The sequence below is a fragment of the Myotis yumanensis genome, unplaced genomic scaffold, assembly GCF_028538775.1.
Source record: "Myotis yumanensis isolate MYYU_CA2020_CCGP unplaced genomic scaffold, mMyoYum1.0.hap1 SCAF_23, whole genome shotgun sequence".
Lineage (NCBI taxonomy): Eukaryota > Metazoa > Chordata > Mammalia > Chiroptera > Vespertilionidae > Myotis > Myotis yumanensis.
The window spans coordinates 4,577,615-5,122,412 of NW_027223774.1; the positions used below are offsets into that span (position 1 = coordinate 4,577,615).

Consider the following 544,798-nt stretch of genomic DNA (forward strand, 5'->3'; position numbering starts at 1 on the left):
GACTTTAGGTCTCTGAGTCCGCCATGCAGGCCTCCCCTGAGTTTGTCAGGTCAGCATGTGGCCCCTTCCGTCCACAGTACCCTGACTGAAGGGTCCCAGGTTCGACTCAGGTCAAGGGCACATGCCCGGGTTACGGCCTCAATCCACAGTAGGGGTCGTGCAGGAGGCAGCCGATCAACGATTCTCTCTCATCATAGATGTTTCTCTCTCCCTCTCCCTCTCCCTTCCTCTCTGAAATAAATAAAAGTACATATTTTTAAAAAACTATTTTAAAACATAAAAATAAAAATAATATAGTAATAACTATGGATGGTGTCAGATGGGTGTTAGATTTATGGGGGGGTGATCACTTCTATAAGTGATATAAATAGCTAATTGCTTTGCAGTGCACCTGAACCGAATATACTTTGAATGGCGACTGTAATTGAAAAATTTAAAACAAGAAAAGCAAAGCAAAAAAAAAAGAAAAGTAGGATGGTGGTGCCAGGGGCTGGGAAGGGGGGAGGGAGAGTCATTGCTCCATGGCCACCATGGCATTTGTTTTGTAAGATGAGGAAACGTTCTAGAGATGGGTCGAACCATGATGCAAATATACTGAATACTACTGAGCTGTACACTTCAAAATAGTGAAGGCGGGCCCTAGCTGGTTTGGCTCAGTGGATAGAGCGTCGGCCTGCGGACTCAAGGGTCACAGGTTCGATTCCGGCCAAGGGCACCTGCCCGGGTTGTGGGCTCGATCCCCAAGTGGGGGGCGTGCAGGAGGCAGCCCATCAGTGATTCTCTCTCATCATTGATGTTTCTATCCTCCCTTCCTCTCTGAAAGCAATACAAATATATATATTTTTTATTTATTTTTATTTTTTATTTTTATTTTTTTAAATATATTTTATCAATTTTTTACAGAGAGGAAGGGAGAGAGATAGATAGTTAGAAACATCGATGAGAGAGAAACATCGATCAGCTGCCTCCTGCACACCTCCTACTGGGGATGTGCCCGAAACCCAGGTACATGCCCTTGACCGGAATCGAACCCGGGACCCTTCAGTCCGCAGGCTGACGCTCTATCCACTGAGCCAAACCGGTTTCGGCAATATATATATTTTTTAAAATAGTGAAGGTGGGAGCCCTTGCCGGGGAGTACAGTTGGTTAGGGCATCCTTCAATCCCCAGTCAGGGTCCGTACAAGAAGCAGCCAGTGCATGCGTGAATGAGTGGAACCACAAATCTCTCAAATAATGCTGGGGTCCAACCCCAGCGGGTCCAGGGGTTCCCAAAGGTGTGGACGGAGTCGGCGAATAAGAATGACACGGAGACAGGGTTCAGCTGATCAGGAGCCTAGCCAGGTTCTCTAACCAGGTTCTACAGCCAGGTTAGGTCTTTCTTTTTTTTTTTTTTTAGAACCCAACTGGATTTTATTTGACACAGATCACAATAGGACTGCAGGAATAGCAAACTGAAAAGACAAAGCAGAAAAGACCCCGTTCTAACTTACAATGAAGTAACAGGAGGGCAAGTCATTTAATGAATAACAAAACAGTTGAGCCTGATGGAGAATATTCTTTTTCTATTTCCCGTACTTTTGGAAATCCCAGTCTCTGCTGTCCAGCGGACACACAGGCCGTGTTTTGATCCAGCGAGAGATGCAGTGGAAGTGAAAAGCATGATTACAGACTCCCCACGCAACGGTGCACTCTTCAGCGGCGGCAGATCCCGGGTTCGCCTGACATTCTATGCAAAGATCCATAACGTGGTTCCTGCAGATGGCACAGTTATCAACCTCAAGGTCCCAGGACCAGAGGGCTACTGCTTTCCAGCTTTTCACTTCAAAGCGCTTCTTGCCCTTGCCGCTGTTGGTGCCGCTCGGGGTATCCACATCCTTCGATGTCGCCATTTTGGAAACACACCGTCTCAGGTTACGTCTTTTTTTTTAAAATATATTTTATTGATTTTTTTACAGAGAGAAAGGGAGAGGGATAGAGAGTTAGAAACATCGATGAGAGAGAAACATCCACCAGTCGCCTCCTGCACACCTCCTACTGGGGATGTGCCCGCAACCAAGGTACATGCCCTTGACCGGAATCGAACCTGGGACCTTTCAGTCCGCAGGCTGAGGCTCTATTCATTGAGCCAAACCGGTTTGGCGTCTGGTTACGTCTTTATTGTCTTGTTACATCTGTATTTATACCAGTAGATTTTAATCCTATCCATTCTATTCCAAAGGTTAGGGTGTTTGTTAATTGAGTTCTGTGGAGTTTAAACCCCTCTAGGTTAATCTCTACCAGGTAGTGACTGAAGATTATTTTACCAGGTAAAGGTTATGTCCCTCCAGCCTGTCTGCTGGCCTTCCCTGGACTGCCCTGTGTCGGTGGGTCTCCCGGGGTATAGGCTTTGGTGCTTTCCCTGGTGGGCAGACCCCTGGGGATGTGGGCCCAACAAGTCCCAAATTTATGTGGGCCAACAGTCTTAGTCCAAGTTCTTCATAAGAAGTACATGGTATTTCTGTAACACTAGGGTGCTTCACTGATTTATTCTCTTCCTTAGTCCTGTTAATCCTTAACTCCAGGGAAAAAATCCTCACCTGGGGAAACAACCTTATTCGGGATAGGTGGTCTTGTTTAAAACACATAGTGCTAAGAGGGGGAGCAGCAAACATATTAAGCACAGTATGCCATATACGCCAGGTCCCTTGAAACATATGCTGTGCCCATGTTTCTTCGCTGCAGCAACTGTGTCAAGCAGCAAGGATGGACAGGCTTCCGGCAAGGAAAGTTGGCTGCACTCGGTCCCATGTGGCATGGACAGCTTCCCGGTTCCCTTCCCCTGAGGCGTCCCTGATGCCATTCATTCCTTGGCCGGCAGTCAACCTGACCAGCCCAGATCCGGGCGGGGGCGGCCGGGTTACCTGGTGTGTCCTCTGGTGACACTCAAATGTTGCATCACTATCTGCCTGGGCATTGGAGGGTGCCTGCTCATTTGAGTGCCACAGGCTGAGCCGTGGTGTCCCCGGGGCCCTGACCAGGCAACCTGGGCCTCGCACGCCTCCTGGGGTCCACAGCGTGCAGGGTCCTCCCGGCCCATCAGCAGAAGCTCCGTCTCGGCCGGTGGAACTCAAACAGTGGCAGCACTTTGCTCTCAGCACAGAAAGTGCCCCCGCAGTTTGAGTCCCACAGGCCGAGGATTCTGGTCGCCGGCACCGATCGATCCAGGGTCAGACCCACAATGACCCGCCAGGAACCCAAACACCAAGTCCCAGGAGGTGGAACGCAGAGGCCAAAATGACACCAACAGAGTCGTGGGCACTGGAACTCCTCCACTGTCTGTGGATTTTAAGGTGATTTCCCCAAACCCGAGGCTTTCAAAACCTTAGGGGGTGACTACAGCTTTGGCTCGGTGGCCCAGGGTTTAGCCTAAGTGGGCCCATGTGGAGTCCGTTTCACACACCCCCCCCTTCTTTTTCATTTCCACCCCCTTCAAAGGCACTGGAAAATGTCAGGGCTTCAGAAATTCCTGGCATCCCAGCTCCACTCCAAGGAGCCTGTTGGATGAGGCACCCACCCCACCCACAGGGGTGCTGGGTCCCAGGGCCCAGGCAGGAGGGCGGGCAGACACGTGGTGCCTGGGGCCGGTGCCCGAGGTCCAGGAGGAAGGACACTTGGGGTGAAAGCAGGAGCCTGGGACCAGGGTGTTGGATGAAGGGAGCCCAGTGGGTTTCCAAAGCCCTTCAGCCCCATGGGACGGAAGCCTTGAGAAAGGGAAGAAAAAGTGCTGGTGTGGCAGCCGATCCTGGATTGCCATCCTGGCTTTTTCTTCCTCTATGTCCACCTGAAGGCTGCCTGGGGCGGGAGGGAGGGGAAAGGTTGAGGTTGTGGGGAATTCCAGGCGATACTCACAGATCAGGAGCGCACAGTGTGGCTGCTTCTCTTCTCAAGACTTGGGATGTAGGTGCTTGGCCCTTAAATAAGGTGACAAATCCAATCAACGCCCCCACCCAACTCCGGGGGCAAGACCACTCCCCTCCACCTCCCGTCTCCGCCCAGGCCCTCCCACCCCTGGACTGGAGCTCTTCTTGATCAGATAAAGTCTCGCGGAATCTTTAATCTCTGTCACTTAAAAAGTTTAACTCTTTTAAAGATTATAATGTTAAAAAGAAATCAGAAGTATGTAGGGTGGTCCCAGCTGAAGAGACAGAAGGAGAGGGGTGGGTGGCAGAAGCTGGCAGGACAGGGACCGGGGAGTTTGTGTTTCGTGGAGACAGAGTCTGGGTTGTGCAAGGCGAGAAGAATTCCCGAGCGTGAGGGCACCACCTCGGGCAGGCACGTAACACCACCCAACAGGACCTTTTCCCAAAGTTCAGGTGGAAACTGTCATGTCATGTGTATTTTACTCCGATTAAAGAAGCATCTCGGAGCGGTGCCTTGAGGGCAAACACAGCAGCCTCCTTCCCATAGTGTTAACGCAAAAAACCCGTTGAAACCTGTAAAGAATTTCTGTGAGTTTATTTGAGCCAAACTATCGACATATGCCGGGAAGCAGAACCTCAAGGAATTGAGATGATGCTCCGGAGACTGGCAGGTTACATCTGTATTTATACCCTGCAATCAAAGGAAAGGGACGCAGGTGGGTTACATGAAATCCATTGGTGAGAGACTAGAGCAGTGGTTCTCAACCCTGGCTGCACATGAGAATCACCTGGGCATCTTTTTAAAATCCTGATTTCTGGGCCTCATCCTCCGGAAATTCTGTTTCTTTGTGATGGGGTGGGGCCACGGCATTAGGAACAAAGACACAGAATTTCCGGAGGATGAGGCCCAGAAATCAGGATTTTAAAAAGATTCCCAGGTGATTCTAACGTGCAGCCAAGGTTGAGAACCACTGGACTAGGGAGGTGGGAGAAAGCAAAGGGGGAGGGGGGGGAACCGCCTGGGATTGGATAAAAAGTAAAATGATGGACACTTACTTAGGTGGGTGCAGGAACAATTAACAGGATAATGAAGGAATTTGTGGTATCTGTCCTGGCGCCCAGCACGTTAGGTTGTGCCCCAAGGGCTCCAAAAAAGGGGAAGTCACAAGCTACCCAGACATGTCACAGGGATTATCAGAGATGCAAAAAGACAGATAGGCTCAGTTAAGGTAAAGGTTGACCTTGTCAGTGAGGATACAGGCCTAGGAGGGGACTACCCAGCATCACTGCTTTTAGTTAAGGTTTAATTTCAGACCATCCTTTGTGGTGACTTTAGGTCTCTGAGTTTGCAAGACCGCCATGCAGGCCTCCCTTGAGCTTGTCAGGGTAGCATGTGGTCCACAATAGCATCGCAGTAGATTCCACCTCAAGTGGCCTGCCTGCTGGCCCGCCCTGCCCAGCCAGGGGCGGGGCAGGAAAGGGTGTGGGGGGGTTTTAGGCTTTTCCAGCTCCGAGGTAGACAGTTTATCTTTATTGGCTCCAGCTCCGCGGCTTCACTCAAACTCACTGACCCAATCAGGAGCAGGGTCTGCCCCAGCCGTCCGCAGTCTGTCTGTCCGGTAAGTCCGGGTACCTGACCCTCCTCAGTAGGAGATAGGACGCGTGGGTTCAGACATCCTAGAGGCCTGGGGGACCCGAGTGGGCAGCTGGTTGCTCTGGCCGGCTCCATTTCCAGGCTGGAAAAGACTCATTTTCCAGATGAAAGCAGGAGCTGGGAGCTGTGTGAGTGAGAAAGTAGGGGTGGATTGGAGGTCTTTCCACAGGCTCTGAGGTGGGTGTTTTTTGGTTTTTAATTTAATTTTATTTTTAAAAATATATATGTTAGGCCCAGATTTCAGGATCCCCAAGAAACCACACCAGGGAGCCAGCCGAGTCCGATGCAAAAGCATTAGAGTCTTTATTCGAGCTAGCTCGGGCTCCCCGTCTACCACACTCGCCAACGCAGCAGCAAGAGGCAGAGTGCGAGCCAGCTCTGTGGGGAAAGGGGTTTTATAGTAAGGGGAGGAGAGAGGACTGTGGGCCCTGCCGATTGGCCAGGGGCAAGTTGGCGTCTTGTTACACAGGATGTGATCGTATCTATGGCACGCACTTCCCTTGATTATCATTGGTTAGTTTAAAGAAATCCTAGGTGTGGCTAGCAGAGTCTTGGGCTTCCGGGAAGAAGCTCCTTGCTGAGCACATGGCTGCTGCCCAAAAAATGGAGGATTCGGGGCAAGATGGAGGGCGTAGCCCTCACCCTTTCTGCTGGGGTCCAATCCCAGCGGGTCCAGGGGTCCCCAGAGGTGTGGACGGAGTCGGCGAAGAAGGAATGACACGAAGACAGCCTTCAGTTGATCAGCAGCCTAGTCAGGACCTCTAGCCAGGATCTCCAGCCAAAGTTCTGGTCGGAGTTCTGGTTAGGAGCTGATGAGGATCTGATGTTTATTGTCTTGTTACATCTATATTTATACCAGCCGATTTTAATCCTGTCAGTTTCTATTACAAAGGTTAGGGCGTTTCTTATCTCCATTCCAGGGAGGAAAGATTATGTAGCTTAACTACCCGCCTGGCACTTAATTAAGGGGTTGTATGCCCTCCCTAACCTCAGGGAAAGATCCCTACCTGGGGAAACAACCTTTCTCGGAGAGGTGACCTTGGTTAAAACACATAGCACCAAGAAGGTGAGCAAACATATTAAGAACAGTATGCCATATATGCCAGGTCCCTTGAAACAGCAAGGATGGATCGGCTCCCGGCACCTTTCAATATATTTTATTGATTTTTTACATAGAGGAAGGGAGAGGGATAGAGAGTTAGAAACATTGATGAGAGAGAAACATTGATCAGCTGCCTCCTGCACACCCCCCACTGGGGATGTGCCCGCAACCAAGGTACATGCCCTTGACTGGAATCAAACCTGGGACTCTTCAGTCCACAGGCCGACGCTCTATCCACTGAGCCAAACCGGTTAGGGCTGGTTTTTAATTTTAATTATTTATCTTATGAATCCTCATACAAGGATATTTTTTCCCCATAGATTTTTTTTTCTCTTTCCTTTTAATCAGATTTGGTCAGTAAACAGGTAGAATTTGATCCCCATAGATTTAAAAATATATATATATATTGATTTCAGAGAGGGAGAGGAAGAGATAGGAACAGCAATGATGAGAGAGAATCATTGACCTGCTGTCTCCTGCATGCCCCACACTGGGGATCGAAACCACAACCTGGGCACATGCCCTGACCGGGAATTGAACCTGGTTCATAGGTCAACACTCAACCCCTGAGCCATGCCAGCTGTTCCCCATAGATTTTTTTAGAGAGAGTGGGAGGGTGAGGGAGAGACAGAGAGAAAAATAATGATGTGAGAGAGAATCGAACCCGGGACCCTTCGGTCCATGTGCTGATGCTGTAACCACTGAGCAACTGGCGAGGGCTATTTATTTTGTTATTTGAGAGAGATTTCTGGTTCCACTCATTCATGCATGCACTGGCTGCTTCTTGTACGGACCCTGACTGGGGATTGAAGGATGCTCTAACCAACTGTACTACCCGACAAGGGCTCCCACCTTCACTATTTAAAAAAATATATATATTTTTATTGCTTTCAGAGAGGAAGGGAGGCTAGAGAGATAGAAACATCAATGATGAGAGAGAATCACTGATGGGCTGCCTCCAGCACGCCCCCTACTTGGGGATCAAGCCCACAAGCTCAACCTGTGCCCTTGGCCGGAATCGAACCTGGGACCCTTGAGTCCACAGGCTGATGCTCTATCCACTGAACCAAAATGGCTAGGACTCTCCATGGGTTCCTATGAGTTTGACAACTCTGGGTACTTGTTAGAAGTGGAGTCATACAGGGCCTGTCTTTTGTGTTGTTGTTGTTTTTTAATATATTTTTATTGATATCAGAGAGGAAGGGGGAGGGAGAGATAGAAACATCCAGGATGAGATAGAATCTTGGATTAACCGCCTCCTGCACGCCCCCTACTGGGGATGGAGCCCACAACCCGGGCATGTGCCCTTGACCGGAATCAAACCTGGGACCTTTCAGTTCGCACACTCTATCCACCTAGCCAAACCGGCTAGGCCTAGGACCTGTCTTCTGGTGACGGGCCTATTTCACTCAGCATTAGATCCCCAGGCTCATGACTGTGGTGGCCTGGGTCAGAATCCCCTTCCTTTTCAAGGCTTTTATTGTTGTTGTTCCTTCAGGGAGGTGTAGACTGGACACGTTCCAGGCCCCAGGGCCCTGGAAACAGCCCTGTCTTTTCTGGCCTGGAATGAAGAGTGGCCTTCCCTCCCTCCCTCCCTCCCTTCAGGCCACTGGGGGGCTATTCCAGCTCGATGCTTCCTGTGATCTGGGCTGGAATCTCTCCCTGCAAATCCCATCTTTTTTCTATCCCGGCCCCCAGCTCCAAATTCCAAGTTCATTTCACTTTGAAAACAAAAGCAAAACCAAGCAGGAAGCATTCTGGTTTCAGGGTCCTCAGCAGAGAAAGCCGCGGCCTGTGACAGGGAGGACACCATGATAATAGGAAGATTTCCCTTGCTGGGAGTGGGTTCATCCTTGCTGCTTGACACAGTTGCTGCAGAGAAGAAACGTCTGCACAGCATATGTTTCAAGGGGCCTGGCGTATATGACATACTGTTCTTAATGTGTTTGCTCCCCTTCTTGGCGCTATGTGTTTTTTAAAAAATATATTTTATTGGTTTTTTACAGAGAAGAAGGGAGAGAGATAGAGAGTTAGAAACATCGATGAGAGAGAAACATCGATCAGCCGCCTCCTGCACATCTCCCACTGGGGATGTGCCCGAAACCCAGGTACACGCCCTTGACCGGAATCGAACCTGGGACCCTTCAGTCCGCAGGCCGACGCTCTATCCACTGAGCCAAACCAGTTTTGGCAAGGCGCTATGTGTTTTAACCAAGGTCACCTCTCCGAGAAAGGTTGTTTCCCCAGGTAGGAATTTTTCCCTGAAGTTAGGGAGGGAATAAAACCCCTTAACTAAGTGCCAGGTGGGTAATTAATCACTTTAACTAAGACTAAGCTACATAATCTTTACTCCCTGGAATGGAGATAAGAAACGCCCTAACCTTTGGAATAGAAATTGACAGGATTAAAATCAACTGGTATAAATACAGATGTAACAAGACAACAGGAGAAAACAGAACCTAGAGACAGAACCTAGCGAGAGAACATGGCAAAAGATCCTGGACAGAACCTGGCTACAGATCTTGGCTGGAGAACCTAGACAGAACATGGCAGGAGAACCTGGCTGGAGAACCTAGCAAGAGAACCTGTACACAGAACTTGGCTGGGGATCCTGGAGGGAGAACCTCGCTATGCTGATGAACTGAACCCAGTCTCCATGTCATTCCTTCTTTGCCGACTCCGTCCACACCTTTGGGGACCCCTGGACCTGCTGGGGTTGGACCCCAGCATTCCCTGTTTTGTAAAGGAAGGGAGGACAGAGCGAGGTCTGTGCAGCATCAGGCAGCTGAGGCGCTCTAGCCAACAGAGCCACACTGGCCGGGTTAGGGGGACATTCCTTTTGTTATTCTTTTAATTCTCACCGAAAGATTATTTTTTTCCATTGACTTTTAGGAAGAAAGTGCAAGGTTGAGAGGGGAGGGAAGGAGACAGAAAGATCTGCATGAAAAAGACACATCCATTGGTTGCCTCCTGCACACACCTTGACCGGGGCCACGGATTGAACCTGCAATTGAGGTACATGCCCTTGACCAGGAACCCGACCTGTGACCCTTCAGGCCCCAGGCTCTAACCACTGAGAAAAACTGGCCAGGGCTGAGTGGACATTCTTTTTTTTTACATTTTAAAAATTACTATTTTTAAGTATATTTTTATTGATTTCAGAGAGGAAGGAGGTGGGAGAGAGATAGAAACATCAATGATGAGAGAGAATCATTGATGGGCTACACCAGTGATGGCGAACCTATGACGTGCGTGTCAGAGGTGACACACGAACTCATTTTTTTGGTTGATTTTTCTTTGTTCAATGGCATTTAAATATATAAAATAAATATCAAAAATATAAGTCTTTGTTTTACTATGGTTGCAAATATCAAAAAAAAAAATTTCTATATGTGACACGGCACCAGAGTTAAGTCAGGGTTTTTCAAAATGCTGACACGCCGAGCTCAAAAGGTTCGGCATGTGTCGACAGTTTGGCTCAGATAAACTCACAGAAATTCTTTACAGGTCTCAACGGTTTTTTACGTTAACACTATGGGAAGGAGGCTGCTGTGTTTGCCCTCAAGGCACCGCTCCAAGATGTTTCTTTAATTGGAGTAAAATACACGTGACATGACAGTTTCCACCTGAACCTTATGAAAAGGTCCTGCTGGGTGGTGTTACGTGCCTGCCCGCTGTGGTGCCCTCACGCTCGGGAATTCTTCTCGCCTTGCACAACCCAGACTCTGTCTCCATGAAACACAAACTCCCCAGTCCCTGTCCTGCCAGCCTCTGCCCCCCACCCCTCTCCTTCTGTCTCTTCAGATGGGACCACTCTAGATACTTCAGGATGTGGGAGCAGAGCCCGGCCAGCATGGCTCAGGGGTTGAGCGTCCACCTATGAACCAAGAGGTCGCGTTCGATGCCCTGTCGGGGCACCTGCCCGGGTTGTGGGCTCCATCCCCAGTGTGGAGCCTGCGGGAGGCAACCGATCCATGATTCTCTCTCATCATTGATGTCTCTCTCTCTCCCCCTTCATCTCTGAAATGAATAAAAATATATTAAAAAATGAAAGTAATGTTGTAGCAGAATGCATGGGAGAACAATCAGCCAGCACGCTCAGGGAGGAAAATTTAACCTTTGTTTCTCAGATCAGCTAGTCCAGGGGAATTCCGGATCCAAAGCCTGAAGTGAACAGGGGAGAGGCTCTGACCTATATATCTCCTCCTGTGGCGGGCGGCCCCTGAGGGTCCCCGCAGCTCCCCCCAAGTCAGCAGTGGCGGGGCCCTTGGGGTTAGGCTCTGAGGGTCCGGCCAAGGCAGTCAGAGTGGGGAAGGAAGACTACAGTTTTTTTTAAAAAATATATTTTATTGATTTTTTACAGAGAGGAAGGGAGAGAAAGAGAGAGTTAGAAACATCGATCAGCTGCCTCCTGCACATCTCCCACTGGGGATGTGCCCACAACCCAGGCACATGCCCTTGACCGGAATCGAACCTGGGACCTTTCAGTCCGCAGGCTGATGCTTTATCCACTGAGCCAAACCGGTTAGGGCTATTTTTAACAATTCTTTATTGATGAAAGTATTACACATGTCCCGCTTTCCCCCTCATTGACCTCCTCCTGGCCACCTCCGTTCTCCGATTTCTTTTTAACATTATAATCTTTAAAAGAGTTAAACTTTTTAAGTGATAGAGGTTAAAGATTCTGAGAAACTGTATCTAATCAAGAGGAGCTCCAGTCCAGGGGTAGGGTGGGTCTGGGCGGGGACAGGAGGTGGAGGGGAGTGGTCTTGCCCCCGGAGTTGGGTGGGGGCCTTGATTGGATTTGTCACCTTATTTAAGGGCCAAGCCCACACCTCCCAAGTCTTGAGAAGAGAAGCTGCCACACTGCGCGCTCCTGATCTGTGAGTATTGCCCTGAATTCCCCACATCCTGAACCTTTCCCCTCCCTCCCCCGTCAGCTTTCAGGTGGAAATAGAGGAAGAAAAAGCCAGGATGAGAATCTGGGATCGGCTGCCACAGCAGCACTTTTTCTGCCCTTTCCCAAGGCTTCGGTCCCATGGGGCTGAAGGGCTTTGGAATCCCACTGGGCTCCCTTCATCCAACCCCCTGGTCCTGGTCTCCCTGGCTTCACCCCAAGTGTCCTTCCTCCTGGACCTCGGGCACCGGCCCCAGGCACCACGTGTCTGCCCGCCCTCCTGCCTGGGCCCTGGGACCCAGCACCCCTGTGGGTGGGGTGGGTGCCTCAGCCCACGGGCTCCTTGGAGTGGAGCTGGGATGCAAGGAATTTGTGAAGCCCTGACTTTTTCCAGTGCCTTTAAACGTGGTAGAAGTAAAAAAAAAAAAAAGGGGGGGGGGGCCGGGAATAGAACAGACTCCACATGGGCCCACTTAGGCTAAACCCTGGGCCACCGAGCCAAAGCTGTAATCAGCCCATTAATAAGCTCTGAAAGCCTCAGGTTTGGGGAAATCACCTTAAAATCCACAGACAGTGGAGGAGCTCCAGTCCCCACGATTCTATTGGTGTCATTTTGGCCTCTGCGTTCCACCTCCTGGGACTTGGTGTTTGGGTTTCCAGCGGGTTATCGTGAGCCAGGCCCTCGTCCGTTGGTCAGTCGGTCGGTCTGTGCTGGCGTCCAGAGTCCTCGGCCTGTGGGACTCAAACTGTGGGGGCACTTTCTGTGCTGAGAGCAAAGTGCCGCCACTGGTTGAGTTCCACCAGCCGAGATGGAGCTTCTGCTGATGGGCCGGGAGGACCCTGCACGCTGTGGCCTCCGGGAGGTGTGCGAGGCCCCGGTCCCGGGGGACACCACGGCTCAGCCTGTGGCACTCAAATGAGCAGGCACTCTCCCATGCCCGGGAGGAAAGTGCTGCAACATTTGAGTGTCACGGGGGGCACATCCAGGGGACCCCCCTTCGGCCCCTGATCTGGGCTGGCCAGGTTGACTGCAGGCCAAGGAATGAATGGCTTCAGGGACGCCTCAGGGTAAGGGAACCAGGAAGCTGTCAATGCCACATGTGACCGCGTGCAGCCAACTTTCCTTGCCGGAAGCCAGTCCATCCTTGCTGCTTGACACAGTTGCTGCAGCGAAGAAACATCTGTACAGCATATGTTTCAAGGGACCTGGCGTATATGGCATACTGTTCTTAATATGTTTGCTCCTCCCCCTCTCAGCGCTGTGTGTTTTAAACAAAACCACCTCCCCGTATAAGGTTGTTTCCCCAGGTGACGATTTTTTCCCAGGAGTTAGGGATTAACAGGACTAAGGAAGAGAATAAATCAGTAAATCCCCCCCCCCCCCCCCCCCAGTGTTACAGAAATACCATGTACTACTTATGAAGAACTTGGACTAAGACTGTTGGCAATAAATTTGGGACTTGTTGGGCCCACATCCCCAGGGGTCTGCCTACCAGGGAAAGCACCAAAGCCTATACCCCAGGAGACCCATCAACACAGGGCAATCCCAGGGAAGGCAAGCAGCCAGGCTGGGAGGACATAACCTTTACTGGGTAGGATAATCTCCTTAGTCACTTCCTTGTAGCTTATCAGTAGAGCAGTGACCTTGGAATAGCCTTTATAATGGAACACAGAGATTAACCTAGAGAGGATTAAACTCAACAGAACTAGATTAACAAACACCCTAACCTTTGGAATGGAATGGATAGGATTAAAATCAACTGGTATAAATACAGATGTAACAGGGCAAGAAAGACCTAACCTGAGACGGTGTGTTTCCAGAATGGCGGCACCGATGGATGTGGATACCCCGAGCGGCACCAACAGCGGCAAGGGCAAGAAGCGCTTTGAAGTGAAAAGCTGGAAAGCAGTAGCCCTCTGGTCCTGGGACCTTGAGGTTGATAACTGTGCCATCTGCAGGAACCACGTTATGGATCTTTGCATAGAATGTCAGGCGAACCAGGGATCTGCCACTTCTCAAGAGTGCACCGTTGCGTGGGGAGTCTGTAATCATGCTTTTCACTTGCACTGCATCTCTCGCTGGCTCAAAACACGGCCCGTGTGTCCGCTGGACAGCAGAGAGTGGGAATTCCAAAAGTACGGGAACTAGAAAAAGAATATTCTCCATCAGGCTCAACTGTTTTGTTATTCATTGAATTGCTTGCCCTCCTGTTACTTCATTGTAAGTTAGATAGAAGGGGGCCTTTTCTGCTTTGTCTTTTCAGTTTGCTATTCCTGCAGTCCTATTGTGATCCGTGTCAAATAAAAAGACCTAACCTGGCTGGAGAACCTGGTTAGAGAACCTGGCTAGGCTGCTGATCAACTGAACCCTGTCTCCGTGTCATTCCTTCTTCGCCGACTCCGTCCACACCTTTGGGAACCCCTGGACCTGCTGGGGGTGGACCCCAACAGCCCCCAATGGGGGCATTTGCCCCAAAACCAACATAGTAGGGCGACTCAGGGTTGAGGCAGAGCCAGCTGTCTGCTGTTAGGTTCGGGGAGGTCTTGTTGAGGAACTGGAACATTGCGTTCAGGGTCCCTAAGAGTCCTTGGTGTGCCGTTGGGGCCTGGTATGGGGTGGTTGCTGGAGGTGGGGACTGGCTTGGATCCTTAGTGGACAGCTTGCTGGAGCCGGTGGAATTTCCCCCTCCCGACTGGCTTCCTGGGATGGGGTCAGGCTGGGGACCTTTATTCGGGGCCAGCGGTGCTGGGAGTTTGGGTCGAGGGAGGGGTCTTGGAGGACCGATGGGATTGCGTTTTCTCTGGACCTCGCGACATTGGATGGTGAACAGTGCTCCCGGATCTTGCCCCGAGACATATAGCTGCCGGCCCCAAGTCTTTAGCCACCGGGGTTTTCGGTCAGGATGTCAACCCAGACCTGGGATATATGGAATTTGGTCAGGGTGGCCAGGCCGGCCATATATAACATGATGGACCCGGTAGGCAGTCATGAGGTCAACAGACCCCACGTCTGGCCAGCCAACCTGGAATTCGGGCCACTGCCTCTCACAGAATCGCTGTAAATCAAAAGCATTGACATCATATCCATATTCTCCTGCACGCCGCTGGAAGTCCTGGAAATTTTTCAAAAAACGTTGTATGGGGGTTCACACAGACGACCATCCCTGACCCGTTCTTACAAACAGGAGGACAACAAAGACAAGAAGACAGACACGACCAATACAGCTAAGACTTAACAAAAACCAGGGACCCCGGGCGCCGTGGCGACCGGGAGTCCGGACTAGGAGGTTCTGCTGCGTCCAGCCCTCCAACGGTCCCAGAGGGGAACGTTCCACAACCAGAAACCAGATTCTTACCTCCCCACTGGAGGTCCAGGTGGCTCGCTCTTTTCAGACCGCAATTTAGAGGAAAACAATCTGCTTCCCTGGAACCCGGGCCGGAGACTGGAGGTTCCTTTACTGGGGCGTCCACCGGCAACAAAGGCCAGATTTTTATCTCACTGGAGCCTCCAGATGTTATGGGGCAACCCGTAAGAGACGACCACCAGAGCCAAAGGGTAGAATTTAGGAGCCTTTTTTTAAAAAATTTATTTTTATTGATTTTTTACAGAGAGGAAGGGAGAGAGATACACCTATGGATGAGGACAGTGGCAGGGGGTAAGGGCATGGGGTGGGATGGGAACCAGGTGGAGGGGAGATATGGGGGAAAAAGAGGAACATCTGTAATAATAAAGATTTATTAATAAAAAAAAAAGAAGTCGAATTAAAGAGTCACATTTATTGCAATCCGGGACTCCGAGGGGGCATTTCGATCTCCCAAATCTCAAAGTGATAAGATGGCCACAACACCAGATTTCTATAGGCAAAATCACAAAGGTATTGATTACATCCCAGGGTTTGGAATGAGGACCCTGATTTGCACAAAGCAGTTACAGGAGCGAGATTGAGCCGATCAGTTATCTACAAAGATTAATTGTAGTTTGGGGTCTTTGGACCACTGCGTTGACAGAAACACATTATCTAGAGCCCTGGGGGTCTTGGGACCACTGAGTTGACAGGGACACATTATCTGGAACCCTCGGGTCTTGGGATAATTGTGCTGTCCTGGTTCCCAGGTACAGAGGAATGTGCTTTCTAAAACCAGTAAGATCACAATCAATGGGATAGTCACGTTACCATCAATGAGGCATTCAATCGAATGGGGTGATTTATATAATTCAGAAAATCAAAATAACTTTTCTATTGTTAAGACAAACAGCAGGGCTAGAGTTAAACTACAGTTTCTACCTGAGATGGTTGCTACCATACTTCAGTTTCTGGAACCCGTCACCCCTGGCTAAACCCTGACCTGCTCTTTTTTTGGCTGTAAAAAATGTTAAGAGGGAGCTGTGGTCTTGCAACAGAGCCAGAGACTTGATGACCTAATTTAACTGTAATTTACTATTGTTCTTAAGCCCTGGGGCGTTCATTACACCTTGAGGGCAAACACAGCAGCCTCCTTCCCTGGAGGCTCCCGCCTGCCCCCGGCCCCACCTGACGCCCTGTCCAGCCAGGGGGAGGTGGGCTTCTAGGCGTTTCCAGCTCAGAGTTGAGAGATTTCATCAGCCCTTGCTCCCAGGGTTTCACTCAAACTCCACAGGCTGAGTGTGTGACCCAGGAGCAGCCTCTGCTCTCACCATCTGCAGTCAGGACGGTAAGTCTGGGTACCTGACCCTCCTGGGCAGGAGAGAGGGCACGTGGGTTCAGACATCCCCCGAGGCCTGGGCGATCCGGCCTGCAGCTGGGTGCTCAGCCCGGCTCCATTTCCAGGCTGGAAAAGACCCATTTTCCTGATGAAAGCCGGAGCGGGAGCTGTGGTGTGTGAGAGAGAAGGGGTGGGGGTGGAGGTGGGGGAGGTTCTGGATGCGTGTCCTTGGGCTCTGAGGCTGGTGTTTTTTTGGTTTTTAATTTTTATTTCTGTTAGGAGTCCCCACCTGAGGATATCTTCCCCCCGCCCCCCCCCCCCCCCCCACTTCCCACAGATTTTTTTAGAGAGAGGGGAAGACAGAGGTAGAGTGAGAAAAAAAATATCGATCTTAGATACATTGGTTGCCTCCCGCATGTGCACGTGCCTGGACTGGGGCTTGGGATGGGCCTGCAACCGAGGAACGTGCTCCGGGTCCGAACCAAACCCGGGACCCTTCAGTCCATGTGCCGATGGGATGCTCTAACCACTGAGCAACCAGCTAGTGCTATTTATTTTTTTAAATAGTTTTTTTTTTTAATATATTTTATTGATTTTTTACAGAGAGGAAGGGAGAGAGATAGAGAGTTAGAAACATCGATGAGAGAGAAACATCGACCAGCTGCCTCCTGCACATCTCCCACTGGGGATGTGCCCGCAACCCAGGTACATGCCCCTGACCGGTATCGAACCCGGGACCCCCCAGTCCGCAGGCCGACGCTCCATCCACTGAGCCAAACCGGTTTCGGCTAAATAGTTTTTTTAAAAAAAAATCCTACTCTGCCGAAACCGGTTTGGCTCAGTGGATAGAGCATCGGCGTGCGGACTGAAGGGTCCCAGGTTCGATTCCGGTCAAGGGCATGTACCTGGGTTGCGGGCACATCCCCGGTGGGAGGTATGCAGGAGGCGGCTGATCGATGTTTCTAACTCTCTATCTCTCCCCCTTCCTCTCTGTAAAAAAATCAATAAAATATATTTAAATAAATAAATAAAAATAAAAAAATCCTACTCTGAGGATATGTTTATTTTATTTATTTATATATCAAATATGCGTTTTTAATTATTTTTTACTTTTTCTTTCGTTTACTTTTTAAAAAAATATGTGTTTTTATTGATTCCAAAAAGGAAGGGAGAGGGAGAGAGAGGTAGAAACATCCATGGTGAGAGAGAATCATTGATTCGCTGCCTCTCCTGCAGGCCCCACACTGGGGATCCAGCCCTCAACCTGGGCATGTGCCCTGACCGGGAATCAAACCGTGACCTCCTGGTTCACAGGTCGACTCTCAACCACTGTGCCACGCTGGCCGGCCAGGCGATATGTTTGTTTTATTTTTTTAAAAATATATTTTACTGATTTTTTACAGAGAGGAAGGGAGAGGGATAGAGAGTTAGAAACATGGATGAAAGAAAAGCATTGCCGAAACCGGTTTGGCTCAGTGGATAGAGCGTCGGCCTGAGGACTGAAAGGTCCCAGGTTCGATTCCGGTCAAGGGCATGTACCTGGGTTGCGGGCACATCCCCAGTGGGAGATGTGCAGGAGGCAGCTGATCGATGTTTCTAACTCTCTATCTTTCTCCCTTCCTCTCTGTAAAAAATCAATAAAATATATTTAAAAAAGAAAAAGAAAGAGAAGCATCGATCAGCTGCCTCCTGCACATCTCCCACTGGGGATGTGCCCGCAACCCAGGTACATGCCCTTGACCGGAATCGAACCCGGGACTCTTCAGTCCCCAGGCTGATATTTTAGAGAGCGAGGATGGGACAGGGAGAGAGAGGAGTGAGACATCCACTGGTTGCCTCTAGTAAGTGGCCCCACCAGGGTTCACATCAATGTTTTTCTGTCTCTCCCCCTCCCTTCCGCTCTCTCTAAAAATCAACAGGAAAAAGTATCCTTGGGTGAGGATTAACAAAATAAATAGATCAATAAAAATAAAGATCACCCTTAACAAGTTTGGCTCAGTGGACAGAGCGTCAGCCTGCGGACTCAAGGTCCCCAGGTTCGATTCCGGTCAAGGGCATGTACCTAGGTTGTGGGCACATCCCCAATAGGGAGTGTGCAGGAGGCAGCTGATCGATGTTTATTTAAAATAAATAAATAAAAATAATAAAGATCAGATATGAAAAAAAAAAAAACACAGAAAAAAAAAAAACGCAACCCAAAACCCCCCCAGAAAGTTTCCGGGTCCTCGGCAGACAAACCTTCGCCTGTGAGCTCTCTTATCGCCGAGGCGAGCACAGGGAGGACACCATGATAATAGGAAGATTTCCCTGTTTTGTAAAGGAAGGGAGGACAGAGCGAGGTCTGTGCAGCACGGGGCCATGGAGGCGCTCTAGCCAGTGGAGCCACACCAGCCAGGCCAGGGGGACATTCTCATTTTATTTTATTTTATATTACATTTTTATTTTTTATTTTTTTAAATTCTCACAGAAGGATATTTTCTTCCATTGATTTGTAGGGAAAAGGTGGAAGGGAGAGAAGGGAGGGAAAGAGAGAGAGAGAGAGAAACATCCGTGTCAGAGAGATACATGGATTGGTCGCCTTCTGGGCCAGGGGTTGACCCTGTAAGCAAGGTAGGTGCCCTTGACCGGGAATTGAACCCGAGACCCATCGGTCCCCAGGCTGAGGCTCTAACCACTGAGCCACAAGGCCGGCCAGGCCGGGCGGACATTCCCGATGGCTTCCTGTCTTGCTTCCCCTGCAGATCTGTGCCTCCGGCTCAGCTCCACCCATGATGCTGTGTGGACACCTGGGCCGGTTTTGTGAGAAGCTGGCGCGCAGGCGGCCCCTGGAGTGGAGGGAGGGGTCTGGCGGCGGCCTGGCCCGGTGCCTGAGCACCCTGGACCTGGTGGCCCTCGGCGTGGGCAGCACCCTGGGGGCGGGGGTGTACGTCCTGGCCGGGGAGGTGGCCAGGGACAAGGCGGGGCCAGCCATCGTCCTCTGCTTCTTGGTGGCCGCCGTGACGTCCGTGCTGTCGGGGCTGTGCTACGCGGAGTTCGGGGCGCGGGTGCCCTGCTCCGGGTCTGCCTATCTGTACAGCTACGTCACCGTGGGACAGCTGTGCGCCTTCGTCACCGGGTGGAACCTCATACTCTCCTATGTCATCGGTGAGATGGCAGGGCCGCTGGGGGGACAACAAACTTCCATCAGGGCAACAGGAGGGGGTGGGGGTCTTCATCCTCCTTCATGAACACTTGGGGGTCCAGCTTCGAGGGGAAGTGGGTAAGTGTGAGGAAAAGCCCCACACTGTTGCCCTAGGCCTAGCCATCGGCCTGCGGGCTGAAGGGTCCCGGGTTGGATTCTGGCCGAGGGCATGCATCTCGGTGGCAGGCTCCATCCCCAGTAGGGGGCGGGCAGGAGGCAGCTGATGGATGCTTCTCTCTCATCAATGTTTCTCACTCTCTACCCCTCTCCCTTCCTCTCTGTAAAATCAACAAAATATATTCTAGAACAGCGGTTCTCAACCTATGGGTCGCGACCCCTTTGGGGGTCGAACGACCCTTTCACAGGGGTCACCTAAGACCATCGGAAAACACACATATAACTACATATTGTTTTTGTGATTAATCACTATGCTTGCTTTAATTATGTTGAATTTGTAACAATGAAATTGGGGGTCATCACAACATGAGGAACTGTATTAAAGGGTCATGGCATTAGGAAGGTTGAGAACCACTGTTCTAGAACGACAACAACCAGGAATCAATGGGAAGGGTAGGAACCGGGGAAGGGTCCCCGTGGGTGAGGGAAGTGTCCCAAGGCTCCTGCCTCACCATGGTGAGGTCTCTGCTCGGCCGCTGCTGGCTTCAGGAGACCCACCCCTGACCACCCGATTTAACATTTTTTTAAAATAAAACATTTTTATTGATTTCAGAGAGAAAGGGAGAGGGAGAGACAGAAACATCAATGATGAGAGAGAATCATGGATCGGCTGCCTCTTGCACGCCCCGCAACCCGGGCCTGTGCCCTAACCGGGAATTGAACTATGACATCCTGGTTCGTAGGTCGACACTCAACCACTGAGCCACACCGGCCGGGCCCAATTTAAAATGTCACCCCTCACCTCCCAGCTCTCCAGGGCCTTCTCCTGTGTTTTCCTTTTTTTTGCATAACGCGGACTCCTTCTGACAAATTAAATAGTTCACCTGTTCTGTGAAACATGGGTCTCCTCTCCCCACCTCATGAGAAGGAGGCGTCCTTGGCCTGGTCGCTCAGTTGATTAGAGAGTTGTTCCCATCCTCCAAGGTTGCTGGTTTGAGGTTTCTCTCTCTTTCTCTCCTCTCTTCCTCGCTCTAAAATAACAAATTAAAAAAATGTTTTTTTAAAAAATATATATTTTATTGATTTTTTACAGAGAGGAAGGGAGAGGGATAGAGAGTTAGAAACATCAATGAGAGAGAAACATCGATCAGCTGCCTCCTGCACACCCCCTACTGGGGATGTGCCCGCAACCAACGTACATGCCCTCGACCGGAATCGAACCTGGGACCCTTGAGTCCACAGGCCGACGCTCTATCCATTGAGCCAAACTGATCAGGGCTAAAAAATATTTTTAAAAAAGGGGCGGGGGAAGGAGAAAGGAAACGCTTTGAGGTGACTCTTTTGCATGTTTGTTTCCCCCCCAAACCTGAGCCCTGGTGCCCAGCAGGGGTGCCGGTCGTTCTGTGAATGAATGAATGAATGAATGTGCCTCCTTCTGGCTGCAGGCAGCGCCAGTGTGGCCAGGGCCTGGAGCTCCGCCATCGACAGCCTGACCGGGCACCACATGTCTCGGGCGCTGCAGGAGAGCGTGCCTCTGCGTGTGCCCTTCCTGGCCAGCTACCTGGACTTCTTCTCGCTGGGCCTGGTGCTGCTGCTCACAGGTGAGGTGGGGCCAGAGACGGGATGGGATGAGCGGGGCATGGAGGGGGAGCAAAGGGGTGGGGAGATGTGAGGCCAGAAAAGGGGATTTTTCCGTGGGAGAAACAGGAAGGCAAGAGGTAGACATTGTTCCCACCCTCGGAACTCATTTTGAGCTGGACCTTTTATTTTTAAATATATTTTTATTGATTTCAGAGAGGAAGGGAGAGAAACATCAATGATGAGAGGGAATCACTGATTGGCTGCCTCCCACAGGCCTCCTACTGGGAATCAAGGCCACAACCCAGGCAGGTGCCCCTGACTGGAATCGAACCCGGGATCCCTCAGTCCACAGGCGGATGCTCTATCCACTGAGCCAAACTGGCCAGGGCTGTAGGATTTCACTTAAAAAAAAAAATTAACAGACTAGAATCTCAGAGGGAAAGTGAGTGTGCATGGGAAGAGATCAACCCAAGACTTTGTATGCATATATGTGTAACCCATGGACACAGACAATAGGGTGATGAAAGTGGGGGGGGGGGCAGCTATAAGGGATTAATGGGGGGTAAAGGTGGCATAGGTAATACTTTCAACAATAAATATGAAAAAAAAGATCAGCCTAAGATATTGAGCGATCCTCCAATGATCTACTCACTGGATGCCAGGGCCCCCCCCTACCCCCCTCAAATGGAGCAATTGGAATGTCTAGGACATCGCCAAATGTCCCTGTGGGACAAAGTCACCTCCAGCTGAGAACCAGTAACTTCCTCTGTACTAAGACCAAAGCTTTAAAAAAAATTATTTTGTATCATTAAAACAGAAATGGAGGTGACATTCCCATAATGGAAAATGAACCATTTTATTTTATTACTAGAGGCATAGTGCACGGGTAGGTCCCCTAAACCTGGCCAGCAATCAGGGTCGATTGGGGCCTTCCACCTGCCGGCCAGGGCCTTCCTTCCCTTGCTACTCGCTGGGGCCTTTCTTCTTTCCACGCTGCCCCCTGATGGTCAGCTCATGTCATAGCGAGCAGTCGGTCTGCCAGTCGAACACCCGTGAAGACAATTTGCATATTGGGCTTTTATATATATATATATGGATTTCCCCACAGCTTTATTGAGATAAAATTGACTTATAACATTGTGTAAGTTTAAGGTGGTGATTTCATACCTGTTTATACTCTGAGTTGGTTACCATGATAAAAAATTAGCCCTATGCCCTAGCCCAGTGGTCAGCAAACTCATTAGTCAACAGAGCCAAATACCAACAGTACAACGATTGAAATTTCTTTTGAGAGCCAAATTTTTTAAACTTAAACTATATAGGTAGGTACATTGTTATTAACTTCATTAGGGTCCTCCTAAGGCTTAGGAAGAGCCACACTCAAGGGGCCCAAGAGCCGCATGTGGCTCACGAGCCGCAGTTTGCCGACCACGGCCCTAGCCGGTTTGGCTCAGTGGATAGTGCATTGGCCTACAGACCAAATCGGCCTCTGGGTTTGATTCTGGTCAAGGGCGTGTACCTTAGTTACAGGTCCCTTGGGTCCAGGCCCTGGTCGGAGGCAACCAATCGATGTGTTTCTATCACATGGATGTTTCTGTCTTTCCCTCTCTCTTCCAATCTCCCTAAAATCAATGGGAAAATATCCTCGGGTGAGAATTGGAAAAAAAAGAAAATCAGCCATTTCAGCCCTGGTGTGTGACTCCCTTGGGTGTCATTCCGTGCACCACAAGGTGGCGGGTGGATTCCAGTTCAGGGCACATACCTAGGTGGCTGATTTGATCCCAACATTCAATTCAGGTTGGGGCACATACAGGAGGCAGCCTATCAGTGTGTCTTCTCCTCTCTCTCTCTCTCTCTCTCTCTCTCTCTCTCTCTTCCCCTCCCTCTTTCTAAAACCAATAAAGTTCTTACAAGAAATCAACCATTCCCGTAACCGGTTTGGCTCAGTAGACAGAGCATCAGCCTGCGGACTGAAGGGTCCCGGGTTCGATTCCAGCCAAGGGCATGTACGTGGGTTGCGGGCACATCCCCAGTAGGAGATGTGCAGGAGGCAGCTGATCGATGTTTTTCTCTCATCGATGTTTCTGACTATCTCTCTCCCTTCCTCTCTGTAAAAAATCAATCAAATATATTTTTAAAAAATCAACCATCAATTTTTTCATTTTTATTTTTTGTTAATCCTCATCCAAGGATATTTTTCCATTGATTTTTAAAAAATATTGATTATTTTTTTACAGAGAGGAAGGGAGAGGGATAGAGAGCTAGAAACATCAATGAGAGAGAAACATCGATCAGTTGCCTCCTGCACACTCCCTATTGGGGATGTGTCTGCAACCAAGGTACATGCCCTTGACCGGAATCGAACCTGGGACCCTGCACTCCACAGGCCGACGCTCTATCCACTGAGCCAAACCGGTGAGGGCTTTCCATTGATTTTTAGAGAGAGTGGGAGGGGGAGAGACTTGAGTAAAAGAAACACCAATGATGTGAGAGAGACACAAAGATGGGTTGCCTCACACTCCTGCCCTGACTGGGGCCAGGGGTCCAGCCTGCAACCGAGGTACATGCCCTTGACTGCAATGGGATCTGGGACCCCTCAGTCCAAGGGCCCACACTCTATCCACTGAGCCCAACCGGCTGGGGCGAAACCCACCATTTTAACGTGTACGGCCCCTACGTACATTCCAAATATTGTGCAGCCACCTTCTTCTAGTTCCAGCACCTTTTCATCGTCTCCAGAGGAAAGCCTGCACCCATTCAGCAGTCCCCGCCCCGCCCCACCCCGCCCCCGGTCACCACTCTTTGGCTTTCTGTCTAGTTTTCTGTTCCATCCTCCCACAGGTGTCCTGGTCCTGGGAGTTCGCGAGTCGGCCCTGGTTACCAAGATATTCACGGGCGTGAACCTCTTGGTTCTCGGCTTCATCGTCCTCTCTGGCTTCATTAATGGACGTCTGCACCGCTGGCAGCTCACGGAGCAGGACTACGAGTTGACCAAATCTGAGTCCAATGGCACCTTGAGGTCAGGAGGGCAATTTTTGTTTGTTTTTTTTTTTTTTTAATATATTTTATTGATTTTTTTACAGAGAGGAAGGGAGAGGGATAGAGAGTCAGAAACATCGATGCGAGAGAAACATCGGTCAGCTGCCTCCTGCACACCCCCTACTGGGGATGTGCCCGCAACCAAGGTACATGCCCTTGACCGGGAATCGAACCTGGGACCCTTGAGTCTGCAGGCCGACGCTCTATCCAGTGAGCCAAACCGGCGAGGGCAGCAATTTTTGTTCTTAAATATATTTTTTATTGATGATTGTAGAAAGGAAGGGAGAGGGAGAGAGAAACATCAATGATGAGAGAGAATCAATAATCGGCTGCCTCCCGCACGCCCCACACTGGGGATCGAGCCCACAACCCGGGCATGTGCCCTGACTTGGAACTGAACGTTGACCTCCTGGTTCATAGGTCGATGCTCAACCACTGAGCCACACCGGCCTGGTGTGAGGGCACTCTTGGCCACAGACGTGTGTGGAGTGCAGAGCTGGGAATGTGGTGGGAAGCAGATCTGGGCGGTGGGGCCGGTGGTGGGGGAATGGACCGGGGCTGTGGTATAATAGAGATGGCTGACCTGCTCACCCTTCTTCTTCCTCGTCCCTTCTCTCACCACAGCCTGGGCCCTCTGGGCTCCGGGGGGTTTGTGCCTTTTGGCTTTGAGGGCGTTCTCCGCGGAGCAGCCACGTGCTTCTATGCGTTTGTTGGTTTTGACTGCATCGCCACTGCAGGTAACGGTCAGGATGCCCCATGGGGGCTGCGGGCCGCCCTTGGGCACAGGGTTGGTGGAAGGTTGGCCCGGCTCCGGGGGAGTTTCAGAAGGAAGAGGGTTTTGTGCCTTCCCCTTGGTGTGTGTCCCTGACCAGACACCCCCTCCCACCGCGCAGGGGAAGAAGCCCGCAACCCTCAGTGGGCCATCCCCCTGGGCACCGTGATCTCGCTCTTCATCTGCTTCTTGGCGTACTTTGGGGTCTCGGCGGCGCTCACCCTCATGGTGCCCTACTACCAGATCAACTCTGACAGCCCCCTGCCAGAGGCCTTCCTCCACGCGGGCTGGCCCTGGGCCAGATACGTGGTGGCTGTGGGGACCCTGTGTGCCCTTTCGTCCAGGTCAGTACCGTCGGCTGCCTCCCCGTCAGCTCCCATCCCCAGCAGCCCCAGCCTTGGGTGGAGAGACGAGGGGAGACACACCTTGAGCTGTGTAGACGCCCTAGCCGGCTTGGCTCAGTGGCTAGGACGTCGGCCTGTGGACTGAAGGCTCTCGGGTTCAATTCCGGTCAAGGGCATGTACTTCGGTTGCAGGTTGGATCCCCAGTTTTGTTCGGGGCGGGTGCGGGAGGCAATTAATCAATGTGTCTCTCTCACATTGATGTTTCTGTGTCTCTCCCCCTCCCTACAACTCTCTCTAAAAATCAATGGAAAAATCCCACTACTAGGAATATATCCCAAGAAACCAGAAACACCAATCAGAAAGGATATATGTAACCAGATGTTCATAGCAGCACAATTCACCATAGCTAAGATCTGGAAACAGCCTAAGTGCCCATCAGTAGATGAATGGATTAGAAAACTGTGGTACATCTACACGATGGAATACTATGCTGCTGTTAAAAAGAAGGAACTCCTACCATTTGCAACATCATGGATGGAACTGGAGAGCATTATGCTAAGTGAAACAACCCAGTCAATGAAGGAAAAATACCACATGATCTCACTCATTCATGGATAATAAAGACCATTACAAACTTTTGAACAATAATAGATACAGAGGCAGAGCTGCCTCAAACTGATTGTCAAACTGCAGTGGGAAGGCCAGAGAGAGTTGGGGGGCAGGAGGGAGGGGAGTAAGAGTTCAACCGAAGGACTTGTATGCATGCATATAAGCATAACTAATGGACATAAGACACTGGGGGGTAAGGGAGGGTAGGGGTTTGTCAAGGGCGGGGGGGAAAAAAGGACACTTATGTAATACCCTTTGTAATACTGTAAGCGAAAAATAAAAAAAAAAAAAAAAAAAAAAAAAAAATCAATGGAAAAATATCCCCAGGTGAGGATGAACAACGAAGTGTGGGCCAGGCCTGGGAAGCCCAGCCTGCCCGCTGACGATCACCACACATACGTTTCCCTTCCCTCCGCCAGCCTCCTGGGCTCCATGTTCCCCATGCCGCGGGTGATCTTGGCCATGGCAGAGGACGGACTCCTGTTCCGGGCACTTGCCCAGGTCCACCCCCGAACACACACCCCCATCGCAGCCACTGTAGTATCTGGAACTCTTGCAGGTGAATAAGCCAAACCCACCCCATTGCCATCCAATCCCCTCCGCTGGGATGTCCCCAGTGGGTCCTCACCCGCTCCCCACGGTGTCTGCGCCCTCCTTGCAGCGCTCATGGCCTTCCTCTTCGAGATCAACAACCTCGTGGACCTCATGTCCATCGGAACCCTGCTGGCGTACTCCCTGGTGGCCTTTTCCGTGCTGGTTCTCAGGTGAGGCCCCACTAAGTTTATTTTAAAATTGATTTCAGAGAGGAAGGGAGGGGAGGGAGAGTCAGAAACATCAACGATGAGAGAGAATCTCTCATCAGTTGCCTCCTGCACAGCCCCTCACTGGGGATCAAGCCCACAACCCGGGCATGTGCCCTGACTGAGAATGAAACTGGGACCTCCTGGTTCTTAGGTCATCAACGCTCAACCATGAGTGACCGCGGCTTGGGCTCATGAGGGAAGAGAGAGACAGAGACAGAGAGGCATCATGGTAGCCTTCCATATACTCTCCAAATGGGGACGAACCCTCAGCTGGGCATGTGCCCTGACCACGCATGGAACCTGGGACCTTAGATGCACTGGAGGATGCCCCCCCAGCTGAGCCCCCCGGGCCAGGGCTTGAACCCAAGGTTCCTGATGGGGGGGCGGCTCCTCTATTGCCTTCATGCGGCCTCCTCAGGGTGCCGCTCCACTCGGCTGGGGGAGGGGCCGTGTGATGTTGGGCGGGGAGAGGCGGTGTGAAGGTTGCAGGCATGTCTCTCATCCAGGTACCAGCCAGACCAGCATTTAAGCCAGAACGAGAAGACGGAGGTGGAAATAACGGAGATAAAGCCTGGGCTTGACGCCGGTTCCCAGGAACCTGTACCTGAAGCAGGATTGGCGGGCGCCCTAAGCAGCCTGTGGAGCCCCGAGAGCGCCGTCCCCACCCCGCAATCTGGCCACATCGTCTATGAATGTGCCTTGCTGCTGGGTGAGCAGTGGGCTGGCTCTTTGGTGGTGCCTGAGGGTGACGGGATGAGGCGGGAGTGGGTGCCTGTGGAGGACTGGTGGACAGGTGACGGCCCATATTTTTGTTCCTGATGTCACTCCATTGATTTTTAGAGAGAGTGGAACTGGGGGTGGGGTTGCGGGGAGAAGCATCGATGTGGGAGAGACACATAGATCGGATGCCTCCCGCACTAGGGATCGAACCTGCCACCCAGGCACATGTCCATGAACCAAACCTGTGACCAAACCTGAGGTGCTCGGGCTGGCGCTCTAACAGTGAGTGACCCCAGCCAGGGCGTGATGGCCCATGTTGGGGTGGGCAGTCTGAGGGTGGGATGTGACCCAAGCCCTCAACACCTTTGGCTTCTGGCCTTGACCTGTTCTCCTCCACTCGCCCCTGGCAGCTCTCCTGCTGACCGTCCTGAGCCTGGTCCTGGCCCGGTGGCCCGGCCGCCTGGTCTCCGGGGACCCGGTGGCCACAGCGGTGACTGCTCTGCTGCTGCTGCTCATTGTGGGGCTCACTTTCATCCTCTGGAGGCAGCCCCAGAGCCCAGCTCCTCTTAGCTTCAAGGTGGGTGACCTGGGGACCCCAGTCTACCTGCCTGGAGGGAATGAACTCTGCCCACCTCTCTGGACCAGGGATGGCAGGGGGAGGGGTACAACGAATGGACCGCTCCCCGACCCACACTCTGCTCAGGAGCATGCGGTGGGGTTCCCCCTCTGAGTGGGCGTGGAGGGCGTGGCCTGAGCAGGACTGAGCTCTCCCTTCCCACCCGTGGGTGGGGGCGGGGTGTCCCTCTGGAGCGTCTGGTGTGTTCAGCGATGACCTGGCTTTGCCCACAGGTCCCCGCCCTGCCTGTCCTGCCCCTGGTCAGCATCTTTGTGAACATGTACTTGATGATGCAGATGACCTCTATGACCTGGGCCCAGTTTGGCATCTGGATGGCGATTGGTAAGTGGCCTCTTGGGGGACCGAACCCAACCTCCTTCCCACCACCGTCCCCACCCAGCCGTCTCAGGTGCCCTAACAGGAGGCCCAGGGGGCACTGTCCCGTCTCATGGTCTCGTGTCCGTCCCAGGCTTCGCCATATACTTTGGATACGGGATCCGGCACAGCTTGGAGACCAGTGAGCCACAGCCAGCCGCCTCCAGCTCTCACACACGCCTCTAGTGGGATTAGCGTGACCACAGGCGCCGGATGCTGCCTGGCATCTCCTCACGCTGCAGCCCCTTCCGGTTCCACGGAGCCTCTGAGCCTGTGTGGAGTGTGAAGGTGGGACGCACCCGGAGCCCTGCTCACTGCCCACTTGCCAAGGCAGACACACACGGGGACAGTGCACACTGCTGGGGCGGAGAGATGCGCTCTCGCAACGCCAGTCGGACAGGGACCCGCCGGCCACCGGAGGAGGAAATGGAATATTCCCCGCACGGAGGGGACCCCCCTGTGCCCACTTCCAGAGAGAACAGATTGCCCCGTGGGTGAAAAGACCTGTTTCAACTCCGTGGTGTCAACAGTGCACTTTTTCGGGGTAATTTTTAATTAAAAAAGGTTTTTTCTCAATTACAGTTGACATTCAGTATTATGTTCGTTTCAGGTATACAGCATCGTGGTGAGATGCTTATGTAATTTATGAAGGGGTCCCCCTGACCCTGTAATATTCATTATAATATTATGGACTATGTGCCCGTGTTGTACTTCTTATCCCTTCACCCTTTTGCACCCAGCACTGCCCTGTCACACTCCCATCTGGCAATTATCAGTCTGTTCTCTGTATCTCAGTGTCTGTTTTGCTCATTTGGTTATTTTGGTTTTTCAGGTTCCACATATAAGCGAGATCATGTGGTGTTTGTCTTTCTCTGTCTGGCTTATTTTACTTAGCATAATACCCTCCAGGTCCATCCATGTAGTCGGAACATTCTTCGTGTCAAGAGTTGCACTTGAGCCCTAACCGGTTTGGCTCAGTGGATAGAGCATCGGCCTGCAGACTCAAGGGTCCCGCGTTCGATTCCAGTCAGGAGCATGTACCTGGGTTTCGGGCACATCCCCAGTGGGGGATGTGCAGGAGGCGGCTGATCGATGTTTCTCTCTCATGGATGTTTCTGACTCTATCTCTCTCCCTTCCTCTCTGTAAAAAATCAATAAAATATATTAAAAAAAAAAAAGATTTGCACTTGAAATATTAGGACACAAATAGGTTGGAAGTAAACGAAAAAAAAAAAAAAAGGATCATACACACAGTAACACAATGCCCCGGCCGGTGTGGCTCAGTTGGTTGGAGTGTTGGTCTAGTAGACTAAAAGGTGGCGGGTGTGGGAGGCAACTGATGTTTTTCTGTCCCTGTTCATCATCTCTAAAAATCAGTTAAAAATATACATAGATCTGGCGTAGCTGTATTAATATCGGACAAGGCAGGCTTTAATTTCATGATAGATATAAATGGTCATCTTTGCTTCCCTCCAACTTTATTGAGATATAATTGACAGATAACATTGTGTCAATGACCATTTCCCTTTATGTTTCTGCCCAGACTCCTCTTTTTTTTTTTTGTTAGTTCGTATTATTTTGTTAATCCTCATTGAGGATATTTTTCCCATTGGTTTCTAGAGGGGGAGGGAGGGGGGAAGAGAAACCATAGATGTGAGAAATAATTGATTGCCTCCTGCACTTGCCCCGACCTGGGCCAGGGATCCAACCTGAAATATAGGTATGCCCTTGACCAGGAATAGACCCATGGGCAGCTAGATGCTCGGGCCACTGACCACAGCAGCTACTTTTTTTGTTGATTAGAGAGGGAGAGGGAGAGAGAAACATTGATGTGAGAGGTTAACATCGATCATTTGCTTCTTGTATGCGCCCTGACCAGTGGTCAAATCCCTGACCTTTCCATAGACGACAGTCCAGCCAACTGAGTCGCACTGGCCAGGGCTGTTGCAGACTCATTCTGAGTTACAACCCAGTGGAGAGTTCTTCTCTGGGAAATAGTGCTGCTAGAGGCAGGGGGAGGGGCGTGAGAAATGGGGTGCTTGTTACTGGTGTCAGTTGGGTGGAACTAGAAGTTAAACTGGAAAGACGAGAGAGGGTGATGTCACTGCAGAACAGAAACTTGAAATTAAGGTTTATGGGTGTTGAAGGTGGTGAGAAAGCAGAGGATTATCTGTGGGAACAAAACGTTGCCACGGAATGAAGGATAGACCCATTGGAGGGATGAGGTCAAGAGAGGGAGTAGCAGAGTCGTTAGGTGGATTTAAAGGAGTAGGACTGAGCCAAAACCGGTTTGGCTCAGTGGATGGAGCGTCGGCCTGCGGACTGAAGGGTCCCGGGTTCGATTCTGGTCAAGGGCATGTACTTGGGTTGCGAGCACATCCCCAGTGGGAGATGTGCAGGAGGCAGCTGATCGATGTTTCTCTCTCATCGATGTTTCTGACTCTCTATTTCTCTCCCTTCCTCTCTGTAAAAAATCAATAAAAAAATATATTAAAAAAAAGGAGTAGGACTGACAGACTTCGGAGCCCCGATGAAATGACAGGGTTAGAAAACAGTAATTAAAGGGGAGTAAGACTTAAGGTGGTGGTTTGATGGGAAAGGTGGCCATCACCCGATTTGAATTCTTAGCAGGTGATGTGGGAACAGCGTGGCGGAGCTATAATAGGCCACGCAGAACACTGCCCATAAAACACGCTTCAAACGTTGAATCAGGATATAATCCAGTCTCTAGATCAGTGGTTCTCAACCTTCCTAATGCTGCGACCCTTTAATACAGTTCCTCATGTTGTGGTGACCCCCAATTTCATTGTTACAAATTCAACATAATTAAAGCATAGTGATTAATCACAAAAACAATATGTAATTATATGTTTTCCGATGGTCTTAGGCGACCCCTGTGAAAGGGTCGTTAGACCTCAAAGGGGTCGCGACCCACAGGTTGAGAACCGCTGCTCTAGATCAACTATCAGCTCACACAAGGGACAGAGTCGCTTGCCCACAAAATACAATCAGTCAAACTTACAATGTGGGCAATTCAGGAAAAAGAGTGGCGTGCTTCCCGTAACAAATGATCAGGCTCAGACCAGTGTGAATAGCTGCAGCCTAAATATTTACTAAAAAAGGGGGAAAAGACCTACTATGTGCAGTCTCTACATAAAAACAAAGCAGAGCCCGGCCAGGTGGGCTCTGTGACTCGGTGGTTGAGCGTCAACCTATGAACCAGGAGGTTGTGGCTCAGTTCCCTGCCAGGGCAAATGCCTGGGTCGCTGCCTCAATCCTCAGTAGAGGCTGTGCAGGAGGGAGTGGGTCCAGGATACTCGATGTTTCTATCCCTCTCCCTCTCCGAAATGAATAAAAATATAAATATTTAGAAGAAACTATGGCCCTAGCTGGTTTGGCTCAATGGATAGAGCGTCAGCCTGCAGACTGAAGGGTCCTGGGTTCGATTCCGGTCAAGGGCATGTACTTCCCTTGCAGGCTCCATCCCCGGCCCTGGTCCAGGCGCGCATAGGAGGCAACCAATGGATGTATCTCTCTGATCGATGTTTCTGTCTCCCTGTCCCTTCCACTCTTTCTAAAAATCAATGGAAACATATCCTCAAGGAGAGGATCAGCAAGAATAAGAAAAAAAACACAGCCAAACAGGAAGTTTCATATGAGACCTGGGTCCCCCGAGGCCACGCCTGTGGTACCTCTGCCGGCCCATCCTCTCTTATTCTCCCACCCAACCATCCGTCTCAGGCTCCTTTGACTTGGGTGTTTGCTCCTTAGCCTGAGTCCTGAGTGATGGCCACTTCCCCGTTTCTTTGTGTCACCTGTCCACTCAGGCAGTGTCCCTGCTGCTGGGCTGTGTCCAGAGGCCTGCCCGGCACTGCCTGTGTCTGCACAGCTTCATCTTATCTCTGTGCCCGCCCCCTCATCCCACCTCCCTCCGCACACTCCGTCCTCTGCGGCCCTCCTCCCTCTCCCGACAGGAACTTGCCAATTCCTTCTCCTCATCCCCCCTACCTGTACGGAGCAGTTTGGAAGGACAGCACCACCCCCTTGTTCTCAGGTTCCCACCAGGGGCTCTAGTTCTTTCCTCAACACCACCCCTCGCTGTAGGGCTGACCGGCCTCAGACGGCTCAGGTCCCCCCAAGTCTGACTGCTCCCAGCACTCTCCTGGGTCTCTACCCCAGGCCCTGGCCCCTTCGGGACAGGCCTGCTCCCTGCCCGCAGCATGGCCTCCGGTCCCTGTGGCGGGACCGCCAGGATGTGGCGGGTACAGTGTGCGGCTCAGTTCCTTCCTGAACAGGCCATGTCTGCATATCCAACAAAGACAGCGGCTCATGCGATTTCTATTTTAGCCATTCTGCTGAGCGTCTAGCGACGTGGCGGTTTGCTTTGCATTTCCTGGATGGGAAAGGAAGTTGAACACAATTTCACATACTTACTGGTGACCTGGTGGTCTTCTCTTGATCCATAGTCATTTAAGTCCTCCCCGCCTCTTAATTTATTACTTTTTTATTAAAAATAAAAAAAATTTGATGAGAGAGAGAGAGAGAGGAACATTGATCTGTTGGTCTGTAACAGGCAGTTAGGCAGACATGAGCACAGCAAGGAAGATGGGCCAGGAACAGGTCACCAGGGCGGGAAGCCCCAGGGCCTAGCAAAGGACATTGTGGGGTGGGACCTCGCCCCCAGCCTGTCATTGCTGGTCACGCTGTTTGGACCCCGGACCTTTCCTCCCTAGAGATGACGTCTAGGCCTCAGTTGTATTTCAGCTCCAGGCCCAGATAAGCAACAAAGGCAGCCAAGGCCGAGGTCAGGACCAGCTGCACGGAATAATGACCCATGGCCACAACCCTGAATGGACACACCTGGAAAACTGAATAGTCTTGCGATCTTCTGGGACCGCCCCCAAATCTCCACGGAACACCCTGCAGCTGGAGGACTCGGTGTGGGTGTGCTCTCCCACCCAGGAGCCCGCGCCTTCCCCTTCTCTTTCCCCGCCCCTCCCCCCTCCCAAGCTCCAAGGGCCCTTCCTTTACCCCCATAATGCGTTTCCTCAGCCCATTTCTTCTAGGAATTACTTTCCTGCCTCTGTGATTGACCAAATAAATTCTCCCCTACAGTTTGGGTCTTGGCTCTGAATTCCTGTTAGGGGGGACATTTTTGGCCAAGGAAAGCAAATATTCCTCCGCCCTATAAACAACCATAACCCCCTGGTTCATAGGTCGATGCTCAACCACTGAGCCATGCACACCAGGCAAGGAAGTGCAACTTATTAACCTTATTTTATGTTTAGCACCTTCTATGTGCTAAGAAACACCATGGGCCCAGGACTGTGAAAACTATTTTTTTGTAGAAGTTTAATAGTTTTTTCTAAACTTGTTATCCCCACAGGGGGCCTTCTTGCAATAATTCACTAACAGCAACACCGAGGGTAATGACGACAGAAACGCAGCCAATGTTTATTGAGTTTGCACAATATTCCAGATACACTTGCAGGGAGTTCCACATACCAGACTTGTCTAATGGCCCACGGGCAGTATCAGGTGGCTGTCCTGATTTCAGATACGCACAGGGGTTAAAGGTCATTTCCCCCGAGGCACAGTGAGTGAGGGGGGGCTGAGGATGACAGCCGTGGCGAGGAAAGGCTATTGCACGTATGTTACATCAGCAGTTATCCCCCAGAATGAATCTGAAATGAAATCAAAAGGTCCTGGGAACCTTCTATGCGTCCATTAACCCATCCAGTGAACAAACTGTCTACACTGCATATGTTGTAATCAGGGAGGAAAAGTGACTTCTTGTCTCCAAACCTGCCTCTCACAGGACTATCCTGAGATTCTGGAAGGAGAAGAGTGACCGGTTACGACTTCCTTATGTTAAATCGTATCATGAATTTGCCTCATGTTGTGGAAGAAATGAGTGCTGTCTAGAGGCCTCTGAACATTCTTTGTCTTCGAAAGGTTTTGTCTCCACGCCCACCGCGTGGAGCCCCTGGTGTCCTCTGTAATGGTGTGCGTGGCCACACGCCTTTCCACAGTCCTGACACTCGTGGGGCTTCGCACTGCTGTGCACTCTCTGATGCTGTGTGAGTTGGTGGCCATGGCTAAAGGCTTTCCCACAGTCTTTGCACTCGTATGGCTTCTCTCCGGTATGAATCCGCTCATGTTTCACCAGGCTGGACCCATAAATAAAGGCCTTCCCACACTCCTTACATTTGTAAGGCGTCTCGCCAGTGTGGATTCTCTCGTGCTGGGTCAGGTGATAGCCACAGTTGAAGGCCTTCCCACATTCCGTGCACTTGTATGGCTTCTCCCCCGTATGGATTCTCTGGTGTTTCACGAGGCTGGAACCCCAGCGGAAGGCCTTCCCACACTCCTTGCATTCGTGAGGCTTCTCACCAGTGTGAATTTTCTGATGCTGAGTAAGGTAATTGACACGGGTAAAGGCCTTCCCGCATTCTTGACATTCGTAGGGCTTCTCGCCCGTGTGAATCCGTTTGTGCTGAGCCAGGCTCGAGCCACAGATGAAGGCCTTCCCGCAGTCCTTACACTCGTAGGGCTTCTCGCCGCTGTGAATCCGCTTGTGCTGAATGAGCTTGTACACGCGGCTGAAGGTCTTGCCACAGTCCTCGCATTCATAGTCCTTCTCGCCCGTGTGGAACCTCTGGTGCTGCGTGAGCTCGTCGCCGCGGCGGAAGGCCTTCCCGCAGTCTTTACACTCGTAGGGCTTCTCGCCCGTGTGAATCCTCTTGTGAATGACGAGGCTCGAGCCCCAGCGGAAGGCCTTCCCGCAGTCCTTACACTCATAAGGCTTCTCGCCGGTGTGAATTTTCCGATGCTGAGTCAGCTGGTTACCCCAGCGAAAGGCCTTCTTACACTCTTTACACTGGTAGGGCTTCTCGCCCGTGTGGATTTTCTGATGCTGAGTCAGCTGGTAGCCACGGCTGAAGGCCTTCCCGCACTCCTGGCACTCATAGGCGTTCTCCCTGCGAGGAGGTCTCTGGGGTGGCCTGACCGAGGCCTCCTCCCCGGCGGGCGCTTTCGCACGGCTGGTTTTCCTTCGGTTGAGATACCCCCCTGGAGGGCCCCGCGCCCCTACTAACTCACCTTCACACACCCAGTCAAGGCCGAGGGACTTGCTTTTCCCGTCCGAGTTCCACTTGGAGAGACGCAGCTCACAGATGCCCTTTTCTGTAGGTAAGTTCTTGGTCTCATGGGGTGACTCCAAATCTAGAGGAAAAAACACCACATTTTGTTTCCTTTTAAGAAAAACAAAATAAACAAACCAAGCAAACGACAAACCAAAAACTTCTCTAGTAGAAATAAAACTTCTGCCCGGCCGGCGTGGCTCAGTAGTTGAGTGTCGACCTAGGAACCAGGAGGTCACAGTTCAATTCCTGGTCAGGGCACAGGCCTGGGTTATGGGCTGGATCCCCAGTGTGGGGCGTGCAGGAGGCAGCCAATCAGTGATTCTCTCTCATCATCCATGTTTCTCTCCCTTCCTCTCTGAAATCAATTAAAAAAAATATATATATATATATACACACACACACACACACACACACACACTGTATATGTATATATTTTAAAAAAGCTTCTCTAGTAGAATAAATATGAACCAACTAGACCAGGGGTGGGCAAACTTTTTGACTCGAGGGCCACAATGGGTTCTTAAACTGGACCGGAGGGCCGGAACAAAAGCATGGATGGAGTGTTTGTGTGAACTAATATAAATTCAAAGTAAACATCATTACATAAAAGGGTACGGTCTTTTTTTTTTTTTAGTTTTATTCATTTCAAACGGGCCGGATCCGGCCCACGGGCCGTAATTTGCCCACGGCTGAACTAGACCCTTGGTAACATGTGCGTGTATGGTACCATAATATTAATGAATAAACCTGAAGACTATCAGCTACTACTTCCTATCAGCAGACATGAGTAAGCACCAGACACTAGAGGGGAAATCTGGGAACTAAAGACAAAAAGCAGCATACTTTGTACATGTGGTGGTGACACACCTGGGCAACCCAGGAAAACCAAGTTTATAACCACCTAGACGTCAAGGTCACAGAGACTTCAAGAAGAGAGAAAGGGTTAGAGAACCAACATGTGGACCGCCAGGTAGGGACAGGCCTCATTTTAAACTTCTGAAGGCCTTCTCCCTGGTGGCAGGTAGAACGTGGTAGCTGGCAGCATGGATTTGGGCCAGAATTCTCCCGTTCAGTTCTTGTCCTGCCTCCTCTGTCTGACCATGTCCTCTGGGCCCCAGCATACTCATCCGCAAATCAGACTTAATCACTGTGTCTATCTCCTAAACTTGTGGGAATGAAATGAAGGGTATTTATACAACACATACACACAATGCCTAGTTCAATACCTCGTATACAGTGAGCACAATATTAGCCTTAAGGCCCTAGCTGGTTTGGCTCAGTGGATAGCTTGTCGGCCTGCGGACTGAAGGGTCCTGGGTTCGATTCTAGTCAAGGGCACATGCCCAGATTGTGGGCTCGATCCCCAGTGGGGGGTGTGCAGGAGGCAGCCGATCAATGATTCTCTCTCATCATTGATGTTTCTCTCTCTCTCTCTCCCTCTTCCTTCCCTTCTGAAATCAACAAAAATATATTTTTAAAAAATTAGCCATAAATATTATGGTTGTTACTTTTCTAACAGAAAAATAAGAAATTTCCTGAGATAATGACAAGATATTATCATCTAATGTTTAACTCAAAGGTCACAGATTTGTAACTTTCAACCTCACTTTGGGCACAATGTGTCGGAAATGGAATGTGCTGTTTGCTTTTATGTGAATTCTGCTTGTCAATCTACCTCTATAGAGAAATCAAGTCACCCCAAAGAACCACGGGCCATTTGGGTATAAACACAACAACACAGTAGGAAGCTTGGTTTTCTTGAAGATGGTTGTGAAATAAATATTCCAGAATTCTAACTAATCCTTTGCTCATGAAGAGAGTGGGAACTACAGGAAGGGCCAGACGAAGGTGGGAAGATCACTGGTGGATGACGAGAGGAAGGTGTGTGATGGTCACTTCCAACCCGACAAGGCTCAAAGCTCTCCCTGGGAACAGGAAGAAGATTCAACATACCTTAAAAAATTTTTTTTTTTTTTTACTGATTTCAGAAAGGAAGGGAGAGGAAGAGAAAGAGAGAAAGATCAATGATGAGAGAGAATCATTGCCCCGTTGCCTCTGCATATTGGGGATCGAGCCCGCAACCCAGGCATGTGCCCTGACCGGGAATTGAACCGTGACCTCCTGGTTCATGGGTCAACACTCAACCACTGAGCCACACCTGCTGGGCTGAACTCTGTCTCTTGAAAGACAGCCCTAAAATTCACCAGGGAAGGGGCTGACATTCCAGGGAGCAGTGTGAGTGAGATGACTCAGGCAGCTTACCCAGTGAGACCAAGTTACTGTAGTTCTCCAACATCACGTCCCAGTACAGGTCCCTCTGCGTGGAGTCCAGGCAGGCCCACTCCTCCTGCGAGAAGTCGATGGCCACGTCTGAGAACGTCACGGGACCCTGAGAACACAAACCACATGTCCCTGAGGAAATGGAAGGGCAGTTTCAAGACGAAGGGAAGGAGAGGCCGGCCTACGCTCTGGGTAGAGTGGACACAGTGCCTCCTGGAAAGCCGGAGAGATGGGAGGGGACAGTGAAGGCGTGGCCGTGACAGGCAGAATCCCTCCGTGTGACTGCAGAGAAAAGCCAGCTGCACCTGTGCAATCCGGCACCGCAGCCTGCGGAGCAAGGACAGAGCGATCCTGGCTTCCTCCCATTCCCACACACACAGCCTGCCATGTGCCTGCCTCACAGCATTCCTCCGGCTTTGTAATGACAGAAAACATTTTTAAAATTCCAACACATGGACAGATTAGACTGAATGATAGTGATTGCGCAAAACGACTCCGGTTGTCCGCAGTTCTGGGAGCATGTGGTCACCTATTCGCCTGTACTGGGTGCTCTGACCCATGACCACCCCCCCACGCCCCATCCCGTTCCTGACTGAAAGGATGCTGGTGGCAAGCGACACAGACACACACAGAGGTCTGTTCAACAAGAGAAGTGGCCTCTCGGGGCCCCTGGCCTCAGCCCCTGCCCTGTCGGAAGCTCACAGCCTCAGAGCCTGGGCTGTCCTCACACACTAACCCCGAGGCCAACTAATATGCACATCCCCTCTTTTCTGCCTGGAACAGAGGATTCCTGTGTTCTCCTGAGCTCAAAAGCATCCAACATCTCCAACTAATCAGACCATGGACCCGAAGCAAATCTTTCTCCCCAGGGACTTTCTTCCTCCATTCCCCCAACATTCCCGCTGACCAAACACTGAGCATAAGGGAGGTGCTGAATCATCAGCGCCACGTTCTATGAACGTGGGCCCCGAGGTGGGCGAGGGGATATGCGGAGTCACCACTGACGGAATGGAGAGGACTGGAAGCAGGTCATTGGATGGGGCTCCCTGGGGCAGGAGGCTTGGGGATAATTCATAAAAACCACCACGGGATCCAAATAGCACACTGCGGGGAGGGAGGAGACATACACACTTACGTGGGCCATAGTTTCAGAATCAGGACCCGATGAGTCGTCTAAGGGCTTCCTTCACCGTAGACCAACTCTGGAGAAGGCGGAGCTGGGCCAGGAGAAAGAGGCATTGAAGTCAGTGCTCCTGGGTCCCCAGAGTGACTTCACACAACCTTCCTGCTCCTCCATCTTTGCTTCGCAAGGACGCCAGCTCCTTCCCAGCACCCGCACACAGACACCACAGGTCAGGAAAAGATCGGAGGGAAAACAGGCTCTCCCTCCAACTCCAGGACACCCAGCAGCACAGGGCAGAAAAGAGGGGCTTTTAGTTATTTTTTTGTTTTGAAGTCAGACCCAAACATTTTAGCAGGAGGATCTTCAGCCAGCTCCCTGTTAGGGGTAAGTATTAAGGATCTGCTCTTGACCAAAGAGAGACCTGGCCTTTGTCCTCAGTTTCTGAGAGGTAATCTGCATCAGACTTGATAGGAAGGTCTTCTGTTTTAGGTACTAGCTGCCATGCTGCATCTTAGGGTGGGGCTGGCCATACCCAACAATCTTAGGCTGGGGCTGGCCATACCCAACAATCTTAGGGTGGGGCTGGCCATACCCAACAATCCTAGGGTGGGGCTGGCCATACCCAACAATCCTAGGCTGGGGCTGGCCATACCCAACAATCCTAGGCTGGGGCTGGCCATACCCAACAATCCTAGGCTGGGGCTGGCCATACCCAACAATCCTAGGGTGGGGCTGGCCATACCCAACAATCTTAGGGTGGGGCTGGGCATACCCAACAATCCTAGGGTGGGGCTGGCCATACCCAACAATCTTAGGGTGGGCCTCACCATATCCAACAATCCTAGGGTGGGGCTGGCCATACCCAACAATCTTAGGGTGGGCCTCACCATATCCAACAATCTTAGGGTGGGGCTGGCCATACCCAACAATCTTAGGGTGGGGCTGGCCATACCCAACAATCCTAGGGTGGGGCTGGCCATACCCAACAATCCTAGGGTGGGGCTGGCCATACCCAACAATCCTAGGGTGGGGCTGGCCATACCCAACAATCTTAGGGTGGGGCTGGGCATACCCAACAATCCTAGGGTGGGGCTGGCCATACCCAACAGTCTTAGGGTGGGGCTGCTCATACCCAACAGTCTTAGGGTGGGGCTGGCCATACCCAACAGTCTTAGGGTGGGGCTGGCCATACCCAACAGTCTTAGGGTAGGAGCTCCTCATCCTAGAAGGACCAAGTAATTTGGGTAGGGGTTTTGGGTCATGGGGTATCAGTTGACCTAATCAATCAGGTCTATATTTCTCTATAGTCAAGTCAATTAGTGGTGCCTATGTGATGAAGCCCTGGTGAACCAGGTGAGTCCCTGGTAGGCAGTGCACTTGGGGCGAGGACACCGGAGCTCAGGTTGTGAACACCCCCCACACCTGGACTTACACACCTACTTCCTTGGCTGATGCTACTCTGTGCTCTTTCCCTGTAATAAACCGCACCCCTGAGAGAAGAGCTTCCAGTGAGTGCTGGGAGTCCTAGTCCTGAATTACTGACCCTGAGGCTGGTTTCAGGAAACTCTCAAACCTGCAGTTGGCCTCAAAACTGAGAGTGGCCCTCAAACCCCCAATGTGGCTAACTCTGGGGAGGGGACTGGGGTCTGGACCCGAGTGGGTGTGTGGAGGGTACCTAGCCTCACTTGGAGTCCATCCTGCTCCCTCCGGCCACACTGTCCAGGGTTAGGAGAGGCTGCATCACCCAAACTCAAATCTCTTCTGGCCTCCAGAGAGGGTGACATGAGTCAGGACGTGGCAGGCGGACAGGAAAAGCTGACCCCATAAACATATGCACACTATCAATGCAGAACACCGAGGTCAGTGGTTACTTACTGCTAAGTTGGAATATTTAGAATATGAAAAGTATTTCAGATATACCATCAGTGGGAAAATAATGTTACCAAAACAAGATGGTACAATACCTTGTCAACTTCTCTATATAAGCCCAGCCATGGTGGCTCAATGGTTAAGCTTCAACCTATGACCCAGGAGGTCACAGTTCAATTCCCGGTCAGGGCACATGCCTGGGTTTTGAGCTCGATCCCCATTGTGGGGTGTGCAGGAGGCAGCCGATATAATGATTCCGATTTAATGATTCTCTCTCATCATTGATGTTTTCATTTCTCTCCCTCTCTCTTCCTCTCTGAAATCAATAAAATATATTTTTTAAATTCTATATATGAATATATACACATAATATAGTGTGTATATATTCATATATGTGCTATATGAATAATTATACACACATATGGAGACAAACACACAGATACTGACAGACCATAAGACATCAACAGAGAGAGAGAGAGAGAGAGAGAGAGAGAGAGAGATCGAGAGATCAAAGTAGAGAGGAATAGAAGAAAGCATCCTGAAAAGTGTATATCCCTTGCACAGCGGGCCTGAAACTGCTAACCTTAAGCCTGCTTGCAAGACTGGTCCTTGGCTGGACTTGCAGGGTTGCCGCCATTCCCTCACTGAGGACAGTGGCTCATGCTCCTGGAATGCTTGTTTGTGCTATGCAGAGGGTGCCTACGTGACTGACACCTGATAGAAACCTTGGCTCCCAGGCTGTGAGCTCCCCCGCAGACAACACTGCATGTGGTTGGACTCTGATGGAGGGAGGATTAGTCCTGTGTGCCTTTCCCTAGGCTGACTGCCCTGGACCCTTTCCCTGTAATACCTCTTGGCCACGGGTAGGACAATGGGTTGGACCCTGAGTCCATCCAGAGTAGGGGTGGGGAACCTTTTTCTGCCAAGAGCCATTTGGATATTTATAACATCATTCCTGGGCCACACAAAATTATCCACTTAAACATTAGCCTGCTATATTTGGTCAGACATTTAATTAACTTAGAAAATAAACTTTCTATCTCTCCATCTAGAGCCTGTGCGATCAGGACTCTTTGGTCATGACCTGACCTCAGTGCCCACAGTGAGAGGGATGATGCCCTGCTCCCAGCACCTGTTAGGGCACAGCACTTACCCCAGGGTCCGGCTCATTGCAGGCACTGAACAGAAGTATGATTTTGGCTCAACATTCTACTTTTTGGCATGTATCCCAAGGAAGAAAATATGTATATATCTTGTATGTATGTGTGTGTGTATATATATATATATATGTGTGTGTGTGTGTATAATATATAAGATATATTTTAAAGAATACATATACACACACATATATAATATTTTATTATATTACAAATATATATAATATATTTTTTAAAAGGCCAATATGCAAAGTGTCCCCTTGGGGAGTTCGATCAATCACTATGACATGTGCTGACCACCAGGGGGCAGCACAGAACAAAGGAAGGCACCAATCATATATTTATGTGTGTGTGTATATATATATATATATATATATATATATATATACACACACACACACATATACATTCACACACACACATATATATATTTTTTGGAGAATTATTCCCCCAAAATGAATACAGACTTTGAATAATGAATTCCAATAGGTTAAATCTAAAAAGAAAGAAAAATCAACTTAGCTATCAGCTTTTAAGTGTATTTGGGGCGGGGGGGCACCCAGTATATGCACCATGAATTCCTGGTGCATAGGTTTCATGAGTCGATGCTCAACCACTGAGCCACACTGGCCGGGCTCAAGTTTCTTCTTCTTTTTTCTTTAAAGGAAGGGCCCTAGGAGCTTGGAAGTGAGGAAGGTAATGGTAATAGGCCTGGGAGGAGGAGGAGGGGGACAGAGGTAGGAGGGAGAGGGGGGAGAGAGAAGAGGAAGGGGAAAGGAGGGGAAAGGAAGGGAGGGGAGGGGAGGGAAGGGTGCTGGCGTGCCTGGGAGGGAGAACACACTCTCAAGTTTCTCCTTTATGAGCTCCTTAGGAAATTGAAATTGTTGGCAGTAGGCCTGCATTAATCCCATTATAAGAAATAAACTTAAGACAGTCCCAAAGTTAAAGAAAAAATAATAAAGAGAAAACCCCACAGTTGGAGTGCGGTATATTGCAGTCAGTAAGAGAAAGCTGAACGAATAGGCCTGTGGTAGACTGAACAGCATATGTCCTAATTCTGGAAACTGGGAATATGTTATATAACATGGAAAGGGTTGCAGCTGGACTTAAAGTCACTAATCAGCTGACCTGAAAATAGGGAGAGCACCCAGAATTATCTGGGTGGGTCCAATGTAATCGCAAAAGTAGATGAGGGGTGTCAGGAGGAGAGAAAGATGCGAGGAGGAAAGCAGGGACAGCGTGTTACGACATGAGAGGACTTGTCTCTGTTGGCTCTGAAGATGGAGGAATGGGCTGTAATTCCAGGAATGCAGGCAGCCTCTGGAGCCGGGAAAGGCAGGGGAAGGGTGCCCCCTAGAGCCTCTGAAAAGGAACGCAGCCTTACCAACACCTTGGGTTTAGCCCAAGCATGTCAAACCCGAGGGCCGCATGCGGCCCACAATGAATATTTTTGCGGCCCAGCCAATATAACGGCATGTAAAAACGTTTTAATAAAAATTTCATAACTTAATTTTTACAAATCCTGTTATACATATTAATAACGAACTACAACGTTCGCTAATGACTGATGACTATAATCCTGTTGCATTCATTTCCCTTACTCGTCCGCACCCCATTTCCCTCCACTAATACCAGCAGTGAATATTTTAGCAGCCGACGGCCACATCATTAGTCTTGTACTGGCTTGCTTGGTGTGCACAACAGGAAATATTTTGCTTTCGGAGAACAAGAAAAATAGGTTTATTTGTGTGACGCTTATGAAGTTGTGCGGTTATTCAGTGTCTGGTAAGTTCATGTTCAAGAAAAAATACTAATTTTTATTAAAATGTTCTATTATTTTATGTTAACAATGACTCATTTATTTCAGCCCTTTGTATTCAGCACGTCTCTATTGAAATAAACCCACGTTTCTATGAAAATGGGAGCTTTTTTTGGTTTTTTTTTTGGCCCACATACACTTACACCTTGTGTATTCAGCCTTTGAGTTTGACATGCTTGGTTTAGCCCAGGGCATTTTGGACTCCTAACCTCCAGGACTGCACCATAACGAATCTGTGCTGTTTTAAGCCACTAAATCTGTGACAATTGTTACAGCAGCAACAGGAAACTGCCACAAGGCCCAGTATTGGAAAAGCGGGTGACAAACCGATATGACCTCCCTGCCCTTGCACATCCTTCCCCTGTGTCTCTAACACCATCAGACTCGGCGCAACAACAGCTAAGCTGCTCCGTGGCCTGATTAGGGACAGTGTGCAAAGCAGATAGAAGAGTGTTTGGTACAGGGAAGGTGCTCAATACAAGTGGCCCCTCTCCCTTCCGCCTTCATTGAGTAAGCAATTAAAATGTCATATTGAATAGGATACTTAAAAAGTGTTTTATTGCCGAACCGGTTTGGCTCAGTGGATAGAGCGTCGGCCTGGGGACTGAAGAGGCCCGGGTTCGATTCCGGTCAAGGGCATGTACCTTGGTTGCGGGCACATCCCCAGCGGGGGGCATGCAGGAGGCAGCTGATCGATCTCTCTCATCTTCTCTATAAAAAAAAATCAATAAAATATTTTTTAAAGTGTTTTATTAAGTAAAATTTCAACTAAGTAAAAATGTTCATGCATAGTATTGTTTATAACTGTGAGTACTGTTTAATATTACATCACATGCATTTTTCCTTCTTATGACTATTTCTAAACATCCCTCTTCATAGCTGCATAATACTTCATAACATGAATTGGGTGTGATTTACTTTAACCATGTCCATCATTCTGAATACTGGCTGTGGTCTGAACACAGCCTTTGGTTCCAGAACAAGGGTCTAATTTGGGGGGTGGGGGGGGGCACGTCCACACTTGTGAATGCCATGAAGTTATAGATTTTTTCCAAGGAAGAAAGCCATATGCAATAAGTCTGTATACAATTTCCCTTGGAAAATGGCAAATGCAATTAAAGGAAGGACCTCAGGCTAAGGATTCCTGTTCTATGCTCTAGTTCATTTAAAATACATATATTTTTATTGATTTCAGAGAGGAAAGGAGAGGGAGAGAGAGAGAGACAGAAATATCAATGATGAGAGAGAATCACTGATCGGCTGCCTCCTGCATGCCCCACACTGGGGATCTAGCCCACAACCTGGGCATGTACCTTGACCGGGAATCAAACCGTGACCTCCTGATTCATAGGTTGAGACGCTCAACCAATCACCGAGCAACACCAGCCAGGAGCTCTGGTTCATTCTGAGAACTTGTAAGTATCCATCATAATGACCTTCATGTGTATGTTGCTTCTGACCTACAGGGCATCCAGACATACCACACAGTGAAAACAGAATGTGCTGAACACTAATGCTCTGGGGGCTATTCTAAGGGGCTTTATCTATATTATCTCATCCTCATCACAACCTTGTCTTTATAGAGCCCCAAATGCTAAGAGGCAGAGACAGGACTGAAACCCCAATACTCTAGGTCAGCCTGTTTTTGTAGGGCTAAAGGGTTTTACATTTTTATTTTGTTATTATTTTTATTTATTTATTTATTTTAAATATTTTTTATTGATTTCAGAGAGGAAGGGTGGGGGAGAGATAGAAACATCGATGATGAGAGAGAATCATTGATAGGCTGCCTCCTGCGTGTACCACACTGGGGATGGAGCCCACAACGGGGGCATGTGCCCTTGACCGGAATCAAAACTGGGACCCTTCAGTATGTAGGCCGACGCTCTATCCCAAAGGTTCTCAACCTGTGGGTCGCGACCCCTTTGGCGGTCGAACAACCCTTCCACAGGGGTCGCCTAAGACCATCCTGCATATCAGATATGTACATTACGATTCATAACAGTAGCAACATTACAGTTATGAAGGAGCAACGAAAATAATGTTATGGTTGGGTCACAACATGAGGAACTGTATTTAAAGGGCCAGAAGGTTGAGAACCACGACTCTATCCACTGAGCCAAACCAGCTAGGGTGGTTTTACATTTTTAAAGGGTTGTGAAAACAAAAAGAAATGATCAAGAAACAAAGGAGGAGGAGGAGGGGGCATAATTCTGCACACTTTAACCATGAGCTGCACATACGACTTCCTTCCAAAGAGTCTAAGTATGAAAAGGAGGGAAAAGGAGTAACTTTCCAGTGGAGAAAACGAACAAACACTACCCTTGCCAACACTAACAAGGGCAACCTCAACAACCATACATCGTGTTGACAGTTTGTACCCTCTGTGATCTTTCACCCTCAAACCCATGCACCTCGTCTAAACGTGAGACAAACATCAGATTCCAGTGCAGGAACATCCCGCCAAATGCCTGATCAGCACCTCTTACGTCTTCAAGGTCATCAGAAACAGGGGGAGTCTGAGAAACTGTCAGAGCCAAGAGGAGTCTAAGGAGACATGACAACGAACTGTATCATGGTCTCCTGGATGGGATCCTGAAACAGATGGAGAAGATTCTGTAAAAACTACGGGAAAGGAATAAAGCATGGACTTGAGTTAACAATAACGTATCAAAATCGGCCCATTCAGTATAAGGAATGTGCCATGCTAACTTGGTCATAATGGGGAAACAGGGGCAGGGTACCTGGGAATTCTCTGCAATAAAAATTCTTTGGGCCGGAACTGGTTTGGCTCAGTGGATGGAGCGTCGGCCTGCGGACTGAGGGGTCCCGGGTTCGATTCCGGTCAAGGGCATGTGCCTGGGTTGTGGGCACGTCCCCAGTGGGAGGTGTGCAGGAGGCAGCTGATCGCTGTTTCTAGCTCTCTATCTCTCTCCCTTCCTCTCTGTAAAAAATCAATAAAATATATTTAAAAAAATTCTTTGGAATTCTTCTGTGAATCTAAAACCATTCTAAACAAATAAATCCATTGAAAAAGAACAGCATGTAGCCACATGCAACCCACAAAACATAAAATACTTAGCACAGGATCCTCTACGGAAAAAGCTGACCAACCCGGGCTCTACATCCAGAACTCATACCCAGTATCAACTGCTTCTCACAGTTCATACAAGATGCAACTAAGCTACAACTGTCAGACCTCAAACAAGGCCTGGCTCATGCAACACATTTCTATTTACTGATTACTGAAAAAAACAAAACAAAACAAAAAATCCCTGCCTTTTTGGCAAAGACCTTCGCTCGAACCCCACTCTCAAACGCCTCCCAAAGCTGTTTGCTTTGTCATTTACTACAATGATCACACCCTCTCCTTTCTTTTTCTAAAAAAAATCATTTTCTTTCTTTCTTTCTTTCTTTCTTTTTAACATGTCTTTATTGATTTCAGAGAGGAAGAGGGAAGGGAAAGAGAGCTAGAAACATCAATGATGAGAGAGAATCATTGATTGGCTGCCTCCTGCACGTCCCCTACTGGGGATCAAGTCCACAACCTGGGCATGTGCCCTTGGCTGGAATGGAACCTGGGACCCTTCAGTCCGCAAGCTGACGCTCTATCCACTGAGCCAAACCAGTTAGGGCACCCTCTCCTTTCTTGTTGTGATCTGAAAGGCAGGCCTGTGAAAGGACCGAAGATGTCTAGTGTTCGGTTCCCCCTAAACACGAGCTTCCTCCTCACCAAGTCACACTGAACTAAAGCGCAAACACTAACCTCCCACCGGCATTCCATTCCATCAGCCACGGGGATGTGAGCAATCGGCCAAGTGAATGCTCACCAGGGAGGACACGGGGGAATACACCTGCACAGGCTGGGCGGGAGGATTCAGTGGGATAGGTCCCTGTTAGGGGGGACATTTTTGGCCAAGGAAAGCAAACATTCCTCCGCCCTATAAACAAATCATTTGCTGAACAACAAAACTCACCAGAACCTTGATTTTAAGACGCTTGACGACGCAGGATGGCTGGCCTGGGGGAAAGAGGAGAGAATGAGACACCAGGTCCTTTCTGGAGCACAGACGACATCAGAACATACCCTCCTGTCCCCATGTCATATCTAAAACCAACCAGAAAGAGGGGGAACTTGGGTCTGAGTATTTCAGAGATTCCTGGGGACTAGGCTCCAGTGCCGGGGGTGGGGGTGGGGAGGTGGGGGGGGATCTTGTCACTCTGCAGCTGCCCCCTCCCCCCACCGGTCAGGTCTGGGACCTCTCCCGTGCAAAACAGAATCTCATTCCTGAGGCCCTTCTGTCCTGTCATTCAGGTTGCCCGTGGGAAGAGCACTTGAGCGCTGAAATAGCCATCTCAGGACGATGCACCCTTCTTTCTTTTTATTTTTTAAAGAATGCTACTTGCGCCCTAGCTGGCTTGGCTCAGTGAATAGCGCATCGGCCTGCAGGACTGAAGGATCCCAGGTTCCATTCTGGTGCCCCAGTTGCAGGCTTCACCCTCAGTAGGGGGCCTGCAGGAGGTGGCCAATCGATGATTCTCTCTCATCACTGATGTTTCAATCTCCCCCTCCCTTCCTCTCTGAAATCAATAAAAAGTTTTTTGTTGTTTTTTTTTAAATGCTACTGCCCTAGCTGGTTTGGCTCGGTGGACAGAGCATCCGCCTGTGGACTGAAGGGTCCTGGGTTCGATTCCCATCAAGGGCACATGCCCGGGTTGTGGGCTCGATCCCCAGTAGGGGGCGTGCAGGAGGCAGCCGATCAATGATCCTCTCATCATTGACATTTCTCTCTTCCTCTCCCTTCCTCTCTAAAATCAATTAAAAAAAATATATATTTAAATATACTTTATTTTATTTTATTTTTTTAAATATATTTTATTGATTTTTTTTTTACAGAGAGGAAAGGAGAGGGATAGAGCGTTAGAAACATTGATGAGAGAGAAACATCGATCAGCTGCCTCCTGCACACTCCCTGCTGGGGATGTGCCCGCAACCCAGGTACATGCCCTTGACCGGAATCGAACCTGGGACCCTTGAGTCCGCAGGCCGACGCTCTATCCACTGAGCCAAACCGGTTAGGGCTAAAATATATATTTTTAAAAAGAACGCTATTTGTGCAAGTCAGAGTCTGCTACCAATTAAACGGGGACAGCTTTGCCGACAAACAAGAAGACGCCCCTCCACGGCCAGGAAGAGGTTTCCCGCCTCCAGCTGTCACTCTCCTCGCGGGGTCGGGCTCTGACTTCCCCCTGGGGCCCCTGCGTCCAGGCAGGCACCTCCGGGCGGGAAGGTGACGGCAGGGGAGCCGCAGAGACAGCACAGCCACGGGGCGCGCTGCCGCGCACACCCCGGTCCTCGCTCCGCGGTGGCCACGCACCCAATCCTCCCAACGCGCCCCGCACCGGCCGCGGCCGCACAAGCGCACACCCACCGACACCCACGTCACAGTCACCTGCCCGGCCCCGGAGCCCACGCGCAGGTCACCCCCACGGAGCAGAGCCGCCCCCAGCACCACCACGCGCCGGTGCGTCACAGCGTGGGGACCCGGCCTGCGGCCTGAGTCCCGGGGGCGTGGCCCGGTCCCTGACACTGACACGCGCACTCACACACACACACACACACACACACACACACACTTACTCACACGCGCGCGCGCACTCACTTCTCCCCGCAGCCGCAGGCCGAGGCTGCGCTTCGGGCCTCCTCGCCCGGGGCGTCTGGCGCCCCGACAACCGCCTGTCCCCCCGCCCCCCGCCGCATCCCGCGCGGGTTTCCTCCTGCGATGCTAACAGCTTACCGCGTGGGACCCAACGGCCCACAGGGCGTCGGGAGGGGGCGCAAGGGCTGAGGTGAACGCTGGATGGCATCCAGGGAAGCCGGAGCCTAAAAAAAACCCTGTGCGCTGGAGACGCGTCTCCCAGAATGCAACGCGGAGCGCTCCTAATAAAGCCGCGCCTCGGGGGCCTCTGGGAAATGTAGTCCAGAACCCGGGAATCCGCGAAGATGGAAGCGGCGGCTCACCTCGCCGGCGTGCCACTCTCCAAGGCCCTAAGGAGCGTTGTCGCAGAGGCTTCTGGGAAACGCAGTTCACGGGGCGATGCCCTGGGGCTGGAAGCGGGGCCTTCGGAAGGCGCCTTGCCCCGTCCCCTAGAGGACGAGTGCCTCCGGAATCTACCAATGCTGGGAGCACTGCCCACCCTTCAGATTTCTCCTGGCAAAAATTCAGGCCCCCTGCTAAGGACAATGTGCCACCAACTCCTGGGAGCATGTCCAGGAAGGAATCGCCAAAAGAAAAGATGGGAGTCCTGAGGCGTGGATTGTTCCTCAACGTGCATTTCGGACCCTTCCATTGGGGTAGCTAGATAGCAATGTGTATAATGTTACTTTGGGATTATAGTTGATTCTTGAACGACATAGGTTTGAACTGCCAGGGAGGGCTTATACTGGGATTCTCTCCCCGACCCCAACCACGAAAAAAAAACGAAAAAAAAAAAATACAGTCAGCTTTTCCTGTCCATGGGTTTTGCATCCAGGTAGTCAACCAACCAATTAGGAACAGTATTTTGATCCGGTTGGGAATTCCTGATGCAGAGGGCTGACTGTATGCATTATTCTAGCCACTTTTATATAAGGGCCTTAGGGACTTGAGCATCCATGGATTTTGGTATCCGCAGGGGTCCTGCAACTCATTCCCCATGGTATCCAGAGCCGGGTGTAGTTTTAAAGTTTGGAGGGGGGGGGGGGGGGTGTTTGTTTGTTTTTGTGGAGGAAGGGGTGTCAAAAGTTATGCAGGTTTGCCCTAGCTGATTTGGCACAGTGGTTGGACGGTGGGCCAGAGCACTGAAGGGTCCCAGGTTCAATTCCGGTCAAGGGCACATGCTGGGGTTGCGGGCTTGATCCCCAGTAGGGGGTGTGCAGGAGGCAGCCCATTAATGATTCTCACTCATCATTGATGTTTTTATCCCCTCTCTCCCTTCCTTTCTGAAATCAATATATATTTTAAAAAAAGAATTCCTAATTCCCATCTACTATTAAGTAGTTGATTTTAAGATTGAGAATTTCCCCTTAAATCATTGTTATTTTTTTAAATTTTCGATTTCTAATTCTGAGATTCTTTTACATCCATTAACTGGTAAGTTTTTGGCTTCCCTTTATAAAGTGGGACTATGTGGTTACATCTGATATTGATCTCATTGGAAAGGCAGGATGTTTGTGTTTGCCTCTTTTTTTTTTATAGAGTTAGATTAGGAAGAATGAGCTTCTTTTTTTTTTTTTTAAATATATTTTATTGATTTTTTTACAGAGAGGAAGAGAGAGAGATAGAGAGTTAGAAACATTGATGAGAGAAAAACATCGATCAGCTGCCTCCTGCACCTCCTACTGGGGATGTGCCTACAAACAAGGTTTATGCTACTGACCAGAATTGAACCTGGGACCCTACAGTGTCCAGGCTGACACTCTATCCACTGAGCCAAGCCGGTTAGGGCTAGAAATGGTAATAACACACCAGCATATCTATTTCAGCAAGCAAGAGTAGGGAGGGCGGGATATTTATGTCTCTGGGTGGGTCGGATGGAGGTGCAGGCGGTTGCAGGAAGCTGGGTCCAGAGCTGCTTTTCTCAGCTGCTTAGTTATCTCCTGTGACACCTGAAATGAGAATAACAGGAAAACAGCAGAGAGGACAGGAGCCTCCAGTGGGGACAATAGAAAGTACTGAGTGAAGGGCAGAAACTGAGGGCAAGGGAAAAGTACAGAATCTGCCTAACTGTTAGGTCCTAATAGGGTTTGGCTGGCCTGTGACCCAATGTGCTGCTGGATCTGCTGCTGCTGCATGGCTGCGGGTGGCATCAGCGTCCCTGAGGCTGCTGGAACTGGGCGTGTCCTGCCAGGCCTGCAGCCATGCCAGCGCTGCCTTCCTGCTGCTGCTGCTGCTGCTCCTCCGCGGCATCTCTCTGTGCTGTGGTTCATTCTCGCCACGCTGGGGTTGCGCCCCGGGTTCATGATGTTCAAGGCCTGGCCCTGGGGGTTCAGGTCTCCCATTGTTGCTGCTGCGGAGGGACAGCAGGTCGTGGCCCGCTGGCTTGCATGACGTTCAGGTTCTGCAGGCTGGGCTGGAGCTGAAGGTTAGTGGGCTTCTCCGTGGACACTGATGGGGGCAAAGTTCTGGCCGAGCTGAAGAAGCCAGCTAGTGACATGCTTACAGGCCAGGGCTGGGACTGAGTCGGAGGCTGTCGTGTCTGGGGTGTGTTGGGCTGCTGTGGGGGTGTCCAGGGTGGTGCTCAAGGAGGGGATGGAGGACTGCTGAGGCACGTTACGGGTGTTCATGGTGGCATCCGCTGGCGCATGAGCTACCCCTGCAGCAGGCGGTTCCCAATCCGCTGCTGGCGGAGCCGGAGGCGCTCCTGGCGGAGCCGGAGGCGTTGCTCGCGGAGCTGCTGTTTGATGTCGAGGCAGAAGGGAACGGGGCATGGGTTTCCTTGGCATTGTTTGGCATGGTAGCAGCAAAGGGCGATTAGCTGCTTGCACACTGGGCAGCCTCCACTGGCCTTACGCTGGCAGCGCGTGGCGTGCCGCACAACATGCTTCATCTTCTGGCAGTTGGCCCGAGAGCAGCTGGCGTCGCGGCACTGGCGGGTATGCCTCAGGGTCTGGATGCAGCGCAGGAGGCTCAGGCGCCGAGCCTCCTGGATGCTCCTGAACTGCATCGCCCCCTGGTTGCCGCCCTCACCGCCCTCCTCGGCCTCTTCATCCGGGCCCAGCCCCACCTTCACCATCTCGTGGGTGTGGCCCTTGGTGTTGTAGCAGCTGATGCAAAGGTCGTAGTCCTCGCACCCGGGGCAGTGCCAGCCTGTCTCCGCCCGCTGCTTGCACTCAGTGCAGGTGAGGACACAGCGGTCCTGGCCCTGGTTCTGCGACTCCACCAGCATCGCTAGGCAGCTCTCTTTGTCCTCGTGCAGTTCTTCCTTCGCTCCTTTGGCGACCTTCACAAATTCCTGAAAGCTTTAAGAAGAAAAGAAAAGCTGGAGCCATGTATTTTAATTGAATCAAGTTACAGAAATGAATATTCCTTATATTGGCCCAAATGCTCACAATAATAGCAATGATAATCCTCTTTACAGCACCTTCTGCTTTCTTTTAAAAAATTTTATCCTCACCCCGGCCGGTGTGCTCAGTGGTTAGAGAGCCAGCCTGCGCACAGAAAGGTGGAGGGTTCGATTTCTGGTCAAGAGTACCTATCTCAGCCGAAACCGGTTTGGCTCAGTGGATAGAGCGTAGGCCTGCGGACTGAAAGGTCCCGGGTTCGATTCCGGTCAGGGGCGTGTGCCTTGGTTGCGGGCACATTCCCAGTAGAAGATGTGCAGGAGGCAGCTGATCGATGTTTCTCTCTCATCGATGTTTCTAGCTCTCTATCTCTCTCCCTTCCTCTCTGTAAAAAATCAATAAAATATATTTTAAAAAAAAAAGAATTTAAAAAAAAAAGAGTACCTATCTCAGTTGCAGTTCACTCTCCACCCCCCATCAGGGCACCTGTGGGAGGCAACAATTCGGTATGTCTCTTTCACACCAATATTTCTCTTTCTCTCTCCTTCCTTCTTTTCCTTCCTCTCTCCCTCCCTCCTACTCTCTCTCTGTAGAGCAATGGGAAAAATGTCCTCAGGTGAAGATTAACAACAAAAAAGGACGGCAAAATGAAGACATTTCCAGATGAATAATATGCAAACTTTTAAGATTCATTAAGAAACCAACCCGGTTAAAAAAAGACATGGGAAAAAGAACTTGAATAGACATTTCACCAAAGAGACAGGAATGAGAATATGATCAACATTATTAGGCATTGGGAAAATACAAATCAAAACAATAATGAAATGTTATGCCCTAACCGGTTTGGCTCAGTGGATAGAGCGTTGGCCTGCGGACCAAGGGGTCCCAGGTTCGATTCTGGTCAAGGGCATGTACCTGGGTTGCGGGCACAACCCCAGTGGGAGATGTGCAGGGGGCGGCTGATTGATGTTTCTCTCTCATCGATGTTTCTAACTCTCTATCCCTCTCCCTTCCACTCTGTGAAAAAAATCAATAAAATATATATTTTAAAAAAAATGAAATGTTACACCCACTACAATACAAAGAGTGAGAATATTTTTACGTGGGCTGTGGGGACACGGAAAGCCTTCTCTATTTTTGCTCAGAATGTAAAACAGGGGCGGCGGCGCCCGGGTGGCGGGTGCGGCGGCTGCGGCGGCTGCGGGTCGCACACCCTGAGCTGGGGGAGGGGGGGACGCGCGCCCGCCCTCGGGCCGCCCCGACTGTCGGGAAGGTGCGCGGCGAAGACGGGCGCGGGGCCGGGCGGCGAGGCACCGGGTCGGCGTCCGGACCCGCCGGTGACGGGGAGCCGCCCTCGGTCCGGCCGGGGGGCTGGGGGCGCAGAGCGCGGCTCGGGGCCGGCGGGCGGGACGCGGGACCACGGGCCTCGGGAGGCGGCGCAGTCGGTGCGGCGCGGCGCGGCGCTGTCGGAGGGGGCGCCGTGGGCACCCGCCGGGCACCCCGCACGCCCGTCCCGTGAACGCGGTGGCGGGGACCGGACTTCGGGGTCCAGGAGGGGCCGGGGGCCGGCGGGTGGGGGCGCGCCCTGGACGGTGCCCGGCGGAAGGGGGATGGCGGCGGTGGGCGCGGGGCAGAGCCCGCTGAGTCCCGGCGCGGCCCCGCTTCCCTTCCACTCCCCTGACTGCGATGGGGGTCCCCCCTCCCCAGCGCCCATGCCGCGTCCACCCGAGTCCTGAGCTCCCCTGGCCCCTGCTGTGCAGCCCACGCTGCACCCCAGTCTATCACCTCTGCGCCCCCAGACTGTCACCTCTGACCCCAGACTGTCACCTCCGCGCCCCCAGAGCTGTCCCGTGGGCTCCAGGGCGGACAGGAGCTCCGGGCACAGGGGCCGGGAGGGTGCGGGGTCAGGGGCTGCCGGCCTGGTGACCCCTGGGGACTGGTGTGCGACCTCCCTGGTGCTGGCCCCTGAAGGGCAGGTCCCAACCCTGGTCCCGCAGCCCGGGAGCCCCTCAAGGACAATGGCTGCTCCAAGGACAACCAGTGGACCCGAGAGCTCGCCGCCCGCACCTGGGTTTGGGCCTGTCGGGGTCACTGCCCCCACATCCCGTCTTCTCAGGAGCAGCGCTCGCCACGACGGGGCAGGGGTGGCGGGCAGACCAGGGGCAGGGGCTGTGCTTGCGCTGGGCCCGTGGAGGGGCTGTGAGCCTCGTGGGGTCAGGGGACGCCACAAGGGTCGCTGCCAGAGGGACCTGTGGCTTCAGGGCCTGGCACCCCGCAAAGTTCAGGGTTCCTGGTGGCCCGGACAGTGCCCGCTGTGTAGACCAGCGATGGCGAACCTATGACACGCGTGTCAGAGGTGACACTCGAACTCATTTTTTTGGTTGATTTTTCTTTGTTAAATGGTGTTTAAATATATAAAATAAATATCAAAAACATAAAAAAGAAAAGAAAAAAAAGAATGTAAAACAGTACAGCACTTTCCATTAAAACAATCTAAAATATTTAAGGGAAATGTATTATTTTCTAGGAGATTATGTTACAAATGCTGATTGAAAAATAACTGAAAAATCTGAATAACCAATTTTTTTTTCCCTTTCGCCGTCTATAGTTTTATTCTCTGTAAGAAAATAGTCTCCCCCACCCTAACTGGTTTGGCTCAGTGGATAAAGCGTTGGCCTTCAGATTGAAGGGTCCAAGGTTCGATTCCGGTCAAGAGCACATGTCCTGGGTTGCGGGCTCAATCCCCATTGGGGGGGGGTGCAGGAGGCACCCAGTCAATGATTCTCTCTCATCATTGATGTTTCTATCTCTCTCTCTCTCTTCCTCTCTGAAATCAATAAAATATATATATATATATATATATATATATATATATATATATAAAAACAGGTAGTGTTACAAAAAAAAGATACCTGGAACAGGGCCTTCAATCCCGCATGCCCATCAGCCGTTGTCTTCTTACCAATCCTTCCTTGCTCTCATTCAAGAAATAGGACTCAGTCTGCCTTAAAGAAGATTCAGTCAAGGACTAAGTTTGTTTTTTCTGGAGATCACTTTAGTAGAATTGCTGGTCTGTAGGGACCCATGGGACATCCCTCTGCCTGGAACCATATACGAGTACTAGAGGCCCAATGCATGACATTCATTCGTGCACTGGGGGCGGGGGGAGGTCCCTCAACCCTGCGCCTTCTTGCAGTCTTGGACCCCTCAGGAGATGTCCTCCCGCCGGCTTAGACCTGCTCCGGGCAGTCGGACATTTCCCCAGGGGACTTTTTTTTTTTTAAATATACTTTGTTGATTTTTCACAGAGAGGGAGAGAGATAGAGAGTTAGAAACATCGATGAGAGAGAAACATCGATCAGCTGCCTCCTGCACATCTCCCACCGGGGATGGGCCCGCAACCCAGGTACATGCCCTTGACCGGAATCGAACCTGGGGCCTTTCAGTCCGCAGGCCAACGCTCTATCCACTGAGCCACACCGGTTTCGGCCCCAGGGGTCTTTAATGCTGCTGCAGAGGCAGGAGAGGCTCCCACCACCGCTGCTGCGCTTGCCAGTCCCGAGCACGGCTTCTGGCTGAGCAGCGCTCCCCCTGTGGGAGCGCAATGACCACCAGGGTGCAGCTCCCGTGTTGAGTGTCTGCCCCCTGGTGGTCATTGCAAGTCATAGCAACCAGTCATTCCACTGTTTGGCCAATTTGCATATTAGGGTTTCAGTATATAGGATCTCTCAAACTTTGCTTTCGCTTTTGCTGACCTGTTTTTCCGTTAACGCCTTTTTTTTTTTTTCGATTTTGCGAGACAGCGAACTCGGGTCCGAACACAGCACTTTGGTTTCACTAGTGCGGGAGGAATCCCACCTCCTTCCCACTTTCTACAGTCATCTCCACAGCCTTCAGTTATCACGTGTCCAGAGACACCCGTGGGCCTCTCTCTCCACAGCCCTGCCCTCCCCTTCGGTTCCTCCACGACAACCCGTTTCCCGACCGAGGTCGCCAGACCGGCTCCCCTCAAAAATCCCAGACGTCACCCGCGCTCAAACATCTCCCGGGTTTTGTCCCTAGTCTGACCACATCTCTGACAACTCGGGTCCTACCAGCCTCGTTGCTCGTCCCCAGGCTCCTCCAAACCTCGGCTCCTGGGTGCTCGCGCCTGTGGGAACTGCACTTCCGGTAAGATGGCCGCTCCCATGGTGCTCCGCGGCAAGGCCCATGGGCACCGCCATCTTTCCAGTCACGGGGAGTGGGGGAGGGGCGGACGGAGGGACTAAATAAAACACAACCAGCTCCGCGTTGGCTTTCGATAGGCTCCGGCCTCTGAAAACTTACCCAGCACAGGGTTGCTCATCAACGGGGAGGCTATGACGTGTCCAAAAGGTGATTTCAAAATTCTCTTGAAAGGCGAACGCCGTCCACGTTGACCGCTTGCGACGGGATCCGAGGGGAGATGGGCGTGGCCACGTTACGTCACAGAGCCACGTCTACGGCTCGTGGCCACGCCCACGGCTGCAGCCGGAACGTCCGGCAGCGTCCCTAGCGACAGTCGGAGGGAGGACTCGGGTGCCCCAGCGCCCAATAGAAATCGTTCCGGAAGTGAGTTGAGCCTTTGGCCCCTGCCGCGGAGTCTTTCGAAGCGCAGCATCAGGTGGGTCTGCGCCGGGTGCCGACGGGAGTGGGGGGCGGTGGGGGCGCCTGTGAGGCGAGAGAAGGGCTCTTTGGGGACTTTGGGTTCGGTCACTAGGGAATCTTGGCTTTAGGGGTCCCCCCTTTGGCGGCCAAGGTCATCAAGTGTATGAAGGCATTAATGATGGACCATGAGAACTGCGGGCTTGGTTGTCGGCCTGGGTGAGGCTGTGGTGCTCAGGGATTAAGAACTGGAGGGAGCTCTGGCCGGTGTGGCTCAGTGGATAGAGCGTCGGCCTGCGGACTGAAGGGTCCCGGGTTCGATTCCGGTCAAGGTAGTTACCTCGGTTACAGGCTCCTCCCCTTCCGGGACCCTGGTCAGGGGCGCATGCAGGAGGCAACCAATCAATGAGTTTCTCTCACATCAGTATTTCCCTCTGTCTTTCCCTATCTCTTCCACTCTCTACAGTGGTTCTCAACCTTCCTAATGCCGCGACCCTTTAAAACAGTTCCTCATGTTGTGGTGACCCCCAACCATAAAATTATTTTCGTTGCTACTTCTTCACTGTAATTTTGCTACTGTTATGAATCGTCATGTGAATATCTGCTATGCAGGATGTCTTTTCATTGTTACAAATTGAACGTAATTAAAGCATAGTGATTAATCACAAAAACAATATGTAATTATATATGTGTTTTCCGATGGTCTTAGGCGACCCCTGTGAAAGGGTGGTTTGAACCTCAAAGGGGTCACGACCCACAGGTTGAGAACCGCTGTTCTAAAAGATCAATGGGCCCTGGCTGGTTTGGCTCAGCGGACAGAGCGTTGGCCTGCAGACTGGAGGGCGGGGGTGTGTGTGTGTGTGTGTGTGTGTGTGTGTGTACGCGTTCGATTCCAGTCAAGGGCATATGCTGGGGTTGTGGGCTCGATCCCCAGTAGGGGGCATGCAGTACAGCCGATCAGTGACTCTGTCTCATCATTGATGTTTCTATCTCTCTCTCCTTCCTACTTCCTCTCTGAAATCAATAAAAATATTTATTTTTATTTTTTTTTAAAAAATATATTTTATTGGGTTTTTACAGAGAGGAAGGGGAGGGATAGAGAGTTAGAACCATGGATGAGAGAGAAACATCCATCAGCTGCCTCCTGCACACTCCCCACTGGGGATGTGCCCGCAACCAAGGTACATGCCCTTGACCGGAATCGAACCTGGGACCCTTGAGTCTGCAGGCCGACGCTCTATCCACTGAGCCAAACCGGTTAGGGCAAAATATTTTTTAAAAAAAGATCAATGGGAAAAATATCCTCGGATTAAAAAACAAAAACAAAAAAAGAATGGAGTGGTTGGGGGTGGGATCTGAACATGGCGGCGATGGTAGCTGCTATGGCGCTGAAGGACTGGCGGGGGGAGGGGGGAGACCTGCCCGCATTCTCCGGGGGGATTCTCTCTGGAGCCACGGCTAACACAACGCTCCCCAGAACAGGACCCGGGCACGGCAAGGCACAGTTCCCCAGAGTTCAAGGAAGAGCCTGAGCCCCCATCTCCTGAGCTGGAAAACATTCCCAGAAAGAGGGGCGGGGAACCCCATGAAAGACGTGGGAGTAGCCTGCGCCCTGGGCTTCCCCTGTGGTATCCTCTTCATCCTCACCAAGCGGGAAGTGGACAGGCACCGTTTGAAGCAGAACCTGCGGGCACCCAGCACGGCCCAGTATGAGAGCCAGAGTTTCCGGGCCTCCTCGCCACGTGCGGGGTCTCCTGAAGCTGGGCCCGGGGTGCAGGCCTGGGGAACACTGCAGCCCTCCCCTGGATTGGTTGGACTGACTGTGGCCTCCAGACTGCGAAGTCTTTTGGGTTTGGCTACAATTCTGGCCATGGCCTCTGAGGTCCACCAGAGGGCGCATGAAGCCCAGGCTGCTGCCAGCCCTCCTCCTTCCCCTTGCTTTCCCTCCCTCCCCCGGCTCTCCCTCCCCTCCCCTTCCTGAGAAACCAAATGCAAATACAGTTATTGAGTGTTTTGAAAAAGAAAAAGAATTGGAGTGGTAGGTGAGTATCAGGGAACGCGGTGTCTTCGACGGAATCGCGATTTAGTGGGGTTCAGATAACAGAGGCCTGGGCCGTGGGGGTGATAATGAATGGGAGTTTCAGGTTCAGATTTCAGATTTTACTTGAAGTCAGGTTCTTTGTTTTTTATGTTTGTTTTGGGAAAGGCCAGTGTAATGCCTGTGGAGACCCACGGGACTGGAGCTTTGCAGACCCTGGACAGTAGGTGGGCTGAGGCTCAGATGTTCACTGCTGGGAACAGACTTCAGTGGTTCTCAACCTTGGCTGCACATTAGAATCACCTGGGAATCTTCTTAAAATCCTGATTTCTGGGCCTCATCCTCCGGAAATTCTGTTTCTTTGTTACTAATGTTGTGGCCCCACCCCATAAAAAGAAACATTTTGAAAAACCCTAACTTAACTCTGGTGCCCTGTCACATATAGACATTTTTTGGTACTTGCAGCCATAGTAAAACAAAGACTTATACTTTTGATATTTATTTTATATATTTAAATGCCATTTAACAAAGAAAAATCAACCCAAAAAATTGAGTCAGCGTGTCACCTCTGAGATGCGTGTCATAGGTTCGCCATCACTGGTTTATGCTTCTGTGTCTCTGGCTCTATTTTTGTTCATCACTTTATTTGGCTCGTTAGATTCCATATATGAGTGAGATCCTGTGATATTTCTGTATTTTGGTTGTTGATTTTTGTTCATCACTTTATTTGGCTCATTAGATTCCACATATGAGTGAGATCCTGTGATATTTATCTTTCTCTGACTGGCTTATTTCACTTAGCATAATACTCTCCAGGTCCATCCATGCTGTTACAAATGGTAAGAGTTCTTTTTTATTGCTGCATAGTATTCCATGGTGTAAATGCACCACAGTTCTTTTATCTACTCATCTGCTGATGGGCACTTAGGCTGTTTCCAAATCTTAGCTGTTGTACATTGTGCTGCTGTGAACATAGGGGTGTATCTATTCTTTCTGATGAATGTTTTGGGTTCCTTAGGATATATTCCTAGAAGTGGGATCACTGGCTCAAATGGGAGTTACATTTTTAATTTTTTGAGGAAACTCACTCCATACTGTTTTCCATAATGGCTGCACCAGTCTGCATTCCCACCAGCAATGTACTAGGATTCCCTTTTCTCCACAACCTTGCCAACATTTGCCAAATATATTCTCCCATACAGTGGGCTTCTTTTTATTTTATTGAAGCCTTTTATTTTGATGTAGTCCCATTTGTTTATTTTCTCCTTAGTTTCCTTTGCCTTAGGAGATGTATCCATAAACATATTGCTATGAGAGATGTCTGAGATTTTGTTGCCTATGGTTTCTTTTAAGGTTTTTATGATTTCACGGCTTACATTTAAGTCTTTTATCCATTTTGAATTTATTCCTGTATATGGTGTAAGTAGGAGGACCTGAGTATATAAAGCAAATATTGGGGGACATGGAGACAGAGATTGATTTTTCCTCCTGGGATTTCTGTATTTTGGTTGTTGATTTGTAGGAGGACTTGGGGAAACAGGGATACAGATGCTTCAAGATCTGTGACTTACATTCTTTTCCCCATCCTATAGACTGTATTTTCCGTGATGTCATAGAGTCCTTGAATTCACAGAGCATACATTTTTATGATGACTAATTTATTTAACCTCTTTTTTTGTCTTGGTATCAAATCTCAAACTTTACTGTAAAATCCGAGGTCATGAACATTTAACCCTATGTTTTTATCTAAGTCAGTGGTTCTCAACCTTCCTAATGCCGAGACCCTTTAATACAGTTCCTCATGTTGTGGTGACCCCCAATTTCATTGTTACAAATTGAACATAATTAAAGCATAGTGATTAATCACAAAAACAATATGTAATTATATATGTGTTTCCTGATGGTCTTAGGCGACCCCTGTGAAAGGGTTGTTCGACCCCCAAAGGGGTCGAGACCCACAGGTTGAGAACCGCTGTTCTAAATGTTCTTACATTTAGCTCACATATGGCTTCTATGTTTTCACTAAATTATAATCATTTTTATTTCAATCACCTGTCCATGAGAGTCCCCAGCTCAACACCAAGGTTTTTTGTGAGAAGGGTGTGTAGTGAATAACAAATACTTACTGTTCAAAAATCACATTCATGATACATTTTAATACTAATTGTGTCATTTAAAACCCTCATTTAACCTCAGTTCTATCTCTGAACTTCCCATTTTGTTACCAGTTAGTAATACTTTTGAGTCAGAAACACCCTAATTCTATTCTGTAATCTCAAATGCACTTATGAAATGAGGCAAAGACTGTTTCTCCTATCAGTGTTGTTTTTCCCCCATAGCTTCCTGCGCATTTGTGTCCATTAATACATCGCTTCATACGTAGTCTCTTATTTCCTGGTTTGTATAGAGCTGCCAGAGCATCCAGATGGGGCCCCTAAACAGTCCTTACTGACCAACCTGGCTGATAGTTCAGAGCCTACTTGCAGGCTCTAGTCCATGTGTGAATAGATACCCCTTCTCAAAGTGATCACCTCACCAAAGCTTGTGGCTGAGTTCTATGTTACTGCCTCATGCAGAGACGTGTAGTAAAGATGGTAATTCATTATGTGAACATAAAAGCAAACAGTAAAGCCCTGTTTAAATATAGGAAAGTTGGAAGACTCACTTTTTTAAACTGAAAAACATTTTACAATGCAAGAGTAATCAAGTGGGTGTGATACTGGATTAACACAGACACAGCATCTTCAGAAATTCCACAGTAAACAGTACAATGAATATTAACTTGTATATTTCAACTTTAAAATTATTTGGGATATAAATGATGCTAGTAAACATTTGAAAGCTAGTTTTACTGTTTGCTTTTTAAAAAAATATATATTTTATTGATTTTTTTACAGAGGGGAAGGGAGAGGAATAGAGAGTTAGAAACATTGATGAGAAACATTGATCAGCTGCCTCCTGCACGCCCCCTACTGGGGATGTGCCAGCAACCAAGGTACATGCCCTTGACTGGAATCGAACCTGGGACCCTTCAGTCTGCAGTCTGATGCTCTATCCACTGAGCCAAACCAGTTAGGGCTACTCTTGATTTTTAAATTGTTTTGTTTCCCAAATATAAAGAAACTAGAAAAAGACATTCTACATTATTTTTTTTTAGGATCATGTTTGATTTTTACTTTTTTTTTTTTACTTTATTTTTTTATTTTTTAAAATCTTTATTGTTCAGATTACATTTGTTCCTCTTTTTTTCCCCCCCATAACTCCCCTCCTCCCAGTTCCCACCCCACCCTCCGCCCTCACTCCCCACCCACTGTCCTCATCCATAGGTGCACGATTTTTGTCCAGTCTCTTCCCGAATCTCCCATTCCCCTTCCCCCCCCAAGAATAGTCAGTCCATTCCCTTTCTATGTCCCTGATTCATTATAATCACCAGTTCATTCTGTACATCAGATTATTTATTCACTTGATTCTTAGATTCACTTGTTGATAGATGCATGTTTGTTGTTCACAATTTGTATCTTTACCTTTTTCTTCTTCCTCTTCTTAAAGGATACCTTTCGGCATTTCGTATAATACTGGTTTAGTGGTGATGAACTCCTTTAGCTTTTCCTTGTCTGTGAAGCTCTTTATCTGACCTTCAATTCTGAATGATAGCTTTGCTGGATAAAGTAGTCTTGGTTGTAGGTTCTTGGTATTCAGCACTTTGAATATTTCTTGCCATTCCCTTCTGGCCTGCAAAGTTTCTGTTGAGAAATCAGCTGACAGTCGTATGGGTATTCCCTTGTAGGTAATTGAGTCTCTTTCTCTTGCTGCTTTTAAGATTCTCTCTTTGTCTTTTGCTCTTGGCATTTTAATTATGATGTGTCTTGGTGTGGTCCTCTTTGGATTCCTTTTGTTTGGGGTTCTCTGTGCTTCTTGGACCTGTAAGTCCATTTCTTTCACCAGGTAGGGGAAGTTCTCTGCCATTATTTCTTCAAATAGGTTTTCAATATCTTGCTGTCTCTCATCTTCTGGCACTCCTATTATTCTGATGTTGGTACGCTTGTAGCTGTCCCAGAGGCTCCTTACACTATCTTCACACTTTCGGATTCTTTTTTCATTTTGCTTTTCCAGTTGGGTGTTTTTTGCTTCTTTGGTTTTTTGCTTCTTTGTGCTCCTCTGGTCTGCTATTGGGTATAATATTCTTTATTTCAGTCCGTGTATGCTTACTTTCTAATTTCTTTATCGTAGCATCGAGGGTCTCATTAGTTTTCGTGAGGCTCTGCTCAAGTTTATAGCAAGCCCTCAAAATTGCGATTCTTAGCTCCATATCCTCCATTTCTGTCATGTTTTTTTGTCTCCGCATCTTTTATGCTTTCTTGGTGCACCCCCTTGTGGTCTTTGTGCACAGTCTTGTTCTAGCCAAGCCTTAATTGTTGTAGTTAACACTAGAGGGATTTGACCACCAGGCCGACTGGCTGTTGGAATCAGCTGTGTGGAAAACTTCAGTCCTCTGGGGAGGCGCTAGTCCAGCCTTTGCCTGAGGCTCGGCAAATGGCTCTGCGCAGGGTTTGGGCGGGGCGGGCTCAACAGGGCGGGGGGAGGGAGCAGCTATGGCTGCTCTCAGTCCGTCTCCAGGGGCTCTGCCTCTCTGTCCCCGCAACCGCTGCAAACCTCGGAGGGACCGTAGCCAGACAGTCCCGCTTCTCCTGTTTGAGTCTGGGTCCCTAGAGACTCGCCCGGATCTGTAGCCCAGAGTCTGAGACTCACTCCTGATTGAAAACGACAACCGCGCCCTCAGCCACCAGCCCGCTTTGCGCGCGCACCGCCGCACCACCGTACCTTTAAATTTTCCACACTGCGCCTCCTCTAAGCCTCGTAATGCTGTTGTTTTTCCTTCTAGTTGAAGAGTCTCTCCTCAGCCAGCCTTCCTGTGGTTCTGGGTGATGTCCGTTCCGTCTTTTAGTTGTATTTTTGAAGTGGTTGTTCGAGGCAGCAAACTCCGGTGTTTACCTATGCCGCCATCTTGGTTTCTCTCGACATTCTACATTATTATCAATGGCCCATTAACTAGTTATAGGGACTCCTAAATTAATAACATTCATTTCAAAATGCACTCACAAAACACAAAGGCTTCAAAGACCACAACTTACAACCAGAACATTTTTATCCCTTGAAAAATACATAAATTAATATCTGTTTCCACTGTTGTTTGGAACCTTATTTCATCAGGTGCCCAACCATGAATGGATATCTGGGTCTGTCTCTAACACCCCCACCCTCCTGCTTCCCTAACTCAAGCTGCCTCTCCCTTCAGTTGGGGAGACAGGGAGGGGCTGAGAGAGCAGGCTGCCCTTCCCCTCCTCACTGAGGGTTTAAGGATCCAGGTGAATCGCAGGCAGAAAGTTTCTGGTTTCAAACCCAATCTGCCCACCTTTTGAATTCCCTGTAACTTCACTGTAAGAATGTGCTCCCGGCTTGTGAAGATCCTGGGAAAGACCCCTCCCTGGGACACCTGCAGCTGAAGGGCAGACCAGCCATAGCTCTAAGCACAGCCTCTGGGATCTGGGAAACTTCTGTGTGAATTCCAGGTTCCTCCTCCCTCTTTATGCTTTTGCCACAGCTGCCATTTACTCGCTAGCACCCTAATAAAGGAACAGCCCCTCTATCTGGGGGGCCTTGTGCCATCAGAGGGCACCTGGCCCTTTCCTCCCTTTAAAGAAGTAAAATAAACGCCCTCCCTCTGCTCCTGTCTCTTCGCTCCCTTGTGAATCCTTTCGCAGCCGCGTCACCAGCCAAAACCCTGACAGTGACGTGGGAAACTCCCCCAGGAAGGGCTGTCCCTGTGGGAGGAGGTGCGGGGACCCCGGGCTGCCCCCTCGCTCCTGCCCCGCCCTCCCTCCCGCTGTCCCTGCACAGGCCTGGCCGCCGGGCTCGGCCCCGCCCCCATCGCGGAGTCGCTCAGCTCGGGTTCTGGCCCCGCCCACCCCGCAGGGAGGCGCATGCGCAGTTCCTTGCAGACGCGGAAGCGGCTGTGGAGGGGAAGGTGGCGGTTCCCCCTGAGGAGGGTGTTTGTCTTTAAAGCTGACGCTCCCCGCCCCCCTCCCCGCAGGGAAGGCTGAGGGCGCTGCCGGCGCTGAAGTCCTTGTTGGGGTCCCCGCCCCGGAGCCTCTCTCAGCGGTGAGTCCGCGTCCCGGGAGGCTGCGCGGTGCGGCCGCCACGTTCCTTTGGGAGGAAACAGAGGCCCCGGCCCGGGGTCTCTCCGCCTGTGGCTGTGGCCACCGCCTGCCGCGCGGTTTTCCCGCTGAAACCCGTTCCCGGGGCCGCCGGTCCTCCCCGCGGGGCTGAGAGTCTGGGTCGAGGGGTTCCCGCCCTTGGCGCCCCTCCCCCGCCGGGCGCTTCCCGCCCAAAGAGCCCGGATGGCTCCCGGCCTGGGGGTCCGCACCCCCCTCCTAGGCCCACCCCCATTTAATAAGGGGTCTGCCTGCCCGGGGAGCACAGTGTCCATGGGGGGGCTCAGGGGGAGGACGCGGTGTCCCCTGAAGAGGCGACCTGCCCGCAGGGAGGGGCTTTGTGGGCGCGGTGACTGCGGGGGGCGGGGCCCAGGCTGGGGGGTCAGGAGAGGGAGTGAGAGACAGACACGTGGGCGGGAGACAGGGCAGAGAGGGGTTCACAGAAAGGGGGGCTCAGGGATGAGGGAGCAGAGGGAGCAGCCCTGAGTCAGCAGCTGTGGGAGCGGGACAGACGGGAACAGGCAGCAGAGGGGCCGCGGGCGTGGGGAGGGGAAGACGCAGACGTGTGTGGAGATGGAGCCTCAGAGACCGGGAGAAAGAGCCCCTGAAGGAATGGAGGTTTCAGGAGTTTCATGGTCCAGGTGTAGGACAGACAGAGAGAAAAGGGGACAATGAGCAGGGAGAGGGGGACACAGGAAAGGACCACAGTGGAGAGAAAGGGAGCAGGAGACAGAGACAGAGCCACAGACAGAAATACATGTAGTGGGAGGAGGGGAACCCTGATCTGGGTGAGGGGTGAGCAGATGGGTGGTGGATGGTTAAGTTGTGATATATTGGCTTGTGTGTTGATAATGGTTAATTTAATAACTGAATTATTGAAACAGATTTGACTGAAGATTATAAATCTCCAGTTTACAAGGTTTGCCAAATGTATACTTATTTGCTTCCATTTGCAAACCTTATTCACACAGAGGGAGAGACTGGTATGTTCCTGAGGGGCCCCTTGTCATTTGCTGGGATGGCAGAAAGGAGGTGACCTGGGACAAGGAATGACTGAGTCTGCCCCCACAGGATGGTTTATCAAGGAATATTAGAAGAATCAATCTTTTCTTCTCCTATGGATTTGCATTTTCCATATATGACATTTCATTCATATAAATAGTCGTTAACTGCTGAAATAAGCATTGGTGACATCTCACAAGCAGCTCTTATCATTCTTTTCTTAATGTTAGGTAGTCTCTACCTTTTTACATCTTTAAACCTAAATATCATTACATTAAAAAAATAATCACCCTAATTGTTTTTGTGGGGTTTTTTGTTTCTTTGTTTTTCTTCTTGTATTATTCCAGAGGTACTGCAATACCAACTTGATGTGTGGAGTGGACAATGCGTGGAGCGGATGGAGCAAGCTCCTGTTCCATTTTCCTGCTACAAAAATACATTTAATATAATGTCCTTTGATACAGGACGTATCACATATTAAACTGATAAGAACAGATACTGTGCTTGCTCTTAGCCAAAAGGCTGAGTAGTGATGTTTTTAGTTTTAAATATATTGTGTGTAGCTCACATTCTAACCCAGGGGTGGGCAAACTTTTTGACTCGAGGGCCACAATGGGTTCTTAAACTGGACCGGAGGGGCCGGAACAAAAGCATGGATGGAGTGTTTGTGTGAACTAATATAAATTCAAAGTAAACATCATTACATAAAAGGGTACGGTCTTTTTTTTTTTTAGTTTTATTCATTTCAAACGGGCCGGACCCGGCCCGCGGGCCGTAGTTTGCCCACGGCTGTTCTAACCCCTGTATCGTTTCTACTGTTTATCATGTCTCGAAACATTCATCGGCACTTAGTAATATGAGGCGATCTCAGTGGGCACTGGTAAGGATGTCAGTGATCTTAACAGAGCCAAGTTCTTTGAGCAGCTGCTTCCTTCCCTTTATGTGATTTGTTGATTTAGTGGCTGTGAGCCCCAAAGGAGCTGCTCCCCTCAAGTCGCTCTTTTCCATTCTCAGAAATTGTTGAAGGACGGACTGGATTGACCTGAAACTTGGTTCCCACAGAGCCCTTCTGTTCATGGTGAATTCACTTGATCAGCATATTTGAATATCTAACCTTTCCCAAAGATTTTAGCATGATCTATTCTCTAATTTCCTGGGAAAAGAGGAAGGAAATCTACCTAGGAAACCTGCACTGGTAAAACTTCTTGCTTCCAGCCATCTGTGGGAACCATGTCAGTGATACCAGATAGTCAAGGGTAACTACAGTGTGAAGGATTCATCTATAATACGCCAGACAGCCGAGGACACTCTGAGCATGGGAATCTTAATCAGGGTGAGCAGGGACTGTACACAGATAAAAGGCCACTGCAATATACACTGTGTCCTTCTATAACCCAAAGGATTGATGTCACTGTTGGCAGGAAGCCTCTTATGTCTAATTATTAAAGTATATTAGTGAGGTTAGAGACCTCAGATGAAGCTGAGAGCTGGTACGGCTATGATGTGAGGCTAAGAGCTTATGGAGAGCTCAGATATAGCTACCTTGTGAAGCCAGTGTGCTAAAGAGCCCGGGGAGATATAGGGAGCTCAGGTGCCTCTACTATCTGAGGCTGTGAGTACAGAGTCAGCATGCGGCTGCTCAGATGATAGATGTAGGCACAGAGGATACTGCTGCTGCTTAAGGCTGTAGGTACAGAGGCTACTGCTACTTTGTGGGAAAGATGTATTTGTTTATCAGCCAGTGTGCGGCTGCCTGTATAGGACTATTGTGAAGAGCTGTTTTGTCTGATGGCTCATTGTTAGCAGTGCCTATAGGGCCACTAGCTTCTATAATAAGGACTCTCTTATATACCCACAACTTCTCATGGCATCTCCTTCTACTGTTTCGTGTACAAGAAGGTACAGGCGCTGGCAGAGAAGCAAGGACTCCACAGTTGGTGTAGTTAAGCTGAGGGTAAAGGAGGAATGTAGACTAAATTACCAACAGTTGGTACAGTGAGCAGGGTTCAAGGAGGAACTTCTCACAATTAGCACTATGAGCAGGATTGAGGAGTAAGCTCTCCCGAAGAAATGGATCCTACTCTGACACATGGTGTGGTCGAGCAGAATTCAGAAGAATATAGGGACTCCGAGTAGGTGTGCTGTGACACCATCACACTACCCAGAGGTCTCAGGTGTGCTGGGACTTATGTCTGTTACCCAGGGCTACTGAAATCAGCTCTAAGGGAGTCTTACAGGCCTCAGGAGTGAACTGGAGAAAGATGGCATAGGATGGGCCTCAGTGCAGGTTTTTTTGGGTGGAGGTAAGGGGTGCTCTGTTGCTTTTGGTGTTTCAGGAAATGAGCACGTGCTCTCATTGCTGTAGGAGTTTGTGGAAGTCTTTGGAAGGACAGACACATGAAGACAGAATAAAACACCTCACATGTAGGAGCTCATTGTTCCTAAGACTCTCCTGTGACAAATACAGGATGGGGTGGCGTTTTCCTCATTTCCAGGTTCTTCTCACTGTGGATGGGAGGTGAGCTCATTAACAGGCTGTGCAGATGCCTTTGAAGGTACATTCTGTGACTCCTCAACATATTGTCACCGGAGAAAACATCCCAGGACCAGGATCAGTAGCCGGGACCAGATGGCTGCTTCTCAGGTAAAAGATGTGTCCTGGGTCAGAGACTATATTTGCTTTTCCACTAATATATTTGGATTTATTTCTCTACTGTTGATGTTTTGCCTTGCTAGGTTCTTTTCCTTTCCTTATTTCTTTCCTATTTTCTGGTGATAGTCAATGTCAGCAGTTTCTATATTTCCCTCTCTCATTCTGGAAGTATATTTTTATTGATTGCAAAAAGGAAGAGAGAGAGAGAGAGAGATAGTAACAGGAATGATGAAAGAGAATCATTGACTGTCTGCTTCCTGCACGCCCCACATTGGAATCAATCTGGCAACCTGGGCATGTGTCCTGACCAGACCTTTTGGTTAATGAGTCAATGCTCAACCACTGAGGCACACCCTCTGGACCAGGCAGATGATCTTGTTCTAAGATTACCCATAGTAAATTTTCAAATAGGATTGTGGCTTTTGTATATCCTATTCCATGAGAACTATAAATTCCATTAAAAAGTCCTTGAGATCAAAGTTATATATGAATTTTCCAGTGTTTTCATTTTCTGTGTATTCAGACATATGGCACGTGATCCGGTAACGTTGGTATCACAAGTAAAAAGTGAGCTTATTACACAAGTGGAAACAGAGGCCCCATCTCAGAACATGAATCAGCATGTGTATTTTCCGAAAAGTGCAGTCGTTTTCTGAATTACACTTGAAGAAGTGCTTATATTTAGGACATACCTTGACATTTCCCGCTGAGAAATATACACCACTGAACCTTAATAATGCAAACACAGCAGTCAGAAATCCATACGCCTGTGTCCACATCCTAATTTTAAAGTTTATTTTCCTGAAATGCGAAATCCATACCATGGATTGTTGGACATGTGTCACCCTCATGTGTCAGTGTTCGAAAACATATCAGCGAATTTTATTGGGGCAAAGTGATCTTATTGGGTGATTCAAGATACTCCCCTAGCGCTGTGTTCATGTTGGGTGACATGAACTCTGCCGGAGGTCTCTTGGTGTGTCTTCTCTTTTCATTCAGGGACAGCTGACCTTCACGGATGTGGCCATAGATTTCTCTCAGGAGGAATGGGAATGCCTGGACCTAGCTCAGCGGAAATTATACATGGATGTGATGTTGGAGAACTATGGCAACCTGGCCTCCCTGGGTGAGGATGACTTCTCTCCTGAATTCCTATGCAGGGGTTTTATTCCATTTATTATCAGGGTTTTGTTCCTTTTATTATTTAACTAGAGGCCCTGTGCATGAATGCATGCACTAGTGGGGTCCCTCGGCCTTGCCCCTCGTGATCTGACTGAAACTGGCTCACCGATATCCCACGAGAGGTCCCGGATGGCAAGAGGGCACAGGCCCGTCAAGGGACCCCACCAGTGAACGATCACGGTGGGGTAAGACAAGGCAGGTTGGCCAGCTGGGAAGGTACCACGAGAGTGCTCCAGGGTGTGTCTACCCATCTCGCTCAATCCGGTTCTGCTGGACCCCAGTAGCAATGTACTGTACTGGTTGGAGTGTCTGCCCTCTGGTGGTCAGTGCATGTCATAGCGAGCAGTTGAGCTCCCTTAGCACATCATTAGCATAGTACGCTTTGATTGGTTGAATGGCCAACCGGTCAACCAGACACTTATCCTATACGATAAAAGCCTAAAATGCTAAGTGTCCAGCCTAGAAAGCAGAAGCCCCCTAAAGATATCCTATCCTATACAATAAAAGCCTAAAATGCTACCTTTAGGGGGCTTCTGCTTTCTAGGGTAGATTCTTACTCTCTGTGTTGTGTATCTGATCTTAAAACTTCCATCTTGCAGACATGTCTCATTATGTATTAAACCACTACTTCCTCATTTGCCTTAAAAGGAAGGCTTGCTTGTAACTACCTTTTTTTTTTTTTTTTTTAAATAATGTGGACTATGTTAGATTACTCACCTGAGGGACATCCTGTAGTATCTCTCTCTTTGTAACTTGTGTGCTTCAGTGACAAAGTGTCATCAGTGTTTCTCTTTGTGGTATCAGGTGATAATACCTCTTTTTATTTTTTGAAGGATAGTATTGCATTACACGTATACAGTAAATTTTATTCATTCATTCAACTATCTATGAACATTTGAGTTGGTTCCAACTAATGCAGGCTCTTCTGAATAACATTGTAGTGGACGCAGGTGTGTAAATGTCTCTTGCAGATCCTCCGTGAATATTTTTCAATATATACCTAGAAGTAGGATGGCGGCCAGCAGTATTTTATACTTTACAGCATACAAATTATGCACCTTCTACATGACGTAAACTATTAGTTATTTCATTTCACTTTTTGCTGCTATTCATGTAATTCCACACTTAATTTGTTATCTTGTACTAATTTCTATTACGGTACAGAAACACCGCTAACTTTGAGGGTTGGCTTTAAATACCATGTTTTGAGAAATTCATTGGATTTATATATATTTTTAGAAATATGTAGTCTAAGACTCTAACAATATACTTTAAACTCAGTATGTCAGTTGCACACAAAACTGTGCTACTTGCCATCTCTACCCCTGTACCCACTGAAGTTATTGATATCACATTATCTTTTATGTTGTGTGTCTTCTAGCAGAGATTTAAGATTTTATTCCTTTTATTTATTCTTTTTAAAAATATATTTTTTGAGAAGTCATTTTTTCATATGCTTTTAGGGATTATATTCTGGGATTCATGATATTTTCAATTTCTCCAATTGTCATGACCTTCAACTGTTAATTTTTTATATAAGGTGTTTAATTCAGGTATTATGTTTTTCAATTTCCCATTTTCCTGTGGTGTTTGTAAAATATTTTCTTTCTCGTAGTATTTTTATTTTGATTATATAATATGGTGACATATAGTTCTCTTTTTTTCTACTTTTTAGTTTTAAGATATTTATTTTTCATTTTTCTTCAGGTAATTAATAAATTTCCATTAATATATTGCCCATTTGATTACATATATTTTTTCTGATGGGACACTTTTTTTGTTTCTTTGCATGACTCGATGTCTTTTGTTAAGATTCACGAATTGTAAACAAGCAGGCTTTTGAATATGCTTTTTATAGGAGGAAACAACTAATAACCATCTGTAGCATACATTCTATTTTCGGTCAACACTGTTTTCAGGATCTGTAGTCTTGGTTCAGTTGTCTGTTTAATTTCCCAGTTTAAATGTTGTATGTTTCTTTCTCAGACCCATGTATCTTTTCTTTTTAAAAAATATATTTTAGCCGAAACCGGTTTGGCTCAGTGGATAGAGCGTAGGCCTGAGGACTGAGGGGTCCCAGGTTCGATTCCGGTCGGGGGCATGTACCTGGGTTGCGGGCACATCCCCAGTGGGAGATGTGCAGGAGCCGGCTGATCGATGTTTCTCTCTCGTCGATGTTTCTAGCTCTCTGCCTCTCTCCCTTCCTCTCTGTAAAAAATCAATGGAGTATATTTTAAAAATAAATAAATAAATAAATAAAAATAAAACATATATTTTATTGATTTTTTACAGAGAGGAAGAGAGAAGGGTAGAGCATTAGAAACATCGATGGGAGAGAAACGTCGATCAGCTGCCTCCTGCACATCTCCTATTGGGGTTGTGCCTGCAACCAAGGTACATGCCTTTGACCGGAATCGAACCTGGGACCCTTCAGTCCACAGGCCGACGCTCTATCCACTGAGCCATACCGGTCAGGGCCCCATGGTATCTTTTCAAGCTTCATATACATCTTCAGTGCCGCAGTCTTTGTTGTGCTCAAACAATTTCTCATTGTTCCTTTGTAGCAACCACTACAGGGCACTCACCGTGTATCGCCATTCTGTTCTCACTCTGTGTCATGCACAACAGACACTTGTTGTTCAAGATGCTTCAAAACAAGGTGATCACTGAGCACCCACTTCCCTCTTCTCTCTCTCCACTGAAGAAACTGGGAGGTGGAAGTTGTGTGTGTTTCCCCGTCCCGCCTGATTCAGGGTTCAGGATCTGGAAGGGGGCTGCATGCAAATGAAAGAGATGAGACAAGAGATAAGTTGGAAAATGGGGGGCCAGGCGAGAGCTCATTTCAAGAGGATGGACTCCACTTGTGCTCAGGCCTTTCCATCCTTTTATTCGGTTTGAGATACACCTGTAGCCCTTAGGCAGACAAGTTCTAGTAACAGACGGACTATCTTATCAGTAAGGATTTACATGACTATCTGGTGGGGAAGTTGGTTCCGCTACTGGACTAAATAGTGGATACAAATCCCTGATCTTTGCCAGGGCTTCAAGGGTCACCAGCATTCCGGGCTCCTTGTCCACACCTCTCTGCTAGATCAGACAATAGGCGGCTGCCCACAGAAGTGTTTTGATAATATTGCCATTGTGTGCCAGGGGGTTTGAGCAGGTATCATTGGCAAATGTAAGCAACTCTTTGTTCATCTTTGATAGGACTTTTCCTCATTGTACCTGTCTTGAGCTTTCTTGGAATTCTGCACTTGCATTCGGAGTACTCAAAACTGTCATTTGGTCAGTACTCGCTGGTAATTTCAAAGCACACTCATTTGATTGTCAAAACTAAAAATTTGTTTTCTTTCAGCTATGTCATCTGAAGATGCCCAGGCCTTTTTCCTAAAGCGCAGAATTCAAGATTTATTCTCTGAAATTATACTGGTAAGATATAAAAAGTGGTTTTGATAATGTACACTTAATGAAAGCCTTGGAATTTGAGGACGAATGTGATGAGAAGAGAGGATGTTAATATAAACCGAAGTAACCTGGAACGGTTATTCATAATACAATTCTTGTGAACTAAAGAGGTCAAGTGTGCTATGCATTTGGGAAACCTCCCACTTTAAAGTCAGTTACATTGGCAGATCATTGTGTTTCTGCACATGATGATTGAAAACTGTTTACTGTTATGTATTCTTAGAAAGGGAATCTTTGGTGTGAATAATGATTAGAATTGTTTAAAATGTAGGGTGGGATTAATCTTTCAGTCATTAATTTCTAAAATTTAGATATTTATAATGTTTCTATAAAATTAAAATCTGCTCAATTTGGCAATTTATGATTTTTTAAAAATATATTTTTATTGATTTTAGAGAGGAAGGGAGAGAAAGTGAGAGAAACATCAATAATGAGAGACAGTCATTGATTGACTGCCTCCTGCATGCCCCCTCGTGGGACCTAGCTTGAAACCCGGGCATATGCCCTAACGGGGAATCAAACCATGATCTCCTGTTTCATACATCAATGCTCAACCACTGAGCGCCGCCAGCTGAGCATTTTGGCAATCTTTTAAATGAGGACTCCTTATTCTTCCCCAAACAATTTTATTTTTATGTTTTGTCTATAATTTCAATAAATTGGGAACGTTTTTTTACACAGCTATCATGGTTTAATGTGTATCACAAAATAGTTTTTATGCAACAAGTGTACATGTTTCTTGAACTTATAACTGTCCCTAAAGGCCTTTCTGTCTCCCATTACCAGCAGAGTAAATATAATGAAGATGCAAGTTACCAATGGAACGAACATTTGAAAAACTTTAAGCAAGAGTCATATCTTAAAAATCAACGGAGAATTGAGCTTGCAGAGGATCATTATAAAAATGGAAAACTCTCTGACCAAATGTCCACACACCATATAGGTCAGGTTTTTCCTATTGTGGAGAAGACACAAAAACGAAGTAGATGTGTCAGATCCTTTCAGGAATCTTCAAATTATCCTGAACAAAAGAATATTCATGCTGGGGAGCAGGATTACACAGGTAATTCATGTGGTAGAATCTTCAGTCACATATTCAATCTAAATAGACTGAAAGAATTCCATAGTGAAGAAAAACATTATAAATGGGAAAATTCTAGTAAAGCATCCAATTGGCCTTCAGGTTGTACTCTAAATGAAAGAATTCAAACTGGAGACAAGCCTTACAAATGTAAAGCATGTGGCAAAGCCTTTAAATGTCATTTAACTCTTAATGTTCATGAGGGAAGAATTCATACTAGGGCAAAACTTGACAAACTCAGGGAAAATGGAAAAGACTTTAGTCAGTCCTCAAAACATACTCAACATCATAGATACCATACAGAAGAAAAGTCTTATAAATGTTCAGAATGTGGCAAAGCCTTTGGCTGGTCATCAGTGCTTATTCTTCATCAGAGAATTCACACTGGAGAGAAACCTTACAAATGTAGAGAATGTGACAAAGCCTTTAGCCAACACTCAACCCTTATTCTTCATCAGAGAATTCACACTGGAGAGAAACCTTACAAATGTAGAGAATGTGACAAAGTCTTTAGCACATCCTCCTCCCTTTGTCGTCATCGGAGTATTCATACTGGAGAGAAGCCTTATAAATGTACAGAATGTGGCAAAGCATTCAGGCAGTCTGCAACCCTTAATCGACATTACAGAGTTCATAGTGGAGAGAAGCCATATAAATGCAGAGAATGTGACAAATATTTTAGCCGACACTCAAAACTTACTCTTCATCAGAGAATTCACACTGGAGAGAAACCTTACAAATGTAGAGAATGTGGCAAAGCTTTTAGCCAACACTCAAAACTTACTCTTCATCAGAGAATTCACACTGGAGAGAAACCTTACAAATGTAGAGAATGTGGCAAAGTCTTTAGCATGTCCTCCTCCCTTAGTCATCATCGGAGTATTCATACTGGAGGGAAGCCTTATAAATGTACAGAATGTGGCAAAGCATTCAGGGAGTCTGCAACCCTTAATCGACATCACAGAGTTCATAGTGAAGATAAGCCGTATAAATGTAGAGAATGTGACAAAGCTTTTAGCCGACACGCAAACCTTAGTAATCATCAGAGAATTCACACTGGAGAGAAACCTTACAAATGTAGAGAATGTGGCAAAACCTTTAGCAACTCCTCAAACCTTACAGCACATCAGAGACTTCACACTGGAGAGAAGCCCTATAAATGTAGAGACTGTGGCAAAGCCTTTAGCCACTCTTCATCCCTTACTTATCATCAGAGGGTTCACACTGGAGAGAAACCTTATAAATGTAGAGAGTGTGGCAAAGCCTTCCGTGTTCTATCATTACTTACTTGTCATCAGAGAGTTCACACTGGAGAGAAGCCTTATAAATGTACAGAATGTGGCAAAACATTTACCAGCTCCTCAGACTTTACAAAGCACCAGAGAGTTCACACAAGAGAAGCCTTACAAATGTAGAGAATGTGGCAAAGCCTTTAGCCAGTCCTCATCCCTTATTAATCATCAGAGAGTTCACACTGGAGAGAATCCTTACAAATGTAGAGAATGTGGCAAAGCCTTTAGCAAGTCCTCATCCCTTATTAAGCATCAGAGTGTTCACACTGCAGAGAAACCTTGTACCAGGTAAATGTGGAAAATGTGGCAAGTCCTTTGGCAGCTCCTCAGGCCTTGCTAAGCATCAGAGAGTTCATTCTGGAGAGAAGCCTTGTAAATGTAGAAAATATAACAGCCTTTCATCAGTGTTCCTGCCTTACTGCACAGCAGAGTTCATACCTGGGAGAAGAATTACAGATGTGAGGAGTGTTGTAAGTCCTTTACTACCTGTGAGAACTTACTGAACATCACAGAACTGATACTGGCAAGAAGCCTTATTAATGTGAAAAATGTAGAGAAGCCTTTACCTGTACCTGAGAGAGTTTATACCAAAGAGAGTCCTTACAAATGTGGAGAATGTGCATGTACTGTACCCACAGCTCAAAATTTACTGAATAACAGACGATTATATTGGAGAAAGCCTTACACTGTAAACAATGTGAGAAAGCCTTTAATCTGAGGTCTACCCTATTCAACATTTTAGGAATCATTCTAAAGAGAAAGAGCAATAATATAAAGTTTTCATCCAAAGATTCACCATGATTTATAATTGAGAATGATAAAATAAGGTTTTACAAATTATGAGCCATATGTCAAAGTGTATATCTTAATTTATATGTCATACAACATCTAATAATTATTGCTGAATACAAGCCCAGCAGATACAAAGAATGTGAGAAAGCTTACTCAGTATGCAAACCTTACCCGACATCAGAATTCACACCGGAGAGAATCAATACAAATGTAAACAGTGTCCTAAATGTTTAATCAGGATTCGTAGTTTATTCCTCACATTTGAATTCATTCTAGCAGGAAACCTTAAATCTGAAGAATATGCGAAATCGTATAGTTGGACCTACAGCCTCAGTCAATATTAGGGATTGTAATTGGTTAGAAATTCTACATTCATGATATAGGAGGGAGGATTTTTGTTCAAAATATACAGTTTACAAATCTGACTTTAAATGTAAAAACTTGCCCTAACAGGTTTGGCTCAGTGACGGGAGCGTCGGCCTGTGGACTGAAGGGTCCCAGGTTCGATTCCGGTCAAGGGCATGTACCTTGGTTGTGGGCACATCCCCAGTAGCGGGTGTGCAGGAGGCAGCTGAATAGATGTTTCTCATTGATGTTTCTCACTATCACTCTCCTCCCTTCCTCTCTGTAAAAAATTAATAAAAAGATGTTTCTGACTCTCTATTCCTCTCCCTTCCTCATTGTAAATAATCAAAATATTTTTTTAAATGTAAAGACTTGACCCAAGTATGTAATTGATTATGAATTTTAAAGTATTACTGAATTCACACTAGATAGGTAGTTAAAATGCCTTTCAGGTATTGCTCTAAATCAATGTTTTCTACACAGTGTACTCCAAACTTTAAATGTAGTTAGTTAATATTTTCTATGCTTGAATATATCAAAATAATTGATGTTTCCAAATGTACAATTTCTCAGAGTGTTATCTCATTTATTTTGAAATCACTTTAAGTATTTTGAGAAGGAAATATTCATGTGATTCTACTCCCATATCACTTGATGCTGTTATGTGTTCTTCTTGGTGTATGTGTGAAATCTTGTGGTTGACTCTTTCTGCCTTAAAGATCTGTGAGCTCTTGTATATTATATGGACTTCACTTATGCACTTTTTCCCATGGAATATTAGATATATTGTAAGGCACACATTTTTTTCTATTAGAGAATTACACTATTGAAAGAATCTCTTAAAATAATTCTTGAGTTTTATAAATGATGTCATCAAGGTTACTTCCTTTTCTGTGCCAATGTGTTCAGATGAAAACTTTCCGAGGGCATGTCCATTCGTGGTTTTGATGTACTTAGTCCACGTGTGTCATGGAAAAAAAAAAGTTGAAATCTCTGATTTAAAGTTTTTGTGATGGAAGTACAATCAGGACAGTGCTGTCTGTATTAGGTTTTCCATAATTAAGAGGAATATTGCAATAGCAGTGACATTGTTGTACCCAGGATTCAGAATTGGCATGAACTCTGCATGTGGAAAGACGACACCTTTCCCAGGCTGCACTGCTGGCTGAACTCAGTAAATTTAATTCTATTTCTTTTGTTTCCTATTTCCTGTTTCTCTCTGGTTTTTCCCTTTGTCTTCTAAGCTGCCATTCTTTTTGCAGTGCTATGACCACAGCATATCAAGCTTTTCTTGTCCCACATTAGCCCCTCAAGCCTGTGTAGCTTCTGCTCAGTTGTTTGGAATTCACTAATGCAATGACATTAGGATTTGGTGAATATTTTGCTTTATTTTCGCGAAGTAGGAAGCTCACCATTCAGGTTCTCATGCTGACACCTATCGTTTTTAATATGAATACGAACTTTTGGGATACCACAAATTAGCATCTGTGTACTTTTAATTAGAATGATTTTTCTTGTCCTGATACTCATTGGAAACTTTAACAATTTCTCAGTGTTGCATCAGTAACTTCTTTATTGGGGTGGGATTAGCCCATGTTAAACAGGTTTTATTCTCACTTTCTTGAATGTAGCCTAATGTTGGTCATTATTTCTAGAAAAACTCCAGAAATTATGGCAGCTTTGCAGTTGAAATCTTTTATTATTTTGGATGCAAAGTTATTTTGTATATTCACAGCCTGACCAGAGGTATGTCCATTGGCATTAGCTGTCCCTGGGTGTTTTCCACGACATCACTCTAAGTTCCAGAGACGGCAGGATAGCACAGATTGAAATGAAAGCCCCACATTTATTACTTCTCCAGTAGTGTCCAGTGCTGAATGTGTACAAGGTGGTGAACATCAGTTCCTATGCACATGCCACCCACAGGACTGACAAAATCATTGCAGAGACAAGATGTTCAATATTCTTTTACTTTCTGAAATATGTATGTATGCTGATATTTTGTGATTGGGACTCATTTGGACCAGGGGCTTTATGAATTTGTTCTGTTACAGGACATACTATGGGATCCAGATCATTCATAGAATTCAGTCCCATCTGGACAATAGTTTCATATTCTGATACTGTAGTGTGCAATGTTGTGGAGGTGTATTGATAGAAAATACACAAATTTTTTTTTCACGTGGCCATTAGGAAAATAGATGCAGCAGACACTGTCCCTTAGGTTAGAGGGCATTCTGTCTTCATTTTGTCCAGAATGCATATTCTTCCACTTTGGGGTGAAAAACTTTAAATCAGAGATTTCAACTTTTATTTTTTTTCATGACACACGTGGACTAAGTACTGAAACTCAGTGGTCCACCAAAATACATAACTTGACAGTCTGCTAAAAAAAAAGTCTGATTTTGATCCATGCCACCACACAGCTATTGCTGTGTTGGCTGTTGTAACCTATTTTATTCGACTATCTATGGGTAATGCAGTCTTTGCTATTGACTAAAAAGTCACTGTTGCTTGTTTTAAAAATTCTTGCAGCACATGAGTTTACCTGTGTGACACCCCGGTTGAAAAATCACAGCTGTAAACATATAAAATCCATCTTGTCTAATGTCATTTAAGATCACTTTTTTTCTTATTATTTCTCTGGGAGATCTACTCATTGATGTCAATGGGAAGTTAAAGTCCTATGATTGTATTAACTTGAAAATGCCAATAACTAAATACCTATCAATAATCATAATATAGCCCTGGCTGGTTTGGCTCAGCGGATAGAGCATCGGCCTATGGACTGAAGGGTCCTGGGTTCGATTCCGGTCGAGGGCATGTACCTGGGTTTTGGGCACATCCCCAGTAGGGGGTGTGCAAGAGGCAGCTGACTCGATGTTTCTCTCTCATCGATGTTTTTAACTCTCTATCCCTCTCCCTCTCCCTTCCTCTCTGTAAAAAAATCAATAAAATATATATTTTATTTATTTTTTAAAAATATATTTTATTGATTTTTTACAGAGAGGAAGAGAGAGGGATAGAGAGTTAGAAACATCGATGAGAGAGAAACATCGACCAGCTGCCTCCTGCACATTCCCCACTGGGGGTGTGCCCGCAACCAACGCACATGCCCTTGACTGGAATCGAACCTGGGACCTTTCAGTCCGCAGGCCGACGCTCTATCCACTGAGCCAAACCGGTTTCGGCAATATTTTAAAAAAATAACAATAATCACAATATAAATGGTTTCACTGCTTCAACCAGAAGACACAGGGTATCTGAATTGATAGGGAAAGAAGATCTTTACATATGCTGTCTACATGGCACCCACTTCAGATGAAAAACACAGCATGAAAGTAAAGGGATGGAAAAAAAGTTATTTCATCTCTACCTTTGGACCCCAAAGAAACTACTCTGCAGAGAATGTTGCTCTAGTGAGAGCTCTAATCCTGGACGGTGTACATTTGACAGGCATGAGAACAACCGTGCTGAGAGTTAGCTGACCCATGTGGAAGCGCTGCCTTTTAGTGAAGTCAGCACATAAACTTTCAATGTCCAGAAAGTTGTGGAAGGAGCTGAGCAGGTCAGAGCAGGCCTGCTGTGAGGCTCAGGCAAAGATGCCTCTCTTTTATGTGAACCACTTAATTGATGGCTTTACAGTCTCTTTATAAAATTTGGAAATCCAATACAGGACAAAACTCTGCCTTTGGAGGTTAAAACAAGTGATTTCATGGAAATGAAATTTTTAAAATGCTGTGGTTGCAATCCTAATGTCAGATAAAACATACTTTGAAAGAGAGGCCGTAATAATGGAGGGATAATTCCTAATGCTAAAGGGGTCAACTTATCAAGAGGGTAAAACCCTTGTAAACATTTGTGGATGCAAAGGAGGAGGACCTGAGTATATAAAGCAAATATTGGTGGACATGAAGGCAGAAATTTGTCTTTCCCCCTGGGATCTTTGTATTTTGGTTGTTGACTTGGGGAAATAGGGATACAGATGCTTCAAGACCTGTGACTTAAAATCACATTTTCTCATCCAATAGACTGTATTTTCCCTGTGGTGCTAGAGTCTTTGAATGCACAGAGCATATTTTTAAAAATATATATATATTTTATTGATTTTTTACAGAGAGGAAGGGAGAGGGATAGAGAGAAACATCGAACAGCCGCCTCCTGCACACCCCTTACTGGGGATGTGCCTGCTACCAAGGTACATGCCCTTGACTGGAATCGAACTTGGGACCCTTCAGTCTGCAGCCCGACCCTCTACCCGCTGAGCCAAATAGAGCCAAACCAGTCAGAGCCAGAGCATACATTTTGATGATGAGGTATTTAACCTTTCTCTGTTTTTGTGTTGTTGTCATATCTCACACTATTGTAAAATCCTAGATCATGAAGAATTAACCCTATGTTTTTATGTCAGAGTTCTTACATTTAGCTAGCATATGGCTTCTATATTTTGGATAAATCATAATCATTTTGATTGCAGTCACCTGCTCAATGAGAGTCCCCAGCTGAACACCAAGGTTTTTTGTGAGAAGGACATGCAGAGAATAACAAATGGTTACTGTTCAAAAATCACATTCATGATGCATTTTAACACTAATTATGTCAGTTAAGACACCTCTTTGAACCTTAGTTCTACATGTGAACTTTCCATTTTGTTACCAGTTATTAATCCTTCTGAGTCCGAAACATCCTAATTCTATTCTGTAACCTCAGATGCATTCATAAAATCAGGCAAAGGTGTTTCTTCTATCAGTGTTGTTTTTTCCCATAGATTCCTGGGGATTTGTGCACATTAATATATCACTTCATATGTAGTCTCTTTGTTCCTAGTTTGTATTGAGCTGTCAGGGCATCATCCAGATGAGGCCCCTGAGCAATCCTTACTGACCGACCTGGCCGATAGTCCAGAGCCTACTTGCAGGTTCTACTCCATGTGTGAATAGACACCTCTTCTCAACGTGAGCACCTCACCAAAGCCTGTGGCTGAGTTCCACGTTACTGCCTCATATAGAGACGTGTGGTAAGGATGTTCATTTCCTTATGTGAACATAAAAGGAAACAGGAAACCTAGCTTTGGCATCATTTAAACCCGAAATAATTTTAAACTTGAAATAACCTAATATTATTCTGTTTCCTGTGGAAGTTCTGGAGATGGTGCTGGTGGAGTTTGCATCAAGCTGGTCACATCTGTATGTTCCACAGACATTTCTAAAAGCTTATTTCCAATACAGGGCCTCCGGGTTTTCTCAAATAATAGGAGTTTTGAAAAATTTAAATTATTTTTATCCTAATATTTTAATAAGATTTTATTATACTTTTGTTAATTAAAAAAATTTTTTTTAGTCATTACAGAGAGGAATGGAGAGGGAGAGATGGAAACATCAGTGGTGAGAGAGAATCATGGATCCCCTGCCTCCTGCATACCCCACACTGGCATGTAGCCCTCAACCGGAGCACGTGCCCTGAGCAGGAATGGAACCCCAACTTCTGGTTCATAGTCCTATGCTCTACCACTGAGCAATGCTGTCTGGGCAGGTTTTATTATTTTTAATAATTAAATGCTTATGCTGAGATAGATTGAAAGTTTGGAAAAATACATTGCTTTTGGACAACAACAAAAAAATGAAGCTCCCAGGACTCAGCTTACTCCCAGACATTTCTACTCACTATGCAGAGAATGTCCTGCTGTTTGTCTATAGATGGAATCTTTTTCAATGAAACATACTTCACACTAGATGTTCCCTAACATATTGTGGTAAAAATTATTGTGGGTATAAAGGGAGATGTAATTATTAGGTATTTGATAAATGGTCTTACTTTGTTTTAGGCTTACATTACAGAGAATGTGCCACCACACAAAATGTGGTAGAATTAATGATTCCTTTGTTGCTTATTTTTGATCCCTGGATGTGCCCCAGTCTGGGCTAAAACCCTCAATCCTGGCACATTGTGATGATGCTCCAACCAGCAAAGTTACTTCTTGGCCAGGACAAAAGTAATGAATCTTTTTGTTGTGAATCCTCACCTGAATATTTTTCCATTGATTTTTAGAGAGACTGAAAGGAAGGGGGACAGACAGAAAGAAACATCTTTGTGGGAGAGACTCATAGATTGGTAGCCTCCTGCAAGGGCCAGGGATGCACCCTGCAAGGTGGGTACGTCCCCTTTACCGGAATCATAGCCGGGACTCTCAGTCCATGAGCCAGTGCTGTATCCACTGAGCCACACTGGCTGGGGCCAGAATTAATGATTCTTGAGCTAAAACTATGTCTTAGTGTCTCCAGTGTTTATGTTTGGCAGGTTTGTTATCCATACCTAACAGATCATTCAGAAATAGAAAACAAAACAATAAATGGAGAATTCAGGAGTCAGGGGACAGTCAAATAGGTTATAATCCTATATATGCTAAGTGTCCAACCATTCGTTTAACCATTTGACTGATAGCTATGATGTGCACTGACCATCAAGGGGCAGACACTCTGACTAGTAAGGTTAGCTTGGTGCTGCGGTCCAGCTGCTCGGGACTGGGCAAGATGGGCCAGACACGCCCTTTAGCCCTCCCCCACATCTCCCAGGCCCTGATTGTGCACCAGTGGGGTCCCTCTATCTGGCCTGCACCCTCTCACAATTCGGGACCCCTTGGGGGATACAGGAGAGCCGGTCCCGGCTTGATTCCCACAGGCCAGGCGGAGGGACCCCACCAGTGCACCAGGCCTCTAGTAATAATAAGTAAACGTGTGGCCTGGCCTGTGTAACTTAATGGATGTGCATTGACCTGTGAACCAGGAGGTCGGGTTAGATTCCTGGTCAGGACACATGCCTGGGTTTCCCCTTCAGTTCCAACAGGGGGCATGCAGGAGTCTGTGGAACATTGATTCTCTCTCATCATTGATGTTTCCCCTTACCTCTCTGAAATCAATAAAATATTCAAAAAATAAATGTAGTCTCTCTTTCTTTAAAATCCTTATCTAAGGATATTTTTCCCATTGATCTTAGAGAGAGTGGGAGGGATAGTGCGTAGAGAGAAAGAAACATTGATATGAGAGAGACACATCAATTGGTTGCCTCCCTCAGGCACACAGGGCAGGCTGGAGACCAAACCTTCCACCCAGGTACCAGACCTGACTGGGAATCAAATCTGTGACCTTCTGGTGGGAAGGACAACACTCTAACCCACTGAGCCACACCTGCTGAGGTGCAGATTCTCTTTGAAGGAACATATAATAAATTTGAAGTTACATTATATGAGATATGACTGACAAACATCACGATGTAAGGAAGTTTATCTGAAAGGTCTTTCTAACCCTGTCCCGTTTGGCTCATTTGTTTGCCTGTAGTGCCCTCCACCAAAAGGTTGCAGGTTTGATTCCTGTTCCCACAAGTGCCTGAATTGAGGGTGTGATTCCAAATATCAGGACATGTTAGGGAGGCAACCAGTGGATGTTTGTCTTGCACCTGGATGTTTCTCTCCATCTCTGCCTTCCTCTCTAAGGAATTCAGTTTTAAAAAGTCTTAAAAAATATCTTCAAAGCAAGGTATTTTCCAGCTTCCTGAGGCCTCAGACAGCTGCCCTGCCAGCTGGAGGCACCTGCATCTATTAGCCTAAGTCAGGGGTCCTCAAACTTTTTAAACAGGGGGCCAGTTCACTGTCCCTCAGACTATTGGAGGGCCGGACTATAGTTAAAAAAAAAAAACTATGCCGAAACCGGTTTGGCTCAGTGGCTAGAGCGTCGGCCTGCGGACTGAAAGGTCCCGGGTTTGATTCCGGTCAGGGGCGTGTGCCTGGGTTGTGGGCACATCCCCAGTAGGGGGTGTGCAGGAGGCAGCTGATCGATGCTTCTCTCTCATTGATGTTTCTAACTCTCTATCCCTCTCCCTTCCTCTCTGTAAAAAATCAATAAAATATATTAAAAAAAAACAAAAACAAAACTATGAACAAATTCCTATGCACACTGCACATATCTTATTTTGAAGTAAAAAAACAAAACTTCAAAAAAAAAAGGGCTCTCCTGACTTAAAAAAAAAAAAAAGGCCCTACTAACTGCAAAAAAAAAAAAAAAAAAAATAGACCTAACTTGAAAAAAAAAAAATCCTAACTTGTTCTTACCTCAGTCCTCAGGCAGCAGCAGGCTCTCCACAGGCAAGCTCCTGACTCCTCTGATCACACCTGAGACTGAGAGGCGGAGTTGAGAGACAGACAAAAGGAGGGGCATCAGAGAGTGCAGCGTGCATTCCACACATGCGCGCTCTGGGCCCAGAACGAGTCAGCTGCTAAACAACAGGCAGCGGCAGCAAAAACCTGGCGGGCCAGATAAATGTTTTCGGCGGGCTGCAGGTGGCCCGCAGGCCGTAGTTTGAGGACCCCTGGCCTAAGTGAAAGCACCAAAGAAAGGCTCAGCCACCCCGGAATTACGTGCAATGAAGAATTTTGCTTAATTTAAGCCACTGAACTTGGGGTGTTTTATTTCACGACAAAGACTAGTTGTAAGAGGAAAGAGTTCCTGAGATTGAGGTGCTCAGTAATAAAAACCTAATGCGTGTGACATGGTCCTGGGACTGGCTAGTGCAGTGGTCGGCAAACTCATTAGTCAACAGAGCCAAATATCAACAGTACGACGATTGAAATTTCTTTTGAGAGCCAAATTTTTTAAACTTAAACTATATAGGTAGGTACATTGTTAATAACTAAATGAGGGTACTCCTAAGGCTTAGGAAGAGCCACACTCAAGGGGCTAAAAAACTTCATGTGGCTCGTGAGCCACAGTTTGCCGACCACGGGGCTAGTGGATAGAGGCTGAAAGGAGACTCTTAGTGGATGCTGCAAGTGAAGGAATTAGGATGGAAGTCTGGAAGGACGGGAAATGGTGTTTTTTTTTTGTTTTGGGAAATCATGTTTTGATCTAGTGAAAAAGTTGATAAAACTTTTGCCAGTAGCACATGAAGCAGAACAACCACCTGGCCAACCCATAGATTCTTTTTTTTTTTTTAAATCACATTCTTTTCTTTTTTTTTTAAATATATTTTTTATTGATTTTTTACAGAGAGGAAGGGAGAGGGATAGAGAGTCAGAAACATCGATGAGAGAGAAACATTGATCAGCTGCCTCCTGCACACTCCCTATTGGGGATGTGCCCGCAACCAAGGTACATGCCCCCGACGGGAATCGAACCTGGGACCCTTGAGTCCGCAGGCCGATGCTCTATCCACTGAGCCAAACTGGTCAGGGCAACCCATAGATTCTTAAGCAATACTGAAGTATTGTTGCATTTAGAGAATCCGTTTTGGGGTGGTTTTATATAACACATAATGAACTTGAATCGCTCTTAAGGACTGAATTTTGTCCCCTCACAATGGATATTTTGAAGGCCTAACTCTCAATATGTCTGTATTTGGAGATAGGGGGTTTAGGGAGGTCATTAAGGTTATATGAGGTCACAAGAGTGGGGTCCTATTCTGATAGAAGTGGAGTCCTTATAAAAGGAGATAGAATAACCTTTCTGTACATATTCTTTTAAAAAAATTGTTTTATTGCTTAAAGTATTACAAAGAGTATTATATATGTCTCCTCTTTTTTTTCTCCCCTTCTCCTTCTGTACATATTCTTTTTTTTTTTTTTTTTTTTAATATATTCTATTGATTTTCCACAGAGAGGAAGGGAGAGAGATAGAAAGCCAGAAACATCGATGAGAGAGAAACATCGATCAGCCGCCTCCTGCACATCTCCTACTGGGGATGTGCCCGCAACCCAGGTACATGCCCTCAACCGGAATCGAACCTGGGACCTTTCAGTCCGCAGGCCGACGCTCTATCCACTGAGCCAAACCGGTCTCGGCTCTGTACATATTCTTTAAAATTTTACTTGGATGACATTATCAAGGAAGGATAGTTCAATGTCTTTTTAAAAAATATATTTTATTGATTTTTTATAGAGAGGAAGGGAGAAGGGCTAGAGAGTTAGAAATATCTATGAGAGAGAAACATCGATCAGCTGCCTCTTGCACACCTCCTACTGGGGATGTGCCCACAACCAAGGTACATGCCCTTGGCCGGAATTGAACCTGGGGCCTTTCAGTCCACAGGCTGACGTTCTATCTGCTGAGCCAAACCGGTTAGGGCTCAATGTCTTTTTCTGAAGTAAATCAGCAATGTTTATTTTTCATGTGTTTATTTTGGAGTAAGTGTTCTATTCAAACGCTTGATGAAATAATAACAGGTGTGTAGTGAAAAAACAGTATTCAAGGTAATTTAATACAAGAATGCCTTCCCAAACACAAAGACTTCAAAGACCAAAACTTACAACTAAAAAAGTTTATCCCTTGAAAAATACAGGAATGAAAATCTGTTTCCCCGCTGTGTTGGATGGGACTATCTCATCAGGTGCCTAACCATGAATGAATATCTGGGTCTGTCTCTGACACCCCCATCCACCTGCTTCCCTAACTCAAGCTGCCTCTCCCTTCAGATGGGGAGACAGGGAGGGGCTGAGAGAGCAGGCTGCCCCGCCCCCCCCCCCCCCCCCCCCCCCATCACTGAGGGTTTAAGGACTCCAGGAAAATTAGAGGCAGAAAGTTTCTGATTTCAATCCCTGGGTGACACCATGTCCCGCATGGTTCAGGGTTTGGGATCTGGAGAAGGGCCACGCGCAAATGGCAGAGATGAGACACGAAATAATAATTCGGAAATATTGGGGGCCAGGCGAAAGTTCAACTCAAGGGGAAGGACTCCCACTGGTGCCCAAGCCTTGCCAAACTTTTATTCAATTTTGGATAAAACTATAGTCCTTAGGCAGGCAATTCCGTTAACTTTAAGACAGACTATCTTAAAGGTCAGTAATATAAGTAGAGATTTACTCTCAGACTAATTGGTCAGGAAATTGCTTGAGCTACCGTTGTCTCAACTAACCCATGAGTGCATAGCTCTGGCCCTTGCCAGGGCTCAATGTTCACCAGCATTTAGGGCTCCTTCTTTACACTTCTCTGATAGTGAAGACAATGGGTAGCTTCCAACAAAACCCAATCTGCCCGCCTTTCAAATTCCCTGTAACTTCACTGTAAGAATGTGCTCCCGGCTTGTGAAGATCCTGGGAAAGACACCTCCCTGGGACACCTGCAGCTGAAGGGCAGACCAGCCATAGCTCTAAGCACAGCCTCTGGGAGCTGGGAAACTTCTGTGTGAATTCCAGGTTCCTCCTCCCTCTTTATGCTTTTGCCACTGAAAGGGCCGGCGGGGCACGAGGCCCCGCAGGCGTCCGGCAGGGAGGATGACTGGCCAAGGGCCCCTCTCAGGCCCGTGAGATGCCCTGGCGCTGGGGGGCCGCATCGTGGCGCCTCCTGGCGCGAAGGGCGCCCCGGAGCCCCGGGTTACCGCGGAGACCGCGCGCTGACCGCCGATGCCTCGGGGTCAGGCGCGCGTCTTCCCGCCCCGCGGCGCCGGGCAGAGCAGGAACACGGGCGGAAGGCGGCTGTGGACAGGCCGCGCTTCGCGGGAAGCGCGGCCTCCTGGAGCGGCATGGAGGCCGGCGAGGACGCCCACCGGCGGGGCGCATGGCTCGGATGCAGCTCCCGGCCGCCGGGCTGGGGCTCCGAGGCTGGGCGGCTCCACTCCGCCTCCACCGCCTCCAGCGCGCCGCGCCGGCCCGACGGGCCGCTGAGAGGAGCTGCGAGGGAGGGACGGGCATCCATGGCTGAGGCAGCGCCTGACCAGATAGGCGCAGGCCCGCGGACGCCCAGACGGCCCCGGGCCGCCCTCCTCGGCCTCCGAGTCACTTTCGGGCCGAGCAGCGGGGCGACCCAAGGGCCAGGCGGGGTGGTCGGCGGCCCGCTTCCCGGTGACGCCCACGGCGGCAGGCCTTGCATGGGAGCCGAGTGGCCGGCTTCCCACCAATTAAGGGACCTCCATTTTGTATGGAACCATGTGCTCAGCGAAGGCTCCTTTCCCCCCCCCTCCCCCCCCAGGAGCCTCTGCTAGCTACACCCACCATTTCTCTGGACTAACCAATGGTAATCAAGGGAAGTGCACGCCATCGCTGTGACCACATCCTGTGTAATGGGAAACCAGCTCGCACCTGGCCAATGCTGCTGCGTCAGTAAGGAAGGTAGAAGAGCTAAGCCCCGGCTTAAAATAAAAGACTCTTTGCTTTTGCATCGGACTGGCTGGCTCGCTGGTGGTTTCGTGGGAATCTTGAAATCTGGGCATAACAGCCACAGCTGCCATTGACTCGCTGGCACCCTAATAAAGGAACAGCCCCTCTATCTGGGGTGCCTTGTGCCATCAGCGGGCACCTGGCCCTTTCCTCCCTTGAAAGAAGTAAAATAAACGCCCTCCCTCTGCTCCTGTCTCTTCTCTCCCTTGTGAATCCTTTCCAGCCCGTCACCAGCCAAAACCCTGACAATGACGTGGGAAACTCCCCCAGGAAGGGCTGTCCCTGTGGGAGGAGGAGCGGGGACCCGGGGCTGCCCCCTCGCTCCTGCCCCGCCCCCCCTCCCTCTGTCCCTGCACAGGCCTGGCCGCCGGGCTGGGCCCCGCCCCCATCGCGGAGCCGCTCAGCTCAGGCTCTGGCCCCGCCCACCCCGCAGGGAGGCGCATGCGCAGTTCCTGGCAGACGCGGAAGCGGCCGTGGAGGGGAAGGTGGCGGTTGCCCCTGAGGAGGGTGTTTGTCTTTAAAGCTGACGCTCCCCGCCCCCCTCCCCGCAGGGAAGGCTGAGGGCGCTGCCGGCGCTGAAGTCCTTGTTGGGGTCCCCGCCCCGGAGCCTCTCTCAGCGGTGAGTCCGCGTCCCGGGAGGCTGCGCGGTGCGGGCGCCACGTTCCTTTGGGAGGAAACGGAGGCCCCGGCCCGGGGTCTCTCCGCCTGTGGCTGTGGCCACCGCCTGCCGCGCGGTTTTCCCGCTGAAAACCGTTCCCGGGGCCGCCGGTCCTCCCCGCGGGGCTGAGAGTCTGGGTCAGGGGGTTCCCGCCCTCTGCGGCCCTCCCCCCGCCGGGCGCTTTCCGCCCAAAGAGCCCGGATGGCTCCCGGCCTGGGGGTCTGCACCCCACCTCCTAGGCCCACCCCCATTTAATAAGGGGTCTGCCTGCCCGGGGAGCACAGTGTCCATGGGGAGCTCAGGGGGGAGGACGCGGTGTCCCCTGAAGAGGCGACCTGCCCGCAGGGAGGGGCTTTGTGGGCGCGGTGACTGCGGGGGGCGGGGGCCCAGGCTGGGGGGTCAGGAGAGGGAGTGAGAGACTGACACGTGGGCGGGAGGAAGGGCAGCGAGGGGTCCACAGAGAGGGGCCCATAGGGTTGTGGGGGCGAGACAGAGAGATCCATAGACAGAAATACATAGTAGTGGGAGGAGGGGAACCCTAATTTGAATGAGATGATGGGATATGGATGACTAAGTTATGATATATTGGCTGGTGTGTTGATATGGTTAATTTAACAACTGAGTTATTGAAGCAGATTTGACTGAGAATTATAAATCTCCAGTTTACAAGGTTTGCCAAATGTATACTTATTTGCTTCCATTTGCAAACCTTATTCACACAGAGGGAGAGACTGGTATGTTCCTGAGGGGCCCCTTGTCATTTGCTGGGATGGCAAGAAGGAGGTGACCTGGGACAAGGAATGACTGAGTCTGCCCCCACAGGATGCTTCATAAGGAATGTCAGAAGGATCAATCTTTTCTTCTCTCCCATGGATTTCTGACATTTTATTCATGTTAATAGTCATTAACTGCTGAAATAAGCATTGGTGACATCTCACCAGCAGCTCTTATCATTCTTTTCTTAATATAAGGTAGTCTCCACATTTTCACATCTTTACATTAAAAAAAAATCACCACCCTAATTGTTTTTGTGGGGTTTTTTGTTTGTTTGTTTCTTTGTTTTTCTTCTTGCACTGTTCCAGAGGTACTGCAATACCACCTTGATGCGTGGATAGAGCGTCAGCCTGCAGACCGAAGTGTCCCAGGTTTGATTCTGGTCAAGGGCATGTACCTTGGTTGCGCGCACATCCCCAGATTAGCTCCATAATAAAGACCCTCTTATATACCCACAACTTCTCATGGCTTCTCCTTCTGCTGGTTGGTGTTCAAGAAGTTCCAGCCCCCGGCAGAGGGGCTCAAACCCCACAGTTGGGGTAGTTGAGCTGAGAGTAAAGGAGGAACTTAGACTAAGTTCCCAGCAGTTGGTACAGTGAGCAGGGTTCAAGGTGGAACTTGCTCTCACAATTAGCACTATGAGCAGGATTGAGGAGTAAGCTCTCCCGAAGAAATGGATCCTCCCCTGACACATGGTGTAGTCAAGCAGAATTCGGAATAACATATGGACTCAGAGCAGCTGTGCTGTGACACCATCACACTACCCAGAGGTCTCAGGCGTGCTGGGGCTGATGTCTGTTACCCAGCACTACTGAAATCAGCTCTGGGGGAGCCTCGCAGGCCTCAGGCGTGAACTGGTTAAAGATGGCATAGCATGGGCCTCCGTGTAGGCTTTTTTGGGGGGGATGTAAGGGGTGCTCTGTTGCGCTTGGTGTTTCAGGAAATCAGCACATGCTCTGGTTGCTATAGGCGCTTGTGGAAGTCTTTGGAAGGACAGACACATGAAGACAAATTAAAACACCTCACATGTAGGAGCTCAATGTTTCTGAGTCTCTCCTGTGACAAATGCAGGATGGGGTGGCCTTTTCCTCATTTCCAGGTTCTTCTCACTGTGGGTGTGAGGTGAGCTGATTAACAGGCTGTGCAGATGCCTTTGAAGGTACATTCTGTGACTCCTCAACATATTGTCACCAGAGAAAACATCCCAGGACCAGGATCAGTAGCCGGGACCAGATGGCTGCTTCTCAGGTAAAAGATGTGTCCTGGGTCAGAGACTATATTTGCTTTTCCACTGATATCTTTGGATTTATTTCTCTACTGTTGATATTTTGCCTTGCTAGGTTGTTTTCCTTTCCTTATTTCTTTCCTATTTTCTTGTGATAGTCAATGTCAGCAGTTGCTATATTTCCCTCTCTTGTTCTTCTTTTTTTTTTTTTTTAAATATATTTTATTGATTTTTACAGAGAGGAAGGGAGAAGGATAGAGAGTTAGAAACATCTATGAGAGAGAAACATCCATCAGCTGCCTCCTGCACGCCCCCTACTGGGAATGTGCCCGCAACCAAGGTACATGCCCTTGTCTGGAATTGAACCCGGGACCCTTCAGTCTGCAGGCCGACGCTCTAGCCACTGAGCCATACCGGTCAGGGCATCCCTCTCTTGTTCTTGAAGTATATTTTTATTGATTGCTAAAAGGAAGAGAGTGAGAGTGGAGGATAGTAACATGAATGATGAGAGAATCATTTACTGGCTGCATTCTGCACACCCCACATTGGGATCAATCTGGCAACCTGGGCATGTGTCCTGACCAGTGACCTCTTGGTTAATGGGTCAATGCTCAACCACTGAGGCACACCTGCTGGACCAGGCAGATGATCTTGTTCTAAGAATACCCATAGTAAATTTTCAAATAGGATTGTGGCTTCTATATGTTCTATTCCATGAGAACTATAAATTCCTTTAACAGACCCCTTGAGATCAAAGTTATATATATATTAATTTTTCCTGTGTTTTCATTTTTCGTGTATTCAGACATATGGCACGTGATCCGGTCACATTGGTATCACAAGTAAAAAGTGAGCTTGTAACACAAGTGGAAACAGAGGCCCCATCTCAAAATGTGGATCAGCATCTGTATTTTCAGAAAACTGCAGTCGTTTTTTGTGTTACACTTGAAGTGCTTATATTTCAGACTCATCTTGACATTTCCTGCTGAGAAATATATACTACTGACCCTTAATGATGCAAACACAGCACTCAGAAATCCACATACCTGTGTCCATGCCTTAATTTTAACTTTATTTTCCTGAAAAGCGAAATCTGTACCATGGATTGTTGGACAGGTGTCATCCTCATGTGTCAGTGTTCGAAAACACAGCAGACAATGTTACGAGGGCAAAGTGATCTTATTGGATGATTCAAGATACACCCCTAGGTCCAAACCTCTTCTGCTAACACTGTTTTCATATTGAATGACATTAAGGACTCTTCTGGTGGCCTCTTGGTAAATGAATCTTTTCTTTCAGGGACTGCTGACCTTCAGGGATGTGGCCATAGATTTCTCTCAGGAGGAGTGGGAATGCATGGACCCAGCTCAGCGGAAATTGTACCTGGATGTGATGTTGGAGAACTACAGCAACCTGGCCTCTGTGGGTGAGGATGAGTTCTTTCCTTGTTCCTTTTATTATTTTAACTAGAGGCCCGGTACACGAATTTGTGCAACAGTTGGGTCCCTTGGCCTGTCTTGTGTGATCAGGACGAAACCGGCTCTCTGACATCCTCCCAGAGATCCCGTATTGCAAGATGGCACAGGCCCACCTAGGGACCCAACTGGTGCATGAACGAGGCCAGTGAAAGACGTGGGAGGTTGACTAGCCGGGAGGGACTGCAGGAGTGCTCCAGGGTGTGTCTGCCCCTCTTGCTCAGTCCTGTTCAGCTGGACAGCAGCAGCAAGGTAACCTACTGGTCAGAGTGTCTGCCCCCTGGTGGTCGATGCATGTCATAGCAAGCAGTTGAACTGCCTTAGCATTATCATTAACATAGTATGCTTTGGGGTTTTTTTGTTTTTTATTTAATGTATTTTATTGATTTTTTTACAGAGAGGAAGGAAGAGGGATAGAGAGTTAGAAACATCGATGAGAGAGAAACATCGATCAGCTGTCTCCTGCACACTCCCCACTGGGGATGTGCCCGCAACCAAGGTACATGCCCTTGACCGGAATCGAACCCGAGACCCTTGAGTCCGCAGGCCAACGCTCTATCCACCGAGCCAAACCAGTTACGGCTAGTACGCTTTGATTGGTTGAACGGCCAACTGGTCGACCAGACACTTAGCATATTAGGCTTTTTATTGTATAGGATATCTTTAGGGGGCTTCTGCTTTCTAGGGTAGATTCTTACTCTCTGTGTTGTATATCTGATCTCTCAAAACTTCCATCTTGCAGAAATCTCTCCTTATGTATTAAACCACTACTTTCTCATTTGCTTTAAAAGGAAGGCTTACTTATAACTACCTTTAATTTTAATAACGTGGACTACAGTAGATTACTCACCTGAGGGAAATCCTGTAGTATCTGGCTCGTTGTGACTTGTGTGCCTCAGTGAAAAAGTGTCATCAATGTTTCTCTTTGTGGTATCAGGTAATAATACCTCTTTTTATTTTTTAGCAAGATTATGTTGCATCACATATACAGTAACTTTTATTCATTCATTCAACTATCCATGGATATTTGAGTTGCTTCTATCAAATGTAGGCTCTTCCGAATAACATTGTAATGGATGCAGGTGTGTAAATGTCTCTTGCAGATCCTCCGTGAATATTTTTCAATATATACCTAGAAGTAGGATGGCCGCCAGCAGTATTTTATACTTTATAGTATACAAATCATGCACCTTCTACATGAAATAAACTATGAATTATTTCATTTCTCTTTATGCTGTTATTCATGTAATTACACACTTAATTTGTTATTTTGTACTAATTTCCGGTACGGTACAGGAACACAGTTAACTTTGAGGGTTGGCTTTATATACCATGTTTTGAGAAATTCATTGGATTTACATATATATCTATATTTTTAATATGTTTTATTAATTTTTTTACAGAGAGGAAGGGAGAGGGATAGAGAGTTAGAAACACCGATGAGAGAGAAGCATCGATCAGCTGCCTCCAGCACACCTCCTACTGGGGATGTGCCCGCAACCAAGGTACATGCCCTTGACTGGGATCGAACCTGGGACCTTTGAGTCCGAAGGCCAACGCACTATCCATTGAGCCAAACCGATTAGGGCTACATACATTTTTAGAAATGTGATGTGCAATACACAATTCTGTCACCCCTTGACAGAGATCATTTTATTACAGTATTTTCTACTTTTGTTGTGACCATGGGAGCTACTTAAAATATTTTTAAAAATATATTTCTTTATTGATTTAAGAGAGGAGGGGAGAGGGAGGAAGAGATAGAAACATCAATGATGAGAGTGTCATTGATTGGCTGCCTTCTGCATGGCCCCTACTGGGGACCAAGCCCACAGCCCGGGCATGTGTCCTTGGCTGGAATCGAACCTGGGACCTTTCAGTCTGTAGGCCGATGCTCTATCCACTGAGCCAAACTGGCTAAGACTACTTAAAATATTTTAAGGCTATAACAATGTACTTTAAACTCAGTATGCCAGTTGCATACAAAACTGTGCTACTTGCCATCTCTTCCCCTGTACCCACTAAAGTTATTGATATCACATATTCTTTTAGTTGTATGTCTTATAGCAGAGATTTAAGATTTCATTCCTTTTATTTATTTTTAAAATGTTTTTCTAGAAGTTATTTTTTCATATGCTTTTACAATTGTATTCTGGGATTCATGATATTTTTATTGTTTTGTTTTTTTTTATCTGTTCTCATATTTATATTGTATTCTACTTAGTATTCAGTGAGCTGCTTGTATTTCAATGTCTCTTTCTCCAGTTGTCCTGATCTTCAAGTGTTAATTTTTTTGTATAAGCTGCCCAATCCTTTTCACTATTCTGTCTTTATGGAGTCCCCTTGTAGGTTGATTTGTTAGTGTCTTAGCAGTCCCTTGGGTTCCCTTCATATTTTCACATATTTGCTAGCTTCCCTGAATCAAAATTTTTAATGAATTATGTACAAATTCTTTAATTTATTTTTATTTTTATTTTTTAAATAGTCTTTATTGATTTCAGAGAGGAAAGGACGGGGGGGAGATAGAAACATCAATGAAGAGAGAGAATCCTCGATCAGCTGCATCCTGGACGATTGGGGATTGAGCTTTTAACCAGGCCTGGGCCCAGACCTGGAACCAAACCGTGACCTCTTGGTTCATAGGTCAAAGCTCAATCACTGAGCTACTCCTGCCAGTCCGATTCTTTGATTTTTCAAAATGATATTGTCTTTCATTGATGATTCCACTGTACTTTTTATTTAAATTTCTTTTATTTTATTGGTTTTTTATAGAGAGGAAGGTAGAGGGATAGAGAGTTAGAAACATCGATCAGCTGCCTCCTGCACACCTCCTAATGGGGATGTGCCCACAATCAAGGTACATGCTCTTGACTGGAATCGAACCTGCGACCTTTCAGTCCACAGCCGATGCTCTATCCACTGAGCCAAACTGGTTAGGGCTCTACAGTACTTTTTAATTTGGGTATTATGTTTTTCAATTTCCCATTTCCATGTGGTGTTTGTAAAATACTTTCTTTCTCATTGTATTGTTTTTAAAAAATATATTTTATTGATTTTTTACAGAGAGGAAGGAAGAGAGATAGAGAGTTAGAAACATCGATGAGAGAGAAACATCGACCAGCTGCCTCTTGCACATCTCCTACTGGGGATGTGCCCGCAACCCAGGCACATGCCCTTGATCGGAATCGAACCTGGGACCCTTCAGTCCGCAGACCGATGCTCTATCCACTGAGCCAAACCGGTTTCGGCTCATTGTATTTTTATTTTGGTTATAATATTTTGGTGATTTTATATAGTTGTCTTTTTTTTCTAGGTTTTGGTTTTAAGATACATATTTTGCATTTTTCTTCAGGGAATTAGTATATTTCCATTAATGTATTGCCCGTTTGATTACATTTATTTTGTGTTTCTGATGGGCCCCTTTTCTGTTTCTTAGCATGACTTGATATCTTTTGTTGAGATTCAGGAATTGTAAATAAGCAGGCTTTTGAGTATGCTTTCTATAGGAGGAAACAAATAATAACTGTCTGTGGAACAAAGTGTACTTTGGGTCTGTGAATGATCCACGTCCTGCGTGGTTCAGGGTTCAGGCTCTGGAGAAGGGCAGCGTGAAAATGACAGAGACGAGACAGGAAATAATAATTTGGAAATTGGGGAGCCAGGCTGGACCCCAACTCTAGTGGGAGGACTCCACTTGTGCTCAGGACTTGCCATCCTTCTATTCAGTTTGGGATACTCCTATAGCCCTTAGGCAGGCGATTTCCAGCAACAGATAGACTATCTTATCAGTAAGGATTTACATGACTATCTGGTCTGGAAGTTACTTCAGCTACCATTGTCTCAACAAAACAGTTGGTGCATAGCTCTACCTTAGCCAGGGCTTAAGGGTCACCAGCATTTCAGGCTCCTTGTGCACACCTCTCTGCTAGTGAAGACAATAGGCGGCTTCCCACAGGGTCAACACTCTTTTCAGGATCTGTATTCTTGGTTCAGTTGTTTGTTTCATTTCCCAGTTAGAAATGTTCTCTGTTTCTTTCTCAGGCCCACGGTATCTTTCCAGGCTTTATATACATCTTCAGTACCACAGTCTTTGTGGTGCTCGAACAATTTCTCATTTTTTATTTGTAGCAGCCGCTACAGGGCACTCACCGTGTACCGCCATTCTGTTCGCACTCTGTATCATTCACAACAGACACTTGTTATGCAAGATGCTTCTAAACAAGGAGATCCTTGAACATGTACTTCCCTCATCTCTCTCTCTCTCTCTCTCTCTCTCTCTCTCTCTCTCTCTCAGAAACTGGGAGGTGGGAGTGTTTTGATAATGTTGCCATTGTGCGGCAGGCTGTTTGAGCAGGTATCATTGGCAAATGTAAGCAGTTCTTTGTTCCTGTTTGATGAGACTTTTCCTCATTGTACCTATCTTGAGCTTTCTTTGAATCCTTCGCTGGCTCTTGGAGTACTCAAAAATGTCATTTGGTCTATACTTGCTGGTAATTTCAAAGTGCACTCATCTGATTGTCAAAACTAAAAATTTGCCCTGACCGGTTTGGCTCAGTGGATAGAGCGTCGGCCTGCAGACTGAGGGGTCCCAGGTTCAATTCCGGTCAAGGGCATGTACCTTGGTTGCGGGCACATCCCCAGTAGGGGGTGTGCAGGAGGCAGCTGATCGATGTTTCTCTCTCATCCATGTTTCTAACTCTCTATCCCTCTCCCATCCTCTCTGTAAAAAATCAATAAAATACATTTTTTAAAAAACCACAAAACTAAAAATTTGTTTTCTTTCAGCTATGTCATCTGAAGATGACCAGGCCTTTTTCCTAAAGCCCGGAATTCAAGATTTATTCTCTGAAATTATTCTGGTAAGATATAAAAGGTGTGGTTTTGACAATGTACACTTAATGAAAGCCTAGGAATTTGACAAAGAATGTGATAAGAGAATGTTAGTATAAACTGAACTTACCTGGAACGGTTATTCATAATACAGTTCTTGTTAACTAAGGTCAAGTGTACTATGCATTTGGGAAACCTCCCACTTTAAGCTCAGTTACATTGACAGATCAGTGTGTTTCTGCACCTGATGGTTGAAAACAGCTTTTTGCTGTTATGTATCCTTAGAAAGGAAATCTGGAAAACTAGGAGCTAACACAGTCTGTGGTGTGAATAATGATTAGAATTGTTTAAAATGTAGGGTGGGATTAAACTTTCATTCATTTATAAAATTTAGATATTTATAATGTTCCTATAAAATTAAAAACTGCTCAATTTGACAATCTTACTACTTTGAAATATATATATTTTTATTGATTTCAGAAAGGAAAGGAGAGGGAGAGAGAGAAATATCAATTATGAGAGACAGCCCTAGCTGGTTTGGTTCAGTGGGTAGAGTGTTGGCCTGTGGACTGAAAGGTCTCAAGTTCGATTCAAGTCAAGCACATATGCCTGGGTTACGGGCTCAATCCTCAGTAGGGGACATGCAGGAGGCAGCAAATCAATGTTTCTCTCTCCTTGTTGATGTTTCTGTATCTCTTCCTCTTCCTTCCTCTCTGAAATCAATAAAAACTTATTTAAAAAAAAAATAATGAGAGAAAATCACTGATTGGTGCCTCCTACATGCCTCTTTTTGGACCTAACCTGAAACCCGGGCATGTGTCCTCATGGGAAATTGAACCATGATCTGTTTCATATGTCAATGCTCAACTACTGAGCCCTGCTGGCTGAACAATTTGGCAATTTTTTTAAAAAAATATTTTTTATTGATTTTTTAAGGAGAGGAAGGGAGAGTGATAGAGAGTTAAAAACATCAATGAGAGAGAAACATTGATCAGCTGCCTCCTGCACACCCCCAACTGGGTATGCACCCCTAACCAAAGCACATGCCCTTGACCGGAATCGAACCTGGGACCCCTCAGTCCACAGGCCGATGCTGTATCCACTGAGCCAAACCAGATAGGGCAATTTGGCAGTGTTTTAAACAAGGATTCATTATTCTTCCTCAAACAATTTTATTTTATTTTATTTTATTTTTTTACACAGAGGACAAGAAGGAAAGGGAAGGGGGGGTTACACCGGGGGAATGGGAGGGTTTGGAAAGGCGGATAGGCTGACACCAGGAGCGAACAGAACAAGGGGGGAGAGCGAATGAGAAGGCAGACAGGTAAACGGCCAAACCGTCCGCCTTTCCTGCTTTTCGGTCTCTCTCTCCCGCCCCTTGCTGCAGGAGCGACTCAGTGAGTCTGTGAGGCGGCAGCTCCTCCCCCCTTCTCTCCCTCTAGGAGGGAGGGGAGCTGCCCTGGTTCTCAAACAATTTTATTTTTATGTTTTGTCTATAATTTCAGTAAATTTACAATGCTGTTTTAAACAACTTTCATAGTTTAATGAGTATCACAAAATGGTTCTTAGGCAACAAGTGTACATGTCTCTTGAACTTAGAACTGTCCCTAAAGGCCTTTCTATCTCCCATTACCAGCAGAGTCAATATAATGAAGGTGCAAGTTACCAATGGAACGAACATTTGAAAAACTTTAAGCAAGAGTCATATCTTAATAATCAACGGAGAATTGATTTTGCAGAGGACCATTATAAAAGTGGAAAAGTCTTTGACCAAATGTCCAATCACCATATGGGTCAATTATTTGATATTGTGGAAAAGACACACAAAGGAAGTAGATGTGTCAAATCTTTTCAGGAATCTTCAAATTACACTGAACAAGTGAATATTCAGGCTGGGGAGCAGGCTTACACAGGTAATTCATGTGGTAGAATCATCAGTCAAATAGTCGGCCTATATAGACTGAAAGAAATCCATAGTGGAGAAAAACATTATGAATGTAAAAATTCTATTCAAACATCCAGTTGGCCTTCAGGCTGTACTCTAAATGAAAGAATTCAGACTGGAGACAAGCCTTACAAATGTAAAGCATGTGGCAAAGCCTTTAGATGTCATTTAACTCTTACTGTACATGAGGGAAGAATTCATACTAGGGCAAAACTTGACAAACTCTGGGAAAATGGAAAAGGCTTTAGTCAGTCCTCAAAACATACTCAACATCATAGAAATCTTATAGAACAAAAGCCTTACAAATGTTCAGAATGTGGCAAAGCCTTTAGCCAACCCTCAAAACTTATTGTTCATCAGAGAGTTCACACTGGAGAGAAACCTTACAAATGCAGAGAATGTGGCAAAGCCTTTAACCAGTCCTCCTCCCGTAATCATCATCAGAGTATTCATACTGGACAGAAGCCTTACAAATGTACAGAATGTGGCAAAGCCTTTACCCAGTCCTCAACTCTTCTGCTTCATCAGAGAATTCACACTGGAGAGAAACCTTACAAATGTAGAGAATGTGGCAAATTCTTTAGCAGGTCCTCATACCTTACTACCCATCAGAGAATTCACACTGAAAAGAAGCCTCATAAATGTAGAGAATGTGGCAAAGCCTTTATCAGCCGTACATATCTTATTAAACATAACCGTATTCATACTGGAGAGAAGCCTTATAAATGTACAGAATGTGGCAAAGCATTCAGGGAGTCCGCAAACCTTAATAAACATCAGAGAGTTCATACTGGAGAGAAGCCTTATAAGTGTACAGAATGTGGCAAAGCCTTTAACCAGACCTCAGCCCTTACAATTCATCAGAGAATTCACACTGGAGAGAAACCTTACAAATGTAGAGAATGTGGTAAACCCTTTAGGAGCTCCTCAAACCTTACTGCACATCAGAGAATTCATACTGGAGTAAAGCCTTACACATGTAGAGAATGTGGCAAAGCCTTTAGCCATCCCTCAAACCTTGGATATCATCAGAGAGTTCACACTGGAGAGAATCCTTACAAATGTAGAGAATGTGGCAAAGCCTTTAGCAAGTCCTCATCCCTTATTAATCATCAGAGAGTTCACACTGGAGAGAAACCTTATACCAGGTAATTGTAGAGAATGTGGCAAATCCTTTGGCAGCTCCTCAAGCCTTGCTGAGCATCAGTTCATTCTGGAGAGAAGCCTTATAAATATAGAAAATATAACACAGTCTCTCATCAGTATTCCTGCCTTACTGCACAGCAGAGTTCATACTTGGGAGAAGATGTGAGGATTGTTGTAAGTCCTTTACCAGCTCTGAGAAGTTGCTGAACATCACGGAACTCATACTGGAAAGAAGCTTCATGAATGTGAAAAATGTAGAAAAGCCTTTAAAAGCCATTCATGTCTTACTGTACCTGAGAGACTTCATACTAAAGAGAGTCCTTAAAAACGTAGAGCAGCCCTGACCAGTTTGGCTCAGTGGATAGAGTGTCGGCCTGCGGACTCTAGAGTCCCAGGTTCGATTCAGGTCAAGGGCATGTACTTTGGTTGCGGGCACGTCCCCAGTGTGATTTAGAGCAATACCTGAAAGGCATTTTGGCTACCTATCTAGTGTGCAGTGATACTTTAAAATTCATAACCAATTACATATTTGGGTGTTTTTACATTTTTTAAAAAAATATATTTTATTGATTTTTTACAGGGAGGAAGGGAGAGAGATAGAGAGTTAGAAACATCGATGAGAGAGAAACATCGATCAGCTGCCTCCTGCACACTCCCCACTGGGGATGTGCCCGCAACCCAGGTACATGCCCTTATGCACAATTTCATGGAGTATTGGATACATTGTGAGGTGCACATTTTATTCTATTAGAGATGTACACTATTGAATGAATCTTTTAAGATAGTTCTTGAGTTTTATAAATGATGTCATCAAAGTTACTTCCTTTTCTGTGCCAATGTGTTCAGATGAAAACTTTATGAGGGCATGTCCATTTGTGGTTTTGATGTTTAGGTGAATGGTAGTACACTCAAGACAGTGCTGTCTGTGTAATAGGTTTTCCATAATGAAGAGGAATATTGCAATAGCAGTGACATTGTTGTACCCAGGATTCAGAATTGGCATGAACTCTACATGTAGAAAGAGGACGCCTTTCCCAGGCTGCACTGCTAGCTGGACTCACAAAAATTAATTCCATTACTTTCATTTCCCATTTCCTGTTCCTCTCTGCTTTTTGACTCTGTCTTCTAGGATGCCATTCTTTTTTTTAAAAAAAACAAAACATTTTTATTGATCTCAGAGAGGAAGGAATGGGGAGATAGAAACATCCATGATGTGAGAGAATCATGGATCAGCTGCCTCCTACAAGCCCCCTACTGGGGATGGGGCCCAAAACCTGGGCATGTGCCCTTGACCAGAATCGAACCTGGGACCTTTCAGTTCGCAGGCTGATGCTCTATTCACTGAGCCAAACTGGCTAGGGCACTGCCATTCTTTTTGTACTGCTATGACCATAGCATATCAAGCTCTTCCTTGTCCCACATCACCCCCTCAAGCTCCTGTAGCTTCTGCTCAGTTGTTTGGTATTCACTAATGCAATGATTGACATCAGAATTTGGTGAATATTTTGCTTTATTTTTATGAAGTAGATAGCCTATCATTCAAGTTCTCATGCTGACATTTATACTTTCCAATATGAATATGAATTTTCGGAATACCACAGATTGGCATCTGTGTACTTTGTAATTGGAATGATTTTTCTTGTCCTGATTTTCATTGGAAACCTTAAGCATTTCTCAGTGTTATCCCCTTAACTTCTTTATTGGAGTGGGATTAGCCCATGTTAAACAGGTTTTATTCTCACTTTCCTGAATGTAGCCTTATGTTGGTCATTCTTTCTAGAGGAACCCGAGACCATGGCAGGGCCCTAGCTGAACACCAAGGTTTTTTTGTGAGAAGGAGGTACAGAGAATAATAAATGCTTACTGTTCAAAAATCACATTCATGATACATTGTAACACTAATTATGCATTTAAAACCCCTCTTTTAACCTTAGTTCTATCTCTGAACTTTGCATTTTGTTAACAGTTATTAATACTTTTGAGTCAGAAACGCCCTAATTCTATTCTGTAACCTCAGATGCATTTATAAAATCAGGCTAAGGTGTTTCTTCTATCTGTTTTGGGGTGTGTGTGTGTGTGTGTGTGTGTGTGTGTGTGTTTGGTTGTTTTTTCCATAGGTTCCTGCACATTTGTGTACATTAATACATCACTGCACTTGTCTCTTATTTCCTGGTTCGTGTAGAGCTCTCAGGGCATCCAGATGGGGCCCCTAAGCTGTCCTTACTGACCAACCTGGCTGATAGTCCAGAGCCTACTTGCAGGTTCTAGTCCATGTGTGAATAGACACCCCTTCTCAACATGATCACCTCACCAAAACCTGTGGCCAAGTTGCATGTTACTGCTTCATGAAGAGACATGTGGTAAGGAGGTTCATTTCCTTATTTGAACATAAAAGGAAACAGGAAATCTAGCTTTCAAGTTTTTAGTGGCATCATTTAAACCCAAAATAATTTTAAACTTGAAATAACCTAATATTCATTATTCTGTTTTCTGTGGAAATTCTGAAGATTGTGGTGGTTGAGTTTTTATCAAGCTGATCACATCTGTATGTATGTTCCACAGATATTTCTAAAAGCTTATTTCCAATGGAGGGACTCCTGGTTTTCTGAGAAATAATATGAGTTTTAAAAAAATTTAAAGTATTTTATCCTAGTATTTTATAAGATTTTATTATTTTATCTTTTTTTAAAATTTAAACAAAATTTTATTGAACGCAGAGAGGAAGGGAGATGGTGAGCGAGGTTGAAACATCAATGGTGAGAATCATATATCCCCTGTCTCCTTCATACCCCACACTGGGATGGAGCCCTCAACCGGGGCATGTGCCCTGACCAGGAAGGGAACCCCGTCTTCTGGTTCATAGTCCTATGCTCAACCACTGAGCCATGTCATCTGGGCAGGTTTTATTATTATTTTTTATTATTCTTTTGAAAAATATATTTTATTGATTTTTTTACAGAGAAGAAGGGAGAGGGATAGAGAGTTAGAAATATCGGAGAGAGAGAAACATCGACCAGCTGCCTCCTGCACACTTCCTACTGGGGATGTGCCGGCAACCAAGGTACATGCCCTTGACTGGATTCGAACCTGGGACCTTTCAATCCACAAGCCGACGCTCTATCCACTGAGCCAAACCGGTTTGACTATTTTTAATAATTAAATGCTTATGCTGAGATAGATTGAAAGTCTGGAAGATACATTGCTTTTGGACAACAACAAAAAAAAAGCTCCCAGGACTCAGCTTACTCCCACTCATGTCTACTCACTACGCAGAGAATGTCCTCCTGTTTACCTATAGATGGAATCTTTTTCAATGATACATACTTCACATTAGATGCTCACTAACACATTTTGTGGTAAAAATTGTGGTTATAAAGGGATATCTAATTATTGGATATTTGATCAATGGTTTTACTTCTTTTTATGCTTACATTACAGAGAATGTGCCACCATATAAACTGTTGCAGAATTAATGACATTCCTTTCTTGTTATTTATTTGTGACCCCTGGATGTGCCCCAATCTGGCCTTGAACCCGCAATCCTGGCATATTAGGATGATGTTCCACCAGCTAAGTTACTCCTTGGCCAGGACAAAATTAATGAATCTTTTTGTTGTTGTGAATCCTCACCTGAGGCTATTTTTCATTGATTTTTAGAAAGAGTGAAAGGAAGGGGGACAGACACAGAGAGAGAAATGTCTTTGTTGGAGAGACACATCGATTGGTAGCCTCCTGCAGGGGCCTGTAAGGTAGGTATGTCCCTTTAACGGAATCAAAGCCAGGACTCTCAGTCCACGAGCCAATGCTGTATCCAGTGAGCGACACCTGCTAGCGCCAGAATTAATGATTCTTGAGCTAAAAATATGTCCCAGTGTCTTCCTCAGTGTATATATTTGGCAGGTTTGTTACCCATACATGACAGGTCGTTCAGAAATAGATAACAAAAGAGGAAATGGATTCGTGAGTCAGGGAGTGGTCAAATGGGTTATGTTCTTATATATGCTAAGTGTCCGACCGTTCTTTCGCCCGGTCGCTATGATGTACATTGACCACCAAGGGGCAGACGCTCTGACCGGTAGATTAGCTTGGTGCTGGGGTCTGGCCGATCGGGCCTGGACAAGATGGGCCAGACACGCCCTTTAGCCCTCCCGAGGTCTCTCTCAGGCCCTGATTGTGCACCGGTGGGTTCCTTCGATCTGGCCTGCACCCTCTCACAATTCGAGACCCCTCAGGGGGTGTAGAAGAGCTGGTTTCAGCCTGATCCCCCCAGGCCAGGCCTGCCTTGCTTGATGGATGAGCATTGACGTATCAACCAGGAGGTCAGGTTAGATTCCTGGTCAGGGCACATGCCCTGGCTTTCCCCTTCAATCCCCAATAGAGGGCATGTAGGAGTCAGTGGAACATTGATTCTCTCTCATCATTGATGTTTCTTTCCCCCTCTCTTAAATCAATAAAATATTAAAAAAAAAAAAACAGCCGAAACCGGTTTGGCTCAGTGGATAGAGAGTCGGCTTGCGGACTGAAGGGTCCCGGGTTCGATTCCGGTCAGGGGCATGTACCTGGGTTGCGGGCACATCCCCAGTGGGAGATGTGCAGGAGACAGCTGATTGATGTTTATCTCTCATTGATGTTTCTGGCTCTCTATCTCTCTCCCTTCCTCTCTTTAAAAAGTCAATAAAATATATTTTTAAAATAAATAAATAAATAAACAAAGTTTCTCTTTAAAATCCTTATCCAAGGATATTTCCATTGATCTTAGAGAGAATGGGAGGGGTAGTGGGTAGAGAGAAAGAAACTGATATGAGAGAGACACCAATTGGTTGCCTCCCTCAGGCACACAGGGCAAGCTGGAGATCAAACCTTCCACCCAGGTACCAGACCTGACTGGGAATGAAATCTGTGACCTTCTGGTGGGAGGAATGACACTCTAACCCACTGAGCCACACCTGCTGAGCTGTACTAGTAGATTCTCTTGAAGGGACATACAATAAATTTGATGTTACATTATATTACATATGACTGACAAACATCACGATGTAAGGAAGTTTATCTCAAAGGTCTTTCTAACCCTGTCCAATTTAGCTCATTTGTTTGCATGTAGTGCCCTCCACCAAAAGGTTGCAGGTTTGATTCCTGGTTCCACAAATGCCAGATCGGGGGTGTGATTCCAAATATCAGGGCACGTTAAGGAGGCAACCAATTTATGTTTGTCTTGCACATGGATGTTTTTCTCCATCTCTGCCTTCCTCTCTAAATTCAGTTTTTAAAATAACTTAAAATATCTTCAAAGAAGGTATTTTCCAGCTCCCTGCAACCCTAGACAGCTGCCCTGCCAGATGGGTAGCAGAGAACGGCTCAGCCACCCCGAAATTACTTGCAATGATGAATTTTGGTTGATTTAAGCCATTAAACTTTGGGTGTTTTATTTCACAACAAAGACTAGTTGTAAGAGAAAAGAGTTCCTGAGATTGAGGTGCTCCCTATTAAAAACGTAATGCATGTGACATTTCCTTGGGACTGGCTAGTGGATAGAGGCTGGAAGGAGACTTGTTAGTGGACGCTGCAAGCGAAGGAATAACATGGAAGTCTGGAAGGTCAGAAAATGGTGTTTTTTTGTTTTGTTTTTTGGGGAAATCATGTTTTGATCTAGGGAAAAACCTTTTGCCAATAGCACATGAAGCAGGAGAACCACCTGGCCAACCCATAGACTCATAAGAAATACTGAAGTATTGTTGCATTAAGAGAATCCGTTTTGGGGTGGTTTTATATAACACATAGTGAACTTGAATCGCTTTCAAGGACTGAATTGTGTCCCCTCACAATGGATATTTTGAAAGCCTAACCCCCAATATGTCTGTATTTGGAGATAGGGGGTTCAGAGAGGTCATTAAGGTTATATGAGGTAACAAGAGTGGGGTCCTATTCTGATAGAAGTGGGGTCCTCATAAAAGAAGATAGAATACCCTGTCTGTATGTATTCTTGAAATTTTATTTGGATAATATTATCAAGGAAGGATAGTCAATTACTTTTTCTGAGGTAAATCAGCAATGTTTATTTTTGATGTGTTTATTTTGGAATAAGTGTTATATTCAAATTCTTGATGAAATAATAACGTGTGTAGTGAAAAAACAGTATTCCAGGTAATTTAATTCAAGTGTTGGACACAACATTTATTTTAGTAATGCAGTGTATAACAATTTTCTTTAAAAGGTTTATATTTATTTATTTAAAATATATTTTATTGATTTTTTACAGAGAGGAAGGGAGAGAGACAGAGAGTTAGAAACATTAATGAGAGAGAAACATCGATCAGCTGCCTCCTGCACATCTCCTACTGGGGATGTGCCCGCAACCCAGGTACATGCCCTTGCCCAGGATCAAACCTGGGACCCTTCAGTCCGCAGGTCGACGCTCTATCCACGGAGCAAACCGTTTTCGGCAAAGGTTTATTTTTAAGCAATGCTATTGTCCTAAATGATCATATATCTTAGTCATCCAAGTCTCATATCCCAGGTCGTGTCCCTCTGAAACACTCTGGAACTCAGCCATGTTGAGTCTTGGTCTCCGTAGAGAATGAGGAAGTCAGCAAGAAAGGCTGCTGGTGTGAGTATGAAATTGCCCATCTACTCAGGGAGAGTTGTGGTTTCACCTTCTAGTTCTTCATCCTCACACAGACCATTGCAACTCTTTGTTTAATGAAAGTGCTTACATGAATTCCAATCGCAGTCATGTTCTTGGTTCAAGCCCCTCCCCTCCTCCAGCCTCTCACTGAGATCTCAGTTCCTACAGAGTTACTTCAGCCTCATAACCAATATCTGCCTGCATGGCCTAGGGGGGAGGGCGGGGGAGGGGAATTAGGTCCTGACATAACCATTTTGAACTGTTAGTTTCCAACACACGAGTGCTTTCATAATATATTTGAAGCTAACTGTGAGTCACTGGTCACTGACTTCCAAACTTCACCATTGGGAATGGAGAAGAATGTTCACAAGCAGACATCACTACCAGGGGGCGTTTCATTCCATTATCAATTTTAAGGAGGAAATCCACAGGAATGTCTGAAAGTTGGAGATATATATATATATATATATATATATTTTTTTTTTTTATTGTTTTCAGAGAGGAAGGAAGAGGGAGAGAGAGAGAAACATCCATGATGAGAGAGAATCATGGATTGGCTGCCTCCAGCAAGTCCCCCACTGGGGATCAAGCCCACAAACCAGGCATGTGCCCTTGACTGGAATCGAACCTGGGACCTTTCAGTTCGCAGGCTGATGCTCTATCCACTGAGCCAAACCAGCTAGGGTGGAGATCACTTTTAACATATCATTTCTGGTGGTTGCATTTGCCTCTGTGGATTGTATCCTCTGGCACAGAGAAGGCTCGGGTTGATGCAGGTAAGGCTTTATCAGGTTTTATGTCAGGGTATTCCCCTCCGTTCCATTGGTGTATGTACATGTGGTAATCCAGGATCATCACATCCACTTGCTTACTTGTGTGAGCCACTTCCTGTGTGGTTCAGGGTTCGGGATCTGGAGGAGGGCCACATGCAAATGACAGAGACAAGATAAGAAATAATAATTTGGAAATAATGGGGGCCAGGTGGAAAGTCCAACTCAAGGGGAAGGACTTCCACTGGTATCCAGGCCTTGCCAACCTTTTATTCAATTTTGGATACACATAACCCTTAGTCAGGCAGGCAATTCCGGTAACAGACAGACTATCTTAAAGGTCAGTAAATATTAATTAAGATTTACTCAGACTATTTGGTCAGGAAATTGCTTGAGCTACTATTGTCTCCACTAAACAATCTGTGCATAGCCCTGGCCCTTGCCAGGCCTCAAGGTTCACCAGCATTCTGCACTCCTTGTTTACACTTCTCTGATAGTAAAGACAATGGGTAGCTTCCAACACTTGGTCTTGCTTTGTAAAATGTTTTTCACTGTCAAAAAATGAATCTTCCAACTTTCCTATATTTGAAATATTTTGCCTCTCCTGAATATCTTTTGCTTAAATTACAGTCAAAATTTCATTGACTGGGTAATCAATTTATTGTGTAGAACATTTGGACATATTAAGGAATATCTTTCAGTTTATTTGTATCTGTTTACTTAAGCATTGCTGTGTCATTTTCAATGTGCAAGTCTTTTACCATCTTTATAGAATAGATTGTCTGTACGTGTTTATCTGTTTATTATATGTGGTGTGTTTTTTGGCCTCGGGTGGCAATACTAAGGGGTGATATTTTATTGATCTAAAGCAATTAAATACACAGTTTAAACATAATCCTTTTGTCTGGTTTACTCTAAATTATAGGTTTCTAAACAGGTCATATCTTTAAAGTAAATAAGGATTTATAACACTGAAAGGAATACCTATATTTATGAAAATACTGGAAAAATAATAAAAATAAACAAAAATAGTGAGGAAAAATAATAAAAATAAACAAAAATGGTGATGGGTTTAAGTAAACATAATAGTTATTATTCTTTTTTTTAAAAATATATTTTATTGATTTTTTACAGAGAGGAAGGGAGAGGGATAGAGAGTTAGAAACATTGATGAGAGAGAAACATCGACCAGCTGCCTCCTGCACATCTCCTACTGGGGATGTGCCCGCAACCAAGGTACATGCCCTTGACCAGAATCGAACCCGGGACCTTTCAGTCCGCAGGCTGACGCTCTATCCACTGAGCCAAACCGGTTTCGGCAATAGTTATTATTCTTATAACTGTTTTAAATATTGTTGATACTAAATTGTTTTGTTTCCCAAATATAAGGAAAACTAACAGGCAACATTCTATATTAATATCAATGTCCATTTAACTAGGTTATAGGGACTACTAAAGTCAAATATTCATTTAAAAATGCATTTCCAGAACGCAGACTTCACAGACCACAACTTACAACTAGAAAATTGTAGCCCTTAAAAAATACGTAAATTAAGCCCTAACCGGTTTGGCTCAGTGGATAGAGCGTCGGCATGCAGACTGAAGAGTACCAGGTTCAATTCCGGCAAGGGCATGTACCTTGGCTGGGGCACATTCCCACTAGGGGGCGTGCAGAAGGCAGCTGGTCGATGTTTCTCCCTCATCGATGTTTCTAACTGTCTGTCCCTCTCCTTTCCTCTCTGTAAAAAATCAATAAAATTTATTTTAAAAAAATACGTAAATTAAAATGTTTCCCACTTGATGGATGGTACCTTATCTCATTAAGAGCCTAACCATGAATATATATCTAGGTCTCTCTCTGACACCTCCATCCACCTGCTTCCCTAACTCAAGCTGCCTCTCCCTTCAGATGGGCAGACGGGGAGGGTTGAGAGAGCAGGCTGCCCCCCCTCCCCCCTCCTCACTGAAGGTTTAAGGAACCAGGCAAATCGCAGGCAGAAAGTTTCTGGTTTCAAACCCAATCTGCCCGCCTTCTGAATTCCCTGTAACTTCACTGTAAGAATGTGCTCCCGGCTTGTGAAGATCCTGGGAAAGACCCCTCCCTGGGACACCTGCAGCTGAAGGGCAGACCAGCCATAGCTCTAAGCACAGCCTCTGGGAGCTGGGAAACTTCTGTGTGAATTCCAGGTTCCTCCTCCCTCCTTATGCTTTTGCCACAGCTGCCATTTACTCGCTAGCACCCTAATAAAGGAACAGCCCCTCTATCTGGGGTGCCTTGTGCCATCAGAGGGCACCTGGCCCTTTCCTCCCTTTAAAGAAGTAAAATAAACGCCTTCTCTCTGCTCCTGTCTCTTCTCTCCCTTGTGAATCCTTTCGCAGCCGCGTCACCAGCCAAAACCTGACAATGACGTGGGAAACTCCCCCAGGAAGGGCTGTCCCTGTGGGAGGAGGTGCGGGGACCGGGGCTGCGCCCTCGCTCCTGCCCCGCCCCCCCTCCCTCTGTCCCTGCACAGGCCTGGCCGCCGGGCTCGGCCCCGCCCCCATCGCGGAGTCGCTCAGCTCCGGCTCTGGCCCCGCCCACCCCGCAGGGAGGCGCATGCGCAGTTCCTTGCAGACGCGGAAGCGGCCGTGGAGGGGACGGAGGCGGTTCCCCCTGAGGAGGGGGTTTGTCTTTAAAGCTGACGCTCCCCGTCCCCCTCCCCGCAGGGAAGGCTGAGGGCGCTGCCGGCGCTGAAGTCCTTGTTGGGGTCCCCGCCCCGGAGCCTCTCTCAGCGGTGAGTCCGCGTCCCGGGAGGCTGCGCGGTGCGGGCGCCACGTGCCTTTGGGAGGAAACGGAGGCCCCGGCCCGGGGTCTCTCCGCCTGTGGCTGTGGCCACCGCCTGCCGCGCGGTTTTCCCGCTGAAAACCGTTCCCGGGGCCGCCGGTCCTCCCCGCGGGGCTGAGACTCTGGGTCAGGGGGTTCCCGCCCTTTGCGCCCCTCCCCCCGCCCAGCGCTTTCCGCCCAAAGAGCCCGGATGGCTCCCGGCCTGGGGGTCTGCACCCCCCTCCTAGGCCCCACCGCAAAGGCTTTAGCATGAAGATCTATTCTCTGTAATTTCCTGGGAAAGAGAACCGAAAACCACCTGGGAAACCTGCACGAGTACAAGTTCCTGCTTCTCCCCCTCCCGCTCCCCACAGGTCTCAGGGCTGCTGGGTCTGGTGTCTGGTACCCAGCGCCCCTGAAAACAGCTCTGGGGCAGCGTGGGAGGCCGAGGAGGGAACTAGTTAAAGATGCCGGTCAGGGCCCCCCAGGGCAGGCTTTTTTCAGGGCAGGTAAGGGGTGCTCTGTTGGGTTTGGGGTTCAGCAGAGCAGCACATGTGCTCATTCCTGTAGGAGTTTGTGGAAGTGTTTATTAGGTTTTACGCCGCCGCAAGGAAAAACCCGTGAGTCCAAACAGAGACCCGATTAAACGGGCTTTATTGGGAGCACACGGGCGGGGTTCACCAGCTCGGAGAGGGGAGCAGGGGCAAGTTTTTACGCTGGCAGAAACTGGTGGCGGTGGGGGTTGTCCGGGGTCAGGTGAAACCTGCGGTCTGTCCTGCGGTTTTGGCCATTTCCTGGAGCCCTTTGTCCGGCAGGGACTTTCCACCGGGGTGGGGCGGTTTCTGGACGTCAGTGTGGGGAGGTCAGTTTCTCACCGGCCCAAGAGAGGGGAGGGGGTCATTTCGCCCCCGGGGCAGGGTGCCAGCGGATACCGGACAGTGTTTGACACATGAAGACAGAAAAAAAACACCTCAGTGCGGTCTCCCTGTAGGAGCTCATTGTTCCTGACTCTCTCCTGTGACACAGGACAGGAGGGGGTGTCCTTTTCCTCATTTCCAGGTCCTTCTGACTGAGTGTGAGGGGAGCTGATTGACAGGCTATGGGGACGTCTCTGAAGGCACATTCTGTGACTCCTCAACATATTGTCTCCTGAGGAAACAACCCAGACCCCATCAGGACCAGGACCAAATGGCTGCTTCTCAGGTAAAAGATGTGTCCGGGGTCAGAGGCTCTGTTTGCTTTTCCTCTAACATTTGTTGATATATTTGTCTTTCCCTCAGGCCTGTGTCCCCTGTCCCCTCTGCTCCCCTGTTGCACTGTGTCCTGTGACCTACAGCTAGCTCATTCTCAGTGCTGCTTTTCCCTCTACTTTGTCATCCCTAAACCCCCTTTCCTGTCCCCGCTCTCGCTTACCCAATTCTTTCTGGGTGAAGATCTTTAGACCTTTCCAGGAGAATGTCTATGTAGGCCTTTTATTCTACCTTCATTATTTCTCGTAATGTCTGTATCACAGGTTTTTCATTTCTTTGTTTATAATTTTTTGGTTTTTTTTTTTAAATTGATTTCAGAGAGGAAGGGAGAGGAAGAGATAGTTAGAAACATCAATGAGGAGAGAGATTCATTGATAGGCTGCCTCTTACATGTCCCCAACTGGGGATCAAGTCCGCAACCCGCCCATGTGCCCTTGACAGGAATCAAACCTGGGACTTTTCAGCTCACAGCCTGGCACTCTATCCACTGAGCCATACCAGCTAGGGCTGCATTATAGTTTTTTGATAACAGAAGCTTTTAAGTATGTTTTAAAATCAGGAAGCCTGAAGCCTTTAATTTCATACATTCTTTTCTTTCTTTTTTTACTTGTTTTTATTTTATTTTATTTTTTTTTTAAATATATTTTATTGATTTTTTACAGAGAGGAAGGGAGAGGGATAGAAAGTTAGAAACATCAATGAGAGAGAAACATCGATCAGTTGCCTCCTGCACACTCCCCACTGGGGATGTGCCCGCAACCAAGGTACATGCCCTTGACCGGAATTGAACCCGGGACCCTTGAGTCCGCAGGCCAATGCTCTATCCACTGAGCCAAACCGGTTAGGGCCTTGTTTTTATTTTTTATTTTATTCTTTTTTTGGTGGCAGCGGTGGGATACGAACCCCATACATTCTTTTCTTGATTGACTTGGTTACATGGAGTCCTGTGACATTCACATTAAGAGCTTTTCTACTTCCACCAATAGTGTCAGCAGTTTCTATATTTCCCTCACTTTTTTAGTATATATTTTTGTTGATTTCAGAATGGCAAAGAGAGGGAGAGAGAGGTAGAAACATCAATGAGCAGAATCATTGATCAGCTGCCTCTTCCACACCCCTCACTGGGGATCAATTCTGAAACCTGGAGTGTGCCCTGACCAGGAATGGAACCCTGCCCTCCTGGTTCAGAGGTCAACAATCTACCTCTGAGCCTCATTGGCCCGGCTATATTTCTCTCCTTTTTCCCAGAGCCTTCTCTGCCTTCATTTTATGCAGCCTCCCCAAGGTCAGGAAGCATTCCCACCTTTAATTAATGACTCTCAACTATTCAGAACATCCCTTTTATGACAGATCCACCTGGAAAGGCAGGCATGTCTAACATCCCTTTTGGGATGGGGTCAGAGGCTCTTGTGTCTTGAAGAAGGGAAAAGCAGGTTTTAGGTTCAAGTGGCTGCAGCATCAGCTCATGATCGGGAGTAAGAAAATGCACATTTTATTGCTCAGAATAGCTCAGCAAGTTCTTAATGAAGAGTAAATAATAAATGGAAGAGACTTGCTCACTAGATTAGGGCGAAAGTTTTGGTCCTTAAATGTACTGTTAGCTTACAGAACATGAGAGGTACCTGTGGGTTGACACTTGCAAGAATTAATGTTTATTTGTGATCATTTCCACATATTTACTTATTGAGGTATTTTGGCAGTAATGTCACAGCAGTGATGACCTGACCTTCCATGTGCCTCAGTCACCTGATGATCACGTGGCAGAGATGCTCCTTTCACTGTAGAGTTAATAGTCTCCCTTTCTCAGGAACAAGGGTATAGTAGGGGTTTAATGAAAGTTGTGGAAAGACCATCACTTCACATCTGGAAATGTCCTTCTTCTTAGTTTGTGTTTGCTTTGGAAAATGAAGGACTTACTTTTATTTCCTACAGATCATCGGCTTTTTCATGGGACTTTTAAACAATCAGACCTTGATTCTTTAACTTTTCATTATATTCTATACTCACATGAGAGACATACCCTACATGATCACTTTTTGTATTTTCTAGAAAGTTTCCAAGAATGATATTATTAATGTATGTTCAGTTTCATTAAATTTCTGCAACATAACTTTCCACTAATGATGCATAAAAATTTTGAAAGAAATGTACTAGTAAGAAAAATGAGTTCCCTCAGTCTGGCGTGGATCAGTGGTGGAGGGTTTGATTCCTGGTTTAGGGCAAGTAGGTCCTGGGTACATGTGGTAGGCAGGCAACCCATGCGTCTCTGTCTCTTTCACATTGATGTCTCTCTCTCTCTCTCTCTCTCTCTCTCTCTCTCTCTCTCTCTCTCTCTTTCTTTCTTTCTCCCTTCCCCTTTCCCTTTCCCTTTTGTGCTTTTACCTTCCTGCCTCCCACTCTGCAAAACTCAATGGAAAATATCTCCGGAGGTGAGGATTTACAACCACACAAAGGAAACAGTAGGTCTAACTTGTTTTGTATCCTTATGTTTCTGTCCTTATTGGGCTTATAAAACAAAAAGGGGATCATACACAAATACATTCATGAGATTTATGAAATCACCTAACCATCTTGATTTCATACTTATGTTTGTCTCTGTGCCTAAACTGTTAACATTATTTCAGTTATTTTTTCTTTTTTTTTTTCAAGTATATTTATGGATTTCAGAAAGGAAGGGAGAGGTAGAGAAAGATAGAAACATCATTGATGAGGGAGAATCATTGAAGGGATGCCTCCTACAACGCCCCTCACTGGGGATCGAGCTAGCAATTTTGTGTGTCCTGATCGGATATCAAACCAGTGACGTCTTGGTAAATGGGTCCGGCTAAACCACTGGGTCACACCAGTTGGAACAGGCAGAATAATCTTGTTCTAAGATTACTCATAGTAAATTTCCAACTAGGATTGTGGTTCTTATCTGTCCTATTCCATGAGAACTGAATTCCATTAACAAAACCTTTTAGTTCAAAGTTCTCTATGAATTATTTACTGTTTTTTCTTGTTCTGTGTATACAGAAGTATGGCACATGATTAGGGAACATTGGCATCACAAGTAAAAAGTAAGCTTGGGACATGTGTGGAAACACAGGCCCCATCTCAGAACCTGGATCAGAATCTGTGTCTTTACAGAAGATCATTTTGCTGTGGTTTGCTTCAGCTTGAGAAGAAGTCCGTAAACTCCAACCCATCATTGCATTTCCATCTGAGAAATATATCCCACTGGCCCTGAACTATGCAAATGCAGCACTCAGAAATCCATATGCTTGTATCCATGCTTTAATTTAATTAATTTATTTTTTAATATATCTTTATTGATTTCAGAGAGGAAAGGGGGGAAGAGAGAGAGAGACCAATGGCGAGAAAGAATTTGTGGTCGGCTGCCTCCAATACACCCCCTACTTGGCATTGATCCTGCAACCTTGGCTTTTGCCCTTGACAGGAATTGAACCTTCGACTCTTGATTCTGCAGGCTCACCCTCTATCCACTGAGCCCACTGAGCCAAACTGATTACAGCCATGACTTAATTTTAAAGTTTATTTTCTTACGTAGGAAAATCTGAACCCTGATCAATGGACATGTGTCATCCTAATTTGTCAGTGTTAGAACACATATCAGAGAATGTTACTGGGGCAGAGTTATCTTATTGGATGATTCAGGATACTCCCCGAGGCCCAAACCTCTTCTCCTTATACTGTTTTCATGTTGGGTAACGTTGTGAACACTTCTAGTGACCTGTTGGTACATGTTTCTTATCTTTCAGGGACCATTGACCTTCAGGGATGTGGCCATAGATTTCTCTCAGGAGGAATGGGAATGCCTGGACCCAGCTCAGCGGAAATTGTACCTGGATGTGATGTTGGAGAACTACAGCAACCTGGCCTCCCTGGGTGAGGATGACTTCCTTTCCGAATTCCTACTCCACCTGCAGGGTTTTGTTTTCTTTATTATTTTAACATCTCTATGGCCTTCTGCTTTCTATGGTAGATTCTTGCTCTCAAGGAACAAGTTGGTCTGTAGCTGGTTTGGCCCAGTGGATAGAACAACAGCCTGCAGACTGAAAGGTTCCAGTTATGATTCTGTTCAAGGGCAAATGCCAGAGTTGTGGGCTTGCTCCCTAGAATGGGGTGTGCAGGAGGCAACTGATCAATGATTCTCTCTCATCATTAATGTTTCTCTCTCTCCTCCTGTCTTCCTCTCTAAAAAAATATATATATAAATTTTTTAAAAGGAACAAATGAGGAATTCTTTGGTTTAGAAAAACACTTTTTGATGTATGTGAATTAGGAACTCAGTGCTTGCACACATTACATTTTTTCTACACTAATGAAGGTAATATCAGAAAGTAATATTTTAGAAAATAATTTTCTAGAATATTCTAGTAGTCCACCACTGGAGGCCTGGTGCACGAAATACGTGCATGGGAAGGGTCTCTAGTCCTGCCCTCCCCACCTCCTCCTTCCCTCCCTCCACTAGTGCCCCACCACCACCTCTGCTCTCCAGCTTTGTTCTGGACCGGCCCCTGGTGGTCAGCACACATCATAGGGAGCGATGGAACTCTTGCTCTTCCAGTCGTACTCCCAAGTGGACAATTTTTATATTAGCCTTTTTTACACACACACACACACACACACACACACACACACACACTAGTGGCCCGATGCACTAAATTCGTGCACGGGTTGTGTGTCCCTCAGACTGGCCTGCAACCTCTCCAATCTGGGATCCCTCGGACATCCTCTCGCAGTCTGGGACTACTGGCTCCTAACTGCTCACCTGCCTGCCTGCCTGATCACCCCTAACCACTCTGCTGCTCTCCTGCTTGCCCCCAACTGACCCCCTCCCCCAGCCCCTGGCCTACTTGCCCCCAACTGCCCCACCCCCCGCCGGCCTGGTCGCCCCCAACTGCCTCCCCTGCTTGCCCCCAACTGCTCCCTTGCTGACCTTATCATCTCCAACTTAACCCTGCCAACCTGTTCTCCCCCATCTGCCCCCCCTTCTGGCCTGATCATCCCCAACTGCCCCTCACTTCTGGCTTGCTTGCCCTCAACTGCCCCCCCCCCCCCCCCCCCCCGTCAGCCTGCTCGTCCCCAACTATCCCCTCTGCTGGCCTGATCACCCCCAACTGCCCTCCCCACCTGGCCTGGTCGCCCCTAACTGCTTCTGCCTCAACCCCGTCACCATGAATTTGTCCGGAAGGTCTCCCGGTCTAATGAGCATATTACCCTTTTATTGGTATAGACTAGTGGCCCGTTGTACGAAATTCGTGCACGGGGCGGGGTTTCCCTCAGCCCGGCCTGCACCTTCTCCAATCTGGGACTCCTCGGGGGATGCCTGACTGCTCGCCCCCAATTGGCCCCCCTATGGTTGTTTTTTAATATATTTTATTAATTTTTTACAGAGAGGAAGGGAGAGGGATAGAGAGTTAGAAACATGGATGAGAGGGAAACATTGATCAGCTGCCTCATGCACACCCCCTAATGGGTATGTGCCTGCAACCAAGGTACATACCCTTGACCATAATCGAACCTGGGACCCTTGAGTCTGCAGGCCGACACTCTATCCACTGAGCCAAACCGGTTAGGGAAAGATCATGTTTATTTCAGGGAGTAAGGGAGAGTTAGAGAGAGATAGAAACTTCAGCTGGGCATTAATTGATTTTTTTGTATGTTCCCTGACCAGAGATCAAACCTACAACGTTGGCATACCAGTACTATGATCTAAGCAACTGGGCTACCTGGGCAGGCAGATTGGATTCTTTCATTTAGTTCTATGTTTCTAGGCTTCTATCATGTCTTTTCATGGCTTGATGTATTATATCTTTATACAAGTGAGTAAGACTTCATTGTATGTCCTTCAGTGTATTTATCCATTCACGTGTTGAGAGACCTCTTCATTACCTCCAGTTTTTGTAGACTATGAATAAGCAGCCCCTTGTAGGCTTTTGAGTAGATAAAAAGGTTAACTCTTTGGTTCAATAGTAAGGAGCCGAATTACTGGATCCCATGGCAAGTGTATATTTAGTTTTATAAAAACCTCCCACCGTTTCCCCAAGGCGCTGTAGCATTTGGCATTTTCAGCAGCAGTGATTGGAGTTCCAGTTGCTCCACCATCACAAAGGCAGTTGGTGGGGTCACTGTTCTGGATTCTGACCTGTACAATGGTGGTTTAGTGTTGCTTGCCTGTGCTGTGCTGTTTGTTCTCATTGTTTTAATGTGCATTTCCTTAGTGACGTAAGATGTGCAGGATCTTGTTATACTGATTTTCTATGTGTATATATCTTGTAGTGCTGTGCCTTAAAGGTATTTGACCCTTTTCAGACATGTTGGTTCTTTTGTCAATGTTGAGTTGAAAGGTTTCTTTGTCTGTTTTGCATAATTATCCTGTACGTGTTTACTTTTTTATTAATGTACTAATGGCCTGGCACAGATTCATGCACATTGAAAGGAAATCAATTAGAAGGGATATTTTAATATCGCCCTTTCTCTATAATAGAAGTGTCTGAGATGAAAAAATGAGTAAAATGTATATGAAAATAATATATAAATTGATTAATAAACAGTAACAACATGATATAAGAACCACAAAGACCTAATATAAAAACAACAAAACATGATGTAAAAGCAACAAAAACATGATATTAAAACAACATTGATACAAACATTGAATGAAAAAGTGATTAACCTCATTCTAATATCTCCCTGTATACCACATTAAAGAGTGAATTACCACCAAACACCTAACAGGATGGCAGTCACTTAAGAGTAAAAACACTCATTTAAGAATAAAAACACTTTGAGAGTGATTGACTAATTATCTTTGTGATGAAGTATTTACAACTTTAACTTTAACATCACATGCTCTTTGAACTCCACAGAAAGCAACATATAACTGACCATGTCCGGAAACGAATTCAGGTAGGAATATTCCTACTTCGTCTAGAGTTTGTCCTTGTGATTTATTAATAGTCATCACAAATGCTGGCATCATGGGAAACTGTCTTCGAATTAATTTAAATGGGAGGCCAGTGTCAGATGGGGACAAATATCACGCATGCACGGGTGAACATTTATTTTACAATTGCCAGTGTACCTCTTATGTACTGGATGGTCAGACGGATGTATGGTTTGTCACTTGGCCTTTTATATATATAATAGAGGCCTGGTGGACGAAATTCATGTATGGGTAGGGTCCCAAGGCCTGGCTGGCAATCAGGGCCGATCAGGCCTTCCGGGTACAGGCCGGGGCCTTCCTTTCCTGACTGCTAGGTGCCGGCTAGGGTGTTCCTTCCCTGGCTACTGGCTGAGGCCTTCCTTCCCCAGATGCCAGCTTCCAGCGGGGCCTTCCTTCATTCTGCTTCGCTTCATGGTGGTCAGCGCATGTCATAGTGAGTGATCGAACTCCCGGTCTCCCAGTAGAATTCCTGAGGGGACGCTTTTTATCCTAACCTTATATATATATAGATAGATAGATATTTTTATTGATTTCATGGATAAAGGGAGAGGGAGAGAGACATAGAAACATCAGTGCTCAGAGAGAATCATTGATCACCTGACATATGCCCTGCCCAGGAATCGAACCGTGACCTCCTGTTTCATAGGTCGACGCTCAACTGCTGAGCCATACCAGCCAGGCCATGTTTACTTTTACAAATATATTTTCTCAGCCTGTTGCTTCTTGGTTTATTTTTTTTCTCTTGAGAATGCTGTATTGTTGTTTTTTCTTTAATATTTGAGTTGGTACATAGGGAGTTTCCATTTTAATGCAATGGATTGAAATACAAATTTGGTTACATATTCGCCTTTCAAATATTTGAAGTGTATAAAATTAATGTAGCTTTATAATCAATAAAATGGAAATTATATATGCAGCCAGCTATTGTGTCTTTTCTGGAATAAACACATAGTGAGTCACGTCTTGAAGGAGATGAGCTGAGATAGAAATTTTGTCTCCTTACATGTCAAGTCAAATGAAGTCTTTTAATTTATTTTAAATGGTAGAGCATCATTATGAAAATAGTCCTTTTTTCCAGTTCGATATCTTCACTATTGCAAATAGTGCTACAATGGATATATGGGTGGGTATATCTTTGTGAATTCGAGTTCTCTGTATAAATCCCCAGAAATAGAATCGCTGTGTTACCTGGTACTTGTTTGTAAATGTTGGAAAACCCTCTGTGTTTGTTAGTGGCTACACCAAGCTATAATAGTAAAAGCATAATATGCTAATTAGGCTGGAGTCCTTCCAGACAAAGCCAGGGCTGAGAGGGAAGTCCAGGTCCCAGGTGCCAGAGGGAAGCCAGTACCGGCAGCCAGGGAAAGGAAAGCCAATTCTCGCATGAATTTTGTGCCTTGGGCCTCTAGTGTTTATAATCTTGCTGACAGTGCAAGAATGTTCTCATTTCTCCCCTGCATTAGTAATACTTGTTGTTTTTTGACTTATGGATGATTGGTATTTCATGGTGGTGTCCACTTGCATTTCTTGATGATGAATGAGTTAAACTTAAACATCGTTTAATATGTCTATTGCACATCTTTACGTCCTATTTGGGAAATGTGTACTCAGGTCCTCCACCCATTTTCAATCATATTGTTTGTCTTTTTGGTGTAAAGTTGTGTGAGTTCCTTATATATTTTGGATCTTTAGCTTTTGAGGATGTAGCTTTGCTGGGTTTTTGTTGTTGTTTTGTGGTTTCTTTTGGTATGTCAAAATTATTCTTTTGTAGTTTCATTTCTTTATTTTTGGGGTTACTATGCCTAGGAAGATATATGCAAACCCATTTTTTAAAGAGTGATAGTCAAGTTCATTGACTATACTTTTTTTCAGTGTTTTCATGCTTTCAGGTGTCATATTTTAGTTGTTAATCCATGCTGAGTTCAGTTTGGTTCCCGGCCTATGAACGAGGTCTAGTTTTAGTATTTTTGCATGTATCTGTTTCGTTTTTGTTTAACTACTTGAACAACTGAAGAATCGGTATTTACCTATTGTGTGTTCTTGCCTTCTATCTTACAGATTAGTTAACCATATAGCTTTGGACATTTTTATTTTTATTTTTTTATTTTTTTTAGCAGATTTTTTTTTATTAAGTCTTTATTGTTCAGATTATTACATTAGTTACTCTTTTTTTCCCACCATAACTCCCCTCCACCCACTTCCCACCCCACCCTCCGCCCTCACTCCCCACCCACTGTCCCCATCCATAGGTGCACGATTATTGTCTAATCTTTTCACTCACCCCCACACCCCTTTCCCCCGCCCCAAGAATAGTCAGTCCATTCCCATTCTATGTCCCTGATTCTATTACAATCACCAGTTCATACTGTTCATCAGATTATTTATTCACTTGATTTTTAGATTCACTTGTTGATAGATGTGTATTTGTTGTTCATAATTTGTATCTTTACCTTTTTCTTCTTCTTCCTCTTCTTAAAGGATACCTTTCAGCATTTCATATAATACTGGTTTGGTGGTGATGAACTCCTTTAGCTTTTTCTTATCTGTGAAGCTCTTTATCTGGCCTTCACTTCTGAATGATAGCTTTGCTGGATAAAGTAGTCTTGGTTGTAGGTTCTTGGTATTCATCACTTTGAATATTTCTTGCCACTCCCTTCTGGCCTGCATAGTTTCTGTTGAGAAATCAGCTGACAGTCGTATGGGTACTCCCTTGTAGGTAACTGATTTTCTTTCTCTTGCTGCTTTTAGGATTCTCTCTTTGTCTTTTGCTCTTGGCATTTTAATTATGATGTGTCTTGGTGTGGTCCTCTTTGGGTTCCTTTTGATTGGGGTTCTCTGCGCTTCCTGGACTTGGAAGTCTATTCCTTTCACCAGGTAGGGGAAGTTTTCTGTCATTATTTCTTCAAATAGGTTTTCAATATCTTGCTCTCTCTCATCTTCTGGCACCCCTATAATTCGGATGTTGGTACGCTTGAAGCTGTCTCAGAGGCTCCTTACACTATCTTCGTATTTTTGGATTCTTTTTTCATTTTGCTTTTCCAGTTGGGTGTTTTTTGCTTCTTCGTATTTCAAATCTTTGACTTGATTCTTGCGATCCTCTGGTCTGCTGTTGGGAGTCTGTATAATGTTCTTTATTTCAGTCAGTGTATGCTTAATTTCTAGTTGGTCCTTTATCACAACATCGGGGTCTCATTAGATTTCTTGAGGATCTCACTACATTTATCGGCAGTCTCACCAGTCTTTTCGAGGGCCTTATTAAATTTATCAGCGGCTTCTAGACAGTTCTTGAAAGACCTTAAAAGTGTGATTTTGAACTCTATATCCAACAGTTTGCTTTCCTCCAATTCTGTTGTTTGTGTCCTGTTTCTTTGTCTCGGCATTTTTTATGCTTCACTGTGTCAATAGAGTGCCTTTCTGTACTGAGTGTCCCAATTACCTGAGGTAGACACTCTTGATGCACCCCCTTGTGGGCTTTGTGCACAGTCTTGTTGTAGTTAAGCCTTGATTGTTGTAGTTATCACTGTGAGGAATTGACCACCAGGCCAATTGGCTGTGAGAATCAGCTGTGTCTGTGGTGGGAGAACTTCTGTGCTGGAGACACCCCTCTGGGGCTAGACTTGCTTCCGATGGGGCTTTGGTGCTCACTGAGTCTGCCCCCTGAGTGTGTCTTTTATGGTTCCACAGAGCTGCAAACTGGATGGTCCCACCCTGACCTCTGGGCTTCCTGGCTCCTGGATCTCTAGGGAGGTGCTAATCTAGCCTTTGCCTGAGGCTATCCAGCAAAAGTCTCCCCGCAGGGCTTGGGCGGGGCGGGTCCCACAGGATCAACAGGGCGGGGTTAGCAATTATGGCTGCTCTCAGTCTTGCCGTCAGAGGCTCTGCTTCTCAGTGTCCCAGTAATCGCTGCAAGCCCCATGGAGAGAAAGCTGCCCTAGGGTTCTGAGCGATACCCGACAGTCCCGCTTCTCCCGTATGAGTCTGGGTCCCTAGAGACTCGCCCGGAACTGGAGCTCAGAGCCTGAGACTCCCTCCCGATTGAAAACGACAACCGCCCTCAGCAGCCAGCCCGCTCCGCATGCACTCTGCACCTTAGTATTTTACTTCAGCCCTGCGCCTCCTCTGAGCCTCGGTATGCTTTTCTCTTTCCTCCTAGTTGTAGAACTTCCACTCAGCCAGTCTTCCTGTGGTTCTGGATGCTGTCCGTTCTGTCTTTTAGTTGTATTTTTGAAGTGGTTGTTTGAAGCAGCAAACTCCGGTGTTTACCTATGCCGCCATCTTGGTTTCTCCTTGGACATTTTTAAAGTTGTGTTACTTTTTTTTTTCATGTTGATTTTTAAAAGGTGTTTATATATTCTGGATATTAACTACTTATCTGATAATATGCTTTCGAGACATTTTTTCCCATTTCACAGCTTGTATTTTTAACACACTGACCATTTGCTTTAATGTGAATAATACTTTTATACAGGGTATAATGCATTTTGACTGTTTTGTTTTGCTTAGCTTTCCTTTTGGTGTTAAAATAAAAAATCAAATGTCATAAAAACTTTTCTATACGCCTAGACAGATTGGCTCAGTGGATAGACCAGGGGTCCTCAAACTACGGCCCGCTGGCCACATGCAAATACAAATATTGTATTTGTTCCCGTTTTGTTTTTTTACTTCAAAATAAGATATGTGCAGTGTGCATAGGAATTTGTTCATAGTTATTTTTTAAACTATAGTCCAGCCCTCCAACGGTGTGAGGGACAGTGAACTGGCTCCCTGTTTAAAAAGTTTGAGGACCCATAGGATAGACTGTCGACCTGCATACTGAATGTTCCTGGGTTCGATTCTGATCAAGGGCACATGAGCAGGTTGCAGGCTCCCATCCCCAGTAGGGGCCATGCAGGAGGCAGCCAACCAATGAATCTCTCCTAATGTTTCTATCTCTCTCTCCGTCTCTCTTCCTCTCTGAAATCAATAAAAATATATTAAAAATAAAACAAAAATTTGTCTATAACTTTTAATAGATTGAGTTATTATTAGCTTTATGTTTCATTCTTTTATCCATTTTGGTTTAGTCCAACTTCACTTTTTCTTTTACACGTAGACATCTTGGTATCTCAACCCTATTCGTATATGTGAGAGTATCCTTTATTTCTTTTGTGCTATAAGCACCCTGTAGAAGATTATTTTACCTCATGCATGGGAAGTTGTAAGTGGGCTCTTTATCCTACAGTGCTGCTTTTTTGTAGTTGTTGTTAATCCTCACATGGGGACATTCTTTCCATTGCTTTTCAGAGAGAGTGGAAGGTGGGGAGCAAGGAGCGGAGGAAGAGAGGAAACATTGATGTGAGAGACACATCGACTGCCCCCTTTTGCATGTGCCTCAACCCAGGTGGGGTGGGAATTTGCAAGTGAGCTATGTGCCCTTTAAGGGGAATTGAACCTGCAACCCTTAAGTGCACATGATGATGCTCATGTCGTGACAGGTTATACTGTTAGCATTCCAATTTAACGTCGTTGCATGTGTAGTTCATTTATTGAGTTCTTCTTTAATTACAGCCAGCTCTGTATATTCTATTTCTATTGATTTTAGAGGAAGAGAGTAGCAGAGAGAGAGAGAGAGAGAGAAAGAGATATTTATTTCCCCACTTATTTATGCATTCATTGGTGACTTTTTAAATGTGCCCTGAGCAAGGATCAAAGCTGCAATGTTTTGGTATCAAGATCACACTCTAAAGAACTGACCTACTTGGGCAAGGTGAGAATATTTTTTTCTTGTGATATTGGCACTTTTGTTGAATGTTTAGGTCACTTTGGGTACTAATGACTGCTGATACTCTTAGCATTTCAAAGTAGGATCCCAGCACTGTTTTATACTGACAGCATACAAATCGTGCACCTTCTTAGGAAGTAAACTGTTAATATTTCATTTATAATTATGCTGTTATTCATATAAATATATACTTAATTTGCTATTTTGTATTAATTTATGTTACCTTACAGGAACACAGCTAACTTCGTTGGGTGGTTTTATATACCATGTTTTGAGCAATTAATTATATATATCTACATTTTTAGAAATGTGGAGTCTGTGATTTGCAATATAGAATTCTGTCATCTATTAGCAGAGGTCATTTTATTTACTTTGTATTTTTACCATGACCATGGGAACTACTTAAAATATCTTAAGCTGCCGAAACCGGTTTGGCTCAGTGGATAGAGCGTCGGCCTGCGGACTGAAAGGTCCCAGTTTCGAATCCGGTCAAGGGCATGTACCTTGGTTGCGGGCACATCCCTAGTAGGAGATGTGCAGGAGGCAGCTGATCGATGTTTCTCTCTCATCGATGTTTCTAACTCTCTCTCTCCCTTCCTCTCTGTAAAAAATCAATAAAATATATTTTTAAAAAATATCTTAAGCTTATAAAAATGTAACTTAAACTCCTAGTTCCAGTTGCATACAAAAGCTCTTCTAATTGCCATTTCTTTTTTTTTTTTTAATATATTTTATTGATTTTTTACAGAGAGGAAAGGAGAGGGATAGAGAGTTAGAAACATCGATGAGAGAGAAGCATTGATCAGCTGCCTCCTGCACATCCCCTACTGGGGATGTGCCCACAACCAAGGTACATGCCATTGATTGGAATCGAACCTGGGACCCTTTAGTCCCCAGGCCAATGCTCTATCCAGTGAGCCAAACCAGCCAGGGCATAATTGCCATTTCTATCCATGTACCCATATAAGTTGATATCACATCATCTTTAACTAGAGGCCAAGTGCACAAAATTCATGGACTGGTTGGGTCCCTAGCAGCTGCTGGCCACCAGCTGGGTCCTCCCTTCCCCGGCTTTCATTTCGCACCAACCCTGGTAATCAGCACATGTCATAGCAAGCAAAGGAACTCCTGGTTGGTAGAACTCCCAAGGGGAAACTGCAAATTAGGCTTTTATATATATATACGAGAGGTCTGGTGCATGAGATTTGTTCATGGTGAGGGTTCCCTTCAGCCCAGCCTGCACCCTTTCCAATCCAGGACCCCTCGGGGGATGTCCAACTCACAATCCTAGACCACTGGCTCCTAATTGCTCACCTGCCTGCCTACCTGGTCACCCCTAACTGCCCCCCTCCCTGCCAACCTGATCACCCCTCACTGCCTCTGCGTGCCAACCTGATCGCCCCGAACTGCCCCCCCCTGCCGACCTGGTTGCTCCTAACTGCCCCCCGCTGCTGGCCAGGTTGCCCCCCGCTGCTGGCCAGGTTGCCCCCCCCGCTGCTGGCCAGGTTGCCCCCAACTGTCCCTTCCTGCCGGCCTGGTTGCTTGTCACTGATCCCCCTTCCGGCATTGTCACCCTTTACTGCCCTCCCCCCTGCCAGCCTGGTCACCCCCAACTGCCCCCCCTCTGCCAGCTTGGTTGCCACTAACTGCCCCTCGCCCCTCACAGTCCCCCCACCAGCCTGGTCGTCCCACACAGCCTACCTGTTCAGTCGTTGGGTCGTCCCTCACTAACCCCCTGCCAGCCTGGTTGTAGGCAGCTATCTTATGAGGGTGTGAGGGTCATATTTGCATATGACTTCTTTGTCATATACGGTATATAGATGTTGTGTGTCTTATTGCAGAGACTTAAGATTTTATTCCTTTTATATATTTTTTATTTTTAAAAAATATATATTTTATTGCTTTTTTACAGAGAGGAAGGGAGAGGGATAGAGAGAAACATCGATGAGAGAGAAGCATCGATTAGCTGCCTCCCGCACACCCACTACTGGGGATGTGCCTGCAACTAAGGTACATGCCCTTGACCGGAATCGAACCTGGGACCCTTCAGTCTCCAGGCCAACGCTCTAGCCAGTGAGTCAAACCGGCTAGGGCTAAAAAATACATTTTTATTTCAGAGAAGGATATGGAGAGGGAGAGAGAATCATCCAAGATGAGAATCATTGATCATCCACCCCTCCCTGGGAAATGAGCCCACAACACTGGCATGTGCCCTGACCGGGAATCAAACTGTGACCTCCTGGTTCATAGGTAGACCCTTAACCACTGAGCCATGCCACTCAGACTATTCCTTTTATTTTCTAAAGTTCAACATAAGAAAACAAAGTGATAATCTGTTTCTTTATTAGAACACCACAAATTTTGATATTTCTGTATAGTTTTCCATAGACAAGGCATCTTGATATATTCACTAGAGGCCCAGCGCGTGAAATCGTGTGAGACGCAGAGTCCCACCACCGCTGCTGGGTACCCAGAGTCCCTCCCGGCACCGCTGCAGGTCCCATCAATGGACCTCCTGGTGACTGGTCATTTGGTCGTTCTGGCGTTACAGCCACTGGCCTTTTATAATATTGATATGTTAGTGTTGTGTAGAATATTTAAATTACCTCCAGAGGTATATATATTTAGGATTATTTATAGGTCAGATCTAATATTGAGAAGGTCTAATAATTAGAGAGTTTTGGAGCTGGAAAAGTTTTTTCCTCTCCATTGTTAATTTGTTTTGTCAGTATTCTTGTTGGATGGTTTCTGTTCATTTATCAGTTCATTGTTTTATTTCATGCCCTTTTTTCCCTCCGATAGTATTATTCTTAGAAACCCTTCAGTGATCTTAGAAGGCTGTCCTTTCCATGAAAAGCTGTTTTTTTATGTGCTTTTAGAATAATATTCTGGAATTCTTGATATTTTCATTGTATTTTTTTCTTATCTGTTCTCATGTTTATATTCACTCTACTTAGAATTCAGTAAGCTTCTTGCATTTGTATGTCTCTTTCTCCAGTTGTCAGGATCTTAAACGATTAATTTTTTATATAAGCTACTTTATCCTTTTCACTATCCTGTCCTTATGGGGTCCTCCTGGAGTTTGATTTGTTAGTGTCTTAGGAGTTTCTTATATTCTCCATATTTCCACATATTTACCGGCTTCTCGGAATCAAAATTTTAATGATTTATGTACAAATTCTTTGATTATTTAATTATTATTTTTTAAATGAATTGATTACAGAGAGGAAGGGAAAGGGAGAGAGAGAGATAGAAACATCAATGAAGAAAGAATCATTGATTGGCTGCCTCCAGCATGATTGGATATGGAGCCTTCAACCCAGGCTTGTGCCCTGACGTGGAACCAAACTGACCACCTCGTTCATAGATTGAAGCTCAATAACGAGCCACAGCTTCCAGGCAAATTCTTTCTTTTCTCTCTCTTCTTTAAAAAAAAATTTTTTTTCTTTATTGTTGAGATTATTACAGATGTCCATTTTTTTTCCCTCCCCCATAGCTCCCCTCCACCCGTTTCCGACCCCACCCCTGGCCCTTGCAACCCTATTGTACATGTCCATAGATACTGCATACATGCATATAAAATATTTGTCTAAATTCATCCTGCACCCCCCACACCCCCTTCCCTCTGAGAATCCTCAGTTTATGCCATTTCCATGCCCCTGATTCTATTACATTCACCAGTTTATTCTGTTTATCAGATTTTTTATTCATTTCATTTTTAGATTCACTTGTTGATAGATATGTATTCACTTTTTTCATAATTTTTTATCTTTACCTTTTTCTTCTCCTTCCTCTTCTTAAAGAATACCCTTCGGTATTTCATATAAGATGGTGTGGTGGTAATGCACTCCTTTAGCTTTTTCTTGTCTATGAAGCTCTTTATCTGACCTTCAATTCTGAATGATAGCTTTGCTGGATAAAGGAATCTTGGTTGTAGGTTCTTGTTATTCATCACTTTGAATATTTCTTGCTACTCCCTTCTGGCCTGCATAGTTTCTGTTAAAAATCAGCTAACAGTCATACGGGTATACCCTTGTAGGGAACTAACTGTTTTCCTCTTGCTGCTTTTAAGATTCTCTCTTTGTCTCTTGCCCCTGGCATTTTACTTATGATGTGTCTTGGTGTGTCCTCTTTGGATTCCTTTTGTTTGGGGTTCTCTGCGCTTCCAGGCCTTTCATATGCAAAAGACACTGAGCAAAGTGTGGGTGTGGTAGTAAATTGGGTAGGGTGGGGTCTCAGGGAATCTCCAGGGCGGAGCAAACAGCAATGGCTGCTAATCAGCCCTGTACCAGGGAGATCCCAGTAAAGGAACCATGACCACTGCGAGCACCTCTGTCTGAAAGAAAGCTGCCTCTGTGTTCATGCCCCAATGCCAGACCATCCAGTTTCTTCCGGTATATATGTATATGTGTCCCCCCGAGTCTCACACGGCACTGGAGCTCAGAGCAAGCAGAAATTTGTATCTCCCTCCCAATTAAAATAGTGACACACCTGGGTGCCAGCCCATGCCACGCCTCCGCACCTCCTACCAGTCTCAATGTGCTGTCTTCTTTACCTCTCTAGCCAGCTTTCTGGCCATTCTGGACGATAATTGTTCTGTATTTTAGTTGTAATTTTGATGTGGCCGTGGGAGGCAGCAGGTTACAGGTGTTTACCTATTCCGCCATCTTGGTGCCTCTCTCCCAGGCAAATTCTTTGATGTTTAAGTTGAAGATGTCTTTCATTAATGATTCTACTTTATTTTTTAATTTGTGTATTCTGTTTTTCAATTTCCCCTTTCACGGTGGTGTTTTTAAAATACTTTCTCATTGTATTTTCATTTTGGTTCTATAATATTTTGGTGATATTATGTAGTTGCCTTTTTTATTCTCCTTTTCGGCTTTAAGATATTTAGTTCCATTTCTTTTTTTACAATATATTTTTTATTGATTTCTGAAACAAAGCGAGCGGGAGAGAGATGGAAACATGAGATGGAAACATGAATGATGAGAGAGAATCATTGATCAGCTGCATCCTGCGTATCCCTCCTGTGGGTATCAAGCCTTTAACCCAGGCATGTATGTACCCTTGACTGGATTTGAACCAGGGACCCTTCAGCCCACAGGCCGACACTCTATCCACTGCGCCAAACTTATTCAAGTAATTAATATCTTTCTATTGATGTAGTTCCAATTTGTTTATCTGATGGTACACTTTTTCTGATTCTAAGCATGACTTGGTATGTTTTGTTGAGATTCCGGAATTGTAAACAACCAGGCTTTTGAACATCCTTTCTATAGGAGGAAAGAAATAATAACCATCTGTGGCACACATTCTACTTTCATTGAACACTGTTTTGAGTTCCTGTATTCTTCGTTCTGTTGTCTGTTTAATTTCACAGTTGAAATGTTCTCTGTGTCTTTCTGAGACCCATGGTATCTTTTCAGGCTTGATACACATCTTCAATACTGCAGTCTTTGTGGTGCTCGAACAATTTATCATTGTTTCTTTGTAGCAGCCACTACAGGGCATTCACTGTGTACTGCCATTCCATTCGCACTCTGTGTCATGCACAACAGACACGTGTTCTTGAAGATGCTTCAAAACAGTGAGATCATTGAACACGCACTTCCCTCATTTCTATCTCCAGCAAAGAAACTGGGAATTGGAAGTGTTGTTATAATATTGCCATTGTGTGACAGGGGGTTTGAGCAGGTATCATTGGCAGATGTTAGCAACTGTTTGCCCCTATTTGATGTGAGTTTTCTTCCTTGTACCTATCTTGGGCTTTCTTTGAATTCTTCACTGGCTCTTAGAGTACTCCAAAATGTCATTTGGTCAATACTTGCTGTGCACTTACCTGATTGTCAAAACTGAAAATTTGTTTTCTTTCAGCTATTCCATGTAAAGATAACCAAGCCTTTATGCCAAAGCCCGGAATACAGGATTTATTCCCTGAAATAATACTGGTAAGATATAAAAGGTGTCGCTTTGAAAATGTACATTTAATGAAAGCCTTGGAATTTGAGGAAGAGTGTGATGAGAAGAGAGGATATTAATATAAACAGAACAAATCTGGAACAGTTATAATAAATTTCTTGTTACTTGAGCATGTCAGGTGTACTTTGGATTTGGAAAACCTCCCTTACTAAAGTCAGTTATATTGGCAGATAAGTGTGTTTCTGCACGTGAAGGTTGAAAACAACTTTTTGCTGTTACCCAATCTTGGAAAGGAAATCTAGAAAAACTAGTAACTCATGTAGTCTCTAGAGTAAATAATCATTTGAATTGTTAAAAAGGTAGGATGGGATTAAACTTTCACTCAATCATTTCTAAAATGTATAAATTTATAATGTATCTATTTTATAAAATGTGCTCAATTTGGCAATCTTCTATGATTTTTTTTATGAAAAATGTATTTTTATTGATTTCAGAGAGTAAGGAACAGGAAGAGAGAGAGGAAAACATCAGTGATGAGAGAGAATCATTCATTGGCTGTGTAGCTGGACAAGTGGAATAAGAAGTTAACTAGAAGAGGACGTTCTGCAGAGAAAAGGCGGGGGCCTGCAAGCAGGCCACGTCAGAACAAAGTCTTGCACGCAAGACTTATTGTTCAGAGGCAGAATTTCCTTGAGGTGATAAATAGTCCATGAGGGCATGGAAAGCCAGAGAGGGTACACTGCTGCAGATGGAAAGGGTCTTTGTATAACATAGGAAATTAATAGTGTAATGTATAACTTAGCTCTGATGATCTCCAAAGCATGCCTGTTAGTCATTGTCACTTGCTGTACTCCATTTTTATTTGCTGTACTCCCTAAATAAAAGCCATGAGAGCTTTGGGGGCTTCGCTATTCGCCTGAGCGAGCGGTAGCCCTCTGCGTCTCTAAACTTAATTCTGCACGCTAAGGTCATCTCAGCTTCACCGTTCACAAAGAACATCAACAGGCTGCCTCCTGTATGCCTCCCACTGGGGATCGATCCCCCAGCTGGGCCATGTGCCCATCCTGGGAATGGAGCTGTGATCTTCTTGTTTATATTTTGAAGCTCAACCACTAAGCCATGCTGGCTGGGCATTTGGCAATCTTTGAAATAAGGAGTCATTCTTCTTTCTCTAATAATTAAGGTGTTGTATTTATATTTTATCTATCATCCTATATAATAAAAGCCTAACATGCAAAGTGTTTGGTTGTCTGGTTATCTGTTTAACCAATCAAAACATAATATGCTAATGATATGTTAAGCCCACTCAACTCGCTATGATATCCACTGACCACCAGGGGACAGATGCTCCAACCGGTAGGTTAGCTTGCTGCTGGGGTCTGGCTGATCGGGACTGAGCAAGATGGGCTGAAAAGGCCCTGGCGCCTTCCCGCAGTCCCTCCCTGGCTGGCCAAACTCTCGAATCCCTTCACGCCCCCAATCATGCCCCAGTGGTACATGATGCACCATTGGGGTCCCTCTACCTGGCCTGCACCATCTCACAATCCAGGACCTCTGAGGGGATTTCAGAGAGTTGGTTTCAGCCCGATGCTGCAAAACATGGGAGGTGCCCCCTGGTGGTCAGTGTACTCCCACAGGATTTGCATTGCTCAGCCAGAAGCTGAGCTCACAGCTGGTGAGTGCAGCTCCGGTGGCAGGAGCTTCTCGCACCTCTGTGGTTGCACTAAGGATGTCCAACTGTGGGCTTAGGCCTGCTCCCTGGGAGGAGCGGGCCTATGTCGACAGTAGGACATCTCCCAAGGGCTCCCGGACAGCAAGAGGGTGCAAGCTGGGCTCAGGGATCCCCCCTGAGCGCACGATGTTTATGCACCATGCCTTCAGTTTTAATATATTAGGAAAACTTTAATGAGTATCACAAAATGGTTCTTATGGATCTAGTGTACATGTTTAATGTGATTCTAACTCACTAAAGGTCTTTCTGTCTCCCATTATCACCAGAATACACAAAATGGAGATAGCAGTTATCAGTGGATTGAACATTGGAACAAATTTAAGCAAGAGTCATGTCTTAATCATCGGACAAGTGAGCTTACAGTGCACCATCGTAAAAGTGGAAATGTCTTTGACCAAATGTCCTCTCACAATATATGTCAGGTTATTCCTATTGTGGAGAAGACACACCAAGTAAGTCAATGTGTCCACACTTTTCAGCAGTCTTCAAATTACAGTGGACAAGAGAATATTCATCCTGGGGAGGAGGCTAACAAATGGAATCCTTGTGATAGAATCTCCAGTCAAATATACAATATAAATGGACAGGAAATCCATAGTGGAGAAAAATCTTATAAATGTAAAGATTCTGGAAAAACATCTAATTGGCCTTCAGGTTGTACTCTAAATCAGAGAATTCGTACTGGAGAGAAGCCTTACAAATGTAAAGCATGTGGCAAAGCCTTTAAATGTCATTCATCTCTTATTGTACATAAGGGGAGAATTCATGCTACTGCAAAATTTTACAAACTCAGGGAAAATGGAAAAGGCTTTAGTCAGTCCTCAAGACATACTCAACATCAAAGAAATCATAGGGAAAAAAAGACTTATAACTGTTCAGAATGTGACAAAGCCTTTAGTCTACCCTCAACCCTTATTCTTCATCAGAGAATTCACACTGGAGAGAAACCTTATAAATGTAGAGAATGTGGTAAAGTATTCCCCTATGCCTCAAACATGATTCGACATTGGAAAGTTCATACTGGAGAGAAACCTTACAAATGTAGTGAATGTTTCAAAGCCTTTAGTGAGTCCTCCTCCCTTAATCGTCATCAGCATATTCATACTGGAGAGAAGCCTTATAAATGTACAGAATGTGGCAAAGCGTTCATTGAGTCTGCGAAACTTAAACGACATCAGACAGTTCATACTGGAGAGAAGCCATATCAATGTAGAGAATGTGACAAAGCCTTTTGCCGTCCCTCAACCCTTACTATTCATCAGAGAATTCACACTGGAGACAAACCTTATGAATGTAGAGAATGTGGCAAATCCTTTATGAGCCATGCAGGTCTTACTAATCATCAAGGTGTTCATACTGAAGATAAGCTTTATAAATGTAAAGAATGTGGTAGAGCATTCCTCCTTGCCTCAAACATGATTCGACATCAGAAAGTTCATACTGGAGAGAAACCTTACAAATGTAGAGAATGTGGCAAAGCCTTTAGCGAGTCCTCCTCTCTTCATAGACATCAGACAGTTCATACTGGTGAGAAGCTTTACAAATGCAGAGAATGTGGCAAAGCCTTTGGGCACTCCTCATCACTTCGTTATCATCAGAGAGTTCATACTGGAGAGAGGCCTTACAAATGTAGAGAATGCGGCAAAGCTTTTAAGAAATCCCAAACTCTTACTGACCATCAGAAAACTCATACTGGAGAGAAGCTTCATGAATGTAGAGAATGTGGCAAAGGCTTTAGACAGACCTCAACCCTTACTGAACATCAGAGAATTCATACTGGAGAGAAACCTTATAAATGTACAGAATGTGGCAAAGCCTTTACCCGGTCCTCACATCTTACTTTGCATCAGAGAGTTCATACTGGAGAGAAGCCGTATAAATGTAGAGAATGTGGCAAAGGATTCAGTGCAGCACAATCTCTTAATTGTCATCAGAGTGTTCATACCGGGGAGAAGCCTTATAAATGTAGAGAATGTGGCAAAGGATACAGTACGGCAAAAACTCTTAATTACCATCAGAGATTTCATACCGGGGAGATGTCTTATAATTGTAATGAATGTGGCAAAGCGTTTAGGCATTCCTCAAACTTGTCTAGGCATAAGAGATTTCATACTAGAGAGAAGCCTTTTAAATGTAATGAATGTGGCAAAGCCTATGCCTATTCCTCATCCCTTTATCGTCATCATAGTGTTCATAGTGGAGAGAAACCTTATATGTGTAATGAATGCGGCAAAGGCTTCAGTGAGTCCTCTAATTTTACACGCCATCAAAGAGTTCATAGTGGTGAGAAGCCTTACAAATGCAATCAATGTGGCAAAGCCTTTAGCCGTTCCTCAAACCTTACTAATCATCAGAGAGTTCATGCTAGAGAGTAACTGTGCTAGGGTGAGGGACTGCGGCATGGAAGGGTTACAGAGTGTTACAGAATGTGCTAAGGGGAGGAAATGAGACATGAGAAATTGAATGTGCTCGGAGGGAGGGGGATGTAGGAGGAAGAATTGTGTTGCCAGGACATGAAGAAGGATTGTGTATGTGCTGGGAGGAGGGACTGACGTATGGAGGGGGGTTGCAGGGTTAGGAACCATGGAAGAAAAATTGCTAGATTGTCTTAGACCAGTCAGGTGTGACTCTGTTTACCACCACCCCCTTTTGTGCTTATGAACTTTCTGTGAACTTCTAAGGTAACACTGTTTTGCTATAAAGGATCATACTGCACCCTTGGTCTCTGCCACATGCTGCGAGGCTTCCCAGAGGTCGAAGTTACGGGCTGTGGTCAGCTGGCCAGCTTAATAAAAGGCTTTCAAATTTAAATTCTGAGTCGGTGGTCTATCTCGTTGAGCCAACCCATAACAGTAACTTTACAAATGTAGATAATGTAGTAAAGTGTTCAGTGCATTATCAACCCTAAGTTATCATCAGAGGTCATACTGGAGAAAAGTCCTATGAAAGAAGACAATGTGGCAAAGCTGCAGGCATTCCTCAGGCCTTCCTGACTATCAAATAACCCATACTGGAGAGAATCTTCATGAATGTAGAGACTGTGGCCACGCCTTTTGCCAGTCCTCACACTTTACTAAGCATCAGAGAATTCACACTAGAGAGAAGGCTTATAAATGTAGAGAATGTGGCAAAGTCTACAGGCATTCCTCAGCCTTTATTTACCATCACAGAGTTCATACTGGAGAGAAGCCTAATATGTGCGGGAAATGTGGCAAATCCTTTGGCAACACCTCATACCTCTCAGCACATTAGAGAGTCCATAGTGGAGAGAAGTATTAAAGATGCAAGGAGTGTCATAAATCCTGTACCAGCAGTTAGTACTTACTGAGCTCACAGAATTCTAAATGGGAAGAAGCCTCCTGAATGTGAAAAATGGGTTTTCTAACCCATTAAAAGGCACACTTTTATTATTGTACATGAGACACTTCATACTGAAGAGAGAACTTGGAAATGTAGAGCATGTGCAAGAACCTGTACCCACAGCTCAAAATTTAGTGAATAACATGTTTATAGTGGAGGAAAGCTTTACACTATAGAAAATGTGAGAAATTACTAACTGGCATTCCTCAGTGGTTTAGCTTCGACGTATGAAACACAAGGTCAGTGCAATTCCCTGTCTGGCATAAGCCCTGGTTGGAGACTCAATCTTCACTGTGGGGCATGCAGGAGCTAGCTGATCCATAATTCCTTCTGATCGTTAATATTTCTATTGCTCCCTCTCTTTTCCTCTCTGAAATCAATAAAAATATATTTTGAAAAAAGAAAAGAATGTGAGGAAACCTTTAGACAGTGTTATTTCGTTCTGTACATCAGAAAGTTTATTCTAGAGAGAAACCTTACAAATGTGATCTGTGAGATTAATCCTTGTCAATGAAGTCTTATTTAACATCAGAGAATTCATTGTGAAGGAAAGCCTTACAAATATGTAGAATGAGGCACAACTTTTAATTATCCTTGTTGTCTTGCTCAACATAAGAGTATTCATACTGGAGAGAACGCCTGTAAATGTACTGTGTGTGACTTGGATAAGCAGTGGGGATGTCTGCACTGTGTTGCTCCTTGGTAGAGCGTGGACACATGAACCAGGAAGTCAGCATTCATTTCCCGATCAAAGCTCATGCCCTGTTTGTGGGCTAGATACCCAGTAGAGTTCACGCAAGCTCGGCTGATCGATAATTCTGCATTATCATTGCTGTTTCTATCCCTCTTCCTTCTCTCTCAAATCCAATACCAGTGAGTTGTAGTACAAGGCAGGAGATGTTTCTTACCCAGAATGCAGAATTGCCGTGAACTTTGCATTGGAGAGAGGGCACCTGTTTCTGAGGTGCACTACTAGCTGAATTCAGAAAAGTAAGTTTATTTTTTTCATTTCATATTTCATATTCTTTGTTATTTTTTTTCCTCATTTTTCTACTCAGCTGATACTCTTTCCTGCAGTGCTATAACAATGGCATCTTAATGTCTTCCTCTCTCACATCAGCCCTTCTGGCCCCTGTAGCTTCTGTCCTGTAGTTTGAAGTTTTACTAATGCAATAACTGACTTCAGAATTTGGCAAAATTTTGCTTTATATTTATGAAGTAGGTAGACCACTATTCATGTTTTCATGCTGGATCCTATAGTTTTGAATATGAATATATATATATTTTAATATATTTTATTGATTTTTTACAGAGAGGAAGGGAGAGAGATAGAGAGTTAGAAACATCGAAGAGAGTGAAACATTGACCAGCTTCCTCCTGCACACCCCCTACTGGGGATGTACCCGCAACCAAGGTACATGCCCTTGACCGGAATCGAACCTGTGGCCTTTCAGTCCGCAGGCTGACACTCTATCCACTGAGCCAAACCAGTTAGGGCTGAATATGAATATTTATGGGCAATTACAAATTGGATTCTGTGTCCTTTATAACTGGAATGATGTTTCTTGATTTTTATTTGTATGCTTAAGAATTTCACAGTGTTACCTCATTAACTTCTTTCTTAGGATGGACTCAGCCTGTATTAAACAGATTTTATTCTCAGTGACTTGAATGTAACTGGATGTTTGTCATTTTTTCTAGAGGAACCCCAGTGACCGTGGCAGATTTGCAGTTAAAATTTTTTATTATTTTGCATCAGAAGTTATTTTCTATCTTCACAGAATGACCACAGGTATGTTCATAGGCATTACCTGTCCCTGGAGTGTTATCCAAGCTGTCACTGTAAGTTCCATGAACAGCAGGATAGCAGAGATTAAAATGAAAGCTCCACATTCATTCTCCAGTGTCTTGTGCTGAACTTGTACAAGGTGGTAAACATCAGTTCCTATGCATGTGGCACCCAAAAGGACTGACAAAATCATTACAGAAACAAGATGTTCAATATCCTTCCACTTTACTTTCTGACATACCCATGGAGCATTCGTATGTATATGTATGTGCTGATACTGTGTGGACTGTGGTTCATCTGGACCAGGGGCTTTATGAATTTGTTCTGTACAAGGACATAATATGAGGCCCTGATCATTCAAAGAATAGAATTCCGTCTAGACAATAGTTCCATTTTCTGGTATTGTGAGGAATATTGAGGAGGTGTATCGATGGGAAATATACATAAGATCTTTTTCCCCTCCCAATGGTCATTACAAAAATAGATGAAGCGGACATTGTTTCTAGGTTTAGAGGATCTTCTGTTTACATTTTGTCCAGATAGCATTTTCTTGTGATTTGGAGTGAAATGCTCTAAAACAGAGGTCTCAACATTTTTTTATCTCATGGCACACATGGAGTAATTACTGAAATTCTGAGGGCCACCAAAATATATATTTTTGTCAATCTTCCAAAAAAAAGGAGTCTGATTTGGATCCATGCACATCACACAGCTGTTACTGTGCTGGCCTTTGTCACATTTTATTCGACTGTCTATGAGTAATGTAGTCCATGCTATTGACTAAACAGCCAGGTGTTGCTTCATCTAAAAAAGTTTGCAGCACACCAGTTTGCCTGTGTGACACTCCGGTTGATAATCTCTGCTATAAACATATCCAATCCGTCTTGTCTCATTACTCATTTAAGACCACATTTTCCATATTGACTTTTTTGTCTGCTAGATGTATCCATTGATATCTATGGGAAACTAAAGTCCCCTACTATGACGGTATTTTTATGTGGTGTGTTTTCTGGCTTTGGGTGGCAGGCAATACTAGCGGGTGATATTTTATTGGCCTAAAGCAATTAAATACTTATATAGGTTAAATATAATCCTCTAGCCTGACTACTCTAAATTACAGGTTTCTAAACAGGTCAGACCTTTAAATAAAGACTTCTCTAACTCCTAAATGAATACCTATATTCATGAAAATAATGGGAAATAATTAAAATTTTTAAAATGGTGATGGGACTAAGTAAACTGATAATAGGTATTATTTGTATAACTGTTTTAAATATTGTTGATTTTAAAGTTGTTTTGTTGCCCTAGCTGATTTGGCTCGGTGGATAGAGCGTCGGCCTGCGGACTGAAGGGTCCCAGGTTCAATTCCGGCCAAGGGCACATGCCTGGTTGCAGGCCCGATCCCCAGTGGGGGGCATGCAGGAGGCAGCCAATCAATGATTCTCATCATTGATGTTTCTATCTCTCTATCCCTCTCCCTTCCTCTCTAAAATCAATAAAATTGTTTTTTTTTACCAAATATAAGGAAAAGTAACAGGAGACATTCTACATTAATATCAATGTCCCATTAACTAGATTATTGGGACTACTAAAGTCAAAATATTCATTTAAAACTCCATTCCCAGAATACAAAGATTTCAAAGACCACAACTTACCACTAAAAATTTTATCCCTTGAAAAATACATGAATTGAAATCTGTTTCCCACTATGATGGATGGGACTATCTCATCAGGGGCCTAACCATGAATGGATATCTGGATCTGTCTCTGACACCCCCACCCTCCTGCTTCCCTAAATCAAGCTGCCTCTCCCTTCAGTTGGGGAACAGGGAGGGGCTGAGACAGCAGGCTGCCCTTCCCCTCCCCCTGCCTCACAGGCAAATCGCAGGTAAAAAGTTTCCGGTTTCAAACCCAAACTGCCCGCCTTTTGAGTTCCCTGTAACTTCACTGTAAGAATGTGCTCCCGGCTTGTGAAGATCCCGGGAAAGACCCCGCCCTGGGACACCTGCAGCTGAAGGGCAGACCAGCCATAGCTCTAAGCACAGCCTCTGGGAGCTGGGAAACTTGTGTGTGAATTCCAGGATCCTGCTCCCTCTTTATGCTTTTGCCACAGCTGCCATTCACTCGCTAGCACCCTAATAAAGGAACAGCCCCTCTATCTGGGGTGCCTTGTGCCATCAGAGGGCACCTGGCTCTTTCCTCCCTTTAAAGAAGTAAAATAAACACCCTCCCTCTGCTCCTGTCTCTTTTCTCCCTTGTGAATCCTTTCGCAGCCACAACACCAGCCAAAACCCTGACAATGACATGGGAAACTCCCCCAGGAAGGGCTGTCCCTGTGGGAGGAGGAGCGGGGACCCGGGGCTGCCCCCTCGCTCCTGCCCCGCCCCCCCACCCCCCCACCCCCCTACCCCCCTACCCCCCTCTGTCCCTGCACAGGCCTGGCCGCCGGGCTCGGCCCCGCCCCCATCGCGGAGTCGCTCAGCTCAGGCTCTGGCCCCGCCCACCCCGCAGGGAGGCGCATGCGCAGTTCCTTGCAGACGCGGAAGCGGCCGTGGAGGGGAAGGTGGCGGTTCCCCTGAGGAGGGTGTTTGTCTTTAAAGCTGACGCTCCCCGTCCCCCTCCCCGCAGGGAAGGCTGAGGGCGCTGCCGGCGCTGAAGTCCTTGTTGGGGTCCCCGCCCCGGAGCCTCTCTCAGCGGTGAGTCCGCGTCCCGGGAGGCTGCGCGGTGCGGGCGCCACGTTCCTTTGGGAGGAAACGGAGGCCCCGGCCCGGGGTCTCTCCGCCTGTGGCTGTGGCCACCGCCTGCCGCGCGGTTTTCCTGCTGAAAACCGTTCCCGGGGCCGCCGGTGCTCCCCGCGGGGCTGAGAGTCTGGGTCAGGGGGTTCCCGCCCTTTGCGCCCCTCCCCCCGCCCGGCGCTTTCCGCCCAAAGAGCCCGGATGGCTCCCGGCCTGGGGGTCCGCACCCCCCTCCTAGGCCCACCCCCATTTAATAAGGGGTCTGCCTGCCCGGGGAGCACAGTGTCCATGGGGGGCTCAGGGGGAGGACGCGGTGTCCCCTGAAGAGGCGACCTGCCCGCAGGAAGGGGCTTTGTGGGCGCGGTGACTGCGGGGGGCGGGGGCCCAGGCTGGGGGGTCAGGAGGGAGTGAGAGACAGACACGTGGGCGGGAGGAAGGCCAGCGAGGGGTCCACAGAGGGGCCCATAGGGGTGTGGGGGGGACTGGACGGCGACGGTAGGAGTGAGGGGGTCACTCGGGAAAGTGGCCTGAGGAGGAAGGAAGTGGAGACACAGGGAGGAGGGGGAGCCCAGAGAGAGGAAGGGGGGCTGAGAGGGAGCGGGTCCTGGGGAGCAGAAGTGGGGGCCGCACTGGAGCAGGCACTTGAGACAGAGACACGGGTTCAGAGGAGGAGAGTTGGGGGAGCGAGTGCAGGACAGAAAGGGGGGCTCAGGGATGAGGGAGCAGAGGGAGCAGCCCTGAGTCAGCAGCTGTGGGAGCGGGACAGACGGGAACAGGCAGCAGAGGGGCCGCGGGCGTGGGGAGGGGAAGACGCAGACGTGTGTGGAGATGGAGCCTCAGAGACCGGGAGAAAGAGCCCCTGAAGGGAAGGAGGTTTCAGGAGGTTCATGGTCCAGGTGTAGGACAGACAGAGAGAAAAGGGGGGCGGGGGGAGCAGAGGAGAGGGGGACACAGGAAAGGACCACAGTGGAGAGAAAGGGAGCAGGAGACAGAGACAGAAATACAGTGGGGCCTTGACTTACGAGTTTAATTCGTTCCGAGACCGAGCTGGTGAAGCAGCTCGTTAACTCAAATTACTGTATCAACTCAATGCAAAAAATTGGCCGAGAGACAGCTGGTACCTCAAAAAACTCTTTAGTCGGGACACTGGGAAGTCAAGGCCCCAATGTACATAGTCGTGGGAGGAGGGGAACCCTGATCTGAGTGAGCTGATGGGGTATGGATGGTTAAGTTGTGATATATCGGCTCGTGGCTGTGTGTGTGTGTGTGTGTGTGTGTATATATATATATAGATAGATAGATATTACTATTGATTACCAAGAAGCAAGGAGGGGGAGAGAGAATTAAAAACATCAATGAGCCCTGGCCAGTTTGACTCAGTGGATAGAGCATCAGCCTATGAGCTGAAGGGTCCCCGGTTTGATTCTGGTCAGGGGCACATGCCCAGGTTGTGTGCTCGATCCCCAGTGGGGGACTTGCAGGAGGCACCCGATCCATGATTCTCTCTCATCATGGATGTTTCTCTCTCTCTCTCCCTCTTCCTTCCTCTCTACAAATCAATTTAAAAGAAAAAAAACACATCAATGAGTAAAGACAATCATTGATCAGCTGCCTCTTGTCTCCCCCCCACCTCCCCCTCGCGCACCCCCTCACCATTAGGGATCAAACCTGCACTCTGGCCACATGCTCAGCCAGTAAATCATGCCGCCTAACCATGGCTTTATATATTTGACAGCTGAATTGTCTTAGTTATACAGACTTGAATGAGAATGACAAATCTCCAGTTTATAAAGCTTCGGAATTTTACCATGATTTGCTTCCAATTGCAACCCTTATTCGCTCAGATGGGAGAGACTTGTCTGTTGGTCCTGGGTCCCCATTTCCTGGGTTGGCAACGAGGAGGTGACCTGTGTTTATCACCACCTGGTTCTTTTTCAAGGAACATTAGAAACCTTAGGTTTTTTGTTGTGGTGTTTTGTGTGTGTGTTTCTTCAATGGATTTACTTTTCCTGTGTCTGACAATTTATTATTTAAGAACATCCTGAGATAAATCCTCTGGGTCTTCTCAGATCCCCGGAGGAGCTTAAAGAAATGCCCTCAGGGGCACTCTCCCCCATAGAGTTGGACAGCTTTTCTGGGTGGGACATCCTTGGTGACTGAGGGCCTCCAGGTGATGGAAGGTGAGGACGGGGGATTAGTAGGAGGGGTGCAGGATGCCTTTGTGAGAGTGGGGAGCAGGCTTTGTTCAGCGGAGGTAAGGGTGTGCTCTGTTCGATCTTGAAGGTCAGGACAGAAGCTCACGTTCTCATTTCTGTAGGCGTTTGTGGATGTCTTGGGAGGAGAGACACATGAAGATACACACTCAAAAATTCACAGTGTGGTCTCCATGTAGGAGCTCATTGTTTCTCACTCTCTCCTGTGACGAAGGACAGGCAGGCATGGCCTTTTCTTCATTTCCAGGTCCTTTTGACTGAGGGTGAGGTAATTGAGACGCCGTGCTGACGTCTTTGAAGGCACATTCTGTGACTCCTCAACATATCCTCGCCTGAGACAACAACCCAGACCCTGATCAGGACCAGGACCAGGACCAGGACCAAATGGCTGCTTCTCAGGTAAAAGATGTGTCCTGGGTCACAGGCTATGTTTCCTTTTCCTCTGACATCTGTGGATTTAGAACCTGCCACTTCTGATGTTGGTGCTATTCATGCTCTTTTCCTTTACTTACTTAATTACAGGTTTTCTTATGATATAGTTTTGTCCTTTGGCCCAGAGCCTTCTCTGCATTCATGTTATGCAGGTTCCACCAGGTCAAGAAGATTTCCCACCTTTAATTGATGACTTTCCCTTACTGAAAACATCCCCCTCTGATGAATCAACCTTGGAAGGCAGCCATGTCTAACATCTAGAGACTTGCTCACTAGATTAGTAAGAAAGACTTGCTATTTAAATCTTTTTTTTTTTTTTTAAATATATTTTATTGATTTTTTACAGAGAGGAAGGGAGAGAGATAGAGAGTTAGAAACATCGGTGGGAGAGAAACATCGATCAGCTGCCTCCTGCACATCTCGCACTGGGGATGTGCCCGCAACCCAGGTACATGCCCTTGACCGGAATCGAACCCGGGACCCTTCAGTCCGCAGGCCGACGCTCTGTCCACTGAGCCAAACCAGTTTCGGCGCTATTTAAATCTTTACAGAACATGAGAGGTACACATGGATTGACACTTGCAAAAAATAATGTTCATTTATGACCATTTTCACATAATGACTTGCTTATTTATGTATTTTTGCTATGACATGTCCTTTCCTGTGCCTCAGTCACTTGATATCCATTGTTCCAGTTCACCTGATATTCCCTTGGCTGAGATGCTCCCCTAATCATAGAATTTATTGAGAGATGTGCACAGACCATCCAGAAGCCCCCCTCTTCGTCTTAGCTTCTACTTGCTTAGAAAAATAAAAGCCCTACTTTTATTTCCTACAGATCACTGTCTTTTGACATGGGAGCTTCAACCAATGAGGCCTTCTTGCTGTAAATTTTTATAATATTCTACACTCATTCATGGACATACTCGACATAATCACTTTTTATATTTTCCAGAAAGTTTACAAGAATCATATTATTAATGTATCTCCAATTCAGTTAAATTTCTATGATTGTAGCTCTCCACTAATGACACATAAAAATTTCCAAATACATTAGCGACTCAGAAACAGTAGGTCTAATATTTTCTATCATTATGTGAGTTCATCTCCTTATTGTGTTTATAATACACAAAGGGTATCATTCACAAAGAGGTTCATGAAATTTATGGAATCACAAAATAACCTTGATTTCATTGACATGACAATTCTTTTTTCTATCCATTTTATATTGTAGGTAAGTTCTCTTAAGTGTGTGTCTCTACATAAAATGTTAACATCGTTGGAGCTATATTTTCTTACTTGCTTAACCTGTCTTTATTCTTCTTCTCAGTTACAGAAACAGCTGTGAATATTCATGAGGTTTTTATTATGGGTATTGACCTGTGTTTGTTTTTTAATTGTAGATTGAGTTTGAAATAAAATTGAAGGTTTACTAGTAACTTTAATTATGTGTTTCACAAATTCTTAGAAATTCTTGTTCTAAGAATACTCATAGTAAAATTTCAAATAGGATTGTGGTTCCTATGTGTCCTGTTCCATGAGAACTATAAAATCCATTGAAAACTACTTTCACTTAAAAGTTATGTATGAATTTTTTCCTGTGTATTCAGATGTATGACAAATGGAACACAAACATTGGCTTCACAAGTGAAAAGTGAGCTTGTTACACATGTGGAAACACAGGCCCCATCTGAGAACCTGGCTCAGAATCTGTATTTTTAGAAAAGTGCAGTCGTGGTTGACTGTGTTACACTTCAGGCCGTAATTATGCTTCCAACTGAGCGTGACATCTCCAGCTGAGGAATACACACCACGGACCCTGAACGATGCAATCACAGCCCTCAGAAACCCATATGCCCATGTCGATGCCCTAATTTTACAGTTTATTTTCCTGAAAAGTAAAGTCTGTACCATGGATTTTGGGACAGTTGTCATCCTCATTTGTTAGTGTTCGAAAACATACCAGAGAATGTTACTGGGAAAGTGATCTTACTGGGTGATTCAGGATATTCCCCTTGGTCAAAACCTCTTCTCCTCACACGGTTTTCTTTTTTGTTTGTTTCTTTTTTTTCCCTTCATTTTTTTCTTTATCTCCTAACACTGTTTTCATGTTGGGTGACATTATGCACTGTTCTGGTGACCTCTTGGTAAACCTCTTTTCTTTCAGGGGCCGTTGACCTTCAGGGATGTGGCCATAGATTTCTCTCAGGTGGAGTGGGAATGCCTGGACCCAGCTCAGCATAAATTGTACCTGGATGTCATGTCGGAGAACTACAGCAACCTGATCTCTGTGGGTAAGGATGACTTCCTTCCCGAGTTGTTAATTCACCTTCAGGGTTTTTTTCCCTTTATTTTAACATCTTTAGGAGGCTTCTGCTTTCTAGGGTAGACTTTCTGATTCTTGCTCTTAGGGAACATATAGGGGTTTTCTGGTTTAGAAAAGAAAGACTGTTATGTGAATCAGGAACTCAGTGTTTGAAAATTTTACTTGTTGTCTAGACTAAGGTTCTGTCACAAAACAGTATTTTGGAAAACAGTTTTCTAGAATATTCAAATTTTCAGTGGACAAACTGGATTGGAAATAGGAGAATCTCTATCAAAACTCATGTTCCATCTACACATATAAAAACCTAAACTACCTTTAGGATGGAACAACCGAACAGCCAGTTGCTATGACGCACGCTGACTACCAGGGGACAGGCACTCTGTTTGTATATGGTCACACCCCCTTTAGGGTGGAGGTCCCCACTGGGGTGCCTGGCCAGCCTGAGGGCCGTTTTCAGGCTGGCGGGTGACTGAAGCTCCCAACCTGTCATTTTTTTCTTTTTTTTTTTTATTCTGGGCCAGCTTTAGCTCTGAGGCTCGGCTCCAGCTATGAGACTTCCGCTGCTGAAAGCAGGTTTCTGGCCTTTGTTTACCTTCTGTATTTGAAACAATGTTGCGGTCCTGCTGGCTGAAGCCAGGGTTTTGTTTAGCTTCTATATTTGTAACAGTATTGTTTAGAGTGCAGCTGAGAGGCCGGCAAGGCAGGCGGGGAAGCTTGGCTTCCTCTGTCACTGAAGCAAGCAAGCCTCCCTGTTCGCGTCAGCTGCCTGGCTGCCGGCCGCCATCTTGGTTGACAGTTAATTTGCATATCTCACTGATTAGCCAATGGGAAGGGTAGTGGCCGTACAGCTAATTACCATGTTTCTCTTTTATTAGATAGGATTCTTTTCCACTACTACATGTATTATTCACAATTTTGGGGAGAAATATTCTATTCTTATCTTGCACATTTAACATTTTTTTTTACTTAAGAGAGAAAGGGAGACAGGGAGAGATGGAAACATCAGTGATGAGAGAGAATTATTGATCAGTTGCCTCTTGCACAGCCCACTCTGTGGATTGAGCCTGCAACCCAGGTATGTGTTCTGACCAGGAATCGAACCGTGACCTCTTGGTTCATAGGTAGATGCTCTTGCCTCATTTAAAAAAAAAATTATTTTATCTTTTTGATGCTGTGGTTGGATTTTAATATGCTTCCTTATATACCAAATCTTGATTTCATTCTCTATTTCATCTATTCTACTTTATTTTTTTATTTATTTTTGTTAATCCTTACCCAAGGATATTGTTCCATTGATTTTTAGAGAGAGAGTGCCAGGATATTGGAGAGACAGAAAGAGATACACTGTTGTGAGAGAGACACATCGACTGGTTGCCTCCCGTATAAGCTGACCAGGGCCGGGGTTCAAGCCTGCAACCGAGGTACATGCCCTTGACTGGAATCGGACCCAAGATCCTTCATTCCTCGGGTGGATGCTCTATCCATTGAGCCAAACGGAATTGGGCATTCATCTACTCTACTTTAGAATCCTTGCAATATTTAAATTTATTTCATTAGTGGATCCTTCATTTCTGACTCATATGTTTAATGGTTTCCTTGTTCTTTTTTATGCTATTGAAGTTTTCATGATGTTTCTTGAGTATCATTATAACCATTGCTTTGAACTATGTATCTGGTATGCTTGCCTCCATTTCTTCTTCTGGAAATTTCCCCGTTTTTTGCATTTGGGGGCCGTCTTTTGTCTTCTCACTTGGCCGGGTCTCTGTGTTTGTCTCTGTGTACGTATTAGGTAGAGTTGCGCCATCTGCTGGACTTGGTAGTGTGATTCAAGTAGGCGTTCTGTAGGGCCCAGTGGCACGCCCTCCCGAGTGACTCCAGCAAGGTGCTCCAGGCCTGTGCTGTGTGTGGGTTGTGTTTTCTGTCCTGCTGTCCTGGAGCCTTGATTGTTGTTGGCACATTACTGAAGGGATCAACCCCCAGGCAGATTCACTGTGAGGACCAACTGCAACTTCAGAAGAGAAGCAGCAGTGCTGGGGCCAAAGCCTCTGTAACTGAACTTGCTGATGTAGTACTTGAGTGTCCACCAAGTCTGCCCCGTGAGTGTGTCTCCCCTGGAGGTTGTCGGGTTGTAATCCGACGGGGCGGGGGGGGCGGGGGGCGCGTTATGAAGCTATGGAACGAATGGACTGGCTCTGGGGCCTTCCAGGAGTTGTGGGCCAAGGTCAGTCACCACCTGTGTCTTCCTGGGGCCACTTGATATGAGCTATATAGGGACCTGCAAATGAATATTTCTTTTATTCTTGTTAAGTATGTTTTTATTGATTTTAGGGAGAGAGGAAAGGAGATAGATAGAAACATCATTGATTAGCTGCCTCCTGCACGCCCCCTACTGTGTACGGAGCCTGCAGTCCAGGCATGTGCCCTGAGTGGGAATTGGACCAGCATCCTCTTGGTCCATGGGTCAGTGGTCAACCACTGAGCTGCACCAGCTGGGCAATGGCTGCTGCTTGTGTTTAGCTTGGAGTTGCCCAGGAGAGGTCCAGCTGCCACCCAAAACCAGTTGCCACCAAACCCAAGCCTCAAGACACTTAAGTGTGACGTACGGGGCACATGAAAGCCAAGTGCTGCTTGTTTTAGGGATTTGGGGAACGTCTGAAGCATGAGGAAAAAGAGGCCATTTTTATGGAAAAGCCACTAAACACAGCAAAGCAGCTTGGCCGGGCCCCCAAGTTGGGTGGGACAAGTTCTCCAGCAGTCATTAGGTCAAAGCTACAGTGTTAACCAGGTTGATGGAGACCCATATGGTGCGCGCTTGCTGGCTTTGTGGGAAGGTCTCAGAAATGAGCAATGGACTGATCGATGTTTCTCTCTCATCGATGTTTCTAACTCTCTACCCCTCTCCATTCCTCATTGATAAAATATATCAATAAAATATATTTTTAAGAAAATAAAAATAATAAAATAAACATTCAAAAATAAGGAGGAAATCCTGCGACTCCAGCATTCCTCAGTCTCACTCAGCCCCAGTGCACAGAGGTTGAGTGTTTCCTTTGTTGTGATAGGTTCCCCAAGTTTAGTTCATTGCATTTGTAGTATTTGTTTATATATGAGGGAAGTGAATGATAGTTCAACCTTAAGTCTATTTCCATTAAAGTCATGTGCATGTTTGTTTGTAACCCTTACCCCTACTTTGCTTGTGACTCGCCTTGTTTCTTCCTCTGCTCAGGTGATGGAGAATGGTTGCTTTGTCCTGTGTAGTTATGGACATACACTTAATATTTGTTTTTGTTTTTGTTTTCTGCGTTTTGCTTCCTCTTTAATATTTGTTTTTATGGATGAATTTATATTCTCTTCATGTGAGATAAAATCTTACCATCGAAGGTAGTTTTTGAAAAGTTTTATAATTCTGTGTATTTTAGATGTTATTTTTCAGTTTCAATTTTTGTAAAAAACATGTGACTTGAGCTAGCCTGTGTGGTTCATTTGGTTAAATTGTCTCGTACACTGAAAGGTCACGGTTCAATTCCCGTTCAAGGTACATTCCTAGGTTGCGGGCTCAGTCTCTGGTTGCTGTGGATGTAGGAGGCGGAGGGTCAATGCTTCTCTTTTACATTGATGTTTCTTGCTCTCCCTTCCTCTCTAAAAATTAATAAAGGTTTTTAAAAACACAACAACATGAATAAAAATCTACCATCTTTACCATCTGTAACTGTACAGTCCAGTGGTATTCATTATATCACCTTGTTGTGCATTTCATTTCTCAAAACGTCCATCTTGCAGAAATGTCTCAATATGCATTAAAAAACTACTTCCTCATTTGTTTGAAAAGCAAGGCCCGTAACTCCCTTTTTTTTTTTTCCTGAGGTGAACGACATTAGATTACTCACCTAAGGGAAACCATAGTTTCTGTCCCTTTGTCACTTTTGTGCTTCACTTAAAAAAATGTCCTCAAGGTTTCTCTCTGTATTGATCTACTTCTGTTTCATGGCAGAATCGTCTCCCATTGTACGTATATAGTAAACTTTCTTCATTCAACTATGCATGAACCTTTGGGTTGTTTCCACCTTTCACAGGCTTTTGTGAATAACGTCATAATGGACACAGATGTGCAAATGTCTCTTGTGGTTTCTCCTGTAAATGTTCTTTTTTTTATAAATACCTAGAAACAGGATAGCTGCATTATGGGATTATTCTGTTTGTAATTTTTTGACAAATGCTACTGTGTTTTTTATACTGTTGGTACCAATTAATATTTCATTCAGCCACGTATAGGGTCCATTTTCTCAACAGTTTATAAAACACTTGATATACTTTGTTTCTTTTTTTAAATTTTTTATGGTTTAAAGTATTACATACAGTATTCCATATGTCTCCATCTCCCCCCATTGACCTCTCTCCTGCCACTCCTACCCCTCTATACTTTGTTTCTTTGATCCTGGTCATCCTTATTCTTCTGAAGTGACATCTTGTGTAGTTGGTTTTTTTATGTAGTTTATAAATGTTTATTATCCATATGTGCATGAAAAAGTTAATAGGAAAACGCTGGCTGGTGTGTTTCAGTGGTTAGGACATCCGCCCGAGCACCAAAGCATCATGGGTTCAATCCCAGCCCCATTGGGGCATGTGTGGGGGGCTAGTAATCAATGTTTCTTTCTCTCTTACTCTCCCCCCTCTTTCTCTCTTACTCTCCCCCCTCCCTCCCTCCATTCCACTCTCTTTAAAAATTAATGAATCCCAGTTGGCTCAGTGGATAGAACATTATCCAGGTGACTGAAGGGTCCCGGTTCGATTCCGATTAAGGGTACATACCTGGGTTTCAGGCTTGATCCCTGGCTCTGGTCAGGGTGCAAACCAGAGGCAAACAATCGATGTATCTTTCTCACATCGATGTTTCTCTCTCTGTCTCCCCCTCCCTTCCACTTTCTTTAAAAATCAGTGGAGCCTAGCTGGCATGGCTCAGTGGTTGAGTGTCAGCCCAGGAACCAGGAGGTCATGGTTCGATTCCCTGTCGGGGCACATGGCCAGGTTGTGGGATCGATCCCCAGAGTGGGGAGTATAGGAGGCAGCTAATCAATGACCACTGTAATCATTGATGTTTCTATCCCTCTGCCTTTCTCTCTGAAATCAATAAAACTATATTTCAAAATATGTTTTTTACTTTTAGTAAAAATCAGTGGAAAAATATCCTCAGTGATTATTAACCAACAAAATAAAAGAAAATCAATGCAAAAACATCCTTGGGTAAGGATTACTACAACAACAGCAGCAAAAAACAATAAGAAAGCTTCCTGAACTTGAGATCAGATACTTCAAAGAAAAAGTCTGTGATGGAGTTTTTCAAAGAGCACTTTTTGCCAGGCCCGTGTGACTCAGTGGTTGACTGTCGACCCTATGAATCAGGAGGTTATAGTGCGATTTCTAGTCGGGGCACATGCAGTGTTGTGGGCTTGATCCTTAGTGTGGGCATACAGGAGGCAGCCGATCAATGATTCTCTCTCATCACTGATGTTTCTATCCTTTCATCTGTGGAATCAATAAAAATATATTTTTAAAATGAAATAAAAATCACTTTTAGATGCATAGCAAAATGGTATAGAGTTAATGACAATTCCCACATGCTCCCTGCATAACCTGCCCCTTCTCTATGTTTCTATCAGTGGTACATTGATTATATATAGGAAGCTACATTGGCACATTATTATCACTCAAAGTTGTAGTTTTCCTTAGGGTTCACTGCTGGTTTGCACACTCTAAGGATGAGGAAAAATTTATGATGGCACATTTCCAAAATGATAGTCTACAGATTAACTTCTAGGATCTAACGATTCTCTCTCTCTTCTCTGACTATTCTTCCCTATTTCCCCCACACTCCAGGAACCATTGATTTGTTTGCTGATTTCTTCATTTCTTTTTCTGAAATGTCATATAGTTATTACATAATATGTCGCCTTTTCAAATTGGATTCTTTTTTTATTTTATGTATTGGGGTTTTTTTGAGAGACTTATGTATGCATTTATTTATGGTTGATTCTTGTAAGCGCCCTGATCCAGGATCAAATCCCATCCATGACGTATCTGGGCGGTGCTGTAACCAATTCAGCTACCTGGCCAGGCAGATTGGATTCTTTCACTTAATTCTAAGTTTCTATCGTCTCTCTTCATGTTTTGATATATTACAGTGGTGCCTTGACTTATGAGTTTAATTCATTCCGTGACGGAGCTCGTAACTCAAATTACTCATATGTCAAATCAATTTTCACCATTACAATGAATTGAAATGCCATTAATCCATTCCGGACACCCAAAAAACACCGCAATTGTTTTGTTAAATTTTTTAAATAAGAAAAATGTATTTAAAAATAACGAATATTGTATAAAAACACAATACTGAACAATAGAATGTAGTGCAATAAACTTGTTTTATTAAGTTTAATGTACACCATTTACCTTGGAGATCAAATGACTTAAAGATGCTGATGGAGTTGGAGGAGAAAGGCTGAACTGAATAACTGAATCTTATTTGCTGATTTTTGCCCTTTTCGCCACGCTTTCATCACTTTCATCTACAGGAGTTTTCGATAAAAACCTGTCCAATGAGATCTGTTTCATCCTCCCTTTCAGAATATTTCTGAAATGAGTTGGGCAAGTGTCATTAAATAGCTCCATTGCACGCCCAGTTGCAATTTTTTCTGGGTGTTTCTTTTGAATAAAGTCTGAAAGTTTCTCCCACATTCCCAACATTTCCTTTATCTCACCATGTCTGACAACGGAGTGAATGCCAGTCCTCTTTTTAAAATTTTTGAACCAGCCCCGACTGGCTTCAAACAGCTCGCCCGATGCCTCGTCCATTGAAGTGCCTGGGGTCTGCTGCAGCAAATCAATGTAAATAGCTCGTGCCTTCTCACAGATTCTAGCCTTCGTCACGGTATCTCCTGCGAGCTGCTTCTCTGTTAACCACACCATTAGCAGCTTCTCCATATTTTCATGAATAGATGTCCGCTGTTTAGAAATTATTTTAACGCCCTTGGCTGGAGTTGTATCCTGTATCGACTCCTCCTGCTTCAGTACGGTGCAGATCATAGAAGTGCTACGCTCGTACTGCTTCGCCAAGTTGATTACACGCACACCTTGGTCATGTTTTTTGATAATTTCTTTCTTTAATTCAATGCACATCATTCGCTTCTTCTTCTCAGCACTGTCCTTCGCACTTACTTTCTTCAGATCCATGGCTGAAAAAACCAAGTTTTGCAAAATAACTGCAAGCACAAATGCGAGCACAACGCTGATGCTTCAACTAAGTGCTAACCGCTTAAAGTGAATGAGTGAGACACGTGATGCTGGGCTGATGTTGTGGCGTTCACTGTGACATTCATTGCGCCAACTAGCGGTGGGGTATCTGAAGCGGGCTCGTAACCCGAATTTTAGCTCGCAACTCAAAGCAAAAAATCGGCCGAGAGACGGCTGTATCTCAAAAAGCTCGTTAGTCGGGACACTCCTAAGTCAAGGCATCACTGTATTTATTTATAGTGGTGAATAATTTCCTATTGTATATACCTCAGTTTAATTATTCATTCACTTGTTGACACATACCTTTGTTGCTTCTGTTGTTTGTTTTTTTAAAAATTATGAACAAAGATGCTATAAAGAGCACCTTGTAGGCTTTTGTGTAGATAATATGTTTACCATTGTGGATAAGTACTAAGGAGCACAATTAATGCTTCATATGGTATGTGTATGTTTTAATTTTTTAAAAAACTCCAAACTATCTTCCCTAGTGACTATAGAATTTGGCATTTTCACCTGCAATAAATGAACATTCTAGTTGCTCCACATTTACAAAAGCATTTGGTGGGGTCACTGTTCTGGATTCTAACCTGTTCAGTGGTGGTTTAGTGTTGCTTGACTGTGCTGATTGTTACTTCTCATTGTGTTGATGTACATTTCCTTAGTGACATAAGATGCAGAGGATCTTTTTAATATGTTTTTTATTGATTTCAGAGACAGGAAGTTAGAGGGAAAGAGAAACATTCATGAGGGAGACACATCAACTGTAGTTTTTCTTAGGGTTCACTCCAGCACACACCCTAAGGCAGTGGTTCTCAACCTTCCTAATGCCGCGACCCTTTAATACAGTTCCTCATGTTGTGGTGACCCCCAATTTCATTTTTACAAATTGAACATAATTAAAGCGTAGTGATTAATCACAAAACAATATGTAATTATATATGTGTTTTCCAATGGTCTTAGGCGACCCCTGTGAAGGGGTCGTTCGACCCCCAAAGCGTTCGCGACAGAAAGGTTGAGAACTGCTGCCCTAAGGGGATCAACCTCACAACCCAGACACATGCCCTGACTGGCAATCAAATCAGTAACGTTTGGTGAATAACAGATGCTCAACCAAGTGAACCACACTTGGCCAGGGTGAGTTGGAAGACTTCTTTTTTTCTTTAAATTTTATTTTATTTCTTAAAGTATTACAAAGAGTATTACACAGTCTCCTTCCCCAGCCCTCGGACGTCCCCCCGTCCTCCCCTACCACCCAGTGTCTTGTGTCCATTGGTTATTCTTATATGCATGCATACAAGTCCTTCGGTTGATCTCTTAGCCCCCCAACCCTCTCCAGGCTTCCCACTGTAGTTTGACAGTCTGTTCAATGCTGCTCTGCCTTTGTATCTATTATTGTTCATCAGTTTATAATGGTCTTTATTATCCATAAATGAGATCATACGGTATTTTACTCGGCTTCCTAGGGGCCGTTGCAGCCTCACAGGTGCCGTCCCACCCTCACCGGGGCCATTCCAACCTCACAGGGGCCGTTTCAGCCTCATCGGTGCCGTCTCAGCATCACAGGGGCCGTCCCAACCTCACAGGGGCTGTCTCAGCCTCACCGAGGCCATCCCAGTGGAAAACTTCTTTATATGTTTTGCATAATAGTTTTGTACGTGTTCTCTTTTACAAAAATTTTTTCTCCACCTGTGGCTTCTGTTTTTTTTCTCACGTTCAACATAACTTTTTTTCTCGTTAATGTTTCAGTTGAGAGATTGGGAGTTTCAGTTTTAATAGAATCAATTAAAAAACAAACTTAAGAATTTGGCTTTCAAAAATTAGACGTGTATAACATTAAGTTCCTTTTATACTTATTTATTTGAAATATATTTTATTGATTTTTTTATAGAGAGGAAGGGAGAGGGATAGAGGGTTAGAAACATCAATGAGAGAGAAACAGCGATCAGCTGCCTCCGGCACACCTCCTGTTGGGGATGTGCCCGCAGCCAAGGTACTTGTCCTTGATCAGAATCGAACCTGGGACCTTTCAGTCTGCAGGCTGACACCCTATCCACTGAGCCAAACCGGTTAAGGCTCCTTTTATATTTCATAATATAGATGTGATATTTGTAGCTATGTGTCATCCCTGAAATAAACACATAATGAGTTATGCCTGGAGCTGATGAGATATAAATTTTGTAATGTTATATGTTACAAAATTTCATAACCAAATGAAAGTTTATTAATGTAGTTTAAATTGTACAGCACCATTAGTTCTTACTAGTGTTGTTGTGACCTCATACTGTTTGTCTTGGGTAGAATAACTCCCTTGAGTATATTTTTCAATGGAGGTTTTCTGGTGATAAAATCCCGTAGCTTGTGTATGCATGGGAAAGTCTTTCTCTGTCATATTTAAATAAAATTACTGCTGGGTATTTTATTCTTGCCTGGTAATTTCTCTTTTTTAGTCATTTGAATACTTGGTTCCACTCTCTTCTGGCTTGCAGAGTTTCTGCTGAGAAGTCAGATGATATTCTGATGGGTTTTCCATTGTAGGTTACTTTCTTCTTCCTGGCTACTTTGAGAATTCTTTTTTTTTTTTTTTTTTTTTTTGCCATTAATTTTTGACAGTTTTAATACAGTGTACCTTGGAGAGGGCCTCTTTGGATTGAATTGAGTAGGTGTTCTACTTCCTTCTTGAATTTGAAGATCTAGTTTTAACATTGGTTTGCGAAGTTCTCATCCACTATTTGTTTGAATAGCCTTTTAGTTTCCTTCTTCCTCTCTTCTTTTTCTTAGTATGCCTGTAATTCTTATGTATGAGCCTTTTCTGATGGAGTCCAATTGTGCTCATAGAGCCCTTTCTTCCTTTTCATGCTCAGGTCTCTTCTTTCTTTGCTCCATCTGTTCAGCTCTGTTTCCTACTCTAGTAATTCACCCCTAATCTCCTAAATTGCATACTTTATTTCTAAGAGTTCTGATTGGTTCTTTTTGAAAGTTTCAATCGATTTGGTAAAGTACTTGTTTTGTTCATTAATTTGTGTTCTAAGTGCATTGATCAAATTGCAGGAATTTTATCGCATCTTATGAGTATTTTCAGAACTGTAATCTTGAATTCTGTGTTATTTTTAGCACATATTTCCATGCGCTGCAGCTTGCTCTCTGGAGATTTTTCATTTTCTTTCTGAGCCTTCTCATCACCATCGTTACTAATTTGTTAGTCTCCACTGTTTAGGCATTTATTCTTGACCTTTCTGTAGCAGCTTTCTCTGAAGAGGATTTCTACCAATTTACAGCAGGTGGCCCTGAATAATAAGATTATTAACTCTGTGAACTCCCAGAGCTGACTGCAGCCGTGCTGCTTGGGTGGCTGTTTATTTTGCTCTTATTGTAATGGTCACCCCAGACCTCTGTGGGTCCCCCCACAAACCTCACCTGGTTATCCATCACAGAAGTCAACAGCGATTCCATTGCACTAGGTCTCTGTGTGCTGATACTGTGCTCTTTGACCAAGGGCAACTGGGAGCGAGTTTTGGGAATCTGAGGGAAGGTAGCGTTCTGAGGCTATATTTATTTGTCTGAAATACCATCACCCAACAGCAGACAGTCATGGCAGAACCCCTATGCTGTGTCCTTGCCCAGAAATCTCTGCTGGCTCAGCTGCTATTCTCACTGCTCACTCTGCTGGAGAACCCACTGAGACTCTCTGTTCTACCCCATGGAAACAACGAATACCACCAGCTTCCCCCCCTCTCTGGATGGAGCTGGTCACCAGCTCCTCCTACAGGGCCATGTCCATGGCCATCTGGCCTCTCCTCCCTTCTTCCCCTTTTATTCCTGGTTGCCCACCTCTAGATGTTTCAATGCGCTGGTCTCTCAGTCAGGCTTCTATGTTAAGCAGGGAATTCCTTTTTGAGATATAGTTGATAACTTGTTCAAGATGCAGGAGGAGAGGCCTGGGTGATCTCTCTAGTCTCCATTTTTCTGACGTTGCTCTCCATGTCTTCAGCTCTTAATTTCTTATCTGTTATCTCGCCTTTTCACTATTCTGTATTTATGTCACTCACTTAGTGTGCAAAGTTCTCGATTTGTTAGTGTCCCATGTGAACTTCCCTCTATCAAAACTTTCAATGTACTATGCAAGTTTTTTTATTCTTCAGCTTGGTCATATCTTTCATTGATAATTCTGTCATATTTTTATATTGGTGCATTTTTTTTTTAGCTTCCCTATTATGTTTGGTTTATTTCATAGATATTTTTATGTTTGGGCCATGTTTTTTAGTTTTTCTCAATATCTTAATATCTCTTGATGGGGTTCAGGAATTTAAACAACCAGGCCTTATAAACTTCAAATTTCTGTCAAAATTGTTTGGCAGCAGAGTATGTGTAAGTTCCAAGTTTAAATAATTTTCTATTTCTTCCCCAGAACCCTAAATATCTTTTGGTTCTTGATAACTGTCTTCAGTATTGCAGTCTCTGTAGGGTTTGAACAATGTCCCACCTTTTCTTTTTTTCTTTCTTAAATATTTTTTAATTTATTTCAGAGATGAAGGGAGAGGGAGAGATAGAAACATCAATGACGAGAGAGAATTACTATTTATTTTTAATAATTCTTTATTGTTGAAATCATTACAGTGTCCCCCAGAGAGAGAATTATTGATCGGCTGCCTCCTCCACGCCCCACACTGGGGATCAAGATTACAACACGGGCATGTGCCCTGACCAGGAATCGAACTGTGATGACCTGGTTCATAGGTTGATGCACAACCACTGAGCCATGTGGGCCAGGCACCCACTTTTTCTCTTTAGCAGCCATTACAATGCATTCACCATGTACCAGTAATGCCATTATTTTTAGCAACCTGTATCATGCAAAACAGAAACACATTTTTCAAGATGTTGCAAAAATACAAGGTCATTGAACACACACAGTACCCTCATCTCTATCTCCTCAGAGAAAAAACTGGGAATTGGGAGTTTTATCATACTGCCACTGTTTGCTAGGGTGTTTTGAAGTATTGGTGACAAATGTAAGTAACTTTTTAACCCTCTTTTATCTTACTTTTTCTCATTGTACCTTTCTTGGTTTGTTGTGAACATTTAAGTTAATTTTGGAGTACTCAAAAATGTCATTTGGTCAGTAATTGCTGGTAAGGTCAGTGTGCATTCCCCTGAGTGCCATAACTGTCAAACTTTATTTCATATCTTTCAGCTATCTTATCTGAAGACAACCAGGCCATTCTGCAAAAGCCAAAAATAAGAGATTTATTCCCTAAAATAATACTGGTAAGATATGGAAGGTATGGCTTTGATAATGTACATTTAGTGAAAGCCTTGGAATTTGAGGAGGAATGTAAGATCAGAAAAAATTATTTTATTTTTTTAAAAATATATTTTATTGATTTTTCACAGAGAGGAAGGGAGAGGGATAGAGAGTTAGAAACATTGATGAGAGAGAAACATCGATCAGCTGCCTCCTGCACACTCCCCACTGGTGATGTGCCTGCAACCAAGGTACATGCCCTTGACCGGAATCAAACCTGGGACCCTTGAGTCTGCAGGCTGACGCTCTATCCACTGAGCCAAACCGGTCAGGGCAGAAAAAATTATTTTAACATGGACAGAAGTAACCTGGTACAATTATTTATAATAAAATCATTGTCACTTAATGAGGTCGATGATATTACACATTTGGTGTAATACTCCCGATTTAAATTTGTCATATTTGTAAATTAATGTGTTTCTAAATATGAAGACCAAATATAATTTTTTTAATATTATACATTTTTGAAATGAAAATCTATGAATTTACATAATCTATGCTGTATATATAAGAATTATTACACTGTAGTGTGGCATTAAATTTTCAGTCATTTCTAGAATATAGTGATTTATAATGCACATAAAATTTAAATGCAATTAGTTTGTTGACTTTTTGTTGTTGACTTCTGTATTAAGGTATCATTATACTTATATTGAGAAATAATATTTTTGATACAAATGTCTATCATTTTTATAACTTAGGAATCTTTTTTAAATATGTCTTTATTGATTTAAGAGAGAGAACTGGAGAAGGAGAGAGAGAGAGAAATATACATGATGAGAGAGAATCATTGATTGGCTGGTTGCCTGTTGCACACCCCGCACTGGGGATCAAGGCCACAGCTCAGGCATGTGCGCTGCTGACCAGGAATCAAACTGTGACCTCCTGGTTCAAGGTTTGTTGCTCAACCGCTGAGTCACAGCATCCTGGAAAGAGTGTTGTTGTTTTGTTTTTTTTTTATTATTTTTTTTATTTTTTATTTTTTATTTTTTGTTGTTGTTGTTTTTATACACTTCATGGTTTAATAGTTATCACAGAATAGTTACTTGAAAAAAAGAGTACATGTTTAATGAAATTATAGCTGTCACTTAAAGCCTTTCCATCTTCAATGATTACCAGAATGCATGCAATGAAGACAGAAGTTATCAATGCAAGGAGCATGGGAAAAATTTTACCCAAGGGTCGAATTCTAATATACATCAGAAAATTCAGCTTCTAGAGAACCATTATCAAGTTGGAAAAGTCTTTGACCAATTGTCAAATCAAACTATACTTCAGTTTATTCCTATTGTGGCAAAAACAAACAAACGAAGAAAATGTGACAAACTTTTGAAACAATCTACAACTCATACTGAACGAGATTACATGCACACCGGAGAGAAAGCTTGCAAATTTAATTCCTGTGCGAGAATCTTCAGTCAGATACTCAATATAAATAAACTTAAGAAAATTTGTACTGGAAAAAAACATTACAAATGTAAAGAATGTGGTAAAACATTTAATTTTCTTTCAAATATTCGTAAACATGAGAGAATTCATACTGGAGAGAAGCCTTATAAATGTAGAGAATGTGGCAAAGCCTTCAGTGTTGCCTCAAACCTTAATCAACATCAGAAACTTCATAGTGGAGAGAAGCCTTATAAATGTACAGAATGTGGCAAAGCCTTTATCTATTCCTCCTCCCTTAATAAACATCAGACAGTTCATACTGGAGAGAAGTCCTATAAATGTAGAGAATGTGGCAAAGCCTTTAGCAGATCCTCATACCTTACTTATCATCAGAGAGTTCATACTGGAGAGAAGCCTTATGAATGTGGGGAATGTGGCAAAGCCTTCAGAATCTCCTCAACCCTTAATCAACATCTGAAACTTCATACTGGAGAGAAGCCTTATGAATGTGGGGAATGTGGCAAAGCCTTCAGTATCTCCTCAACCTTTAATCAACATCTGAAACTTCATACTGGAGAGAAGCCCTATAAATGTAGAGAATGTGGCAGAGCCTTTACCAGATCCTCACTCCTTACTTATCATGAGAGATTGCATACTGGGGAGACGCCCTATAAATGTAGAGAATGTGGCAAAGCCTTCGGTGTGGCATCTTCACTTACTTTTCATCAGAGAGTTCACACTGGAGAGAAGCCTTATAAATGTAGAGAATGTGGCAAAGCCTTCAGTGTCCCCTCAAACCTTAATCGACATCAGAAACGTCATACTGGAGAGAAGCCTTATAAATGTAGTGAATGTGGCAAAGCCTTCAGTGAGTCCTCAAACCTTATTCGACATCAGAAACGTCATACTGGAGAGAAGCCTTATAAAAGTCGAAAATTCAGTAGGTCCTCAAGGTGTAGTATTCATCAGAGTAGTCACACTGGAAAGAAGCCTTATAAATGTAGTGAATGTGACAAAGTCTTCTGTGACTCTTCAGACCTTAAGCAACATCAGGAACTTCATACTGGAGAGAAGCCTTTTACATGTAGAGAATGTGGCAAAGCCTTTGCCAGATCCTCAGGCCTTACTTACCATCAGAGACTTCATACTGGAGAGTAGCCTTATGAATGTAGAGAGTGTGGCAAAGCCTTTAGTCAGTTCTCAAACCTTAGTAAGAATCAGAGTTCATACTAGATAGAAGCCTTATACATGTAGAGAATGTGGCAAAGCCTTCAGTGGGGCAACAAATCACTTATCATCAGAGAGTTAGAGAAGCCTTACAAATGTAGAGAATGAGGCAAAGCCTTTAACCAGTGTTCTTGCCCTATTGTACAACAAAGAGTACATACTTGAGACAAGCCTCACAGTTTTAAGCAGTGCCATTAGTTCTTTACCAGCAGTGAGAACTTGCTCAGGGCCAAAGAATTCATACAGGTGTGAGGCCTTATGAAAGGGAAAAATGTGGAAAAGCCTTTAAAGATATTCATGATTTACTATACATGAGAGACTTCATAGTGGAGTGAAACCTTAACAGATGTAAGGAGTGTGGCAAATCCTTTCCTCGACAGTGTGATCTTATTAAACATCAGATAATTCATTATGAAGAGAAGCCTTACAAATGTGAAGACGCAGGCACATTTTTTAATGACCATGGTGTCTTTCTCAACACAATGCAATTCGTACTGGAGAGAAGAACTATATATTGAGTTAGTCAAAGCTTTTAATCAGGAGTGTTGTCTCACTCAACAAAAAAATATAATGGAGTGAAACATTACCAAAGGAGAATGTGGCAAAGCTTTTAACCTGTACTCAAACTTCCTATTAATTGGAGGGAATCATTCTAAATAGAAACAGTAAAAATATAAAGAATCTTCCCAAAGATTTAACCATTGTACTAATTTCATTGAGAATGATCAAATTGAGCTTTATAAATTGTAACACATGTGCCAAAGTGTATATTCTCATTTATATGTTATTCAACATCTGATAATTAGTGCTAGAGTGAAGCCCAGCAAATATAAAGAATGTGGCAAACTTTCACTCGGTACATGAACCGTATTTGACATCCAAATTCATACTAGGGAGAAACAATGAAAATGTAAACAGTGTCCAAAAGCCTTTATTCCACATTCATAATTTATTCCTCACATTGAAATTCCTAGCAGAGGGAAACCCTAAAACCAAAGAATGTGGGAAATCCTGTAGCTGGACCTGCAGTCTCAGTCAATATGAAGGATTGCAATTTGGACTTAATTCTATGTTTATGATATAGGAGGAAAGGCTTTTGTTCAAAAAAAAATATGCTTCTCAAAATCCTAAAAATTTTTCAAAGTATATATTTGAAATTAAATTTTAAAGTATCTGAATTGACACTAAATGAAGAGTCAATACTTCTCAAGTATTACTCTAAATCAGAATACTTATGGAGAATAATCCAATGTTTTAATGGACATAAGTGATTTTTAGTATGCTTGAATATATTAAAAACAATGTTTTCTTAAGTATAATTGCTTACAGTGTTGTCTATTTTTTATTGACATTATTTGAGACATATTGAAAAGGCAATATTAATGTGATTCTGCTCCCATATCACTGATGCTACCATGTTTTATTCCTGGTGTATGTGTTAAATCATGGGGTTGGTACTTCCTTAAAGACCTGTCAGCACTTGTATGTTACAGAGGTTTCACTGACATACTTTTCCATGGAATAGTGCATATATTGTAAGGCACACTGCTTTAAGACCATCTCACTGGAGATTGTGGTTGACTTAGAATTTTGTTTTATGTCATCACGAAACGGCATTATAAATTTCAACTAAATTTGCCAATTACTCTTTCAGGAAAATATGGTGCAGTTCATAAAAATCCTGATGTATCTTCATAGTAGCCATAGGTAGAAGTGATGAACATTGGTTGATGTGGTGAAATAAAGAAGATATGAGGCATATCTGAGAAGGTATATAGACCACTCATCCCTAAGTGCATAAAATTATTGTACGTCCATGTTTTCTAAATGATTAGCCTCCATTCAGAAGAGCAAATGAAGCACAGTTACTACATTATTATATTCCCGGCAAGTTCAGGATGACTTGTAGGAGGGTCGACAACACAATAAATACACTATACAAAAAATATGAATTTATCCACAACCATCAGCCGGTGGGAATGTGCTTCAACAGGGCAACACACCCATTCTTTTTATAGGCCTGACCCAGAAGTGGCACATAACATTTTCACTGACATCCCATTTGCCAGAACTTTGTCATTCCTGGCTTTAATGGAAGCTGGGAAATGTAGTCTTCGGCCAGGAGGTAATGCGTCCAGCCCAAAATCAGGTGTTCTGTTATTAAAGGAAGGAGGGGGAAATGAAAATCTGTCTGTGAATCAGAGTCCTTCATTAAAACACTGATTTCTTGTTTTATTGGAAAAAATTAGTACTTGCTCCTTGTCTTAAGGCAGTTATTGGCCTTCAATATAAAGAAGGAAATTAGGATACTTGCTGCCCATGTAATTATAAACACCTCTGTAAAGTCTGTAACTTAAAGTCCACTCTGTAATTAAATTGACAGTTTGTATGGCATTATTTAACTCTAAAAAAATAATATATGATTTTAGAAGGCATTTGGAGGGCCATGTGGAACCTCTTTCTTGAAGAAGAATACCGGGATCGGGTCCTGCCCGCTTTTAATTCACTTTGAATACACATTTGCCCTTTAGCAATGCATACGGGCAGATCAAAGGTAAAATTTGGTCTACAGTGTAAAGATTATCAGGATAGGAAATTTCCTGGAGCCATTGCAACCACAGCAGGGCAAACTTGTGCTGGTCTGAATATCAAAGTCCATTGGCCTTCCAATGTCTCTTTTGCACTTTTATGCTAAGTGCTATTTGCTTTAGCCTCCAGCTTCAGAAGATTAGTAATACATCTTATATGTTTATAATGTGCATTTTGACAAATAGTTGTACTTACAGTGTTGGTTTTCATATTTTATTCGGATATGGGTGAACTTACTATTTTCTTTTTTGAAAATATATTTTTATTGACTTCGTGGAGAAAGGGAGAGGGACCAAGACATCAAAACATCAATAAGGAGAGAGATTTATTGTTTGACTGCCTCCTGCATGCCCCACACTTGAGATTGAGCCCAAAACCCAAGCATGTGCCCTGTTGGGGAATGGAACCTTGAGGTCAATGCTTAACCACTGAGCCATGCTGGCCGGGCTATTTTAATTAATACAGCTGAGTGAGTGTGGATGTGTTCATGTGTTCAACCTTCAAAGTTGTAGGTAACAGGATTGGAGTTGGTAATGCAGTGTAGTTATGTCAGTAGCAAACCCTTTTCCCAGTGGCCTTGAACTTTAAATAATGTGAACAGATTTCTCCATTGTTGATACATTTTTCTTGTTCTTATATCTACAGGGACATTATGATAGTCACAATAAATATGACGTAAGTGTTTTTGAGAGTTCAGCTAAACTATGTTCTGATGTCGCTGCCATGGCCTTTATGTTCTTTAACAAGGAACTTTGAAGTAACACCTCCCTCTTCCACAATTGTGTGCAGTACCTCAGGTCCTCTCCACCCACAGTGGGGCACCAGAGCAGGTCAGGCAGGAGTTGGCGGCAGATACTGGTCTGGGGATCCCAAAGTGAGGGTAGCTGGGGAGGGTACCCAGACACCACCTTGAGCACTAAGTGGCCTTGGTTCCCCAGTTTAGAGTCGCCAGGGGAGGAGAGTCTGAGCGGAGATATTGGGAAGTCTCCAGAGTTTTCTAAATATCTTTTTTGTTCATAAGTGATCTTAATTTTGGCAGCTACTTATGATGATCATAATACAATGGTCCTGACTTCAAAAATGAGTGGATTGATTTGCTGGTATTACTCAAAGAAGATTTTACCTTTGATCTGCCCGTATGCATTGCTAAAGGGCAAATGTGTATTCAAAGTGAATTAAAAGCGGGCAGGACCCGATCTCGGTGTTATTCTTCTAAATGTGATTCATCCCTGACTCCTACCGCTTACCATTAGGAAATGATGTGAGTATCCATTTGAAGTTAAAACTCACAAGTCTGGCAAAGTCTAAATGCAGGACATATCCCTGATGTTATTTTTAATTTTGTTAAATACCATTATTTATTTTTAGGGACAATGGACTCCTTTCTTCTGATTGGATTCAGAATATTACCCGATGGGGTCTGGGCCCAGGGTAGGTCTGCCTTAGGGCCCCTCCTCTAGCGGTTCTCAACCTGTGGGTCGAGACCCCTTTGGCGGTCGAACAACCCTTTCACCGGGGTCGCCTAAGACCATCCTGCATGTCAGATATTTACATTACGATTCATAACCGTAGCAACATTACAGGTATTAAGTAGCAACGAAAATAATTTTATGGTTTGGTCACAACATGAGGAACTGTATTTAAAGGGCCAGAAGGTTGAGAACTCTAAGGCTTAGAATGTGGGTTCTCAACTGTGTAGGAAAGATTTCACAACACCAGTCCAGGTGGCTTTTGAGAGTATGTTTATTAATGGGGCGAAACAGAGGGTTTAAGGTCGGAGAAGCAGGAGGAAAGAGTCAAGAAAATGGGGTACTCTCTCAGCTCCCCGTCATATCTGTGGGGCTCCTTTCCCCCATATTTCTCTACTTCTGTTGTTCTTGCCTTTGCAGTTTGTTTTCCTTTCCTTATTTCTTTCCTTTTTTCTTATTATAGTCAGTGTCAGCAGTTTCTGTATTTCCCTGTATCTTTTTTAAAAAATATATTTTATTGACTTTTTACAGAGAGGAAGGGAGAGGGATAGAGAGTGAGAAACATCGATCAGCTGCCTCCCGTCCCCCCCACCACCCCCCACTGGGGATGTGCCCGCAACCAAGGTACATGCCCTTGACCGGAATCAAACCTGGGACCCTTCAGTCCGCAGGCTGATGCTCTACTATCCACTGAACCAAATTGGCTAGGGCTCCCTCTCTCTTTTTAAATATATGTTTTACTGATTTCAGAATGGAAAGGACAGGGAGAGAGAGGTAGAAACATCAATGAGCAGAGAGAATCATTGATCAGCTGCCTCCTCCACACCCCTCACTGTGGATGGAGTCTGAAACCTGGAGTGTGCCCTGACCAGGAATGGAACCCTGCCCTCCTGGTTCAGAGGTCAACCCTCTACCTCTGAGCCACTCTGGCCGGGCTATATATTTCCTCTCATTTGTCCCAGAAACTTCTCTGCCTTCATTTTATGCAGCCTCCCCAAGGTCAGGAATTATTCCCACCTTTAATTAATGACTTTCAACTACTCAGAACATCTCTCTCGTGACAGATCCACCTGGGAAGGCAGCCGTGTCTAACATCCCTATTGGGATGGGGCTCTTTTGTCTGGAAGAAGGGAAATAGAATTTTTAGGTTCAAGTGGCTGCAGCATCAGCTCTTGATCAGGGGTAAGAAAATGCACATTATCCTGCTCAGAGTAACTCAGAAAGTTTTGAAAGATGAGTAAATAGTAAATAGGACAGACTTGCTCACTAGATTAGGATGGAAGACTTGGTAGTTAAATGTACTAGTAGCTTACAGAACACGAGAGGTACCCATGGATTGAAACTTGCAAAAATTAAAGTTTATTTGTGTCCATTTCCACATAATGATTTCTTTATTGATGTTTTTTTGGCAGTAATGTCACAGCAGGGGGGAACTGACCATCGGTGTGTCTCAGTCACCTGATGCCCATTGTTCAGTCCACCTGATGTTCACATGGCAGAGGTGCTCCTTTCACTGTAGAGTTAACAGTCTCCCTTTCTCAGGAAGAAGGGTGTAGTAGTGATTTAATGAAAGTTGTGTAAAGACCATCACTTCACAACTGAAAATATCCCTCTTCTTAGTTTGCATTTGCTTCAGAAAACGAAGGACTTACTTTTATTTCTTACAGATCATTGGCTTTTTCATGGGACCTATAAACAATCAGGCCTTGATTATTTAAATTTTCATTATATTCTACTAGAGGCCTGGTGCATGAAATTCTTGCACTGTTGGGGGGGGGGTGTCCCTCACCCCAGCCTGCATCCCCTGCAGGCCTGGTCGCCCCTAACTGCCTTCCCCTGAACACCTGGTCGCCCCCAACTGCCCTTCCCTGCAGGCCTGGTTGCCCCCAACTGCCCTCCTCTACGGGTCTGGTTGCCCCTAACTGCTCTCCCTTGGCAGCTATCCTGTGGTGGCCATCTTGTACAACATGGGGGCAGCCTTGTGTGAGGGCATGATGGTCAATTTGCATATTATCATTTTCTTACATAGTATACTCCCATCATGGACATACCCTAATCAGTTTTTGTATTTTCTAGACGGTTTCCAAGAGTGATATTTCTAATGTATGTTCAGTTTCATTAAATTTATACAACATAGCTTTCCACTAATGATACATAAAAATTTTCAAAGAGATATAATAGTAAGAAAAATTAGTTCCCATCGTTTGCTGTGGATCAGTGGTGTAGGGTTTGATTCCTGATCCAGAGCAAGTAGCTCCTGGGTAACTGCGGTAGGCAGCCAATCCATGTGTTTCTGTCTCTCTTTTACATTGATGTCTCTCTCTTTTCTATTTCTCTCCCTTTCTCTCTCTCTCCCTCCCTCTCCCCATTTCGTGCCTGTTCTTTCCTGACAAAAGTTAATGGAAAAAATCTGCCCAGGTGAGGATTTACAACCACAAAAAGGAAACAATAGGTTTAACTTGTTTTCTGTCCTTACCTTTCTCTCCTTATCTGTACTAATAAAACATGCTAATTAGACCGAATGTCCTCCCTGACAGCCTACCCCTAGCAAAGCCGCCACCTCTCCCTTCAGTTGGGGAGACAGGGAGGGGCTGAGAGAGCAGGCTGCCCCCCCTCCCCCCTCCTCACTGAGGGTTTAAGGATCCAAGCAAATCACAGGCAGAACGTTTCTGGTTTCAAACCCAACCTACCCGACTTTTGAATTCCCTGTAACTTCACTGTAAGAATGTGCTCCCGGCTTGTGAAGATCCTGGGAAAGACCCCTCCCTGGGACACCTGCAGCTGAAGGGCAGACCAGCCATAGCTCTAAGCACAGCCTCTGGGAGCTGGGAAACTTCTGTGTGAATTCCAGGTTCCTCCTCCCTCTTTATGCTTTTGCCACAGCTGCCATTTACTCGCTAGCACCCTAATAAAGGAACAGCCCCTCTATCTGGGGGGCCTTGTGCCATCAGCGGGCACCTGGCCCTTTCCTCCCTTTAAAGAAGTAAAATAAACGCCCTCCCTCTGCCCCTGTCTCTTCTCTCCCTTGTGAATCCTTTCGCAGCCGCGTCACCAGCCAAAACCTCGACAATGACGTGGGAAACTCCCCCAGGAAGGGCTGTCCCTGTGGGAGGAGGTGCGGGGACCCGGGGCTGCCCCCTCGCTCCTGCCCCGCCCGCCCTCCCTCTGTCCCTGCACAGGCCTGGCCGCCGGGCTCGGCCCCGCCCCCATCGCGGAGCCGCTCAGCTCAGGCTCTGGCCCCGCCCACCCCGCAGGGAGGCGCATGCGCAGTTTCTTGCAGACGCGGAAGCGGCCGTGGAGGGGAAGGTGGGGTTCCCCCTGAGGAGGGTGTTTGTCTTTAAAGCTGACGCTCCCCGTCCCCCTCCCCGCAGGGAAGGCTGAGGGCGCTGCCGGCGCTGAAGTCCTTGTTGGGGTCCCCGCCCCGGAGCCTCTCTCAGCGGTGAGTCCGCGTCCGGGAGGCTGCGCGGTGCGGGCGCCACGTTCCTTTGGGAGGAAACGGAGGCCCCGGCCCGGGGTCTCTCCGCCTGTGGCTGTGGCCACCGCCTGCCGCGCGGTTTTCCCGCTGAAACCCGTTCCCGGGGCCGCCGGTGCTCCCCGCGGGGCTGAGAGTCTGGGTCAGGGGGTTCCCGCCCTTTGCGCCCCTCCCCCCGCCCGGCGCTTTCCGCCCAAAGAGCCCGGATGGCTCCCGGCCTGGGGGTCTGCACCCCCTCCTAGGCCCACCCCCATTTAATAAGGGGTCTGCCTGTCCGGGGAGCACAGTGTCCATGGGGGGGCTCAGGGGGAGGACGCGGTGTCCCCTGAAGAGGCGATCTGCCCTCAGGGAGGGGCTTTGTGGGCGCAGAGGGGACTCTGGGTGCCTCTGGGGCACTGACGTGTGGTCGCTAGGGTGCTATTGTTGTGGGCGATCCTGACGGGAGTCAGAGGTGCGGGCTGCACTCTGTCCTGCTCCCACTGCTCCCCCCACCAGCGGTGCCATCGCTGCAGCTGAAGTGTGTTGATGCTCTTTGTGAACGGAGACACTGAGGCAAGCGTGGAGTGTAGGATGAAGTAGAGCAGAGGGCTACCTACCGCTCGCTCAGGCGTGTAGCAAAGCCCCCAAAGCTCTCATGGCTTTTATTCAGGGAGCACAGCAAATAACAATGGAGTACAGCAAGTGACAATGATTAACAAGCATGCTTATGAGATCATCTGAGCTAAGTTATACATTACACTATTAATTTCCTATGTTATACAAAGACCCTTTCCACCTGCAGCAGTGCACCCTCCCTTGAACTTTCCATGCCCTCATGGACTATTTATCACCTCAAGGACAGTTCTGCCTCTGAACAATAAATCTAGTTTGCAAGACTTTGTTCTGACGTGGCCCGCTTGCAGGCTCCCGCCTTTTCCTGGCTGAGCGTCCTCTTCTAGTTAACTTCATTCCGCTTGAGCGCTGCAGAAGTGCGCTGAACCTCCCTGGGTGCGGCTGAACCCGCCCTCCTAGCCCACCGGGCTGGTCCCCACCCTCTTCAGGACATTTGGAACTCTGCCCTGAGCAGGTACAGCTGGGAAACAGCCACTTAAAATTTAAAGAATGGCTCCACGTCCGAAGGTTTGACAGTTACACCCCCTTCGGCCCCCTAGCGCCCCCCTAACTCCCTGCCCGCTGCCGGAACACCTCTACAGGGCTGCTGGCCAGAGCCCGCCCCTCTGAGGCCTGTGGGACCCTCCTCAAAGCTTCCATAACTACAGTCCCAGGAAACAATCATGCCCTCCTCCCCTAATCAGCACCTGCTACCTTCCAGGGTATCCATGGGCAGTTGGGGGCATTCAGGCTGGAAGGGGGGTTGGGAGGGCAGGGGGGCGGGGGGAAGCTGGAGGTGAGCAGGCCAGAAGGGGTGGCACTTTCCAGGCAGGCAGGCAGGTAAGTGGTTAAGAGCCAGCGGTCCTGGATTGCGAGAGGGATGTCCAACTGCCACAGGGATCGAGCCTAAACTGGCAGACGGACATCCCCCAAGGGGTCCCAGATTGGTGAGGGTGCAGGCCAGACTGAGGGACACCCCCCCCCCAAACCCCCCTGCATGAATTTCATGCACCAGATCACTAGTTTTATAATACTTTGCTTCCAATTGCAACCTTTATTCACGCAGAGGTGAGAGACTTGTCTGTTGGTCATGGGTGCCCATTTCCTGGGATGGCAACGAGGAGGTGACCTGTGTCTGCCACCATCTGGTGCTTCTTTCAAGGAATATTAGAGCCTTAGGTTTGTTGCTGTGGTGTTTTGTGTTTGTGTGTGTTTCTTCCATAGATTTACTTTTTCTGTGTCTGACAATGTATTATTTAAAAACATCCTGAGATAAATCCTCTGTGTCTTCTCAGATCCCCTGAGGAGCTTTAAGAAATGCCCTCAGGGGCACTTTCCCCCATGGAGGTGGACAGCTGCTCTGGGTGGGGCATCCTTGGTGACTGAGGGCCTCCAGGTGATGGAAGGTGAGGACAGGGATTAACAGGAGGGGTGCAGGATGCCTTTGTCAGAGTGGGGAGCAGGCTTTGTTCGGGGGAGAAAAAGGGGGTGCTCTGTTTGGTTTGTGGGGTCAGGACAGCAGCTCACCTCATTTCTGTAGGAGTTTGTGGGTGTCTTTGGGAGGAGAGACACATGAAGACTCACAGTGTGGTCTCCATGTAGGGGCTCATTGTTCCTGACTCTCTCCTGTGACTAAGAACAGGAGGGGTGGCCTTTTCCTCATTTCCAGGTCCTTCTGACTGTGAGTGTGAGGGGAGCTGATTAAACGGCTGTGCTGACATCTTTGAAGGCATATCCTGTGACTCCTCAACATAGTGTCACCTGAGAAAACTTCCCCGACCCTGATCAGGACCAGGACCAAATGGCTGCTTCTCAGGTAAAACATGTGTCCTGGGTCACAGGCTATCTAACATCTGGTGATTTATTTGTCTACTTCTGATGAGAAGTAGAGAAATCCTCAAAGGGTATTGTTCTTATCTTTGCAGGTTGTTTTTCCTTATCTCATTACTTTTTTCAAGATATTTTTTTTTATTGCAGAGAAGAAGGAAGAGGGAGAGAGAGATAGAAACATCAATGATGAGAAAGCATCATTGATGGGCTACCTCCTGCTTGCCTCCCACTGAGGATGGAGCCTGCAACCCGGTCATGTGCCCTTGACCGGAATCGAAGCTGGGACCCTTCAATCTGAAGGCAGAAGCTCTATCCACTGAGGCAAACTGGCTAGGGCTCATTACTTTTTTTAAAATGTATTTTATTGGTTTTTCACAGAGAGGAAGGGATAGGGAGAGAGAATTAGAAACATCGATGAGAGAGAAACATCGATCAGCTGCCTCCTGCACACCACCTACTGGAGATGTGCCCGAAACCAAGGTACATGCCCTTGACTGGAATTGAACCCAGAACCCTGCAGTCCACAGGCCAATGCTCTATCCACTGAGCCAAACCGGTCAGGGCTACTTACTTTTGTGTTGTTCTTTTTTTATCATAGTCAATGTCAGCAGTTGTTATAGTTATCTTTCTCTTTTTTCCCCCTCTCTTTTGAAAAATATTTTTTTATTGAATTCAGAATTAGAATGAGAGGGAGAGAGAGGTAGGAATATCAATCAGGAGAGGGAATCATTGATCAGCTGCCTCCTGCAAACCCCCCACTGGGGATCCAGTCCGAAACCTGCAGTGCCATCGCTGCTGGATTCCTCATCAGGAATCCAGCCCTGCCCTTCTGGTTCATAGGTCTCCTCTACATGTCAGCCACACTATAATTCTCTCCTTTGTCCCAGAGCCTTCTCTGCATTCATTTCATGCAGACTCCCCAGGTCAGGAAGCATTCCTACCTTTAATTAGTGACTTTCAACTACTGAAAACATCCCTTTTGCAGCAGATCAAACTTGGAAGGCAGCCATGTCTAACATCCCTACTGGGATGGGTCAGAGGCTCTGGTATTAACAGGAGGGTTGCAGGATGCCTTTGTGAGAGTGGGGAGCAGGCTTTGTTCGGGGGAGGAAAGGGGGTGCTCTGAAGAAGGCAAGTGTAGGTGTTAGATTCAAGGGACTGCAGCATCAGCTCTAGATGAGAGGTAAGAAGATGCACATATGCCCTAGCTGGTTTGGCTCAATGGATAGATAGAGTGTTGGACTGCAAACTGGAAGGTCCCTGGTTCAGTTTTGGTCAAGGTTTGCAGGCTTGATCCCTAGTAAGGGACGTGCAGTAGGCAGCCGATCAATGATGCTCTCCTCATTGGTGTTTCTATGTCTCCCTCTCCCTTCCTCTTTGAAATCAATAAAAAATATACTAAAAAAAAAAAAAAAAAAGATGACGCACATCTTACTGCTCAGAATAGCTCAAAGGTCTGAAAGGAGAGTAAACAGAAGAGACTTGATCACTAGATTAGTATGAAGTACTTGCTATTTATTCTTTTTTTTAAAATATATATTTTATTGATTTTTCACAGAGAGAGGAATGGAGAGAGATAGAGAGCTAGAAACATCGATGAGAGAGAAACATCGATCAGCTGCCCCCTGCACATCTCCCACTGGGGATGTGCTCACAACCCAGGCACATGCACCCGACCAGAATCGAACCTGGGACCCTTCAGTCCGCAGGCCGACGCTCTATCCACTGAGCCAAACCGGTATTGGCTACTTGCTATTTGAATGTTCCATTAGCTTATAGAACATGAGGTACACGTGGATTGACATTTGCAAAAATTAATGTTTAATTGTAATCATTTCCACATAATTATTTCTTTTTTGATATATTTTTGCCAGTCATGTCAGCAGGGGTGACCTGTCCTTCCATGTGCCTCAGTCACCTGATGTTCACGTGGCCAAGGCCCTCCCCTCACTGTAGAGTTGATAGTCTCCCTTTCTCAGTAGGAAGCGTTTAGTAGGGATTTGTTGAGAGATAGGGCAAAGTCGATCACATGGCATCTGGAAGAGCCCCACTTCTTAGCTTCTGTTTGGTTTGGGAGATAGACATCCTACTTTTCTTTCCTACAGATCATTGGCTTTTGACATAGGAGCTTTAACCAATTAGGCCTTCTTCCTGTAAATATTCATTATATTTCCATACTCATGTCAGGGACATACTTTACATGACCACTTTTTGAATTTTCTGAAACGTTTAGAAGAATTATATTATTAACATACCTTCAGTTAAATTTCTATGATTGTAGCTCTCCACTAATGACACACAGATATTTTCCAGTAAATGAGTTTCTAAGAAACAATAGGTTTAATTTATTTTCTATCATTATTTGAATTCCTCGCCTTATTGTGTTTATAATACTCAACGTGTATTGTTCACAAATGGATCCATGAAACTTATGGAATCACAAAATAGTCTTGATTTCATTGACATGACAATTCTGTTTTCTATGGCTTTTATGTTGTACATAGTTCTCATATGTACATCTGTCTCTACATACAATGTTAACATTGTTTGAGCTTTTTTTTTTTTACTTGCTTAACCTGTCTTTATTCTTCTTCTCAGTTACAGAAAATTCTGTGAATATTTATGAGGTTTCTTTCTTTTCTTTCTTTTTTAGTTGTACTAGTAGGGATGACAGAGGAGAGGGAGAAGCAGAACTGAGAGTCAGCCAGCTGTGGGTAACAGGACAGACTATAGCAGGGACTGCAGAGGGGACACAGAAGTGGGAAGAGAAAGAACCAGGTGTGTACATAGATAGGAGCAATCAGAAAGACCATAGAGCAGTGGTTCCCAAACTTATTTGGCCTACCGCCCCCTTTCCAGAAAAAATATTACTCAGCGCCCCCTGGAAATTAATTTTTTTAAAATTTTAATAGCAATTAAACAGAAAGATATATGTATTAATGTTTCTACCTTTTTCGTAAAATATAGTAAAGAAAGGTGTAAATTAGAAACATTGAAGTTTGAAATTATGAAACTATTTATTGAACTCAGAATAGAAAGGTAATACAAAAAAAGTTAAAACAAATGCACCTGTGGCCATCACCGCCCCCCCCCCCCCATCACTGCAGCGCCCACCAGGGGGCGGTAGCGCCCACTTTGGGAATCACTGCCATAGAGAAAGGGCAACTGAAGGTGAAATAGGTTTCGGGAGTTTCATGGTGCAGGAGCAGGGACAGAATAGAGAAAAGGGGAAAAAGAGCAGAGAGATGGAGGGGGACACAGGAAAAGTCCAATCAGCATGGTTCAGTGGTTGAAGGTGGACCTATGGACCAGGAGGTAACAGTTTTATTCCTGGTCTTGTTTTTCGGCTTAGTCCCCACTGGGAGGCTTGCAGGAGACAGCCAATCAATGATTCTCTCTCATCATTGATGTTTCTATCCCTCCCCCCCTCTCCCTCCCATTCTGAAATCAATAAAAATAGATATTGTCACCTGAGAAAACAACCCAGACCCCGATCAGGACCAGGACCAAATGGCTGCTTTCCAGGTAAAGGATGGGTCTTGTGTCAGAGGCTATGTTTGCTTTTTCTTGAACATCTGTGTATATATTTCTCTTGCCCTTATTACACCTGTGTCCGCTCTGCTGCCCCTGTTACAGTCCTGTTCCCCACAGCTGGCTGATTCAGTGTTTCTTCTCCCTCTGTTCCATCATCCCTGAGCCCCCCTTTCTGTCCCTGCACTCGCTCCCCCAGTTCTTCTCCTCTGGACCAGGCTACCTATCTGAAGTGCCTCCCACTTCGTTGCCTGCACTTCTGTTCACCAGGGTGCCTCTCTCTTGTCAGCTCCACTTCCTGTCTCTGGGGCTCCTTCCTCTCCTCCATATTTCTCTACTTCTGATGTTCTTGCCGTTGCAGGTTGTTTTCCTTTCCTTAATTCTTTCCTTTTTTCTTAGGATAGTCAATGTCAACAGTTTGTATATTTCCCTCTCTCATTTTTAATATGTGTTTTTATTGGTTTCAGAATGGTAAGGAGAGGGAGAGACAGATAGAAACATCAATGAGAAAAGAGAATCCTTGATCAGCGGCCTACTGCACCCCCCCAACTGGGGATCCAGTCCGAAACCTGGAGTGTTCAGGAATGGAACCCTGCCCTCCTGGTTCGTAGGTCAACACTCTGCCTCTGAGCCTCACTGGCCAGGCTATACTTGTCTCCTTTGTCCCAGAGCCTTCTCTGCCTTCATTTTATGCAGCCTCCCCAAGGTCAGGAAGCATTCCCACCTTTAAATATATTTTTTTTTATTGATTTTTTACAGAGAGGAAGGGAGAGAGATAGAGAGTTAGAAACATCGATGAGAGAGAAACATCGATCAGCTGCCTCCTGCACATCTCCCACTGGGGATGTGCCCGCAACCCAGGTACATGCCCTTGACCGGAATCGAACCCGGGACCCTTCAGTCCGCAGGCCGACGCTCTATCCACTGAGCCAAACCGGTTTCGGCAGCATTCCCACCTTTAATTAACGACTTTCAACTACTCAGAACATCCCTTTTGTGACAGACCCACCTGGGAAGGCATCCATGTCTAACATCCCTATTGGGATGGGGTCAGAGCCTCTTGTGTCTTGAAGAGGGGAAAGGCAGGTTTTAGGTTCAAGTGGCTGCAGCATCAGCTCTTGATCAGGGGTGAGAAAATGCACATTTGACAGCTCAGAATTGCTCGGCAAGTTCTATAAGAAGAATAAATGGAAGAGACTTGCTCACTAGATTAGTACAAAAGACTTGATAGTTAAATGTACTATTAGCTTACAGAATGTGAGAGGTACCTATGGATTGACACTTGCAAAAATTAATGTTTATTTGTGATCATTTTCACATATTTATCTTGTAAAGCCGTATGCATTTGCGACTGGGGTTCATGATTTGGTAAAGGGGCCACGCACAAACAAATGCACTGACAAGAAATAGGAAGTTAGAAGGCATGGGGGCCAGGCAGAAACCTTTCTAGTGGAGAGGCTCTCTGCAGCTGAGGCGCTGTGGGCTTTTATTCAGTTTTAGAATACACATCTTGCCCTTAGCTGGGCAGGCAATCCAGTGGAAAGACTATCTTAAAGGTTAGTAAATATTTGTAAAGATTTACTTTGAGACTATTAGGTAAGGAAATTGCTTGAGCCATCATTAGCAGGACAGAACAATGGGTGCATAGCTTTAGCCCTTGCTAAAGCTCAAGATTATCAGCCTTCCAAGTTCCCTGTTGCACTTTCATATTTGTGTAGACAATGGATAGCTTCCAGCATATTTATTGATGTATTTTTGGAAGGAATGTCACAGCAGTGGTGACCTTTCCTTCCGTGTGCCTCAGTCACCTGATATCCATTATTGTCGCCGTCCACCTGATGATCACATGGCAGAGGTGCTCCCCTCACTGTGGAGTTAATAGTCTCCCTTTCTTAATAACAAGGGTATAGTAGGGAGTTAACGAAAGTTGTGCAAAGACCATCACTTCACATCTGGACATGTCCCTCTTCTTAGTTTGTGTTTGCTTTGGAAAATGGAGGACTTGCTTTTATTTCCTACAGATCATTGGCTTTTTCATGGGACCTTTAAACAATCAGGCCTTGATTCTTCAACTTTTCATTATATCCTTTGCTCACATCACAGACCCTACCTTATCATTTTTTGTATTTTCTAGAAAGTTTCCAAGAATGACATATTAATGTATGTTCAGTTTCATTAAATTTCTGACATAGCTCTCCACTAATGATATATAAAAATTTTGAAAGTAATGTATGAGTAAGAAAAATTAGTTCCCCCAGCCTGGGGTGGATCATGGGTTGAGGGTTTGATTCCTGGTCCAGGGGAAGTAGGTCCTTGGTACCTATGGTAGGCAATTGATCCATGTGTCACTTTCACATTGCTCACTCTCTCTCTCTCTCATTGCCTTTCGTGCCTCTACCTTCCTGCCTTCTACCCTCCAAAACTCAATGGAAAAAACCTCCCCATGTGAGTATTTACAACCACACAAAGGAAACAATAGGTCTAACTTGTTTTCTATCCTTATGTTTCTCTCCTTATTGTGTTTATAAAACATAAAGGAGATCAAACAAATACATTCATGAGATTTATGGAATCACTAAATCATCTTGGTTTCATAGTTGTAAAATGTGTGTCTCTGTTCCTAAACTGTTAACATTATGTCAGCTACTTTTTCTTTTTTTCCCCTCAAGTACATTTTTATGAATTTCAGATAGGAAGGGAGAGACAGAGAGAGATCGAAACATCAATGATGAGAGAGAATCATTGATTAGCTGCCTCTAGCAAAACCCACACTGGGGATCGAGCCCACAACTTGGTCGTGTGTCTAGACCAGATATCAAACCAGTGACTTCTTGGTGCATGGGTCAGCCCTCAACCACCGGGCCACACCAACTGGAGCAGGCAGGATAATCTTGTTGTAAGATTACTCATAGTAAATTTCCAACTAGGATTGTGATTCCTATGTGTCATATTCTATGAGAACTGTACTCTATGAACAAACCCTTTTAGTTCAAAGTTCTATATGAGTTTTTTCCTTTTTTGACTGTGTATTCAGAATTATGGCACATGATGCAGAAACATTGGCATCACAAGTAAAAATTGAGCTTGTTACCCCTGTGGAAACACAGGCCCCATCTCAGAACCTGGATCAGAATCTGTGTCTTGACAGAAGTTCCTTTCAATGTGTTCTGCTTCACAGTTTCGAAGATGTCCCTATACTTCCAACCCACCAAGTCATTTACAGTTGAGAAATATACACCACTGACACTGAAGGATGCAAACACAGCACTCAGAAATCCGTATGCCTGTGTCCTGGCCTTAATTTTATTTCATTTAAAATTTTTTTAAATATATTTGTATTTATTTCAGAGAGGAAGGGAGAGAGAGAGAGAAACATGAATGATGAGAGAGAATCATTACTTGCCTGCCTCCTGCACACCCCCTACTGGGGATGAAGCCTGCAACCCCGACATGTGTCCTTGACCGGTATCAAACCTGTGACTCTGCAGTCATTTTATCCACTCAGTGCAGTTCCTAGTGAGCAGGCCAAGAGTCTATCCATTGAGCCAGACCGGCTAGGAAGATGCCTTAATTTTAAAGTTTATTTTCCTCTAAGTAAAATCGGTACCGTGGGCTAGTGGACATGTGTCGTCCTCATTTGTCAGTGTTAGCAAACACATCAGAGAAGGTTATTAGGGCAAAGTGATCTTACTGGATGATTCAGGATATTCCCCTAGGACCCAACCACTTCTCCCTAAACACTGTTTTCATGTCGGGTGACATTATGAACTCTTCTGGTGACCTCTTGGTAAATGTGTCTTTTATTTCAGGGACCATTGACCTTCAGGGATGTGGCCATAGATTTCTCTCAGGAGGAGTGGGAATGCCTGGACGCAGCTCAACAGAAATTATACATGGATGTCATGTTGGAGAACTACAGCAACCTGGCTTCTCTGGGTGAGGATGGCTTCCTTCCCGAGTTCCTACTCCATCTCCAGGGTTTTGTTTCCTTTATTATTTTAACACTAGAGGACTGGTGCACGAAATTCTCTCGGGGGTAGGCTCCCTAGGCGTGGCCTCCCTGCCTCCTGTGCTCCTCCTTCTCTTGCTCCCTCGGCGCCTTGCTGCCGCTGGTCACCTGCCATGTTCCCCTGGTGGTCAGCACAGGTCCTAATGAACAACCGAACTCCCACTCTCCCAGTTGAATTCAGAAGTGGGCAATTTGCATATCAGCCTTTTTATATATATAGATAGATGTCTAGGGGCCTTCTGCTTTCTATAGTAGATTTTTGCTCTCAAGGAAAAATTGGGCCCTAGCTGGTTTGGCTTAGTGGATAGAGCACTGGCCTGCAGACTGAAAGGTCCCGAGTTCAATTTTGGTCAAGGGCCAATGCCAGGGTTGTGGGCTTGCTGCCCAATATGAGGTGTGAAGGAGTCAACTAATCAATGATTCTCTCACATCATTAATGTTTCTATCCCTCCCTGCCTCTCCCTTCCTCTCTAAAAGCAATAAACATATGTATATATTTTTAAAAAGGAACAAATTGGGCTTCTTTGGTGTAGAAAAGAAAGGCTTTGTGATGTATGTGAATTAGAAACTTAGTGTTTGCACACTTTACATGTCATCCACAGTGATTAAGATAGTATCAAAAATAATATTTTAGAAAATAATTTTCTAGAATATTCTAAGATTCTACCATGTCTTCTGGCCATTGAGCAACCAGGATTGGAAATGGGAAAGCCTTTATCTATCAAAATTCACACTGCATTTTCTTATATTTTTTAAGGTTTTCTTGATTTCAGGGAGGAAGGGAGAGTTAGAGAGAGAGAGAAACTTCAGCTGGTCGTTAATTGATTTTTTTGGTATGTGCCCGACCAGAGAGAAAACCTCTGACTTTGGTATATCGGTACAGTCATTTAAGCAACTGGCCTACTACCTGTGCAGGCAGATTGTATTCTTTTACGTAGTTCTCTCCATTTAGGTTTTTATTATGTCTTTTCATGGCTTGATGTATTATTTCTTTATAGTAGTGATCAAGACTTCCTTGTATTTCCTTCAGTGTATTTATCCATTCACTTGTTGACGGACCTCTTCATTGCTTTTAGTTTTTGTAAATTATGAATAAACAGCCCCTTGTAGGCTTTTATGTAGATAAAAGTGTTTTTATTTTTTAAATACACTTTACTGACCTTTTACAGAGAGGAAGGGAGAGGGATAGAGAGTTAGAAACATCGATGAGAGAGAAACATCGACCAGCTGCCTCCTGCACACCCCCTACTGGGGTCGTGCCCGCAACCAAGGCACATGCCCTTGACCGGAATCGAACCGGGACCCTTGAGTCCGCAGACCGATGCTCTATCCACTGAGCCAAACTGGCCAGAGCTGTAGATAAAAGTCTTAATTTTTGGTTTAATAGTGAGGAGCCCAATTAGTGGATCCCATGGCAAGTTTATATTTAATTTCATAAAAACCTCCAGACCATCTTCCCAAGGGGCTGTAGCATTTGACATTTTCACCAGCAGTGATTGGAGTTCCAATTGCTCCACATCACCAAGGCATTTGGTGGGGTCAGTGTTCTGGATTCTGACCCTTTCAATGGTGGTTGAGTGTTGCTTGCCTGCTACTTCTCATTGTTATAATGTGCATTTCCTTAGTGACATATGAGGTGCAGGATCTTCTGATTTTCTATGTGTATATATTTTTTAGTACTTATGTTAAGGTGTTTGGCCCCTTTCAGTCATGTTGGTTATTTTGTCAATGTTGAGTTTGAAGACTTCTTTCTCTGTTTTGCATAATTATCCTATACATGTTGACTACATATATATATATTGATTTCAGAGAAAAAGGGAGAGGGAAAGAGAGAAACCTCAATGATCAGAGCGAATCTTTGATCAGCTGCTTCCTGCACACCCACTACTTGAGATTGAGCCGGCAACTTGGGCATGTGCCCTGACCAGGATTCGAACCATGTCCTCCTGATTCTCAGGTTGATGCTCAACTGCTGAGCCATGCCAGTCAGGGTGTGTTAACTTTTACAAATATATTTTCTCAGCCTGTGGATTTTCGTTTTTCTGTTGTGGATACCATATTTATTGTTTTTTTCTTTAATGTTTGAGTTGATACATTGGGAGTTTCTGTTTTAATACAGTGGATTGAAATACAAGTATGGTTATGTATTTAACTCTCAGGAATGTGCAGTGTATAAAATAAATGTAGTTTTATTTTATATTCAACTAGAGGCCCAGTGCACGAATTCTTGTTCCTGTGGGGTCCCTCAGCCTTGCCTGCTATATCGAGCCGAAACCTTCTCTCCGAAACCTGCTCTCCAACATCCCTTGAGAGGTCCTGGGTTACGAAAGGGCGCAGGCCAGGCCGAGGGACCCCACCAGTTCATGATCAGGGCCTAGTAGAGATGCAGGAGTTTGGTCAGCTAGGGAGGGACTACAGGAGGGCTCCAGGGCATGTCTGGCCCGTCTTGCTCAGTCCCAATTGGCCGAACCCCAGCAGCAAGGTAACCTACCCCTCGGAGCGTCTGATCCCTGGTGTTCAGTGCACATCATAGCGAGTGGTTCAGCTGCCTTAGCATATAATTAGCGTAATGCTTTGATTGGTTGAACGGTCAACTGGTCGACTGGACACTTAGCATATTAGGCTTTTATTGTATATGATAACGTGTAAGTTATATTTGCAGCTATTGTGTCATTTCTGGAATAAAGATATAGTGAGTCATGTCTTGAAGATGAGTTGAGATATAAATTTTGTTTCCTTACATGTCATATATCAAATGAAGTCTTTTAATTTATTTTGAATGGTAGAGCATCATTATAAAAATAGTCCTTTTTTTCAGTCCCATATCTTCACTATTGCAAATAGTGCTGCAATGGATATATGGGTGGGTATATCTTTTTAAATTCGTGTTCTCTGTATAAATCCCCAGAAATGGAATTGCTGTGTAACCTGGTACTTGTTTGTAAATATTGGAAAATCCTCCATCATGTTTTGTTAGTGACGGCACCAATGTGTTTACAATCTTGCTGATGGTGCACTAATGTTCTCATTGCTCCATTTCGTTTGTAATACTTGTCGTTTTTTGATTTATGGATGATTGCCATCTTGTTAGGTGTTTGGTGGTATTTCATGGTGGTGTCCATTTACATTTCTTTGATGATGAATGATTTGAACATCATTTAATATGTCTATTGCGCAACTTTATGTCCTGTTTGGGAAATGTCTATTCAAGTCTTCTGCCCACTTCTAATCATATTATCTTTTTGGTGTTAAGTTGTGTGAGTTCCTTATATATTTTGGATCTTTAGCTTTTGAGGATGTAACATTGCTGGGTTTATGTTTTTGTTTATTTTGTGGTTCCTTTTGGTATGCCAAACTTATTCTTTTGTAGTCTCATTTATTTATTTCTTGGCTTCTTTGTTATGCTTCAGAAAAAATATCCAAACCAGTACTTTATTTTTTTAAAATATATTTTATTGATTTTTTACAGAGAGGAAGGGAGAGGGATAGAGAGTTAGAAACATCGATGAGAGAGAAACATTGATCAGCTGCCTCCTGCATACCCCCCACTGGGGATGTGCCCCACAACCAAGGTACATGCCCTTGACCGGAATTGAACGTGGGACCCTTCAGTCCGCAGGCCAACGCTCTATCCACTGAGCCAAACCGGTCAGGGCATGATTAATTTTTTATATACCTAGCTACTCCTTTCCACATTCCTGTCTTTATGGGATCCTCTTGGAGGTCGATTTATTAGTGTCAGGGATTTCTGAAGTTCTCTTCATATTTTTTTTTAAATATATTTTATTGGTTTTTTACAGAGAGGAAGGGAGAGAGATAGAGAGTTAGAAACATCGATGAGAGAAACATCAATCAGCTGCCTCCTGCACATCTCCCACTGGGGATGTGCCCGCAACCCAGGTACATGCCCTTGACCGGAATCGAACCTGGGACCTTTCAGTCCGCAGGCCGATGCTCTGTCCACTGAGCCAAACCGGTTTCGGCAGTTCTCTTCATATTTGCACATGTTTGTTGGCTTTTATTCATCAAAATGTTAATTAATTAACATTTTAATAATTTATGTACAAATTCTTTGATTATTTAATTTTTATTATTTTTTTCTTTTTTTAAAATATATTTTATTGATTTTTTTTACACTAAGCAACCTACAGGATTGTTTTTTTATTATTGATTTTTTTTTACAGAGAGGAAGGGAGAGGGATAGAGAGTTAGAAACATCGATGAGAGAGAAACATCGATCAGCTGCCTCCTGCACACTCCCTACTGGGGATGGTGCCTGCAACCAAGGTACATGCCCTTGACTGGAATCGAACCTGGGACCCTTTGGTCCACAGTCCGACACTCTATCCACTGAGCCAAACCGGTCAGGGCTTAATTTTTATTTTTAAAATATATCCTTATTGATTTCAGAGATATAGGGAGTGGGAGAGAAAGATAGAAACATCAGTAAACAGAGAGAATCATTGATCAGCTGCCTCCTGCATGATCGGTGATCAAGCCTTCAACCTAGGCCTGTGCCCTGATGTGGAACCAAACCGTGACCTCCTGGTTCATAGATCGAACCTCAACCACTGAGCCACCGCTTCCAGGCAAATTCTTTGATGTTTTAAGTTGAAAATGTCTTTCATTAATGACTCTACTGTATTTGTTAATTCTGGTATTATGTTTTGAAATATCCCCTTTCGGTGTGGTGTTTATAAAATATTCTCTCATTGTATTTTTATTTTGGATATATAATGTTTTGGTGATATTATATAGTTGTATTTTTCCCCCCTTATTGGCATTAACGTATTTATTTACCATTCTTTTTGAGATAATTAATATATTTGCATTAATGTAGTGCCAGTTTGATTACATTTATTCTGTTTTCCTGATGGTACACTTTTTCTTTTTCTTTGCAGTACTTGATATCTTTTGTTGAGATTCTGGAATTGTAAACAAGCAGGCTTTGGAACATGCTTTCTATAGGAGGAAACAAATAATAACCATCTGTGGCACAAATTCTACTTTCGGTCAATACTATTTTCAGGATCTGTATTCTTGGTTCGGTTGTCTGTTTAATTTCCCATTTGGAAATGTTTTCTGTGTCTTTTTCAGACCCACAGTATCTTTTCAGGCTTCATATATATCTGCAGAATCACAGTCTTTGTGGCGTTTGAACTATTTTTCATTGTTTCTTTGTAGCAGCTACCACAGGGTATTCACACTTTACTGCAATTCTGTTCAAACTCTGTGTCATGCACAAGAGACACATGTTCTTCAGGAGCCCTCAAAACAGGGAGATCATTGATCATACACTTTCTTCATCTTTCTCTCTCTCTCTCTCTCTCTCTAGTGAATAAACTGGGAGTGTTTTTATAATATTGCTACTGTGTGCCAGGGCGTTTGAGCAGGTATCATTGGCAAATGTAAGCAACTCTTTGATGTGAGTTTTCTTCATTGTACCTATCTTGAGCTTTGTTTAAATTCATCACTTGCTCTTGGAATCATCCAAAATGTCATTTGGTCAATACTTGTTGGTAACTTCAAGGTGCACTCATCTGATTGTCAAAACTAAAAATATGTTTTCTTTCAGCTACATCATCTAAAGATAACCAGGCCTTTATGCTAAAGCCCGGAGTACATGATTTATTCTCTGAAATAATACTGGTAAGATATAAAAGATGTTGCTTTGATAATGCACACTTAATGAAAGCCTTTGAATCTGAGAAAGAGTGTGATGAGAAGAGGTGAAGTGAATATAAATAGAACAAATCTGAAGCAGTTATCATAATAAAACTCTTGTTATAAAAGAAGTCAGGTGTATTATGCCTTTGGGAAATCTTCCAATTTAAAGTCAGTTACATTGGCAAATCAATGTGTTTCTGCACGTGAAAGTCAAAATCAACTTTTTACTGTTACGCATTCTTGGAAAGAGAATTTGGAAAAACTAGGAATTCACATAGTCTCTAGAATAAATAATTATTTGAATTGTTTAAAATGTAGAGTGGGATTAAACTTTCAATCATTTCTAAAATATATAGATTCATAATGTATCCATAAAATTAAAATGTGCTGAATTTGGCAATTTTTTATGATATTTTTTATTAAAAAATATGTCTTTATTGATTTCAGAGCGTAATGGAGAGAAAGAGGGAGAGGAAAACAACAATGATGAGAGAGAATCATTCATTGGCTGCCTCCTGCATGCCTCCCACTAAGGACCATTCTCACAGGCAGGCCCTGTCCCCTTACTGGGAATGGAATCATGATCTTGTTCATATGTCAAAGCTTAACCACTGAGGCATGATGGCTGGGCAGTTTGGCAATCTTTTAAACAAAGATTCATTCTTCCTCTGACAATTAATGTTTTGTATTTATTTTTTATCTATAATTTCAATAAATTAGGAAAGCTTTTCCTATACAACCATCATGGTTTAATGAGTATCACAGAATGGTTCTTATGGAACAAGCATTTTTCATAAAATTATAACTGTCAGTAAAGGTCTTTCTATCTCCCATTATCACCAGAGTACACATAATGGAGATAGCAGTTATCAATGGAATGAACATTGGAACAACTTTAAGCAAGAGTCATATCTTAATCATCGGACAAGTGAGCTTGCAGAGGACCGTTGTAAAAGTGGAAAAGTATTTGACCAAATGTCCAATCACAGTATACGTCAGGTTATTCCTATTGTGGAGAAGACACACAAAGGAAGTAAATGTATCCAGTCTTTTCAGCATTCTTCAAAATACCGTGAACAAGAGAATATACATGCTACGGAGGAGGCTTACAAATGGAATCCGTGTGGGAGAGTCTTCAGTCAAATATTCAATCTAAATAGATGCAAAAAAGTTCATAGTGGAGAAAAACCTTATACATGTAAAGATTCTGTTAAAACGTCTATTTGGCCTTCAGGTTGTACTCTAAATCAGACAATTCATACTGGAGCAAAGCCTTGCAAATGTAAATCATGTGGCAAAGCCTTTAAATATCATTCATCTCTTATTATACATAAGGCAAGATTTCACACTATAGCAACATTTTGCAAACTCAGGGAAAATGGAAAAGACTTTAGTCAGTCCTCAAGACATACCCAACATCGTACAAATAATAATCAAGAAAAGTCTTATAAATGTTCAGAATGTGGCAAAACCTTTAGTCGGCCCTCAAACCTTATTCTTCATCAAGGAATTCACACTAGAGAGAAACCTTATAAATATAGAGAATGTGTCAAAGCCTTTAACAGCCATACAGTTCTTACTAATCATCATAGTGTTCATACTGAAGGTAAGCCTTATAAATGTAGAGAATGTGGTAAAGCATTCCTCCACACCTCAAACATGTTTCGACATCGGAAAGTTCATACTGGAGAGAAGCCTTATAAATGTACAAAATGTGGCAAAGCATTCAGTGAATCCACAAACCTTAATCGACACCAGAGAATACATACTGGAGAGAAGCCTTATAAATGTACAGAATGTGGAAAAGCATTCAGTGAGTCTGCAAACCTTAACCGACATCTGAGAGTTCATACTGGAGAGAAGCCATATCAATGTAGAGAATGTGACAAAGCCTTTAGCCGGCCCTCAACCGTTACTATTCATCAGAGAATTCACACTGGAGAGAAACCTTATGAATGTAGAGAATGTGGCAAATCCTTTACCAGCCATGCAGGACTTACTAAACATCAAGGTGTTCATACTGAGGATAAACCTTATAAATGTAGAGAATGTGGTAAAGCATTCCTTCATGCCTCGAACATGATTCAGCATCAGAAAGTTCATACTGGAGAGAAACCATACAAATGTAGAGAATGTGGCAAAGCATTTAGTGATTCCTCCTCCCTGAATAAACATCACAGAGTTCATACTGGAGAGAAACCTTATAAATGTAGTGAATGTGGCAAAGCCTTTAGCACTTCCTCCTCCCTTAATAAACATCACAGAGTTCATACTGGAGAGAAGCCTTATAAATATAGAGAATCTGGCAAGGCCTTTAGGCAGTCCGAATCCCTTAGTTACCAGAGAGTTCATACTGGAGAAAAGCCTTATAAATGTAGAGAATGTGGCAAAGTATTTAGCCAGTCCTTCTGCCTTAATCGTCATCAGAGAGTTCATACTGGAGAGAAGCCTTATAAATGTAGAGAATGTGGCAAAGCCTTTAGATGTTCATACTCCCTTAATATACATCAGAGAGTTCATACTGGAGAGAAGCCTTATAAGTGTAGAGAATGTGGTAAAGCCTTCAGTGATTCCTCAAAACTTATTCGCCATCATAAAATTCACACTGGAGATAAGGCTTATAAATGTAGAGAATGTGGCAAAGCCTTTATCCGGTCCTCACACCTTACTTATCATCAGAGAGTTCACACTGGAGAGAAGCCTTATAAATGTAGAGAATGTGGCAAAGCCTTCAATGAGTCCAAAAGACTTAATATACATCAGAGAGTTCATACTGGAGAGAAGCCTTATAAATGTAGAGAATGTGGCAAAGCCTTTACATCTTCCTCTTCCCTTAATCTACATCAGAGAGTCCATACTGGAGAGAAGCCTTATAAATGTACAGAGTGTGGCAAAGCCTTTAGATGGTCCTCACAACTTACAAAGCATAAGAAAATTCATACTGGAGAGAAGCCACATAAATGAAGAGAATGTGGCACATCCATTGGCAGTTCCTCAAACCTTACTGCATATCAGAGAAGTCATACTGGAGAGGAGTCTTATAAATGTGAAAATGTAACAAAGCCTTTAATGAGTGTTCCTGCCTTATTGTACAGCAGAGTTCATACTTGAGAGAAGTATTACAGATATGAGGAGTGTCAAAAGCCCTTGACCAGCAGTGAGAAGTTATTGAATGTCAGAGAATTCTGACTACAAACAAGCCTTATGAATATGAAAAATGTAGTGAAGCCTTAAAAGTCATGCATGTATTACTGCACATGAGAGACTTCATACTGCAGAAGAAACCTTTCAAATGTAGAGCATGTGCAAGATCCTGTACTTTTGGAAGCTACCCACTGTCTTCACTATTAGAAAAGTGTAAACAAGGAGCCCGGAACATGGTTCAACCTTGAGCCCTGGCAAGGGACAGAGTTATGCACCGATTGTTTAGTCGAGACAATGGGGGCTCAAGCTATTTCCTGACCAAATAGTCTCAGAGTAAATCTTTACTAATATTTACTGACCTTTAAGATAGTCTGTCTGTTACCAGAATTGCCTGCCTGACCAAGGGATATATGTGTATCCAAAATTGAATAAAAGGTTGGCAAGGCCTGGTCACCAGTTTAAGTCCTTCCCCTTGTGTTGGACTTTCCTCCTGGCTCCCAATATTTCCAAATTATTACTTCTTGTCTCATCTCTGTCATTTTCGCGTGGCCCTTCTCCAGATCACGAACCCTGAAACCACACGGGACGTGGCTTGCACACTGTACCAAGAGGTCAAAATTTACTGGATATCAGAGACTTTTATAGTGCAGGAAATTCTTACACTGTAGAGAATTTGAGAAATCACCGGCTGGCTTCCCTCAGTGGTTTAGCTTGGATATATGAACCAGGAGGCCAGAGTGCAATTCGTGCTCAAGGCACAGGCCCTGATTGGTGGCTCAATTACAGTTGTGGGTCATTCAGGAGCCAGCCGATCAGTGATTCCCTCTCATCATTGATGTTTCTATAGTCCCAACAATTTTCCTTTCTGTGTTATAACAATGGCATCTAAACTTCTTTCTCCACATCAGCTCTTCAGGCCCCTGTAGCTTCTGTTCAGTACTTTGGAATTTTACTAATGATGTAACTAACATCAGAATTTGGCAAATATTTGCTTTACATTCAGGAAGCTCGCCATTGAATTTTTATGCTGGATTCTAAAGTTTTGAATATTATTAATTTTTGGACTATAATAAATTGGCTTCTGTGTACTTTATAACTGGAATGATTTCTCTTGTCTTGATTTTCATTGGAATCCTGAAGAAATTTCCAGTGTTACCTCATTAACTTTTTCCTTCGGGTAGAATCAACCAGTGTAAAACCAATTTTATTTTCAATTACTTGAATGTAGCTGAATGTTGGTCAGTCTAGAGGAACCCCAGAGTCCGTGGCAGATCTGCAGTTGAAGCATTTTATTATTTTGCATCAAAAATTATTTCGTATATTGACAGCATGACCACAGGTATGTTTATAGGCATTAGCTGTCCTTGCAGTGTTTTCCAAACCGTGACTGTAAATTCCAGGGACAGCAGGTAAACAGAGATGGAAATGAAAGCCCCACACTCGTTCCTTCTCCAGTGTACTGTTGTAAATTTGTATAAGCTGGTAATATCAGATGCTTTTCATGGGCCAACCCAAAGGATCACACAATAATTAAAGAAACTAGATACTGGATACTCTTCTGCTCTACTCCCTGACGTTCCCATGGAGCATTCATATGTATAAGAATCTCCCGATGCCAAAACCGCTTTGGCTCAGTAGATAGAGCGTCGGCCTGGGGACTGAAGGGTCCCGGGTTCGGTTCCGGTCAGGGGCGTGTGCCTGGGTTGCAGGCACATCCCCAGTGGGAGATGTGCAGGAGGTGGCTGATCAATGTTTCTCTCTCATCAATGTTTCTGGCTCTCTATCTCTCTCCCTCTCTGTAAAAAATGAATAAAATATATTAAAAAAAAAAAAAAAAGAATCTCCTGATATTTTGTCTCTAGGTCTCTATCTGGACCAGGGGCTTTATGGTTTTGTTCTGTTCGGGACAAACTATTGGATCTGGATCATTCATAGGAATTTGATGTCACCTAGACAATAGTTCCATTTTCTGCTACTGGAGTGAGGAATATCGTGGAGGTGTGTTAATATAAAATAAAAAAGATTTGTTTTTCACATGGTCATTGGGAAAATAGATGAAGCAGACATTGTTTCTAGGTTGAGAGGCCCTTCTGTCTTCATTTTGTCCAGAATGCATATCCTTCTACTTTGGGGTGAAAAGCTCTAAGTCCAAGATTTCAACATTTTTAATCTCATGGCGCAAATGAAGTAATTATTGAAATTTAGAGGTCTATCAAAGTATATATTTGGCAATCTGTCAAAAAAATGTCTTGCCGTAACCGGTTTGGCTCAGTGGATAGAGCATCGGCCTGCAGACCGAAAGGTCCCAGGTTCGATTCCGGTCAAGGGCATGTACCTTGGTTGCGGGCATATCCCCAGTAGGAGGTGTGCAGGAGGCGGCTGATCAATGTTTCTCTCTCAATATTTCTCTCTCATCGATGTTTCTAACTCTCTATCTCCCTCCCTTCCTCTCTGTAAAAAATCAATAAAATATATATTTAAAAAAAGTGTCTGGATTTAACTCATGCTCACCACACCACTATTACTGTGCAGGCCTTTGTCACATTTTATTTGACAATCTATGGGTAATATAGTCTGTGCTAGTGAGTAAATAGCCAGGTGTTCCTTGTTGTAGCACACCAGTTTGGCCAGTGTGACATTCCTTTTGATAATCTCTGCTATAAATTTATCCAATCCATCTTGTCTAATGAGTCATTTAAGACTAATTTTTCATTACTGACTTTTTTTTTTCTCCGGCAGATCTATCCAGTGATGTCAATGGGAAGTTAAAGTCCCCTTCTGGAACTGTATTAATTAATTTTAAAATGCCAGTAACTACATACCTATCAATAATCACTTATAATGTAAACGGGTTAACTGCTTCAACCAGAAAACACAGGGTAGCTGAAAGGATATGAGATCTATACCCATACTTACTTATGCTGTGTAAATGAGACCCATTTCACATCAGAAGACACCACGTGAAAGTAAAGGGTTGTGCCGAAACCGGTTTGGCTCAGTGGATAGAGCGTCGGCCTGTGGACTGAAAGGTCCCAGGTTCGATCCCGGTCAAGGGCATGTATCTGGGTTGCGGGCAAATCTCCAGTAGGAACTGTGCGTGAGGCAGCTGATCGATGTTTCTGTCTCATCGATGTTTCTAACTATCTCCCTTCCTCTCTGTAAAAAATCAATAAAATATCTTGTAAAAAAAAGAAAAAGAAAGTAAAGGGTTGGGAAAAAAGTTATTTCATGTCTAGCTTTGGGCCCCAAAGAAACTATGCAGAGAATGTTGCTGTAGTGAAAGCTCTAATCCTGGACTGTGTACATATAATAAGCATGAGAATAACCGTGCTCAGAGTTACCTGACCCATGTGGAAGCGCTGCCTTTTAGTGAGGTCAGTAGGTAAACAGTTTTTCATTCCCCAGAAATTTGTTTTGGAAGGAAAAGTAAAAGGAGACATTCTACATTACGATCAATGGCCCATTTATGAAATTATAGGCACTACTGAATTAATAACATTCATTTGACAATGTATGCCCAGAACACAAAGACTTCAAAGATCACAACTTACTATCAATATATTTATCTTTTGAAAAATACACTAATTAAAATTTCTCTCCCACAGTGTTGGAAGGTACCTTATGTTATCAGGTGCCTACCCACGAATGGATATCTGTGTCTGTCTCTGAAACTTCCCTCATCTACAATAGAAATCAGTCTTTTCAAAAATGAACAGCCCAAAGATCATAATTAGACAGCCATCCGAAGACACTGGTGCGGCCTGTCAAATCAATGTTACTGTTAATATTGGTAGTAATTAATAATAGGCTTCTTTCAAGCCTACATGTATGTTTCACAGCTATTAATATTACTGAAGGGGTATTATATGGCCTTAAACTATAAGAAAATAGAATACTAAGCACAATATATAACACATAAAACAAAATCCAAATCATAATAACATAAATTTAATCTATTGTGACATACCAGTGTAGCTCAGTTATTAAGCATAGACCTAGGAACTGGGAGGTCAGGGTTCCATTCCAGGTTGGTGTACATGCCAGGAGTTCGGGCTTCATCCCCAGGGAGGGGCATGAAGGAGACAGCTGACCCAGGATTCTCAGTCATCATGTTGCTCTCTCTCCCTCTCCTTTCCTCTCTGAAATCAATAAAAATCTATTTTTTTTTTTTAAAAATTGCTTATTATACTTAATAGAGGCCCATAAAACTTGACTGCCCGCCATTTACAGTATTTTCACTTTAGAAAAAAAAAAAAAAAACTGGCCTTGACTGCCATCCAAGGTTACAGTCTTTCTCCAACCCCAATAGTCCATTATTTATGAAGAAAAACTTAAGACTGAGCCTTCCCAGTACCAGGGCACCTCATTATCCTACAAAAAGTTGGCTCCTCAATACTTCCTTTGGGTTTATTTATGTCCCAAAGGGAATGTGGGCAAGAAAAGGGGACACATGCTAACTTAACAAGCTCATTGAAGGCCCGTATGTCAGCCTTTCAAAGTCAGAGACCTAAAGTAACCAGAAAGGATGGTCTGAAATGAAAATCTTTTGTAAAGCAGTTTATAGCAGGTAGTCAGGCCCTAGCTAGAATCTTCTTTAACAAGAGGGAATTCTTACCTAAGCCTGTCTGTTGTCTTTTGCCACCAGGATAACATTCCTTTGGAATATCAGGGTAACTCCCCCTTTTCCAGAACCCTCAGGACACAACGAGTGCACCAGGGGGAAACTGTATACCCTCTGATTGTTATTATGTTAATTGTTCACTTAGTTAAGCTGTGTACACTTATGTAAAAGACATATCTATCACCTATGGATTTCATATAATCCACTTGTATCTTCTCCTTTAATTATAATAATAAAAGTGATAGGGCACAGGCCGAAGTGAGGGACTCTCCCCCCCCCCCCCCCCAACCCCCCTGTGCAGGAATTTCATGCACTGGGTATCTAGTAATGTATTGCTGGAAACCATTTGCTGTCTTCATTAGCTGAGTATAGACAGAGACCCCCCAAAAGCTAGTAACCTCTGAAAGTCCTAGCAAAGGTCAGGGCTGTGCACCACCCAGTTAATTTAGACACGACCCAGTTAATCTAGATAATGGTAGCCAAAGCATCATCCCCACCTTAGTTCACTGAATTCTTTAGATACTTGTGTAGATCCTTGTTGATTATTGTTGATCAAATATTTTGCCTATTTCTGGAAATTGTCTACCAATGCTAATCCATGTGTCATTCAAACCACCTTACCCTAGGGCTACCCCTAGATCAAATAAAAGATTGGCGCGGCCTGAGCTTAGGTGGAAGTCCTTCGGGACTTGCCCGCCTGGTCCCCCAATATCGCAAAATTTATCTCGTGTCATTTCTCTCTCATTTGTGTGCGGCCCCTCTTTCAGATACTGAACCCTACGCCGCAGAACATGGAGGGAGTCTTACTCACATGTATAAAATAAAATGCACAACTGCTGTTCTCTGGAACATCATCTCAATTTGTTGAAATTTTGCTTCTGACACTTGCAGACAGTTTGGCTCAAATAAACTCCCAAAAATTCTTTATAGTTTTGAATGTTTCTCATGTTGACAGGAAGTTGTTAAGATATCATTGAGCAATGTATTTAACCGAGAGTTAAAACGTCACTAAACATCGGTCAATATACATCTAAGAGAAACCTTCAAGGTATAATGTGTGTGGGAAAGGTCTTATCCAAAATTGCATCCTTGAAGGGTCCCCAAAATATGATTTTGGAAAGCAATGTTACAAATGACAGGAGTGATGATTGTCAGGAGGAAAACGGAAGGCCTTTCTTTTTCTTTCCTGTAACCTTCCATTCGCTGTGAAAAGCACCTGATAATTACCCACAGAGATAGCTGACTTCCTTAATTCCATCTGCCTGTCCTTCAGTGGCAAGACAGAAGGGCTGAGAGAGCAGGCTGCCCTTCCCCCTCCCCCTTCCTCACTGAGGTTTTAATGACTCCGGGGTAATTGGAGGCAGGAAGTTTCTGGTTTCAAACCCAATCTGCCCCAGTTTTGAATTCTCTGTAACTTCACTGTAAGAATGTTCCTGGCTTGTGAAGATCCTGGGAAAGACACCTCCCTGGGACACCTGCAGCTGAAGGGCAGACCAGCCATAGCTCTAAGCACAGCCTCTGGGATCTGGGAAACTTCTGTGTAAATTCCCCAGATTCCCTCCTGTTTGGTGCCACCTCCAGGAGCCAGCACCAGAGACGTGGTGAGACTTTAGGAAATTGCATTGCATTCTCTCACCGCGGCCTGAGACCAGAGTGTTGGTGTCAGCCCTGAGGGGGTGACTAGGCTTCCTTTAGGGTAGAAGTGTGCACTATAGGGTGAGGGTGAGGTGCAGGCGTTGATCAACAGGCGGGGAGGCAGGATTTGGTCAAGGGGAGTCCAGGGAGGAGATTTCACCACTGGGTTAGGGGGAGGGCAGTTTTTATGTTCCCTCTGGGGGCGTCAGCCCTCAGCCCCCAGCTGTGCATGAGCTGTGCGAACAAAGAAAGTCTAGGCTGTCCCCTTGCGCCCGCCCCTCCTTCCCTCTGTGCTTGTGGCCTGCTCTCCTAGCTAGTCCCCCCCCCTCCCCAAAGCAGAATGGATCAGCTCAGGCTCTGGCCCCGCCCACCCCGCAGGGAGGCGCATGCGCAGTTCCTTGCAGGCTCGGAAGCGGCGGTGGAGGGGGAGGTGGCGGTTCCCCCTGAGGAGGGTGTTTGTCTTTAAAGCTGAAGCTCCACGTGCCCCTCCCCGCAGGGAAGGCTGAGGGCGCTGCCGGCGCTGAAGTCCTTGTTGGGGTCCCCGCCCCGGAGCCTCTCTCAGCGGTGAGTCCGCGTCCCGGGAGGCTGCGCGGTGCGGGCGCCACGTGTCTTTGGGAGGAAACGGAGGCCCCGGCCCGGGGTCTCTCTGCCTGTGGCTGTGGCCACCGCCTGCCGCGCGGTTTCCGCCCAAAGAGCCCGGATGGCTCCCGGCCTGGGGGTCTGCACCCCCTCCTAGGCCCACCCCCATTTAATGAGGGGTCTGCCTGCCCGGGGAGCACAGTGTCCATGGGGGGCTCAGGGGGGAGGACGCGGTGTCCCCTGAAGAGGCGACCTGCCCGCAGGGAGGGGCTTTGTGGGCGCGGTGACCGCGGGGGGCGGGGACCCAGGCTGGGGGGTCAGGAGAGGGAGAGAGAGACAGACACGTGGGCGGGAGACAGGGCAGCGAGGGGCCCATAGGCGGTGTGGGGGGGACTGGACGGCGACGGTAGGAGTGAGGGGGTCACTCGGGAAAGTGGCCTGAGGAGGAAGGAAGTGGAGACACAGGGAGGAGGGGGAGCCCAGAGAGAGGAAGGGGGGCTGAGAGGGAGCGGGTCCTGGGGAGCAGAAGTGGGGGCCGCACAGGAGGAGGCACTTGAGACAGAGACACTGGTTCAGGGAAGAGTTGGGGAGCGAGTGCAGGGCCAGAAAGGGGGGCCCAGGGATGAGGGAGCAGAGGGAGCAGCCCTGAGTCAGCAGCTGTGGGAGCGGGACAGACGGGAACAGGCAGCAGAGGGGCCGCGGGCGTGGGGAGGGGAAGACGCAGACGTGTGTGGAGATGGAGCCTCAGAGACCAGGAGAAAGAGCCCCTGAAGGGAAGGAGGTTTCAGGAGTTTCATGGTCCAGGTGTAGGACAGACAGAGAGAAAAGGGGACAATGAGCAGGGGAGAGGGGGGGACACAGGAAAGGACCACAGTGGAGAGAAAGGGAGCAGGAAACAGAGACAGATCCACAGACAGAAATACATGTAGTGGGAGGAGGGAACCCTGATCTGGGTGAGGGGTGAGCTGATGGGATGTGGATGATTTAGTTTTGAAATATATCAACTTGTAGAGTACGTGTCTGTATACAGTGGGGCCCTGACTTACCAGTGTCCCGACTAACGAGTTTTTCAAGGTACGAGCCCTCTCTCAGCTGATTTTTTGCGTTGAGTAGCGAGCTAAAATTCGGGTTACAAGCCAGCTTCAGATACCCCACCGCTAGTTGGCGCAGTTAACGTCACAGTGAACGCCACAACATCAGCCCAACATCCGGTGTCTCACTCGCTCACATTAAGATTTGACATACCACCGAAACCGGTTTGGCTCAGTGGATAGAGCGTCGGCCTGCAGACTGAGGGGTCCTGGGTTCGATTCTGGTCAAGGACATGTACCTGGGTTGTGGGCACATCCCCAGTGGGAGACGTGCAGGAGGCAGCTAATCTATGTTTCTCTCTCATCGATATTTCTAACTCTCTATCTCTCTCCCTTCCTCTTTGTAAAAAATCAATAAAATATATTAAAAAAAAAAAAAAGATTGGACATACGAGTAATTTGAGTTACGAGCTCCGTCACGGAACGAATTAAACTCGTAAGTCAAGGCCCCACTGTATGTATGTGTGTGTCTGTGCCACACACACATATATTTTTTAAAATATATTTTTATTGATTTCCTAGAGGCAAGGAGAGGGAAAGAGAGATTAAAAAGTCAATGACTACTGACAATCATTGGTCATCTGCCTCCTGCACACCCCTAACTGGGGATCTAATATGAACCTGGCTATATGCCCTGACTAGGAATCTAACTATGACCTCCTGGTTCATAGGTCCAAGCTTCACCACTGAGTCATGCTGCCTAGCTGTGCCAATATATTTAATTTTACAATTGAATTGTTTCAGTTATACAGATTTGAATGAGAATGACAAATCTCCAGTTTATAAAGCTTGGGAGTCCTATATAGTAAAGTGGTGATATGCAAATTAACTCTCATGCCCTCACAAGATGGTTGACCCCATGTCATCACAAGATGGCCGGCAGGGGAGGGCAAATGGGGTTTACCGGTCCTGCAGGGGAGGGAAGTTAGGGGCAACTGGGCTGATAGCGGAGGGAAGTTGGGGGCGATTTAGTTGGCAGGGGAGCACTAGGCATCGATCATGCTGGGAGAGGAGTGGTTAGTGGGTGATCAGGCTGGCAGGCAGAAGTGGTTAGGGGAAATCAGGCTGGCAGGTAGGCAAGCTGTTGGAAGGGAGCAGTCCAGATTGTGAGAGGGATGTCCGTCCTAGTGCCGATTTAGGCTCAATCCCAGGGATCTGGCCTAAACTGGCCGTAGGATATCCCCTGAGGGGTCTCAGATTGGAGAGGGTACAGGCTGGGCTGAGGGATACCCCCACTCCAGTGCGCTGGGCTTCTAGTTTTATAATAATTAGCTTCCAATTGCAGTCCTTATTCACTCAAAGGAGAGAGACTTGCCCTTTGGTTATGGGTCCCTTGTCATTTCCTGGGATTGCAAAGACTGGGTGACCTTGCATGTGTTACCATCTGATGCTTTTTCAAGGAATATTAGAAGTCTTAGCTTTGTTGCTCTGGTGTTTTCTCTGTGTGTGTGTTTCTTCAATGGATTTACTTTTCCTATGTCTCTCACTTAATTTATTATTTAAAAACATCCTGAGATAAATCCTCTGGGTCTTCTCAGATCCCCTGAGGTGCTTTAAGAAATGCCCTCAGGAGTACTGTCCCCCATAGAGTTGGTCAGCTGCTCTGGGTGGGGCATCATTGGTTACTGAGGTGCTCCAGGTGATGAAAGGTGAGGACAGGGATTAGCAGGTTTGCAGGATTCCTTCCAGAGATTGAGTAGCAGACTTTGTTCAGGGGAGGGAAGGGGGTGCTCTGTTTGGTTTGGGGGATCAGGACAACAGCTCATGTTTTCATTTCTGTAGGAGTTTGTGGATGTCTTTGGGTGGAGAGACACATGAAGGTGGAAAAACATACCTCACAGTGTGGTCTCCATATAGGAGCTCATTGTTCCTGACTCTCCTGTGACAATGGTCAGGAGGGGGTGGCCTTTTCTGCATTTTAAGGTCCTTCTGACTGTGAGTGAGATGAGCTGATTAAGAGGCCGTGCTTCCTTCTGTGAAGGCACATTCTGTGACTCGTCAACATAGTGTCACCTGAGAAAACAACCCAGTCCCCGATCAGGACCAGGACCAAATGGCTGCTTCTCAGGTAAAAGATTGTCCTCTGCCTGAAGTTATGTTTGCTTTTCTCTAACAGCTGTGATTAATTTCTCTACTTCTGATGTTCTTACCTTTGCAGGTTGTTTATCTTTCCTTATTTCATCACTTTATTCATCACTAGAGGCCTGATGCATGAAATTCATGCAAGGGATAGAGGGTCCCTCAGCCCGTCCTGTGCCCTCACACACTCCGGGACCCCTCGGGCAATGTCCCAAAAACCGGCAGTTGGACATCCGTCTTGTAATCCAGGACGGTGCATGCGCGGTGACCATACTTTTCATAGAGGTGAAGGGCATCTTGCTGTTATATGGGCAGCTACATTTTTTTGCCCTGAGTATAAAAAGTATATAACATGATCTTTCTGAGGCAGTAGTACCATTTTCCTCATCATTATGGGTAGAAAAACTGAAGCAGAGAGAAGTAATTTGCTTTGTCCCACAGTTATAAGTTATGAGAATCAGGGTTGAACACAAAATCTGTAAGCTAGAGTCCAGGCATGTCATCGCTACATCATCCTGTTTTTTCAGTGTTAGAATATCCTTTCCTGGCTTTAATTTTTAAATCTAAGAGACTGTTCCCTAAATATAGGGTAGGATCCCTAAGCCTGGCCGGAAATCAGGGCCGATCTGTGGGGTGACTGATGAGGCAATTGGCAAGTCCCCGCTGGCACCCGCCTTGGCTGGCGGCCTGGGGACGCCTGATGGCCATCCCTGCCCCTGCTGCCAAAGCCACCGGTCACCTCCCTCTCAAGGGGCAGATGCTCTACTCAGGACACTCAGGGGACAGATGCTCCTGTGTTGAGCGTCTGCCCCTGGTTGTCAGTGCATGTCATAGCAGCCTGTTGTTCTCCAGGTTGGTCGATTTGCCTATTAGGGTTTTATATTGGGTAGTCAATGTCAGCAGTTTCTATATTTCTTTCTCCTTTTTTGTTTGTTTTTTTTCTTCTTTTTTAACCTCTCTTTTTAAAAAAATATTTTTATTGATTTCAGAATGGAAAGGAGAGGGAGATAGAGACAGAAACATCAACAGGTTGGGGAATCATTGATCACCTGCCTCTAGCACTCTACCCTGCCCTGGGTATCAAGTCTGAAACCTGGAGGGTACCCTAAACAGGAATGCAACCCTAACCTCCTGGTTCATAAGTCAACCCTCTATCTCTCAGCCACACTGGCTGGGGTATAATTCCCTCCTTTGTCCCAAAGCCTTGTCTGTATTCATTTTGAAAGCAGGAAGCATTCCCACCTTTAATTAGTGAGTTTCAACTAATCAGAACATCCCTTTTGTGACAGGTAAAACTTGGAAGGCAGCCATGTCTGACATCCCTACTGAGATGGGTCACAGGCTCACATATCACTGAAGAAGGCAAATGTAGGTCTTAGGTTCAAGTGGCTACAGCATCAGCTCTAGATCAGGGGTAAGAAGATGCACATCTCAGAATAACTCAGAAAATTCTGAAAAGAAGAGCAAATAGAAGAGACTTGCTCACTAGATTAGTACGAAATACTTGGTAGATAAAACTACTGTTACCTTACAGATCATTAGAGGTACACGTGGGTTGACATTTGCAAAAATGAGTATTTATGATCATTTCCACATAATTATTTCTTTATTGATGTATTTTGGCAGTAATGTCACAGCAGTGATGACCTGACCTTCCATGTGCCTCAGTCACCTGATACTCATTGTTCAGTCCACCTGATGTTCACGTGGCAGAGGTGCTCCCCTCACTATAGAGTTAATAGTCTCCCTTTCTCAGTAATAAGGGTGTAATAGAGATTTAATGAAAGTTGTGCAAAGACCATCACTTTTTTGTATTTTCTACAAACTTTCCAAGAATGATATTAATGTATATTCAGTTTCATTAAATTTCTACAACATAGCTCTCCACTAATGATACATAAAAATTTTGAAAGAAATGTACTAGTAAGAAAAATTAGTTCCCTAAGCTGGTGTGGATCAGTGGTGGAGGATTTGATTCCTAGTCCAGGGCAAGTAGGTCCTAGGTACCTGTGGTAGGCTGCCAATCCATGTGTCTCTGTCTCTCTTTCACATTGATGGCAATCTCTCTCCCTCTCTCTCTGTCCTTTCCCTTTTGTGCCTCTAACTTCTGCCTTCGCCTCCACAAAAGTCCATGGGAAAAAAATCTTTCCAGGTGAAGATTTACAACCACAAAATAGAAACAAAAGATCTAACTTGTTTTATACCCTTATGTTTTCCTCCTTATCCTATCTAATAATAGAGAAACATGGTAATTAACCATAACTTCGCTACCCTTCCCAATGGCTAATCAGGAAGATATGCAAATTAACCCAACCAAGATAGCGGCCGGCATCCAGGCAGCTGAAGCAAACAGGAGGCTTGCTTGCTCCAGTGATGGAGGAGGCCAAGATTCCCCGCCTGCCGCTGCTGGCCTCTGAGCTGCACTCTAAGAGACAATGTTGCAATTATAGAAGCTAAACAAACCCCAGAAACCTGCTTTCAGGCAGCCAGGCCTCAGAGCTGGAGTTGCAACAGTGTATCAATTGTACAAGCCAAACAAACCCAGATACCTGCTTTCAGCAGGCGAGGTCTCAGAGCTGGAGCCGAGCCTCAGAGCTAAAGCCGGCTCTCAGTTCCAATGACAGCTATAGAAGGTAAATAAATCCCAGAATAAAAAAATGACAAAGAAAGGAGAGGTTCGGAGCTTCAGTCACCCACCAGCCTGAAAACGGCCCTCAGCCCCTCACCCAGACTGGCCAGGCACCCCAGTGGGGTCCCCCACTCTGAAGAGGGTGTGACCAGCTGCAAACAGCCATAATCCCCTCATCCAGGCTGGCCAGGTACCCAAGCGGGACCCTACCCAGATCCGGGACACTCTTCAGGGCAAACCAGCCGTCCCCCACCCGTGCACCAAGCCTCTATCCTATATAGTAAAAGGGTAATATGCAAACTGACCCTAACAGCAGAAAGACTGGGAATGACTCGTCACTATGACACACACTGACCACCAGGGGGCAGACACTCAATGCAGGAGCTCCCCTCTGATGGTCAGGGTGCTCCCACATGGGAGGAGCTCTGCTCAGCCACAAGCCAGGCTGATGGCTGCCAGTACAGCGGTGGTGGTTGGAGCCTCTCCTGCCGCCTCAGCAGCACTAAGGATATCCGACTGCAGTTTAGTCCTGCTCCCCGCTGGCAAATGGACATCCCCCGAGGGCTGCAAGGCTGCCACAGGGATATCACATGCCATCTTAGGCCCAGTCCCCTGGGGAGCGGGGCCTAAGCCAGCAGGTGGTCATCCCCTGTGGGGTCCTAGACTGCGAGAGGGCATAGGCGGGGCTGATGGACCCCCCTCCCCCCAGAGTGCACAAATTTTTGTGCACTGAGCCTCTAGTTTTGTTTATAAATCACAAAGTGGATTATACACAATACATTCATGAGATTTACAAAATCATTAAACCATCTTGATTTCATAGTTGTCAAATGTGTGTCTCTGAGCCTTAACTGTTAACCTTATTTCAGCTGTTTTTCCTTTTTTTCCCCCAAATACATTTTTATGGATTTTAGAGAGGGAGAGGTAGAGAGAAATAGAAACATCATTGAGAAGAGGGAATCATTGTTCGGCTGCCTCCTACACACCCCACACTGGGGATTGAGTCCACATCCTGGTCATGTGTCCAGTTCAGGAATCAAACCAGAGACCTTTTGGTGCATGGGTTAGCAGGCAACACTGAGCCACATGAGCTGCACCAGGCAGAATAATCTTGTTCTAAGATTACTCATAGTAAATTTGCTGAAACATTAATCTGTACCATGGATTTGTGGGCATGTGTCATCCTCATGTGTCATTGTTAGAAAACACATCAGAGAATGTTACTGGTCAAAGTGATCTATTAAATAATTCAGGATACTCCCCTAGATCCAAACCTCTTCTTCTGACACTGTTTTCATGTTGGGTGACATTATGAACTTTTCTGGTGACCTGTTGGTAAATGTGTTTTTCTTTCAGGAACCGTTGACCTTTAGGGATGTGGCCATAGATTTCTCTCAGGAGGAGTGGGAATGCCTGGACCCAGCTCAGCGGAAATTGTACCTGGATGTGATGTCAGAGAACTACAGCAACTTGGCTTCTCTGGGTAAGGATGACTCCTTCCTGAGCTCCTACTCCACCCGCAGTGTTTGCTTTCCTTTATTATTTTAACATCTCTAGGGACTTTTGCTTTCTGTGTTAGATTCTAGCTCTCCAGGAGCAAATTGGGCCCTAGCTGGTTTGGCTCAGTGGATACAGCGCCCGCCTGCAGATTGAGAGGTCCCAGGTTCCATTCTGTTCAAGGGCAAATACCAAGGTGCAGGCTTGCTCCCCAGTAGGGGGTGTGCAGGAGGTAGCCGATCAATGATTCTCTCTCATCATTGATGTTTCTATCTGTCCCTCTCCCGTCTTCTCTGAAAGTAATAAAAATACATATTTTTTAAAAAGGGGAACAAATTGGGGGTCCTTGGGATAGAAAAGAAACGCTTTGTGATGTATGTGAATTAGGAACTCAGTGTTTGCACACTTTACATGTTGTGTAAACTAATTAAGGCACTAATTAGAAAATAGTATTTAGCAACGGTTTTCTAGAATATTGTTATACTAGAGGCCCGGTGCACGTGATTCGTGCACTGGAGGGGGGGAGATCCCTCAGCCCAGTCTGTTCCGCGATGCAGTCTGGAACCCCTTGGGGGATGTCTGCCTGCTGACTTAGGCGCAATTCCCCCTCTCCCCCACCCATGAGCCTAGCTTCTGGCTGAGCGGCGCTCCCCCTGTGGGAGCGCACTGACCACCAGGGGGCAGCTCCTGCATTGATAGAAGGCAGGCAAAACTAAAATATTCTCTAACACAGTGATCACTACTACTTTGTGTTTCTGTGTCTCTTTGTTAAATATATATTTTTTTATGTATGTGTTTTTACAATGTGCAAAAAATTGATGCTGTGGCTTTTCATTGATCATAATGGTAGTTTTGATCATAACGGCATTGCCCCCTGGTGGTCACTGCGCGTCATACAAACTTGAAATACAAACTTGGTTACATATTTGCCTTTTAAAAATGTGAAGTGTATAAAATTAACGTGGTTTTACATTCAATAACATGGAAGTTATATTTGCAGCTATTTTATCATCTCTACAATAGAAACATAGTCATATGTTGAAGGAGATGAGTTGTTCTGCCATTCAGTCAATTTGCATATCTGGTTTTTATTATATAGGGTTCTACCATGTCTTCTGGCCAGAGGGCAACCTGGATTGGAAATGGGAAAACCTCTATCAAAATTCACACTCCATTTTCTTTTAGTTATTTTTTCTTTTTTTTAGATTTTGTTGATTTCAGGCCGGAAGGTGCACTTCAACTTGGCCTTAATTGATTTTTTTGTATGTTCCCTGTCCAGAGATCAAACCTACAACTTTGGTATATCAGTACAATCCTCTTAGGAACTGGGCTACCTGGGCAGGCAGATTGGATTTTTTTTTAAATTTTATTTTATTTATTGTCTAAAGTTTTACATATGTCTCCTTTTTTCCCTGATTGACCCTCCCCCCCACCTCCCTGCCACAGATCCGTGGCCACCACTGGCTGAAAGCTGGTATCTGGGGTTTATTTATCTTCTATAATTGAAACTTTGTTGCCTTGAGTGGAGCTCAGAGCCAGCCGTGGCAGGTGGGAAGCTGGGCTTCCTCCATCCCTGGAGCAACCAAACCTCCTGCTTGCTGCAGCTCAGTGGCTGCTGGCTGCCATCTTGATTGGGTTAATTTGCATATATTCCCTCTGATTGGCTGGTGGGCGTGGTTTAAGGCATAGCGAAGGCACAGTCCATTTGCATGTGTCTCTTTTATTACTGTAGATAGTGAAGACATCTGAGTGGAAAAGGACTACTTTCAAAAATGTATATATTTTATTGATTTGTTTTACAGAGAGGAAGGGATAAGGATAGAGAGTTAGAAATATCAATGAGAGGAAAACCTCGATCAGATGCCTAGAGCACACTCTCTACATGTACCACACCCAAGGTACATGCCCTTGACCGGAATCAAACCTGGGACCTCTTGGTCCGCAGGCTGATACTCTATCCACTGAGCCAAACCGGTTCATTTGAGTTGACATGTAAGGAGATAAAATTTTTATCTCAACTCATCTCCTTCAACATATGACTATGTTTTTATTGTAGAGATGATAAAATAGCTGCAAATATAACTTCCATGTTATTGAATGTAAAACCATGTTAATTTTATACACTTCACATTTTTAAAAGGCAAATATGTAACCAAGTTTGTATTTCAATCTGGTGTATTAAAATGGAAACTCCTAATGTATCAACTCAAACTTTAAAGAAAAAAATAAATAAATAAGGCATCCTCAAAAGAAAAAAAACAAAAACGAGAAAACAGGCTGAGAAAATATATTTGTAAAAGTCAACATGACCCGGCTGGCATGGCCCAGCAGTTGATAGTCCACCTATGAACCAGGAGTTCACAGTTCAATTCCTAGTTAGGGCACATGCCAAGGTTTGGGCTCCATCCAAAGTAGGGGATGTACAGGAGGCAGTAGATCAATGATTCTCTCTGATCATTGATGTTGTGTCTCTCTCTCCCTCTTCCTCTCTTAAGTCAATAAAAAAATATATATTAATTTAAAAAGTCAAAATGTATGAAACAATTATGCAAAACAGACAAAGAAATCTTCAAAGTCAACACTGACAAAAGAATCTACATGACTGAAAAGGGCCAAAAACCTTAACGCACAGCACTACAAAATATATACACATAGAAAATCAGTGTAAGAAGATCCTGCATGTCTAATGTCACTAAGGAAATGCACATTAAAACAATGAGAAGTAACAAACAGCACAGGCAAGCAATACTAAACCACCATTGAACAGGTCAGAATACATAACACCGACCCCACCAAATGCCTTTGTAATGTGGAACAACTGGAACTCCAATCACTGCTGCTGAAAATGCCAAATGCTGCAGACCCTTGGGGAGACCGTCTGGAGGTTTTTATAAAACTAAATATACACTCGCCATGGGATCCACTAATTGGGCTCCTTACTATTAAATCAAAGAGTTAAGCCTTTTATCTACACAAAAGCTTACAAAGGCTGTTTTATTCATAATTTACAAAAATTGGTCTTTTGGTTTTTTTTATAATATACTAGAGGCCCGGTGCACAAAAATTTGTGCACCCGGGGTGGGGGGAGGGGGTGGTTACTCAGCCTGGCCTGTGCCCTCTCGCAGTCTGGGACCCCTCGGGAGATAACGACCTGCTGGCTTAGGTCCGCTCCCAGGTGGCAGAAGTCAGGCCCAATCCCTAGGTGCAGCCCCTGGTCGAGCTCAGAGCAGGGCTGATTGGGGAGTTGGGACGCCACCCCCTGTAATGCACAGAGCAGGGCGGATCGGGAGTTGCGATGCCACCCTCAGTCAAGCTCAGGGTAGGGCACCGCCCCCTGTCACACTCAAGGCAGGGTCGACGGGGAGGTTGTGGCGCCATCCCGTCATGCATAGAGCCGGGCCAATGAGGGGGTTGGGGCACTGCCCCCTGTCACTCACAGAGCAGGGTCCATCAGGGGGTTGCGGAGCTCCCCCCTGTCACGCACAGAGCAGGGCCCATCGGGTTGGGGAGCTCCCCCCATCACGCACAGAGCAGCGCCGATCAGGGGGTTGAGGAGCTCACCCTCTCACTCACAGAGTAGGGTCGATAGGGGAGTTGGGGCGCCGCACCCTGTCATACTCAGGGCAGGGCGGATCAGGGGGTTGGGGCGCCGCACCCTGTCACACTCAGGGCAGGGCCGATGGGGAGGTTATGGCTCTACCCCGTCACACACAGAGCAGGGCTGATGGGGAGGTTATGGCTCTACCCCATCACACACAGAGCAGGGCCCATTGGGGCGCCGCGACTGTCACGCTGATCCCGGTGCCGGGAGGCATATTACCCTTTTACTATATAGGATAGAGGCCTGGTGCAGGGGTGGGGGCCGGCTGGTTTGCCCTGAAGGGTGTCCTGGATCAGGGTGGGGATCCCGCTTGGGTGCCTGGACAGCCTGGGTGAGGGGCTGATGGCTGTTTTCAGCTGGTCACACCCCCTTCAGGGTGGGGGTCCCCATTGGGGTGCCTGGCAAGTCTGTGTGAGGGGCTGAGGGCTCTTTTCAGGCTGGTGGGTGACTGAAGCTCCCAACCGCTCCTTTTTTTTCTTTTTTTTTTTTTTTTTTTTTTTTAGTCTGGGCAAGCTTTAGCTCTGAGGCTTGGCTCCAGCTCTGAGATCCCGGCTGGCTGAAAGCAGGTTTTTGGGGTTTTGTTTAGCTTCTATATTTGTAACAATGTTTCAAACTGCAAGGTCAGAGGCCGCCAAGGCAGGCAGAGAACGGTGGCTTCCTCTGTCACTGAAGCAGGCAAGCCTCATTTTCGCTTCAAGCTGCCTGGCTGCCTGCCGCCATCTTGGTTGACAGTTAATTTGCATATCGCCCTGATTAGCTATGGGAAGGGTAGCGGAGTTACGGCTAATTACCATGTTTCTCTTTTATTAGATAGGATTTTTATTGATGTCAGAGAGAAAGGGAAAGGGAGAGAGAGAAAGAACATCAATGATTAGAGAAAATCATCGACTGGCTGCCTCCTGCACGCCCCCCACTGAGAAGCAATCCCGTGACCTGGGCATGTGCACCCAACCAGAAACAAATCCGGATCCCTCAGTCCGCAGGCCAACACTCCATCCATTGAGCCAAACCGGCCAGGGCAATGAACTCTTATTCACTACTGTAAAGAAACAATAGAAATAAAAAGATGACGAAATAGGTAAACACCTATACTTGCTACCTCTCACAACCACATCAAAATTACAACTAAAAGGCAGAACAACTACCAGCCAGAACTACGGGAAAGCTAGCTGAGTGGAAGTTCCACAACTAGAGAGGTGAAGAAAGTGCACTGAAATTGGTAAGATGGCCGAAACCGGTTTGGCTCAGTGGAAAGAGCGTCAGCCTGTGGACTGAAAGGTCCCGGGTTCGATTCTGGTCAAGGGCATGTACCTTGGTTGTGGGCACATCCCCAATGGGAGGTGTGCAGGAGGCAGCTGATCGATGTTTTTCTCTCATCGATGTTTCTAACTCTCTGTCTCTCTCCCTTCCTCTCTGTAAAAAGTCAATAAAATATAATTTTTTAAAAAAAAGAAATTGGTAAGAGGTACTGAGGCATGGCATGTGCTGGCACCTGGATGTGTTGCTCTTTTAATCAGAAATTAAACATACACTAACTAAAAGAATAATATACAAAGATTCAACAGCAGACTAGAGGATCCCAAGAATGAAGTCAAAGATTTGAAATACAAAGAAGCAGAAAAACCCCACCCAAACAGAAAAGCAACAAGAAAAATGAATCCAAAAATATGAAGATAGTGTAAGGAGCCTGTGGGACAATTTCAAGCGTACCAACATCCGAAATATGGGGGTGCCAGAAGAAGAGAGATAGCAAGATATTGAAAACCTATTTGAAGAAATAGTGACAGAAAACTTCCCCTACCTGGTGAAAGAAATAGACTTACAATTCCAGGAAGCGCAGAGAACCCCAAACCAGAAGAATCCAAAGAGGACTACACCAAGACACATCATAATTAAAATGCCAAGAGCAGCCTTATCCTGTTTGACTCAGTGGATAGAGCGTCAGCCTGCAGACTGAAGGGTCCCAGGCTTGATTCTGAGGAAGGGCATGTACCTGGAGCGAGCAGGAGGCTAGGGTTGCCCCTGGCGATGGAGGAAGCCAAGCTTTCCGCTCGCCCTGGCTGGCTCTGAGCTCCACTCAAGGCTACAAAGTTTTAATCATAGAAGGTAAATAAATCCCAGAATAAAAAAAGAAAAGGAGAGCCTGGGAGCTTACGTTGCCAGGGGGTTGGACTACCTGAAAATAGCCCTCAGCCCCTCACCCAGACTGGCCAGGCACCCCAGTGGGGACCCCCCACCCTAAAGGGGGTGTGGCAAGCCTGAAAACGGCCATCAGCCCCTCACCCAGGCTGGCCAGGCACCCCAGTGGGGACCCCCACCCTGAAGGTAGTGTGACCAGCTGCAAACAGCCATCCGCCCCTCACCCAGGCTGGCCAGGCACCCCAGTGGGACCCCTACCCTGATCCGGGACACCCTTCAGGACTAACCAGCCGGCCCCCACCTGTACACCAGGCCTCTATGCTATATATTAAAAGGGTAATATGCAAACTGATCCTAACAGCAGAAAGACTGGGAATGACTGGTCACTATGACACACACTGACCCATCAGGGGGCAGACGCTCAATGCAGGAGCTGCCCTCTGGTGGTCAGGGCGCTCTCACATGGGAGGAGCTCTGCTCAGCCACAAGCCAGGCTGATGGCTGCCAGTACAGCGGTGGTGGTGGAAGCCTTTCCCGCCTCCTCAGCAGCACTAAGGATGTCCGAATGCAGCTTAGGTCCGCTCCCTTCCGGTAAGTGGACATTGCCCGAGGGCTGCCAGGCTGTCAGAGGGATGTCTGATTGCCAGCTTGGACCCAATCCCTCAGGGAGCAGGCCTAAGCCAGCAAGTGGACATCCTCTGAGGGGTCCCAGACTGCAAGAGGGCATAGGTGGGGCTGAGGGATCCCCCCGAGTGCACAGATTTTTGTGCACTGGGCCTCTGGTCCTATCTAATAAAGATGTGATATGTAAATTGACCATGATACCGTCACAAAGGTGGCCATCCCCACAGCCACAAAATAGGGTGCCCAGTTCTTTCAGACCCGCCCCGCCCTCAGGCCCCCAGCCGCCCAGTGCTGGCCCAAGGCACAGGTAAACCTCAGATGGTGGCTGCCCAGCTGATGCCGAAGGTGCAGGCAAGCCTTGGATTGCAGCTGCCCAGCCACCCCGATCCTCCTGAGGCTCAGGTAACCAGGACCCGGTGAAGCTTGTGCTGCCGCCATTGGCAACAGCAGAGTTGTAATGGAGGTTTTGCCTTCCCCTGATGGCCAGGTTGCCTCCCGCACCTCAGGGCTCCCGGACTGTGAGAGGGGGCAGGTCGGGCTGAGGGACCCCCTACCCTACCTCTAGTGCATGAATTTTCATGCATTGAGGCTCTAGTTGTAAATAATCCTTCAACGGATATATGAGTGCGTATATTATTTTGTACTCGTGTTCTTTGTGTAAATTGCCAGAAATGGAATCACTGTGTGGACTGGTACTTTTTGTAAATATTGGAAAATCCTCTGTTGTGTTTTGTTAGTGGCTGCACCAATCCTATATAATAAAGAGGTCATATGCAAATTGACGATTAGCCACCTCACTTGATGGCCACCCCCATGTGGTCACAAGATGGCCCTGAGGGGAGGGCAGTTGGGCGGGGGACCAGGTCTGCCGGGGAGGGCAGTTGAAGGTGACCAGGCGGGCAGGAGAGGGCAGTTGGGGGAGATCTGACCAGCAGGGAACAGCAGTTGCAGTGGACCAGGCATGCAGGGGATGGCAGTTGAGGATGACCAGGCGGGCAGGGGAGGGCAGTTGGGGGTGATCGGGCTGGCAGGGGAGCATTTAGGCATCGATGAGGCTGTCAGGCAGAAGCGGTAAAGGGCAGGCAGGCAGGCAGGCAGGTAAGTGTTTGGGAGCCAGCAGTCCCGGACTGTATGAGAGATGTCTGACTGCTAGTTTCGGGATCGGTCCTAAACCGGCAGTCAGACGTCCCTGATGGGTCCCAGATTGGATACGGTGTAGCCTGGGCTGAGAGACACCCCCCACCCCCCAGTGCATGAATATCTTACACCAGGCCTCTAGTGTTTTTATAATCTTGCTGACAGTGCATGAATGTTCTCATTTCTCCACTTCATTGGTAATACTTTTTTTTTATGTATGATTGGCATCCTGTTAGGTGTTTGGTGGTATTTCATGGTGGTGTCCATTTGCATTTCTCTGGGGATGTATGAGTTCAACATAATAAAATATGTCTATTGTGCATCTTTATGTCCTGTTTGTGAAATGTATATTCAGGTCTGTTGGACTATTGTTATTTTGTGGTTTCTTTTGGTATGCCAATCTTATTTTTTGTAGTCTCATTTCTTTATTTTTTAACTTCTTTCTTATGCCTAGGAAGATATATGAAAACCACTGTTTTTAAGAGTGTTGGTGAAGTTCATTGACAATGTTTTCTTTCATTGTTTTCATGGTTTCAGGTCCTATATTTTAGTTGTTAATCCCTGCTGAGTACATTTTGGTACATGGCCTATGAACGGGATCTAGTTTTATTATTTTTGCATGTATCTATTCCATTTTTGTCTCCCTACTTGGTGAAGAATCCATCTTTACCAATTGTGTGTTCTTGCCTGTTATCTTGTAGATTAGTTAACTATATAGCTTTGGACATTTTAAAAATTGTGTTACCTCTTTTCTCATGTTGATTTTTAAAAGGTCTTTATATATTCTGAATATTAACTACTTATCAGGTAATATGCTTTGTAGGATTTGTTTTTTCCCAATTCACAGCTGGTATTTTTAACGCACTGACAGTTTGCTTTAATGTGAAGTTATTTTTATATGGTGTGTAATGCCTTTTGACTACTCTGTTTTGTTTACCTTTCCATTCAGTGATACAATATAAAATCAAATGTCATAAAAACTTTTCTATATGCCTTAGCCAGATTGCCTTAGTGGATAGGGTTTGTTCTCTGTTTCTTTCTCAGTCCAACGGTATCTTTTCGGGCTTCATATACATTTTTAGTACCCCAGCCTTTGAAATGCTCGAACACTTTCTCATTGTTTCTTTGTAGCAGCCACTACAGGGCACTCATCTTGTACTGCCATTCTGTTCACACTCTGTGTCACACACAACAGACACTTGTTGTTCAAGATGCTTCAAAACAAGGAGGTCATTGAACATTCATTTCCCTCATCTTTCTCTCTCCAGGGAAGAAACTGGGCATTGTGAGTGTTTTGGTAATATTGCCATAGTGTGCCAGGAGGTTTAAGGAACGTTTTGTCCCTATTTGATGTGAGTTTTCCTCACTGAACCTATCTTTAGCTTTGATTGAATTCTTTTCATGCTCTTGGCGTACACCAAAATGTCATTTGGTCAGTACGTGCTGTTAACTTCAAAGTGCTCTCTCCTGGTTGTGGAAACTTAAGAATTTGTGTGCTTTTTTTACAGCTATGTCATCTAAAGATAACCAGGTCCTTATGCCAAAGCCCGTACTACAAGATCTATTCCCTGAAATAATACTGGTGAGATGTAAAAGGTGTCACTTTGATAACGTATACTTTTGGAGAGCCTTGGAATTTGAGGAAGAGTGTCAGGAGAAGGGAGAATATTAATATAAACAGAACTAATCAGGAACACTTATTCTAATAAAATTCTTGTTATCTAAAGAGGTCAGGTGTATTAGGCATTTGGGATATCTTACAATTTAAAGTCAGTTACGCCCTTACCGGTTTGGCTCAGTGGATAGAGTGTTGGCCTGTTGACTGAAAAGTCCCAGGTTCAATTCTGGTCAAGGGCATGTACCTTGGTTGTGGGCACATCCCAGTGGGAGGTGTGCAGGAGGCAGCTGATCAATGTTTCTCTCTCATCGATGTTTCTAACTCTCTATCCTTCTCCCTTCCTCTCTGTAAAAAATCACTAAAATATATTTTAAAAAATAATAAAATAAATAAATAAATAACGTCAGTTACATTGGCAGATCAGTGTGTTTCTTTAAGTGAAGATTCAAAACAACTTTTTATTGTTATGCATTCTTGGAAAGGAAATCTGCAAAGGCTAGGAATTCAGATATACTCTAGTGTAAATATTTATTTGAATTATTTGAAATGTAGGGTGGAAGTAAACGTTCATGCAATCATTTCTAAAATGTATAGCTTTATAACTTACCTATTAAAATGTGCTCAACAGGGCAATCTTTTTATGATTTTTTAAATTAAAAAATTTATTTTTATTGAATTCAGAGAGTAAGAGAGAGAAAGAGGGAGGGAAAAACAGCAATGATGAGAGAGAATCATCCATTGGCTGCCTCCTGCATGCCTCCCACTGTGTACTGATCCTGGAACTGGGCATGTGCCCTTAATGGGAACAGAACCATGACCTACTAGTTCATACATCGAAGCTCAACCACAGAGCCATTCTGGCTGGGCAATTTGGCAGTCTTTTTCCTCTGACAATTAATTCATTCTTCTTCCTCTGACAATTAATGTTTTGTATTTATTTTTTATCTATAATTTCAATAAATTAGGAAAGCTTTTTTAATAAAGCCATCTTGGTTTAATGAATATAACAAAATGGTACTTATGGAATGAGTGTACATGTTTAGTGAAATTATAACTCTCACTAAAGATTTTTCTATCTCCAATTATTACCAGAGTACATATAATGGAGATTTCACTTATCAATGGATTGAACATTGGAAAAATTTTAAGCAAGAGTCTTATCTTAATCATCGGACAAGTGAGCTTGCAGAGGACCATTGTAAAGGTGTAAAAGTCTTTCAGCAAATGTCCAATCACAATATACATCTGGTTATTCCTATTGTGGAGAAGACACACAGAGGAAGTAAATGTGTCCAGTCTTTTCAGCAGTCTTCAAATTACACTGAACAAGAGAATGTTCATACTGTGGTGGAGGCTCACAAATGGAATCCTTGTGGCAGAATCTCCAGTCAAGTATTCAATCTAAATAAAATGAAAAAAATCTATAGTGGAGAAAAACCTTATAAATGTAAAGATTCTGGTAAAACATGTAATTGGCTGTCAGGTTGCACTGTAAATCAGAGAAATTCTACTGGAGAGAAGCCTTACAAATGTACAGAATGTGGCAAAGCCTTTAGGCAGTCCTCACACCTTATTTATCCTCAGAAAGATGACACTGGTGAGAAGCCATATAAATGTGGAAAGTGTGGCAAAGCCTTTAGGAATTCCTCATTCCTTACTTATCAGAGAGTTCACATTGGAGAGAAACCTTATAAATGTAGGGAATGTGGCAAAGCCTTTGGTAGTTCCTCAAACCTTATTACGCATCAGAGAGTTCATACTGGAGAGAAGCCTTATAAATGTACAGAATGTGGCAAAGCCTTTGGTTGTTCCTCAAACCTTATTACGCATCAGAGAGTTCATACTGGAGAGAAGCCTTATAAATGTACAGAATGTGGCAAAGCCTTTGGTTGTTCCTCAAACCTTATTATGCATCAGAGAGTTCATACTGGAGAGAAGCCTTATAAATGTACAGAATGTGGCAAAGCATTCAGTGAGTCCACAAAGCTTAATCGACATCAAAAAGTTCATACTGGAGAGAAGCCTTATAAATGTGGAGAATGTGGCAAAGCCTTTGGTAGTTCCTCAAACCTTATTACGCATCAGAAAGTTCATACTGGAGAGAAGCCTTATAAATGTACAGAATGTGGCAAAGCCTTTGGTTGTTCCTCATACCTTATTATGCATCAGAAAGTTCATACTGGAGAGAAGCCTTATAAATGTACAGAATGTGGCAAAGCCTTTGGTTGTTCCTCAAACCTTATTATGCATCAGAGAGTTCATACTGGAGAGAAGCCTTATAAATGTACAGAATGTGGCAAAGCCTTTGGTTGTTCCTCAAACCTTATTACGCATCAGAGAGTTCATACTGGAGAGAAGCCTTATAAATGTGCAGAATGTGGCAAAGCATTCAGTGAGTCCACAAAGCTTAATCGACATCAAAAAGTTCATACTGGAGAGAAGCCTTATAAATGTGGAGAATGTGGCAAAGCCTTTGGTAGTTCCTCAAACCTTATTACGCATCAGAAAGTTCATACTGGAGAGAAGCCTTATAAATGTACAGAATGTGGCAAAGCCTTTGGTTGTTCCTCATACCTTATTATGCATCAGAAAGTTCATACTGGAGAGAAGCCTTATAAATGTACAGAATGTGGCAAAGCCTTTGGTTGTTCCTCAAACCTTATTATGCATCAGAGAGTTCATACTGGAGAGAAGCCTTATAAATGTACAGAATGTGGCAAAGCCTTTGGTTGTTCCTCAAACCTTATTAAGCATCAGAGAGTTCATACTGGAGAGAAGCCTTATAAATGTGCAGAATGTGGCAAAGCATTCAGTGAGTCCACAAAGCTTAATCGACATCAAAAAGTTCATACTGGAGAGAAGCCTTATAAATGTGGAGAATGTGGCAAAGCCTTTGGCAGCTCTTCACTCCTTACTAAACATCAGAGAGTCCACACTGGAGAGAAGCCTTATAAGTGTAGAGAATGTGGCAAAGGATTCATTTTGGCACCATCCCTTAATTGTCAGAGAGTTCATACTGGAGAGAAGCCTTATAAATGTAGAGAATGTGGCAAAGCCTTTGGTAGATCCTCACACCTTATTACACATCAGAGAGTTCATACTGGAGAGAAGCCTTATAAATGTACAGAATGTGGCAAAGCCTTTGGTTGTTCCTCAAACCTTATTAAGCATCAGAGAGTTCATACTGGAGAGAAGCCTTATAAATGTACAGAATGTGGCAAAGCATTCAGGGTCTCCTCACACCTTAATCAACATCAGAAAGTTCATACTGGAGAGAAGCTTTATAAATGTGCAGAATGTGGCAAAGCCTTTAGCCAGTCCTCAGCCCTTACTGGTCATCAGAGCGTTCACACGGGAGAGAAGCCTTATAAGTGTAGAGACTATGGCAAAACCTTTAGATGGTCCTCAAACCTTACTTCTCATCAGAGAATGCACACTGGAGAGAAGTCTTATAAGTGTAGAAAATGAGGCAAAGGATTCATTTCGGCACCGTCCCTTAATAGTCACCAGAGAGTTCATACTGGAGAGAAGTCTTATAAATGTTGAGAATGTGGCAAAGCCTTTAGCTAGTCCTCACACCTTATTTATCATCAGGGAGATCATACGGGAGAGAAGCCATATAAATGTGGAAAGTGTGGCAAAGCCTTTTGAAATTTTTCATACTTTACTTATCATCAGAGAATACACACCAGAGAGAAGCCTTATAAATGTGGAAAATGTGGCAAAGCTTTTGTCAGCTCTTCAGTCCTTAATGAGCATCAGAGAGTTCACACTGGAGGGAAGCCTTATAAATGTAGAGAATGTGGCAAAGCGTTCAGTGACTCCTCAAAGCTTAATCGCCATCAGAGAGTCCATACTGGAGAGAAGCCTTATATTTGTAGAGAATGTGGCAACATCTTCAGCCGTTCCTCCTTCCCTAGTGAACATCAGACAATTCATTATGGAGAGAAGCCTTATAAATGTAGAGAATGTGGCAAAGCCTTTAGGCATTCTTCATGCCTTACTTATCATTAGAGAGTTCATACTTGAGAGAAGTCTTACAGATGTGAGGAGTGTTGGAAGTGTTTACCAGCAAGAACTTAGTGAATATCACAGAATTCATACTGGGATGAAGGCAAATGAATGTGCAAAATATAAAAAGGCCTTTCTGCTGAAACCGGTTTGGTTTGGTTCGGTTGGCGTTGCAATCACCATCAACAAAGCTCAGGGCCAATCTTTAGTATTGTGCGGTTTAGATCTAGACACGGATTGCTTCTCACATGGACAATTATATGTTGCGTGTTCTAGACTCGGCAAACCAGACAATCTCTATATCTGCACAGACAGTGGAACAACAAAAAATATTGTATACCCACAAGCATTGTGAAATTAAATATATTAGAAACGTGCGCTTTCTGTTTTCTTTCTTTCCCATTTAACCAGACTGAGCCACAGCGATGCATGCCTGGTTACAGCTAGTTTCAAATAAATGCTTATGTTGAGATAGGGCACAGGCCAAGCTGAGTGACCTGCCCACCCCTCCCCGATGCACCAGACCTCTAATCCATATAATAAAAGGTAATATGTAAATCCGAATTGGGGAAAGACCAGTCACCGTCACATGCACTGAATACCAGGGGGCAGATGCTCAAAGCAGGAGCTACTCTTGGTGATCATTGTGCTCCCACAGGCAACGTACCACTCAGCCAGAAGCTGGGCTCATGGCTGAGGAGAACAGTGCAGGTGGCAATAGCCTCTCCCGCCTCCCCGACAGTGCTAAGGATGTCGGTCCCACAAGGGCCCCTCCCTTCCCCCCCCCCACACACAAGTGCAGGAATTTCATGCACTAAGCCTCTAATGTATAAAATTCAAACCACAACTGCTGTTCTCTGGAACATGATCTCAATTTTTTGAAGTTTTGCTTCCTATCACTTGTGGACACTTGGGCTCAAATAAACCAACAAAAATTCTTAATAGTTTTGAATGTTTCTTATGTTGGCAGAAAGATGTTGAGATCGGGCAATGTATTAAACCAAGAGTTAAGCATCACTAAACATCAGTCAATGTACATCTAAGAGAAACCTTCAAGGTATAATGTGTGTGGGAAAGATCTTATCCAAAATTGCATCCTTGAAGGGTCCCTGTATGATTTTGGAAAGCAATGTTACAAATGACAGGAGTGATGATTGTCAGGAGGAAAGCAGAAAAGGCCTTTTTCTTTGCTGTAACCTTCCATTTGCTGTGAAAAGCACCTGATAATTACCCACAGAGATGGCTGACTTCCTTAATCAGCTGCCTGTCCTTCAGTAGCAAGACAGAGGGGCCAAGAGAGCAGGCTGTCCTTCCCCCTACCCCCCTCCTCACTGAGGGTTTAATGACTCAGGGGAAATTGGAGACAGGAAGTTTCTGGTTTCAAACCCAGTCTGCCCCAGTTTTGAATTCTCTGTAACTTCACTGTAAGAATGTGTTCCCGGATTGCAAAGATCCTGGGAAAGACCCCTCCCTGGGACACCTGCAGCTGAAGGGCAGACCAGCCATAGCTCTAAGCCAGCCGTGGGAAACTACGGCCCGCGGGCCGGATCCGGCCCGTTTGAAATGAATAAAACTAAAAAAAGAAAGATCGTACCCTTTTATGTAATGATGTTTACTTTGAATTTATATTAGTTCACACAAACACTCCATCCATGCTTTCGTTCTGGCCCTCCGGTCCAGTTTAAGAACCCATTGTGGCCCTCGAGTCAAAAAGTTTGCCCACCCCTGCTCTAAGCACAGCCTCTGGGATCTGGGAAACTTCTGTGTGCATTCCTGATTCCCTCCTGTGTGGTGCCACCTCCAGGAGCCAGCACCAGAGTCATGATGAGATTTTAGGAAATGGCATTGCATTCTCTCACCGCGGCCTGAGACCAGAGTGTTGGTGTCAGCCCTGAGGGGGTGACTGGGCTTCTTTTAGGGTAGAAGTGTGCACTATAGGGTGAGGGTGCGGTGCAGGCATTGGTCAAGAGGCGGGGAGGCAGGATTTGGTCAGGGGAGTCCAGGGAGGAGATTTCACGACTGGGTTAAGGTGAGGGCAGTTCTTACGTTGCCCCTGGGTGCGTCTGACCTCAGCCCCCAGCGGTGCAAACAGAAAGTCTAGGCTGCCCCCTTGCACCCGCCCCTCCTTCCCTCTGTGCTTGCGGCCTGCTCTCCTAGCTAGTCCCCCCCCCCCCTCCCCAAAGCAGAATGGATCAGCTCAGGCTCTGGCCCCGCCCACCCCGCAGGGAGGCGCATGCGCAGTTCCTTGCAGACGCGGAAGCGGGTGTGGAGGGGAAGGTGGCGGTTCCCCTGAGGAGGGTGTTTGTCTTTAAAGCTGACGCTCCCCGTCCCCCTCCCCGCAGGGAAGGCTGAGGGCGCTGCCGGCGCTGAAGTCCTTGTTGGGGTCCCCGCCCCGGAGCCTCTCTCAGCGGTGAGTCCGCGTCCCGGGAGGCTGCGCGGTGCGGGCGCCACGTTCCTTTGGGAGGAAACGGAGGCCCCGGCCCGGGGTCTCTCCGCCTGTGGCTGTGGCCACCGCCTGCCGCGCGGTTTCCGCCCAAAGAGCCCGGATGGCTCCCGGTCTGGGGGTCCGCACCCCCCTCCTAGGCCCACCCCCATTTAATAAGGGGTCTGCCTGCCCGGGGAGCACAGTGTCCATGGGGGGGCTCAGGGGGAGGACGCGGTGTCCCCTGAAGAGGCGACCTGCCCGCAGGGAGGGGCTTTGTGGGCGCGGTGACTGCGGGGGGCGGGGGCCCAGGCTGGGGGGTCAGGAGAGCGAGTGAGAGACAGACACGTGGGCGGGAGGAAGGGCAGCGAGGGGTCCACAGAGGGGCCCATAGGGGGTGTGGGGGGACTGGACGGCGACGGTAGGAGTGAGGGGGTCACTCGGGAAAGTGGCCTGAGGAGGAAGGAAGTGGATTCACAGGGAGGAGGGGGAGCCCAGAGAGAGGAAGGGGGGCTGAGAGGGAGCGGGTCCTGGTTGTGCTGGGCTGCATATCTGACGCTTTGGCCAGATGGGTCATGCTGTGCTGTCTGTTCCCAAAACACGTAGATCGGAAGGTACTGACATCAGGCCAGGCCTTGAGATATGTTCTCATGGCCCCTTCCCAGCACGCAGGCCTTCTTTCTCAGAAGGCCCGGAACTCTCATTCCAAACTTGGGAGACAAAGGACGGGAAAAATACAAATAAAGAGAGTTTCCTCCATATTGGGGGCCCAGAATTTGAAAGACACATTTTTCTCTGGGCCTCCACAGAACTTAATAATGAAATGTAACTCCTGTAGTCTGCGCTGCAGTTCAGTCTCTGCTTCAGCAGGCAGGGTGCTGTAACTGTAGTTGCTGGCCAGCTCAATAAATCCTGGCTTGCTGTTGAAGACCTAATTGGAGTCGGTGGTCTTATTCTCCAAATGTCACTCCACAACACTGGGGAGCAGAAGTGGGGGCCGCACAGGAGGAGGCACTTGAGACAGAGACACTGGTTCAGAGGAGAAGAGTTGGGGAGCGAGTGCAGGGACATAAAGGGGGCTCAGGGATGAGGGAGCAGAGGGAGCAGCCCTGAGTCAGCAGCTGTGGGAGCGGGACAGACGGGAACAGGCAGCAGAGGGGCCGCGGGCGTGGGGAGGGGAAGACGCAGACGTGTGTGGAGATGGAGCCTCAGAGACCAGGAGAAAGAGCCCCTGAAGGGAAGGAGGTTTCAGGAGTTTCATGGTCCAGGTGTAGGACAGACAGAGAGAAAAGGGGAGAGAGGGGGACACAGGAAAGGACCACAGTGGAGAGAAAGGGAACAGGAGACAGAGACAGATCCACAGACAGAAATACATGTAGTGGGAGGAGGGGACCCTGATCTGGGTGAGGGGTGAGCTGATGAGGTGGTGGATGGTTAAGTTGTGATATATCAGCTGCGGGTATATATATATCTGTTCATCTCCAGGAGGCAGGGAGAGGGAGAGAGAGTTAGAAACATCAATGAGGAAAGACAATCATTTATCAGCTTCCTCCTGCAAGCCCCTCACTGGGGATCAAACCTGCAACCTGACCATACGCCCTGACTAGGAATCTAGGTCACTGAGTTATGCCGTCGAGGTGTGCCTTTTTACGTTTAACAGCTGGATTGTCTTAGTCATACAGATTGAATGAGAATTATAAATCTGCAGCTTATAAGGCTTGGGAATTTTATAATGATTTGTTTCCAGTTGCAACCATTGTTCACTCGGAGGGGAGAGACTTGACTGTTGGTCCTGGGTCCCTTGTCATTTCCTGGGATGCAGAGGAAGTGACCTGTGTCTGTCACCATTTGATCCTTTTCTTTCAGGACTATTTAAATCCTTAGCTTTGTTGCTGTGTGGTGTGTGTGTGTTCTGTGGATTTACTTTTTCTATGTCTGACTATTTATTATTTGAAAACATCCTGAGATAAATCCCCTGGGTCTTCTCAGATCCCCTGAGGAGCTTAAAGAAATGCCCTCAGGTGCACTTTCCCCCATGGAGTTGGACAGCAGCTCTGGGTGGGGCATCCTTGGTTACTGAGTTGCTCCAGGTGATTGGAAGGTGAGGACGTGGATAGCAGGAGGGGTGCAGGATGCCTTTGTGAGAGTGGGGAGCAGGCTTTGTTCGGGGGAGGTAAGAGTGTGCTCTGTTGGGTTTGGGGCGTCAGGACAGCAGCTCACCTCATTTCTGTAGGAGTTTGTGGAAGTCTTTGGGAGGAGAGACACATGAAGATGAAATAAAACACCTCACAGTGTGGTCTCCATGTAGGGGCTCATTGTTCCTCACTCTCTCCTGTGACTAAGAACAGGAGGGGGTGGTCTTTTCCTCCTTTCCAGGTCCTTCTGACTGTGAGTGTGAGCTGAGCTGATTAAGAGGCTGTGCTGACATCTTTGAAGGCACATTCTGTGACTCCTCAACATAGTGTCACCTGAGAAAACACCCCACACCCTGATCAGGACCAGGATCAAATGGCTGCTTCTCAAGTAAAAGATGTGTCCTGGGTCACAGGCTATGTTTCCTTTTCCTCTGACATCTGGTGATTTGTTTCTCTACTATGATGTTCTTGTCTTTGCAGGTTGTTTTTCTTTCCTGATTTTATTACTTTATTCAACACATTCAATGTCAGCAGTTTCTATATTTCTCTTTCTTTTTTTGTATGTTTTCCTGTCTTTTTAAAATATATTTTTAATTGCTTTCAGAATGGAAAGGAGATGGAGAGAGAGATAGAAACATCAATTGGGTTAGGGAATCATGGGGCAGCTGCCTCCTGCATGCACTGGGTATGGAGTTTGAAGCCTGGAGTGTGCCCTGACCAGGAATCTAAGCCTGCCCTCCCGGTTCATAGGTCAGCCGTCTACCTCTCAGCCACACTGTCCGGGTTATACTCCCCTCCATTGTTCCAGAAACTTGTCCGCATGCATTTTGTCACCCTCCCCAGGTCACCCTCCCCAGCATTCCTACCTTTAATCAGAGACTTTCAACTACTCAAAATGTTCCTTTTGTGACAGATCAAACTTGGAAGGCAGCCATGTCTAACATCCCTATTGGGATGGGGTCAGAGGCTGGAAATGTCCCTCTTGTTAGAGGCTGAGGTATCAGTGAAGAAAGCAAATGCAGGTTTTAGTTTCACGTGGCTGCAGCATCAGCTCTAGATCAGGGGTAAGAAGATGCACATCTGACTGCTCAGAATAGCTCAGAAAGTTCTGAAAAAAAGGGCAAATAGAAGAGACTTGCTCATTATTGTAGTACGAGAGACTTGGTCGGTAAATGGACTGTTAGCTTACAGAACATGAGCGGTACAGGTGGATTGGCACTAGGAAAAAATAATGTTTATTCGTAATCATTTCCACATATTTATTTATTGAGGTATTTTTGGCAGTAATGTTACAGCAGTGGTGACCTGACCGTGTGCCTCAGTCACCTGATGCCCATGGTCTCAGTCCACCTGACGGTCGAGTGGCAGAGGTGCTTCCCTCACTGTAGAGTTAATAGTCTCCCTCTCTCAGGAACAAGGGTGTAGTAGCGAATTTTTTTTTCTAGCAGCGATTTAATGAAAGTTGTGCAAAGACCATTACTTCACATCTGGAAATGTCCCTCTTGTTAGTTTGCGTTTGCTTTAGAAAATGAAGGACTTACTTTTATTTCCTACAGATCATTGGCCTTTTCATGGGAGCTTAAAACAATCAGGCCTTGATTTTTTACATTTCCCTTCGATTCTATACTCACATGAGAGACATACCCTATACCAGCGGTTCTCAACCTGTGGGTCGTGACCCCTTTGAGGGTCGAAGGACCCTTTCACAGGGTTCGCATAAGACCATTGGATAACACATATATAATTACATATTGTTTTTGTGATTAATCACTATGCTTAAATTTTTTTCAATTTGTAACAATGAAAATACATCCTGCATATCAGATATTTACATTATGATTCAAAACTGCAAAATTACAGTTATGAAGTAGCAACAAAAATAATTTTATGGTTGGAGGTCACCACAACATGAAGAACTGTATTAAAGGGTCACCCCATTAGGAAGGTTCAGAACCACTGCCCTACACTATCATTTTTTGTATTTTCTAGGAAGTTTCCAAGAATGACATTATTAATGTATTTTCAGTTTCATTTAATTTCTACAGCATTGCTCTCCACTAATAATACATAAAAATTTTTAAAGAGCCCTAACCGGTTTGGCTCAGTGGATAGAGCGTCGGCCTGCGGACTGAAGGGTCCCAGGTTCGATTCCGGTCAAGGGCACGTACCTGGGTTGCGGACACATCCCCAGTGGGAGATGTGCGGGAGGCAGCTGATCGATGTTTCTAACTCTCTATCTCTCTCCCTTTCTCTCTCTGTAAAAAATCAATAAAATATATTTAAACAACAACAACAAAGACAGATAAAATAAGAATTAATAGATAAGTACCCAATAATTTCCCTTTTAATATCTGGACATAAAAGAGGTTCAATCTGCATTGATTGAATCTGGAGGCGGAATGCTCATGCCTTTCCCTGGAGCACCACCTCGTGCACTTCTTGGTTGCCTACATTCTTTTTCTTCCTTTAAATGTCCTGTTCTTCCACAAAGTCTAATTTTGCTCATATGCCTGTTGCACATAATTTAGCTGATTTTGCATGTCATTATACTATTACCAGCCCTGCTAACATTTCATAAATTATTTGAGCATTCCGTCCGTGGTTTGCATGGGCTTGCTCCTGACATTTCTCCAAAAAGTCTCCCTTCCATAGTAAATAATCTCCTCCATCCAGAGTTGCACAAGCTAGAGAATATCAATCATAAGGAGCTAAGAATGCTCCAGAAATATTATTCATAATTTCTCCAGTAATCCTTCTCGGATAGCTCTTTGCACAGGTGATTCCATTAGTGGCGAATTAACTGTTTCAGGATTAGGACGTGGAGATGGAGGGGGCCATGAAGGCCACTCCTCCAATTTTTTTTTTGCTCCTCTTTAGGAATGGAAGGCGCAAGGGGAGGAGGTTTATCCTCCTTAGCCTCTCTAAAAGGCTCTAGCAAATGAAATACAGTGGGGCCTTGGCTTACGAGTGTCCCGACTAATGAGTTTTTCGAGATACGAGCCGTCTCTCGGCCGATTTTTTGCTTTGAGTTGCGAGCTAAAATTCGGGTTACGAGCCAGCTTCAGATACCCCACCAGTAGTTGGCGCAGTGAACGTCACAGTGATTTGACATACGAGTAATTTGAGTTACGAGCTCCGTCACAGAACGAATTAAACTCGTAAGTCAAGGCCCCACTGTACCATGTTCCACAAGGAGAAACAGTGTGGAGGCAAGTTTTTTCCCTGCGCCTGAACTTTTTTTTTTCAACTTTTGACCTACTCTTTCCCAACATTGAAGATCTAATGTACCTTCTTCAAGAAACCAAGGGTATGTTCTACAATAACATGCAAAAACTGTAAGAGAATACCTTCTGACACTTTGATTCCTTTACCCTTAAGCATGCAAACCAAAAGTCTACAATAAAGCTTCTCCCCTTTTGACGAATTCTGCCCCATTAACCTGGCTAAAAAAAGACATTCCCACACTACTTACAGATCACGACTTCTGCAGCTGGCCGTGGGCTTTGCATGTGGTGAATTTTCCCATCTGCTGGTGAAACTTTGTTTTTCTGCTGTAGGCGAAATCTCCAGATATCCCTCATCAAGGTGCCAGATGTGCGAGCTACGTCCCCTGTGGTTCAGGATTTCGGATCTGGAGAATGGACGCATGCAAATGATAGAGTGGAGATAAATAATAATTTGGAAGTATTGAGGGCCAGGCGGGAAGCCCAACACAAGGGGAAGGACTCCCGCTGGTGCCCAGGCCTTTCCAACCTTTTATTCAATTTTGGATACACATATAACCCTTAGTCAGGCAGGCAATTCTGGTAACAAACAGACTATCTTAAAGGTCAATAAATATTAGTAAAGATTTACTCTGAGCCAAAACCGGTTTGGCTCAGTGGATAGAGCGTCGGCCTGTGGACTGAAGGGCCCCAGGTTCGATTCCGGTCAAGGGTATGTACCTGGGTTGCGGGCACATCCCCAGTAGGAGATGTGCAGGAGGCAGCTGGTCGATGTTTCTCTCTCATCCATGTTTCTAACTCTCTATCTCTCTCCCTTCCTCTCTGTAAAAAATCAATAAAATATATTTTTAAAAAAAAAGATTTACTCTGAGACTATTTGGTCAGGAAATTGCTTGAGCCACCATTGTGTCGACTAAACAATCAGTGCATAGCTCTGGCCCTTGCCAGGGCTCAAGGTTCACCAGCATTCCGGGCTCCTTGTTTACCCTTCTCTGATAGTGAAGACAATGGGTACCTTCCAATAACATATAAGATCTTTTTTTTTTTTCACATGGCCATTAGGAAAATACATGAAGTGGATACTCTCCCTTGGGTTAGAGTACATTCTGTCTTCAGTTTGTCCAGAATACATATTCTTACATTTGGGGTGAAAAGCTCTAAATCAGAGATTTCAATTTTTTTTAAAAATCTCATGGCGTATATGAACTACTTACTGAAATTCAGTGGTCTACCAAAATATATATTTTGCCAATCTTCCACAAAAGTCTGGTTTGGGCCGAAACCAGTTTGGCTCAGTGGATAGAGTGTCGGCCTGCGGACTGAAAGGTCCGAGGTTCAGTTCTGGTCAAGGGCGTGTACCTGGCTTGCAGGAACATCCACAGTAGGAGATGTGCAGGAGGCAGCTGGTCGGTGTTTCTCTCTCATCGATGTTTCTAACTCTCTATCTCTCTCCCTTCCTCTCTGTAAAAAATCAATAAAAAAAAAGTCTGGTTTGGATTCATGCACACCACACAGCTATTACTGTGTTTGCTGTTGTCACTTAATTTATTAGACAATCTATGGCTAATGTAATCTGTGTTATTGACTAAAGAGTCAGGTGTTACTTTTTCAAAAAAATCTTGCAGCACACCAATTTGCCTGTGTGACCCTCCGGTTGATAATCACAGCTGTAAACATAAAATTCATCTTTTCTGCTGTTTCATTTAAAACCCGTTTTTCTTTATTGATTTGTCTGGGATACCTATCCATTGATGTGAATGGGAAGTTAAAGTTCCCTACAATGACTCCACTAAATAATTTTTAAAATTCCAATAACTATATACCTATCAAATTTCACTCATAATATAAATGGTTTAACTGCTTCAACCAGAAGACACAGGGTAGCTGAATGGATAGGAGAACAAGACACTTAACATATGCTGTTTACATGAGACCCATTTCAGATCAAAAGACACAGCATGAAAGTAAAAGGTTGGGGAAAAAGTTACTTCAGCTCTACCTTTGGGCCCCAAAGAAACTACTCTGCAGAGAATGTTGCTATAGTGAGAGCTGTAATCCTGGACTGTGCACATTTAATAGATATGAGAATAACTGTGCTCAAATTTAGCTAACCCATGGGGAAGCGCTGACTTTGAGTGAAGTCAGCACATACACAGTTTTTTCAATGCCCAGTTATGGAAGGTACTGCAGCAAGTCAGAGCAGGCCTGCTGGGAATTTCAGGTAAAGATGACTCTCTTTTATGTGAACCACTTAATTGATGGCTTTACAGTCTCTTTATAAAACTTGGAAATCCAATAAAGGACAAAACTCTGCCCTTGGGGGGGTAAAAAGTGATTTCATGGAAATGAAAAATTTAAAATACCAGGGAGGCAATACTAATGTCAGAGAAAACATGGAATTTGAAAGAGAGGCCATAATAAAGGAGGGATAATTCTTAATAATTAAGAGATCAACTTATGAAGAGGATAAAACCCTTGTAAACATTTATGGATGCAAAGTTGGAGGACCTGAGTAAATAAAGCAAATATTGGTGGACATGAAGGCAGAGCTTGATCTTTCCCATCTGGGATCTTTGTATTTTGGTTGGTAATTTGTGGGACTTGGGGAAATAAAGATACTAGATATTTCAAGACCTGTGACTTAAAATCACTTTTTCTCATCTGATAGACGGTATTTTCCCTGATTTGCTAGAGTCTTTGAATGCACAGAGCATTTCATTTTGATGCTCACTAATTTACTTAACCTTTCTCTGTTTTTGTGTTGCTGTCATCTCAAACTATTGTAAAATCTGAGGTCATGAAGATTTAACCCTATGTGTGTTTTTTTAATATAATTTATTGATTTTTTACAGAGAGGAAGGGAGAGGGATAGAGAGTTAGAAACATAAATGAGAGAGAAACATTGGTCAGCTGCCTTCTGCACGCCCCCTACCAAGGATGTGCCAGCAACCAAGGTACATGCCCCTGATTGGAATACAACCCAGGACCCTTCAGTCCACAGGCCTGCGCCCTATCCACTGAGCAAAACCGATCAGGGCTCAGAGTTCTTACATTTAGCTCACATATGGCTTCTATGTCTTCAATAAATTATAACCATTTTTATTGCAGTCACCTGCTCAATGACAGTCCCTAGCTGATCACCAAGGTTTTTTGAGAGAATGAAGTGCAGAAAATAACAAATGATTACCGTTCAAAAATCACATTCATGATACATTTTAACACTAATTATGTCATTTAAAAGCCCTTTCTTAACCTTAGTTTTATCTCTGAACTTTCCATTTGGGTGTCTTGTGCCATCGGCGGGCACCTGGCCCTTTCCTCCCTTTAAAGAAGTAAAATAAACGTCCTCTCTCTGCTCCTGTCCCTTCTCTCCCTTGTGAATCCTTTCGCAGCCACATCACCAGCCAAAACCCTGACAATGACGTCGGAAACTCCCCCAGGAAGGGCTGTCCCTGTGGGAGGAGGTGCGGGACCCGGGGCTGCCCCCTCGCTCCTGCCCCGCCCTCCCTCCCTCTGTCCCTGCACAGGCCTGGCCGCCGGGCTCGGCCCCGCCCCCATCGCGGAGTCGCTCAGCTCAGGCTCTGGCCCCGCCCACCCCGCAGGGAGGCGCATGCGCAGTTCCTTGCAGACGCGGAAGCGGCCGTGGAGGGGAAGGTGGCGGTTCCCCCTGAGGAGGGTGTTTGTCTTTAAAGCTGAAGCTCCACGTCCCCCTCCCCGCAGGGAAGGCTGAGGGCGCTGCCGGCGCTGAAGTCCGTGTTGGGGTCCCCGCCCCGGAGCCTCTCTCAGCGGTGAGTCCGCGTCCCGGGAGGCTGCGCGGTGCGGGCGCCACGTTCCTTTGGGAGGAAACGGCGGCCCCGGCCCGGGGTCTCTCCGCCTGTGGCTGTGGCCACCGCCTGCCGCGCGGTTTTCCCCGCTGAAAACCGTTCCCGGGGCCGCCGGTCCTCCCCGCGGGGCTGAGAGTCTGGGTCAGGGGGTTCCCGCCCTTTGCGCCCCTCCCCCCGCCCGGCGTTTTCCGCCCAAAGAGCCCGGATGGCTCCCGGCCTGGGGGTCTGCACCCCCCTCCTAGGCCCACCCCCATTTAATGAGGGGTCTGCCTGCCCGGGGAGCACAGTGTCCATGGGGGGGCTCAGGGGGAGGACGGGGTGTCCCCTGAAGAGGCGACCTGCCCGCAGGGAGGGGCTTTGTGGGCGCGGTGACTGCGGGGGGCGGGGCCCAGGCTGGGGGGTCAGGAGAGCGAGTGAGAGACAGACACGTGGGCGGGAGACAGGGCAGAGAGGGGTCCACAGAGGGGCCCATAGGGGTGTGGGGGGGACTGGACGGCGACGGTAGGAGTGAGGGGGTCACTCGGGAAAGTGGCCTGAGGAGGAAGGAAGCAGAGACACAGGGAGGAGGGGGAGCCCAGAGAGAGGAAGGGGGGCTGAGAGGGAGCGGGTCCTGGGGAGCAGAAGTGGGGGCCGCACAGGAGGAGGCACTTGAGACAGAGACACTGGTTCAGAGGAGAAGAGTTGGGGAGCGAGTGCAGGACCGAAAGGGGGGCTCAGGGATGAGGGAGCAGAGGGAGCAGCCCTGAGTCAGCAGCTGTGGGAGCGGGACCGACGGGAACAGGCAGCAGAGGGGCCGCGGGCGTGGGGAGGGGAAGACGCAGACGTGTGTGGAGATGGAGCCTCAGAGACCAGGAGAAAGAGCCCCTGAAGGGAAGGAGGTTTCAGGAGTTTCATGGTCCAGGTGTAGGACAGACAGACAGAAAAGGGGACAATGAGCAGGGGAGAGGGAGGACACAGGAAAGGACCACAGTGGAGAGAAAGGGAGCAGGAGACAGAGACAGATCCACAGACAGAAATACATGTAGTGGGAGGAGGGAACCCTGATCTGGGTAAGGGGTGAGCTGATGGGATGTGGATGATTTAGTTTTGAAATATATCAACTTGTGGAGTACGTGTCTATATACAGTGGGTCCCTGACTTACTTGTGTCCCGACTAACAAGTTTTGTTTTTTCTTGTTTTTTTTAAAATATATTTTATTGATTTTTTTACAGAAAGGAAGGGAGAGGGATAGAGAGTTAGAAACACCGATGAGAGAGAAACATCGATCAGCTGCCTCCTGCACACTCCCTACTGGGGATGTGCTTGCAACCAAGGTACATGCCCTTGACCAGAATCAAACCCGGGATCTCTCAGTCCACAGGCCGACACTCTATCCACTGAGCCAAATGGGCTTCGGCACATATATTTTTTAAAGAATATTTTTATATATTTCCTAGAGGCAAGGAGAGGGAAAGAGAGATTAAAAAGTCAATGACTACTGACAATCATTGGTCAGCTGCCTCCTGCACACCCCTAATTGGGGATCTAACATGAACCTGGCTATATGCCCTGACTAGGAATCTAACTATAACCTCCTGGTTCATAGGTCCAAGCTTCACCACTGAGCCATGCTGCCTAGCTGTGCCTATATATTTAATTTAACAACTGAATTGTTTCAGTTATACAGATTTGAATGAGAATGACAAATCTCCAGTTTATAAAGCTTGGGAGTCCTATATAGTAAAGTGGTGATATGCAAATTGACTATCATGCCCTCACAAGATGGTTGCCCCCCATGTCATCACAAGATGGCCGGCAGGGGAGGGAAGTTAGGGGCGACGGGGCTGATAGGGGAGCACTAGGGATCGATCATGCTGGGAGAGGAGTGATTAGTGGGTGATCAGGCTGGCAGGCAGAAATGGTTAGGGGTATCAGGCAGGCAGGTAGGCAAGCTGTTGGAAGGGAGCAGTCCAGATTGTGAGAGGGATGTCCGATTGCCGACTTAGGCCCAATCCCAGGGATCTGGCCTAAACTGGCTGTCGGATATCCCCTGAGGGGTCTCAGATTGGAGAGGGTACAGGCTGGGCTCAGGGATACCCCCACTCCAGTGCGCTGGGCCTCTAGTTTTATAATAATTAGCTTCCAATTGCAGTCCTTAATTCACTCAAAGGGGAGAGACTTTCCTTTTGGTTATGGGTCCCTTGTCATTTCCTGGGATTGCGAAGACTGGGTGACCTTGCATGTGTCACCATCTGATGCTTTTTCAAGGAATATTAGAAGTCTTAGCTTTGTTGCTCTGGTGTCTTCTCTGTGTGTGTGTTTCTTCAATGGATTTACTTTTCCTATGTCTCTCACTTAATTTATTATTTAAAAACATCCTGAGATAAATCCTCTGGGTCTTCTCAGATCCCCTGAGGTGCTTTAAGAAATGCCCTCAGGAGTACTGTCCCCCATAGAGTTGGTCAGCTGCTGTGGGTGGGGCATCATTGGTTACTGAGGTGCACCAGGTGATGAAAGGTGAGGACAGGGATTAGCAGGTTTGCAGGATTCCTTCCAGAGATTGAGGAGCAGAGTTTGTTCAGGGGAGGGAAGGGGGTGCTCTGTTTGGTTTGGGGGGTCAGGACAACAGCTCATGTTTTCATTTCTGTAGGAGTTTGTGGATGTCTTTGGGTGGAGAGACACATGAAGGTGGAAAAACACACCTCACAGTGTGGTCTCCATATAGGAGCTCATTGTTCCTGACTCTCCTGTGACAATGGTCAGGAGGGGTGGCCTTTTCTGCATTTTAAGGTCCTTCTGACTGTGAGTGAGATGAGCTGATTAAGAGGCCGTGCTTCCTTCTTTGAAGGCACATTCTGTGACTGGTCAACATAGTGTCACCTGAGAAAACAACCCAGAACCCGATCAGGACCAGGACCAAATGGCTGCTTCTCAGGTAAAAGATTGTCCTCTGCCTGAAGTTATGTTTGCTTTTCTCTAACAGATGTGATTAATTTCTCTACTTCTGATGTTCTTCCCTTTGCAGGTTGTTTATCTTTCCTTATTTCATTACTTTATTCATCACTAGAGGCCTGATGCATGAAATTCATGCAAGGGATAGAGGGTCCCTCAGCCCGTCCTGTGCCCTCACACACTCCGGGACCCCTCGGGCAATGTCCAAAAACCGGCAGTTGGACATCCGTCTTGTAATCCAGGACGCTGCATGCCCGGTGACCATACTTTTCATAGAGGTGAAGGGCATCTTGCTGTTATATGGGCAGCTACATTTTTTTGCCCTGAGTATAAAAAGTATATAACATGATCTTTCTGAGGCAGTAGTACCATTTTCCTCATCATTATGGGTAGAAAAACTGAAGCAGAGAGAAGTAATTTGCTTTGTCCCACAGTTATAAGTTATGAGAATCAGGGTTGAGCACAAAATCTGTAAGCTAGAGTCCAGGCATGTCATCACTGCATCATCCTGTTTTTTCAGTGTTAGAATATCCTTTCCCGACTTTAATTTTTTATTTTTTTAAATATATTTTATTGATTTTTTACAGAGAGGAAGGGAGAGAGATAGAGAGTTAGAAACATCGATGAGAGAGAAACATCGATCAGCTGCCTCCTGCACATCTCCTACTGGGGATGTGCCCGCAACCCATGTACATGCCCTTGACCGGAATCAAATCTGGGACCTTTCAGTCCGCAGGCCGATGCTCTATCCACTGAGCCAAACCGGTTTCGGCATGGCTTTAATTTTTAAATCTAAGAGACTGTTCCCTAAATATAGGGTAGGATCCCTAAGCCTGGCCGGCAATCAGGGCCTATCTGTGGGGTGACCAATGAGGCAATTGGCAAGTCCCCACTGGCACCCGCTTTGGCTGGCAGCCTGGGGCCGCCGGATGGCCATCCCCGCTCCTGCTGCCAAAGCCGCCGGTCACCTCCCTCTCAAGGGGCAGATGCTCTATTCAGGACACTCAGGGGACAGATGCTCCTGTGTTGAGCATCTGCCCCTGGTTGTCAGTGCATATCATAGCAACCAGTTGTTCTCCAGGTTGGTCGATTTGCCTATTAGGGTTTTCTATTGGATAGTCAATGTCAGCAGTTTCTATATTTCTTTCTCTTTTTTTGTTTGTGTTTTTCTTCTTTTTTTTTTAACCTCTCTTTTTAAAAAAATATTTTTATTGATTTCAGAATGGAAAGAAGAGGGAGATAGAGACAGAAACATCAATCAGGTTGGAGAATCATTGATCACCTGCCTCTAGCACTCCACCCTGCCCTGGGTATCAATTCTGAAACCTGGAGGGTGCCCTAACCAGGAATCCAACCCTAACCTCTTGGTTCATAAGTCAACCCTCTATCTCTCAGCCACACTGGCTGGGGTATAGTTCCCTCCTTTGTCCCAGAGCCTTGTCTGTATTCATTTTGAAAGCAGGAAGCATTCCCACCTTTAATTAGTGACTTTCAACTAATCAGAATATCCCTTTTTGTGATAGATAAAACTTGGAAGGCAGCCATGTCTGACATCCCTACGAAGATGGGTCAGAGGCTCACATATCACTGAAGAAGGCAAATGTAGGTCTTAGGTTCAAGTGGCTGCAGCATCAGCTCTAGATCAGGGGTAAGAAGATGCACATCTTCTCAAAATAACTCAGAAAATTCTGAAAAGAAGAGCAAATAGAAGAGACTTGCTCACTAGATTAGTACGAAATACTTGGTATATAAAACTACTGTTACCTTACAGATCGTGAGAGGTACACGTGGATTGACATTTGCAAAAATGAATATTTATGATCATTTCCACATAATTATTTCTTTATTGATGTATTTTGGCAGTAATGTCACAGCAGTGATGACCTGACCTTCCATGTGCCTCAGTCACCTGATACTCATTGTTCAGTCCACCTGATGATCACGTGGCAGAGGTGCTCCCCTCACTATAGAGTTAATAGTCTCCCTTTCTCAGTAATAAGGGTGTAATAGAGATTTAATGAAAGTTGTGCAAAGACCATCACTTTTTTGTATTTTCTACAAACTTTCCAAGAATGATATTAATGTATATTCAGTTTCATTAAATTTCTACAACATAGCTCTCCACTAATGATACATAAAAATTTTGAAAGAAATGTACTAGTAAGAAAAATTAGTTCCCTAAGCTGGTGTAGATCAGTGATGGAGGGTTTCATTCCTAGTCCAGGGCAAGTAGGTCCTAGGTACCTGTGGTAGGCAGCCAATCCATGTGTCTCTGTCTCTCTTTCACATTGATGTCAGTCTCTCTCTCTCTCTCTCTCTCCCTCTCCCCCACCCCCCCCTTCTCTCTCTCCTTTCCCTTTTGTGCCTCTACCTTCCTGCCTTCGCCTCCCACAAGTCCATGGAAAAAAATCTTTCCAGGTGAGGATTTACAACCACAAAACGAAAACAAAAGATCTAACTTGTTTTATATCCTTATGTTTCTCTCCTTATTGTGTTTATAAAACAAAAAGTTGATCGTACACAAATACATTCATGAGGTTTACAAAATCATTAAACCATCTTTTTTTTTATTAATTAAATCTTTATTGTTCAGATTATTACATTGGTTCCTCTTTTTTCCCACCATAACTCCCCTCCACCCAGTTCCCACCCCACCCTCCGCCCTCACTCCCCACCCACTGTCCTCATCCATAGGTGCACGATTATTGTCCAGTCTCTTCCGGCATCCCCCTCACCCTTCCCCCACCCCCCCCACCCCCAAAAATAGCCCACTCCCTTTCTATGCCCCTGATTCTATTATGATCACCAGTTCATTCTTTCCATCAGATTATTCACTTGATTTTCAGATTCACTTGTTGATAGATGTGTATTTGTTGTTCATAATTTGTATCTTTACCTTTTTCTTCTTCTTCCTCTTCTTAAAGGATACCTTTCAGCATTTCATATAATACTGGTTTGGTGGTGATGAACTCCTTTAGCTTTTTCTTATCTGTGAAGCTCTTTATCTGACCTTCAATTCTGAATGATAGCTTTGCTGGATAAAGTAATGTTGGTTGTAAGTTCTAGCTATTCATCACTTTGAATATTTCTTGCCACTCTCTTCTGGCCTGGAAAGTTTCTGCTGAGAAATCAGCTGACAGTCATGTGGGTACTCCCTTGCAGATAACTGAGTTTCTTTCTCTTGCTACTTTTAGGATACTCTCTTTGTCTTTTGCTCTTGGCATTTTAATTATGATGTGTCTTGGTATGGTCCTCTTTGGATTCCTTTTGTTTTGGGGTTCTCTGTGCTTCCTGAACTTGTAAGTCTATTTCTTTCACCAGGTAGGGGAAGTTTTCTGTCATTATTTCTTCAAATAGGTTTTCAATATCTTGCTGTCTCTATTCTTCTGGCACCCCTATAATTCTGATATTGGTACGCTTGAAGCTGTCCCAGAGGCTCCTTACACTATCTTCTTATTTTTGGACTCTTTTTGCTTTTCCAATTGGGTGTTTTTTGCTTCTTTGTATTTCAAATCTTTGACTTGATTCTTGCGATGCTCTGATCTGCTGTTGGGAATCTGTATAATATTCTTTATTTCAGTCAGTGTATGCTTAATTTCTAGTTTGTCCTTTATCACAACATCGAGGGTCTCATTAGATTTCCTGTAGATCTCATTAAGTTTATCGGCAGTTTCTAGAAAATTCTTGAAAAACTTTAAAAGTGTGGTTTTGAACTCTATATCCAGTAGTTTGCTTTCCTCCATTTCTGTCATTTGTAAACTGTTTCTTTGTCTCGGCATTTTTTATGCTTCCCTGTGTTGATAAAGTGCTTTTCTGTGCTGAGTGTCCTCTAGGGCCCAGTGGTTCAGCCTCCCCAATTACCTGAGGAGGACAGTCTTGGTGCTCCCTTCTGTGGGCTTTGTGCACAGTCTTGTTGTAGTTAAGCCTTGATTGTTGTAGTTATCACTGGGAGGAATTGACCTCCAGGCCAATTGGCTGTGAGAATCAGCTGTGTCTGCAGTGGGAGAACTTCTGTGCTGGAGACACCCCTCTGGGGCTAGACTTGCTTCAATGGGGCTTTGGTGCTCACTGAGTCTGCCCCCTGAGTGTGTCCTTTATGGTTCCACAGAGCTGCAAACTGGATGGTCCCACTCTGACCTCTGGGTACATTGGCTCCTGGATCTCTAGGGAAGTGCTAATCTAGCCTTTGCCTGAGGCTATCCAGCAAAAGCCTCCCTGCAGGGCTTGGGCTGGGCAGGTCCCACGGCATCAACAGGGTGGGGCTAGCAGTTATGGCTGCTCTCAGTCTTGCCCTCAGAGGCTCTGCTTCTCAGTGTCCGGGTAATCGCTGCAAACCCCTCGGAGAGAAAGCTGCCCTGGCGTTCTGACCGATGCCAGACAGTCCCGCTTCTCCGTCTGAGTCTGGGTCCCTAGAGACTCGCCTGGAACTGGAGCTCAGAGCCTGAGACTCCCTCCCGATTGAAAACAACAACTGCGCCCTCAGCCGCCACCCGCTCCGCATGCACCTCCGCACCCTAGTATTTTACTTCCGTACTGGCCTCCTCTGAGTCTCGGTATGCTTTTCTCCTTCCTTCTAGTTGTAGAATTTTTCCATTAAACCATCTTGATTTCATAGTTGTAAAATGTGTGTCTCTGACCCTAAACTGTTAACCTTATTTCAGCTATGTTTTCCTTTTTTCCCCCAGAAATACATTTTTATTAATTTTAGAGCGGGAGAGGTAGAGAGAGATAGAAACCTCAATGATAAAAGTGAATCATTGATTGGCTGCCTCCTACACACCCCACACTAGGGATTAAGTCTCCATCCTGGTCGTGTGTCCAGATCAGGAATCAAACCAGAGACCTTTTGGTGCATGGGTTAGCAGGCAACACTGAGCCACCTGAGCTGAATCAGTCAAAATAATCTTGTTCTAAGATTACTCATAGTAAATTTCCTGAAACATTAATCTGTACTGTGGATTTGTGGGCATGTGTCATCCTCATGTGTCATTGTTAGAAAACACATCAGAGAATGTTACTGGTCAAAGTGATCTATTAAATAATTCAGGATACTCCCCTAGGTCCAAACCTCTTCTCCTGACACTGTTTTCATGTTGGGTGACATTATGAACTCTTCTGGTGACGTCTTGGTAAATGTGTTTTTCTTTTAGGAACCATTAACCTTTCGGGATGTGGCCATAGATTTCTCTCAGGAGGAGTGGGAATGCCTGGACCCAGGTCAGCAGAAATTGTACATGGATGTGATGTCGGAGAACTACAGCAACTTGGCCTCCCTGGGTAAGGATGACTCCTTCCCAAGTTCCTACTCCACCCGCAGTGTTTGCTTTCCTTTATTATTTTAACATCTCTAGGAGCTTTGGCTTTCTGTGTTAGATCCTACCTCTCAAGGAACAAATTGGGCCCTAGCTGCTTTGGTTCAGTGGATAGAGCGCCTGCCTTCAGATTGAGAGGTCCCAGGTTCCATTCTGTTCAAGGGCAAATACCAGGATGTGGGCTTGCTCCCCAGTAGGGGGCGTGCAGGAGGAAGCCGATCAATGATTCTCTGTCATCATTGATGTTTCTATCTGTCCCTCTCCCTTTTTCTCTGAAAGTAATAAAAGTATATATTTCTTTAAAAGGGGAACAAATCGGGGGTCCTTGGGATAGAAAAGAAACGCTTTGTGATGCATGTGAATTAGGAATTCAGTGTTTGCACACTTTATATGTTATATACACTAATTAAGGTACTATCAGAAAATAGGATTCCTCTGGTTTAGGGTTCTCTGTGCTTCCTGGACTTGTATGTCTATTTCTTTCATCAGGTAGGAGAAGTTTTCTGTCATTATTTCTTCAAATTGGTTTTCAATATCTTGCTCTCTCTCTTCTTCTGGCACCCACATAATTTGGATGTTAGTACACTTGAAGTTGTCCCTGAGGCTCCTTACGCTATCTTCATATTTTTGGATTCTTTTTTCTTGTTGCTTTTCCGTTTGGGTGTTTTTTGCTTCTTTGTATTTCAAATCTTTGAGTTGATTCTTGGGATCCTCTAGTGTGCTGTTGAATCTCTGTATATTATTCTTTATTTCAGTCAGTGTATGCTTAATTTCTGATTGTTCCTTTTTCATATCCCCGGGGGTCTCACTAAATTTCTCAGGGGTTTCTACAAGATTCTTGAGTAGCCTTATAACCATGGTTTTGAACTCTATATTCAGTAGTTTGCTTTCTTCCATTTCTTTCATTTGTGACTTGTTTCTTTGTTTCCGCATTTTCGCTACTTCACTGTGTTTGTTTCTATGTACTGGGTAGCTGCTAAGTCTCCTTGAGTTGATAGAGTGGCCTTGTGTGGTGTCTTATAGGGCCCAATGGCTCAGCCTCCCCAGTCACCTGAGGTGGACGCTCTTGGTGCACTCCTTTGTGGGCTGTTTGCACAGTCCTGTTGTAGTTAACCCTTGATTGCTGTTGGTATCACTGGGAGGAGTTGACCTTTAGCCCAACTGGCTGTGATGACCTGCTGTGTCTACACTGGAAGATCTGTTGTGCAGGAGATACCCTTATGGGGCAAGACTTGTTTCACTGTGGCTTTGATGCTCACTGAGTCTGCCCTTTGAATATTTCTCTTATGGATGTGAAGAGTTGTAATCCGGTATGGTCTCATTCTGACCACTGGGTGCACTTGCTCTTCAATGTCCAAGGAGGTGCAAGTTGAGCCACTGTCTGGGGCCGCCCAGCAGGAGCTACAGAGGCATCTGCAGATTCCTCCTCCTTGTATGGGGTTTGGCAATGCCCAGAGGATGCCCAGCTGTGAAGCAAGGCAGGCTGCTGCTGCCAGACCTTGGGCCTTCTTTTGGAAGCTCTGGGGCTCTCTGACCTAGCTGTGGTTTCTTTTGGTATGCCAATCTTATTTTTTTGTAGTCTCATTTCTTTAGTTTTTTAACTTCTTTGTTATGCCTAGGAAGATATATGAAAACCACTGTTTTTAAGAGTGATGGTGAAGTTCATTGACAATGTTTTCTTTCATTGTTTTCATGGTTTCAGGTCTTATATTTTAGTTGTTAATCCCTGCTGAGTACATTTTGGTACATGGCCTATGAATGGGATCTAGTTTTATTATTTTTGCATGTATCTATTCCACTTTTGTCTCCCTAATTGGTGAAGAATCTGTCTTTACCTATTTTGTGTTCTTGCCTGTTATCTTGTAGACTAGTAGCCCAGTGCACAAAAATTTGTGCACTCGGGAGTGAGGGTGAGGAGTGGGGCCAGACCCCTCAGCACGACCTGCACCCTCTGCCATGATCTGGGACCCCGGCCACTCCTGGCCTAGGCAGAGGCCTATAGGCTTGGGGCGGCCTGGCTCCCGAGGCTTCATTTTATCAAGAGAACAAAGTCGGCGTTATTTACAGCCCTCACCGAACCCAGTACACTGCATCTGTGTATACAACTGTCTCGTTCATGTGCCTGCTTTGCCGTACTGAATTACTAACATCTTGAGGACATAGCTCTGTCTTACCCTGCTTCAACTTCAGTGCCTTCCCTGGTGCCAGGGACCTGAGAGGGTTTGCTGAGTGAGTGAAAGAGTGAATGAATGAGCGAGTAAGTGAATGAGCAAGCAGCTAAGGGGGGGAACGCGTTGCCATGGCAACATGGCAGAAGTTCCGGCCTCACTCCCGGCTCTCTGAAGCCCACCCTGGGAAAGTTCCCCCCTGTTCCCAGCGGCCTGGGGCCCCTCTCCTGGCTGCATACTGAATTACTAACATCTTGAGGACATAGCTCTGTCTTATCCTGCTTCAACTTCAGTGCCTGGCCCAGTGCCAGGGACCTGAGAGGGTTTGCTGAGTGAGGGAATAATGAGTGAGTGAATGAGTGAATGAATGAGCAAGTAAGTGAATGAGCAAGCAGCTACCAGCGGGGATAGTTTGCACTCTGCTGTGGGCTGCCTGATGCAAACCCCGGGAAGTTTCCGCCGTGCTCCCAGCGGCCCCACTCCCCTCTCCCGGCTGCATAGTTCACGCAGGCAAAGGCGGCCGGGGTGTGCGTTTTGGCAGATTGGTGCATTAGCACCTGTCAGGTGGGGATTCCCCCCGCCCCCTCCCCCCGCCCAGGTCCGTTTGTGAGTGTGGCCAGTGGCAGATCAGTGCATTAGCATCCGCCAGCCTCGGATCCCCTAGGGATGGACGTTTGTGGGTGTCGCTGGTGGCAGATCATTGCGGTCCGCCGCCAGCCCTGAGTCTGTTTTCATACCAGCCACCTGCAGACCGGGTCGCAAATAGCAGGCCCGGATGGCAGCGGGGCAGGCGGGATGGTGCTGTCCGGCCCTGCCTGCAGTATGCAAATTAGCCGTCATCTTTGTTGGCGGTTAACTGCCACCTTAGTTGGCAGTTAATTTGAATATCGCCCTGATTAGCCAATGGGAAGGGTAGCGAAGTTACGGTTAATTACCATGTTTCTCTATTATTAGATAGGATTAGTTAACTTTATAGCTTTGGACATTTTAAAAATTGTGTTACTTCTTTTTTCACGTTGATTTTTATATATTCTGAATATTAACTACTTATCAGGTAATATGCTTTGTAGGATTTTTTTTCCCAATTCACAGCTTGTATTTTTAACGCACTGACAATTTGCTTTAATGCGAAGTTATTTTTATATGGTGTGTAATGCCTTTTGACTACTCTGTTTTGTTTACCTTTCCATTCAATGATACAATATAAAATCAAATGTCATAAAAACTTTTCTATGTGCCTTAGCCAGATTGCCTTAGTGGATAGAGTATCGTGTTGGCCTGTGGACAGAAGGGTCCCGGATTCAATTCCAATCAAGGGCACATGACCAGGATGCAGGCTTGATCCCCAGTAGGGGCAATGCAGGAGACAACCAATCAATGACTCTCTCTTAATGATTCTATCTATCTCTCCTTCTCCCTTCCTCTCTAAAATAAAAAAAAATGTATTATATAAAAACAAATACTTTTCTATAACTTTTCTTTTAATAGTTTGAGTTATTACTAGCTTTATGTTTCAAACTTCCCTTATTCTTTTGTATATAGACATCTAAGTATCTAAACACTATTCGTATATATGAGTATGTCCTTTATTTCTTTTGTGATATAAGCACCATTTTAGGAGATTATTTTACCTCATGTGTGAGAAGCTTTAAATAGGCTTTTTATTCTACAGTGCTTCTTTTTTTATAGGTGCGGTTAAACCTCACATGAGAACATAAATGTTTTTTTCATTGCTTTTCAGAGAGAATGGAAGGGTGGGAGCAGGGACCGGGAGAGAGAAGGAAACATTGATGTGAGAGAGACACATTGACTGTCCCCCTTCTGTTCCCACTTCAACCCAGGTTGTGTGGGAATTTGCAACCCAGGCATGTGCCCTTGAACGGGCATTCAACCCACCACCCTGAAGTGCACAGGATTATGCTCTAACCCTGAGCCAAACTTAACAGGGCCTACCGTGCTCCTGTATTTACCTGTGTCTCAATGTGTATATTATACTTTTTTTTTTAATTCCTTTTTTTTTAAATATATTTTTTATTGATTTTTTATAGAGAGGAAGGGAGAGAGATAGAGGGTCAGAAACATCGATGAGAGAGAATCATCGATCAGCTAGCTCCTACACATCTCCCTCTGGGGATGTGCCGGCAACCCAGATACATGCCCTTGACCAGAATCGAACCTGGGACCTCTCAGTCCACAGGCCGACGCTCTATCCACTGAGCCAAACCGGTTTCGGCTATTTTACTTTTTAATAACACCAGTTATGAAATATATTTTAAATCAGGAAGCGTGATGCCTTTAAGGTTATACTGTCTCTCCCAAGTTTGTTTTGGGTTTCCTGGTTTCCTGTGTCATTTCATACCAATTTCAGGATGAGGTTTGCTAACTTTTTGAAAAGTGTCATTGGGATGTGGATTTGAATGTATATGTCAACCTTGGGTACTCACGACAGCTTACAGTGTTAGCACTGCAGTTTCAGATCATTGCATGTGTAGTTCAATTATGCTGTTATTCATGTAAACACATACTTAATTTGTTATTTTGTAATAATTTCTGTTACCTTACAGCAGAGGACTATTATAAAGGTGGAAAAGTCTTTGAGCAAATGTCCTATCACAATATGCATCAGTTTATTCCTATTATGGAGAAGACACACAAAGGAAGTAAACGCGTCCAGTCTTTTCAGCAGTTTTTAAATTACACTGAACAAGAGAATGTTCATACTGGGGAGGAGGCTTACAAATGGAATCCTTGTGGCAGAATCTCCAGTCAAGTATTCAATCTAAATAAAATGAAAAAAATCCATAGTGGAGAACCTTATAAATGTAAAGAATCTGGTAAAACATGTAATTGGCTGTCAGGTTGCACTGTAAATCAGAGAAATTATACTGGAGAGAAGCCTTATAAATGTACAGAATGTGGCAAAGCATTCAGTGAGTCCACAAAGCTTAATCAACATCAGAAAGTTCATACGAGAGAGAAGCCTTATAAATGTGGAGAATGTGGCAAAGCCTTTGGCCGCTCTTCACTTCTTACTAGACATGAGAGAGTTCATACTGGAGAGAAGCCTTATAAATGTACAGAATGTGGCAAAGCCTTTAGCCAGTCCTCAGCCCTTACTGGTCATCAGAGAGTTCACACTGGAGAGAAACCTTATAAATGTAGACAATGTGGCAAAGCCTTTAGTAGATCCTCACACCTTATTATTCATCAGAGAGTTCATAGTGGAAAGAAGCCTCATAAATGTACCGAATGCGGCAAAGCATTCAGGGACTCCTCACATCTTAATCGACATCAGAGAGTTCATACTGGAGAGAAGCCTTATAAATGTACAGAATGTGGCAAAGCATTCAGGGTCTCCTCACAGCTTAATCAACATCAGAAAGTTCATACTGGAGAGAAGCCTTATAAATGTGGAGAATGTGGCAAAGCCTTTGGCAGCTCTTCACTTCTTACTAGACATGAGAGAGTTCATACTGGAGAGAAGCCTTATAAATGTACTGAATGTGGCAAAGCCTTTAACCAGTCCTCATCCCTTACTGGTCATCAGAGAGTTCATACCGAAGGGAAGTGTTATAAATGTAGAGAATGTGGCAAAGCCTTTGGTAGATCCTCACACCTTATTATGCATCAGAGAGTTCATACTGGAGAGAAGCCTTATAAATGTACAGAATGTGGCAAAGCATTCAGTGACTCCTCACAGCTTAATCGACATCAGAGAGTTCATACTGGAGAGAAGCCTTATAAATGTACAGAATGTGGCAAAGCATTCAGGGTCTGCTCACAGCTTAAACGACATCAGAAAGTTCATACTGGAGAGAAGCCTTATAAATGTGGAAAATGTGGCAAAGTCTTTGGTAGGTCCTCAAACCTTACTAAGCATCGGAGAATTCACACTGGAGAAAATCCTTATAAATGTACAGAATGTGGCAAAGCCTTCAGCCAGTCCTCAGCCCTTACTGGTCATCAGAGAGTTCACACTGGAGAGAAACCTTATAAATGTAGACAATGTGGCAAAGCATTCAGGGACTCCTCACAGCTTAATAGACATCAGCGAGTTCATACTGAAGGGAAGCGTTATAAATGTAGAGAATGTGGCAACGCCTTTGGTAGATTCTCCCAACTTATTATGCATCAGAGAGTTCATACTGGAGAGAAGTCTTATAAATGTAGAGAATGTGGCAGAGCCTTTAGGCATTCTTCATCCCTCACTTATCATCAGAGAGTTCATACTTGAGAGAAGTCTTACAGATGTGAGGAGTGGTGGAAGTGTTTACCAGGGAGAAGTTAGTGAATATCACAGAATTCCTACTGGGATGAAGCCAAATAAATGTGCAAAATATAAAAAGGCCTTTCCGTGCTATTTATATATTACTGTACCTGAGAGTCTTCCTACTAAAGAGAGTCCTTACAAACTTAGGAAATGGGCTGGAGCATTTACCCTCAAATCAAAGTTTACCGAGCATCATTGATTTTATAGTGGTGGAAAGCCTACACTGTAGAAAATGTGAGAGAGCCTTTAACGTGTAGTCAAACTGAGTCAACATTTTAAGAATCATTCTAAAGAAGAACAGAAGTAATCTTGTATTTGGCCAAAGATTTAACCATAGGTTTAATCTTCATAGGGAATGATAAAATTAGGCCTTATAAATTATGAGGCATATGTCAAAGTGTACGTATCTCATAGAGCATCTGATAATTATTACTGGATAGAAGCCCAGCAGATATAAAGAATTCTGAAAGCTTATTCAGCATGCAAAACTTAGTTGAAATCAGAATTCATACCGGAGAGAAACAATACAAATATAAACATAGTCCTGAAATCTTTAATCAGTACCCGTACCTTATTCCTTACATTGGCATTCATTCTACAGGGAAACCTTGAAACTGATGAATGTGGGAAATCATATACTGGGACCTACAACCTCAGTCAATACCAAGGATTGTAATTGGGTAGAAATTCTCCATTTATGATATAGGACAAAGGACTTTTGTTCAAAATATACAGTTGATAAATTTCCAAGGAATTTATGCCTTAAAGTGACTTTAAAGATATAAACACTTGACCAAAGTATGTAATTGATTATGAAAATATCACTGATTCATACTAGATAGGTAGCCAAAATGCCTTTCAGGTATTGTTCTAAATCAGAATGTTTATTACACAGTGTACTCCAAACTTTAAATGTTATTAGGTAATATTTTTATACTTGAATATATCAAAAGAATTTATGTTTCCATATCTACAGTTACTTAGAGTGTTATCTATTTTATATTGAAATCATGTGAGGTATTTTGAATAGGAAATATTAATGTGATTCTATTCCCATATCACTTGCTGCTATGTGTTATTCCTGCTGTATGTGTGAAATCATGGGGTTGTTTACTTCCTTAAACATCCGTGAGCTGTGTATATTATATGTATTTAATTTATATTCATTTTTCTCTGGAATATTGGATACATATATTTTTTCTTCTACTGGAGAATATACTATTGCATTAATTGTTTAAAATAGTTCTAACTTTCTGTAAATGATATAATGAACATTAGTTCCTTTTCTGTGCCGATATGTTCAACTGAAAACTTTTCATCTGAATGTCAATTTGTGGTTGTGACATTTACGTGACTGGAACTGCAACTCAGGTCCATGCTGTCTGTGTAATAGGTTTTCCATAATTAAGAGGAATATTGTAATACCCGTGACATTGTTTTGCCCAGGATGCAGAATTGCCATGAACTCTGCTAGTCCAGAGAGGCCACTTTTCCAAGGCTGCACTGCTGGCTAAACTCAGAAAAACTAATTCTATTTATTTCATTTCCCAGTTCTTGTTTCTCTCTGGTTTTTCACTTTGTCTTATAGGCTGCCATTCTTTTTGCACTGCTGTGACCTCAGCATGTAAAGCTCTTCCTGTCCCAAGTCAGCCCTTCAAACCAGTGTAGCGTCTGCTCAATAGTTTGGAATTTATAATGCAGTGACTGACATCAGAACTTGGTGAATATTTTGCTTTATTTTCATAAAGTAGATAGCCCACCACTCATGTTCTCATGCTGACATCTATAGTTTTTATTTTATTTATTTATTTATTTTTAAATACATTTTATTGATTTTTTTACAGAGAGGAAGGGAGACAGATAGAGAGTTAGAAACATCGTTCAGCTGCCTCCTGCACACTCCCTACTGGGGATGTGCCCGCAACCCAGGTACATGCCCTTGACCGGAATCGAACCTGGGACCTTTCAGTCCGCAGGCCGACACTCTATCCACCGAGCCAAACCGGTTTCGGCTATAGTTTTTAATATGAATATGAACTTTTGGAATACCACAAATTGGCATCTGTGTACTTTGTAGATGGAGTTATTTTTCTTGTCCTGATACTCATTGGAAACCTTAAGAATTTCTGAGTGTGCTCTAACTGATTTGGCTCAGTGGATAGAGCATCGGCTTGCAGGCTGAAGGGTCCCAGGTTCGATTCTGGTCAAGGGCATGTACCTTGGTTGTGGTCATATCCCCAGTAGGGGATGTGCAGGAGGCATTGATTGATGTTTCTCTCTCTCATTCCCTCTCATTAATGTTACTAACTCTCTATCCCTCTCCCTTCCTCTCTGTAAAAAATCAATAAAATATATTTTAAAAAAAAAAGAATTTCTGAGTGTTACCTAATTAACTTCTTTATTGGGATGGAATTACCCCATGGTATACAGGTTTTATTCTCTCTTTCTTGAATGTAGGCCAATGCTGGTCGTTCTTTCTAGAGGAACCCCAGAGACCATGGCAGATTTGCAGTTGAAACCTTTTATTATTTTGGATGCAAAAGTATTTTGTATAATGACAGCATGACCAGAGGTGTGTCCATTGGCATTATCTGTCCCTGGAGTGTTTTCCAAGCCTTCACTCTAAGGTCCAGGGACAGCAGGATAGCCGAGATTAAAATGAAAGCCCTCCATTTATTCTCAGTGTCTAGTGCTGAATTTCTACAAGGTGGTAGAAATTTGAGGAACAGTACAAATGTAAAGAGAAATCATTCTCTCCACATTCATCAGTTCCCATCCATGTGACACCCAAAGGACTGACAAAATGAATACAGAAACAAGATGTTCGCACCCGTATGTTCATAGCAGCACAATTCACCATAGCTAAGATCTGGGAACAGCTTAAGTGCCCGTCAGTAGATGAATGGATTAGAAAACTGTGGTACATCTACACAATGGAATACTATGCTGCTGTAAAAAAGAAGGAACTCTGTAAGAGGCCGTGGAGCTACAGGAAAGGCCTGACCCCACTCCAAGTCATGTAAAGGACATGAACTTGGCTTGCACCCCAGTTCTTGTGATCTAGGCAAGCAGACATTTTGTCATAGCAACTGTTTGTCATAGCAACTTTCAAACATAGATGGAACTAGACAAAGCTTTCCCATTCTTGCCCAGCCTGTAACGATCTGCTACTTCCCCATGAGAGGCCAAGCCCTAACAGTAATCTATGAAGCATGACCAGCCACAGCTTAGCTATAAAACAGTGTGTGTAAAAAATAAAGTTGCTGGTGCCTTGTGCCAGTCCTCCTAACCCTGGTCTCTGGTGCTTTAATCCCACGCCACCTCCTACCCTGCAGGACCTTTTGGGAGAGGGTCTCAACAGAACTCTTAACATTTGCAACGGCATGGATGGAACTGGAGAGCATTATGCTTAGTGAAATAAGCCAGTCAATGAAGGAAAACTACCACATGACCTCACTCATTCATGGATAATAAAGACCATTATAAACTTATGAACAAAAATAGATACAGAGGCAGAGCTGCCTCGAACAGTCTGTCAAACTACAGCGGGAAGGCCGGGGAGGGTGGGGGAGCAGGAGGAGGGGTAAGAGATCAACCAAAGGACTTGTATGCATGCATATAAACATAACTAATGGACATAAGACACCAGGGGGTAGGGGAGGCCAGGGGATTGTCAAGGGTGGGGGGAAAAAGGAGACATATGTAATAACCTTTGTAAGACTTTAAGCAATAAAAATAAATAAATAAATAAAATATTTAGGGAAAAAAAAGAAACAAGATGTTCAAAATCCTTGTACTCTATTTTCTGACATACCCATGGAGCATTCATATGTATATGTATGTGCTGATATTTTGTGTCTAGGATTCATCTGGGGAGCGGGCATAAGCTGGTAGGTGGACATCCCCCAAGGGTCCCAAACTGCAAGAGTCCACAGGCTGGGCCGAAGGACCCCTCACCCCCAGTTCATGGATGTTGTGCACCGGGCCTCTAGTCTTTATAGGTTTCTCAATTTGCAAGGAAGGAAAGATGGGGACATCTCTAGTCGGGGCTTTATGTTTTGTTCTGTTACTGGGCAAACTGTGGGATCCAGGTCATTCATAGAATTCAATCCCATCTTGACAATAGTTCCGTTTTCTGGTACTGTAGTGAGGAACTTTGAGGAGGTGTGTTGATACAAAACACAGATAAGATCTTTTTTTTTTTATTCCACGTGGCCATTAGGAAAATAGATGAAGTACCCACTGTCTTTTGGGTTACATGGCATTCTGTCTTCATTTTGTCCAGAATGCAATTTCCTCCACTTTGGGGTGAAAAGCTCTAAATCAGAGATTTCAACTTTTTTTTTTTTCACATGGCACACATGATCTAATTACTGCAATTCAGTGGTCCACCAAAATATATATTTTGCCAATCTTCCCTCAAAAATGTCTGATTTTGGTTCATCCATACCACACAGCTATTAATGTGTTTGCTGTTGTCACTTATTTTTTCGACAATGTATGGGTAATGTAGTGTGTGCTATTGACTAAGCAGTCACTGTTGACTGTTGTTTTTTTTTTTAATATATTTTTATTTATTTCAGAGAGGAAGGGAGAAGGAGAGAAAGACAGAAACATCAAGGATGAGAGAGAATCATTGATCTTGATCAGCTGCCTCCCGGGAACTGAGCCTACAACCCAGGCATGTGCCCTTGACCAGAATCGAACCCGGGACCCTTCAGTCCGCAGGCCGACGCTCTCCACTGAGCCAAACCAGCTAGGGCCACCACTGTTGACTGTTTTAGTAATTATTTCAGCACACCAGTTTTCCTGTGTGACACTCTAGTTGATACTCTCTGTGGCAAACATATAAAATTCCAGGGAGAGGTCGGGGGATGGGGGCGAGGAAGGATAGATATGTAATACTTGAAACAATAAGGAATTTAAATAAATTTAAAAAAACTGTCTTTTCTAATGATTCATTTAAGATTTTTTTTTAATGATTTATTTCTCTGGAAGATCTACCCATTGATGTCAATAGGAAGTTAAAGCCCTCTCCTATGATTGAGTTAATTTGAAAATGCCAATAACAACAATATACCTATCTTAATCACTTACAATATAAATGTTTTAACTGCTTCAACCAGAAGACCTAGGGTATCTAATGAATAGGAGAATAAGACCCTTAACATATGCTGTTCACATGAGGCAAAGGCTGTTTCTCCTATCAGTCTTGTTTTTTCCTATTGGTTCCTGCGCATTTGTGCACATTAATACATCAATGCACGTGTAGTCTCTTATTTCCTGGTTTGTATAGACCTGCCAGGTTATCCATCCAGATGGGGCCCCTAAGCAGTTCTGACTGACCAACCTGGCTGATAGTTCAGAGCCTGCTTGCAGGCTCCAGTCCATGTGTGAATAGACACCCCTTCTCAAAGTGATCACCTCACCAAAGCTTGTGGCCGAGTTCCATGTTACTGCCTCATGCAGAGACATGTGGTAAGGATGTTAATTTTCTTATGGGAACATAAAAGCAAACAGTAAAACTAGCTTTCAAATGCTTACTGGTTACACCCAAAATAATTTTAAACTTGAAATATACAAGTTAATATTTATTGTGCTGTTTACTGTGGAAATTCTGAAGATGGTGCTGATGGAATTTGCATCAACCAGATGCATCTGTATATACCACAGACATTTCTAAAAGCTTAGTTCAAATACAGAGCCTCCTGGTTTTCTCAGAAATAATATGAGTTTTGAAAAATTTAAAGTATTTTTATTTTACTATTTTAACGTGTTTTTTTTTATAAATTTGTAATTTTTAAAACTCTTTATTGAATGCAGAGGGGAAGGGAGAGTGGGAGAGAGATAGAAACATCAATAGTGAGAGAGAATCATGGATCCCCTGCCTCCTGCATACCTTACATTGGGTCTGGAGCCCTCAACCGGGGCATGCACCCTTCCAAGGAATGGATCCCTGACCTCCTCATTCATAGTTCTATGTTCAACTACTGAGCCAGGCCGTCTACGCAGATTTTTTTATCTATATAAATAAAAATGTAAATATTCGTTTGTTCAAAATCTTAAATCTCTGAAAGTTCTTCATTGATTGCTTTAAATTTTGACACAATGTTGCATTCGAATACACGTGTGTTTTTATATACCTATATATCTACTATTATATAGTTGTCACACCTGTGACAGGTAAAAACATGCTTTTTTTGAAAAACAGTGCCATCTGTTGGACGTAAAAGCAACACACGCTATACTAAATATGTTACGATTCCATTTCAGTGTTTCTGTTTACAATTATAAATTGTAGATAAAATTAACTACAAATATGCGTGTCCAGCTGCAAAACGATCGATCAGCTGAGTTATTCTCGCATCAATTGGTGGAAAATGGGAACAGAAAGGTGCTGGTTGATCTGACCTCAGGACGAATTTCATTGCCTCATAACTTCTGCAATTTAGTGACGTCAAAAGAAGAATTGGTTGAAAAAGTATTTCCCAATATTCAAACCAGTTATAAGAATCATAATTGGCTGAGTGAACGAGCTATCCTTGCGGCCAAGAACAAAGACATCTATGGACTTAACAATATCATTCAGTCATATATAAGTCCATTGACACTGTTGTGGAAGCAAATGAAGCTGTTAATGATTCAACAGAATTTTTGAATGCACTCTGCCAGGGATGCCACTGCACATACTGCAATTGAAAATCGGCGTTCCAATTATCATGTTGGGAAATATCAACCAGCCAAAGCTTTGCAACGGCACGCGGCTTGCAGTAAAAAAATTAATGAGCAAAGTCATAGAAGCAACAATCTTGACAGGACCTTTCAAAGGTGAAGATGTCCTCATTCCTCGAATTCCGATGATTCCAACGTATATGCCATTTCAATTTAAGAGATTGCAATTCCCCATTCGATTGGCGTTTGCAATCACCATCCACAAAGCTCAGGGCCAATCTTTAGAATTGTGCGGTTTAGATCTAGACACGGATTGCTTCTCACATGGACAATTATATGTTGCGTGTTCTAGAGTTGGCAAACCAGACAATCTCTATCTGCACAGACAATGGAACAACAAAAAATATTGTATACCCACAAGCATTGTAAAATTAAACATATTTGAAACGTGCGCTTTCTCTTTTCTTTCTTTCGGACCCTGCCTGCTCAGGTGTCTCCTCAATTTTATCCAAGACCGAATCCAAGCTGTCAAACTCATGGTCCTGCATACCCAGTACTCTCAGCTAGTGGATACTAGCGACGAATCCAGGCTCTGAATTCGTCTCCTAAGACCAGTAGGGAGTGTGATGAATTGAATGTCAGTATAAAATTTTCAAATCCGTTCCCCAGCCGTGCCCCAGTTAGAGTTCTCTGTAAAGTGACAAGAGATCAAGGATGTGGTTAAGGACGGGTAACCAGACATAACACCAAGTTTCCAACTTCCTGACATCTGCGCATCAAGGCCCTGATTAGACCCTTGCAACTGTAATCAAGGACATTTGTGGTTTCTGTGAATAAAAGCTTTCCCAGCACCAAGGTAGGGGCTGCTGCAGGAGGAGAGCTCCCTGTGTGGAGACACCTGTGGCAGTCGCTGGCCAGCTCAATAAATCCTCGCTTGCTGCTTAAGACCTAATTGGAGTCGGTGGTCTTATTCTCGCAAATGCTGGTCCACAACAGCGGACCGACGCTCTATCCACTGAGCCAAACCAGTTAGGGCCAGGTCTTATCTTTAAGGTAAATAAAGATTTATAATTCTGAAATGGATACCTATATTCATGAAAATACTGGAAAATAATAAAAATAAAAAATGGTGATGGGTCTAAGTGAAATGATAAGTTATTATTCTTATAAGTCTATTTTAAATATTGTTGATTTTCAATTCTTTTCAAAATAACAGGAAAACTACAGGATATATTCTACATTGATATCAATGTCCCATTAACTAGGCTATAGGGACGACTAAAGATAAAATATTCATTTAAAAATGAATTCCAGGAACACAAAGACTTCACAGACCACAACTTACAACTAGAAAATTTTTATCCCTTGAAGAATACATAAACCTGTTTCTCAATATGATGGATTGCCGGGAGCCGGTCCATCCTTGCTGTTTCAAGGGACCTGGCATATATGGCATACTGTTCTTAATATGTTTGCTCCCTTTATCGCCATGTGTTTTAACCAAGGTCACCTCTCCGAGAAAGGTTGTTTCCCTGAGGTTAGGGAGGGGATACAACCCCTTAATTAAGTGCCAGGCGGGTAGTTAAGCTACATAATCTTTACTCCCTGGAATGGAGATAAGAAACACCCTAACCTTTGTAATAGAAATTGACAGGATTAAAATTGGCTGGTATAAATATGGATGTAACAAGACAATAAAGATCAGCTCCTCATCAGCTCCTCATCAGATCCTCATCAGATCCTGATCAGTTCCTAACCAGAACTCCGACCAGAACTTTGGCTGGAGATCCTGGCTAGAGGTCCTGACTAGGCTGCTGATCAACTGAAGGCTGTCTTCGTGTCATTCCTTCTTCGCCGACTCCGTCCACACCTTTGGGGACCCCTGGACCCGCTGGGATTGGACCCCAGCAATTTGCGCCCAAACAGGGACCCTTAGGTAAGCCCCACTCTCGGGACGGATAGGACTCCACCGTAGAAAGAGGGTGGATAGTCTTCACTGACTCCGTCCACACCTTTGGGAACCCCTGGAACAGGATTCCCCTAGGTAAGCCCCTCACCCCCATTGAGAACCCCCACATTCGGGACGGATAGGACTCCACCAGGGTGCTACAGACCCCCCTATAGAGGATAAGTAGGGTAAGAAGGTGGATAGTACAGAACTTAGATTGAGAAGATGTGCCATACTGAGTCCAAGAAAGAAGACTCTGTATTGATCCTTAGATTGAGAAGATATGCCATACTGAGCCCAAAGAAAGAAGACTCTGTATTGATCTTTTAACAAATATGCTTGCTAGCAGAGGAGTTAAGGTTACTCCCAGTCAGATGGAATGTTTTATACAAGAAGTATATCCATGCTTTTCTGAGGAAGGAAAGGTGCCGGAAAGGTAAATGTAGAGGCATGGGAGAAGATAGGCCCAAGGAGCCTTATCCTTAACCCCACTGCAGCCTTTCCACCCCGGAAAAGTGCAGGATTGGAAAGCTCTCCCTGGGGTGATAGATCAGGACTCAGGTAATAGCGAAAAGCGCCAATCCTACTCTTAAAATGGATACAAGAGAGCATTTGGGGTTTTTCTTTTTAAATGCTTTCCTTGGATTGAGTAAATGCATTATGTGCGTCACCACAATGGACCCAGAGAAGCTCCTTGTCCCATCGTTCCAAAGACTTAGAGTTGCCCCGATGACAGAAAAGTGGAAAAAAGAAGAAAAGAAAGGCTATGCAAGGGACTGAGGTGCCAACATGGGGTCAGCTGAAGAAGTTAACAACTGAGGCCCAACAGATGGTAGAAAATCAAGAAGTGGAAGCTACTCTCTCAGCCAAGTCCGAGGACTCTGAGTAAATCAGCAAAAGAAACTTTCATTTAGCAGAAACTCACTTATTTCGTCAAATAGAAACACTTACTTACTGGAGCCTGAAAGGGGCCTGATGTACTTTTAACCTGGGAGAGAGGAGTTGCTTGTATATTTCCATAGGATGCAGACTCATCTATGTGGATTCCAGACTGTCTAATCTGACCTTTATGTCACACCACCCTCCGTCTCCTCCTCATCCTCCTCCTCCCCGGTATCATCCATATTGTCCGACCCAGAGAGCACAGCTGACTCCTCCCCGGACACCGACACCACCATCAAGCACGGCCCTGATGGACCCTTTGATGCAACCCTTCAACTCACTGACGCTTTGGGAAGCCCATCGCAATGACGCTGCCCGCTAGCCAGATCAACAAGGACAACCAAACCACCAACTTGAGGACAGCTGAAATCCCTTGACTAAAGAGGCCAGCAACCTTCTACAGGAACAAGGCTCCTTGTGCGCTCCATCCACTATGTTTATAGCTATGCTCACTGTCATTGCTTGCCAGTCTTCTTCCGAGTCTTAAACAACCCAATCCGAGAGGTGGCCGCTAATTTACATGCGCTATCATTTAAAAAATAAAAAAGGGGGAATTTGCCGGGAGCCGGTCCATCCTTGCTGTTTCAAGGGACCTGGCATATATGGCATACTGTTCTTAATATGTTTGCTCCCTTTAGCGCCATGTGTTTTAACCAAGGTCACCTCTCCGAGAATGGTTGTTTCCCCAGGTGGGGATCTTTCCCTGAGGTTAGGGAGGGGATACAACCCCTTAATTAAGTGCCAGGCGGGTAGTTAAGCTACATAATCTTTACTCCCTGGAATGGAGATAAGAAACACCCTAACCTTTGTAATAGAAATTGACAGGATTAAAATTGGCTGGTATAAATATGGATGTAACAAGACAATAAAGATCAGCTCCTCATCAGCTCCTCATCAGCTCCTCATCAGCTCCTCATCAGCTCCTCATCAGATCCTCATCAGATCCTGATCAGTTCCTAACCAGAACTCCGACCAGAACTTTGGCTGGAGATCCTGGCTAGAGGTCCTGACTAGGCTGCTGATCAACTGAAGGCTGTCTTCGTGTCATTCCTTCTTCGCCGACTCCGTCCACACCTTTGGGGACCCCTGGACCCGCTGGGATTGGACCCCAGCAATGGATGGGACTATCTCATCAGGTGCCTAACCATGAATGGATATCTGCGTCTTTCTCTGACACCCCCATCCACCTGCTTCCCTAACTCAAGCTGCCTCTCCCTTCAGATGGGGAGACGAGGAGGGGCTGAGAGCAGGCTGCCCTTCCCCTCCCCCCTCCTCACTGAGGGTTTAAGGATCCAGGTGAATCGCAGGCAGAAAGTTTCTGGTTTCAAACCCAATTGCCCCGCCTTTTGAGTTCCCTGTAACTTCACTGTAAGAATGTGCTCCCGGCTTGTGAAGATCCTAGGAAAGACCCCTCCCTGGGACACCTGCAGCTGAAGGGCAGACCAGCCATAGCTCTAAGCACAGCCTCTGGGAGCTGGGAAACTTCTGTGTGAATTCCAGGTTCCTCCTCCCTCTTTATGCTTTTGCCACAGCTGCCATTCACTCGCTGGCACCCCAATAAAGGAACAGTCCTCTATCTGGGGTGCCTTGTGCCATAAGCGGGCACCTGGCCCCTTCCTCCCTTTAAAGAAGTAAAATAAACGCCCTCCCTCTGCTCCTGTCTCTTCTCTCCCTTGTGAATCCTTTCGCAGCCGCCTCACCAGCCAAAACCCTGACAGTGACGTGGGAAACTCCCCCAGGAAGGGCTGTCCCTGTGGGAGGAGGTGCGGGGACCCCGGGCTGCCCCCTCGCTCCTGCCCCGCCCCCCCTCCCTCTGTCCCTGCACAGGCCTGGCCGCCGGGCTCGGCCCCGCCCCCATCGCGGAGTCGCTCAGCTCAGGCTCTGGCCCCGCCCACCCCGCAGGGAGGCGCATGCGCAGTTCCTTGCAGACGCGGAAGCGGCTGTGGAGGGGAAGGTGGCGGTTCCCCTGAGGAGGGTGTTTGTCTTTAAAGCGGAGGCTCCCCGTCCCCCTCCCCGCAGGGAAGGCTGAGGGCGCTGCCGGCGCTGAAGTCCGTGTTGGGGTCCCCGCCCCGGAGCCTCTCTCAGCGGTGAGTCCGCGTCCCGGGAGGCTGCGCGGTGCGGGCGCCACGTTCCTTTGGGAGGAAACGGAGGCCCCGGCCCGGGGTCTCTCCGCCTGTGGCTGTGGCCACCGCCTGCCGCGCGGTTTTCCCGCTGAAAACCGTTCCCGGGGCCGCCGGTCCTCCCCGCGGGGCTGAGAGTCTGGGTCAGGGGGTTCCCGCCCTTTGCGCCCCTCCCCCCGCCCGGCGCTTTCCGCCCAAAGAGCCCGGATGGCTCCCGGCCTGGGGGTCCGCACCCCCCTCTTAGGCCCACCCCCATTTAATAAGGGGTCTGCCTGCCCGGGGAGCACAGTGTCCATGGGGGGGCTCAGGGGGAGGACGCGGTGTCCCCTGAAGAGGCGAGCTGCCCGCAGGGAGGGGCTTTGTGGGCGCGGTGACTGCGGGGGGCGGGGGCCCAGGCTGGGGGGTCAGGAGAGGGAGTGAGAGACAGACACGTGGGCGGGAGGAAGGGCAGCGAGGGGTCCACAGAGAGGGGCCCATAGGGGGTGTGGGGGGGACTGGATGGGACGGTAGGAGTGAGGGGGTCACTCGGGAAAGTGGCCTGAGGAGGAAGGAAGCGGAGACACAGGGAGGAGGGGGAGCCCAGAGAGAGGAAGGGGGGCTGAGAGGGAGCGGGTCCTGGGGAGCAGAAGTGGGGGCCGCACAGGAGGAGGCACTTGAGACAGAGACACGGGTTCAGAGGAGAAGAGTTGGGGAGCGAGTGCAGGGACAGAAAGGGGGGCTCAGGGATGAGGGAGCAGAGGGAGCAGCCCTGAGTCAGCAGCTGTGGGAGCGGGACCGACGGGAACAGGCAGCAGAGGGGCCGCGGGCGTGGGGAGGGGAAGACGCAGACGTGTGTGGAGATGGAGCCTCAGAGACCAGGAGAAAGAGCCCCTGAAGGGAAGGAGGTTTCAGGAGTTTCATGGTCCAGGTGTAGGACAGACAGACAGAAAAGGGGGGGGGGGGAGCAGAGGAGGGGGGGACACAGGAAAGGACCACAGTGGAGGGAAAGGGAGCAGGAGACAGAGACAGATCCACAGACAGAAATACATGTAGTGGGAGGAGGGGAACCCTGATCTGGGTGAGGGGTGAGCAGATGGGTGGTGGATGGTTAAGTTGTGATGTATCAGCTGCGGATATATATATATATCTGTTCATCTCCAGGAGGCAGGGAGAGGGAGAGAGAGTTAGAAACATCAATGAGGAAAGACAATCATTTATCCGGACTAGGAATCTAACCATGACCTAACCATGGTTCATAGGTCTAAGCTCAGTCACTGAGTTATGCTGCCTAGGTGTGCCTTTATTTTTTTAATTTAACAGCTGAATTGTATTAGTTATACAGGTTGAATGAGAATTCTAAATCTCCAGTTTGTAAGGCTTGGGAATTTTATAATCATTTCCTTCCAGTTGCAACCTTTATTCACTGAGAGGAGAGAGACTTGTCTGTTGGTCATGGGTCCCTTGTAATTTCCTGGGATGCAACGAGGAAGTGACCTGTATCACCATTTGATCCTTTTCTTTCAGGGCTATTTAAAGCCTTAGCTTTGTTGCTGTGGGGTGTGTGTGTGTTCTGTGGATTTACTTTTTCTATGTCTGACAATTTATTATTTGAAAACATCCTTAGATAAATCCTCTGGGTCTTCTCAGATCCCCTGAGGAGCTTAAAGAAATGCCCTCAGGGGCACTTTCCCCAATGGAGTTGGACAGCAGCTCTGGGTGGGGCATCCTTGGTTACTGGGGGCCTCCAGGTGATGGAAGGTGAGACAGGGATAGCAGGAGGGGTGTAGGATGCCTTTGTGAGAGTGGGGAGCAGGCTTTGTTCAGGGAAAGCAAGGGGGTGCTCTGTTTGGTGTGGGGCATCAGGACAGCAGCTCACCTCATTTCTGTAGGAGTTTGTGGGTGTCTTTGGGAGGAGAGACACATGAAGACGAAATAAAACACCTCACAGTGTGGTCTCCATGTAGGGGTTCATTGTTCCTGTCTCTCCTGTGACCGAAGACACGAAGGGTGGCCTTTTCCTTCTTTGCAGATCCTTCTGACTATGAGTGAGATGAGCTGATTAACAGGCTGGGCTGACATCTTAGAAGGCACATTCTGTGACTCCTCAACATAGTGTCACCTGAGAAAACACCCCACACCCTGATCAGGACCAGGACCAAATGGCTGCTTCTCAGGTAAAAGATGTGTCCTGGGTCACAGGCTATGTTTCCTTTTCCTCTGACATCTGGTGATTTATTTCTCTACAGCTGATGTTCTTGTCTTTGCAGGTTGTTTTTCTTTCCTTATTTTATTACTTTATTCAACACAGTCAATGTCAGCAGTTTCTATATTTCTCTTTTTTGTGTGTTTTTCTTCTCTTTTTCCTGTCTTTTCAATATATATTTTTAATTGCTTTCAGAATGGAAAGGAGATGGAGAGAGAGATAGAAACATCAATTAGGTAGGGAATCATGGGGCAGCTGCCTCCTGCATGCACTGGGTATGGAGTTTGAAGCCTGGAGTGTGCCCTGACGAGGAACCTAAGCCTGCCCTCCTGGTTCATAGGTCAGCCGTCTACCTCTCAGCCACACTGTCCGGGTTATACTCCCCTCCATTGTGCCAGAGCCTTGTCTGCATGCATTTTATCACCCTCCCCAGCTGTGGTTGTAAATTTGTGAGGTTGTAAATCCTCCCGTGAGAAGATATTTTCTTACCTATTTTCCATTAACTTTTCAAGAGTGGAAGTCAGGGAAGTAGGGGCAGAAAAAGGAAAGGGAGAGAGAGGGAAAGGGGAGAGGGAGGGGGAGGGGAAGTGGGAAAGGGAGGGGTAGAGGAAGGATTCAGGAAGCATTCCTACCTTTAATCAGTGACTTTCAACTACTAAAAATACCCCTTTGGTGACAGATCAAAATTGGAAGGCAGCCATGTCTAACATCCCTATTGGGATGGGGTCAGAGGCTGGAAATGTCCCTCTTGTTAGAGGCTGAGGTATCAGTGAAGAAGGCAAATGCAGGTTTTAGGTTCACGTGGCTGCAGCATCAGCTCTAGATCAGGGGTAAGAAGCTGCACATCTGACTGCTCAGAATAGCTCAGAAAGTTCTGAAAAAAGGGCAAATAGAAGAGACTTGCTCATTAGATTAGTACGAGAGACTTGGTCGGTAAATGTACTGTTAGCTTACAGAACATGAGAGGCACAGGTCGATAGGCACTTGCAAAAACTAATGTTTATTTGTGATCATTTCCACATATTTACTTATTGAGGTATTTTTGGCAGTAATGTCACAGCAGTGGTGATCTGACCTTCCGTGTGCCTCAGTCACCTGATGCCCATGGTCTCAGTCCACCTGACGGTCACGTGGCACAGGTGCTCCCCTCACTGTAGAGTTAATAGTTGTAAGGTCCAGGTGGATACGGGGCGCCAAGGGAACCGCAAACACAAACTGGACATTGGCAAGGGACTTTCCAGCTCCACCAAACATCCCGTTTCCAGCCCAGCTGCAAACTGCTACAAACATCCTGGTAGCGACGGGCAACCGACAACAAACCTGCCCATATAATCTTCCCACTCCCCCTATTGTGTGTGACTCCCCCGGCCTGTGATCGCAGACCACGGGACCTCACCCGAGAGCATCTGCCTCTTGAATAAACAGTGCACTCTGCTTTTAATTTGGACTCTGGTGCCTTTCTTCAGTCAAAAGTTACATTCTTGGTGCCTAAACCCGGGAGACCTTCGTGCCACTGGGCTGCGTCTCCTCTGAGAACCAGAAACTGACACTCTGGTGGAATCGGAAGTTGCAGGAGGTCCCAGGGGCCCCCTGAGGCTCAGCCTCTCCGACTAAAGGCTTTACCAGCGATCTCAGTTCCAACCGGCTGTGATGTAGGCTCTTCCTCTGTCGGGGGGTTCTTTCCTGAGTCTCCTTGACTGGAGTCGCAGCTGCCCCAAGGAGACGCCGTCCGGACCTGACAAAGTCTGAGGATGCTGGGACTCGCAGTCCTTCCTGTTTTCTGACGGTGAATTGCCTGCCTTGGGGACGCCTGGGTAGATGTTCTCACCCCTACTGCACTCATTCTCTCCCGAAACCGGGACACCGGGACGCCGTTTCGGGCAGGACGAGTGTCTGGGACTCCTGACAATGGGTAGCCAACCCTCTAAGCCGGACCCAACCAATCCAAAAACATCTCTAGGGTGCATTCTTTCTAATTGGAACAAACTCACCTTCTCGGATCTGAGGAAAAAGAAACTAATCTATTTTTGCACTGTCTGGTGGCCTCAATACGTTTTATATAATGGCTCCCAGTGGCCGCCTGAGGGTACTTTTGATTTCGGAACACTCATTGACTTGGTATGTTCACTCTCGCCCCAACCTTTGGTGCCTCCTACTCCACCCCCTCCTGCTCCACCTCTCAGGTCCTCTTAGCCACAGCCGGACCTCCAACATTGACTCCAGGGGAGGACAAGGGCCAGAACTCCGCCTCCAATTCCTCCTCCGAATCCGAACCCTCTGCTTTTACTATCCCCCCCCCCCCAAGACCTCGAATCTCCCCCTTTCCGGCTCCCTCCTCGCCCAGCCGAGGATGAATCCCTCTGTGCCCGGCTTAGTCCCAGCTCTGCTAACTCCCCTTCTTCCATTCTAGCCAGCACTCTCTCGAACTCAAACTGCAAAGGGTTACCTGGCAGGGTAAAAGTTCAGGAGGAAAACGGGGTCACGCCTGGCTGGGTTCAGTAATTTTTCTATGCCACGGTCCCTGCCCCCAGCACATTCAGCCATCTTTCCATGCCACGGTCCCTCCCCCTAGCACATTCCCTACTGGTCTTATGCCCGAATCAAATCTTTGATTCTGCGCCCTCCTCTATGATTCTGGAGTATTGAGTGTATAAAGAAGCAGCCTCCTCCCTATGCCCCCTCCCACAGGAGGTTGCAGTGTTCCTCCTGTGCGCTCATATTCATTCTAACCGTCTGCCTTCCTCTGTGTGCTCCGCCAAATCTCCGCCCCCATGGCTCCCAGCAAGTTAAATTCACAGGTAGCTGGCCAGTTCCCTTTGGGAGAAATTGCAGCTGGGAAAGATTTCATTCTCCCATCCCAGTACCCACCCCTGCAAGGACTCCGGTTCCTAGAAGGAGTGGAACCAGGGCGGCCCCTTTCTTCCTGCCTGAGGAGGGAGCCAGGGTGGCTTCCAGTTCTCCGTCGGTCCTGATTGACAAATTGGTAGTTAGGAATACCAGGTAAGAACCTGTGAGGAATGATGGGTCCTCTTGCAGTGAAAGTGGGAGGAATGTTAGAATGCACTGTTATCTAAGGGAAAAGAGGAAGGGATGGAGCAGTGGAAGCCAGGGACCTGGAGGCTGGAGAAAAGGCGGGGGGTGGGGAGGGAGCAGGCTGCATGAAGGCATGACTAAGAATGAGTGGGTTATAGGGCTATCATCAAGGAGGCAGGGAAGGGGTCCGGTGGCCAGCGGGCAGGTGGATTTGCCGTCAGTACCCATGACCGAGATCTTGGAAGGATAAAGGGGGCCCAAAAAGGAGGGCAGGACAGAGAGGGCAGCCCCCGTGTTGACCAGGAAGGTGACACACTACCTTCAGTGCGAGCGTGGTGGGGGCTGTCGAAGCTGGGCTTCTTCAGTCTTCAGCCAGTCCCAGCATGGCCAGCAGCGGGTCATGACCTGGAAGGGCGGCCCCTCCACACTGGGGTACAGAGGGCCCGCCACCTTTCCAGGGGCAGTCACTTTTCCAGTGGCGCTTTGACCTTATGCCGGGCAGGGCTTGGTTGGAGTCCGGGGCTGGGGGCACTGCTTTGCCCAGTGACCTTTATTTCCGCATTTGAAGCATTCTCCGGTGGCGATCCTTTCATTGCACCCCCAACGCGCACAGCCCCCTTGGGGCCATGGCGGCTGCCTTTAGCCGCAGGACTGCAACCAAGTCTGTAGGTCTACCTTCTGTTGAAGGTGGGCATTAAAATGTTAAAGGCCATTTTTCGCTTGATCTCGGACCATGGTCTGAGGGCTCAGGTTAGAGAGTGGGGGGCATAGATTCAGACTCTGCCCTCAGTCCCTTCCGCCTCCCTCGGGCAGAATGGGCGCAGAAATAGAAGAGGCTGTTTTGGAGCTAACGTTCTCAGGATTTCGGCTCTCAGGGATAGGGGAGAAGGCGGCTGCTGGTTGAGAGGGTCTGAAGAGAGCATTTCTTAATTTGGGGAAGATCAGAAAAGTGAGAAAGAATGGCTGTCCCGATAAAATCTTTCCCAGCTGCAATTTCTCCCAAAGGGAACTGGCCAGCTACCTGTGAATTTAACTTGCTGGGAGCCATGGGGGCGGAGATTTGGCGGAGCACACAGAGGAAGGCAGATGGTTAGAATGAATATGAGCACACAGGGGGAACACTGCAACCTCCTGTGGGAGGGGGCATAACCAAATGCTTAACTTCCTACCTCTGTCTGGAATTCCCTGATGCCTTGGCTCCTACCCTTCCTGGGTCCCTTGGTTATCATTTGTCTATTATTAATATTTGCTTCTTATCTCTTACAGTTCCTTCAAAATTGGGCAAAAAGCATCACAAAGGTAGCAGTTAACCAGATGCTACTACATCCCTGCTCCCGCATCCCCCTGGACCCTCCGACCCAGGGCCCATAAGCCTACATCCCAACTAAGCCCGAAGCAGCCAGAGCGGTCAGCACCCATTATCACTAAAAGGTCGAAATGTAAGGTCCAGGTGGATACGGGGCGCCCAGGGAACCGCAAACACAAACTGGACATTGGCAAGGGACTTTCCAGCTCCACCAAACATCCCGTTTCCAACCTAACTGCAAACTGCTACAAACATTCTGGTAGCGACCGGCAACCGACAACAAACCTGCCCATATAATCTTCCCACTCCCCCTATTGTGTGTGACTCCCCCGGCCTGTGATCGCAGACCTCGGGACCTCACCCGAGAGCATCTGCCTCTTGGATAAACAGTGCACTCTGCTTTTAATTTGGACTCTGGTGCCTTTCTTCGGTCAAACGTTACAATAGTCTCCTTTTCTCAGGAACAAGGGTGTAGTAGTGATTTTTTTTTTTTTTTTTTTTTGTAGTAGCGATTTAATGGAAGTTGTACAAAGACCATCACTTCACATCTGGAAATGTCCCTCTTGTTAGTTTGGGTTTGCTTTGGAAAATGAAGGACTTACTTTTATTTCCTCTAGATCATTGGCTTTTTCATGGGAGCTTTAAACAATCAGGCCTTGATTCTTTACATTTCCCTTCGATTCTGTACTCACATGAGAGACATACCCTACACCAGTGGTTCTTAACCTGTGGGTCGCGGCCCGTTTGGGGGCCGAACGACCCTTTCACAGGGGTCACTAAGACTGTCGGAAAACACATATATAAGTACATATTGTTTTTGTGATTAATGACTATGCTTTAATTATGTTTAATTTGTAACAATGAAAATACATCCTGCATATCAGATATTTACATTACAATTCATAACAGTAGCAAAATTACAGTTATGAAGTAACAACAAAAATAATTTTATGTTTGGGGGTCACCACAACATGCAGAACTGTATTAAAGGGTCGCGGCATTAGCAAGGTTGAGAACCAGTGTCCTACACTATCATTTTTTTGTATTTTCTTAAAAGTTTTCAAGAATGACATTGTTAATGTATGTTCAGTTTCATTAAATTTCTACAACATAGCTCTCCACTAATGATAACATAAAAATTTTGAAAGAAATGTACTAATAAGAAAAATGAGTTCCCCTAGGCTGGTGTGATGTTTCTCTCTCTTTCACATATTTCTCTCTCTCTCCTCTCTCTCCCTCTTCTTTTCCCGCCTCTACCTCCCTGCCTTCCACTCTTGAAAAATCAGTGGGAAATATCTTCTCATGGGAGGATTTACAACCACAGAAAGGGAAACAATAGTCTAACTTGTTTTCTATTTTTATCTTTTCTCCTTATTGTGTTTATAAAACACAAAAGGGATCATATACAAATAGATTCATGAGATTTATGCAGTCACTAAACCATCTTGATTTCATAGTGGTAAAATGTGTCTCTGTACCTAAGCTGTTAGCGTTATTTTAGCTGTGTTTTCTTTGTGTGTGTGTTTTTTTTAATATATATTTTATTGATTTTTTACAGAGAAGAAGGGAGAGGGATAGAGAGTTAGAAACATCGATGAGAGAGAAACATCGATCAGCTGCCTCCTGCACACCCCCCACTGGGGATGTGCCTCCAACCAAGGTACATGCCCTTGACTGGAATCGAACCTGGGACCCTTGAGTCCACAGGCTGACGCTTTATCCACTGAGCCAAACCAGTTAGGGCTCTTTGTGTTTTTTTTCCATGTACCAGTATATTTTTATGTATTTCAGAGAGGAAATGAGAGGAACATCAGTGATGAGAGAGAATCATTGACCGGCTACCTCCTGTACACCCAACACTGGGGATTTTGACTGCAACCTGGTCGTGTGTCTAGACCAGCCGTGGGCAAACTACGGCCCGTGGGCCGGATCCGGCCCATTTGAAATGAATAAAACTAAAAAAAAAAAAAAAAAGACCGTACCCTTTTATGTAATGATGTTTACTTTGAATTTATATTAGTTCACACAAACACTCCATCCATGCTTTTGTTCCGGCCCTCCGGTCCAGTTTAAGAACCTATTGTGGCCCTCGAGTCAAAAAGTTTGCCCACGCCTGGTCTAGACCATGAATGGCGTGAGTGACCACTTGTTGTATGGGTCAGCACACAAGAGCCACACCTGCTGGTCCAGGCAGAATAATCTTGTTTTAAGATTACTCATAATAAATTCCCAAATAGCATTGTGGTTCCTATGTGTCCTATTCCATGAAAACTGGATTCCGTTAACAAACCCTTTTAGTTCAAAGTTCTGTATGAATTTTTCCTTGTGTTTTCTTTTTCTGTGTATTCAGAAGTGTGGCACATGATGTGGAAACATTAGCATCACAAGTAAAAAGTAAGCTTGTTACACATGTGGAAACACGGGGCCCATCTCAGAACCTGGATCAGAGATTGTATTTTTATAGAAGTTCATTTCCTTGTGGTCTGCTTCACACTTGAGAAGAACTCCATATACTTCCAACCAGCATGACCTTTCCCGCTGAGAAATATACATCACTGACCCTGAACGCTGTAAATGCAGCCTTCAGAAGTCTATAAGCCTGTGTCCATGCCTTAATTTTGAAGTTTATTTTCCTGTAAAGGAAAATCTGTACTGTGGATTTGTGGACGTTTGTCATCCTCCTGTGTCAGTATTAGAAAACATATCAGAGAATATTACTGGGGCAAAGTGATCTTACTGTATAGTTCAGGATACCCCCTACGGTCAAAACCTCTTCTCCTAACACTGTTTTCATGTTGGGTGACATGAACTCTTCTTGTGACCTCTTGTTAACTGTCTTTTATTTCAGGAACCGTTGTCCTTCAGGGATGTGGCCATAAATTTCTCTCAGGAGGAATGGGAATGCCTGGACCCAGCTCAGCGGAAATTGTACATGGATGTGATGTTGGAGAACTACAGCAACCTGGTCTCCGTGGGTGAGGATGACTTCCTTCCCGAGTTCCTTCTCAACCCTCAGGATTTTTTTCCTTTATTATATTAACACTAGTAGCCCGGTGCACGGGAGAAGGGGCCCCTCAGTATGGCCTTCCCCCTCTCCAATGTGAGACCCCTCAGGGAATGTCCAACTACCTGTTTGTGCCCACACTTTTAACAGATAACAGCTCCATTGTTGTTTCTTTCTTATGCTTAAAACCATTGGAATTAGTAGGTATTCAAAGTGTGTATACATTTTGGGGGGACACCCTGTATATCTCTAGTCAGTGGTGAAATAAACCTACAGTAGATTTGGAACCCCCACACAGGGAACCTCGCTCACTCCCCACATGTCTCCCCACTTCAATTTCCACCTTCATGGTCAGCAGGAGAATCAACATTTTCTCTCATTAATTCGGAAAAACACGTCCTGTCACCCGCTGCCCAGCAGGAGTGAGCTAGGCCCCTAGCAAGCGAGGCTCAGTCAGGGCAGCCTTCGCTCATGGGTGCTGGCACCCAAAGTGCACATTGCTCCTCTACAGTCGCCCTGACTATCCCACTGTTTCACTGAGAGGACGGAATTCCTCTCCGCCTCTGGGTTCTTGATCTTGAACGCTGACCAAAGGCACCTCAGCAAGGGCCGCCCATGCCCACCAGGTTTGTCTATCTGCACGTGCTCCTGCCTCAGCACCTGCATTAATCCCCCAGAGGTGATCTTGTAGTTGCACTGGCCTCCGTGGGAACAGGGCATCACCACTCCGCCCTCTCACTGTCATCTCACAGGCGCCCACTCTCAGCACCCAGAACACCCAGACACTCTCCAAAGGACGTGAGCGCATCAGAGGGGATATGTGCACATCCTGTGGGGGTGTTAGGCATGCCGGGTTGATGGAAGTGCGGTGAAGAGGTGGGGGGAACTTGTGCACGCCTTGGTTTGCAACTGTTGCAGGCGTGGTAGGGTGACAGTGTGCTGGGGATGTTCACACACCAGGGGGGATGTGCACACCAGATGCCTCTGGCTTTTCAGATCTGCAAGCCCCTGGAGCGGCCAGGAGGATGTCAGTCTGGCCCGCCATGGTGGCTGTCCCTGCGATCCTGCACCTTCTGGGCCAGGAGGCGGATCTTGCGCAGCCACTCCTGGGCGCTGATGGCCTGCAGGCGCTACTTCAGCTCAGCCTGCAGGCTCCGCTTGGCGTACTCAGAGCTGTCACCAACGCCATGTGGGGAGTATAGGCTGCCCTCCGCCAGCCTGCCTCCCCTGTCCAGAGGCTCTCTGCACTGCTCACCTGCCCAGAGTGACTGGGGCTGGGCGGAAGCCAGGCGTCCTGCCCTGCCCAATCCCGGCCGATCCGCCCCTGTGCGAGCTGCTGCCCTGCCGGGAAGGGTCACGGATCCAGGTCCCGGGACCATAGACAGCCTCCCGCGCTGCCCCCTGCCGGGCAGGGTCACAGATCCGGGTGCCGGGATCGCAGACAGCCTTTCCCACTGCCTCCCACCTTCAGTATGCAAATTAGCCATAATCTTGTTGCTTCAGGGCTGGGGTCCCCACTGGGGTGCCTGGCCAGTCTGGATGAGGGGATGATGGCTGTTTGCAGCTGGTCACACCCCCTTCAGGGTGGGGGTCCCCACTGGGGTGCCTGGCCAGTCTGGATGAGGGGATGATGGCTGTTTGCAGCTGGTCACACCCCCCTTCAGGGAGGGGGCCCCCACTGGGGTGCCTGGCCAGTCTGGGTGAGGGGCTGAAGGCCGTTTTCAGACTGGCGGGTGACTGAAGCTCCCAACCTCTCCTTTTTTTCTTTTTTCTTTTATTCTGGGATTTATTTACCTTCTGTGGCTGTCACTGAAGCTGAGGCTTGGCTGCAGCTCTCAGACCTTGGCTGCAGCTCTCAGACCTCGGCTGCTGAAAGCAGGTTGGGTTTGTTTGGGTTCTATAATTGAAACACTGTTGCAGTCCTGCTGGCTGAAGCCCTGCTGCCTGAAAGCAGATTTCTGGAGTTTGTTTAGCTTCTATACTTGCAGCATTGTTTCTTAGAGTGCAAGCTCAGAGGCCGGTAGCGGCAGGTGGGGAACCTTGACTTCCTCCATCACTGGAGCAAGCAAGTCTCCTGTTTGCTTCAGTGCCTGGCTGCTGGCCGCCATCTTGGTTGGCAGTTAATTTGCGTAAGGATATACTGATTAGCCAATGGGAAGGGTGTTGGGGTTATGGTCAGTTTGCATGTTTCTCTTTTATTAGATAGGATCTCTAGGGGCTTCTGCTTTCTGTGTTAGATTCATGCTCTCAAGGAACAAATTAAGCCCCAGCAGGTTGGGCTCAGTGGATTGAGGGCCGGCCTGCAGACTGAAAGGTCCCTGGTTCGATTCTGGTCAACAACCAACGCCTGGGTCCTGTCGGGTGTGTGCAGGAGGCAACCAATCAATGATTCTCTCTCATCATTGATATTTCTATCTCTCTTTCCCTCTCCATTTTTCTCTGAAAGCAATAAAATTTTGTATGTTTTAAAAGAGTAACAAATTGGGGGTCCGTAGGAGAGAAAAGCAAAGCTTTGTGATATATGTGAATTAGGAACTCAGTATTTGCACACTTTACATGTTGTCTACACTAATTAAGGTACTATCAGAAAAGGATATTTTAGGAAATCATTTTTTAGAATATTCTAAGATTCTGCCATGTCTCTGACCAGAGGACAACCTGGATTGGAAATGGGAAAGTTTTATCAAAATTCATAATCCACTGTCTTTTATTTTCTAAGATTTTATTGAATTCAGAGAAGAAGGGAGAATTAGAGAGAGATAGGAAATTAAGCTGGGCATTAGTTGATGTTTTTGTATGTGCCCTGACCAGAGATCAAACCTACAACTTGGTTATATCGGTACGATCCTCTAAGCAACTGGGCTACCTGTGCAGGCAGATTGGATTCTTTCATTTTAGTTCTATTTATCTAGGCTTCTATCATATTTTTGAATGGCTTCATGTATTATTTCCTTACTAGAGGCCCGGTGCATGAAATTCGTGCACCGAGGGTGTGGGTGTTACTCAGCCCAGCCCGCACCCTCTCCAATCTGGAACCCCTTGAGGGTTGTTCGATTGCCTGTTTAATTCCAATCCCACAGGGATCAGGCCTAAATGGGCAGTGGATATCCCTCTCACAATCCCGGACTGCTGGCTCCCAATCGGTCGCCTGCCTGCCTGCCTGCCTGCCTGATTGCCCCTAACCGCTTCTGCCTGCCAGCTAGCCTAATCATTCCCTAACTACTCCCCTGCCAGCCTGATCGATGCCTAACTGCTCCCCTGCCATACAGTCGCCCCCAACTGCCCTCCCCTGCCGGCTCATTTGCTCTCAACTGTCCTCCCTTAATGGCCGAGTCGACCCCTGCTCCCCTCTTCTCATGGCCTGGTGGCCCCTGACTGCCCTCCCCTGATGGCTTGGTTGCCCCTAACAGCCTTCCCCTGCTGACCTGATCACCCCCAACTACCCTCCCCTGCCAGGCTGGTCACCCCTAACTACCCTCCCCTCAAGGCCTGGTCCCCCCCAACTGCCCTCCCTTGCAGTCCTGGTCCTCCCCCAACTGCTATCCCCTGCAGGCCTGGTCAACCCCAACTACCCTCCCCTGTTAGCCAGGTTGCCCCTAACTGCCCTCCCCTGCTGGCCATCTTGTGGATGTGGGCACCACCATCTTTGAGGGCATGGCACTCAATTAGCTTATTCCCTCCTTATTGGCTGTGGGCACCATCATGTTTGGGACAGCATGAGGGTCAATTAGCACATTCCCTCTTTATTAGATAGGATAGTAGTGAATAAGACATCATTGTATGTCCTGAACTGTATTTATCCATTCCCTTGTTGCCAGTCCTCTTCATTGCTTCCAATTTTACTAAATTATGAATAAACAGCCTCCTTGTAGGCTTTTGTGTAGATCAGTGGTGGCGAACCTTTTGAGCTTGGCGTGTCAGCATTTTTTTAAAAATATATTTTATTGATTTTTACTTTTAAAAAGTTGTTTCCTCTCCATTGTTTATCATCGGTTTTGTCAAAATTCTTATTGGGTGGTTTTTTAAAAAATATATATTTTATTGATTTTTTACAGAGAGGAAGGGAGAGGGACAGAGAGTCAGAAACATCAATGAGAGAGAAACATCCATTAGCTGCCTCCTGCACACCAACTACTGGGGATGCACCCACAACCAAGGTACATGCCCTTGACTGGAATCAAACCTGGGATCCTTCAGTCCCCAGGCTGACGCTCTATCCACTGAGCCAAACCGATCAGGTCGTTCGTTGTTGGGTGCTTTTGTTCATTTATCAATTCCATGTTTTATTTCATGCCATCTTCTCCGCAGTATTTTTCTCCTTAGAAAACCCCTAATGATCTTAGAGGAGCTATTCTTTCCATGAGGAATTATTTTTTATATGTCTTTAGATAGTATTCTGGGACACATGATATTTTCATTGTTTTTTATCTGTTCTCATGTTTATATTCATTCTCCTTAGAATTCGTGAGCTGCTTGCATTTGTATGTTGCTTCCTCCAATTGTCAGGATCTTAAACAATTAATTTTTTATATAAGTTACCTACTGCTTTTCACTATTCTGTCTCTATGGGGTCCCCTTGGTAGCCGATTTGTTAGTATCTTAGGAGTTCCTTAAATTCTGTTCACATTTCCACGTGTTTGTTGGCTTCTCTGAATCAAAATGTTAATGAATTAAAATTGTAATGATTTATGTACAAATTCTTTGATTATTTAATTACTGTATTTTAAATGTATGTTTATTGATTTCAGAGAGGAAAGGCGAGGGAGAGAGAGATAGAAACATCAGTGAAGAGAGAGAATCATCGATGGGCTGTTTACTGTATGATCGGGGATTGAGCCTTCAACTCAGGCCTGTGCCCTAATGTGGAACCAAACCGTGACTTTGTAGTTCATAGGTAGAGACAATCTCTGAGCCACCACTTCCAGGCAAATTCTTTGATGTTTTGAGTTGATTGTGTCTTTCATGATTCTAGTGTATTTTATTTTAAATGTGGAACGCTTCACTAATTTGTGTGTCACTCTTGCGCAGGGGCCAAGCTAGTCTTCTCTGTATCGTACCAATTTTAGTATATGTGCCACCGAAGCCAGCACATGTATTTTTTAATTTTGGTATTATGTAGTTCAATATCCCCCTTCCGTGTGGTATTTATAAAGTACTTTCGCGCCCTGACCGGTTTGGCTCAGTGGATAGAGCGTCGGCCCGTAGACTCAAGGGTCCCAGGTTCGATTCCGGTCAAGGGTATGTACCTTGGTTGCGGGCACATACCCAGTGGGGAGTGTGCAGGAGGCAGCTGATCGATGTTTCTCATTGATGTTTCTAACTCTCTATCCCTCTCCCTTCCTCTCTGTAAAAAAATCAATAAAATATATTTTTTAAAAAAAGTACTTTCGCATTATATTATATTTTTATTTTGGTTACATAATATTTTGGTGATTTTGTATAGTTTTCTTTTTTCTCCTTTTTGGCTTCAAGATTTTCCATTCTTTTTTGTGGTAATTAACATATTTCCATTAATGTAGTGCCAGTTTGATTACATTTATTTTGTTTTCCTGATGGTACACTTTTTCTGTTTTTTTTCATGACTCAGTATCTTTCGTTGAGATTCCTGAATGGTAAAGTAGCAGGCTTTTGAACATGCTTTCTATAGGACACTGATAACCATCTGTGGAACAAATTCTACTTTTGGTCAACACTATTTTCTGGATCTCTATTCCTGGTTCGGCTGTCACTTTAATTTCCCAGTTGGAAATGTTCTCTGTTTCTTTCTCAGACCCGCTGTATCTTTCAGGCTTGATATATATCTTCAGTATCACACTCTGTGTGGTGCTCGAACAATTTCCCATTGTGTGACAAGCAGCCACAACAGGGCACTCACTGTGTACCGCCATTGTGTTTGCACTCTGTGTCATGCACAACTGAAACTTGTTATTCAAGATGCTTCAAAACAAGCAGATCATGGAACATGTACTTTCCTCATCTCTGTCTCTCCAGCGAAGAAACTGGGAATTGGGAGTGTTTTTATAATATGGCCATCATGTGCCAAAGGGTTTGAGCAGTTTTCATCGGCAAATGTAAGCAACTCTTTGTCCCTCTTTGATATGAGTTTTCCTCACTTTACCTATCTAGAGCTTTCCTTGAATCCTTCACTACCTCTTGGAGTACTCAAAACTGTCATTTGGTCTATAGTTGCTGGTAACTTCAAAGTGCTCTCACCACCTGATTGTCAAAACTGAAAATTTGTTTTTTTTCAGCTATGTCATCTGAAGATGACCAGGCCTTTATGCCCAAGACCAGAATACAAGATTTATTCTCTGAATTGATACTGGTAAGATATAAAAGGTGTCCCTTTGATAGTGTACACTTAATGAAAGTCTCAGTATTTGAGGAAGAGTGTGATGAGAACAGAGGTTATTAGTATGAACAGAACTAATCTGGAACCGTTCTCATAATAAAATTGTTGTTACCTAAAGAGGTGAAGTGTATTATGCATTTGGGAAACCTTCCTCATTAAAGTCAGTTCCATTGGCAGATCAGTGTGTTTCTGCACGTGCAGGTTGAAAACAGCTTTTAATATTATGCGTTCTTGAAAGGAAATCTGGATAAAGTAGGAGTTCACATATTGTGTAGTATAAATAATCATTTGAATTTTGTAAAATGTAGGGTGGGATTAAACTTTCATGCAATAATTTCTAAAATGTAGAGATTTGAAATATACCTATAAAATTTAAATATGCTCAATTGGGCAATCATTATTATTATTACTATCATTATCACTTTTAAATACATTTTTATTGAATTCAGAGATGAAGGGGGAGAGATAGAAACATCAGTGATAAGATCGTATCATTGACTGGATGCCTCCAACATGCCCCCACTGAGGATGGATCCCGCAACCTGTGAATGTGCTCTTGACTAGAAACAAACCCAGGTCCCTTCAGTCTGCTTGCCACTGCTCTATCCACTGACCAAACCAGCTAGTGCTTTTATTATTTATTTTTATTCAAAATATATTTTTTTGGATTCAGAGAGGCAGGGAGATGAAGAGAGATAGGCAAATATCCTTGATGAGAGAGAATTATTGACTGGCTGCCTCCTGCATTCCTCACATTGGGAAGTGATTCCGAACTTGAGGCTTGTGCCCTGATGGGGAATGGAACCCACCTTCTGGTTCAAAAATCAAGACTCAACCATTGAACCATGCTGGCTCAGCATTTGGCAATCTTTTTTTGCTTGTTGTTAATATATTTTACTGATTTTTTTACAGAGAGGAAGGGAGAGGGATAGAGAGTTAGAAACATTAATGAGAAGGAAACATCTATCAGCTGCCTCCTGCACAACCCCTCCTGAGGATGTGCCCAAAAGCAAGGTACATTCCCTTGAACAGAATTGAACCTGGGACCCTTCAATCTGCAGGCCAACACTCTATCCACTGAGCCAAACAGGTTAGGGCTGGCAGTCTTTTAAACAAGGATTCATTCTTTTTCCTCTGACAATGATTATTTTGTATTTAATTTTGTCTATAATTTTAATAAATTAGGAGAGCTTTTGTGTAAAACCATCTTGGTTTAATGAGTATCACAAAATGGTTCTTATGGAACAAGTGTACATGTTTAATGAAATTCTGTCAGTAAAGTTCTTTCCATGTCCCATTACTTCCAGAGTTCACATAATGGAGACAGTTGTGATCAATGGAATGAAAATCAAAAAAAATTTAAGCAAGACTTATATCTTAATCATTGGAGAAGCGAGTTTGCAGAGGAGCATTATAAAAGTGGAAGAGTCTGTGACCCAAGGTGCAATCACAAAATACGTGAGGTGATTCCTATTGTGGAGATGACACACAAAGGCAATAAATGTGTCCAGTCTTTTCAACCGTCTTCAAATTACACTGAACAAGAGAATATTCATCCTGGGGAGAAAGCTGACAAATGGAATCCTCGTGGTATAATTTCCAGTCAAATATTCAAGACAAATAACGTGAAAAAAATCCATAGTGGAAAAAAATCTTATAAATGTAGAGAATGTGATAAAGAATTCCTTCACGCCTCAAACCTGAATCGACATTGTCAAATGCATAATGGAGAGAAATGTTACAATTGTAGAGAATGTGGCAAGGCCTTTAGATGGTTGTCACACTTTACTACGCATCAGAGAGTTCATACTGGAGAGAAGCCTTACAAATGTGGAGAATGTGGCAAAGCTTTTAGCGATTTTTACTGTCTTAATACACATCAGAGAGTTCATACAGGAGAGAAACCTTATAAATGTGGAGAATGTGGCAAAACCTTTAGCCAGTCTTCATCCCTTACTTACCATCAGAGAGGTCACACGGGAGAGAAGCCTTACAAATGTAGAGAATGTGGCAAAGGTTTTAGCGATTTTTCCTCTCTTAATTCACATCAGAGAGTTCATACAGGAGAGAAACCTTATAAATGTAATGAATGTGGCAAAACCTTTAGCCATTCTTCATCACTTACTTGTCATCAGAGAGGTCACACGGGAGAGAAACCTTATAAATGTATAGAGTGTGGCAAATCCTTTGTCAGCTCCTCAGTCCTTACTATACATCAGAGAGTTCATTCTGGAGAGAAGCCTTATAAATGTAGAGAATGTGGCAAATCCTTTGTCAGCTCCTCACACCTTGCTTCACATCAGAGAGTTCACAGAGGAGAGAAGTCTTATAAATGTAGAGAATGTGGTAGAGGATTTTCGCACACCTCAAGCCTGAATGAACATCATCAAATTCATAATGGAGAGAAACATTACAAATGTAGAGAATGTGGCAAAACCTTTAGACGGTTCTCACACCTTACTAGGCATCAGAGAGTTCATACTGGAGAGAAGCCTTATATATGTGGAGAATGTGGCAAAGCTTTTAGCGATTACTCCTACCTTAATATACATCAGAGAATTCATACAGGGGAGAAACCTTATAAATGTAGAGAATGTGGCAAAGCCTTTAGTCATTCCTCCTCTCTTAATAGACATCAGAGAGTTCATTCTGGAGAGAACCCTTATAAATGTAGAGAAAGTGGCACATCCTTTATCAGCTACGCAAGTCTTACTAATCATCTAAGTGTTCATACTTAAGATAGGCCTTATAAGTGTAGAGAATGTGGTAAAGGATTCCTTGACGCATCAAACCTGAATGGACATCGGAAAATTCATAATGGAGAGAAACATTACAAATGTAAAGAATGTAACAGCCATTTATCAATGTTCATGCCTTACACTACAGCAGAGAGTTCAAACTTCATAGAAGTCTTACAGATGTGAGGAGGGTTATAAGTCCTTGACCAGCTGTGAGAACTTACTGAACATCACCGAATTCATACTGGAAGGAATCCTTATGAATGTGAAAAATGTAAAAAGCCTTTAATAGCCATTCGGATATTACTGTACTTGGAGACTTCATAACAAAAAGATACCTTACAAATGTAGAGAATGGGTTGGAGCCTTTACCCAAAGCTCAGAATTTACTGAACATCAGAGATTATTTAGTGGATGAAAGTCTTAGGCTGTGAAAAAAATTGTGAGAAAACCCTTAACCTGTGGTTAAACGTAACATCTTAGGCATCATTCTAAAGAGAAAGAGCAATAATATAAAGTATTTGGCCAAAGATTGAACCATGGTTGAAGCTTCATTGAGAATGATAAAATTAGTTCCTGAAAAATTTGAGGCATATGTCAAAGTGTTTATCTTCATGTATATGTAATACTACATCTCATAATTATTACTGGATAGAAACCCAGCAGATATAAAGAATGTGACAAAGCTTACTCAGAATGCAAACCTTACTTGAACTCATACTGGGCAGAAACAATACAAATGTAAACTGTTGGGGGCCAGATGTAAGCTGGCAAGGTCCTTGCACCTGAAGGGGCTAGCAAGGCTGGGACCCTTACCTACACAGTTTCCCCAGACTTGTTTGGATGGCAATTATCAGTAGAATAAGAGCAACCTTTGTAGAATGAGAACAGCCTTTCATGGCTTACCAAGAAGTCTGTTACTATTTACTGAGATATGCTGTACTGAGAACTTGTCCTTCTATTCTGTCCCTCCCTTAGAGATTAAGAGGAACAAAGAATACATTCCTCTTGACAGACCTCCTGTTCAGTGTGTTGTGTATAAATGGGATTGTGTGGCTAATAAAGTTGCTTCAGTTCCTCGAGAGCTATAGTCCTCCCGACCCCCCTTTCCTGTCTTTCTTTCTTTTCTCAATTCCCACCTCCCTGTCTCATCCTGGCTCAACCTGTCAGGCTGGCCCTGACAGTAAACAATGTCCTAAAGTTTTAAATCTGAAGAATCTGGGAAATCATATAGTTGGACCTACAGTCTCACTCAATATTAGGGATTGTAATTGTGTAATTCTACATTCATGATATAGGAGGGAGGACTTTTGTTCAAACTGTACAGTTTACAAATTTCCAAGGAATTTGTGCCTTAAAGTGACTAAAGATGTAAAAACTTGATCGAAATATGTAATTGATTATGAATTTTAAAGTATCACTGAATTCACACTAGATAGGTCGCCATAATGCCTTTCAGGTATTGCCCTAAATCAGAATGTTTATTACATAGTGTCCTCCAAACTTTCAATGTAGTTTGCTAATATTTTGTATGTATGACCATATCAAAAGAAGTGATGTTTCCATATGTACAGTTTCTTAGAGTGTTGCCTATTTTATATTGAAATCAATTGGAGTATTTTGAAATGGAAGTAATGTGATTCTACCCCCATATCACTTGATGCTGTTACGTTTTATTCCTAGTGTTTGTGTGTGAAATCATGGGGTTGATTGTTTCAGCCTTAAAGATCTGCCAGCTGTTGAATATTATATGGACTTCACTTGTGTATACTTTCCCATGGAATATTGGATACATTGTAAGGCGCACTATTTTTTTTCTTTTAGAGAACTAGAGGCCCAGTGCACTTGCACAGGTAGGGTCTTTATGCCTGGCAGATGATCAGGGCCGATCAGGTTCCCCCGCCTCTCCATCTCCTCAGCTCTTCCTTCCCTCCCGACCTGCTGCCACTGCCACTGGTCGCCTGGCATGTTCCGTGCTACCCCCTTGTAGTAAGCGCAGGTCATAGCAAGCGATCTGCTGGTCTCCCAGTGGATCTCCTGAGGGGACAATTTGCATATTAGCCTTTCATAATATAGGATAACACTATTCAAAGAATCTTTTACAATACTTCTCTAGGTTTATAAATGATATCATCAAAGTTACTTCGTTTTCTGTGCCAGTGTAATCAACTGAAAACTTTTTGAGGGCATGTGAGCTTGTAACATTTATGGGACTGGAACTAAATTCAGGACAGTACTGTCTGTGTAATAGATTGTCCATAATTAAGAGGAATATTGCAATAGCAGTGACATTGTTGTACCCAGGATTCCGAATTGGCAAGATCTCTACATGTCTAGAGAGGACACCTTTCCCAGTCTGTACTGCTAGCTGAACTCAGAAAAATTAATTCTATTTCTTTCCTGTTTCCTCTTCCTCTCTGGGTTTTCACTTTGTCTTCTAGGCTGCCATTCTTTTTGGAATGCTGTTACCATGGCATGTAGAGCTCTTCCTGTCCCACATCAGCCTTTCTAGCCCTTGTAGCTTCCACTCAATAGTTTGGAATTTATAATGCAAGGACTGACATCAGAATTTGGTGAATATTTTGCTTTATTTTCATGACGTAGCTAGCCCACCATTTGGGTTGTCATGCTGACACCTATAGTTTTTAATATGAACATGAAGTTTTTGGAAGACCATAAATTGGCATCTTTGTACTTGATAATTGGAATATTTCTTGTCCTGATTTTAATTGGAAACCTTAAGAATTTCTCAGTGTTACCTCATTAAGTGCTTTATTGGGATGGAATTTACCCATGTTAAACAGGTTTTATTCTCACGTGTATATGTATCTGTGTGTGTGTATCTACACTAATAAACGACAAAGATGCTAATTGACTGTACCTTTGCTATGCCCACCAATCAGAAGAGTATGCAAATTAACCCGAGGAAGATGGCTGCTAAATTTGCATACTACAAGTGGGGCGGGCAGTGCCCGATGCACCCGTGGGATCCAGGGTGAAGATTGGGGACTGTGGAGGCGGAGCTGGTGATGGCCTCTGGCAGAAGCTTGGGGCCTGGCCAGGGGCAGAGCTGGCAATCACATTGGGCTTGGGATTCCCTGCCCAGGCCTAACACCTGGCCTGAGGCCTTAGGCCTGGGCAGGGGCTTAGCCAGGATTGGTGTGAACTACAGAGGAAACGCCTTTTCTGACCGCTCATTGGCTAAGCTCCCTGTATGTGACTGATAATATTCTTAGTAACTTGGGTAATAATAATTCAAGAATGTGATGTAGGGTTTTTCCACCTCACTCCTGGAGAAAAAAACGAAGGTCTGCTGTTGGAGGGGCTAAGAAATATCATTTCCTGCCCTAGCTGGTTTGACTCGGTAGATAATGCCTCGGCCTGCCTACCACAGGGTCTGGGTTCAGTTCTGACCAAAGGCATGTACCTAGATTGCAGGCTCTTCCCTGGTTGGGGCCCAGGTCAGCGCTCATGCAGGAGGCAACCAATCAAAGTGTTCCTCTCACTTTGATGTTTCTCTGTCTCCCTTTGTCTTCCATATTCTCTAAAAATCAATGGAAACATATTCTCAGGTGAAGATAAAAAAAATAAATGTCATATCCTATGAAAGACACATCTGGAAAATGCTTAAGAATATTGTCATTTTTTCATGGTGAAGGGACTGGAGTTCGTGTTGATGAAAACACCTTGGTGGCTGTAGCAACGGGGTGATGGGGCTGGTGCCTTCCCCTGATCAGCAGAGTCGCCTCCCACAAAGGGAGGCCAGACTGCAGCTTAGGCCCATTCCCCAAGGGGAGCAAGGAGTGGGCCTAAGCCCTCAGTATGACATCCCCTGAGGGCTCCCAGTATGTGAGAGGAGGCAGGCTGGGCTGAGGGACACCCCCCGCCCCCGTGCACGAATTTCCTGCACCGGCCCCTAGTATATGTGTGTGTGGGTGTATCTAATCTAATAATAGACACACATGGTAATTGACCATACCTCCGCTACGCTTCCCATTAGCTAATCAGAATATGCAAATTAACCCAACCAAGATGGCGGCCGGCAGCCATGCAGATGAAGTGAGCAGGAGTCTTTCTTGCTCCAGTGATGGAAGAAGCCAAGCTTCCTTCCTGCTGCAGCTGGGCTCTGAGCTCCACTCTAAGCAACAAAGTTGCAATTATAGAAGCCAAGCAAACCCCAGATACCTGCTTTCAGCAGGCTGTGGCGTCGGAGCTGGAGCAGCAACGAAGTTTCAATTATAGAAGGGAAATAAATCCCAGAATAAAAAAAAAAGGAGAGGCTGGGAGCTTCAGTTGCCAGCTTGGCCAGCCTGAAAACAGCCCTCAGCCCCTCTTCCAGGCTGGCCATGCACCCCAGTGGGGACTCTCACCCTGAAGGGTGTGTGACCAGCTGTAAACATCCATCAGTCCCTCACCCAAGCTTGCCAGGCAACGAAGCGGGACCCCCACCATGATCCAGGACACCCTTCAGGTCAAACCAGCCGGCCCCCACCCATGGACCAGGCCTCTATCCTATATAGTAAAAGGGTAATATGGAAACTGACCCTAACAGCTGAAAGACTGGGAATGACTGGTCACAATGACACACACTGACCACCAGGGGGCAGACGCTCAATGCAGGAGCTGCCCTCTGGTGGACAATGAGCTCCCACGTGGAGGAGCTCTACTCAGCCACAAGCCAGGCTGATGGCTGCCAGTACAACAGTGGTGGTGGAAGCCTCTCCTTCCTTCTCAGCAGTGCTAAGGATGTCCGACTGTAGCTCAGGTCTTCTCCCCACTGGCAAGTGGACATCCCCCAAGGGCTGCTGGGCTGCCAGAGGGATGTCTGATTGCCAGCTTAGGCCCATTCCCAGGAGGTGTAGGCCTAAGCCAGCAGGTGGTCATGCCCTGAGGGGTCCCAGACAGCAAGAGGGCACAGGCCCGGCTGAGGAACCCCCCCACCCCCCGAGTGCACAAATTTAGTATATATATATATAGATAGATAGATAGATAGAGAGATTTGGGAGAGGAAGAGAGATAAACATCAATCATGTGAGAGAATCTATTATCACTATCTTGAATGTAGCCCAGAGGTGGGCAAACTTTTTGACTCGAGGGCGATAATGGGTTCTTAGACTGGACCGGAGGGCCGGAACAAAAGCATGGATGGAGTGTTTGTGTGAACTAATATAAATTCAAAGTAAACATCATTACATAAAAGGGTACGGTCTTTTTTTTTTTTTTTTTTAGTTTTATTCATTTCAAACCGGCCGGATCCGGCCCACGGGCCGTAGTTGGCCCACGGCTGATGTAGCCTAATGTTGGTCATTCTTTCTAGAGGAAATCCAGAGAATGTGGCAGCTTTTAGTTGAAACATTTTATTATTTGGGATGCAAAGTTATATTGTATACTAGTAGCCCAATGCATGAAATTCATGTGCATTAAAAGGGAATTAATTGCCCTAACCGGTTTGACTCAGTGGATAGATCATCGGCCTGTGGACTCAAGGGTCCATGGTTTGATTCCAGTCCAGGTCATGTACATTGGTTGCACACACATCCCCAGTGGGGAGTGTGCAGGAGGCAGCTGATCAATGTTTCTCTCTCATCGATGTTTCTAACTCTCTTTCCCTCTCCCTTCCTCTCTGTAAAAAATCAATAAAATATACTTTTTAAAAGGGAATTAATAAGCAGAGATATTTTAATATTCCTATTTGCCCTTTCTCTATAATAGACATGTGAGAGATGAAAGGAAATTAGTAAAATGTATATGAAAATCATATATAAATTTATTAATAAAATAAACACTAACAAAAGGATATAACAACAGAGGCATGATATAAAAACAACAAAAACATGACATGAAAACAACAAAAACATGATATAAAAACAACAGTGATGCAAACAATGACTGATAAAGTGATTAAACTTATTCTAATATCTCCCTGTACAGCCCTCAGCCCCTCATCCAGACTGGCCAGGCACCCAGTGGGGACTCCCACCATGAAGGGTGTGTGAGTGGGCATTTTTCACCACATGAAGAGTGAAAACACTTTCAGAGTGCTTGACTAATTTCTCTGTGATGAAGTATTTAGAACTTTAACTGTAACATCACATGCTCTTCAAACTCCAGAGAAAGCAACATATAACTGACCATGTGCAAAAACGGGTTCAGGTAGGAACATGCCTACTCTGTCTAGAGTTTGTCCTTGTGATTTATTAATAGTCATCACAAATGCTGGCATCACGGAAACCATCGTCAAATCAACTTAAATGGGAGGCTAGTGTCAGATGGGGACAAATTAATTCTTGGAATCAGAACAGCCTCTCCCTCTTCAGATCCTGTTAATACTTCAGCTTTGCCCTAACCGGTTTGGCTCAGTGGATAGAGCATCGGCCTGTGGACTCAAGGGTCCCAGGTTTGATTCTGGTCAAGGGCACATACCTTGGTTGCGGGCACATCCCCAGTAGGGGACGTGCAGGAGGCAGCTGATCGATGTTTCTAACTCTCTTTCCCTCTCCCTTCCTCTCTGTAAAAAATCAATAAAATATACTTTTTTAAAGGGAATTAATAAGCAGAGATATTTTAATATTGCTATTTGCACTTTCTCTATAATAGACATGTGAGAGATGAAAGGAAATTAGTAAAATGTATATGAAAATCATAAATTTATTAATAAAAAAACACTAACAAAAGGATATAACAACAGAGGCATGATATAAAAACGACAAAAACATGACAGGAAAACAACAAAAACATGATATAAAAACAACAGTGATGCAAACAATGACTGATAAAGTGATTAAACTTATTCTAGTATCTCCCTTTATACCACATTAAGAGTGAAAACACTTTCAGAGTGCTTGGCTAATTTCCCTTGTGATGAAGTACTTAGAACTTTAACTATAACATCACATGCTCTTCAAACTCCAGAGAAAGCAACATATAACTGACCATGTGCAAAAACGGGTTCAGGTAGGAACATGCCTACTCTGTCTAGAGTTTGTCCTTGTGGTTTATTAATAGTCATCACAAATGCTGGCATCACGGGAAACTGTCGTCAAATCAACTTAAATGGGAGGCCAGTGTCAGATGGGGACAAATTAATTCTTGGAATCAGAACAGCCTCTCCCTCTTCAGATCCTGTTAATACTTCAGCTTTGCCCTAACCGGTTTGGCTCAGTGGATAGAGCATCAGCCTGCGGATTGAAGGGTCCCAGGTTCGATTCTGGTCAAGGGCACATACCTTGGTTGCGGGCACATCCCCAGTAGGGGACGTGCAGGAGGCAGCTGATCGATGTTTCTCTCTCATCGATGTTTCTAACTCTCCATCCCTCTCCCTTCTTCTCTGTAAAAAATAAATAAAAAATATTTTTAAAAAATACTTCAGCTTTGATCATGTTAGTTCGTAATCTTTTGTTTTTTATTTATTTATTTATTTATTTATTTATTTTTGATTCTTTTTTTTTTTTTAAATCTTTATTGTTCAGATTATTACATTTGTTCCTCTTTTTTCCCCCCATAACTCCCCTCCTTCCAGCTCCCACCCCACCCTCCACCCTCACTCCCCACCCACTGAGTTCATCCATAGGTGCATGATTTTTGTCCAGTCTCTTCCCGAATCTCCCATTCCCCTTTCCCCCCCAAGAATAGTCAGTCCATTCCCTTTCTATGTCCCTGATTCATTATAGTCACCAGTTCATTCTGTACATCAGGTTATTTATTCACTTGATTCTTAGATTCATTTGTTGATAGATGCATATTTGTTGTTCATAATTTGTATCTTTACCTTTTTCTTCTTCCTCTTCTTAAAGGATACCTTTCAGCATTTCATATAATACTGGTTTGGCGGTGATGAACTCCTTTAGTTTTTCCTTATCTGTGAAGCTCTTTATCTGGCCTTCACTTCTGAATGATAGCTTTGCTGGATAAAGTAATCTTGGTTGTAGGTTCTTGGTATTCAGCACTTTGAATATTTCTTGCCATTCCCTTCTGGCCTGCAAAGTTTCTGTTGAGAAATCAGCTGACAGTCGTATGGGTATTCCCTTGTAGGTAATTGAGCCTCTTTCTCTTGCTGCTTTTAAGATTTTCTCTTTGTCTTTTGCTCTTGGCATTTTAATGATGATGTGTCTTGGTGTGGTCCTCTTTGGATTCCTTTTGTTTGGGGTTCTCTTCGCTTCTTGGACCTGTAAGTCCATTTCTTTCACTAGGTGGGGGAAGTTTTCTGCCATTATTTCTTGAAATAGGTTTTCAATATCTTGCTGTCTCTCATCTTCTGGGACTCCAATGACTCTGATATTAGTCCGCTTAAAGCTGTCCCAGAGGCTCCTTACGCTGTCTTCACACTTTTGGATTCTTTTTTCATTATGCTTTTCCAATTGGGTGTTTTTTGTCGAATCTTTGGTTTGATTCTTGCACTCCTCTGGTCTGCTATTGGGTATAATATTCTTTATTTCAGTCCGTGTATGCTTACTTTCTAATTTCTTTATCGTAACATCGAGGGTCTCATTAGTTTTCGTGAGGCTCTGCACAAATTTATGGCAAGCCCTCAAAATTGCGATTCTTAGCTCCATATCCTCCATTTCTGTCATATTTTTTTGTCTCCGCATCTTTTATGCTTTCTTGGTGCACCCCCTTGTGGTCTCTGTGCGCAGTCTTGTTCTAGCGAAGCCTTAATTGTTGTAGTTAACACTAGAGGGATTTGACCATCAGGCCGACTGGCTGTAGGAATCAGCTGTGGGAAAACTTCAGTCCTCAGGGGAGGTGCTAGTCCAGCCTTTGCCTGAGGCTCGGCAAATGGCTGTGCGCAGAGTTTGGGCGGGGCGGGCTCAACAGGGCGGAGGGGGGGGGGCGGAGGGAGCAGCTATGGCCGCTCTCAGTCCGTCCCCAGGGGCTCTGCCTCTCTGTCCCAGCAATCGCTGCAAACCTCGGAGGGGCCGTAGCCAGACAGTCCCGCTTCTCCCGTTTGAGTCTGGGTCCCTAGAGACTCGCCCGGATCTGTAGCCCAGAGTCTGAGATTCGCTCCTAATTGAAAACGACAATCGCGCCCTCAGACGCCAGCCCGCTTTGCGCGCGCACCCTCACCACCGCACCGCCGTACCTTTAAATTTTCCACACTGCGCCTCCGCTGAGCGTAGGAATGCTGTTGTTCTTGCTTCTAGTTGAAGAGACTTTCCTCAGCCAGCCTTCCCGTGGTTCTGGTTGATGTCCGCTCCGACTTTTAGTTGTATTTTTGAAGTGGTTGTCCACGGCGGCAGTCTCTGGTGTTTTACCTATGCCGCCATCTTCCTAGTTCGTAATCTTTTGATAATAAATCTGGTACCATTACAAACACATTTACTATTGAGATTTCTCAATAGCATGATGATTGCACCCACTTTCAATTTTAATTTATATCACGGTATTCCCGAAGGAGTAATACTATTCAGAAATTGGATGGGGAAGTTTTCCTTTGTTTCCTTTTTATGGGTTGGGGCCACAACATTAGTAACAAAGAAACAGCATCATAACATCTGCTATAAAGTAAAGGCATGTCTGTGGGCGTGTCACTGTCTCTCAGAGAAGCAGCGTCCCACCCAGACCCAGATTTCATTCTCTTGTCTGTCTTTTCTAAGCCTTTCAGCAGCCCCACACAGATTCACCTTGTCCTGGCGCCGCACACTTTAGAAAGATCTGCCTCCAGGCTCCCAGGGCCAGTTCCTGCCTCAAACTCTGCCCTTAGAGGAAACAGCTCTGGGAAACAGCTTCTGGGAGGGCGCAGCTGTTGCCAAGACAACCCCTGTAAGACTGACTTCCTTCAGCTCTGTTGCTGTTCCTCTTTATGTGAGGAACACCACCCATGGCTTTTATATAAGTAGATTCATAGCGAGACCAGAGGTATGTCCATTGGCAGTAGTTCTCCCTGGAGTGTTTTCCAAGCCATCACTGCAAGTTCCAGGTACAACAGGTAAGCAGAGAGTGGAAAAAAAAAAAAGCCCCACATTTATTCTCCAGTGTCCAGTGCTGAAATTGTACAAGGTGGTAAACATCAGTTCCTATCCATATGACACTGCCTTTTCCTGGCAGAACGTCCTCTTCTAGTTAACTTCTCATTCCACTTGACCGCTACAGGTTTCGATCCTACTCAACTACATGCACCTGAACTCTCAAGCCCACATCACTCAGACACGTGGGGCCATGTGTTCGGACCATAGGTTCAAGCTTACAACAACAGCTGTTGGCTATAATTGTGCTGGGAGGGCCCTGTCCTCCAAGCTGGCACTTGCACATGGCAATGATAGGACTGTGCCCTCTCATCAGTCCAAGGCTTGAACTTGTCCAAAACACTGTAGCGGCTCCCCACAATAAAGTTTTAATTCTGTTTCTTTGTTACTAATGCTGTGGCCCCACCTCATAACAAAGAAACAAAGGAAAATTTCCCCATTGAATTTCTGAATAATATTACTCTTTCGGGAATACCGTGATATAAATTAAAATTGAAAGTGGGTGCAATCATCATGCTATTGAGAAATCTCAATAGTAAATGGGGTGTTTGTAATGGTACCAGATTTATTATCAAAAGATTACGACCTAACATTATGGAAGCTGAAGTATTAACAGGATCTGAAGAGGGAGAGGCTGTTCTGATTCCAAGAATTAATTTGTCTCCATCTGACACTGGCCTCCCTTTTAAATTGATTTGACGACGGTTTCTGTGATGCCAGCATTTGTGATGACTATTAATAAATCACAAGGACAAACTCTAGACAGAGTAGGCATGTTCCTCCCTGAACCCGTTTTTGCACATGGTCAGTTATATGTTGCTTTCTCTGGAGTTTGAAGAGCATGTGATGTTACAGTTAAAGTTCTAAATACTTCATCACAGAGAAATTTGTCAAGCACTCTGAAAGTGTGTTCACTCTTAATGTGGTGTACAGGCAGATACTAGAATAAGTTTAATCACTTTATCAGTCATTGTTTGCATCACTGTTGTTTTTATATCATGTTTTTGTTGTTTTCATGTCATGTTTTTGTTGTTTTTATATCATGCCTCTGTTGTTATATCCTTTTTAAAAAATATATATATTTTGTTGATTTTTTACAGAGAGGAAGGGAGAGAGATAGAGAGTTAGAAACATCGATGAGAGAGAAACATGGATCAGCCGCCTCCTGCACATCTCTCACTGGGGATGTGCCCACAACCCAGGTACATGCCCTTGACCGGAATCGAACCCGGGACCCCTCAGTCCGCAGGCCGACGCTCTATACACTGAGCCAAACTGGTTTCGGCTGTTGTTGTTATATCCTTTTGTTACTGTTTATTTATTAATAAATTTATATATGATTTTCATATACATTTTACTAATTTCCTTTCAATTCTCACACTTCTTTATAGAGAAAGAGCAAATAGCAATATTAAAATATCTCTGCTAATTAATTCCCTTTAATTATATTTTATTGATTTTTTATAGAGAGGAAGGGAGAGGGATAGAGAGTTAGAAAGATCGATGAGAGAGAAACATTGATTAGCCACCTCCTGCACACTCCCCACTGGGGATGTGCCCGAGACCAGAATCGAACCTGGGACCCTTGAGTCCACAGGCCGATGCTCTATCCATTGAGCCAAACCAGTTAAGGCAATTAATTCCCTTTTAATGTACACGAATTTTGTGTACTGGGCTACTAGTTCTTAATAATAAAGGGATGAGCTTATGAAGGGGATAAAACCCTTGTAAATATTTATGGGTGCAAAGTTGGAGGACCTGAGTAAATAAAGCAAATATTGGTGGTCATGAAATCCGAGATTGATCTTTCCCATCCGGGATCTTTGTATTTTGGTTGGTGATTTGTAGGATTTGGGGAAATAGGGATACTAGATGCTTCAAGATCTGTGAGTTAAAATCACTTTTTCTCATCATATAGACGGTATTTTCCCTGATTTCCTAGATTCTTTGAATGCACTGAGCATACATTTTGAGGATGACTAATTTATTTAAGCTTTTTCTGTTTTTGTGTTGCTGTCATAGCTTAAGCTATTGTAAAATCCGAGGTCATGGAGGTTTAACCCTATGTTTTTGTCTAAGAGTTCTTACATTTAGCTCACATATGGCTTCTATGTCTTGGATAAATTATAACCATTTTTATTGCAGTCATCTGCTCAATTAGAGGCTCTAGTGAACAGCAAGGTTTTTTTGTGAGAAGGAGGTGCAGAGAATAACAAATGGTTACTGTTCAAAAATCACATTCATGATACATTTTAACACTAATTATGTCATTTAAAAGCCCACTTTGAACCTTAGTTTTATCTCTGAACTTTCCAATTTGGTGCCTTCTTCTATCAAAGGGCACCTGGCGCTTTCCTCCCTTTAAAGAAGTAAAAGAAACGCCCTCCCTCTGCTCCTGTCTCTTCTCTCCCTTGTGAATCCTTTCGCAGCCGCGTCACCAGCCAAAACCCTGACAATGACGTGGGAAACTCCCCCAGGAAGGGCTGTCCCTGTGGGAGGAGGTGCGGGGACCCGGGGCTGCCCCCTCGCTCCTGCCCCGCCCCCCCTCCCTCTGTCCCTGCACAGGCCTGGCCGCCGGGCTCGGCCCCGCCCCCATCGCGGAGCCGCTCAGCTCAGGCTCTGGCCCCGCCCACCCCGCAGGGAGGCGCATGCGCAGTTCCTTGCAGACGCGGAAGCGGCCGTGGAGGGGAAGGTGGCGGTTCCCCTGAGGAGGGTGTTTGTCTTTAAAGCTGACGCTCCCCGTCCCCCTCCCCGCAGGGAAGGCTGAGGGCGCTGCCGGCGCTGAAGTCCGTGTTGGGGTCCCCGCCCCGGAGCCTCTCTCAGCGGTGAGTCCGCGTCCCGGAGGCTGCGCGGTGCGGGCGCCACGTTCCTTTGGGAGGAAACGGAGGCCCCGGCCCGGGGTCTCTCCGCCTGTGGCTGTGGCCACCGCCTGCCGCGCGGTTTTCCCGCTGAAAACCGTTCCCGGGGCCGCCGGTCCTCCCCGCGGGGCTGAGAGTCTGGGTCAGGGGGTTCCCGCCCTTTGCGGCCCTCCCCCCGCCCGGCGCTTTCCGCCCAAAGAGCCCGGATGGCTCCCGGCCTGGGGGTTGCACCCCCCTCCTAGGCTCACCCCCATTTAATGAGGTTTCTGCCTGCCCGGGAGCACAGTGTCCATGGGGGGGCTCAGGGGGAGGACGCGGTGTCCCCTGAAGAGGCGACCTGCCCGCAGGGAGGGGCTTTGTGGGCGCGGTGACTGCGGGGGGCGGGGGCCCAGGCTGGGGGGTCAGGAGAGGGAGTGAGAGACAGACACGTGGGCGGGAGGAAGGGCAGCGAGGGGTCCACAGAGAGGGGGGCTCAGGGATGAGGGAGCAGAGGGAGCAGCCCTGAGTCAGCAGCTGTGGGAACGGGACAGACGGGAACAGGCAGCAGAGGGGCCGCGGGCGTGGGGAGGGGAAGATGCAGACGTGTGTGGAGATGGAGCCTCAGAGACCAGGAGAAAGAGCCCCTGAAGGGAAGGAGGTTTCAGGAGTTTCATGGTCCAGGTGTAGGACAGACGGAGAGAAAAGGGGAGAGAGAGCAAGAGAGAGGGGGGGACACAGGAAAGGACCACAGTGGAGGGAAAGGGAGCAGGAGACAGAGACAGATCCACAGACAGAAATACATGTAGTGGGAGGAGGGGAACCCTGATCTCGGTGAGGGGTGAGCTGATGGGGTGTGGATGGTTAAGTTGTGATATATCGGCTGCGGATATATATATATCTGTTCATCTCCAGGAGGCAGGGAGAGGGAGAGAGAGTTAGAAACATCAATGAGGCAAGAATCATTCATCAACTGCCTCCTGCTCGCCCCACAGTCGTGATCAAACCTGCAACCTGGCCACATGCCCTGACTAGGAATCTAACCATGATCTCCTGGTTGATAGGTCCCGTCTCAACCAGTTAGTCATGCTGCCTAAGCATGGCTTTATATATTTAATTTAACAGCTGAATTGTCTTAGTTATACCGGTTTGAATGACAAATATAAATCTCTAGTGTATAAGGCTTTGGAATTTTATAATATTTTGCTTCCAATTACAGCCCTTATTTACTCAGAGGGGAGAGACTTGTCTGTTGTTCATGGGTTCCTTGTCATTTCCTGGGACTGAAATGGGGAGGTGACCTGAATCTGTCACCATCTGATCCTTTTTCTTTTTTCTTTTTTTAAATATATTTTATTGATTTTTTACAGAGAGGGAGAGAGATAGAGAGTTGGAAACATCGATGAGAGAGAAACACCCATCAGCTGCCTCCTGCACACCTCCTACTGGGGATGTGCCTGAAACTAAGATTCATGCTCTTGACCTGAATTGAACCTGGGACCTTTCAGTCTTCAGGCCGAGGCTCTATCCACTGAGCCAAACCGGTTAGGGCAATCTGCTGCTTTTTCAAGGAATATTAGAAGCCTTAGGTTTTTCGCTGTGGTGTGTGTGTGTGTTTCTTCCATGGATTTACTTTTTCTATGTTTGACACTTAATTTATTTTTTAAAAACATACTGAGAGCCAAGGACGGTTTGGCTCAGTGGATAGAGCGTCGGCTTGCAGACTGGGAGGTCCTGGGTTCGATTCCGGTCGAGGGCATGTGCCTGGGTTGCGGGCACATCCCCAGTGGGGGATGTGCGGGAGGCGGCTGATCGATGTTTCTCTCTCATCGATGTTTCTGGCTCTCTGTCTCTCTCCCTTCCTCTCTGTAAAAAATCAATAGAATATATTTAAAAAAAAAAACAAAAAATAAAAACATACTGAGATAAATTCTCAGATTCCCTGAAGAGCTTTAAGACATGCAATCGGGTGATTTCCCCCATGGAGTTGGACAGCTACTCCGGGTGGGGCATCATTGGTTACTGAGGTGCCTCCGGGTAATTGGAAGGTGAGGACAGGGATAGCAGGAGGGGTGCAGGATGCCTTTGTGAGAGTGCGGAGCAGGCTTTATCCAGGGGAGGGAAGGGGGTGCTGTGTTTGGTTTGGGGCTTAAGTACAGCAGCGTGAGCTTTAACTCCTGAAACCTCCTCATTTCTGTAGGAGTTTGTCGATGTCTTTGGGAGGAGAGACACATGAAGACACACACTTGAAAACTCACAGTGTGGTCTCCATGTAGGAGCTCATTGTTCCTTACTCTCTCCTGTGACCCAGGACAGGAGCGGGTGGCCTTTTCTGTATTTCCGGGTCCTTCTGACTGTGAGTGTCGTGTGAGCTGATTGAGACGCTGTGCTGTCGTCTTTGAAGGCACAGCCTGTGACTCCTCAACATATCCTCGCCTGAGACAACAACCCAGACCCTCATCAGGACCAGGACCAAATGGCTGCTTCTCAGGTAAAAGACGTGTCCTGGGTCACAGGCTATGTTTCCTTTTCCTCTGACATCTGTGGACTTAGAGCCTGTCACTTCTGATATTGGCGCTATTCATGCTCTTTTCCTTTACTTATTTTATTACCGGTTTTCTTGTGATAGTCAAGGTCAGCAGTGTATATAGTTTTGTCCTTTGGCCCAGAGCCTTCTCTGCATTCATGTTATGCAGGCTCCACCAGGTCAAGAAGATTTCCCACCTTTAATTGATGACTTTCACTTACTGAAAACATCCCTCTCTGACAGGTCAACCTTGGAAGGCAGCCATGTCTACCATCCCTACCGGGATGGGTTCAGAGGCTCGGGTATCGGTGAAGAAGGGAAATGTAGCTTTTAGGTTCAGGTGGCTGCAGCATCAGCTCTAGAATAAGCTGAAGGAAAAGCACATCTTACTGCTCAGAATAGGTCAGCAAGTTCTGAAAAGAAGAGTAAAGAGAATAGACTTGCTCACTAGATTAGTAAGAAAGACTTGCTATTTAAATCTTTACAGAACATGAGAGGTACTCATGGATTGACACTTGCAAAAATTAATGTTTATTTATGACCATTTTCACATAATGACTTGCTTATTTATGTATTTTTCCTATGACATGTCCTTTCCTGCGCCTCAGTCACTTGATATCCATTGTTCCAGTTCACCTGATATTCCCTTGGCTGAGATGCTCCCCTAATCGTAGAATTTATTGAGAGATGTGCACAGACCATCCAGAAGCCCCCCTCTTCGTCTTAGCTTCTATTTACTTAAAAAAAATAAAAGCCCTACTTTTATTTCCTACATATCACTGGCTTTTGACATGGGAGCTTCAACCAATGAGGCCTTCTTGCTGTAAATTTTTTTATATTCTACACTCATTCATGGACATACTCGACATAGTCACTTTTTATATTTTCCAGAAAGTTTACAAGAATCATATTATTAATGTATCTCCAATTCAGTTAAATTTCTATGATTGTAGCTCTCCACTAATGACACATAAAAATTTCCAAATGCATTAGCGACTTAGAAACAATAGGTCCAACATATTTTCTATCATTATGTGAGTTCATCTCCTTATTGTGTTTATAATACACAAAGGGTATCATTCACAAGGATGTTCATGAAATTTATGGAATCACAAAATAACCGTGACTTCATTGACATGATAATTCTTTTTTTCTATCCATTTTAAATTGTAGGTAAGTTCTCATAAGTGTGTGTCTCTACATAAAATGTTAACATCGTTTGAGCTATATTTTCTTACTTGCTTAACCTGTCTTTATTCTTCTTCTCAGTTACAGAAACTGCTGTGAATATTCATGAGTTTTCTTTATGGGTATCGACCTGAGTTTGTTTCTTTTTTAATTGTAGATCGAGTTTGGAATAAAATTGAAGGTTTACTAGTAACTTTAATTAATATGTTTCAGAAAATATTCTATCAAAGGGAGAATAATCTTGTTCTAAGAATACTCATAGTAAAATTTCAAATAGGATTGTGGTTTCTGTGTGTCCTATTCCATGAAAACTATAAATTCCATTGAAAAATACTTTCACTTAAAAGTTATGTATGAATTTTTTCCTGTGTTTTCTCTTCTGTTTATTCAGAAGTATGACAAATGGACCATAAACATTGGCATCACAAGTGAAAAGTGAGCTTGTTACACATGTGGAAACGCAGGCCCCATCTGAGAACCTGGCTCAGAATCTGTATTTTTAGAAAAGTGCAGTCGTGGTTGACTGTGTTACACTTCAGGCTGTAATTATGCCTCCAACTGAGCATGACATCTCCAGCTGAGAAATACACACCACTGACTGTGAACAATTCAAACACAGCCCTCAGAAACCCATATTCCCGTGTCGATGCCCTCATTTTAAAGTTTATTTTCCACCTTAACCGGTTTGGCTCAGTGGATAGAGCATTGGCTTGTGGACTCAAGGGTCCCAGGTTCGATTCTGGTCAAGGGCATGTACCTTGGTTGCGGGCACATCCCCAGTGGGGGGTGTGCAGGAGGCAGCTGATCTATGTTTCTTTTTTGTTTCTTTTTTTTCCTTCATTTTTTTCTTTATCTCCTAACACTGTTTTCATGTTGGCTTACATTATGAGCTCTTCTGGTGACAGCTTGATAAACTTGTCTTTCCTTTCAGGGACCATTGACCTTCAGGGATGTGGCCATAGATTTCTCTCTGGAGGAGTGGGAATGCCTGGACCCAGCTCAGCGGATATTGTACCTGGATGTGATGTTGGAGAACTACAGCAACCTGGTCTCCCTGGGTGAGGATGACTTCCTTCCTGAGTTCCTCTTCCACTCTCAGGGTTTTGTTTCCTTTATTATTTTAACATCTCTAGGAGTCTTCTGCTTTCTAGGGTAGACTTTCTTATTCATGCTCTTAGGAAACAAATGGGCAGTTTCTGGTTTAGAAAAGAATGGCTTTGTTATGTATGTGAATGAGGAACTCAGTGTTTGAAAATTTTACTTGTCTTCTTGACTAATTAAGGTTCAGTCAGAAAACAGTATTTTAGGGAATAATTTTCTATAATATTCAAATATTCTACCATGTCTTCTATTTGTTTTTATTAATAAATCTTTATTGTTCAGATTATTACAGATGTTCCTCCCCCCCCCCCCATAACTCCCCTCCACCTCGTTCCCACCCCACCCCACCCCATTCCCCTTCCCCCCCCCCCCCCCACTGTCCTCATCCATAGGTGTAAGATTTTTGTCCAGTCTCTTCCTGCACCCCCCACACCTCCTTACCCCCCAATAATTGTCAGTCCACTCCCTTTCTATGCCCCTGCTTCTATTATATTCACCAGTTTATTCTGACTTAATTTTTAGGTTCACTTGTTGATAGATATTTATTTGTTGTCACTTAGTTTTTCATAATTTTTAACTTTACCTTTTTCTTTTTCCTCTTTTTAAAGAATATCCTTCAGCATTTCATATAACCTAGCTTTTTCTTGTCTGTAAAGCTCTTTATCTGACCTTCAATTCTAAATGATAGCTTTGCTGGGTTGAGTAATCTTGGTTGTAGGTTCTTGCTATTCATCACTTTGAATATTTCTTGACACTCCCTTCTGGCCTGCCTGGTTTCTGTTGAGAAATCAGCTGACAGTTGTATAGGGTACTCCCTTGTAGGTAACTAACTGTTTTTCTCTTGCTTTTTTTAAGATTCTCTCTTTGTCTTTTGCTCTTGGCATTTTAATTATGATGTGTCTTGGTGTGGTCCTCTTTGGATTCCTCTTATTTGGGGTTCTCTTTGCTTCCTGGACTTGTAAGTCTATTTCTTTCATCAGGTAGGGGAAGTTTTCTGTCATGATTTCTTCTAATAAGCTTTCAGTATCTTGCTCTCTCTCTTTTTCTGGCACCCGATAATTCAGATATTGGTACGTTTGAAGTTGTCCCAAAGGCTCCTTACACTATGTTCATATTTTTGGATTCTTTTTTCGTTTTGCTTTTCCTGTTGGGTATTTTTTGCTTCTTCGTATTTGAAATCTTTGACTTGATTCTTGGGATCCTCTAGTCTGCTGTTGGATCTCTGTATGTTATTTTTATTTATTTATTTTTTTAAATATATTTTATTGATTTTTTACAGAGAGGAAGGGAGAGAGATAGTTAGAAACATCGATGAGAGAGAAACATCGATCAGCTGCCTCCTGCACATCTCCTACTGGGGATGTGCCCGCAACCCAGGTACATGCCCTTGACCGGAATCGAACCTGGGACCCTTCAGTCCGCAGGCCAACGCTTTTTGATGTTCTAATTAGATGTTAATATGCTTCCTTATATTCCAAATCTCTGATTTGATACTCTTAGTCATCTATTCTACTTTATTTGTTTATTTATTTTTTGTTAATCCTTACCCAAGGATATTGTTCCATTGATTTTTAGAGAGAGAGTGCCAGGATATTGGGGAGACAGAAAGAGAAACACTGATGTGAGAGAGACACATCGATTGGTTGCCTCCCATATGAGCTTACCAGGGCTGGGGTTCAAGCCTGCAACCGAGGTACATGCTCTTGCCCAGAATCGAACCCAGGATTCTTCATTCCTTGGGTGGATGCTCTATCCACTGAGCCAAACGGAATTGGGCATTCATCTACTCTACTCTAGATTCCCTCTAATGTTTAAATTTATTTCATTAATGGATTCTTCATTTCTGACTGATATGTTTAATGGTTTCCATGTTCTTTTTTATTCTATTGAAGTTTTCGTGATGTTTCTTGAACATTATTATAACCATTGCTTTGAACTCTGTGTCTGGTAGTCTGCTTGCCTCCATTTCTTCTGGAGATTTCTCCTTTTCTTGTATTTGGGACCTGTTTTTTTGTCTTCTCACTTGGCTGGGTCTTTGTGTTTGTCTCTGTGTATTAGGTAGAGCTGCGCCATCTGCTTGACTTTGTAGCCTCGCTCAAGTAGGCATTCTGTAGGGCCCAGTGGCACGCCCTCCTGAGTCACTCCAGCTAGGTGCTCCAGGTCTGTGCTGTGTGTGGGTTGTGTTTTCTGTCCTGCAGTCGTGGAGCCTTGATTGTTGTTGGCATATTACTGAAGGGATCATCCCCTAGGCCAGTGATGGCGAACCTATGGCGCGTGTCAGAGGTGACACGTGAACTCATTTTTTTGGTTGATTTTTCTTGGTTAAATGGCATTTAAATATATAAAATAAATATCAAAAATATAAGTCTTTGTTTTACTATGGTTGCAGATATCAAAAAATTTCTATATGTGACACGGCACCAGAGTTAAGTTAGGGTTTTTCAAAATGCTGGCACGCCGAGCGCAAAAGGTTCGCCATCACTGCCCTAGGCAGATTGACTGTGAGGACCATCTGCAACTTCAGAAGAAAAGCAGCAGTGCTTAGGTCAAGCCTCTTGAGTGTGGGGCTTGAGTGACCACCAAGTCTGCCCCGTGAGTGTGTCTCTCCTGGAGGTTGTTGGGTTGTTATCTGGCGGGGGCCGGGTGGGGGGAGGATGAAGCTATCTGACAAATGGACTGGCTCTGGGGCCTTCCAGGAGGTGTGGGCCAAAGTCAGTCACCACATGTGTCTTTCTGGGGCCACTTGATACGAGCTATAGAGCGACCTGCAAATGGATATTTCTTTTTTCTTCTTAAATATGTTTTTATTGATTTTAGAGAGAGAGGAAGGGAGAAGGATAGAGAGATAGAAACATCATTGATCAGCTGCCTCCTGCACACCCCCGACTGTGCCTGGAGCCTGCAGTCCAGGCATGTGCCCTGACTGGGAATTGGACCAGCATCCTCTTGGTTCATGGGTCAATGCTCAACCACTGAGCTACACCAGCTGGGCAATGGCTGCTGCTTGTGTTACCTTGGAGTTGCCCAGGAGAGGTCCAGCTGCCACCCAAAACTAGTTGCCACCAAACCCAAGCCTCAAGCCACGTAAGAGTGACGTACGGGGCACATGAAAGCCAAGTGCTGCTTGTTTGAGGGATTTGGGGAACGTCTGAAGCATGAGAAAAAAGAGGCCATTTTTATGGAAAAGCCATTAAACCTAGCAAAGCAGGTCGGGCGGGCCCCCAAGTTGGGTAGGACAAGTTCTCCAGCAGTCATTAGGTCAAAGCTACAGTGTTAACCAGGTTGATGGAGACCCATATGGTGCGCGCTTGCTGGCTTTGTGGGAAGGTCTCAGAAATGAACAGTGGATTCTAGCAGCACTTTTCTCTGACAGAAACCTGCCCTTCCAGCTGTGGACTGACGACAGACAGACAATTCAGTTTCTCCCTGTCTGTCCAGCTGATGCCCTGGTGCTAGAGCTCAGAGTGAGTGAGTCCAAGAGTAAGTCCGTGTGCAGGCCCTTTAAGAGGAAATCCTGCCCTAGCCAGTTTGGTTCGACCAGTGGACTGAAAGGTCCCCAGTTCAATTCCGGTCAAGGGCACATGCCCGGGTTGCAGGCTCGATCCCCAGTGTGGGCGTGCAGAAAGCAGCCGATCAATGATTCTCTCTCATCATTGATGTTTCTATCTCTCTCTCCCTCCTCTCCCTTCCTCTCTGAAATCAATAAAAATATATTTAAAAATAATAAACATTAAAAAAAAAAAAAAAAAGGAAATCCTGTGACTCCAGCATCCCTCAGTCTCACTCAGCCCCAGTGCACTCAGGTTGAGTGTTTCCTTTGTTGTGATAGATACCCCATGTTTAGTTCTTTGCATTTGTAGTTTTTGTTAATAAATGAGGGAAGTGAATGATAGTTCTCAACACATACCCGGAGGACATTCAAGTATGAGTCAGCCTTATGTCTGTTTCCATTAAAGTCATGTGCATGTTTGTCTGTAACCCTTACCACTACTTTGCTCATAACTCACTTTGTTTCTTCTTCTGCTCAGGTGTTGGAGTATGGTTGCTTTTTCCTGTGTAGTTATGCACATAGGTTACATGTATTATAACCTATGTGTATTAGGCTACTTGACTTTGTAGCCTCGCCCAAGTAGGCATTCTGTAGGGCCCAGTGGCACATGTTTCTCTTTCTGTCTCCCCCCTATATTTATGTAGGTTACAAGTGTTTATTTATTATATGTGCACTTAATAGTTGTTTTTATGGATGAATTTATATTCTCTTTATGTAAGATAAAAACTTGTTACCACCGAAGGTAGTTTTTGAAAAGTTTTATAATTCTGTCTCTTTTAGATGTTATTTTTTATTTTCAATTTTGGTAAAAAACGTGACTAGAGCTGGCCTGTGTGGTTCAGTTGGTTATATCATCGTCTCCTACACTGAAAGATCACCGGTTCAATTCCTGTTCAGGGCACGTACCTAGGTTTGGGCTCAGTCGTGGTTGCTGTGTATGTAGAAGGCAGAGGATCAATGCTTCTCTTTCACATTGATGTTTCTTGCTCTCCCTTCCTCTCTATAAAAATCAATAAAGATCGCCAAACCGGTTTGCCTCAGTGAATAGAGCGTCGGCCTGCGGACTGAAAGGTCCCAGGTTCGTTTCCGGTCAAGGGCATGTACCATGGTTGCGGGCACATTCCCAATCGGGGGTGTGCAGTAGGCAGCTGGTGGATGTTTCTCTCTCATTGATGTTTCTGGCTCTCTATCCCTCTCCCTTCCTCTCTGTAAAAAAATCAAAATACATTAAAAAAAAAAATCAATAAAGATTTTTAAAAACACAATAACGTGATTAAAAATCTACCATCTTTACCATCTGTAGCTGTACAGTCCAGTGGTATTCAGTATACTCACCTTGTGCATTTGAACTCTCAAAACATTCATCTTTAATATGCATTAAAAAACTACTTCCTCATTTGTTTTAAAAGCAAGGCCCATAACTCCTTTTTTTTTTTTTTTTTTTTTGAGGTGAAGGACATTAGATTACTCACCTAAGGGAAACCCTACAGTTTCTTTCTCTTTGTCACTTGTGTGCTTCACTTAAAAAATGCCCTCAAGGTTTCTCTCTGTATTGATCTACTTCTGTTTCATGGCAGAATCGTCTCCCATTGTACATATATAGTAAACTTTCTTCATTAATTCAACTATGCATGAACCTTTGAGTAGTTTGCACCTATCACTGGCTTTTGTGAATAACATTAGAATGGGCACAGATGTGCAAATGTCTCCTGTCATTTGTCTTGTAAATGTTCTTTTTTTATAAATACCTAGAAATGGGATGGCTGCATCATGGGATTATTCTGTTTGTAATTTTTTTACAAATGCTACTGTGTTTTTCATACTGTTGGCACCAATTGATGTTTCATTAAGCCATGTATAGGGTCCATTTTCTCAACAGTTTATAAAACACTTGATACACTTTGTTTTTTTAAAATTATTTTTTAAAGTATTACATATAGTATTCCATATGTCTCCTTTTCCCAACATTGACCTCTCCCTGGCCACTCCCATCCCCCTATACTTTGTTTCTTTGATCCTGGTCATCCTTATTCTTCTGAAGTGACATCTTGTATTGTTGTTTTTTATGTAGGTTACAAATGTTTATTTATTATATGTGCATGAAAAAATGATAGGAAAATGCTGGTTGATGTGGTTCAGTGGTTAGGACATCCACCCGCACACCAAAGGGTCATGGGTTCAATCCCTGCCCCATTGGGGCATGTGTGGAGGGCTAGTAATCAGTTTCTTTCTCTCTCACTCTCCCCCTTCTGTCCCTTCATTCCACTTTCTTTAAAAATCAGTGGAGCCTGGCTGGCATAGCTCAGTGGTTGAGTGTCAACCCATGAACCAGGAGGTCCTGGTTCGATTCCCAGTCTGGATAAATGCCCAGGTTGTGGGCTCGATCCCCAGAGCGGGGCATGTAGGACTCAGCCGGTCAATGACCACTGTAATCATTGATGTTTCTATCCCTCTCTCCCTCTGCCTTCCTCTCTGAAGTCAATAAAACTATATTTAAAAATATGTAAACATAAAAAATCAGTGGAGCCCTAACTGGTTTGGCTCAGTGGATAGAGCGTTGGCCTGCGGACCGAAAGGTCCCAGGTTCGATTCCAGTCAAGGGCACATGCCGGGGTTGTAAGCTTGATCCCCAGTAGGGGGCCTCCAGGAAGCAGCTGATCAATGATCCTCTCTCATCATTGATGTTTCTATCTCTCTCTCTCTCTCCCCCTCCCTTCCTCTCTGAAATCAATAAAAATATATTTTAAAAAAATCAGTGGAAAATTATCCTTGGGTAAGGATTACAACAACAACAACAGCAGAAAACGATAAGAAAGCTTCCCGGACCTGAGATCAGATACTTCAAAGAAAAAGTCTATGATCGAGGAGCACTTTTAGCCAGGCCTGTGTTGCTCAGTGGTTGAGTGTCGACCTTATGAATGAGGAGGTTACAGTTCGATTCCTGGTTGGGACACATGCAGTGTTGTGGGCTAGATCCTCAGTGTGGGGCATACAGGAGGCAGCCGATCAATGATTCTCTTTCATCATTGATGTTTCCATCCTTTCATCTCTGGAATCAATAAAAATATATTTTCAAAACAAAATAAAGATCACTTTTAGATGCACAGCAAAATGCTGTAGACTTAATGACAATTCCCACATGCTCCCTGCATCACCTGCCCCTTCTGTATGTTTTTTACCAGTGGTACATTGATCATATATTGGAAGCTACATTGGCACATTATTATCACTCAGAGTTGTAGTTCACCTTAGGGTTCACTGCAGCTTTGTACACTGTAAAGATGAGGAAAAATTTATGATGGCACATTTCCAAAATGATAGTATACAGGTTAGCTTCTAGGATCTAATGATTCTATTTACTCTGCCTGTTCTTCCCTATTTTCCCTACACTCTAGTAACCATTGATTTGTTTACTGGGTTCTTCATTTTCTTTTCTGAAATGTCATAGTTATCTTATAATAATATGTCACCTTTTCAAATTGGATTCTTTATTTTTTGCATTGATTTTTTGAGAGAGGGAAACATCAATTTGTTGTCCCACTTATGTATACATTTATTTATGATGGATTTTCGTATGTGCCCTGATCCAAGATAGAATCCCCATCCATGGTATATTTGGGTAATGCTATAACCAATTCAGCTACCTGACCAGGTAGATTGGATTCTTTCACTTAATTCTATGTATCTAAGTTTCTATCCTATCTCTTCATGTTTTGATGTATTATTTATAGTGCTGAATAATTTTCTGTTGTATATACCTCAGTTTAATTATCCATTCACTTGTTGACACACACCTTTGTTGCTTCCATTTTTTTGTTGTTGTTGCTTCCATTTTTTTTGAAATTATGAAGATGTTATAAAGAGCACCTTGTAGGCTTTTGTGTAGATACAGACAGTCCTGGGACTTGACGTACTTCATTTTGTGGTTACGTTGCCATCTTCCATTTATTTATTAAAAAAAGAAGTTCCGCTAGGAGAAACCAAGATGCCTTTGGATTCTTATAGTATTTTTATGGTTTCCCGTTGTACATTTAAGTCCTTTATCCATTTTGAGTTTATTTTTGTGTATGGTGTAAGTTGGTGGTCTAGTTTCATTTTCTTGCATATATCTGTCCAATTTTTCCAACACCACTTATTGAAGAGACTGTCATGGCTCCATTGAATGTTCTTTCCTCCTTTGTCAAATATTAATTGAGCATATTGGTTCGGGCCGATTTCTGTGTTCTCTATTCTATTCCATTGATCTATATGCCTGTTCTTGTGCCAGTACCAGGTAGTTTTGAGAACAGTGGCTTTGTAATACAGCTTGATATCTGGTATTGAGATCCCACCTACTTTCTTCTTTCTCAGGACCGCTGCAGCTATTCGGGGTCTTTTTTTATTCCAAATGAATTTTTGGAGAGTTCATTCTAGATCTGTGAAGTATGCTGTTGGTATTTTGATGGGAAGTGCGTTGAATTTATAAATTGCTTTGGGTAGTATGGACATTTTAATGATGTTGATTCTACCAATCCATGAACATGGTATGTTCTTCCATCTCTTTATGTCTTCCTCTATCTCTTTTTTCAACGTCCTGTAGTTTTCTGAGTAGAGGTCTTTTACCTCTTTAGTTAAGTTTATTCCTAGGTATCTTAATTTTTTTGGTGCGATGGTAAATGGGATTGTTTTCTAATCTCTCTTTCTGAAAGTTCACTATTGGTGTATAGAAATGCCTCAGATTTCTTGGGGTTAATTTTGTATCCTGCTACCTTGCCAAATTCATGTATTAAGTCTAGTAGCTTTTTGATGGAGACTCTAGGGTTTTGTATGTATAATATCATGTCATCTGCAAATAAGGACAGTTTTACTTCCTCTTTTCCAATTTGGATGCCTTTTATTTCTTCTTCTTGCCTAATTGCAATGGCTAATACTTCCAGTAGTATGTTGAACAGGAGTGGTGAGAGTGGGCATCCCTGTCTTGTTCCTGTTCTTAGGGGAAATGGTGTTAGTTTTTGTCCATTGAGTATGATGTTGGCTGTTGGCCTGTCATATATGGCTTTTATTATGTTGAGGTATGATCCTTCTACTCCCACCTTGCTGAGAGTTTTTATCAAAAATGGGTGTTGGATTTTGTCAAATGCTTTTTCTGCATCAATTGATATGACCATGTGATTTTTTTCTTTCAATTTGTTTATGTGATGTATCACGTTTATTGATTTGTGGATATTGTACCATCCTTGCATCCCTGGAATAAATCCTACTTGGTCTTAGTGTATGATCTTTCTGATGTACTGCTGGATCCGGTTTGCTAAGATTTTGTTGAGGATTTTGGCCTCTATGTTCATGAGGGATATTGGCCTGTAATTCTCTTTCATTGTGTTGTCTTTACCTGGTTTTGGTATTAGGGTGATGCTGGCTTCATAGAATGAGCTTGGAAGTGTTCCTTCCTCTTGAATTTTTTGGAATATTCTAAGGAGGATAGGTTTTAGTTCTTCCTTGAATGTTTGGTAAAACTCCCCTGTGAAGCCGTCTGGTCCTGGGCTTTTCTTTGCTGGAACCGTTTTGATTACTGCTTCAATTTCTTCCATAGTTATTGGCCTATTGAGATTTTTAGATTCTTCCTGATTGAGTGCTTGAATGTTGTATTTTTCTAGGAATTCTTCCATTTCCTGCAGGTTGTCTAGTTTGTTGGAGTAGAGCTGTCCATAGTATTTTTTAACAATCATTTGTATTTCTGTGGGGTCTGTTGTTATTTCGCCTCTGTCGTTTCTGATTTTGTTTATTTGGGTCCTCTCTCTTTGCTTCTTGGTGAGCCTGGCTAGAGGTTTGTCAATCTTGTTTATCCTTTCAAAGAACCAGCTCTTGGTTTCATTGATTTTCTGTATTGTGTTTTTTGTGGTCTCTATGTCATTTATTTCTGCTCTAATCTTTATTATCTCCTTCCTTCTGCTCACTCTGGGATTTTCTTGTTGCTCTCTTTCTAATTCTTTGAGTTGTAGAGTTAGATGATTTACTACCATTTTTTCTTGTTTTTTGAGATAGGCTTGTAGAGCTATAAACTTCCTTCTCAGGACTGCTTTCATTGTGTCCCATAGGTTTTGGATTGTTGTGTTTTCATTGTCATTAGTTTCCAGGATGTTTTTAATTTCTTCTTTGATCTCATTGGTAACCCAATCAATATTTAATAACATGCTATTCAGCTTCCAAGTGTTTGAGTATTTTGGGTTGTTTTTATTGTAGTTTATTTCTAATATTATGCCATCGTGGTCTGAGAAGATGCTTTTCATGATTTCAATCTTCTTGAATTTGTGGAAACTTTGCTTGTGACCCAATATGTGGTCTATTTTTGAATCTGTCCCATGAGCACTTGAGTAGAATGTATATTCCGCGGCTTTGGGGTGAAGTGTTCTGAAGATGTCTATTAAGTCCATCTGATCTAGTGAGTCATTTAGGATTGCTGTTTCTTTGCTGATTGTTTGTCTAGAGGACTTATCCAGTGATGTCAGTGGTGTATTAAAGTCCCCTACTATGATTGTATTGTTGTCGATCTCTCCTTTGATATCTTCCAGGAGTATTTGGGTGCTCCTGCATTGGGTGCATATGTGTTTACCAGGGTTATATCGACTTGTTGTATTGATCCCTTTAGTATTATGAAGTGGCCTTCCTTATCTCTTGTTATGGCCTTCACTTTGAGGTCTATTTTGTCCGATATAAGTATTGCTACCCCAGCTTTCTTTTCCTTTCCATTTGCCTGAAAGATATTTTTCCATCCCTTCGCTTTCAGTCTGTGTGAGTCCCTTCTAATGAAGTGGGTCCCTTGTAGACAGCAGATGTATGGGTCATGTTTTTTTATCCATTCAGCCACTCCATGTCTTTTGGTTGGAGCATTTAGTCCGTTTACGTTTAAAGTTATTATTGAAAGGTACTTGCCGTAACCGGTTTGGCTCAGTAGATAGAGCGTCAGCCTGCAGACTGAAAGGTCCCAGGTTCGATTCCGGTCAAGAGCATGTACCTTGGTTGCAGGCACATCCCCAGTAGGAAGTGTGCAGGAGGCAGCTGATCGATGTTTCTCTCTCATAGATGTTTCTAACTCTCTATCTCTCTCCCTTCCTCTCTGTAAAAAATCAATAAAATATATTAAAAAAAAAAAGAAAGGTACTTGTTTGTAGCCATTTCTTTTTTTGTGTGGCCGTTTTCTTTCTGAGCTTTTTATTTATTTTTACACCAGTCCTTTTAGCATTGCTGGCTTGGTGGTGATAAACTCCCTTAGCCTTTTTTTGTCTATGAAGCTTCTTATTTCCCCTTCAATTTTGAATGATAGCATTGCTGCATAGAGTATTCTTGGATTCAGTCCTTTGCTTTGCATCACTTTGTAAATTTCCGTCCATTCTTTTCTGGCCTGATGTGTTTCTGTTGAGAAATCATTTGATAATCTAATGGGAGATTCCTTGTATGTAACTTTCCGTCTCTCTCTTGTAGCCTGTAAGATTCTCTCTTTGTCCTGAACATTTGCCATGGTAATTATGATGTGTCTTGGTGTGGGTCTTTTCGGGTTCACCTTGTTTGGGACTCTTTGTGCTTGTGTGACTTTTTTCTTCCCCACCTCAGGGAAGTTTTCTGATATTATTTCTTCGAGTAGGTTTTCTAACCCTTGCTCCTCTTTCTGTTGTTCTGGCACCCCTATTATTCGTATGTTGTTTCGTTTCATGTTGTCCCAAAGCTCCCTTAGGCTCTCCTCCTGTCTTTTAATTTTTTTCTCCAATTGCAGTGCAGTTTGTGTGTGTTTTGCTTCCTTGTCTTCTAATTCACTAATTCGGTCCTCCGCTGCTCCTAGTCTACTGTTGATGCTTTCAATGGTGTTTTTTATTGCAGCTATATCGCTCTTCATTTCTTCTTGGGTCTTGCATAAGTTATTGATTTTTTCATCTGTTTCTTCTTGCTTCTTGCATAAGTAGTTGATTTTTTCATCTGTTTCATCTTGCTTCTTGCATATGTTGTTGATTTTTTCCTCCATCCCGTTTATGCACGCAAGGGCCCTTATTCTGAATTATTTTTCTGTCATGTTGCATGCCTCTGTCTCACTTAGCTGCTCTTCTGGCGAGTTCACCTTTTCTTTCCTTTGGGGGTTTCTTTGCCTACCCATGTTTGATCTCACCGACATATCTAGATGTTGAGTCGTTCAGTGGCTGCTCCCTGGGTGGCAGTGGCTCCTTAGGCTGTGGTTGCTCCTTGGGTGGTTGCGGTAGCAGCTGCTCCTCAGTTGGCAGCAGCTCCTCTGGTGGGTGCTGTTCACAGCTGTGGTGGCTCTTCTGGCTGGTGGGGAAAGGCTTCACGTACAGGTGCTGTTTCTCAGACAGAGGGTGTGGTGATCAGGAGGCTGCTCTTGCTTGGATCTGCTCCGTTGATTTAAAGGCACAAAATACAACACAACAAGGCACCTAAATAATTTTCTATTTCTTTCCCAGAACCCCAAAGATCTTTTTGTTCTTGATAACTGTCTTCAGTATTGCAGTCTATAGTGTTTGAACAACTTCCCACCTTTTCTTTTTTCTTTCTTTTTTAAAAAAAATATATTTTATTGATTTTTAACAGAGAGGAAGGGAGAGAGATAGAGAGTTAGAAACATTGATGAGAGAGAAACATCGATCAGCTGCCACCTGCACATCACCCACTGGGGATGTGCCCACAACCCAGGTACATGCCCTTGACCAGAATTGAACCTTGGACCTTTCAGTCCGCAGGCCGACGCTCTATCCCTGGGGTGGGCAAACTTTTTGACTCGAGGGCCACAATGGGTTCTTAAACTGGACCGGAGGGCCGGAACAAAAGCATGGATGGAGTGTTTGTGTGAACTAATATAAATTCAAAGTAAACATCATTACATAAAAGGGTACGGTCTTTTTTTTTTTTTTTTTTTTTTTTTTAGTTTTATTAATTTCAAACGGGCCGGATCCGGCCCGTGGGCCGTAGTTTGCCCACGGCTGCTCTATCCACTGAGCCAAACGGGTTTCAGCACTTTTTTCTTTCTTAAATACTTTTTAATTGATTTCAGAGAGGAAGAGAGAGTGAACAATAGAAACATCAATGATGAGAGAGAATTATTATTTATTTTTAATAGTTCTTTATTGTTGAAATTATTACATATGTCCCCCAGAGAGATAATTATTGATCCGCTGACTCCTGCATCCCGCACACTGGGGATTGAGCTCACAACCCGGGCATGTTCCCTGACCAGGAATCGAACTGTGATGCCCTGGTTCATAGGTTGATGCACAGCCGCTGAACCATGTGGGCCAGGCACCCACTTTTTCTTTTTAGCAGCCATTACAATGCATTCACCATGTACCAGTAATGCCATTATTTTAGCACTCTGTATCATGCAGAATAAAAACATGTTCTTCAAGATGCTACAAAACCACAAGATCATTGAATACATCCTGTACCGTCATCTCTAGCTCCTCAGAGAAGAAACTGGGAAGTGGGAGTTTTCTTATAATACTGCCACAGTTTGCTAGGGTGTTTTGAAGTTTTGGTGCAAAATGTAAGCAACTTTTTAACCCTCTTTGATGTGACTTTTCTTTATTCTGCCTGTCTTGGTCTTGCTTTGAACATTTAACTTAATTTTGGAGTACTCAGACATGTAATTTGGTGAGTAATTGTTGGTAAATTCAGTGTGTATTCATTCCCCTGAATGTCCTAACTGTGAAACTGTATTTCATATCTTTCAGCTATCTTATCCGAAGACAACCACGCCTTTTTGCAAAAGCCAAAAATAGGAGATTTATTCCCTAAAATAATACTGGTAAGATATGGAAGGTATGGCTTTGATAATGTACATTTAGGGAAAGCCTTGGAATTTGAGGAGGAGTGTAAGATGAGAAAAAATTATTTTGACATGGACAGGAGTAAACTGGTACAGTTATTCATAATAAAATCATTGTCAATTAATGAGGTCAAAGGTATTACACATTTGGCAATACTCCCAATTTAAATTAGTTATATTTGTAAATTAATGTGCTTCTAAATGTGAAGACCGAATATAATGTTTTTAATATTATACATTCTTTGAATGAAAATACTGAAAATATATGAATTTAATAAACTATGCTGTAAGTATACGAATTATTACAGTGTAGTATCGGATTACATTTTCAATCATTTCTGGAATGTAGTGATTTATACACATAGAAAATTTAAATTCAATTAATTTGTTGACTTCTGTATTAAGGTGTCATTATACTTCCATTGAGAAATGTTTTTCATACAAATGTCTATAATTTATATAAATATAGGAATCTTTTTTTAAATATGTCTTTATCGATTTAAGAGAGGAAGGGAGAAGAGAGAGAGAAATCATTGACCGCCTGGTTGGCTGTTGCACACTCCCCACTGGGGATCAAAACCACAGCTCAGGCATGTACGCTGACCAGGAGTCAAACTGTGACCTCCTGGTTCATGGTTTGTTGCTCACCACCTGAGTCACACCAGCATGGAAGGAGTGTTGTTGTTTTTTTTATACATCATGTTTTAATAGTTATCACAGAATAGTTATTTGAAAGAGTACATGTTTAATGAAATTATAGCTGTCACTAAAGCCCTTTCCATCTTCAATGATTACCAGAATATATGCAATGAAGTCAGAAGTTATCAATGCAAGGAACATTGGAAAAATTTTAAACAAGGGTCAAATTCTAATATAAAACAGAAAATTCAGCTTCCAGAGAACCATTATAATGGTGGAAAAGTCTTTGAACAAATGTCAAATCAAAGTATGCTTCAGTTTATTCATACTGTGGCAAAAACAAACAAAGGAATAAAATGTGAGAAACCTTGGAAACAATCTTCAAATCATACTGAACGAGATAATATTCATACCAGAGAGAAAGCTTACAAATTTAATCCATGTACGAGACTCTTCAGTCAAATACTCAATCTAAATAAACTTAAGAAAATCCATTCTGGAGAAAAACATTACAAATGTAAAGAATGTGGCAAAACATTTAATTTCCTTTCAAATATTCGTGAACATGAGAGAATTCATACTGGAGAGAAGCCTTATAAATGTAGAGAATGTGGCAAAGCCTTCAGCCGGTCCTCAGCCTTTATTTATCATAAGAGAATTCATACCGGAGAGAAGCCTTATAAATGTAGAGAATGTGGCAAAGCCTTCAGGAGCTCCACAACCCTTTCTGGCCATCAGATAACTCATACTGCAGAGAAACCATATAAATGTGGAGAGTGTGGCAAAGCCTTCAAGAGGTCCTCAAAGTGTCGTCGTCATCAGAGTGTTCATACCAGAGAGAAGCCTTATAAATGTCGAGAATGTGGCAAAGCCTTCACTGAATCCTCGATCCTCATTCAACATCAGAGAGTTCATACTGGAGAGAGGCCTTATAAATGTAAAGAATGTGGCAAAGCCTTCAGTGCACCATCAAGCTTTGCTTATCATCAGAGAGTGCATACTGGAGAGAAGCCCTATCAATGTGGAGAATGTGGCAAAGCCTTCAGTGCAACATCAAGCTTTGTTTATCATCAGAGAGTTCATACTGGAGAGAAGCCCTATCAATGTGGAGAATGTGGCAAAGCCTTCAGTGCGGCATCAACACTTACTTTTCATCAGAGAGTTCATACTGGAGAGAAGCCTTATAAATGTAGAGAGTGTGGCAAAGCCTTTACCAGCTCTTCATCTCTTACTTATCATCAGAGAGTTCATACTGGAGAGAAGCCTTATAAATGTAGAGAATGTGGCAAAGCCTTTAGGAGGCCCTCAAGGTGTAGTCTTCATCAGAGTAGTCACACTGGAGAGAACCCTTATCAATGTAGTGAATGTGGCAAATCTTTCAGTACCTCCTCAAACCTTAATCGACATCAGAAACTTCATACTGGAGAGAAGCCTTATAAATGTAGAGAATGTGGCAAAGCCTTCATTGTGGCAACAGACCTTACTTATCATCAGAGAGTTCATACTGGAGAGATGCCCTATAGATGTAGAGAATGTGGCAAAGCCTTCAACAGGTCCTCAACCCTTACTGAACATCAGAGAGTTCATACTGGAGAGAAGCCTTATGAATGTAGACAGTGTGGCAAAGCCTTTAGTAAGTTCTCAAATCTTAGTAAGCATCAGAGAGTTCACACTGGAGAGAAGCCTTATAAATGTAGAGAATGTGGCAAAGCCTTCAGTGGGGCAACAAATCTAACTTATCATCAGAGAGTTCATACTGGAGAGAAACCCTATAAATGTAAAGAATGTGGCAAAGCTTATAGTAGGTCCTCAGCTCTTACTTATCATCAGAAAGTTCATAATATAGAGAAGCCTTTTGAAATGTAGAGAATGTGGCAAAGCCTTTAACCAGTGTTCTTGTCCTATTGTACAGCAAAGTGTATGTACTTGAGACAAGCCTTACAGTTACAAGGAGTGCCATTAGTACTTTACCAGCAATGAGAACTTAGCGCCATAGAAGTCACACTGGGATGAAGCCTTAAGAATTCGAAAAATGTAGACAAGTCTTTAAAGATATTGGTGATTTACTGTACATGAGAGACTTTATATGGAGAGAAACCTTACAGATGTAAGGAGTGTGACAAATCCTTTCCTTGTCAGTGTGATCTTATTGAACATTAGATAATTCATTGTGAAGAGAAGCCTTACAAATGTGAAGAGTTAGGCCCATTTTTAAATGACCGTTGGTGTCTTTCTCAACACGATACAATTCGTACTGCAGAGAAGACCTATAAGTATAATGAGTTTGCAAAGCCTTTAATCAGGACTGGTGTCTCACTCAACAAAAAATAATGGAGTGAAACGTTACCAAAACAGAATGTGGCAAAGCTTTTAACCTGTATTCAAACTTACTAGTAATTGGGAGGAATCATTCTAAATAAAAACAGTAACAAAATAAAGAATTTGCCCAAAGACTGAACCAATGTTCCAATTTCAATGAGCATGACCAAATTATGCTTTATAAATTGTAACAAAGGTGCCAAAGTATGTATTCTCATTTATATGTTATTCAACATCTGATAATTATTGCTGGTGTGAAGCCCAGCAAATATAAAGAATGTGGCTCTTTAAGGGGTTTGGCTCAGTGGATACAGTGTTGCCCTGCAGACTGAAGCGTCTTGGGTTTGGGTCCCGTCAAGCGTATGTACCCTGCTTGTGGGCACATCCCCAGTGGGGAGTGTGCAGGAGGCAGCTCATCGATGTTTCTTTATCATCAATGTTTCTAACTTTCTATCCCTCTCCCTTCCTCTCTGTAAAAGAATCAATAAAATATATTTTTAAAACAAAAGAATTTGCCAAAGTTTCACTTCATACGTGAACCATATTTGAGATCAGAATTCATACTTGGGAGAAACAATGAAGATGTAAACAGTGTCCAGAAGACTTTATTCCACATTCATAATTTATTCCTCATATTGAAATTTTTAGCAGAGGGAAACCCTAAAGCCAAAGAATTGGGTAATCCTATAGTTGGACCTGCAGTCTCAGTCAATATCAGGGATTGCAATTTGGATTTAATTCTACGTTCATGATATAGGAGGAAAGACTTTTTTTAAAAAAAATATGCTTCTCAGGAGCCTAAAACATTTTCCAAAGTCTGTATTTGAAATTGAATTTTAAAGTATCACAGAATTCACACTAGATGAATAGTCAATACTTTTCAGGTATTACTCTCAATCAGAATACTTCTAGACAATATAATGTTTAAATGAACATAAGTAATTTTTAAAAAATAAATCTTTTTTTTAAAAATATATTTTATTGATTTTTTACAGAGAGGAAGGGAGAGAGATAGAGAGTTAGAAACATCGATGAGAGAGAAACATCGATCAGCTGCCTCCTGCACATCTCCTACTGGGGATGTGCCCGCAACCCAGGTACATGCCCTTGACCGGAATCGAACCTGGGACCTTTCAGTCCACAGGCCGACGCTCTATCCACTGAGCCAAACCGGTTTCGGCTAAAAAATAAATCTTTATTGCTCAGATTATTACAGTTGTTCCTCCCCCCCCCCATAGCTCCCCTCCACCCAGTTCCCACCCCACCCTCTGCCCTTACCCCCCTCCAATGTCCTCATCCATAGGTGTACAATTTTTGTCCAGTCTCTTCCCACCCCTCCCACACGCCTTTCCCCCCTGAGAATTGTCAGTCCACTCCCTTTCTATGCCCCTGATTCTATTATATTCACCAGTTTACTCTGTTCATCAGATTTTTTATTCACTTGATTTTTAGATTCACTTTTTGATAGATATATAATTGTTCATAATTTTTACCTTTACCTTTTTCTTCTTCCTCTTCTTAAAGAATACCTTTCAGCATTTCATATAATACTGGTGTGGTCGTGATGAACTCCTTTAGCTTTTTCTTATCTGTGAAGCTCTTTATCTGACCTTCAATTCTGAATGATAGCTTTGCTGGGTAAAGTAATCTTGGTTGTAGGTTCTTGCTATTCATCACTTTGAATATTTCTTGCCACTCCCTTCTGGCCTGCATAATTTCTATTGAGAAATCAGCTGACAATCCTATGGGTACTCCCTTATAGGTAACTGACTGTTTACTCTTGCTGCTTTTAAGATTCTCTCTTTGTTGTTTGCCCTTGGCATTTTAATTATGATATGTCTTGGTGTGGTCCTCTTTGGATTCCTATTGTTTGGGGTTCTCTGCGCTTCCTGGACTTGAAAGTTTATTTCTTTCACCAGGTAGGGGAAGTTTTCTGTCATGATTTCTTCAAATAGTTTTTCAATATCTTGCTCTCTCTCTTCTTCTGGCATCCCTATAATTCGGATGTTGGTACGCTTCAAGTTGTCCCAGAGGCTCCTTACACTATGTTCATATTTTTGAATTATTTTTCTTTTTGCTTTTTCAGTTGGGTATTTTTTGTTTCTTCGTATTTCAAATCTTTGACTTGATTCTTGGGATCCTCTTGTCTGCTGTTGCATCTCTGTATATTATTCTTTATTTCAGTCAGTGTATGCTTAATTTCTAGTTGGTCCTTGTTCATACCCTCGAGGTTCTCACTAAATTTATCTGCGGTTTCTAGAAAATTCTTGAAAAACCTTATAACCATGGTTTTGATCTCTATATTCAGTAGTTTGCTTTCCTCCATTTCTGTTATTTGTGATCTGTTTCTTTGTCTCCACTTTTTTTATGCTTCCCTGTGTTGATAGAGTGGCTTTTTGTGCTAAGTGTCCTATAGGGCCCAGTGGCTCAGCTTCCCCAATTACCTGAGCTGGACACTCTTGGTGCACCCCTTTGTGGGCTTTGCGTCTTGTAGTTTAGCCTTGATTCTTGTTGGTATCACTGGGAGGAATTGACATCCAAGCCAATTGACTGTGAGACTCAGCTGTGTCTACAGTGGGAGAACTTCTGTGCTGAAGACACACTTCTGGGGCAAGACTTGCTTCATTGGGGCTTTTGTGCTCACTGATTCTGCCCCCTGAGTGTGTCCCTTATGGATCTGAGAAGTTGTAATCTGGATGGTCCCAATCTGACCACTGGGTACACGGGCTCTTGGATCTCTAAGGAGGTGCTTATTTAGCCTCTGCCTGAGGCTACCCAGCAGGAGGTATGTAGAGATCTACAGATTCCTCCTCTTTGTTTGGGGTTTGGAGGTGCCCAGATGAGGCCCAGCTGTGAAACAATGCAAGCTGCTGTGGGGCCTTGGGCCTTCTTTTGGATGTTCTGGGTTTCTCTGACCCAGCTTCAGTTTGTTAGGTAATTTTAGATCTCAAAGGGCCAGCCCATTCATATGCAAAAGCCTCTGCTGGCAGCTTGGGTGGGGCAGGGTCTCAGGGAGTTAATAGGGCAGAGCAAACAGTTATGGCTTTTCCTCAGCCCTGCTTGGAGAAGCCCCGGGTCTCAGTGTTCCGCGGTAATCGTTGCAAGCACCTCTGAGAGAAAGCCGCCATCGAGTTCCGCCCGCTGCCATACAGTCCAGTTTCTTCCCACATGAGTCTGGGTCCCCAGGGACTCGCTGGGAACTGGAGTTCAGAGCCATGGGGAGCTTGAGACTCCCTCCCGATTGAAAAAGACACCGGCGTCCTCCGTTGCCAGCCCTTTTGCCCGCGCCTCTGTACCTCTGCACTTTACTTCTTCACCTCCTCAGTCTCATTGTGGTTTTCTCTTTCCTTCTAGTTATAGAATTTCCACTTAGCCAGCCTTCCTAGATGATGTCCATTTTGTTTTTTAGTTGTATTTTTTTTTAAGTATATTTTATTGATTTTTTACAGAGAGGAAGGGAGAGAGATAGAGAGTTAGAAACATCGATGAGAGAGAAACATCGATCAGCCGCCTCCTGCACACTCCCCACTGGGGATGTGCCCGCAACCAAGGTACATGCCCTTGACCAGAATTGAACCTGGGACCCTTCAGTCTGTAGGCCGACGCTCTATCCACTGAGCCAAACCGCTTTCGGCTAGTTGTATTTTTGAAGTGGTTGTGCGAGGCAGCAATTTCCGGTGTTTACCTATGCCACCATCTTGGTTTCTCCCCCAAACATAAGTAATTTTTAGTATTTATAAATATATGAAAAGAAGCAATGTTTCCATAAGTATACTTACAGTGTTGTCTATTTTTTATTGACATTATTTGAGACATATTGAAAGGGAAATATTAATGTGATTCTGCTCCTATATCACTGATGCTACCATGTTTTATTCCTGGTGTATGTGTGAAATCATGCGGTTGTTACTGCCATAAAGACTCGTGAGTTATTGTATATTACATGGGTTTCACTGACGTATACTTTTCCATGGAATATTGCATTTATTGTAAGGCACACTGCTTGAAGACCATCTAAATGGAGATTGTGGTTGACTTAGAATTTTGTTTTATGTGATCACGAAGGGCATTATAAATTTTGACTAAATTTGCCAATTACTCTTTCAGGAAAATCCTGATGTATCTTCATAGTAGCCATAGGTAGAAGTGATGCACATCGGTTGATGTGGTGAAATAAAGAAGATATGAGGCATATCTGAGAAGGTATATAGACCACTCATCCCTAAGTGCATAAAATTATTGTACGTCCATGTTTTCTAAATGATTAGCCTCCATTCAAAAGACCAAATGAAGCACAGTTATTACATTATTATATCAGAATGCCAAGACCTTCCCAGCGAGTTCAGGATGACTTGTAGGAGGGTCGACAACACAATAAATACACTATACAAAAAATAAGAATTTATCCACAACCATCAGCCGGTGGGAGTGTGCTTTAACAGGGCAACACACCCATTCTTTTTATAGGCCTGACCCCGAAGAGGCACATAACATTTTCACTGACATCCCATTTGCCAGAACTTTGTCATACCTGGCTGTAATGGAAGCCGGGAAATGTAGTCTTCGGCCAGGAGGTAATGTGTCCAGCCAAAAATCAGGTGTTCCATTATTAAAGGAAGGAAGGGGAAAGGAAAATCTGTCTCTGAATTAGATTTTTTCATAAAAATACTGATTTCTTGTTTTATTTGATAAAATTACTACTTGCTCCTTGACTTAAGACAGTTATTGACCTTCAATATAAAGGAGGAAATTATGATACTTGCTGCCCATGTAATTATAAACACCTCTGTAAAGTCTGTAATTTAAAGTCTGCTCTGTAATAAAATTGACAGTTTGTATCGCATTATTCAACTCTAAAAAAAACAATGAATTTAGAAGACATTTGGGGGGCCAGGTGGAATCACTTTCATGAAGGAGAACACGGAGAGTGGTTCCTGCCTGCTTTTAATTCACTTTGAATACACATTTGCCCTTTAGCAATGCATACGGGCAGATCAAAGGTAAAATTTGGTATACAGTGTAAAGATTATCAGGTCAGGAAACTGGCTGGAGCCATTGCAATCACAGCTTGGTAAACTTGTGCTGATATTCAGCCCTGCTGAAGTCCATTGGCCTTCCAATGTCTCTTTTACACTTTTATGCTCTAAGTGCTGTTTGCTTTAGCCTCCAGTTTCAGAAGATTAGTAATATATCTTAAATGTTTGTAATGTGCATTTTGACAAATGGTTGCACTTACGGTGTTGTTTTCATATGTTAGAGTATGGGTGAACTTACTATTTTCTTTAAAAAAAAAATATATATATATATTTATTGCTTAAAGTATTACAAAGAGTATTACATATGTCTCCTTTTTTTTATCCCCCTTGACATTCCCCGGCCTCCCCTATCCCCCAGTGCCTTGTGTCCATTGGTTATGCTTATATGCATGCATACAAGTCCTTCTGTTGATCTCTTACCCTCCTCCCCCACCCTCCCTGGCCTTTCTGCTGTAGTTTGACAGTCTGTTCAGTGCTGCTCTGCCTCTGTATCTATTTTTGTTCATCAGTTTATAATGGTCTTTATTATCCATAAATGAGTGAGATCATTGTTATGCCCAGATTTCAAGATCCCCCAAGACAGACCACTAGGGAGCTGAGTCCGATGCAAAAGCATAGAGTCTTTTATTCAAGCCCAGGACTTGCCTCCCCCCCCCCCCCCCACCTCCATTACTGGATGCAAGAGAGAGCCCCGAGTCCCAAGGGAACAAAGAATTTATAGGGCTTGGGGTGGGGGGGGGGGGGGGCACACTCTGACCACTGATTTGGCTGATTCCCGTTGGTTGAGTGAGGGCGGGGGGGCTAGTGACTCAAGGGCAGGGTGCAGCTAGTGTCTGGTTACACAAAGAAGGGGGTGGCTAGCATACTCTTGGCCTTGGGCTAGTTTCCCCCGCTTTCCCATTGGCCGAGATAAGGGCAGGCTGAGTAACTGATACATTCTGCGGCTTTTTCTTGGAAGAGGGGTTAAGGACACAGCTATCAGTCCTGTTCTGTCCTTTCAGTCATGTGGAATTTTTTTTCATTGACTGGCTTATTTCACTTAGCATAATGCTCTCCAGTTCCATCCATGCTGTTGCAAATGGTAAGAATTCCTTTTTTTTACAGCAGCATAGTATTACATTGTGTAGATTTACCACTTTAAAGTATATTTTTATTGATTTAAGAGAGAAAGGGAGAGGGACCAAGAGATCAAAACATCAATAAGGAGAGGGATTTATTGATTGGCTTCGTCCTGCATGCCCCCCACTTGGGATTGAGCCCGCAACCTGGCTCTCCTGTCGGGGAGTGGAACTGTGAGGTCAACGCTTAACCACTAAGCCATGCTGGCCGGACCTATTTTCATTAATAAAGCTGAGTGAGTGTGGATGTGTTCATGTGTCCAACCTTCAATGTTGTAGGTAACAGAATTGGCGTTGGTAATGCGGTGCAGTCATGTCACTAGCAAACCCTTTTCCAAGTGGCCTTGAACTTTAAATAATGTGGACAGATTTCGCCATTGTTGATATATTTGAAAGGGCGAGGGCTATGCCCTCCATCTTGCCTGTATCCTCCATGTTGGGGCCACGTGCGGCCTTCTTCCTGGAAGCCCAGGCCTCTGCTGGCCACGCCTGGGATTTTAAACTAACCAATGACAATCAAGGGAAGTGCGCGCCATAGATATGACCACATCCTGTGTAACAGGACCCGGCTTGCGCTTGGCCAATCGGCAGAGCACAGTCCTTTCTCCTCCCCTTACTCCGACCCCCCCTATATAATCGGTCTCTGGGCGGGGTTTGCGCGCTCAGCCACTTGGTTTGCCTTGGTGTCGGTGAGCCTGGTGGATGGGGAGCCCAAGCTAGCTTGAAATACAGATTCTTATGCTTTTGCATCGAATTGGCTCCCTGATGTGGTTTCTTGGGAATCTTGAAATCTGGGCACAACAATATTTTTCTTGTTATATCTACAGGGACATTATGATAGTCACAGCTTTGCACTAATGATACATAAAAAATTGTAAAGAGATATAATAGTAAGAAAATTAGTTCCCATAGGTTAGTGTGGATCAGTGGTGTAGGGTTTGATTCCTGGTCCAGGGCAAGTAGCTCCTGGGTTCCTGCGGTAGGCAGCCAATCCATGTGTTTCTGTCTCTCGTTTACATTGATGTCTCTCTCTTTTTCTCTCTCCCTCCCTCTACCCATTTCTTACCTCTACCTTCCTGCCAAAAGTTAATGGAAAAAATCTGCCCAGGTGAGGATTTACAATCACAAAAAGGAAACAATAGGTCTAACTTGTTTTCTATCCTAATGTTTTTCTCCTTATCTATACTAATAAAACATGCTAATTAGACCTGATGTCCTTCTTGACTAAGTCTACCCCTAGCAGGGCTGCCACCTCTCCCTTCAGTTGGGGAGATGGGGAGGGACTGAGAGAGCAGGCTGCCCTTCCCCTCCCCCTCCTCACTAAGGTTTTAAAGATCCTGGTAAATAAGGCAGAAAGTTTCTGGTTTCAACCCCAATCTGCCCGCCTTTTGAATTTCTTGTAACTTCACTGTAAGAATGTGCTCCCGGCTTGTGAAGATCCTGGGAAAGACCCCTCCCTGGGACACCTGCAGCTGAAGGGCAGACCAGCCATAGCTCTAAGCACAGCCTCTGGGAGCTGGGAAACTTATGTGTGAATTCCAGGTTCCTCCTCCCTCTTTATGCTTTTGCCACAGCTGCCATTTACTCGCTAGCACCCTAATAAAGGAACAGCCCCTCTGTCTGGGGTGCATTGTGCCATCAGCGGGCACCTGGCCCTTTCCTCCCTTTAAAGAAGTAAGATAAACGCCCTCCCTCTGCTCCTGTCTCTTCTCTCCCTTGTGAATCCTTTTGCAGCCGCGTCACCAGCCAAAACCCTGACAATGACGTGGGAAACTCCCCCAGGAAGGGCTGTCCCTGTGGGAGGAGGTGCGGGGACCCGGGGCTGCCCCCTCGCTCCTGCCCCGCCCCCCCTCCCTCTGTCCCTGCACAGGCCTGGCCGCCGGGCTCGGCCCCGCCCCCATCGCGGAGTCGCTCAGCTCAGGCTCTGGCCCCGCCCACCCCGCAGGGAGGCGCATGCGCAGTTCCTGGCAGACGCGGAAGCGGCGGTGGAGGGGAAGGTGGCGGTTCCCCCTGAGGAGGGTGTTTGTCTTTAAAGCTGACGCTCCCCGCCCCCCTCCCCGCAGGGAAGGCTGAGGGCGCTGCCGGCGCTGAAGTCCGTGTTGGGGTCCCCGCCCCGGAGCCTCTCTCAGCGGTGAGTCCGCGTCCCGGGAGGCTGCGCGGTGCGGGCGCCACGTTCCTTTGGGAGGAAACGGAGGCCCCGGCCCGGGGTCTCTCCGCCTGTGGCTGTGGCCACCGCCTGCCGCGCGGTTTTCCCGCTGAAAACCGTTCCCGGGGCCGCCGGTCCTCCCCGCGGGGCTGAGAGTCTGGGTCAGGGGGTTCCCGCCCTTTGCGCCCCTCCCCCCACCGGGCGCTTTCCGCCCAAAGAGCCCGGATGGCTCCCGGCCTGGGGGTCTGCACCCCCCTCCTAGGCCCACCCCCATTTAATGAGGGGTCTGCCTGCCCGGGGAGCACAGTGTCCATGGGGGGGCTCAGGGGGAGGACGCGGTGTCCCCTGAAGAGGCGACCTGCCCGCAGGGAGGGGCTTTGTGGGCGGGGACTGCGGGGGGCGGGGGCCCAGGCTGGGGGGTCAGGAGAGGGAGTGAGAGACAGACACGTGGGCGGGAGAGAGGCAGCGAGGGGTCCACAGAGAGGGGGGCTCAGGGATGAGGGAGCAGAGGGAGCAGCCCTGAGTCAGCAGCTGTGGGAGCGGGACAGACGGGAACAGGCAGCAGAGGGGCCGCGGGCGTGGGGAGGGGAAGACGCAGACGTGTGTGGAGATGGAGCCTCAGAGACCAGGAGAAAGAGCCCCTGAAGGGAAGGAGGTTTCAGGAGTTTCATGGTCCAGGTGTAGGACAGACAGAGAGAAAAGGGGAGAGAGAGCAAGAGAGAGGGGGGGACACAGGAAAGGACCACAGTGGAGGGAAAGGGAACAGGAGACAGAGACAGATCCACAGACAGAAATACATGTAGTGGGAGGAGGGGACCCTGATCTGGGTGAGGAGTGAGCTAATGGGATGTGGATGGTTAAGTTGTGATATATTGGTTTGTGGGTTTATGTGTGTGTGTGTATATATATATTACTATTGATCTCTGAGAGACAAGGAGAGGGAGAGAGAGATAGAAACATCAGTGGGGAGAGACAATGATTCATCAGCCGCCTCCCGTGGGTCCTTCACTGGGGATCAAACCTGCAACCTGGCCACATGCCCTGACTAGAAATCTCACCATGACCTCCTGGTTCAGAGATCCGATCTCAACCACCGAGTCTTGCCGCCTAAGCATGGCTTTATATATTTAATTTAACAGCTGAATTGTTTTAGTTATATAGATTGAATGAGAGTGACAAATCTCCAGTTTATAAGGCTTGGGAATTTATAATAATTTGTTTCCATTTGCAACCTTTCTTCACTCAGAGTGGAGAGACTTGTCTGTTGGTCATGGGTCCCCATTTCCCGGGATGGCCATGAGGAGGTGACCTGTTTCTGTCACCATCTGATGCTTTTTTCAAGGAATATTAGAAGCCTTAGGTTTGTTGCTGTGGTGTTTTGTGCCTGTGTGTGTGTGTTTCTTCCATGGATTTACTTTTTCTATGTCTTGACACTTAATTTATTATTTAAAACCATCCTGAGATAAATCCTCTGGGTCTTCTCAGATCCCCCTGAAGAGCTTTGAGAAATGCCCTCAGGCCCTAACTGGTTTGGCTCAGTGGATAGAGCGTGGGCCTGGGGACTCTAGGGTCCCAGGTTCGATTCCGGTCAATGGCATGTACCTTGGCTGCGGGCACATCCCCAGTAGGGAGCGTGCAGGAGGCGCCTGATGGATGTTTCTCTCATCGATATTTCTAACTCTCCTATCCCTCTCCCTTCTCTGTAAAAAATCAATAAAATATTTTTAAAAAAGAAAAAAGAAATGCCCTCAGGGCACTTTGCCCCATGGAGGTGGACAGCTGCTCTGGGTGGGGCATCCTTGGTTACTGAGGGCCTCCAGGTGATTGGAAGGTGAAGACGGGGATTAACAGGAGGGGTGCAGGATGCCTTTGTGAGAGTGGGGAGCAGGCTTTGTTCAGGGAAAGTAAGGGGGTGCTCTGTTTGTTTGAGGGGTTCTGGATAGCAGCTCACATTCTCATTTCTGTAGGAGTTTGTGGAAGTCTTTTGAAGGACAGATACATGAAGACAGAATAAAACCCCTCACAGTGTGGTCTCCATGTAGGAGCTCATTGCTCCTCACTCTCTCCTGTCACCAAGGGCAGGAGAGGTGGCCTTTTCCTCATTTCCAGGTTCTTCTGCCTGTGAGCGTGAGGTGAGCTGATTAAGAGCCTGTGTTGACTTCTTTGAAGGCATATCCTGTGATCCTCAGCATATCGTCAGCTGAGAAAACATCCCACACCCTGATCAGGACCAGGACCACGACCAGGACCAGGACCAGGACCAAATGGCTGCTTCTCAGGTAAAAGATGTGTTCCTGGTCACAGGCTATGTTGCCTTTTCCTCTAACATCTGGTGATTTATTTGTCTACTTCTGGTGAGAAGTAGAGAAATACTCAAAGGGTATTGTTCTTGTCCTTGCAGGTTGTTTTTCCTTATGTCATTATTTTTTTAAAATATATTTTTATTGCCGAACCGGTTTGGCTCAGTGGATAGAGCATCGACATGCGGACTCAGGGGTCCCAGGTTCGATTCCGGTCAAGGGCATGTACCTTGGTTGGGGGCACATCCCCGCTGGGGGGCGAGCAGGAGGCAGCTGATCGATCTCTCTAATCGATTTTTCTGGCTCTCTATCCCTCTCCCTTCTTCTCTGTAAAAAATCTATAAAATATATTTAAAAAAATATATATATTTTTTTAAAATTTATTTTAGAGCAGAAGGAAGACATAGAGAAAGATCAATGATGAGAGAGAATCATTAATTGGCTGCCTCCTGTGTGCCCCCCACTGAGGATTGAGCCCGCAAACCAGTCATGTGCCCATGACCGGAATCGAACCTGGGACCCTTCAGTCTGCAGGCCGGAGCTCTATGCACTGAAACAAACTGGCTAGGCCTCATTACTTTTTCTTTATCATAGTCAATGTCAGCAGTTATTGTTCTCTCTCTCTCTCTCTCACTTTTTTACCCCTCTCTGTTGAAAAATATTTTTTTATTGAATTTAGAATCGAAAGGAGAGGGAAAGAGAGGTAGAAACTCAATCAGGAGAGAGAATCATTGATCAACGACCTCCTGCACACCCCCCACTGGGGATCCAGTCTGAAACCTGCAGTGTGCCCTGACCAGGAATCCAACCCTGCCCTCCTGGTTCATAGGTCAGCACTCTACCTCTCAGCCACACTGGCTGGGCTATAATTCTCTCCTTTGTCCCAGAGCCTTCTCTGCATTCATTTCATGCAGCCTCCCCAGGTCAGGAAGCATTCCTTACCTTTAATTAGTGACGTTTAACTACTATAAACACACCTTCTGTGACAGGTCAAACTAAATCTATACTGTGGATTTGTGGACATGTGTCATTCCATGAGTCAGTGTTAGGAAACACATCAGAGAATGTTATTGGGGCAAAGTGATCTTACTGGATAATTCAGAATACCCCCTAGGTCTAAACCTCTTCTGACACTGTTTTCTTGTTGGCTAACATTGTGAACTCTTCTGGTGACCTCTTGGTAAATGTGTCTTTTTTTTCAGGGACCGTTGACCTTCAGGGATGTGGCCATAGATTTCTCTCAGGAGGAGTGGGAATGCCTGGACCCAGCTCAGCGGAAATTGTACATGGATGTGATGGTGGAGAACTACAGCAACTTGGCCTCCCTGGGTGAGGATGACTTCTTTCCTGACTTCCTACTCTACCCCTAGGGTTTTGTTTCTTTAATTTTATCATCTCTAAGGGCTTCTGCTTTCTATGGTAAATTCTTGCTCTCAAGGAACAAATTGCACCCTAGGTGATTTGGCTCAGTGGATAGGCTCAGTGGCCTGCAGACTGAAAAGTCCCGGTTTGATTCTGGTGAAGGGCTAATGCCAGGGTTGCGGTCTCACTCCACAGTAGTGGGCGCAGGAGGCCACATATCAATGATTTTCTTTTTTAATATATTTTATTGATTTTTTTTCCAGAGAGAAAGGGAGAGGGATAAAGAGTTAGAAACATCGATGAGAAACATCAATCAGCTGCCTCCTGCACACCCCCTACTGGGGATGTGCCCACAACCCAGGTACATGCCTGGATCAGCGGAGCCGAGAGGCCTCCCGCCCCGGGATCAGCAGAGCCTGATGGAAGCCCTGTGTGTTTATGCACCCTGGGGGTGCAGAGGTCCTGTCCTAGGCAGAGGCCTATGGGGAAAATTTCGACTCTGAGAAGCAGCCTATGGGCTGGAAGGTGGCTCCTCTGACCTCAGTGCTGGAGAAGACCATTAAGCAGAAAACTAAAGAAACCGATTTTACATCATTTCCCAGGTGGAGAACAGTTGGCATGTAAGTCCCTGACCAGTGCCCAGCCTTTCCTCTGTCAGTCTATCTCACTCTTAGGTACCATGTTCTTTGTTCTGTCTTAACTGCAACTAATTTTTAAACTAGATTGCTTTTAAAAGAAGACTAAATAAAGTTTCCCTTAAGTTATTTAGGTGGTGCTGGGGCTGCTGGGGCTGCTGGGGGCCTGATAGAAGACACAAACATGCAATGGGGGGCCTGTACCCAGCAGCCCCAAGGCCCGCCACCTTGGTGCTGGGGCTGCTGGGGATATCAGAGACACAAACCGGCAGGCCTGGCACCCAGCAGACCCGAGGCCTTTGTGGCAGCACTAAGGAGCAGCAAGCCAAGTGGTAGGAAGCAGCAAGCAGGTGGGCAGTAACAAGGGAGGGGTCCCGGACTGCAAGAGGGCACATGCTGGGCTAAGGGACCCCCCACCCATCCCCAGTGCACGAATTTCGTGCACCGGGCCTCTAGTGTGTTTATAATCTTGCTGACAGTGCACGAATGTTCTCATTTCTCCACTTCATTGGTGATGCTTGTCGTTTTTTGATTTATGGATAACTGGCATCTTGTTAGGTGTTTGGTAGTATTTCGTGGTGGTGTCCATTTGCATTTCTCTGATGATGAATGAGTTGAACATCATTTAATACCAGTATGTTTATTGTGCATCTTTATGTCCTGTTTGGGAAATGTCTATTCAAGTCCCCTACCCATTTTTCAATCATGTTGTTTGTCCTTTTGGTGTTAAGTTGTGTGAGTTCCTGGTATATTTTGGATCTTTAGCTTTTGAGGATGTAACATTGCTGGGCTTTTGTGGTGATTGTTATTTTGTGGTTTCTTTTGGTATGCCAGACTTATTCTTTAGTAGTCTCATTTCTTTATTTTTAGCTTCTTTGTTATGTCTAGAAGATATATGCAAACCAGAATTTTTAAGAGTGATGGTAAAGTTCATTGACTGCTTTTTTCCAGTGTTTGCATGGTTTCAGGTCTTCTATATTATCCATGCTGAGTTCATTTTGGTTCATGGCCTATGAATGGGGTCTAGTTTTATTGTTTTTGCATGTGTCTGTTCCGTTTTTCTAGCACTACTTGGTGAAGAATCTGTCTTTACCTATTGTGTATTCTTGCCTTCTATCTTATAGATTAGTTAACCATATAGCTTTTGACATTTTTTTAAAAAATAAATTTTTGATTGATTTCAGAGAGGAAGGGAGAAGGAGGAAGAGATAGAAACATCAATGTTGAGAGAGAATAATTGATTGCCTGCCTCCTGCATGCCCCCTACTGGGGATCAAGCCCGCAACCTGTGCATGTGCCCTTACTTGTAATCGAACCGGGACCCTTCAGTTCGCATGCCGACGCTCTATCCACTGAGGCAAACTGGCTATGGTTAGCTTTGGACATTTTAAAAGTTTTGTTACTTCTTTTTTCATGTTGATTTTTAAGAGGTCGTTATATATTCTGGATATTAACTACTTATCAGATAATATGCTTCGTAGAAATATTTTCCCATGCCACAGCTTGTATTTTGAACGCACTGACAATTTGCTTTATTGGAAGTTATATTTATATGGGGTGTAATGCCTTTTGACTATTTTGTTTCGTTTACCTTTCCTGTTAGTGCTATAATAAAAAATCAAATGTCATAGAAACTTTTCTATATGGCCTAGCCCAGTGGTCGGCAAACTCATTAGTCAACAGAGCCAAATATCAACAGTACAATGATTGAAATTTCTTTTGAGAGCCAAATTTTTTAAACTTAAACTATATAGGTAGGTACATTTTTATTAACTTAATTAGGGTACTCCTAAGGCTTAGGAAGAGCCACACTCAAGGGGCCAAAGAGCCGCATGCGGCTCGCGAGCCGCAGTTTGCCAACCACGGGCCTAGCCAGATTGGCTCAGTGGGTAGAGTGTCAACCTGTGGACGAAAGGGTCCAGGGTTCGATTCCAATCAAGGGCACAAGGTCAAGTTGCAGGCTCGACCACCAGTAGGGGCCATGCAGGAGACAGCCAACCAGTGAATCTCTCTTAATGTTTCTGTCTGTCTCTCCCTCTCCCTTCCTCTCTGAAAACAATAAAAATGTATTTAAAAGAAAAACAAAAACTTTTCTGTAATTCGTCATTTAATAGATTGAGTTATTATTAGCTTTATGTTTCAATCTTTTATCCATTTTGGTTTAATATTTGTATGTGGTGTTTAATAACAGCCCAACTTCACTCATTCTTTTACACATGGACATCTGAGTATCTCAACACTATTCACATATGTGAGAATATCCTTTCGTGGTGTAGGTACCCTTGTAGAAGATTATTTTACCTCATGCGTGAGAAGTTGTAAGTAGGCTCTTATCCTACAGTCCTTCTTTTTTGTAGTTGTTAATCCTCACATGAGCACATTTTTTCCATTGCTTTTCACAGAGAGTGGAAAGGTGCGAGTAAGGACAGAGGACAGAGAGGGAAACATCGATGTGAGAGAGACATGTCAGCTGGCCCCCTTCTGTCCCTATTTCAACGCAAGTGGGGTGGGAATTTGTAACCGAGGTATGTGCCCTTTAAGGGGAATTGAACCCGCCATGCTTAAGTGCACAGAATGATACTCTAACCCTGAGCCGCACTGGCCAGGGCCTACCGTGCCCCTCTATTTACCTGTGTCTTAATGTGTAGATGGTACTTTGGGATCACACCAGTTTTGAAATATTTTTTTAAATCAGGAAGCATGATGCCTTGAAGGTTTTACTGTCTCTTCCATGTTTGTTTTGGTTCCCTGGTGTCCTGTGTCATTAATTTTAGGATGAGGTTTGCTGATTTTGTGAAAAGTCATTGGGACGTGGATAGTGACTGCTTTGAATGTTTATGTCAACCTTGGGTACTGGTGACAGCTTACACTGTTAGCATTCCAATTTAAGTTCATTGCTTGTGTAGTTCATTTATTGAGTTCTTATTTAATGACAGCCAGCACTACTTTGTACTTTATTTTTATTGATTTTAGAGGAAGAGAGCAACTTGGGGGTGGGGGATGAGAGAGAGAGACTTTGAGATATACATTCATTTCCCCATTGATGAGTTTTTACTGTGCCCTGAGCAAAGATCAAATCTACAGTGTTTTGGTATGAAGACCACACTCTAAACAACTGGGTTACTTGGGCATGGTGAGAATGTCCTTTTCTGATCTGTGGTTTAGGCTCCCTTGGTGAAGATCTTTAGACCCTATCCAGGAGGATTTCTATGTCGGCCTTTTATTCTACCTTGCTTCATTATTTCCCTCTGCCTTAATGTTTGTATCACAGGTTTTTGTTTGAGTGTTTATAATTTTTTATTTTTTTATTGACTTGAGAGAGAAATGGAGAAGGACAGATAGTTAGAAACATCAGTGATAAGAGAGAATCATTGATAAGCTGCCTCTTGCACGTCCCCTACTGGGGATCAAGCCCACAACCCTGGCCTGTGCCCTTGAGAGGAATTGAACCCAGGACCTTTCAGTTCACAGGACGGTGCTCTATCCACTGAGCCAAACTTGGTAGGGCTGTATTATAGTTTTTTTGATAGCAGAAGTTTTGAAGTAGGTTTTAATATTAGGGAGCCTGAAGCCTTCAATTTCATACATTCTTTTTTATTTTTTTAAATATATTTTTATGGATTTCAGAGAGAAGGGAGAGGGAAATAGAAACATCAATGATGAGAGAGAACCATTGATAGGCTGCCTCCTGCGCACCCCACACTGGGGACCGAGCCCACAACCTCCACCTGCGCCCTTGACCAGATGCAAACCTGGGACCTTCAGTCTGCAAGGCAATGCTATGTCCACTCCAGTGGTCGGCAAACTGCGGCTCACGAGCCACATGCGGCTCTTTGGCCCCTTGAGTGTGGCTCTTCCACAAAATACCGGCTCTTCCACAAAATACCAGCTCTTCCACAAAATACCCACTTCTGCTCATGGGCCACGAAGTTTCAATTGCACTGTACATGCGCGCCCACATGTGGTATTTTGTGGAAGAGCCACACTCAAGGGGCCAAAGAGCCACATGTGGCTCGCAAGCCGCGGTTTGCCGACCACGGCACTAAGCCAAACTGTCTAAGGCCATATATTCTTTTTTTTTTTAAATAAATTTTTATTGATTTCGGACAGGAAGAGAGAGGGAGAGAGAGAGAGACACATCAATGATGAGAGAGAATCATTGATCGGCTGCCTCCTGCACACCCCCCACTGGGGATCGAGCCCGCAACCTGGACATGTGCCCTTGACTAGAATCGAACTTGGACCCCTTCAGTCCGTAGGCTGACTCTCTATGCACTGAGCCAAACCAGTTAGGGCTTGCCATACATTCTTTTCACAATTCTTTTGTTACATGGAGTCCTGTGACATTCACATTAGTTTTAGAAAGAGCTTTTCTATTTCCACCAAAAGTGTCACTGAGACTTTGATAGGGATTACTTTGAAGGTTTAGGTCACTTTGTTTACTAATGACAGCTGATACTGTTAGCATTGCAAACTAGACTAATGGAATGTGTTTTCCAACTTATTGATTTCTGCTGGGGTTCATGTCCCAGCATCAAGAAAGGTTCAGGAATCTGGAAAAGGGGCTGCGCGTAGATGACATAGAAATCCAGAGACTAATAAAGAGTCCGGAGACGAGTTGAAAGGCATTTGGGGTCAGAGGACTTTCAGCTAAAGGAACTGAAGACTCCCTCCTTGTCTAGGACCCTTGCTTTTATTAACACAATTTGTCCTAAGGCAAGGTGGAGATAATACACTTCAAAGGGTAAGGTTTCAAAGGGTACAGAGTCCATTGTCAGAATGGGGGAATAGCCTATGACTGTTCAGGTGTTTGGCCAGTAGGAGGCAATAACATGTAGATTAAGATGCCATTTAACTATCTGGCAGCCACAATCAGTTTCCTATTCAGGTTTGGGGAAATGCCTTGTTAGTGTCTTAGGAGTTCCTTAAATTCTCTTCATATTTCCACATGTTTATTGGCTTTTCAGAATCAAAATTTTAATGATTTATGTACAAATTCATCATTTAATTATTATTTTTTAAATGTATCTTTATTGATTTAAGACAGGAAGGGAGAGGGAGAAAGAGAGAGAAACATCAATGAAGAGAAAGCATCATTGATCAGCTGCCTCCTGAATGATCGGGGATTGAGCCTTCAACCAAGGCCTGTGCCCTGACCTGGAACTAAAGTGTGACCACCTGGTTCATAGATTGAAGGTCAACCACTGAGGCACCACTTCCAGTCAAATTCTTTGATGTTTTAAGTTAAACACATCTTTCATTAATGATTCTATTGTATTTTTTAATTCGGGTATTATGTTTTTCAATTTCCCCTTTTTGGTGTGGTGTTTATAAAATACTTTCTCATTGTATTTTTACTTTAATTACATAATATTTTAGTGATATTATTGTCATTTTATTTCTCCTTTTTAGCTTTAAGATATTTAGTTCTATTCTTTTTCAGGTAATTAATATATTCCCATTAATGTAGTGCACGTTTGATTACTTTTATTTTGTATTTCTGACAGTATACTTTTTGTTTCTTTGCATGACTTGATATCATTTGTTGAGATTCCAGAATTGTAAACAAGCAGGCTTTTGAACATGCTTTCTATAGGAGGAAACAATAATAACCATCAGTGGAACAAATCCTATTTTCAGTCAATACTGTTTTCAGGATCTGTATTCTAGATTCTATTGTCTGTTTAATTTCCCAGTTGAATTATTCTCTGTTTCTTTCTCAGGCCCATGGTATCTTTTCAGACTTGATATACATCTTTAGTCCTGTAGTCTTCATGGTGCTTGAACACTTTCTCATTGTTTCTTTGTAGCAGCCACTGCAGGTCACTCACATATACTGCCATTCTGTTCGCACTCTGTGTCATGAACAACAGACATGTTTTTCACGATGCTTCAAAACAGGGAGATCACTGAGCACCCACTTCACTCCTCTCTCTCTTTGCAGCGAAGAAACTGGGAATTGGGAGTGTTTTTATAATATTGTCGTTGGGTGCCAGGGGGTTTGAGCAGGTATCATTGGCAAATGTAAGCAACTCTTTCTTCCTCTTTGATGTGACTTTTCTTCATTGTACCTATATTGAGATTTCTTTGAACCTTTCACTGGCTCTTGGAGTACTCAAAATTGTCATTTGGTCAATACTTGCTGTTAACTTCAAAGTGCACTCACCTGATTGTCAAAACTGAAAATTTGTTTTCTTTCAGCTATGTCATCTGAAGATGACCAGGCCTTTATGCCTAAGCCCGGAATACAAGATTTCTTCTCTGAAATAATACTGGTAAGATATAAAAGGTGTGGTTTTGATAATGTACACTTAATGAAAGCCTTGGAATTTCAGAAAGAGTGGGATGAGAAGGGAGGATTTTAATATAAACAGAACTAATCTGCAAGTTATCAATAAATTTCTTGTTACCTATAGAGGTCAAGTGTATTACGCATTAGGGGAACCTCCCAATTTAAAGTCAGTTACATTGGAAAATCAGTGTGTTTCTGCACGTGATGGTCGAAAGCAACATTAACTGTTATGCATTCTTGGAAAGGGAATCGGGATAAACTAGGAATTCACATAGTCTGTAGTGTAACTAATCATTTGAATTGTTTAAAGTATAGGGTGGTATTAAATTTTCCTTCAATCACTTCTAAAATGTATAGATTTATTCTGTATCCATAAAATTAAAATGTGTTCAATTTAGCAATCTTTTATGATATTTTTGATTTAAAAAATATATTTTTATTGATTTTAGAGAGTAAGGGAGAGGAAAAGAGAGAGGAAAACATCAATGATGAGAGAATCATTCATTGGCTGCCTCCTCCATGCCTCCCACTGTGGACTGGTCCTGGAACCGGGGCATGTGCCCTGAACTGGAACAGAACCATGACCTACTTGTTCATTCATTGAAGCTCAACCACTGAGCCATGCTGGCTGGGCAGTTTGGCAGTCTTTTAAACAAGGATTCATTCTTCTTCCTCTGACAATTAATGTTTTGTACTAGTATTTATTTTTTGTCTATAATTTTGATAAATTAGGAAAGCTTTTTCTATACAACCATCTTTGTTTAATGAATATCACAGGATGGTTCTTATGAACCAAATGTACATGTTTAATGAAATTATAACTGTTACTAAACGTCTTTCTATCTCCCATTATTCCCAGCATACACATAATGGAAATAGCAGCTATCAATGGATTGAACATTGGAAAAAGTTTAAGCAAAAGTCATATTTTAATCATTGGAGAAGTGAGCTTGCAGAGGGCCATTATAAAAGTGGAAATGTCTTTGACCAAATGTCCAATCACAATATACATCAGGTTATTCCTATTGTGGAGAAGACACAAAATGGAAGTAAATGTGTCCAGTCTTTTCAGCAGTCTTCAAATTATGTTGAACAGGAGAATATTCATTCTGGGGAGGAGGCTTACAAATGGAATCCATGTGGGAGAGTCTTCAGTCAAATATTCTATCTAAATATAATGGAAAAAATCCATAGTGGAGAAAAACCTTATCAATGTAAAGATTCTGGTAAAACATCTAACTGGCCTTCAAGTTTTACTCTAAATCAGAAAATTCACACTGCAGAGAAGAGTTACAAATGTAAAGCATGTGGCAAAGCCTTTAAATGTCATTCATCTCTTATTGTACATAAGGAAGGAAATCATACTATAGCAAAATTTCACAAACTGGGGGAAAATGGAAAAGGCTTTAGTCAGTCCTCAAGACATAATCAACATTATAGAATTCATACAGAAGAAAAGTCTCATAAATGTTCAGAGTGTGGCAAAGTCTTTAGCCGGCCCTCAACCCTTAATATTCATCTGAGAATTCACACTGGAGAGAACCCTTATAAATATAGAGAATGTGACAAATTCTTTAACAGCCATGCAATTCTTAGTAATCATCACAGTGTTCATACTGAAGATAAGCCTTATAAATGTAGAGAATGTGGTAAAGGATTCCTCCACATCTCAAACATGATTCGACATCAGAAAGTTCACACTGGAGAGAAACCTTACAAATGTATAGAATGTGGCAAAGCCTTTAACCAGTCCTCCTCCCTTAATCGTCATCAGAGTGTTCATACTGGAGAGAAGCCTTATAAATGTACAGAATGTGGCAAAGCGTTCAGTGAGTCCGCAACCCTTAATCGACATCAGAGAGTTCATACTGGAGAGAAGCTGTATAAATGTAGAGAATGTCACCAAGCCTTTAGCTGGCCCTCAACCCTTAGTAATCATCAGAAAATTCACACTGGAGAGAAACCTTATAAATGTAAAGAATATGGCAAATCCTTTACCAGCCATGCAGGTCTTACTAATCATCAAGGTGTTCATACTGAAGATAAACCTTATAAATGTAGAGAATGTGGTAAAGCATTCCTCCATGCCTCAAACATGATTCGACATCAGAAAGTTCATACTGGAGAGAAACCTTACAAATGTATAGAATGTGGCAAAGCCTTTAGCGATTCATCTTCCCTTATTAGACATCATAGGGTTCATACTGGAGAGAAGCTTTATAAATGTAAAGAATGTGGCAAAGCCTTTAGGCAGTCTTCATCCCTTAGTTATCATCACAGAGTTCATACTGGAGAGAGGCCTTATAAATGTAGCGAATGTGGCAAAGCCTTCTGGCAATCCCAAACTCTTACTGACCATCAGAAAACTCATACTGGAGAGAAGAATCATGAATGTAGACAATGTGGCAAAGTCTTTAGCCGGGCCTCAATTCTTACTGCACATCAGAGAATTCATACTGGTGAGAAGCCTTATAAATGTAGAGAATGTGGCAAAGCCTTTAGCTGGTCCTCAAACCTTACCACGCATCAGAGAGTTCACACTGGAGAGAAGCCTTATAAATGTGGAGAGTGTGGCAAAGCCTACAGGCATTCCTCAGCCCTTATTTACCATCAAAGAGTTCATACTGGAGAGAAGCCTTATATATGTGGAAAATGTGGCAAATCGTTTGGCAACGTTTCAAACCTCTTGGCACATCAGAGAGTCCATACTGGAGAGAAATATTAAAGATGTGAGGAGAGTAATAAATCCTTTACCAGCAGTGAGAACTTGCTGAACATCACAGAATTTTAAATGGGAAGAAGCTTTCTGAATGTGAAAAGTGTAGAAAAGTCTTTAAAAGGCATTTTTGTATTATTGTACATGAGAGACTTTCATACTAAAGAGAGACCTTACTAATTTAGAGCATGTGCAAGCACTCAAAATTTACTGAATAACAGAGACATTTATAGTGGAGGAAACCTTACACTGTAGAAAATGTGAGAAAGCGCTGGCTGGCATTCCTCGGTGGTTTAGCTTTGACCTATGAACCGCAAGGTCAGGGTGCAATTCCTGGTCAGGGCACAGACCCTGGTTGGGGACTCAATCTCCAGTGTGGGGCATGCAGGAGCCAGGTGTTCCATGATTCCCTCTGATCAGTGATATTCCTATTATTCTCTCTCTTTTCCTGTCTAAATCATGATGGCGGTGGCTGTGAGTGGTCCCAATGGCCGCTGCCACTTGCCCTGGGCTGGGACGGGCGGGGGAGGTGAGGCCCAGTGGTGGCAGCTGTGAGTGCTCCTGATGGCCCGCAGGCGCTGCTTCAGCTCAGCCCACAGGCTCCTCTTGGCACCTCACAGCCATCGCCACATGCTATGGTATAAAACACATTGTGTCAGTTAACTGAAGCACAGGCACCACCTCCACGCCACACCCCCACTGAACCTGAGGCGCCCTCCCCAGCTGTTTCTGGTGAGGCCTGTGGGAAGATCCTGCCCTCGGAGAGAACTGGCCACAGAGGAGGCGGGTGGCACCGCAGACATCGGGTGGGCAGCCTGGCTTCCTGCACACCGAGGGCCTGGGAGGACCCCAGCCACAGAGGTGGCACAGGGCCCACTGACGACGAGGCAGCTGCAGTGGCAGCGGCCCCTGTGACTGAAGGCGTGCTGATCATCTGTGGAGCCCTCTCAGCAGGCCGCCCTCGCCCTCCCCATCGCCGCTGGCTCATCCCCGTGCAGCCTCCTGGCCCCCAAGGTACGCAATTGCAGGGACATTCACTGTGGCAGGCCAGCTTCACATCCTCCTGGCCATGCTGCGTGGGTTTGCGGACCTGCACAGGCACACGCCTCCTGTGCACACATCATCTTCCCCCTTCCCCCTGCTTGTGTGTGAATGTCCCCCAGCGCACCGTCACCCATGTGTGCCTGGGTGAGGGGCTGAGGGCCGTTTTCAGGCTGGCCACACCCCCTTCAGTGTGGGGGTCCTGCTGGGGTGCCAGGCCAGTCTGGATGAGGGGCTGAAGGCTGTTTGCAGGCTGGTCACAGCCCCCAGCCACTCAAGCTCCCAGTGTAGGCTGGCTGGAAGCAGGTATCTGGTATTTATTTGTCTTCTACTATTGAAACTTTGTTGCCTTGAGCGGAGGCCACACGGCTGTGTGGAGGCCACACGGAGGCCAGGGCAGGCGGGAAGCTTGGCTTCTTCCATCGCTGGGGCAACCAAGCCTCCTGCTTGCTCCAGCTCCATGGCTGCTGGCCGCCATCTTGGTTGCGTTAATTTGCTCTGATTCGCTGGTGGGCGTGGCTTGGGTGTAGCAGAGGTGCAGTCAATTTGCATGTTTTTCTTTTATTAGATTAGATGTTTACATTGAAAGCATTTTTTTATTGATTTCAGAGAGGAAGGGAGAGGAAGAGATAGAAATACAAATGGTGAAAGAGAAATCATGGATCCCCTGCTTCCTGCATAGCCCACACTGGGTATGGAGCCTCCCACCAGGGCATGCGCCCTGACCAGGAATGGAAACCTGACCTCCTGGTTCTTGGTTCGATGCTCAACCACTGAGCCACGCCGTCTGGGCAAATTTCATTATTTTAAATAATTGTATGCTTATGGTGAGATAGATTTAATGTTTTGGACAAGAAATATAAATAAAATAAGCCGATATCCCAGGACTCAGCTTACTCCCACTCATGTCTACTCACTATGCAGAGAATGTCCTGCTGTTTGTTTATAGATGAAATCTTTTTCATTGAAACATACTTCATATTAGATGTTCACTAACACATATTGTAGTAAAAATTGTTTTGGGTATAGAGGGAGATGTAATTATTGGGTATTTGATCAATGGTTTTAGACCTACATTACAGAGAATGTGCCGCCACACAAAATGTTGCAGAATTAATGATTTTGTTGTTTATTTTTGACCCTAAATGTGCCCCAGTCTGGGCTTGAACCCGCAAGCCTGGCACAATGGGATGAGGTTCCAACCAACAGTTACTCGTTGGCCAGGACAAAGTTAATGAATCTTTTTGTTGTGAATCCTCACCTGAGGCTATTTTTCCATTGAATTTTAGAGAGAGTGAAAGGAAGTGGAACAGACAGAGAAACTTCTTTGTGAGAGAGACACATCCATTGGTAGCTCCTGCAAAGGCCAGTGATCCACCCTGCAAGGTAGGTACGTCCCCTTTACCAGAATCATAGCCAGGACTCAGTCCATGAGCCAATACTGTATCCACTAGTGACACCAGCTAAGGCCAGATTTAATGATTGTTGAGCTAAAAATATATCCCAGTGTCTTCTTCAGTGTGTATATTTGGTAGGTTTGTTATCCGTACATAACAGATCACTCAGAACTAGAAAATAAGAAATGGGGGATTCGGAATTGATGAAGTGGCCAAATAGGTTATAATCTTATATAATAAAAGTCTTAGACGCTAAGTGTCGGACCATTCATTCGACCGACTGGTCACTATGACCTGCATTGACCATCAGGGGGCAGATGCTCCTACCAGTAGGTTAGCTTGGTGTGGGTGTCTAGCCTATGGGGACTGGGCAAAACAGGCCAGACACCCCATGGAACCCTCCTGCGGTACTTCCCTGACCCCAGTTGTGCTCTGGTGGGGTCCCATGGCCTGGCCTGCATCCTCTCACAATTCAGAGCCCCTTGGGAGATGCAGGAGAGTCCGTTTGGGCCCGATCCCCGCAGGCCAAGCGGAAGAGGGATCCCACCAGTGCACCAGGCCTCTAATAATACAAGAACTAAACGTTCTGGCCCAGCCTGTGTTGCTTAGTGGATGAGCATTGACCCATGAACCAGGAGGTCTGGTTAGATTCCTGGTCAGGGATCATGCCCAGGTTTCCCCTTCAATCCCCAGTCAGTGGAACATTGATTCTCTCTCATCATTGACGTTTCTTTCTCCCTTCCTCTCTGAAATCAATAAAATATTCGAAAAAATAAATGTAGTTGCTCTTTTTTATAAATCCTTGTCCAAGGATATTATTTCCATTGATCTCAAGAGAGAATGGGTGGGATAGTGGGCAGAGAGACAGAGAAACATTGATATGAGAGACTCATCAATCGGTGCCTCCCTCAGACACAAAGGGCGGGCTGGAGATCAAACCTTCCACCGAAGTACTAGACCGGACTGGGAACGAAATCTGTGATTGTAGGGAGGACGACACTGTAATCCACTGAGCCACACCTGCTGAGCTGTAGATTCTCTTTGAAGGGACTTAAAATAAATTTGAAGGTACATTATATGAGATATGACTGACATAAACGTATCACCATGTGAAGAAGTTTATCTCAAAGGTATTTCTAACCCTGTCCCCTTTGGCTCATTTGTCTGCATGTAATGCCCTCCACCAAAAGGTTGCAGGTTTGATTCCTGCTCCTACAAATGCCCAGATTGGGGGAGTGATTCTAGATCTCACGGCGCTTTCGGGAAGCAACCAATGGATGTTTGTTTGAACATGGATGTTTCCATCTCTCCTTCTCTAAATTCAGTTTTGAAAAAAACACACAAACTTTAAAAATATCTTCAAAGCAAGGCATTTCCAGCTTTCTGCTGCACCAGAGAGCTGTTCTGCCAGCTGGAGGCAACTGTGTGTAGGAGCCTAAGTGAAAGTAGTGGAGAAGGGCTCAGCCACCCCGGAGCTATGTGCAATGATGAATGTTGGTTGATTTCAGCCACTAAACTTTGTGGTGTTTTATTCCACAACAAAGACTAGTTGTAAGAGAAAAGACTTCCTGAGATTGAGGTGCTCAGTAATAAAAACCTAACGCATGTGACTTGGCTGGATGGAGACTGTGGACGCTGCAAGCGAAGCAACTAGGATGGCAGTCTGGAAGCACAGAAATCCTGTTTTTTTGTTTTGTTTCTGGAAATCATGTTTAGATCTAGGGAAAAAACTTCTGCCAATAGCACATGAAGCAGAGCAACCACCTGGCCAACCCATAGATTCATAAGAAATACTGAAGTGTTGCATTAAGAGAATCATTTTGCGGTGGTTTTAGATAACAGATAATGAAATTGAAGCGCTCTTAAGGACTAAATTGTGTCCTCTCAAAATGGATATATTGAAGCCCTAACCCCCAATAGGTCTGTATTTCCAGACATATTGGAAATATGGGGGTTTAGGGAGGTCTTTGAGGCTATATGAGGTCACAAGAGTGGGGTCCTATTTTGATAATAGTGGGGTCTTATAAAAGGAGGACGTAGAATAACCTGTCTGTACGTATTCTTGACATTTTATTTGGATGATAATATCAAGAAAGGATAGTTCAGCCCTGACCGGTTTGGCTCAGTGGATGGAGCGTCGGCCTGCGGACTGGAGGGTCCCGGGTCGATTCCAGTCAAGGGCATGTACCCTGGTTGCGAGCGCATCCCCAGTCAGGGGTGTGCAGGAGGCAGCTGATCGATATTTCTCTCTCATCAATGTTTCTGGCTCTCTATCCCTTTCCCTTCCTCTCTATAAAAAAATCAATAAAATATATTTAACAAAAAAAGAAAGGATAGTTCAATGTCTTTCTGAGGTAAATGGGCAATGTTTATTTTTGATGTGTTTATTTTGGATTAAGTGTTATATTCAAATGCTTGATGGAATAATAAAAGGTGTGTAGTGAAAAAACAGTATTTAAGGTAATTCAAGTGTTGGACACAACATTTGTTTTAGTTTATCACAATGTTCTTTAAAAGGTTTATTTTTAAGCAATACTAATGTCCTAAATGATCACATGTCTTAGTCATCCAAGTCTCATATCCCAGGTCGAGTCCCTCTGTAAGACTCTGGAACTCAGCCATGTTGAGTCTTGGTTTCCTGGGGATTGAGGAAGGGAGCAGGAAACAGGAAAGGCTGCTGGTGTGAGTAGGAAATTGCCCATCTACCCAGGGAGAGTTGTGGTTTCACCTTCTAGTTCTTCATCCTCACACAGACCATTGCAATTTTTTGTTTAATGAAAGTGCTAAGCCTTACATGAATTCCAATTGCAGTCATGTTCCTGGATTCAAGCCCCTCCCCACCTCCAGCCCCTCACTGAGATCCCAGTTCCTGCAGAGTTGCTTCAGCCTCACTACCAACATCAGCCTGCATGGCTGGGGAATGGAGGGGCGAATTAGCTCTTGACATAACCCTTTTCAACTGTTAGTTTCCAACACATGTGGATATTTTTCTTACTGCTTTTTAAAATATATATTTTATTGATTTTTTACAGAGAGGAAAGGAGAGGGGTAGTTAGAAACATAGACCAGCTCCCTCCTGCACAGCCCCTGCTGGGGATGTGCCCGCAACCAAGGTATATGCCCTTGACCAGAATCAAACCTGGGACCCTTCAATCTGCAGGCCGACGCTTTATCCACTGAGCCAAACTAGCTAGGGCTTTCTTACTGCTTTTATAATATACTAGAGGCCTGATGTACCAATTTGTGCAGGAGTAGGCCTTCCTTTCCCCGGCTACCAGTACCGTCTTCCCTCTGGCACCCGGGACCTGGGCTTTCTGCCCTCTGCTGGCAGGTACCCAGACTCCGGCTTTCCTCACAGCCCTGGCTTTGTGCGGAAGGATGTCTGGTCTAATTAGCATATTACCCTTTTATTATTACAGATTTGAAGCTAAATGTGTGAGTCACTGACTTCCAAACTTCTCCATTGGGAATGGAGAGGGATGTTGATAAGCAGGCATCACTGCCAGATGGTGTTTCATTCCATTATCAATTTTAAGGAGGAAATCCACTGAAATGTCAGAAAGTTGGAGATCATGTTTAACACGTCATTTCTGGAGGTTGCATTTGCCCCTGTGGATTGTATCCTCTGCCACAGAGAAGGCTCCTGTTTGATGCATGAGGCTTCATCAGGGTTTCTGTCAGGGCATTCCCCTCCGTTCCGTTGGTGTATGGATCTGTGTTAATCCAAGATCATACCCACTTAGTTACTCTTGCTTTGTAAAATTTTTTCCAGTGTAAAAAAGTGAATCTTCCAACTTTCTCAAATTTGAAGTATTTTGCCTCTCCTGAATCTGTTTTGCTTAATTTTCAGCCAAAACTGTCTTGAATTTTGATAGGTCATCAATTTATTGTGTAGACATTGGGACATATTAAGGAATGTCTTTCAATTTATTTGTATCTGCTTTCTTTAGCATTGTTGTGTCATTTTCAGTGTGTAAGTTTTTCACTATCTTTGTAGAATGGATTGTCTTTATGTGTTTATCTGATTATTATATATGGTGTGTTTCCTGGCTTCAGGTGACAATACTAAGGGGTGATATTTTATTGGCCTAAAGCAATTAAATACTTATATAGTTTAAACATAATCCTATGTTCTGGCTTACTCTAAATTACATGTTTCTAAACAAGTCATATCTTTAAAGTAAATAAAGATTTATAAAAGTTGAATGAATACCTATATTCATGAAAATACTGAAAAGTAACCAAAATAAAAAATGGTGATGGGACTAAGTACTCTGATAACAGTTATTATTCTTATAACTCTGTTTTAAATATTATTGATTTTAAAATTGTATTGTTTCCCAGATATAAGGAAAACTAACAGGAGATATTCTACATTAATATCAATGTTCCATTAACTAGGCTATAGGGACTACTAAAGTCAAAATATGCATTCAAAACTGCATTCCCAGAACACAAAAACTTCAGAGACCACAATTTACAACCAGAAAATTTTTATCCCTTGAAAAATACCTAAATTAAAATCTGTTCCCCACTGTGATGGATGGGACCTTACCTCATCAGGTGCCTAACCATGAATGGATATCTGGGTCTGTCTCTGACACCCCCATCCACCTGCTTCCCTAACTCAAGCTGCCTCTCCCTTCAGATGTGGAGACAGGGAGGGGCTGAGAGAGCAGGGTGCCCTTCCCCTCCCCCCTCCTCACTGAGGATTTAAGGTTCCAGGCAAATCGCAGGCAGAAAGTTTCTGGTTTCAAACCCAATCTGCCCGCCTTCTGAATTCCCTGTAACTTCACTGTAAGAATGTGTTCCCGGCTTGTGAAGATCCTGGGAAAGACCCCTCCCTGGGACACCTGCAGCTGAAGGGCAGACCAGCCAGTAGCTCTAAGCACAGCCTCTGGGATCTGGGAAACTTCTGTGTGAATTCCAGGTTCCTCCTCCCTCCTTATGCTTTTGCCACAGCTGCCATTTATTCGCCAGCACCCTAATAAAGGAACAGACCCTCCATCTGGGGTGCCTTGTGCCATCAGAGTGCACGTGGCCCTTTCCTCCCTTGCAGTGGTTCTCAACCTTCTGGCCCTTTAAATACAGTTCCACATGTTATGACCCCAACCATAAAATTATTTTCATTGCTACTTCATAACTGTATGTTGCTACTGTTATGAGTTGTAATGTAAATGTCTGATATGCAATATGGTAGTACGCAACCCTGTGAAAAGGTCATTCGACTGCCAAAGGGGTCGCGACCCACAGGTTGAGAGCCGCTGCTTAAAGACCTAAAATAAACGCCTCTCTGCTCCTGTCTCTTCTCTCCCTTGTGAATCCTTTTGCAGCCGCGTCACCAGCCAAAACCCTGACAATGACGTGGAAACTCCCCCAGGAAGGGCTGTCCCTGTGGGAGGAGGTGCGGGGACCCCGGGCTGCCCCCTCGCTCCTGCCCCGCCCCCCCTCCCTCTGTCCCTGCACAGGCCTGGCCGCCGGGCTCGGCCCCGCCCCCATCGCGGAGTCGCTCAGCTCAGGCTCTGGCCCCGCCCACCCCGCAGGGAGGCGCATGCGCAGTTCCTTGCAGACGCGGAAGCGGCCGTGGAGGGGAAGGTGGCGGTTCCCCCTGAGGAGGGTGTTTGTCTTTAAAGCTGACGCTCCCCGTCCCCCTCCCCGCAGGGAAGGCTGAGGGCGCTGCCGGCGCTGAAGTCCTTGTTGGGGTCCCCGCCCCGGAGCCTCTCTCAGCGGTGAGTCCGCGTCCCGGGAGGCTGCGCGGTGCGGGCGCCACGTTCCTTTGGGAGGAAACGGAGGCCGCGGCCCGGGGTCTCTCCGCCTGTGGCTGTGGCCACCGCCTGCCGCGCGGTTTTCCCGCTGAAAACCGTTCCCGGGGCCGCCGGTCCTCCCCGCGGGGCTGAGAGTCTGGGTCAGGGGGTTCCCGCCCTCTGCGCCCCTCCCCCCGCCCGGCGCTTTCCGCCCAAAGAGCCCGGATGGCTCCCGGCCTGGGGGTCTGCACCCCCCTCCTAGGCCCACCCCCATTTAATAAGGGGTCTGCCTGCCCGGGGAGCACAGTGTCCATGGGGGGCGCTCAGGGGGAGGACGCGGTGTCCCCTGAAGAGGCGACCTGCCCGCAGGGACGGGCTTTGTGGGCGCGGTGACTGCGGGGGGCGGGACCCAGGCTGGGGGGTCAGGAGAGGGAGAGAGAGACAGACACGTGGGCGGGAGGAAGGGCAGCGAGGGGTCCACAGAGGGGCCCATAGGGGTGTGGGGGGGACTGGACGGCGACGGTAGGAGTGAGGGGGTCACTCGGGAAAGTGGCCTGAGGAGGAAGGAAGTGGAGACACAGGGAGGAGGGGGAGCCCAGAGAGAGGAAGGGGGGCTGAGAGGGAGCGGGTCCTGGGGAGCAGAAGTGGGGGCCGCACAGGAGGAGGCACTTGAGACAGAGACACGGGTTCAGAGGAGAAGAGTTGGGGGGCGAGTGCCGGACAGAAAGGGGGGCTCAGGGATGAGGGAGCAGAGCGAGCAGCCCTGAGTCAGCAGCTGTGGGAGCGGGACAGACGGGAACAGGCAGCAGAGGGGCCGCGGGCGTGGGGAGGGGAAGACGCAGACGTGTGTGGAGATGGAGCCTCAGAGACCAGGAGAAAGAGCCCCTGAAGGGAAGGAGGTTTCAGGAGTTTCATGGTCCAGGTGTAGGACAGACAGAGAGAAAAGGGGAGAGAGAGCAGGGGAAAGGGGGACACAGGAAAGGACCACAGTGGAGAGAAAGGGAGCAGGAGACAGACAGATCCACAGACAGAAATACATGTAGTGGGAGGAGGGAACCCTGATCTGGGTGAGGGGTGAGGTGATGGGTTGTGGATGGTTAAGTTGTGATATATCTGTTTGTGGGTTTTATGTGTGTGTATGTATATATAGATGTTTAAAGATATTACTATTGATCTCCTGGAGGCAAGGAGAGTGAGAGAGAGAGTTAGAAACATCAATGAGGAGAGACAGTCATTGATCAGCTGCCTTCTACACGGCCCTCACTGGGGATCAAACCTGCTCGCTGGTCATATGCCCTGACTAGGACTGTAACTGTGATCTCCTGGTTCACAGGTCCAATACCAACCAGTGAGTCATGCCACCTCGGTGTGCCTTTATATATTTAGTTTAACAGCTTAATTGTCTTAGTTATACAGATTGAATGAGACTTATAAATCTCTAGTATATAAGGCTTGGGAATTTTATAATCATTTCCTTCCAATTGCAGCCCTTACTCATTCAGAGGGGAGAGACTTGTCTGTTACTCCTGGGTCCTTTGTCATTTCTTAGGATGGCAACGAGGAAGTGACCTGTGTCTGTCACCTTCTGATGCTTTTTCAAGAAATATTAGAAGCCTTAGCTTTTTTTGCTGTGGTTGTGTGTGTGTGTGTGTGTGTGTGTGTGTGTGTTTCTTCCATGGATTTACTTTTTCCATGACTGAGACTTAATACATTATTTAAAAACATCCCGAGATAAATCCTCTGTGTCTTCTCATGTCCCCTGAGGATCTTTAAGAAATACCCTCAGGTGCACTTTCCCCCATGGAGGTGGACAGCTGCTCTGGGTGGGGCATCATTGGTTCCTGAGGGCCTCCAGGTGATGGAAGGTGAGGACAGGGATTAGCAGGAGGGGTGCAGGATGCCTTTGTGAGAGTGGGGAGCAGGCTTTGTTCAGGGGAGGTAAGGGGGTGCTCTGTTTGGTGTGGGGCATCAGGACGGCAGCTCATCTTCTCGTTTTTGTAGCAGTTTGTGGATGTCTTTAGGAGGAGAGACACATGAAGACTAAATAAAACCCCTCACAGTGCGGTCTCCATGTAGGAGCTCATTATTCCTCACTCTCTCCTGTCACCAAGGACAGGAGGGGTGGCCTTTTCCTCATTTCCAGGTCCTTCTGACTGTGAGTGTGAGGTGAGCTGATTGAGACACTGAGCTGACGTCTTTGAAGGCACATTCTGTGACTCCTCAACATATCCTCGCCTGAGGAAACATCCCAGGCCCTGATCAGGACCAGGATCAAATGGCTGCTTCTCAGGTATCAGATGGGCCCTGTGTCAGAAGCTATGATTGCTTTTCCTCTAACATCTGGTGATTTATTTCTCTATTTCTGATGTATTGCCTCTGCCAGTTGTTTTTCTTTCCTTATTTCATTACTTTATTCATCATAGTCAATGTTAGCAGTTTCTAAATTTTTCTCTCTTTTTGTGTGTTTTTTCTTTTTTTCTCTCTCTCTCTTTTAAAATATATTTTTATTGATTTCAGAATGGAAAGGAGAGGGAGAGAGAGATTGAAACATCATCAGTTAGGTTAGAGAGTTATTGATTAGCTGCCTCCTGCACTGAGTATGGAGTCTGAAACCTGGAGTGAGCCCTGACCAGGAATCCAACCCTGCTCTCCTGTTTCATAGGTCAGGCCTCTACCTCTTAGTGACACTGGCCGGGCTGTAATTCCCTCCTTTGTGCCAGAGCTTTGTCCGCATTCATTTTGTCACCCTCCACATGTCAGGAAGCATTCCCACCTTTAGTGACTTTCAACTACTCAAAATATTTCTTTTGTGACAGATCAAACTCGGACGGCATCTATGTCTAACATCCCTACTGGGATGGAGTCAGAGGCTCTGGTATAAATGAAGAAGGCAAATGCAGGTTTTAGGTTCACGTGGCTGCAGCATCAGCTCTAGATCAGGGGTAAGAAGATGCACATCTTACTGCTCAGAATAGCTCAGAAAGTTCTGAAAAGAAGGGCAAATAGAAGAGACTTGCTCATTAGATTAGTATGAGAGACTTGGTCGGTAAATTTACTGTTAGCTTATAGAACATGAGAGGTACACATGGATTGACATTTGCAAAAATTAATGTTTACTTAAGATCTTTTCCACAAATTTATGTGTTTATTGATGTAGTTTAATAGTAATGTCAGCAGTGCTGACCTGACCTTCCATGTGCCTCCGTCCACCTGATGTTCACGTGGCAGAGGTGCTCCTCTCACTGTAGAGTTAATAGTCTCCCTTTCTCAGGAACAAGGGTTTAGTTGGGATTTAATGAAAGTTATACAAAGACCATCACTTCACATCTGGAAATAGCCCTCTTCTTAATTTGTGTTTCCTTTGAAAAGGGAAGGTTTTACTTTTCTTTTCTACAGATCATTGGCTTTTGCATGGGAGCTTTAACTAATCAGGCTTTGATTCTTTACGTTTTTCTTATATTCTATACTCCCATCATGCACATCCCCTACATTCTCATATTTTGTATTTTCTAGACAGTTTCCAAGAATGACATTATTATTATTTTTCTAATTGCGTAAACTATTACATCTGTCTCCTTTTTTTTTACCCGCCCCCGACCTTCCTCCGGCCTCCCCTACTCCCCACTGTCTTGTGTCCATTGGTTAAGAATGACATTATTAATGTATGTTCAGTTTCATTAAATTTCTACAACATAGCTCTCCACTAATGATATGTAAAAATTTTGAAACAAATGTACTAGTAAGAAAAATTAGTTCCCCCAGGCTGTTGTGGATCAGTGGTGGAGGGTTTGATTCCTGGTCCAGGGCAAGTAGCTCCTGGGTACCTGCAGTTGGCAGCCAATTAATGTTTCTGTCTCTCTTTCACATTGATCTCTCTCTATCTCCCTCTCTACCTCTAACCTCTTTACCTCTATCCTTTTCATGCCTCTACGTCCCTGCCTTCCACTACCAAAAAGTGAGTCGAAAAAATCTCCCCACCTGAGGATTTACAACCAACACAAAGGGAGCAATAGGTCTACCTTGTTTTGTATCCTTATGTTTTTCTCCGTATTGTGTTTATAAAACACAAAGGGAATCATACACAAATAGATTCATGAAATATATGCAATCACTAAAACATCTTGATTTCATAGTTATAAAATGTGTGTTTCTGTGCCTAAACTGTTAAAATTATTTTAGCTTTTTTTAAAAAAATATTTTATTGATTTTTAACAGAGAGGAAGGGAGAGGGATAGAGAGTTAGAAACATCGATGAGAGAGAAACACCAATCAGCTGCCTCCTGCACACCCCCTACTGGGGATGTGCCCGCAACCAAGGTACATGCCCTTGACTGGAATCGAACGTGGGACCCTTCAGTCCGCAGGCCGATGCTCTATCCACTGAGCCAAACCAGTTAGGGCTATTTTTTAAAATATGTTTCTTTATTGAATTAAGAGAGGAAGGGAGAGGGAGGAAGAGATAGAAACATCAATGACGAGAAAGAATCATTGATTGTCTGGCTTCTGCACGGCCCCTACTGGGATCAAGCCCGCAACCCGGGCATGTGCCCTTGGCTGGAATAGAACCCAGGAACTTTCAGTCTGCAGGCCAATGCTCTATCCACTGAGCCAAACCAGATAGGGCTATTTTTTCTTTTCTTTATTTTCAAGTATATTTTTATAGATTTCAGAGAGGAAGAGAGAAGTAGAGAGAGATAAAAACATAAATGATGAGAGAGAATCATTGATTAGCTGCCTCCTGCACATCCCACACTGGCGATTGATCCCGCAACCTGGTCGTGTGTTCAGACTGGGAATCGAACCAGTGACCTCTTGGTGCATGGGTTAGCATGCAAGACTGAACCACACTTGCTGGACCAGGCAGAATAATCTTGTCCTAAGATTACTCATAGTAAATTTCCAGCTTGGATTATGGTTTTTATGTGTCCTATTCCATGAGAACTGAAGTCTATTAACAAACCCTTTTAGTTCAAAGTTCTGTATGAATTTTTCCTTGTATTTTCTTTTTCTGTGTTTTCAGAAGTCTGGCACATGATGTGGAAACATTAGCATCACACGTAAAAAGTGAGCTTGTTACACATGTGGAAACACAGGGCCCATCTCAAAACCTGGATCAGAGTTTGTATTTTTACAGAAGTTCATTTCCTTAAGGTCTGCTTCACACTTGAGAAGAACTCCGTATACTTAAAACCAGCGTGACGTTTCCCGCTGAGAAATATACATCACTGACCCTTAACCGTGTAAATGCAGCCTTCAGAAGTCTATAAGCCTGTGTCCATGCCTTAATTTTACTTAATTTTCCTGTAAAGGAAAATCTGTACTGTGGATTTGTGGACATGTGTCCTCCTCATGTGTTAATGTTAGAAAACACATCACAGAACTTTACTGGGGCAAAGTGATCTTACTGTATAGTTCAGGATACCCGTTAGGTCAAAACCTCTTCTCCTAACACTGTTTTCATGTTGGGTGACATTATGAACTCTTCTCATGACCTATTGGTAACTGTGTCTTTTATTTCAGGAAGGGTTGTACTTCATGGATGTGGCCATAGATTTCTCTCAGGAGGAGTGGGAATGCCTGGACCCAGCTCAGCGGAAATTGTACCTGGATGTGATGTCAGAGAACTACAGCAACCTGGCCTCCGTGGGTGAGGATGACTTCCTTCCTGAGTTCCTTCTCAACCCTCAGGGTTTCGTTTTCTTTATTATATTAACATCTCTAGGGGCTTCTGCTTTCTGTGTTAGATTCTTGCTCTCAAGGAACAAATTAAGCCCCAGCTGGTTGGGCTCAATGGATTGAGTGCCGCCTGCAGACTGAAAGGTCCCTGGTTCGATTCTGGTAAAGGGCCAATGCTTGGGTTCAGTCGGGTGCGTGCAGGAGGCAACCAATCAATGATTCTCTCTCATCAGTGATATTTCTATCTCTTTCCCTCTCCATTTTTCTCTGAAAGCAGTAAAAATTTATATTTTTTAAAAGAGTTACAAATTGGGTATCACAAAGCAAAGCTTTGTGATATATGTGAATTAGGAACTCAGTGTTTGCACACTTTACATGTTGTCTACACTAATTAAGGTACTATCAGAAAATGATATTTTAGAAAATCATTTTCTAGAATATTCTAAGATTCTACCATATCTTCTGGCCAGAGGACAACCTGGATTGAAAATGGGAAAGCCTTTATCAAAATTCACACTCCATTCTCTTTTATTTTCTAAGATTTTATTGAATTCAGGGAGGAAGGGAAATTAGAGAGAGATAGAAACTTAAGATGGGCATTAGTTGATGTTTTTGTATGTGCCCTGACCAGAGATTAAACCTACAACTTGGTTATATCGGTACGATCCTCTAAGCAACTGGGCTACCTGTGCAGGCAGCTTGGATTCTTTCACTTAGTTCTATTTATCTAGGCTTCTATCATATCTTTTCATGGCTTGACGTATTATTTCTTTACTAAAGGCCCAGTACACGAAATTTGTGCACCTAGGGGGAGGATGTTACTCAGCCCAGCCAGCACCCTCTCCAATCTGGTACCCATTGGGGGTTGTCCCATTGCTGGTTTAGTTCCAATCCCAGAGGGATCGGGCCTAAACTGGCAGTGGATATCCCTCTCACAATCCAGGACTGTTGGCTCCCAATCGCTAGCCTGCTTGCCTGCCTGATTGCCCCTAACCGCTTCTGCCTGCCAGCCTGATCACTCCCTAACCACTCCCCTGCCAGCCTGATCAATGCCTAACTGCTCCCCTGCTGGCCCAGTGGCCCCCAACTGCCCTCCCCTGCCGGATCGGTCATCCCCAACTGTCCTCCCTTGACAGCCTGGTCGTCCCCAGCTGCCCTCTTCTGACGGCCCAGTTGCCCCTAACTGCTCTCCCCTGCCAGCCTGGTTGCCCCTAACAGCCCTCCCCTGCCGACCTGATCACCACCAAGTACCCTCCCCTGCCAGCCTGGTCACCCCTTACTACCTTCCCCTGCCGGCCTAGTCGCACCTAACTGCCCTCCCCTACTGACCTGATCGCCCACAACTGCCCTTCCCTGCCGGCCATCTTGTGGATGTGGGCCCCACCATCTTTGAGGGCATGGAAGTCACTTAGCATATTCTCTCCTTATGGGCTGTGGGCACCAACATGTTTGCCATGGCGTGAAGGTTAATTACCTCATCCCCTCTTTATTAGATAGGATAGAAGTGAATAAGAAATCATTTGTACGTCCTTCGGTGTATTTGTCCATTCACTTGTTGGCATACCTCTTCACTGCTTCCAATTTTTATAAATCATGAATAAACAGCCCACTTGTAGGCTTTTGGGTAGATAAAAGGTGTAACTCTTTGGTTTAATAGTAAGGAGCCCAATTACTGGATCCCATGGCGAGTGTATAGTTAGTTTTATAAAAACCTCCCGACCGTCTCCCTAAGGGCCTGTAGCATTTGGCATTTTCAGCAGCAGTGATTGGAGTTCCAGTTGCTGCACATCACCAAGGCATTTGGTGGGGTCAGTGTTCTGGATTCTGATCTGTTCAATGGTGGTTTAGTGTTGCTTGCCTTTGCTCTTTGTCCCTTCTCATTGTTACAATGTACATTTCCTTAGTGACATAAGACGTGCAGGGTCGTGTTGCACTGATTTTCTGTGCGTATGTATTTTGTAGTGCTGTGTGTTAAGGTGTTTGGTCCTTTTCAAGTTGTTTTGTCAATGTTGAGTTTGAAGACTTCTTTGACTATTTTGCATAATTGTCCTGTCCATGTTGACTTTTTTATTAATATACCATATATATACTGTAGACCTGGTGCACAACATTTGTGCATGGGTAGTGTTCCTAGGCCTGGCCTCTCGGCCTCCTCTTTTCCTCGCTCCCTCAGAGCCCCACCACCTCTGCTGGTCACCCGTCATATTTCGCACCGCCCCATGGTGATCATCACATGTTATAGCAAGCGATGGAACTGCACTCCAGGTCAAACTCCCAAGTGGACAATATGTAGATTTTTATTGATTTCAGAAAAAAGGTGAGAGACAGAGAGAGATAGAAACATCAATGGTCAGAGAGAATCATGGATCAGCTGCCATGTGCCCTGACTAGCAATTGAACTGTGACATCCTGGTTCATAGGTCAATGCTCGACTCCTGAGCCGTGTCAGCTGGGCCGTGTTGACTTTTACAAATAATATTTTCTCAGCCAGTGGCTTCTTGTTGTTTTTTCTGTGAAGGATGCTGTTTTTGTTGTTGTTTTTTTCTTTAATGTTTGTGTTGATACTTTGGGAGTTTTCATTTTAATACAATGGATTGAAATACAAACCTGGTTATGTATTTGCCTTTCAAAAATATGAAGTGTATAAAAGTAATGTAGTTTTATATTCAATAACATGGAAGTTATAGTTGCAGCTACAGTGTCATTTCTAGAATAAACACATAGTGAGTCACGTCTTGAAGGAGATGAGTTATAAATTTTGTTGCCTTACATGTCAAATCAAATGAAATCTTTTATTTCAAATGGTAGACCATCAATAAAAAAAATAGTCCTTTTATTTCAGTCTGATATCTTCATTATTGCAAATAGTGCTAAAAGGATATATGAGTGGGTATATCTGTTTTTATTCGTGTTCTCTGTATAAATTCCCAGAAATGGAATTGCTGTGTTAACTGGTACTTGTCTGTAAATATTGGAAAACCCTCCATCGTGTTTTGTGAGTGGCTCCACGAATCTACATATATCAAAGCCTAATCGACCGTTATGCCTGGTTTACTGGTTGCTATGACGACACACTGACCACCAAGGGTAAGACACTCAACGCAGGAACTGCCCCCGGTGGTCAGTGTGCTTCCACAGCCAACCTCCCTGAGCTAGTCACCCTCCCGTGATTCCTCCCTCGAGCCTGCCCAGTGGTCCATGTGCTCCCATAGCCAACCAGCCTTGGTCGGCCAACCTTCTGCGAGCCTTCCTCCTGGCCAGTCAGCCCTGATCGCCGGCCAGCCCGAGGAACCTCACCTGTGCACAGATTTGTGCACTGGCTTCTAGTGTGTTTATAATCTTGCTGACAATGCATGATTGTTCTCATTTCTCCACTTCATTGGTGATACTTGTCGTTTTTTGATTTATGGATGATTGGCATCTTGTTAGGTGTTTGGTGGTATTTCATGGTGGTGTCCATTTTCATTTCTCTGATGCTGAAGGGGTTGAATGTCATTTAATACCAGTATGTTTATTGTGCATCTTTACGTCCTGTTTAGGAAATGTCTGTTCAGGTCCTCTGCCCATTTTTCAATCATGTTGTTTGTCGTTTTGGTGGTATATTGTGTGAGTTCCTTATATATTTTGGATCTTTAGCTTTTGAGGATGTAACATTCCTGGGTTGTTATTTTGTGGTTTCTTTTGGTATGCCAAACTTATTCTTTTGTAGTCTCATTTCTTTACTTTTTAGCTTCTTTGTTATGCCTAGGAAGATATATGCAAACCAATATTTTTAATAGGGGTGGTAAAGTTCATTGACTATACTTTCTTTCAGTGTCTTCATGGTTTTAAGGCTGATATTTTATTTTTTTTGATTAATTTTTTACATATATTTCTTTATTGATTTTAGAGAGAAGGAGAAGGGGAGAGAGAAAGAAACATCAATGATGAGAATCATTGATTGGCTGCCTCCAGCAGGTCCACTATGGGGGATTGAACCCGCAACCCAGGCATGTGCCCTTGGCTGGAGTCGAATCTGGGACTCCTCAGTCTGCAGGCCAACGCTCTATCCACTGAGCCAAACCAGCTAGGGTGGTCTGATATTTTATTTGTTAATGCATACTCGGTTCATTTTGGTTCATGGCCTATTTAACTGGATCTACTTTTAGTAGGAATAGAGCTAAGTTCATTGGTTGGTTTTATATACCATGTTTTGAGAAATTAAATATATATACATCTATATATCTCTATATACATATCTACACTAAAAAAATAGAAACATGTAAATTAACCATCACTCTGCCACTCCGCTACACCCACCAGCCAATTAGAGCCACTATGCAAATTAACCCAACAAAGATGATGTTTAATTTGCATACGGAGGCACGGAGTGAATACTGAAGACGACTGAAGATGGCGGTGACCTTGGAGCTGGAGCGAGCAGGAGGCTTGGGTTGCTCTTGGTGACGGAGGAAGCCAAGCTTCCCACTGACCCAGGACTCCGCTCAAGGAATGGCTGGGGGCCTGGGTCGCCAGGGGCAACCCAGGCTTCCAGCCAGCCCTGGCCTCTGCTCGAGGAGCTGGGGGGGAAAAAAACAGGGTCTGGGAGCAGCCGGAGCGGAGAAGCCACTCCTCGCTGATGCGGCCAGACTAAAGGCCTGGGTCCTGGGTGCCAGAGAAAAACCGGCGCCGGCATCCAGGGGAAGGAAGGCCTATTGCGTGAATCTTTGTTCAAGGGGCCGTTAGTGTATATATATTTTTAGAAATGTGGAGTCTGTGATTTCCAATACAGAATTGTCACCTCTTAGATATCATTTTATTTGTTTTCTATTTTTTGTTGTCACCATGGGAAGTACTTAAATATCTTAATATTATAACAGTGTACCTTAAACCATACTGTCAATTTCATACAAAATCTCTGCTGGTTGTGATTTCTACCCATGTACCAACATAAGTTGATATCATGGTATATTTAATGTTGTTTGTGTTATAGAAGAGATTTAAGATTTTATTATTTTTTATTTTTTGAAAATACATTTTTTTGTTATTTTAGAGGAGAAGGAGATGGTGAGAGAGATAGAAACATCCATGATGGGAGAGAATCATTAATTGACCGCCTCCTGCACACCCCACCCTGGGGAAAGAGCCCACAATATAGGCAAGTGCCCTGACCAGGAATCAACCTGTGACCTCCTGGTTCACAGATAGACGCTTAACTACTGAGCCACTTGAGTCAGACGATTCCTTTTATTTTCTAAAGTTCCACAAGAGAAATTAAAGTGATATGTGCTTCTTTAATAAAACACAAATTTTTATATTTCTGTATATTTTTCCACATATAAGGCATCTTTATATGTTCATGTTAGTGTTGTGTAGAATTTTTAAATTGCATTCAGAAGTATATTTCTTACGGATTTGTTATAGGGCAGGTCTAATAATGAGAAAGTTTTGGAGCTGAAAAAGTTGTTTTCTCTCCATTGTTTATCATCTGTTCTGTCAATATTCTTGTTGGATGGTTTTTATTCACTTATCAGTTCCATGTTTTATTTCATGCCCTTTTTCTCCTCAATATTTTTCTGCTTAGAAACCCCCTAATGATCTTTGAGGAGCTGTCCTTTCCATGAGGAGTAATTTTTTAGGTCTTTAGATAGTATTCTGGGACACATATTTTCTTTTTTTTTTTCTTTTTTCTTTTATTTATTTATTGCTAAAAGTATTACAAAGGGTATTACATATGTGTCCTTCTCCCCCCACCCCCACACCACCCCCCCCCTCCCCCCCGTCCTTGACAATCCCCCTGGCCTTCCTTACCCCCCAGTGTCTTATGCCCATTGGTTATGCTTATATGCATGCATACAAGTCCTTCGGTTGATCTCTTACCCCCTCCCTCCTGCCCCCCAACCCTCCCTGGCCTTGGGACACATATTTTCATTGTTTTTATCTGTTCCCATGTTTATATTCATTCTACCTAGAATTCATGAGCTGCTTGCATTTGTAATGTTGCTTTCTCCAATTGTCAGGATCTTAAAACGATTAATTTTTTATATAAGCTTCTTATTGTTTTTCACTATTCTGTCTCTATGCGGTCCCCTTGGTAGCCGATTTGTTAGTATCTTAAGAGTTCCTTAACTTCCGTTCACATTTCCACGTGTTTGTTGGCTTCTCTGAATCAAAATGTCAATGAATTAAAATTGTAATGATTTATGTACAAATTCTTTGATTATTTAATAACTGTTTATTAAATGTATCTTTATTGATTTCAGAGAGGAAAGGAGAGGGAGAGAGAGATAGAAACATCAGTGACTAGAGAGAATTATCGATTGGCTGCTTCCTGTATGATCAGGGATTGAGCTTTCAATCCAGGCCTGTGCCCTAATGTGGAACCAAACTGTGACCTCCTAGTTCATAAGTAGAAACAACCACTTAGCCACCACTGCCAGGCAAATTCTTTGATGTTTTGAGTTGATCACATCTTTCATTCATGATTGTACTGTATTTTTTAATTCAGATATTATGTATTTCAATATCCCCCTTCGGTGCGGTATTTATAAAGTACTTTCTCATTATATTTTTATTTTAGTTACATAATATTTTGGTGATTTTGTATAGTTTTCTTTTTTCTCCTTTTTGGCTTTAAGATTTTCCATTCTTTTTTGAGGTAATTAATATATTTCCATTAATGTGGTGCCAGTTTGATTACATTTATTTTGTTTTCCTGATGATACACTTTTTCTGTTTGTTTTTTTTTTTTTTCTTTCATGACTTGATATCTTTTGCTGAGATTGCTGAATTGTAAAGTAGCAGGCTTTTGAACATGCTTTTTTTTTAAAGAATTTTTGTGAGTTTATTTGAGCCAAACTATCAACATATGCCGGGAAGCAGAACCTCAGTTCGTTGAACATGCTTTCTATAGGAGGAAACTAATAACCATCTGTGGAACAAATTCTACTTTCGGTCAACACTATTTTCAGGATCTCTATTCTTGGTTCGGCTGTCTGTTTAATTTCTCAGTTGGAAATATTTTCTGTTTCTTTCTCAGACCCGCTGTATCTTTCAGGATTGATATGTATCTTCAATATCACATTCTGTGTGGTGCTCGAACAATTTCTCATTGTGTCTTTCTTGCAGCCCCTACAGGGCACTCACCGTGTACGCCATTCTGTTTGCACTCTGTGTCATGCAAAGCAGACGCTTGTTATTCAAGATGCTTTTAAAACAGGGAGATCATTGAACATGCACTTGCCTCATCTCTGTCTCTTCAGTGAAGATACTGGGAATTGGGAGTGTTTTTATAATATGGCCATTGTGTGCCAGGGGGTTTGAGCAGATATAATCAGCAAATGTAAGCAACTCTTTGTCCCTCTTTGATGTGAGTTTTCCTCATTGTACTTATCTAGAGCTTTCCTTGAATCCTTCACTGGCTCTTGGAGTTCTCAAAACTGTCATTTGGCTTATAGTTGCTGGTAACTTCAAAGTGTACTCACCTGATTGTGAAAACTGAAAATTTGTGTTTTTTTGTTTTGTTTTTTTGTGTGTGTGTGTTTTTTAAAGACACATTTATTCAGCACCATGATCAGACTATTACATTTAGCAATCAACAGCATGGGTGCCAAAAAAAAAAAAATCTACATTAAAGCCCTTGGTTGGAATGCTTTACATTTTCCACAGAACAGAAACTAAAATAACCTGTTATACAATTAGTCACAAATACAGTCCTATAGTTTTTTGCCCATTCACATGAGTATTGTCTAACACATGTCTTCTTTGTAGCAGCTAGGCCCTGCCACCACTGTGCTTGGCTGAGTTCACAAATCTGTTGTAACCTGTAGCTTCCCTGTCACTTCTCTGGCTCTCCTCTCCTGCTAAGCTTTGTTTCCTGGCAGTGATTAAAACCTTCTGCCACTGCCATAGCTACTGCTGCTGCTGGAACTGCCATAGCCACCTTGGTTTCGTGGTTTGGCAAAGTATTGACCTCCACCACCATAAGGGCCAGAGCTTCTGCCTCCAAAGTTTCTTCCTTTCATAGGCCCAAAATTTGAAGATTGATTGTTGTAATTGCCAAAATCATTGTAGCTTCCACCACCTCCAAAATTGCTTCCACTGCCACTGCCAAAGCCGCCTCCACCTCCTCCTTTGTTATAGCTGTCATAGCTGCCACTCCCCCGCCATGGCCACTGCCCTGGTTTCCATAACCCTGTCCACCACTTCCATAGCATCTGCTTCCTCCAGAGTAACCAAGGCCGCCTCCTACATAACCGCCGTCAGTACCAAATCCATTATAGCCATCCCCACTGCTACCATATCCACCGCCACCACAGGTGCCACCAAAACCACCTCAACCACTGAAGTTTCCTCCACAACCTAAGTTGTCGTTTCCACCAAAACCACCTCCACGATCACCTCCGAAGTTTCCAGAACCACTTCGACCTCTTTGGCTGGACGAAGCACTAGCCATCTCTTGCTTAGAGCTTTCCTTACTTCACAGTTGTGGCCATTCACAGTATGGTATTTCTGAATGACAATCTTGTCTACAGAGTCATGGTCGTCAAAGGTTACAAAAGCAAAGCCTCTCTTTTGCCACTGCCTCGTTCAGTCATGATTTCAATCACTTCTATTTTTCTATACTGTTTAGAATAATCTCTTTTTTTATTTTATTTTATTTTTTTTTAAATATATTTTATTGATTTTTTACAGAGAGGAAGGGAGAGAGATAGAGAGTTAGAAACATCGATGAGAGAGAAACATTGATCAGCTGCCTCCTGCACATCTCCCACTGGGGATGCGCCTGCAACCCAGGTACATGCCCTTGACTGGAATCGAACCTGGGACCCTTCAGTCCCCAAGCCAACGCTCTATCCACTGAGCTAAACCGGTTTTGGCCAGAATAATCTCTTAGGTGATGTTCTTCAGTGTCTTCTTTAATACCACTAACAAAAATCTTTTTCACAGTTAAGTGGGCACTAGGTCTTTGAGAATCTTCTCTTGAATCAGCCCTCTTTGGTTCCACCACTCTTCTGTCCACCTTGTGTGGCCTTGGCTTCAGGGCTGCATCTACCTCGTCCACAGTGGCATAGGTGACAAACTCAAAGCCTCTGGAGCGCTTGGTGTTTGGATCTCTCATCACCACACAGTCCGTGAGTGTTCCCCATTGCTCAAAATGGCTCCTCAGACTCTCAGTGGTTGTTTCAAAGCTGAAACCTGCGATAAAGAGCTTCCGCAGCTGTTCCGGCTCTGGGAGACTCAGACTTAGACCTGATGACTGCAACAGGGGAAATTCCAATGATGCTTACTCCACGGCGTTCACCAGCAGAAAAAAGCTGAAAATTTGTTTTCTTTCAGCTATGTCATCTGATGACCTGGCCTTTATGCCCAATACCAGAATACAAGATTTATTCTCTGAAATGATGCTGGTAAGAAATGAAAGGTGTCACTTTCATAATGTACACTTAATGAAAGTCTTGGCATTTGAGTAAGAGTGTGGTGAGGAAAGAGGTTATTAGTATAAACAGAACTAATCTGGAACAGTTCTCATAATAAAATTCTTGTTACCTAAAGAGGTGAAGTGTATTATGCATTTGGGAAACCTTCCTCTTTAAAGTGAGTTACACTGGCAGATCAGTGTGTTTTTGCAAGAGAAGGTTGAAAACAACTTTTAATGTTATGCATTCTTGGAAAGGAAATCTGGATAAAGTAGGAGTTCACATATTCTGTAGTGTATATAATCATTTGAATTTTTAAAATGTAGGATGGATTAAATTTTCATGCAATAATTTCTAAAATGTAGAGATTTACAATATACCTCTAAAGTTTAAATATTCGCAATTGGGCAATCATTATTATTATTATTATTATTATTATTATTATTACTAGTGTCCCGGTGCACAAATTTGTGCACCAGTAGGGTCCCTCAGCCTAGCTTGCAGGATGGGGCTGAAACTGGCTCTCCGATGTCCCCTGAGGGGTCCTGTATTATGAGAGAGTGCAGCTCAGGCCAAGGGACCCCATGGGTGCATGATTGGGGCTGGGGAGGGATCCAGAAGGTTGGCCAGCCGGAGAGGGACCATGGGAGGACTCCAGGGTGTATCTGGCCCATCTTCTTCAGTCCTGATCTACGGACGCCAGCAGCAAGCTAACCTACTGGTCGGAGCATCTGCCCCCTTATGGTCAGTGCATCTCATAGTGATCAGTTGAGTGGCCTTAGCATATCATTAGCATATTATGCTTTGCTTGTCTGAATGGATGACCAGAGGACCAGACATTTAGCATATTATGCTTTTATTATATAGGATTATTATCACTTTAAAATATATTTTTATTGAATTCAGAGAGGAAGAGAGAGAGATGAAAACATCAATGATGAGAGGGAATCATTGATTGGATGCCTCCTACATGCCCTCCACTGAGGATGGAGCCCGCAACCTGAGCATGTGCCCTTGACTAGAATTAAACCCAGATCCCTTCAGTCTGCTTGCCAAAGGTCTATTTACTGAGCCAAACCAGCTAGTACTTTTATTATTATTTTATTCAAAATATATTTTTTTGGATTCAGAGAGGCAGGGAGATGAAGAGAGATAGGCAAACATCCTTGATGAGAGAGAATCATTGACTGGCTGCCTCCTGCATTCCTCACACTGGGGACTGATTCCAAACCTAGGGCTTGTGCCCTGATGGGGAATGGAACCGACCTTCTGGCTCAAATTTTGATACTCAACCATCGAATCTTGCTGGCTCAGCAATTGGGCAATCTTTTTTTGGTTGTTCTTATATATTTTATTGATTTTTTTATAGAGAGGAAGGGAGAGGGATAGAAAGTTAGAAATATTGATGAGAGGGAAACATCTGTCAGCTGCCGCCTGCACACTCCCTATTGAGGATGTGCCTGGAACCAAGGTACATGCCCTTGACTGGAATCAAACCTGGGACCCTTGAGTCCGCAGGCCACCGCTCTATCCACTGAGCCAAACAGGTTAGGGCTGGCAGTCTTGTAAACAAGAATTCATTCTTCCTCTGACAATTATTGTTTTGTATTTAATTTTGTTTATAATTTTAATAAATTAGGAGAGCTTTTTTTACACAACTATCTTGGTTTAATGAGTATCACAAAATGGTTCTTTTGGAATAGTGTACATGTTTAATGAAATTATAACTGTCAGTAAAGGTCTTTCCATCTCCCATTACTACCAGAGTACACATAATGGAGACAGAAGTTATCAATGGAATGAAAATTGGGGTAAAGTTAAGCAAGAGTCATACCTTAATCATCGGAGAAGTGAGTTTGCAGAGGAGCATTATAAAAGTGGAAGAGTCTGTGACCCAAGGTACAATCACAAAATACGTGAGCTTATTCCTATTGTCGAGAAGACACACAATGGAAATAAATGTGTCCAGTCTTTTCAACAGTCTTCAAATTACACTGAACAAGAGAATATTCATCCTGGGGAGAAAGCTGACAAATGGAATCCTCGTGTTATAATCTCCAGTCAAATATTCAAGAAAAAGATCAACAGTGGAAAAAAATCTTATAAATGTAGAGAATGTGGTAAAGGATTCTTTTCTGCCTCAAACCTGAATCGACATCAGAAAATTCATAATGGAGAGAAACATTACAAATGTAGAGAATGTGGCAAAGCCTTTATAACGTTCTCACACCTTACTACGCATCAGAGAGTTCATACTGGAGAGAAGCCTTATAAATGTAGAGAATGTGGCAAAGCCTTTTGCGATTCCTCCTCTCTTAATAGACATCAGAGAATTCATACAGGAGAGAAACCTTATAAATGTAGAGAATGTGGCAAAGCCTTTTGCGATTACTCCTCTCTTAATAGACATCAGATACTTCATACAGGAGAGAAACCTTATAAATGTAGAGAATGTGGCAAAGCCTTTAGTGGTTACTCCTCTCTTCATCATCATCGGAGACTTCATACTGGAGAGAAGCCTTATAAATGTAGAGAATGTGGCAAAGCCTTTAGTTCTTCTTCCTCTCTTAATCAACATCAGAGAGCTCATACTGGAGAGAAGCCTTATAAATGTGGAGAATGTGGCAAAGCCTTTATATCTTTCTCCTCCCTTAATCGACATCAGAGTGTCCATACTGGCGAGAAGCCTTTTAAATGTAGAGAATGTGGTAAAGCCTTTAGACTGTCCTCACAACTTGCTAGGCATAAGAAAGTTCATATTGGAGAGAAGCCACTTGAATGAAGAGAATGTAGCACATCCATTGGCAGCTCCTCAAACCTCACTACACATCAGAGAGGTCATACTGGATAGGAGCCTTATAAATGTAAGCATGTAACAAAGCCTTTAATCAGTGTTTATGCCTTATTGTACAGCAGAGTTCATACTTGAGAGAAGTATTACAGATATGTGGAGTGTCTTAAATCCTTGACCAGCAGTGAGAACTTACTGAACATCACAGAATACTGACTGTGAACAATCCTTATGAATGTGAAGAATGTAGTAAAGCCTTTGAAATCCATTCATGTATTACTATACATGGGAGACTTCATACTGAAGGAGAAACCTTTAACATGCAGAGCATGTGCAAGATCCTATACCTATAGATGTAATGGATATCAGATTCTTATAGTGGGGGAAAGCTTTAAACTATACAAAATGTGAGAAAGCACTGACTGGCTTGCCTCAGTGGTTTAGCTTAGATCAGTGGTTCCCAAACTTATTTGGCCTACCGCCCCCTTTCCAGAAAAAATATTACTCAGCGCCCCCTGGAAATTAATTTTTTTTATTTTAATAGCAATTAAACAAAAAGATATATGTATTAATGTTTCTACCTTTTTCGTAAAATATAGTAAACGTGTAAATTAGAAACATTGAAGTTTGAAATTATGAAACTATTTATTGAACTCAGAATAGAAAGGTAATACAAAAAAAGTTAAAACAAATGCACCTGTGGCCATCACCGCCCCCCTGGATCGCTGCAGCGCCCACCAGGGGGCGGTAGCGCCCACTTTGGGAATCAGTGGCTTAGATGTATGAACCAGGAGGTCAGGGTGCAATTCCTGCTCAGGGCACAAGCCCCAGTTGGGTGCTCACTTCCAGGTGTGGGTCATACAGGATCCAGCCGATCAGTGATTCCCTCTCATCATTGATGTTTCTATAGCCCCATCTCTTTTCCTCTCTGTGCTATAACAATGGCATCTAAACTTGTTCCTCCCCCACATCAGCCCTTCAGGCCCCCATAGCTTCTGTTCAGTACTTTGGAATTTTATTAATGATGTAACTGACATCAGAATTTGGCAAATACGTAACTTTACATTCATGAAGTAGGAAGCCCACCATTGTATTTTTAGCAGGATTCTAAAGTTTTGAATATTATTAATTTTTGGAATATAATAAATTGGCTTCTGTGTACTTTATAACTGGAGTGATTTTTCTTGTCCTGATTTTCATTGAAACCCTGAAGAATTTCTCATTGTAACCTCATTAATTTTTTTCTTGGGGTAGAATCAACCGGCGTAAAACTGATTTTATTCTCAATTACTTGAATGTAACTGAATGCTGGTCATTCTTTCTAGAGGAACCACTTTTGCATCAAAAGTTATTTTGCATAGTGATAGCATGGCCACAGGTATGTTTATAGGCAATAGTTATTCTTGCTGTGTTTTCCAAGCCATCACTATAAGTTCCAGGGACAGCAAGATAGCACAGATTGAAATGAAAGCCCCACATTCATTGCTTCTCCAATGTACTGTTGTAAATTGTACAAGCTGGTAAATATCAGGTGCTTGGCATGGGCCAACCCAAAGGATCACACAATGATTAAAGAAACTAGATATTGGATACTCTTCTGCTCTACTTCCTGACATTCCCATGGAGCATTCCTACGTATAAGAATCTCCTGATATTTTGTCTCTAGTTCTCATTATCTGGTCCAGGGGCTTTATGGTTTTGTTCTGTTCCGGACAAACTATTGGATCCGGATCATTCATAGGAATTTGGTTCCATGTTTTGGTACTCTAGTGAGGAATATGGAGGAAGTGTATTGATGTAAAATATACATAAGATTTTTTTTTTCACACGTTCAGTAGGAAAATAGATGAAGCAGACATTGTCCCTTGGGTTAGAGGGTATTCTTGTCTTCATTTTGTCCAGAATGCATATTCTTCTGCTGTGAGGTTAAAAGCTCTTAAGTCAAAGATTTTAGCATTGCCCTACCCGTGGTCGGCAAACTGCGGCCCACGGTGCACATGCGGCTCTATGGCCCCTTGAGTGTGGCTCTTCCTAAGCCTTAGGAGTACCCTAATTAAGTTAATAACAATGTATTTACCTATATAGTTTAAGTTTTAAAAATTTGGCTCTCAAAAGAAATTTCAGTCGTTGTACTGTTGATATTTGGCTCTGTTGACTAATGAGTTTGCCGACCACTATGACTTGGGTCAGTGGATAGAGCGTCAGCCTGCGGACTGAAGGGTCCCAGGTTCAATTCCGGCCAAGGGCACATGTCTGGGTTGCAGGCTCAGTAGGGGGTGTGCAGGAGGCAGCCTATCAATGATTCTCTCTCATCATTGATGTTTCTATCTCCCTATCCTCCCTTACTCTCTGAAATCAATAAAGAAATCTATTTTTTTAAAAAAAGATTTCAGGCCGAACCGGTTTGGCTCAGTGGATAGCGCGTCGGCCTGCGGACTCAAGGGTCCCAGGTTCGATTCCGGTCAAGGGCATGTACCTGGGTTGCGGGCACTTCCCTACTGGGGGCTGTGCAGGAGGCAGCTGATCAATCTCTCTGATCGATGTTTCTGACTCTCTATCCCTCTCCCTTCTTCTCTGTAAAAATTCAATGAAATATATTAAAAAAAATAAAAAATAAAAAAAAATAAAATAAAAAATAAAAAAAGATTTCAGCATTGTTTATCTCATGGCACATATGAGCTAACTACAGAAATTCAGTGGTCCACCAAGATATATATTTTGCCAGTTTGCCAAAAGAAATGTGTCGTGTGTGTTTCCTTCCCACGTCCCGCGTGGGTCAGGGTTCAGGACCTAGAAGCAGAGCCCCACACAAATGAAAGAGAAAAGACACGAGATAATTTGAAATATTGGGGAGCCAGGCAGGCAAGTCAAACTCAAGGAGAAGGACTTCCACTGATGCTCAGGCCGCTGCAGTCTTTTATTTGATCTGGGGTAGCTCTAGGGTAAGGAGGTTTCAATGACACACAGACTAGGTCATAGCATGACCCTTAGGTAGGCAAGTTCCAGTAACAGGCAGAATATCTAATCAACAGTAATCAACAAGGAACTAAGGTGGGGATGATGCTTCAGCTACCATTATCTAGATTAACTGGATGGTGCACAGCCCCAACCTTTGCTAGAGATTCAAAGGTCACCAGCTTTTGGGGTCCCTACGCTTCTCAGCTAGTGAAGACAATAATTGGTTACCGACACAAATGTATGATTTTGATTTATGCACACCACACAGGTGTTACTCTGTTGCCTGTTGTCATATATATTATTAGACATTTTATGGATAATGTAGTCTGTGCTGCTTACTAAATAGTCAGATGTTGCTTTTTCTAAAAATTCTTGCAGCACACCAGTTTTCCTGTGTGACACTTCACTAGAAAATCTCTGGTGTAAACTTATTGAATCCATTTTGTGTAATGTGTCATTTAATACCACTTTTTCCTTATTGACTTATGTCTGGGAGAACTGTCCATGGATGTCAATGGGAAGCTAAAGTCCCTTACTATGAATATATTAATTTAAAAATGTCAAAAGCTATACACCTGTCAATAATCACTTAAAATATAAATGGGCCCTAACCGGTTTGGCTCAGTGGATAGAGCGTTGGCCTGTGGACTGAAAGATCCCAGGTTCAATTCTGGTCAAGGGCATGTACATCCCCAGTAGGGAGTGTGCAGGAGGCAGCTGATCGATGTTTCTCTCTCATCGATGTTTCTACCTCTCTATTCCTCTCCCTTCCTCTCTGTAAAAAATCAATAAAATATATTTAAAATTGACACTAATAAAAGACAAACATGCAAATTGACCATACCTTTGCTATGCCTTAAGCCACACCCACCAGCCAGTCAGAGCGACTATATGCAAATTAACCCAACCAAGATGGCGGCCGGAAGCCACGGAGCTGGAGCAAGCAGGAGTCTTGGTTGCCCCAATGATGGAGGAAGCCAAGCTTCTCACTTGCCGTGGCAGCTCTGAGCTCCACTCAGTGCAACAAAGTTTCAATTATAGAAGGTAAATAAACCCCCGATACCTACTTTCAGCTGGCCTTGGCCACGGAGCTGGAGTGAGCAGGAGGCTTCCCTCCCGCTTGCTCTGGCTGGTTCTGAGCTCCTCTCAAGGCTACAAAGTTTCAATTATAGAAGGTAAATAAATCCCAGAATAAAAAAGAAAAAAAGGAGAGACTGGGAGCTACCGTCGCCAGGGGGGCTTGGCCACCTGAAAATGGCCCTCAGCTTCTCAGACTGGCCAGGCACCCCAGTGGGCACCCTCCACCCTAATGCGTGTGTGGCCAGCCTGAAAACAGCCATCAACCCCTCACCCAGGCTGGCCAAACCTCCATGGAGTGAGGGTCCCCACTGGGCACGGGGGCTTGACCATTCTGCAAACAGCCATCAGCCCCTCACTCAGGCTGGCCAGGCACCCCAGCGGGACCCCCACCCTGATCTGGGACACCCTTCAGGGCAAACCAGCTAACCCCCACCCATGAACCAGACCTCTCTCCTATATAATAAAAGGGTAATATGCAAACTGACCCTAACAGCGGAACGACTGGGAATGACTGGTCACTATGACACCCACTGACCACCAGGGGGCAGATTCTCAATGCAGGAGCTGCCCCCTGGTGGTCAGTGTGTTCCCACAGGGGGAGCTCTGCTCAGCCACAAGCCAGGCTGATGGCTGCCAGTACAGCGGTGGTGGTGGTGGTGGGAGCCTCTCCCGCCTCCTCAGCAGCGCTAAGGATGTCCAACTGCAGCTTAGGCCTGCTCCCTGCTGGCAAGTGGATATCCCCCAAGAGCTGCTGGGCTGCCAGAGGGATGTCTGATTGCCAGGTTGGGCCTGATCCCCCAGGGAGCGGGCCTAAACCAGCAGGTGGACATCCTCTGAGGGGTCCCAGACTGCAAGAGGGCTTAGGCCTGGCTGAGGGACCCCCCGAGTGCACAAGTTTTTGTGGACCGAACCTCTAGTACATATATAAAAGGATTAAATGCTTCTACCAGAAGACACAGGGTATCTGAATGCATTGGAAAATAAAACCCGTACATATGCTGTCTAAATGAGACCCACTTCAGATCAAAAGACACAGCATGAAAGTAAAGGGTTGGAAAAGAGTTATTTCATCTCTACCTTTGGGTCTCCAAGATACTTTTCTACAGAGAATTTTACTGTAGTGAGAGCTCTAATTGTGGACTGTGTATATTTAATAGGTGTGAGAATAAACGTGCTCAGAGTTAGGTGACCTATGTGGAAGCGCTGACTCTTAAAGAAGTCAGCATGTAAACAGTTTTTCAATACCCAGAAATCTGTGGTGCATGGAGCTGGAGCAGGTCAGAGCAGGCCTGCTGGGAGTCTCAGGTAAAGATGCCTCTCTTTTATGTGAACCACTTAATTGATGGCTTTACATTCTGTTTCTAAAATTTGGAAATCCTATAAAGGAAAAACTGTGCCCTTGGAGGGGAAAACGTGTGCTTAAGGCATGTAAGGGAATTGAATGTAACACAATTATAGTAATCAGTCATTTGCTATCATTGTAGTTCATTATTAATAACTAGATGCCGGGTGCAAGAATTCATGCTGACTACTTTGAAGGCACATTCTGTGACTCCTCAACATTTTTTAAAATATATTTTATTGATTTTTTACAGAGAGGAAGGGAGAGGGATAGAGAATTAGAAACATCGCTGAGAGAGAAGCATCGATCAGCTGCCTCCCGCACATCTCCTACCGGGGATGAGCCTGCAACCAAGGTACATGCCCTTGACAGAATCGAACGTGGGACCCTTCAGTCCCCAAGCTGACGCTCTATCCAGTGACCCAAACCAGCCAGGCTGCTCAACATTTTGTCACCTGAGGAAACAAACCAGACTCTGATCAGGACCAAATGGCTGCTTCTCAGATAAAAGATGTGTCCTGTGTCAAAGGCTGTTTGCTTTTCTTTGAACTTCTATTGATTTATTTCTCTTTCTCTTCCCATGCCTGTGTCTCCTCTGCTGCTACTGTTACAGTCTGCCCTGTTCCCCACAGCTGGCTGGCTCTCATTGCTGCTTCTCCCTCAGCTCCGTCATCCCTAAACCCCCCTTTCTGTCCCTACACTCGCTCCCCTTAATTTATCTCCTCTGAACCAGTCTATCTGAAGTGTCTCCCCCTTTGTTGCCCCCTCTTCTGTTCACCATGACCCCTCTCCCTCCCAGCTGCCCTTCATGTCTCTGGGGCTTCTTCCTTTCCTCCCATATTTCTCAAACTTTTGATGGTCTTGCCTTTCCAGGTTTATTTCCTTTCCTTATTTCTTATGATATTGTCAGCAGTTTCTATATGTCCCTCGCTTTTTTAATATTTATTTTTGTTGATTTCAGAATGGCAAGGAGAGGGTGAGATAGAAACATCAATGAGCAGAGAGAATCCTTGATCAACTGCCTCTTGCACACGCCCCACTGGTGATCGAGTCTGAAACCTGGAGTGTGCCCTGACCAGGAATGGAAACCAGCCCTCCTGGTTCAGAGGTTCACGCTTTATGTCTCAGCCACTCTGGCCAGCTATACTTCTCTCCTTTGTCCCAGAGGCTTCTCTGCCTTCATTTTATGCAGCCTCCCCAAGGCAGGAAGCATTCCCTCCTTTAATTAATGACTTTCAACTACTCAGAACATCCCTTTTGTGACAGATCCATCTGGAAAGGCAGCCTTGTCTAACATCACTATTGGGATGGGGTCAGAGGCTCTAACAGGGGTGGGCAAACTTTTTGACTCGAGAGCCACAATGGGTTCTTAAACTGGACCAGAGGGCCGGAACAAAAGCATGGATGGAGTGTTTGTGTGAACTAATATAAATTCAAAGTAAACATCATTACATAAAAGGGTACGGTCTTTTTTTTTTTTTTTTTTAGTTTTATTCATTTCAAACGGGCTGAATCCGGCCTGAGGGCCGTAGTTTGCCCATGGCTGCTAGTATCTTGAAGAAGGGAAATGTAGATTTATGTTCAAGTGGCTGCAGCATCAGCTCTTGATCAGGGGTAAGAAAATGCACATTTTACTGCTCAGAATAGCTCAGAAAGTTCTGATAGAAGAGTAAATAGTAAATAGAAGGGACTGGTTCACTAGATTAGTACGAAAGACCTGGTAGTTAAATGTACTATTAACTTACAGAACATGAGAGGTACATGTGGATTAACACTTGCAAAAATTAATGTTTACTTGTGATCATATCCACATAATTATATTTTTAAGTAAATTTTGTTTTAAAAAATATTTTTTTATTGATTTTTAAAATATATATATTTTATTGATTTTTTACAGAGAGGAAGGGAGAAGAATAGAGTTATAAACATCGATGAGAGAGAAACATTGATCACCTGCCTCCTGCACACACCCTACAGGGGATGTGTCCGCAACCAAGGTACATGCCCCTGACTGGAATCAAACCCAGGACCCTTGAGTCCGCAGGCTGACGCTCTATCCAATGAGCCAAACCAGTTAGGGCTTTTTTATTGCTTTTTTACAGAGAGTAAGGGAAAGGGATAGGGTCAGAAACATCGATGAGAGAGAAACATTGATCAGCTGCCTCCTGCACATTCCTCACTGGGGATGTGCCCGCAACCAAGGTACATGCCCTTGACCGGAATTGAACCTGGAACCCTCTGTCCTCAGGCTGATGCCCTATCCACCGAGCCAAACCGGTTAGGCCACATCATTATTTTTTTATTGAAGTATTTTTGGCAGTAATGTCACAGCAGTGGTGATCTGACCTTCCCTGTGCCTCAGTCACCTGATACCCATTGTCTCAGTCCACCTCACTGTAGAGTTAATAGTCTCCCTTTCTCAGGAACAAGGGTGCAGTAGGGGTTTAATGAAAGTTGTGCAAAGACCATCACTTCACATCTGGAAATGTCCCTCTTCTTAGCTTGCATTTGCTTTGGAAAATGAAGGACTTACTTTTGTTTCCTACAGATCATTGGCTTTTGCATGGGACCTGTAAACAATCAGGCCTTGATTCTTTACATTTTCATTATATTCTATACTCATATGACATACCCTACATTATCACTTTTTGTATTTTTTAGAAAGTTTCTCTCTCATCACTGATATTTCTATTTCTCCCTCTCTGAAATCAATAAAAATAAATATTAAAAAACTAGCCAACAACCACTACTTCCTCATTAGTGAACTCAGGAGCGAGCCTCAAGATTGAGGGGCACAGGCCTCCTGGATCTTATCAGAGTTGTCATAGTGGGACTTGTGGCAAAGGCAGTAATAAACACCAAAATTTCCTGCATTTGCAATGGGCATACAGCCAAAGTGTGAGCAAAGAAACTATCAGGATGGCCCGGCTGGCATGACTCCGTGGTTGAGTGTGGTCCTGTGAACCAGGAGGTCATGGTTAGATTTCTGGTCAGGGCACATGCCCAGGTTGCTGCTAGAGCCTCAGGATCCCGTGTGGGGCTTGCAGGAGGCAGCTGATGTTTCTCTTTCTCCTTCCCTCGCTGAAATCAATAAAAATAAACAAACTATCAGGGCCCTAACCGGTTTGGCTCGGTGGACAGAGTGGCGGTCTGTCGACTCAAGGGTCCCAGGTTCGATTCCGGTCAAGGGCATGTACCTTGGTTGGGAGTGTGCAGGAGGCAGCTGATCGATGTTTCTCTCTCATTGATGTTTCTAACTCTCTCCCTCTCTCTAAAAAATCAATAAAATATACTTTAAAAAATAAAATTAAAAAACTATCAGGATGACGCGCTCATTGTTCTTCACTCGTTCTAGATAGTGCTGCGGATCCCTCAGGTGGGACATGTCCATGGCGGCTTCCTGGTCAACTTCCTTCTTGGTTCTGTGGCCCTGCTCTTGCCTTCCGGGATGACGGGTAACTTCATTTCGATTCTGGACCTGGCAGAGGCGCTCCTGCTGGAGGCTGAGACGATATTCCTGGCGGTGTACGCGGCGGCCACTGGTTGCTGCAGTTGCCAAAACAGGAGAAGCCCTTTCTGGCCTTTGGAGACTTGGTACCATGAGGCACTTCCGTGGGGCCGCCATCCTGGAAGTCGGGCACTTGGCCGTCCGTGTGGGAATGACGGACAGAGCGGGGACATGGAGGCCCCCGAGGCGACCCAGAGGCCGGCTCGCGGCCTGGCTCAGAGACTCCCGTCAAAGGAAGTTCCCCTTCACGTCCCGCACCAGCGGCGCCGAGGCCGGCACTCGAGGCCGCAACGCCCGCCACCGCGCGGGGCGTGGCCCACAGGACCGGGACGCTAGCGGGCGACGGCCGAGGACATGGCGACAGCCTTTCCTCAGAAGAGCATTTCTTTACCCGAAAAAGACACTTTGGGAGCTCAGCCCCGCCCAGTCGGCTTCCCACCCAGGTTCAAGTTTATTTTGTCGCGGTACTGCGCATGCTCAGCCTCTTGGCCCCGCCCCTGCCCTAAAGCTCCCCTCAGGCCACGCCTCTTCCGGGTGGGGTTTTTTTTCTCCTTTTGCTGCAAACCAAGCGGAAGCCAGACTGAGGACCGGTCCCGCCTCTGCAACCATTTCCGTCGGCTGTCTCCCGGGCCTGCGCATGCGTGGCTCCTCACTAGGCCCCTTACTAAACACGCAGGCCAGTTCCATCGCAGATGTTTTTTTCACCTGCAGGTGGTAGCAGCGCAAGCGCGGCCTCTCCAAGCCCCGCCCCTCGCGCGAGCCCCGCCCCCGGGACGCCGCCATCTTGTAGGAGCTCGGAAGGTGGGAGAGACGTCCCAGGTCACACTGCGGAGCGTGAGTTCGTCTTTCTAGTTTCTTGACCGTCCCCTCCTCTCCGCAAGCCCTAGGGCTCGCCCTGCACCTTGACGTCCCCGCAGGCGGCCCCGTCCTCCGTGGAAATGTAGGCGGCGTCCTCCTCAGAGGCCCAGGCACCTGCCTTGGCGTTTAAAATGGCGCCTAGCCCTAACCGGTGTGGTTTCGGCTCCTCAGGTTTGTTTCCCCGGGTGTCGCCTGACACCGGAAGGGGAGTGTTGGCTCTGCAAAGGTTCCTACCGCTGGTGGGTGTGTGTGTCCACGCGCGCACAAGATTTGAAGAAAAGGGTGGGAAGGGGCCCAGCCGCTTTGGCTCAGAGGATAGAGCGTCGGCCTGCGGACTCCAGTGTCCCAGGTTCGATTCCGGTCAAGGGCATGTACTTCGGTTGCGGGTACATCCCCCGTGGAGGGTGTGCGGGAGGCAGCTGATCCATGTGTCTCTCTCATTGCTGTTTCTAACTCTATCCCTGTCCCTTCCTCTCTGTAAAAAATCAATAAAATATATATATATATTTTAAAGGGGGGGTGGGAAAACTCACTTGTCTCTGCTGTTTACTGCCCCTGAGCCCCTCCTGTGGCCGTGAGGAGCAGTCCCCGTCTTTCCCACACGGTGAGGTCAATCCTGTGGATGGTGGCGGCGCAGGAAAGGGGTGTGTTGGTAAATGGCATACTTTCATCTGTCCATTCGCCGCTAAACTCTCCTGTTGCCCAGGCAGAAGCCCAGAAGAGGAGGAAGAGGAAAGAGCTCAGTAGTGGCTGTTTCTCAGGTAAAGTCATATTCTCAGTGGGTTGTGTCCGTCCTTCCTGAAATGCCCTTTGAGGTGTTATTCTCTGACCGAGTTGTCCCGCCTGACATTTGTTTGTTCACACTGAACCCGGGCCTTCCCTCAGTCCCTTTCATCTTAACTTAAATTCTATCCCACCATGATCCAGTGACATCAGTTTTTTATCAACCCGGATAAAAAAACATGCTGCACATCAGTGATGCTCATTTATCTATGGCCTGTTATTACATTGAAGGCCTAGGAGAACCTTGTCCTGGAGTTGGAGAACAAGTAAGCTAGCTCTTGCTAAACCTGAAGAACAAAGCTTCTGCCAACAATGAATATGATGTCTTATGCTTCATGGGAAAGTGCCTGGATGAACAGAAGAGTAACACAAAGTACCTGCAAAACCAGCTAGTATATCATAAGGAGTTAGAAACTCTTGATCCCCAGACTGGTGCAAGAGACAACCAATTGGCGTTGTCCTCTCCCCCTTCCTTTCTTTTATTCTACCTAAAAATCAATGAAAAAACATCCTCAGGGTGTTACTTGTTCTCCAACTCCAGGACAAGGTTCTCCTCTGAGCCAAACCGCCTAGGGCTATACTAACTTTTTTTTTTAATCCTCATCTGAAGACATGCTTTCATTATTTTTCATCTTCATTGTTGAAAGTATTACATTTCAACATTTTGTTAAAATTACTATGTATGTCCCCTTTTTTCTCCCACTGACCCCTTTGAGTTTCTGGGGTGTTTTTTATTTTGTTGAAATTGAGGTATTGAGCTTTCTTACTACTGTGTGGCTATTTTTTTTAAAATATATTTTATTGATTTTTTACAGAGAGGAAGGGAGAGAGAGAGAGAGAAACATCGATGAGAGAGAAACATCGATTCAGCTGCCTCCTGCACACTCCCCACTGGGGATGCGCCCGCAACCAAGTTACATGCCCTTGACCAGAATTGAACCTGGGACCCTTGAGTCTGCAGGCCGACGCTCTATCCGCTGAGCCGAACCGGTTAAGGCTATTTTTAATCCTTTCATGTGTTCTGCCTGCATTTGGGATTCCTGAATTTGCACATCCATGTTATTGTATATTGTTAGAGTAATTGTTATAGCTTTCTGCTGAATTCACACTTGTATCATTATATAATATCCTTTTTGTGTTGTGACACTTCTTTAAAAAATATGTTTTTATTGGTGTTAGAGAGGAAGGGAGAAGGATAGAGATAGAAATACTGATGAGAGCCCTGGGTGGTGTTGCTCAGTGGCTAGAGCATCAGCCTGGGGATTGAGGGGTCCCAGGTTCGATTCTCGTCAAGGGCACATGCCTGGGTTGTGGGCTTGATCCCCAGTAGGGGGGGCATTTGACCTATGAACCAAAGGGTCACCGGATTGACTCCTGGTTGGAGCACACGCCTGAGTTGCAGGCTTGATGTTTCTCTCAGGCATGTGCTCCAACCAGGAGTCAATCCGGTGACTCCTTGGTTCATAGGTCAAAACTCAGTCACTGACCCACACTGGCCAGGCTGTTGTGACACTTTTAAAACCGTACTGTGTATTTGTCCGGTACTAGTATGGCCAGCCATACCCTTTAATCAATTGAGATGTTTTTCTTCATTGTGAAAGTTTCAGCTGTTTACACTTAAAATTATTGGAATGGATGAACTACTACAACCATTTCAGAATTATTTTCTCTACATTTTGAAGCTTTTTTTGGTCTTACCTTTCCTCTCTTATTTTGTTCTATTGTGTTTCTTAGATTTGGGGGTAGAGGGGATAACATGATCTGATTTATTTTTTTAATCTTTTTTTTTTTTTGAAGGTTTTTATTTTATTTTATGTACAAAGAGATAGCATTCTGTCATAAGGTAGATGTCTTGAACGACCCATTCCTGGAAGTTCTTAGTCCAACTTAATGAAGCCTATGTCCTTTGCGTACTGACGGAAACACTGGCGGCACATGTTGAGGCCGTACTTCCGGATCAGACCGTGGCGGTTTGAGCAGACGCAGCAAGAACGAGAACCTTGGCCGAATTTCCTCGGATGGCTCCAGTAGAGTTGCTGGTGACCCATCTTGCTCACTCTGTAGCAACGAGGCAAAAGGAAAGGGTAATCTTTTTTTTTGAGTGTGTTTTCTATAGATATTGTGGTTGCCATCAGGGTAACTTAAGACATTATAAAATTATAACAATATATTTTGAATTCTTGGTCAGTAATTAATATATCTCTATTTAATATTGTTGTTGTTTTTAAGTTGACTTTTAGTAAACTACAAGGAGGAGGGCAGAGGGAATACAGCGGGGGTTGAAGTTATCCCAGAGGCTCCTTAAACTATCTTCATATTTTTGGATTTTTCTTTTTGTTCTGATTGGATGTTTTTTCCTCCCCCATATTTCAAATTGTTGATTTGATTCTCAGAACCCTCTACTGTTGAATCCCTATAAGTTATTCTTTATTTCAGTTAGTGTATGCTTAATTTCTGACTGGTCCTCTTTGATATTTTTGACATTCTCACTAAGATCTTTGAAAGTCCCACTAATTCCCTTGAAGCACTCATGAAGATACTTAAGTAACCTTATAACCATGGTTTTGAACTCTGTATCGAGTAGTTTGCTTTCTTCCATTTGTTTCACTTGTGACATGTTTGTCTCCCACATTTTGGCTGCTTCCCTGTATTAGCCTGTATTAGTTTCTATGTATTAGATAAAGCTGCTGTGTCTCCTGGACTTGGTAGAGTGGCCTTATATAGTACATGTCCTGTAGGGCCTAGTGGCCAGTCTCCCCCAGTCACCTGAGCTGGGCACCTTAGGTATGCCCCTGTGTGGGCTGTGTGCAGTCTGGTAGTTGAGCCTTGATTGCTGTTGGCGTCACTGGGAGGAACTGGCCTCCAGGCCAGTTGGCTGTGAGGACCAGCTGTGACTACTGTGGGACAGCTGTGCAGGAAGAGCTACTACAAACACCTTGGGTGGGGCTGCAAATTGTATGGGGCAGGGTCTCAGGGAATCACCAAGGTGGAGAAAACAGTTTGAACCAGGTTGATGGGACTCAGAAATGGCTGCCAGTCAGCCCTTTGATAGGGGAGGTCCCAGCACAGGAATAATGATCCTTGTGAGCACCCCTATCTGGGAGAAAGCCACTTTGAATTCCTGCCCAATGCCAGACACTCCAGTTCCTCCCCATATGTTCTCATAGGGGTGGAGTCCGAGTATGTTTGTGCACTGGCCCTTTAACAGGGACACCTGGGTTCCCGGCAGCCTCAATCCCCGCTGGTTTTTACAGCCCTAAGTTAGGGGATTTCTTTACAGCTCTGAGACCGTGGGTTGGGGCTCTGGTGTGGGGTGGGGACCCCCTTGCTCTTCACCGGCAGCCTCCACAGGGACAATCTCCCTCCCAATTAAAAAACAGCACAGGTAGATGTTAGACCAGCCGTGGGCAAACTATGGCCCGTTTGAAATGAATAAAACTAAAAAAGAAAAAGACCGTACCCTTTTATGTAATGATGTTTACTTTGAATTTATATTAGTTCACACAAACACTCCATCCATGCTGTTGTTCCGGCCCTTTGGTCCAGTTTAAGAACCCATTGTGGCCCTCGAGTCAAAAAGTTTGCCCACCCCTGTGTTAGACCATCCCTTTCTGCACCTGTTGCGCTCTTACCAGTCTCGATGTGCTTTCTTCTTTACTTCTCTAGTTTTATAGGACTCCCAGCCAGCCAGCTTTCAGGTGGTTCTGAATGATTGTTCTGTATTTTAGTTGTAATTTTGATGTGGTTCTGGGAGGCATCGAATATCCACGTTTACCTATGCCGCCATCTTGGTCCTCCAGATCTCTATTACCAGTATTTTAAAGCAAATTTGGAGATTTATTATATTTTCCTGGCTTATTTATATGCTTTGTGGTCTTTATTGAGATTTGGATGAAGAAACAGTCACCATGCCAGGCTTTATGAACTTGCGTTGTGTAGGAGAACACAGCTAACAGTCATCTGTGCTAGAGGTTCTAAAGCCTGTCAGACCAGGTCTGCGGATGTGTATGCTGTGTTTTTGTGTGTCATTTCCCAGTTTAAGATGTTTTCTCTTTAGAGTAGTGGTTCTCAACCTTCCTAATGCCGCGACCCTTTAATACAGTTCCTCATGTTGTGGTGACCCCCAACCATAGAATTATTTTCAATGCTACTTCATAACTGTAATTTTGCTACTGTTATGAATCAGAAGTAAATATCTGATATGCAGGATGTATTTTCATTGTTACAAATTGAACATAATTAAATCATAATGATTAAACACAAAAACAATATGTAATTATATATGTTTTCCGATGGTCTTAGGCGACCCCTTGTGAAAGGGTCGCGACCCACAGGTTGAGAACTGCTGCTTTAGAGGCTATGAAGTTTTCCTTTACCTCACATCTATCTTCAATACTGTAATCTTTGTGGTTTGAACAGTCAGCTTTTTTCAGCTGCTACCACAATGCAGTGACAATGTATACCCTTACTTTAGTGCTCTGTGTCAACACAAAAAAGAAACTAGTCCCTCAGGCAGCTGCAAAAAGGCCAGATCACTGGACATAGTACACTCATCTATTTATCTTCAAACTGGGAGTTTTCTCACAATTTCCATGGTGTGTTAGGGAGAGTTTGCATTTATTGGAGGCAAATATAAGCATCTTATCTATCTTCTTTGAATTGATTCTTGTCTTTCCTGGGACTGCTGTGGTTTAATTAAACTTCATAAAATGCTGTTGGGTCAGTAACTGTCACTAAGTTCACTTCTCCCTTGAGGAGCAAAATTTTGATGCTTCCTATTCTGCCATGTTGCTGAAGTCCTATAATCAGTATTAATTTTGTACATTAGAATTGAAAGTATATTCACCTGAGTGTAGTGTGTGATAATTCATTTGGTATCTTTAAATTATGTCTCCTGAAGACGCCCAAGACTTACTTTTTTTTTTTTTCTAAATATATTTTATTGATTTTTCACAGAGAGGAAGGGAGAGAGATAGAGAGTTAGAAACATCGATCAGCTGCCTCCTGCACATCTCCCACTGGGGATATGCCCGCAACCAAGGCACATGCCCTTGACCGGAATCGAACCCGGGACCTTTCAGTCCACAGGCCAAAGCTCTATCCACTGAGCCAAACTGGTTTCAGCCCAAGACTTATTTCTAAAGCCAACCATAGAAGAATCATTCCAGCCCTGACCGGTTTGGCTCAATGGATAGAGCGTTGGCCTGTGGACTGAAGGGTCCCAGGTTTGATTCCAATCAAGAGAGTGTATCTTGGTTGTGGGCACATCCCCAGTAGGGGGTGTGCAGGAGGCAGCTGATAAATGTTTCTCTCTAATCGATGTTTCTAACTCTCTATCCCTCTCCCTTCCTGTGAAAAATCAATAAAATATATTTTTTTAAAAAAGAGAGAGAGAATCATTCCAGAAAGTGCTACTGGTAAGATATGGAAGGTGTGATTTTGAGAGTGTATACCTTATGAAAGACTGGGAATGTGAATAGGAGTGTGAAGGGAAGAAAGGATGTTATGATGAACATAACCAAACTGGGACAATTACTCAATATTTTTGTTGCAAAAGAGACCAAATATATAAAACATCTGGAAAACCATCACTTTATGGCAGTTGGGTTTATAGAACAATGTTTTTGTTATAATATATTTTTATTGGATTCAGAGAGGAGAGAGAAACATCAGTGATGAGAGAGAATCAGTGATGAGCTGCCTCCTGCATGTCCCCTATTGGGGATTGAGCCTGCAACCTGGGCATGTGCCCTTGACTGGAATTGAACCTGGGACCCTTCAGTCCCCAGTCCGACTCTCTATCCACTGAACAAAACCAGCCAAGACAACAATGTGTTTCTTTTAGAATTTTTTTAAAAATATATTTTATTGATTTTTTTACAGAGAGGAAGGGAGAGAGATAGAGAGTTAGAAACATCAATGAGAGAGAAACATCGATCAGCTGCCTCCTGCACACCCCCTACTGGGGATGTGCCCGCAACCCAGGTACATGCCCTTGACCGGAATCGAACCTGGGACCTTTCAGTCCGCAGGCCAAAGCTCTATCCACTGAGCCAAACCGGTTTCGGCTAGAATATTTTTTTAAAATTTTTTCTTCACCCAGAACAATGACAATGTTAGAAGAAGCATGTGAAAGTGATTCAAGTGAAATTAGTTTTCCTAAAAAACATCATAGAGTCATTCTTTTTTTGTCATCAGAGTATGAGGATTTTGAAAAATGGCATGATCTGAGAGGTAATCAACCTAGGATTATGCCTTTCTGCCCTAACCAGTTTGGCTCAGTGGATAGAGCGTCGGCCTGCGGACTCAAGGGTCCCATGTTTGATTCCGGTCAAGGGCATGTACCTTGGTTGCAGGCACATCCCCAGTAGGGGGTGTGCAGGAGGCAGCTGATCGATGTTTCTCTCTCATCGATGTTTCTGGCTCTCTATCCCTCTCCCTTACTTTCTGTAAAAAATCAATAAAATATTTCTTTTTTAAAAAAAGGGAATGGAGATATAATTTTAAATGGGGGCAACAATATTTTATGTCACAATTTCTAGAATTCTCACTAATCTAGAGTGAAGGATGCATATTTCAAAAAGGGAAGGTGAAAATCAAAATGAAACATCGTGAATTTTTTCTTTCTCCAAACCCCTAATTATTTCCTGGGATTAACATTTGTGCTGAGTCATATGATAGAATTTTTAGCTATTTGAATATAGAATTTTTAGCTATTTGAATATATATTAATTATATGATTCTTGTTTTTTCTTTTTTTTTTTAATATATTTTTTATTGATTTCAGAGAGTAAGGGAGAGGGAGAGATAGAAACAAATGATGAGAGAGAATCACTGATGGGCTGCCTCCTGCATGCCCCCTATTGGGGATCGAGCCAGCAACCCAGGCATGTGCACTGTCCAGGAATCTGTGACCTCTTAGTTCCCAAGTCTGTGCTCAACCACTGAGCCATGCCGACAGTGCCAATTGCTTTCTTTGCTGAAAATACAAAAGAGAGTGTGACATGATTGTGGAACAAAATGGAAATTTATAGGACTCAGGTTTGATTTACTAGCAAATGCTGTTATCTTCATTTGAAGAAAGGCGAGAATCTCCATTTTCCAGAGCAAACTACCAGCAGAGAGAAACTAAAAAGGAGGAGGAGTCTTCAGATTAATATGATAGTTTATGCACATCTCAGTAAATTCGTAAAAGACCCTTATTAATGCTAACAGGGTAAATATTAACATAAAGGAGGAATCTGGCAGACAGCCCTGAACCAAGTGAACATCGGCTGCCTGATGCATTCATCATTGTTTGCAAAAAAGCGAACACTCACAGCGTGAATCTAATCATTAGAAAACAGTAGTCTTGTGCAAAATTTCAAGCTAGATAACGTTGTCATACACTATATTCTAGTGCAGTGATGGTGAATCTTTTCAGCTTGGCGTGTCAGCATTTTGAAAAACCCTAACTTAACTCTGGTGCCATGTCACAGACAGACATTTTTTGATGTTTGCAACCATAGTAAAACAAAGACTTATATTTTTGATATTTATTTTATATATTTAAATGCCATTTAACAAAGAAAAATTGAGTTCGTGTGTCACCTCTGACACACATGTCATAACGCATGTCATAGGTTCGCCATCACTGTTCTAGTGTCTCTGAAATTGCAATCTTTCTGATAGATCCTCCCTTCCCCCAACTGGTGGGTGGAGTATGACGTAACAAGCAGCCCGGAAATACCCGAGCGCCTAACCATGTACCTTATATGGACTATACATTGGACCACCAATCCACACCTGCCAAATAACCTAAGCCCTTGTCCTATTATGGACAATGCAGTAAGCCACCAATCAGTGTTTGCCGAGTACACTAAGGCCCCCCCCCCCTCCATTCCGCCCCTCAAAAGGTGTGCCCACCCCTGCACGTGCTGCTGTCCTGTCCTCCCCTTGGGAGACAGCCCAGCAGCTCCGGCAGGTCCTTCTCTAATAAAGCCTGTAGTCCTGGTTTTGGCCTGTGTCTGATTTTTCACTTTCTTTGAAGCAATCAAGAAAGCAAGGCTCTCTTCAGAACTTGTAGTTCTGGGCCACATGACAATTGTGTGATTTAATGAAATTTTTAATGCCACATCAAGATGGGACCTAGCCCTAGCCGGTTTGGCTCAGTGGATAGAGCATCGCCCATAGACTGAAGAGTCCCAGGTTCGATTCCAGTCAAGGGCACATACCTCAGTTGCAGACTCTATCCCGGCCCTGGTAAGGGTGCTTGAGAGGCAACTAACCTATGTGGATGTCTCTCCCCTTCCCTTCCACGCTCTCTAAAAATCAATAGAAAAATATCCTCGGGTGAGGGTTAACAACAACAACAAAAGATGGGGCCTAAATATGAAATGTTCCTCTTCACTGATAACCCAGGCCACAGTCCACCTTCGAATCAAGTGGGAATCTTGTTACCAACACCCCCCCATGTTGGTGTGTCAGAACCTTTTCAGTGTTTGCAGGTCATCAGTTCATGGTGGGAATCCTTTATGTCGTATCAGAAGATAGGAGGGACAGCATGGAGAAAAGCTCAGATGAAAGAGGAACATCCTAAAGAGCTGGCTTCGATCTCACTCATACGTGAGTAGACCCAGAAACAAGGAAGCATGGGACAGAGTGCGGAACTCCAGAGGGAAGGGTGGGTGGGTGGGAGGTAATAAAAAGACCTTGTATGAATATGTTCATAACCCATACACAGACAATAGGGGGCTGAAGGATTGGGGCGGGGGATGGGCTGGAGGAGGGGCCAAAGGGGGGAGGGAAAGGGGATATGTAATACTTTCAACAATAAAGACTTTTTTGTTAAAGAAAAAAGTAGTCAACAGATTTGTTTACAGGGCCATCAGTAAAGAAGTAAATGTGTGTAGTTTCTAAATCCACCAACTGTAGGAGGAAAAGCAGACACAGCCTGTGACCGTGGACAGAACATTTACCTGTTGTGGGATGAAGCGAGGATATGGCCCGATTCCTCCTCCCAGTCAATGGAAAGGTGTCCCCCTGGCCAGCAGCCACAAGAAGCAGAGTAGTTCATACCCAAGTGTTTCTCATGACCTTGATGGCTAACAAGCCTCCCCAAACTGTCCTTGGACTGCAACCAGGCTGTGCCCAGCAGGTCTCCCCTCTGCTTAGATAAGGCCTAGCTGACTAGACCCTGGCCATACAGAAACTCATCCGTCCAGCGCCATTGCCACCTGGTCTTCCCCAGGTGTTAGTAATAAAGGCTTGGTCTCTCCTTCCAGGGTCCCCCTAGTGCAGTGGTTCTCAACCTTGCTACAACATTGTTACTAATGTTGTAGCCCCACCCCATAACAAACAGAATTTCCGGAGGATGAAGCCCAGAAATCAGGATGTGCAGCCAGGGTTGAGAACCACTGCCCTAGTGGTTTTCTAGGACTAGCAAAGAACAGCAGGGTGCTCCCTGGTTGGAGCTCCCACAGCACACCCGAGACGCAGCCATGTGGTCCTGGTCCTGCTGTGGGTTGTTTTCTAAGGAGTCTGCATCTTGAGAATGTGCCCCCAAAGCTGTCAGCACTGCCCTTTCATCCGCTTCCACCACACTCAGTCACATGGACCTGGAATGCTGAAAGGGCCACCCCTCCTGTCCTCTGTCACAGGAGAGTCAGGAACAGTGAGCTCCTACATGGAGACCAAACAGGAGTTTCCCCTTGCCTGTCCTGCGAGGGGGGAGCCGCCACACATTGAGCTATAGTACCAGCATGTGGGCTGTGCTCCTGCCCCTTCAAATCCAGGCAGAGCAACTTGTTACCTCCCTGAACCAAGGGCTGTGCTCAATTCTCACGAATATGTTCAGAGCCCTCGTTCATGCCCGATGCTGGTCTCACCTTAGAATCACCTCATTAAACACTGAGGCCAAACACAGACCAACAGTCTGTGGGGAAGGGTGCAGGTGATGATGTGACGTTTATTGTGAACCCAGCTCTCAAGCACGGCCAGAAGTTGCATCTCAATGTTCAATGTGCATATAAATCCCTTGGTGCTCCAGCCCCACTGGGAGACCCCAATTCCCCTGGTCAGCAATGGGGCCCATGACTGGCACCGCTAGCAAGTTCCCCGTTGGTGGCTGTGGCTCCCCCAGACTTCTTGTTAGCGCCACATCAGAGAAAGCCCGCTGCAAGCCCTCGCACCACCGTCTCATCTCACACAACCAGCATCTGTGGAGATCCCAGTAAAGGAGTTACTACTTGCTGTCAGTTCCCAGTAAAGGCCACAATCACTACCCTAAAGGAGCCACGTGCCTTGCTGGCACTGGAAGGTTTATAAAAGGCTAGTCAAGGCAGTAACACCTGAGCAGGTCTCTCTGGCAAACGAGGATACACACATTCACCAATGCATGCTTACTGAGCAGCTAGTATGGGCTCACAAGCAGGTTATGGTCACTGTGAGGGGAACCTCACCCATATCACCTGAGTTAATCCTCAAAACACCCTGGGGGGTGGGCACCAGGAGTCCCACAATAACCATGAGCACCAAGATGCTGGTCCTGCCTTTCTCTCACCTTCTGTTTGCCATATTGGGTTTTGTTGTTCTTAACCCTCACTTGAGGATATTTTTCCATTGATTTTTTTCCCTGGAGGGGGATGTGGAGAAGGGAGAGAGACATCAATTGTTTACCTCCTAAAAGCACCCAGACTGGGGGCTGGAGGCAGGGGATGGAACCTGTGACCCAGGTAGGAGGAATGGAACCTGTGACCCTTCAGTGCATGGGCTGACTGAGCCACACCAGTCAGGGCCCCTATCATTGATTTTTGATGTCTGTATACAACAGGAGCTAAATAAGAACTGAGGGATACAGAAAGGAGTAGTAGCTGAGAAGTTCAGGGTTGTCATTGTGCTTACATTTACATTTATTGTAACAGGACAGGACATGTTTAAACAAGTAAGAGCCAGTTTTCCCAACTGGAAGTACTTTTTACACTCCCATCAGCAATGCAGGGTCACTGAAATTCCTCACGTGCTCACTAAAATGTAGTGTTACAGGGTTTGTTTTTAAATTAGCTTTTCTAGAACGCAGAAAGTAGCATCTCACTATTGTTTCCCTGGTGTCCAGGAGGAATGGAGAAACAACTGTATATATGATGATATAAAGAAAAATGTATATGAATGTGATTCACTCTTCAAAACAGATGGACATCCTTCCATTGGGGACAACATAGACGAATCTGGAGGACATTATGCTAAACAGAACAACCCAAAACAGAAAGCCAAATACCATATTATCTCACTTAAACGTGGACCTAGTAAAGTCACACTCATAAATGCAGAGTACAGTTGTGATTGCCAGAAGCTGACTGTGGGAGAAATGGGAGATGTTGGTCAAGAAATACAAGATTCGCCCTGGCCGGTTTGCCTCTGGGGGTGGAGCATCGGCCTGTGGACTGAAGGGTCCCAGGTTTGATTCCAGTCAAGGGCATGTACCTTGGTTACGGGCACATCCCCAGTAGGAAGTGTGCAGGAGGCAGCTGATGGATGTTTCTCTCTCACTGATGTTTCTAACTCTCTATCCTTCTCCCTTCCTCTCTGTAAAAAATCAGTAACATATATTTTTTAAAAAAAGAAATACAAGATTCAGTTATGCAGAAGCAATAAATTCTTGAGCTCTAAACTACAGCATGGGGACTCTAGCTAATTCTAGTGGATATTATACTTGCCACTGGCTAAGAGAGTACATCTTAAATGTCCTCACCACACACACAAATGGTAACCATGGGAGTTAATGGTATGATCATTAGCAAGTTTGTTGTAATCATTTCATAATGTATACATATAATTACTTTTCTGTAATGTGAGCAATTACTGGATCTGCAGCAATGCAAAACCAGATGCCGGGTGAAAGTTCTTCAATCAAAGAATTTAAAGAAAAAGATAACAGCCAAGATACCAAAATCTACAGTCCTTTGAATGTTTGGATCCTGGATGACTTGCCCTTCTCCCTCTGACTTAGAGGCAGACTCAGCTCTGTCGTCGGTCTGACCAGTGTGCCCAGGGCATGCCCAAACCCCAAACTACCTGGTGCCGGGGAGACAGCCCCTAGGAGCCCTACCCAAAGTCCCCATAGTGATCCGAGTAGGAGAGACCCAGACTGACTCTATGGCTTCAGGTAGAGAGCATGGACAAGGCCAGGTGAAGCCATGACCCTTCAACGCAAGGCTCCTGGAATAAGCGGCCTCTACTTCAGTTAATGGCTTACAGGTGGGCACAGCGTTGACATGATTCTGTGGGTCTTTATCTTGCAATGTTAAAGGCTCTTCTGCCCTGGATGGTGTGCTCCATGGTTAGAGCATTGGCCTGTGCACCAAAGAGTCTCAGATTTGATTCCCAGTCAAGGGCACATACCTGAGTTGCAGGTTCAATCCTGGGCCCTGTCCATCCCCCAAAGAAAGAAGTATCCTGTATGATAAAAATCACTGCCCATTCTCTTCCCCCAAAGATGTCACAGCCCCCAAAATTATCTTGTTTTTTGTCAATAGCTTTTCTGCCCCACCCTCTGGCTATAAATCCATCTTTTGGGGGGAGGAGGGCCGAGGATATTTTTCCATTGATTTTAAAGAGAGAGTGGAAGGGAGGGGGAGAGACAGAAATGTGAGAGACACATTGATTGGCTGCCTCACGCACACGCTCCAACCAGGGCCGGGAATTGAGCCCTTGACCAAAATCAAACCCGGGACCCTGCAGTTTCTCGGGCTGATGCTCTATCCACTAAGCCAAACCAGTTAGAGTTCAGTTTAGGTTTTAAGAACAAAAACGACATGAAAGGCGGTCTCTGTGGACCGAAAGCAGAGAAACCAAGAAGGGAGCGCCCTGGGCCATTTCAAACTGAAGGGAAGCGCGGGGGTGCGGGGGTGGGGGGGCGGGTCCCCCGGCGAGGCCAGAATATAGATGGGGGGCGCCGGCTGCGGGGACTTTAAGGTTCAGGTCAAACCCCAGACCCGGCAGGGCAAGGGAGAAGGTGAAACGGAGGCTTAAACTAGAAAAACGTAAACTTACGCTCTACACACAGTGCCACCTTCCCTCCTGGCTCTCGTTTCCCGGTGCTAGGAAACGGCCCGGAAGCCAGTGGAGAATTCCGGGGGCGGGACCTACTTAAAGGGTGCGCATGCGCTGTGAGGGCAGGGAATAAAAGCTGGGAAAGAACAGGGGTAAGTTGGGCTTCAGGGAGCGCGTGCGACAGGGGGCGGGACCTGGGGAGGCCAGCACGTGCAGTGACCACCAGGAAGGGAACTAACCAGGCAGAGGGGCGGAACTGGAGCGAGAGTACCCGGCTTCACGCCCAAGGTTCCCTTTCCGTGGTTGGCAATATGCTCCTGTTTTTCCCACCGACACCCCGCAAAACAGCATTTTCTTTCCTACACCCCAGTCAGCAGAGAGGCCAAGCCCCCCAAGGCTGAGTTCTAGAGGCTAGAATAGGAATAGGACCTGGAATGTGAGATGCTGAGGATTAAGGCATGTGATAATGACGTCACTAAGCATTGCTTTAAGGGGGGAAAAACTTCAAAAATTGTTATAAACTCAGTTGGTTGGGCATCCTCCCGTGCGCCAAAAGGTGGCTGGTTCCATCCCCATGAGGGCATGTGCCCAGGTTGAGAGCTGGATCTCTGATAAGGGATGTGCAGGAGGCAGCCAATCAAATATCTGTTTCTCTCTGTCTCCCTTCCTCTCTAAAAATCAACTTTAAAAAATCTAAATATAATGTACTTTCTATTTAATTATATGCTTCTTCTGAGAGCAATTAGTGTATTTTTATTTTAAAATAGAACCTTTTTGCCGAACCGGTTTGGCTCAGTGGATAGAGCGTCGGCCTGTGGACACAGGGGTCCCAGGTTCGATTCCGGTCAAGGGCATGTACCTTGGTTGGAGGCACATCCCCACTGGGGGCGTGCAGGAGGCAGCTGATCGATCTCTCTCATCGATGTTTCTGGCTCTCTATCCCTCTCCCTTCTTCTCTGTAAAAAATCAATAAAATATATTTTAAAAAAATAGAACCTTTTAAATAGCTCTATTTTTCTCTATTTTTTGAATATTCTATCAGGTGCAGATAACAAAGCCTGTAAAATACAGTCTCAGGAAGACATCTGGGTTCATTTTCACATAAAGAATCATTAATTTGGGCCTCGCTGGTTTGGCTCAGTGGTTTCTCTGTATGTGTATCTCTCTCCCTCTCCCTCCCTCCCTTCCACTCTCTCTCTAAAAATTAAACGAAAAAAATATCTTACAGTGAGGATCAACGACAGGAAAAAAAAAAAAGATACCGACAGCCCGGCCCAGTGGTTGAGCACTGACTGACCTATGATCCAGGTCACAGCTGGAGTCCCAGTCGGGGCACATGCCCGGGTTGCGGGCTCGATCCCCAGTGTGGGGTGTGCGGGAAGCGGCTGGTCCATGATTCCCTCTCACCATTGATGTTTCTCTCTCTCCCTTCCTCTCTGAAATCAATAAAAATATTTTTTAAAATAGTGTTTAGCAGTGAATATGGAAAATATACTGTTTATCAACTTCCTGTGCCAAACCACATACACACACCTCACCACTTAGCGCTCAGAAAAGGCCTGTCTGCTGCCCACGCTGCAGGAGGGACCCTGGGCCAGAAAACTGCCATCAGAGGCAAACAAGTGAGTCCACCCGCCCCCTTCCTTCAGATGATACTGCCCTGCTGGTGACACCTTCTCTCTATCGCTCTCCCTCTCACACATAAGGCGAGACCCCAAAATCAGGGGTCCTGGTAGAGCACAAAGCACAGCCGGGGGCCAGGCGGCAAGGCCACTATCTTCACTCCCGCGGGAGGGTGCGCGCGCACAGGGGCCCGGACACACGCACGCTGAGCGGGCGGCCCCTCGGCCTTTTATTCCTGACACCTGTGATCCGTTCCTCACACGTGATCGGAGCTGAGGCTCCGAATCTTACCCAATTGGCTAATTTAAAGGGGTTGACCTTTGCCATTTCAAAATGGCGCCCCCAGGGGAGCTGCAAGTCACATGGGCCAAGATGGCGCCTGCCACATCATGAGTCCGAAATGGCGGCTAACTCTAAAGCCTGTTCTTTGACAGAAAAATTACTTATTCACACACATACACACACACGCACACGCAGCCGCAGTGTTGGGACTGAACCCACACTCACCTTCAGGTCACAGGCCGGCCCTGACCAGCAGCGACGACGAAAATAAGGCCTGAGGGGCCCTCGGACGCGAGGACAGCGGTCTGGGCGGCGGGGGGTCTCGGGACTGGGATGGGGTCGCCAGGATCCCAGGACCAGGGAGAGGATATGGACCCCCCGCCCCCCGGGTGGGGACACGGCCGCCAGGGGCCTAGTCAGCGAGGGGGTGGCACAAGTCCAGTTCCCGGAAGAACTTTAATGGCGCCGGACAGGCCGAGAGTTCATGAAAGGGGGGGAAAAAAAACAAAAACGACTCAAAAGTCGCCACTAGTGGACCAAAAGGCAAAAGAGCAAGGGCAGGGAGCACCGTGGCAGCCATTTCACACACCGGGAGGAGTCTGGTGCCCGGAGGGCCGGCTGAGGGGACTGGAAGGTCCACGGGGAGCAGCAAACCCGGCTCGACGAGGGCGGGACGGTGACGCGCAGGTGAAACTAAGGCGGCAAGTCCCGCCCCGCAGCGTGCCCTCCCCTCCCTCTGCTGCCCTCACCTCCCACCTTCGACTTCATACAAAATGGCGCTGGGCCGCCAGGGGGTGCCTTCTGGGGCGGAGCGCACGGCCCGGGGGGCGGAGCCTTAGCGGAGGAGCGCACGGCCGGGGGGGCGGGGCCTTAGCGGAGGAGCTCACGGCCCAGGGGGCGGGGCTTGGAGCTTGCCGGCTGCCACTGGTCGGAGGAAAAGCCCGTATCTGAGTGGCCCGGATCGCAGGTTAGCTGCGGGGGCGTGGCCTAAGGAGGGACCGGGCATGCGCAGTGACGAGGAGGAAGCTTGAAGGAACCTGGCTGTGGAAGGAACGGGGGCGGGCCCTGAGCTTCTCTGGGATTTGCTAGCAAAAACCCTTTTCCCTGGGCCCTCGGCCCCGGCGGTACCAGGTGCGCTTTCCGAGTCCCGGTCGCGAGGAGGAGGAGGAGGAGGATGTGGCGCGCAGAGGGGAACTGGCTGCTGAAAACAAGCGGTAAGTGTGTTTCCGGAAGTGTATTCTGCGGAACCAGCACCTACTATGTTCTCAACACCGTGCCACTTTTGGAAGGTGACCCTGGGAACAGAAATAGGAGTCATGTAAAAGTCCTTTTACCGAAAAAGTTGCTTGAATGTCTGCCGAAATGTTCAAGTTTACCAGAGCACCGTTGGAACACTAATGAGATTATGATGCAGCCGTCCTTTCGGATTTCTTTTTAATAATGTGTGACCTTTCACCTTTGATCCCCTGTCCTGCATTACCTTGGTAACTATTTCATTTTTTAATTTCAGTTTTTAATTTTGGTGTGTAAGCTGTAACATTTCATCTCTCAAAAGTGTAACATGTCGAGACCGGTTTGGCTCAGTGGATAGAGCGTCGGCCTGCGGACTGAGGGGTCCCGGGTTCGATTCCGGTCAAGGGCATGTGCCTGGGTTGCGGGCACATCCCCAGTGGGAGATGTGCAGGAGGCAGCTGATCGATGTTTCTCTCTCATCGATGTTTCTAGCTCTCTATCTCTCTCCCTTCCTCTCTGTGAAAAATCAATAAAATATATTAAAAAAAAAAAAGTGTAACATGCCGATTTTCTCAAATAGATCCCTTTGAGCGATAAAAAAAAAACTATTTTCCAGCCCAGCCTACATGGTTCAGTGATTGAGTGGTTGAGCATAGACCTATGAACCAGGAGGTCACAGTTTGATTCCTGGTCAGGGCACTTTCCCAGGTTGCAGGCTGGATCCCCAGTGGGGTTTGCAGCCAAATGATGATTCTCTCTCATCATTGATGTTTTTCTCTCTCTCTCCTGCTCCAATAAAAAATATATTTTAAAAACTTATTGTCCAGATTTAGAAATGCTCCTTTATTATGCTAGTGAAGTCAGTCAAAGCAAGATAAATACCATGTGTTCACTTCTATCTAGAATCTAAAGAACAAAATAGACAAAACGGAAACAGATTCAGAAACAGAAATATGAACATTTGGAGTGGGAAGGGTTGAGGAATGGAGTGAAAGAGGTCATAGGGGTTAAAGCACAGCATAAGGTATACAGTATGTAATATAATCAGTACAGATGGTGGGTGCTGGAATTACCCATTGGTGGGAACAATTTGTAAGAAAGATTGTCTAATCACTGCTTTACACCTGAAACCAATACAAAATAATATTAAATGTATACAGTAATTGAAAAAAATTAAAAATAAAGAAATGCTCCAGTGTCTTTCACATCTGTGAACAGCTTTGCTTCCTGCCCATTTTAAGGCACAGCGCCTATCAGTTTTAAGGTGAACATTTAGAGTGATGTGAACCACTTCTGTTAGAAACTATTTGATTTCCTCTTAATAGTTGAAAAGATTTATGTAAAAAGCTATTATTTCAGGGCAGCCAAGACTCAACAAGGCTGAATTCCAGAGCCTTTTATAGGGACTCAACATGTGGTATGAGACAAGGCAGGTGATAATGAGGTCAGTAACACTGCTTTAGAAAAAACCCTCTAAAAACTTGTTATAAATTGAATTTTCAGGATAATTGTTGTTCTAAACCACACTTGGAATAAATTACCTTCAAATACCTTTGAGATGAAACTTGTTCAAATCAGGGGATATTTGAGATCTTGCTCCCAAGCATATGTTGTCATTTCCCCACAAATAAACTCTTAAAAAAGCAAACAGTCGCCCTAACTGGTTTGGCTCAGTGGATAGAGCGTCGGCCTGCCGACTGAAAGGTCCCGGGTTTGATTCCGGTCAAGGGCATGTACCTGGGTTGCGGACACGTCCCCAGTGGGAGATGTGCAGGAGGCAGCTGATCGATGTTTCTCTCCCATCGATGATTCTAACTATTTCTCTCCCTTCCTCTCTGTAAAAAATCAATAAAATATATATTTAAAAAAAAAAAAAGAATAAAAACTACTTAAAAAAAATATATTTTATGAGCTTGAAACAGACTCAGTCATATCTTGTCCCAGGCCACCTCCTTCTTACCATCCCAGGAAATGAAAAAGGACCCATGACCAACATACAAGTCTCTCCCTGCTGAGTAAATGAGGGTTGCAGTTGGAAGTAATTAAAAAATTCATAAGCCTTATAAACTGGAGATTTGTCACTCTTATGCAACTCTGTTTAAACAATTCAGCTAATGTTGATTTAAACATAAAGCCACAAGCCAATATATCACAACTTAACCATCCACATCCCATCAGCTCACCTCTCATCCAGATCAGGGCTCCGGACCTTCCCACTGCTATGTATTTCTGTCTCTGATCTGTTTCTGTCTGTTTCCTTTCTCTCCACTGTTGTCCTTTCCTATGTTTCACCTCCCTCTCCCCTGTTCCTTCTCCCCTTTTCTCTATGTCTGTCCCTACACCTGCATCATGAAACTCCTGAAGCCTATTTCACCTTCACTTACTTTCTTCCTGGTCTTTCTGATTGTTTCCATCTCCACACAGGTCTTCATCTTTCTCTTCCCACACCTGTGTCTCCTCTGCTTCCGCTGTTACAGTCTTTCCTGTTACCCACAGCTGGCTGGCTCTCAATGCTGTTTCTCTCTGCTCCATCATCCCTAAACCCCCCCCTTTTCATCCCTGAGTCCCTGCATTCCATCCCCCCAGCTTTTCTCAGAACCATCCTCTTTTCCTTTGTTGCCCCCAATTCTGCTCACTTGGGCCCCTCTTCCTATTAACTCCCCTTCATCTCTCTGGGTCTCCACCCTCTTCTCTTTCCACTTTGTTCCTCCCCTATATACTTTCCAGAGTTACCCTCTCACTCATATTGTTGTTGTCCAGTCCCTGCCTCATCCCCTATGGGGCCCCCTCACTGACTCTTTCTCCCTCCCACGTGTCTGTCTCCCTCCTGAACCCTCCCTGCCTGGTTCCCGCCCTCTCCCAGTCACTGCTCTGCCCCTCCCTGCGGGCAGGTGACCTATTCTGGGGACAACGTGTTCTTTCCCCATTAAGTCCCACCCCATAAAGACTGTGCTTCCTGGGAATCGTCATTATTTTGGGGGAAGCAGGATGGAGATGGGGGGAATTTAAACAATTTATTTGAAACAAACTGATGACACACCAGAGGCAAGATCTGAAATGTTCCCTTCTAGGCCCTTATTAAATGGGTGGGTGGCAGAAGGGTCTGCAGATCCCCATGTTGGGGAGCCACAGGGACTCCAAGGGCCTGGAACAGAGATGTGGGGAACGGCACGCAAAGGGTTGGACTCCACTCTAGTCATCTACTGAGACTTTAAATCTCGTCGGGTGGGAGAGCTGCCCCTGACGGGCTTGCAGCAGAAAACCCATGCAGCAGGCGGTGTGTAAAGGGCCAAAAGCAGAGGACAGACCCTACATTTGGGCGGGAAGCAGGTTGGGTGTGGGGCATCCCCCATGCATGTGGACTCACCACAGTCGGAGGCACAGCAGCGAGTATTTAAACGCTGGCAGTAACCCTTAGCCTTCTCTCGTGCAAATGAACTGCTTTAAAACAAGCAGGAGACCCACGTGACTGCTACTCCTCGCTAGCCGCTTCCTGGTCTCCAAGAATCTGTGCTGCCTTATGTCTTTGCTATTTTTCTCCTAAACGCTAAGGGACACGAGTTTTGCAACAAGGTAAGCAGCGGGCAACACAGCTTGACCCAGGCTAATGATGCATAGGCACTCCAACTTGCTACTGTAATCCCTATTCTGTGAAAAATGTGCTGTTTGAAATTTTAACCCTGCTATTTTGGCTTCTGTAAATATTTGCTTGCTTAAATAATAGGGAAAATAAGTTCAACTATCTGACCTTGCAAGCTGCTCTGTTGCCACTTCTAGCTACTCCCATACCAGGTATTTGTTGTCTGGAATGTACTGTGCTCAAGGTTACAAGCTGCCTGCAAAAATAACTTACATAGAGTTCTTTGTAAAGTCTGCAAAAGGTCTGCAAAATCCCTTATTTGGGAGACAAAGGGCTGGAAAGATATAAAAGGGGAAGGCTTCCTCCATGTTTTTGCTCAGATTCAGGAGGTTACTCCTCCAAGACCACTAGCATAATAAAGGCTCCAAAATTTGGCTCACTGATTAAGGCATCCTCTGTCTAGCTTGCTGATTTACAATATAACACTAACCCCCTGAAATGGGCTCTAAGGCCCCCATTTTCTAGACACTCTCCTCTTGCTTCTCCTACCTTAAGCTCTCTGTTTCACAGCTTTAATAAACATACTCTCAAAAACCACCTGGACTGGTGTGAAATCTTCCCTACACAGTCGAAAACCCACACGCTAAAGGGAGGGGCACTAAGGCAGACTTACCCTGAGCCCAGAACCCATCTGGTAACATTCTGAATCCAATCAGAAGAAAGGATTCCACTGTCTCTAAAAATAAATGATGGTATTTAACAAAATTAAAAAGATCAGGGCTGCCGAACCGGTTTGGCTCAGTGGATAGAGCGTCGGCCTGCGGACTCAAGGGTCCCGGGTTCGATTCCGGTCAGGGGCATGTGCCTTGGTTGCAGGCACATCCCCATTAGGAGATGTGCAGGAGGCAGCTGATCGATGTTTCTCTCTCATTGATGTTTCTGGCTCTCTATCCCTCTCCCTTCTTCTCTGTGAAAAATCAATAAAATATATTTAAAAAAAAAAAAGATCAGGGCTATGTCCTGCATTTAGACTGCCAGACTTCAAATGGATACTCACATCATTTCCTAATGGTAAGTTGTAGAATCAGGGATCAATCACATGTAAATGCTTTCAGTAATGCTTGCAAATCAATTCATTTATTTTTTTAAAATATATTTTATTGATTTTTTACAGAGAGGAAAGGAGAGGAATAAAGAGTTAGAAACACTGATGAGAGAAACACTGATCAGCTGCCTCCTGCACACCCCCTACTGGGGATGTGCCCGAAACCAAGGTACACACCCTTGACCAGAATCGAACCTTGGCCCCTTCAGTCCGCAGGCCAAAGCTTTATCCACTGAGCCAAACCAGTTAGGGCTCATTTATTTTTTAAATCAGGACCATATTGTATTATGGTTATCATAAGTAGCTGCCAAAATTAAGATTACTTATGACCAAAACAGATATTTAGAAAATTGAAGACTTCCTAACTCAGGAAGGGAAGTAGAGAAAGCCAGCAGTAGTGCCCGGCAGTGGGGCAGAACCTCAGCTCCGACTCTCCTCCCCTGGCAGCTCTGAACTGCAGAACCAAGGCCACTTAGTACTCAAGAGAGTGCCTGGGTGCCCTCCCCAGCGACCCTCCCTTTGGGCTCCCCAGACCAGCACCTGCTGTCAACCCCTGCCTGAGCTCCTCTAGCACCCAAATGTGGGCAGAGGACCTGAGGTACTGCACACAATTGTAGAAAAGGGGAGTGTCACTTCAAAGCTCCTTGCTAAAGAACATAAAGGCCATGGCAGCAACATCAGAACGTTGTTTAGCTGAACTCTCAAAAACACTTATGTCATATTCATTGTGACTATCATAATGTCCCCCTAGATACAAGAACAAGGAAAACATATCAACAATGGAGAAATGTGTTCACATTATTTAAAGTTAAAGGCCACTTGGAAAAGGGTTTGCTAGTGACATAACTACACTGCATTACCAACTCCAATACTGTTACCTACAACTTTGAAGGTTGAACTCATGAACACATCCACACTCATTCAGCTTTATTAATTAAAATAGCCCAGCCAGCATGGCTCACTGGTTAGGTGTTGACCTTGCGGTTCCATTCCCCAACAGGGCACATGCCCGGGTTGTGGGCTCAATCCCAAGTGTGGGGCATGCAGGATGCAGCCAATCAATAAATCTCTCTCTTATTGATGTTTTGATCTTAGTCCCTCTCCCTTTCTCTCTGAAATCAATAAAAATATACTTATGCCCTAGCCAGTCTGGCTCAGTGGATAGAGTGTCGGCCTGCGAAATGAAAGGTCCCGGATTCGATTCCAGTCAAGGGCACATGCCCAGGTTATGAACTCGATCCCCAGTGGGAGACTTGCAGGAGGCAGCTGATCCATGATTCTCTCTCATCGTGGTTGTTTCTATCTCTCTCTTCCTCTTTATTCCTCTCTTAAATCAATAAAAATATATTTAAAAATACATATTTTTTTAAAAAACGAAAATAGTAAGTTCACCCATACTCTAAATAAAGTATGAAAAACAACACTGTAAGTGCAACCATTTGTCAAAATGCACAATCCAAACATTTAAGACATATTACTAATATTCTGAAGCTGGAGGCTAAAGCAAACAGTACTTAGCGTAAAAGTGCAAAAGAGACATTGGAAGGCGAATGAACTTTGATATTTAGCAGGGTTGAATATCAGCACAAGTTTGCCCTCCTGTGATTGCAATGGCTCGAGGCAATTTCCTGATCTGATAATCTTTACATTGTATACCAAACTTTACCTTTGATTTGCCTGTATGCATTGCTAAACAGCAAATGTGTATTCAAAGTCGGTAGGACCCAATCTCAGAGTTCTTCACGAAAGAGGTTCCACCTGGCCCTCCAAATGCCTTCTAAATTTATATTTCTTGTATAGTGTATTTATTGTGTTGTCTGCCCTCCTTCAAGTCATCTTGAACTCGCCAGGAAGGTTATGACATTCTGATGTTATAACTGTGCTTCATCTGGTCTTTTGAATGGAGGCTAATCATTTAGAAAACATGAACATACAATAATTTTATGTGCTTAGGGATGAGTTGTCTTATATTTTCTCAGATATGCCTGATATCTTCTTTATTTCACCATATCAACCAATGTTCATCACTTCTACCTATAGCTACTATGAAGATACACAGGATTTTAATGAACTGCCACCATATTTTCCTGTAAGTGTAATTGGCAAATTTAGTCAAAATTTATAATGCCCTTCATGATCACATAAAACAACATTCTAAGTCAACCACCATCTCCATTTAGATGGTCTTCAAGCAGTGTGCCTTATAATAAATGCAATATTCCATGGAAAAGTATATGTCAGTGAAATGCACACAATATACAAGAGTTTACAGGTCTTTAAGGCAGTAACAACCCCATGATTTCATACACACACCAGGAATAAAACATGGTAGCATCAGTGATATAGGACCAGAATCACATTACTATTTCCTTTTCCATATGTCTCAAATAATGTCAATAAATATAGACAACACTAAGTAATTATACTTATGGAAACATTGCTTCTTTTAATATATTCAAGCATATTAAAAATTACTTCTGTTCATTTAAACATTGAATTATTCTCTATGAGTATTCTCATTTAGCGTTATACCTAAAAAGTATTGACTATTCATCTAGTGTGAATTCTGTGATATTTTAAAATTTAATTTCAAATATATGCCTTGGAAAATTTTTTAGGCTTTTGAGAAGCCTATCTTTTTAACAAAAGTCTTTCCTCCTATATCATGAACATAGAATTAAGTCCAAATTGTAATTCCTGATATTGACTGAGACTGCAGGTCCAGCTATAGGATTTCCCACATTCTTTGGTTTTAGGGTTTCCCTCTGCTAGGAATTTCAATGTGAGGAATAAATTATGAATGTGGAATAATGACTTTTGGACATTGTTTACATTTTCATTGTTTCTCCTCAGTATGAATTCTGATCTCAAATACGGTTCATGTACCGAGTGAAACTCTGTTTTGCCACATTCTTTGTATTTCCTGGGCTTCACTCCAGAATAATAGATGTTGAATAACATATAAATGAGGATATAAACTTTGGCACAAGTATTACAATTTATAAAGCTTAATTTGATCATGCTCAATGAAACTGGATCATTGGTTAAATCTTTGGGCAAATTATTTATATTTTTATTGTTTCTATTTAGAATCATTCACTCCAATTACGAGTATGTTTGACTACAGGTTAAAAGCTTTGCCACATTCTCCTTTGGTAATGTTTCACTCCATAATATATTTTTGTTGAGTGAGACACCACTCCTGATTAAAGGCTTTGACAAACTCACAATGTTTTTAGGTCTTCTCTCCAGTACAAATTGTATTGTGTTGAGAAAGACACCAATGGTCATTTTAAAATGTGCCAAGGTATTCACATTTGTAAGGCTTCTCTTCACAATGAATTATCTGATGTTCAATAAGATCACACTGACAAGGAAAAGATTTGCCTCACTCCTTACATCTGTAAAGTTTCTCTCCACTATAAAGTCTCTCATGTACAGTAAATCACGAATATCTTAAAAGGCTTTTCCACATTTTTCACATTCATCAGGCTTCATCACAGTAAGAATTCTATGGCGCTGAGTAAGTTCTCACTGCTGGTAAAGTAATAATGGCACTCCTTGTAACTGTAAGGAGTTATGAACTCTTTGCTGTACAATAGGGCAGGAACACTGGTTAAAGGCTTTGCCACATTCTCTACATTTATGAAGTTTCTCTTCAGTATGAACTCTCTGATGATTACTAAGGTTTGAGGACTTGCTAAAGGCTTTGCCACACTGTCTACATTCATAAGGCTTCTCTCCAGTATGAACTCTCTGATGTACAGTAAGGGCTGAGGACCTGCTGAAAGCTTTGCCACATTCTCTACATTTAAAAGGCTTCTCTCCAGTATGAACTCTCTGATGATAAGTAAGGTCTGTAACCACAATGAAGGCTTTGCCACATTCTCTACATTTAAAAGGCTTCTCTCCAGTATGAAGTTTCTGATGTCGCTTAAGGTTTGAGGAGTTACAGAAGGCCTTGCCACATTCACTACATTTATAAGGCTTATCTCCAGTGTGACTACTTTGATGAAGAATACATATTGAGGACCTCCTAAAGGCTTTGCCACATTCTCCACATTTATAAGGCTTCTCTCCAGTGTGAACTCGTTGATGATAAGTAAGGGATGAGGATCTGGTAAAGGCTTTGCCACACTCTCTACATTTATAAGGCTTCTCTCCAGTATGAACTCTCTGATGTACAGTAAGGACTGAGGACCTACTGAAGGCTTTGCCACATTCTCCACATTTATAAGGCTTCTCTCCAGTATGAAGTTTCTGATGTCGACTAAGGTTTGAGGAGTCACTGAAGACTTTGCCACATTCACTACATTTATAAGGCTTCTCTCCAGTATGCACTCTTTGATGAAAACTAAGTGTTGATGCAGCACTGAAGGCTTTGCCACATTCTGGACATCTATAAGGCTTCTCTCCAGTATGCACTCTCTGATGATAAGCAAAGTTTGATGCTGTACTGAAAGCTTTGCCACATTCTCTACATTTATAAGGCTTCTCTCCAGTATGCACTCTCTGATGAATAGTAAGTGTTGATGCCATACTGAAGGCTTTGCCACATTCTCCACATTTATAGGGCTTCTCTCCAGTATGCACTCTCTGATGATAAGCAAAACTTGATGCCGCACCGAAGGCTTTGCCACATTCTTTACATTTATAAGGCTTTTCTCCAGTATGAACTCTCTGATGTTGATTAAGGATTGAGGACTCACTGAAGGCTTTACCACATTCTCTACATTTATAAGGCTTCTCTCCGGTATGAATACTCTGATGACGACGACACTTCGAGGACCTCCTGAAGGCTTTGCCACACTCTCCACATTTATAAGGCTTCTCTCCAGTATGAATTCTCTCATGTTCACGAATATTTGAAAGGAAATTAAATGTTTTACCACATTCTTTACATTTATAATGTTTTTCTCCAGTACGGATTTTCTTAAGTTTATTTAGATTGAGTATTTGACTGAAGAGTCTCGCACACGGATTAAAATTGCAAGGTTTCTCCCTGGTGTGAATGTTATCTCGTTCAGTATGATTTGAAGATTGTTTCAAAGGTTCGTCACATTTTCTTTGTTTGTTTGTTTTTGCCATGGTACGAGTAAACTGAAGTATATTTTGATTTGACAATTGGTCAAAGACTTTTCCACCTTTATAATGGTTTTCTGGGAGCTGAATTTTCTGATGTATATTAGAATTTGACCCTTGGTTAAAATTTTTCCAATGCTCCTTGCATTGATAACTTCTGTCTTCATTGCATGTATTCTGGTAATCATTGAAGATGGAAAGGCCTTTAGTGACAGCTATAATTTCATTAAACATGTACTCTTTTTTTCAAATAACTATTCTGTAATAACTATTAACCATGATGTGTATAAAAAACACACAATCCTTCCAGGCTTGTGTGATTCAGGGGTGAACAACAAACCATGAACCAGGAGGTCACAGTTTGATTCCTGGTCAGAGCACATGCCTGAGCTGTGGCCTTAATCCTCAGGGCAACAGGCAACCAGCAAGTCAATGATTCTCTTTCATCACTGATATTTCTCTCTCTCCTTCCCCCTTCCTCTCTCTTAAATCGATAAAGACATATTTTTAAAAAGATTTCTAAGTTTATAAAAATTATAGACATTTTTATCAAAAACATTATTTCTCAATAGAAGTATAATGACACCGTAATACAGAAGTCAACAAACTAATTGCATTTAAATTTTGTATGTGCAGTATAAATCACTATATTCTAGAAATGACTGAAAATTTAATCCCACACTACACTGCAGTTATTCTTATACTTACAGCATAGATTATGCTGCACTGAAGGATTAATCTATGAAAAATAAATTTTTCATAGATTTTCAGTATTTTCATTCCAAGAATGTATAATATTAAAAACATTATATTTGGTCTTCACATTTAGAAACACATTAATTAACAAATACAACTAATTTTAATTGGGAGTATTACCAAATGTGTAATATTTTTGACATCATTAATTGACAATGATTTTATTATGAATAACTGTACCAGTTTACTTCTGTCCATGTTAAAATAATTTTTTCTCATCTTACACTCCTCAAATTCCAAGGCTTTCACTAAATGTACATTATCAAAGCCATACCTTTCGTATCTTACCGGTATTATTTTAGGGAATAAATCTCTTATTTTTGGCTTTTGCAGAATGGCCTGGTTGTCTTCTGATAAGATAGCTGAAAGATATGAAATAAAGTGTCACAGTTTTGATACCCATGGGAATGGACACTGAACTTATCAGCAATTACTGACCCAATGACATTTTTGAGTACTCCAAAATTAAGTTAAATGTTCAAAGCAAGATCAAGAAAGGTACAATTAGGAAAAGTCACAAGGAGGGTTAAAAAGTTGCTTACATTTGCCACCAATACTTGAAAACACCCTAGCAAACAGTGGCAGTATTATAAGAAAACTCCCACTTCCCAGATTCTTCACTGAGAAGATAGAGATGAGGTACTGTGTCTGTTCAATGATCTTGCAGTTTTGCAGCATCTTGAAGAACGTGTTTCTGTTTTGCATGATACAGGTTGCTAAAATAATGGCATTACTGGTACATGGTGAATGCATTGTAATGGCTGCTAAAAAGAAAAAGTGGTGCCTGGCCCACATGGCTCAGTGGCTGTGCATCAACTTATGAACCAGGTCATCACAGTTCGATTCCTGGTCAGGGCACATGCCCAGGTTGTGAGCTTGATCCCCAGTGTGAAGGGTGCAGGAGGCATCCCATCAATAATTCTCTCTCTGGGGGACATATGTAATAATTCCAACAGTAAAGAATTATTAAAAATAATAATAATTCTCTCTCATCATTGATGTTTCTATCGCTTTCTCCCTCTCCCTTCCTCTCTGAAATCAATTAAAAAATATTTAAGAATGAAAAAAAGAATAGGTGGGTAATTGTTCAAACACTACAGAGACTGCAATACTGAAGACAATTATCAAAACAAAAAGATATTTTGGGTTTTAGGAAAGAAATAGAAAATTATTTAAACTTGGAACTTACACACACTCTGCCCCCAAACAATTCTGACAGAAATTAGAATTTTTGCCACAGGTTATTGTTATTTATTTTCTCTTACAAAAAGCATGTTTATAAGGCCTGGTTGGTTTTTTTTTGTTTTCTTTTTCTTTTTTGTTTAAAATATATTTTATTGATTTTTTTTACAGAGAGGAAGGGAGAGAGATAGAGAGTTAGAAACACCGATGAGAGAGAAACATTGATCAGCTGCCTCCTGCACATCTCCTACTGAGGATGTGCCCACAACTAAGGTACATGTCCTTGACCGTAATCGAACCTGGGACCTTTCAGTTCGCAGGCCGACGCTCTATCCACTAAGCCAAACCGGTTTCAGCAGGCCTGGTTGTTTAAATTCCTGAACCCCAACAAGAGATATTAAGACACTGAGAAAAACTAAAAAACATGATCCAAATATACAAATATCTATGAAATGAACCAAACATAAAAGGCAAGGTTAAAAAAAAAAATGCACCAATTTAAAAATATAACAGAATTACCAATGAAAGATATGACCAAGCTGAAGAATCAAAAAACTTGCATAGTACATTTTAGATTTTGATAGAGAGAAGCCCATATGGAACATTAACAAATTTACCACTTTGCACACCAAGTGGAGTGACATAAATACAGAATAGTGAAAAGGCGTGAGAACAGATAAGAAATTAAGAGTTGAAGACATGGGGAGCAACATCAGAAAAATGGAGGCTAGATAGATCACCCAGGCCTCTCCTCCTGCAACTTGAACAAGTTAATCAACTATAACTTAACAAAGAATTCCCTGCTTAACACAGAAGCCTGACTGAGAGACCAGTGCAGTGAAACATCTAGAGGTGGGCAACCAGGAATAAAAGGGGAAGAAGGGAGGAGAGGCCAGATGGCCATGGACACAGCCCTGCAGTAGGAGCTGGCGACCAGCTCCATCCAGAGAGCAGGGGAAGCTGGTGGTATTAGTTGTTTCCATGGGGTAGAACAGAGAGTCTCAGTGGGCTCTCCAGCAGGGTGAGCAGTGAGAATAGCAGCTGAGCCAGCAGAGATGCCTGGGCAAGGACACAACATAGAGGTTCTGCAATGGCAGTCTGCTGTCGGGCAATGGTGATTCTGACAAAGAAATGTAGCCACAGAGCACAACTTTCCCTTAGATTCCCAAAACTCGCTTCCAGTTGCCCTTGGTCAAAGAGCATAGTATCTGCACACAGAGAGCTAGTGCAATAGAATTGCTGTTGACTTCTGTGATGGATAACCAGGTGAGGCTTGTGGGGGGACCCACAGAGGTCTGGGGTCACCATTACAATAAGAGCAAGATAAACACCCACCCAAGCAGCACGGCTGTAGTCAGCTCTGGGAGTTCACAGAGTTAATAATGTTGTTATTCAGGGCCACCTGCTAAAATGGTAGAAAGTCCTCTTCAGAGAAAGCTGCTACAGAAAGGTCAAGAATAAATGCCTAGACAGGGGAGACTAACAAATTGCATTAGTAACTACGGTTATGAGAAAGCTCAGAAAGAAAATAAAAAATCTCCAGAGAGCAAGCTTCAGATCATGGCCAATATGTGACAGAAATAACACAGAATTTAAGATTACAGTTATGAAAATACTCAGTAAGATGTGATAAAATACTAGCAATTCAATGCACTCAGAAAACAAATTATTGAACAAAATTAGTACTTTAACAAATAGATTGAAACTTTCAAAAATAACCAATCAGAATGCTTGAAAACAAAGGATGCAATTCAGGAGATTAGGGGTGAATTACTGAGACTAGGAAACAGAGCTGAACAGATAGAGCAAAGAAAAAAAACACCTGAGCATGAAAAGAAAGGGCTCTATGAGAACTATCTGACTCCATCAGAAAAGGCTCCTATATAAGAATTATAGGCATACTAAGAGGAAGAAGAGAGGAAGAGGGGAACTAAAAGCCTATTGAAACAAATAGTGGATGAGAACTTCACAAACCTATGTGAAGAACTAGGTCCTCAAATTCAAAAAGGAAATAGAACACTTACTCAACTCAATCCAAAGAGACCCGCTCCATGGTGCATTGTATTAAAACTGTCAAAAATTAATGACAAAAAATAGAATTCTCAAAGCATCAAGGGAAAGGAAGGAAGTAATCTACAAAGGAAAACCCATCAGAATATCGTCTGACTTCTCAGCAGAAACTCTACAAGCCAGAAGAGCATGGAACCAAGTATTCAAATGACTAAAAAATAGAAATTACCAGGCCCGAATAAAATACCCAGTAGTAATTTCCTTTAAATATGACAGAAAGACATTCCCATGTGCAGTGTGCATAGGAATTTGTTCATAGTTTTTTTTTTAAACTATAGTCCGGCCCTCCAACGGACTGAGTGACAGTGAACTGGCCCCCTGTTTAAAAAGTTTGAGGACCCCTGTTCTAAGGCCACATACGGCAGTAACTTATTGAAAAACTTTGTGAGTTAAATAGCCACATCAAACTACTGTAACACGAGGAAACCGCAGAATACATAGGAAAAGGAAGATGTGAAGTGAAAGAAAATTAGATTTTCTCCTTTTGGGGAGGTGCATGGTGCTGTGATAAAATTCCTGAGTCTAAACTTTGCAGGGTCTTGTTTGAAGCCTACATGGCATTAGAAATTACAAAGCAGAGAACAGACTCCTGTCCCCGTGTTCCGGGGATTTCTCCACCAAAGTCCTCCATCTCAATCCTTTCAAGAGACAAAAACAAAATTTCAACAGAAAAACCTTAACAATACAATTCCTCAAGAACATGCACAGATTATCCCAGGACCCCAAGGCAATGAAAGAGGAGTCCTCACAGTCCAAGGGGAGGACATGGCCTCACTGCTAATGTGAGGATGGCAGTCCCGGGGACAGAAGCAGAGTCCGGAGAGGATGCACGTGCATGGGTCCTACTGGAGACGGTCTGTCCCTCTATGACAGCAACTGACAAACCTGAGCTTCTCAAAATCCTTCCCACTGAAACACAGCTTCCCAACCAAACTGGAAGGTCTGGCTTCCTCCATGACCTTTGGACCTCTCACCTATGTCATCTGCTTCCTCATTCCCACCTACCTGGGAACAGATACTATCATTTTTCTGTTCGTGCTCTTTCATATTCTTTTTTAATATTGTTTTTATATTTTTTATTTATTGTTGAGGGAGAGAGAAAGAGAGATGGAGAAACATTGATATATGTTCCACTCATCTAGGCAAACATTGGTTACTCCTTTTGTTTGTTGTTGTTGTTAATCCTCGCGGGAGGAAAATTTTTCCACAATTTTTTTTTTGAGAGAGTGGAAAGGGAGGAGGGAGAAGATAGGGAGGGGGTGGGGGTGTGGAGAGCGAGAGCGAGAGAGAGAGAGAGAGAGAGAGAGAGAGAGAGAGATAGCAATGTGAGAGAGACACTTCAATTGATTGCCTTCCCCAAATCCCAACAAGGGCTGGGGATCAAACCTGCAACCCAGTTACATTTCCCTCACAAGGAAAAGAACCCTCCACCCTTGGGTGGGCAGCCTGAAGCACACCAGCTAGGGCAACGTTGAATTCATTTGACCAGATCAAATCCACAACCTTGGCAGATAGGGATAACACTCTAACCAACTTACTACCCCAGCCATAGACCACGTGCTCTTTCATTTGCTCAGAAAAGATGACAATGACCTGCTTAGAGACTGCAAGAACCATTTATTATTAGACTAGAGGCCCTGCTCACAAAATTTGTGAAGCAGTGGGGGCCCTAGATGTGGCAGGCGATCAGGGTCGATAAAATTCCCTACCTACCTGCCTCTTCCTTCCTTCACCACCGGTGTGCCATCACCACGTGGTTCACCACCAACCAGGGCCTGCCGACAGGAGGGAAGGAGAGAGGGAGGGGCCCAGGAGGTTGGCCCTGAGGAGGGATCCCGCCTTCAGCCTCCCTGGGAAAGGGGCTGTGTCCACCGCCACACACCCACGGTTCCCCAGCCCAGCCCGGGGGCCTGCTGGCTGTGGGGAGGGACCCAGAGGTTGGCCAGCAGGGCAGGCCCCATCGGAAATCGGGACCTGCGGGCTGGGGGCAGCTCCTGTGTCAAGTGCCTGTCCCCTGGTAGTCAGTGTGCATCATAGCAACTGGTTGTTTGGTCGTTCCATCATAAAGGTCGCTTAGGCTTTTATATATATAGATGGAACATGAGTTTTGATAGAGATTCTTCTATTTCCAATCCAGTTTCTCCACTGGCAAGAAGACATGGCAGAATATTTGAATATTCTAAAAAATTATTTTCCAAAATGCTGTTTTCTGACAGAACCTTAATTAGTCAAGACAACAAATAAAATTTTCAAACATTGAGTTCCTAATTCACATACATAACAAAGCCTTTTTTTCTAAACCAGAATACCCCCATTTGTTTCCTAAGAGCAGAAATCAGAAAGTTTACCCTAAAAAGCAGAAGCCTCCTAAAGATGTTAAAATAATAAAGGAAACAAAACCCTGCAAGTGGAGGAGGAACTCAGGAAGGAAGTCATCCTCACCCAGGGAGGCCACGTTGCTGTAGTTCTCCGACATCACATCCAGGTACAATTTCCGCTGAGCTGGGTCCAGGCATTCCCACTCCTCCTGAGAGAAATCTATGGCCACATCCCTGAAGGTCAACGGTCCCTGAAAGAAAAGACAAGTTTATCGAGCGGTCACCAGAAGAGTTCATAATGTCAGCCAACGTGAAAACAATGTTAGGAGATAAAGAAAAAAATGAAGGAAAAAAAAGAAACTAAAAAGAAAACTGTGTTAGGAGAAGAGGTTTTGACCAAGGGGAATATCCTGAATCACCCAATAAGATCACTTTGCCCAGTAACATTCTCCAATATATTTTCTAACATTAACAAATGAGGATGACACATGTCCCAAAATCCATGGTACAGACTTTACTTTTCAGGAAAATAAACTTTAAAATTAAGGCATCGACATGGGCATATGGGTTTCTGAGGGCTGTGTTTGCATCGTTCAGGGTCTGTGGTGTGTATTCCTCAGCTGGAGATGTCACGCTCAGTTGGAAGCATAATTACTGCCTGAAGTATAACAGTCAACCACGACTGCACTTTTCTAAAAATACAGATTCTGAACCAGGTTCTCAGATGGGGCCTGCGTTTCCACATGTGTAACAAGCTCACGTTTCACTTGTGATGCCAATGTTTCTGGTCCATTTGTCATACTTCTGAATACACAGAAAACACAGGAAAAAATTCATACATAACTTTTAAGTGAAAGTATTTTTCAATGGAATTTATAGTTCTCATAGAATAGGACACATAGAAACCAAAATCCTATCTGACAATTTACTATGAGCCCTAACTGGTTTGGCTCAGTGGATGGAGCATCAGCCTACGGACTGAGGGGTCCCAGGTTCAATTCTGGTCAAGGGCATGTAAACTTGGTTGTGGGCACATCCCCAGTGGGGCATGTGCAGGAGGCAGCTGATCGATGTTTCTCTCTTATCGATGTTTCTAACTCTCTATACCTCTCCCTTCCTCTCTGTAAAAAAAATCAATAAAAATATATTTTAAAAAATAATAATAAATAATAAAAATAAGAAAATTTACTATGAGAATTCTTAGAACAAGATTATTCTGCCTTTGATAGAAAAATATTTTGTGAAACATATAATAAAAGGTAAACCTTCAATTTTATTCCAAACTCAAGCTACAATTAAAAAACAAACAAACAAAGGTCAATACCTGTAAACTCATAAATATTCACAGCAGTTTCTGTAACTGAGAAGAATAAAGACAGGTTAAGCAAGTAAGAAAATATAGCTCAAACAACGTTAATATTTTATGTAGAGACAGACACAGATGTGATAACTTACCTACAATTTAAAATGGATAAAAAAAAGAATTGTCATGTCAATGAAATCAAGGTTATTTTGTGATTCCATACATTTCATGAACCTCCTTGTGAATGATACCCTTTGTGTATTATATAAGATGAACTCACATAATCATAGAAAATATGTTAAACCTATAAAATATCTTAGTCGCTCATTTATTTGTAAATTTTTATGTGTCATTAGTGGAGAGCTACAATCATAGAAATTTAATTGAATTGAAGATACATTAATAATATGATTCTTATAAACTTTCTAGACAATATAAAAGGTGATTATGTTGACTATGTCCATGAATGAGTGTAGAATATAATAAAAATTTGCAGTAAGAAGGCCTGATTGGTTGAAGCTCCCATGTCAAAAGTCAGTGATTTGTAGGAAATAAAAGTAGAAGCAAATAGAAGCTAAGACGAAGGGGGAGGGTGGACTTCTGGAAGGTCTGTGCACATCTCTCAATAAATTCTCCAATTAAGTGAGCATCTCAGCCAAGGGAATATCAGGTGAACTGGAACAATGGATATCAGAAAAGGACATGTCATAGCAAAAATACATAAATAAGCAAGTCATTATGTGAAAATGGTCATAAATAAACATTAATTTTTTAAAATATATTTTATTGATTTTTTACAGAGAGGAAGCGAGAGGGATAGTCAGAAACATCGATGAAAGAGAAACATCAATCAGCTGCCTCCTGCACAGCCCCCAACAGGGGATGTGCCCACAACCAAGGTACATGCCCCTGACCAGAATCGAACCAGGGACCGTTCAGTCCGCAGGCCGATGCTCCATCCACTAAGCCAAACCGGTTAGGGCCAAACATTAATTTTTGCAAATGTCAATCCATGTGTACCTCTCATGTTCTGTAAGCTAAAGGTACATTTATTTATTTATTTTTTAAATATATTTTATTGATTTTTTACAGAGAGGACGGGAGAGGGATAGAGAGTTAGAAACATCGATGAGAGAGAAACATCGATCAGCTGCCTCCTGCACACCCCCTACCGGGGATGTGCCTGCAACCAAGGTACATCCCCTTGACCGGAATCGAACCTGGGACCCTTGAGTCCGCAGGCCGACGCTCTATCCACTGAGCCAAACCGGTTAGGGCTAAAGGTACATTTAAATAGCAAGTCTTTCTTACTTATCTAGTGAACAAGTCTCTTCCCTTTACTCTTCAGAAGTTTCTGAGCTATTGTGAGCAGTAAAAGGTGCATTTTCTTACCCCTATTCTAGAGCTGATGCTGCAGCCACTGAACCTAAAACCAACATTTCCCTTCTTCACTGATACCCGAGCCTCCAGCCTCTTCCCACTGGGATGTTAGACATGGCTACCTTCCCGGGGGGATCGATCAGAGAGGGATGTTTTCAGTAGTTGAAAATCATCAATTAAAAGTGGGAAATCTTCTTGACCTGGTGGAGCCTGCATAACATGAATGCAGAGAAGGCTCTGGGCTAAAGGACAAACTATATAAACTGCTGACCATCACCATCCTAAGGATAACTGTAATTAAATAAGTAAAAGAAAAGAACATGAATAGCACCCACATCAGAAGTGGGAGGTTCTAAATCCACAGATGTCAGAGGAAAAGCAAACCTAGCCTGTGACCCAGGACACATCTTTTACCTGAGAAGCAGCCATTTGGTCCTGGTCCTGGTCCTGGTCCTGATCAGGGTCTGGGTTGTTGTCTCAGGCGAGGATATGTTGAGGAGTCACAGAATGTGCCTTCAAAGACGTCAGCTCAGCGTCTCAACCAGCTCACACGACACTCACAGTCAGAAGGACCTGGAAATGAGGAAAAGGCCACCCCCTCCTGTCCTTGGTCACAGGAGAGAGTGAGGAACACTGAGCTCCTACTTGGAGACCACACTGTGAATTTCTGAAGGTATGTCTTCATGTGTCTCTCCTCCCAAAGACATCCACAAGCTCCTACAGAAATGAGAATGTCAGCTGATGTCCTGACCACCCAAACCAAAGAGCACCCCCTTACCTCCCCTGAACAAAGCCTGCTCCCCACTCTCACAAAGGCATCCTGCAAGCCTCCTGCTATCCCTGTCCTCACCTTCCATCACCTGGAGGCCCTCAGTCACCAATGATGCCCCCCCAGAGCAGCTGTCCACCTCCATGGGGGAAAGTGCACCTGAGGGCATTTCTTTAAGTTCCTCAGGGGATCTGAGAAGACCCAGGGGATTTATCTCAGGATGTTTTTAAAAAATAAATTGTCAGACACAGAAAAAGTAAATCCATGGAACACACACACACACATATATAAAACACCACAGCAACAAACCTAAGGCTTCTAATATTCCATAAAAAGCATCAGGTGGTGACAGACACAGGTCACCTCCTTGTTGCCATCCCAGGAAATGACAAGGGACCCATGACCAACAGACAAGTCTCTCCCCTCTGAGTGAATAAGGGTTGCAATTGATAGCAAATTATTATAAAATCCCAAACCTTATAAACTATAGATTTATAATTCTCATTCAATCTGTATAACTAAGAGAATACAGCTGTTAAATTAAATATATAAAGGCATCCTTAGGTGGCATGCTCACTGGTTGAGCTTGGACCTATGAACCAGGAGGTCATGGTGAGATTCCTAGTCAGGGCATGTGGCCAGGGTGCAGGTTTGATCCCTAGTGTGGGGCGAGCAGGAGGCAGCTGATCAATGATTGTCTCCAGTCAATGATGTTTCTCTCTCTCTCTCCCTTTCCTTGCCTCTCAGAAATTATATATATATACATATAATTACCATAGCCTACATATCACAAGTGAATCATCCACATCCCATCAGCTCACCTCTCACCCAGATCAGGGTTCCCCTCCTCCCACTACATGTATTTCTGTCTGTGGATCTGTCTCTGTCTCCTGCTCCCTTTCCCTCCACTGTGGTCCTTTCCTGTGTCCCCCCTCCCCCTTTTCTCTCTGTCTGTCCTACACCTGGACCATGAAACTCCTGAAACCTCCTTCCCTTCAGGGGCTCTTTCTCCTGGTCTCTGAGGCTCCATCTCCACACACGTCTGCGTCTTCCCCTCCCCACGCCCGCGGCCCCTCTGCTGCCTGTTCCCGTCTGTCCCGCTCCCACAGCTGCTGACTCAGGGCTGCTCCCTCTGCTCCCTCATCCCTGAGCCCCCCTTTCTGGCCCTGCACTCGCTCCCCAACTCTTCTCCTCTGAACCCGTGTCTCTGTCTCAAGTGCCTCCTCCTGTGCGGGCCCCACTTCTGCTCCCCAGGACCCGCTCCCTCTCAGCCCCCCTTCCTCTCTCTGGGCTCCCCCTCCTCCCTGTGTCTCCACTTCCTTCCTCCTCAGGCTCCTTCCCCGAGTGACCCCCTCACTCCTACCGTCGCCGTCCAGTCCCCCCCACACCCCCTATGGGCCCCTCTCTGTGGACCCCTCGCTGCCCTTCCTCCCGCCCACGTGTCTGTCTCTCACTCCCTCTCCTGACCCCCCAGCCTGGGCCCCCGCCCCCCGCAGTCACCGCGCCCACAAAGCCCGTCCCTGCGGGCAGGTCGCCTCTTCAGGGGACACCGCGTCCTCCCCCTGAGCCCCCCCATGGACACTGTGCTGCCCGGGCAGGCAGACCCCTTATTAAATGGGGGTGGGCCTAGGAGGGGGGGTGCAGACCCCCAGGCCGGGAGCCATCCGGGCTCTTTGGGCGGGAAGCGGGGGTGCGGGGGGCGCAAAGGGCGGGAACCCCCTGACCCAGACTCTCAGCCCCGCGGGGAGGACCGGCGGCCCCGGGAAAGGTTTTCAGCGGGAAAACCGCGCGGCAGGCGGTGGCCACAGCCACAGGCGGAGAGACCCCGGGCCGGGGCCTCCGTTTCCTCCCAAAGGAACGTGGCGCCCGCACCGCGCAGCCTCCCGGGACGCGGACTCACCGCTGAGAGAGGCTCCGGGGCGGGGACCCCAACACGGACTTCAGCGCCGGCAGCGCCCTCAGCCTTCCCTGCGGGGAGGGGGGCGGGGAGCGTCAGCTTTAAAGACAAACACCCTCCTCAGGGGAACCGCCACCTTCCCCTCCACAGCCGCTTCCGCGTCTGCAAGGAACTGCGCATGCGCCTCCCTGCGGGGTGGGCGGGGCCAGAGCCTGAGCTGAGCGACTCCGCGATGGGGGCGGGGCCGAGCCCGGCGGCCTGGCCTGTGCAGGGACAGAGGGAGGGAGGGCGGGGCAGGAGCGAGGGGGCAGCCCCGGGTCCCCGCACCTCCTCCCACAGGGACAGCCCTTCCTGGGGGAGTTTCCCACGTCATTGTCAGGGTTTTGGCTGGTGACGCGGCTGCGAAAGGGAGAGAAGAGACAGGAGCAGAGAGAGGGCGTTTATTTTACTTGTTTCAAGGGAGGAAAGGGCCAGGTGCCCTCTGATGGCACAAGGCACCCCAGATAGAGGGGCTGTTCCTTTATTAGGGTGCTAGCGAGTAAATGGCACCTGTGGCAAAAGCATTAAGAGGGAGAAGGAATCTTGAAATAAAGGTTGAAATAAACTTGTCATTAAAATTAATGCTCTGTGCATTCAAAGATTCTCACAGCGGTTCTCAACCTGTGGGTCGCGACCCCTTTGGCGGTCAAACGACCCTTTCACAGGGGTCGCCTAAGACCATCCTGCATATCAGATATTTACATGATGATTCATAACAGTAGCAACATAACGGTTATGAAGTAGCAATGAAAATAATTTTATGGTTGGGTCACAACATGAGGAACTATATTTAAAGGGCCAGAAGGTTCAGAACCACTGCGAGTCTAGTACATCAGGTAAAATACAGTCTATCAGATGGGACAACGTGATTTCAAGTCACACATCTTGAAGCATCTAGTACCCCTGTTTCACAAGTCCTACAAATCAACATCCAAAAAACAGTGAAAAAAAGATCATTCTCTGCCCCCATGTCCTCAAATATTTGCTTCATACACTCAGGTACTTTGCATGCAGAAATCGATCCCTTTATGATTATGAAGTATTCCTCCATTATGGCCTCTATTTTAAAGGCTATTTATGTATCACATTAATATTGCAATCCTGGCATTTTAAAATTTTCATTTTCACGAAATCACTGGTTTTCTCCTCCAAGGGCACAGTTTTTTTTCCTTTATTGGGTTTCCAAATTTTAGAAGCAGAATGTAAAGCCATCAATTAAGTGGTTCACATAAAAGAGAGGCATTTTTACCTGAGACTCCCAGCAGGCCTGCTCTGACCTGCTCCAGCCTTTCTGGATATTGAAAAACTGTTCACATGCTGACTTCTTTTTTTTTTTTAAATATATTCCATTGATTTTTTACAGAGAGGAAGGGAGAGAGATAGAGAGTCAGAAACACCAATGAGAGAGAAACATCGATCAGCCGCCTCCTGCACATCTCCCACTGGGGATGCGCCCGCAACCCAGGCACATGCCCCTGACCGGAACCGAACCCGGGACCCTTCAGTCCGCAGGCCGATGCTCCATCCACTGAGCCAAACCGGTTTCGGCCATGCTGACTTCTTTAAGAGTCAGCGTTTTCGTACAGGTCAGCTACCTCTGAGCATGTTTATTCTCCTACCTATTAAATGTACACAGTCCACAATTACATCTCTCACTGCAGCAAAATTCTCTGTAGAAAAGGATTTGGGGACCCAAAGGTAGAGATGAAATAACTCTTTTCCGACCTTTTACTTTCATGCTGTGTCTTTTGATCTGAAGTGGGTCTCATTTAGACTGCATATGTATGGATTTTATTTTACTATCCATTCAGCTACCCTGTGTCTTCTGGTTGAAGCATTTAATCCATTCATATTTTCAGTGATTATTGAGAGGTGTATAGCTTTTGACATTTTTAAATTAATACATTCATAGTAAGGGACTTTAGCTTCCCATTGACATCAATGAATATATCTTCTAGAGCAGGAGTGGGCAACCCCTGGCACGTGTGCCAAACATGGCACACCAGTAACTTCTGCCGGCACGAGAAACCCTCTCTTATAATCTGCCATTTACCATTTTTTTCTTAATATCAACTTTTTTATTTTTCAGATAAATTCAGTGTAGGTGCATCTAATTAAATAAATAATTTTACATAACAAGTTATCTTAAAGACCACAGACATGGATTGATGAGAGAGGGGAAGAGCAATTTCTATGCCTCTGCCTTAACTCTCCCTGCCTTCCTAGATCCGACCAGTGTTTTGATTACAGCCACACACGCTTGTGAATCTTTGTTCTCAGAGATGAATTTTGTTAAGTCTCGTAATAGGAGTAGCCTGACAGATGAAAGTAGTACCTCGTGCATATCTCTGAAGGTCACGAAATATAAACCTGATGTAAAATCTGTCATCAGTGATGCAGCAGCAAAAGTCCCACTGATAATAGCAAATGGAGTCGTAAAGTTTTCTGTCAGACTATCAGTGTACATGTATACATTAAAAAATAAATGTATTTTTCATCATCATATACTGTTTTTGTCGCTCGAATGAACTTTATTATTTCTTCAAGGTTCTTCACATACGTACACCTTAAGAGATATCAAGTAGGCGTAACATGTTCTCAAAAAATTAGGGTTGGCACGCAGAAGAATTTTGAGTCAGAGATTTTGCTGGTTTTGGCACGCATTCACAAAACGGTTGCCCACCCCTGTGTGGGAAGCCACCTACTGTCTTCACTAGCAGAGGGGTGTGGACAAGGAACCCTGAAGGCTGGTGATCCTCGAAGCCCTGGCAAAGGTCAGAGCTGTGCAGCCACTGTTAGTCCAGACAATGGTAGCTGAAGCAACTTTCCCATTTATGATGATGTAAATCCTTGCTAAAGGGCAAGCCTGCCTGTTACTGGAAATTGCCTACCTAAGGGCTATGGGTGTATCCCAAACCAATAAAAGGTTGGTGAGGCCTGAGCACCAGTGGAAGTCCTTTCTCTTGAGTTGGACTTGCCCGCCTGGTCCCCCAATATTTCCAAATTATTATTTCTTGTCTTGTCTCTTTCATTTGCTTGCAGACCTCTTCCAGATCCTGAACCCGGAACCACGCGGGATGTGGGGGAAACTTTACACACCCCTGTTCTAGAGTCTAGAATCTAGACAGAAATCAATTAGGAAAAACTGGTCATAAATGACATAGTAGACAAAATGGATTGTGATTTTCAACCGTAGTGTCACACAGGCAAACTGGTGTGCTGCAAGAATTTTTAGAACAAGCAACATCTGACAATTTAGTAAAAGATACCAGCTTGGTGGCCCTGAGGATGGATGGTGCTGGAGCGTCAGGCCCATACCCTGCCATCGCGGGCAGTTGGTCCGAGTGGAAGGGGTGCAGCGAGTATGCCTCTGCATCCCTGCTGAACCCCGCCCCCACCATGCACTCTAGACCAGGCTGACCAGTAGGAGGGCTGCTGAGATGGGCATTCAAGCTTAGGGGGTGGGCCTGGGTGGAGCCGGTGCAGGTACAGATCTTGGTGAGGAATTCACCTAACCCAGCAGATACTGCAGAAAGCCTTGATGGCAGCTGGATGGCTTGGCTTCTCTGCCCTAAAGGGCACATCAAGACTCAATCATGAAATTCAGGCAAAGGCGGTCAGTTACCATTCTTATTGTGTCTATGGAAACAATCAGGCCAAATTGAAACTGGACTTAATGCAATAGATAAATTGGTCTTAATAAAAAAATGGGGGTAATTTTAAGGAGAAAAATTCTATTTCAATAGAACATTATTAGAAACAAAATGTTTTCTTTTCCCTTCCACCAGACTATTTGTTGTAATTCTTGTTCTGATTGCTCAGTAATACTAAATTTTGTAACATAGTTTGTCTCAGCCAAGTCACAAGCCCCATTGCTTTAGGGATTAAGTAGACCAACAGGTATGCTGGGCCCTGAGGGCCAGGGTAGGGATCTCTCCACTTTGGATTCTATATGGCAGACCCCTGCCCTTAATATGGCCAAAGGGAAACTTGGGAGAAGTAGGGAACTTAGAAATTCAGAAACAGCTACCAGAACTTGGAACTATCCTTGACGTCCACAGATGGGTTACTGATCGATTGTCCAACTCTCTAGGAACAGCCTGGGGAACAGGTTTGGGGAAAAGATTGGGAAAAGGAACCCCTTAAGCCAGCCTGGAAGGGACCTTATCCAGTCGTACTAACCACCCCCTCAGCTCTCAAAGTTGCAGGACTGAACACCTGGATCCACCACTCCCGGGTGAAAGCAGCCCACCTGCTGGACAATCAGCATCCAGAGTGGAAGGTGACCTCTGACCTAAACCACACCCTGCGGATCATCTTCAAGAAGACTGCGGATCTGGCTAACCGGCCTGACTTTGGTATTTCTAGATAATCATTGTTTTCATTTTCTTAACAGTTTTCGCCAGAACCCCAGACTGGTACTGGGAGGAGAACTTCTCTGCCTTTGCTACTCAGAACTACTATTACGACTCCCCTTGGGGAAGATAATGAACAAGAGGGAGAATAAGAAGGAAAATAGGGGGCAACTTTGGGGGCTTACATCATAGTTTAAAAACAGTAATCTGCCCTAACTGGTTTGGCTCATTGGATAGAGCATCAGCCTGCAGACTAAAAGGTCCCAGGTTCGATTCCAGTCAAGGGCATGTACCTTGGTTGTGGGCACATCCCCAGTAGGAGGTGTGCAGGAGGCAGCTGATCAATGTGTCTAGCTCTCTCTATCCCTTTCTCTTCTTCTCTGTAAAAAAAATCAATAAAATCTATAAAAAATAAAATAAAAGCAGTGATCTTACTTCCCCATTCTAACTGATATGGGCGGAGCTGCAAAGCCCACCTCCTTCCGTGCCCAGGCCTCACCTTACCTCTGACAGAGAGCAAGGATCTCTTGGCTCTCAAAGAAACCTTCGTCCCTCCTCAGCATGAAGCAGTTACAGAAAAGACCCTGCACCCCCTTTCTGTGAAAGAATTCCGAGCCAGGGTCCTTGAGGGGATGTGTTAGGTAGTTAGACAGACATGAGCAGAGCAAGGACAATGGGCCAACTAGAGGAGAAATAGATGGGACCCCAAGACATGCTTCTCATCACTCCGACTGCTCTGAAGCTGGAAATGAAGAAACCTGTGTAGACTCCCTCTCCCTTCCTCTAAGAAAGCCAACAGGTTTTAGAACAGCTAATAGAGAAGCCCCAGATGTTACTCCAGACCAGATCTCTGGACTGCCAGTACAATCCCTTGGGTAATGAAGATGAAAAAGACTCAAGCCACTGAACACCCCACTCTAGCTTTGAGTTTTCTATTGAATTCCCAATGATGAATATCAGCTTGGGGATCAAGAGGGGAGAGTGAAGGGGAAATAAGACATATGGGGGCAAGGCTGCAAGGCCCTAGACAGGTCCAGAGGCCTGATATAAAAGGAAGGCTTCCTCCATATTGTCTCACTCAGGATTTGGAGAACTGATCCCTGAGTCACTGTATTAGTACATCTGAAAATAAAGGGGTTTTCCTGAATCTCCGAGTACTCCTGTGAGTATTTTCCAGTTGCCTGGTAACACTTCAGCTGCAGGTGTACCTGGGAGGTGTTTTTACCAGGATCTTCACAAGCTTGTAACATTCTTAGAGTGAAGTTACAGAGAATTCAAAAGTGAGGCAGATTGGGTTTGAAACCAGAAACTTCCTGACTCCAATTTCCCCTGAGTCATTAAAACCTCAGTGAGGCCTGGCCAGTGTGGCTCAGTGGTTGAGTGTCGACCTATGAACCAGGAGGTCATGGTTCGATTCCCGGTCAGGGCACATGCCCGGGTTGCAGGTTCGATCCCCAGTGTGGGGTATGAAGGAAGCAGCTAATCAATGATTCTCTCTCATCATTGATATTTCTATCCCTCTCTCCCTCTCCCTTCCTCTCTCAAGTCAATAAAAATATATTTTAAAAAAACCTTCAGGGAGGAAGGGGGAGGGTGAAGGGCAGCCTGCTCTCTCAGCCACTCTGTCTCTCCATTGAAGGAGTGGCAGCTGGAATTAGGAAGTCAGCCATCTCTGTGGGTAATTATCAGGTGCTTTTCACAGAGAATGGAAGTTTACACCAAAGAAAAAGAAAGGCCTTCCGTTTTCCTCCTGACAATCATCACTCCTGTCATTTGTAACACTGCTTTCCAAAATCATATTACAGGGACTCTTCATGGATGCAATTTTGGATAAGACCTTTCCCACACACATTATACCTTGAAGGTTTCTCTTAGATGTACATTGACTGATGTTTAGTGATGCTTAACTCTTGGTTTAATACATTGCCCAATTCCTTATATATCAACACCTTTCTGTCAACATAAGAAACATTCAAAACTATGAAGAATTGCCGAAACCGGTTTGGCTCAGTGGATGGAGCGTCGGCCTGCGGACTGAAGGGTCCCGGGTTCGATTCCGGTCAAGGGCATGTACCTTGGTTGCGGGCACATCCCCAGTGGGAGATGTGCAGGAGGCAGCTGATTGATGTTTCTAACTCTCTATCTCTCTCCCTTCCTCTCTGTGAAAAATCAATAAAATATATTAAAAAAAAAAAAAAAAACTATGAAGAATTTTTGTGGGTTTATTTGAGCCAAACTGTCCACAAGTGACAGGAAGCAAAACTTCAACAAACTGAGATAATGTTCCAGAGAACAGCAGTTGTGCACCTTATTTTATACATTATAATTAAAAGAGAAGATGCAGCCCTGACAGGTTTGGCTCAGTGGATAGAGCGTCGGCCTGTGGACTGAAGGGTCGCAGGTTCAATTCCAGTCAAGGGCATGTACCTTGGTTGCGTGCACATCCTCAGTAGGGAGTGTGCAGGAGGCAGCTGGTCGATGTTTCTCTCTCATCGATGTTTCTAACTCTCTATCCCTCTCCCTTCCTCTCTGAAAAAAATCAATAAAATATATTTAATAAATAAATAAATAAATAAAAAGAGAAGATGCAGAGCATGTCTCTCTCCTGCCTGTTTTTCTGGAAGGTCACCAAGTTGGTTGCTCTGTCTGAAAAAAAAGTAAAAGTCTTCAATGTAGCAATTTAAGGTTTAAAAGTAAAAACAGCAAGGATTAAGGTTCAGTAAAAATTAGAAGTCAGCCCTAACCTGTTTGGCTCAGTAGATAGAGCGTCGGCCTACCCACTGAAGGGTCCGGGGTTCGATTCTGGTCAAGGGCATGTACCTTGGTTGCGGGCACATCCCCAGTGGGGAGTGTGCAGGAGGCGGCTGATCGATGTTTCTCTCATCGATGTTTCTGGCTCTCTATCCCTCTCCCTTCCTCTCTGTAAAAAAATCAATAAAATATATTTTTTTAAAAAATTAGAAGCCCGTGAATGGGAGATTATAACCACAGGAAATTTAAAGTACTAAATTTGGCTGGTCTGAGTAGTGTCTTACTTCTTCTTTTTTTAAAATATATATTTTATTTATTTATTATAGAGAGGAAGGGAGAGAGAGAGTTAGAAACATCAATGAGAGAGTAACATCGATGAGCCGCCTCCTGCACACCTCCCACTGGGGATGTGCCCGCAACCAAGGCACATGCCCCTGACTGGAATCGAACCTGGGACCCCCTCAGTCCACAGGCCAACGCTCTATCCACTGAGGCAAACCAGTTACGGCGAGTGTCTTACTTCTTAACCAACCATCCAGGCCTCTGGCCTCAACTGCTCCTTGCCTTACCTTTTTCTTTTCCCTTGGATAACAGCCCATTCTAGCATTCCCTCCCACTTTCACTGCAATAAAATCTAAACCACTCATTTGCCACCCCTTATAAAAAAAAAAAGAGAGAGAGAGAAGTTGGAAGTGGGTTATATGAAATCCATTGGTGATAGAGGTGGGGGAGAGCCGAGTGAGGAAACCTCTGGGAGTGGATGAAAAGTAAAATGATTGATACATGTCATTTATATAAGTGTACACACCTTAATTAACAGTGAACAATTAACATAACAACGAGAGGGTTTATGGTTTCCCCCTGGTGTACTGGTTGCATCCTGAGGGCTCTGGAAAAGGGGGAGTTACCCTGATATTCCAAAGGAATGTTATCCTGGCTGCAAAAGACAATAGACAGGCTTAGATAAGGATTCCCTCTTGGCCGAAACCGGTTTGGCTCAGTGGACAGAGCGTCAGCCTGCGGACGGAAAGGTCCCAGGTTCGATTCCGGTTAAGGGCATGTACCTGGGCTGTGGGCACATCCCCAGTAGGAGATGTGCAGGAGGCGGCGGATTGATGTTTCTCTCTCATCGATGTTTCTAACTCTCTCTATCTCTCTCCTTTCCTCTCTGTAAAAAATCAATAAAATATATTAAAAAAAAAAAAAAAAAGGATTCCCTCATTAAGAAATATTCTTGCCTAGGACCTACCTGCTACAAACTGCTTTTAAAAAGATTTTCATTTCAGACCATCATTTCTGGTTACTTTAGGTATCTGACTTTGAAAGACTGAAATGCAGGCCTTCAATGAGCTTGTTAAGTTAGCATGTGTCCCCTTTTCATGCATACATTACGTTCGGGACATAAATCAACCCAAAGGAAGTATTGAGGAGCCAACTTTTTGTAGGATAATGAGGTGCCCTGATACTGGGAAGGCTCAGTCTTAGTTTTTCTTCATAAATAATGGACCATTGGGGTTGGAGAAAGACTGTAACCTTGGATGGCAGTCAAGTCTTATGGGTCTCTATTAAGTATAACAAACAATTTTTAAAAAAAAATAGACTTTTATTGATTTCAGAGAGGAAAGGAGAGGGAGAGCAACATGAATGATGACCGAGAATCCTAGGTCAGCTGTCTCCTGCATGCCCTTCCCTGGGGATGGAGCCCGAAACCCTGGCATGTGCACCAACCTGGAATGAAACTCTGACCTCCCAGTTCCTAGTTCTATGCTCAATAACCGAGCCACACTTGCAAGGCACAATAGATTAGTTTTAATTTATAAGTTATTATGATTCAGGTTTTATTTACTGTGTATTGTGTTTAGTATAGTTTCTTATACTTGTAGTTTAAAGGCATATAATACACCTTCAGTAATATTAATAGCTATAATATATATACATATCGGTTTGAGAGAAGCCTCTTATTATTATTAATTACTATTACTAATATTAGGAGTAACATTCATTTGACAGGCTGCACCAGTGTCTTAGAATGCCTGGCTATTTATGATGATTGGGCCGTTCGTTTTTGAAAAGTCTGATTTCTATTGTAGATGAAGGGAAGTGTCAGAGACAGACACAGATGTCCATTTTTGATTAGGCACCTGATAACATAAGGTACCTTCCAACACTGTGGGAGAGAAATTTTAATTAGTGTATTTTTCAACAGATAAATATATTCTGGTAATAAGTCGTGATCTTTGAAGTCTTTGTATTCTGGGAGTACATTGTCAAATGAATGTTATTTAGTAGTTAGTCCCTATAATCTCATTAATGGGCCATTGATAATAATGTAGAATGTCTCCTACTTTTCCTTCCAAAACAAATTTCTGGGTAAATGAAAAACTGTTTATGTGCTGACTTCACTAAAAGGCAGCACTTCCACATGGGTCAGCTAACACTGAGCACAGTTATCCACATACCTATATTAAATGTACACAGTCCAAGATTAGAGCTTTTACTAGAGCAAAATTCTCTGCAGAGTAGTTTCTTTGGGGCCCAAAGGTAGAGATGAAATAACTTTTTTTCCCCAATCCTTTACTTTCATGAGGTGTCTTTTGATCCGAAATGGGTTTCATTTAGACAGCATAAGCATGGGTATAGATCTCATATCCATCCAGTTACCCTGTGTTTTCTGGCTGAAGTTAACCCACTTATATTGTGATTATTGATAGGTGTGTAGTTATTAGCATTTTAAAATTAATTAATACAGTCCTAGCTGGGGACTTTAGCTTCCCATTGACATCAATGGATAGATTTGCCAGAAAAAAAATGTCAACACGGAAAAAGTGGTCTTAAATGATTCATTAGACAAGATGGATTGGATAACAGAGATTATCAACTGAGTGTCACACAAGGAACTGGTGTGCTGCAACATTTTTTAGAACAAGCAACATCTGGCTATTTAGTCAATACCACAGACTACATTACCCATAGATTGTCGAATTAAAATAAGTGACAACAGCCAGGACAGTAATAGCTGTGTGGTGAGCATAATTCAAAGTCAGACATTTTTTTTGACAGGTTGGAAAAATATATATTTTGGTAGACCTCTGAATTTCAGTAATTCTTCCATTTGTGCCGTGAGATAAAATATGTTGAAATCTCTGACTTAAGAGCTTTGCAACCCAAAGCAGAAGAATATGCATTCTGGACAAAATGAAGACAGAAGACTGTCTAAACCTAGAAACAATGTTTGTTTCTCTATTTTCCAAATGACCATGTGAAAAACAAATCTTATGTATATTTTGCACCAATACACCTCCTCAATTTTCCTCACTACAGTATCAGAAAATGGAACTATTCTCTAGGTGACATCAAATCCCTATGAATGATCTGGATCTAATAGTTTGTCCCAAACAGACCAAAACCATAAAGCCCCTCATCCAGAGAGAGAGAGACCTAGTCACAAAATATCAGGAGATTCTTATATGTATAAATGCCCCATGGGAATGTCAGGAAGTAGAAAAGACGAGTATCCAATATCTAGTTTTTTTAATCATTGTGTGATCCTTTGGGATGGCCCATGAAAAAGAACTGATATTTACCAGCTTGTACAAATTTACAACAGTACACCGGAGAAGGAATAAATGTGGGGCTTTCATTTCAATTTCTGCTATCCTGCTGTCACTGAAATTTACAGTCACGGCTTGGAAAAACACTGCAGGGACAACTAATGCCTATGAACATAACTGTGGTCATGCTGTCAATATACATAACAACTTTGATGCAAAATAATAAAATTTTTCAACCACAAATCTGCCATGTTCTCTGGGATTCCTCTTGAAAAAATGACCAATATCCAGCTACATTTAAGTAATTGACAATAAAATCTGTCTAACACGGGCTGAACCCATCCCCCAAAATAATTTAATGAGGTAACACTGAGAAATTGTTTTTTTTCTTCCTTTATTGATTTCAGAGAGGAAAGAAAAGGGAGAGAAACATCAATGATGAAAGAATCATCGATTGGCTGCCTCCTGCACACCCCCCACTGGGAATCGAGCCCACAATCCAGGCATGTGTCCATGACAGGAATCAAACCTGGGATTATTCATCCCACAGGCTGACATTCTATACACTGAGGGAAACCGGCTACATTACACTAAGAAATTCTTAAGGACACCAATGAAAATCAGGACAAGAAAAATCATTCCAGTTATGAAGTACACAAAAATTAATATTCATATTCAAAATCCAGAATCCAGCATGAAAACATAAATGGTGGTCCTCCTACTTCATGAATATAAAGCAAAATACTTCCCAATTCTGATGTCAATTATTGCATTAGTAAAATTCTAAAGCACAGAACAGAAGCTATAGGGGCCAGAAGGGCTGATGTGGGAGAGAAGAGATTTAGATGCCATTGTTATAGCACTGCAGAAAAGAGTATCAGTTGAGTAGAAAAATGAGGAAAAAAACACAAAACAGAAATATGAAATAGAAAATGAAATTAAGTTAATTTTCTGTGTTTACCTAGGAGTGCAGCTCGGAAACAGGTGTCCTCTCTCAAATGCAGAGGTCATGGCAATTCTGCATTCTCGGTATGAAACATCTCCTATCTTGTACTACAACATCACTGGTATAGGGTTTGAGAGAGAAGAAGGGGGAGGGAAATAGATAGAAACAGCAATGATAATAAAGAATCATCAATCAGCTGCACTTGCACGAACCCTACTGGGTATCCAGCCCACAAACAGGGCATGAGCCTTGATTGGGAAATGAGCACTGACTTCCCAGTTCATGGGTCGATGCTCTACCAAGGAGAAACACAGTGTGGGCAACCCCACTGTTTATCAAAGTCACACAAAATACATTTATAGGTGTTCCCTCCAGTACGAGCTCTCTTGTGTTGAGCAAGACAATGGTAATTAAAAGTTGAGCCTCAGTCTTCACAGTTGTAAGGCTTTCCTTCACAAAGAGTTCTATGATGCTAAATAAGACTCCATTGACTAGAAAAGGATAGACATCACTTGTCACATTTGCAAGGTTTTTCTCCAGTATAAACTCTCTGATATACAGGAAAGAATACACACAGACCAAAGGTTTCCTCACATTTTCTTTTCTTTTTTCAAAATATATATTTTATTGTTTTCAGGGGAGAGTGCATGCCACACACTGGAGATCGAGTCTGCAACCAGGGCATGTGCCCTGACCAGGAATTGCCCCCTAACCTTGTGGTTCATAGGTCAAAGCTAAACAACCGAGGAATGCCAGCCAGTGCTTTCTCACATTTTCTACAGTGTAAGGTTTCCACCAGTATAAAATCTCTGATGTTGAGTAAAATTTGAGCTGTGGGTAAAGGCTCCAGCTTATGCTCTACATTTGTAAGGTCAATCTCTGTTAGGAAGTTTCTCAAGTACAATGATACCTGAATGACTTTTCAAGGCCTTTTTACATTTTTCATATTCATAAGGCTTCTGTCCAGAGTGAATACTGTGATGTACAGTACGTTCTCACTAGTAGCCAAGGACTTACAAAACTCCACACATCTCTAAGACTTCTCTGAACTATGAAATCTATGTGGTCAAGTTCAGCAGGACCAGTAAATAAAAGGTTTGTCACACTTTCTACATTTATAAGGCTTCTCTCCAGTATGATCTCTCTGCTGTGCATTTTCCTCTTCAGAATAAATTTTGAAGAACTGCCAATGGATTTACCACATTCTCTACATTCATAAGGCTTCTCTCCGGTGTGAACTCTGATGATAAGGTATGATGTTACACTGAAGGTTTTGCAACATTCTCTACATATATAAGGGTTCTCTCCATTGTGAAGTCTCTGATATGTAAGGTCTGATGCTCCACTCAAGATTTTGCCATTCTCTACAATATTCCTCTCCGGTGTGAATTCTCTGATGAGAAGTAAGGTCTGAGGACTGTGTAAAGGCTTTGCCACATTCATTACACTTATAAAGCTTCTCTTCAGTATGAAGTCTCTGATGAATACTAAGAGTTGAGGGCTGGCTAAAGACTTCACCACAGTCGGTACATTTATAAGGTTTTTCTCCAGTATGAACTCTCTGATGCGTAGTAAGGTGTGAGGACCATCTAAAGGCTTTGCCACATTCTACACATTTATGAGGCTTCTCTCCAGTATGAAGTCTCTGATGCCTCGTAAGGTATGAGTACAGTGTAAAGGCTTTGCCACATTCTCCACATATGTAAGGCTTCTCTTGAGTATGAACTCTTTGATGCCTAGTCAGATATAAGGACAGTGTAAAGGTTTTGCCACATTCTCTACACTTATAAGGCTTTTCTCCAGTATGAACTCTCTGATGATTAGAAAGATCTGAGGATCTTCTAAAGGCTTTGCCACATTCTCCACATTTATAAGGTTTTTCTCCAGTATGAACTCTCTGATGTGGAATAAGATCTGCAGACCATCTAAAGGCTTTGCCACATTCTCTACATTTATAAGGTTTCTCTCCAGTATGAACTCTCTGATGCCTAGTAAGGCCTGAGGAGCTGCCAAAGGCTTTGCCACATTCCCTACATTTATAAGGTTTCTCTCCTGTGTGAACTCTTTGATGACAAGTAAAGTGTGAGGATTGGCTAAAGACTTTGCCACATTCAGTACATTTATAAGGCTTTTCTCCAGCGTCAACTCTCTGATGATAAGTAAGGTATGATGCTACACTGAAGGTTTTGCCACATTCTCTACATATATAAGGGTTCTCTCCACTGTGAAGTCTCTGATAAGTAAGTTCTGATGCTCCACTGAAGATTTTGCCACATTCCCTACATTTATAAGACTCCACACCGGTGTGAATTTTCTGATGAGAAGTAAGGTGTGAGGACTGTGTAAAGGCTCTGCCACATTCATTACATTTATAAAGCTTCTCTCCAGTATGAAGTCTCTGATGAATACTAAGGGTTGAGGGCCGGCTAAAGACTTTGCCACATTCTCTACATTTATAAGGTTTTTCTCCCGTATGAACTCTCTGATGTGCAGTAAGGTCTGAGGCCCATCTAAAGGCTTTGCCACATCCTCTACATTTATAAGGCTGCACTCCAGTATGAACTCTCTGATGCATAGTAAGATGTGAGAACCATCTAAAGGCTTTGCCACATTCTCCACATTTATGGGGCTTCTCTCCAGTATGAAGTCTCTGATGCCTACTAAGGTATAAGGACAGTGTAAAGGCTTTGCCACATTCTCCACATATGTAAGGCTTCTCTTCAGTATGAACTCTCTGATGCTTAGTAAGGTATAAGGACAGTGAAAAGGCTTTGCCACATTCTCTACATTTATAAGGCTGTTCTCCAGTATGAACTCTCTGATGCTTAGTAAGATCTGAGGACCATCTAAAGGCTTTGCCACATTCTCTACATTTATAAGGCTTCTCTCCAGTATGAACTCTCTGATGCTTAGTAAGGTCTGAGGAGCTTCCATAGGCTTTGCCACAATCTCTACAGTCATAAGGTTTCTCTCCAGTGTGAATTCTCTGATGAATACTAAGGGTTGAGCTCCGGGTAAAGGCTTTGTCACATTCTGAACATTTATAAGACTTTTCTCCTGTATGATTTCTATGATGTTGAGTATGACTTGAGAACTGACTAAAGCCTTTTCCATCTTCTCTGAGCTTGCAAAATTTTGCAATAGTATGAATTCTTCCCTTATGCACAATAAGAGAAGAATGACATTTAAAGGCTTTGCCACATGCTTTACATTTGTAAGACTTCCCTCCAGTCTGAATTCTCTGATTTAGAGTACAACCTGAAGACCAATTAGATGTTCTATCGGAATCTTTACATTTATAAGTTTTTTCTCCATTATGGATTTTTTCCATTATATTTAGATTGAATATTTGACTGGAGAGTCTACCACAAGGATTCCATTTGTCAGCCTCCTCCCCGATATGAATATTCTCTTGTTCAGTGTAATTTGAAAACTGCTGAAAAGACTGGACATATTTACTGCCTTTGTATGTCTTCTCCACAATAGGAATAACTTGATGTGTAGTGTGATTGGACATTTGGTCAATGACTTTTCCACTTTTATAATGGTCCTCTGGAAGCTCGCTTCTCCACTGATTATTAAGGTATGACTCTTGCTTAAAGTTTTTCCAATGTTCATACCACTGATAACTTTGGTCTCCATTATATGTACTCTGGAGATAATGGGAGACAGAAAGGCCTTTAATGATAGTTATAAATTTATTAATCATGTACACTTGTTCCATAAGAACCATTTTATGATACTCATTAAAACAAGAGGGTTGTATAGAAAAATGCTTTCGTAATTTATTAAAATTATACACAAAAAATAAATACAAAACATTAATTTTCAGAGGAAGAATAAATCCTTGTTTAAAAGACTGCCAAATTGCCTAGCAAGCATGGCTCATTGGTTGAGCTTTGATGTATGAATAAGATGGTTGTGGTTCCATTCTGGGTCAGGCACAAGCCCTGGATTTGGATTCGGTTCCCAGTGTGAGGAAAGCAGGAGGCAGCCAAGAAATAATCGACTCTCATTGATGTTTGCCTCTCTGTCTTCCTCTACATTCCTATCTAAAATCAATTAAAATATATATTTTAATAAAAATAAAATAAGGGGGGTAAGAGATCAATCAAAGGACTTATATGCATGCATATAAGCATAACTAATGGACAGAAGACACTAGGGGGGCGGGGTAAGGGCATGTGCTGGGGGGGAGGGGGGCGGTAAGGAAGCCCGGGGAAAGGTCAATGGGGAAAAAGAAGGAGACATATATACTACTATTTCTAAAACTTTACACAAGAAAATAAAATTTAGGGAGGGAGGAGGAGGTCTGTCAGTTGCCTGGGAGAAGGGGGCGGAGCTTTGGCGTGGAGGGGCCAATAGTGGGGGTGGCTGCGTGGGTCGCCATGGGGACGGGGCTATTCCTGAGGAGGCTGTGATGAGTTGACAGGTGCGTGTCAGTGGGAGCTGCTCTCAGCACAAGCATGTAGGGCAAAGGCAAGAGTAACAGCAGCGCCATCCCATCCGACAGCCAGGCCCGGGAGAATTCTAACTAATGCATTGAAGATTGACTATTTTATATTGTCTAACTGCTTCAGAAAGAACTGAAGGAGGTGACAGTATGAAATGAGAACCGAACTATAATTTGAAATGAGTAACTCCATTATTAATATTTTTATATAATGGGGTACAAGAAATGTTTCATTAAAAAAAATGCTACCACTTTCAATAAAACTTTAAAATAAAAAAAGAAAAGAAAATTTAAAAATAAATGAATAAATGTTATCATAGTAAAAATAAATAAATAAAATAAAATAAAATCTCTAGCTGGATTGGCTCAGTGGATAGAGCATTTCCCTGAGGACTGAAGGGTCCCAGGTTCCATTCCAATCAAGGGCACATGCTCAGGTTGCAGGTTTAATCCTTGGGGGGGCAAGCAGAAGGCAGCCAATCAATGATTCTCTCTTATCATTGATGTTTCTCTCTCTCTCTCTCTCTCTCTCTCTCCCCCTCTATGAATTTAATAAAAATATATTTAAAAGTAATAATAATAATAAGATTTCCAAACTGAGTACATTTAAATTTTAGAGGCACATTATAAATCTCTACATTTTAGAAATGACTGCATGAAAATATAATCCCACCCTACATTTTAAACAATTCAAAGGACTATTTACACTACAGACTATGTGAATTCCTACTTTTCCCAGATTTCCTTTCCAAAAATGCGTAAGTGTAAAAAGTAGTTTTCAACCTTCATGTGCAGAAACACATTGACCTGCCAATGTAACTAACTTTAATACTGAAGGTTTCCCAAATGCGTACTACACTTAACCTCTACTCTATAGGTAATCTCAATTTTATTATGAAAACAGTTACACATTAGTTTTGTTTATATTAATTCTCTCTCTTCTCATCACACTGTTCTGAAATTCCAAAGTTTTCATTAAGTATACATTATCAAAGTGACAACTTTTATATCTTACCAGTATTTTTTCAGAGAATAAATCTTGTATTCCGGACTTTGGCATAAAGGCCTGGTCATCTTCAGATGACATAACTGAAAGAAAACAAATGTTCAGTTTTGACAACCAGGTGAGTGCACTTTGAAGTTACCACCAATATAGGCCAAGTGACAGTTTTGAGTATTCCAAGAGCCAGTGAAGGATTCAATGAAAGTTCAAGATAAGTACAATGAGGAAAATTCACATCAAGGAGGGACAAAGAGTTGCTTACATTTGCCAATGATACCTGCTCAAACCCCCTGGCACACAATGGCAACATTCTAAAAACACTCCCAACTCCCAGTTTTTTCACTGGAGAGAGATGAGGGAAGTACATGTTCAATGGTCTACCTGTTTTGAAGCATCTTAAACAACAAGTGTCTGCTGTGCATGACAAAGTGTGAACAGAATGGCAATACACAGTAAATGACCTGTAGAGGCTGCTACAAAGAAACAATGAGAAAGTGTTCGAGCACCACAAAGACTGAGGTACTGAAGATGTATATCAACTCTGAAAAGATATCATGTGTCTGAGAAGAAAACAGAGAACATTTCCAACTGGGAAATTAAACAGACAACTGAACCAAGAATAGAGATACAGTGGGGCCTTGACTTACGAGTTTAATTCGTTCCGCGACGGAGCTCGTAACTCAAATTACTCGTATGTCAAATCATTCAAGTGAACGAGTAAGACACGTGATGCTGGGCTGATGTTGTGGCATTCACTATGACATTCTCTGCGCCAACGAGTGGTGGGGTATCTGAAGCTGGCTCGTAACCCGAATTTTAGCTCGCAACTCAAAGCAAAAAATCGGCCGAGAGACGGCTCCTATCTCAAAAAACTCGTTAGTCAGGACACTCGTAAGTAAAGGCCCCACTGTACTGAAAAGAGTGTTGACCAAAAGTAGAATTTGTCCCACAGATGGTTCTTATTTGTTTCTTCTTATAAAAAGCATGTTCAAAAGCCTGCTACTTTACAATTCAGGAATCTCAACAAAAGATATCAAGTCATGAAGAAAAAAGTGTAACATCAGGAAAACAAAACAAATATAATCAAACTGGCACTACATTAATGGAAATATATTAATTACCTCAAAAAGAATGGGAAATAAATATCTTAATGCCGGAAAGAAGGAAAAAAAAGACAACTATTTAATATCACCAAAATATTATATCATCAAAATAAAAATACAATGAGAAAATATTTTACAAACATCACACCGAAAGGAGAAATTGAAATACATAATACCCAAATTAAAAAATACAGTAGATACCCTAACCAGTTTGGCTCAGTGGATAGAGCGTCGGCCTGCTGACTGAAGGGTCCCAGGTTCGATTCCGGTCAAGGGCATGTACCTGGGTTGCGGGCACATTCCTAGCAGGGAGTGTGCAGGAGGCAGCTGATTGATGTTTCTCTCTCATCAATGTTTCTAACTCTCTATCCCTCTCCCTTCCTCTCTGTAAAATATCAATAAAATATATTTAAAAAAATAAAAATAAATACAGTAGAATCATAAATGAAAGACGTGATCAACTCAAAACATCAAAGAATTTGCCTGCTAGTGGTGGCTCAGTGGTAGAGCTTCAACCTATGAATTAGGAAATCACAGTTTGGCTCCACGTCAGGGCACAGGCCTGGGTTAAAGGCTCAATCCCCGAATGTACAGGAGGCAGCTGATCGATGATTCTCTCTCTTCACTGATGTTTCTATTTCTCTCTCCCTCTCCTTTCCTCTTTGAAATCAATACAGATACATTTAAAATTAGTAATGAAATAATCAAAACATTTGTACATAAAGCATTAAAATTTTGATTCAGAGAAGTCTACAAATATGTGGAAATGTGAAGAGAATTTAAGGAACTCCTAAGACACTAATAAATAGACCATAAAGGCAACCCCATAGAGACAGAACAGTGAAAAGGAGTAGGCAGCTCATATAAAGTGACATACAAATGCAAGTAGCTCACTGACTTCTAAGTAGAATAAATATAAACATGAGAACAGAAAAAAACCAATGAAAATATCATGAGTCCCAGAATATTTTCTCAAAACATATAAAAAATAATTCCTCATGGAAAAGACAGCTCCTCTAAGATTATTAAGGGGTTTCTAAGCAGAAAACTATTGGGGGGGGAAAGGGCACGAATAAAACAAGGAACTGATGAATGAACAAAAACCACCCAAAAACAATGTTGACAGAATAGATGATAAACAATAGCGAGGAAAAAACTTTTCCAGCTCCAAAACTTTTTTATTATTAGACTGGCCCTATAAAAAATCCGTAACAAATATATTTCTGGGGGTAATTTAAAAATTCTAGACAACACTAACATATGAACAAATAAAGATGCCTTGTATGTGGAAAAATATACAGAAATGTAAAAATTTGTGGTGTTATATTAAAGAAACACATATCAACTTGATTTCTCTTGTGTAACTTTAGAAAATAAAAGGAATTGTCTGACCTGAGTGGCTCAGTAGTTAAGCGTCTATCTGTGAATCAGGAGGTCACAGTTTGATCCCCGGTCAGGGCACATGCCTGTGTTTTGGGCTCATTCCCCAGTGTGGGGTGTGCAGGAGGTGGCCAATCAATGATTCTCTCTCATCATGGATATTTCTTTCTCTTTTCCCATCTCATTCTTCTCGAAATTAATATAAAAAATGTATTTATAAAAAATAAATAAAATCTTAAATCTCTTCTATAAGACAAACAACATCAAAGATCATGTGAAATCAACTTATGTGGGTACATGGGTAGAAATGGCAATCAGCAGAGATTTGTATGCAATTGACATTATGAGTTTAAGGTACATTGTTATAACCTTAAGATATTTTAAGTAGTTCTCATGCTCTCAACAAAAAATAGAAAATAAACAAAATCTCTGCTTATAGGTGACAGAATTCTGTATTGCAAATCACAGATTCCACATTTCTAAAAATATATACACACTAGTGGCCCGGTGCATGAAATCCATGCACTTGGGGGCGGGGGGGGAGTTCCCTCAGTCCAGCCTGCACCCTCTCCAATTGTGGACCCCTTGGGGGATGTCTGATCCCTAAACGGCAGTCGGACATCCCTCTCGTAATCTGGGATCACTGGCTCCTAACCGCTCACCTGCCTGCCTGCATGATCACCCCTAACTACCTCTGACTGCCTGCCTAATCGCCCCCAACTGCCCTCCCCTGCTGGCCTGATCAGCCCTAGCTGCCTCTGTGTTGACCTCCACCACCAGGGCTTTGTCCAGAAGGATGTCAGATGTCCGGAAGATGGACAGTCAACCCGGTCTAATTAGCATATTACTCTTTTATTAGAATAGATATCTATAGCCCTGGCTAGTTTGGCTCAGTGGATAGAGTGTCAGCCTGAAGACTGAAGGGTCCTGGGTTCGATTGTGGTCAAGGGCACATGTCTGGGTTGTGGGCTCGATCCCCAGTGGGAAGCGTGCAGGAGGTGACCAACCAATGATTCACTCTCATCATTGATGTTTCTCTCTCCCTCTCCCTCCCCCTCTGAAATAAATAAAAATATATTTTAAAAGAATAGATATCTATAAATATCTATTCTAATAAAAGGGTAATGTGCTAATTAGACCAGACATCTTCCGGATGTCCTTCTGGACAAAGTCACAGTGGCGGGGACTGAGGCACAGGAGGTAAGGGGTGAAAAGGCTGGCAGGGGAGAGCAGTTAGCAGGCTGGCAGGGGAGAGCAGTTAGGGGCAATCAGGCCGGCAGGGGAGGGCAGTTAGAGGCGATCAGGTTGGCAGGGCACAGTTAGGTACATCAGGCTGGCAGGCAGAGTGGTTAGGGGCAATCAGGCAGGCAGGCAGGTGAGCAGTAAAGAGCCAGCGGTCGCAGATTGTGAGAGGGATCCCGGATTGAAGAGGGTGCAAGGTGCAGACCGGGCTCAGGGACCACCCCCCCATGCATGAATTTCGTGCGCTGGGCCCCTAGTATATAATTACTTTCTCAAAACATGGTATATAAAACCAATCAATGAAGTTAGCTGTGTCCCTGTAGAGGAACAGAAATTAATACAGAATAACAAATTAAATATGTATTTACATGATTACCAGCATAATGGAAAATAAAATATTAACAGTTTACTTCTTAAGAAGGTGCATGCCTTATAAGCTGTAAAGTATAAAATACTACTGGCTGCTCTCTGCAGTATCAGTGGTTAGAGCATGGGGCCACCCAGCAAATGGCTGCAGATTTGATCTCAACCCCGTTTGGGATGTGTGAGGAAGCCAAACAAATGATGTCTCTCTCTCACATCGATATTTTATTCTCTCTCTCTGTTTCTACCCCTCCCTCCCTCTCACGCTACCGAAAACTCAATGGAAAAAAAGCCCATAGGGTGAGGATTAACAAAAAGAACATATACACAGACATTGATGGCTATAATGAAATAACAAGAGTAAGTTGGAAAACACATTCCATGATCCTACTTTGCAATGCTAACAATATCAGCTGTCATTAGTACCCAAAGTGACCTAAACATTCAAAGCAATCCCTATCAAAGTCCCAGTGACACTTTTGGTGGAAATAGAAAAGCTCTTTCTAAAATTAATGTGAATGTCACAGGACTTCATGTAACCAAGTCAATCGTGAAAATAATGTATGAAATTAAAGGCTTCAGGCTTCTTGATTTTAAAACATACTTCAAAGCTTCTGTTATCAAAAACTATAATACTGGACTAGCCAGTTTGGCTCAGTGGATAGAGCGCCTACCTGTGAGCTGAAAGGTCCCAGGTTTGATTCCTGTCAAGGGCACATGCCCGGGTTGTGGGCTTAATTACCAGTAGGGGACATGTAGAAGGCAGCCTATCAATAATTCTCTCTCTTGGTTGATGTTTCTATCTCTCCCTTCCTCTCTGATATCAATAAAAAAAAAAAAATTATAAGCCAAAAATAAAAAACCTGTAACACAGACATTATGTGAAATAATAAAGCAAGGTAGAATAAAAGACCTACATAGAAATTCTCCTGAATAGGGACTAAAGATCTTCAACACGAGTGCCTATACCACCAGATAAGAAAAGGATATTTTCGCCTTTCCCGAGTAGCTCAGTTGTTTAGAGTGTGGTCCTGATACCAAATCATTGCAGCTTTGATTTGTGCTCAGGGGACATTAAAAAGTAACCAATGAATGCATAAACAAGTGGGGAAATAAATGTATGTCTCTCTCTCTCCCACCCCGCCCTCCCCATTGCTATCTTTCTCTAAAATCAATAAAATTAAGTATAAAGTAGTGCTGGCTGTAATTAAATAAGAACTCAATAAATGAGCTACACAAGCAATGACCTTACATTGGAATGCTAACAGTATAAGCTGTCACCAGTACCCAAGGTTCACATAAACATTCAAAGCCGTCACTATCCACGTCCCAATGACACTTTTCACAAAATTAGCAAACCTCATCCTAAAATTAATGACACAGGACACCAGGGAACCAAAACATGGGAGAGACAGTATAAGCTTAAAGGCAATGTACTTTCTGATTTAAAAAAATATTTCCAAACTGGTGTGATCCAAAAGTATCATCTACACATTAAGACACAGGTAAATAAAGGAGCACGGTAGGCCCTGGCCAGTGCGGCTCAGGGTTAGAGCATCATCCTGTGCACTTAAGGGTTGCGGGTTCAATTCCCCTTAAAGGGCACATGCCTAAGTTGCAAATTCCCACCCCACCTGGGTTGAGGCGTGAGCAGCAGGGGGCAGTCAAAGTGTCTCTCTCACATCGATGTTACCCTCTCTCTCTACCCTCCTTCCTCCCACCCTTCCACTCTCTCTGAAAAGCAATGGAAAAAATGTGCTCATGTGAGGATTAACAACTATGAAAAAGAAGCACTGTAGAATAAAAGCCTACTTACAACTTCTCACGCATGAGGTAAAATAATCTTCTACAAGGGTGCCTATACCACAAAAGAAATAAAGCATATTTTCACATATACAAATAGTGTTGAGATACTTAGATGTGTACAGGTAAAACAATGAGTGAAGCCCTGACTGGTTTGGCTCAATGGATAGAGCATCGGCCTGCAGACTGAAGGGTCCCAGGTTTGATTCCAGTCAGGGGCATGTACCTTGGTTGCGGGCACATCCCCAGTAGGGGGTATGCAGGAGGCAGCTGATCGATGTTTCTAACTCTCTATCCCTCTATCTTCCTCTCTGGAAAAAATCAATAAAATATATTTTACAAAAAAGAATGAGTGAAGTTCGACTGTTATTAAACACCATATACAAATATTAACCCAAAATAGATAAAAGATTGAAAAATAAAGCTAATAATAACTCAATATATTAAAAGAAGAGGTATACTAAAGTTTTAGTTTTTATTTTTAAATATATTTTATTGATTTCAGAGAAGAAGGGAGAAGGAGAGAGAGAAAGAGAGAAACATTAAGAGATTCATTGATTGGCTGCTTCCAGCATGGCCCCTACTGGAGATGGAGCTTGTAACCTGCTCATATGCCCTTCATCAAAATTGAACCCAGGACCCTTCAGTTCACATGGTGACACTCTATCCACTAAGCCAATCCAGCTAGGTCATAAAGAAAACTTAGTATAATATTTGATTTTTTATTATAGCACTAAAAGGAAAGGTAAACAAAACATAATACTGAAAAGGCATTAAACCCCATACAAAAATAACTTCACATTAAAGCAAATTGTCAGTGCATTCAAAATACAAGCAGTAAAATGGGGAAAAAGGCCTCCAAAGCATATTATCAGATAAGCAGTTAATATCTATAACATATACAGACCTTTTACAAGTCAACAGGAAAAAAGAATTTTAAAATGTCTAAAGCTATATGGTTAACTAGTCTTTAAGATAGAAGGCAAGAACACACAATAGGTAAAGACAGATCCTTCACCAAGTAGTGCAACAAAAACAGAACAGATACATGCGAAAATAATGAAACTAGATCCCGTTCATAGGCCATGAATCAAAATGAACTCAGCATGAATTAACAACTAAAATAGAAGACCTGAAGCATTTAAAACATTGGAAGAAAGCATAGTCAATGAACTTTACCATCACTCTGAAAAATACTGGTTTGGGTATATCTTTTCAGGCATAACAAAAAAGCTAAAAAATAAAGAAATGAGACTACAAAAGAATAATTTTGGCATTCCAAAGAAACCACCAAAAAACAGCAACAAAAGTCCAGCAATGTTACATCCTCAAAAGCTAAAGATCCAAAATTTATAAGGAACTCACACAACTTAACACCAAGAAGACAATATGATTGAAAAATGGGCAGAGGACCTTAATAGACATTTCCCAAACAGGACATAAATATGCCCAATAGACTTATTAAATGATGTTCAACTCATTCATCATCAGAGAAATGTAAATGGACACCACCATGAAATACCACCAAACACCTAACAGGATGCCAATCATCCATAAATTAAAAATAAAAATTATTACCAAAGAAGTGGAGAAATGGGAACATTGATGCACTGTTAGCAAGATTATAAACACACTAGTGCAGCCCCTAACAAAACATGATGGAGTATTTTCCAATATTTACAAAAGATACCCAGTAAACATAGTGATTCCATATCTGGCAATTTATACAGAGAACACATATAGTCGGGGCACATACAAAAAATCAATTAATGTCCAGCTGAAGTTTCTATCTCTCTCTAAATCTTCCTTCCTCCCTGAATTCAACAAAATCTTAAAAAATCAAAAAATGAAAGAAAACGGAGTGTGCATTTTGTTAGAGGCTTTCCCATTTCCAATCCAGGTTGTCCTCTGGACAGAAGACATGGTAGAATATTGGAATATTCTAGAAAATGATTTTCTAAAATATTATTTTCTGATAGTACATTAATTAGTGTAGACAACATGTAATGTGTGCAAACACTGAGTTCCTAATTCACATACATCACAAAGCCTTTCTTTTCTATTCCAAGGACCTCAATTTGTTCCTTTTAAAACATATATATAGCCCTAGCTGGTTTGGCTCACTGGATAGAGTGTCAGCCAGGGGACTGAAGGGTCCCAGGTTCGATTCCGGTCAAGGGCATGTACCTTGGTTGCAGGCTCATCCCCAGTAGGGGGTGTGCAGGAGGCAGCTGATCAATGCTTCTCTCTCATCTCCTGCATGCCCCCTAATGGGGAGTAAGCCAGTAACCCTGGCATTGGCCCTTGACAGGAATCAAACCTGGGACCTTTCAGTCTGCAGACCAGTGCTCTCTCCACTCAGCCAAACCAGCTAGGGCCCAATTTGTTCCTTGAGAACAAGAATCTAACACAGAAAGCAGAAGTCCCTTAGAGATGTTAAAATAATAAAGGAAACAAAACGCTTCAGGTGGAGTAGGAACTCAGGAAGGAAGTCATCCTCACCCAGGGAGGCCAGGTTGCTGTAGTTCTCCGACATCACATCCAGGTACAATTTCTGCTGTAATGGGTCCAGGCATTCCCACTCCTCCTGAGAGAAATCGATGGCCACATCCCTGAAGGTCAACGGTTCCTGAAAGAAAAGACACATTACCAAGAGGTCACCAGTGAAGTTCATAATGTCACCCAACATGAAAACGGTGCCAGGAGAAGAGGTTTGGACCTAGGGGAGTATCCTGAATCATCAATATCACTTTGCTCTACTAACATTCTCTGATGCGATTTCGAACACTGACAAATGAGGATGACACATGTCCACAAATCCACGGTACAGATTTTACTTTACAGGAAAATAAACTTTAAAATTAAGGCATAGCCCTAGGCAGTTTGGCTCAGTGGATACAGTGTCCGACTATACACTGAGGAGTCGAGGTTTCAATTCCAGCCAAGGGCATATGCCTGGGTTGCAGGCTCCTTCCCCAGTATGGGATGTGCTGAAGGGAGCTGACCAATGATTCCCTCTCATCACTGATGTTTCTCTTTCTCTCTCTCTCCCTTATTCTAAAAAAAATCAATAAAAATATATTTTAAAAAGGTAAAAAAATAAGGTATGGACACAGGCCTATGGATTTCTGAGTATTGTGTTTGCATCGTTCAGGATCAGTAGTGTATATTTTTTAGCTGGAAATGTCACGCTGGCTTGGAAGTATATGGACTTCTCAAGTGTGAAGCAGACCACAACTAAATGAACTTTTGAAAAGACACAGATTCTGATCCAGGTTCTGAGATGGGGCCTGTGTTTCCACCTGTCACAAGCTCACTTTTTACTTGTAATGCCAATGTTTCCGCATCATGTGCCATACTTGTGAATACACAGAAAAAGAAAACACAAGAAAAAATTCACATAGAACTTTGAACTAAAAGGGTTTGTTAAAGAAATTCAGTTCTCATGGAATAGGACAGATAAGAACTACAATACTAGTTGGAAATTTACTCTGAGTAATCTTAGAACAAGAATATTCTGCCTGGTCCAGCAGGTGTTGCTCAGTGGTTGAGCGCTGCCCCATGCACCAAGAGGTCACTGGTTTGATTCCCGGTCTGGGCACACGACCAGTTTGTGGGCTCAATTCCCAGTGTGGGGTGTACAGGAAGCAGCCAATCAATGATTCTCTCTCATCATTGATATTTCTATCTCTATCTCTCCATCTCTGAAATAAAAACATACTTGAGAAAAAAAGAAAAAATAGCTGAAATAATGTTACCAATTTAGGCACAGAGACACATATTTTACAACTATGAAATCAAGATGGTTTAGTGATTCTGTAATCTCATGAATATATTTGTGTATGATCCCCTTTGTGTTTTATAAACACAATAAGGAGAGAAACATAAGGATACAAAACTAGGTAGACCCATTGTTTCCTTTTTGTGGTTGTAAATCCTCATGTGGATTTATAAAGAGTTATTGAGTTTTCAAGAGTGGAAGGCAGGCCCTAACCGGTTTGGCTCAGTGGATAGGGCGTCGGCCTGCGGACTCAAGGGCCGATTCTGGTTCAGGGCATGTGCCTTGGTTGCGGGCACATCCCCTGTAGGGGGTGTTCAGGAGGCAGCTGATCGACGATTCTCGCTCATCGATGTTTCTAACTCTCTATCCCTCTCCCTTCCTCTCTGTAAAAAAATCAATAAAAATATATTAAAAAAAAAAAAAGAGTGGAAGGCAGGGAGGTTAGAGGGAAGACAAGGACACAGAGAGAGAGAGAGACATCAATGTGAAAGTGACAGAGACACATGGATTGGCTGCCTACCACAGGTTCCCAGCAACTACTTGCCCTGAACCAGCAATCGAACCCTCCACACCAGCCCTGGGGAACTAATGTTTCTTATCAGTACAATTCTTTCAAAATTTTTATGTATCATTAGCGGAGAGCTATTTCGTAGAAATTAACTAGTAATGAAATTAAACATGTTAATAATGTTATTCTTGAAAACTTCCTAGAAAATAAAAAAAGTGATCATATAGGGTATATCCATGATGGGAGTATAGAATATAATGAAAATGTAAAGAATCAAGGCCTGATTGTTTACAGCTCCTATGAAAAAGCCAATGATCTGTAGAAAATAAAAGTAAGTCCTTCATTTTCCAAAGCAAACGCAAACTAAGAAGAGAAACATTTCCAGAAGTAAAGTGATGGTCTTTGCACAACTTTCATTCAATCCCTACTACACCCTTGTTCCTGAGAAAGGGAGACAATTAACTCTACAGTGAGAGGAGCACCTCTGCCATGTGAACATCATGTGGACTGAACAATGGACATCAGGTGACTGAGGCACACGAAAGGTCACGACACCACTACTGTGACATTACTGCCAAAAATACATCAATAATGAATTATTTGGAAATGATCACAAATAAACATTAAATTTTGCAAGTGTCAATCCATGTGTACCTCTCATGTTCTGTAAGCTAATGGAATATTTACCTATTAAGTCTTTCGTACTAATCTAGTGAGCAACTCTCTTCTATTTACTATTTACTCATCTTTCAGAACTTTCTGAGCTATTTTGAGCAGTAAAATGTGCATTTTCTTTTTTTTTAATATATATTTTATTGACTTTTTACAGAGAGGAAGGGAGAGAGATAGTTAGAAACATTGATGAGAGAGAAACATCGTTCAGCCGCCTCCTGCACACCCCCCACTGGGGATGTGCCCGCAACCAATGTACATGCCCTTTACTGGAATTAAATCTGGGACCCCTCAGTCTGCAGGCCAACGCTCTATCCACTGAGCCAAACTGGTTACGGCAAATGTGCATTTTCTTTCTTTCTTTTTTTTTTTTTAGTCTTGAGTAGCCTCAGGTAATGGTCCACAGGTGGGACAAGAGGTTTTCCAAAAGGGTGGGGCAATTGCTTCTACCTGGAGACTAATTGTTATTCTCATAAATGGGCCTCAGAATCTCAACAGGGTGGAGTAAGGAGTAAGGGTGAGTCAACTGTCCGCCCCCCAAGCCCCCAGGCAAAAACTGCCTGAATAGCAAAGGTCTGCCTGAGAAAGATGACCTCCTCAGCATGAAGGTACAACTTAGTACAGGCAAGCAGGGTGTCTGCCTTCTGAGTTCTAACCCCAGAGCCCCCAACCCTGACTTCTGCTCACACAGCTCTAGTCCACTCTGCCCTCCTTCTGCTGGAACCCAAGGTGAATGGCTGCACACGAAATGTTGTGCATTGGCCCTTTAAGAGGATGCCTGCATTTCAAGTTGTCTCTTCCTGGCAGACAGTAACCCTGCTGCTTTTATTAAAATACTTTAAAAATATGTTTTTGTTGATTTCAGAGAAGAAGGGCGAGGAGGAGAGAGATAGAAACATCAATGATGAGAGAGAATCATTGGCTGCCTTCTGCATGTCTCCCACTGAGGATGGAGCCCACAGCCTGGGCATATGCCTTGACTGGGAATCGAACTGTGACCTCTTGGTTCATAGGTTGATGTTCAAATGTGCATTTTCTTACCCCTGATCAAGAGCTGATGCTGTAGCCACTTGAATCTAAAACTTACATTTCCCTTCTTCAAGACACAAGAACCTCTGACCCCATCCCAATGGGATGTTAGGCATGGCTGCCTTCTCAGGTTGATTTGTCACAAAAGGGACGTTCTGAGTACTTGAAAGTCATTAATTAAAGGTAGGAATGCTTCCTGACCTTGGAGAGGCTGCATAAAATGAATGCAGAGAGCCCTGGCCAGTTTGGCTCAGTGGACAGAGGATTGGCCTACAGACTGAAGGGTCCCAGGTTCGATTCTGGTCAAGGACATATACTTGGGTTGCAGGCTCAATGCCCAGTGAGGGACTTGGAAGAGACAGCCAATCAATGATTCTCTCTCATCATTGATGTTTCTATTTCTCTGTACTTTTCCTTTCTTCTCTGAAATCAATAAAAAAAAAAATATTTTAAAAAATGAATACAGAGAAGGCTCTGAAATAAAGGAGAGAAGTATAGCATGGCCAGGGTGGCTCGGAGGTAAAGCATAGATCTATGAACCGGGAGGGCAGGTTTCCATTCCTGGTCAGGGCACACTGCAGGTTTTAGACTCAATCCCCAGTGGGCATTGTGCAGGAGTCAGGTGATCAATGATTCTCTCTGCTCATTGATGTTTCTACCTCTCTCTCCTTCTCCCTCCCATTCTTAAATCAATAAAAGCATATATTAAAAAAGAGACAGGGCCTTAGCTGGTTTGGCTCAATGGATAGAGCGTCAGCCTGCGGACTGAGGGGTCCCGGGTTTGATTCCAGTCAGGGGCACATACCTGTGTTTCGGACTTGATCCCCAGTTCGGGATGTGCAGGAGACAGCCAATCAATGATTCTCTCTCATCATTGATGTTTCTATCTCTCTCTCCCTCTCCCTTCCTCTCCAAAATCAATAAAATATATTTAAAAACAAAAAAAAGAGAGACAGGGAAATATAGAAACTACTGACATTGACTATCATAAGGCAAAAGGAAAGAAATAAGGAAAGAAAAACAACCTGGAAAGGCAAGAACATCAGAAGTAGAGAAATATGGAGGAGAGGAAGGAGCCCCAGAGACAAGAAGGGGAGTTGAGAGGGAGAGGGGTCCTGGTGAACAGAAGTGAGGGCAACAAAGGGGGAGGCACTTCAGACGGAGAGAGTGGTTCAAGGAGAAGAATTGAGGGATTGAGTGCAGGGACAGAAAGAGGGTTTTGGGATGACGGAGCAGAGGGAGAAGCAGCACTGTGTCAGCCAGCTGTGGGTAACAGGACAGATTATAACAGGGGAAGGAGAGAGGACACAGGTGTGGGGAGGGAACGAGAACTATATCAACAGATATTGGAGAAAAAGCAAACATAGCCTATGACATAGGACATATCTTTTACCTGAGAAGCAGCCATTTGGTCCTGGTCCTGGTCCTGATCGGGGTCGGGATGTTTCCTCAGGTGACACTATGTTGAGGAGTCACAGAATGTGCTTTCAAAGGCGTCCCCACAGCCTGTTAATCAGCTCCCCTCACACTCACAGTCAGAAGGATCTGGAAAAGGGGGAAAGGTCACCCCCTCCTGTCCTTTGTCACAGGAGAGAGTCAGGAACAGTGAGCTCCTACATGGAGACCAAACCGTGAGATGTTTCATTCTATCTTCATGTGTTTGTCTTTCAAAAGATTTCCACAAACTCCTATAACAATGAGAGCATGTTCTGCTCTGCTGAACCCCAAACACAACAAAACACCTTTTCATTCCTTTGAAAAAGCCTGCCCTGGGACCTATGATATAGCATCTTTAACTGGTTCCCTCCTGGGGCCTGCGAGACTCCCCCAGAGCTGTTTTCAGCAGCTCTGGGTGCCAGACATCACACCCAGCACCCCTGAGACCTCTGGGTAGTGGGACGGGTTGAAGCAGGAACTTGTACACGTGCAGGTTTCCCAGGCAGATTTCCTTCCTCTTGTCCCAGGGAATTACAGAGAATAGATCTTCATGCTAAAGGCTTTGGGGAAAGTTAGTTATTGAAATATGTTCATCAAATGACTTCACCATGAATAGAGGGGCTCTGTGGGAATCAAGTTCCAGTTCAATCCAGTCCATCCTTCAACAGTTTCAGAGAATGGTCAAGAAGGACTTAGGGGAATAGTTCCTTTGTGGCTCATAGACACTAAGTCCACAAATCACAAAAAGGAAAGGAAAGAGGAGCTAAACATTAGACCAATTCACAGAATGAGACTCTGACTGTTAAGATCATTGACATCCTTACTAAGTGCACACTGAGATCACCTCAAATTACTAAGTACCAATGGAAGTTTCCACATATGATAAACAGTAGAAAGGATGCAGGGCTCAGAATCTGAACTACACACAATATACTTCAAACCAAAAACAATTAGATTGTTTCTTTTTAATGTAATGACTTCTAGGTTTAAAGCTTTAAAAAGGGAGAGACTGCCTTATATTAACAAAAGAATGGTAAGAGCTGCTTGTGAGATGTCAACAATGGTAATTTCAGAAGTTAACGACTATTTACATGTATTAAATATCAGAGATACAAACTGCAAATCCATGGGAGAGAAAAAAAGATCCAGTGCTTCTAATATTCCTTCATAAAACATCAGACTCAGTCATCTCTTTTCCCAGGTCACCTCCTTCTTGCATTCCCAGGAAATAACAAGGGGCCCATAGGAACAAACCAGTCTCTCCCTCTGTGTGATTAAGGTTGCAAAGGGAAGCAAATAATTATAAAATTTTCATAAGCTTTATAAATTGGAGATCTGTAATTCTTATTCAAATCCGTTTAAACAATTCACTTGTTAAATTAAACATATAAGCCACAAGCCGATATATCACAACCTAACCATCCACATCCCATCAGCTCACCTCTGACCCAGATCAGGGTTCCCCTCCTTGCCACTACTATGTATTCCTATCTATGGATCAGTTTCTGTCTCCCTGTTCCCTTTCTCTTCAATGTTGTCTTTTCCTATGTTTTTTGTTTTTGTTTTAATATATATTTTATAGATTTCAGAGAGGAAGGTAGAGGGAGAGATAGAAACATCAATAATGAGAGAGACTCCTTGATTGGCTGCTTCCTGCAAGCCCCCCAGTGGGGACTAAGCCTAAAAACAAGACCAGGAATGGAACTGTCACCTCCTGGTTCATAGGGCCACCTGCAACCACTGAACCATGCTGATTGGACTTTTCCTATGTTCTGCCTCCCTCTCCCCTGCTCTTTCCTCCCTTTTCTCTCTTTCTGTCCCTACTCCTGCACCATGGAACTTCTGAAACCTATTTCACCTTCAGTTGTTCTTTCTCCCTGGTCTTTCTGATTGCTCCCATCTATGTACACACCTGGGTCTTTCTCTTCTCACTTCTGTGTCCCCTCTGCTGCCTGTCACAGTCTGTTCTGTTACCTACAGCTGGATGAATCAGTGCTGCTTCTCCCTCTCCTCTGTCATCCCTACAATAAAAAAAAAACATAAAGAAACCTCATGAATATTCACAGCAGTTTCTGTAACCGAGAAGAATAATAAAGACAGGTTAAGCAAGTAATAAAAAAATACCTCAAATAATGTGAACATTGTATGTAGAGTCAGACACACCTATGAGAAGTATCCTATCTACTATCTAATAATAGACAAACATGGTAATTGACCGTGCCTTCGCTACGCCTCCCATGGGCTAATCAGCGTGATATGCAAATTAACTGCCAATAAAGAGGGCAGCTAATTTGGTTACTGCAGGCAGGGCGGGACAGCGCCATCCCGCCTGCCCTGCCGCCATCCGGGCCTGCTATCTGCGACCCGGGGTGGCAGGCATCCCGTGTGCAACCCGACCCAGGGCGGCTGGGTGGTGCAGCAGCGATCAGCCAGCCTGCCCGGGCGTCCCGTGTGCGACCCGACCCAGGGTGGGACAGCGTGGCTCCTCTGTCACCCCAGCTTCCTCATCACAGCTCCCTTGGGGGCCTATGCCTTTAGTCGGACATCCCCCGAGGACTCCCTGGCTGCCAGAAGGATGTCTGAATGCAAGCTTAGGACTGATGCCCTGGGGAGTGGGCCTAAGTCGACAGGTGGACATCCCCAAAGGGTCCTGGAATGCAAATGGGCGCAGGCAGGGCTGAGGGGCACCCCCCCCACCGAGTGCACAAATTTTTGTGCACCAGGCCTCTAGTCTACAATAATAAAAGCGTAATATGCAAATCGACCCAAGGAACAAACAGCAGAAAGAACATCTGGATGACCATGCTATGAAACGCACGGGCGCCAGGGAAGCCAAGGCAGGTGAGATGTGATTGGTTGGGGCCCAGGCCACCTATTGGCTGGCTGGGGACGGTGGACGGGGCCTCCCTCTGCATGGACGGTGGCATCATGGAGCCCTGGTCAGGTGGCTACCTCTTTAGGGCAATAGATCTTGGGGCTCCTGGACTGTAAGAGGGCATAGGCCAGGCTGAGAAACACCTCTCACCCCCCCTCAGGGCAAGAATTTCATGCACCGGGACTCTAGAGTATACTATTAAAAGAGATAGAACACATGTCATGTCAATGAAATCAAGATTTTGTGATTGCATAAATTGCATGAATCTATTTATGAATGATACCCTTTGAGTATCATCTACACTAATAAAAGACAAAGATGCTAACTGACCTTCGCTATGCCCAAGCCATGCCCACCAGCCAATCAGAGCGCCTACATGCAAATTAACCCAACCAAGATGGCGGCTGGCAGCCATGGAGCTGGAGCAAGCAGGAGGCTTGGTTGCCCCGGCGATGGAGGAAGCCAAGCTTCCTGCCTGCCCTGGCTGGCTGCGGCCTCTGCAAAAGGCAACAAAGTTTCAATTATAGAAGCTAAAGAAATCCCAGATACCTGCTTCCAGCCAGCCTCCACTGGGAGCTTGGGTGGCTGGGGGCTGTGGCCACCCTGCAAACAGCCATCAGCCCCTCATACAGGCTGGCCAGGCACCCCAGAGGGGACCCCCACCCTGAAGGGGCTGTGACCAACCTGCAAGCAGCCATCAGCCACTCACCCAGGTTGGCCAGGCACCCCAGGGGAACCCCCTCCCTGAAGGGGGTGTGGCCAGCCTGAAAATGGCCCTCAGGCCCTCACCCAGGCTGGCCAGGCACCCCAGTGGGGACCCCCACCCTGAAGAGGGTGTGGCCAGTCTGAAAACGGCCCTCTGCCCCTCACCTAGGCTGGCCAGGCACCGCAACAGGACCCCCACCCTGATCCAGGACACCCTTCAGGGCAAACTAGCCTGCCCCCAACCGTGCACCAGGCCTCTATCCTATATAATAAAAGGGCAATATGCAAATTGACCCTAACATCAGAGCGACTGCGAATCACTGGTAACTGACACACACTGACCACCAGGGGGCAGACGCTCAATGCAGGAGCTGCCCCTTGGTGGTCAGTGTGCTCCCACAAGGGGAGCTCTGCTCAGCCACAAGCCAGGCTGCCAGCTGCCAGTACAGCAGTGGTGGTGGGAGCCTCTCCCACCTCTTCAGGACCGCTGAGAATGTCTGACTGCAGCTAGGCCTGTTCCCTGCTGGCAAGTGGACATCCCCCGAGGGCTCCCGGGCTGACAGAGGGATGTCTGACTGCCAGCATAGGCCGAATCCCTTGGGGAGCGGGCCTAAGCCAGCAGGTGGTCATTCCCCAAGGGGTCCCAGACTGCGAGAGGGCACAGGCCGGGATGAGGGACCCTCCTGAGTGCACAAATTTGTGCACCAGGCCTCTAGCAAACACAATAAGGAGAGGAACTCACATAATGATGGAAAACAAATTATACCTACAGTTTCTTAGACAATCATTTATTTGAAAATTTCTGTATATCATTAGTGGAGAACTATAATCACAGAAAACTAACTGAATTGAAGATGTATTCATATGATTCTTGTAATGTTCCAGAATATTCAAAAAGTGATCATGTAAAGTATGTCCCTGACATGAGTATGGAATATAATGAATATCTACAGAAATAAGACCTGAGTGGATAAAGCTCCTATATCAAAAGCCAATGATGTGTAGGAAAGAAAAATAGGGTGTCTATTTTCCAAAGCAAATAGAAACTAAGTAGTAGGGCATTTCCAGATAACATGTGATGGCCTTTGCACAAAGTCTCAACAAATCCCTACTAAACCCTTCTTACTGAGAAAGAGAGACTATCAACTCTACAGTGAGGGGAGCACCTCTGCCCCATGACCATCACATGGACTGAGACAATGGGTATCAGGTGACAGAGGCACAGCATAGGACAGGTCATCACTGCTGACATTCCTGGCAAAAATACATAAATAAAGAAATAATTATGTGAAAATGATCACAAATAAACATTAATTTTTGCAAGCGTCAATCCACATGTACCTCTAATGTTCTATAAGCTACTGGTACATTTCAATACCAAGTTTTTTGTACTAACCTAGTAAGCAAGTCTCTTCTATATACCCTTCTTTTCAGAACTTTCTGAACTATTCTGAGCAGTAAGATGTGCATCACCTTCTTTTTTTTAAAAAATATGTTTTTTATCTATCTCAAAGTGTAAGTGAGAGGGAGAGATAGAAACATCAATGATGAGAGGATCATTGATCGGCTGCCTCCTTTATGCTTCCTACTGGGAATTGAGACTGCAACCTGACCATGTGCTTTGACCAGAATCAAACCAAGGACCTTACAGTCCACAGTCCAAGGCTCAATCCACTGAGCCAAACCAGCAAGGGCATATACGCATCTTCTTACCCGTGATCTAGAGCTGATGCTGCAGCCACTGGAACCTAACACCTACATTTGCCTTCTTCACTGATACCTGAGCCTTTGATCCATCTCAGTAGGGATACAAGACAAGGCTGCCTTCCAAGTTTGATCTGTCACAAAAAGGATGTTTTGAGTAGTTGAAAGTCATGAATTAAAGGTGGGAATGCTTCCTGACCTGGGGAGGCTGCATAAAATGAATACAGAGGAGGCTCTGGGAGAAAGGAGGGAATTACAGCCCAGCCAGTGTGGCTGAGAGGTAGAAGGCAGACCTATGAACCAGGAGGGCAAGGTTAGATTTCTGGTCAGGGTACACTGCAGGTTTCACACTGAATGGTCAGTGGGGGGTGTGTAGGAGGCAGCTGGTCAATGATTCTCTCTTCTGCTTGATGTTTCTATCTCTGTCTCCCTCTCCTGTCCACTGTGAAATCAATTAAGATATGTTTTTAAAAAGAGGGAGAAAAAAGAAGACAAAATTATGAAAAACGAGAGAAATATAGAAACTGTTGACAATGACTATGATGACAAAAGTAATGAAATAAGGAAAGAAAAACAAGTTGCAAATGAATGAAAATCAGAAATAGAGAAATAAATCACCAGATGTTAGAGGAAAAGCAAACATAGCCTGTGACCCAACACATCTAATACCTGAGAAGCAGCCATTTGGTCCTGGTCCTGATGGGGGTCTGGGATGTTTTCTCAGGTGACAATATTTTGAGGAGTCACAGAATGTACATTTAGAGAAGTCAGCACAGCCTGTTAATCAGCTCACCTCACACTCACAGGCAGAGGACCTGGAAATGAGGAAAAGGTCACCCCCTCCTGTCCTTGGTCAGAGGAGAGAAAATCAGGAACACTGAGCTCCCTCATGGAGACCACACTGTGAATTTTCAAGTGTGTGCCTTCATGTGTCTTTCCTCCCAAAGACTTCCACAAACTTCTACAAAAATGAGAACGTGCCAAAACCGGTTTGGCTCAGTGGATAGAGCGTTGGCCTGCGGACTGAGGGGTCCTGGGTTCGATTCCGGTCAAGGGCATGTACCTGGGTTGCGGGCACATCCCCAGTAGGAGATGTGCAGGAGGCAGCTGATAGATGTTTCTCTCTCATCGATGTTTCTGACTCTCTATCTCTCTCCCTTCCTCTCTGTAAAAAATCAATAAAATATGTTTAAAAAAATAAAAAGATTATATACTTAAAAAAAAAAAATGAGAACGTGAGCTGCTGTCCTGACCCCCCAAACCAAACAGAGCACCCCCTTACCTCCCCTAAACAAAGCTTGCTCCCCACTCTCACAAAGGCATCCTGCCAATCCATGTCCTCACCTTCCATCACCTAGAGCACCTCAGTAACCAATGATGCCCCACTCAGAGCAGCTGTCCAACTCTATAGGGAAAAGCGTACCTGAGGGCATTTCTATTTTTAAAAAATATATTTTATTGATTTTTTTACAGAGAGAAAGGGAGAGGGATACAGAGTTAGAAACATTGATGAGAGAAACATCAATCAGCTGCCTCTTGCACACCCCCCATTGGGGATGTGCCCCCAACCAAGATACATGCCCTCGAGGAAAATTGAACCTGGGACCCTTCAGTCTGCAGGCCAAGGCTCTATCCACAGAGCCAAATGGGCTAGGGCCTGAGGGCATTTCTTAAAATGCTCCTGAAGGGATCTTAGAAGACCCAGAGGATTTATCTCAGGATGTTTTTTAAATAATAAATTAAGTATTAAAGATAGAAAAAGTAAATCCATGAAAACAGACACATACACACCCCACAACCACAAACGTAAGGCTTCTAATATTCCTTAAAAAAGCATCAGATGGTGACAGACACATGTCACTTCCTTGTTGCCATCCCAGGAAATGACAAGGGATTCATGAAAAACAGACAAGTCTCTCCTCTCTGAGTGTATAAGGGTTGCAATTGGAAGCAAATAATAATAAAATTCCCAAACCTTATAAACTGGAGATGTGTAAGTCTCATTCAATCTGTATAACTAAGACAATTCAGCTGTTAAATTAACTATATAAAGCCATGCTCAGGCGGCATGCTCACTGGTTGAGCTTGGACCTTTGAACCAGGAGGTCATGGTGAGATTCCTAGTCAGGGCATGTGGCCAGGGTGCAGGTTTGATCCCCAGTGAGGGGAGTTCCGGAGGCAGTTGATGAATGATTGTCTCTCCTCATTGATGTTTCTATCTCTCTCGCTCTTTCTCAATAGAAATGTGTGTATATATGTGTGTGTATATATATATATATATATATATATATATATATATATATTCCTAACTAGTTTTGATCAGTGGAAAGAGCGTCAGCCTACAGACTGACGAGTCCCAGGTTTGATTCCAGTCAAGGGCATGTACCTTGGTTGCAGTCATAGCCCCAGCAGGGGCGTGCAGGAGGCAGCTGATTGATGTTTCTCTCTCATCAATGTTTCTAACTCTCTATCCCTCTGTAAAAAATCAGTAAAATATATTTAAATACACACACACACACACACACACACACACACGTGCGCGCACGCATATATAAAGCCACAAGTGGATATATCAGAACTTATTCATCCACATCCCAACAGCTCACCTCTCACCAAGATCAGGGTTCCCCTCCTCCCACTACATGTATTTCTGTCTGTGGATCTGTCTCTGTCTCCTGCTCCCTTTCTATCCACTGTGGTCCTTTCCTGTGTCCCCCTCTCCCCTGCTCTCTCCCCCCTTTTCTCTCTGTTTGTCCTACACCTGGACCATGAAACTCCTGAAACCTCCTTCCCTTCAGGGGCTCTTTCTCCTGGTCTCTGAGGCTCCATCTCCACACACGTCTGCGTCTTCCCCTCCCCACGCCCGCGGCCCCTCTGCTGCCTGTTCCCGTCTGTCCCGCTCCCACAGCTGCTGACTCAGGGCTGCTCCCACATCCCTGAGCCCCCCTTTCTGTGGACCCCTCGCTGCCCTCTCTCCCGCCCACGTGTCTGTCTCTCACTCCCTCTCCTGACCCCCCAGCCTGGGCCCCCGCCCCCCGCAGTCACCGCGCCCACAAAGCCCCTCCCTGCGGGCAGGTCGCCTCTTCAGGGGACACCGCGTCCTCCCCCTGAGCTCCCCATGGACACTGTGCTCCCCGGGCAGGCACACCCCTTATTAAATGGGGGTGGGCCTAGGAGGGGGTGCAGACCCCCAGGCCGGGAGCCATCCGGGCTCTTTGGGCGGAAGCGCCCGGCGGGGGGAGGGGCGCAAAGGGCGGGAACCCCCTGACCCAGACTCTCAGCCCCGCGGGGAGGACCGGCGGCCCCGGGAACGGTTTTCAGCGGGAAAACCGCGCGGCAGGCGGTGGCCACAGCCACAGGCGGAGAGACCCCGGGCCGGGGCCTCCGTTTCCTCCCAAAGGAACGTGGCGCCCGCACCGCGCAGCCTCCCGGGACGCGGACTCACCGCTGAGAGAGGCTCCGGGGCGGGGACCCCAACACGGACTTCAGCACCGGCAGCGCCCTCAGCCTTCCCTGCGGGGAGGGGGACAGGGAGCGTCAGCTTTAAAGACAAACACTCTCCTCAGGAGGAACCGCCACCTTCCCCTCCACGGCCGCTTCCGTTTGCAAGGAACTGCGCATGCGCCTCCCTGCGGGGTGGGCGGGGCCAGAGCCTGAGCTGAGCGGCTCCGCGATGGGGGCGGGGCCGAGCCCGGCGGCCAGGCCTGTGCAGGGACAGAGGGAGGGGGGGCGGGGCAGGAGCGAGGGGGCAGCCCCGGGTCCCCGCACCTCCTCCCACAGGGACAGCCCTTCCTGGGGGAGTTTCCCACGTCATTGTCAGGGTTTTGGCTGGTGACGCGGCTGCGAAAGGATTCACAAGGGAGAGAAGAGACAGGGGCAGAGAGAAGGCGTTTATTTTACTTCTTTAAAGAGAGGAAAGGGCCAGGTGCCCGCTGATGGCACAAGGCACCCCAGATAGAGGGGCTGTTCCTTTATTAGGGTGCTAGCGAGTAAATGGCAGCTGTGGCAAAAGCATAAGGAGGGAGGAGGAACCTGGAATTCACACAGAGGTTTCCCAGCTCCCAGAGGCTGTGCTTAGAGCTATGGCTGGTCTGCCCTTCAGCTGCAGGTGTCCCAGGGAGGGGTCTTTTCCAGGATCTTCACAAGCCGGGAGCACATTCTTACAGTGAAGTTACAGGGAATTCAGAAGGTGAGCAGATTGGGTTTGAAACCAGAAACTTTCTGCCTGCGATTCGCCTGGATCCTTAAACCCTCAGCGAGGAGGGGGGAGGGGATGGGCAGCCTGCTCTCTCAGCCCCTCCCTGTCTCCCCAACTGAAGGGAGAGGCAGCTTGAGTTAGGGAAGCAGGTGGATGGGGGTGTCAGATACAGACCTAGATATCCATTCATGGTTAGGCGCCTGATGAGATAAATTCCCATCTAACACTGTGGGGGAGATATTTTCATCTGGTATTTTTCAAGGGATAAAAATTTTCTGTTTGTAAGTTGTAGTCTTTGAAGTTTTTGTGTTCTGGGAGTGCATTTTGAAATGAGTATCTTTAATTTAGTAGTCTCTATAATATAGATAATGGGCCATTTACCATAATGTACAATGTCTCTAGTTAGTATTCATTATATTTGGGATAGAAAATAATTTAAAAATCAACAATATTTAAAACAGTTATAAGAATAATAATTATTATCTCTTTACTTAATCTCATAACCACTTTTTAATTTTGATTACTTTCCAGTATTTTCAGGAATATAGATATTCCCTAGAGTATTTTGAAACTGTATTTACTTTAAAGATATGACCTGTTTAGAAACGTGTTATTTAGAGTAAGTCAAACCAGAGGATTATGTTTTGTTTTGAATATATTATATTGATTTTTTACAGAGAGGAAGGGAAAGGGATAGAGAGTAAGAAACATCGATGAGAGAAACATCATCAGCTGCCTCCTGCACACTCCCTACTGGGTATGTGCCCACAACCAAGGTACATGCCGTTGACCGGAATTGAACCTGGGACTCTTGAGTCCACAGGACGACGTTCCCAAACCGGTTACGGCCAGAGAATTATGTTTAAACTATTTAAGTATTTAATCACTTTACGCCAATAAAATATCAACCCTCAGTATTGCCACCCAAAACACAGTACATATAACAGACAAATACATAAAGACCAACCCATTCTACAAAGACAGTGAAAGACTTCTACACTGAAATGATACAACAATGCTGAAGAAAGCAGATACAAATAAATTGAGACATTCCTTAATATTCTGTGCTCTACAGAATAAATAGATTTCCTATCAAATTTCCAAGGCAATGTTGACTGTGGACAGCCAAAGAGATATAGGACAGCCAACACACTTCAAATATAGAAAAGTTGAAAGATTCACTTTTTTTTTACCCTGAAACACATTTTACAAAGCAAGAGCAACCAAGCGGGTGTGATCCTGGATTAACACAGGTACATATGCCAATAGAACAGAGGGGAATGCCCTCAAATAAACCCTGATGAAGCCTCACCTGCATCAAACAGGAGCCTTCTCTGTGGGAGAGGATACAATCCACAGGGGCAAATGCAACTTCCTGAAATGATGTTAAAAGTGATCTCCAAATTTCAAACATTCCTGTGGATTTCCTCCTTAAAACTGACAATGGAATGAAACACTCTCCGGCAATGATGTCTGCTTGTCCACATTCCTCTCCATTCCCAATGGTGAAGTTTGGAAGTCAGTGACTCACACATTTAGCCTCAAATCTATAATAATAAAAGGGTAATATGCTAATTAGACCAGACATCCTTCCGCACAAAGCCAGGGCTGTGAGGAAAGCAGGAGTCTGGCTGTCTGCCAGCAAAGGGCAGAAAGCCCAGGTCCCGGGTGCCAGAGGGAAGACGGTACTGGTGGCCGGGGAAAGGAAGGCCTACTCCTGCACGAATTGGTACATCAGGCCTCTAGTCCTATCTAATAATAGACAAACATGGTAATTAACCGTACCTCCGACATGCTTCCCATTGGCTGATTAGGGCAATATGCAAATTAACTGCCAACCAAGATGGCGGCCGGCAGCCAGGCAGCTGAAGTGAACAGGAGGCTTGCTTGCTCCAGTGATGGAGGAAGCCAAGATTCCCCGCCTGTAATGTAGCTCCCATCACCTAAATGTCACAACCACAAATTGACATGCCTTCAAAAAACTTTCAGCTGAACAAATTGGCACAGAAAAGGAAGTTACTTTGATGACATCACTGACAAAACTGGAGAATTAGTTTGATTTATTCAATAGTATTATTCTCTAGTAGAAGAAAATAGTATGCCTTACAATGTATCCAATATTCCATGGGAAAGTGTAAACAAGTAAAGTCCATATAATATACAAGGGCCCACAGATCTCTAAGGCAGAAACAATCAACCCCATGATTTCATGCATACACTAGGAATAAAAGATAACATCATCAAGTGATATGGGAGTAGAATCACATTAATACTTCCTTTTCAAAGTATTTCAAATGATTTCAATATAAATGATATAACACTATAAGTAATTGTACATAAGGAAACATCAATTCTTTTTTTTTTTTAAATATATTTTATTGATTTTTTACAGAGAGGAAGGGAGAGAGAGAGTTAGAAACATCGATGAGAGAGAAACATCGACCAGCTGCCTCCTGCACATCTCCCACTGGAGATGTGCCCGAAACCCAGGTACATGCCCTTGACCGGAATCGAACCTGGGACCTTTCAGTCAGCAGGCTGACGCTCTATCCACCGAGCCAAACCGGTTTCGGCAAACATCAATTCTTTTGATATATTCAAACATACAAAACATTACCTAACTACATTTAAAGTTTCAAGTACACTGTATAATAAACATTCTGATTTAGAATAATACCTGAAAGGTATTTGGCTACCTATCTAGTGTGAATTCAGCGATAATTTGAAATTCATAATCAATACATACTGGGATAAAGATTTTACATCTTTAAAGTCACTTTAAGGCATAAATTCCTTGGAGTTTTTTTTAAAAATATATTTTTATTGATTTTTTACAGAGAGGAAAGGAGAGGGATAGTTAGAAACACTGATGAGAAAGAAACATCGACCAGCTGCCTCCTGCACATCTCCCACTGGAGATGTGCCCGCAACCCAGGTACATGCCCTTGACCGGAATCGAACCTGGGACCCTACATTCCGCAGGCCGACGCTCTATCCACTGAGCCAAACTGGTTAGGGCTTCCTTGGAGTTTTATAAACTGTATATTTTGAACAAAAGTCCTTCCTTCGACTGTCGCTGGAACGTGAGTCTCGGCTTCTCTTCTCACCTTTCTCCCTGGACAACATGAGCTTCAGCACCCGCTCCACCTTCTCCTCCAACTACCGGACCCTGTGCTCCGTGCAGGCGCCCAGCTACCGGGTCTGGCCGACCAGCAGCGCAGCCAGCGTCTATGCAGGCGCGGGGGGCTCAGGCTCCCGGATCTCCGTGTCCCACTCCACCAGTGTGCGGAGTGGCAGGGGGGCCGGGGGCCTGGCTGCGGGAATGGCCGGGGGTCTGGTGGGCATAGGAGGCATCCAGAGCGAGAAGGAGATGATACAATGCCTGAATGACCGCCTGGCCTCCTACCTGGAGAGGGTGAGAAGCCTGGAGGCTGATAATCAGAGACTGGAGATCAAAATCCGAGAACATCTGGAGAAGAAGGGGCCCCAGGTCAGAGACTGGGGGCATTATTTCAAGACCATCGAGGACCTGAGGGCTCAGATCTTTGCAAGTTCTGTGGACAATGTCCGCATGGTTCTACAGATTGACAATGCCCCTCTTGCTGCTGATGACTTCAGAGTCAAGTATGAGACGGAGCTAGCCATGCGCCAGTCTGTGGAGAGTGACATCAACGGGCTCCGAAAGGTCATTGATGACACCAATATCACTCAGCTGCAGCTGGAGACAGAGATTGAGGCGCTCAAGGAGGAGCTGATCTTCATGAAGAACCACGAGGAGGAAGTAAATGGCCTACAAAACCAGATTGCCAACTCTGGCTTGACTGTGGAGTTGGATGCCCCCAAATCTCAGGACCTCAGCAAGATCATGGCAGACATCCGGGCCCAGTATGACGAGCTGGCTCGGAAGAACAGAGAGGAGCTAGACAGGTACTGGTCCCAATAGATTGAAGAGAGCACTACAGTAGTCACCTCGCAGTCCGCTGAGGTACGAGATGCTGAGACGGCGCTCACAGAGCTGAGATGTGGTCCAGTCCTTGGAGATCGACCTGGAATCCCTGAAAAATCTGAGGGCCAGCTTGGAGAACAGCCTGTGGGAGGTGGAGACGTGCTATGCCATGCAGATGGAGTAGCTCAACAGGATCCTACTGCACCTGGAGTCAGAGCTGACCCAGGCCCGGGCTGAGGGGCAGCGCCAGACACAGGAGTATGAGACCCTGCTGAACATCAAGGTCAAGCTGGAGTCTGCTGGAAGAGGGAGAGGACTTCAGCCTTAGTGATGCCCTGGACAGCAGCCTCTCCATGCAATCCATTCAAAAGACCACCACTCGCAGAATTGTGGATGGCAAAGTAGTGTCTGAGGTCAACGACACCAAAGTTCTAAGACGTTAACGGTTAAAGGCAGCAGAAGTGGGGTGCCCCTTAGGGAGGGGCGGGAGGCCAATAAAAAGTCCAGAGATAAAAAAAAAAAAGTCCTTCCTTCTATATCATGAATGTAGAATTTCTACCCAATTGGAATCCCAGACATTGACTGAGGCTATAGGTCAGTGATGGCGAACCTTTTGAGGTTGGCGTGTCAGCATTTTGAAAAACCCTAACTTAACACTGGTGCCATGTCACATATAGAAATTTTTTGATATTTGCAACCAAAGCAAAACAAAGACTTATATTTTTGTTATTTATTTTATATATTTAAATGCCATTTAAGGAAGAAAAATCAACCAAAAAAATGAGTTTGTGTGTCACCTCCGACACGCGTGTCATAGGTTCACCATCACTGCGATAGGTCCCAGTATATGATTTCCCACATTCTTCAGTTTTGTTTCCCTCTAGAATGAATTCCAATGTGAGGAATTAGCTAGGGATGCTGATTCAAGACTTTAGGACATTGTTTACATTTGTATTGTTTCTCCCCAGTATGAATTCTGACGTCAGGTAAGGTTTGCATACTGAGTATGCTTTGTCACATTCTTTATATCTGCTGGGCTTCTATCCAGTAATAATTATCACATGTTGTATGAGATATAAATGAGGACATACACTTTGGCATATGTCTCATAATATGTGAGACCTCATTTTATCATTCTCAATGAAGTTTCATCCATGGACAAATCTTTGGATGAAAACTTTATAATACTGCTGTTTCTTTAGAATGACTCCTAAAATGTTGAGTAACTCTGACCGCAGGTTAGGTTTCCCACATTTTCTACAGTGTAAGGCTTTCCTCCAGTATAAAATCTCTGACATGCAATAAATTTTGAGCTATGGGTAAATACACCAGCCCATTCTCTACATTTGTTCGGTCTCTCTCTCTAATGAAGTCTCCCAAGTACAGTAACACCTGAATGGCTTTTAAAGGCTTTTTTACATTTTTCACATTCATATGGCTTCTTTCCAGTATGTATTCTGCGATTTTCAGTAAGTTCTCATTCTGGTCAAGGACTTAGGACACTAAGCACATCTGTAAGATGTCTCTCAAGTATGAACTCTCTGCTCTATAGTGCAGCAGGCATACTGAATAAAAGCTGTAACACTTTCAACATGTTTAAGGCTTCTCTCCAGTGTGAACTTTCTGATGGTAAGCAAGGTGTGAGGTTCTACCAAAGGATTTGCCACATTCTGTACATTGATAAGGCTTCTCTCCAGTATGAACGCTCTGATGCTTAGTAAGGTCTGAGGAACATCCAAAGGCTTTACCACATTGTCTACATTTAAATAACTTCTCTTGAGCGTGAATTCTCTGATGAACACTAAGGGTTGAGAGCCAGCTAAAGACTTTGCCACATTCTGTACATTTATGAAGATTCTGTCCAGTGTGAACTCTCTGGTGCGTAGTAAGGTCTGAAGACTTTTTAAAGGCTTTGCCACATTCTCTACATTTATAAGGCTTCTCTCCAGTATGAATGCTCTGATGTGCCCTAAGGTGTGAGGACTGGCTAAAGGCTTTGTCACATTCTCTACATTTATAAGACTTCTCTCCAGTATGAATGCTCTGATGTCTCCTAAGGTGTGAGGACTGGCTAAAGGCTTTGCCACATTCTCTACATTTATAAGGCTTCTCTCCAACATGAATTCTCTGATGCCCCGTAAGGAGTGAGGACCGGCTAAAGGCTTTGTCACATTCTCTACATTTATAAGGCTTCTCTCCGGTATGAACTCTCTGATGCTTAGTAAGATCTGAGCACCATCTAAAGGCTTTGTTACATTCTCTACATTTATAAGGCTTCTCTCCAGTGTGAATTCTCTGATGAATACGAAGGGTTGAAGGCCGGGTAAAGGCTTTGTCACATTCTCTACATTTATAAGGCTTCTCTCCAGTATGAACACTCTGATGCTTAGTAAGATCTGAAGACCCTCTAAAGGCTTTGTCACATTCTCTACATTTATAAGGCTTCTCTCCAGTGTGGATTCTCTGATGAATATTAAGGTTTGAGGGCCGCCTAAAGGCTTTGTCACATTCTGAACATTTATAAGGTTTCTCTCCGGTGTGAATTCTCATATGAATACTAAGGGTTGAGCTCCGGCTAAAGGCTTTGTCACATTCTGAACATTTATAAGACTTTTCTTCTGTATGATTTCTATGATGTTGAATATGTCTTGAGGACTGACTAAAGCCTTTTCCATTTTCCCTGAGTTTGTAAAATTTTGCATTAGCATGAATTCTTCCCTTATGTACAATAAGAGATGAACGACATTTAAAGTATTTGCCACATGCTATACATTTGTAAGGCTTCTCTCCAGTATGAATTGTCTGATTTAGAGTATAACCTGAAGGCCTAGTAGATGTTTTACCAGAATCTTTACTTGTATAAAGTTTTTCTCCATTATGGATCTTTTTCAGTCTCTTTTGATTGAATATTTGAATGAAAACTCTCCCAAACGTATTCCATTTGTAAGCCCCCTCCCCAGTATTTTTATTCTCTTGTGCACTGTAATTTGAAGACTGCTGAAAAGACTGAACACAGTTACTTCCTTTGTGTGTCTTCTCCACAATAGGAATAACCTGACAGATATTGTGATTGGACATTTGGTCAAAGAGTTTTCCACTTTTATAATGGTTCTCTGCAAGTTCGTTTCTCCGATGATTAACATATGACTGTTGCTTAAAGTTTTTCCAATGTTTATTCCATTGATAACTGCTATCTCCATAATATGTACTCTGGTAATAAGGGGAGATAGAAAGACCTTTAGTGACAGTTACAATTTCATTAAACATGTACACTTCTTCCATAAGAACCATTTTGTGATATTCATTAACCAATATGGTTGTATAAAAAACGCTTTCCTAATTTATTACAATTATGGACAGAAAAGAAATACAAAACTTAAATGTCAGAGGAAGAATACTGAATCCTTGTTTAAAAGATTGCCAAATTGCCTAACCAGCATGGCTCAGTGCTTGAGGTTCAATGTACGAACAAGTAGGTGACAGTTCCATTCCCGGTAAGGGCCACATGCCGAGGTTGCAGAATCAGTGCACAGTAGAAGGCATGCAGGAGGCAGCCAATGAATGATTCTCTCTCATCATTGATGTTTTCCTCTCTCTCTTCCTCTCTGAAATCAATAAAAATGTTGTATTTTTTTAATCATAAAAGATTGCCAAATTGAACACATTTAAATTTTATAGGTACATTATATATCTCTACATTTTAGAAATGATTGAATGAAAGTTTAATCCCATCCTACATTTAAACAATTCAAATAATTATTTACACTACAGAGTATGAATTCCTAGTTTATCCAGCTTTCCTTTCCAAGTATGCATGATAGTAAAATGTTGTTTTCAACCTTCACGTGCAGAAACACAGTAATCTGCCAATGTAACTGACTTTAAATTCGGAGGCTTCCCAAATGCATAAGCCACCTGACATCTTTAGGTAACAACTATTTTATTCTGATAACTGGTGCAGATTTGTTCTGTTTACATTAATATCCTCTTTTTTCATCACATTCTAAAATACCAAGGCATTCATTAAGTGTACATTATCAAAGCAAAACCTTCTTTTATATCTTACCAATATAACTTCAGAGAATAAATCTGGTATTCCAGTATTTGGCATAAAGGCCTGGTCATCTTCAGATGACATAGCTGAAAGAGAACAAATTTTCAGTTTTGATAATCAGGTGGGATCACCTTGAAGTTACCAGCAACTATAGGCCAAATGACATTTTTGAGTACTCCAAGAGCCAGTGAAGGCTTCAAGGAAAGCTCAATATAGGTACCATGAGGAAAATTCACATCAAGGAGGGACAAAGAGTTGCTTACATTTGCCAATGATACCTGCTCAAACCCCCTGGCACACAATGGCAATATTATAAAAATACTCCCAATTCCCAGCTTCTTTGCTGGAGAGAGAGAGAGAGAGAGATGAGGGAAGTGCATGTTCAATGATCTTCCTGTTTTGAAGCATGTGTCTTTTGTGCAAGACACAGAGTGCAAACAGAATGGCAGTTATGGTGAGTGCCCTGCAGTGGCTGCTACAAAGAAACAATGAGAAATTGTTTGAGCACCACAAAGACTGCTGTATTGAAGATATATATCAAGGCTGAAAAGATACCGTTGGTCTCAGAAAGAAACAGGGAACATTTGAACTTGGAAATTAAACAGACAACCGAACCAAGATACTGAAAACCGTGTTGACAGTAAGTACAGTTTGTTCCACAGATGGTTATTATTTCTTTCCTCCTATAGAAACCATGTTCAAAGGCCTGCTTTTGTTTGGGATTCTGGAATCTCAATAAAAGATATCAAATCATGCAAAAAAAACCAAAAAACGGAAAAAGGGTACCATGAGGAAAACAAAATAAAAATAATCAAATTGGCACCACATTAATGGAAATATACTAATTACCTGAAAAATAATGGCAAATAAGTATCATAAAGCTCAAAAGGAGAAAAAAAAGACAACTAGTAATATCACCAAAATATTATATAACCAAAATAAAAATGCAATGAGAAAGTATTTTACAAACATCACACCAAAAGGGGAAATAGAAAAACATATACCCGAATTCAAAGATACAGTAGAATCATAAATGAAAGATATGATCAACTCAAAACATCAAAGAATTTGTCTGAAAGAGGTGGCTCAGTGGTTGAACTTCAACCTATGAACCAAGAGGTCAAGATTTGGTTCCATGTGAGGGCTGAGGCCAGGATTGAAGGCTGGATCCCTGATCGTGTAGGAAGAAGCGGATGTTTCTCTCTCCCTCTTCCTCTCTGATATCAATAAAAATATACTTAAAAAATAGTAATTAAATAATCTAAGAATTTACAAATAAAGCATTAAAATTTTAATTCCTTATAATTTCGATTCAGAAAAGCCAACAAACATGTGGAAATGTTGAGAGAATTTTAGGAACTTCTAAGACACTAACAAATCGACCACCAAGGCAACCCCAAAGAGACGGAATAGTGAAAAGGAGTAGGTAGCTTATAAAAACATTAATAGTTTAAGATCCTGACAACTGGAGAAAGTGATATACAAATGCAAATAGCTCACTGAATTCTAAATAGAATGAATATAAACATGAGAACAGATAAAAAACAATGAAAATACCAATCCCCAGAATACTATTCTAAAAGCATCTACACTAATAAAAGAGAAACATGGTAATTAGCATACGACCGCTACCCTTCCCATTGGGTAATCAGCATATCCTTATGCAAATTAACTGTCAGCCAAGATGGCGGCCGGCAGCCATGCACTGAAGCAAGCAGGGAGGCTTGCTTGACTCAGTGACTGCGGACTCCAATATTCCCCGCCTCACTTGCCAGCCTGTCAGCTGCAACTCTAAGCAACTATGTACTATGTTGCAAATAAGAAGCTAAACAAAACCCCAGAAACCGGCTTTCAGTCAGTCCCGGACTGCAACATTGTATAGATGTTTTCAGCAGCAAGGCCTCAGAGCTAAAGCTAGGCCTCTATCCTATATAGTAAAAGGGTAATATGCCTCCCAGCACCGGGATCAGTGGAGCAGCGAGGCTCCCGGCACCGGGATCAGCATGACAGGAGGCAGCGCCCAAATCCCCTGATCGCCCTGCGGCTCTGTATGTGACAGGGGGCAGGGCCACAACCTCCCTATCCGCCCTGCTCTGTTCCTGACAGGGGAAGGCGCCCCAACCCCCTGATCGGCCCTACTCTGTGCGTGACAGGGGGGAGCTCCTCAACCCCCCTGATTGGCCCTGCTCTGTGTGTGACAGGGTATGGAGACACAACCCCCCTGATCGGCCCTGCTCTGTGCGTGACAGGGGGTGGCATTGCAACTTCCCTATCGACCCTGCATTGAGTGTGACAGGGGGTGGTGCCCCAACCCTCCAATCAGCCATATCCTGAGCGTGACTAGGGGTGGCATCGCAACCTCCCGATCCGCCCTGCTCTGTGCATGACGGGGCGGCGTCCCAACTCCCCAATCGGCCCTGCTCTGAGCCTGACCAGGGGCTGCACCTAGGGAATGGGCGTGCCCTCTGCCATCCGGGAGCAGGACTAAGCTAGCAGGTCGTTATCTCCTGAGAGGTCCCAGACTGCGAAAGGGCACAGGCCGGGCTGGGGGACCCCCCTCCCTCCCCCCATCGAGTGCACAAATTTTTGTGCACCGGGCCTCTAGTATAAAAAATAATTCCTCATGGAACAGACAGCTCGTCTAAGATCATCAGGGGGTTTCTAAGTAGAAAACTAGTGGGGGGGGGAAGGGCATGAGATAAAACACGGAACTGTTAAATGAACAAAAACCATCCAACAAGAATACTGACAAAACAGATAAACAACAATGGAGAGGAAACAACTTTTTCTACTCTGAAACTTCCTCATTATTATACCTTCTCATTATTAGACCTGCCCTATAAAAAATCCTTAAGAAATATGATTTTGGAGTTAATTTAAAAATTCTACACAACACTAACATGAACATATAAAGATGCCTTATATTTGGAAAAATATACAGAAATATAAAAATATGTGGTGTTCCAGGAAAGAAACATATTATTTTGATTTCTCTTTTGGAACCTTGGAAAATAAATGAAATTGTCCGACTAGAGTGGCTCCGTGGTTCACAGTTGACATGAGTTGATTCCTGGTCAGGGGACATGCCTGTGTTGGGGGCTCCATCCCCAGTGAGGGGCTTGCAGGAGACAGCCAATCAATGATTCTCTCTCATCACTGATATATATCTATATATCTAGTTCTATATCTCTCCCCATCTCCTTTTCCTCTGAAATCAATAAAATATATTTTTTAAAAATAAAAGGAATAAAACCCTAAATATCTGCTAGAAGATAGACAACGTAAAAGATAATGTGATATCAAAAAAAAGTTAAGTGATATCAATAACTTAAGTCGGTACAGGGGTAGAGATGACAAGTGGCACAGTTTTTGTATCCAATTGACACAGTGAATTTAATTATATTGTTATAGCTTTAAAAAATTTTAAGTAGCTCTCATGGTCACAACAAAAACAGAATAAAATAATCTCTGTTAACAGGTGACAGAATTGTGTATGGCAAATCAAAGATTCCACATTTCTAAAAAATATATATATATCTATTCAATGAATTTCTCAAAACACGGTAAATAAAGCCAACCCACAAAGTTAGCTCTGTTCCTGTACAATAACAGAAATTAATGCAAAAATGACAAATTAAGTGTGTTAATTACATGAATAACAGCATAAAGAGAAATAAAATAATTAATAGTTTACTTCATGAAGAAGGTGCATGATTTGCATGCTGTGAAGTATAAATACTGCTGGCTGCCATCGTACTTCTAGGTACAGATTGGAAAATATTCACGGAGGATCTGAAAGAGCCATTTACACATTTGTGTGCTTTATAACGTTCTTCACAAGAGCCTGCATTAGATGGAAGCAACTCAAATGTCCATGGATAGTTGAATGAGTGACGGGATTTACCATCACTCACAATGGAATACTCCTCTGCCATAAAACATAAATAAATATTATCACCTGATATCACAAAGCGAAACGTTAATGACCCTTTTTTTTCTAGTCCACCCCAGGCCCCCCAAAGCCAAGGCGCTCAGGAAAGTCCCTGTACCCCCAACACACACACACTCCATCCCATCCCAAGCCTTGTAGGACTGGCTCTCCCAGGATCTGTAGGGCTCCGGAATGGGATTCAGTGAAAGCCCATCACCACTGACTGGTCATTTTTTGCACATTCTCCAGGGGGCCAAGGTCCCTCCTGGGTTCTTATACCTACACCTTAGAGGCCTTATCTCTCTCTCCCTGAAACTGACAATATTGGTTAGAAAACTTAGCAACAATAAGACTCCAGAGTGTTTCTTTTCCATGGCAAGAGCTCAAGCTCAAATGGAGCCGAGGGATTGCTAGCTCACTCCTTCCTGTTCGGCATGTCTTTAACATCAGCAGAACATCTCCATGAGAACCACATCTCTTTCTGTGTGCTCTTATGGGCTTTTATGACACTTGTAAGTCTTCGGGCAATTTACTAGACCATTGCTTGTGTTAGTATTACACCTTGATCAGAGATGCAACTACTGTGGCTTTAACATAATCAACATAGCTGCCATAGCTCCAGTCATCACATCCACATTCAGGCAGTAGGAAGAAAGTAGGGTGCTGTCCTGGAAGCCCCATCCAACTACTTTCAACTACACCTTACTGGCCACTCTTATTTGCTAGGGACTGGAATATTTTAGCTGGGCACATTTCTACTCCCAATAAAATTAATCGGGGATCTGTGTTGAGCAGGATATTTGGTAAATAAATTGCAATCCTGCCCTGCTACTTTTTATTATTATTATTATTTGAAATATGTTTTTATTGATTTCAGAGAGGAAGGAAGAGGGAGAAAGAGATAGAAACATCCACGATGAGAGAGAGAATCATGGATTGGCTGCCTCCTGCAAGTCTCCCACTGGGGATCGAGCCTACCACCCACCCGTGCCTGTGGCCTTACTAGAATCGAACCCGGGACCCTTCGGTTCGCAGGCCAACGCACTATCCACTGAGCCAAAGCAGCTAGAACCCTGCTACTTTTTATACCTAAGTAAAATGAGTCTCTTCCTCCTTGGAGATGTTAACTAACTCACTCAAGGTCAATAGCTATAAGTGGTGAAGCCAAAGTTGGAATATGGGCTTTCTGACTCCACGGTAAGTGCCAAGGAAAAGAGGCCTGTAGAAGTCCAATTTGCAATGATGACGCTCAGAGCCACCAGCGACACTTTTTCACTGAAGCACACAAGTCACAAGAGACAGATACTACAGGATTTCTCTCAGGCGAGTAATCAAATGTAGTCCATGTTATAGAAAAAAAAAAGGAGTAACAAGTCTTCCTTTTCAAGTAAATGAGGAAGTAGTAGTTTAATACATAATGAGAGATTTCTGGAAGATGGAAGTTTTGAGAGATCACATCTACAACAGAGACAATAAGAATCTACCCTAGAGCCGAAACCGGTTTGGCTCAGTGGCTAGATAGTCGGCCTGCGGACTGAAAGGTCCCAGGTTCGATTCCGGTCAAGGGCATGTACTTGGGTTGCGGGCACATCCCCAGTAGGAGATGTGCAGGAGGCAGCTGATCGGTGTTTCTCTCTCATCGATGTTTCTGACTCTCTATCTCTCTCCCTTCCTCTCTGTAAAAAAATCAATAAAATATATTAAAAAAAAAAAAAAAAAAAAGAATCTACCCTAGAACGCAGAAGGCCCTGACAGGTGTTACATTAGTAAAGGGAATAAAACCCTGTGGGTGGAGTAGGAACTCAGGAAGGAAGTCAACCTCACCCAGGGAAGCCAGGTTGCTGTAGTTCTCCATCATCACATCCAGGTACAATTTCTGCTGAGCTGAGTCCAGGCATTCTCACTCCTCCCGAGAGAAATCTATGGCCACATCCCTGAAGGTCAGCGGTCCCTGAAAGAAAAGACACATTCACCAAGAGACAGCAAGCAGAGTTCATAATGTCAGCCAACATGAAAACAGTGTCAGGAGAAGTGCTTTCAACCTAGGGAAGTATCCTGAATCATCCAATATGATTGCTCTGGCCCAATAACATTCTCTGGTGTGTTTTCATGGTGCGGATTTCACTTTTCAGAAAAATAAATCTTAAAATTAAGGCATCAACATAGGCATATGGGTTTCTGAGTGCTGTGTTTGCATCATTCAGGGTCAGTGGTGTATATTTCTCAGCGGGAAATGTCATGGTGACTTGGAGGCATAGGCACTTCTTCAAGTGTAACAGACGACGACAGCACTCTTCTAAAAATACAGATGCTCATCCAGGTCCTGAGATGGGGCCTGTGTTTCCACGTGTGTAACAAGCTCACTCTTTACTTGTGGTGCCAATGTTTCCAATCCATGTGCCATATTTTTGAATACATAGAAAATGAATTCACCGAAAAAAAGTTCGTATATAACTTTGAACTCAGGGGGTTTGTCAATGGAATTTACAGATTTCCTGGAATAGGACATATAGGAGCCACAATCCTATTTGAAAATTTACTATGAGTAATCTAAAACAAGATTATTCTGCCTGGTCTAGAGGGTGTGTCTCAGTGGTTGGGCATTGACCCATTAACCAAGAGGTCACTGATCAGGACACATGCCCAGGTTGTGGGATCGATCCCCAGTGTGGGGTGTGCAGACAGCAGCTGATCAATGATTCTGTCTCATCATTGATGTTTTTATCTCTGTCTCCCTCTACCTTCCTCTTTGCAAAACAATAAAAATGTACTTCAAGAAGGAGAGAGGGAAATATAGCAACTGCTGATGCTGACTATCGTAAGAAAATAGAAAAGGAATAAGGAAAGGAAAACAACATGGCAAGGCAAAACATCAGAAGTAGAGAAATAAATCCACAGATGTTAGAAGAAAAGCAATCATAGCCTCTGACCCAGGACACATCTTTTACCTGAGAAGCAGCCATTTGGTCCTGGTCCTGATCAGGGTCTGGGTTGTTTTCTCAGGTGACACTATGTTGAGGAGTCACAGAATGTGCCTTCAAAGATGTCCCCACAGCCTTTTAATCAGCTCCCCTCACACTTACAGTCAGAAGGACCTGGAAATGAGGAAAAGGCCACCTCTCCTGTCCTTGGTCACAGGAGAGAGTGAGGAACAATGAGCTTCTACATGGAGACCACACTGTGAGGTGTTTCATTCTGTCTTCATGTGTTTATCTTTCCAAAGATTTCCACAAACTCCTACAGCAATGAGAGCATGTTCTGCTCGGCTATATCCCCAAACCCAACACAAAACCCCTCATCTCCCCTGAAAAAGCCTGCCCTGTGGGCCCTGACCTGGCATCCTTAACTAGTTCCCTTCTAGGGCCTGCGAGGATCCCCAGAGCTGTTTTCAGTAGCGCTGGGTACCAGACATCAGACCCAGCACCCCTGAGACCTCTGGGTAGTGGGAGGGGATGAAGCAGGAACTTGTACACGTGCAGGTTTCCCAGGCCGATTTCCTTCCTCTTGTCCCAGGAAATTACGGAGAATAGATCTTCATACTAAAGTCTTTGGGGAAAGTTAGCTATTGAAATATGCTCAGCAAATGACTTCACCATGAATAGATGGGCTCTGTGGGAATCAAGTTCAGTTCAATCCAGTCCATCCTTCAATAGTTTCAGAGAATGGACAACAGAGATTTAGGGGAATGGGTCCTTTGTGGCTCACAGACACTAATTCAACAAATCACATGAAGGGAAGGAAAGAGCTGCTGAACATTGGACCAACTCACAGAACTAGCTTCCGACGGTGAAGATCACTGACATCCTTACCAAGTGCACGGTGAGATCGCCTCCTATTATTGACTCAATGCTAATGAATGTATCGAGGTATGACAGATAGTAGAAATGATACCGGGCTCAGAATCTGAACCACACACAATATATTTAAAACCAAAAACAATTAGTTTTTTTTAAATTTTTTAATGTAATGACTTCTCAGTTTATAGTTTTAAAAAGGTTGAGACTTCCTCATATTTAGGAAAGATGATACGCCATGGTTATTACATGTCACTTATTTAATGACTCCCAGCCAGCATGGCTCAGTGGTGGAGCACCAACCTACAAACAAGAGGGTCACCGTTTGATTCCTAGTTAAGGAATATGCCCTGGTTTTGAGCTTCATCCTCTGTGTGGGAGGTGCAGGAGGTGGCTGACCAATGATTCTCTGCCATCGTTGATGTTTCTCTCTCTCCCTTCCTCTCTGAATTCAATTAAAAAAAAAATTTTTTTAACAGTTAATGACTATATACATGAATGTAATGTCAGAGATAGAAAATACAAGTCCATAGGAGAGAAAATATAATGGAATGTTTCTAATATTCCTTGATAAAGCATCATGTGGGGGACAGACTCAGTTATTTCTTGTCCCAGGCCACCTCCTTCTTGCCATTCCAGGAATTGACAAGGGCCCCATGACCAACATACAAGTCTCTTCTCTACGTGTGAATAAGACTTGCAAATGGAAGCAAATAATTCTAAAATATTCATAAGCTTTATAAATTGAAGATCTGTAATTCTCATTCAAGTATGTTTAAATAATTCACTTGTTAAATGAAACACATAAAGCCACAAGCTGATATATCAAAACTTAACCATCCACATCCCATTAGCTCACTATTCATCCAGATCAGTATTCCCCTCCTTCCCACTACTACGCATTTCTGTCTATGGATCTGTTTCTGTCTCACTGTTCCCTTTCTCTCCACTGTTGTCCTTTCCTGTGTTCCCCTCCCTCACTCCTATTTCACCTTTAGTTGCCCTTTCTCCCTGGTCTTTCTGATTGTTCCCATCTCCACACACACCTGGGTCTTTCTCTGCCCACCCGTGTCCCTTCTGCCGGCCCTCTTACAGTCTGTCCTGTTACCCACAGCTGGCTGACTCAGTGCTGCTTCTCCCTCTGCACTGTCATCCCTACAATTAAAAAAAGAAAAAAAAGAAAAAGAAACACAGGTCAATACCCATCAAGAAAACTCATGAATATTCAGAGCAGTTTCTGTAACTGAGAAGAATAATAAAGACAGGTTAAGCAAGTAAGAAAAAATAGCTCAAATAATGTTAACATTGTATGTAGAGACAGACACACCTATAAGAACTAGCTATATCTATAAAGAGCCTGCGGCACATCCAAAACAACCGAACAGGCTGAGTGGGGCGACCAGGCCGGCGGGGGGGAGGGCAATAGGGGTGACCATGCTGGCAGGGTGGGCCAGTTTGAGGTGACCAGGCTGGCAGGGGGGGCAGTTAGGGGCAATCAGGCAGGCAAGCAGGTGAGCAGTTAAGAGCTAGTGATCCAGGATTGTGAGAGGGATGTCCAACTTCCTAGGATTGGGCCTAAACTGGCAGTTGGACATCCCCCGAGGGGTCTCGGATTAGAGAGGGTGCAGATTGGGCTGAGGGGACCCCACCCCTATGAACTACTTTCCTGCATCAGTTCTCTAGTGTACAATATAAAAGAGATAGAAAACAGAATAGTCAGCACAATGAAATCAAGATTATTTTGTGATTCCATAAATTTCATGGGTCTATTTGTGAACGATACCCACTGTGTATTATAAACACAAGAAGGCAAGGAATTCACATAATGATAGAAAACTAATTAGCCCTATTGTTTCCTAGACACTCATTTATTAGAAAATTTCTGTGTATCATTAGTGGAGAGCTACAATCATAGAAATGTAACTGAATTGAAGATATATTAATAATATGATTCTTGCCGAAACCGGTTTGGCTCGGTGGATAGAGCGTCGGCCTGCGGACTCAAGGGTCCCGGGTTCAATTCCGGTCAAGGGCATGTACCTGGGTTGCGGGCACATCCCCAGTGGGAGATGTGCAGGAGGCGGCTGATCGATGTTTCTCTCTCATTGATGTTTCTAACTCTCTATCTCTCCCCCATCCTCTCTGTAAAAAATCAATAAAATATATTTAAAAAATAAAAATAAAAAAATAATATGATTCTTGTAAACAATCCACAAAATTCAAAAAGTGATCATGTACAGTATGTCCATCTGGGACATGAGTATAAAATATAATGAATATTCACAGGAGCAAGGTCTGATTTGGTTAAAGTTCCTATGTCAAGAAGCCAATGATCTGTAGGTTATAAAAATAGGGCGTCTATTATCCAAAGAAAATAGAAACTAGGACAAAGTCGGGCGTTTCTGGATGCGAGATGATGGTCTTGGCACATCTCTCAATAAATCCCTAGTACACCCTTGTTCCTGAGAAAGGGAGACTATTAACGCTACAGTGAAGGGAGCACCTCGGCCACGTGAACATCAGGTGGACTGAGACCATGGGCATCAGGTGATTGAAGCACACGGAAGGACAGGTCACCACTGCTGACATTACTGGCAAACACATATCAATAAAGTAATAATTATGTGAAAATGATCACAAATACACATTAATTTTTGCAAGTGTAATCCATGTGTACCTCTCATGTTCTATAAGCTACTGGTACATTTAAATACCAAGGCTTTCGTACTAATATAGTGAGCAAGTCTCTTCTCTTTACTCTTCTATCAGAACTTTCTGAGCTATTCTGAGCAGTGAGATGTGCATCTTCTTACCCCTAATCTAGAGTTGATGCTGTGGTTACTTGAACCTAACACCTACATTTATTTACCTTCTTCACTGGTATCCCAACCTCTGACACATCCCAGTAGGGATGTTAGACATGGTTGCCTTTCCAAGTGGATCAGTCACAAAAGGGATGTTTTGAGTAGTTGAGAGTCATTAATTAAAGGTGGGAATGCTTCCTGACCTTATGGAGGCTGCATAAAATGAAGGCAGAGAAGCCTCTGGGACAAAGGAGGGAATTATAGCCAGGCTAGTGTGGCTGAGAGGTAGAGAGTTGATCTATGAACTGGAGGACAGGGTTGGATTCCAGGTCAGGGCACACTCCAGGTTTCAGACTCAATCCACATTGGGGGTGAGGGGTGCAGGAAGTAGCTGATCAATGATTCTCTTTCTTTATTGATGCTTCTCTCTCTTTCGCCCTTTCCTGTCTATTCTAAAATCAATAAAAATGTATTTTAAAACAAGAGAAAAAGAAAATAAAATAGGGAAAAAAAGAAAAATATAGAAACTGCTGACATTGACTATGATGAAAAAAGTGATGAAATAAGAAAAGAAAAACAATCTGCAAATGAAAGAAAATCAGAAATAGAGAAATAAATCACCATATGTTTGAGGAAAAGCAAACACATCCTGTGACCCAACACATCATTTACATGCAAAACAGCCATTTGGTCCTGGTCCTGATCAGGGTTAAGGGTTGTTTTCTTAGGTGACAGTATGTTCAGGAGTCACAGAATGTGCCTTCAAAGGAGTCAGCACAGCCTCTTCTTAATCAGCTCATCTCACACTCAGTCAGACGGAGCTGGAAATGAGGAAAAGGACACCCCTTCCTGTCCATAGTCACAGGAGAGAGTCAGGAACAATGAGCTCCTACATTGAGACCACACTGGGAATTTTCAAGTGTGTGTCTTAATGTGGCTCTCCTCCCAAAAACTTCCACAAACTCATACAAAAATGAGGTGAGCTGTTGTCCTGACCCCCAAGACCAAACAGAGCACCCCCTTACCTCTCCTGAACAAAGCCTGCTCACCACTCTCAAAAGAGGCATCTTGCACTCCTCCTGCTAATCCCTCTCCCCACCTTCTAATCACCTGGAGCATCTCAGTAACCAATGATGCCCCACCCAAAGCAGCTGTCCAACTCCATGGGGGAAAGTGCACCTGAGGGCATTTCTTAAAGCTCCTCAGGGGATCTGAGAAGACCCAGAGGATTTATCTCAGGATGTTTTGTTTGTTTTTTAATATATTTTATTAATTTTTTACAGAGAGCAAGGGAGAGGGATAGAGAGTTAGAAACATCAATGAGAAAGAAACATCAATCAGCTGCTTCCTGCACACCCTCTACTGGGGATGTACCCACAACCAAGGTACAATCTTGACCAGAATCGAAACTGGGACCCTTCAGTCCGCAGGCCAATACTCTATCCACTGAACCAAACCGGTTAGGGCTCAGGATGTTTTTAAATAATAAATTGTCAGACACAAACACAAAACACCACAGCAACAAAGCTAAGGCTTCTAATATTCCTTGAAAAGGCATCAGGTAGTGACAGACACAGATCACCTCCTCATTGCCATCCCAAGAAATGATAAGGGACCCATGACCAACAGACAAGTCTCTACCCTCTGAGTGAATACGGGTTTCAATTGGAAACAAATTACAGTGGGGCCTTGACTTAGGAGTTTAATTCGTTCCGTGACGGAGCTCGTAACTCAAATTACTCGTATGTCAAATCATTCAAGTGAACGAGTGAGACACATGATGCTGGGCTGATGTTGTGGCGTTCACTATGACGTTCACTGCGCCAACTAGCAGTGGGGTATCGGAAGCTGGCTCGTAACCCGAATTTTAGCTCGCAACTCAAAGTAAAAAATCGGCCGAGAGACGGCTCGTATCTCGAAAAACTCGTTAGTAGGGGCACTCGTAAGTCAAGGACCCACTGTATTATAAAACTAGAGGCCCAGTGCACAGATTTGTGCACAATGAAAGGAAATTAATTAGAAGGTGGCTGGTAAGAGGTGGGACTGGGCAAGATGTGCTGGACACGCCCTGGAGCCAACTTCCCATAGTCCCTATTTGGGTGGCCATACTTAGGGCAGCGCCAGGGCTCGAATGGCATCTGCAGAGTGAGCAGCGACCTTCCAGCAGGTGGGGTCCCTCAGCCTGGCCTGTGGGGATCATGCCGAAACATGCAGTCCCACATCCTGTGAGGGGTCCCAGACTGTGAGAGGGCACTCTGCAAAGTTGCTGTCACTTGGAAGCTCCTGCATTGAGCGTCTGACCCCTGGTGATCAGTGGGCATCAGACCTACTGGCTAGTCAACTGGTTGGCCGGTCAGCAGGTCGCTTAGCCTTTTATAGATATAGATTCCCAAGCCTTATAAACTGGAGATTTATAATTCTAATTCAAATCTGTATAACGAAAACAAGCCAGCTGTTAATTAAATATATGAAGAAATACCAAGATGGCATGCTCACTAGTTGGCCTTGGACCTATAAACCAGGAAGTCATGGTTAGATTCCTGGTCTGAACATATGGCCACGTTGCAGGTTTGATTCCAGTAAGGGGCCTGCAGGAAGCAGCTGATCAATGATTATCTCTAGTCATTGATATTTCTATCTCTCTCTCCCTCTCCCTCTCCTTGACTCTTGGAAATCAATAGAAATACACTTAAATACACACACACACACAGCTACAAGCCGATATATCAAAACTGAATCATCCACACCCCATCAGCTCACCCCTCACCCAGATCAGGGTTCCCCTCCTCCCACTACTATATATTTCTGTCTGTGGATCTGTCTCTGTCTCCTGCTCCCTTTCCCTCCACTGTGGTCCTTTCCTGTGCCCCCCTCTCCCCTGCTCTCTCTCCCCTTTTCTCTCTGTCTGTCCTACACCTGGACCATGAAACTCCTGAAACCTCCTTCCCTTCAGGGGCTCTTTCTCCTGGTCTCTGAGGCTCCATCTCCACACACGTCTGCGTCTTCCCCTCCCCACGCCCGCGGCCCCTCTGCTGCCTGTTCCCGTCTGTCCCGCTCCCACAGCTGCTGACTCAGGGCTGCTCCCTCTGCTCCCTCATCCCTGAGCCCCCTTTCTGTCCTGCACTCGCTCCCCAACTCTTCCCCTCGGAACCAGAATCTCCGTCTCAACTGCCTCCTCCTGTGCGGCCCCCACTTCTGCTCCCCAGGACCCGCTCCCTCTCAGCCCCCCTTCCTCTCTCTGGGCTCCCCCTCCTCCCTGTGTCTCCACTTCCTTCCTCCTCAGGCCACTTTCCCGAGTGACCCCCTCACTCCTACTGTCGCCGTCCAGTCCCCCCCACACCCCCTATGGGCCCCTCTCTGTGGACCCCTCGCTGCCCTTCCTCCCGCCCACGTGTCTGTCTCTCACTCCCTCTCCTGACCCCCCAGCCTGGGCCCCCGCCCCCCGCAGTCACCGCGCCCACAAAGCCCCTCCCTGCGGGCAGGTCGCCTCTTCAGGGGACACCGCGTCCTCCCCCTGAGCCCCCCCATGAACACTGTGCTCCCCGGGCAGGCAGACCCCTCATTAAATGGAAATGGGCCTAGGAGGGGGTGCAGACCCCCAGGCCGGGAGCCATCCGGGCTCTTTGGGCGGAAAGAGCCGGGCGGGGGGAGGGCGGCAAAGGGCGGGAACCCCCTGACCCAGACTCTCAGCCCCGCGGGGAGGACCGGCGGCCCCGGGAACGGTTTTCAGCGGGAAAACCGCGCGGCAGGCGGTGGCCACAGCCACAGGCGGAGAGACCCCGGGCCGGGGCCTCCGTTTCCTCCCAAAGGCACGTGGCGCCCGCACCGCGCAGCCTCCGGGACGCGGACTCACCGCTGAGAGAGGCTCCGGGGCGGGGACCCCAACACGGACTTCAGCGCCGGCAGCGCCCTCAGCCTTCCCTGCGGGGAGGGGGACGGGGAGCGTCAGCTTTAAAGACAAACACCCTCCTCAGGGGAACCGCCACCTTCCCCTCCACGGCCGCTTGGGCGTCTGCAAGGAACTGCGCATGCGCCTCCCTGCGGGGTGGGCGGGGCCAGAGCCTGAGCTGAGCGAGGGGGAGGGGCGGAGCCCGGAGCCAAGTCTGTGCAGGGACAGAGGGAGGGCGGGGCAGGAGCGAGGGGGCAGCCCTTCCTTGTTCAAAGTCTTTGAATTAAGCACATCATTACTCTTAATATTTGTAACATTGCTTTCCACAGTTAATATTAGGGGAACATACATGAATTCAAATTTTAAAAAAATATATTTTATTAATTTTTTACAGAGAGGAAGGGAGAGAGAGAGTTAGAAACATCGATGAGAGAGAAACATAGACCAGCTGCCTCCTGCACATCTCCCACTGGAGATGTGCCCGCAACCTAGGTACCTGCCCTTGACCAGAATCAAACCGGGGACCCTTCAGTCCGCAGGCTGACGCTCTATCCACTGAGCCAAACCGGTTTCGGCCATGAATTCAATTTTTGACAAAATCTTTGCTACACGCACATTGTATCTTTAAGATTTCACTTGGAGTGGTTCTCAACCTGTGGGTCGCGACCTCTTTGGCAGTCAAACGACCCTTTCACAGGGGTCGCCTAAGACCATCCTGCATATCAGATATTTACATTACGATTCATAACAGTAGCAACATTACAGTTATGAAGTAGCAATGAAAATAATTTTATGGTTGGGGGTCAAAACATGAGAAACTGTATTTAAAGGCCAGAAGGTTGAGAACCACTGACTTAGAGCCCTAACTGGTTTGGCTCCGAGGATAGAGTGTTGGCCTGAGGACTGAAAGGTCCCAGGTTCTATTCTGGTCAAGGGCAGGTACCTTGGTTGTGGGCACATCTCTAGTCCGGGGTGTGCAGGAGGCAGCTGATCGATGTTTCTAACTATCTCTCTCCCTTCCTCTCTGTAAAAAAAATCAATAAAATACATATTTCTTAAAAAAGATTTCTCTTAGATGTATATTGATGGTTAGTACTGCTTAACTGTAGGTTAAAGACTTAGGCAAATTCACTATATTTTAACAACATCCCCAGTATGAATTTCTGATGCTGTGAACATTCATCCGGCCAAAAGTTCTTCAATTGCTTGTTTGTAATTTTTCTCTAGTAAGTAGAACTCTCATATTTATTTCCATATCTATTTCCCTCCCCAGGCTGTGTCCCGTCTGCTGCCTGTTACAGTCTGTCCTGCTCCCCACACCTGGCTGACTCGGGGCTGCTCTCCCTCTGCTCCTTCATCCCTGAGCCCCCCTTTTTGTCCCTGAACTCGCTCCCCCAACTCTTCTCCTCTGAATCAGTGTCTCTGCCTCAAGTGCCTCCTCCTGTGTGGCCCCCACTTCTGCTCACCGGGACCCTCTCCCTCTCAGCCCCCCTTCCTCTCTCTGGGCTCCCCCTCCTCCCCATTTCTCCACTTCCTTCCTCCTCAGGCTACTTCCCCGAGTGATCCCCTCACTAGAGACCCCTCAATCACCTTTTCTCCCTCCCACTGGTCTCTCTTACTTCCTCTTCTGACACCTCCCAGCCTGGTTCCCCACCCCTGCGCAGTGACCGCTCCCACAAAGCCCCTCCCTACGGGGCAGGTGACCCCTTCTGGGGAAACTGCATTTTTCCCTTTAAGTCCCACCCCATGGAAATAGGCTCGTTATTTTTTAGAAAATTTGTGTAAGAGAGCATTTGAAACAAACTGATGACAAGCTGGAAGCAAATCTGAAATGCTCCCTTCAAGCCTCTTACAGAATGGGTGGGTGGCGGGGGTCAGCAGGGAAGGATCCGAGGCCTGAAGCCCTGGTGGCTTTAGAGACCTCCGGGGAGTTGGGTGTGGACCAAAAGGGGCCACATGCTAACCTGGCTAAGGCAGGGAAGGCCCGTGTGGTGGCCTTCAGATACAGAAAGTGATCAGTATATAGTTTTTGACATTTGTGAAATAAGTAACAGAGTAACAGTAGGGGACTTTAACTTCCCATTGACATCAACGGATGCATCTTACAGAGAAAAAAATCAGTAAGGAAAAAGTGGTCTTAAATGGCACATTAGACAATATGGATTGGATATGTTTACAGCAGTGATTATCAACTGGAGTGTCACACAGGCAAACTGGTGTGCTGTGAGAATTTTCACAAGCAACAGTGACTGTTTAGTTAATAGCACAGACTACAATACCCATAGGTTGTCGAATAAAGTGACAACAGCCAACACTGTAATAGCTGTGTGGTGTGAATGGATCAAAATCAGACATTTTTTTTGGCAGACTAGCAAAATATATATTTTGGTGGACCACTGAATATCAATAATTAGTTCACATGTGCCATGAGATAAAAAGTGTTGAAATGTCTGGCTTGGAGCTTTTCAACCCAAAGCAGAGAATATGCATCTGGAATAAATGAACACATTCTGCCCTCTAACCCAAGGAACAGTGTCTGCTTAGTCTATTTACCTAATGGCCACGTGAAACACACACACAAACATCTTATGTGTATTTAGTATAAATACACCTCAACATTCATTCTTCACTACAGTACCAGAAAATGGAACTATTGTCTACATAAGATTGAATTCTATGAATGATCTGGATCCATAGTATGTCGTGTAACAGAACAAATTCATAAAGCCCCTGGTCCAGATGAGCCATGGTCACAAAATATCAGGAGACACATATACATACAAATGCTCCATGGGTATGTCAGAAAGAATAAGAATGTCGAACATCTTGTTTCTGTAATGATTTTGTCAGTCCTTTGGTTGGAACATGCATAGGAACTGATGTTTACCGCCTAGTACAAATTTGCAACAGGACATTGGAAAAGGAATGAATGTAGGGCTTTCATTTCAATCTCTGTTATCCTGTTATTCCTGGAACATACAGTGACGGCTTGGAAAACACTGTGGGAACAAATAATGGCAATGAACATACCCGTGGTTATGCTGTGAATATATAAAATAACTTTTAATGCAAAATAAAATTTTTCAACCTCAACTCTGCCATGGTCTCTGGGGTTCCTATAGAACAGTGGTTGTCAACCTTCTGGCCCTTTAAATACCGTTCCTCATGTTGTGACCCAACCAGAAAATTATTTTTGTTGCTACTTCATAGCTGTAATGTTGTTTCTGTTATGAATCTTAATGTAAATATCTGATATGCAGGATGGTCTTAGGCGACCCATGTGAAAGGGTTGTTTGACCGCCAAAGGGGTCGCAACCCACAGGTTGAGAATCGCTGCTCTAGAAAGAATGACCAACATCCAGCTACATTCAATTTACTGAGAATAAAATATGTTTAATATGGGCTGAATCCAGCCTAAGAAAGAAGTTATTGAGGTAATACTGAGAAATTCTTAAGCATACAATGAATACCAAGACAAGAAATATCATTCTAGTTATAAAGGACACACAAGCCAATTTATTATAACCCATAAATATTAACATTTAAAACTATAGAATCCAGCATGAAAACACGAGTAGTGGTCTACCTACTTCATACATATAAAGCACAGTATTGCCAAATTCTAATGTCAGTTATTGCATTAATAACATTCCAAACTACAGAACAGAAGCTACATGGGACAGAGGGCAGATGTGGGAGAGGAAGAGGTTTAGATACCATTGTTATAGCACTGCAGAAAAGAGTATCAGCTGAGTAGAAAACTAAGGGAAAAAAATAACACAGAGAAGAATATGAAATCGGAAATGAAATAAACTTAACTTTCTTAGTTCAGTGAGGACTGCACTTTGGAAACAGGTGTCCTCTCTCCAATGCAGAGTTCAGGGGAATTCTGCATCCTAGGTATGAAGCATCTCCTGCCTTGTACTACATCATCACTGGTATAGGATTTAAAAAAAAACAAAACATATATTTTATTGATTTTCTACAGAGAGGAAGGGAGAGGGATAGAGAGTTAGAAACATCAATGAGAGAGAAACATCGATCAGCTGCCTCCTGTACACCTCCTACTGGGGATGTGCCCACAACCAAGGAACATGCTCTTGACTGGAATCGAATCTGGGACCCTTCAGTCTGCAGGCCGACACTCTATCCACTGAGCCAAACCGGTCAGGGTACTGGTATAGGATTTGAGAAGGCAGAGGGAGAAACAGCAGTAACAACAGAGAATCATCGATCAGTTGCCTCTTGCATGCACCCTACTGGGTATCTAGCCCACAAACAGGACATGAGCTTTGATCAGGAAATGAATGCTGACTTCCCAGTTCATGGGTCCACGCTCTACCATGGAGATTCACAATGCAGGCAATCCCACTGCTGACCAAAGTCACACACGGTATATTTATGTGTTCCCTCCAGTACGAGTTTTCTTGTGTTGAACAAGACAACTAGGATAATTAAAAGTTGTGCCTCATTCTACACATGTAGGGCTTTCCTTCACAATGAGATATCTGATGTTAAATAAGACTCCATTGAGAAGAAAAGGATTAACCTCACATATTACATTTCCAAGGTTTCTTTCCAATTTAAACTTTCTGATGTACAGAAAGGAATAAACACTGACTGAAGTTTTCATCCCATTTTCTTTTTTCAAAATATAATTTATTGATTTCCGAGAGGAAAAGAGAGGGAGCGATAGAAATTTCAATGACCAGAGGGAATCATGGATCAGCTAGCTCCTGTATGCCCCACACTGGAGATTGAGTCTCCAACCAGGGCTTATACCCAGCCAGGGAATTGCACAGACCTTGTCGTTCATAGGTCAAAGCTAAACCACCAAGAAATGTCAGTCAGTGCTTTCTCACATTTTCTACAGTGAAAGGCTTTCCTCCACTATAAACATTGGTTATTCAGTAAATGTTGAGCTGTGGGTACAGGCTCTTGCACATACTGTACAATTTTAAGTTCTCTCTTTACTATGAAGTCTCTCATGTACAGCAATAAAAGATTGCCTTTTAATGGGTTTTCTACATGTTTTACATTCAGAAGGCTTCTTCCCATTTAGAATTCTGTGAGTTTGGTAAGTACTAATTGCTGGTAAAGGACTTATGACTCTCCTCAAATCTTTAATACTTCTCTCCAGTATGAAATCTCTGATGTGGAGAAAGCTTTGAGGGGTTGCCAAAGGATTTGCCACATTTTCCACACAAATTCGACACATATAAGCCTTCTCTCCAGTATGAACTCTGAAATGGGAAATAAGGGCTGAGTAATGCCTGCAGGCTTTGCCACATTCTCTACATTTATAAGGCTTCTCTCCAGTGTGAACTCTCTGATGATTAGTAAAGGGTGAGGACTGGCAAAAGGCGTGGCCACAGTCTCTACATTCAGGAAGACTCTCTCAAGTATGGGTTATCTAACGAGCAGGAAGGCCTGAGGAATGCCTGCAAACTTTGCCACATTATCTACATTTCTAAGGCTTCTATCTAGCATGAACTCTCTGATGATTAGTAAGGTTTGAGAACCGGGTAAAGGCTTTGCCACATTGTTTGCATTTGTAAGGCTTCTCACCACTATGAATTCTTTGATGGCGTGTAAATTTAGAGGACTCACTGAAGGCTTTGCCGCATTCATTACACATATAAGCCTTCTCACCAGTATGAACTCTTTGATGGCGTGTTAAGGTAGAGGAGTCACTGAAGGCTTTGTCGCATTCATTACACCTATAAGGTTTCTCTCCACTATGAACACTATGATGACGAGAAAGGGATAAGGAATAGGCATAGGCTTTGCCACATTCATTACATTTATAAGGCTTCTCTCCAGTATGAAATCTCTGATGCCTAGACAAGTTTGAGGAACGCCTAAACTCTTTGCCACATTCATTACATTGATAAGGCTTCTCTCCAGTATGAACTCTCTGATGATGATTAAGGGATTTCTCCACACTGAATCCTTTGCCACATTCTCTACATTTATAAGGCTTCTCCCCAGTATGAATTGTCTGATGATAATTAAGAGACTGTGCCGCACTGAATCCTTTGCCACATTCTCTACATTTATAAGGCTTCTCCCTGGTATGAACTTTCTGATGATAATTAAGAGACTGTGTCGCACTGAATCTTTTCCCACATTCTCTACATTTATACGGCTTCTCTCCTGTATGGACTCTCCAATGCAAAGTAAGTTGTGAGGACTGTCTAAAGGTTTTGCCACATTCTTTACATTTATACGGCTTCTCTCCAGTATGAACTCTCTGATGCAAAGTAAGTTCTGAGGCCCGGCTAAAGACTTTGCCACATTCTCTACATTCATGACACTTCTCTCCAGTATGAGTTTTCTGATGGTCAGTAAGAGTTTGGGATTTCCTGAAGGCTTTGCCGCATTCTCTACATTTGTAAGGCCTCTCTCCAGTATGAACTCTACGATGATAACTAAGGGATGAGGAGTGCCCAAAGGCTCTGCCACATTCTCTACATTTGTAAAGCTTCTCACCAGTATGAATTGTCTGATGTCTATGAAGGGAGGAGGAATCACTAAAGGCTTTGCCACATTCTCTACATTTGTAAGGTTTCTCCCCAGTATGAACTTTCTGATGTCGAATCATATTTGAGGCAAGGAGGAATGCTCTACCACATTCTCTACATTTATAAAGCTTATCTTCATTATGAACACCTTGATGATTATTAAGACCTGTATGGCTGATAAAGGATTTGCCACATTCTCTACATTTGTAAGGTTTCTCTCCAGTGTGAATTCTCTGATGAATTCTAAGTCTTGAGGAACGCCTAAAGGCTTTGTCACATTCTGTACATTTATAAGGCTTTTCTCCAGTATGAACTCTCCGATGTCGATTAAGAGCTGCGGACTCAATGAATGCTTTGCCACATTCTGTGCATTTGTAAGGCTTCTCTCCAGTATGAATACGCTGATGACGATTAAGGGAGGACGACTGTCTAAAGGCTTTCAAACATTCGCTACATTGGTAAGGTTTCTCTCCAGTATGAACTTTCCGATGTCGAATCATGCTTGAGGCGCGGAGGAATGCTTTACCACATTCTCTACATTTATAAGGTTTCTCTCCAGTGTGAATTCTCTGATGAAGAATAAGGGTTGACAGTAAACTAAAGGCTTTGCCGCATTCTGAACAGTTATAAGTCTTTTTTTCCCTGTGATTTCTATGATGTTGAGTATGTCTTGAGGACTGACTAAAGCCTTTTCCATTTTCCTTGAGTTTGTAAAATTTGGCAGTAGCATGAATTCTTCCCTTATGTACAATAAGAGACGAACGACTTTGGAAGGCTTTCCCACATGCTTTACATTTGTAAGACTTCTCTCTAGGACGAATTCTCTTTTTTAGAGTACAACCTGAAGGCCAATTAGATGTTTTACCAGAATCTTTACATTTATAAGGTTTTTCTCCACTATGGATTGTTTCCTGTCCATTTAGATTGTATATTTGACTGGAGATTCTACCGCAAAGATTCCGTTTGTAATCCTCCTCCCCAGGATGAATATTCTCTTGCTCACTGTAATTTGAAGACTGCTGAAAAGAGTGGACACATCGATTTCCTAGGTGTGTCTTCTTCACAATACGAATAACCTGACGTATATTATGACTGGACATTTGGTCAAAGACATTTCCACTTTTCTGATGGTCCTCTGAAAGCTCACTTGTCCGATGATTAAGATATGACTCTTGCTTAATGTTGTTCCAATGTTCAATCCATTGATAATTGCTAGCTCCATTATGTGTACTCTGGTAATAAAGGGAGACAGAAAGACCTTTAGTGAGAGTTATGATTACATTAAACATGTGTCCTAGATCTATGAGAACCGTTTTGTGATACTCATTATATATTAATACTAGAGGCTTGGTGCATAAAAATCGTGCACTTAGGGTGGATCCCTCAGCCCAGTCTGCACCCTCTTGCAGTCTGGAAGCCCTCTGGAGATATCTGACTGTCGACTTAGGTCTGCTCCTTTCAGGTAATGGGTGTAAACCAACAGTCAGACATCTTAGTGCTGACACGGAGGTGGGAGAAACTCCTGCCACCGCAGTTGCACTCACCAGCTGGGAGCCCAGCTTTTGGCTGAGCAGTGCTCTGCCTGTGGGAACGCACTGACGACCAGGGGGCAGCTCTCATGTTTTGCGGGATGGGGAAGAAACCAACTCTCCGACATCCCCTGAGGCATCCTGAATTGTTGAACGGGTGCAGGCCAGGCTGCAGGCCAGGCTGAGGGACCCCACTGGTGCATGATTGGGGGCGGGGAGGGATGTGAAAGGTTGTCCAATCAGGAAGGGCCTGTGGGAGTGCTCCAGGGCCTGTCTGGCTCATCTCGCTCAGTCCTCATCGGCCAGACCCCAGCAGCAAGCTAACCTACTGGTTGGAGCGTCTGCCCCCTGGTGGTCAGTGCACATCATAGTGAGCAGTTAGTGGGCTTAGCATATCATTAGCATATTGTTTTGATTGGATGAATGGATGACTGGATGACGGAACACTTAGAATATTAGGCTTTTATTATATAAGATTATAGACAGAATATAAATACAACATCTTAATTGTTAGAGGAATAAGAACGAATCCTTGTTTAAAAGATTGCCAAACTGCTCAACCAGCATGGCTCAGTGGTTGAGCTTCCAAGTATAAATAAGAAGATCAGAGTTCCATTCCATGGGCCAACTTGGGGATCAGTCCCCAGTGTGAGGCATGCAGGAGGCAGCCAATGAATAATTCTCTCTCATCATTGATATTTTCCTCTCCCTCTTCCTGTCCTTTACTCTATGAAATCAATAAAAATACATTTTTTAATTTAAAAAATCATACAAGATTGCCAAATTGAGCACATTATATTATATACATTATAAATTTATACATTTTAGAAATGATTGAGAGTTTAATCCCACCCTACCTTTCAAACAATTGAAATGATTATTTACTCTAGTGACTACATGAGTTACTAGACTTTCCAGATTTCCTTTCCAAGATTGGGTAACAGTAAAAGGTTGTTTTCAACCTTCATGTGCAGAAACACAATGATCTGCCAATGTAACTGACTTTAATATGGGAGGTTTCCCAAATCCATAGTACACCTGACATTGTTAGGTAACAAAAAATTTATTATAATTGTTCCAGATTAGTTCTGTTCATATTAAAATCCTCTCTTTTCATCACACTCTTCCTCAAATTCCAAGACTTTCATTAAGTGTACATTATCAAAGTGAAACCTTTTATATCTTACCAGTATTATTTCAGGGAATAAATTTTCTATTCTGGGCTGTGGCCTAAAGGCTTGGTTATCTTTAGGTGGCACAGCTGAAAGAAAACAAATTTTCAGGTTTGACAATCAGGTACGTGCACAGTAAGTATTGACCAAATGACATTTTGGAGTACTCTAAGAGCCAGTGAAGAATTCAAAGAAAGCTCAAGATAGGTACAAGGAAGAAAACTCACATCAAATAGGGGCAAAGAGTTGCTCACATATGCCAACGATACCTGCTCAACCCCCTATCACACAATGGCAATATTATAACAACACTTCCAATTCCCAGTTTCTTTGCTGGAGACAGAGATGAGGGAAGTGCATGTTCAATGATCTCATTGTATTGAGGCATCTTCAAGAACATGTGTCTGTTGTGCATGACACAGAGTGCGAATGGAATGGCAGTACATAGTGAGTGCCCTGTAGTCGCTGCTATAAAGAAACAATGATAAATTGTTCGAGCACCACAAAGACTGCAGTACTGAAGATGTGAATCAAACCTGAAAAGATACCATGGGTCTGAGAAAGACACAGAGAACATTTCAACTGTGAAATTAAACAGACAATGGTACGAAGAATACAGGAACTGAAAACAATACAGGAACTGAAAGTAGAATTTTTGCCACAGATGGTTATTATTTGTTTCCTCCTATAGAAAGGATGTTCAAAAGCCTGGTTGTTTACAATTCCAGAATCTCAACAAAAACATATCAAGCCATGCACAGAATCAGAAAAAGTGTACCATCAGAAAAACAAACTGGGACTATGTCAATGGAAAGATATTATTTACCTGAAAAAGTTTGGCTCAGTGGATAGAGTGTCAGCCTGTGGGCTGAAGGGTCCATGGTTCAAATCCAGTCAAGGGTACATGCCTGGGTTAAAGGCTTGATACCCACTGGGGGGACATGCAGGAGTCAGCCGATCAATGATTCTCTCTCATCATTCATGTTTCTATCTCTCTCCCCCTCACTTTATTTCAGAAATCAATAAAAATATATTTTAAAAAAGGAATGGAACTAAATATCTTAAAGCCAAAAAGGAGGAAAAAAAGTAGAATTAAATAATATCACCAAAATATTATAGAATCAAATTAAAAATACAATGAGAGAGTATCTTACAAACACAACCCTGAAAAGGGAATTGAAAAACAGAATAGCCAAATTAAAAAATACAGTAGAATCATAACTTAAAACATCAAAGAATTTGCCTGGGAGAGAGGAACCAAGATGGAGGCCTAGGTAAACACCTGTTACCTGCTGCCTCCCACAACCACATCAAAATTACAAAACAACTATCCAAATGGCAGGAAAGCTGGCTGAGTGAAAGGACAACTAGAGAGGTAAAGAAGAAAGTGCAATGAGACTGGTAGAAGGTGTGGAGGTGCGAAACGGGCTGGCACAAGGGTGTGCCACTTTCTTAATTGGGAGGGAGATACAAGCTTCCACTTGCTCTGAGCTCCAGTGCCGTGTGAGACTCGGGAAGCACCCAGACACATACCAGGAGAAACTGGACTGTCTGGCACCGGGGCGGGAACACGGGGGCAGCTCTCTTCCAGACAGAGGTGCTCGCAGCGATCATTGTTCCTATGCTGAGACCTCCTAGGTGAAGAACTGACTGGCAGCCATTGCTCTTTGCTCCACCCTGGAGATTCCCTGAGACCCTGCCCTACCCAATTTATAACCACACCCAAGCTGTGAGCAGAGGCTTTTGCATATGAAAGGCCTGTCCTTTCTCAGCCTAAAACCTGTCAAACAAGCTACAGCTGGTCAGGGAGCCAGCCCCAAAGCTATCAAAAAAAGGCCCTAAGAACTGGCACCAGCAGCAGCCACCTTGCTTCACAGCTGGGCCTCATCTGGGCACTTCCAAACAGATACAAAGAGGGGGAATTTACAGATTTCTCCATAGCTCCTGTTGGGTGGCGCCACGCAGTGGCTGACTTTGCAACAATGTACCCAGTGGTCAGTGTGAGACCATACCAGATTACAACTCTTCACATTCATAAGTGACACACTCAAAGGGCAGACTCTGTGAGCATCAAAGCCCCAATGAAGTGAGTTCTGCCCCATATGGGTATCTCCTGCACAGCAGCTCTCCCACTGTAGTCACAGCTTGTCCCCACAGCCAATTGGCCTGAAGGTCAATTCCCACCACTGATACCAACAGCAATCAATGCTCAACTACAACAACACTGTGCATACAGCCCACAAAGGGATGCACCAAGAGTGTCCACCTCAGGTGATTGGGGAGGCTGAGCCACTGGGCCAGATAGGACACCAACTACACAAGGCCACGCTATCAACTCAAGGAGACTGAGCACCTACCTAGTACATAGAAACAAACAGTAAAACCGACAAAATGCGAGACAAAGAAACATGTCATAAATGAAAGAAATGGAAGAAAGCAAACTATGGTATATAGAGTTCACAACCACAATTATAAGGTTACTCAAGAATCTTCTAGAAACCTCTGAGGAACTTAGTGAAACCTTCAAGGATCTTAATGACAATGCCAAAAAATGGAAAAGGACCACTCAGAAATTAAGCATACACTGACTATAATAAAGAACAATATATAAGGACTGAACAGTAGACTAGAGGATCCCAAGAATCAAGTCAATGATTAGAAATACAAGGAAGCAAAAACCACCCAACAGGAAGAGTAAAAAGAAAAAAAGAATCCAAAAATATGAAGATAGTGTAAGGAGCCTCTGGGACAACTTCAAGCATGCCAACATCCGAATTATGGGGGTGCCAGAAGAAGAGAGAGAGCAAGATATTGAAAACCTACTTGAAGAACTAATGACAGAAAACTTCCCCCACCTGGTGAAAGAAATAGACTTACAAGTCCAGGAAGAGCAGAGAATCCCAAACAAGAGGAATCCAAAGAGGACCACACCAAGACACATCATAAGTAAAATGCCAAGGGCAAAAGACAAAGAGAGAATCTTAAAAGCAATAACAAAAATACAGTTAGTTACCTACAAGGGAGTACCCACACAAGTGTCAGCTGATTTCTCAACAGAAACTATGTAGGCCAGAAAGGAGTGGCAAGAAATATTCAAGTGATGAACAGCAAGAACCTACAACCAAGATTACTGTACCCAGCAAAGCTATCATTCAGAATTGAAGATCAGATAAAGAGCTTCACAGACAAGAAAAAGCTAAAGGAGTGCCTCACCACCACACCAGTCTTATATGAAATGCTAAAGAGTATTCTTTAAGAAGAGGAAGGAGAGGAAAAAAATAAAGATAAAAATTATGAACAACAAAGTGAGAACAAATATGTATCTATTAACAAGAAAATCTAAAAGTCAAATGAATAAAAAATGTGATGAACAGAATAAACTGGTGAATGTAATAGAATCAAGGGCATGGAAATGAAACAGTCTGACGATTCTCAGAGGGAAGGGGCTGTGGGGGGTGCGGGAAGAGTTTAGACAAAGTCTTATATGCATGAATGCAGTACCTATGGATATGTACAATAGGGTGGGGCGAGGGCCGGTGGTGGAGTGGGAAACGGGTGGAGGGGAACGAAGGAGAGGGGGAAGAGGGACATCTGTAATAATCTCAACAATAAAGATTTTAAAAAATAATTTTTAAAAAAGGATGAGAAAAAAAAATTTGCCTGGAAGCAGTGGCTCAGTAGTTGAGCTTCAATCTATGAACTGGGTGGTCAGTTTGGTTCCAAGTCAGGTTAAAAACCTGGATTGAAGGCTCAATATCCGATCAGGCAGGAGGAAGCCAATCAATGATTTTCTTTCTTCATTGATGTTCTCTCTCTCTCTCTCTCTCTCTCTCTCTCTCTCTCTCTCTCTCTCCCCTTTCCTTCCTCTCTGTAATCAATAACAATACATTTAAAAAATAATAAATAATCAAATAATTTGTACATAAATTAAAATTGTGATTCCAAGAAGCCAATAAATATGAGGAAATATGAAGAGAATATAAGAAACTCTTGAGGGGGAGAAAATGGCAGCGGTATAGACGGACGTGTCCCGTGCCTTGTCCTGGAGGAGACAGGGTGAGCAGCTGAACCAAGTAACATCTAGCCCAAATAGGCAGAGGAAATTCAGCTGGGAGACAGTTTGCAGCCGGGAAAGGCAGAGGACTCCTGGAGAAAGGGGACTGTTGGAGACGGCGGCTGAAAACTCCCCGAACAGCTGGCTCAGCCGCGGAGTCCTCGTCATCTTGAGTGGCTGTTTTCGGAAGCGTATACATCCAGCGACCTTCAACCACGGCATCCAGGAATTGGCTACTGACCCAGAAACACTGGATCTAAAGCAGCGCGAATACGTGGACTCAGTGGAGCCCTGCTCCTCCACATGGAAAGGTCAGATTTTGCCTTGATAAGGGTGTGGTTTTCAATTCAGGTTGGAGAGAGGAACGCATGCAGGGGTAGTCTGCGCCCCACAAGGTCTGTGGCCATTGGGGCCAGCGTGATCCGTGAGTGGGAAAGGGGTCTCACAGGGCTGCCGCCAGAAGGGAAAGCTAAAAATAAGGCCATAGCTGGACTGGGTGCAAAGAGGCAGCCTCGGATTTTGCCAGTGTACTGGCTGCTTAGTGCCAAGGGAGAGAGGTCGTGAGGAAGAGACTGCACACAGAGCTAGACGGTGGAGGGTTGCGAGAGCTCGCACACCTCCTCAGGCCCTTTTTTTTTCTCTCTCCCCCTTAAATCTTTGCGTTTGATTATTAAACCCAATACGTAGGATCGCCCAATTGGGGTCACTCGCAGAGACTGCAGGGAAAAGTTGTTTTTGTGGAACCTGGGAATCAAAGCTGGGAGTAACAATCAAAGAAACAGCTCTATGGCAGAAACAGCTCTCCGAAAATACTGGCTAGAGAGGACTTATAGCCTCGGGGGTCAATCCAGAAACACTGCCACCCAGAGGCTGAACCACAGACTCTTCTGTAAACACAAATAACGGCAGTCTGGGAAACAAATACTGCCTGCTTTAAAATCAGGACTGTGGCTTACAACACAGAGGAACAGTGTATCACAGGGAACTTCAACACTCTCCTGAATACCTGACAGGACTAAGGCGTGTCAAACAGAAGAGTAGAGGAACTGAAGGACCTTCACTACTGCACATTTTTATTTATTTATTTATTTTTCACCTTTTACTTAAGAAACTAATTTTTTTCTTTTTTCATCACCTGATTTTACCTTTTTAATTACTACATTTTTATTTTTAACCAGTATTATTACTACTACCATTTTACCTTTTTTTAAAGTGTCATTATATTTTCTCTTTATCTTATTTTGGGATTAGTGTTTTACATTCTATTTTCATCTTTCCTTTAGCATCATTTTACTTTACCTCAACTTTACCTTTACCAAAACTCTCCTCCTCACTTTTCCCCTTTTGTGGTTCTGTTTCTCTTACCCTATTCCTGCTTTAGATTTTTCCTATTCCTTCTTTTTAATCCCTGCTAAAATTTCACCATACTTATATATCTAATTTCCAATCCCTTGCTCTAACTCCATATACACCTCTCTCTTCTCTTTCTTCAATATCCAAAATTTTTTTTCTTTCTGTCATTTGGTTGTTGTTTACTTGATTGTTCAGTATATTGGGGGTGTTTTTAATGCTTGTTTGTGAGATTGTTTTGCTTTTTCTTTCTATTTTTTTGTTTGTTTTGTTTTATTTTTCTTTTCCGATTTTTTTTTGCTCTTGTTTTCCTTCGCCTCACTTGATATCAATTGTTGTTTATAGTTTGCATTCTGTTGCTGGAATTTGTTGGGATTAGTGGCTGTTCTATTGGAGTTGTCTCCACATATAAATAGTTTCTTCCCCTCTTCTATTTCATTCTCTTTCTTTTCTCTCTTTTTTTTTTTTCCTTTTCCCAATTTCATTTTTGCACTCCTCTTTTTCCTTTTTTCCCCTCCTTTTTCTTCCCTATCCCCTAATTCTCTTTGATCTGGTGGTCATCTTTATTTGGGGTTATTAGTATCATGAATACATTTGTGTTCAGTACCTTGTGCTTTGTGCCTTGTTGTGTTATATTTTGTGCCTTTAAATCAATGCAGCAGAGAGAGAACTACATAACCAAACACCTGGAAAAGAGAGATCATGGGGAGACAAAGAAACAGCCCACATATGAAAGAAAAACAGGCATCACCAGAAAAGGAAGTAAACAAAATGGGGGCATTGGAGGCAAGCAACCTGTCAGAGAAAGAATTCAGAGAAATGGTCATAAGGTGGATGAAAAGAATGGAAGACAAATTCAACAATATGTGTAAGAACCAAGAGATAATGAAGAAGAACCAAGAAGAAATGAAAAATGACATCACTGCTATAAAGAACTCAATAGAAAGCATCAACAGTAGACTAGAAGAAGCAGAGGACCACATCAGTGAGCTAGAAGACGAGGTACGAAAAAATACCCAAGCAGAGCAGCTTCTAGAAAATAAAATTAAAAAGCAGGAGGAGAACCTAAGAGAACTTTGGGACAAGACAAAATGAAACAACATCCGCATAATAGGGGTGCCAGAAGGAGAGGAAACTGAGCAAGGAATAGAAAACCTGTTTGAAAAAATAATGACAGAAAAATTCCCTGATATAGGGAAGAAAAAACTCACACAAGCCCTAACCGGTTTGGCTCAGTGGATAGAGCGTTGGCCTGTGGACTGAAAGGTCCCAGGTTTGATTCCGGTCAAGGGCATGTATCTTGGTTGCGGGTACATCCCCAGTAGGAGGTGTGCAGGAGGCAGCTGGTCGATGTTTCTAACTCTCTATCCCTCTCCCTTCCTCCCTGTGAAAAATCAATAAAATATATTTTTAAAAAATAATAAAAAATTTAAAACTCACAAAAATCGAAGAAGCTCATCAACAAATCAACAGACAACAAGTGCTGGAGAGGATGTGGAGAAAAAGGAACACTTGTGCACTGCTGGTGGGAATGCAGACTGGTGCAGCCACTCTGGAAGACAGTATGGAGTTTCCTCAAAAAACTAAAAATGGAACTCCCATCTGACCCCGTAATCCCACTTCTAGGAATATAACCCAAGAAAACAGAAACACAAATCAGAAAGGATATATGCACCCCTATGCTCATAGCAGCACAATTCACCATAGCTAAGATCTGGAAACAGCCCAAGTGCCCATCAATAGATGAATGGATTAGAAAACTGTGGTACATCTACACGATGGAATTCTATGCTGTTGTAAAAAAGAAGGAATTCTTACCATTTGCAACGGCATTGATGGAACTGGAGAGCATTATGCTAAGTGAAATAAGCCAGTCAATGAAGGAAAAATACCACATGATCTCACTCATTTATGGATAATAAAGACCATTATAAACTTATGAACAAAAATAGATACAGAGACAGAGCAGCCTTGAACAGACTGTCAAACTACAGCGGGAAGGCCGGGGAGGGTTGGGGAGCAGGAAGGGAGGGTAAGAGATCAACCGAAGGACTTGTATGCATGCATATAAGCATAACCAAAGGACATAAGACACTGGGGGGTAGGGGAGGCCAGGGGATTGTCAAGGGCGGGGAAAAAAGGAGACATATGTAATACTCTTTGTAATACTTTAAGCAATAAAACAATAAAAAATAAAATAAAAGTATCAGCTGTCATTAGTACCTAAAGTGACCTAAACATACAAAGCAATCCCTATCAAAGTCCCAGTGACACCTCTAGTGGAAATAGAAAAGCTCTTTCTAAAATGAATGTGAATGTCACAGGACACCATGTAATCAAGTCAATCAAGAAAAGAATGTGCGGCCCAAAATGCTTTGGCTCAGTGGCTAGAGCGTCAGCCTGCGGACTGAACGGTCCCAGGTTCAATTCCAGTCAAGGGCATGTACCTTGGTTGCAGGTACATCCCTATTGGGGGGTGTACAGTAGGCAGCTATTGATGTTTCTCTCTGTTCGATGTTTCTAACTCTCTATCCCTCTCCCATCCTCTCTGCAAATAATCAATAAAATATATTTGAAAACGAAAAGAAAAGAATGTATGAAATTAAAGTCTTCAGGCTTCCTGATTGTAAAACATACTTCAAAGGTTCAAAGCTTCTGTTATCAAAAAACTATAATGCAGCCCTAGCCGGTATCGCTCAATGGATAGAGTGCCAAACTGTGAACTGAAAAGTCCCAGGTTTGATTCCTGTCAAGGGCACATGGGCGGGTTGCGGACTTGATCCCCAGTTGGGGACATGTAAGAGGCAGCCTATCAATGATTCTCTCTCCTCATTGATGTTTCTAACTATCTCTTCCTCTCCCTTCCTCTCTGAAATCAATTTAAAAAAACACAAAAAATTATAAACAAAGAAATAAAAAACCTGTGATACAGACATTATGAGAAATAATGTAGGAAGGTAGAATAAAAGACCTACATAGACATTCTCCTGGGAAGGTCTAAAGATCTTCACCAAGGGTGCCTAAACTACAGATAAGAAAAGGACATTCTCGCCTTGCAGGAGTAGCTCAGTTGTTTAGTGTGGTCCCCAGACCAAAACATTGCAGCTTTGATGTCTGCTCAGGGCACACTACAAAGTCACCAATGTCGCATCTGAATCACGGCACCAAAAAAAAAAAATTAAAAAAATGAAATGAAATAAAAATAAAATAAAAAGTCACCAATTAATGCATAACTAAGTGGGGAAATAAATGTACCTCTCTCTCTCTCTCTCCCCCCACCCAACCCCCAATATTTCTCTCTTTCTCTAAAATCAATAATAATAGTGTTGGCTGTGATTACATAACTTCATTACATGAACTACACATGCACTGACCTTAAATTGGAATGCTAATAGTGTAAGCTGTCACGAGTACCCCAGGTTGACATAAACATTCAAAGCCATCACTATCCACGTCCCAATGACACTTTTCAGAAAATTAGCAAACCTCATCCTAAAATGGGTAAGAAATGACACAGGACACCAGGGGAACCAAAACAAACATGGGAGAGACAGTATAACCTTAAAGGCATCACGCTTCCTGATTTCAAAAAATATTTCAGCCCTGACTGGTTTGGCTCAGTGGATAGAGCGTCAGCCTGTGGACTGAAAGGTCCCAGGTTCGATTCTGGTCAAGGGCATGTATATACCTTAGTTGCAGGCACATTCCCAGTAGGAGGTGTGCAGGAGGCAGCTGATCTATGTTTCTCTCTCATCAATATTTCTAACTCTCTATACCTCCCCCTTCCTCTCTGTAAAAAAAAAAAAAAAATTCAAAACTTGTGTGATCCAAAAAGTATCATTTACACAATAAGACACAGGTAAATAAAGGAGCACTGTAGGCCCTGGCCAGTGTGTCTCAGGGTTAGAGCATCATCCTGTGCACTTCAGGATGGCTGGTTCAATTCCTCTTAAAGGCACATACCTCATTTGCAAATTCCCACCCCACCTATGTAGAGGCATGAGCATAAGGGGGCCAGTCGATGTGTCTCTCTCACATCGATGTTTCCCTCTCTCCCCCCTGTCCTTCTTCCCACCCTTCCACTCTCTCTGAAAATCAATGGAAAAAATGTGCTCATGTGTGGATTAACAGCAAGTACAAAAAGGAAGCACTGTAGAATAAAGAACCTACTTAGAACTTCTCATGCATGAGGTAAAATGATCTTGTACATGGGTGCTTATACCACCAAAGAAGTAAAGGATACTCTCACATATATGGATAGTGTTGAGATACTCAGATGTCTACTGGTAAAGGAATGAATGCAGTTGAACTGTTATAAACATCATATACAAATATTAAACCAAAATGGATAAAAGATTGAAACATTAAACTAGTAATAACTCAATCTATAAAAAGAGGAGTTATAGAAATGTGTTTAGGGTTTTTAAAATACATTTTTATTGCTTTTAGAGGGGAAGGGAGAAGGAGAGAGAGATACAAAGATTAAGAGATTCACTGATTGACTGCCTCCTGCATGGCCCATAGTGGGGATGGAGCCTCCATCCTGCTCATGCAACCTTGATTGGAATTGAACCCAGGACCCTTCAGTCCACAGGTTGATACTCTATCCACTGAGCCAATCCGGCTAGGTCATATAGAAAAGTTTTTATGATATTTCATTTTTTATTATAGTACTAAGTGGAAAGGTAAACAAAATAGTCAAAAGGCATTACACCCCATATACTTTAGAAATAACTTCACATTAAAGCAAATTGTCAGTGCATTCATAATACAAACTCTGAAATGGGGAAAAATGTCTGCTAAGTATATTATCTGATAAGTACTTAATATCTATAATATTTAAAGACCTTTTACAAGTCAACATGAAAAAAGAAGTAACCCTGCCGAAACCGGTTTGGCTCGGTGGATAGAGCGTCGGCCTGCGGACTGAGGGGTCCCGGGTTCGATTCCGGTCAAGGGCATGTACCTGGGTTGCGGGCACATCCCCAGTAGGAGATGTGCAGGAGGCAGCTGACCGATGTTTCTCTCTCATCGATGTTTCTAACTCTCTATCTCTCTCCCTTCCTCTCTGTAAAAAATCAATAAAATATATTTAAAAAAAAAAGAAAAAAGAAAAAAGAAGTAACACAATTTAAAAAATGTCCAGCCCTAATCGGTTTGGCTCAGTGGATAGAATGTCGGCCTGCGGACTGAAAGGTCCCAGGTTCAATTCCAGTCAAGGGCATGTACCTTGGTTGTGGGCACATCACCAGCAGGGGTCATGCAGGAGGCAGCTGATCCATGTTTCTCTCTAAGAAACATAGTCAATGAACTTTACCATCACTCTTAAAAATACTGGTTTGAATATATCTTCCTAGAAATAACAAAGAAACTAAAAAAATAAAGAAATGAGACTACAGAAGAATAAGTTTGACATACCAGAGAAACCACCAAGTAACAACAACAACAACAAAAGCCAAGCAATGTTACATCCTCAAAAGCTAAAGATCCCAAATATATAAGGAACTCACACATCTTAACACCAAAAAGACAGTATGATTGAAAAATGGGCAAAGGATCTGAATATAGATGTGCAATAGACATATTAAATGCTGTGCAACTCCCCTCTCCGGGGGTGACGGCCTCCCCGCGACGACATGCCTCTCGCCAAGGACCTCCTGCACCCCTCCCCGGAGGAGGAGAAGAGGAAGCACAAGAAGAAGCGCCTAGTGCAGAGCCCCAATTCCTACTTCATGGATGTGAAGTGCACAGGATGCTACAAAATCACCACCGTCTTTAGCCATGCACAAACGGTAGTTTTGTGCGTTGGTTGCTCCACTGTTCTCTGTCAGCCAACAGGAAGAAAAGCAAGGCTTACAGAAGGATGCTCCTTCAGAAGGAAGCAGCACTAAACGCACCTCAAATCAGGATGAGTGGGAAACCACCCCAATAAACACATTTTGGATTAAAAAAAAAAAAATGATGTGCAACTCATTCTTCATCAGAGAAATGCAAATGGACACCGCCATGAAATACTAATGAACACCTAACAGGATGCCAACGACATGTATTACCAATGAAGTGGAGAAATGAGAACATTCATACACTGTCATCAAAATTATAAAAACACTGGTGCAGCCACTAACAAAACACAATGGAGGGTTTTCTAATATTTACAAACAAGTACCAGGTAACACAATGGTTCCATATCCTGGCGATTTATACAGAGAACACAAATTCACAAAGTTATACCCACCCATGGTCAGGGCACATACAAAAAAATCAGTCAATGCCCAGCTGAAGTTCGTATGTCTCTCTCACTTTCCCTTCCTCCCTGGAATCAACTAAATCTTAAAAAATCCTATCTAATAAAAGAGAAACATGGTAATTAGCAGTACAGCTGCTACCCTTCCCATTGGCTAATCACTAAGATATGCAAATTAACTCCCAACCAAGATGGCGGCCAGCAGCCAGGCAGCTGATGCGAACAGGGAGGCTTGCTTGCTTGCTCCAGTGAGGAAGCCAGGTTCCCTGCCGGCCTTGCCAGCCTCTCAGCTGCTAAGAAACATTGCAACAAATACAGAATCTAAACAAAACCCCAGAAACCAGCTTTCAATCAGCCAGGCTTCATACAGCAGGATCGCAACATTGTTTCAAATACAGAAGGTAAACAAAGGCCAGAAACCTGCTTTCAGCAGCGGAGGTCTCATAGCTGGAGCCGAGCCTCAGAGCTAACGCTAGCCCAGAATAAAAAAAAAAAAGGAAAAAAGGACAGGTTGGGAGCTTCAGTCACCCGCCAGCCTGAAAACGGCCCACAGCCCCTCACCCAGACTGGCCAGGCACCCCAGTGGGGACCCCCACCCTGACCCAGGACACCCTTCAGGGCAAACCGGCCGGCCTCCACCCATGCACCAGGCCTCTATCCTATATAGTAAAAGGGTAATATGCCTTCCTGCACCGGGATCAGTGTGACAGGGGGCAGAGCCCAACCCCCTGATCGCCCTGTGGCTCTGTGTGGGACAGGGGGCGGGGCCACAACCTCCCTATCCACCCTGCTCGGTTCATGACAGGGGAAGGCGCCCCAACCCCCTGATCAGCCCTGCTCTGTGCCTGATAGGGGGGAGCTCCCCAACCCCCTGATCGCCCTGTGGCTCTGTGTGTGACAGGGTACGGAGCCCCAACCCCCCTGATGGGCCCCGTTCTGTGCGTGACAGGAGGTGGCGCCACAACCTCCCTATCGACCCTGCCTTGAGTGTGACAGGGGGCGGTGCCCCAACCCCCCAATCGGCCCTACCTTGAGCGTGACTAGGGGTGGCATGCAACCTCCCGATCCGCCCTGCTCTGTGCATGACAGGGGGTGGCGCCCCAAATCCCCAATCGGCCCTGCTCTGAGCCCGACCAGGGGTTGCACCTAGGAATTGGGCCTGCCCTCTGCCACCCGGGAACGGGCCTAAGCCAGCAGGTCATTATCTCCGGAGGGGTCCCAAACTACGAGAGGGCACAGGCCCGGCTGAGGGACCCCTTCCCCCTCCCCTCCCCCCCATTGCACAAATTTTTGTGCACCGGGCATCTAGTCAAAAAATAAAAGAAAATGGAGTGTAAATTTTGATAGAGGCTTTCCCATTATCAATCCAGTTTGTACTATAGCCAGAAGACATGGTAGAATGTTAGAATATTCCAGAAAATGATTTTCTAATATATTATTTTCTGATAGTACCTTAATTACTATAGACAACTTGTAAAGTGTGCAAACTCTGAGTTCCTAATTAATATACGTCACAAAGTTTTCAACACCCAAGGTCCCCCAATTTGTTCCCATTTAAAAATACATATTTTTTCATTGCTTTCAGAGGGGAAGGGAGAGGAAGAGAGAGATAGAAACATCAATGATAGAGAACTATTGATAGAATGTCTCCTCCACGCCCCCTACTGGGGAGTGAACCACCAACCCGGGCATTGGCCTTGACCAGAATCAAACCTGGGACCTTTCAGTCTGCAGGCCCGTGATCTATCCAATGAGCCAAACAGCTAGTGCCCAATTTGTTCCTTGAGAGCAAGAATCTAGCATAGAAAGCAGAAGATGTTAAAATAACCCTCAGAGATGTTAAAATAATAAAGGAAACAAAACCCTGTGGAGGAGTAGGAACTCAGGAAGGAAGTCATCCTCACCCACGGACACCAGGTTGCTGTAGTTCTCCAACATCACATCCAGGTACAATTTCTGCTGAGCTGGGTCCAGGCATTCCCATTCCTCCTGAGAGAAATCTATGGCCACATCCCTGAAGGTCACCGGTCCCTGAAAGAAAAAACAGGACTACCAAGAGGTTACCAGATGAGTTCACAATGTCACCCAACATGAAAACACTGTTAAAAGAGGTTTGGATCTAGGGGAGTATCCTGAATCACCCAATAAGATATCTTTGCCCCAGTAACATTCTCTGATATGTTTTCTGACACTGACACATGTCCACAAATTCACAATACAGATTTACAGATTTTACTTTACAAGAAATAAACTTTAAAATTAAGGCATAGCCCTAGCCAGTTTGGCTCAGTGGATAGAGTGTCAACCTGTGGACCGAAGAGTCCCAGGTTCGATTCCAGTCAAGGGCACATGCCTGGGATGCAGGCTGGATCCCCAGTAGGGGTTGTGAAGGAGGCAGCCAATCAATGATTCTCTCTCTCTTCATTGATGTCTCTCTCTGTCTATCTCCCTTCTTCTCTGAAATCAACAAAAATATATTTCAAGAAATAAATACATTAAATAAAATTAAGGCATGGAAACAGGCATATGGATTTCTGAGTGCTGCATTTGCATTGTTCAGAGTCAGTGGTATATATTTTTCAGCTGGCAATGTCATGCTGGTTGGAAGTATATGGACTTCTTCTCAAGTGTGAAGCAGACCACAACAAAATATACTTCTGAAAAGATACAGATTCTGATCCAGGTTCTCAGATGGGGCCTGTGTTTCCACATGTGTCATAAGCTCATTTTTTACCTGTGATGCCAATGTTTCCTCATCATGCGCCATACTTCTGAATACACAGAAAAATAAAACACAAGAAAAAATTCATACGGAATTTGAACTAAATAGGTTTGCTGCTGGAATACAGATCTCATAGAATGGGACACATAGGAACTACCATTCCAGTTGGAAATTTACTATGAGTAACCTTAGAACAGGATTATTCTGCCTGGTCCAGCTAGTGTCGCTCAGTGGTTGAGTACTGACCCATGCACCAAAAGGTCACTCCTGGTCCGGACACACACCAGGTTGTGGGCTCAATCCCCAGTGTGGGGTGTGCAGGAGGCAGCTGATCAATGATTCTCTCCGCTCAATGATGCTTCTATCTGTCTCTCCCTCTCCTTTCCATTCTGAAATAAAACATATTTTTAAAAAGAGAGAGGGAAATATGGAAATTGCTGACACAGATTATCATAAGAAAAAAGGAAAGAAATAAGAACAGGAAAATGACCTGGAAAAACAAGAACATCAGAAGTAGAGAAATATGGAGAGGAAGGAGCACTAGAGAGATGAAGGGCAGCTGAGAGGAAGAGGGGTTCTGGTGAACAGAAATGGGGGTAACAAAGAGGGAGGTACTTCAGATAGAGACAGGTTCAGAAGAGAAGAATTGGGGGGAGCAAGTGCACCTCTTTCCTTCCCTTCATGTGATTTGTTGGGGTTTAGGGATGACAGAGCAGAGGGAGAAGCAGCAGTGAGAGTCAGCCAGTTGAGGGTAACAGAACAGACTATAACAGGGGCAACAGAGGAGACACAGGTGTGGGAAGAGAAAGAGAAATATATCAACAGATGTTCAAGAAAAAGCAAACACAGCCTCTGACATAGGACATATCTTTTACCTGAGAAGCAGCCATTTGTTTCCGGGTTGCGATAGGGGTCTGGGATGTTTCCTCAGGTGACAGTACGTTGAGGAGTCACAGAACGTGCCTTCAAAGGTGTTGAACCAGGCCCTTAATTAGCTCCCCTCACAGTCACAGTCAGAAGAACCTGGAAATGAGAAAAAGGCCACCCACTCCTGTCCTTTATCACAGGAGAGAGTCGGGAACAATGAGTTCCTACATGGAGACCACATTTTGAGGTGTTTTATTCTGTCTTCCTGTGTCTGTCCTTCCAAAGAATTCCACAAACTCCTATAGCAATGAGAGCATGTGCTGTTCCGCTGTATCCCCAAACCCAATACAACACCCCTTACCTCCGCTGAAAAAGCCTGCACTGGGGGCCCATGACATACCATCTTTAACTAGTTCCCTCCTAGAGCCTGGGAAGCGCCCCCAGAGCTGTTTTCAGTAGCGCTAGATACCAGACATAAGACCCAGCACCCGCCGTAACTGGTTTGGCTCAGTGGATAGAGCGTCGGCGTACGGACTGAAGGATCCCAGGTTTGATTCCGGTCAAGGGCATGTACATTGGTTGTGGGCACATCCCCAGTGGGAGGTGTGCAGGAGGCGGCTGATTGATGTTTCTAACTCTCTATCTCTCTTCTTTCCTCTCTGTGAAATATCAATAAAATATATATTTAAAAAAAAAAAAAAAAAGACCCAGCACCCCTGAGACCTCTACGTAGTGGGAGGGGATGAAGCAGGAACTTGTACACGTGCAGGTTTCACAGGCAGATTTCCTTCTTCTTGTCCAAGGAAATTACGGAGACTAGATCTTCATGCTAAAGCCACTGGAGAAAGTTAGCTATTGAAATATGCTCATCAAATGAGTTCACCATGAATAGAGGGGCTCTGAGGGAACCAAGTTCCAGTTCAATCTGGTCCATCCTTCAATATTTTCAGAGAATGGACAAGAGGGACTTAGGGGAACGGCTCCTTTGTGGCTCACCGACAACAAATCACATGAAGGGAAGGAAAGAGGTGCTAAACACTGGACCAACTCACACAACTAGTGCCTGACTATTGAGATCATTGACATCCTGCTCTTTCCGGTTTCATTCAATGGAGAGAGTGTCAGCCTGCAGGGTGAAGGGTCTCAGGTTCAATTCCGGTCAAGGGCACATGCATGGGTTTCAGGCTCAACCCCCAGTAGGGGGGTGCAGGAGGCAGGTAAACAGTGATTCTCTCTCATCATTGATGTTTCAATCTCTCTCTCCCACTACCTTTCTCTCTCTGAAATCAATAAAAATATATTTTAAAAAAAGATCATTGACATCCTTACCAAGTCCACAATGAGACTGCCTCATACTACTAAGTGCTAATGGATGTCTCAAGGTATGATAGACAGTACAAAGGATGCAGGGTTCAGAATCTGAACTATACACAATATACTTATTTAAAAAAAAAAATTTTTTTTTCTTGCTTTCAGAGAGGAAGGGAGAGGGAGAGAGAGACAGAAACATCAATGATGAGAGAGGACCATTGATTGGCTGCCTCCTGCAAGCTCCCTACTGGGGATCAAGCCTGCAACCTGGGCATATGCCCTTGACCAGAATAGAAACCTGGGACCCTTCAGTCGGAAGGCTGACGCTCAATCCACTGAGCCAAACCGGCCAGGGGCACACAATATATTAAAAACGAAAAACAACCAAAACCGGTTTGGCTCGGTGGATAGAGCGTCGGCCTGCGGACTGTAAGGTCCCAGGTTTGATTCTGGTCAGGGGCATATACCTTGGTTGCGGGCACATCCCCAGTGGGGAGGTGTGCAGGAGGCATCTGGTTGATGTTTCTCTCTCATCGATGTTTCTGGCTCTCTATCCCTCTCCCTTCCTCTCTGTAAAAAGTCAATAAAAATATATTAAAAACAAAAACAATTAGGGTTGTTTCTTTTTAATGTAATTATTTCTAGGTTTAAAGCTTTAAAAATGTGGAGACAACCTTACAGTAAGAAAAATATTATAATAGGTGAGTGTGAGATGTCACCAAGTTTGATTTCAGAAGTTAATGACCATGTACATTAATTAAATATCAGAGGTAGAAAAAGCAAATCCATGGATCACAAAAAAAGATTGATGCTTCTAATATTCCTTGATAAAGCATCATCTGGGGGCAGACTCAGTCATTTCTTGTCCCAGGTCACCTCTTTCTGACCATCAAAGAAAATGACGAGAGACCCATCAGGAACAAACCAGTCTCTCACTCTTTGTGAATAAAGGTTGCAAATGGAAACAAATAATTATACAATTTGCAAGCCTTCTGAACTGGAGATTTGTAATTCTCATTCAAATCTGTTTAAACAACTTAGTTGTTAAATTAAACATATAGAGCCACAAGCCAATATATCAAAATTAACCATCTACGATCCCATCTGCTCACCCCTCACCCAGATCAGGGTTCCCCTCCTCCCACTACATGTATTTCTGTCTGTGGATCTGTCTCTGTCTCCTGCTCCCTTTCCCTCCACTGTGGTCCTTTCCTGTGTCCCCCTCTCCCTGCTCATTGTCCCCTTTTCTCTCTGTCTGTCCTACACCTGGACCATGAAACTCCTGAAACCTCCTTCCCTTCAGGGGCTCTTTCTCCTGGTCTCTGAGGCTCCATCTCCACACACGTCTGCGTCTTCCCCTCCCCACGCCCGCGGCCCCTCTGCTGCCTGTTCCCGTCGGTCCCGCTCCCACAGCTGCTGACTCAGGGCTGCTCCCTCTGCTCCCTCATCCCTGAGCCCCCCTTTCTGTCCTGCACTCGCTCCCCAACTCTTCTCCTCTGAACCCGTGTCTCTGTCTCAAGTGCCTCCTCCTGTGCGGCCCCCACTTCTGCTCCCCAGGACCCGCTCCCTCTCAGCCCCCCTTCCTCCCTCTGGGCTCCCCCTCCTCCCTGTGTCTCCGCTTCCTTCCTCCTCAGGCCACTTTCCCGAGTGACCCCCTCACACCTACCGTCCCGTCCAGTCCCCCCCACACCCCTATGGGCCCCTCTCTGTGGACCCCTCGCTGCCCTTCCTCCCGCCCACGTGTCTGTCTCTCACTCCCTCTCCTGACCCCCCAGCCTGGGCCCCCGCCCCCCGCAGTCACCGCGCCCACAAAGCCCCTCCCTGCGGGCAGGTCGCCTCTTCAGGGGACACCGCGTCCTCCCCCTGAGCCCCCCATGGACACTGTGCTCCCCGGGCAGGCAGACCCCTTATTAAATGGGGGTGGGCCTAGGAGGGGGGTGCAGACCCCCAGGCCTGGAGCCATCCGGGCTCTTGGGGGAGGGGCGCAAAGGGCGGGAACCCCCTGACCCAGACTCTCAGCCCCGCGGGGAGGACCGGCGGCCCCGGGAACGGTTTTCAGCGGGAAAACCGCGCGGCAGGCGGTGGCCACAGCCACAGGCGGAGAGACCACGGGCCGGGGCCTCCGTTTCCTCCCAAAGGAACGTGGCGCCCGCACCGCGCAGCCTCCCGGGACGCGGACTCACCGCTGAGAGAGGCTCCGGGGCGGGGACCCCAACAAGGACTTCAGCGCCGGCAGCGCCCTCAGCCTTCCCTGCGGGGAGGGGGACGGGGAGCCTCAGCTTTAAAGACAAACACCCTCCTCAGGGGAAACCGCCACCTTCCCCTCCACGTCCGCTTCCGCGTCTGCAAGGAACTGCGCATGCGCCTCCCTGCGGGGTGGGCGGGGCCAGAGCCTGAGCTGAGCGGCTCCGCGATGGGGGCGGGGCCGAGCCCGCCGGCCAGGCCTGTGCAGGGACAGAGGGAGGGGGGGCGGGGCAGGAGCGAGGGGGCAGCCCCAAAACCACCCCAAAAGGGATTCTTGTAATGCAACAATACTTCAATATTTCTTATGCGTCTACGGGTTGTCCAGGTGGTTGTTCTGCTTCATGTGCTATTAGCAAAAGGTTTGTCAATATTTTCACTAGATAAAACATGATTTCCCAAAACAAAACAACATTTCCTGTCCTTCCAGACTTCCATCTAGTTCCTTCACTTGCAGGGTCCACTAACAGTCTCCTTTCAGCCTCTATCCACTAGCCAGTCCCAAGGCCAAGTCACATGCATTAGGTTTTTATTACTGAGCAGGTCAACCTCAGGAACTCTTTTCTCTTACAACTAGTCTTTGTTGTGGCATAAAACACTCAAAGTTTAGTGGCTTAAAACAAGCAAAATTCATCATTGCACATAACTCCAGGGTGGCTGAGCCCTTCTCTGCTGCTTTCACTTAGGCTCCTACACACAGGTGCCTCCAGCTGGCAGGGCAGCTGTCTGGGGCCTCCGGGAGCTGGAAAATACCTTACTTTGAAGATATTATTTAAGTCTTTTTTAAAACTGAATTTAGAGAGGAAGGCAGAGATGGAGAGAAAGATCCATGTGCAGGACAAACAAATTGTTTGCCTCCCTAACATGTCCTGATATTTGGAATCACACCCTCAATTCAGGCATTTGCGGGACCAGGAATCAAACCTGCAACCTTTTCGTAAAGGGCACTACAGGCAAAGAAATGAGCCAAATGGGACAGGGTTAGAAAGACCTTTCAGATAAACTTCCTTACATCGTGATGTTTGTCAGTCATATCTCATATAATGTAACTTCAAATTTATTATATGTCCCTTCAAAGAGCATCTACAGCTCAGCAGGTGCGGCTCAGTGGGTTAGAGTGTTGCCCACAACCCAGGCACATGCCCTTGACCGGAATCGAACCCGGGACCCTTCAGTCCGCAGGCCGACGCTCTATCCACTGAGCCAAGCCGGTTTCGGCGGAAATTAACATTCTTACCACACGTCCCTACAGGAGGCAGTAACGTGGAACTCAGCCACAGGTTTTGATGAGGTGATTATGTTGTGAAGGGGTGTCTATTCACACATAGAGTAGAACCTGCAAGTAGGCTCTGGACTATCAGCCAGGTTGGTCAATAAGGATTGCTCAGAGGCCCCATCTGGATGGATGCCCTGACAGCTCAATACAAACCAGGAACAAAGAGACTACATATGAAGTGATGTATTAATGTGCACAAATCCCCAGGAATCTATGGGAAAAAACAACACTGATAGGAGAAACACTTTTGCCTGATTGTATGAATGCATCTGAGGTTACAGAATCAATGTAACCTCAGGGTGTTTCGGACTCAAAAGTATGAATAACTGGTAACAAAATGGAAAGTTCACATATAAAACTAAGGTTCAGCCCTGACCGGTTTGGCTCTGTGGATAGAGCGTCAGCCTGCCGACTGAAGGGTCCCAGGTTCGATTCCAGTCAAGGGCATGTACCTTGGTTGCAGGCATGTCCCCAGTTGGGGGTGTGCAAGAGGCAGCTGATCGATGTTTCTCTCTCATCGATGTTTCTAACTCTCTATCCCTCTCCCTTCCTCTCTGTAAAAAATCAATAAAACATATTTTTAAAAAATAAATAAATAAAAAATAAAACTAAGGTTCAAAATGGGCTTTTAAGTGACATAATTAGTGTTAAAATGTATCATGAATGTGATTTTTGAACGGTAACCATTTGTTATTCTCTGCATGTCCTTCCCACAAAAAACCTTGGTGTTCAGCTAGGGACTGTCATTGAGCAGGTGACTGCAGTAAAAATGGTTGATTTATCCAAGACAAAGAAGCCATACATGAGCTAAATGTAAGAACTCTGACATAAAAACATAGGGCTAATTCTTCATGATCTTGGATTTTACAATAGTTTGAACTATGACAGCAACACAAAAACAGAGAAAGGTTAAATACCTCATCATCAAAATGTATACTCTGGCCCTGACCGGTTTGGCTATATTTGGCTCAGCGGGTAGAGTGTCGGCCTGCGGACTGAAGGGTCACAGGTTCAATTCCAGTCAAGGGCATGTATCTTGGTAGCAGGCACATCCCCAGTAGGGGGTGTGCAGGAGGCGGCTGTTCAATGTTTCTAACTCTCTATCCCTTCCTCTCTGTAAAACAATCAAGAAAATATATATATTTAAAAAATGTATGTTCCGTGCAAAGACTCTAGCACCACGGGGAAAATACAGTCTATCAGATGAGAAAAAGTGATTTCAAGTCACAGGTCTTGAAGCATCTGTATCCCTATTTTCCCAAGTCAACAAACAAAATACAAAGATCCCAGAGGGGAAAGACCAACCTCTGCCTTCATGTGCACCAATATTTGCTTATATACTCAGGTCCTCCTACTTTGCATCCACAAATGTTTACAAGGGTTTTACCCTCTTGATGAGTTGATCCCTTTAGCATTAGGAATTATCCCTCCTTCATTATGGCCTCTCTTTCAAAGTATATGTTTTATCTGACATTAGGATTGCAACCACAGCATTTTCAAAATTTGATTTCCATGAAATCACTTGTTTTACCCTCCAAAGGCAGTTTTTTCCTGTATTGGACTTCCAAATTTTATAAAGAGACTGTAAAGCCATCAATTAAGTGGTTCCCATAAAAGAAAGGCATGTTTATCTGAGTTTCCCAGCAGGCCTGCTCTCACCTGCTCCAGCTCCTTCCACAACTTTCTGGGCATTGAAACACTGTTACGTGCTGACTTCACTAAAAGTCAGAGTTTCCACATGGGTCAGCTAACTCTCAGCACGATTATCCTCATACCTAGTAAATGTACACCGTCCAGGATTAGAGCTCTCACTAGAGCAACATTCTCTGCAGAGTAGTTTCTTTGGGGCCCAAAGGTAGAGATGAAATAACTTTTTTTCCATCCCTTTACTTTCATGCTGTGTTTTTCATCTGAAGTGGGTGCCATGTAGACAGCATATGAAAAGATCTTCTTTCCCTATCCATTCAGATACCCTGTGTCTTCTGATTGAAGCAGTGAAACCCTTTATATTGTGATTATTGACAGGTATATAGTTATTGGCAATTTCAAGTTCATTAATACAATCAAAGGAGGGGACTTTAACTTCCCTTTGACATCAATGAATGTATCTCCCAGAGAAATAAATCAATATTCCTCACTACAGTATCAGAATATGGAACTATTGTCCAGTTGGGATTCAATTCTACGAATGATCTGGACCCGATAGTATGTCCTATAACGGAACAAATTAATAAAGCCCCTGGTCCAAATGAGTCCCAATCACAAAATATCAACAGATACATATACATACAAACGCTCCATGGGTATGTCAGAAAGTAGAAGAATATTGAACATCTTGTCTCTGCAATGATTTTTGTCAGTCCTTTGGGTGGCACATGGATAGGAACTGATGTTTACCACCTTGTACACATTCAGCACTGGACACTACCGGAGAAGTAATAAATGTAGGACTTTCATTTCAATCTGTGCTATCCTGCTGTCCCTGAAACTTACAGTGATGGCTTGGAAAACACTCTAGGGACAGCTAATGCCAATGGACATACCTCTGGTCAGGCTGTGAATAAACAAAATAACTTTGCATCCGAAATAATAAGAGTTTTCAACTGCAAAGCTGCCATGATCTCTGGGGTTCCTCTAGAAAGAATGACCAACATTAGGCTACATTCAAGAAAGTGAGACTTGCCGAAACCGGTTTGGCTCAGTGGATAGAGCTTCGGCCTGCGGACTCAAGGGTCCCGGGTTCGATTCCGGTCAAGGGCATATACCTGGGTTGCGGGCATATCCCCAGTGGGAGATGTGCAGGAGGCAGCTGATCGATGTTTCTCTCTCATCGATGTTTCTAACTCTCTATCTGTCTCCCTTCCTCTCTGTAAAAAATCAATAAAATATATTTAAAAAAAAAAAAAGTGAGACTAAAACCTGTTTAACATGGGCTAATCCCACCCCAATAAAGAAGTTACTGATGTAACACTGAGAAATTGTTAAGGTTTCCAATGAGTATCAGGACAAGAAAAATCATTCCAATTAAAAGTATACAGATGCTAATTTGTGGTATTCCAAAAGTTCATATTCATATTCAAAACTATAGGTGTCAGCAGAACCCAAATGGTGAGCTTACTACTTCGTGAAAATAAAGCAAAACATTCACCAAATTCTACTGTTTCTCTCTCATCGATATTTCTAACTCTATATCCCTCTCCCTTCCTCTCTGTGAGAAAGCAATATAATAAAAAAAAAACACCTCAAGAATTATTTTAAGAGATTCTTTCAAAAGTATAATTCTCTAATAGAAAAAATGTGTGCCTTACAATATATCCAATATTCCATGGAAAAAAGTGCATAAGTAAAGTCCATATTATATACAACAGCTCACAGATCTTTAAGGCAGAAAGAATCAACCTCATGATTTCACACATACACCAGGAATAACACATAGCAGCATCAAGTGATATGGGAGTAGAATCACATGAATATTTCCTTCTCAAAATACTTCAAGTGATTTCAATATAAATGATATAATACTCTAAGAAATTGTACATATGGAAACATCAATTCTTTTGATATATTCAAGCATACAAAATATTACCTATCTACATTTAAAGTTTGGAGTACACTGTGTAAGAAACTTTCTGATTTAGAGCAATACCTGAAAGGTATTTTGGCTACCTATCTAGTGTGAATTCAGTAATATTTTAAAATTCATAATCAATTACATACTCGGATAAGTTTTTACAATTTATTATTATTTTTTAATATATTTTGGTTTTTTTACAGAAAGGAAGGGAGAGGGATAGAGAGTTAGAAACATCGATGAGAGAGAAACATTGATGAGCTGCCTCCTGCACACTCCCTACTGCGGATGTGCCCGAAACCAAGGTACATGCCCTTGACAGGAATCGATCCTGGGACCCTTGAGTCTGCAGGCTGATGCTCTATCCACTCAGCCAAGCCGGTTAGGGCAAGTTTTTACATTTTAAAGTCATCTAAAAGTATAAATTCCTTGGAGATTTGTAAACTGTATATTTTGAACAAAAGTCCTCCCTCCTATATCATAAATGTAGAATTTCTACCCAATTACAATCCCTAATATTGACTGAAACTGTAGGTCCAATTATATGATTTCCCATATTCTTCAGATTTAAGGTTTCCTTCTAGAATGAATTCAAATGTGAGGAATAAACTACGGATACTGATTAAACATTTAGGACACTGTTTACATCCGTATTGATTCTCTCTGGTGTGAATTGTGATGTTGGGTAAGGTTTGCCACATTCTTTGTAACTGTTGGGGCTTGTATCCAGTAATAATTATCAAACGTTGTATGACATATAAATGAAGATATACACTTTGACATATGGCTCATAATTTGTAAAACCTTATTTTATGATTCTCAATGATAAATCATGGCTGAATCTTTGGATGAAAACTTTATATTATTGCTCTTTCTCTTTAGAATGATTCCTAAAATGTTGAGTAGGGTAGACCTCAGATTAAAGGCTTTCTCACACTTTTTACAGTGTAAGGCTTTCCTTCAATACTGTTATTCAGTAAATTTTGAGCTGTGGGTACAGTCAATGCACATGCTCTACATTTGTAAGGACTCTCTTTTTTTAAAAAAAATATATTATTTTTATTTATTTTTTTTATAGAGAGGAAGGGAGAGGGATAGAGTTAGAAACATCGATGAGAGAGAAACACCGATCAGCTGCCTCCTGCACACCCCCTACTGGAGATGTGCCCGATGTGCCCGTAACCAAGGTGCCCTTGAACGGAATCGAACCTGAGACCTTTCAGTCCGCAGGCCGACGCTCTATCCACTGAGCCAAACTGGTCAGGGCTGTAAGGACCCTCTTTAGTATAAAGTCTCTCAGGTACAGTTAAAGGCTTTTCTACATTTTTCACATTAATAAGGCTTCTTGCCAGTATCAGTTCTGTGATATTCATTAAGTTCTCACAACTGGTAAAGGACTTATGACACTCTTCACATCTGTATGTCTTCTCTGAGGTATGAACTCCACTGTGCAGTAAGTCAGGAAAACTGACGAAAGGCTGTTATATTTTCTACATCTATAAGGCTTCTCTCCAGAATGAACTCTCTGATGCTTAGCAAGGCCTGAGGAGCTGCCAAAGGAGTTGCCACATTTTCCACATTTACCTGGTACAAGGTTTCTCTGCAGCGTGAACACTCTGATGCTTAATAAGGGATGAGGACTGGCTAAAGGCTTTGCCACATTCTCTACATTTATAAGGCTTCTCTCCAGTGTGAACTCTCTGATGATTAATAAGGGATGAGGACTGGCTAAAGGCTTTGCCACATTCTCTACATTTGTAAGGCTTCTCTCCACTGTGAACTCTCAGGTGCTTAGTGAGGTCTGAGAAGCCGGTAAAGGTTTTGCCACATTCTGTACATTCATAAGGCTTCTCTCCAGTGTGAACTCTCTGATGATAAGTAAGGGTTGAGGACTGGCTAAAGGCTTTGCCACATTCTCTACATTTATAAGGTTTCTCTCCAGTGTGAACTCTCTGATGATAAGTAAGTAATGCTATAACACGGAAGGCTTTGCCACATTCTCTACATTTATAAGGTTTCTCTCCAGTATGAACCCTCTGATGATAAATAAGGGATGAGGACTGGCTAAAGGCTATGCCACATTCTCTACATTTATAAGGCTTCTCTCCGGTATGAATTCTCTGATGATTGGTAAATGATGTGGACTGGGTGAAAGCTTTGCCACATTCTCCACATTTGTATGGCTTCTCTCCAGTATGAATACGGTTATGTACAGTAAGATATTTACGGCTGGTAAAGGCTTTTCCACATTCTCTACATTTATGAGGCTTCTCTCCAGTATGAATTCTCTGATGTGCAGTAAGGTTTGAGGATCTGCTGAAGGTTTTGTCACATTCGCTACATTTGAAAGGTTTCTCTCCAGTGTGAATTCCCTGATGAAGAAAAAGGGTTAAGCATTGGCTAAAGGCTTTATCACATTCTCTACATTTATACGGCTTCTCTCCAGTATAAACTCTCTGATTTTGATGAAGGGTTGCAGACCCCCTAAATGCTTTGTCACATTCGGTAAATTTATAAGGCTTCTCTCCAGTATGAAATTCCGTCAGTCTATTTAGATTGAGTACTTGACTGAAGATTCCACCACATGAATTACCTGTGTAAGCTTGCTCATCAGCATGAATATTCTCTTGTTCAGTGTTATTTAAAGATTCCTGAAAAGATTTGACAAGTCTACATCCCTTGTGTGTCTTCTCCACAATATGAAAAACCTGGCCTATAGTCTGATAGGACATTTGGTCAAAGACTTTTCCACTTTTATAATGGTCCTCTGAAAGCTCAATTCTCGGTTGATTATTAAGAGATGACTGTTGCTTAAAGTTTTTCCAATGTTCGTTCCATTGGTAACTTGTGTTTCCATTATATTTATTCTGCTGGTAATGGGAGATAGAAAGTCCTTTAGTGACAGCTATAAGAAACATGTACACTTGTATAAGAACCATTTTTGTGATACTCAATAAACCATGAAAGTTGTACAAAAAAGTGTTCCCAATGTATTGAAATTATAGACAAAACATAAAAATAAAATTGTTTGGAGACAAATAATGAATCCTTGTTTAAATGATTGCCAAATTGCCTACCTGGCGGGGCTCAGTGGTTGAGCATTGAGGTATGAAACAGGAGATCATGGTTCGTTTCCCCATTAGGGCACATGCCCAGGTTTCAGGCTAGGTCCCAATAGAGGCATGACGGAGGCAGCCAATCAATGATTGTCTCTCATTATTTTTTTTTAATTATATTTTTATTGATTTCAGAGAGGAATGGTGAGGGAGAAATAGAAACATCAGCGATGAGCGAGAATCATTGATCGGCTACCTTCTGCACATCCCCTATTGGGGATTGAGCCCACAACCCAGGCATATGCATGTGACTGGAATGAAACCTGAGACCCTCCAGTCCACAGGCCAACACTCTATCCACTGAGCCAAACCAGATAGGGCTGTATCTCATTATCATTACTTTTAAAAATATATTTCTTAACTGATTTCAGAGAAGAGGGGAGGAGAGATAGAAACATCAATGAGAGAGAATTATCGATCGGATGCCTCCTGCACGTCCCCTACTGGGGATCAAGCCCGCAACCCAGGTATGTGCCCTTGGCTGGAATCGAACCAGGGACCCCTCAGTCTGCAGGCCCACTGAGCCAAGCCAGCTAGGGCTGCATCTCTTTATTGATGTTTCTCTTTCACCCTCTCCCTTCCTCTCAGAAATCAATAAAAATATATATATTTAAAAGTATTGCCGAAACCGGTTTGGCTCAGTGGATAGAGCGTCGGCCTGCGGACTGAAAGGTCCCAGGTTCGATTCCGGTCAAGGGCATGTACCTGGGTTGCGGGCACATCCCCAGTAGGAGATGTGCAGGAGGCGGCTGATCGATGTTTCTCTCTCATCGATGTTTCTGACTATCTCTCTCCCTTCCTCTCTGTAAAAAATCAATTAAAAAAATATATATTTAAAAGTATTAAGATTAAAAAAAAAACAAAAAAAGTATTAAGATTGACAAATTGAGATTTTACTTTTATAGGAACATTATAAATATCTAAATTTTAGAAATGAATGACTGAAAGTTTCATCCCACCCTACATTTTAAGCAATTCTAATCATTACTCACAGCAAAGACTGTGTTAGCTCCTAGTTCTCCAGATTTCCTTTCTAAGGATACAGAACAGTAAAAACTTGTTTTCAACCATCAGGTGCAGAAACAAACTGATCTGCCAATGTAACTGAGTTTTAAGTGGGAGGTTTCTCAAATGCATAGTACATTTGACTTCTTTAGTTCACAAGAATTGTATTATGAATAATCGTGCCAGGTTAGTTTGGTTTATATTTACATCCCCTCTTTCACATCACATTCTTCCTCAAATTCCAAGGCTTTCATTAAGTGTACATTATCAAAAGCACACCTTTTATATCTTACCAGTATAATTTCAGAGGATAAATGTTGAAGTGTGGGCTTTAGCAAAAAGGCCTGGTTATCTTCAGATGCCACAGCTGGAAAAAAAACCAAATTCTTAATTTTGACAATCAGATGAGTGCACTTCAAAATTAACAGCAAGTATAAGACAAATGACATTTTGAGTACTCCAAATGCAAGTGAAGGATTCAAAGAAAGCTCAAGATAGATACAATGAGTAAATGTCCCATCAAAGAGGGACAAAGAGTTGCTTATATCTGCGAATGATACCTGCTCAAACCCACTGACACACAATGGCAATATTATCAAAACACCCCCACCTCCCAGTTTCTTCAGTAGAGAGAGAGAGAGAGATGAGGGAAATGAGTGTTCAATGATCTCTCTGTTATGAAGCATGTTGAAGAACAAATGTCTGTTGTGCATGACACAGAGTGGGAACAGAATGGCAGTACATGATGAGTGTCCTGTAGTAGCCTGTTCAAAAGACTACTTCTGAATCTCAACAAAAGATATCAAGTCATGCCCTGGCTACTTTGGCTCAGTGGAAAGAGCATCGGCCCGTGGACCGAAGGGTCCCGGGTTCGATTTCAGTCAAGGGCACATGCCCGGGTTGCGGGCTCAATCCCCAGGGGGGGGAGTGCAGGAGGCAGCCAATCAATGATTCTCTCTCATCATTGATGTTTCTATCTCTCTTTCCCTCTCCCTTCCTCTCTGAAATCAATAAAAATATATTTTAAATAAATAAATAATTTTTAAAAAGATATCAAGTCATGCAAAGAAACAGAAAGTATGCCATCAGAAACACAGAATAAATGTAATCAAATGGGCAATACATTAATGGAAATATATTAATTACCTGAAGAAAAATGAAAAAGAAGTATCTCAAAACCAAACAGTAGAAAAAAAAAAGACAACTATATAATATCACCAAAATATTATATACAATGAGAAAGAAAGTATTTTACAAACACCAGACAGAAATGGGAAATTGGAAAACATAATACCCAAATTAAATAGTACAGTAGGATCATCAACGAAATACATTATAAACTTGGCCTGGCAGCGGTGGCTCAGTGAATGAGCTTTGACCTATGAAACAAGAGGTCACGGCTTGGTTTTAGGTCAGGGCATAGGCCTAGTTGAAGGCTCAATCCCAATCGTGCAGGAAGCAGCCGATTGGGGATTCTCTCTCTTCATTGATGTTTCTATCTCTCCATGTACTTTCCTCTCTGAAATCAATACAGACTATTTAAAAAATAAAAAATCAAAGAATTTGTACATAATTCATTAAGAATTTTGATTCAGGGAAAGTAGCAAATATGTGAAAATATGAAAGGAACATAAGGGACTCCTAAGGTTCTAACCTAAGGAACCTAAGGGACTCCTAAGACACTAACAAATCAACCTACAAGGGGACTCCATAAAGAGAGAATAGTGAAAAGGATTATGTAGCTTATATAAAAAATTAGCAGTTGAAGGTCAGGACAATTAGAGAAAAAGACATTCAAATACAAGCAGCTCAGTGAATTATAAGTAGAATAGAATATAAACATGAGAACAGGTAAAAAAAAAACACCAAAAACCAAACATGAAAATATCATGAATCCCAGAATATACTCCTAAAAGCATATGAAAAAATAACTTCTCAAAAAATATATTTTTTAAACGAATAAATAAAAGGAATAAAATCTTAAATCTCTGCTAGAAGACACACCATGTAAAAGATAATGTGCTATCAGTAACTTCAGTGGGTACAGGGGTAGAGATGGCAAGGAGCACAGTTTTGTATGCAACTGACATACTGAGTTTAAAGTTTATTGTTATAGCCTTAAAATATTTTAAGTAACTCCCATGATCACAACAAAAATATAAAATAATAAAATGATCTCTGTTAATAGGTGACAGAATTGTGTGTTGTAAATCACAGACGACATATTTCTAAAAATATATATAAATCTAATGAATTTCTCAAAACATGGTATATAAAGCCAACCCACAGTTAGCTGTGTTCTGGTACCGTAACAAAAATTAGTACAAAATAATAAATTAAGTGTGCAATTACATGAATAATAGCATAAAGAGAAATGAAATAATAGTTTACTTTATGTAAAAGGTGCACGATTTGCCGAAACCGGTTTGGCTCAGTGGATAGAGCATCTGCCTGCAGACTGAAAGGTCCCAGGTTCGATTCCGGTCAAGGGCATGTACCTTGGTTGTGGGCACATCCCCGGTAGGAGATGTGCGGGAGGCAGCTGATCGATGTTTCTCTCTCATCGTTGTTTCTAACTCTTTATCTCTCTCCCTTCCTCTCTGTAAAAAAATCAATAAAATATATTTTTTTTAAAAAAGGTGCATGATTTTTATGCTGTAAAGTATAAAATACTGCTGGCTGCCATCTTACTTCTAGGTACATATCGAAAAATATTCACAGAGGATCTGCAAGAGACATTTACACATTGTCCATTACAATGCTATTCAGAAAAGCACGCATTAGATGGCAGTAACTCAAATGTCCATGGATAGTTGAATGAATGAGTAAAATTTACCCTATATATATAATGCAATACTATCCTGTCAAAAAATAAAAAGTTATTATCACCTGATACCACAAAGAGAAACATGGATGACACTTTTTCACTAAAGCACACAAGTCACAGAGAGACAGATAGTACATGATTTCCCTCAGGTGAGTAATCTAATGTAATCTATGTTAAAAAAAAAAAAAAAAGTAGTTACAAGCAAGCCTTCCTTGTAAAGCAAATGAGGAAGTAGTGGTTTAATACATGAGAGATTCTGCCAGATGGAAGTTTTGAGAGATTAGGTACACAACACAGAGAGTAAGAATCTACCCTAGAAAGCAGAAGCCCCCTAAAGATATCCTACATAATAAAAGCCTAATATGCTAATGATATGCTAAGGCAGCTCAACTGCTCACTATGACAAGCACTGACCACCAGGGGCAGAAAGTCAACCAGTCGCTATGATGTGCACTGACCACCAGGGGGCAGATGCTCCAACTGGTAGGCTACCTTGCTGTTGGGGTTCCACTGATTAGAACTGAGCGAGACAGGCAGACACACCCTGAAGCACTCCCGTGGTCCCTCCCCAGTTGGCCAACGTTTCATGTCTTTCCTCAGCCCAGATCGTGCACTGGTGGGGTCCCTCAGCAGGCCTGTGCCTTCTTGCAATCCAGGACCCCTTGGGGGATGTCGGTGAGCCGGTTTTGGCCAGATCATGCCAGGCCGAGGGACCCCACTGGTGCATGAATTTGTGCACCGGGCCTCCAGTTAAAATAATAAAAGGAACAAAACCCCTGCATAGGAAATCAGGAAAGAAGTCATCCTCACCCAGGGAGGCCAGGTTGCTGCAATTCTCCACCATCACATCCAGGTACAATTTCCGCTGAGCTGGGTCCAGGCATTCCCACTCCTCCTGAGAGAAATCTATGGCCACATCCTTGAAGGTCAGCGGTCCCTGAAAGAAAAGACACATTTATATAGAGGTCACCAGAAGAGTTCATAATGTCACCCAACATGAAAACAGTGTTAGGAGAAGAGGTTTGGACCTGGGGGTGTATCTTGACTCATCCAATAAAATTCTCTGATGTGTTTTCGAACACTGACAAATGAGGATGACACATGTCAACAATCCATGGTATATATGATTTCACTTTTCAGGAAGATAAACTTTAAAATGAGGGTGTGGACACAGGAATATGGATTTCTGAGTGCTGTGTTTGGGTCATTAAGGGTCAGTGGTGTATATTTCTCAGCGGAAAATGTCAAGATGAGTCTAAATTTAAGCACTTCTTCAAGTGTAACAAAGAAAAAGACTGCACTTTTCGGAAAATACAAATGCTGATTCATGTTCTGAGATGAGGTCTCTGTTTCCACTTCAGATCACGTACCGTATGTCTGAATACACAGAAAATGAAAACACAGGAAAAATTCATATATAACTTTGATCTCAAGGGATTTGTTAAAGGAATTTACAGTTCTCATGGAATAGAACATATAGAAGCCACAATCCTATTTGAAAATTTACTACGGGTATTCTTAGAACAATATCATCTGCCTGGTCCAGTGGGTGTGCCTCAGTGGTTGAGCATTGACCCATTAACCAAGAGGTCACTGATCAGGACACATGCCCAGGTTGCCAGACTGATTCCAATGTGGGGCGTGCAGAAAGCAGCCAGTCAATGATTCTCTCATCATTCATGTTACTATGTCTCTCTCTCTCTCTCTCTCTTCCTTTTTGCAATCAATAAAAATAAACTTCAAGAATGAGAGAGGGAAATATAGCAACTGCTGACATTGACTATCAAAAGAAAATAGAAAAGAAATAAGGAAAGGGAAACAACCTAGCAAAGCAAAACATCAACAGTAGAGAAATAAATCCAAAGATATCAGTGGAAAAGCAAATATAGCCTCTGACCCAAGACACATCTTTTACCTGAGAAGCAGCCATCTGGTCCCGGCTACTGATCCTGGTCCTCAGATGTTTTCTCCGGTGACAATATGTTGAGGAGTCACAGAATGTGCTTTCAAAGGCATCTGCACAGCCTGTTAATCAGCTCACCTCACACCCACAGTGAGAAGAACCTGCAAATGAAGGAAAGGCCACCTCATCCTGCATTTTTCACAGGAGACTCAGGAACAATGAGCTCCTATATGTGAAATGTTTTAATCTGTCTTCATGTGTCCGTCCTTTCAAAGACTTTCACAAATTCCTACAGCAATGACAGCATGTGCTGATTTTCTGAAACACCAAACGCAACATAGCACCCCCTTGTTCCCCCGAAAAGAGCCTGCACTGAGGCCCATGCTATGCCATCTTTAACCAATTCACACCTGAGGCCTCTGAAGCTCCCCCAGAGCTGATTTCAGTAGTGCTGGGTAACACATCAGTCCCAGCACACCTGAGACCTGTGGGTAGTATAATGGTGTCACAGCACAGCTGCTCTGAGTCCATATATTCTTCTGAATTCTACTTGACTATGCCATGTATCAGAGTAGGACACATGCGCAGGAGTGCTTAGTCCTAAATCTTGCCCATAGTGCTAATTGTGAGAGCAAGTTCCACCTTGAACCCTGCTCACTGCACCAACTGTTGCAAATTTAGTCTAAGTTCCTTCTTTACTTTCAGCCCAACTACCCCAACTGTGGGGTCCTTGTTTCTCTGCCAGGGACTGGACCTTCTTGAACGTGAAATAGTAGAAGGAGAAGCCATGAGAAGATGTGGGTATATAAGAGAGTCTTTACTGTAGAAGCTAGTGGCCCTAAAGTACTGCTAACAATGAGCCATCAGACAAAACAGCTCTTCACAACAGTCCTATACAGGCAGCCGCACACCTGCTGCCAAACAAATACATCTTTCCCACAAAGTAGCAGAAGCCTCTGTACCCACAGCCTGAAGCAGCGGCAGTATCCTCTGTACCTACAGCTATCATCTGAGCAGCTGCACGCTGCCTGTGTACTCACAGTCTCACATAGTAGCGGCACCTGAGCTTCCTGCATCTACCCAGGCTCTTTAGCACGCAGGTTTCACAAGGTAGCTATATCTGAGCTCTCCACAAGCTCATAGCCTCACATCATAGAAGTACCAGCTCTCAGCTTCATCTGAGGTCTCTAGCCTCACTAATATACTTTAATAATTAGACATAAGAGGCTTCCTGCCAACAGTGACATCAATCCTTTGGGTTATAGAAGGGCACAGTGTAGATTGCAGTGGCCTTTTATCTGTGTACAGTCCCTGCTCACCCTGATTAAGATTCCCATGCTCAGAGTGTCCTTAGCTATCTGACATATTACAGATGAGTCCACCACTCTAATTGCCCTTGACTATATGGTATCACTGGCATGGTTCCCACAGATGATTTGAAGCAAGAAGTTTTACCAGTGCAGGTTGCCCAGGTAGATTTCCTTCATCTTTTCCCAGGAAATTACAGAGAATGTAGATCTTAACACTAAAGTCTTTGGGAAAGGTTAGATATTCAAACATGCTGATCAAGTGAATTCACCATGAACGGATGGTCTCTGTGGGAATTAAATTTCAGGTCAGCCCTAACTGATTTGGCTCAGTGGATAGAGCATCAGCCTGCAGACTGAAGGGTCCCAGGATTGATTCTGGTCAAGGGCATGTACCTTGGTTGCAGGCACATCCCCAGTAAGGGGTGTGCAGGAGGCAGCTGATCGATGTTTCTCTCACATTGATGTTTCTAACTCTCTATCCCTCTCCCTTCCTCTCTGTAAAAAAATCAATTAAATATATTAAAAAAATTTTTTCAGCCCTGAGCGGTTTGGCTCAGTGGATCGAGCGTCGGCCTGCAGACTCAAGGGTCCCAGGTTCTATTCCAGTCAAGGGCATGTACTTTGGTTGCGGGCACATCCCCAGCAGGGGGTGTGCAGGAGGCAGCTGATCGATGTTTCTAATTCTCTATCCCTCTCCCTTCCTCTCTGTAAAAAAATCAATCAAATATATTTAAAAAAAATTTTTTTCAGGTCAATCCAGTCCACCCTTCAACATTTTCTGAGAATGGAAGAGAGACTTGAGGGGAGCAGCTCCTTTGTGGCTCAGTCACTAAAACAACAAATCACATAAAGGGAAGGAAGCAGCTGCTCACAGAACTAGGCTCTGACTGGTAAGATCATGGACATCCTTACCAGTGCCCGCTGAGATAGCCTCATATTACCACGTGCCAATGACTGTTTGAGACATGATAAATAGTAGAAACGATACAGGGGTTAGAATGTGAACGACCAACAACATATTTAAAACTAAAAACATCACACGTGTAATATCTGTACTTATCAATTTAATATGTGATACGTCCTCTATCCAAGGACATTATATTAAATGTATTTTTGGAGCAGGGATATGGAACAGGAGCTTGCTCTGTCCACTCCACGCATCAAGGTGGTGTTGCAGTACCTTTGGAACGGTGCAAGAAGAAAAACAAACAAACAAAACCCACAAAAACAATTAGGGTGGTTATTTGTTAATGTAATGATATCTAGGTTTAAAGATGTAAAAAGGTGGAAATTACCTTATATTAAGAAAAGAGTAAGAGATGCTTCTGAGTCCTGGCTGGTTTGGCTCATTGAAGAGAGCGTCAGCATGTGGACTGAAGGGTCCCGGATTCGGTTCAGCTCAAGGACACATGCACAGGTTTCCGGCTGGATCCCCAGTGGGGGGGCGTGCAGCAGGCAGCTGATTAGTGGTTCTCTTTTATCATAATGTTTCTCTCTCTCTCTCCCCCTCCACCTCCCTCTTTGAAAAAAAATATATACAAAAACATATAAGAAGAGCTGCTTCTGAGATGTCACCAATGCTTATTTCAGCAGTTAACGACTATTTACATGAATGAAATGTCAGAGATATGAAATGCAAATCCACTGCAGAGAAAAAAATATTGATGCTTCTAATACTCCTTGATAAACCATCCTGTGGGGACAGGCTCAATCATTCCTTGTCCCAGGTCACCTCCTTCTTGCCATCCCAGCAAATGACAAGGGGCCCATCAGGAACATACCAGTTTCTACCTCCGTGTGAATAAGGTTTGCAAATGGAAGCAAATAAGTATACATTTGGCAAACCTTGTAAACTGGAGATTTATAATGTTCAGTCAAATCTGTTTAAATAATTCAGTTGTTAAATTAATCATATCAACACACAAGCCAATATATCATAACTTAGTCATCCACACCCCATCAGCTCATCTCTCATTCAAATTAGGGTTCCCCTCCTCCCACTAGAATGTATATTTATGTCTATAATTCTGTTTCTGTCTCCCTGTTCCCTTTCTCTCCACTGTGGTCCTTTCCTGTGTCCCCCTCTCTCCTGCTCTCTCTCCCCTTTTCTCTCTGTCTGTCCTACACCTGGACCATGAAACTCCTGAAACCTCCTTCCCTTCAGGGGCTCTTTCTCCTGGTCTCTGAGGCTCCATCTCCACACACGTCTGCGTCTTCCCCTCCCCACGCCCGCGGCCCCTCTGCTGCCTGTTCCCGTCTGTCCCGCTCCCACAGCTGCTGACTCAGGGCTGCTCCCTCGGCTCCCTCATCCCTGAGCCCCCCTCTCTTGGACCCCTCGCTGCCCTGTCTCCCGCCCACGTGTCTGTCTCTCACTCCCTCTCCTGACCCCCCAGCCTGGGCCGCGCCCCCCGCAGTCACCGCGCCCACAAAGCCCCTCCCTGCGGGCAGGTCGCCTCTTCAGGGGACACCGCGTCCTCCCCCTGAGCCCCCCCATGGACACTGTGCTCCCCGGGCAGGCACACCCCTTATTAAACGGGGGTGGGCCTAGGAGGGGGTGCAGACCCCCAGGCCGGGAGCCATCCGGGCTCTTCGGGCGGAAAGCGCCGGGCGGGGGGAGGGGCGCAAAGGGCGGGAACCCCCTGACCCAGACTCTCAGTCCCGCGGGGAGGACCGGCGGCCCCGGGAACGGTTTTCAGCGGGAAAACCGCGCGGCAGGCGGTGGCCACGGCCACAGGCGGAGAGACCCCGGGCCGGGGCCGCCGTTTCCTCCCAAAGGCACGTGGCGCCCGCACCGCGCAGCCTCCCGGGACGCGGACTCACCGCTGAGAGAGGCTCCGGGGCGGGGACCCCAACAAAGACTTCAGCGCCGGCAGCGCCCTCAGCCTTCCCTGCGGGGAGGGGGACGGGGAGCGTCAGCTTTAAAGACAAACACCCGCCTCAGGGGGAACCGCCTCCGTCCCCTCCACGGCCGCTTCCGCGTCTGCAAGGAACTGCGCATGCGCCTCCCTGCGGGGTGGGCGGGGCCAGAGCCTGAGCTGAGCGACTCCGCGATGGGGGCGGGGCCGAGCCCGGCGGCCAGGCCTGTGCAGGGACAGAGGGAGGGAGGGCGGGGCAGGAGCGAGGGGGTAGCCTAGGCTTCCTTTGTTTGCACAGCTCGTGAACAGCTGGGGGCTGAGGGCTGACGTCCCCAGAGGCAACATAAGAGCTGCCCTCCCCCTTACTGGCAATGATTCTCAACCTGTGGGTCGCGACCCCATTGGCGGTCGAACAACCCTTTCAAAGGGTCCCCTAAGACTATCCTGCATATCAGATATTTATATTATGATTCATTACTGTAGCAACATTGCAGTTATGAAGTAGCAAGGAAAATAGTGTTATGGTTGGGTCACAACATGAGGAAATGTGTTTAAAGGGCCAGAAGGTTGAGAACCACTAACCCACTTGTTGAAATCTCCTCCCTGGGCTCCCTTGACCAAATCCTGCCTTCCCTCCTCTTCGCCAACAAATGCACCCACATCCTGACCCTATAGTGCATATTTCTACCCTAAAAAAATCCTAGTCACCCCCTCAGGGCTGACACCAACACACTGGCCAGAGGTGAGACAATGCAATGCGATTTCCTAAAGTCTCACCATGGCTCTGGGCCTGGCTCCTGTAGGTGACACCAAACAGGAGGGAATCAGGGGAATTCACACAGAAGTTTACCAGCTCCCAGAGGCTGTGCTTAGAGCTATGGCTGGTCTGCCCTTCAGCTGCAGGTGTCCCAGGGAGGTGTCTTTCCCAGGATCTTCACAAGCCAATAACATTCTTACAGTGAAGAAACAGAGAATTCAAAAGTGGGCCAATTGGGTTTGAAACCAGAAACTTTCTGCCACCGATTTCCCTGGAGTCATTAAAACATCAGTGAGGAGGGGGGAGGGGGAAGGGCAGCCTGCTCTCCCAGCCCCCCTGTCTCTCGCCATTGAAGAAGAGGCAGCTGGAATTAAGGAAGTCAGCCATCTCTGTAGGTAATTATCAGGTGCTTTTCACAGCGAATGTAAGGTTACAGCAAAGAAAAAGGAAGTCCTTCTGTTTTCCTCCTGACAATCATCACTCCTGTCATTTGTAACATTGCTTTCCAAAATCAAATTATAGGGACCCTTCAAGGATGCAATTTTGGATAAGATCTTTCTCACACACATTATACCTTGAAGATTTCTCTTAGATGTATATTGACTGATGTTTAGTGATGTTTAACTCTCAGTTAAATACACTGCCCAGTTCCTTATATCTTAACATCTTTTTGTCAACATAAGAACAATTAAAAACTATAATGAATGTTTGGGAGTTAATTTGAGCCAAACTGTATACAAGTGCCAGGAAGCAAAATTTCAACACATTGAGATAATGTTCCAGAGAGCAGAAGTTGTGCATTTTATTTTACACATTACTAGAGGCCTAGTGCATGAAATTTGTGCACTTGGGGGTGGGGGTCCCTCAGCTTGGCCTGTGGTCTATCACATTCCGGGAGGCCCGCAAGCCATCCTGCAAATAAGTAGGCTCTGCTCACCCAGAGAGACTCTGTGATGGATTGTTGTCCTCCCCAGCTTCAGTGGCCTGGGCTTCCCTCTTTGGGGTGATCCTGGAGCTCCCTGATTGATTGATCTCCTCGCCAGCTGGTGGCCTGGGCCTCCTTCCACAGGGCAATCATGGAGCCATAGCCAGGCCCCCGATGAATCTCATCTCATCTTCTTGGATGCCCAGGCACCAGTTGGTGACATAGCATGGTCATCCAGAAGGATGTCCAGGCAGTCATTCTGCTGTTTGGTACATCAGTTTACTTGCATATTATGCTTTCATTATTATAGACGAGAGGCCCAGTGCGCAAAATTCGTGCACTCCAGGTGAGGGGTGTTCCCCTCAGCCCAACCTGCGCCCTCTTGCAGTCCAGGAACCCTCGGAGGATGTCTGACTGATGGCTTAGGCCCGCTCACCCCAGGGAACAGGCCTAAGCCAGCAGTCAGACACCCTTAGTGCTGTCGTGGAGGCGGGAGAGGCTCCCACCACCACCACTGCGCTCACCAGCCGTGAGCCCACCTTCTGGCTGAGCGGTGCTCTCCCTGTGGGAGTACACTGACCATCAGGAGGCAGTTCCTGCATTGAGTGTCTGCCCCTGGTGGTCAGTGCATGTCATAGCAACTGATCATTCTGCAGTTCAGTCAATTTGCATGTTAACCTTTTATTATATAGGATAATTAAAAGAGAAGATGCAAGTGGATTCTATGAAATTTATTGGTGATACTTGTCTTTCATATAAGTGTACAAACCTTAACAGTGAACAATTAACATAATAACAATGAGAGGGTTTACAGTTCCCCCCTGGTGCACTGGTTGTGTCCTGAGAGCTCTGGAAAAGGGGGAGTTACCCTGATATTCCAAAGGAATGTTATCCTGGTGGCAAAAGACAAGAGACAGGCTTAGGTAAGGATTCCCTCTTGTTAGGAAAGATTCTTGTCTAGGACCCGACTACCTGCTATAAACTGCTTTTAGTTAAAAAGATTTTCAGTGCTCGCTTCGGCAGCACATATACTAAAATTGGAACGATACAGAGATTAGCATGGCCCCTGCGCAAGGATGACACGCAAATTCGTGAAGCTAGCATGTATCCCCTTTTCATGTATATATACTGATTGGGACATAAATCAATCCAAAGGAAGTATTAAGGAACCAACTTTTTGTAGGATATTGAGGTGCTCTGGTACTGGGAAGGCTACGTTCTAGGAAGGCTCAGTCTTAGTGTTTTTCTTCATAAATAATGGACCATTGGGGTTGGAGAAAAACTGTAACTAACCTTGGACGGCAATCAAGGCCAGTTTTTTTTCTAAAGTGAAAATAATGTAAAGTGCAGTCAAGTCTTTTGGGCCTTTATTAAGTAAAACAAGCAATTTTTTTAAATAATAGATTTTTATTCATCTTAGAGAGGAAAGGAGAGGGAGAGAGACCAACATGAATGATGACCAAGAATCCTGGGTCAGCTGTCTCCTGCATGTCCCTCCCTGGGGATGGAGCCCACAAGCCTGGCATGTGCACCAACATGGAATGGAACCCTGACCTCCCAGTTCCTAGGTCTATGCTCAATAACTGAGCCACACTGGCCTGGCACAATAAACTTCTTATTATGATTCAGGTTTTGTTTTACTTCTTATATATTGTTTAGTATTATATTTTGTAACAGTATAAGGATATATAATACACAGTCAGTAATATTAATAGCTGTGATACATATATGCAGGGTTGACAGAAGCCTATTATTATTAATTACTACTAATATTAGGAATAACATTCATTTGACAGGCCGCACCAATGTATTCGGATGGCTGTCTATTTATGATGTTTGGATTGTTCATTTTTGAAAAGTCTGTTTTCTATTGTAGATGAAAGAAGTGTCAGAGATGGACACAGATGTCCATTCACGGGTAGGCACCTGATAACATAAGGTACCTTCCAACACTGTGGGAGAGAAATTTTAATGTATTTTTCAACAGAATATATTGATAGTAAGTTGTGATCTTTGAAGTCTTTGTGTTCGGAGAGAATATTGCCAAATGAAAGTTGTTTAGTAGTCTCTACAATGTCATTAATGGGCCATTGATAATAATGAAGAATGTCTCCTTTTTACTTTTCCTTCCAAAACAAATTTCTATGGAATAAAAAACTCTTTACCTGCTGACTTCACCAAAAGGCGACACTTCCACGTGGGTCAGCTAACCCTGAGCACAGTTATCTTCATGCCTATTATAAGTACACTGTCCAGGATTAGAGCTCTCACTAGAGCAAATTACTCTGCAGAGTAGTTTCTTTGGGGCCCAAAGGTAGAGATGAAATAACTTTTTTCCCAACCCTTTACTTTCATCTGAAATGGCTGTTAATAATTCGGATTTTTGAAATAGATGGAGTTACACATATGGTGATATACACTGAGTGGCCAGATTATGACCGGCCAGGTTATTATGACCACCCCATCAGTACTTCATTGACACTTCCAAAAATACTGAATATTAAAAACTTCCTAAGCAATACTGTCAAGGTTTTATTATAACTATTTGCATTACTAATTCCCTTCATTGTACTGATGGGGTGGTCATAATAATCTGGCCACTCAGTGTATGTGCGATTTGATATGCATGCTATTTTGTTGTATTGACAGCAATGTTCAAAACTTTGTCACATTTTCTGAAGTGTTACTATCATAGATATTTTTAAGCTGAAAAACGTCAAATTTCGTGCCAAAAAAAGAGCATTTGTGGGTAGTTTGAATTCATTACTTTATTTTGAAGAAAAGTGCTGCTGAACGTTACGTTATACTATGGGAAGCTTATGGTGAACATGCTCCATCTCAAGATACGTGTGAATGCTGGTTTAATCGCTTTAAAAGTGATGATTTCAATGTGAAAGAAAAAGAATGTTCAGGTCAATTTGAACCACGCTTTGATCATAAAATGACCAGAATGAGCCAGAAGACACGGCAAAGTAATTTTGCTTCCTGATGATGCACCATCACACACTTCAAAACCAGTTAAAGACACTTTAAAAGATATTGCCTGGGAAGTATTAAATCACCCGCCATATTCACCAGACCTTGATCCTTCAGATTACCACTTGTTCTGATCGATGGAACACATACTTTCTGAGAGGTACTTAAAAACGTACAAAAAAGTGGAAAATTGGGTATCTGAATGGTTTGTCTCAAAACCAGAAAAAATCTATTTGGACAGTATCCACAAATTCACTGAAAGATGGAGGAAATGTGTAGCTAGCAATGGAAATTACCTTGAATAAAGCACTTTTGATGTTTCTCTTGAAATTATCCTGTTTTCTTTGGTTACAAAATCTGATTAACCAGTACAGTTAGTATTTCCTGAAACAGAACAAATTCATACAGCCCCTGGCCCAGATGAGTTCCAATCACAAAATATCAGCAGATATATATACATACGAATGCTCCATGGGTATGTCAAAAAGAATAATAATATTTAACATCTTGTTTCTGCAATGACTTTGTCAGTCCTTTGGGTGAGCATATGCATAGGAACTGATATTTACCACCTTGTACACATTCAGCACTGAGCACTGCAGAAGTAATAACTGTGCGGTTTTAATTTTAATTTCTGCTTACCTGCTATCCCTGTAACTTACAGTGATGGGTTGGAAAATACTCCAGGGACAGCTAATGCCAATGGACATACCTCTGGTCAGGCTGTGAGTATACAAAATAACTTTGCATCCAAAATAATAAAAGGTTTCAACTGCAATGCAGCCATGTTCTCTGGGGTTCCTCTAGAAAGAATGACCAACATTAGGCTACATTCAAGAGAATAGATTCTCTCATCGTTGATGTTTCTATGTCTCTCCCTCTCCCTTCTTCCCTAAAATCAGTATCAATAAAAATGTACATTTTAAAAAGTGACAGTAAAACTGGTATAACATAGGTTAATTCCATCCCAATAAAGAAGTTAATAGGATAACAATGAGAAACTATTGTTTCCAATGAAAATAAGGACAAGAAAAATCATTCTAAGTACAAAGATGCCAATTTGTAGTATTCCAAAACTTAGTATTAAAAACTATAGGTGTCGCCCTAACCGGTTTGGCTCAGTGGATAGAGTGTTGGCCTGCAGACTGAACGGTCCCAGGTTCGATTCCGGTCAAGGGCATGTACCTTGGTTGTGGCCACATCCCCAGTAGGGGGCGTGCAGGTGGCAGCTAATGGATGTTTCTCTCTCATCGATGTTTCTAAGTCTTGGTCCCTCTCCCTCGATGTTTGTAACTCTCTATCCCTGTCCCCTCCTCTTTGTAAAAAATCAATAAAATATATTTTAAAAAACCCAAAATTATAGGTGTCAACATGAGAACCCAAATCATGGGCTACCTACTTCATGAATATAAAGCAAAACATTTGCCAAATTCTAATGTCAGTTATTGCATTATAAATTCCAAACTACTGAGTGGAAATTACAGGGGATTGAAAGGCTGATGTGAGAGAGGAAGAGCTTTACATGCTGTGGTCATAGCACTACAAAATGACTGGCAGCCTTGAAGACAAAGTGAAAAACCAAAGAGGAACGGGAAACGGTACATGCAAGAAACAGAATTAATTTTTCTGAGTTCAGCTAGCAGTGAAGCTGCGGAAAGGTGTCCTCTCTCCATATGCAGAGTTCATGCCAATTCTGTATCCTGGGTATCACAATGTCACGGGTATTGCAATATTCCTCTTAATTGTGGAAAATCTATTACACAGTCAGCACTGTCCTGAAAGTAGCTCTGATCACCTAAATGTCACAACCACAAATTGACATGTGACCCTCAAAACGTTTTCAGCTGAACACATTGGCAAAGAAAAGGAAGTAAATCTGGTGACATCATTTACAAAGCGCAAGAAATATTTTAAAAGATTTATTCAGTAGGATTATTCTTTAACAGAAAAAAATAGTGTGCCTTACAAAGTACCCAATATTCCATGGGAAAGTGTACACAAGTAAGGTCCATATAATATACAACAGCTCATGGATCTTTAAGACAGAAACAATCAACCCCATGATATCACACATACACCAGGAATAACACATAGCAGCATCAAGTGATATGGAAATAGAATTACATTTTATTCTTTTCAAAAGACTTCAAATGATTTCAATATAAATGAAATAACACTCGAAGTTAATTGTACATTTGAAAACATCAATTCTTTTGATATATTCAAGTATACAAATATTACCTAACTACATTTAAAGTTTGGAGTACACTGAGTGTACTGATTTACAGCAATACCTGAAAGGCATTTTGGCTACCAATCTAGTGTGAATTCAGTGATACTTTAAAATTCATAATCAATTAAAAACTTGGATAAAGTTTTGACATCTTTAAAGTCACTTTAAGGCATAAATTCCTTGAAGTTTTATAAACTCTATATTTTAAACAAAAGTCATTCCTCCTATATTATGAATGTACAATTTCTACCCAATTTCAATCCCTGATAAGACTGAGGCTGTAGGTCCAACTATATGATTTCCCACATTCTTCAGTTCTAAGGTTTCTGTCTAGAATAAATTCCAATGTGAGGAATAAGTTACAGATGTTGATTAAAGACTTTAGGACAATGTTTACATTTGTATTGTTTCTCCTCAGTATGAATTGTGATGTAGGGTAAGGTTTGCATAGTAAGCTTTGTCACATTCTTTCCTTCTGTTGGGCATCAATCCAGTAATAATTATGAGATGTTGTATGAGATAAAAATGAGGATATACACTTAGACATATGCCTCATAATTTGTCAGACCTTACTTTATCATCCTCAATGTAGCTTCAATCATTGAAGCTTAAATCCTTAGATGAAAACTTTATTGCTGCTTCTCTTTACTATGATACCTAAAATGTTGAAAAGATTAGACCTCAGGTTAAAGGCTTTCTCACATTTTCTACAGGTTAAGGCTTTCTTCCACTATAAAAACTCTGATGTTCAGTAAATTTTGAGCTGTGGGTAAAGGGTCCAGCGCACTCTCTACATTTGTAAGGACTCTCTTTAGTACGAAGTCTCTCAGGTACAGTAAGACATAAATAGCTTTTAAAGGTTTTTCTGCACATTTCACATTCATAAGGCTTCTTGCCAGTATCAATTCCATGATGTTCAGTAAGTTCTTATAGCTCATAAAGGACTTACAACACTCCTCACATCCGTAAGTCTTCTCTTAAGTATGAACTCTACTGTATAGTAAGGGAGGAACATTGGTGAAAGGCTGTTATATTCTCTATTTATAAGGCTTCTCTCCAGTGTGAACTCTCTGATGCTTAGAAAAGTCTGAGGACCTGCCAAAGGATTTGCCACATTCTCTATATTTATAATTTTTCTCACCTGTGTGAACTCTCTGATGATTAATAAGGGATGAAGACCAGCAAAATGCTTTGCCACATTCTCTACATTTATAAGGCTTCTCTCCAGTGTGAACTCTCTGATGATAAGTAAGGGATGAGGACTGGCTAAAGACTTTGCCACATTCATTACATTTATAAGGCTTCTCTCCAGTATGAATTATCTGATGGTTAGTAAGTTTGATGAGACCGTGAAGACTTTGCCATATTCTCTACGCATATAAAGCTTCTCTCTGGTGTGAAATCTCTGATGCTTATTAAGGTTTGAGAACCAGCCAAAGGTTTTGCCACATTCTTTACTTGTATAAGGCTTCTCTCCAGTGTGAATTCGATGATGTTCATTAAGCCTTGAGGACCAGCAAAAGGATTTGCCACATTATCTACATTTATAAGGCTTCTCTCCAGTGTGCATTTTCTGATGATAAATAAGGTATGGAGCCAGTCTAAAGGCTTTGCCACATACTCTACATTTATAAGGCTTTACTCCAGTATGTATTCTCTGATGTCTACTAAGGGAGGAGGAACCACTAAAGGCTTTGCCACATTCTCTACATTTATACGGCTTCTCTCCAGTATGAATTCTCTGATGCTTAGTAACATCTGAGGACCATCTAAAGGTTTTGCCACATTCTCTACATTTATAAGGCTTCTCTCCAGTATGAACTCTCTGATGCTTAGTAATATCTGAGGACCATCTAAAGGCTTTGCCACATTCTCTACATTTATAAGGCTTCTCTCCAGTATGAACTCTCTGATGCTTAGTAATATCTGAGGACCATCTAAAGGCTTTGCCACATTCTCTACATTTATATGGCTTCTCTCCAGTGTGGATCATCTGATGAATACAAAGGGTTGAGGGTCGGCTAAACGCTTTGCCACATTCTCTACATTTATACGACTTCTCTCCAGTGTGGATTATCTGATGAATATGAAGGGCTGAGGGTCGGCTAAATGCTTTGCCACATTCTCTACATTTATACGGCTTCTCTCCAGTGTGGATTATCTGATGAATACGAAGGGTTGAGAGTCGGCTAAACGCTTTGCCACATTGTCTACATTTATATGGCTTCTCTCCAGTATGAACTCTCTGATGCTTAGTAAGATCTGAGGACCACCTAAAGGCTTTGCCACATTCTCTACATTTATACGGCTTCTGTCCACTATGAACTCTCTGATGAATACTAAGGGTTGAGTGTCGGCTAAAGGCTTTGTCACATTCTGAACATTTATAAAACTTTTCTCCCATGTGATCTCCATAATGTTGACTATGTACTGAGGACTGACTAAAGCCTTTTCCATTTTCCCTGAGTTTGTAAGATTTCGCAATAGTATGAATTCTTCCCTCATGTACAACAAGAGATGAATGACATTTAAAGGCTTTGCCACATGCTGTACATTTGTAAGACTTCAGTCCAGTATGAATTTTCTGCTTTAGCGTGCAACCTGAATGCCACTTATATGTTTTTCCAGAATCTTTACATTTATTAGGTTTTTCTCCACTATGGATTTTTTTCACTTCATTTGTGTTGAGTATTTGACTGGAGTTTATACCACAATGATTCCATTTGTAAGACTCCTCTCCAATATGAATATTCTCTTGTTCAGTGTAATTTGTAAACTGCTGAAAAGACTGGACACAGTGACTTCCTTTGTGTGTCTTCTCCACAATAAGAATAACCTCACATTTTTTGTCACAGACCCTTCCACTTTCATAATGGTCCTCTGCACGTTTGAATCTCTGATGATTAAGGTATGACTCATTCCACTGATAACTTCTGTCTCCATTATGTGTACTCTGGTAGTAATGGGAGATAGAAAGGCCTTTAATGGCAGTTATAATTTCATTAAACATGTACACTTATTCGATAATAACCATTTTGTGATACTCATTAAACCAAGATGGTTGTATAACAAAAGCTCTCCTAATTTATTTAAATTATAGACAAAATCTGCCCTGATTTGGCTCAGTGGATAGAGCATCGGCCTGTGGACTGAAGGGTCCCAGGTTCGATTCCGGTCAAGGGCATGTACCTTGATTGTGGGCACATCCCCAGTAGCGGGTGTGCAGGAGGCAGCTGATGGATGTTTCTCTCTCATCGATGTTTCTAACTCTCTATCCCTCTCCCTTCCTCTCTGTAAAAAATCAATAAAAAATATTAAAAAAAATAAAGTTATAGACAAAATTAAATTCAAACAATAATTGAGGAAGAATAATAAATCTTTGTTTAAAAGACTGGCAGTCCTAACCAGTTGCCTCAGTGGGTAGAGTGTCGTACTGCAGACTGAAGGGTCCCAGGTTCGATTCTGGTCAAGAGCATGTACCTTGGTTGCGGGCACATTACCAGTACTGGGTGTGCAGGAGGCAGCTGATCAATGTTTCTCTCTCATCGATGTTTCTAACTCTCTATCCTTCTCCCTTCCTCTTTAAAAAAAACCCAATAAAATATATTAACAAACAAACAAACAAAAAAAAACATTACAAAATTGCCCAGCCAGCATAGTTCAATTGTTCAGTCTCAAAGTTTGAACCAGAAGGTCGGTTCCATTCCTTACCAGGGAACCAGTCCCGGCCTTGAAATCACTCGGAATGCTCACTTGGAATTCTCCAGTGTGAGAATGCAGGAGGCAGCCAGTCAATGATTCTCTCTTATCACTAATATTTGCCTCTCTCTCTTCATCTCCCTGCCTCTCTGAATTTAAAAATATATATTTTTGAATAAAAAAATAAAAGCACTAGCTGGTTAAGCTCAGTGGATAGAGCTTTGGCAAGCAGATGGAAGGGACCAGGGTTTGATTCCAGTCAAGGGCACAGGCTCAGGTTGCGGACTCCATCCTCAGTGGGGGGCATGTAGGAGGCATCCAATCAATGATTCCCTCTCATCACTGATGTTTCCATCTCTCTCCCTTCTTCTCTGAATTCCATAAAAATATGTAACAATATAAAAGTGATAATGATTGCCCAATTGAGCCCATTTCAATTTCATAGGTATATTGTAAATCTCTACATTTTAGAAATGATTGTATGAAAGTTTACTCCCACCCTACATTTTACAAAATTCAAATGATTATGTGAATTCCTACTTTACCCAGATTTCCTTTCGAAGAATGCATAATATTAAAAGTTGTTTTCAACTTTCACATACAGAAACACACTGATCTGCCAATGTAACTGACTTTAAAATGGGAAATTTCTCAAATGCATAATACACTTGACCTGTATAGGTAACAACAATTTTATTATGATAACTGTTCCAGATTAGTTCTGTTTATACTAAAACCTCTCTTCTCATCACATTCTTCCTCAAATACCGAAACTTTCATTAAGTGTAGATCATCAAAACGACACCTTTTATATCTTACCAATATCATTTCAGAGAATAATTCTTGTATTCCGGTATTTGGCATAAATGCCTGGTCATATTCAGATGACATAGCTGAAAGGAAACAAATTTTCAGTTTTCACAATCAGGTGAGTGCACTTTGAAGTTACCATCAACTATACACCAAATGACATTTTTGAGTACTCCAAGAGCTAGTGAAGAATTCAACAAAAGCTCTAGGTAGGTAAAGTGAGGAAAACTCACATCAAAGAGGGACAAACAGTTGCTTACATTTGCCGATCATATCTGCTCAAACCCCCTGGCACACAATGACAATATTATGAAAACACTCCCAATTCCCAGTTTCTTCGCTGGAGAGAGAGAGAGAGGAGGGAAGTGCGTTTTCAATGATCTCCCTGTTTTGAAGCATCTTGAGTAACAAGTGTCTCTTGTGCATGATACAGAGTGTGAACAGAATGGAGGTACACGGTGAGTGCCTTGTAGTGGCTGCTAGAAAGACACAATGAGAAACTGTTCGAGCACCACAAAGACTCTGATACTGAAGCTTTATATCAAGAATGAAAGATACGGCAGGTCTGAGAAAGAAAGACAACATTTTAACTGGGAAATTAAACAGACAACCGAACCAAGAATACAGATCCTAAAAACAGCGTTGACTGAAAGTAGAATTTGTTCCACAGATGGTTATTAGTTTCCTCCTATAGAAATCATGTTCAAAAGCCTGCTATTTTCTAATTCAGGAACCAACAAAAGATATCAAGTCATGAAAAAAACAGAAAAAGTGTACCATCAGGAAAACAAATTAAATATAATCAAACTGGCACTACATTAATGGAAATATATTAATTATCTCAAAAACAATGGAAAATCTTAAAGCCAAATAGAAGAAAATGAAAAGAAATCTACACAAAATCACCAAAATATTATGTAACCAAAATAAAAATATACTGAGAAAGTACTTTATAAATACCACACCGAAAGTGGAAATTGTAATACATAATACCTGAATTAAAAAATACAGTAGAATCATGAATGAAAGACATGATCAACTCAAAACATCAAAGAATTTGCCTGGCAGTGATGGCTCAGTGGTTGGGCTTCAACCTATGAACTAGGAGGTCACGGTCTGGTTCCACATCAGGGCACAGGCCTGAGTTGAAGGCTCGATCCCCGATCATACAGGAAGCAGCCGATCGATGATTCTCTCTTCACTGATGTTTCTATCTCTCTCTCCCTCTCCTTTCCTCTCTGAAATCAATAAAGATACATTAAAAAAATAGTAATTAAATAATCAAAGAATTTGTACAGAAATCATTAAAATTATAATTCATTAACATTTTAATTTAGAGAAGCCAACAAACATGTATAGTGTGAAGAGAATTTAAGGAACTCCAAAGATACTAACAAATCGACCACCAAGGGGACCCTATAGAGACAAAACAGTGAAAAAGAGTAGGTAGCTAATATAAAAAATTAAGATCCTGACAATTCGAGAAAGTGACATACAAATGCAAGCAGCTCACTGAAATCTAAGTAGAATGAATATAAACATGAGAACAGATAAAATAAACAATGAAAATATCAGGAGTCCCAGAGTACTATGTGAAAACATAAAAATATAATTCCTCTTGAAAAACGCAGCTCCTCTAGGATCATTTAGGGGGTTTCTACGCAGAAAAATATTGCGGGGAAAAAGGGCATGAAATAAAACATGGAACTAAAAAATGAACAAAAACCATCCAACAAAAATATTGACAGAACAGATGATAAACAATGGAGAGGAAAAAATTTTTCCAGCTCTAAAACATTCTCGTTGTTAGACCATCTCATTATTAGACCTGCCCTATAACAAATCCATAAGAAATATAATTCTGGAGATAATTTAAAAATTCTACACAACAATAACATATGAACATATAAAGATGCCTTATATATGGAAAATATACAGAAATATAAAAATTTGTGGTGTTCTATTAAAGAAACACATATCACTTTGATTTCTGTTGTATAACTTTGGAAAATAAAAGGAATCGTCCAACCTGAATGGCTCAGTAGTTAAGCGTCTATCTATTAGCCACGAGGTCACAGGTTAATTCCTAGTCAGGACACATGCCTATATTGTCCCGATGGGGTCTGCAGGAGGTGGTCAATCAGTGATTCTTTCTCATCATGGATGTTTCTAACTCTCTCCCCATCTCCTTCTTCTATAAAATAACATAAGAAATGTATTTTTAAAAAAAAGAATAAAATCTTACATCTCTTCTGTAAGACAAACAACATTAAAATATGATTTCAGGTACATTGTTATTACCGTAAGATATTTTAAGTAGCCGAAGCCGGTTTGGCTCAGTGGATAGAGCGTTGCCCTGCAGACTGAAGGGTCCCAGGTTCGAATCCCGCCAGGGGCATGTACCTTGGTTGCGGGCATATCCCCAGTGGGGGATGTGCAGGAGGCAGCTGATCGATGTTTCTCTCTCATCGATGTTTCTAGCTCTCTGTCCCTCTCCCTTCCTCTCTGTTAAAAAATCAATAAAATATATTTTTTAAAAAAGATATTCTAAGTAGATCCATGGTGACAACGAAAAATAGAAAATAAATAAAATGATTTCTGCTAAGATGTGACAGAATTCTGTATTGTAAATCACAGACTCCACATTTCTAAAAATATATATACATATGTATATAGAGATATAGAGATGTGTATATATATATGTATAATTCATTTCTGAAAGCATGGTATTTAAACCAATCAATGAAATTAGCTGTGTCTCTGTACAGGAACAGAAATTAATATAGAACAACAAAGTAAATATATATTTACATGATTAACAGCATAATGGAAAATAAAATATTAACAGCTTATTCCCTGAGAAGGTGCATGACTTGTACGCTGTAAAGTATACAATACTACTGACTGCCCTCTGCAGTATGTCTCAGTGATTGAGCATGGGCCCCTTCCCCAAATGGTGGCAGGTTTGATTTCAACCCCATTTGGGTCATGTGAGGAAGCCAAATAATGTGTCTCTCACACAATATTTTATTCTCCATCTCTGTTTCTACCCCTCTCTACTTACCACTCTCGTTAAAAATCAATGAAAAAAAAGCAATTGTGTGAGGATTAAGAAAAGAAAATATATACACACACACACATTGATGGCTGTAATCAAAGAGCAAATCAATAAGTTGGAAAACACATTCCGTGACCCTACTCTGAAATGCTAAAAAGTATCAGCTGTCATTAGTACCCAAAGTGACCTAAACATTCAAAGCAATCCCTATCAAAATACAAGCTGCAAAATGGGAAGAAATGTCTGCAAAGCATATCATCTGATAAGTACTTAATATCTATAATAGAAACCTTCTGCAAATCAACATGAAAAAAGAAGTAACACAATTTTTTAAATGTCCAAAGCTATACAGTTAACTAATCTGTAAGATAGAAGGCAAGAATACACAAGAGGTAAAGACAGATTCTTCACCAAGTAGTTCGAGAAAAATGGAACAAATTCATGCAAAAATAGTAAAACTAGACCCGTTCATAGGCCATGAACCAAAATGAACAAAGCATGGATAAAGAACTAAAATAGGAGATCTGACACCATGAAAACACAGGAAGAAAGCAGAGTCAATGAACCTTGCCTGCCATCACTCTTAAAAATACTGGTTTGGACTGAAACCGGTTTGGCTCAGTGGATAGAGCGTCGGCCTGCGGACGGAAAGGTCCCAGGTTCGATTCTGGTCAAGGGCATGTACCTGGGTTGCAGGCACATCCCCAGTAGGAGATGTCCAGGAGGCAGCTGATTGATGTTTCTCTCGTCGATGTTTCTAACTCTCTCTCTCCCTTCCTCTCTGTAAAAACTCAATAAAATATATTTTTTTAAAAAATACTGGTTTGGATGTATCCTCCTAGCCATAACAAAGAAGCTAAAAAAATGAAGAAATGAGACTACAGAAGAATAAGTTTGGCATACCAAAGAAACCAACAATTAACAACAACAACAAAAGCCCAGCAATATTACATTCTCAAAAGCTAAAGATTCAAAATATATAAGGAACTCACACAACTTAACAGCAAAAAGACAATATGATTGAAAAATGGGCAGAGGACCTGAATATACATTTCCCAAGCTGGACATAAAGATGGGCAATGGACATATTAAATGATGTGCAACTCATTCATCATCAGAGAAATGCAAATGGACACCACCATGAAATACTAACAAACACCTAACAGGATGCCAACGACATGTATTACCAATGAAGTGGAGAAATGAGAACACTTATACACTGTCAGCAAAATTATAAAAACACTGGTGCAGCCACTAACAAAACACAATGGAGGGTTTTCCAGTATTTACAAACAAGTACCAGGTAACACAATGATTCCATACCTGGTGATTTACACAGAGAACACGAATTCACAAAGTTATACCCACCCATATGGACAGGGCACACACAAAAAAATCAATGCCCAGCTGAAGTTCGTATGTCTCTCTCACTCTCCCATCCTCCCTGAAATCAACTAAATCTTAAAAAATCAAAAATAAAAGAAAATGGAGTGTGAATTTTGATAGAGGCTTTCCCATTTCAATCTAGTTTGTCCTCTGGCCAGGAGACATGGTAGAATGTTAGAATATTCCAGAAAATAATTTTCTAAAATATTATTTTTTTTTTTTATTTTCCACTGCCATTATTTTATTTTTTATTAAATCTTTATTGTTCAGATTACATTTGTTCCTCTTTTTTTTCCCCCCACAACTCCCCTCCTCCCAGTTCCCGCCCCACCCTCCGCCCTCACTCCCCACCCACTGTCCTCATCCATAGGTGCACAATTTTGTCCAGTCTCTTCCCGCATCTCCCATTCCCCTTTCCCCTCCAAGAATAGTCAGTCCATTCCCTTTCTATGTCCTTGATTCATTATAATCACCAGTTCATTCTGTACATCAGATTATTTATTCACTTGATTCTTAGATTCACTTGTTGATAGATGCATGTTTGTTGTTCATAATTTGTATCTTTACCTTTTTCTTCATCCTCTTCTTAAAGGATACCTTTCAGCATTTCGTATAATACTGGTTTAGTGGTGATGAACTCCTTTAGCTTTTCCTTATCTGTGAAGCTCTTTATCTGACCTTCAATTCTGAATGATAGCTTTGCTGGATAGTCATCTTGGTTGTAGGTTCTTGGTATTCATCACTTTGAATATTTCTTGCCATTTCCTTCTGGCCTGCAAAGTTTCTGTTGAGAAATCAGCTGACAGTCGTATGGGTATTCCCTTGTAGGTAACTGTCTTTCTCTTGCTGCTTTTAAGATTCTCTCTTTGTCTTTTGCTCTTGGCATTTTAATTATGATGTGTCTTGGTGTGGTCCTCTTTGGATTCCTTTTGTTTGGGGTTCTCTGCGCTTCTTGGACCTGTAAGTCCATTTCTTTCACCAGGTGGGGGAAGTTTTCTGCCATTATTTCTTCAAATAGGTTTTTAATATCTTGCTGTCTCTCATTTTCTGGCACCCCTATAATTCTGATATTTGTACACTTGAAGCTGTCCCAGAGGCTCCTTTTACTATCTTCGTATTTTCGGATTCTTTTTTCATTTTGCTTTTTTGGTTGGGTGTTTTTTGCTTCTTCGCATTTCAAAAATTTGACTTGATTCTTGCGCTCCTCTGGTCTGCTATTGGGTGTCTGTATAATATTCTCTATTTCAGTCAGTGTATGCTTAATTTCTAGTTGGTTCTTTATCATAACATCGAGGGTCTCATTAGTTTTCGTGACGCTCTCATCAAGTTTATTGGCAGCTTCTAGCACATTATTGCAAGCTCTCAAAATTGCGTTTTTTAGCTCTATATCCTCCATTTCTGTCATGTTTTTTTGTCTCCGCATTTTTTCTGCTTTCTTGGTGCACACCCTTGTGGTCTTTGTGCGCAGTCTTGTTCTAGTTGAGCCTTGATTGTTGTAGTTAATACTAGAGAGATTTGACCACCAGGCCGACTGGCAGTGAGAATCAGCTGTGTCTGCCCTGAAAACTTCTGTCCTCTGGAGTGGTGCTAATCTAGCCTTTGCCTGAAGCTATCCGGCAAATGGCTCTGCGCAGGGATTGGGTGGTGTGGGATCAACAGGGGGGGCGGAGGGAGCGCTTATGGCTGCTCTCAGTCCCGTTCCCAGAGGCTCTGCTTCTCAGAGCCCCAGCAACTGCTGCAAATCTCAGAGAGAAAGCTGCCCTCACGTTCCAACTGATGCCACACAATCCTGCTTCTTCCGTTTGAGTCTGAGTCCCTAGAGACTTGCCCGGATCTGGAGCTCAGAGCCTGAGACTCCCTCCTGATTGAAAACGACAACGGCGCCCTCAGCCACCAGCCCGCTTTGCGCGCGCACCTCGGTACCTTTGTATTTTCCACACTGCGCCTCCTCTGAGCCTCGGTATGCTGTTTTCTTTCCTTCTAGTTGAAAAGTCTCTCCTCAGCCAGCCTTCCTGTGGTTCTGGGTGATGTCCGTTCTGTCTTTTAGTTGTATTTTTGAAGTGGTTGCTTGTGGCAGTAATCTCTGGTGTTTACCTATGCCGCCATCTTCCAGTTGTTGTCAAATATTATTTTCTGATAGTACCTTAATTACAGTAGACAACATGTAAAGTGTGCAAACTCTGAGTTCCTAATTCATATATATCACAAAATTTTCTACATCCAAGGTCCCCCAATGTGTTCCCTTTTTAAAAATCATATTTTTTTTTATTGCTTTCAGAGGAGAAGGGAGAGGAAGAGAGAGATAGAAACATCAATGATGAGAGAGCCATTGACAGGATGTCTCCTGCATGCCCTCTACTGGGGAGTGAACCAACAAACCGGGCATTGGCCTTGAACAGAATCAAACCTGGGACCGTAAAGTCTGTAGGCCGGTGATCTACGCAATAAGCCAAACAGCTAGTGCCCAATTTCTTCCTTGAGCTCAAGAATCTAGCACAGAAAGCAGAAGACGTTAAAATAACAAAGGAAACAAAACCCTGAAGATGGAGTAGGAACTCAGGAAGGAAGTCATTCTTACCCACAAACATCAGGTTGCTGTAGTTCTGCAACATCACATCCAGGTACAATTTCCGCTGAGCTGGATCCAGGAAATCCCACTCCTCCTGAGAGAAATCTATGGCCACATCCTTGAAGGTCAATGGTCCCTGAAAGATAAGACAGTTACCAAGAAGTCACCAGAAGAGTTCACAATGTCACTCAAAATGAAAACAGTGCTAGAAGAGGTTTGGATCGAGGGGGGGCAAGGGGGGAAGGGGGGAGAAGGGAGGAGGGAGAGGGGAGAGGGAGATCAATGTGAAAGAGACACATTCTTGAGCTCAAAGCAAACTAACAAGAGGGACATTTCCAGAAGTGAAGTGATGGTCTTTGCACAACTTTCATTAAATCACTATTACACCCTTGTTCCTGAGAAAGGGAGATTATTAACTCTATAGTGAGGGGAGCACCTCTTCCAAGTGACTATCAGGTGGACTGAACGATGGGTATCAGCTGACTGAGGCATATGGAAGTTCAGGTCACCACTGCTGTGACATTCCTGGCAAAAATATCTCAGTAAAGAAAGAACTATGTGGAAATGATCACATATAAACATTGACAATGCAAGTGTCAATCCACGTGTTCCTCTCATGTTCTGTAAGCTAACAGAATATTTACCTAGCAACTCTTTCATACGAATCTAGTGAGCAAGTCTCTTATTTTCTCTTCTTTCAGCAATTTCTGAGCTATTCTTAGCATTCAAATGTGCATTTTCTTACCCCTGATCAAAACCTTATGCTGCAGCCACTTGAACCTAAAACCTACATTTCCCTTCTTCAAGACATAAGAGCCTCTGACCTCATCCCAGTAGGAATGTTGGGAATAGGCAGGTTTCCACATGGCTGCCATCCCAGGTGGATCTGTCACAAAAGGAGTGTTCTGAGTAGTTCAAAGTCATTAATTAAAGGTGGGAATGCTCTGTGACCTTGGGGAGGCTGCATAAAATGAAGGCAGAGAAGGCTCTGGAACAAAGTAGAGAAATAAAGCCTGGCCAGTGTGGCTCAGAGGGAGAGTGTTGACCTATGAACCAGGAGGGCTGGTTTCCGTTCCTGGTCAGGACACACTCCAGGTTTCAAACTCAATCCCCACTGGGGGCGGGGGGGGGGGCGCGGGCGCAGGAGGCAGCTGATCAATGATTCTCTCTGCTCAATGATGTTCCTATCTTTCCTTCTCCTTTCCATTCTGAAATCAATATAACATATTTTTAGAAACAGAGGGAAATATCAAAACTGCAGACACTGATTATCATAAGAAAAAAGGAAAGAAATAAGGAAAGGAAAACAACCTGCAAAGGCAAGAACATCAGAAGTAGAGAAATATGGAGGAAAGGAAGAAGCCCTAGAGAGATGAAGGGGAGCTGAGAGGAAGAGGGGTTCTGGTGAACAGAAATGGGGGTAACAAAGGGAGAGGTGCTTCAGATAGAGACAGGTTCAGAAAGGAAGAATTGGGGGGAGCGAGTGCAGGGATATAAAGGGGGGTTTAGGGATGACAGAGCAGAGGGAGAAGCAGCACCGAGACTCAGCCAGTTGTGGGTAACAGGACAGACTATAACACAGCAACAGAGGAGACACAGGGGTGGGAAGAGAAAGAGAAACATACCAACAGATGTTCAAGAAAAAGCAAACACAGCCTCTGACATAGGACACATCTTTTACCTGAGAAGCAGCCATTTGTTTCCGGGTTGTGATAGGGGTCTGGGATGTTTCCTCAGGTGAAAATATGTTGAGGAGTCACAGAACGTGCCTTCAAAGGCGTTGACCCAGGCCCTTAATCAGCTCCCCTCACACTCAGTCAGAAGGACCTGGAAACGAGGAAAAGGACACCCCTCCTGTCCTTTGTCAGAGGAGAGTGTCAGGAACAATGAGCTCCTACATAGAGACCACATTGTGACCTGTCTTTTTCCATCTTCATGTATCTGTCCTTCCAAAGACTTCCACAAACTCCTACAGCAATGAGAGCATGTACTGCTCGGCTCCATGCTCAAACTCAACACAACACCCCTTCCCTCCCCTGAAAAAGCCTGCACCGGGGGCCATGACATACCATCTTTAACTAGTTCCCTCCTAGGGCCTGGGAAGCGCCCCCAGAGCTGTTTTCAGTAGCGCTGGGTACCAGATATCAGACCCAGCACCCCTGAGGCCTCTAGGTAGTGGGAGGGGATGAAGCAGGAAGTTGTACACCTGCAGGTTTCCCAGGCAGATTTCCTTCCTCTTGTCCCAGGAAATTACAGAGAATAGATCTTCATGCTAAAGCCTCTGGGGAAAGTTAGCTACTGAAATTTGCTCATCAAATGACTTCAGCTCAGGAATAGATGGGCTAAGAGGGAACCAAGTTCCAGTTCAATCCAGTCCATCCTTTAATAGTTCAAAGAATGGACAAGAGGGACTTAGGGGAACAGCTTCCTTGTGGCTCACAAACACTAATTGTACAAATCACATGAAGGTAAGGAAAGAGGTGCTGAACACTGGACCAACTCACAGAACTAGCTTCTGACTGTTGAGATCATCGATATTGTGCTCTATCAGGTTTCACTCAACGGAGAGAGTGTCTGCCTTCAGAGTGAAGGGTCTCAGGTTCACTTCCAGTAAAGAGCACATGCATGGGTTTCAGGCTCAATCCCCAGTAGGGGGCGTGCAGGAGGCAGGTAATCAGTGATTCTCATCATTGATGTTTCAATCTGCCTCTCCCTTCCTCTCTCTTAAATCTATAAAAATGTATTTAAAAAAAGATCACTGATGTCCTTACCAAGGACACACTGAGATCTCCTCATATTACTAAGTGCCAATGGATGTCTCAAGTATGATAGAAAGTAAAAAGGATACAGGGCTCAGAATCAGAACTACACACAATAGATTTAAAACCAAAAACAATTAGGGTTGTTTCTTTTTAATGTAAGTATTTCTAGGTTTAAAGCTTAAAAAGGCGGAGACCACCTTATATTAAGAAAAATATTATAAGAGGTGATTGTGAGATGTCACAAATGCTGATTTGAAAAGTTAATGACCATGTACATGAATTAAATGTCAGAGGTAGAAAAAGCAAAATCATGGATCACAAAAAAAGATTGATGCTTCTAATATTCCTTGATAAAGCATCATGTGGGGGCAGACTTAGTCATTCCTTGTCCCAGGTCACCTCTTTCTGACCATCACAGGAAATGACAAGAGACCCATCAGGAACATATCAGTCTCTCCCTCTGTGTGAATACAGGTTGCAAATGGAAGCAAATAATTATACAATTTGCAAGCCTTCTGAACTGGAGATTTGTAATTCTCATTCAAATCTGTTTAAACAATATAGTGTTAAATTAAGCATATAGAGCCACAAGCCAATGTATCAAACTTAACCATCCACGACCCCATGTGCTCACCCCTCACCAAGATCAGGGTTCCCCTCCTCCCACTACATGTATTTCTGTCTGTGGATCTGTCTCTGTCTCCTGCTCCCTTTCCCTCCACTGTGGTCCTTTCCTGTGTCCCCCTCTCTCCTGCTCTTTCTCCCCTTTTCTCTCTATAACTGTCCCTACACCTGGACCATGAAACTCCTGAAACCTCCTTCCCTTCAGGGGCTCTTTCTCTTGGTCTCTGAGGCTCCATCTCCACACACGTCTGCGTCTTCCCCTCCCCACGCCCGCGGCCCCTCTGCTGCCTGTTCCCGTCTGTCCCGCTCCCACAGCTGCTGACTCAGGGCTGCTCCCGCTGCTCCCTCATCCCTGGGCCCCCCTCTCTGTCCCTGCACTCGCTCCCCAACTCTTCTCTGAACCAATGTCTCTGTCTCAAGTGCCTCCTCCTGTGCGGCCCCCACTTCTGCTCCCCAGGACCCGCTCCCTCTCAGCCCCCCTTCCTCTCTCTGGGCTCCCCCTCCTCGCTGTGTCTCCACTTCCTTCCTCCTCAGGCCACTTTCCCGAGTGACCCCCTCACTCCTATCGTCGCCGTCCAGTCCCCCCCACACCCCTATGGGCCCCTCTCTGTGGACCCCTCGCTGCCCTGTCTCCCGCCCACGTGTCTGTCTCTCACTCCCTCTCCTGACCCCCCAGCCTGGGCCCCGCCCCCCGCAGTCACCGCGCCCACAAAGCCCCTCCCTGCGGGCAGGTCACCTCTTCAGGGGACACCGCCTCCTCCCCCCTGAGCTCCCCATGGACACTGTGCTCCCCGGGCAGGCAGACCCCTTATTAAATGGGGGTGGGCCTAGGAGGGGGGTGCAGACCCCCAGGCCGGGAGCCATCCGGGCTCTTTGGGCGGAAGCGCCGGGCGGGGGGAGGGGCGCAAAGAGCGGGAACCCCCTGACCCAGACTCTCAGCCCCGCGGGGAGGACCGGCGGCCCCGGGAACGGTTTTCAGCGGGAAAACCGCGCGGCAGGCGGTGGCCACAGCCACAGGCGGAGAGACCCCGGGCCGGGGCCGCCGTTTCCTCCCAAAGGCACGTGGCGCCCGCACCGCGCAGCCTCCCGGGACGCGGACTCACCGCTGAGAGAGGCTCCGGGGCGGGGACCCCAACACGGACTTCAGCGCCGGCAGCGCCCTCAGCCTTCCCTGCGGGGAGGGGGACGGGGAGCGTCAGCTTTAAAGACAAACACCCTCCTCAGGGGAACCGCCACCCTCCCCTCCACAGCCGCTTCCGCGTCTGCAAGGAACTGCGCATGCGCCTCCCTGCGGGGTGGGCGGGGCCAGAGCCTGAGCTGAGCGGCTCCGCGATGGGGGCGGGGCCGAGCCCGGCGGCCAGGCCTGTGCAGGGACAGAGGGAGGGAGGGCGGGGCAGGAGCGAGGGGGCAGCCCGGGGTCCCCGCACCTCCTCCCACAGGGACGGCCCTTCCTGGGGGAGTTTCCCACGTCATTGTCAGGGTTTTGGCTGGTGACGCGGCTGCGAAAGGATTCACAAGGGAGAGTAGAGACAGGAGCAGAGGGAGGGCGTTTATTTTACTTCTTTAAAGGGAGGAAAGGGCCAGGTGCCCGCTGATGGTACAAGGCACCCCAGGTAGAGGGGCTGTTCCTTTATTAGGGTGCTAGCGAGTAACTGGCAGCTGTGGCAAAAGCATAAAGAGGGGAGCAGGAACCTGGAATTCACACAGAAGTTTCCCAGCTCCCAGAGGCTGTGCTTAGAGCTACTGGCTGGTCTGCCCTTCAGCTCCAGGTGTCCCAGGGCGGGGTCTTTCCCAGGATCTTCACAAGCCGGGAGCACATTCTATAGTGAAGTTACAGGGAACTCAAAAGGCGGGCAGATTGGGTTTGAAACCATAAAGCTTTTGACTGCGATTTGCTTGGATGCTTAAACCCTAAGTGAGGGTAGGGCAGCCTGTTCTCTCATCCCCTCCCTGTCTCCCCAACTGAAGGGAAAGGTAGCTTGAGTTAGGGAAGCAGGTTGATGGGGTGGCAGAGACATATCCAGATATCCATTCATGGTTAGGCACCTGATGAAATAAGGTCCTATTCAACAGTGTGGTTAACAGATTTTAATTCAAGTATTTTTCAAGGGATAAACATTTTTAGTTGGAAGTTGTGGTCTTTGAAATTTTTGTGTCCTGTGATATTAATATAGATCACTAAAGGCTTTGCCACATTCTCTACATTTGTAAGGCCTCTCTCCAGTATGAACTCTCTGATGATAGCCAAGGGATGACGAGTCCCCAAAGGCTTTGTCACGTTCTCTACATTCATAAGGGTTCTCTCCAGTGTGAATTCTTTGATGAATTCTAAGTCTTGAGGGACACCTAAAGGCTTTGTCACATTCTGTACATTTATAAGGCTTCTCTCCAGTATGAACTGTTTGATATTGTTTGTTTTGGGAACTCAATGAATGCTTTGCCACATTGTGTGCAAATTAATTAATTAAAAAATTAATTAAATTAAGACATGGATACAAGCAAATGGATTTCGGAGTGCTGCATTTGCATCGTTCAGGGCCAGTGGGGTATATTTCTCAGATAGAAATGCAATGAAGGGTTGGAGTTTACGGAATTCTTCTTAAGTTGAAGCAAACCACAGCAAAATGAACTTCTGCAAAGACACAGATTCTGATCCAGGTTCTGAGATGGGGCCTGTGTTTCCACATGTGTCACAAGCTCACTTTTTACTTGCGATGCCAATGTTTCCAAATCATGGGCCATACTTCTGCATACACAGAAAAAGAAAACACAGTAAATAATTCATAGAGAACTTTAAACTAAAAGGTTTTGTTAATGGAATTCAGTTCTCATGGAATAGGACAGATAAGAACCACAATCCCAGTTGGAAATTTACTATGAGTAATCTTAGAAAAAGATTATTCTGCCTGCTCCAACTGGTGTGGCCCCATGGTTTAGGGCAGAGCCATTCACCAAGATGTCACTGCTTTGATATCCAATCAGAAAACACAACAAAATTGCAAGCTCGATCCCCAGTGTGGGGTGTGCAGGAGGCATACGTTCAATGATTCTCTCTCATCATTGATGTTTCTTTCTCTACCTCTCCCTTCCTTTCTGAAATCCATACAAATATACTTGAAAAAAAGAAAAAAATACTTGAAATAATGTTAACAATTTAGGCACAGAGACACACATACTATAAATATGAAATCAAGAAGGTTAGGTGATTCCGTAAATATCATGAATGTATTTATGTATGATCCCCTTTTTGTTTTTGAAGCCCAATAAGGACAGAAACAGAAGGATACAAAACAAGTTAAGACCTAATGTTTCCTTTGTGTGGTTGTAAATCCTCACCTCCGGATATTTTTTCCATTGAGTTTTACAGAGTGGGAGGCAGGGAGGTAGAAGCACAAGAGGGAAAAGGTGAGAGAGAGAGAGAGAGAGAGAGAGACACAGACAGACACATCAATGTGAAAGAGACAGAGACACATGTACCCAGGACCTACTTGCCCTAAACCAGGAATCAAACCCTCCACCACTGATCCACACCAGCCTGAGGGAACGAATTTTTCCTACTCGTATATTTCTTTCAAAATTTTTATGTATCATTAGTGGAAAGTTATGTTGTAGAAATTTAGTGAAACTGAACATACAGTAATAATATCATTATTGGAAACTTTCTAGAAAATAAAAAAATTGATCATATAGGGTATGTTTCTCATGTGAATACAGAACAGTGATGGCGAACCTTTTGAGCTCGGTGTGTCAGCATTTTGAAAAACCCTAAGCTAACTCTGGTGCCGTGTCACATATAGAAATTTTTTAATATTTGCAACCATAGTAAAACAAAGATTTATATTTTTGATATTTATTTTATATGTTTAAATGCCATTTAACAAAGAAAAATCAGCCAAAAAAATTAGTTTGCGTGACACCTCTGACACGCGTGTCATAGGTTTGCCATCACTGGTATAGAATATAATGAAAAGTTAAAGATTCAAAGTCTGATTGTTCAAAGATCCCATGAAAAAGCCAATGATCTGTAGGAAATAAAAGTAAGTCCTTTATTTCCCAAAGCAAACACAAACCAAGAAGAAGCACATTTCCAGATGTGAAGTGATGGTCTTTGCACCAGGTTCTATTTTTTTTATTTTATTTAATAAAGGTTTATTTTTCAAAATGTACAGCTGGTGAGATCTGTTGTTCATGCATCTTCACCAGCAGCCGGGGCATCCCCACCTTTGGTGTTTCTGGTGCATGTCACTTGAGCTCTGTGCTTTGAGAGTAGTTTAATAAGTCCTTTATTAAGGAGCTCCTGAAGGGCTGCCTTGGCCAAGGAGCCAAAAATCTTCAGCCTCTCGGAGACCACAGCTGGGGTTATGAACTTGTAATTGGGAACCTCCTTACAGAGCTTGTCGTATGTGGCTTTGTCAAACAAGACGAGGTTATTGATCTTGCCCCAAACTTTGCCTTTGGACCACGTCTCCTTTTTGGCCTTGCCCCCTGACTTGTTCACAGGGTCCTTGTCTTTCTTGGCCTACTTTCCAGCATCTTTCTTCTTCTTGTCGTCCTTCGGCGGCATCTCGGGACTCGGAGAGCAGGGATGTACTGCTGCCTCGCCAAGATGTCGGCCCGAGAGCTGCACCACTTTCATTAAACCCCTACTACACCCTTGTTCCTGAGAAAGGGAGACTATTAACTCTACAGTGAAAGGAGCATCTCTGCCACGTGATCATCAGGTGGACTGAGACAATGGGTATCAGGTGACTGAGGCACACGGAAAGTCAGGTCACCACTGCTGTGACATTACTGCCAAAAATACCTCAATAAAGAAATCATTATGTGGAAAAGATCACAAATAAACATTAATTCTTGCAAGTGTCAACCCACAGGTACCTCTCATGTTCTGTAAGTTAACAGTATAATTAAGTACCAAAACTTTCGCCCTAACTTAGTGAGCAAGTCTCTTCTATTTACTATTTACTCTTCATTAAGAACTTGCTGAGCTATTCTGAGGAGTCAAATGTGCATTTTCTTACTCCTGATCATGAGCTGATGCTGCAGCCACTTGAACCTAAAACCTACCTTTCCCTTCTTCAAGACACAAGAGGCTCTGATCCCATCCCAAAAGGGATTAGATATGGATGCCTTCCCAGGTGGATCTGTCATAAAAGGGATGTTTTGAGTAGTTGAGAGTCATTAATTAAAGGTGGGAATGCTTCCTGACCTTGTGGAGGCTGCATAAAATGAAGACAGAGAAGGCTCTGTGAAAAAGGAGAGAAATATAGCCGAGCCAATGAGGCTCAGGAATAGAGCATTGACCTCCCAACCAGGGGGGCAGGGTTCCATTCCTAGTCAGGCCACACTCCAGGTTTCAGAATTGATCCCCAGTGAGGAGTGTGGAAGAGGCAGCTGATCAATGATTCTCTCTGCTCATTGATGTATCTATCTCTCTGTCCCTCTCCTTGCCATTCTGAAATCAACAAAAATATATATTTAAAAAGTGAAGGAAATATAGAAACTGCTGACACTATTGGTGGAAATAGAAAAGCTCTTTCTAAAATTAATGTGAATGTCACAGGACTCCATGTAACCAAATCAATCAAGAAAAGAATGTATGAAATTAAAGGCTTCAGGCTTCCTGATTTTAAAACATACTTCAAAGCTTCTGTTATCAAAAAACTATAATGCAGCCCTAGCCAGTATGGCTCAGTGCATAGAGAGCCGAACTGTGAACTGAAAAGTCCCAGGTTTGATTCCTGTCAAGGGCACATGGGCAGGTTGCGGACTTGATCCCCAGTTGGGGACACGTAAGAGGCAGCCCATCAATGAATCTCTCTCCTCATTGATGTTTCTAACTATCTCTTCCTCTCCCTTCCTCTCTGAAATCAATAAATAAAACAAAAAATTATAAACAAAGAAATAAAAAGCCTGTGATACAGATATTATGAGAAATAATGAAGGAAGGTAGAATAAAAGGCCTACATAGACATTCTCCTGGAAAGGTCTAAAAATCTTCACACAGAAAGAATTGGGTAAGCGAGAGCGGGGACAGGAAGGGGGGTTTAGGGATGACAAAGTAGAGGGAAAAGCAGCACTGAGAATGAGCTAGCTGTAGGTAACAGGACACAGTGCAACAGAGGAGCAGAGGGGACAGGGGACACAGGCGTGAGGGAAAGATAAATATATCAACAAATGTTAGAGGGAAAGCAAACAGAGCCTCTGACCCAGGACACATCTTTTACCTGAGAAGCAGCCTTTTGGTTTTGGTCCTGATGGGGTCTGGGTTGTTTCCTCAGGTGACAACATGTTGAGGAGTCACAGAATGTGCCTTCAAAGGCGTCCCCAAATCCTGTTAATCAGCTCCACTCACACTCACAGTCAGAAGGACCTGGAAATGAGGAAAAGGACACCCCCTCCTGTCCTTTATCACAGGAGTCAGGAAAAATGAGCTCCTACAGGAAGACCACACTGAGGTGTTTTTTTCTGTCTTCATGTGTCAAACACTTCCACAAACTCCTACAGGAATGAGCACACAAGCTGCTCTGAAAAAAGCCTGCCCTGGGGGCCCTGACCTGCATCTTTAACTAGTTGCCTCCTCGCCCTCCCAAGCTGCCCCAGAGCTGTTTTCTGGGGCGCTGGGTTCCAGACACCAGACCCAGCAGCCCTGAGACCTGTCGGGAGTGGGAGGGGGAGAAGCAGGGACTTGTACACGTGCAGGTTTCCCAGGTGGTTTTCGGTTCTCTTTCCCAGGAATTTAGAGAGAATAGATCTTTATGCTAAAGCCTTTGCGGTGGGCCTAGGAGAGAGGTGCAGACCCCCTGGCCGGGAGCCATCCGGGCTCTTTGGGCGGGAAGCGCCCAGCGGGGGGAGGGGCGCAAAGGGCGGGAACCCCCTGACCCAGACTCTCAGCCCCGCGGGGAGGACCGGCGGCCCCGGGAACGGTTTTCAGCGGGAAAACCGCGCGGCAGGCGGTGGCCACAGCCACAGGCGGAGAGACCCCGGGCCGGGGCCTCCGTTTCCTCCCAAAGGCACGTGGCGCCCGCACCGCGCAGCCTCCCGGGACGCGGACTCACCGCTGAGAGAGGCTCCGGGGCGGGGACCCCAACAAGGACTTCAGCGCCGGCAGCACCCTCAGCCTTCCCTGCGGGGTGGGCGATGCCAGAGCCTGAGCTGAGCGGCTCCGCGATGGGGGCGGGGCCGAGCCCGGCGGCCAGGCCTGTGCAGGGACAGAGGGAGGGAGGGCGGGGCAGGAGCGAGGGGGCAGCCCCGGGTCCCCGCACCTCCTCCCACAGGGACAGCCCTTCCTGGGGGAGTTTCCCACGTCATTGTCAGGGTTTTGGCTGGTGACGCGGCTGCGAAACGATTCACAAGGGAGAGAAGAGACAGGAGCAGAGGGAGGGCGTTTATTTTACTTCTTTAAAGGGAGGAAAGGGCCAGGTGCCCTCTGATGGCACAAGGCACCCCAGATCGAGGGGCTGTTCCTTTATTAGGGTGCTAGCGAGTAAATGGCAGCTGTGGCAAAATCAGAAAGAGGGAGGAGGAACCTGGAATTCACACAGAAGTTTCCCAGCTCCCAGAGGCTGTGCTTAGAGCTATGGCTGGTCTGCCCTTCAGCTGCAGGTGTCCCAGGGAGTGTCTTTCCCAGGATCTTCAGAAGTCCATAACACATTCTTTTTTCAAAAAATATATTTTATTGATTTTTTACAGAGAGCAAGGGAGAGGGATCTTGAATTAGAAACATCGGTGAGCCCTAACCGGTTTGGCTCAGTGGATAGAGCGTCAGCCTGTGGACTGAAAGGTCCCAGGTTCGATTCCAGTCAAGGGCAGGTACCTTGGTTGCGGACATATCCCCAGTGGGAGGTGTGCAGGAGGCAGCTGATCAATGTTTCTCTCCCATCGATGTTTCTTAACTCTCTATCCTTCTCCCTTCCTCTCTGTAAAAAATCAATAAAATATATTTAAAAAAAAAAAACATCGGTGAGAGAGAAACATCAATCAGCTGCCTCCTGCACATCTCCCACTGGGGATGTGCCCGCAACCCAGGTACATGCCCTTGACCAGAATTGAACCTGGGACCTTTCAGTCCGCAAGCCGTTGCTCTATCCACTGAGACAAACCGGTTTCGGCATAACACATTCTTTATTCAAAAATATACTTTATTGATTTTTTACAGAGATGAAGGGAGAGGGATCTTGAATTAGAAACATCGGTGAGAGAGAAACATCTACCAGCTGCCTAATGCACACCTCCTACTGGAGATGTACCAGCAACCAAGGTACATGACCTTGACTGGAATGGAACATGGGACCCTTCAGTATTCAGGCCGACGCTCTATCCACTGAGCCAAACCGATAGGGCATCAGTTCTCAACCTCTGGGTCACGACCCCTTTGCGGGTCGAACAACCCTTTCAAAGGGGTCCCCTAAGACCATCGGAAAACACATATAATTATATATTGTTTTATGGTTAATCACTACGCTTTAATTATGTTCAGTTTGTAACAATGAAAATACATCCTGCATATCAGATATTTACACTATGATTCATAACAGTAGCAAAATTACACTTATGAAGTAGCGACAAAAATAATTTTGTGGTTGGGGATCACCAGAACAAAAGGTACTTTATTAAAGGGTTGCAGCACTAGGAAGATTCTCAAACCACTGGGTTAGGGCAAAAAATTCTTAAGGTGAATTTACAGACAACTCAAATGGCGGGCATACTGGGTTTGAAATCATAAACTTTCTGCTTCAGATTTGCCTGGAGTCCTTAAACCCTCAGTGAGGAGGGTGGAGGGGAAGGGCAGCCTGCTCTCTCAGCCCCTGCCTGTCTCCCCATCTGAATAGAGAGGCAGCTTGAATTAGGAAAGCAGATGGATGGGGGTGTCAGAGACAGACCCAGATATTCATTCATGGCTAGGCATCTGATGAGATAAGGTCTCATCCAACACTGTGACGCAGATATTTTAAAAATTCAGGTATTTTTCAAGGGATAAAAATTTTGTTTGTAAGTTGTAGTCTTTACAGTTTTTGTGTCCTGAGGGTGCATCTACTTATATAAAATCCCTGGGTGTAATATCACAGCCAGAAGTGCGACAAACTGGAAGGAAGTCAGTCCTGCAGGGGTCAGTCCTGGAAAAGGCTGCGCCCTCCACCAGCTGTTTCCTGGAGGGCGATATTTCAGGCAGGAACCTGCCCTCGGAGCTGGGCGTGGAAGTGAAATGATTTGTAATGGATCTATTATTGAAGCTACCTTTGGAAATACTATAGCTATAGATCAGTGGTTCTCAACCTTGGCTGCACATTAGAATCACCTGGGAATCTTTTTTTAAAAATTAAATCTTTATTGTTCAGCTTATTAGATTGGTTCCTCTTTTCTCCTCCCATAACTCCCCTCCACCCAGTTCCCACCCCACCCTACGCACTCACTCCCCACCCACTGTCCTCATCCACAGGTGCATGATTATTATGCAATCTCTTCCCCCAGCCCCCATACCCCTCCCCCCCCCAAGAATAGTCAGTCCATTCCCTTTCTATGTCCCTGATTCTAATACAATCACCAGTTCATTCTGTTCATCAGATTATTTATTCACTTGATTTTAGATTCACTTGTTGATAGATGTGTATTTGTTCATAATTTGTATGTTTACCTTTTTCTTCTTCTTCCTCTTCTTAAAGGATACCTTTCCCCACTTCATATAATACTGGTTTGGTGGTGATGAACTCCTTTAGCTTTTTCTTATCTGTGAAGTTCTTTATCTGACCTTCAATTCTGAATGATAGCTTTGCTGGATAAAGTAATCTTGGTTCTAGGTTCTTGGTATTCAACACTTCGTTTTTTGTTTTGTTTTTTAAATAATCTTTATTGTTCAGATTATTACATTTGTTCCTCTTTATTCCCCCCATAACTCCCCTCTACCATCTATATATATAAATGCCTAAGTGACTGTTATGACCGGTTCACAGCTTGACTGGTTGCTATGATGCACACTGACGACCAGGGGACAGATGCTCAATGCAGGAGCTGCTCCCTGGTAGTCAGTGCGCTCCCACAGCCAATCTCCTGCACCGACGAAACTCCCTCGATTCCTCACCTGAGCTGCTTGGCCCTGGTTGGGACTGGGCAATACGGTGACGACCAGCTAGTCCAAGGGACCACACCCGTGGATGAATTTGTGTACCACATCCCTAGTTTAAAATAAATTAAACGACTTCATTTCACGTGACATGTAAGAAAACAAAATTTATATCTCAATTTATCCCCTTCAAGACATGACTATGTGTTTATTCCAGAAATGACACAATAGCTGCACATGTAACTTCTGTGTTATTGAATATAAAACTACATTAAGGGAGACCAATATGGCGGCATAAGGTACTGACATGTGCGTGCTGCCTCCCACAACAACAATGAAAATACAGTGGGGCCTTAACTTATGAGTTTAATTAGTTCCATGACGGAGCTCATAACTCAAATTACTCGTATGCCAAATCACTGTGATGTTTGCTGCACCAACTAGCAGTGGGGTATCTGAAGCTCACTCGTAATCCGAATTTTTTAAAATATACTTTATTGATTTTTTACAGAGAGGAAGGGAGAGGGAGAGAGTGTTAGAAACATTGATGAGAGAGAAACATCAGTCAGCTGCCGCCTGCACACTCGCCACTGGGGATGTGCCTGCAACCAAGGTACATGCCCATGACGGGAAATGAACTTGGGACCCTTGAGTCCGCAGGCCGACGCTCTATTCACTGAGCGAAAGTGTTTAGTAACCCGCATTTTTTCGAGCTTGCAACTCAAAGCAAAAAAATCAGCCGAGAGATGGCTCGTATCTCAAAAAAACTCGCTAGTCGGGACACTTGTAAGTCAAGGCGCCACTGTACCAACTATAAGACAAAAGAGCTATCATTCAGAACCATTCGAAAGCTGGCCCAGTGGAAATTCTACAACTGGAAGGAAAGAAAGAAGAGCATTGAGATTGAGTAGGATATACAGAGGCGCCAAGAACAGAGGTATGGAGTCACACCAGGCGGGCTTCAACTGGAGGCGCGGTTTTTTTCAATTGAAAGGGGTTACAAACTCTCGAATCCAATGAGCTTGTTTGGGGTGGGATTCTGAGGTCCCAGACCCCTATGGGGAGAGGCAGGACAGCCTTGCAGCAGGTCGGAAAGCAAGGGTGGCTTTCTCGCGGAGCTGCTCGCCAGCACTCAGGGATGCAGACTTGCGGAGAAGCCAGGAGCCACGGAGACGCCATTGCTGTTTGCTCCCCCATGGTGACTCCCTGAGATCCCACCCTACTCAATATACATTCCTGCCCAAGCTGTGCCAGAGGCACAAAAGGAACCACATGGGCTATTGCAGCTTACCCCAACAAACTGCAGATTTGAATTCCTCCCACCCATAAGGGACACACTCAAAAAGCAGAATCAGTTTCAGAGGAAGCTGTACCGGACTTGGGTGAGCCGGCAACATGGAACCACTGTACCAGCAAACGCACAAACAGCTTCACCAGATCCAGTCTCACAAGGGACGCCGGGAAACGGCAGACATGCAGTCTGTGCACTTAGTAGAAAACAAAATCCAAGCAAGGATACCAGAAATTCAGCCAGCAAGAACGCCTGGAGATTTTGTCCAGCAAGGAGCCACCAAACAAAAGACAGAATGCCAAACATTGTGTTGCTGATTCGGCCTCTGTGAAGCTGAGCCGGCCCCATGAGTCTGAGACGGCCCCTGTGAGGCTGTGACCACCTCCATGAGGCAGAGACTGCCCCGGTGAGGTTGAGACAGCCGCTGGGAAGCCAAGAAAAATACCACATGATCTCACTCATTTATGGATAATAAAGACCAGTATGAACTGATGAACAAAAATAGATACAAAGGCAGAGCAGCATTGAACAGACTGTTAAACTACAGTGGGGAGCCTGAGGAGGGTTGGGGGGGTAAGAGATCAACCGAAGGACTTATATGCATGCATATAAGAATAACCAATGGACACAAGACACTGGGGGGTAGGAGAGGCCGGGGGAATGTCAAGAGAGGGGGGGAGGAGGCATGTGTAATAGTCTTTGTAATAATTTAAGAAGTAAAACAAAATTAAATTTAAAAAATATAACCTGCCGAAACCGGTTTGGCTCAGTGGATAGAGCGTCGGCCTGCGGACTGAAAGGTCCCAGGATCGATTCCGGTCAAGGGCACGTACCTGGGTTGCGGGTACATCCCCAGTAGGAGATGTGAAGGAGGCAGCTGATTGAAGTTCCTCTCTCATCGATGTTTCTAACTGTCTATCTCTCTCCCTTCCTCTCTGTAAAAAAAAAAAAAAATATATATATATATATATATATATATATATAACTAGCCCTAGCTGACTTGGCTCAGTGGATAGAGCGTCATCCTGCAGACTGAGGGGTACCGGATTAAATTCTGGCCAGAAGCAAATGCCTGGGTTGCGGGCTTGATCCCCAGTAGGGGGCATGCGGGAGGCAGCCGATCAGTGATTCTCTCTCAACATTGATGTTTCCATCTGTCTCTCCTTCTCCCTTCCTCTCTGAAATCAAGAAATATATTTAAAAAAATATATAACTATATTAATTTCATACACCTCACTTGTTTTTATTTTTATTTTTAAAGGAAGGTAGACTTCCACATACAGTGCTTCATTTGGATGTGTCTGGAGTCTTAGAAGCTTCATTACCCTTAGTTCTCCTACAAATGGACCTTGAGAGCTCATTTGGAGGTTCTAGCAGGGGAGCGTAGCTACTCATATACCCTTGACCGAAGACCAGTCCTCACCTGGGGGGGAAGTTCGTCCTCTTCGACCCAGCGCGCAGCTTCGGAAGGGACGCTCATGGATCGGTGAGGGAGGAGGGGGACATCCGCCTAGCCAGCCAGATCAGCTGAATCAACCCTGGTGATTGACAGGTTTTGCAGCCAGATCGCCCTCACATCCGACACCTCACATTTTTGAAAGGCAAATACATAACCAAGTTTGTATTTCAATCCATTGTATTAAAATGGTAACTGCCAATGTATCAACTCAAACATTAAAGAAAACACAAGAACAATAAATATGGCAATCTCAACAGAAAAAAAAACACACACAAGTAGCCACAGGCTGAGAAAATATACTTGTAAAAGTCAACATGGCCCAACTGGTATGGCTCAGCAGTTGATCCCCTATCTATGAACTAGAAAGTCACAGTTCGATACCTGGTCACGGTTCAATACCAAGTTGCAGGCTCGATCCAAAGTACGGGTTGTACAGGAGGCAGCCGATCAATGACTGTCTCTGATCATTGATGTTTCTATCTCCCTCCCCCTCTCCCTCTCCCTCTGACATAAATAAATCCTATATAGCCTAAACCAGTTTGGCTCAGTGGATAGAGCGT

At 44.4% G+C, this 544,798-nt stretch overlaps 19 protein-coding genes, 1 long non-coding RNA gene, 5 other non-coding genes and 9 pseudogenes across 40 annotated transcripts; 18 read left to right on the plus strand and 16 right to left on the minus strand.

Moving 5' to 3' along the window:
* Positions 1-1,564: 1,564 nt before the first annotated feature.
* On the minus strand, positions 1,565-1,891 carry LOC139000292 (E3 ubiquitin-protein ligase RBX1 pseudogene; annotated as a pseudogene).
* An 11,479-nt stretch (positions 1,892-13,370) lies between these two features.
* Positions 13,371-13,703, plus strand: LOC138999945 (E3 ubiquitin-protein ligase RBX1 pseudogene; annotated as a pseudogene).
* Positions 13,704-19,008: 5,305 nt separating this feature from the next.
* Positions 19,009-28,581, plus strand: SLC7A3 (solute carrier family 7 member 3). The gene is made up of 11 exons (XM_070402536.1): positions 19,009-19,381; positions 20,981-21,136; positions 23,958-24,135; positions 24,780-24,892; positions 25,049-25,271; positions 26,301-26,440; positions 26,543-26,645; positions 27,191-27,393; positions 27,815-27,981; positions 28,254-28,362; positions 28,490-28,581. Exons 1-11 carry the CDS (start codon positions 19,009-19,011, stop codon positions 28,579-28,581), a joined length of 1,857 nt encoding a protein of 618 aa, XP_070258637.1.
* Positions 28,582-33,822: 5,241 nt separating this feature from the next.
* On the minus strand, positions 33,823-49,696 carry ZNF331 (zinc finger protein 331). Of its 3 annotated transcripts, none has more exons than XM_070402314.1 (6): positions 49,587-49,696; positions 47,766-47,809; positions 46,271-46,383; positions 38,956-39,037; positions 37,803-37,929; positions 33,823-35,619 (listed from the first exon to the last, which is right to left on the minus strand). In XM_070402314.1, exons 4-6 carry the CDS (start codon positions 38,962-38,964, stop codon positions 34,277-34,279), a joined length of 1,479 nt encoding a protein of 492 aa, XP_070258415.1. In that variant the 5' UTR covers positions 38,965-39,037; positions 46,271-46,383; positions 47,766-47,809; positions 49,587-49,696; the 3' UTR covers positions 33,823-34,276. The 3 variants fall into 3 exon arrangements, with proteins under 3 accessions (XP_070258415.1, XP_070258416.1, XP_070258417.1); XM_070402315.1 differs by having other exon boundaries at positions 46,203-46,383; XM_070402316.1 differs by lacking the exon at positions 46,271-46,383.
* On the minus strand, positions 48,893-49,020 carry LOC139000427 (small nucleolar RNA SNORA24). The gene has a single exon (XR_011469604.1). It is a non-coding gene; the product is annotated as a small nucleolar RNA SNORA24 (small nucleolar RNA).
* Positions 49,697-51,996: 2,300 nt separating the features above from the next.
* Positions 51,997-56,961, minus strand: LOC139000049 (histone lysine acetyltransferase CREBBP pseudogene; annotated as a pseudogene).
* Positions 56,962-65,523: 8,562 nt separating this feature from the next.
* Positions 65,524-76,599, plus strand: LOC139000041 (zinc finger protein 665-like). The gene is made up of 5 exons (XM_070402310.1): positions 65,524-65,651; positions 69,202-69,350; positions 70,359-70,485; positions 73,897-73,970; positions 74,793-76,599. Exons 2-5 carry the CDS (start codon positions 69,336-69,338, stop codon positions 76,500-76,502), a joined length of 1,926 nt encoding a protein of 641 aa, XP_070258411.1. The 5' UTR covers positions 65,524-65,651; positions 69,202-69,335; the 3' UTR covers positions 76,503-76,599.
* Positions 67,054-67,240, minus strand: LOC139000433 (U2 spliceosomal RNA). Its single transcript, XR_011469610.1, has one exon. It is a non-coding gene; the product is annotated as a U2 spliceosomal RNA (small nuclear RNA).
* Positions 76,600-92,251: 15,652 nt separating the features above from the next.
* On the plus strand, positions 92,252-104,126 carry LOC139000050 (zinc finger protein 525-like). The gene is made up of 4 exons (XM_070402318.1): positions 92,252-92,335; positions 93,612-93,738; positions 98,573-98,646; positions 103,891-104,126. The coding sequence occupies exons 1-4, from the start codon at positions 92,321-92,323 to the stop codon at positions 103,933-103,935; spliced, it is 261 nt and encodes an 86-aa protein (XP_070258419.1). The 5' UTR covers positions 92,252-92,320; the 3' UTR covers positions 103,936-104,126.
* A 7,603-nt stretch (positions 104,127-111,729) lies between these two features.
* LOC139000035 (zinc finger protein 420-like) lies at positions 111,730-136,312 on the plus strand. Of its 10 annotated transcripts, none has more exons than XM_070402297.1 (5): positions 111,730-111,874; positions 112,930-113,106; positions 116,915-117,041; positions 131,741-131,814; positions 133,784-136,312. In XM_070402297.1, the coding sequence occupies exons 2-5, from the start codon at positions 113,092-113,094 to the stop codon at positions 135,890-135,892; spliced, it is 2,325 nt and encodes a 774-aa protein (XP_070258398.1). In that variant the 5' UTR covers positions 111,730-111,874; positions 112,930-113,091; the 3' UTR covers positions 135,893-136,312. The 10 variants fall into 10 exon arrangements, with proteins under 10 accessions (XP_070258398.1, XP_070258399.1, XP_070258403.1 ...); XM_070402298.1 differs by having other exon boundaries at positions 112,963-113,106; XM_070402302.1 differs by having other exon boundaries at positions 133,758-134,072.
* Positions 136,313-143,867: 7,555 nt separating this feature from the next.
* Positions 143,868-188,981, plus strand: LOC139000052 (zinc finger protein 91-like; annotated as a pseudogene).
* Positions 168,937-331,540, plus strand: LOC139000038 (zinc finger protein 93-like). The gene is made up of 9 exons (XM_070402307.1): positions 168,937-169,074; positions 170,765-170,877; positions 170,994-171,104; positions 171,368-171,514; positions 171,624-172,008; positions 178,869-178,995; positions 184,644-184,717; positions 325,395-328,265; positions 329,582-331,540. Exons 5-8 carry the CDS (start codon positions 171,883-171,885, stop codon positions 327,258-327,260), a joined length of 2,193 nt encoding a protein of 730 aa, XP_070258408.1. The 5' UTR covers positions 168,937-169,074; positions 170,765-170,877; positions 170,994-171,104; positions 171,368-171,514; positions 171,624-171,882; the 3' UTR covers positions 327,261-328,265; positions 329,582-331,540.
* On the plus strand, positions 197,859-215,197 carry LOC139000039 (zinc finger protein 420-like). The gene is made up of 4 exons (XM_070402308.1): positions 197,859-197,873; positions 201,870-202,035; positions 212,928-214,100; positions 214,779-215,197. The coding sequence occupies exons 1-4, from the start codon at positions 197,859-197,861 to the stop codon at positions 215,141-215,143; spliced, it is 1,719 nt and encodes a 572-aa protein (XP_070258409.1). The 3' UTR covers positions 215,144-215,197.
* LOC139000054 (uncharacterized) lies at positions 217,424-223,734 on the plus strand. The gene is made up of 3 exons (XR_011469514.1): positions 217,424-217,550; positions 219,911-220,085; positions 223,255-223,734. It is a non-coding gene; the product is annotated as an uncharacterized lncRNA (long non-coding RNA).
* On the plus strand, positions 228,915-241,467 carry LOC139000043 (zinc finger protein 420-like). The gene is made up of 3 exons (XM_070402311.1): positions 228,915-229,660; positions 234,828-234,954; positions 239,722-241,467. The coding sequence occupies exons 1-3, from the start codon at positions 229,646-229,648 to the stop codon at positions 241,389-241,391; spliced, it is 1,812 nt and encodes a 603-aa protein (XP_070258412.1). The 5' UTR covers positions 228,915-229,645; the 3' UTR covers positions 241,392-241,467.
* LOC139000045 (zinc finger protein 665-like) lies at positions 252,929-274,595 on the plus strand. Its single transcript, XM_070402313.1, has 5 exons — positions 252,929-253,076; positions 255,118-255,262; positions 262,479-262,605; positions 268,886-268,959; positions 270,294-274,595. Exons 2-5 carry the CDS (start codon positions 255,248-255,250, stop codon positions 271,722-271,724), a joined length of 1,647 nt encoding a protein of 548 aa, XP_070258414.1. The 5' UTR covers positions 252,929-253,076; positions 255,118-255,247; the 3' UTR covers positions 271,725-274,595.
* LOC139000414 (U6 spliceosomal RNA) lies at positions 267,618-267,724 on the minus strand. The gene has a single exon (XR_011469591.1). It is a non-coding gene; the product is annotated as a U6 spliceosomal RNA (small nuclear RNA).
* Positions 286,004-305,146, plus strand: LOC139000044 (zinc finger protein 420-like). Its single transcript, XM_070402312.1, is given in 5 exon segments — positions 286,004-287,011; positions 289,167-289,293; positions 302,594-302,667; positions 303,487-304,941; positions 304,943-305,146. Coding segments are annotated over 5 exon segments (1,791 nt in total). The 5' UTR covers positions 286,004-286,996; the 3' UTR covers positions 305,063-305,146.
* Positions 331,541-337,230: 5,690 nt separating the features above from the next.
* Positions 337,231-355,317, plus strand: LOC139000047 (zinc finger protein 383-like). The gene is made up of 4 exons (XM_070402317.1): positions 337,231-337,723; positions 340,954-341,080; positions 350,428-350,498; positions 352,273-355,317. Exons 1-4 carry the CDS (start codon positions 337,709-337,711, stop codon positions 353,287-353,289), a joined length of 1,230 nt encoding a protein of 409 aa, XP_070258418.1. The 5' UTR covers positions 337,231-337,708; the 3' UTR covers positions 353,290-355,317.
* LOC139000053 (heterogeneous nuclear ribonucleoprotein A1-like) lies at positions 348,687-350,252 on the minus strand (annotated as a pseudogene).
* A 6,093-nt stretch (positions 355,318-361,410) lies between the features above and the next one.
* Positions 361,411-362,969, minus strand: LOC139000295 (cytochrome b-c1 complex subunit Rieske, mitochondrial pseudogene; annotated as a pseudogene).
* Positions 362,970-365,546: 2,577 nt separating this feature from the next.
* On the minus strand, positions 365,547-365,931 carry LOC139000051 (small ribosomal subunit protein uS14-like). Its single transcript, XM_070402319.1, has one exon. It carries the CDS (start codon positions 365,873-365,875, stop codon positions 365,705-365,707), a length of 171 nt encoding a protein of 56 aa, XP_070258420.1. The 5' UTR covers positions 365,876-365,931; the 3' UTR covers positions 365,547-365,704.
* A 14,004-nt stretch (positions 365,932-379,935) lies between these two features.
* Positions 379,936-380,199, plus strand: LOC139000296 (calmodulin-binding transcription activator 1 pseudogene; annotated as a pseudogene).
* Positions 380,200-384,751: 4,552 nt separating this feature from the next.
* LOC139000040 (zinc finger protein 420-like) lies at positions 384,752-399,469 on the minus strand. Its single transcript, XM_070402309.1, has 4 exons — positions 399,185-399,469; positions 396,212-396,338; positions 390,806-390,879; positions 384,752-389,938 (listed from the first exon to the last, which is right to left on the minus strand). The coding sequence occupies exons 1-4, from the start codon at positions 399,197-399,199 to the stop codon at positions 388,211-388,213; spliced, it is 1,944 nt and encodes a 647-aa protein (XP_070258410.1). The 5' UTR covers positions 399,200-399,469; the 3' UTR covers positions 384,752-388,210.
* A 13,066-nt stretch (positions 399,470-412,535) lies between these two features.
* On the minus strand, positions 412,536-440,726 carry LOC139000144 (zinc finger protein 420-like). Of its 5 annotated transcripts, none has more exons than XM_070402436.1 (8): positions 440,582-440,726; positions 437,806-437,951; positions 433,765-433,873; positions 431,809-431,960; positions 426,928-427,054; positions 424,439-424,480; positions 418,547-418,620; positions 412,536-416,730 (listed from the first exon to the last, which is right to left on the minus strand). In XM_070402436.1, the coding sequence occupies exons 4-8, from the start codon at positions 431,821-431,823 to the stop codon at positions 414,364-414,366; spliced, it is 2,625 nt and encodes an 874-aa protein (XP_070258537.1). In that variant the 5' UTR covers positions 431,824-431,960; positions 433,765-433,873; positions 437,806-437,951; positions 440,582-440,726; the 3' UTR covers positions 412,536-414,363. The 5 variants fall into 5 exon arrangements, with proteins under 5 accessions (XP_070258537.1, XP_070258539.1, XP_070258540.1 ...); XM_070402438.1 differs by having other exon boundaries at positions 431,809-431,988; XM_070402439.1 differs by having other exon boundaries at positions 431,809-431,993.
* A 3,732-nt stretch (positions 440,727-444,458) lies between these two features.
* Positions 444,459-445,741, plus strand: LOC139000145 (keratin, type I cytoskeletal 18 pseudogene; annotated as a pseudogene).
* A 902-nt stretch (positions 445,742-446,643) lies between these two features.
* Positions 446,644-448,571, minus strand: LOC139000297 (zinc finger protein 43-like). The gene is made up of 2 exons (XM_070402537.1): positions 446,919-448,571; positions 446,644-446,754 (listed from the first exon to the last, which is right to left on the minus strand). The coding sequence occupies exons 1-2, from the start codon at positions 448,569-448,571 to the stop codon at positions 446,644-446,646; spliced, it is 1,764 nt and encodes a 587-aa protein (XP_070258638.1).
* Positions 448,572-467,228: 18,657 nt separating this feature from the next.
* Positions 467,229-488,397, minus strand: LOC138999873 (zinc finger protein 420-like). The gene is made up of 4 exons (XM_070402086.1): positions 488,223-488,397; positions 486,530-486,674; positions 472,993-473,066; positions 467,229-471,508 (listed from the first exon to the last, which is right to left on the minus strand). The coding sequence occupies exons 1-4, from the start codon at positions 488,235-488,237 to the stop codon at positions 469,232-469,234; spliced, it is 2,511 nt and encodes an 836-aa protein (XP_070258187.1). The 5' UTR covers positions 488,238-488,397; the 3' UTR covers positions 467,229-469,231.
* On the plus strand, positions 483,998-484,340 carry LOC138999878 (small ribosomal subunit protein eS27-like). The gene has a single exon (XM_070402089.1). The coding sequence runs from the start codon at positions 484,018-484,020 to the stop codon at positions 484,270-484,272; it is 255 nt and encodes an 84-aa protein (XP_070258190.1). The 5' UTR covers positions 483,998-484,017; the 3' UTR covers positions 484,273-484,340.
* A 9,722-nt stretch (positions 488,398-498,119) lies between the features above and the next one.
* LOC138999876 (zinc finger protein 708-like) lies at positions 498,120-499,429 on the minus strand. Its single transcript, XM_070402088.1, has one exon. It carries the CDS (start codon positions 499,343-499,345, stop codon positions 498,194-498,196), a length of 1,152 nt encoding a protein of 383 aa, XP_070258189.1. The 5' UTR covers positions 499,346-499,429; the 3' UTR covers positions 498,120-498,193.
* An 8,361-nt stretch (positions 499,430-507,790) lies between these two features.
* Positions 507,791-507,975, plus strand: LOC139000400 (U2 spliceosomal RNA). Its single transcript, XR_011469578.1, has one exon. It is a non-coding gene; the product is annotated as a U2 spliceosomal RNA (small nuclear RNA).
* Positions 507,976-512,318: 4,343 nt separating this feature from the next.
* LOC139000412 (U6 spliceosomal RNA) lies at positions 512,319-512,428 on the plus strand. Its single transcript, XR_011469589.1, has one exon. It is a non-coding gene; the product is annotated as a U6 spliceosomal RNA (small nuclear RNA).
* Positions 512,429-516,747: 4,319 nt separating this feature from the next.
* On the minus strand, positions 516,748-529,794 carry LOC138999874 (zinc finger protein 420-like). The gene is given in 5 exon segments (XM_070402087.1): positions 516,748-517,859; positions 517,862-518,929; positions 522,207-522,239; positions 528,010-528,178; positions 529,724-529,794. Coding segments are annotated over 5 exon segments (1,587 nt in total). The 5' UTR covers positions 529,739-529,794; the 3' UTR covers positions 516,748-517,557.
* Positions 529,795-535,614: 5,820 nt separating this feature from the next.
* Positions 535,615-535,992, minus strand: LOC138999877 (small ribosomal subunit protein eS25 pseudogene; annotated as a pseudogene).
* Between the last annotated feature and the right edge of the window lie 8,806 nt (positions 535,993-544,798).

What these genes read in the sequence shown, in the direction of transcription:
- LOC139000035 (XM_070402297.1), top strand. An exon ending in CAGCAACCTGGCCTCCCTGG is followed by an intron (nt 117,042 to 131,740) that starts GTGAGGATGACT and finishes GTTTTCTTTCAG; the next exon opens with CTATTCCATGTAAAGATAAC. An exon ending in TATTCCCTGAAATAATACTG is followed by an intron (nt 131,815 to 133,783) that starts GTAAGATATAAA and finishes CATTATCACCAG; the next exon opens with AATACACAAAATGGAGATAG.
- LOC139000039 (XM_070402308.1), top strand. An exon ending in GAGCTCCTACTCCACCCGCA is followed by an intron (nt 202,036 to 212,927) that starts GTGTTTGCTTTC and finishes AATGTGGCAAAG; the next exon opens with CCTTTGGTTGTTCCTCAAAC. An exon ending in TAAGTGTAGAGAATGTGGCA is followed by an intron (nt 214,101 to 214,778) that starts AAGGATTCATTT and finishes GCAAAGCCTTTT; the next exon opens with GAAATTTTTCATACTTTACT.
- LOC139000038 (XM_070402307.1), top strand. Translation starts at nt 171,883, where the DNA reads ATGTATTTTATTGGTTTTTCACAGAGAGGAAGGGATAGGGAGAGAGAA. An exon ending in GAGATGTGCCCGAAACCAAG is followed by an intron (nt 172,009 to 178,868) that starts GTACATGCCCTT and finishes CTTTTATTTCAG; the next exon opens with GGACCATTGACCTTCAGGGA. An exon ending in TATTCTCTGAAATAATACTG is followed by an intron (nt 184,718 to 325,394) that starts GTAAGATATAAA and finishes CATTATTCCCAG; the next exon opens with CATACACATAATGGAAATAG.
- LOC138999878 (XM_070402089.1), top strand. Translation starts at nt 484,018, where the DNA reads ATGCCTCTCGCCAAGGACCTCCTGCACCCCTCCCCGGAGGAGGAGAAG.
- LOC139000047 (XM_070402317.1), top strand. An exon ending in CAGCAACCTGGCCTCCGTGG is followed by an intron (nt 341,081 to 350,427) that starts GTGAGGATGACT and finishes GTTTTCTTTCAG; the next exon opens with CTATGTCATCTGATGACCTG. An exon ending in TATTCTCTGAAATGATGCTG is followed by an intron (nt 350,499 to 352,272) that starts GTAAGAAATGAA and finishes CATTACTACCAG; the next exon opens with AGTACACATAATGGAGACAG.
- LOC139000050 (XM_070402318.1), top strand. An exon ending in CAGCAACCTGGCCTCTGTGG is followed by an intron (nt 93,739 to 98,572) that starts GTGAGGATGAGT and finishes GTTTTCTTTCAG; the next exon opens with CTATGTCATCTGAAGATGAC. An exon ending in TATTCTCTGAAATTATTCTG is followed by an intron (nt 98,647 to 103,890) that starts GTAAGATATAAA and finishes TGGTTCGTGTAG; the next exon opens with AGCTCTCAGGGCATCCAGAT.
- SLC7A3 (XM_070402536.1), top strand. Translation starts at nt 19,009, where the DNA reads ATGCTGTGTGGACACCTGGGCCGGTTTTGTGAGAAGCTGGCGCGCAGG. An exon ending in AGTATCTGGAACTCTTGCAG is followed by an intron (nt 26,441 to 26,542) that starts GTGAATAAGCCA and finishes CCCTCCTTGCAG; the next exon opens with CGCTCATGGCCTTCCTCTTC. An exon ending in TGAATGTGCCTTGCTGCTGG is followed by an intron (nt 27,394 to 27,814) that starts GTGAGCAGTGGG and finishes CGCCCCTGGCAG; the next exon opens with CTCTCCTGCTGACCGTCCTG.
- LOC139000045 (XM_070402313.1), top strand. An exon ending in CAGCAACCTGGTCTCCGTGG is followed by an intron (nt 262,606 to 268,885) that starts GTGAGGATGACT and finishes GTTTTTTTTCAG; the next exon opens with CTATGTCATCTGAAGATGAC. An exon ending in TATTCTCTGAATTGATACTG is followed by an intron (nt 268,960 to 270,293) that starts GTAAGATATAAA and finishes CATTACTTCCAG; the next exon opens with AGTTCACATAATGGAGACAG.
- LOC139000041 (XM_070402310.1), top strand. An exon ending in TGGCAACCTGGCCTCCCTGG is followed by an intron (nt 70,486 to 73,896) that starts GTGAGGATGACT and finishes GTTTTCTTTCAG; the next exon opens with CTATGTCATCTGAAGATGCC. An exon ending in TATTCTCTGAAATTATACTG is followed by an intron (nt 73,971 to 74,792) that starts GTAAGATATAAA and finishes TCCCATTACCAG; the next exon opens with CAGAGTAAATATAATGAAGA.
- LOC139000144 (XM_070402437.1), bottom strand. An exon ending in CAGCAACCTGGCCTCCCTGG is followed by an intron (nt 424,481 to 426,927) that starts GTGAGGATGACT and finishes TTTGTGGTATAG; the next exon opens with GCACCCTTGTAGAAGATTAT. An exon ending in TATTCTCTGAAAAAATACTG is followed by an intron (nt 416,731 to 418,546) that starts GTAAGATATAAA and finishes CATTATCTCCAG; the next exon opens with AGTACATATAATGGAGACCA.
- ZNF331 (XM_070402316.1), bottom strand. An exon ending in CAGTAACTTGGTCTCACTGG is followed by an intron (nt 35,620 to 37,802) that starts GTAAGCTGCCTG and finishes TTTTTCCTCTAG; the next exon opens with ATTTGGAGTCACCCCATGAG.
- LOC139000043 (XM_070402311.1), top strand. An exon ending in CAGCAACTTGGCCTCCCTGG is followed by an intron (nt 234,955 to 239,721) that starts GTAAGGATGACT and finishes GTTACCTTACAG; the next exon opens with CAGAGGACTATTATAAAGGT.
- LOC139000040 (XM_070402309.1), bottom strand. An exon ending in CAGCAACGTGGCCTCCCTGG is followed by an intron (nt 390,880 to 396,211) that starts GTGAGGATGACT and finishes CATATCTTTCAG; the next exon opens with CTATCTTATCAGAAGACAAC. An exon ending in TATTCCCTAAAATAATACCG is followed by an intron (nt 389,939 to 390,805) that starts GTAAGATACGAA and finishes AATGATTACCAG; the next exon opens with AATACATGCAATGAAGACAG.
- LOC138999873 (XM_070402086.1), bottom strand. An exon ending in CAGCAACCTGGTGTCCGTGG is followed by an intron (nt 473,067 to 486,529) that starts GTGAGGATGACT and finishes GTTTTCTTTCAG; the next exon opens with CTGTGCCACCTAAAGATAAC. An exon ending in TATTCCCTGAAATAATACTG is followed by an intron (nt 471,509 to 472,992) that starts GTAAGATATAAA and finishes CTTTATTACCAG; the next exon opens with AGTACACATAATGGAGCTAG.
- LOC138999876 (XM_070402088.1), bottom strand. Translation starts at nt 499,345, where the DNA reads ATGTCCTATCAGACTATAGGCCAGGTTTTTCATATTGTGGAGAAGACA.
- LOC139000051 (XM_070402319.1), bottom strand. Translation starts at nt 365,875, where the DNA reads ATGGGTCACCAGCAACTCTACTGGAGCCATCCGAGGAAATTCGGCCAA.
- LOC139000297 (XM_070402537.1), bottom strand. Translation starts at nt 448,571, where the DNA reads ATGGTTCTTATGGAAGAAGTGTACATGTTTAATGAAATTGTAACTGTC. An exon ending in CCTTTGGTAGAACCTCACAC is followed by an intron (nt 446,755 to 446,918) that starts CTTGCTTACCAT and finishes CCAGAATGAGAA; the next exon opens with CTTACTGAAAATCGCAGAAT.